The sequence below is a fragment of the Triturus cristatus genome, chromosome 1_1, assembly GCF_964204655.1.
Source record: "Triturus cristatus chromosome 1_1, aTriCri1.1, whole genome shotgun sequence".
Lineage (NCBI taxonomy): Eukaryota > Metazoa > Chordata > Amphibia > Caudata > Salamandridae > Triturus > Triturus cristatus.
This window is the reverse complement of record NC_140579.1, coordinates 1,282,257,706-1,282,834,421: the sequence shown is the minus strand read 5'-3', so window position 1 is coordinate 1,282,834,421 and position 576,716 is coordinate 1,282,257,706.

Here is a 576,716-nt window from a genome sequence, read left to right as displayed (position 1 = left end):
GACTCCTTGGTTAGTTGCAATAGCCCTCACCAGCTCCATCATTTGTATTGCAATTAAATGAAAAAAAAAAAAATTTTACCACCTGCTTCTGATTCTCCTTATTCTGCACTTGCTAAAAAGCGAATTCTGAAGAAATCGCTATTAGAGATTTTTGATGCATCCATTTGCGGGTTTATTCTGCGATTCCTTATTTGCTCCCGCTAATCTGGTTGGTGCTGATTCCGATTCGCTATCTCTGGGATCCCGGTATTTGCGAGTCGGTATTTTAGCGATTTTCGGATATTTGTTTGATGCATGGGGAATCGCTTGAATGCGCTCGCAATTAGCTAATCGCTAATTTTGCGAGCTGTTTTTGGCTTGATGCATGTGCCAGCAAGTGATTTGACCAGAATCACAGAATGTCGAGCTGAAGCAGAAACTCCAACCTGGTTCCCCAGTTGCAAAGTCTGCAGCTCTGGAAGTAACACCACATCCTCTCCCCTAGGTGCAACATTTAATCAAGTGGTCAACTGAATAAAAAAATAAAGATTACAAATAATTTAAAAGTTCTTTGTCGCTATTTGAAAACTCCAAAAATATGTCCTCATTTTAGTTTTTTAGACCACTAACCATAATTTTGATGCAAATAAGAACCTCTCATATATGTAATTTCTAAAGGAAATGCTCTAGGTATTACAGTTTTGATTACATCAAGATGACGTCTGGCATTCCACACTTTTGTAATAAATATAGAATGTTAGCAATCCAGTTGTTCATTGGGATACTGTTGAGAGGCAGAGGCCAGGGGCACGGACTCTGAAAATTGAAGGCAGGTAGGAGAGTGCAGAGGCAACAATTTGACCACACTGGGCAGGCAGGAAGGGCAGTGGCAGCACAACAGACTATGGAGGGCAGTGGAAAGAGGGGCAGGGGCAACAAACCAACAATACAGGCCTGGCAAGAGAGGCTGTGGCAATATAATAGACCATTGTGGACAGAAGGAAGAGGCAGTGGTAGTACAACCATACATGCCAACAGACCCCTTTCAGATAAGAAACGTCCAATGTTTTTAAGCACAAATGGGCTTTATTTGATCTGTCTCCTGTCTCCAATCTCCTCTTTTTCAATGTAACTCAAAGGGGAAAATCAATACCCCAGTTTTTTTTCAAAATCTCCCTCTTACCAAGTTCAAAATGTTCCCAAGTATGGTACATTGGATCATGGTAGGCAGGAGGAATTGGGGTAGAGACATGGACTCGGATAACAGAGGACAGGAGGGACATGGAGAGGTGCACCAAACTGACCCTACAGGGCAGGCATCAGGGTTTGCAGCAGCACAATACACCACACAGGGCATGCGGGACGGGAGTGCAGCACAACACTCCATAGAAAGCAATAGGGAGGGGACACGACCATGCACATGGACAACAGAGAACAGAGGGGAAAGAGGCAATGGTAGCTAGCTGACCATAATGGACAGACAGGAGAGAAAGCTGCAGCATAACAGACCATAAAGGGCAGGAGGGACGGATCAGGGGCATTACAATGGAACAGACAAGCCAGGAGGGAGGGAATAGGTGTCTGCACATGGAAACAGAGGGCTGGGGGCAAGGGGGCAGGGCAGGAGCAGCAAGATGACCATGGAGGTCAGGCAGGATGGGCACTAGAAACAAGGCACACCATGGAGAGCAACAGTGAGACTATGATGGCATACACACAGACCATGGAAGGAAGGTGGGATGGGGTCAGGGCAGCTAGCTGACCACACAGGGAAGGTGGGAGGGGCCATGGCAGCACAGAAGACCATGCATGGCAAGCGGGAGGGTTAGTGGCAGCACAATGGCTATGATGGGCAAGAAGGAGGGTGCAGGGGCATGCACAAAGGACCATGGAGGATAGAAGGGAGGGTCAGGACCTGGGCACAGACAAGAGAGTTCAGGGGAAGGGGCCTCACAATAGACCGAACAGGGCAGGCAGGAGGAGCAGTTGCAGCACAACAGACCAGGAAGGGCAGAAGGGTGTGGCAGTAAAATGGACCATGGAGGACAGGAGGAAAGGGATAGGGGCATGGCATGTGGACAGGCAGGGTGGAGGTGGCAGGGACAGGTTACAGTCATCTGACAATGCTAGGCAGGTGGGAGGGGAGTGGCAGCTCAACAGAACACTCAGAGTAGATAGGAGTGGCAGGTCCATGGAAAATGGTGGGCAAAAAGGATGGAGCAGGGGCATGCACAAAGACATCGGAGAGCAGGGGGAAGGAGAATAGGGGCAGCAAGCTAAGCACAGAGGCTGAGCAGGAGGTCAATGATGGGCCATAGAATTGGGCAATGGAGGGCAGGAGGAGTGGACTGGTACATCATGCTAAATGGAGGGCAGTGGCAGCACATCAGACCATGCATGGCAGGAGGGAGGAGGCTAGTCCATGGATTCAGACAACAGAGGATAGGAAGGAGTTGGATGGGGCAGCAAGCTAACTGTTCAGAGAAGGTGGGAAATAGGAACTTTATTGTATTTAAAATGTGTGTCTGTGCGAACTACTTAAAATATGAACAAGTATGCAGCATAATCTCACTTTTATTCAGGAAGAAGAGGACGTTTGTGACTGTGACTCCGGGCTCACTTTGCAGAATCATCCCCTGACCCGCCACCCCCATCGCAATATGTAATGCCCGTGAAAAGGGTAGGTGGACGCAGTGTTATATAGAACATTGTCCTGAGAGCATGATTGAAAATGAAAACTAGATATAGTATATGGTATAAACTATGCACCAAAAAGTGTGATATAAAATGAACCGGGCGTGAAATATAATATGCAATACATTGTGCGCAATGACAGATTCATTGGAGAGCGCGAGATAGCACAAGCACTAGAGCGTGCTATGCGATATGCGCCTTGGAGTGTAATATGCACAGGGTAGTGTTGCGTAACCTAACTAGTGTCTAAAGTTGTAATATAAAATATGTGCTGGGGAGTGTAACGTTGCATATGCACTGTGACAAAGATATGGATCCCAGATTGTAATATGTATGGCATAGCGCTGTGCGTTATAACATAGGCATCGAGGAAGGCATGTTAGATGGGCAATATAACCCGTGCGAAGGCAAGTGTGGCATGACACATTCACGGGGTGGTGTTACAGTGCACATGGGCTAGAGAGTGTCATAGCATATGCACTAGCTGGTGGAACACAACACAGAGGTGTGTGGCACAAGGCGGGCACTGGTGGGTGTAACACAGCATTGGGCTCAGCCAGGAGCACGCTGTGACTCTCAAGTGAGGTTCGTCTCCTTTCCAGAGAGTTAAATAAAAAGAATTACACATCCGGCGGTGGATGTGTGTTTTATTAACCGTGAGGGGGGTTTCTTGCATAGTTTGGTCGAATTTTTGTTGAATCCCCTCTGAATGGCTTGGTGTGCGTGTGTATGAAATGTGCCCGTCAATAGCTACCCATGTTTGTATAAATAGCAGAATTAGGCACGGTAGGGTGTCAGACACGTCAGAGCTTCACTAGCGGTGTAAATACATTCCACGTGGATTCATTGTATGCCTAGTCGCCTTTTAATGAATATCACGCAAATCGCCATGGTGATAGGTACATACGGTTTGTCCAGCATGTCCTAGGTGTTTCTATAAATATATATTTTTTTTTAAATAATAAAAAACATAGGCCGGCCCCGGGGGATGGGGTCCCTGGGGCCATAAGTGGCCTGAGGACGGGGGCAATGCAGCCCCCCTCCTAAAGAATTAAAAAGAAAAAGGCCATGACCCGGGGGTTGGGGTTCCCGGGGCCAATTAAGGCCTTGGGAGGGGGGCCACGCGGCCCCCTTCCAAATTAATTTTTTTCAACAAAAGAAATTAGGGTGCAGGTCCTGGGGGATGGGGTCCCCAGGGCCAATAAATTAGAAAAAGAAGGGGGGCCAAACAGCCCTCCTTCTTAAAAAAAATGAAATAAATAAAAGACCGGCATCGCGCCGGAGGCCACACACCCTCCTTGCAGCACTCTGCAAACTCGCCCCCCTGGCCAGTTGTAAGTTGGGGAATTAATTCCCCTTCAATACTGAGGGTCCCTGAGGGCCAACTAGCCCAACAGGTATCTCCAGTATGCGCCAGGGAACTGCGTTGCAGACAGGTGTTCTGAGGCCATACCCCTTTTTACACCTCTATGCAACGCAGCTCTGTGGCGCTTACTGGAGGTACCTAGTGGGCTAGTTTGACCCTAGGGACCCTTAGGATTCAAGGGGACTTAATCTCTCAACTTAGAACGGCCACAGGGCGCGTTTACACAGTGGTGAAGGGAGGGGACGGGGCCTGAGGTGACGTGTGCAAACACGCCCTGTGGCGCGTTTTAAGTTGGGGAAATAATTCCCTTTCAATCCTGAGGGACCCTGGGGGCCAACTAGCCCACCAGGTGCTTCCAGTAAGCGCCACTGCTCTGTGTTGCAGAGAGGTGGTGCAGGCCGTGCCCCTTTTTACACCTCTCTGAAATGGCGCTTACAGGACATACCTAGTGGGCTATTTTGCCCCTAGGGACCCTCAGGATTCAAGGGGACTTAATCTCCCAACTTAAAACGGCCACAGGGTGTGTTTACACAGTGGGGAAGGGAGGGGACGGGGCCTGAGGTGACGTGTGCAAACAAGCCCTATGGCGCGTTTTAAGTTGGGGAAATAATTCCCCTTCAATCCTGAGGGACCCTGGGGGCCAACTAGCCCACCAGGTGCTTCCAGTAAGCACCACTGAGCTGCATTGCAGAGAGGTGGTCCAGGCCGTGCCACTTTTTACACCTCTCTGAAACGCAGCTCTGTGGCGCTTACTGGAGGTACATAGTGGGCTAGTTGGACCCTAGGGACCCTCAGGATTCAAATGAACTTAATCTCATAACTAAAAACGGCCACAGGGCGTGTTTACACAGTGGTGAAGGGAGGGGACGGGGCCTGAGTTAACGTGTGCAAACACGCCCTGTGGCGCGTTTTAAGTTGGGGAAATAATTCCCCTTCAATCCTGAGGGACCCTGGGGGCCAACTAGCCCACCAGGTGCTTCCAGTAAGCGCCACTGCGCTGCGTTGCAGAGAGGTGGTCTAGGCCGTACCCCTTTTTACATCTCTCTGCAACGCAGCTCTGTGGCGCTTACTGGAGGTACCTAGTGGTCTAGTTGGACCCTAGGGACCCTCAGGATTCAAGGGGACTTAATCTCCCAATTTAAAACGGCCACAGGGCGTGTTTACACAGTGGGGAGGGGAGGGGACGGGGCCTGAGGTGACGTGTGCAAACACGCCCTGTGGCGCATTTTAAGAGGTAGTTTTAATCCCCTGCCCTATTATATACTAGGGGCTTACAGAGGAGGTCAGGCTAATCACAGGGGGACCCCAACGCATAGTGTTCCCTAGTGTATGTAGGTGTTTTCACTGTATTCTGAGTGTCTTTTAACATAGCACTGGCTCTAGGACTGGTTAGTCAGACTCAGTTACCACCAGTATCCGTCTGAAAAAGTTGAGGGTACAGGATGATTTTGCAACAAGGCTTCTTTCTGCTCTTCTTTCTGCACGTTATCCTTCTTCCTGCACTTTTCTTCGTCTTTGAGGACTTCTGTTGCTTCTTTCTGCATTTCTTTTTTTTCTTTTTGTGCGTTTTTTCTTCTTCACATGTCCTATCTCTGTAGGCATAGTTAGAAATTAGCATTTAAAAAAACCTTTGAAATTCAATGAAAAAAACATAGGTTTCAGGCACATTATAGTTAGGAATTAGCATTTAAAAAACCTTAAAAATTCACTGAAAAAACCATAGGTTTCTGTGGCACTATAGTTAGCTGGACTTTTCACTCGTACAAAACCATTGAAATTCCCCCGTTATAGTTAGTTCAGCTAACTATAATTCGCGCGCCTGCAATGCACTGCTGATGACGTCACATATTACATCACTCATGACATGGTCAGTGACATCACTCATGACATCACTGATAACATCTCAAATGACATCACAGAGATTTTGCTTATTGTGAGCATGGCGTGAGCTATGGCAGTTCTCATTAAACTAAAAAAGTTATGCCGCACCAAGATGGCCACCACAATTTTACCTATTACTTGATGAACGTACCTGACTCATTCCTTTAATAATGACCGTGGTTCCACGCTTTTGCGGATTTGCGGTAACTGTGTAGCAGTGACGTGCTGCGACATTTGTTTGAATGGCGATAGTAACAGACTTGTAGGCGATGGGGAGACGTGTGCAGGACTGATAATATTGCTGCTGTTTTGCCCTGCTGGTCTAGTGCTCACCGCCCAAGAGGCAGTCACTGCACGCATGTACTGGAGACTATGTGACCAGGAGCCATCTAAGGCGCCACATAAGCATAGTGATCCCACGACCGGACCCGACCCTACCGGCTCCAGTGGCTTAGACAGTGTGTGCAGGGCCCGTCTGAGCCAGAAACGAGAATCATTGCCACTGGAGAGTTGTTCACTCATAATTACTCTGAACTTAATGAAAATGTCACACATAGCAATCTGAAACCTTGGCAGCTATGTAGCTGCCACTCTCCGCTCCCTTCCATTCCGCCACGGTACAGAACCTGTGGCATCCTTTTACCTAAGCAGAGGTAACCAGGATACCATATCTCCCTTCTTTACATAACTAGCAAGACTTAAAATGTATACAATAAATAGACTCTAACTAACTTAGAACTAATAATTATTATTGTGGTGGAGAGTTATTGCATAACCGGGAAAAGAAAGGTGAAATACACAATATCAAATGTTATCTGAATTATGACCAAAAGAGTTGTTATGCAACATAAGAGTAGATGCAAACAATAATACTTGATAGGCTAAATCAGCATAAATGCTAGCATGCAATGTCAGAGGTCAACCCCCATACTCCCTTTTGAATGTACAATGACGTTAAAAAAACATCAAACTTCTCAGGTAGTACTACCGATCTACCTACACGTGTCGCCGTGGTACCATTGCTCTGGACTACTTCTGCCTCCTTCTCTCAGGTTGAAAGCTGTCACTTTCTTGTTTGCATTTGTTACTTCCGCATCCATTCCATTGAATGTGGCGAATGTCTACTTTTGGTAAATTGCCAATCAAGAATTTTATTGCACCTGGCCATCCTGCTAAAATGTCATACCTTTTTGTCACTTAACAGAGCTGATTTTGTGTAAACTTCCACAACTTGCAGTGGTTGTGAAAACTTGCCATTTCCTTTCCTAATTTTGTAGCCTACTTTAACTCTCACCCAATCACCAGGCGCTAAATACACGTCTTTTACACCATGCTTTTTATTGTAGTATGTTTTGTACAGTTTTTGCATTTTCATAAAATTGGATTTCACTACGGCAGGAGACCATTTGCTAAATATTTTCATATTTTTCTTAGGCCATATTGTCCTTTGTAAATGGTTCTCTTCCTGTCAGAATCCTAAACAGACTACAGTCTGTCCCTGTGGGTGTTACCCTGTATGCCCAAATTGTACTGTACAATTCCTTCACCCAGTCTTTAGCAGCATTAATGAATGCTTGTACACTACCCTATCCACCCTGTTGAAGAGTTCTACAATGTCATTCCCAGCTGGATGGAAGACTGGGGTCTTCTTCCCAAGGATACCATTCCTACTTAAGAAGTTCCCATACTTTTCAGAAATAAATTGTGGCCCCTTATCACTTAGGGGCCGATTCCGATGTCGGATGGACCCGAGTCCGTCCGACATCGGTTAGGAACTGTAACCGATGACATCCAGTCGTCGGTTACAGACCTGTAAGTAGGATGCGACCGAACCCTGTTCGGTCATATGCCTATACTTTTCAATGGGAGCATGCATTCCAAACGGAATGCATGCTCTCATTGAAGGAGCAGGAATGCAGGTCATCCCTCCACCCCGTGGCAGGCACCTCAAGGGATCAAAAGGGGGTGCAGAAACCATTCGGCAGCCTCAAATCCATGGGGGCCCTCCTGGGGGCCCCCAAAGCTGTTTCCCAATGCCTTTTTGTGCAGGAACGATTGGCACAAAAAGGCAGTGGGAAACTGCCATCATACTCCCTCGGCCAGAAAGAGCCGGCCGTGGGAGTACTGAAGGGTTTCCGGATGGCAGACGGGCTCTCCGAGCCCGACGGAAGCCATCCGGAAAACCAAGTCTGATTCCTTTCCGACCGAGCCCATCAGAATGGCTCGGTCGGAAAGGAATCCGAATGGGCACATCTGATGCCTCAATCGGAGCCATTCCTAACTGCAACGGAATCAGCCCCTTAGCATGGACTTCGGAACACCTTCCCTTAAAAACATCTTCTCCAGAATTGCAATAATGGTCTTGGTGTCAAAGCTTTAGAAACTTCAATTTCAGGCCATTTAGAATAATAATTGATAGCAACAATGACATGTTTAGACTAAACCCAATCATAAAGGATAGGACACAGAATGTCCATACTTAGGTCCTCCCAAAGATGTTCTGGGCACCTCCTGTCACCCATGGAAGGTCTAAACATGGACCGTGCTTTGTCTGAATTAGCACACAACTGGCACTTTTTTACAAAACTTTCCATGTCCACATCTATGCCTGGTCACTAATACATACATTTCACTCTTTTTTTAGTTTGACAATTCCCAGATGTCCCTCATTGTTTATATCCAACATTCTTGATCTCAACTCCTTTGGGGGTACTACTCTGTTCTGTTGAAATGAAAATGTTTTTATTCTCATTGCTTGCGCACTGTTCTATGTAAAGTTAGCATTCGCGGCACCATTTTATGTTTGGCCGCCATTTTGAGCTATGATCGAAACTAATCTGTGCCTTTTCGTGAAACTGTTTTCGGTATGCCTCACCTCCCCAAGGTTGGCCCTCGCTTGCTAATGAATACACTGTCTTGTTAGCGCATACCTTTCCCACTAGATAGGGGCCTTCTCCCACCTTCTAGCGGTGGGCAGGGCTAGAATAACCTTCAGATAGAGCTAGTGTGTGCCCATCCTCAGAATCGAAACTTATCCTTCTGTACTTCTTTGTTTTAGCTGCACCAACCTGGAAAATTCTGTTCTGGGCGGTGCCTTTATTGGTCCTGAAATGTTCTTAATGTGTCTCTATGCTTGCTGATGTCAGTCCCTCTGCAGCACTCCTAGGTGACTTGGCAGATCGGGCTCCACTCGAGTGTATCTGAATAAACATATACTTGGTTTGTACTCTCTACTGTCTGACTGACTCTTCATTTGTATGGAAGGCTGAGAGGTTTTTCTCACTCTGAAGCTACAGGCCCTGCCACGCGTGATGCACCTCTGAGAAGCATACACACTGAGTGCCAACACTGGGCCTAGCTTCAAAAACATAACAATAGAAATGTTTCTGACGCTAGGACCAGCTGGCGCACAGTGTGTATAATGCTCAGAGGTGCGTGGCACTGGCAGGGCCTAGCTTCAGAAACATTTCTATCTACATGTTGTTATATGACATCCCATTATTAATATAATAACTGCACTTTCACAATTGCTTTATTAACCTTCTTGCTTCTCAAATTTGCTAGAAAATGCACTATTTACCCACTCTTTATCAAAAATTTTCCCCTAAAGATGTTCGGGCTGCGCTCGCTCGCCATGGTAAACTCCGACAGAAAGTTTACGCCCACTACTTTCAAATGTCACCAGCCACCACTGCCAGTGATCCATTTTGTGTTATGCCTGACCCATTTCGTGTTACGCGTTATTCAGGTCTTTCCACCCACGTATATTTCTCCCTCTTATCGAAGTTGAAATGTTGGCATGTATGATATCACTATATTTGTAATGGTGTGTCCATTACCTTCTCGCCTGTACTTAGGTCAGACTGATACTCCTAGATAGAGTGAGGGACCGAATTACATTTTGTAGAAGGTTCTTAATGATTTGTTAGAAGAACTTTGCTATCACTATTGGTAAGCTCATGTTGTTGGATATCAAAGTGCCACAATTTTTCCGTTTACATTAGTTGTTTGTTGAAACTTCATCATTTCACCATATAGGTGTAGATGTATTTGTCCTAAGACATACGGAAGTTATGTTGAATATATATAAGAAAATCCCCCATAGGATTAATTTGTATTTTCTTGTAAAAGTTTCTCAGCAGGTTGTAAAGTGGGACATTGGGTAAAAAACAGAGATGATATGGATCTTATGTAAATATTTGTATGTATTGCACTTGGTGATGAACTGATAACATAGAGATAGTTTTTTCCTTAGATTTATGAATTAACTAGTTAAGGTAACTGTTTTAAATTGTAAATATTTATTGGCTTGTCATCATTTTAATGTATAGATTATGTATTTGCTTGTAGCCTTGAAGAAGACCCATTGGGGTCGAAACGCGTTGGATTCGGTCATTTTAAAGATGAAATTTTCACAATAAAGAAACAAAGAAAAAAGAACCTGCTGAGTTGATGTGTTTCTCTTCAGTCTGTCCGTATTAGTGGAAAATATTAATTCATATACTTATTGCTAAATCATTGTTTTTTCTGTAACTGTGTCTGAACTTTGTTCACTTTGTGAGTACTCATATTGGGTTGCGTTGCTGTATCTGAAAGAGACACGTTAGTGATAGATTCCTTACCTTAGAATATCCCCAGGCGTCAGACTGGATCCGGAAAGTTTTCGTCAGCAGTACCCCTGCGCATCGGTAGGCGTCGTCGTACGGCTCCGCATACGTCGCTGGCGTCGTAGCCGCTGAGATGATGTCGTCGGAGCTACTTGGAAGCGCCCACGCGCGCTGACGTCAGTTCTTTATTTTTCCGCGCAGCAGCGGAGATCCGAGAGAAAGCGGTACCCCTAGTTAAAAGTTTTAACTTGGTTTCTGACAACTTCTTTGTCGTGTACTTGACTCCTGGTGCAATAGAAATGCCCGGGTTTAAGTCCTGTAGGGCATGCCATCGAAACATGTCGGTATCGGACCCTCACAACATGTCTCTCTTCTGCTTGGGGCATGCCCATGACCCCGAGGCGTGCCCCGATTGCCGGGCCATGGCTCCGAAAGCTTTGTGGGAGCGTTCCAAAAAGTTGTTGGAAGTCCGGCAATCATTTCCGCGCCGATCAAGGTCCTGATCCCGTGGGAGTTCTCTCCACACCCTGGTACTCTGTCCCCTTCTTCCGTGGCCACGGAGGAGGATGGGACTTTTTCGGTGGTTTTGCTTCGGGCAGCTGAGGCTCTTAACCACGAGCTTCCTTCTGTACCTATCAGGACTAATCTCCTGACTGAGGTCCTGCAGCCGCAGTCGTCCTCTGTGGAGACGTTACTGCCCTTCAATGAAGCGCTTACTGATATCCTGTTGGGCACCTGAATTAAACCTAACACAGGAGCCCCTGTAGACAAGGGTGTGGCGCTCCGCCATCGCCTGGTGCCAGGCGATCCCAGCTTTCTCACACAATACCCAACGCCTGAGAGTCTGGTTGTCCAGGCGTTTGTGCCTCGCCTAGTGTGTTCCCTTCTGCTCCTTCGAACAAGGAATCTAGGAAACTGGAGCAGTTTGGGAAAAAGATTTTCACATCTGCCAGCTCTGGATTGCGGGCGGTGAATACTGCGTGCCTGCTAGGCCGCTATTCCCATTCTGTGTGGAACACTGTGGCACAGGTGCTGCCTCAGTGCCCTGTTGAAGCACGGGCGGTTCTCTCCCAAGCCATTACCAAAGGGAGAGATGCTGCAAAATTTACTATTCGTTGTGCGCTTGACATGGCCGATTCTCTCGGTAGGGCACTTTCCGCAACTGTAGCGCTCCGTCGTTATGCTTGACTCCAAACTACTGGCTTCTCTGGGGATGTCCAGAACACCCTGTTGGACATGCCTTTTGACGGTACACGCCTCTTTGGTGATAAGGCGGATACCCTGGAACGCTTTAAGGACTCTCGAGCTACGGCCCAGTCATTGGGTCACGCCACCACGCGTACTCCCTCGGGTCTGCTTTTCGGTCCTTTCGAGGTCAAGGTCAGGCGCCCAGGCGCGTTCTTTTCAGACCCGCAAGGCTGCTCAGCCACAGTCTCAGCGCAGCCGCGTACGTGGGACCCGCCGTGGTGGGTCCCGAGGACAACAGACGGGTCAGTCCGCCACCTCCCCTACCGCCTCTAAACCTTCCTAGTCCTGTGTTTCAGGCCCACCTGACGCCAGTGGGTGGCAGGATTCGCCATCACCTTCCCCACTGGCGCTCCATAACCTCGGACCGGTGGGTTCTGCAAATAGTCCACAGGGGCTATTCCCTCCCCTTCGAATCTACCACCTCCGTACCACCGCATGTCGGGGGAACACTTGGCCCTTCTCCAGCAGGAAGTTACGGCCCTCTTGGCCAAGGGGGCCATCAAGCATGTTCCGACGCCAGAAGTAGGTCGTGGTTGTTACTCTCACTACTTCTTGGTTCCAAGGACAAAGGTCTACACCCTATCTTAGACCTCCGGAACTTCAATCGTTTCCTCCGGAAGGAGAAGTTCAAGATGCTCACGCTAGCTCAGGTCTTGTCTGCTCTAGACCCGCAAGACTGGCTGGTAGCGTTGGACTTGCAGGATGCTTATTTTCATATTCCCATCCTGCCAGCCCACCGGCGTTACCTGCGGTTCACGGTGGGCCACGAGCACTTTCAGTTCACCGTGCTCCCTTTCTGCCTTACCAGCGCCCCTCAGGTGTTCACGAAAGTGATGGCGGTGGTTGCAGCTCATCTGCGCAGATCAGGGGTTTCAGTCTTCCCATATCTCGACGACTGGCTGTTGAAAGCGGGCTCACCCCAGGCCATCGTCTCCCACCTCCAGACTATGGTTGACCTCCTCCATTTGCTGGGGTTTTCCATCAACGTGCCGAAGTCGCACCTGATTCCCTCTCAGAAGCTCCTCTTCATCGGAGCAGTTCTGGATACGGCGCAGTTTCGGGTTTATCCCCCCGAACAGCGAGTTCTGGACATTCGGGCTATGATTCCGATCTTTCGGCCCTGGTCCTGGGTTTCGGTCAGGAGGACACTGAGGCTGCTGATCGATCATTCCAGATGGCATATGCGGGCTCTGCAGTGGGACCTGAAGTTCCAGTGGACACAGCATCGGGGGAACCTGTCCGACTACGTCCAGATCTCAGAGGGCACTGCACAGGACTTGCAGTGGTGGCTCACGAACCAGTGATGGGTCAGCGGCAGATCCCTCTCCCTTCCCCAACCGGAGCACACAGTAGTGACGGACGCGTCCCTCCTGGGATGTGGCGGCCGCATGGGAGAGGCAGAGATCAGAGGCCTCTGGTCTCCGGCGGAGCCCAAGCTCCATATCAACCTTTTGGAACTCAGGGCGATCCTACTTGCACTCAAATCATTCCTTCCCTCTGTCAAGGGGAGAGTAGTGCAGGTGTTCACAGACAACACCACTGCCATGTGGTACTGCAACAAACAGGGCGGGGTGGTTTGTGGACCCTATGTGAGGAGGCTCTACGTCTCTGGACGTGGCTGCAATGTCAAGGAATTTCCTTGGCGGTTCAACACCTGGCAGGTTCACTGAACGCCAGGGCGGACGAACTCAGCCAAAGGTGCATGTTGGATCACGAATGGCGTCTTCACCCGGAGGTGGTGCAAGGTCTCTTTCAGCAGTGGGGAGAACCTTGGTTAGATCTATTCGCCACCAAAGAGAACGCGCAATGTCGGCAGTTCTGCACGTTGGAGTTTCCAAGGAGGCACTCGCTAGGCGACGCTTTTCGTTGCGAGTGGAGTTGCGGTCTGTTGTACGCCTTTCCGCCTATACCACCTCTGCCCAGAGTGCTGAAGAAAATCAGACGCGACCGGGCCCAAGTCATCCTTGTGGCACCGGACTGGGCTCGAAGAGTTTGGTATCCCGAGCTACTCAGTATGAGCGTGGATCCCCCGATCCGACTGCCTCTTCGGGAGGATCTCCTGTCGCAACACAGGGAACGGTCCTCCACCCAAACCTGTCCAGAGTCCACCTCCTTGCGTGGAGATTGAGCGGCGACAGCTGATTCCATTTGACTTGCCTATCGAAGTCTGTAATGTGATTCTGGCAGCCAGGTGTCCCTCCACTAAAACGGTATACGCCTGTTGGTGGAAAAAAAATTTGTGGCATGGTACACAGCAAAATCTGTTGATCCTCTTGCTGCCCCTCTTTCTGAGGTCCTATTGTTCCTCCTTTCTTTGGCCCAGCAGGGCTCTGCTTTGGGCACTATCAAGGGCTACCTCTCTGCTCTTTCAGCCTTTCTTAGGTTGCCTGATCAGCCCTCTCTTTTCAAGTCCCCGGTTGTCAATAGATTTCTCAAAGGCATTACTCACCTTTTCCCTCCTATTCCTTTTGTGATGCCTCAATGAGACTTGAACCTGGTTCTCATATACTTTTTAATAATGTGTTTATTAAGTTTATGCACAACAAAAACAAGAGACATCGACATAATTCACATAGTGTTAACATCGTGTGACAATCAGAAGTATGCAGTGCAGCACCACGTTGTCAATAGAGGAATATCACATCAAGCATTTGAAAGTCCCAAGCCACTCAGTAACATATATCTTTACACTGTTGCAGTCGGTTTGTCTAAGTACTAAGCCGGACAATCTATGTAATTTGTATCATACAGGTGTAAGGCTACAGATGGGTCTAATGGTCAGGGGGCGCAGGGCGCTGTGGAGCGGTGCCAGCGTCCAAGTCCGTGTCAACCGAGTTTGTCACACCGGTCTTGTACAGAGCCCAAAAGTTCTTTGGTCTGTTGAGGGGCGGTAGCATTTCACTGTAGTTTTCATTCTGGGTGCAACTGCACTTCATATCTTTTGACCACTGAGCTATTGTAGGCGTAGGGCTGCGAAGACAACAAACCGTCACGCATCTCTTTGCTAAGAGTAGCCCCATGTCTACCAGTCGCCGTATTGCCTTAGGAAGAGGCTTGGCATACCCAAGCAGTGCTAGGAGCGGGTCCAGGACTAACGTCAGTTCTTTAATTCGGTTTAGTTCTGCAAATACCAGACTCCAAAAGTGAGAGATTCCCGGGCACGTCCATGCTAAATGGAAGAAATCAGCAAGTTGTTCGCCACTTCGTTCACAGTGAGACTCCTCACGCAGCCCATAACGATGTAGACGCTCCGGCGTGTAATAAACTCTATTCAGGAATTTTAAATGGACCAGTCTGTGCCGGCCATTTATCGAGACTCGCTTTGTGCTCGTGCAGCAATAGAACCATTTGTCATCAGTAAGTTTTGTCTGTAGATCACGCTGCCAGGCCAGCCGCGATTTAGTATATTTACTTCCCCTAGCAGTCATTGTGGAGTGGTAAATCTTAGATACCATCCTAGCAGGCGTTTGTGCTCTAATGACGGTTGTTAGGGCCAGCACCTCAGGACGTTCCGCCATATCGTCACCCAATAAGTCCTTGAGAGCATGTCGAATTCTATGAAATTGGAATTGGAATCCGCGAAGAGATCCCCCATGACATGGCATTGAGCGTCTGTAAAGCGGCTAAAACCCACTTATCTTTACATGGTGCAAGCCAGTGTCACCACTCAAGTCGGGCTGCTGGGAAATACAGTATGTTGCCCGCCAGAATATTCAATAAATAATGCCAGGCATGAGCAACCGTGTTCAGGGAATCCAATATACCCATACGCCTATCAGGGGGTGTGAACAGCAAGGCAGGAAGTGGTCTAGGGGCAGCGACTATCGACTCTATCCGTACTTGCGGAATGTCAAGTGGGCCATGTATCCAATGATATGCCTGAGAACTTTGAGCATCTCTCCTGTGGTGCACATGTCCTCAAACAGCGTGAGCAGGTGCGGCAGTAAAAGGTCAATGAACGCTTTGTAAAAGGCTACTGTGAGGCCATCCCCTCCCGGCGCGCTCCCCGCCCTCATATCAGAGAGAGCCAGGACTATTTCATCCCTTTCAATCTGCCGCATCAGAGCTTTATATGCGTTAGGTATTCTAATATTTGTTCATCGGGGCTGCAGCCCCTCGAGGCATATAAGTCCGAATAATATTGTAGGAATTGCTACGCCACTTGGGCATCTGTCAGCATAGAGTCCCCGGATTGCATTCTAATATCCGGGATCTCCGTGGTGTCTCTACGCTGCCTGTGGAGCTGCGCAAGGACCTCCCCCGGCCGTTCGCCTTCACCATAAGTACGAGCAGTGGCATACTTCCCGAGATGTTTTATTTCCGCATCAGCCTCTGCATGGTATTCCTGTAAAGTCTGTGTCATTTCTAGACTAAGCGCATCATTCGGGCCAGCGAGCAAGGAAGCTTCTAGCTCCTTTAGATTACACTCCAGATCCGCCATTCTCTTACGAATCGATTTACGGACCCCCGCATTTTTGGATATTGCCACCCCCCGAATATATACCTTAAAAGCCTCCCATATAGTTTGGAAGGAATCAACTGATCCCACATTGGTCTCAAAAAATGTCTCAATTGCAGTAGCCATATCATCCTTAAAAGCAGCACCCATTAGGGAATAGGGCGGAAAGCACCACGTGAAGGGGGGGATGCGCACCTTAGGAGAATCGAGAACCAAGAGAAGGGGTGAGTGATCAGAGTAGGTGTGTGGCAGGATCGAGCAAGACTGAATGTGCGGCAATAGGAGTCTGGTAGCGAACCAGTAGTCAATTCTAGTATGGACATTATAATACGCGGAGTAATGTGTGTACCCACCTTGGCCTGCATGCCTAGTGCGCCATACATAGCACATATCCAACCTGATCAATTATGTCTCCACGACATTAGCCGACGCAGACACACATCTGTCCGGGCCGTCCGACCTATCCAAAGCGGGGTTCCTAACAAAATTGAAGTCTCCTCCCCACAAGAGATGTGGTTCTCATATACTTGATGTGCGCTCCCTTTGAGCCTCTTCATAACTGTCCTTTGCGGTTATTGACTTTGAAAACTGTCTTCCTGTTGGCCATCACCTCCGCTCGGCGGGTGAGTGAGCTCCAGGCTCTTTCCTTCAAACCGCCTTTCCTGGTGATTCATCCGGACAAGGTTGTGCTTCGACCGTGTCCCTCCTTTCTACCAAAAGTAGTCTCTGCCTTTCATCTCGGGCAAACTGTAACTCTGCCCACTTTCTTTCCAGCTCCGCATCCTTCAAGAGAAGAGGCTCCATCGTCTGGACCCAAAACGTGCGCTCTCGTTCTATCTCAACCGCACACAACAGTTCCGGGTGGATGACCAGCTCTTTGTTGGCTATGTGGGCGTCAAGAAAGGCTGGGCTGTGCACAAGCAAATTATCTCCTGATGGGTTGTCTTGTGCATTAAAGCCTGTTACTCTCTGGCTAAAAAGGAACCTCCGGTTGGGCTGCACGCCCTGGTTAACAAGGAACCTCCGGTTGGGCTGTGCGCCCATTCTACTAGAGCGAAGCAGCTACCACAGCATTGGGACGTGGTGTCCCCCTGCAAGACATCTGTCAAGCGGCCACTTGGGCCTCATTGCATACTTTCACTAAGCACTATTGCCTTGACAGTCAGGTCCGGAGAGACGGCTTCTTTGGCCGCAGTTCTCCGTGACTTTCTAGTGTAATCTCACTTCGCAGACCCACCACCAGGGTTGGTATTGCTTGGGTATGTATTCTAAGGTAAGGAATCTATCACTAACGTGTCTCTTTCAGATGCACAAGTTACTTATTTGTGTAACGATATATCTGTAAGAGACATTAGTTAGTGATAGATTCCTCACCGCCCGCCCATCCTCCCCGTTCTGCGAACTGTTCTCTAGGGTTCAAGTCATTCCTTTGTAGGGCCCTAGTTCTATTGCACCAGTAGTCGGTCTCTGGCATTGCTCTGCGCTTCTGGCGTGGAAAAGTTGTGTACAGAACTGACGTCAGCGCGTGTGGGTGTGTCTAAGTAGCTCCGACTACGTCATCTCGGTGGCTACGGCGCCAGCGACGTACGCGGAGCCATACGACGACGCCTACCAACGCGCAGGGGTACTGCTGACGAAAACTTTCCGGATCCAGTCTGACGCCTGGGGATATTCTAAGGTAAGGAATTCTAAGGTAAGGAATCTATCACTAACTAATGTCTCTTACAGATATATCGTTACACAAGTAAGTAACTTGTGCTTTGTACCCTTTGCCTTCTTACTGTATCAAAACGTTTAGCGAACCTGTATATTTGATCATTCTCGTAATCCAATGGATTTTCTAGGAATTTGGTTGCTTTTCAATTTTTTATTCTTTTCTCATATTTTTCCAAACTTGTTTTGAGATCACTCTTAAATTTCTTTATTCTGTTCTGATCCATTTCCATATCGTAATCGTAATATTACTTTATTCGATAAAAATTTTCATCATAAAAGTATACAAACAGTAAATCATAACATATATAAATATCACAATACCATGAAATACAGTTAAAACTCATCAGGCTTATTATACATTAGACATCATAAAATACATACTATCCAATTTTATATATACCTGTAACAACTAACAAAACCCTAAGTACTTCCTTCCTGGGGTCCCTCTAGCCTATGAAGTAAGTAAGGGCTTAAATCTCCTCATACGTGTCTTCCAAACACTTCCAAGGAATTTGGCTACGCCACACACCATCGAGGGGGAAGACGTGTCGGTACAAAGGACCCGCAGGGCCATTACGTGGCATCTAAGGCCCAACCCCTTACATAGAGGTTTTAACCATATCCTCCTGGCCACCCTATAGCCTGGGCAGGCAAAGAAGAGGTGCGCCACGGTCTCTATAGGGGCTGCACAGCATGGACAAGACTTAGATAAGCCACTTTGGTTGTTCCACCCAGAAGTAAAATCGTTTACAGGGAGGATCCCAAACCTGACTTTTAAATACAGTGACCTATCCAGGGGTTTCTCAATATAATCAAAGAGCGGTTCGAGTAACCTGGACCATTTAAACTCCAAGAATCGCTCGGTAAGAGAACCCCCTGCACCTCTACAAAAGGACTCCTGCTGGACCCAGTCCCAATACAGCTTCTTAATAACTAATTTGGGAGGCGGGGATTGGCTCTTCCAGGAATCACTCAAGCCCAATTGCTCAACCAGCTGCCTCAAATTAGTCAGCCACTTAATCGTATTACCTCTGTCAAGCAAAATGAGTTCATCTAAAGCGGCTGCATAATTTTTGAGCTCCTCAGTCCTTCTCAGTCGAACCCACAAGAGTAGAGGGCGAAGACGCACTATTTCTTTGAGGGGGCGCCTGCCCATATCTAAACGTAATGGGATTAATGGAGTAGAAACTGGTAAGGCAACCAAATCTCTCAAGAACTTGTTTTCTGCAGTAATTAGCTTTGGTATGTTCTCGAACCCCCAAAGTTCGGAACCATATAGGGCAGTTGGTAATACTTGGCCCTCATAGATTGCGAGAGTTGGTGCCACAGGTTTATTCGTAGACTCCCGCTGCTCTCGCAAGACCACCCCGGCAACTCTTTTAAAATTTAATAGCATTTTGGCCAGATGGTCATTCCAGCTCATCCGGCTATTCACCCTAACACCCAGATAGTCAAAGGAGTCCACCATCTCCAAGGACTCACCATTGAGCATGAGGTTATTCTTAAATCTCTTGGAGGGTGAAAGGGCCATGAGCTTTGTTTTAGAGGTGTTGATTGTAAGTCCCCTGTCATTACAAAACTCGCTAAAGCGGTGCAAAAGCTTTTGGAGGCCTGCTGGGGATTTCGAGATCAGAATGGTATCGTCAGCGAAGAGTAGGGTTGGGGTTTTTTCCCTTGCCAGGGAAGGCGCGTCTGCCGGTTCCTCCCCCAGATGGTCCACCACACCATTCACAAATAGAGAGAACAGGGTCGGCGCCATAACACATCCCTGGCGAACTCCCCTCCTCACGGGCACCCTCTCCGTCAGTTGTCCCTGGGTACCCCATCTGATCCTCGCATAAGTCCCCTCGTGGAGCTTCACAATGAAGTCCAAGAGTGGACCCGGGAAGCCCAACTTCTCCAGGATGTCCCACAGCCTTGCCCGAGGGACCAGGTCGAACGCCATCCTGAGATCAATGAAAGCCAGGTAGAGGCTACCATGATTGATTGTCACCGACTTCCAATAGATCGCAAAAAAGCGGAAGACCTGGTCCATCGTGCCCACTTTTTTCCGAAATCCGGCCTGGAAATGAGAAAGAACCTGCTCTTCTTCCATCCATGCACCCACCCGCAAGATGATGACCCTGCCAACCACTTTCTGGATCACATCAATCAGACTGATCGGTCTGTAGTTGGCAGGGTCATCTCTAGCACCCTTTTTGTAAACAGTGATCACCTCGGCTCCCTTCCATGAGTCTGGGACGGGGTATCCCTTAGATATTAAATTCATTATTAGGGCGATGAGTGTAGCCCAGGCTGTGGGTTCTTCCAGGAGAAGATCCCCCGGGATTCCATCTTGGCCAGCAGCCTTCTTCGGAGTCAGATGTCTAATAGCCGATACTACTTCAGAAATCAAGAATGGCTCCTCAAGCGTCGATAGAAGAGGGGCCTGTCTGACTGGATCAGAAGACGAAGATTGAGTTGCGTCTAATCCGCCATATAAGATTGAAAAATGGGAATGCCATTGTTGACTAGTAATTTGGTTAGCTAATGGAGGCCTGTTGTGCTGTCTGGCCTTATTAATCAATTCCCAAAACAGCGAAGCGTTCTTCCTTTTGGAAGCACATTTAAGATCCTGCCAGTGTTGTTCCTCCCACTCTCTTTTGGCCCGCACCAGTTCTTTCGCGTACTCCTTCCTAGCTACTCTGACTAAGGATTGATTCTTTTTACGCAGGGCCACAGTTAAATCCTGCCTTTTAGCCCTGCACTTGGCAGAGTACCAGGGATTACTAGATTTAGGGGGTTTTGTTTTAGAACTCTGAATTAAAAAATGATTGCCAACTTCCTCGATGGCATTTTTATAAATCTGAGGAAAAAGCGACTCCTGGGCATCCCCCGTTTCCGGTGCTAGTTCCGCCAACTCTATAGTCAGCTCTTCTATATGCACCCTGATCTTTGCCAATTTATGTGGGTGGGAGATAACCTTGTCCCATTTCAACCTACGATTGCCATTGTAGGGGACCACCTCATTTGTTAACCTCAATGGGGCTAACTTCAGACCTCCTTTTAGGTTACTCCGCCTTAGCTTCATACATAGGGGGTTATGGTCGCTATCCTGCGAAGGTACCACCACCATATCAACTAGGTCAGGCCACAAAGTGACATCCAATAAGATATAGTCAATTCTGGACGGGCCACTAAGCCTATTGAACGTCATAGCTCCATCCCGATCAGAAAGTGATCTACCATTTAGTGCTCTTAAATTAAAATCCACAGCAAGGGCATTAATCTGTAATGCCTTTGCTGTCCATTTTTTGATCGGGGGTAATGACAAGGCAGGGATAGACCAGCTAGAATCCTCCTCCTCTGTACCCAGGGGATCGTCCCCACTTAGGGGTTCAAAAGTGCAATTGAAGTCTCCACCCACAAGAATTTTGGAAGTTGGGGGGCAATTAGCTAATGCCTGTTCTAAAAGCGTAAAAGTACTTGACATTTTGTCTCCCGGGGTCCCTCTAGCGTAGATGTTAAATAACTCAATCCTGCTATCCTTCTTATGGCCTGCAAATGAAAGGTGTTGAATGTCCCTACTTGCTGAATCATGGGTTGAAAAATTCCAGTTTAATTCTATTTTTACCCATACATGTAATCCACCAGCAGGTCTACCCTTTCCACAGCTATAAGCGGGTAACCAGAAGGTTGCATATTCAGATTTATGTACTGGGGACAGGCTCCATGTTTCTTGGAACATACATACATCAAACTTTTCAATGAAGTTGTTCCATTCTGGGAGAGCCAACTTTTTTTTCAAGCCGGCTACATTCCATGATACCAGATGAATAACCTCTTTGCCGCTAGAGGGCAGAGCAAAAATAACTCCCTTATTACCACCCAGTTCCCATGGGTTAGAGTCAATGGAAGATTGAAGCTGATCTGTAGGAGTTAAGGGATGACAGCCAACGCCTCTACCGCCCGAAGGCAGTGAGTGAATGGTGGCAAGGGGCCTACTAGCATCCAAACTATTAGGATCCGATAGAGCTGTGTCCCTGGTGGGAAGTTCGCTGACCTCACCGGGAACCTCTATTTCATTCCCCACTGGGCTGACAACACCTATGTTGCCCCGAGGACCCAACCTGGACTGTAAACTTCAATCACATTCATCCATACCAGCGAACACATCGAACCTATTCACTAACTCCAAGGGCGTAAAAGGTCTCGAATGCTCCATTCTCCAGTTGCTCTTCCTATTAGGTCTAGGAGGAATCATGTTCCAGCCTTGGGGATCAAGTAGCAAGTTCCTATTAAATGATACTATAGGAATAACTGGGTGAGCTATAGCCTTGCCTCTGGCATGAATTGGAAGGAACACCAGGGATCTGGGATAAAAATAAGTCAAGGCTCGAGGGCTAATACAGCTGTAACCATTACCTGAGGGCCAGTTCAGTATATAATCAACAGCACCTGGATCTCTAAAATTAATCACAACTATATCTCCCTCGACATCTTTACTTCTACCTCCAAGCCAAGGAAGACGCCTGACATGCAATATCTCACCGTTGATATTTTTATTGATTGGTCTATATATACTTAGCCAATGTATAATTTTATTTTTCAACTGAGAGAATCCTTCTCTCTTATTATCTGCCAGTGTGGGAACCCCCGTCAAGACCACCACCAAGGGCACAGCTTCAGGAGGTAATTCTACCTGTGGCCCATAATTCACTAGGCCCCCATTTTGACTAGAGCTTCCCCGCTCCTCTCGCGTAATCCCCAACGTTACTGTGGAGTTCCCTTCCAAAGGATCATTAACGGGTTTGCTAGTTGGTTGTTTTCCAGTCGTAGGGTGCCCTTGCCTATGATGATTAAGCACTTCCAGGTTAGGAGCCTGTGATGTAACTTCACTAGAATGTGGAATATCCTTGGAAACATTAATAGAGGGTAGCATGACATGGGGGGGTTGCTATGAGCGGTTGAATCTTATCCGAGTCGATCTTGCTGCTTAGTGCGGACTCAATGTCCGCCAGCCTCTGCTCTAACCTCCTCAGACTCTCATTGATAGGCAAGATGAGGGAACTAATCAGGTCTCCCAGTTTGGTTTGAAAAGCAATAAAGGGTGCGGCCAACTGCGGAAGTACATCAGAGACAAAAGGAGTCTCAGAAATATTCGCAGCTATTTCAGAGCTTACGGAGAGGGAGGGGAAACCCGGATTTAGCCTAATACCTGGCCCTGCCACCAACCCCAAAGCATTTCCATTTACAGCCTTAATGTGTTGGCCAAAGTCGGAGTGGTTAATCTTAGTTTTAGCCAGGCCCACCCCCTCCTTGCGTCTTATTTTCGTTGGGGGGGGGCGTGAATTTTTCCCTTATCCAATTTCTTAGGCTTTTTCCCTGTTAGTTTGCCACGGCTAGAGAACTGTGTTCTAGGAACCACAGGGCTATTAATACAATTGGGAGGAAGAGTGTCACTACTGTCATGAACAATGGGGGCACAATTTATAGAGGAACAATCACGTAATAGAAGTGGAACACTATCCTGAGAGAGAGGGACATCATTAACACTACAGCTACCACCATCACAAAAGGGAGCCTGAGAAATAAAATCATCAGGAGCCCTGCGTTTCAATTTCTCAATAGAGCGACGACGCTCTGTCCTGCGCTCAGCCATTGACATATCCCTCTCATCATCCGTTTGAACCCTCTTAAAATAAGTATCTAGAGGGCCATTTAACACACTCCCCATCTTTTCCCCAATCACTTTATCTAACATCAGAGTCATAGCTACGGTAATGTCCCAGGATACGGGTGCAGACAGGGCGAAAGGCAAATGTTAATAACCGAGCCCTGCCTGGCCTCGTTCGGCCTCGGAGGGCCTTAGAGGGCCAGCCCTTTGCCCGGGCTTAGCCCCGGTCTGAGCCCCGCTCGCGTCCCGCTACCGCGCAGGTTAGCTACCAAATATAGGAATCAGGGGGAGGGGTCGGGAAGAGGCACCAGCTGCGGACAATGATGAGGAAAACGCAAGTCCCGCTGGTCCTCGCAGTCCCGCAACAGATGAACAGGCAAAGTTAAAAGCACTCGCCCCTTTGGTTCCCCAGGTCACACTCCTCCAGGCAGTACACGATGAATCCGGCAGGTCAGCAAATGTCGAGCCTCCGAGCGGCACCCGTTTCCATATCTAAAATCTGTCAGTTCTTTCTATTTCCGCGTATTTTATTAGAATTTGGATCATATTCATTGAGCTCTCCGCACTGTTTTCTGCCCAATCTTTAAGGAGCCCTGGATTGGGGTGTAAATGTAGATATATCTCCTTCCTTCTCTTACAATTACCAGTATTGCTCCATGCTCTCCCTTTTGCATGGATTCTGGTTTCCCTTCTTTCTGTTTCTATGAAACAGTTTGTCTATGATAATGCTTTCCTATGGTGAGGAGCTAGGGCTCAATAGTATTGCCTTCTGTCTTTGATTCCCTTTCTCGCGGCCAACACTGTTTCAGGTTCTTTTGTGGCAGTGTACTTCTTTTTATGTTGCGGTGGAATGTTTTCAGACACATTTCTCTTTCTCTACAAGGAGTACAGCTCATGCTTTTTGTATCTTCTGCTTTGTTTACCTGTAGTTCCTACCACAGTTATGGGCTGCAGAGCAATTTCTTGCTAGCCTTTCTGCTTTAGAGCGGCCAGTCTCTTCTATCTTCTTATGCTCCAGCTAGACACTGGCTCGTTCTACTCGGGTGTTTTGATCTAATCAGTTTGCAGACCCTCCTCCAGAGATGATTTAGCTTTCCTATCTAATTCAAAGGTAAGGAGTCTCCAGCTAGATGTCTCTATCAGATGAGCAAATTACTTACTTTTGGAAAAGTCTTATCTGGTGCAGACAGGATCTAGCCACAGATTCCTTACCGACCCTCCACAATCTGTGAACTGATTTATTCCTATCTACAATATCCTGATTGATACTGGGATATTCCTCTGCTTGCTATTGGAATACTTCTCCTTGCATATACGTCTGTTATGACTCCCAGAGAGAGATATCTCTTTATTGGCACATTGTTTCCATGTCCAGTTTCTGTAAGTGACTGTGTTTTTGGCGCGGAATGTAGTCCCTGAAGAAACTGACGTCAGCGCGTTGGGAGGGGCTGTATATGGACTCTATCAACGTCGCATCCAATGGTCGACGTCACTATGGAGTCGCGCAACGCCCTCTACCGACATGCAGAGGTACTGCTGAAATGTTTTTCAGGATCCAGTCTGGCTCCTGGGGATAATTCAAAAGTAACAAATCTGCTACTAGATATTGTCTCTACTAGATAAGGCATTACCGAAGTTAACTTGTTCGACAGGATGCGCTCTATTTCCAGGCCAAGTACAACCTCCTTCGCTTGACATACCACCTCCGCCTGGGAAAACCCCTATGTTTCATTCCTTATTTGGTACAGATTTGGACTACGATTATGATGCGGGTGATGAGATGAGTTAACCATACACCAAAGAAAATTGGTATGATGACCTCCAAGAAGCCATTGACCTTGACCCTTCACCCAGGCCCTTCCACTGGGGAAAAGTGCATCTTTGGCAATGGTCATGCATGGGGCAGCCTGTGTTCTTGACCTTCAGTTTCCCACTTTAGAGGTGAAAATGTGTCTTGACTGAAGTGCTCCAGCCAGGGTAAACATCGACTGCGCCCTTACTCCCTTCAATTGTTGCAGGGATTCTGCCCAAAAACAGAACTATGCGCAGGATTATAGGACCTTGGTGTACAGGGACTGAGTCATCCTACCACCTTAGTACCCACGAGCCCAGGACCGACTAGCTATAGTGTCTCACTTGCTCTCCTACTCACTCACAGAGAAACACATGATAAGTCACGCCAGAACACAACACTCACAGATCTCACACTCTTGTACTTGTCCACAATAAGATCTGACAGAGACACAAAACAGTTTAAAATATTTATTTTAACTAACGTGCCCTTACTTGCAGTATACATGCCACAACAAGCAGGAAAATGCATAGTACAAATACAGTCAGCATAGCAGCTAGTCCATATATCATGAAAGGGGATGTCATACTGAAAAGACAGTGGAGCCTAACCCCCCTCCCCTTGCTAAGAAGCAGTATTATAATTTAGAAGATCTCTGGGCTTTGTCAGCAGACCCCATACCTTAGCTTATAGAGAGTAGATCTACATCATAGGTGCTGTTTTGCTCTTCTCCCTGGAAAAGTCCCTCTACAAGTCAATGCTGCCTATTTGTGTATTCTAATAAAAACCAAAGTCTGTTGACCAAACAACAGCTGCATCTGTATGTTTTGTCTAAGGCCTGGTCAGAACAAAATATCAAGGGGCATTGTTGTTCGACCTTGCTCACAATGTTCAGCCAAAGTCCCAGGAACCTGCAGAGAGTGAACACAGCGATGAGTTCTCATGTGAAAACAACCATAGAAATTATTGCAAAAATAAAGTTGTGTAGTAACGTGCGCAAAGTAGCTGCAGCATGCTAACTTGGAGAAAATGACAATGTCCCCATGGGCCATGTGACACAATGAGACACTCACAGGGATCTTAGGGTAGGTGCCTAGGCCATTCATTGCCCTGGCTCCCTAGTCAGTCGCCAGATTGCAATACGCCGCTGCCCTGTGTTACCTACACATTTTTGTCTTATTACCCCTTCCCTGAAAGCTTGTTGGTGCAGGCGTCTACCAGTTGGACAAACCCAAATGTTTTCTTGCAGTTTGGCCCTCAGGTCCGTTAATGGCAGTTGACTGCTGGGCCGCTGCTCCTACTCTTTTTGGGATACAATGGCTCAAGTCTTACCATGTGTCCCTGAATATCTTCAACCTGATCTTTCCCAAGCCATACAGGATGGTTGAAACTCAGCAAAGTTCACAGTAGAAGGGATTATCAGGCAATGTTCAGTTGTCCTTTTTGGGTGTGGACATACCCTGTGATGGGACTTGTGTCATTGGAAACAAGGTAGATTCTGACCTGGAGTGGTTTAAAGAGAGCAGGGCCACTCCACATCAGTGGGCTTATCTGTCCCACCTTGCCAGCGACAGCAGCCTAATCATTCCTTTCGCCGTTTTGGCAGAGGTACCCCATATGGCCAGACGCTTCAGCCTCATCACAGTGCCCAGCCATTTCGAGGCCATGGTGCTTACTGACTCTGTGGTCAAGGTGAACATGCCACTCAGCTCGCTGCCCCCCTCAGCCCCACTTGCGGATTCGCCCCATGCTTGAATTGCACTCTGAGTCTGTCACTGTGCCTCTGACGCCTAGGTCCACACTGGTTCCTGGAACTTCGATGCCAAATCCATTGATGTCAGACAAGGAGATAACAATACTGTCACATTCAGCTCAATGTCCTCTGACCCTCCATCCATCGTGATTTTAACACTGCTCTGATTTGCCACACCACCAGTTACTTTGCTGCTGGTACTTTGGTTGGGAGCATCACAGGAAGGGTTCTGTCGCTACTGATATCCTGTGCTATGGTTGTGTTTAGCGATGGTAAGTTAGGATGCACTGTTTCCTATTATGTCTCAGCCTGAGCACCGTCCATTGTGTGCTCCCCTTTGTAATAGACGTTGTGTCTATGGGACTTAGCCCCTAGCGATCACTGTTGTGTGCATACTTTGACTTGCTTGCCATTGGCTCAGTTGTGTTCGCTGAGTTTAGCTGAGCACTTGGCAGCCATACTGGGTGCTCCTTTTATTTAAACCATGCCCAAGCTCCAGTCCTTGCTTTGCTTCAAGACTGCTCACTGAAGAAGCATTCAACCGCAACTCTGCAGCAACTCATCATGCAAGATTTCAGATCCGCTCCTCACTCATAGCCTTGTAGTCTTCACCAACTTCAGACGCCTTGTTCTGCACACGACCTGTAAGACAGAAAAAGCAATCTTTGAAACTAAAGAAACATGCAAAATTTAACAAATACTTAAATCCTGCATTGCATATCTTGAAGTCCTAAAGGTCCGGTCAACTCCTACTAGAGATAACTCATTGACGAAAGAGAAATGTTTTTTTTTAAATCATTGTGTAAAATTCGTTGAACCAGGAAGAAGAAAAACAAACTTAACTTAAGCATGCTCCTTATCAGTGAATATTCTTTGAGTGTGAGGGAAAACCTTAGCAAACTGATAAAGAGACTAGATGATGGAGTTTTAACTCAGAGACATTTGTAAGTAACCTTGAATCCGAAAGTGACAATTAGTTATAGATTCTTTACCTTGTGAATTACCCCCAGGCATCAGACTGGATCCAGAGAATTTTTTCGTCAGCAGTATCCCTGCGCGTCGGAAGGTGGCGTTGGTCGGCTCCGCATTAATCATTGGTGTCATAGTCGCCAGGATGACGTCACGGCAGCTACTTAGATGCCGCCTCCACGTGCTGACGTCAGTTCTTTCTTTTTCTGCGCCAGCCAGCACAGATCCAGAGAGAGCGGTACCTCCAGTCACTTTTTGACTGACTTTTTGCTGACTTAAGTCGATGTCGTTTTTGAGTCTTCAACTCCTGTTGCATGTCAGGGATGCCTGGCTTTAAGGCTTGCAGTTCCTGCTGACGGTTGATGTCGGTGACGGATTCGCACGGCGTGTGCCTGTTCTGTCTAGAACCCGACCATGACTCTAAGTCGTGTTCCGACTGCCGGACCATGAACCCGAAGTCTTTGCGGGAGCAATCCCGAAAGCTTCTTGAGGCCCAGCACTCCGCTCCGCGCCGCTTGAGGTCCCGGTCACGTGGGAGGTCGAGGGACTGGTCGCGGAGCCACCACCACCAATCTTCTTCCAAGTCTTCGCACTCCTCCTGTAAGTCGAAGCACAAGAAGAAGTCAAAGAAGCATCGTCACTCTTCAACTTCTCCCCGTCCGCCGGGCGACATGACGAGGGATGCGGGTGGTGCCCCTCCCGCGGCTCCGCTTGCGGAGCCCGCAGGGTTAAATTTGAGTGTCCCTCCCTAACCGGGACCCGGTACGACCCCTGTCCAGCTTCGGAATTTTACAAAGCGATGCATACCTTGGCATGTTGTCTCCTACCGTGGCTACGGAGGAGGGAGTGTCTTACGTAGTGGTGTTGTGTAGGGCAGCCGATGCTCTCAACCTCGAGCTACCTATGGTGGCAGTCAGGACTAACCTCCTGACAGAGGTGCTTCAACCGGCAGTGAGCCCCTGCTGCCGTTCAATGGAGCTCTCAATGACATCCCACCCTTGAGCGCTTGGTGGTCCAGGCCTCCACGTCCAAAGGCGCATTCCCTAACGCACCACCTGATGGGGAATCCAAAAACCTGGACCACCTTGGGAAGATGTTTTCTTCCTCCAGCTTGGGACTGCAGTTGGTAAACACTGCATGGGCAGTTACACCCACTCCGTGTGGGATATGGTGGCGCAGGTGCTGCCCCAGTGCCCAGAGGAGGTCCGGCCGTACTCTCCTGTGCAGTTGCCAAGGGGAGAGACGCAGCCAAGTTTACCATTCGCTGTGGACTGGACACTGCCGACTCACTCGGAAGGACGATTTCCACACCAGTAACCCTTCAACGTTACGCCTGGCTGAGGTCGACGGGTTTTTTCGGGAGATGTCCAAGCTACCCTAATGGACATGCCTTTTGATGGCCGTCGCCTGTTTGCGACAAGGCAGACAACGAGCTAGAGCGCTTTAAGGACTCTCGGGCTACAGCCAAGTGCTTGGGCCTCTCCACCACCTGCCCTGCGCAGCCTGCTTTTCTCCCCTTTCGTGGCTACGGAAGGGGTGCCCTGCCACGCCGTGGGTCTGGGAGCCAGCATGCGGGCCAGTCCACCACAGCCCCCTCTGCAACAGCCTCCAAACCCTCCTAGTCTGACCTTTCAGGGCCACCGATCGCCAGTGGGCGGCAGGATTCGCCATCACCTCCCCCACTGGCGCACCATCACGTCGGACAGGTGGGTTTTGCAGATAGTCCGAAGGGGCTACTCCCTCCCCTTTGAGACTACCCACACCCCCCCCCCCGCCATGCTAGCTCAGGTCCTTTCTGCTCTCGACCCTGGAGACTGGATGGTAGCGTTGGATTCGCAGGACGCTTACTTTCACATCCCCGTCCTGCTGCCCCACCGACGCTACTTGCGGTTCACGGTAGGCCACTAGCACTTTCAGTTTACCGGGCTTCCCTTTGGCCTTACCAGCGCTCCTTGGGTGTTCACGAAAGTGATGGCTGTGGTCGCAGCTCATCTGCGCCAATCAGGGGTTCCAGTCTTCTCCTATCTCGACGACTAGCTGTTGAAGGCGGGCTCGCCCCAGGCTGTCTCCCACCTCCAGACTACGGCCGACCTCCTGCATTCTCAGGGGTTTTCTGTCCTTGTGCCGAAGTCACACCTGACTCCCTCTCAGAAGCTCCTTTTCATCGAACGGTTCTGGACACAATGCATTTTCGGGTCTGTCCTCCTGAGCAGCGAGTCTGGGATATTTGGGCTATGATTCCGATCATTCAGCCTCTGTCCCGGCTTTCGGTCAGAGTGACTCTGTGGCTGCTGGGTCTGATTGCTGGTGGACCATGCCAGATGGCATATGCGGGCTCTGCAGTGGGACCTGAAGTTCCAATGGGCACAGCATCAGAGAACCTGTCTGATTGCATCAAGATCTTCGAGGGCACTGCACGCCAATTGCAAGTGGTGGCTAACGAACCAGGATTGGGTCAACGGCAGATCCCTCTCCCTTCCCCAACCGGAGTTCACAGTGGTGACAGATGCATCACTTCTGGGGTGGGACAGCCAAATGGGAAAGGCGGAGATCAGAGGCCTCTGGTCTCCGGCGGAGTCTGGGCTCCACATCAACCGTCTGGAGCTTTGGGCGATCCATCTTGCACTAAGCTTGTTTCCCGTCCAGGGAAGGCATGGCTTGGCAGTTCAGGCTGGACTGTTCCCATGAGGCACAGGGTCAGACTGATTTGCATATGGCCATGTCTGAACTGGGGTGGCAGAGTGGGTTAAAGAACGGTGATGGATCAAACCCAGATCTGTTGACTGGGTGTGAGTGTTTGATTGGTTCTGATGCTCCGTCCATCACCACCCCCTTTTGTACCTCTCTGTTCGCCATAAGTTGGCAGGGTATGCTCAGACGTGAGTCCCTTGCTCACTTTGCCACTGGATTCAAGCAAGCCTGGCTGAAGACGGCTGAAATGCCAGAAACCGGTCCTAGGAAGCTTGTTTCCCGTCCAGGGAAGGCATGGCTTGGCAGTTCAGGCTGGACTGTTCCCATGAGGCACAGGGTCAGACTGATTTGCATATGGCCATGTCTGAACTGGGGTGGCAGAGTGGGTTAAAGAACGGTGATGGATCAAACCCAGATCTGTTGACTGGGTGTGAGTGTTTGATTGGTTCTGATGCTCCGTCCATCACCACCCCCTTTTGTACCTCTCTGTTCGCCATAAGTTGGCAGGGTATGCTCAGACGTGAGTCCCTTGCTCACTTTGCCACTGGATTCAAGCAAGCCTGGCTGAAGACGGCTGAAATGCCAGAAACCGGTCCTAGGAAGCTTGTTTCCCGTCCAGGGAAGGCATGGCTTGGCAGTTCAGGCTGGACTGTTCCCATGAGGCACAGGGTCAGACTGATTTGCATATGGCCATGTCTGAACTGGGGTGGCAGAGTGGGTTAAAGAACGGTGATGGATCAAACCCAGATCTGTTGACTGGGTGTGAGTGTTTGATTGGTTCTGATGCTCCGTCCATCACCACCCCCTTTTGTACCTCTCTGTTCGCCATAAGTTGGCAGGGTATGCTCAGACGTGAGTCCCTTGCTCACTTTGCCACTGGATTCAAGCAAGCCTGGCTGAAGACGGCTGAAATGCCAGAAACCGGTCCTAGGAAGCTTGTTTCCCGTCCAGGGAAGGCATGGCTTGGCAGTTCAGGCTGGACTGTTCCCATGAGGCACAGGGTCAGACTGATTTGCATATGGCCATGTCTGAACTGGGGTGGCAGAGTGGGTTAAAGAACGGTGATGGATCAAACCCAGATCTGTTGACTGGGTGTGAGTGTTTGATTGGTTCTGATGCTCCGTCCATCACCACCCCCTTTTGTACCTCTCTGTTCGCCATAAGTTGGCAGGGTATGCTCAGACGTGAGTCCCTTGCTCACTTTGCCACTGGATTCAAGCAAGCCTGGCTGAAGACGGCTGAAATGCCAGAAACCGGTCCTAGGAAGCTTGTTTCCCGTCCAGGGAAGGCATGGCTTGGCAGTTCAGGCTGGACTGTTCCCATGAGGCACAGGGTCAGACTGATTTGCATATGGCCATGTCTGAACTGGGGTGGCAGAGTGGGTTAAAGAACGGTGATGGATCAAACCCAGATCTGTTGACTGGGTGTGAGTGTTTGATTGGTTCTGATGCTCCGTCCATCACCACCCCCTTTTGAACCATCTTGCACTAAAAGCATTCCTTCCCTCTGTCTGGGGGAGAGTAGTGCAGTTGTTCACGGACAACACTACTGGCATGTGGTACAGCAACAAACAGGGCGGAGTGGGGTCGTGGACCCTATGTCAAGAGGCTCTCAGTCTCTGGACATGGCTGGAACATCAGGGCATATCCCTGGTGGTTCAACACCTGGCAGTTTCACTGAACGCTAGGGCGGACGAACTCAGCCACAGGTGCATGATGGATCACGAATGACGTCTTCACTCGGAGGTGGTACAAGGTCTCTTTCAGCAGTGATGAGAACCTTGGTTAGATCGAATTGCCACCGAAGAGAACGCGCAATGTTAGCAATTCTGCGCGTTGGAATTTCCAAGGCGGCACTCCCTAGGCGACGCTTTTCTTCGCCTATACCACTTCTGCCCAGAGTGCGGAAGATCATCAAGCGCGACTGGGCCCAAGTCCATCTGGTGGCTCCAGATTGGGCACGAAGAGTCTGGCATCCCAAGCTGCTACACAAGGCCATCGATCCTCCTATCAGACTGCCTCTCCGGGACGATCTTCTGTCGCAACAGCAGGGGACGGTCCTCCACCCGAACCTGTCCAGTCTCCACCTCATTGCATGGTTATTGAGCAGTGCCAGTTGACTGCTTTTGATCTGCCTCCCGAAGTCTGTGATGTTATCTTGGCAGCCAGGCGTCCCTCCACTAAGACGGTGTACGCCTGTAGAGGGAACAAATTTGTGGAATGGTGAGCTGCAAAGGCTGTGGATCCCCTTTCTGCCCCTCTTTCAGAGGTTCTCTTGTCCCTTCTTTCTTTGGCCCAGCAGGGCTCTGCTCTGGGCACTAGTAAGGGCTACCTCTCTGCCATTTTAGCCTTTCATAGGCATCCTGATCAGTCTTCTCTTTTCAAGTCCCCTGTTTTAAATTGCTTTCTTAAGGGCATTACTCACCTTTTTCAATTCATTCGTCTTTATTTCGATTAAAATTCATCATAAAAGACAATACAATAATATACAAGGATATAAAATCATTACAGTGATAAAACAAGATAAAATCAGATAAAAACACAACAAGGATTTACTTTTTAGATCCTAGTCCTAATAATCCAAACCCATCCGAGAAATTTGGCCACAGCAATTACAATGGGTTCGCTTGTGTCGTATCTCAATATTCTTTGTGCCACAAGCCCCACCCTGGTGCCCATGTTACGACAAATGGGTAAAAGCCATCTCGACCGGGGTACTGCATAGGCCGGACATTCAAAGAATATGTGACCAATCGATTCCCTACAGTCGGCACACCAACGACAGGAGTCGGTCATCTCCCCCTTCCATTTTTTGGTGAATGATCTAGTGGGAAGGGAGCCAACCCTAAGCTGATGGTAAAGTTTCCTGTCACTGGATCTACTAATGATGTCCCAGTTAGCTTCTAGTAATGGGTCAGTCTTGTACTCAAGAAACCTGCCAGTCAAAGACATAGCCAGGATTTGGTTGCACTGTCTCTGCGATAACTGGGACCAATATAAACTTTTAAACACTTTTTTTGGAGGGAAGGGGTTGCCTGCAGGGTCAGACCACAAATTACCCAGGCCCATAGATTCTAAAAGCAATCTGACTTGCTTAAACCATGCTATATTCCCAGAGCCCAGGATAGAACGAACATCTAAGAAAGCCTTGGCATAAGGGGCCAATTCCGGGGTAGTCCACAGTCTTCTCCACAAGGCCAATGGTTTGTACCGGGCAATGTCATCAATTGAATGACAACCAAGGTACAATAATAAGGGTTTGGTGGGGCTTGACCTGGGGAGGCCCGTAAGGTTCTTCAAAAATTTATTTTGCACTTTGACCAGAGAGGATAAGTCTGCAAAAAACCCCAGAGTTCAGCGCCATAAAGGATCGCTGAGGTAGTCCTGGAGTTATAGATCTTTATTGCTGGACCTATCCTTTTGGTCTGTGACAATCGCTGTTCTTTTACCAGGCACCCTGAAACAAGCAAGCTTAAGAGATAGAATATCAATTTGAGGCTTCCAACTCAGTTTACTTTCAAGGACAATCCCCAAGTAGGTCATAACGTTTGTAAGTTCTAATTTTTTCGTTGTTCATCGTAACATGACCAGCCACACGTCTGCCTTTATTAAAAACCATATACTTGGTTTTAGAGACATTTACTTGCGGGTCATGATCTTGACAGAAGGAGTCAAACTTGTTCAAAGCCGCCTGTAACCCCATCTGCGTCTGAGACAATAATAGGGTGTCGTCGGCGAACATAAGTAGCGGGAGCTTGTTACCACCCAGAGAAGGGGCGTCCGTAGAAATGGTAGAAAAATACTGCACAACCCTATTAATAAATAACAAAAAAAGAGTTGGCGCTAAGACGCACCCTTGTCTGACACCCCGTGATACTTTAAATCTGTCTGTGACCTGCCCTTGGTTCCCCATCTAACTTGTGCAAAATTATCTTCGTGCATCCTAATCACAATATTCAGAAGATCAGCAGGCATCCCTAACCCATCCAAAACTCCCCATAATTTAGTCCTAGGAACTAGATCGAAAGCTGATCTAAGGTCCACAAAGGCTGCATATAATGTACCACCTCCCAGGTAGACCGTTTTCCAAACAATCAATTGGAACCTAAGAACCTGATCAATAGTGCTGATACAAGATCTGAACCCAGCCTGTAGGGGCGATAAAATGTCCTCTTGCTCGATCCATGACTGAATTCTTGCCAGAATCATCCTGGCAATGACTTTTTGTATCGAGTCGATTAGACTGATCGGACGGTAGTTCCCTGGGCTCGAGCGATCACCCTTCTTAAAGATGGGCAATATCTCGGCACCTTTCCATGATTCGGGAATAGGCGCCCCCTTAACTATGGCGGTAGCCAAAAAGGCAATGTATGGTACCCAAATACTCTGATCAGACTTAAAAAGATCTGCAGGGATACAATCAATGCCCGGGGCTTTACCACTAGATATCCTACTTAAAGCCATCTCAACTTCACTGCAGTCAAACAAGAAATTTTTGATAGACGACGTGTTCCAAGAAATTGGAGGTATTGGCTCAGCCTTCAAATCAGTACCAGAGAACTGGGACTCATAATGTTCCACCCATAACTCAGGGAGAACATGGTTAGATGGAATCAGCGAATTTGGGGAATTCCCCCACTTCACAATGTGCCAGAACTTAGTCAAATTTTTATGCTTACTGGCTGCTAAAAGATCTAGCCAATAGTCATTATCCCATTCTTGTTTGGCCAACGTTTTGGCCTTACGGTAATTACACCGCGCTGTCCTTATGTTGGCAATGTTTTTAGATTTTATAGCAAATTTCAGTTTAACATGTGTGTCTCGGCAGAGTTTGTTATACCAGTGATTACGCTTAGATTGAAATTGTTTCCTGGGATGGCAAGATTTAGAAAAGAAGGTTTTTAAACCCTGAAATAAAGTCTCATGAATTTGAGTGGTCGCCCGGCTGGCGGCTTCTTGGAGAGAAAGGGAGTGCAATGCTTCCCACGCACCCTTTACTTGTGTACTGATTTCAGCTAGGTCCATTGCTACCCTATCCCAACGCACTCGCCGTAGGTTATTTGTAAGGAGGGCGTCTGCTGTAGCTATTGTGGTTGGTTCTTTACTATGATGGTCAGCACAGAACGAGAAACTTAAAACAAAGGGGTTGTGGTCGCTCTCAGTGCGAACTGGAATCACCATGTCTCTAAGGGAAGACCAGAACTCCACTTTGATGAGAGCATAATCAATTCTGCTGTGTCGAAGACCCTCAACAAAGGTGTCACTACCCATTTTATCAAATACAGTCCGTCCATTTGCTTCCCTGAAGCCACGCCCCATACACAAACTCATCCACTGGATGGCGGATTCGGTCCATTTCGTGATGGGTGGAAGATCAAGAAGAGGGATGTTCCAAAGGACATCCTCTTCCATCGTAAATGAGTCTCCAGGAATGTTAAAAGGCTTGAAACAGCAGTTCAAATCCCCCGCAATTATTATATTGATTCCAGGGTTAACAGTTTCCAAAAAAACATCTAGCTGTAAAAAGGTATTGGTACCGCGCCCTCCTGGTTGACCTCTATTGTAAATGTTGATAATCATAATGTCAGAACCATCGTGGAAGTGCAGCTGTACTATTAAAAGATCAGGGCTGTCTACATCCAATTCGGAAGCTCGACACTTAAGGGTTTGCTTAATCCAAATACTAAAACCACCTGAGGGTCTGCCCTTTGACCCTCTAGTTGCTGCTTTATAAAAATTAATAAAGCCAGGGAAGTGAACCGGGTCCACTGCCCACGTTTCCTGAAAAGCCAGGACATCATAATTGTCCACCCATATAGACCACTCATTTATTATAGTTTTACTCCTAAGGCCAGCTATATTCCAAGAGACCAAGGAGAAAAGATGATGGTCACTAACAACAGATATTAGGTCCAAAGGCGGAACCAGAGGGGCAGTATGATTTCCGGTCTTGCAGGGAACTAGGGTCTCTGGCCCCCCATAGCAACAACCCAAGCACATAAATTTAGCCTTATCCAGTCTAGCCTCACTAACATACGGAGCTACCACTGGATCAACGGGCAAAGGGGTAGGATAGGTACTACCATGTGTGCTCTCCAGAAGATCAAGATCTAGCGGAGGAGAATGTAAACCAATACAGGGCACAGGGGGTAAAGAAGTAACGATATTTAATCGAACACCACCCGTACCTAAGGAACCCCTTAATGAGCGACAACAAGGTACATTATCCGCCCTGGTAGTACTACCATACCCGTTTGTATTTATACAAACAGAGCCTATATTGTTGTTAGCCAGTCAATCCACCTCTTCAAGCCACTCAATGGACCAAAACGATTATAAAAAGGGAGATTAAAATCCAGTCTAGGTGGACCTTGTTGGCCTTTATAAACCCTTTCCCACCTGGGTGGCTGGGCAAGATGTGTGCCGCTAGGGGTAATAGAATAGAAATACCACAGCTCAAGAGCAAGTATTCTACTAGAACACTGGATATTAGGGTGGCAGCATATGTGCCTCACTACTCTGGGATCCCTAAAGTTAATGATGATACAGTCGCACTCCACATCCTTGGGTTTGGTGCCTAGCCAACTCACCCTTCGTACTAACAAGATTTCAGCACGCAGGTTCGGAGGCAGAGGTCTGTTTCCATTGAGCCAATGTATAACCTTATTCTTAAGCTCACTATGGGACTCTAACTTATCATGTGGGATCCCCGGGACGCCTGCCAGAATTACCATGTATGGTGATGACTCGGGAGGTAGATTAATACTAGGGAGTTGTGAAGACGAGCCACCACTCTTATGAACAGTGACCCCTTTAATATTGGGAACAGAATTAGAATCAAATGTTGCCAACTTATTACTAACAACTGCTGTTTGGTTGGGGACATCTTCCCCAACACGGTCTGGATCTGCCGTAATTACAGGCACTATAGATGGAGAAATTGTAGGACCATTAAGAGATTTACTAGACAGCGTGGAATTATTAGTACCAATCAGAACAGTCTTATCTTGCAAGATGTTAACGGAAGGTAGTGAAGTCCCAGTGCCAGAATAATGCTGTAGGGTTTTTTCCAAGATGGCAGTGTTGGCAAGCACAATGTTTTCCAAATTCCCTAAATTAGTACTAAGTTGCTTGACTCTCTCTAGAATAGGTAGTAAAAGAGATTTTAACAATAGTTCGAGAGTGTCCAAGAATCCATTAGGGAGTTGATTAACACAGGGCTGGCTGGGCAAAGTCTTGGTAGACAAGGGACTGGGTTTAGTTGGAGGTGTGTTGCAATGAACTAGAGGATGGGTTAGTTTAGAAGAAATACAGGGTTTAGGCACTTTAGCGCGTCTACCCTTGTTGGTCCCACCCACACGTTTCCTTTTTCCCACTTTGGATTGAGTCATACTCTCCTTATCCAGATTAACAACCAGAGGCATTTCCACAAGGGGCACAGGGGGAATAGTACAACCTTTCACGAGAGGAGGTCTATACTCAAGGATGGAAATACTATCAGGGGTAGAAAGCAAGGTGCTATGGATAGTAATATCAGAACCCACAGTCACGGTACTCAGTGGCAAGGCGGAATCAGGCCGAAATGACAAAGGCTCCGGAGAGGCAACCAACATAATTTTGCCCAAAGAGGATCTCTTTGCCGATAGGTCCAGAGACAATCGTTTTTCAGTAAGAATAATTTCGTGTTCGAGGACACGAACAGCTCTGGAAATAAATTGGTCTAGGGTCCCAGATACTGTACCCCCTGCGCTATCTTGTGCGATTTTCCTCCCAGACCTTAAAGAAGTTGCCATTGTTCAACGTAGTGAATGTATAATGTAAAATAGCAGCTACCACAAGAATAACAACAACAATAAGCAATAATCACCTAATATATGGCAAATGTTATCACATACACAATTGATGGATACAAAAGTGTAGCAAATCACCACGAACATAACAACAGTGTCATAGCACAATAATAGGGGAACTGGTAGTGTCTTACGTCCAAGGATTACAACCCAAAAAACCAAGACAAAGGGGTGGTGGCCCGGCCCGGCCTCCGCTGGCCACAGACGGCCCGCCCTTTGCCCGGGCTAATCCCGGCGCCGCCCGTGCGCGTCCCGCGACGCGGAGGGTGCTTGTCCGCTTTTAGCACCTCCGGGCGCGGAAGTCAGGTTAATTGTGGGCGGGCCCACAGCCAGGAATTCTGGGGGCTGTAGTCCACGAGCTCCGCTCTCCGCACGCTGCGATCAGGAATCACAGCAGTCGCGGCAGAAGAGAGCGTCAAGAGAGACCACAGGCGCCCAACAACTCTGCTCCTCTGCCCCAGGTCAACAGGTAAGGTGCACAATGGCTCAGGCAAAAATAGAGGGCTCCCGCTCCACCGAGGGAGCTTGTCCGCTTTTAGCGCCTCCGGGCGCGGAAGTCAGGTTAATTGTGGGCGGGTCCACAGCCAGGAATTCTGGGGGCTGTAGTCCACGAGCTCCGCTCCCCGCACGCTGCGATCAGGAATCACAGCAGCCGCGGCAGAAGCGAGCGTCAAGAGAGACCACAGGCGCCCAACAACCCTGCTCCTCTGCCCCAGGTCAACAGGTAAGGTGCACAATGGCTCAGGCAAAAATAGAGGGCTCCCACTCCACCGAGGGAGCTTGTCCGCTTTTAGCGCCTCCAGGCGCGGAAGTCAGGTTAATTGTGGGTGGGCCCACAGCCAGGAATTCTGGGGGCTGTAGTCCACGAGCTCCGCTCCCCGCACGCTGCGATCAGGTATCACAGCAGCCGCGGCAGAAGCGAGCGTCAAGATAGACCACAGGCGCCCAACAACCCTGCTCCTCTGCCCCAGGTCAACAGGTAAGGTGCACAATGGCTCAGGCAAAAATAGAGGGCTCCCGCTCCACCGAGGGAGCTTGTCCGCTTTTAGCGCCTCTGGGCGCGGAAGTCAGGTTAATTGTGGGCGGGCCCACAGCCAGGAATTCTGGGGGCTGTAGTCCACGAGCTCCGCTCCCCGCACGCTGCGATCAGGAATCACAGCAGCCGCGGCAGAAGCGAGCGTTAAGAGAGACCACAGGCGCCCAACAACCCTGCTCCTCTGCCCCAGGTCAACAGGTAAGGTGCACAATGGCTCAGGCAAAAGTAGAGGGCTCCCGCTCCACCGAGGGAGCTTGTCCGCTTTTAGCGCCTCCGGGCGCGGAAGTCAGGTTAATTGTGGGCGGGCCCACAGCCAGGAATTCTGGGGGCTGTAGTCCACGAGCTCCGCTCCCCGCACGCTGCGATCAGGAATCACAGCAGCCGCGGCAGAAGCGAGCGTCAAGAGAGACCACAGGCGCCCAACAACCCTGCTCCTCTGCCCCAGGTCAACAGGTAAGGTGCACAATGGCTCAGGCAAAAATAGAGGGCTCCCGCTCCACCGAGGGAGCTTGTCCGCTTTTAGCGCCTCTGGGCGCGGAAGTCAGGTTAATTGTGGGCGGGCCCACAGCCAGGAATTCTGGGGGCTGTAGTCCACGAGCTCCGCTCCCCGCACGCTGCGATCAGGAATCACAGCAGCCGCGGCAGAAGCGAGCGTTAAGAGAGACCACAGGCGCCCAACAACCCTGCTCCTCTGCCCCAGGTCAACAGGTAAGGTGCACAATGGCTCAGGCAAAAGTAGAGGGCTCCCGCTCCACCGAGGGAGCTTGTCCGCTTTTAGCGCCTCCGGGCGCGGAAGTCAGGTTAATTGTGGGCGGGCCCACAGCCAGGAATTCTGGGGGCTGTAGTCCACGAGCTCCGCTCCCCGCACGCTGCGATCAGGAATCACAGCAGCCGCGGCAGAAGCGAGCGTCAAGAGAGACCACAGGCGCCCAACAACCCTGCTCCTCTGCCCCAGGTCAACAGGTAAGGTGCACATTGGCTCAGGCAAAAATAGAGGGCTCCTTTTTCCTCCTGTTCCCTTCGTAATACCTCAGTGGGACTTGAACTTGGTTCTTACTTACCTTATGTGCGCTCCCTTTGAGCCGCTTCATAACTGTCCTCTCAGACTTCTTACTTTAAAGACTGCCTTTCTGGTTGCCATCACTTCTGCTCTCTGGGTGAGTGAGCTCCAAGCTCTTTCTTTTTTTTTTTGTAAATTCTTTTTATTCAACAACTTGCACATTATGACAATATCTTTACATTATTGCAATATACGAACTGCATGGGCACATTCTTAACAGTAGCATTCTCATGTTTCTAGGCTTTCACTCCTTTACCTGCTGTGTTCGTTAAATTTTTCAGTCTTTCCATTTCCATCCCTCTACTTCATGCCCCAACTACTCTGCTGCGTCACTATCCTCTGAGTCTATGGCAGTAGATTTTGGGGGTTCACATATGTTCCCTCGGTACTTATTCCATCCGCCCCAGATCTTTCCCCACTTTTTAGGGCATCTCCGATGAACGTACACTGACTTTTCCGCCACCATTGCCACATCCATGTCTTTACACCATTGAGTCAGTGTGGGGCAGATACTGGATCCCCACCGTTGGGCAATGTTACGCTTAGCAATTGTCATTCCCAGCTCCAAGCTCTTTCTTCAAAACCTTCTTTTCTGGCTGTTCATCCGGACACGGTTGTCCTTCAAACTCGTCCATCCTTTCTTTCCAAGGTGAATACTTCTTTCCACATTGGCCAAACCATCACTTTGCCCATCTTCTTTCCGCATCCTTCTAAGGAGGAAGAGAGACTCCACCATCTGGATCCAAAATGTGTGCTTTCATTTTACTGGGATCGCACAAATTGCGGGTGGATGACCAGATCTTTGTTGGCTACGTGGGCGCTAAGAAAGGTCAGTTCGTACACAGGCGGACCATCTCTAGATCGTTTTGTGTATCAAAGCTTGCTATTCCTTGGTAAAGAAGGAGCCTCCGATGGGGCTATGTGCCCATTCCACCAGGGCAACGGCAGCTACCACCGCTTTGGGACGGGGAGTTCCCCTTAATGACATCTGTCAGGCAGCGACGTGGGCATCTCTGCACACGTTCACAAAACACTACTGCCTGGACAGCTAAGTCTGGATAGACAGCTTCTTTGGCCGTTCTGTTCTCCAGGACTTTCTGGTGTGAACTTGGTTCGCAGACCCACCTCCGGGGTTGGTATTGCTGGGGTATCTATTCACAAGGTAAGGAATCTATAACTTTTTCATCTGAAAGAGACAATTAGTTACTTACCTTCAGTAACGATATATCTGTAAGAGACATAGATTAGTTATAGATTCCTTACCGTTCCACCCATCCTTCCCGTTCTGTGAACTGACTTCTAGGGTTAAGGATTTCCTTTCAGGGCCCTAGTTTTTGTGCACCAGTGGTCAGTGTCTTGCATGGCTCGGCGCTTCTGGCGAGGAAAGTCGTGTATAGAACTGACGTCAGCACGCGAGGGCGGCGTCTAAGTAGCTGCCGCGACGTCATCCCAGCGACCACGACGACCGCGGAGCCGACAGACGCCACCTTTCGACGCACAGGGCTACTGCTGATGGAAAAATTCTCCGGATTCAGTCTGATGCCTGGGGGTAATTCACAAAGTAAGGAATCTATAATTAATCTATGTCTCTTACAGATATATCATTACCAAAGGTAAGTAACTTGTTCATTAATCATGTCAAATTGGTTCTTTGTATATGAAAGCATGTGATAATCATTGCACATATTTTTATAGATAACTGAATCTCTGCTATGTGAGAATAAGCGTGACAAACTGACCTAGATAACTGCAACCAGAAGTGATCCCAGAAATCCATACCACAGTGCAGATTCCCCAAAGAATAGCAAGCTGAATTGCAGGTAGTTTTTGAAAACAAGTGGGTGGGCACTTAGTCAACTAGAAGAACTTAGAGTATAGGCAAATAATATGATTCTAGCAGGTTCTTCTTTCTCTCCAAAGTCCGGCAGCTAATTGAGGAACTTGCCTATTGCACCATGAAGCAAAACCCTCTTCCCTAGTCTTGATCAATATTCCTTGGTCTTCATATGTACATGAATAGGAGAGGTTATGCATAAGGAGTTGTCTTCTTATTAGCTCTGCAAAGTCACATTGCTGACTGATAAGTTAAGTGTCTGCACCGTCTGGCCTGACAATAGTTCTCTCAGTCTCCAAGTCACCACCAATATGACTTCTACTGACCACTGTTGAGTGCCACTTCACCACATGATTTGCCGCCTCCACAAGGGAAATTACAAACACTACAATCTCTTTTTGGCATGGACTGGGGCAGCGATTATGGCGTTGGAGATGAGTTCGCTCAGCACTACACTGAGTACAATTGGTATGATTTACAGGAGTCCATCGGTCTCGATACCTCCCCTGAATCAGGTCTTCTCTTACCCCCCGTCCCAGCCACAAAGGAATCAGCTTCCTTTGACATGATAGGGTGCTTGAAATTCTTGACCTGCAGTTCCCCACCTTCAAGGTCAAAACTAATGTGTTAACGGAAGTCCTCCATCTCAAGCAAACCTATTCGGAACTCCTTCTTTCATTTAATGAGGCATTGACTGCCCAACCTATGCCAATCCTTTCTTTGGCCCCCAAGTCAATATGTAAATACTGAGATTCCATCGTACTGCCCCGAACAACCCTACGTTCCGGTCTCAACACCCTTCCCCCGAAAGTTTGGTTGTGCAGGTATCCGCAAGCAGGTCTAATCCCAATAGTTTCTTGACTACTTCACCCAATAGGGAATCCAAGTGAGTAGAAACATTTGGGAAGCAAGTTTTGTTTTCCTACCACCAGCTTGTCTCTCCACTCAGTAATTGTCAGCTATCTCCTGGGATGCTATTCCCATGCCCTTTGGGACGCTGTGTCTCAAGTCCACCCTGGTGTCCCAGAAGACCCCCAACCTGTCCTTGCCCTGGCCATCCAGGATGATCGGTATGCTGCCAAGTTCACGATTTGTTGTGGCTTGGTCACTGCTGATTCCATTAGGCGTGCCTTTGACACTAGTGTGATCATTCACCACCGCACTTTTATTTTCAAGTACACACCAGCAGTATATGGAATACAGTGCTCATCATACCAACATATCCATAAACACAATAGTAGTCATCCAATGCATCTGTTATTTGGTCCACCCCACACAGCCTATATTCATATTCTCAGCACAGTAGACCTTTTTTTGTCATGTCACCAGTCATCTATCCATCTCCACCTGGGAGATCTGTTTTCACCGATTGATATGCATGAACAGGTATAGTTTTTCACTGTTTCTCCCGCCCATTCATCTTCAACATTGTCAATATCCTGATTTAACAGGTATGCTTGTGAGGGGTGTGTTGTAATCTTGTGCTCTAACACTTTTCATTACGGTAAGAAATGTGGTGATATCTTGGTCATTGTTCTGTTGTTTCTGTGGTTACTGGGAGAGCTGGACGTTCTATTCCTGGCAGTTGGCCTTGAGCTGGCGCGGAGAGAAGTCACGCTCGACCATGAACCTAAATAAAGCTTTTCTCTTATAAAGCTTATGAGCCTTAGTGCTTTATTTTACAACCTAATTTTGGTGATGACTAGCTGGCTCAAGTACCAGGTCGAAGCGTGAACTTCATGGTCCTGCAAAAGGAGTCAGGACAAAGAACCCAAGAAGGAAGGTGGAGAACAACGGTTGTCACCCACTTAAGAATTGAGAGAGACTGTCTGCAGCTATGTGGTCAAACCAAGCGTAGACTAGCAGTGAAATTGAGCGCTAAGTTAAGGAATATGAATGAGAAGCGTAACTGAAAGCCAAACGTGATATGCTTCATGCTGCATGATGAAAGTGAGAGCCTGTTGAAGTGAGGCAGCGTGTCAGTGGAAGCAGACGGAGGCGTGCATTTTTAAGCAGCAAAACGGCGCTGATGAGAAGGTGAAGTAGGGAGTGTGAGGAGAGGCGAGCATGTTGCACTTAGCACAGTGGGTGTTTTCTCAGAGTTTGTGAAGAAATAGCTTATGAGAGGTGTGATGCTCATATAAATTTATACATTCTGCCATTTGAAGACAGTTCCCTGATTTGGTGGGGAGGGGAGGATGGTTTGCGGGGGGGGGACTGTGGGAAGGTTGGCTAATACTCCCTCCACAGTGCTCGGATGCTTAGTACATGAAGATATTTAAAGGGGGAAGGTCCCTGATCCTCCGATTCTGTAGTGCATTCTAAGAACTAGTCCAAAGAGAAGAGCCCACCTAACGTGTTTATCCTGCTTGGTGGCCTCTTATCCCACATTTGTGTAGCCACTGAAGAAGAGTTTTCTTACAGGCGAGCGAACTTAGGGGAATTTGGTTTAAAGATTGTTTAAGCGATTAAAGTATTGGAGGTTTGTCTCCCCAGCAGATCTTTCCCCACACTGTTTGATTTCATGTCACTGTATATTGATCACCCCAAGAGTGCCTCCATCGTGGTGGGATATGCACTGTCATGTTCAATCACCAGGTGTGGTATGTATGGAGGGGGTCAATACCAAAAGTGTGCTTGAGAACAACAGTAGTAGAGTTTGAAATCTGAGGTGGTTTACCGCCCCTTTCATATGGTAATTTCAATCTTTCCATCGGACCCACGCTGTTACCCGCACAGGCTAGTGTGATAAGAATTGCTGGTTCAGTAGTATGGGAACGATATAGAAAATGTAGAGTAGCCTGTGCAGTATAACCATTTTTAACAGCACATTTCTACCCATCAATGACAGCGACAACAGTATCCAAAGATGGACTTGCTCTTCAATAAGATTGAAAGCAGTCCCTTAATTTTCCCTTATTACAGTATCTTTATCTTAGTTGATCCAGACCTCCAAATATTTGATGGAGGTTTATATCCAGGTCAGCAGAGACCAAGTTCCAGGGGCTGTGTAACCGGTGTGAGTAGGAGTATTGTAGACTGGTTCCAGTTAATAGCAACACCAGAAACTGCATGTGAGGAAATGGGGTGTATTCTATGGTGTGGTTATGTGATAATCTACCAACCAGTTTAGGGCCAGTCAGTTTTAGTATGGTAAATCCTGGGTAGCTGTGCCTTTGAGCAGTCCAGCTTACACAAAGGAACATTTAAAGCTCACCATTTGGTCAACACCTGAGTGGCTTCCTGCAATACATCTCTATACTGGGATGCTAGTGGGCCAAAGACTTATATTCTCCCCTCTCATGGACACATGTTGGGTTCTCTTGGAGGCAAATTTCAGGGCCAGTAACCTGAAGTCAAGTTAACAGTCATATATTTTACTGCCCCTAACCTTTCAATGATTGCATCATCTCCAGGTATGGGGTGTTCATCAGTCTGAGTGACCACATTTAGGCCTCTGTAGTCCACACAGAACCTCATCTAAGACTTCCCTCCTTTGGGGTAGGGATTGAGCTTGGGCACCATGGACTATGAAGAGAGCTCTATCTCCCCCTCCCAACTCCCAGCATCTTGGCTACCTCTACCTTAATACTGGCCTTAACCTGGTCAGACCATCTGTATATCTTTATTTCGATGGGTAAGCTGCCACCGGTGTCCACATCATAGGTACACCATGTTGTCAAACTTTGGGTCAGAGAAAACAATCCAGCCAACTGCTTCAACAACTGTTTGCAGTCCATTTGTCACTGGTCTGTCAGTGTGGAGGGGAGAACTACTCCTTCCACAGTACCATCTTGAGCTGTGTAGGATTAGATGTCTAGGAGAGGCTCACTCTCCTCTTCCTCTCCCCATCAGTCAGCATCAACAAGGTGATATCTTCCCTGTTATGGTGCAGCTTGAACCTATTAACATGGATGATCCTGTCAGGGTGCCTCAGGGTACAGAATTCTTCCAAGTAGGTGACTTCACCCTTCCTCTCCAAGATTGGAGCTCCGAAAGATCTTCAGATCGCTGCCACAGAACAGCAGACAAACTGTCCCGCCGGCACTCATCACTAGCAAACTCAACTATGGCAACACATACTATTTCAGAATCTCCAAGCAGCTCCCACATAGACTCCAGATCATCCAGAATGCTGCTGCAAGACTCCTCCTCAACCTCCCACACCTCATCCACATCTCACCTCAGAGAGCTCTACTGGATCCCCACCCAAAACTGCATCCAATTCAAACTCCTCACGCATAAAGCCTTGCAAAACACCAGACCTGAACAACTGAATACATATTCACCAGCTAACCAGACACCTTCGTTCAAACCTTGCTTTCACAAAAGCACAGCAGGAGGGGCTTGCGTTCTCCTACATCACACCCAAAACTTGGCACAAACTCCCCCTTCATATCAGAGCCTCATCCTCATTTTTCTTGTGTTCTGCAAGAAATCGAAGACCTGGCTATTTGAATAACCATGCCAGGACTTCTCGGTGCTGAAGTGTCTGAATACCCTCATGGTTGACTAGTGGTCTCTATAGGTCGACATAACATAGCATAACATGGAGTATGTCCTAATCCACTTGTCTTGTAGTGCTCTGGAGTCCACAGGCTCCAAGACCCACACCAACTGTCCTGACTGGTATTACACTATTGAGGAATTTTGGCCATACCAGTGCTTCACAAGTTCCTAGCTGACCGCCATATTCTTGTTCTCTTCTTTCATGTACTCAGCCGTCCTTGAGTGAAGGCCAAGCACATAGTCCACTATGGCCAGCTTTTGTTCCTTGAGGGGTCTCTCCCAACCCTCTCTCACCAAGCTCAGTGGACCCCTCAAAGGTTGTTAAGAGTAGCTTAAAAGAACGAAAGCCAACTCTTTTTTGGGGAACCTCGCTATTGGCGAACAGGCATGGGTGCAGAACACCCCAACTCCTGAGTTTTTGAGGCAAACCCAGAATCATGCCTTTAATGGTTTTGTTGAATCTTTCAACTAAACCATTTTCTTGGGGGGATGGTAGAGGGTGGTGAACTTTTAAGATACACAACACTCATTCCATATAGCCTTCAGAAAGGTAGACCTAAAAATGTGTCCCTGTTTTGATCTGGCATCCTTGGTGTGGTTTCCCCTGTCTTTTTGCCTCAAGCTCATGTATTTTTGACTGTGTGCTGGACTTCGTTTTTGATGGTTTATGTACTCTGGGCACTTTGCCACTGCTGATCAGTGCTAAAGTGCAAGTGCTCCCTGTGTAAACTGTAATTGTGAATGGTTATCCATGATTGGCATATTTGATTTACTGGTAATTCCCTAGTAAAGTGCACTATGTGCTCACATGGCCTATAATTCAAATGCTACTAGTGGGCCTGCAGTACTGATTGTGCCACCCACATGAGTAGCACTATAAACCTATCTCAGTCCTGCCACTGCAGTGTCTGCAAGTCCAGCTTCAAGCTGCCATGTCGACCTGCAAGTGTACCCAAATGCAAGGCCCTAACCTTCCCTTTTACTACATTTGAGGCAATGCTAAAGTAGGCGGAAGGTACCCCTATGGGCAGGGTGCAGTATATGTGAAAGGTAGGACATGTACTGGTGTGTTTTACATGTCCTGTAGTGAAATAATGCCAATTTAGTTTTTCACTTTTGTAAGGACTAGCTCTCCCATAGACTATCATTGGATCTGCCTTGTAAACTTTTGCAAGTGTAACTTTCAATTGAAAACAGCTAGAGATTTGGGCTTCCTCAGCTCCAGATTTTGAAATACATCTATTAGTAAAGGTGTTTTTTAAATTGTGTGTTTAAAAATGGCACTTTTAGAAAGTCTTATGAATGTAGGATGCACTCCATTTCTTCGACGTAATCCAGTTATCCAAAACTATTCCTTGAATGCGTGAACACCGGGATAGTGCCATTGCCCAAAAGACACCTGAGTAGACAATAATTAAGAGCGGGGCGACCTGTTGCCCCGAACCGGTTGCACTGCTAATTGCGCCGCATTGGCCATGTGTTAACTTCTAATTTTAATCCAGCTTCTCCAAATACTCAACAGTAATCATTGCTTTCTTTAGTTCAATCTCTTCTTTCATCCACACGCGGTTTTCTGTGCTATTTTCCAAATTTCTACTGTTCTATCTGTGCCCATCCGGACCTCTTGAAAGAACTTGATAAATGCAAAGTCCATTAAAAAAGGCAGCGTTTATTTTGTACACCCAATGCATTTCGGGCTGACATGCCCTTCGTCAGGGGTCACTGTAAGTAATAGTTAAACAAACACTAATCAATAATATGCATGATTTAACGTCATGTTACAATTATCATCAATGGTTCATTTGCTATATTCCAATAATGCCTTTTTACGTTGCGATTGGCTTGTCAGTAACTACTATAGGATTCTACATCAATGGTGTCATTTAATTTTACCCCTTGAGCTGAACGTTTCAATAACCCCATTCAATCTTAACCCCCGTTTATAACTGCGCACCTTTGGTGTATGTTACCGCTTCTGAAACACTCTCCATTTACCACCATACACCCCGTCCGTATCAGCCCCCACTGGTTGGTTCCCTTTCACAAGATTTCCTTATCTTTACCATGCTACACAATGCTTTTCAATACTAAACTTCCTTTAACTAACCTTTATTGACTTTCCCCATGTTAATGTCTGATCTTATTTCTCACATCCCGTTATGTAATCAACCACCCAGCGATCGGCCAAAAGACACCTGAGCAATGGCACTATCCCGGTGTGCACGCATTCAAGAAAAGCAAGATCGATGGCGTGCTAACAATCGCTTTGGATAGGAAAATGACGATATGATGGCCTTTGACGTTTATGGCAGAATCAATGTCTGGTTTACACTTATAGGGGCCTGTTTGTGCATTCTCTCTAGACAGTCTCACTAAAGGGAGCTGTGGTGTGCCTTGCATATCCTGAAGGCCCTTCACCAGGCTGATGGGTCTTCCTGAGCTAGAGTGGCGGAAGAAATTGTCACTGACACCTGAATAGGGCTGTGTCTGCCTTTCAATATGCTGTGTCAACCCCCTGTAGTGTGGCTGGACCAGGGAGGACAGAACGGGTTGTACTAAGCAAGAATGACTTTCTTTGAAGACTGCATACTTCAACGGCTAAACATAGTATATGTAGTGGGGCTCTGACCCCAGAACTTTAGAACACTTCTGGATTGAGGACTCTACCAAGAAGTCCTGTCAGGGGTAGTACTGCCCCATTGCTGTGTGTTGCTTTTCTGGGTTAGCCTACAGTTGCTGCTCTGTCTGTGGGCAGTGAAGGACATAGACTTTGCTGTTTTGATCCTGCTTGCCAAGTTTCTCCAAGGGCTTGTGTGTGATGGCCTCCTGTTGGAAGTCGCACAGCCATCAAAGACTTCACCTACAACACCTGAACTCAATTGCTGGGAGTCCTGAACCTGCCAAGTGGAGCCAATCTCAGTTCTGGGCCACTGGAGGTGTTTGCTGAGCTGTAACTGCAAAAAAAAGCATTACAGATGCTGCTGCCTGCGCCGTGATCCCCGCTCGCTGTGTGAGTGCAGCACGGACGTCGACGATACCGGTACCCTGGTCTCACCATCTATGTTGTATCTCGCTGAGCTCAATGCTGCTGCTTGTACCATGGCCACCGCCTCGTCACACCGACTTCAACAACACCGCAATGTTGGCCTCACCTAGGCACAGTCACCGACGTCCCTGACTGCACCGCAGCTGTGGTCACCTCCTCACCGCATCGCCCTCGACCACACCGCAGCCTCGGACTGCCGATGTCATCGTCTCCAACGCCAGTGCTCCGCACCGACGTCATGCTGCTGCCTGCACCAAAGCCAAGGACACCACATTGTGAAGTGCACAACGCTCCACCTGCGACGACAACGCAGGCCTGACACTGCTGACATCAGCACTCCTGACTTTGATCTCACGGATTTGATCTGCAATGCATGTGACATCGAGTACTCACCAAATTTTGCACTGACCTGCGGCACAGACGCCCGTGATGCTTCACCGCCGTACTTATCCGCAAAGTCCTCGAGGTGCTTCAGTTTCCCAGGTACTGTTTGCCGGTCTTGCCCGACGCCGTAGCCAGCACTCGACTCCATTGAGGTCTGACGGAACTGTGGGATTTGTTGGTCACGACGCTGTGATATCCCTGGTTGGCGCTATCGACTTCAAGGAACTATATTTTTGCTTTATTCTTAAGAAATTCATAACTTTGCTTGTGTATGTTGGATATTTGTCATTTTGGTCTTGTTTTGATTAGATAAATATTGCCTATTTGTCTAAAATGGTGTGGTGTCCATTTTGAAATGTATTCACTGTGTTACTGTGTATGTTATACAAATAATTTACACATTGCCTCTGAGATAAGCCTGACTGCTCATGCCAAGCTACCAAGTGGGTAAGCAGGGGTTATCTTAGGTGTTTAACTTACTTAACCTGACTAAAAGATAGGGTCCCAACCACTGCCAACTAGAGATCCTCATTTCTAACATTGGTGGTCAGTGGTGAGGATTTGGACTTGTGTTTGTCCTTGACATCCAGTGACAAGTGTAAAGTATTACAGAGTGCAGACCAATACGCAGCCACATACTGTTTTGGTTGTTTTTTCCCTTGGTCTTCTAACTTGTTGATTTTTCCACATCATCGTGCCTGGGTCTGAAGCATCTTCAGTTGCATCACTGGAGGTGGTTTTTGAGGGGGATAGGTTGAATACCTACAATGTGCAGCAATTGAAATCCATCTGCAAGAATTTTAAAATCTCAGTTCGAGGTCTCACCAGGAAAGAGGAGCTACACAAGGTGCTGAGGGCCTGGGTATTAGCAAAGAGTGCCAGTGGGTATTCAGAGGATCCTATGGTGGAAGCTTGGGAGCCAAATCTACAGGAGGATGAACAAATCAAAAACCAAAGTCATGATCTTTGGGAAATACAAAAAAAAGACAAATCTGTCTTGGCGAGCAGGCGGTCTACATATAGCAACCTGTACCAGTTACAACTACCTAGGAGTCTGGTTCAATGAAATGGCTAATCAAGTATCCCATCTTAAACATCTTCGGCCCAAGGGAGCAGGCGTTATATACAGTCTGAGGCGCTTGAATCGGCACTTGCACAGCCCTACAGCAGAGTCAATTTTAAGGGTTCTCTACGCTAAACTGCTTCCGGCAGTGTCCTATGGCCACCTGGCTTTCCCTGGCAAAATAGATCTATTTCTAGCAAAATATCAAATAAAGGCTTACAAGAAAATATTTTCGGTTCCCCAGCATGCTAGGAGGACGAGACTGAGACTCGAGCTGGGCCTGGAAAGCGCAGATCTTCACTGCCTGGGAGATTGAATTAAATTCTACATCCACACTCAACGTGCACCTGCTCAATCCATGAAAGAACAATTACAATCAGTATTCACGGACAAACTTTCTCCTTGATACAGACAGCTGCACGTGGCCATCTCCACATTAAAGATTGAAATCACCAACTTTACTAATCCAATCATTTCCCTGTCAGTGTGGAAAAAAACGATAAAAAACCAAGTCACTTTAGTGTCGTTTGAGAGAGATGTTGCTCGGCTTCCAAAACAATAGCTCCTTGCAGCTTTGAATGACTCGTATATCAAGGGGAAACCTCAACCATATGTTAGCTGCTCTCTTCAATCACTGACTCGTAATAAAATTATTTATATGAGGCTGCTAGCACTCCCAATTCATGACTTCAACCCGCTGTGGGCTCAGAAGAATGGCCAGCTAACATGTAGGCTCTGCAACTATCCACATGAGTCCTGGTTTCATCTGTTATGTTGTTGCCCTCACCTTACCAATGACCGCCGATGCCTACTGGTTCCAGTTTACCGGGAAAAGTTACTGAGACATTGCAGGGAAGCATCGGATTTATGCTTCAGTAATAACTCAGCCCAAGTCTTAGCAAGAGCTGGGAAGTTTGTTAATATTATCAAGTCAAGTCAAGTCAAGATAGTCTTTATTTCGAGTATTTCATCTTAAAAGACATATTAATATTTCATCGGTACAGTTTAAATTTGATGTCGAATTAATAACATTAAAATATAAAAGCCATTTAATAAATAACAAGTTAAAAAACAGTGGTAAAAAAGTATTAAACATTAGATTTGAGATCGACTTGAAATTTATACCTCAATAGTGAGGAAATACTACACTAAAAATATGTAACAGTGGTGAAGTTCAACCTTTCCGGAGAAGCCATGCCCAAGTAATGTATTTGGCTAGACCGATGACCACGACGGGGGATGTGTCAGTCTTTAAGATCCTTCTAGCGACCAGAGCTGATGTGACACCTAGTTCCCGACACACTGGGCGTAACCACACTCGTCTAGGTTATTATCCTAATTGCATTGCATAATGCTCAGCATTAAGAAACTGACAAACTCTATCCTTACTTGCACATATAAACGTCGATAAAAGTTAAACCCTTTATGATAAGCACTGTGACACTTATTTTTCAAACAGCTGATTTATAAATGTATATATAATTTTTCTTTTTCTTCTGCTTTTATTAACTCATTTTAATCCTTGAATTTTATTAATACGTCTGTATGTTATGGTTTTAATTAACTGTAATAATAATAAAGTAAAGTAAAGTACAGAAGGATGTGTTGTTGGCTACAGACTGGCCTGGTGGGGAGGTGACCCGCAGTGCAGGCAGTAGCGTCTCTTCAAGGGGTTTGTCTCCAGTTGAGCCAGAAGATCGACAAAGGGCCAGAGTACATGAGTTGGAAAAGCTCATATTGGAAAATGAAAGGCAAGACAAGGAAAGGGGACTAGCCATGGAGGAGAAAAAGATGCTTTTGGACATGAGCTGAGTCTGAAGAAACTGGTCATAAAAGCCAAGAGTGCAGAGTCCGGTTCAAATGGCGGCAGCGTGTCTACAGTGCACACAGAAGGGAAGGTATATACACCTAATGAGGTGGTGAAAGATTCCCTGGTGTGGGATGACATTGATCAGTGGTTTAGAGCTTATGAGGTAGCAATGAGGTCCCACTGGGTCTCTGAGAGAGAGGGGGGTGGTTGTGGAACCGCTTCTCAGCAGAGGGGTGGGACGCCTTGCCCCCAGAAGATCAGATTAAGTACCTGCCCATGACAGAGGTCCTGGTCATTAGGTATTGGTTAACCCCAGAGAGGTAAAGACGCAAGTTCACCGCCTTTAAGACGCTTGAGTCACGAACATGTGTTGAATATGTTGCTTCCTTCTGCAGAGCATTGGATGGTTGGGTGAAGGGCAGCCAGGTAACTGATTATCAAGGGCTTTATGATTTGATTGCACAGTAGCACTTGTCTAATAGTTTTCCAGAGCTGTACCAGCACTTGATTGACAGTAAGCGTACTGATCCCAGAAATCTTGCTCAGGAGGCAGACAGCTGGGTCAGCACCAGGGTCCACAAGATGTATGTGGGAGTCTCCACCAAGGTTGGGCAAGGTTTCCCGCCGAAGAGTAGGGGGGGCAAGGGTAAACCGAAGGAGTTCTCTAAAGGGACCTAATATAGTAACCAGGGTAAAGATTCCCATTTCCCAGGTGAGGAAAAATCCTTGGATATCTACAGCGAAGCCTGCATGCATGTGGTCATGAGGGTCGCATGAGAGGGGACCCTCAAGTGGTACAGTAAGCTTTATTCAATTTTTCAGGAAAATCATAAAAGCACACAATATAGCAGATAATAAAAACGCCTATCAGCAAAATAAAACAATTCAAATACTTCAAAACTGTCTAAAAACCACAAAATACATTAACAAACATTGGAAATCTGCATAAGAATAAATGACAAACTAATTATACACAACATAAAACACCAGGGGTACCAAAAATCATCTCCCCTGAATGACCCCAGATAAAAAAAACACTCAAATAAATACAAATGGTGGGGGGAATTAACAACTACAGGAAAAGAAAGGCAGGCCTCACTTGTGTAAAGTTCATAGGTAGAAGTAGTGGGAGAATAAATCTATGGGTAAGATGGCAAAACCATGATGATATGAAATGTGTCTGGAATGGAGATATCATCACAAATACAGGCGGGAGTTCTGACATTTTACACCAAGATCATTTGGACGACAGGAGCTGATGAAAAAAATTAAATCTCAAGTACATAATCTGTGATGAAAATTAGACATCTCCAAAGGCAGATAAGGTTCGACTCCAGGAACTGATTTTATCATTGCAAAGAAACTAACAGAACGCTTTAAGAGGGGCCTAACCTCTTGGTCTACAGCAACCATGTGATGAAAAGCCTGTTTAAGCCATGGTATGTCCCTCCTAGCTATAGCTTCCGGGTGTGTAAACAACTCAGGGCAACCCAATGACTTAAAGATAGGCAAACCAGGGATGCTCAACCTGCCATCCAGGGCCAAGCAGTCTTGTATAATGATCCTATTCAGAGATAGGTCCTCCTTGAACCAAATAGAAAGCCAAAGTAGAAATCGGCGAAGTCTAATAAAATCTGAGATATACCCTGTGCCCACTTACTCATGCAGAATCCCAGAAGCAGTGCTAGCTGGTACTTCGAGCAAGCTTCCCAAGAATTAATTTTCAACCACCTGAAACTGGGATGCAGGAACCTGGCCCCACATTTGGCAACCATAATATGCCAACAGCACACACTTGGCCCTAAAGATGTTAATCATAACCTTTACGTTAGTGTGGCCCAAACGTTTAGCCAAGCGTCCAACTCCACTGACTGCTGCTTTGAATCTGGAAGAAAATTTCTGTAGAAGGGGTTGCCAGGAATTTCGGGAATCATAAAGTATCCCCAGACAAGAAAAATGATCAACCCTGGTGATAAGATGGCCTTTCACTGTGAAATGTTTGGTTCTGGTGTTCCTAGGACCCACCACCATAACGTAACTTGGCATAGTTGGCCGTAAGATCAAGGCCATCCATGTACATAACAAAAAGATGTCGTAAACGCTGTTGGCTATTGGCTGTACGGGCCATAAGGACTGGGTCATCTGCATATTAAAGAACAGGCAGACGACGCCCACCCACAGATGGCTCGTCAGCCCCCGAATCCAGCAGGGCCAAATCCAAACCGATGATATACAAAGTACAGGGGAATGGTGCTAGGATGCATCCCTGACGCACCCCTCTCTTCTACTCCAGGGGCAGGATTCATTCCCCTTCTGACCCATATCTAACGGAGGCAGATAATCCCTCTTGGATAAATAGCAAGTAGGAAAGCAGAGGTGGATCAACCCCGATGGACCCAAGCATGGCCCAGAGCTTATATCTATTAACTCTGTCGAAGGCCGAGCTAAGGTCCATGAAGGCCAAATAGACTGCTCCATCTCTTGTCCTAGACATCAACAGATACAAATTCAGTGTCTGGTCCACTGTGCCTCTCCCTACCCTAAATTCATATTGGACTTCGGAGAGAATGTTCTGATTGGATGCCCAAGTGTACGAGCGGAACTATAACAGAATATTTCCAACAAGCAGGGATTTCCCCCCTTTAATAGCTGCATGAGGGTCACATGAGAGGGGATCCCAAGTGGACAACGGCACCCAATGGTGCATGATCACATGGGTTGGTCAGTGTAGCACTTGGGGAGAAGTTGGTTCCAGAAGGAGGGTGGGAGCCAGCTGAGATGACCCTTGTCTCACTAGGGGACAGTGAGATGGTCCAGAGGACCCTTGTGCCAGAAAACACTAAGAAGTACAGGCAGTGGGTGACCATCAATGGACAGTGGGTGGAGGCTCTGAGAGACACAGGGGCCAGTGTGATCACTGTCAGGTACTGCCTAGTGTCTGAAGAGCAGGTTGTTCCCCATGTGTTTCACTAATTAGTTGCAGTGAACAACTCGGAGTGCCAGTACAAGGTGGCAAAGGCTCCCTTTAAGTGTTGGTGGTGGGTGGGGGGGTCTCAGGTTCCTTGAGGGTAGCTGTGAGTCCACCCATGCCTGTTGATTGTCTTCTAGGAATGACCTGGAGGCTTCCCCTTGGGGTGAGATGGAACGCCGGTCAAACTTGGAGATGGTGGGTCTGCCTGTGTGGGCATGTGTGACCACTCTGTTGATGGCAGCCAGAAATGAAGATCAAGAGGAGCCTGAAAGAGTAGCCCAGGTGCCTGCCAGAAAGAGAAGGGGCAGGGGCACCGGAAGCCCACCCAGAAGTTCTGAGGAGGCTGACCTTGAGAGGGATGCCCCAGAACCTACATGGGAGCAAGTGGCAGAACTGGGGAACTTGCCTGAGCTGACCCATTGTCAGCAAGAAGGGGGTCCCACCAGGAAGGAGTTCTTCAAGGAGCAGCAGGAATGCCCTTTTCTTGTGGGTTTGCCGCAGCCGGCTGCAAACCAGGCAGCTGGTGCTCAATCTGGACCACATTGGATCTACTGGGAGAATGGTCTGTATAGTGAGCCTAAGGTTGCTGAGCCCGGGGCAGCCCAGGTGCTGGTGTTACCCCAATGCTTCAGAGCATTCCCACTGTGTCAGGCTCATGATGTGCATTTGGCAGGATATTTGGGGCTGGACAATACCTTTGAAAGGCTTGTCACCTGCTTCTGGTGGCCCGAAATGCGAACAAACTCTGATACTCATTGTAGGTCTTGCCAAACTTGCCAGGTAACTGGTAAGAGTGGTAGGAGATGTAAGGCTCCTCTTCAACCTTTCCCTGTTGTCAAAACACCTTTTGAGCGGGTAGGAATTGACGTTGTGGGGCCTCTGGACCCCAAGACAGCCATGGGCAAGAGGTTTATCCTGGTATTGTTGGACCACGCGCCCATACCTGGAGGCTAGACCTCTGAGAACAGTGACGACGCCTGTGGTAGGCCGGGCACTGATGGTGATCTTTTCCCGTTGAGGTGGTATCCAACTAGGGTACCAACTTCATATCCAAGTATATGAAGTCTCTATGGGATGAGTGTGGTGTAACCTTCAAGTTCACCACTCCTTACCAACCCCAAAGTAATGGTTTGGTTGAGAGGTTCATCCGAACCTTGAAGAGCATGATTGGGGGTCTGGCAGACGCCATGAGATGTTAGGGGAGAGGAGTTGGCCGAACGGCTAGGGCGGTCGACCTCAAATCTGGGAAACTGGGTTCGAATCTCGGCAATGACTCTGAACATCCTGTGATTCTGGGCAAATCACTTAATCTCCCCGTGCCTAACCAAAATGAATGTGTGTCCTCATGTAACGTAACTGTTGCTATGTAAAGCGATCTGATACCCGATTCGGGTCTAGTTCGCGCTATATAAAACTCTGCAAAAAAAAAGTGGTATGTTCGGTTGGTATTCCTTCTCTTTGCTTACAGGGAGGTACCGCAGAAATCACTGGGATTCAGCCTCTTTGAGCTGCTGTATGGGCACCCTGTGAGAGGACCTCTTAGTCTGGCGAAAGAAGGCTGTGAGAAAGCTCCCAGTAAGCCCCCCCCCCCCCAAAAGATGTATTTAGCTACATGCTGGCCTTCAGAATCCAGGCTGCATGCTCTTGGCGACAGATGATGGAATGGAGGAGGAGAGTGAGCCTTTTTCTGACCTCCTGTCTGCCAAGGAGCAGAATGGGGGGACTGTCGCAAGTTGCTGGAACAGTTTGCCTCTCTGTTTTCTTTGACCTCAGGAATCACCCACTGGAGTATCCACGATGTGGACACTGGGGATAGTCCATCTGTAAAACACAAAATGTACAGATTGACTGACCAGGTCAAAGCTTGTTGGGTTTGATGGATGTTAAGAAGTCAGCACAGTTCCTAATCCATTTGTTGAATTTGGCAATGCCCTTGTTGAGGGTATCTGTGGGGTTGAATTGTTCTGTGCTGAGGGCACTGAGCAAGTCTGTTCCTGTGACTTTTTCCCCCAGCTTTAGCTTGATAGGCTGGTACTGGAAGGTGTGTGACTATCAGTGTGTTCATTTGGAAGTTGATGTAGTCAGTCCTAGTGAGCGGGGAGGTGGCAATGTATTTGACACTGTCGCTGGTGGTGTAGATGGGGTCCGGTGTTTGTTGCTTCAGAGACCAGATGTTGCCCAGGCTTTCAAGGAGTGCTGTGGAGCAGGTGTTGGAAATGTCTTCCAGGTGGAAGTTGAGGTCACCGAGGCTCTGGAGTTGATGGTGAGTGGGGCGATGAAGTCCGTGATGAGGTTGGTGAAAGTGGCTCATAGTTTGGGTGGACTGGAGTGTCATGTGGTCACATTAGGCTCAGACAGGAACACCACCATTTTACATGCTCACGTTTAAAGTTGACATCTTTTCTTGAATGTTGACATTTGACACACATTTGTTTGCGTGCTTGTATGGATAATGTTCCATGAAAAAACGTTGCTTACATTTACACATCTTAATAGCCATATTATCAGAGCCTTGACCATTCTGGATGACAGTTAAAGTTCAGTGCGCAAAATGTTGTTGTATATTATTGTTATCTTGCCAACCACTTTGTCACGACATCCTGACTGGGACTTCAGCATGACAATATGGGTGAAGTTTATTATATAAGTGACATCCCTCCTTTGTTGAGTTAGAGAAGCATTTTGCAGACACTGTCATGGTCGCACAATGCTGGATTTCTAGTCCAGCTGAATCCTGTTTACCTCCTGAGAAGGATGGTGCCCAGCTCTACACCAAGACTGGCTCCCAGATGAAACATACACACGGGTAATTGGGGCATTAGATCACCCTACAGGGATTCGAGCAGCTTCGCCCATCGTAGGCACACTAGGATACGGAGCGCTAGGTAGGAACATAATATAGTTGTACTTATATGCAAGTATATATTCTATGTAGTAGCACGATGGTTGAATTGTTCATTTTCTTTACCATTCTGGTGATGAGGATTACTCTGTTTTGCTTCCTTCTATTGATTATTTCACTGCACTTATTTTAAACAAAAATCTTATTGCTTCAATAAATATTGAATTGCCAATTCAAGTATTTTTAGTGTATCTTTTTGGGCATGCATGTGTTATCAAAAGAAAGGGTTTTAGATCTGTTCCCACAATTTCCTTGGGGAATCAGATTTGTCATTTTCTGAGGTTGCACATACCACCTGTTATAATGCTAGGTTTGGGGTACAGCTGGTGTACTGTGAGCTAGCCAGGACTTAGGCCAACTCTTCCTGATGGTGTGCGTAGACTCAGTCTCGCACAGTTTCGACATTTAAATTGTACAAAAAATGCACAGTTGTACTGAGAACATATGAACCTTACGACAGTAGGTGAGGGTTTAGTTCAAGGTGAATATTTTGGAGATTTGCAGCTTGAAGTGCAGATGTTCCATGAATAAGATGGCATTCTCCGTGAATGTCGAGCATTCAGTGGATTCCTTGTAGATGATTGTGAGTCCTCCACCTGGCTTGAGTGCACAGTCCTGTTGTGAAATCTTTTAGCCTGCAGGGATTGCAATGCCGTTGTCAGGTGCCGATGTAGAGTTGAACCAGGTTTCAGTGAGGAAGAGTATGGCTGGTGTGTCACTACTTAGCAGGTCCCAGATTCAGTTGCATGTTTGCTGAGCGATTGTGTGTTGAGTAGCACGCTCTCGAGTGAGTGATGTTGTGCAAGTTTGCTGTGGTGTTGGGCATGATTGTTGATTGCATTGCTGATGCCTGTATATCTGAGTAGCTGCAGAAAACCGGCAGTGGGTCCAGGTGAAAGCTACTACCATGGCGCGTGGTGCAGCGCAGCAGCAGAGGCATCACAGGTCCAGTGATTTAAGGAACTCTGCAGAGTATCGCTGGTGGGTGACTTGACCAGTGTTCCTGGCACTTAGTGCAGTCCTGGCGCTGGGCGCAGTCCAGACGCGGATGGGAGCAGACGGGCTTGCCTTTGGCATACCTTTGACATGCCCGCACAGCAGCTGACATTAAGTAGGTCCTGAGAGGGGGGGAGGAGCGTAGGGGTGGTGGGCTCGGCTACCGTGATGCAGGAAGAAGAGGCTGGAAGGAGAGAATACAGCAAAAACACAGGTAAGGAGTGGGGAGGCGGGAAAAGCGCAGGAGGGTGTTTAGGTTCTGCGGGGAGTGCTAAAGGGAGGTGAAGGCCTGACACAGGTGAGAAGGCCCAAGTGAGTGAAAGGTGCAAAAGTAGAAAGGAGCAACAAAAGTACAAAGAGGGCACAAATGAACACAGAAGAGTGTAAAGAAGACACAAAACAGCAGAAAGTAGCACAAAGGAGTACAAAAGGAGCACAAACAGCACGCAAGGACACAAAACAGTACAGAGGAGCACAGAAAACACAAAAGAGCACAAGGGTTGAGAACAGAGATCAGAGGGGGAGCCTCAGGGCAAAATAGGCAGATCCAAAAGGCCCTAGACTGGTCATAGGACCAGTCCAAATAAGTGTGAAGCTGAGCCTAAGCACCTGCTCAAAGGGGTTGTGCAGTGGCCACCATTAAGTAGGTCGTGGGAGGGGACATTAGTGCAGGGACAGTGGACCAGAGAGAAGAGGTAGGGAGGAGAAGGTGACAGGAGCACAGGCAAGGAGCGGAGGCGGAGGTGGGGAAAAGTGCCAAAGGGGGGCTGAGGATTGGGGTGAATGCCACAGCAAGGCAGAGGACTGACTCTGGGTGAGAAGTTCCAAGTGCGTGAAAGGCAAAAGAGCAAACAAGAACACAGAAAGCGCAAAAAGACCACAAAGATAGCAAAGAAGAGTACAAAAAAGTAACAATTAAGCAGAAAATAGCACAGAGGAGCCCCAGAGAGCACAACATAGCACAAGGGAGAGTAGGAAAGTGGGAATCTGTTGCAGGAACCCCCCAACTTTATGCTAGATTTCTGATGCACTTTGACTTGATGTGCCCTGGGTCCCTGCCAATCAGGTTCCCAGGGCATGTGTTATTTCCCAAAACTGTACCTTGGTACCCCCAATTGGCACAACTCTGGCCACATGTAAGTCCCTTGTAAAAGGAACTATGGGTACCAAGGGCACTGTGATTAGGAAAGGCCACTAAGGGCTGCAGCACATATTGCGCACCCTTAGAAGTCCTTTAACACACACACACACACATACTGCCATTGCAGGCTTTGTGCTTTCGTGCAGAGAAAAGTGAAGAGTCAACATGGCACACATACCTGTGTGCCATACCTGCGACCCACTACCTGTTGTATAGGTAAGACACCCCTCTAGCTGGGTGCACTATACATAACTGTAGTGAGGGTACAGTTGCATAAGCACTGCACCCCTACAGTGTCTAAGTCCATTCATTGCCAGTACAGTAAAGCCATAAAAGTTATATGGTCTAGGAGTTTGTCATTACAAACTCAACAGCACCATAATGGATTTACTGAATTCTAGGAAGTTTGGTAGCAAACTTCTCAGCATAATAAAGCCACACTGATGCCAGTGAAGGATTTATTATACAATACATTCAGAGGGCATCTTGGAGATGCCACTGAAAAACGCCCTGGTGGGTTCCCTGGCTGGTAAACACCAGCCTGCTACCACAAGACATGTTTCTGGACTCCTGGGGTGGAAGCCTTCACTCCCTGGGCCCATAAACAATGCCTTTCCTGGCCGGAGGTGGTCACAACTACCCCAGGTCAGGAAGAGCCATCTGTGGCAGGGGAGCTTCAAAGGCCTTGCCACCTTTGTAACATGACCCCCTGCCTCTCCTGCTATCAGGAGCAGGCCCCCTTCCTGTCTCACCCCCTTTTCAGATGGAAGACAGGTGGGAAAAATTAGAACAGCCCAGAAGGACTGCCCACCTCTGCCAACCCCACCCTTCAGGTGGGGGAGGCGAGTTGAAGCCCACTCTTCATTGCCCGCCATCTTGCAGATGGCAGATACTCTCCAATCAGTGTTAGGGATTGTGCCCACTCCCCAACGTGGGGTGAGCTTACCAAGGGTGTAGTCACCCTAAGGTCAGTAGCCCATTGGCTACTCACCTCGAGACCCCTAAAATACTCCATAAATACAGTTTTTAGGGGCCAGCCCTAAACCCAGAAGGCAGATACCCGCAACCTACGAAGAAGGATGAAAGAAGGCGCACAGCAGAGGAGACTGCAGGAAAGAACTGACTTATCTCCAGAACTACCGGCCTGTCTGCAGATTCCAGTGATCCTGCACCAAAACTCACCTTATCCTGCAGCCAGCGACCTCCAGAACCCGTGGGAGGACTGACTGTCTTCAACAAAGATGGGATTTCCTGTAAACATCAGCTCTGTTCAAAACAGCCTCAAAAGAAAGACTACGAGCCTGCTGAAGACAGAGAAACCCGATGCCTTGAGCCACCACTGCACCCGCTGCCTACGGCCCGAGTCCGAGTGGCCCTCCCGTCCCAGTGAGGTCCCCCAGCACTCCGAAATCCGAGTCCTCCGTTGGTTGACCCCTCTAGGACTCCCCGACGTCACCTGCAGCCTCTGCATGAACACCCCCTCCCCCCCCCAACCGCGAGGGGCCCGGTAAGGTGAAATCCAGCCTCAAAAGGCACGCCTGCATCGAGCCACCCTGAGCCCTGGAGAAGAGAGCCTGAGGTGCACCTGCGTCCTGGAAATCTCCATCTTACCTGCCCAGCTTTTGGTTCCTCCCGGAAGACTTTCTGGATCGAGCCTGCAGCCAAAATCCAAAACCCACAGCTTCCATTGAAAGCAACAGGGGCCCGACGCCAAATCAGCACTATGCACCTGGCCGCTCCTGTGCCGCTGTGGGTGCACCTTGTGTGCTAACTCGGTCCCCCCCCCCTTTGCCCTGAGTTTAACCCTAGGAGCTTTGCTCCTTCAACCTTGTGGCTTGCCGGAGAGCAGCCACCAACAAACTGCCTCCTAGCCCCATACGCCAAGATTGGGCCTCAGCACTCTGCACCTGGCTGCCCTAGTGCCGCTGAGGGTGCATTTTGAGTGCATCCTTGACCCTCAGAAGCCCCAGAAGCTCAACCCTCCAGACCGTTTACTAACCTGCAATTGGATAACCTCCTTTTTCACCATAAGATTGCATTGAATGTTTTCCTCTTGATAACTTTTTAAGTGTTGAGGGTGTTTGTATGGAAACAGAAGAAACTGTGTTTTGATGAAAACTGTTTTACTTACCTTTTATCTAGGAAATGTCCCAGTGTAATATCTAGGCATATTACGCAAAGTAGAAAAAGTAATCCAAAAGGAATTTCAACTGTACTTAAATATTTTACAAACCTGTAAACAAAAGTCATTCTCCTCCAGCTTGCTTGTTGATCAATCTGTCTTGAAAGGAACAATTCTATTTACCTGTACTAAGTCCTGCTTGGTTCTATAAATAAAATACAACTAAAGAAATATTTTTGATACAAACAATTGGTCTGAGTCCAGTCAATGAGTGTGTGACGTCATTTCTTGTGTGTACACTAAATGCTTAACAATACTCTCTGATAAAGCCTTACTGCTTGCCCACACCCACACAAAGAGAGTAAGGTATGTACTTTTACCTCTGTAAGCCTTTGGGGATCCACTGGACTCTTTGCACACTAAACCTTACTTTTGTATAGTACAGAGCCAGCTTCCTACACAGAGCACAAGGTCTGAGAACAGAGAGCTGAAGCAGTGAGGCAGGAGCTTTGAGGCTAATTAGCTGGGTTTAAAAGGCCTATACTGGTCGGAGGACTGGTCCAGGAAAGTGTGGGACTGGGTCTAGTCAGATTTAAGTACGTGAGACGCTTCACTGATGGGGTTTAGACATTAGTATTGTCGCGTAATTTACATTAAGACTATATCTGTGAGATGGATTCATTGTTTATGCATCCATATTATTCACATGATACATTTTAGGGAAAAATAAAGCTAAATAACACACACCTTCCTAGTCAGCAGGCAATTGGAAAAATGCATGTTGCCCAAATATAACTTATACTTCAGGGATAGCTGGTTCTTCTCCAGTCAATATCTGGGACAGGCCCTCCAAGAACTTCAAATGTCTGTTCACAGCTGCTTATCTCCATGTGTCTAGTTCTGATGTGGTTTCTTCTCTTATAAAAGCATAGTTTCCCTTTTTGTCGTCTGTCTAATTTTAGTCTGGGATATACCATTTTCTTTCTGTACTCCTCTTCCCCTTCCTTCCACACATTTTTCAAAACAGCTCCCTGTTTTTTGCCTTATGAATCATGTGAGCTCTCCTTTCCTCTCAGGCTTGGATACATTTATTTTCTAGTGGTTTTATTGAGCATGTCAAGTTTCGTTCAAATACCTTAAAAATGTCAATCTTTGTAGGGGACCTAAAGAAAAAACAAGATTTCTCCATCTCTCCATCTCTGGACAAGGATTGTTAACGCTTCTCTATCACAAGGCACGATCCCAGACTGCCGAAAAGCAGCCCAGGTAACACCTATACTAAAAAAAAACTAACACTGACAAATCTGATCTCAATGACTTTCACCCAATTTCCAACATTCCCACCTTAGCGAAACTCCTAGAAAAATGTGTGCAATCCCAACTTTGTGCTCTCATTGAGAATTACCAACTCCTGGAGCAGCATCAATCCAGCTTTAGGAAGGGGCACAGCACCGAATCGGCTCTCACTCACTTTATGGATGACATTTTAAAAATGCTTGACCAAAATGAATCCTGCCTCCTGATCCTCCTTGACCTCTCCTCCGCATTCGACACAGTTAATCATGACAACCTCCTATTCATCCTGCATAACAGAATGGGTTTTTCTGATCAGGTGTTACAATGGTTCTCATCCTTCCTACATCACAGAACACAAAGAATCAAGGTAAATCACTCTTTCTCCCAGCCCTCTCCTGTTCTCATGGGGGTCCCCCAAGGTCTGCTCTATCTCCTATCCTCTTCAACCTTTTTCTGGAACCTCTTGCAAACTCTCTAAATTCCATGGACATACTCTTCCACATGTATGCGGACGACACGCAACTATACCTGAAAATCTTATCCCCGGAAAACCTCACCTTACTCAATACTACCCTAATGTTTACTCAAAACTGGTTAACGGAGAACCATCTCCTGCTCAACAATTCCAAAACGGAATTCCTGCTCATCTCCCCTCCGAACCACATTCCCAAGCTAGACCTCTGGCTGAGTCACCTCACTGCTTTCAACTGCACTCCTCATCGTAGACTCAGCCAAGTCTCTTGGAATCACCATGGACAAGCACCTGAACATGAAAAACCATATCAGCAATGTATACAAAGGAGCAAACCACCTGATTAGGTTACTCAGATATATCAAATCTTTCCTTCCTCTAAATGATTTCAAGCAGGTGGTCCAAGCGCTTGTCTTACCGAGGCTAGACTACAGCAGTGCTACCCTCTGTGGCCTTCCCAAATACGCCCTGGCTCCACTAAGAGCTTCACTGAACGCTGCGGCTAGACTGGTTACAGACACCAAACGAAAAGAACATATATCCCCATTCCTAAAATCCCTTAAATGGCTTCCCTACGAAGCAAGAATTCATTTAAAGATTGCTGTTCTTACGCACAAAACCCTTCACTTCAACACTCCTACGTACCTGGCGCAAAAACCTAAACTAGCCTGTGGTGATAGAGACTCAAGAAGCGCCTCTACCTTCCTCCTGAAACCACTTATCCTTAACAAAAATAGGAGTTGTCCCGAGCCTTCTCCGGCGCTGCCCCTAAGACATGGAACTCTCTTCCACCGGAAGTACGTAGAATCTCCTCATCCACAGCATTCAAAGCAGAAGCCAGAAGATTCCTAATGAACAAATTCTTACCCTAATAGGGATAGACTCACGTGCCCGTTGACATTGCTTCTACTACCATTGTGTACTCTCATCTGGTACAGCTCCTCCTTACTGCATATTGTGACTCCCCCTTGCTGCCCGCACACACTTGTTTACTGCATTACCCTCCTGGGTGCAACTGTACTGTATTATGCGACCATTCCTGTTTTTTTTCTTTTTCTCGTCTCCCTGCTACATGATATGGTTATTCTTTTTGTCCTTCCTCACATCATATTGTAAAGCGCTCTGATATCCCTCGAAATCTTGTTCGCGCTATATAAAACTTTATAAATAAATAAAAAAATAAAATAGGTGTGTACTTTACTCATCCCGACTAGAGTGAGGATTCCTGCTTGTACAGGGGGCAAATTGAGTGACAACTAGAAACCCCATTTCTAACAAGGACTTTTGAGGGTTGAAGAAAACCTGGAGTCCGGAATCCAATAGTAGAATTCTTAAGGAGCGAGGAGTCGGGATCAGCAAGTGAAGGGAGCAAGAAAACAAGTGAAAGAACACATCTTTGTTGCAACACACTTTCCTATCAGGTTGAAGCCTTTATATAGTAAAAGAACAAGAAAATGAATGAGATCAAACATCACATAAAAGGAAACACAAAGGATTGGGAAAACCAGAAAAGAATTAAGAAAGAAACGGGCATGATGGTAAAGGATAAGAGAATGAAAGCCTGAAGAGGACTAGCTACGGATCAGCTTTAAAAGGCAGCTGCAATCCCTCAGACAAGTACTTGTCATTTTGGAGCTGGAGGAGCAAGGAGAAGCAGCTAGGTGCTCATAAGTACAAGGGAAGGAAGCCCCACATGAAGCTGCTGTCTTCAGGTGGAGTTTTCTGTGCCCCAGGAACTGCAGGACCACACAAGCTACTGTGGTTCTCATATGTACGGGTGGCAGAGTCGCTGTGCCCTCAACTGTTTACTCCTCTCCCAAGGCCCCAGGCTTGTCAGGAAAGGGCAGAAAAAATTGACAGAGTAATTTGGGGGCATGGGCATGTAAGGCAGGATCCCAAGAATGCTCACTAGCCAGGATAGGCTTCTCAGTCAATGAAAACTGACCAACCCCGAAAAATACGGGAATCCCAGATCTCGCTAACTTTGTATTCCGGTTCCCCCTCTATCATAAAAGGACAATGAGATATCAGATGAAAAGGATCAGGTACAAAAGACTTCAACTGGGAGATAGCAAAGGTAGGGTGAATCTTTTAAAAGGTAAGAAGGGATAGTCTAAAAGCAATGAGATGGATTTGTTAGTTATTACGAATGAGACTAAAATATCGAGAACAAAATCGGACTGGCAATCTTCAAGTCGGCTAGAACCTGGAAGACAGCCAAACCTTCTTTCCTACCTTGAATTTTGGAACTGGTATTTTTAACATATTGGTTCTAGCTTTTATAGCAGTTATAAAATCTTGTAAATTCTGGTCAATTTAGTTTCAAGAGGAGTGGACAATGGAAAAGATGGAAAGGAATAAGGATGGAAACTCTGGACAGGATAGAATAGAGAAACCTTGGTACTAGAGTAAACATTGATAGACAAGAACTCTGCTAAGGGTACAAATGTTACCCAGTTGTTCTAAGTGGCATTGCAGAAACACCTCAGATAGTCTATAAGTCTCTGGTTGACCCTCTCAGTCTATCTATTATTTTGCAGAATAGTAATCTGAGGACAGAGCTTACCCAGGTTAGAGCCCTTTGAGCACCAGAACCTAGAAATGCACCGAGACCCCCTGTCTGAGATTATAGTGTTGGGTATCTCATGCAGGCTAAATCTATCAGGCAGACATTTCCTTGATGGAAGCCTATGGAATCAAGAAATGTGAGCCATTATAGAAAAGAGGTCTACTGTGACCACGATCACTTGGTTTCCTGCCAAGGGGGTAAGTCAGTGGAAATCATGTGTCATGGATGAGGGAGGGACAGGCAAAGGCTGAAGAAAAACAAAAGGATTATTGTGGAATGCCATGGATTGTGCACAAATAGGACAGGTTTTAACATAAAGCTCGACATCCTTGCAAACCACAGGCCACCAGAAGGAATGTAGGACTAGTCCTAAGGTTGACTTAATCCCACAATAACCAGCTATTGCAGTGTCATGACATTTTTCCATAACCTCGATAAAAAAGACCTTATTAGGGATAACAAGGTTCTCGAACTGTTGATCGACTCAATGTACATTTTCTAGCTCCTAATTTGGGCAACAAGCCCCACATGCTGACAAAAGGGCCGCACTCTTGGTACACCAAACATTGCAGGCGCAAGCGATTACTTTTAGCTCGAGCAGTTAAAGACAAGAATTGTCCCTTGATCAAAGCTGCCAGGAAGTGCTACAGAGCTGTTCCGAACCAGGCAAAGTTAGCATGGGACGAATCCTGCTGGCAGCAACTTACAAAAGCTAACTTAGCCAAGAATTTTAAGTCATTTTGGACCCTAGTTACCTGGGGTAGTAAGTCAGGGTCATGTCCGCCCCCTAACCGCATCACAGGTCAGGAGTGGTATAACCACTTTCGGAGGCTCTACTCCACATTCGAGCCCATGCTCCCTGTGGAGCTAGATGTCTCATATGGGCACCATAATGATGATGAGCTTTTTGACCTGGCCGAGGTAGAGGCCACAATAGGTAGGATTCTGCCCTCCAAAGCAGCTGGACCAGACGGTTTGCCAGTCGACCTATTCCTCGCTGACTGCTCGAATTGGGCACAATATATTCTTCTTTTGGTAAATGCGATATCCAGTGGGGCCCCAGTCCCTGGGTCTTGGAAGGGCGCAGAGGTGGTCCCAATTTTTAAAAAAGGACCCAGAGGTGATGCCTCAATATACAGGCTCATCAGCCTGATTGATGCCCTGCAGAAGGTCTTTGTCAGAGTTCTTCTGCAGAGGATACAGCTTTGGGCAGACAACGCTGCCATCCTCTCACAGCACCAGTCCGGCTTTAAGCCAAGGACAGGAACAATCGACCAGGTGTTTCGGCTGTTACTAATCTACTGGAAAGTAGTGGTGATCGGCAAGGGCTGCCTTTACCTTGCATTTATTGACCTAAAGACTGCCTTTGACCTGGTCCCTAGGAGCAAACTGTGAGCAACACTCAAAGATATCCTCAACCTGCTGGTGGGGGAGGGGGTGCAAGGACAACTGACAGAGAATATCCCTGTCAATAGGGGAGTCCAACAGGGTTGTATTTTGACTTTCACCCTATTCTCTCTCTATATGAATGGGGTGGTTAGCTTGCTGCAAGAAGATCCAGCAGATGCACCAACTCTGGGGGGTGATAAGGTACTGACCCCCCTGTTCGCTGACGATATCCTGCTGGTGCCTAAGACCCCAGCAGGTTTGCAGCGACTACTTAACAGGTTTCAACTTTTTTGTGATAACCGGGGATTAGTTATTAACACTCTAGAAACCAAATTTATGGCTTTCTATACCCATAAGTCCTACAAAAGTAAACCTTTGCAGGGTGGGACACCATTGCAAAGGGTCGGCACCTTTGACTATCTGGGTGTCCGACTCTCTGACAATATGTCATGTAAGCTCCATCTAGCAAAGATGCTGATGGGGCACAAACGAGTAGTCGGAGTACTTGGGAGGGAACATCGCTCCTCCCACAGCAGACCGGTAGCTCCAGCCCTCCAGGTTTATGATGCCAAAGCAGTTAGCACTGTGCTGTACAGAGAGGAGCTATGGGGATTCAACAACACTCACAAGCTTTGTAGATCTGAGTATAAGTTTCTTAGGGACTTGGTGATGTTGCCCCAAAATGTCCCCCTTACCCCTCTAATGCTTGACCTGGGCAGGTGATCAATTGGTGACATAGCAAGGTTGCTCCCGCTGCTCTTTTGGGCTTGCATCAGGCAGACCCTCGAGCTATGCATTCACTTTAGGTTCAGCACACTTTCTGTCCCCGAGACAACCGCGAAATGGCACCCACCCAACCAAATACCAAAGGGATTTCCATGTTGCAGGGCCCCGATAGAAAGTGTTGCCCACCTTACGTTTGCATGCACGGCATATAACATACCGAGGGCCATGTGATTAAAACAGAGTTGCCAGCAACTAGGTACTCGGGACTATCGGGCTTCTCTGAACATCCTTAGGTCCGATTCAAGACCTCTTTTTGCGTATTGTGTGGCAAAGTTCCTTAGTCTTGCATGGTTTATTAGGCGGAAGCCACCGATAGGAATGGTACAGCATTCTGCTGAATGAAGTCGACACGCAGCTGCTGTAGGGCTCTAAGTTTGCTCACTTAAGCTTTAGAACCACATTTTATGCACATGCACTTTCTGTTCTCAACCTTCCACGCTGGTATCCAAGGGAGGGTTGGAGCTTTTTAGATGGTCTGTTGTGGGTTGTAACCCGAGCCTATTACAAAGGACTTTATTACAAAGATCTGTCATGCGGTTCCTCATTGTTACTCTCAATGTATCAAGTGTATGTTTTTACTGACAAGATGTGTACTAATTTATTATTCACTTGATCCCGGTAACTGCATTTTACACCCAAGGCACAGCAGTGTACTTGGATGAATTGGTTGTATATATTATTTTTAGCTTGTTATTGTATGATTTGCTCATCTTGAACCTCTTTTTTAAAATGTCTTTTTATAGCTTTTATGACACTAGCTGTCAAAATAAAGCATAACTGAACTGAACGGATAACAAGGCCTGCTCGAAAAAATATAGATTCTGGCTGTAGGTCAAGGGTACTTTACTCTGCTGAGCATTAAGGTCTCCCGGAGAGATCTCAGTGTGAGCATCTCTCACATGGAGTGAAAAGTACTTTGCTGGACAGACTACTTTGTCAGGAACCAAAAGAAAAGGTGTCTTAGAATCCTCAATCAAAATGTACTGTCTAGATAAGACATTGGCAAGAATGTTTTGTGTGCCAGGAATATGCATAACATAGAAATCATACGGAGAAAATAAGTAGGCCCAGCGAGCTTGTCTGCTGTTTCTACATTGCATGCTCTGCAGAAACTGGAGCTTTCTATGGTCCATTGGAACCTCAAAAGATTTCACTGTGCCGGAAAAGCCTTTTGCATGGTAATAGATGTGTAACCCTGCCCTGAATGTCCCAGATGTAGTGATATCTGGATCCTTGGTAACAATGTTATGTCATCAGCGAACAAGGATCATGTGTTTGTGCTATGACCTCATGGACTGTGTTCAGCTTAGACGGGGAGAGGAGCCCAAAGGGCTACCCTTAAGTAGTGGAAAGCTACTGCCTTCACTGGGAGCTAAGTAGCAGGAGTATGATGGTGGTAGCATACTGTGTTTTTAGTGATCAATAGAGTGAACAGGCCCTTTTTTGCCTATACCACAGAAGTGGCGATATCTAGCCCACTCTGGTAAAGTTCCACTGCTGTGTGCCTCAACTCACCCTTGGTCTGCATTGGATTATGTACACCGCTGAGATACATGTGTGCCTGCAAGAAGGTGCAGTGAATCAAGAAATAGTGGGGCATATTCTCAAGGATCTATCGCCGAGTTAACGGCACGTTACTGCAGCCAAAGTCGCAATAAATGTATTGCCTCATTCACAACAGCCGATACCAACAGTTTACCTGCGATAGCATCTGCAAAAAACATCTCCACAGATGACCCCGGCAACTATCGCTAATGAGATGCAGAGTAGGCGTTTCCGAGCAAAAAGCCGCGACAACCCCACACCTCAACATTCTCAACGACCAGCCTGATCGGCGATAAGACCACAAAACAGGCGATAAGGCGCGTTAGCAGCAGGAAATTAACACCTGCTCTGACCTGGTGCAAAGTCGGATGACAACCTGCACCATCAAAGGGAGCCCAGCCCAGAGCCACACATGAAGAACAACAGATGCCGTGGAGACACCGATCATGCATCCCGGAGCCCCGAGAGGGCAACAACACCCACCACCCCCAGGACTGCCACCCCCCGACCCCCTCCGTCCCCTTCCCCCGGACCACCACAGAGGCAGCACAGACAAAGACAGCGGACGTTCTGGAAACGCACTAGCCTCACAGACCTAACACCAGACAATGTCAATGCCCACTACAGGCTCAAAAGGACAACCATCCTCCGCATCCTGACCATCATTGCCCACAGGCTGATGGTACCAACACAGCAGACAACCAACATCCCACCTCAGACAAAGCTGCTGGCTGTGCTGCACCTGTTGGCCTCTGGTACTTCCCAACCATCAACCGCCAGAGTCGGTGGAGTCTTACAGCCAGCCCCATCCAAGTTCCTCACACCTGTCCTGTATGCCATCATCAGCTAGGTACCCCAGTACCTATACTTCCCCCACAAGGCGCAGGAACAGCTGGAGACCAAGCAAGGACTATACGCCATAGCAGGATTCCCGCACGTGTTGGGGGCAATTGACTGCAAACATGTCCTACTTGTGCCCCCTGCCGACACTGCACACAATTACTGCAACAGAAAGCACACACATTTCATCAATGCGCAGGCAATAGTGGACCACCAATGTTGTCGCCAACTACCCAGGTAGTGTGCATGATTCCGTCAGCTTCCGACAGTCCATCATCAACCAGCGCTTCCGGAATGGCACCTATGGGAATGCACTGCTCGTTGGTAAGTACCAGATGAACACACCACACAATTCAACTCCACAATCATGCAACTCACAACTCTGGCAATGCACACGTCACAAAATCACATACAACATGCCAAACAACATGCCCACCCACCAGGCACGACAGCACAACGTACTGTGGCAACCTGGGCTAGCCATGTACATGAGCCAGCAATGGCATGGCACCTCAGACACACAATAGCGGAATGTGGGGAGAGGTGGGAACCAGGTATGTGCGAAGGAGGCAAGTGACCCATGAATCAGAATGTACACAATGCCACATGTGTCGGAGATGTGCTGGACAGACTGCAGTATGCAGACCAGAGACACATCCATGTCTACATGCACCGCTGGTGGTTGGAGTGTAGTGGACAGTGGACGCAACCATGTCACCTCAGCCAGTGGGGAAGATCGCGGAAATGTAGCTTGTGACGTCCCCCCCTGTAAGCGTGTGCAGAGAGGGCTGGCCCGGCGTTCGGCAGGAATGCGTAGGGGTGTGAATAAAAGCACGTAGCTCTGGGCGTGGTTTTCTTCCGGAGTGACCAAGGTGTCTGCCAGGGCGGCGTCTCCCACCCGCCACGAGATCTACTGACTTTTCAGAACGGCTTCTGTCAATGACGCAACTTGCAAACAACAGGGGCATATCATAGCCCGAGCTTCGCTGTTGAATACATCAATTTCTATTTAAAATAACTACTTGAAAATATGGGGAATTATTTTCCATGTGGAGATATTCATCTTCCTTGAAAGGACTATACACTTTTGCCAGAAGATCGAAATTGTTTAAAGAATACTTTAAGAGCTCTACTAGTACTTTGCTAAGCCTTGAAAAAGTTTCATAGAAACGAAACAATTGTCGGCTGCCAGTTCATCGCTGAAGTGGAAGGACTAATATATCAAGCTTCCCATCTATGAAATACAATATTGTCAGTTTTCAAATATATGATTTAAATGTATTTGATTGATGTGCCAAGTACATTGAACAGCAAATAATTTTTGGTACATATTTTTGTAATAAAAAACTCTTTTGTACGAATCAAAATTGAACTGATTAGAGTTCCGAGGTCCATCTTTAGTCTTTGACATTTCCACTTGGGTCTTGCGAACCATAGTGAACTACACCTTAGGTAGTGGGGTGTAAATTATTGACCTTGAGGGGCTGTATACCGATATTTAATGCACATATAGAATGATGTTCTACCAATTAGACCACTGCTACCATTTGTAAATATAGTAGACGCAACCATGTCACCTCAGCCAGTGGGGAAGATCGCGGAAATTTAGCTTGTGACGTCCCCCCCTGTAAGCGTGTGCAGAGAGGGCTGGCCCGGCGTTCGCCAGGAACGTGTAGGGGTGTGAATAAAAAGCACGTCGCTCTGGGCGTGGTTCTCTTCCAGAGTGCCCAACGTGTCTGCCAGGGCAGCGTCTCCCACCCCGCCACGAGGCCGTCGCCGTGAGCGGTAATGCCTGCGATCCTGTGCGCCTGCTACACCCCGGGCCGCTGCTCCCCGAATTCGTCATGCCCGCCCCTGCGCAGCAGTCCTCACTGCTCACCTGCCGACACCGGCATGAGTCAAAGAGGGCCCACCACGTGCCGGTGCAAGCTGCAAGCTCCAAGCCAGAGGCCCGCGACCTTGGCAGCCTCCTCAGACCATCACGGCATCCGCGACACAGGCCCGCTGTACTCCTTTCTCGTTGACGTACTCTACCGCTGCCTCCGGCCTATACTACCGTCAAGTAGGTCACACATTAGGAACTGAGTCTTGATTAAGCAATGGCAGAGTACACACTTTATGGCTGAGTTGATATCACTGTACTCCCTTCAATGTGGTGCCACCAACTCTGTGCATAGCATTCAAACGACACCTGTCTGTGGTCCCTTGCTGACTTCTGCCTTCGGCCTACACTGCAGTTGAGTAGGTCACACATTTGGAACTGAGTCTTGATTTCTGCATGGCGGAGTACATATCATTGTACGCAAGGAGACGAGTAAGATGAAGACGCGGTTCAGTCCGGAGGAAAAAAGGATCATCGTTACGGAGGTGATCGAACACTGCCAACAACTGCTCTGGTGTCGCTAACTCTGTGCATCGCGAGCCAAAGACACATGGCTGTGGGCCCCTGCTGACCGCTGCCTCGGGCCTACACTGCGGTTGAGTAGGTCACACATTGGGAACTCAGTCATGATTTATTTATGGCAGATTTTATCTCATTGTACTGGCCTCATCGCAGACTGCATCCCCTTTCAGCTCCGATGTCACTAAGTCTGTTCCCTGACATCCAAGGACACTTTCTGATTGAACTTTGGTGGCGACTGAGTCTATGGACTGGGGGTCGTCTTCATCATCATGTCGGTGATACTGACTTTGTGGCAAAAACGAGGCTGTAGCATTCCACTCCTCCATTTGCCGCTTCCGGCCGGCTTCTGCCCTCTGCATCATGCCCTGGAGGACACCTTCCACTGTCCCCCGCAAACCTCCACTACATTCACCTTCGACATCGACGAGGACCCGCTCAACTCACGTGGCCCGATCTCACTGCACCGCAAGTCATTTCCTGTTGCGGGGTGCCTGTGCCGGCCGCAGTGCATCCGGGGCCACTAACTCTGTGCAGCTAAAGTCATGGACCCTGTCTGATAGCATATTGGATGGCCTCTGGGTCGATGGCCTGGGGGTCATCAAGGCCATGTGTCTGGCCCTGCACTGTCCGCTGGCTCCGGCCTCAACTGCGTTCCACCTGGGCTCACACATCAAATCGAGTCCTGACCTGCCTGGACGTCGCATCACCGCAGGATGCACACGCCACCACCACCAGGACCAACTCCAGACAACAGGTGCCAGAGTCGGAAGTGTCTTACTGCCAGACTATCAGAGTTGCTCACACCTGTAGTGGGTGCCATCATCATCTTCATACCCTGCTCAGCTCTTCAGGTGCCACTAACTCAGTGCATCACAACTCATGGACCATTCTGGTTGCATATTGGGTGAACACTGTACTTTCTCCGGCTACCACCATGATGCTTCACAGTTGTTTCTGTTATGCTGGTGTTTTCTGTTTCCGCTTTTAATTGTGATCACTGTTCAAGTTGTTGCCAGCCCGAACGACTCCATGAGGGCTGGCTTACAGTCACCCCACACACATCCAGCACATCACTGTGCATGTGAGATAAACAAAAAATGGAAGGTGCACCAGTCAGGAGAAGTCCAAAACAAATCGGTATCTTTAGTTATCTCCTTTATTTTTCATACAGATACTCAGCCAACGCGTTTCGTTCCACACTGGAACTTCTTCAAGGCTGCAATTGATTAACATGACAACATAAAAAGAACATTTATAATCTATGGACAACAAACATATATAATTTAAGACAACACTGTCACATAATACAAACAATTTTACCAATGTTTTTTAAAAACTTTCACAGACACAGAGATCAAACAAAGACATGAAAACCAATCATAAGGAATCATAAACATGTATATATACAATTTGAGACAATGGACAAATGAAACATAAATGACAAAACAAAAATATTTGAATAGTGCATCCGAACAGATTTATAAGAAACAGTGTTACCATGTTTCTATGGATAAGATATGTCTATGGATTTCATTAATTTTCTAGTCCTAAATAATCTATTTCTCCAGCGCATTGAGAATATATGGACCTATGGCAAGAAAGGTCCATAATATCTTGTGGTGTTAATACAAGATACAAGTTAATAGCGACAACAAGGAAGATCAGGTAAGAGTACAGAATTAGACTCAAAAAGTGAAAAGAAAAAAGAAATCCAAAACTCACCAAACGTAAGTCTTTGGACCAAACGAATAAGGCAATGTAATGTGTCTTAATTCCACATTCATCAATAAAGTTCAAATCAAAGCAAGTGATCTGGTAAAAAGATAAATACAAATATAGAAATATATTTAATTTTTTTTTTTTTTTTTTTTTTTTTTTTTTAAAACAACTCTGAAAATTGCTATATACCATAACTCAAAAGAAAAAGAGCTCCGAACAGATATCTGACCACTATTCCTGAAATAGTAAATGGCCTATATAGATCCAATGTTAATAAACTCTCATGGTAAGTATGAAAATGTCGAAACGTTCAAACTAGTAACCCTCTAAATGTAATTGATGTACAGAGGCATGTTTTTCATGAGAATAATGGATGGTAATTGATGATAATACAACACATTACCCTCCACAGTAGGTGACGTATAACATATAGTAAGATGCTCTAAATGTAATAGATGTACAGAGGCATGTTCCTCATGAGAAAAATGGATGGTAATTAATGAAAAAACAACACTTACCCTCCAACATAGAGATGTATAACATATAGTAAGGTGCTCTTGGGTTGTCAGCGCTATAAGCATAAATTTGACTTGCGCTTCCACACAACGAACCAAAGTTAGATGGGTTCCAATGATCTGAGAAATATTAAATAAACATATAACCCACTAAGTATGGAAGTGACCTCCAGTGATACATAGCAACAAACATGGATAAAACAATTGTATGGGCGTATAGTATCGAAACGCAAAAAAGACATGGCTAAAACTCTAGTTTTATTGAACGCGTATCTTTAGAGAATCACGCCGATATACGTATGAGAAGTCGCCGTAGGAGAATACACGGCTATACATATGGCAATGTAACCACGAATGGGTACTGATTGTACCGCATCAATAATATGTTGGAATGAAAAAACACCCATTACAAATAAAACACTGCTTCCATTGTTGGAAACCGGCAGAATAGTTAAATGGTCCGAGGCGGACAAACAAACAATTTAAAACTGCTGTATGCAGCATCGCAATCTGATTTCAAGTCCAAACAATGTCAAGCACAGAAATTGCGCTGTTCGCTATAATTAACAATGATACTTTTCCATAGTGTAACTCCCATTGGTATGAGCGACCATAAGCATCTAATACACGGATATCAGCATATAGTCAATGAAAGAGTAGGTAAACAATAAGAGCACGAATACTGCGATCCATAAGTAAGGACTCGCTGTGGATAGTACAATATACGGTACTAATATATAAGGTGAATAACCACCAATGCACGAAGAATACATACCTAGGAAGTCCCATAATACGGAAGGCAAAAGTGTGCTGCCAATCGGTCCTAGGTGCAACCCAAACATTTTTAAAGATTTTCTGGAAATACGCGCGAATCGAAATCTCAGGTCACGTGATAACATGACACCGAGGCCACCAAACATAGGGGAAGAGAAAGAGGACAGCAACTATAGTCGCCATGATTGAAAGGTATAGACCACCAACCAGGTCTGTATTAGTCAAATCATGAGGGGCTTAGGGATATATCCAACGTCACTTTTTGTGCAAAAGAGGTGTGAGTGATAAAAATTATACGCATTGAATAGAAAAGAATACAAAAATACCGCGTAACCTGTAATCGGTATTTGCACAACGTACGAGTCACCCGAGTGGTTTGGCAATCCCACATCGCGAGTTTGAATATAAAAAGAACGCGTAGAGTGGGAACAGACATTTAATCGTCCAAGGACAAATATATATATGATGAAAAAAGATGTCAGAACACATAATCTATCAATTTTGTCATGGTAGCGAAGGTAAGTTAGACTAAGCGCAAGGCACACGAATTAGGAGGGCCCTACTTCATCATTTTATATAGATGAAGGAGAGCTATATCATTAAGCCCTTAGAATTGATAAAATCAAGGCTGTGACTCTAGGGGTGAAACACCTATCCACCACATGACATACACAACGTTTGTGACCAAAACGCAAAGCATAAATGTAGAAAGTATATATAACTACAATATAGGGTTTGATGGATATGCTGACTCCGCTATATATACACAATATATCAATGTAACACAGGAAAAGCAATCGGTATTAGTTACAGGTACATGTTATAACAGAGAAAGGTATGCAAATAGGCAAAATATGTATCACACTGTGCATGTGACCATGGCAATAAAGGTGTATCGAGCGCACGTGCCCGTAGCCAGTTCAACGAAATATCGGAGTGTGTCCGTGTGCTCATTATGTATGCATTAGTGCCCCGGGCCCTTCAACATTTCATTGTGCCGTGTACAACGGACGCAGCCATGTCACCGCAGGCAGCGGTTGAGATCTTGCACATGTAGCTTTGTTGTCCCCCATACAATACGTAAGAGGAGTGAACTGGGCCGGCGTATGCCAGTCCAGCGTGGGGGTGTGGATGATTATCCCGTGGCTCTGGGTGTGGTTCCGTACTGCAAATGTGCAAAGCCATGTGTCTCTGTCGCAGTGTAGGTCTCCGTTGGGGAGTGTAGGTGGTCCCTGATGGGACTTTGACACCCACGTATGTGATCTAGTTCGGTTTCCATGAGGTGGAACACAACTCGCACCTGTTCGGCCACCCCCTTCTGTCAGTCTGACACCTGGCCTTGGAATGCAATGTGTGCTTCGGTGGGCTGCTGGGAGCCAGCCGTGGTGGTGGGGGCATCCAGCTGTGTTGTCTGTGCAGGGAGTGGGGTATCCTCGACGCAGCTGGGCTGCCCTGCTCCTGGAGGTCGATTGCCTAAAATGTCCATGAATTGTTGTAGGGCGTCGGTGTCGGAAGTGTGGAGGTCCTCTTCAGCATCACTGTGGAGTTGTCTGGTCTGCTCTGCTGGAGGTGTTTTTTGTCCCTCTGCAATGTGAGGGGGAGATGCTTGTTGACATTGTGTTGCCATGTATGTTGACGCATTATTTAATTTTACATACAGACGGCATAACAATGTACATTGTGACTGTTTGGGAGGAGCGGACTATTTGATGCGGGACAGTGGACATTTTGACTACATGACATTGGTGAGGTTGTACATGTACATTTTCATCTCACAGTTTCCTGCTATGTCAGATGTGATTGGCCATTTTCTACGCACAAGCGGACCCAGTTGTGTTCTCTGTTCTGCAGTGTAAGTGTTGCACTGTGTACCACATAGTCATCCATGTGGATGTGTTGCCATTGCTATGTGTGTGTGCTGCACGGTGGGAGAGTCGCACCTGCAGCTGTGATTTTGATGCCACTTATCCCTTGGAGGCAGTGTGCCTTTGAATTTTGTACTTTTAAGGTGCTGTGATGGCGACTTGGGTCATTTGTGCTCTTAGACGGTTTTGGTACTCTTGAGCATTGTTTGTCTGCAGATGTATTGTTGACATCAGTGGTTGTTTGTGCACGTGGATGTGTCAAAGTGTGACCTGCTCCTTTCCGGATGTGGTCCATACTCAGCCAGCTCAGTCTCGTGGCGTGCACAATGTCATGGTGATTGTACTCCAGCCATGCTGCTCGTCATGTGATGTCACTTGCATTGCCAGTGTGGCTCACAAATGCGCATCTTTGCTGTGTTTCACACGGGTACATGTGTGTGTTGTGGAATTGGTGATGTGTGGGGTGGGATCCCTTTGGGCACATGGTGGACGGGGTCCTACTTGATGTTTGTATGTGTGCTGCAGTGTACCACGGGGATCAGGAACCTGACCCAGGGTCATTGAGGGTGTGCGGTGTGCTACACGTCGTTGTGCATGTGTGCCATTGTGCCCGTCACCCCAGTCCCTGTTCGTTACTCACCCTGTTGATGTTGTGTCAGGTCATGTTGAGCAGTGTCTGGACTCCCGACTCCTTGCACCGTCTCCACACTGATGACTGTGGCCACCATTTGCTCCAGCTCCTCCTGTGGCGCGGGACTCCCACCTCCATTCGCCGTTGCTGCCTTCCTGTTGGCAGCGGGTTTCTGCTTGGTGTGGCTGTTCACATCGTGCCAGCGCATCTTGGCCTCCTCGACACTTCGACTGCATTCTCGATGGAATGCCATTTTTCCGTCTGTGTTGCTAATGACACAGTGGAGGTGACGGATAGTTGTTGTTAGTGTTCTGTCACCTCCGTGATGACGATCCGGTTGTCATGCGGACTGTACCCCGTCTTCCTCTTCTCCTTGGCCTTCCCTGACCCCGAGGTTCCTTGCTGGTGGTCTGTGGGGCTTGTGGGGTTCGCGTTGACCTGGGGACTAGTTCCGGGTGCATCCATATTGCTACGCAGTTTATTTTGTTTTTGGTGGGTTTTTCTTGTTCTGCTTTTACAGTGCATTTTCCGGCATGACCCGAGGGAATTGCAGGCCTGTCACTGGTTATCGCTGATTTTTGTATCGCGGTTGGCCTCATTGCACTTTATTCGCGTTCGTGTTTCGCATTTTTGCGGCGTCGCGTTATTTTTAACGCGTTCATTTGACGTGTTATCGTGGGACTATCGCATGGTGCCACCAGGTTGGGAATACTATGTTAACACGGCGTTTTTTTCCCGCCATATACTGCGATATGCAAAGTTGCGTTAAGCTAAATTTGCGATGGTTATCACACGTTCTTGAGAATATGCCCCAGTGTATGTGATTGTTTGCACATGTTCGGATACATGTATGCCTCTGAGGAAATAGCAAGAATGGACTTACGTGTGGGCCTGTGAACTGGTACCACATGTAGTAGATAGTCTGTAGTGTTGTGTGAGCATGCTAGGATCTATGGATGGCCATGCATGGGTACAGTACCATGGAGACTGCGTGCCTGTGTATGTGTGTATGCTTGCAATGGACACAACACATGGAAGACAGTGGTTTCCATTTTCGGAGGCTTAGGGCATGCTGGAGGAGCTGGGAGAGGTCGAAGTTTCCCTCAGACAGATTTGTGGATTGCTACATTTCTGAGAGCTGGGTGGAACACACATGGAGAAAGGAAGAGCCAGGCACTTCAGTGCACATCAATAGGGGATCTTTAATCATGAAATGAGGTAAGTGGTCAAAGGGGCCTTGGCATATCTGTAGAAGGAGATGAGGCTAATAGAAGAATCATAAAGAGTTGGGCTGGGGCCACTTAGTAACCTTTTGATGACATATCACTGAGGCTAGCAACGATGTGTGGACCTCTAGTCACTCCTATGGCCTGTGTTTGGGGCTATCAAGATTGCAGACTGCCTGACCAAAGACAAGTGGGCCCTGTGAGGAGAAGATTGCTTGGCGGAATAAGGTTCAGTGGTGGTCCTACCACAAGGATCCCAGAAGCAGAGTGTGAGATTCTGGTTCATCGAGCACAGCATGCCAATCGGGTCATCTGCCTGTGTGTGCTCTGTGACCCCTATATGCCAGGAGGAGGGGTGCTGCTGAGAGTAAAGGTTGCCGCTTTGGTACCTTACTGCCACAATGGGAGGGCAGTTGCCCCTGGCAGTGCTGGGACCAGAAGAGGGCCATCGGCTTATTGATGCAGCAAAGTTATCCTCATATGTCTGGAAAGGATCGCAGAGAAGAGTAGGGGCTGCTGCCTTGTGTGCACTGTGAAAACCCTCTGCAAGATAGGAGGGGACTGGAATCCAGGAAGAGGGCTGTTGCCCTAGGACAGTGTGCACCCATAATCCCTAGTAAGTTGTGACCTACGGAGTTGGAAGCAAGGAACCAAGTTTCATCTACCTGAGTCTGGGAGCACCCAAGACCTGCCCCCGGACAAAGAATAAGACATACAACTGGATCGGAGGAGCGTCATGGACATCTGTCGCCACAGCTGCAGAGTCCATAGTCCTGCTGACCACCAAGTTGGGAACATGTGAGGACTGGACCACCACACCAATTAGGTAGCTAACCCATTAGTGTTGTGTGACTCCCTGATGCCAGGAGGTGTCTGCTGCTGAGATTAAGGGTCATTGTTTGGTTCTGTACTGCCACAGAGGGAGGGCCTATTCCCTTGGTAGTGGTGGGACCTGGGCTGTCACCTTATTGATGCTGCTAAGCGTTCCCTGTATGTCTGGAGAGGATCTCAGAGAAGACTTAGGGTAATCACCTTGTGTGCACTGTGAAGACCCTCTGCACGAACGGAGTGGGACATAGTCCAGAAAGCGGGCAATCGCCCTATGACAGTGTGCAGCCATAATCACCAGTCGGTTGTGACCCACAGTGTTGGAACCAGTTTTCACTTAAGCGCTGTGGATATCTGCCGCTGCAGCCGCAGATTCCAGAGTCCTTTGCACTGCCAGGCTGGGAATGTGCATCCTGGGACTCTAGACATTCACCCCAGCGAGAGCGGGTAAGACTTATATAGGGCCATCGATCCTTGGGAAAACTTGTTCTGACTGATGTACCTAGGCATTGAGACATGTGGACTTTTGCTAAAAGCCCTCGTAAAACTTCTAAGACTTGAACTCACAAGCGGGGCCTAGCTTGGATGTTGCCACACAAGAATGGGGAATAACCCTCATCCATGGAAAAGGCTGTTGGGATAGGAGCTGACCTTAGTAACGCTACTGAGCCTAACTTAAGAAGACTGTGTATATTATTTGCTACGTGTTGAATTGTACTTTGTGTTAGCAGATAAACACTCCTTTTTCAAAAAAGTAATTATTTGACTGGACAATCAATTATTGGGGTTGCTGGGCATATTTTGAGTTGCGAGTCTGTGCTGCTCTTGTTGCACATACCTCTTCCCTGAGAAGCCTTGGACTGCTCAACCCACCCTACCACTGAGTCAGGTGCTGAAGGGGTACTTGGCCCAGTTGTTTAGAGCGCACAGTAGGCAGAGCCCCATGATATAAAGAGTAAAAGGACTCAACCACCACGGTGGGGCCCATTAACTCCTGCTTTCCCTGAGACACTCCAAAAAGGAGTTCTCATAGACTGCTCCCATTAAAAGATGTTGCCACTCAATACAAGCTTGCTTAAGGGCCAAAAGTTTAATTTCTAGAACTGAATACCATTGCTCACATGAATTCAGGGTGTGGGAGAAATACAAAATAGGGTGCTCCAGGTTATCCTCCACCTGGAGCTGGAGTATCACTGCTCCAACAGCAAAGTTTGAAGCATTAGGAGTCCAAGAAAGGGTCCTTAGCTTTAGGAGTCTAAGAACATCTTTAGTTACTTTCTTCTTATTCAAAGTGGCACATCTATGGCTACTCATGTCTCCAAAGCTTTTTATGAACTATCTATAATGTTGTATGATGGAACCCCGCATGCCTTTACAATGCAGTCTCTACCCTGAATGCGACGTTACTAAATGTTCCTTTACCACGTTAAAATGACTTGCTTAATGGGGGGCTGATCTTTGGAATAGTATCATTTACAATTCCAACTACAGTCTACACAACAACAGAGAAGGGGATGGACTTAAAATCCAACACCAGTCCAACAACGCATCCCCTAAAGCAAGTCGTTGTAACAACTTGCAGGGTAAAGGGACACTAATGGTAATGTCACTGTCTGGCCAGTGACTGCGTTGTAAATGCAGATCGTTGAAGTGACTGTGTGGTAAAGGGATATTTCCCCAACATAAAATTAACCAGTCCTAAAAACCTCTGGGTCTCCTTGATTGACTTAGGTGTCAGCCAGTCCAAGATGGCAGTGATCTTCAGAGGGTCCATAGATAATCCATTCTCAGAGAAGTGATAGCCCAAATACTTCACTTCTGGTCTTTCAAACTCTTAATTCTCTGCCTTTCAGGTTATATGGTTTATCCTGAGATGTAGAAGGACAAAACAAACATGAGCTCAATGTTCATTAAGGGAAGCAAAGAAGATCAGGGTGTCGTCCAGGTACACTACAAGAAACTGGTTTAGGTTGCCAGAGAATATGCTAAGAATGAATCTCTGGAAAAGTGCTAGAGTATTGGCAAGGCCAAAGGGTATGACCTGATAGTCATAGTGCTCAAAGGAGGTCTAAAAGGTCATCCTCCATTCATCACCCTGTATCCAGAGCAGGTCGTAAGCTCCACAGAGATCTAACTTTGTGAGATATTTAGCACCCTGAATAGACTCAAGGATTTCCTTGATGAGTGTCAGAAGGTAACGGACCTTAATGGTGACATTATTCAATCTGAGATAATCAATGACAGATCTTACCTCTATGGACTTCTTTGGGACACAGAACAGGGAAGCTCTATCAGGGGATGTAGCTCAGACAATCAGCCTATTCCATTGATTTTCATGTCTATATTCCCTCGGAACCTGCATCTCGTGCTGGGAAAGAAAGTACATTCTGCCCCAGGGAAATTATGGGTCCAGGTACACTACAAGAAACTGGTTTAGGTTGTTAGAGAGTATGCTAAAAATGAATCTCTGGTAAACTGCTGGAGTACTGGTAAGGCCAAAGGGCTTGACCTGATATTCATGGTACCCAATGGATGTCTGAAAGGCTCTCTTCCATTCATGACCATTTTTTATCCAGAGCAGGTGGTAAGCTCCATAGAGGTCTAACTTTGTGAAATATTTAGCACCCTGAACAGACTCAAATATGTCCTTGATGAGTGGAAGAAGATAACAGTCCTTAATGGTGACCTTATTCAATTCACGACGATCAATGCAAGGTCTTACCTCTTGGGACTTTTTTGGGACAAAGAACAGAGGAGCTTCATCAGGGGATGTTGACCGGGCAATCAGCCCAAAGGTTTTCATGTCCATATTCCCTCAGAACCTGCATCTCATGCTGGGAAAGAGAGTATATTCTGCAATAAGGAATTATGGGTCCAGGAACTGAGAGGATGGCACAATCCAAATCCCTATGTGGAGGAAGCGACATGGAAGTAGGCTTCTGGAAGACATCAAGAAAATTGATGAGCCATAGAAATGGACATGGTCTGGTCTATAGTCAAGTGAGATTGGTCTTCAAAAAGTTCTTGTATCACTGGAGCCCACTAGCTTCCGTCTGATTAACAATTATCTCTACAAAATTGGAAGGAAATAGAGACAACGTAGTCTCCTAATTGACGTAGGGATTGTGTTGTTCCAACCAGGGTATTCCAAACACAATGGCATAGTTCAGAGACATGATTGTTCAGAGACATGATTAGATCAAAGGAAACAGTCTCTTTATGATTGCCCAAAGACACTAAGAGAGGAACCTTGATAGAGGTCCCAAGGCCCGAAGTCAATGGAGGTCTGTCAATAATTTGTACATGATATGGAGATGACTTCTTTCTGACCGGAATTTAGAGTCTTTAGGCATGCTCAAGTCTATATACATTCTAGAGGCACCACAATCCAACAAGGCTGGAACAGAGACAGATTTCCCAGGATGGACTTGAAGAAATAAATCCAATCCAAACAAACGTGAACTAGACTGTAGGAGCTGAAAACTTAAGGGGTAGTACAATTTTACACCCTGTCCTTCTTCAAAAAAGACGGAATCTGTTGTTTACCCTGTGGCATAGAAGGTCGAACAGTACTGTCTCGCAGTAAGTGAATTGGGCTTGCACGATAGAGACTCAAGCCTCCCTTACATCATCGATCCCTTTCGGCATTAGACAGAGAGCCTCTAGGAGACCCAAGCTGCACTGGTTTATCCAGCACATCAGGCGAAGGATTGATATGCTTAATAGTTGGCTCAGTCCTACTGAAATCTCGGGTAAGGGGAGTAGAAAGGAAAATTAGGATTTCTCAGTTTTTCTACTCTCCTTTCTTGAAGTCTGTGTTAAATCAAGAAAACTTGCTCCAGGTATTTAGTAAATGAGGAAGGTCTGAGAAATCTTGCCAACTCATCATTTAACTCCTCTTTTAATCCTCTTCTGAATCAATTCATTTGAATGTGTTCAACCCAGATGGTTTCAGCAGTAAGATCATAAAACTGTGCACAACAGGACAGTACATTTGAATTTCCCTGGGATGTCCCACACAAGGGATCCTCTCCAGAATCTTCAAGGTCGGGCCTCTAAAACATCTTAATAAAGATTGCAAAGAAGCTGGCATAATTTTCAAACAAGGTCTTTGGAAAGTTGTCCAAGCCATGAGCTGCACCAGTCACGAACCAATCAGATACCCCACTTTGGATATGGCAAAGAAAGTTTGCCCAGGTCAAAAGGCAAAAAAAACACCAGGCCCTCCAAAAACTCCTTTAATCTCTAAGGGCCATATGTAGGTAGCTAAATACCGGTCGGTAACGGCCGAAATTCGGTAAATATCCCGTTACCGACCGGTATTTAGTCAATTGAGATGTAGGAGGCCAAAAAGAAGTTTTCGGTAAATATGAATCGGTAAATACCGATTCATATTTACCGAATTCTAAATTACCGATTCATATTTACCGAATACATATTTTCCGATTCGGTAAATATGAAGTGGTAAAACGAGAAAAGAGATGTAGGTAAATTCGGTATTTAAGAAATCCATGAAATTCGGTATTTAAGAGTCGGTAATTAACACAGATTGAAAGCAGGTGGTAATCAGCAACAGTGCATATAAGCAATCCCAAAATGCAACAGCGTGGACACCATGGCTGCTCTGTATGTGATTGCAAGGCGGCTACGTCTACAGGCAGCAGGTCTGAGGATTTGGAGACGGGACGAACGCATTTACAGACAGCGCATCACACTCTTTCAACAGACTGAGGCTGAGATACATGAAAGGTACAGGCTACACCCACAAACCATCATGGACCTGATAAGGGACCTGCACCCATTCCTGGACCAGCCAACAACAAGGGTGCATGCCATACCACCACATGTGCAGGTTCTCTGTAGCTTACATCTACTTGCATCTGGCAGTTACTAGGGGGTGATAGCTGCGGTAGGCGGGGTATCCCAGAGTTGCCTGTCCCGTTTCTTCAGGAAGTTCCTGGATGCCATGATGCAGAGAATACAACACTACATCAGCTTCCCAAACACACAGGCTGAACTGCAGAAAACCAAGATAGACTTTTACCAGATGGCACAGTTCCCGCATGTCATAGGCTGTATTGATGGCACACACATTCCAATCTGCCCACCAGCAGCCACTGAGCACATCTACAGGAACAGAAAGTCCACCCACTCCATAAATGTGCAGGTAATCTGCGATGCAGGCAACATAATCACAGATATCGTGGCTAAGTTTCCTGGGAGCACCCACGACTCCTACATCTTCCAGAACAGTGGGATCTACACACGCCTGGTTGCCGGAGAATTTGGAGAAGGATACCTGCTAGGTAATACACTGTGACGCTCCCTAATACTGATTGCAAATGATTGTGTATTGAGGCATGTGACTAATGCTACTCTCTTACTCACCTAGGCGATAGTGCATATGCCATGCGGTCATTCATCCTCACTCCCTACCTACACCCATCAACCCTGAGTGAAAGACGATATAATGTGGCACACAAATCAACACGCAACGTTGTGGAGCGCACGTTTGGACTATTGAAAAGCAGGTTCCGCTGCCTCCACAAAAGCGGAGGCGCACGCCAGTACACACCCATCATCTGCTGCAAGATCATTGCCACTTGTGCAATGCTGCACAACCTTGCCACGAAGAGAGGTACAGAGGTGGAAATAACTGAATGTGAGGACAATGATGATGAGTCTGCACAGCCAGAGGCCAACGCAGCAGGAGTGGCAACAGCAACAGATGGGAGAGAGAGACGGGCAGAGATCACATGCAACTATTTCTGATTAAGTAAGGGGACACAGCCAGTAGTTGGATGCCATGACGTAGTTTAATCATGCGGCACTACGCCACAACACAAAGGAAAACCTGTCCCATCAATATTGTGCAATCGCTATTTGTGAGTCAAGGGTTACTTCACCCAATTGTCTCATGCTATTGTGTGCAGCATTAGTGTCTGCGCCCACGCACTCCAGTGCGGGATGCCATTGAGTGTGCGTCCTCACTGGCTGTGGGACCAGTGCCAGCCCCATGGCGCCTGCTGCTCCTCCGTGTGTCTGGGACAGGGGGGGTAATGCTGCTCCTGCTGGTGGTTTCTTCGCTGTCCCCAGCATCCACAGCGCCAGTTGTGGCAGACTGGCTGGTGAGCAGCACTTCTAGTGCACTGGTGACCCTCACCATCCCCCTTGACACGTCAGTGCTGCAGTGCGCAAGGCACGCCTGCATTGCCACCGAGCGCCTGCAGAGCAGCGAAGTGGCTGTTGCCAGCCGGTTCACTGCCCTTGTGTGATGGTCTCTCCTCTGACGTTCCCGGCGCCGTGCTGCCCTGTCCTCATCAAGCTTCGAGCACAGCAGCATGACGGACTGGGACATGTCCCGCATGCCCGCAGCCATCTCACCCATTCCCTCAGCCATAGCGCTGATGCCCCTGTCAATATTTACAAAAGTATCATTGAGGCCCCGCATTTGGTGCTGTACCGACATCATTGCCTTTGCTTGTAGGCGCTGTATTTTGACCATGGTGGCCTCAAGCCCTGAGAAGACTCCATGGCTCTCACCTTGTGGAGGTGGACTTTGCACCCGAGCCCTGCGGCGACGTCTGGCACCTGTGTGTGCTCCCTCAGATGCGGAGGGCACACTAGCATGGCTAACATCCAGGGACACAGTGGACGTTTCCGCCCCCCTCGAGTCTTCAGATGAGGACTCCGATACATTCAACCTGGCAGCAGCACGCCTCCTCGACCTGAGCAATGCAGGTGGTGATGATGGCGGTGACTCCAGCAGGAGTGGCGATGCTGGCTGGGGTGGCGATGCTGGCTGTGGTGGTGAGGCTGGCTGTGGTGGTGAGGCTGGCTGTGGTGGTGAGGCTGGCTGTGGTGCTGATCCCTGCCCAGAACTTGTGGTGGCCTTCTCAGAGCTGTCCTTCCGGTGTGCCCTCTCTCCCTTCTCATGTGCAGTTCTGCGCAAAGTATTGCCTGTGGACAGAAATGCAACATCAGCTAAGTGTACCTGAAGCACAGCATTGCTAGCATCACAATACATTTCTGAAACACTCTCTCTTCGTCCTCTGCCTGCTTCTCGCTAATGTGTGTAACATGCCTTATTGTTCTGTGCTATTCATCTCATGTTTGGGGTTTCAGGGACTACATCTCCCATAATGCATTGCTAGTATGTACTAACACCTGTACTGGAGTGGGATTCTCATTGCCCATTTGGGGAGTTGGGATAGGGGTAGGGAGGGCCACATTGCTGTGCATGCGTCTTACCTTGTTTGGTGGCGGCTCTGGCAGAGCTGTCTGCATCCCCAATGCCCACGACACTCTCGGGCTCAATTGTTGTCTCCACCAGCTCCTCAAGTTCTGTCAGGGCAGGTGCCCTGTTCCTTCCCCCTCCTGTCCGGCTGGCCTCTTTCTGCAGTTCCCCCATCTTCCTCTTTGTGACGATACGTAGGTCGTACCACCGCTTCTTCAGCACGTCTATGTCCCGGGGGGTCACTCCAATTGCATTGACCTGCACCTGGATTCCCAGCCAGATCTTCCTTTTCTCCGACTCAGGCACTTGCAGGGACTGCTTTCCAAACAGCTTCTGGTGCTGCTTGACCACCTCCTCCACTGGTACCTGCAGTTCCTTTGGGCTGAATTTTTGTTTTCTCCTCCTTTCCCCTCCATCTCTCTCTGTCTCCTGGCTGGACATTGTCAGTTTGAGGTTCACAATCAGGCACTGGCTCCCTTGCTCTGCTCTGCACTACCAGCCTCTCCAGAGTCTGTTGATTGTGTGCACCTGCCTGGGTGTGGCCACTTCCTGGTTGGGTGGGGTTGGCCTTGCACAGGATTGGCTGATTCATCAAGTGATGTATATTTGAATTACCTATTCGGTAAACTCCGATTCGGTATTTACCGATTCGGTAAATACCACCTCGGTATTTACCGATTCGGTAAATACCGATTCATGATTCCGGCCGGTATTGTGGATTCGGTATTCATTTACCGAATTTTACCGATTTGGTAAATTTTACCGAATGTTTACCTACATACTATTTACCGATTCATAATTACCGATTCGGTAAAATTCGGTATTTATGAATCGGTAAATAGTATGTTACCTACATATGGCCCAAAGTATCTCCAGAATATATAGAAGTTAAAAGACGGATTGCAGGAAGGTTGCAAAATCTGGGAAGGATTGCTTGGTGCTGATCACTATTCTCGGTCCTTAACTGGTCCAATTTTAGCCTTTGTTGGTGAAGGACAGCAGCTGTGTCTACACCAGGACCCATGTGGAAAAAAGTCAGAACTTATTTGGCATTGTACCTATTTGAGGTCTGAATGCTTACCCGTAATTCTGTCCAGGTCTTCCGCTGTCCAATGTACGTGTAACTGTTTTCGGAAGTCACAATGACAACACACACTACAATATGTGGTAGACAAGTGCTCTCAAGGGGATGATATCTACTGCGGAGGAAATAGCCAAAGGTGTAAAAATCCACATTGCTAGATGAAGACTTTTGAGGGTTGAAGAATACCAATAGTGGAGTTCTTTAGGAGCAAGGAGTCAAGTTTATAAAGTTAAGGTAGCGAGGAAACAGCCGAAGTAGCACAGCTTTGTTGCAACGCACCGTCCAACCAGACTGAAGACTTTATGTAGTAAGAAAACAGAAAATGACATCAAACTTCACATAACAGGATACATGAAGGATTGGGAAAACCAGAAAGGAATCTAGGAAGAAACAGCCATGATGGAAAAGGAAAGAGAACGAAAATCTGGAGTGGACTAGCATTGAAACAATTTTAAAAGGCAGCTGCAAAACCCACAGAAAGATGTTTGATATTTTGGAGTTCAATGAGCAACAGCTAGGTGTCCAGAGGCATGAGGGAAGGGAATCCTTGCTGAGTGAAGCTCATTGGCTGCTGGCTTCATGTGGTGTCTTCTGCACCCCGAGAATTGCAGGACTACGCAAACTACCATGGTTATCAGGTGGACCGCATCACAATTCCAAGATGGCAAAAATCTTCTGACACACTAAACTTGTGATCTGAGAGCTGGGGGGCGTAGGGAAGTGTACTGTGGAAATTACTCGTGTCCTTCCACATCTAAAACTAAAATGCATTTAGAAGCAGGCCCTGGACACACAAACAGAATGAAACAGAGGTCTGGCAAGAAAAAGAGTCCTTCAGTAACCACACAAGGGACACAAAAGAATTGTGATCTGGTTCAGTTTGATCCCTTTCAAAGATGGAGAAGTTTTACATGAGTCTCAGACAAGCGTTTCAGACTGGATTTGACACTAGTGTACCAACGGGGGCCAGCATTCTCAATCTCAAATGTCCAGCTGAGCTCGAAGGAGTCTTGCCTGCCCATTCATATCACCTTGTCAATCAAAGTGGTCTATCATGTAGCTCCTGGAAATAGAATTTGAGACCTCATTTAATAGCTACAGCCTGGGCAGCTGCTAGAGAGCTAAAGCAAATTAATGTCCAGGAGTATCAGGGAGGGTAAAGGTAACTTTCTAAAAGTTACTTTCCCTTAATACTTATTTAAAATCTGATTTTACCATTGAATTTGATTTTAAATAACAATTAAAAATAGTGGTTTAATTATTTTTCTTGCTGGTCCCAAACACAAGACAACAATATGAATATTTTAATCTGTACTCTGCTTTTCTGCATAGGACATCCAGGCCTGCCAAAGTGAAAATAGCTTATGGGGCCTTGGCACTGTAGGGACATGGTGACATTAATTTTCTACATACCCCATTTTTATATACCATGCACCCTATCTTTTGGGCTACAAGGCTTACACAAGGGTGACTTGTTAATGTTTGAAAGGGAGGTATTTGCCATCAAAATGGGTAATTTTGACAGGTCACCCTGCAGGTTTTCAACTGCAGCAGTCAGGCTACAATGGTAGACCTAAAGCCATGTTTTGAAAGCACACTATGGATAATGCACAAAAGGTACTGCAGTCCAAATTTGCCAATGAATTTTCAGGCCGTCGGTGCATTTTTTACACCATATACTAGGGCCTTATAGGCAAGTTAAATGTGTCAATTACAAATAAGCCACTTTAACCATGTTTAAAGTGGGAGCACAGACAGTTTACTCCTGGTTAACATGGGTAAAGTGCACATAGTTCTAAAGCCAGAAAAAATAGGGTTCTGAAAAAGGCAAAAAGCCCAGGGTGACCATCCAGAAATGGCGGATTTCCTAGAGGCCTGAACTGAAACTTGAAACTGACCTCCACTTACAGAACTCTCTCTCTCTCTCTGTGTCCTGGATAGAGAGTGCACAGTTACTCAAAATGAATGTCATGCCCCATTTACTATATCTTTTCCATTCCCTCCCAGTGCTGATTACCGAGGGAGAGCTTTGCTTATTATAGAAAGATGCAAATTTTGTGTGGTCGGACACAAGTGCAAGCATTACGGTAAGTTAATCAGATTCCCCCATTGCGGAGGTGGTCTGGCTTGCTCGGACATCTTAGCATATTACAAGACAACATATTTAAGTGTCATTGTGGAATGAACAGTATGAGAAATGAAGACAAAATGGTTGTTCATGCACAGAGAGGTAGGGGGTAGATCTCTCTGGTACCGCCCATGGTTGGCTAGCACACCAGGGCATGTACTGCCTATTTATCCACGCCAGTCAAAACGGTATTGGAGGATTGGAATAAAGTCTCTAAAGATGGGCAGATAACTTGTCTTTTCTTTAACACCCATATAAATGCAAACCCAGACATTTCCTGAGCCCCACAGTGAGCTAGATATAAGTGTTGGATGGAAGAGAATGCCGGGTTATCTCCAACATGTTTTTGCAGGAGGGAATACAATTGTTTGACCAATGTAGATGACAGTATAGCTCAAAGGGACAGATTGTAATACTTTCAATTACGTCATTGGGTTAAGCATCTTCGCTCCATAGATCCTGGGGCAACCCTCATAGGCAACTAGGTGACCAGTCCCGCCCAATAACCTATGAACGAGACAATCCTGTCAGTAAAATAGCAATCTAATGGAAAAAGTTATCTGTTATTTATGTGACACAGTGGTTTAGAAAACTTTGGCAGTTTCTAGCGTTCAAGAAGTTGACTCAGTCTCAACATCACTGAAAAGAAATTTACTAAAATGTAGTCACTTGTGCTGCACCATTTCCCAAAGAGTGGGTGCCTTCATTTCGAGCCTATCAGGGGCACTAGGGGACTGCAGTCTTCATACGAATGGTGAATGTATTGGAGAGTTATCGGTGTGATATAGGTGTGTGGAAATAACATTACTTATTGTGCTAGTGAGAAGGATTGACATAGCCTGGGGGGACATGGGAAAGGGTATAGTAGATTGCACTACATTTTCTATAATTTACATTGTTTATTGTATCTGAAATCTCAATAAAAAATATTTGAGGGGAAAAAGTTGCAAGAATCATCCTAAAAAAATCCCAGCCTGCAAAGTTTTTTTAATATATCTTTATTGGCATTTTTGAAAGATATACATATATTCTACATGTACAGGTAATCATATGGCATCCACAGTATATTTGTTTATACATATTCTACACCTGTTTAGGTCTCGCCTAGCGTTGCAGCGGACATGCGCTGCTTGCTCTGCGAGGGCTATTGTGATCGAGGAGATTTCAGAAGGGGACTTGAAGCCTCGCCCATCATTTTCATTGGGTCGCGTCAGCGTTTATGCTAAACGCTGGCTTCCCATTGAAAAGAATGCTTCTTGGTTACCGCCCTGTCTCCCTTTTGGATGGCCCATAAGGACTGGGTCGTTAGTTTCACGGCTGTTGTGAAGCTATTTCTTATCTTTAGGAGGCGTGTACTGAGTTTAATGAGTTTTTCACACTGCAGGATCATGTTTCTGAAGTCTTGTTTTATTACTTGTTTAACATTGCAGTAGACAGCTTGTTTATAATGCACTCTATGCCGATGGGAAACCTCAGGATCGGTTGCCAACACCCTTTTTAAAAAGTAACTTGTAAAATAACTTATAAAATGAAGAAGCGACCATCAACATGGCACCTAACAAATGGAAGAACGGCGTCTGGCTGAATCCGACCCAAGACCCGAGAGAGCGGAGGCAGTACGGAGGCAGGTTGGAAGGCGATGAATTCCTTCCTTGTAGGAGGGAGGGGCCGCGTCCAGCCTTCCCGGCTGCAAGTGTACGGCACTCTCCTGAGTCCGCCACACAAGATGTCTCGAAGACGGGCCGGGCTGCTAGCCACCCGGCCCCACAGCCTCGTCCACGGTCAGGATGGGCTGTGCAGGGGGTCACGACACTGAGAGGCCGCGCTGAGACATGAAAATACTAACAGGCAAAGAGAGCGCTGTATTTTGCGTATTCATTTTAACAGAACGATGTATCTATCATACTTGTTTTCATTTTTGCTGCAGTTTTCAATATTGGAAAATATATATAGTAATGTTTACTGTGTGTGAGTGAGCACGCACGTGTGTATGTGTTTGTCAATGTCGGCTGACTCTGCCTTCCATCCTTCCTATGTCGGTAAATTAAGTACCTGTCGTTTACAGTATGTAGAATCGTCAGACGGGCGGTATGAATCTCTATTTCAAACAAATTGGTTTGCTAGCGTTGAGATAGATACAGTGGAGAGTAGGGCGAAACTAATGACATTATTGTATAACCTCGTAGAAATCTAAAATAATGGCAATAACTCGGGTATACGTCATCGTCGTCAGTGTGCGTTCCAATACAGAAACACGGATTGATGAATGTGGAGTTTTATTACATGTTTACATATTGTTATAGAGGTTCCAGACTCCATATTTCATTGGTGCAATGTCTTATAGTAGAATCATTTAAATACATATATGTCCATGAATAGCAAGGAAGTATAGTAATTTGGTTCCTTCTCACACCTCCTTCTCATGGGTCAGTAATCTCGCAGCCTGACAATCTCTTAGAATAATCATATGCCCTTTGTTCAGAAAATCAATCAATCATGACATTTGTATAGCGCACTACTCACCCGGGGGGGGGTCTCAAGGCGCTGAGTCTAACCGGTCAATGGAAACAAGTCACAAACATTCTGCGCAATCAGCTGCCATTGTTAGGTGAGTTTGACAAGCGGAAGCTGCCAAAAGAGGGTCTGTGCAAAATTGTAATCCAGTGTGTAGGTTTGCAAAGGTGACAAAATTTGCACCTCCACAAACTTGCCAAGTTTACCAACTTTGCAAAAATTCGTCCAAGGTTAAAATTTGTCTGTCTTGGGCATTATAGGATACGGAGGGGCTGGAAGGGCCAGCGAGAAGGGGATCTCTTGTATGTGCAATACACCCCGTAGAAGGGTCGTGTGTGCACCTCCGCAGGCCACACATGGAGCACTATGTCAAGATAGGGAGCAAAGTACCAGTGCTAAAGTCAGAAAAACACATACTTGGTGAGCGCACAAACTGGAGACAGAGGCAGCGGTCGTAGTGCATAAAAAACAAGCATTTGCAATGCAATAGGTCTCGCATTTACGTAAGTTTAAGCTATTGGCATTGTAAATGACAATGCCTTTTATTTATGTTTTAAAAACTAAAACCTAAATAAAAGGGATTCTCATTTACAATGCCAATAGCTCAAACTTGCGTAAATTCGAGACCTATTGCATTGCAAATGCTTGTTTATACTATTGCAGGGAAGCTTTACTTCTGTGGACGTCCATTTATACAGGAAACAATGGATATTTCACTCCTAGTCTCTGTACTTTGACTTATGTGTACTTGGGGAGTTACTTGTGCCCATAGGTAAAGATACATTTTCATTTTCTCATGTACTATTAGTATATAACAAACTGTAATACACTTTTGGGGGTGTCTCTCATAGTGTATTCCCTGTTAGAGGGACCTTCTCCCATGTGATTCTCAGATGGGGTGGGGGTTGTCTGATTCAGGATACTGTGTCCGTTAGAAATCTCAATTGTGTGCAGAGAGGGGGGGTCTTGCGCCAGAAAAAGCATTGGGCATAGGCATATCTCTCTGCCCAGCCTGCACATTTGATTAGAAAGCTCTACTCATATGTTACAGATGTAAAAGAAATCTCTGCAGTCGTGGGTATTTGGGCTAACATGGGCTAAGCGGTATAGATGGCAGGCAGGCAGGCAGGCTTTCATAGTAAGTCTCGCACAGGACCAGAGACCCACTTTGTGTAATATGGATTACTAGAACAGCCTCCTCCCATAGAGTCTGAAGAACAGCGTCTGACTGATGTCATATGCAGATTGACTGGAGCTCAGCTCCCAAATCTTCACTGTGGACAGTCTGCTGGCTCCAAGGGATGCGGCATGGCTCTAATAATTGACAGCAGCAGGAATCAGAATGGAGGTGTTTGGATAGATATCTGTGACATCCTTGGCATGGGGCGTTTGAGGACTAAGAGAATTGTGTACGCAGTAGTGATCTACAGTATCAGTCTTGGAGAGATGAGTCCATCTCAGTGCAAACCTACCAAGAAGAGCGATGAGACCAATGAATGCCGTCTCAGGCTGCCAGGGAATGAAATATCAAGCAGCTAGGTGGATGTCAGCGCAAGAGGATCTGGCTGCCTGACCTGGTGTGCTGCTGCAAATGAAGCCATAGTTTACATGCGGTACTTGAGGTTAAGTCGCAGCGTGTGTGTATACCACCAGAGCTAACTGCACATATTGCTAAATTTGTACGGATTGGGACAAGTTAACACTCCTGATTCTCAACACAACAACTACCTTGGTAGCCCAAGGAAGCTCCCAGGACTCAACTTTAAGAGTTTCAGGATTGGTCCACCAGGCTAAGTGGTGTGGAATCGGCTCATCACCCAGATCCACTGACTGATTCAAATTCTGAAATAATCATCAGTCATGTGAACTATAATCTTATTTGCTTTACAAACTGTGGACCAGGCAGTGATACCTAAGGTAACTAAGAATGTTTTAATTTCACAGTCGATGTGTGACACTTGCTTGTCATACAGAGTGGGCCTGCTTGTGGCACATAACAAATGGAATTTCATATACTAAAAAGGCTGCATGTGCTATTGAGAAGAACCATTGTCATTACAAAGGGAGGCGTAGCAGAGGTAGGTGCTAAAATCACAGGATAATAATATGAATGGGAAACCACGTGGAGGTGCAGGAGAGTGAGGGGATAAAGAAGCTTCCTGGTAGCAAATTGCAGCTGCCTGGCACTCCGAAAATAGAAAAAAGTGCAGCATAGTGGAGTGTTAGCTGAAAAGCTGAAAACTACCAAAAAAAGGTGTGCAAGGTGTGGGACCGTGGTCAGGTACAAGTCATCCATTCAAAAGGATGGTAAAGAACCCATGCTCCAAGGGAGGCACAAATGGAAGAAAAGGAAGGGAAGCCCTTCGGTAAGATGGAAGCAAATGAGATTGATGAGAAAGCCAACCGTTGGTAAGCAATGGGCTGACTCAAAGTCTACTGTGAGTGTTCGTATTGTCCACACAAGGTCTTCAACAACACACAGTTAACCGCTCCCAGTAGGCAGGACTTAAAAACACACGAGACACAGTTCAGCTGAGAGAAAAAAATCTAAGGATGTGCTTTACTGCTGTGCGTGACTGCAGCTGATCTGATCTTCAATTCACAGGTGTATCACTGAATATCTGTAATGGGAGAGCAAATTCTTCCCACTTTATTGTTTGCTAAGGTAGGGGAAGGCATATCAAAAGATTTCACCCATTCTATGTCTATGGAATTTTTTTTAAATATATTAGGGCCTATTACTTTTATTCGGAGTCTATACAATGACGTGATCTAATATCTAAGTCTAAGCAATTTCTACATCTTAAACCACAAAACAATACACAAAAAACGAAACGAGTGTACATCAAACAAAAACCTAAATACATATTTTACTTAATGTACCAACAAAAAATATACAAGAATGAAAATCAGACTTTTAATGGGAAGGTTAAAGCTTTTCAAAATGTGGTTTTATTTCTAAAAGATAAAGTGATATGCTAGTCTAGAGCATTTTACTTTGTGTTTTTTTGCTCCTAATACATGCCCTGTTTTATCATTTACAGGCTACATCTATTGATAGTTTATGCTTTGCCTCTTGGAGACAAGACAGATCCCTGCTCGGCACTGTGTATCTATCACATTTGCTGGTTTACCGACCTCCAGAGGGCACTCTGCCTTTCTCATATTGTTCTGAACAAGCAAACCTTAGCTTTGAAACAACTATTTATTAGGAGCAACAAAGATCTCTTGTATCCATCACATTGTCTTCCATATGCAGACAGTGTGGCTGTGCAAAGGACTTCCAGGCACCTTGAGCACCCACAGCAGCATAGTCACTCAGCCTAAGGCCCTGATTCCAAATTGGTCAGAGTTTAAGACCCCATAGAATTCCAAAATGGGTGGCACTTACTACACCTTGTAATTAGCGGGTGGATTAAATACATCATCTTTAATAAAATGTTGGCAGGGAAAACCTGCCAGAATTTAACAGGGGAAAACAATACCGTATGTCATGTAACATGCACCATAGTGTAGTGAGCACCAAAACCTGCATATTATTCCTCAACCAACTCATAATTGGGGACTCTGGGCCCATCATGTGAGTGGTGCTGCAATTGTTGCTCATTCCTGCCCCCCTGGGCTTTTTCATGAAAGAGAACTCAACACAAGATTGTAAGTCCTGCTTGTCAAACGCAGAGGAAGCCCCCTTTGTTTACATCTTTCAAAAGACCATATACATTAACAGAAAATGCTGCAACTGAACACCCTAACAATAGGTTGGGTGGCTTGTTAGAATTCCTAGGCGGTAGGGTTGCACCATAAGCGATAGTCCACAGCCCAAGGCCCTCATCAGGAGCTGCATATTAATTGATACTTGTCTGGTACCTGCTGTAACTACACATATCGTAATTATGAGGATTGTGATCAACATTGACAGGTCAAATTTACCATATTGCTTGATGGGAAAAATGGCCGGTATTTATTAGAACATGTGGATTTAGGTCTAGTAAGCACCGATTCTTCAAGTGATGTCTGCAAACTCATAACTCGTTTATATTTATCGCACCAATAAAGTCTGATTCAATATCACACCAATTACTGGGCCACTCGGAATGAGGGCCCATAGGATTCTTAAGTCAGACTTTTATTCCTCAAGCTTCATATTTACAGGCATCATTTGATATAAAACATATTTCATTTACTAAAACTGAAATAGTTCCACCAATTCCATTTAATCAGACTTTGGATTGTCATAATATGAGTATGTTTATTTTCCATCACAGCACATACCCCCCATTAGTATTTAGCCTGAGCCACGTAACCTTTCCACCAAAGGATGGACCAGCTATGGTACCCTCAATATTCACATTAATCTTATTAAACGGAGCACCCCTCTATACTACTCGTGTGTAAACCGTCTGAGTCGAACAACATTTGTCACAGCAGGTGGCACCACAATGCTTCAATGTATTGCTATGCAGTGACATCCAAATAAGTAATCATACTTATTCTATAAGAGTGTTTAATGTCAGTCAAACCTGAAGCTGAAAATTACTTGATTATTATATATGCGTAGTTTCTTTCATTTCAAGCATTTTGGATCCATTATCTCCTTCCTATTTCACATACAGTCTGTGTTTGATAGTGTTCCCAAGTTCTTTTTTTTCAAATTTAACAATATACATCCTCACATCGCCCCACGGATCATTATCAAGAGAACATGGACTCTACATCATATCTCTGATTCACTGGTCGCAGTAATTACTCCTATATGCTATGTACCTTGACAGAGAGGGTTATCACGAAACACATGTTGGCTGGTTTTGGATAAAAGGCTGTTTGGATATTGTACTACATGAATATGATGGACTGGATTCATAAATAACTTGTGGCTTTGAAAGAAATACTGGAGTATGGCATTTTCATGATGCAAGGACTTGTTTTGGATTAATGAATGAGACCTCTTTTAGGGTATGACTGATATTAAATACACCATTTGGTTGATGTTAGGGACAGGGGCACCAGTCTCAGTTTCCTGAATCCCCATTTGAACATGCTTATTCTATAGGATATTCACATTGGGGGACACACCACATCCCCCTGTAATATCCATTGTGGCTTAGCCTGACCTAAGCAAAATTTCCACCTGAACATGGGCCGACTTTTCCACTCTCCAGCTGATGCCTCCCCACAGAGTTATGGATGAATAAGCAAACATCCCTTTCCTCATGAAAATCAACATGGTTCATATCTATATTGATCCTAATAACATCCCTCTATACTACCTCTATGTAAATTGTCTGAGTCGATCACATTTTGTCACAATAGGTGGTACCAAACAGGTTGCCCTCACCTCAATGCAGTCCTATGCAGTTTTGTCTGAAAAAAGTTATCATTATTGACGTACAAGAAACTCCCATGGACACAAATATTTATTTTATTTTTTAAAACACACCACATCACATCAACAAGCTCAATGTGGATTTAGCCTAATTCAAGCAATGTTTCAACCAAAACATGGGCCCACTGTACCATTCTCCCGCCAATGCATTGCTATGGAATTATAGACAAGTATGTAACCATCCTTTCTCTCATGAAGAAATGAAACTCACAATGCTGACAAATAGTTATATTGTTTTTAAAACACATCACATGCCACCACAAGCTCCATGAGGATTTAGCCTAAGTCAAGCAATGTTTCCACCAAAACATGAGCCCACTGTGCCACCCTACATCCAATGCATTCCTATGGAATTCTAGACAAATATATAAGCATCCTCTCTCTCGTGAACATGAACTTGCCTCACCAATATTCATATTGATCCTGATAAAGGGATCATCTCTTTATACTACTTATATGTAAATTGTTTGGGGCAAAAGCACAATTCGTCACAGCAGGTGGCATCAAACGGGTAGCCCTCACCTCAGTGCATGCCTATGCAGTTACATCTGAATAAGTAATCCTACTTGTTCTACAGGAAAATCACATTGTTGCATGAATATTTGTGTTATTTTACAAACACACCACATTCCCTTACAAGATCCATGAAGACTTACTCTAACCCATCCAACATTGCCAACAAAACAGGTCAACTGTGCCACCTTCCATCCAATGCATTCCTATGGAGATAAAGACAAATAAGTAAAGTGGGAGGCCCTGAAAGCGGTGGTGAGGACTTGTGGGGTCCGCAAACCGCTCCAGCGAGAATTGGAACTTGAGGAGCGAGGCTTGCTGGAAATACAGACACAGGACTGTTCGGATGGGACGGCTGGGACTAGGGAATGGGAAATTCGAACACGCCTTCAAGACATATGGGACAAACTAGATGAATATACTCTCACACAATATAGACAACGCTTACATAGAGGGGGACAAATCGGGTCGCTTATTAGCTTGGATTCTCCTTAGAGAACAAAACCCTGACCCAATATTGGCACTGCAAATGCCTTCTTGCAGCCTGGTCCATTCTGAGGTGGGGCTACTATGAGTCCTGAAGTCTTATATGCAGACGGTTTATACCGCAGACTCAGAAGTGAGAGAGAGGGGCGTGGCCAACTGCCGAGGGAGATGGTCGCGCGGTAGCCGAGCTCCGTCGCGCCACTCCCGGAATAGCCGCAAAAATATAGTGTGCCCCGGCCACCAACGCCTGAATTTGTACCTGGCAGCTCCTGTACCTCGGGTGCCACGTCTGGACCAAGGTTCATCGGCGTCGGAGGCTCCAGGGAGGAAATACATGTGATGCTTCACGGCGGAGGCTCCTGTTGCTGGGCGCGCGCCCTCCATCTGCCTGGTGTGGTAACGGAGCCACCCGGCCCGTTCCAGCACGCTGTTCACGCACCCACGCACCCGGAGGGCGGGCACGCCCGACGGTATAAATAAAGGGGCGCGAGACCGCTCGTGGTCTTCGGCCCACAACAGTAACCCCTGCTGTCGTGTCCTTGTTTGTCCCGCTGTGCCCCCATGCCCCTAGGCCTCCCATACACCCACGTGCCACCCTAGAACTCTACATTGGCGACGAGGGCGGAGCCTACCCGCGCCTCGCCTCTCCGGCGCTGAAAACTTGCCTGGGGGGGTGCCCGGCGCTCTCCGCGGAGGCGGAACGTGGAGGACCTCGCCGCGCGCGTCCTCGCGCTGGAGGTCTGGAAGGCAGCTGGCGCTCTGCAGGTGAGCTCGTAGCTGGCTCTGGCTCTGCCGGTGAAGGCCCCGACGGCAGTTTGCAGCAGAGGGCGTCCTCAGCGGTGCCTGAGGGGGAGAGTGGCCAATAAAGCACAACAAAGGAAAAAAAAAAAACCCGGTGCACGAGCAGGTCTCGCCTACGCGCAGCATCCAAAGCAGCACAGGTCTCGCCCACGCGCAGCACCAGCAGCAGCAGAGGTCTCGCCCGCACGCTGCGACAGACAGGTGGCCTGCAGCGGCCCGGTCAAGGGAAGAGTGCTTCGGTGGTCTCGCCTGGACACCTGCCAAGCAGCAACGGTCTGGGGGCGCGAGCAGTGAGAGGTGACGAACATGACGACCCCTGCCCCCAGCGGAAGTGGCACGGCGCAGCAGCCTCCGCCGGCAGCCGCCGCGCAGCCCGCGGCCGCCGCGCCTGGACACAGCGCGGTGGCCCCGCTGCCGCCATTCAGCGAATTGTCGGACCCCTCCACGGCGGCAGTGCGGTGGCGGTCATGGATCGGACGGCTGGAGCACTATTTTGTCGGAGTGCGGGAGACGGACAACACGGTCAAGAGATCTCTCCTCATGTGCTACGGTGGTGAAGAACTGTACGACCTCTTCGAAACTCTACCGGACCGGGGGAACGACGACGACTATGCGGGCGCCATAAGGGCCCTGAACCGCCATTTTGATCCCCAAACGAACCCCGATTTCGAGTGGTTTAAGCTTCGCCAGGCGCGACAGGAAGAAAACGAAAGCATTGACGTCTTCTATGCACGCCTGCGGAAACTCTCGCTGTCCTGTGAGCTGCCAGACCAGAGGGCAGAGATTCGGGCTCAACTCATACAAGGGTGCAGGTCGGTCCCGTTGCGGCGTCTCATCCTGCGGGAGCCAGGCATCTCCCTCGACAACATCCTGGTCCTAGGCCGGTCTCACGAGCTGTCCAATGCTCGGGCGGATGCGATGGAGGCGGCCCTCAATCGGCCGGCGACTGCCCCGAAACCGCCAGTGGTCAAGGAAGAGAGAGTGGACGCGCTGCAGAAGCGACCGAACCAACAGCGAGGAGCCGCGAGGGCTCCGCAGGGCAGCACGTGTGGCAACTGCGGCCTAGGTCACCCACCTGGCGGCCGGTGCGTCGCAATGGGGCAGACATGTCTGAAGTGCGGCCGAGCGAACCACTTTGCGAAGGTCTGCAGAGGTGGCCGAAGGGGGCGCGGAGGTGCGTCCGGCCCACGTGGGGCTGCGGCGCGCGTACACCAACTGACAGCGGAGGAATCCGCCGCCCTGCGCGAAAACTCCAAGCCAGAGTTCGATGAAGAGGGAGAAGAAGAGGAAGTATTCTTCGTGTCGTTCGTAGGCCGAGAAGGCACGAGGAGAAGACCGCCGCCCATGTGTGACATCATGGTGGCCGGGTCCCCGGTGAGTGCTCTCATTGACACGGGGGCGTCGGTGAACGTCATGGACAGCTGCCAGTATGAGAGGTTGTCGCCACGCCCACCCCTGAGACCCTCCAAAGCCCAAATCTTCACGTACGACAGTGACCGGCCACTGTCCCTGCGAGGGGTGATCGACGTTGAAGTCGTCAGCGAAGGCCGGAAGTTGGCCACGACATTCCATGTGGCGGAAGGCAAGAGGGGCACCCTGCTGAGCTGCCACACCGCCGAAGATCTGGCGCTGGTATTCTTCGCAAATCAGGTGCACGAGCTGCATGCAAGGGAGATACTGAAGGACTTTCCGATGCTGTTTCAAGGTCTAGGATGCCTGCGCGGGAAGCAGTTCAAACTACACGTGGACCCGACAGTCCGGCCCATGGCGCTGCGTCACCGGAGAATACCATTCCTCCTGCGACCACAGGTAGAAGAGGAGTTGCAAAAATTGGAAGACTTGGGGGTGATTGAGAAGGTATCGGGTCCGACCCCGTGGGTGTCCCCCCTGGTCGTGGCGCCCAAACCCAAGCAGCCCGGCGCCATCCGACTGTGTGTAGACATGCGCCTCCCAAACAAGGCAGTCAAGCGCGAAAGACACCTCACGCCCACCATGGACGATATTGTGGCCGACCTCAACGGCGCGCAGTGGTTCACGAAATTGGACCTCAACGCGGGGTACCACCAGCTTGAACTCCACCCCGACAGCCGCAACATAACCACCTTCTCCACCCACGTTGGCCTGCGGAGATATAAGCGGCTGAGCTTCGGAATCTCGTCAGCGGCCGAAGTTTTCCAAAACGCCATAAGGGAGACTCTCTCGGGTCTCCAGGGAGTCATCAACCTAAGTGACGACATTCTGGTGTTCTCACGAACTCTGGAAGAACACCATCGGCATCTGCGTGACACGCTGCAGCGGCTAGCGGATAGCGGCCTCACCCTGCATGAGGCCAAGTGCTCCTTCTACCAGGAGTCGGTCGAATTCTTCGGCTACATCTTCTCGAGGGAAGGCCTGAGAGTGGATCCGAAGAAAGCGGTAGCGATCCGCGCTGCCCCGAGGCCCACATCTGCCACCGAGGTCAGGAGCTTCCTGGGGATGGCAACCTACTGCGGGCGGTTCATTCCCAATCTGGCGTCCCTGTCGGAGCCGCTCCGGCTTCTCACGAAGAGTGGTCATCCTTGGACCTGGGCGGCTAAGGAAGATATGGCGTTCCAAGCGGTCAAGGACGCGCTGATCGATGACAAGGTGATGGCGTACTTCAGGCCCCACCGGCGGACAGAGGTGGTGGTGGACGCGAGCCCCGTGGGGCTGGGCGCGGTCCTGATGCAGGAGACGGAGGCGAAGGAATGGGTCCCGACCGCGTATGCCAGCAGGGCTCTGACGGCTACGGAGATGAGGTACGCGCAGATCGAGCGGGAGGCGCTGGCCATCAAGTGGGCCTGCCAACATTTCCATCTCTACCTGTATGGGCACGACTTCCGGGTGGTCACCGACCACAAGCCCCTGGTTCCGCTCTTTGCTGGCACGGCGAGGCTAGGGCCCCCGAGGATCGAGAGATGGGCGGTCCAGTTACAAGCGTACCGATTTGAGGTCGTGTTCCGACCCGGGGCCAGCAACCCAGCGGACTTCCTGTCCCGCCACCCGGAGCCGGTGCGCCCTGATCAGGCGGATGAGGCGGAGACGGAGGAGTTCGTCCGACTAGTGTCGCAAGCTGCATGCCCGGTGGCACTCACGTTGGAAGACATCGGCAAGGCCACGGAACTGGACGACTGCCTCGTGAAGGTGAAGCGCACGCTGGCGACCCACCACTGGCGGAACTTCCTGGATGGAGTGCAGGCCCTCACCGAAGAGGAGAAAGTGTATCGACAGCAGGTGTGGAACGCGCGGAGTGAACTCAGCGAGGGGCCGCACGGCGTGGTCCTGCGAGGAGCAACACTCGTCATTCCGATGAGTCTCCAAGGAGAGGTGGTCAGGTTGGCGCATCAAGGGCATCAAGGCATCTCCAAGACCAAGGCAAGGCTGAGGAGCAAGGTGTGGTTCCCGCGGATGGACGCGCTGGTTGAGGAAGCCATCCGCAGCTGTCACTCGTGCAACATCACGGGGGGGGAGCCGACGCCTCACCCAGTGATCACGGAGAAACCCTGTCTGGAACCCTGGTCCAAGCTGAGTATAGACTTTGGTTCGTTCCCGGATGGGCGACACATCTTAGTGGTGGTGGACTCGCACTCCAAGTTCCCGGTGGTGGAAGTAGTGTCATCGACGGCGTTCAGCCAGGTGCGAGCGGCGCTAGATCGCATATTTGCCATGATGGGCCTGCCTGAGGAAGTCCGATCAGACAACGGGCCCCCGTTCCAAGGGCGAGAGTTCCAGGAATACCTTGCGGCTCGAGGGGTCAGACACAGGAAGATTACCCCGCAGTGGCCCCAGGCGAATGGGGAGGTGGAGCGTTTCATGCGCACGATGAACCGGGCGCTGAGAATCGGAGTCGAGCAAGGAGAAGATGCGGATCAGTGCCTCTCGCAGTTCCTAAGTGCCTACCGGCGGACCCCCCACTGTACAACCAGGTGTGCGCCAGCGCACCTTCTGTTCAAGAAGGCCCCCAGGGACAATATCCCGGCGAGTCATGTGTGGCTGCCCACGCCGCTAGACCAAGAGGCGGCGCAAGGGAGAAGGCGGACCTCCAACGAGAAAGCCAGTCTGAAGAGGAGAGCCCGGGGGAGGAGTCTCCAGGTGGGAGACGGGGTCATCCTGAAGGACCGGTACCCGAATTGGAAGTATCGTACCCCGTTCGAACCGGAGGTGTGGGAAGTGACCGGAGTGCGGGGCACCATGGTGTCCGCCAGGAGAGGGACGCGGACGGTAACGCGAAATGCGTCTTGGTTCAAACGAATAACATCTGGCGTCCCCGAGACCGACCAGGAGGAGGAAGAGTTTGAGGCCCCGGAGGGGGGCGGCTCACCAGGATTGCCGGCAAGCCCATCACAGAACGCACCCCCACTGCCCGGGCGAACGAGAGAGAAGGGGGGGCCCCCGCCGAGGCCGAGGCGCCCAGTGGCCGAGGGGTAGGAGGAACAGGCCGAGGAGATGTTCCACGGAGTCGGCCGTATGGACTTCGGCCAAACCCGGCCCCAAGTAAGAGACTGAGAGACTTTGCGTGGTGTGCGCAAGAACTGAACTGTCCAGCGAGAAATGATCTCTGTATCTGAAAGATTGGAGGGATGTGGTAACGGAGCCACCCGGCCCGTTCCAGCACGCTGTTCACGCACCCACGCACCCGGAGGGCGGGCACGCCCGACGGTATAAATAAAGGGGCGCGAGACCGCTCGTGGTCTTCGGCCCACAACAGTAACCCCTGCTGTCGTGTCCTTGTTTGTCCCGCTGTGCCCCCATGCCCCTAGGCCTCCCATACACCCACGTGCCACCCTAGAACTCTACACCTGGGAGTGCGCATAACTCGACGCCAGGGTCGCGGCGTGGCGTGCAGGCAGTACATCGGAAATCTGCTGCTGGGCCCTGATCAGCCGCAGCTCTGCACTGGAGCTGTGTCCGCTCCTGTCGCCGCATTTTGAGGAAGCAGAGACCTGCACTTCAGGGCCGATATTACCTATGGGCCCATAATTGACCGCCGCGAGTACAGCGGTGTCCTGCGGCCTCCGCATCGGAGCACCAGATGCTTCCACATAGCGGTACCTTCAAAGGGAGCATACTCACTCCACGATCAGCGGTGAGTGTGCACTGGCTCCGCTTTACTTGGCCACAGGCAATTGATACCCGCGCTTTGACTTTCTGTAGGAATTGGGGGTAACATAAAAGCGCTGCTCCTTCGAACTTGAGCCTGTGGATCCTCTGACAATTGGAAGGGGGGCAGACTTCAGGTACAGTGGCGCCCTGTCTCCCCTGCAAGGGTCAGGGTGGCACATGCATAAACATTCCACTGCGGGTCGACCCGTTCCTCCATCTCTGAATCGATTGTCACACGTTGCCTTGGTGCTGCCTGATTCCGGATCCCTACAAGCATGGTGGGAGCACTCAACCGGTGGAAACCGACAGGGAGGTGGAACAAATACAGAGGCGACTTATGTGTATCCCCTACCATTGAGCTACAGCGAGATCGAAGCCTCCGGCTGGAGGTCTCCGGATTTGAAGACACACTCCCGCCCTGATGAGAGCGTCATTCCTGCTCCATAGAATGTCAACGAAAGGAATGGGACTCATATTGCGAATGATTATGTGCCCTGGTGCGGATTGCGGCCTAACAGATATGTTATTCACACTTGTGTGGGGTGGGGGGGGTGGTGGACTGTACTCAAGTCGTACTATATAAGTTCTATTTGCCATGTTTTCACAGTGGACCCATATACCGAAGTACCCAAGCAATGTACCATGTCTTTTTCCTTTTGCTTAATAAAAATTGTTTATTAAAAAAAAAGAAAAGTAGTGAGAGAGAGTGCCTACATCCCCTACTTACAAACTTTGACCCTGAAATCTATACCTGAGCAAGCCAGGAAAGACTTAGAGGCACCGTTAGGCCTTGATGAAATCCAATCCACGATGCAACAATTGCCAGGAGCTACATCTCCGGGGAGCGACGCGTACCCCCCAGAGTTATACCGGCCCTTTGCAGGCACACTGCCCCGACTCCTCCTGCAGGTGTACCTGTAGGCCTTTGAGCAGAGCACCCTCCCGCCCAGTATGAGGCAGGGTGAAATTTGAATGATACTGAAACCAGGAGGAGACCCATTCGAGCCTTCCTCATATTGTCCAATTACGATGATAAATACAGATGCCAACATTTTATGTAAACTGCTAGCATCCTTCTTAGGACCCTATACGCCACACCTGGAACACGAGGATTAATGTGGCTTTATACCTGGCCGCAATACATCCATGAATCTACAGCGACTTAACCACATCATGCACAAAGTACGAGAGCGGCCGGAGGAGATGGTGCTTGTCTCTATAGACCTAGCAAAGGCATTTGACACAGAGGATTGGGGATACCTCTCAGAGGTACTTAAGGCTGTGGAAATGGGCCCCAAATTCTGCTGTTGGGTCCAGATATTATACACTAACCCTTGTGCAAGAATCAAACTGGGGGTCGCACACGCTCCGAAGAATGGCAGCTGGGACGGGGCACCCGACAGGGATGTCCACTTTCGCCCTTACTGTTCAACTTAGCTACAGAGCCATTGGCTGTACAGGTGAGAGCAGATTTGAAGCAGTGGGAAATCAAGGTGGTAGACACAACTCACATCATCTCTCTCTAAGCAGATGATGTGCTTTTTTATCTGCCCTGTCCTTGAGTAGCGATGCCGGAACTGCTGCGCCAGTTGGATAGGTTTGGGGGGGGGGGGGGGGGGGGGTCTCAGGGTGGAGAATTAACCAAAATACGTTATTGATTTTCCCGTTGGCGGGATTAGCCGCAATACCCCTAGGGGATCTCCTGGACCTGGGCCTTCAATGGGAAAGGGTGGGCTTCCTGTACTTGGAGGTTCAGGTTACGTTGATAGATGCACAGACAGTGGCCATGAACGTGGATCGGACACTCACAGTCCTACGACGTTCAGTTTCATTCTGGAACACCCTTCCACTGTCCCTGATGGGCAGGCTAGCCATCTCAAAGATGGTAATGCTTCTGAGAACCCTGTATGTGCTCCAGAACTCATTTTCTCCGCTTCCGACACATATTTTTAAACAACTGAATGTGATCCTGACCTCACTGCTTTGAGCGGGAAAAAGGAGTAGAGTGGCCCTAAATACTTTGATACGCAGTTATGAGGAGGGAGGCTTGGAAGCTCCCTGCTTTGATCTATATTATTATGCAGCTCAGATCCAACACGCGGCGAGATGGATGGCAGTGGAGGATAACTGGGAAAAGTGTCTATTAGCAGGTAGAGCTGACCCGTTTACGCTTCAGACTGCACTGATGAAGGGTAAGGGAGCCCTAGGTAGTGCGACACACGGCAAACATCTGGCAAAGATATGTCGAGAAGATTTTAGGGAAAGCACCATTCCATAGAGAGTTATCGATATGGGTCCTAGCCCCCTTCCGAGAGATGGGTACACACATGTCGTTCCAGGCCTGGAGAGAGGGCGGCTTTGAGGTCCTCGCAGACCTGTTCCCAAATGAGACCTTTATCTCCTATGAACAGGCCAGTGAGGGTTTTAATCTAGGGCAGAGGCACTACTTGCACTATGGAGGTATTCAGGAGGTAGTTAAAGTCACCTGGCCACAATACCCAGATATCCCCCAACCAACACATACATTAGACATCCTACTTACATGTGGTGCTGGTAGCAGAATGGTCTCCCTCCTGTATAAAGCAATGAAGCAAGACTCTACACCTCAAATACCACGGTCAAGGAAAGCTTGGAAACAGGACCTCGCTATAATAATAATAATAGAGATAGAGGACAGAACTTGGGCATCCATAGGAGCTCTCACACACACTGTCTCCAGCAATGCTAGATTTAAACTATCACATTATAATTTCCTATACTGCACTGCTGGAGCAGGGTTTTCTATTTAAACTCAAACTTCAGATTATATTTTTGTATGTCATAATTAAAATTACTAATGATTAATTATTAAGTATTAAGTTTTGTCGAGTTTTTTATTAACCAACCTTACTAATGAAAGAACTATACGTGGGAATACTATTGCATGGCTAAATTAATAAGTGAACTAAGACGGTGAGCAAATTAATTAAATAAGTGTGACTTATGTAATATTTGTTATGTGATTGCGCTTTAAAATACTATGTCGCAAATGGCTAGATAAATGCATACACATAAGGGTATTAGTGGGAATTAACACTGTATAACCAATACAATGTAGTAACGTTGTTTTATGTTTCTTTTTAATTAAGTTGTCCATTGTGGCCTGTTAAGAAAATGGCCGACATCTACAGCCTGCATTTGAGTAGATGGAATATGAAGAGAGGCCTCGCTGAATGTGACCTCGGCCTCTGTCTGAACTAAAAGTTATAAAAAAGACGACAACTCTGGGATGGTCGCCAATTATCCTTGGTAGAGAACATTTGTCACAAATGAATATTTTTGATAAACTTGCGGTGGCTTCACTGCGAGTGATACAATTTTGGAGAAGAGCATCCATGGATGTTGCAAATTTAGTTTGGACTTCCTATTTCCGTGTTTTTATTTTTGAGATATCCGAGAGCGGAGATTTTTCTAATGTTGCAAGCTGACATCCTTTCCTGCTCAACGGACGTTTAAAGCTTTGTTTGTAACTTTTAGTATGTTAATTTTTAGTATAAATATTACTAGACTAGAGAGGGTCTGCGCGCCACTTCTTCTTGAACTTATGCTCAAGAGGATCGATGCTGACTGACGGCAACTCGAGAGACTTTAATTCTTTGCCGAGAGACCTGATCTGATTTAGGGAACAACATTTAGCCAGAATAGGTAAATATGAGAATAATGATTTTGCAATTGAATGGATTTCATATGAACTAATTTAGATAAATCATTCTTGTTTGAATTTCAGTGTCGGGTGGTTATTTTCTTTGTCATTTTATCGAGATCTCAAATGTGTTTAAACTGTTTAAATCATGACTCGAGACAATTCAATTTGGTTGCATTGACCTCAAATTAGGTGCAGATTGATTTAGGAGTTCTCTCTTATATTCAGTGTGGTTAGAGTAATAGAATGAATGTTGGTGTAATGGGCCCCACCAGCGTATGATGAGTGTATGTGCGTATGACTGTGGAATTACTCTGTCCGTGGAAGTAGGGAGAATTTATAAGCTCTGATCTGCAGCAGTTTCCTGGTAGCAGTATGATGGTTTTGATTATTGTCTTGATCTGATAAATTGCTTGTACATAGGCTTTTTGAATTTATTGATTGATGTTGATACATGTACTAACACTAAATGTTGAAGTCGTCGTATTGAGTTATATGTAGTGTGTACGGCTTCTGGGACGTAAGGAGTCGGTGACGGTTCCGTAGTAGGGCAGAGGGAAGTAAGTGCTGCTCTCGGGAAAGACGGGATTGTTGGCCCTGTACGAATGCAGGGAAAAGCGTGTGACAATTGAAGTTGCGCGTCGCATTGTCTGGGTTCGATTCAGTGACATCGTCGTGTGTTACTACTAGAGACATATTTTCGGTATAAGAGAAGTGTGTATGGTTGCGAAGGTTATCTGTGAAGTTCTGGTTTTAGGTATCAGGGATCCTTTTGGGATTGCCGTTAACACTTATCACTGGGAAGGTAATAGGTATTCTCTGAGCTTGTCTGAAGGATTAAGCAGAGGTAAGCGCTGCTTGGTTAACGTATGTTATAATTCTGTAGTAGGACAGATTGTTCGCTGTTCTCGGGAAAGACAGGATTCTGTGTGAATGTGCTACATTTTCTGGTGTGAAAGTGCGTGAATGTATGGGCATTTAGTTGATTGTGAAACTCTTAGGAGCATTCCGGGAGGAAACAGTTAATGGATGCATGTTAGAAGGGCAGAGTAGAGGGATGTGCTACTGTGTCAACGAAAGTAACAATTCCGTAGTAGAGCAGAGGTAAGCGCTGTTCTAGAGAGAAGCAGGATTCTCGTGGGAAAGGTCTTTACTATTCTGTGGTTAGCGGAGCAGACAATGGAGATGTTTATATGTTGTAACTAATAGATTTGTAGAATTTGAAACAGAGTCTACTAAGAAGATTTTGTAAAGGAGGGGTAGACGAGTGACAGGAGACAGGAGTAGAAGCGACTGCAGCGACTGCTGACGTCAGAAAAGACCGCGCTGTGATTGGACAGTGGGTTAGAACAGTGCTTTCACTGGGATTGGTGCGTTGGTGTGAGCCGCGCAGGGATTGGAAGAAATACAGGGTGACGTAGACGCTCCGGGATTGGTGCGTTAGTGTGAGTCGCGCTGTTATTGGACAAAAGATCGTACAGTTGTAGAGAGGACTAGAGGGTTGTGGTAAACGCAAAAATGTATTACCAAACAGAGGAAAAGAAAAAGAAATCCTTGTTCAGTAAAATTAAAAAATGGTTTGACAAGGATAAGGATATAATAACTAGAGAAGGTGAGTTACTACCTCCGACAAGAACCCCTGCATCCTTCACGGTTGCGAAATATGAATATCATACCTGTATTTGGTTAGACAATTGGACTAAGTATACTAGAGAAGATGGTGTTTTAGCATTCCCGGAACATGGTTCATTTAATCTGGCCGTGTTGAGAAATTTACGGGAGAGAATGATGAGTCTAGAGCCCAGACCAAGGCCGACACAGTTCGAGGCATTGGTAGAATGGGAAGATGAGGTGCATGAGCGAGAAAAGCAGAGGAGTGGAGGAAATTATAGGTACATTTTTGGAAGGAAATATGATTGTGAAACTCATCATGATCGAATGAGGAGATGGCGAGATGCTAGTATGTCAGAAGGACTATATCCTATGAGAACTGTTGAGGAAACAGAAGGGAGGAAAGGTGTGGAAAAGGTACATGATGCAGAATTGAGAAGGTATGGGGCTAATGAATATGACGATGAAGTCTTGGATGACATGATCTATAAGAGACCGCCTCCATATAGACAAGAACCAGAAGTGAGAACACCAGTTGCTACCCCAATGAGAGATACTTTGCAAATCATAAAAACAGAAGTTGCGACACCTGATCTGAAAGGAGGTAGCTCTTTCGCGGAAAGAGAGAGAGAGTGAGAGAGAGAAAGAGAGAATGGAATTGAGGATGAAAAAACAAGAGATTTAGCAAGAACCACATCTGAGTTGACAGAGAAAATCAGGGAATTAACCAAGAATCTAGAAGCTGTTACAGTGCCTGTAACAATAGGTCCGGTTATGCCTATTTTGATAAGCAAAGAATGGGTGAAAGTGGTTTAACAGTTCCATATGTAGGAAATGGACTAGTTAGTTCTCCAAAACAGTCAGGAATAAGGACGGGAGAGAATCAGTTGAGACATACCATATGTGGTGGAGAGTTAAATGTACAGCCTAATTCAGGATTGAATACTGGTTGTGTGGAAAGAAATGTTATGATGGGAGGATCAATTTTGGAACCACAGAGGATGGCAGAACAAGTGAGTACAGGGAAGAAATCTACAGAAATAACGGCTGAGGATTTGAATGATTGGTTGAAGGCTCTTCAAAGGAAGGACAAAGATTCTCAGGCAATTGATGTAGCCAGGTTGCGTATAGAACTGGAAGAGCTTATAGCGGGAACAATTCCTACAGAAATGTTAAAAGATCATCATGATGGAGAGTTGTTTTTCATGTGCAAGAGTATCACATGGAGGGCTAAGAATACACATGACAGGTTAAAAGGAATAGCGAGTGAAATGGGAGTTGACATGGATAAGGTGAAAGCTTTGCAAAAGCCTTACCGAGTGGATTTTTCGGATAAGGACATTGAGAATCTAAATGATGTTGGCAGAACAGGGCAGATTAAGGAAATGATTTCCTTATTGCGAAAATGGGGAGATGTGGAAAAGTGGAAGGATAGATGATATAAGAAAAGAGAAGATACAGTGGACAGGACTTACTCAGCATTCCCCATGAGAGAAAAGGAAAAAACAGTGGATGCTTATCCTATGAGAGAGATTCCTGGAGGAGGATATGTACATGTCCCATGGACTAGGCAGGATATTTTGTCATTTACAAATGATTTTCCTCGACTGAGAGAGAAGCCTGTCGAGTGGTATAGGCAGGTAGACAGATTTGTGAAATTGTCAAAAGTACTGTGGATTGACCTGAATAGTCTGTTTGATATAATTGTTCCAGCAGACTTGTGGGCAGAGTGTAAAATAGTCGTAGATTGGCCTGCTAAAGAATACCCGAGAGATCAAAGAACAGGAGCTCCAGACCCGGAGGTTATGAAAAAATATGAGCAGGTTATTGTGTTCCTGAAAAATAAGGTACCCCCTAAAGAGACAGATTGGGTTAAGATAGATCGAACACATCAGGAAGCAAAAGAATCAGTTCATGCTTTTTATGAAAGGTTAATACTGGCTTTTAAACAGTTCAGTGGAGATGAACATCTGGGTGATAAGGATTTGAGTCATTTTGTATACAGATTTGTATATGGCTTGAGACCCGAAATCAGTGAAATGATACGTGAGCACACAGTTGATTGGCAGAGTAAGAAAATTGATGAGATCTTGAGACATGCGAAGTACTTCAGTGATGAAATTGAGGCGAAACAAAGAAAGCTGAAGGAAAAAGCGATGTGGGCACAGGTGAAGGTTGCAGAAAGACAAGAAGCACAGCTGGTTGAACAAGCAAGTAATCCAGGAAATAGGCCTAGATATGGTACAGGAAAAGGAAATGGGAACATCGAAGAGGCGAAAAAGAAGTTTCCGTGCCACAACTGCGGAAAATTAGGGCACTGGAGATCCGAGTGTACGAATCCACCATTAGTGAATAATGAAAATCAATCCTTGAATCAACAGGTGCAGAACGAGGGGTGTAATCATCCGCAGCAACAGCAGAAGATTGTCAAGCAGCAGAATCAAGAGCCAAAACCGCCTTTGCCACAGAACAGAGGATCCCAGAAATACAATCAAGATTCGGGATTCTACAATGATGAACAGGTAAATAAACCGAGACGTACAAATCCGGTACAACAATACTGGCTAAAAAATGAGGAGAGTGAGTCTGAAGGGGACTACTGACGGTGCCGAAGAGAGGAGGAAGAGTGCATACTTGGAGCAACTCTAGAAATAGACCAGGCAGGACCATTTGTAGATGGGAAAATAAATGGGGAAAGTGTTACTTTTTTAGTAGACACAGGAGCGACGAGATCAACTGTCAGGTCAGCAGATATAAGAAATCTTCCTCTCTCGGACGAAGCAATCCAAGTGGTCGGTGTGTCTAATACACAGATTAGGACTCGTCTTACTGAACCAGTAAGGGTAAGGATAGGGAAATTTTCAGATATGCACAGGTTCGTAGTGTGTGACACTAGTCCAGTGAACTTGTTAGGTAGGGATGTGTTGTGTAAAATGAATTGCACAATTTTTTGTACTCCAGATGGAATAGCCTTTGAGACACCGAATGAGGATGTCTTATACAGAGTAACTCTAGATAATAGAGAAAATGAGATTGTTGGAACATATGCTGTATTTAATCCAGATGACTTGCCTCAAGAGTTGAGACACACAGTAAAAGCAGCAGTTTGGGATTTTACTGGAGAAGATGTGGGATTGATGAATAATGTAGATCCAGTAAAGATTACAGTAAAAGAGGGAATCTCTTATCCTAATATCCCACAATACAGATTGACACCAGAGATAATTGAAGGAATAACACCTATAATTGATAAAATGATTCCGCAGGGTGTTTTGAGAGAGTTACTGAGTAGCCCATGTAATTCACCTATAATGGGACTGAAGAAACCTAATGGGAAGTTCAGGATAGTGCAAGATTTGAGAAAGGTTAACAAAATTGTGGTATCATGCTGTCCCATTGTGCCAAATCCATCAGTGATTTTGTATCAGATTCCTCATGATGCTGAATGGTATACAGTAATTGATTTGTGCCATGCTTTCTTTTCAATTCCATTGCATCATGACAGCCAACCGATTTTTGCATTTCGGTTTGGACAGCGTATTTTGGCATGGTGCCGAATCCCACAGGGGTATACAGAGAGTCCTTCAATATTCAATCAGTTGCTGAAGAAATCTTTGGAAAGTCTGACTATGCCTGAAAGTTCAGTACTAGTGCAATATATCGATGATCTACTTGTGGCATCGAAGACACGTGAAGCTTGTGAAGTAGATACCATAGCTTTACTGAATCATCTGGCTGATGGAGGATTAAAGGTATCTCCTGCCAGATTGCAATTTAGCAAGAAAGAAGTACATTATCTTGGTCACAATGTTGAAAAGGGTCTAAGAAAAGTGACCATTGACAGGATCAAAATTATCAGAGGAATGAGAGCCCCAATGACCCAGAGAGAAGTGAGAATGTTTCTGGGAATGGTAGGTTATTGTCGTCAGTGGATAAGTAACTTTTCCCTGATAGCAAAGCCACTGATTAAATTGACCAAAAGTGAAATAAAAGACCCATTGGAATTGAATGCAGAACAAATGGCAGCATTTGAAGAATTAAAGAGCAGATTATGTGAAGCTCCTGCTCTAGGAATGTCAGACTATGAGAAGGAGTTTGAGCTGTACTGTAGTGAGAGGAATGGATGTGCACTTTCAGTGTTAATCCAGAAAAATGGACGTCTGAGGAGGCCAATTGCGTACTTCTCATCGACACTTGATCCAGTAGCTGTGGGTTTACCAGGTTGCCTGAAAGCAGTAGCTGCTATGTGCAGAAGCTTGGAACAGAGTGAGGGTATAATAATGGGATATACTGTACGGGTATTCGTACCTCATGATGTGGCAATTCTTTTGACAAGAAGCAGAACTCAATATATGTCACATAGTCGGCTGACTAAATATGAGAAAATCATTCTGGGAGCATCAAATGTGACTCTTGAAAGATGTGTGAATGTGAATCCAGCAACACTTTTGCCAGACGCTGAAAATGTGAGTGTGAGTTATGATGTTGATCATGATTGCTTGGATGTGCTTGATTACTGTACAAAACCAAGACCAGACATAAGAGATCTGCCACTGCCTGAGAGTGATCATGTGTTGTTTGTGGATGGATCATGTCTGAGAACAGAAGAAGGTGTGCTGAGTACTGCATATGTGGTGTGTAAAGTTTCAGAAGTTATGGAAGCTTCACCTTTAAAAGGAGTTAAATCTGCTCAAGTAGCGGAATTGGTGGCACTGACAAAAGCTTGCAAGATTGGAAGAAATGTGAGAGTGACTGTAATGACTGATAGTCAGTACGGATTTGGGGTTGTTCATGACTTTGGCCAGCTTTGGCTACAGAGAGGTTTCCTGACCTCAAGTGGAACTCCTATAAAGAATGCTGAAGTGATTGGGAAATTGCTTGAGGCGATACAGCTGCCTAAAGAGTTAGCAGTTGTAAAATGTGCTGCTCATGGACGGGGAAATGATTTTGTTACTCTCGGTAACCGGTTTGCAAATGACATAGCACAATATTGTGCAAAGAACAATCATTCCATTAACAGGGGAAAGGAGAAAGAAATGTCTTTTTGTTCTGTGATGTTTACTAATGTACTGGAAACATGGGATGAGGTGAGGCAGTTGCAGGATGAAACAGGAGATGAGGAAATGAAAGATTGGATCAAGGCAGGTTGTGCACCACGAGAAAAAGATCATGTTTGGATCTATAGGGATGGAAGACCAGTCATGCCAAATGCTATGTTGTCAACAATGGCAAGAATGTATCATGGCCAGGGACACCTGGGAAGGGATGCTATGATTAGATCCTTTAAACAGACCTGGTACAATGCAAAGTTCAGGTTGATTGCAGAGAGCATCTGTCAAAGATGTTTGATTTGTCAACAATTCAATACTGGAAAGAAAACAGTGGTGAGCCTAGGAACAATAGGCAGAAAAGGAGGTCCTTTTACCAGAATGCAAATTGATTTCATGGAAATGCCCCAAGTCAATAGATTGAGGTATGTTCTAGTGGTAGTCTGTTTGTTCTCAAGGTGGGTGGAAGCATATCCGACTAGGAGAAATGATGGAATAACAGTGGCCAAGTTGCTGTTAAGAGAGTTGATTCCTAGGTACGGGTTCCCAGTGACAATTGAGTCAGACAGAGGAGGACACTTCTACAATGAGCTCATGAGTTTAATTTGTGAAGCATTGAGTATACAGCAGAAGCTACATTGTGCATACAGACCAGAGGCTTCTGGCGTTGTTGAGCAGATGAACGGCACAATCAAAAACAGAATTGGCAAGATGTGCTTAGCCACTGGAATGAAATGGCCTGATGTCTTGCCTCTAGTGCTGATGACTATTAGATCTACTCCAGACAGAACTACGGGGTTGAGTCCACATGAAATATTAATGGGACGTGCAATGAGACATGCATTCGTGGCTGTCAACAAGCTGATGACTATAACTGATGACATGATTTTGGATTACTGTAAAGGCCTGGCTGACGCAGTTCATTCTGTGTTTCACCAGGTTGGAGAAGACGCCACCACACTTGAAAAGAAGGCAGCCCATGATCTGAGCCCAGGGGACTGGGTGAGAATAAAAGTGCACAGAAGAAGAAATTGCTTGGTTCCAAGGTGGGGAAGGCCAAGACAAGTCATTTTGACTATGACGACTGCTGTGAAGTGTGCTGGAGTGAAGAACTGGATTCATGCAAGTCATACTCTGAGAGTTCCAAATCCAAAGGATGGAACTGGGAGAGAGTACTTTGAAGAGTCAGATTCCAGTGATGATGCAGACACTGAAACAGTGAGAAGAAAAAAGAATCCTGAAAGGGGGGAAAGAGAGTCAGAAAGAGAGTCAGGTGATTCTTTTTTCTTACCAGAAGAAGTTTCAAGAGTTTCAAGAGGAACATTGCGAACCTCAGAAGAGAGTTCAGATTCTGGAAAAGTGCCTGAAGTTCTAACGAGCAGTGGAAAAAATAAAGAGAAAGAAAGAAAAGAAAAGAGCGATTCCACGGAGATTATACCTGAGTCAAATGAGGAAGTTGAGAGGAGTCCATCTGAGATAACTTCTGAAGAAGTAGGGTCAGAAGAAGATAGAGAGGGACAGATTGCGGAAGACCCCCGAGGATGTGTAGGGAACATTCTTGATAAGATAGGTGAAGGGACAAGTAGACAGCAAGATGATTGCGTGTCGGAGACCCGAGGAGGGACAGTAGTAGGGAAATCTCAATCGGTGGAGAAGAAGACTGTGGAAAAAGAGAGAATTGTTGATGAACAAGAGGCAAATGAGACAGAATCTGATGAAAGTGAGAATGAGATACCAGAGGGTCGAGTTCTGAGAAAGAGAACTTGGATCGGAGAAAGGAAAAATAAAGAGGTAAAACAGAAAAGAAGTGTAAAAGGAGATCTTTGGCCTAACAAGATAAAGAGGCTGAGATATCGACTGACACGAGTAAATTCATCGAAAGCTGAACAGGTGAACGAGGTGTCAAGCCAAAATCAAGCAAAAGAAGAAGAACCAAAAGAACCAAAGGAACCAGAGGCGATCAAAAGAATTAGAAAGCCTAACCAGAAGTATAGGTCACCAGAATGGACGTATATGTGGCACTGTCTGAAGAAGAAGAAGAGACAGAGAGTCAAGGAAATCCAGAGGGGACCTTACGGAGAGTGGTTGAGGAAGAGAAAACTGTTGGAATCCTGAAAGTTATCTAGTCTGACATTGGAGAAGAGACAGATGTTCAGGACCTGATACAATTTGATGTTGCTGAAGAAGAAGTGAAAAGTGATGAAAATCCAAATTGAGTGAACTGAAGGAGTCACTTGGAGAGGAGTGAAGAAGAGGAAATCTAAAAATTAACAGATTGTAATAATCTAGTGTTCTAGAGATTCGGTAGTGGAGTAGTAGAGGTTAAGTCAAAAGACACAGTCAAAGTAATAAGATGGCTAACACAGAAAATAATCAAAGTAGATGTACCTTCCTGAAAAGATGGTGCAAAATGTGCTGCTGCTGTACAGGACTATTAATGCTACTATGGAGTTTGCTTGTTTTATTAGTTACTTTTAGAGTTACAATAGACACTTTGGGAATACATACCGAGAATATGACTAACATAGAGAAAGGTTCACAGAAAGTAGTACCAACTAGAATTAGTAATATATACATACACAAGGATAGGTCAATTAATGATTTTTCTAGCAATGTTTTTTCAAAATTGTTGTATGAATACGTAAAGACAATGGAGGTAAGGGATTGCTACGTCTGTATGCAGTTACCTGCATCCGTTTCAGAGGGAGTTACTTATCATCATCTCCCAGCTACGTATGGGATTTCATGTAGTGTGTTGAGTAGTATTTTTTATTTGTTAGGGAAAATAGATTATGAGATGTCTAATAAGGATAACATTTTTGGGCAATTGCCTATGAATAAGAAACTGAATCCTGCTAAAGAAGCTAACATTTTAGGTGAGATTTTTATTGAAACAGAAGAATTAACATTAGATTACATTTTTAGAAACAATTTAACTTGTAGTTTGAAAGAAGAAGAAAAAGCTTTCCTAGACATGGTGGAGAAAAGGAGAATGAGCATGCATGAAAAGGCAGGAGGATATAAAATGAGTGAGACAGTGTGGGACATTGAGATGGGAAAGGAGTTGAAGAATGGGGCCAGTCCAACTTTGGCTTTAGATGCACCACAGAAGGGTAAACTATGCATTACTAGAAGGAGATCCCAGTATGATAATTATTTTGTTGGGACTAGTGAGTGCCATGATACATACTTTATTGCAACAGGATGGGGATTCAAGGGAGGAGAAGATCCAGTTTTCCCGGGAGTGTATTATATTTGTGGGAATAAGGCTTATTACAGGTTGCCTGACCATTGGTATGGCACATGTTATGTTGGCCTGGTCTTTCCAAAGATTTTCCATATGGATAGAATATAAGATGCAGAACAAATTAATTTACTAACACGCTTTAAAAGAGAAACTTGGACAGAAATTGTAGGAGATATTTTTGGAGCTTTGATACCAGCAGTGGGAATTTCACTAAATTCATATGGAATTCGGAAGCTGTCAACAGTGGTGGATCGCTTATCGACAAGCACCGCTGGAGGGTTTCTATTGGTAAATACAGAGATGGTTGCCTTACGTGCTATGTCTATGCAAAATCGACTTGCCCTTGATATTCTATTGGCAAAAGAGAGTGGAGTCTGTGGGATGCTGAAAGTTCAACATTGTTGCACTTACATTCCTGATGAAAGCAAAGATCTAAAGGTCTATATCAAAAATATTACTGATTTGCATGAAGAATTAGTACCACTGGAAGCTGAAAGTATCTGGACTAAAATGGCCAATAAGATGATTGCTGTTAAGAATTTTATTGCTAAGATAGGTAGTACCATTTTTTGTAAAATATTATTTCCATTGACATGTGTGATTGTTGCTTTATTGATTCTTAGATTAGGGTGTTTATGTTGTAGATACAGGAGGAGTAAAAAGAGAATAATAAAAGAAAATGTTGAAAAGAGACAAAAGAGGTCAAAAAGAGACCCACAAGAAATTGAATTAGAAGAATTTAGGGAGAGCATGTATTTAGAAACAAAAAGAGATGATGAAAGAGAAACTGGTGTTTAACAAATGAACAAAAAGACATTTGGATTTCCCTAAAAAGAGGAACTAAATTTTTGGGTTGGATTTTTGTGGTGATGATATATCACCAAAGGGGGGATTGCTGGAGCAGGGTTTTCTATTTAAACTCAAACTTCAGATTATATTTTTGTATGTCATAATTAAAATTACTAATGATTAATTATTAACTATTAAGTTTTGTCGAGTTTTTTATTAACCAACCTTACTAATGAAAGAACTATACGTGGGAATACTATTGTATGGCTAAATTAATAAGTGAACTAAGACGGTGAGCAAATTAATTAAATAAGTGTGACTTATGTAATATTTGTTATGTGATTGCACTTTAAAATAATATGCTTTATTGCTTTTCTATGTCGCAAATGTCTAGATAAATGCATACACATAAGGGTATTCATGGGAATTAACACTGTATAATCAATACAATGTAGTAACGTTGTTTTATGTTTCTTTTTAATTAAGTTGTCCATTGTGGCCTGTTAAGAAAATGGCCTACATCTACAGCCTGCATTTGAGTAGATGAAATATGAAGAGAGGCCTCGCTGAATGTGACCTCGGCCTCTGTCTGAACTAAAAGTTATGAAAAAGACGACAACTCTGGGATGGTCGCCAATTATCCTTGGGAGAGAACATTTGTCACAAATGAATATTTTTGATAAACCTGCGGTGGCTTAACTGCGAGTGATACCATTTTGGAGAAGAGCATCCATGGATGTTGCAAATTTAGTTTGGACTTCCTATTTCCGTGTTTTTATTTTTGAGATATCCGAGAGCGGAGATTTTTCTAATGTTGCAAGCTGACATCCTTTCCTGCTCAACGGACGTTTAAAGCTTTGTTTGTAACTTTTAGTATGTTAATTTTTTGTATAAATATTACTAGACTAGAGAGGGTCTGCGCGCCACTTCTTCCTGAACTTATGCTCAAGAGGATCGATGCCGACTGACGGCAAATCGAGAGACTTTAATTCTTTGCCGAGAGACCTGATCTGATTTAGGGAACAACATTTAGCCAGAATAGGTAAATATGAGAATAATGATTTTGCAATTGAATGGATTTCATATGAACTAATTTAGATAAATCATTCTTGTTTGAATTTCAGTGTCGGGTGGTTATTTTCTTTGTCATTTTATTGAGATCTCAAATGTGTTTAAACTGTTTAAATCATGACTCGAGACAATTCAATTTGGTTGCATTGACCTCAAATTAGGTGCAGATTGATTTAGGAGTTCTCTCTTATATTCAGTGTGGTTAGAGTAATAGAATGAATGTTGGTGTAATGGGCCCCACCAGCGTATGATGAGTGTATGTGCGTATGACTGTGGAATTACTCTGTCCGTGGAAGTAGGGAGAATTTATAAGCTCTGATCTGCAGCACACTTACCTGACACCTGTAAGGTTAAAGCACATTTCACACGATAAAGATGGGAAGTGCCCCAGGTGTGCCGCGGAGGACGCAGGCTTTCTTCATCTGGCATGGGGATGCTCGGTGGTGAGACAGCTCTGGACGGGGGTGATACATAAAGTACGAGAGGTCACGGGACTTCCGCTAAAGGAGGAACCACTGCAATGTTTACTAGCACACATACGGAAGCCCAAAAAACTGAAGTTACCTTATAAATTGTTGCAATTAATGTTCGTATTAGCCAGACGCTGGGTGGCCATAACATGGATAGGGAAAAGAGGCCCAGAGATGTCACTCTAAATCAGAGACATTAGAGAATGGGCGTTAGCTGAAGAGACGCATATGAAGCTCACAGGCAGGGACGAAAACTTACAATCAGATTTAATGGAATGGAGGGAATTGTGTATCACCGGGTTTTTAACGGCAGGAGGGGGGTCTGATCTAAGTGCCTAAGACAGCGAGGCAAGCGAGAATGACAAGGAAGAGCATCAAGAGAGGGGAATACAGGGAGAATGAATGTTATAAGTGTATGACCTATGCATGTGTGGCCTAATCTATGTTCCATTTAATATTGAGTCGTAGTTAAAATATGATTGTGGGAACCCTATTGTTCTGTACTCGCCTCAGCACTATTACTCCAGACCAAAACAAGGTGACAAATACGCTGTATGCTGTACTGGCGATGTTCTGTTTCATTGGAAAAAAAAACGGAAAATAAAGGTTTAAAAAACACAAAGACAAATAAGTAATCAACCTTTGTCACATGATGATCAACTTGGATTACCAATATTCATACTGATCCTAATAAATGGAGCACCTCTCTACTATCCCTATTTGTAAATTGTTTGAGCAAAGCAACTTTTGTCACAAAATGCGACACCAAACTGGTTTTGACGCACTACTATGCAGTTTGTCAGAATAAGGAAAATATCGTTTACTCACAAGTATTTGTTGTTTTTCCAAGCTCACAACATCCCCCTACCAGTTACATGGGAGTTTAGCATGAGCCAAGCAACGTTTCCACTAAAGTATGGGCCTACTGTGCACCCAATTAATTCATATGGAGATATAGACGAATAAGTATCCAAACTTTCCTTCATTAAGATCAACTTGGCTTACCAATTGTTATATTGATTTTAATAAATTTGAGCATTCCTTTAGCTGATTTGAATGTAAAATGCCTGACCCCGAAAAAATGAGGGGGCGCCAAACGGGTCATCTTCACCTCTATGCATTCCTTTGTAATAAAGTCTGAATAAGTAATATTTGTCCTCCAGGAAAATTACATTGCCTCCCAAATTTTTATGATGTTTTTCAAACACAAAATCCTTCTACAAGGCCATGAGATTTTTACCTGAGTCTAGTAACATTTCAACTACAGCATGTGCCAATGCTCAGTTACTGCAATCCTTTGGAGTAACATGAATAAGGAATCACTCTTTCTTTCATGAAGTTCGACATGATTCACAAATATTCACATTAATATTAATAAATTGAGCCACCCCTCTACTCTACCAAGGTGCAAATTACCTAGGCCAAGCATGTTTTGACGTAGCGGTTGGTGCACATTTCAAAGAAATTTTATTTGTAGAACCTATTTTTCCTACATGAAATTCACATTGGCAAAAAAATACTTATGTTTTTCTTGCACACCACATGTTTGACAACCTTCATGTGTTTGTTTGTGATAGTAGATGTGTTGGTATATGATGCGGTCTGTGAAGCTAAAATGTTTCTTGTGTTGACGTGATTTTTTGTGTATGATGCTGCTTGTGTGGCTGTATGAAGGTAAGATAGTGGGTGTGTCGGTATATGGCGGTGTGTAGTGGTGTTTGTTGTTAATGTAAATGTATTGTTTGGTGTGTTGTAGTCTGATTGTGGATATGTTGGCATACTATGCTGGGTGTTGACGTAGAATGGTGGATGTGATGGTAAGAAAACAGCATAAGGTGCACCACTTCACAAAGTACAGTTCAATTTAAATCAGTCCATATCCTTGATGTCTTTCCTTTTAAAAAAATTCTTCTTTATTTTTCATTTGTCATATAAACATTAAAAATATCCAAAGCAGCCAAAGCAGCCGACGCTTTTATCTGTCTTTAAGATGCCCGAAATCTGACAGCGGTGACGGTTGGGAACACGAAGGATGCGGAATCGGGCATCTTAAAGACAGATACGGCTGTCCGCACTCTCGGACGGAATCGAAATATAATTTACATTGGAAGGACGTGATCCATTTGACGCTACCCAGTAGATACTCTAATTTATTTAAAATCGAGGCACTTACCTCGTTAATTGACATTGACTTGTGTTCCCCGAAATATTACTATTGAAAAAACTTATATCGGTGTATCAGTTCCACGCCCTGAAGAAGTCCCAAGTTGGACGAAACGCGTCGGCTGCTTTGGCTGCTTTGGATGTTTTTAATGTTTATATGACAAATGAAAAATAAAGAAGAATTTTTTGAAAAGGAAAGACATCAAGGATATGGACTGATTTAAATTGAACTGTACTTTGTGAAGTGGTGCACCTTGTGCTGTTTTCTTACATATGCTCCAGAGGCTGGAACAGCACTGTGCTGGCGGGTGCTAATCGAGAGTGCACACTTGGGGTGAATTTAAAACATCACCAGCAAATATGATAGGGTAATGATGAATCCAGTGCTGTCCTAGAGGGATACCGCTAGCCTTGTTTCTTGGTGGATGTGATGGTGTATGATTTTGCTTGAGTGTACTTATGTTGTTGGGTGTATTGCAGTATGATCATGGGTGTGTTGACAAAAGATGGTGGCTATGTCCAAGTATAATAATGGTTATATGGCTGTATGATTGCAGATCTATTAGTGTTTTATAGTGAGTTTTTTGGCGTTTTATGTTCTCTTGCATGGATGGATGGTGAGTGTGTGTTGACGTATGGTGGTGATTCTGTGGAGGTATGGTGGGTATGTGGCCCTTTAAGGGTGCCTATATTGACATTTGATGTTGGATGTGTTGTGTAAGAGTTTTGTCATGTGGATGTACAATGGCGTGTTCTGGTGTATGACAGTATGTGTTTTGACACAATTGTGAATGTTTTTGGCATATTATGTTGGTCATGTGTATGCCTAACGTCTGTTTGCTGACAAGTGATGTGTGTTATGTGGATGTATGATGGTTTATTTAATTGACCTATGATGGTGAATGTGGATACAAGGGGTGGTTTAGTGAAAGTATGATGTTGGTTGTGTGGACGTATGATAATTGGTGTGGTGTTGTATGAAATTGGTTGTGTTGATGTTTGCTGTTTAGATGAATTATGGTATGAGTGCCCCATGCCACCCTACAGCCTTTCTGTAAGCCCTGCCCCTGCTGCCCAGCACCTCCTGCAGCACCTGTGTGATCCCTGGCTCTTCTACACTGATTGTGCCCCTGTCTTTCTGTGACCAACCACTCCTACAGATGCTCTCTATGTGCCCCCCACACTCTTGCAGCCCTTTTGTGTAACTCTTCATCAATGTATTCACTGTGTACCTCCCTACCCCGTGCTTAGTGACTATCTCTCTCTGTGCCCCACCCCCTTCGAGCATTTCCTTTGTGTCCCCTGCCTTCCCTGAATCATTTGTTGTGCCCCTAAAACTACTGCAACCCCTAAGTATACCATCTGTCTCTCCTGTAGCTTGTCACTGCCCCACCCCTGCCAGGCCCTTTGTGTGCCCCACTCTCCCTGCAGCCCTTCTATGAGTTCCTTGCCTCGTCAGCATGAAATCGTTTTAGCCAAACGGCTGTCCCTACAGTCCATATGTGTGTCCAGTACATCTTGTATTCCCCTGTGTCCTGCTGTGCTCCCACATGCTGGCGGCTTTCTCTGTGTACTCCATCCCTGCAGACCCTCACTCTGCCCTCTGCACTCTGCCAGGTCCTGTATATGATGCCATCTTGCCATCAACAGCCAGTCCATCTCCCCCCACAGCCCCTCACAGTGACCTCATCACCTCTAATGTTAGGGGATTCTATTAACCTCTCCTACTACTACACCTTTTTTTTAAAATAATCTTTCCTGATGTTTGCAGACATCTAGAGAAATATAAGGAAAGGTGAGCCTAGGGACCGTAGAGGTGTTATTCTAACACCCTCTAAACTCCCTAGGCGATTTTAGAGGACATCAGGAGAAATGAAAAAAATTAAACAGTACAGAGTATGATGACTTAATATAAACCCCTCCCTACCAGTGGAGCACTATAGGCATTTGCTGCCATCCCTGCCTTGCCCAAGAGTGTGGAGTTATTACTTAAATTCTACATTAGCCTTGCCCATAGATTCTGATATTTATCACACCCCAAGGTTTGACCAAGGACGAAATGGGTGGGTGGGGGTCAGAAAGTTGCTCTCCAACCTAACCTTCTTCAAGGGCATTGAGTGTTTAAAAATATAAGTGCAGGTGATATGCCACATTCCCTATGCCTTACTTTCAAATGAGGACTAGAGAACGTGGTGGATAACATGTCCCGCTTCTCTGTGGCTTGTCGCATTGCACAAGCCACAGAGGAGTAAGTAAGAGGCATGCTTCACACTCCCATGCACCTTCTTTTCCCAAATGTGAAAACAGCACAGGGACAGGGAACCTGCATTTTCTTCACCACAAAATGCAGCAGGTCACTGACTGGGTGCAATGACACCTGCTCCTTCGTCCTGTTTCAAATTGAGAATAGAGCACATGGGCGAAAGCAGGACTGGCCCTGTTCCTCCGCAGCCCGCAAAATGCAACAGGCCATGTAGGTTCAGGTTATTTGTCTACCAACCCTACGCTCTGTTCCTCAATTACTAACAGGCTGCAGGGCAGATGACAGGTGACCTTGAAATCTCCACATATTTTGAGAAATGGCAAACAGTGCCACCACCCACATGTGTTGCAAGCCTATTGCATGAAATAGGAATAAGCCAAAATGATCAATATGTGAAAACCACATTGACAGTAAACTGACTTCACACAGTGACAGGTTTAACCTGTTACTGTCCATTATGATAGGCCCACCCTCATAGGTGAGTAGTATTTTTATCAGTAGAAGGGTGAGAAGACTGGTTGGGACCTCTGCTGATCATCACAAATTCCAGAACTTTGTCACACCACCTGCTTCTTCCCTCTGCGCATGCTACATAAGATCTTAAAGTGGCTACACCTACACACAAGATGCACTGTGACACAAGGCCTCGTCACCAGCCGACTGGACTACGGCAATGCCTCCTACAAAGGAATCGCCTCACACCCTGTACAGAGATTTCAAACCATACAGAACACTGCAGCTAGACTCATAAATGTAAATGTAAATGTCAAGGTACTTATAGAGCGCACTGTCACCAGACGGCCACCTTGCAGTGTCGCCTTTGCGGTTTCCTGGCGCTGATACTCATACCGCTGTGGAACCCCTCCTGGCTTTCCCTGTGAAGTGTCCACTCCTGGGCACCCCCAGGGTGAAGCCAGGCATCCTTAGCGCTGTTGGGGCCGGTGTGGAGGCTAAGCAAGCTATTGCCCAGAGTTGCAGCGTGGGGCCCGTGATTAGAATAGGCACCGAGGCGAGAATAGACAGGTCCGAGGAAATTGAGCCCGAGCCCCGCCAAGGCGGGAATCGAACCCTGGTCCCTGGCCAGAACTCTGCTTCAGGGTCTGCCGCTCTAACCATTGAGCCACACTCCTCCACTCATCCTCAGCGTTCCCAGACAAAGCCAAATCACACCCCACCTCAGGAAACACCCCCTGGATCCCTGTACAGAAGAGATGCCAATTCAAGCTGCTGACCCACACACAAGGCTCTACACAACCAGGGACCCTCCTATATTAACCACCGTCTAAACTTCCACCAACTATCGAAAAGACTACGCTCTGCCTCCCTTTTAATTGCCCATACTCTCCACATCTACCGAAGCAGATTCGGAGGATGTTCTTCTTCCACATCGCAGCAAAGACTTGGAATAGCCTCCCCACACACCTCTGAACCATCACCTCACTTCCAGAATTCCGAATGGCCCTCAAGGCCTGGCTGATCAAATAAGCCTCTGCGGCCTGCAAGAGCCTGGATACCCTATCGGGTGATTAGCCACACTTTAGAAATCCTGATTGATTGAGAAATGAGAGGGAATTCTGGGTCAGATTTAAGGGTATGGCAATGGGTAATCCATCACAAATATCTTATACTCCTGGTCACAAGTACATCATCAGCTAATACACTTGTAATAAGGTGGACGGGACAGCCATCACATTTGTGATAGAGTCCCCGTCTGCCAACCACTAAATCAGTCCCTCTGTTTTAAAAAAAAAAAAGTTTACAGGGACATTTAGGTAATAGAAATCTGGCTGGCATTCACACAAGCCACACCACCTAGGACTCCCCCATGAGTGTAGTTTTCTGAAGCGTCTGGGGTTGGTAGTTCTATCTTTGTTCTCTTCGACCCAGGACTAGAACACTTGAGCTACCCACATATGAAAGAAATCAACCTGATTCCAAGCTTCTTTCTTGCACTTTCCATGGCTGCATTCTTGGGCTTTTCCTGCACTGGAGGATAGGTCAGACAAAGTTTGGATTTTTTCCTAAGCATAAAACATATCCTACAGCATCTGCCTATTTGCTGGGGACACATGGGTCATTCATTTCACAATGCTTCTTTTAGAAAGAGAAGCATTGCCTTATAAAGGAACTGGGTCAAACTGACTAGAAAAGAAGGCGATGGTGGCCACACTCCTGTAAATGTCCTATAGACTGGCAATCATCAGACACCCCAATCCCCAGAGGTGCCGAGGATATCACCTGACCCACCGGGACTCCCGAAAGTTATCACAGGGGACCTCTCCCTCATCTAGGAAAGAGCCAACCCAGCCGCTGCGTCCTGCCCACAGGCCATAACCTGGCCCATCCACATAATTACAGATGCCACATTGCAAGGGAAAGCGGCTCACTGGGGCTTGGAGGCAAATACTACTGCGAACGAGGGGACTGCTGGGCGTACATACAAGGGAAAAGCAGCGGCAGCTGCTGTGACACTCCTTCCACTGACCCAGTCGCCACATCCTGATCGTAGGCCACAATCGGGCCTCTACCCATACAGCCAAAGACATTGCATAACATACAACAGTAACGGGGGCCTCACAGTACCTGCTGCCCGCAAAAGCGACCACCGCGCCTGTCAGAGAACAGTGGACGCGGCCGCCATGGTGCAACACATCCGCATTACCGGGCCTCAGGGGCAATCTGGTAGTCCCTGCCTCTTAAGGCCTGCATAAGGTGAGGTAAGGGTAGACCGCGCTGCCATCACATCCCTCCCTGAGCCTGAGCACCCCCATCATATACAAAAATCCAGGTATCAGCTGGATAAGAGTCCTTAGGGGTCAGTAAGACAGTGACACAACGGATCCTCCCTCCCGCTAAAGGGAAACTCTTGACCCTGGAGGGGTTGTGTGGCAGATAATTGTTTCTGTTGGCTGGAACCACAACTATATATATATGGCTCCATGGCCACATAGACTGAGCTCCTCTCTCCTTGGACTCCCTCCCTCCTTCTCCAAGCAGAGGGGTGACCACTGACAACTGCCCCCTCAACAACACAGAGGCCTAGCCAAAATGGTTGAAGGCAAACATACAGACTTAGACCAGCAGGCTAACCTAGATAGCTTCACCATGCCCACTAATACAACAGGTGGGCCCCGAGAAGAGGAAGGGTTGACACCAGAATAGGTGTCCCCGGAAACGATCCTCCAGGTAATCCAAAAATCTTGGGTCACACTGGAAGATCTCATAGATGGTGTGGCAGTGGACATTTCCATACTGCAGCAGGACCTGCACAACCTCTCTGACTGCACTAAAGAGGTGAAAGACCACATATCCTTGGCGGAAGACTAGTTGCGCACTCTTGCTGCTGATTATACCAAGCTCAAGTAAACTGTAGCAAGACTGCAACTATGTGTGATGCTCAGGCTCAATCGTGCTGTAATAACATCTCATTGGTAGGACTGCCTGAGAGCAAAGAGGGCACGCAACTGGAGACATTCCTGACTGAGTGGTTCCAATCCCGGATACCCCTAGGCACCCTTTCCCCTGTTTTGTGCTGGAATATGCTCACCGTGCTTCGATCGATTGCCTGGAAGCCCCCCCATGATAATCTATCATCTGAACTATGGGGACAGAGATTTTATCCTGAGGGAGACCTGGGAGAAAAAGGAGGTCCTCTCCAATTCCACAAAAATCCTACTATTCCCAGATTACACAGCCAAGAAGCAGCAACAGCCCGGATCCTTTATGGTGGTAAAACAAAAAGTTGAGAGCTATGCAACTACAGTACTCACTCTTGTACCCAGCCAAACTAAAAGTCATATACCTGTGTAAAACACATTTCTTTGACTTACCTGAAAGAGCATGGGAATGGGTTGAGGAGAGGCACAACACCTGTGTACTACAGCAGAGAACCCTCGGCAGCTCCGGCACCCACTGGGTGACCACCGAGAAGCTCTGAGGCTGCCCCGCCCAAGGAGTAAGCAGTGGCAGCGACTTCAGTCACAATGACCTGAGGGGGCAGAGGCACAAACTCAGGTTCCCATGAATCCAGTGGTGGCAAAGAGACTACTAAAGGGAGGAAGGGTGTGGGTGGGATCCCGATAGTTGGAGTGAAGTGGACGATGGGGGAGCAGTGGGACACAGCAGACTAGATCTAAGGCACTGCCACAGGTAATAACAATTCAGCCAGACTGTATGACCACTGATCGACTTAAGTCGCCTAACTGGCCATGTTAAGGACTAGAGAGAAGCCTTTAAGTTGAGTTTAGGGGTGTTAGATGGTTCGAGTTAGGAAGTATGGGGTGAGGGACAGTTGGGGGGTCAAGGGAGTTTGTGTCTAACCCAATTATAAAAGTGAAACTGTGTGTTTGTTGAACATAAACATCAAAACTGCGCAAGACTGAGTCCATGCACACCATAAGGATATGTTGGCCTGAGTCCTGGCTAGCTCATAGTGCACCATCTGTACCCCTAACCTAGCAAGGTAATAGTTGATATGTGCAACTTCAGAACATGACACCTTGACACCTCAAGGAAATTGTAGAAACAGATCTAGAACGCTTTTGTATGGTAACTCATGAATGCCAAAAGGTAGACACAAGAAATACTCACATTGGCATTTCAATATTTTTTTAAGCAATAAGATTCTTGTGTTAAATACGTGTGCTGCAATAATCAATAGAAGGGAACATAACAGAGTAATCAGCATCACGAGAATGGTAAAGAAAAGAAAACAATTCAACCATTGTGCTGTTACATAGATTATATGCTTGCATATAAGTGCAATTATATTTGTGCTCCTACCTAGCGCTCCCTATCCTAGTGTGCCTATGGTACGTGAATCTGTCAGAATCCCTGTAGGGGGATGTAACTCCCCAGTTTACCTGTGGGTATGTTTCATCTGGGAGTCCGTCTTGGTGTAGAGCTGGGCACCATCCTTCTCAGGAGGTAGACAGGATTCAGAAGGCTGGGATTCCGGCATGGGGCAACCTCAACAGTGTCAGCAAAATCCTCCTCTAAAGGATTAATGTAATTTATATAATAAACTTTATCCATGTTGCTATGTTGGAGTTCCAGTCCGGCCATCATTATTGATTCCATCCTGACAAAGCTATTGCCGTGTGAACAATAACAAACATCAACATTTTGCGTTGTGAACTTTAGCTTCCGTATAGAATGTTAAAAACTATGATTTTTACTCGAGTGGGCATACCTTTTTGCGGTGCTCAAGAAACTAGGGTTTGGACCCAAGTTTCTGGGATGGGTGCGTCTATTGTACTCCGAACCACTTGCGACCGTTTCGGTAAACAACAAGACCTCTGAGGTCTTTCCGCTCAGCAGAGGCACGAGGCAGGGCTGCCCTTTGTCCCCGTTGCTATTCGCCCTATCGCTGGAGCCACTCGCGGCCTGGATACGTAAAACTGTGACCATCCGCGGCCTCAAGTGGGCTGAGGGGTGGGAAGACAGGATATCGTTATATGCAGACGATATACTGCTTTATCTGGCCTCACCTGCCCGTTCTCTCAGAGTGATTCTAGACATTTTCGCCAGTTTCGGAAGAAACTCAGGGTTCCGTATAAACTGGAGCAAATCAGTGATCTACATGCTCCAGGGAGCGGCCCCCTCCCTCCCGAGAGACTGCACAATTCAGATTGCGGAAGATGGTTTTCGCTACTTGGGGATATTCATAACCACTGACGTTAGGAAGCGATACGACCAAAACCTGATTCCCCCTTTGCAAAGGCTCAGGAGAGACGTGGAGGTCTGGAAGAAATTGCCCATATCCTTACTCGGGAGAGCGGCACTCTTCAAAATGATGGCTCTGCCTAGATTCTTGTATGCTCTTCAGAACTACCCAGATGCGGTGCCGCCAACGTTCTTTAGGGAGGTTGAGTCCTTACAGAGAGACTTGTTGTGGGACGGTAAACCCAGAATTGCGCTAGGCAAGCTCACACTCGGCTGGTACGACGGAGGTATAGCCCTCCCTGACATTAGGAAGTATTATTGGGCAGCACACCTGGCAGCAATAAATCAATGCCAGTATAGCAATGGAGACGACCCGGCATACGGAATGGATAGGTTGCTGCTTCCGGGGGGCGACTTCACGAGATCCTTGTATTCTAGACCAAACAAGTTCCCACTCACAGGGCCCACTAAACACGCGGTACAGGTCTGGCATGTGGCAACTAAAGCCCTGGGATGGGCCAATAAACTTACACCAGCAACCCCGCTGTGGGATACGGAGCGGCTAGGAACACTGGGACGTAAGAAAGGGTTTGCAAAATGGGACCTGATCGGCATCTCACACATTAGGGACCTGTGCGGGAGGGAGGGTGTGGTGCCATTTGCCACACTGCAACAGACGTATGAAATGGCGGCGTCAGAACGCTTTCGTTATATGCAAATCAGGCATGCCCTACAGACCTCCATATGCGCCGGTACGACGCTCCCTGAGGCATCCCCACTCGAAGATAGGTTGTTAGACGGGCACCTGCCCGAAAAATGTATATCTCTCACGTACAAAAAGATAATCCACCACACCCCGGATCCCCTCGCGGCACTCAGGGAGAAGTGGGTAAGAGACGGTTTGGAGGTGGATGACGAGGAATGGCAGGAGGCACTCGCTTCCCCCAGAGAGGTGGCTATTTCTGCAAAGTTGAAATTAATACAGCTGAAGATTTTGCACAGAGTCTACATATCAGGGACCCAACTGGTTCACATGGGGAGTAGCACAGAGGGGCTTTGCAGAAGGGGCTGTGGAATGCAGGGCGCATTCCTACATGTGCTCTGGGAGTGCCCAGTCATTCATAGTTTCTGGAAGGGTGTGTTGAAAGTAATGAGTGTGGTGTGGGGGGTGCCCTTGTTACCTGAAGCAAAGAGATGCCTTTTGAATGTGTGGGAGCCCACAGATTTGCCTATACATGGGAGGTTGTGGGTCGCACTGGGGCAGACAGTGGCCAAGCGCAACATAGCGCAGCTGTGGGGGGCCGCTACACCTCCCACCTTAAAGAAATGGAAAGATGATATGGACTGGTGCATGGTTCGGGAAAAAACTGTATATGTTGCACGGGGAAGCCCCAAAAAATGGTTATTGATTTGGACAAAGTGGAATGTTTACCGGGGGGGAATTTGCGAACGTCCAGTTGTTTCTTCCCCAGAAGACCACTGTTCACTGTGAACCAGATTGTATGTTAAGTAACATCGCCTGCTATTTTGAACATTATGTACCGACGTATGTTTACACTGATGCCAGTATACCTTGTGAGGTAACCAATTGGACCTGTATAACATGACCAGTTTCCTTTTATGTTGAATAAACAGATTGATAAAAAAAAAACTATGATTTTATGCCTATGAAAACATTTAAATGTAAGCGAAAGTCATTTAAGAGAGTTTTATTTATCAGGCATGTAAGCAGATGTGTGTCTAATGTCAACATTCAACGTCCCAACAGCTAGGAATAGGCAGAGCGGTAAGCCTCCAAAACATTTTCCCAGCACAGAGTGTATAAAAGATGCAATAACTCCAAAGACCGTCTGGAAGGAACTAACCAACCCAGAACCAATTGTTTTTTAAAAAAAAGAGCGCTATCTCCGCAGTATTGGAAATGTTAAAAATCTGGTGTTCTAGCTCTCCAAAATGGTGTGAGAGATTGGTGGGAAGTAGCGACTGTATCTCAGAGGAAGACCTTGTAACTTGAAGACCAAACATCTCCCTTGCAAATGTTAAGACCACATCCTTCTGAAACAATAAGGCTTTCAATCTGCTTAAAGCATCAAAGTTCACATTTGAAATTTTTGTCAAAGGCCAAATTGTCGCATCCCTAACTGTACAGGCAGGTGGAATTAGCACTTGTGTTTAACAGGCCACTACCCCAGAAACTGTCACCAAATATGGTATGCCCGGTTTCATTCCACAGCAACCTTGACTATTCAACATCGAATAACTCCCATTAGAGAGCAATCTGAACACCAAGCGAATCATAGCAGTCGGGGAACCTTTCAGATAACATGACAAATTCACCTTGGACGCATTACATGCGCCATGGAGTGTAACCTCCCTGGAATCTAGAGAATGGCCTAAAGTATTCTCGCAGTCCATACCACTTAGAAAAACCCCAGTTGCACCATTCCTACAACGATAAGTGAAATGTAGAATCTATGGCTCATGTACAAACCCTTCTCCTAGCTCTTCATACTGGCCTACTTGATGGTGCTGCAAGCAGTATTTGAAGTGAAATTAAGATATTGGCAGAGAAATAATCTATGTATTATCCTATCTGCTGATAGTGCCTCTGCAACAGTAAATGGTAATTTTTCAACATTTCTATGTGTGACATAGTGTACGTGGCATCTTTCTTAGCCATAGTGGTCTGTTCTTTTGTTAAGTTGTTTGGTCGAAATAAACTAGTGGCATTTACTTGTTTCCATGGAAAGCGACCAGTGTGTAGTTTCTGTAAAGTTCAATTTAGTAGCATAATAGACCTAAGCTGTGATTACCCATGTTGCAAAGAGGACATGTCACTCTGTATGATGCCAATAGCACACCACACAATGTTACCCAGAGAATATATCCTAGTGGATAATGTAATGCTAAAATTGTTAACTACCGCTAAAGCCTTTTATAAATTTGCTCTGTCAATTTCACGAAGTCTCTCAGCAGCTTCCTGCTGACAAACTTTCCACACTTTGTTTTATATTGCACTCAGAAAGCGTTTTTGACGTTTCTTTTGAGGACCTAACAAACCATGCCGGAAGAGCCATGTCATCAGAAAGAAGAGATAAGTGATGTTTCACCTGAGACAATGTTGAATGTTTTAGCCACTCTAGGCACAACTTTCCAAAGCTGTGTGAAGTGCCAACTATTGCGTGTTGTATCTAAGATGGGAATGGCCTATTTATCCTAAACCTGTTTGTTTTGTCGAGAAAAGGTACTTGACATCCCTTAGTATCTAACAGCCACACTAACCATCTCTCTGGATTGGAGCGTGAAGAATCATATGTTCCATTCCTAAGCATGTTGTCAAAAGTGTCCTCTGTGTAATTTGTGAATTGCTGCCAATTCGGAAAGCATGCAAAAGTGGGAATTTTTAGTATATTCGGATCCTTTATTTTAGCTAAGCCAAGACAGGAGATGCTGCACAATTTAATTCAGGAAAATCAATTGGTGTGGTACAGTGCATGCTCCAAACAAATCCTCGTTCCCCTGAATCTGACAATCTATAGTTCCCCATATAGATTTTAAATCGATATTGACGCTCCAAAAGGTATACCTTTGTGTCGATAACTGGGAAATTAAAGATGCAGAATAAATGAACTTTGTGTCAGTTAGCATATTCTTCTTTACCAGTAAAGGTGTAAGTTTGTAATAATAGGACTCTGGGTCTGCCGGATTGTGACCAGAAAAATATGCAAACTTCTGTGCAAATGCCTTGGGCTACCGTGTGGTAGTGTATGGCAGTGTTCCCAGTGGGTGTAATTAAATACTGCACGTGGAGTACATGCTTTATGTAAATAATGCTCACCATAATGATGAAAACAGAACATTTTATCATAATTCGATGTCACATCATCCATTTCTTCACTATTAAAAACTTTGTAAGGCTGAAAATCAGCAAGCATTTCATGCACTGTGTTAAGTCCCAGTCAGAGATAGTACCAGGAGTGATAACATCATTCAAGAATATATGAACTATGTATGGGACTGTAAAGTCTCTATTCGTACAACAATATCATATGGTACCTATCCCAAACAACTCTATCAGGAACTGGAACAGGCAAAATGTTCACCAGGGAAAGGTCTCTTCGCACTTAGTGTGATAAATGGGGTTTCAAAACCGTATTAGCCAGTGCAACAGAGGAGCTTTCTGCAATATAATGTCGTTTCAGAAGCAAGTAAAAGACAGTCACAAAAACAATCCAGATAAGGAGGAAAAGCAACAAAATTGTATTCCAAATGTATATCCACAGAGGGATAAGGTATGTCTTTTTTGGCCAAACAAAAAGTTCACATGGGCCTCTCCGGTGAGGTGGGTCTGACGAATCCGAAGAGAAGTCAACAAATTTGACAAAATAGCCGGAGGCTGTTTGTACAAACGTGGGAGGCTCATGAAGCTGTCTAGAACTGGTAGCTGACTCCAAGGGCGGTACATTATAGACAACATCATTGTCCGCTTGCAGAGTGGAAATCTGTGTAGTCATATTTGACGATGTAACGGGAAGTAGTGATACTTCAGTGTTAACTGTCCCCAGCCATGGAGAAGAAGCTTCATTGTTGGTCAACGCTTGTAACTGGACATTCTGTAAGATAGTGTGAGAAGGCAGGAAACCACCCAGGAGCCCTCAAGACCTACTATGTAGAGCCGGCCACATGATGTGGTTGATGTGATCCCTTGTGTTTGCTACCGGCAACAGGCGGTAAAAGAGTTCTGGTACCTTCAATAGCCAGAACAGGCTTAGGCGCTCCTTGTCGATTATTTTCTCCCGTACTCGATCCCCGATCTTTGGAATCAAGCCAGGAGTTGCTGGTACTTCCTTCACTTCACCAGCAGCGGAACGTTTCTGTAAGGCATTGCTCTGAGCATCTCTGAAGTCGTTCAGTTCCGGTAAAACATCCAAACGTTCACATATATCAAGAGGCATTTCTGTCGCCACTGAATTAGGACTCTCAAGGTCTGGAACCCACCTCTTAACCCCGAACAGGACTTCATAGAGAGTCCTACCACCCAAGGATCTTCTAGGCAGATAGTTTATTTCTCTTTGTACCCCATTCATGTGTTGAACCCAAGTGCGACCTGAACCTCAGACTCTAGCTGTTGAAGACTGCTTTAAGTCATGGTTTTTACTCTCCACTACCGCATTTGCCTCAGGATAATAGGCGGAGGAATACTGCACAGTCGCACCCAATTTTCCCATGATGTCTCTGTTCACCATGGAGGTAAACAATTGACCCTGATCCTATTGGAATGTGTCTACTGTATATGTGCCGATAAAGACTGGTAAATCCTTTATAACAGTTTGAGCCTCAGCTGATCGCTGTGGCCATACCCATAGGAATCGAGAGTAGGAATCCACTGCTAACATGATGTATTTGTAAAATTTACTTGAGTGTGAGGGTCCGCAATGGTCCAGATAAACACTAGCCAGAGGCTTGTCTGAGATCAAAAGAGGTGTCTGCGGTGGATGAGCTGTGGCGGATACTTTGATTTGCTGTAAAATGTCACATTTAAGGACAATGGGCCTGATTTAGATCTTGGCAGGGCTCCTGTTGTCCCTCCACTGTGGAGTTTACAAGTACTTCTTCAAGCTGATGGAATCCCGCTTGCTGTATTTACATGTGTGCTTGCTGAATCGTTGTCCATATCAACAGCATGTTTACTGTTGCGTAAACGGTTCACAGCTGTCGACATAGCGGACTTTATAAACAACATGTAGCCTGCCCCACAATATACCTAATCCTGAAATACCGACACTGAGAAGGTTTCCAATACTTTCCGATTCCCTAGAGTGTGTTCCCTATCACTACTCAAAAGGTCGTGGTGTATCAAATTAAAAGTGTCATAAAAACCATCATAACGCGATTTCTACCAGGAAATGGTTAGAAAAAGTGTGAGGAAAGAGAAAGAGCACCTCACGGTAGTAACACCAAGGACTTCCCTGCTGGCTAACATTATTCTGTCTATGTCAGGGTGGCAGGATTCCTCCGAGCCTATTTAGATTCCACAGTTGTGCTCGTGGTGTTTTAGCGGCGGATTGCTGATAGAGTGATTCTGGCGGTGGACGTGTTCAATATTGGACTATTCCTGTGGCTTTTGGATGGATGCTAGCATCACATACCTGATGTGTTTTGCCTGATTGTCTTCACCTGCATACCACTCTTTAAGACGCACTCCATTTCAGACCATGATCCTTTCCTATTCCATTGCACCACAACCTTTTCATGTTGAACTTTTGCCAGTTAAGTGATGTTTATTTTTCTGCTTTCTCTGTTGCTTGTTCCTTATTTCTTCTCTCATTTTATTTTCTTGTGGGTCATATTTAATTTTTGTTTTATTGATAATGGCAGGGAGGAGAAACCACTGTTTTACAGAGGGAGAATGGTCAGTCATGGTGGATACAAATAGAGGGACTAGAGAGGCCGTTGTCCACTCAGAGGTGAGTGGGAGGTCCAGTAGGAACAGGGGCCCCAGATACGGAAAAAACAACAAATGTTCCTATAGTTCCTCAAAAAGGAGAGAGAGGGGAAGGTGTCAACAAAGAGGCTGACATATGTTAGTAGCACCATGTGGACCCAATTGGGAAATCCATATGTCGGATTTGAATGCCCTCACACACCCTTGCAGGTGTCATGCTTCATCATTTGGGCTGCTCCTCGTCGGGCCGGCGGTGCAATGCCCGACGGGCTCCCTCGAAGGGGCACTTTAACGGAGATCTTTTATCCGACTGCCGTAAAGGTGAAGTGCGGGTATGGGGCCTGGTAGTTGTAGATATGAAGTGATGTGATTAAAAGGAGGTAAGGAGTGTCCGGATGAAAGCAAAGTTTTATTCTGGTGGCCTCCTACCTGAGATTAAAAACGTGTGTACATAGCACTCATACGGGTACAATGTCCCTGATTAAAGTGGCATGTAAGTATCAAGGTTCGGTCAACATGTTTCTCGCTGTGAGTATCTCTACTCGCGATTCTTCAGGACCTTTCTAAAACAAATATATATATCTACAATATGTGGACCTATTTAGGTTGTGGTTGTACAAGGGGTCTACATTTATAGACTCAATACCTGTCGATGTCAGGAACTACCTGAAAAGGAAAACAGGTATGGTAAAAAATACAAACAGGTGCTACTGGTATATGGTGGTACATGTGGAAACCTAGTTGTGACTAACACTCTCTTAAGTACCTGGTGGTGCAGGGTCGTAATAACCATCAAGCTTAATTAAAACAACAAGGTGGTGAATCCCTTGGTGAGCTAGAGTGATTACTCGCCAAAGTGAAGCGACTAATAAAAGCAGCAGACATCCATACATCAAAGACTCACCCTAGTCGGTTATTTCCCTGTCATCAACAGTACTCGGTGGACTGTCCCAGGGATCGTATTCCTCAATGTTCATGGACTGGATTAAAACAGAAACTGCATAAATAATATTGGAGCAGAAGGACTCAACATAAAAGGACATAACACGGGACAATCCAGTATCGTGGGAAAGAAGCAGCTGTCAGCAGTACTCTATGTTTGTGAGTGATGGTGTATAGAAGCAACCAGTCGTGTGTTGGAACAACTGGAATAAGATGGAATTATCCTAAGTGTTGGACGTATAACTTCCCACTCTTACTGCTGTTAATAGAGCTGTACTATGTAGAAAGTGGGTGTTAGGTAAATCCCGTAGAGAAGTTGGTGGACCGCTCACCCCACGAGGTAGGGCGGATGTGTAAAGCACAGAAATACAATGTACTGGTGATCGTGAACACAGTCATCGACATCCGTGAAAATGAACTATTGAACAAGTGGCTAGCTTTCAAACTTGTGGAGACTTAACACTACAAGGTGCTAGCGATCATTAAATAGCGGTGACTAATGAAAGAGGCTAACCAGCAGGAGTGTGGGTGCTCTAGCAGTGTGGAGTCCGGAGTACGGGAGCCCACTTAGGCAAAACAATTGAGGCGCACGTCTTAGCTAGTCCTGGTATCTAAAACTAAGGAGACGGGGGAAGAGGTTAAGGTGGGGGAGGTTAAGCAAAAGCTGAGCGAGGAACGGTGGATTCCGTATAGAAACGGAGAGATGTACTCACATAGCTTCTTCCCTCGACGAGCGCGTTTACCTGCCCTCTCCACCGAGTCCGGGAGGTAGAGTGGTGGAGAGGGAGGTAGGACTTATGCGCTGATCCAGGTCACCTGACCCGCCACTAGCACTGTAGTGTAGGGGATAAACATGGTCGCCATGTTGGGAAGGTGTTAGTTTAGTCAAATAAAAGTAATAACAATGCTTCGATAGAGGCGGAAATCTAGATTACATGCCTATAGAACTTAATGGCGTGTAATTAAATGTAAGGACCTTAGCTCATCCGGATGAGGAGTAAATCCTCGTGAAGGGTGGAGTGGCAACGTAGTTATGGTGTTGCCGATTTAGGGTGCCCCCAGTAAAATATGGTTAGTAATGAATTATAACGGTTGCAATAGGGATTATACCAATGCTACTAGTAAGTAGTGCGTGATATCCTTGTGTAGTGTGCCTAATAACGACGCGCAATTCAAAGAAATAGGGAGTCCCCACATGAGATAAAGAGGAATGTATCAAGTTCTTGTTAACAGGTACAGTGGTGCAGGTTGAATAAAGGATGGTATATGATGGGGGTCAGGGCTAAGGCAGAATTATGCATTAAGGACTTTCTGTAAGTTGATGAAACCTCGAATCGCCAAACGGCATGTCGTGTCCCACTGTTATGGGTGAAGGGGTAGAGGCATCCTGTAAGGAGAAATTCCCATCCACAAGAGAAATGTATAGGTTGCTCTGGTCGTGACAGAATAAAAAAAAAAAAATTATGGTGTCAGATATATCAGGAGTATACCAATCAGTGATTGAGTCATATCTTGATGGTTACCCAAGGAATGTCATCGTTGAGCCCATTGATGTGGGTGGATAAACGGTTTATCCACCGTTGTTCTTTAGTAAATAGGCTCTGTCTAGTGATAGCAGGGTTTGTTTCCAGGATCAGCCACCTCACTGAGTCTGGTGAGTGTTTGTGTTCGAGGAAGTGTACGCTGATCTTAGTGTTGTTCTTCAAGCAACGGAAATTACTCCGATGCTCAGTGATGCGTACCTTAACGGGCCGAGTTGTCATCCCTATATAAAATAGGTTGCAGGGGCACATTAGAAGGTAAATGCAATTAGTAGTGTTACAGTTAGTGTGTGCCCTCATTTCCCAAGTGAAGGTGTCGTTGAGGGTTATAGTCTTGTAGACTGCGGTGAAAGCACACACACTGCAGCCCCCACAGGGATAGTGTCCTTTAACCATTGGGAGGTGCCAATGGTAAAAAAGACACCATCGTACATCCAAGACACCACTGATGTACTCCGGCTCATAGACCAATTTCAACACACTGACGCCATCAATTTTCTCATCACTTTAGATGTTGTGGCTCTCTATACCAACATCCCACAGAGGGCCTCCCTAGAAGTGATTGAGGAAATACTGAATGCCTCCATTGAGGAGTCATCTACCCCTCCTTCTTTCATCATGGAATGTGCCTCGTTGGCGCTAACTGAGAATTTTTTCGAATTTTAAGGCCAACTCTATCACCAGACGCAGGGTACTTCCATGGGGAGTACCTTTGCTCCTAGTGTAGCCTGTCTGTACATGGCAGCCTTTGAGGCTAATCACATCCTCAATGAAACCAACCCATACCACAAACACATCCTTTTTTGGAAACGGTTCATTGATGATATCCTGGTTTTTTGGACAGGAGATCAAGACAGTTATGGGGATTTCTTTGTTTGGATCAATAATCTCAATCCATACCTCAAATTCACCATCACGGCATCCCCCTCACAGATAGCCTTCCTGGATTTGACAATCCTAATCACGCAGGGTAATCTCAGCACAACCATGTTCAGGAAACCTACTGATCGTAACAGTTTACTCCATTTCAACACCACCACCCCAAAGCGCTCAAGGAAAACTTGCCTTACGGACAGTTCCTAAGAATAAGGAGGAACTGTAGCACACTGGTTGAATACAAAAGTGAATCGACTCACTTAGAGCGCAATTTGACTGAAAGGGCTTACCCTCAGAAGCATATAATTCAGTCCAAAAAACGGGCACGCAATAATCATCGAGAGGCCCTACTGGAATCCAGAGTTAAGAACAAGTCAGAGAGCTTGACATGTATAACCACGTTCACACCAGTATCTAATCAAGTGACTAAGGTACTGAAGAAACATTGGGGCATACTCAATACTGGATCCATCAAGATCGATTTACCTCGATTTGCATATAGACGCTCAAATAACATCAGAGATATGCTCATTAGAACCAGACCTAAACCCAAAGCATTAAAAAATGCACAACAGACACTGTGGCACCTCCCAATGGTTAAAGGACACTATCCCTGTGGGGGCTGCAGTGTGTGTGCTTTCACCGCAGTCTACAAGACTATAACCCTCAACAACACCTTCACTTGGGAAATGAGGGCACACACTAACTGTAACACTACTAATTGCATTTACCTTCTAATGTGCCCCTGCAACCTATTTTATATAGGGATGACAACTCGGCCCGTTAAGGTACGCATCACTGAGCATCGGAGTAATTTCCGTTGCTTGAAGAACAACACTAAGATCAGCGTACACTTCCTCGAACACAAACACTCACCAGACTCAGTGAGGTGGCTGATCCTGGAAACAAACCCTGCTATCACTAGACAGAGCCTATTTACTAAAGAACAACGGTGGATACACCGTTTATCCACCCACATCAATGGGCTCAACGATGACATTCCTTGGGTAACCATCAAGATATGACTCAATCACTGATTGGTATACTCCTGATATGTCTGACACCATAACATTTTTTTTTTATTCTGTCACGACCAGAGCAACCTATACATTTCTCTTGTGGATGGGCATTTCTCCTTACAGGATGCCTCTACCCCTTCACCCATAACAGTGGGACACGACATGCCGTTTGGCGATTCGAGGTTTCATCAACTTACAGAATGTCCTTAATGCATAATTCTGCCTTAGCCCTGACCCCCATCATATACCATCCTTTATTCAACCTGCACCACTGTACCTGTTAACAAGAACTTGATGCATTCCTCTTTATCTCATGTGGGGACTCCCTATTTCTTTGAATTGCGCATCGTTATTAGGCACACTACACAAGGATATCACGCACTACTTACTAGTAGCATTGGTATAATCCCTATTGCAACCGTTATAATTCATTACCAACCATATTTTACTGGGGGCACCCTAAATCGGCAACACCATAACCACGTTGCCACTCCACCCTTCACAAGGATTTACTCCTCATCCGGATGAGCTAAGGTCCTTACATTTAATTACACGCCATTAAGTTCTATAGGCATATAATCTAGATTTCCGCCTCTATCGAAGCATTGTTATTACTTTTATTTGACTAAACTAACACCTTCCCAACATGGCGACCATGTTTATCCCCTACACTACACTGCTAGTGGCGGGTCAGGTGACCTGGATCAGCGCATAAGTCCTACCTCCCTCTCCACCACGCTACCTCCCGGACTCGGTGGAGAGGGTAGGTGAACGCGCTCGTCGAGGGAAGAAGCTATGTGAGTACATCTCTCCGTTTCTATACGGAATCCACCGTTCCTCGCTCAGCTTTTGCTTAACCTCCCCCACCTTAACCTCTTCCCCCGTCTCCTTAGTTTTAGATACTAGGACTAGTTAAGACGTGCGCCTCAATTGTTTTGCCTAAGTGGGCTCCCGTACTCCGGACGCCACACTGCTAGAGCACCCACACTCCTGCTGGTTAGCCTCTTTCATTAGTCACCGCTATTTAATGATCGCTAGCACCTTGTAGTGTTAAGTCTCCACAACTTTGAAAGCTAGCCACTTGTTCAATAGTTCATTTTCACGGATGTCGATGACTGTGTTCACGATCACCAGTACATTGTATTTCTGTGCTTTACACATCCGCCCTACCTCGTGGGGTGAGCGGTCCACCAACTTCTCTACGGGATTTACCTAACACCCACTTATCTACATAGTACAGCTCTATTAACAGCAGTAAGAGTGGGAAGTTATACGTCCAACACTTAGGATAATTCCATATTATTCCAGTTGTTCCAACACACGACTGGTTGCTTCTATACACCATCACTCACAAACATAGAGTACTGCTGACAGCTGCTTCTTTCCCACGATACTGGATTGTCCCGTGTTATGTCCTTTTATGTTGAGTCCTTCTGCTCCAATATTATTTATGCAGTTTCTGTTTTAATCCAGTCCATGAACATTGAGGAATACGATCCCTGGGACAGTCCACCGAGTACTGTTGATGACAGGGAAATAACCGACTAGGGTGAGTCTTTGATGTATGGATGTCTGCTGCTTTTATTAGACGCTTCACTTTGGCGAGTAATCACTCTAGCTCACCAAGGGATTCACCACCTTGTCGTTTTAATTAAGCTTGATGGTTATTACGACCCTGCACCACCAGGTACTTAAGAGAGTGTTAGTCACAACTAGGTTTCCACATGTACCACCATATACCAGTAGCACCTGTTTGTATTTTTTACCATACCTGTTTTCCTTTTCAGGTAGTTCCTGACATCGACAGGTATTGAGTCTATAAATGTAGACCCCTTGTACAACCACAACCTAAATAGGTCCACATATTGTAGATATATATATTTGTTTTAGAAAGGTCCTGAAGAATCGCGAGTAGAGATACTCACAGCGAGAAACATGTTGACCGAACCTTGATACTTACATGCCACTTTAATCAGGGAAATTGTACCCGTATGAGTGCTATGTACACACGTTTTTAATCTCAGGTAGGAGGCCACCAGAATAAAACTTTGCTTTCATCCGGACACTCCTTACCTCCTTTTAATCACATCACTTCATATCTACAACTACCAGGCCCCATACCCGCACTTCACCTTTACGGCAGTCGGATAAAAGATCTCCGTTAAAGTGCCCCTTCGAGGGAGCCCGTCGGGCATTGCACCGCCGGCCCGACGAGGAGCAGCCCAAATGATGAAGCATGACACCTGCAAGGGTGTGTGAGGGCATTCAAATCCGACATATGGATTTCCCAATTGGGTCCACATGGTATTACTAACATATGTCAGCCTCTTTGTTGACACCTTCCCCTCTCTCTCCTTTTTGAGGAACTATAGGAACATTTGTTGTTTTTTCCGTATCTGGGGCCCCTGTTCCTACTGGACCTCCCACTCACCTCTGAGTGGACAACGGCCTCTCTAGTCCCTCTATTTGTATTCAAGTTCTGGCACGGCGTCAAACCCGTGGGACTCTTTACTGGTGGGTGAGATTGGCTCTATCCCCCAAATTACCTTTGTTTTCTTTCTTTGTCTTAACATTGACTACTGTACTTTAGTAGTCACCTCTATTTGAGCACTGATTTTACCTCCACCTACTCGACCTCAACTGGTTTTACCCATGGAAGGCCAGGGTCTGAGCTATGGTGAGGACCATGCAGCTGAACTTCTACGGACCCCCTCTATTTTGGGTCTTGACTACGAAAGTGCGTCTGGTAGTCAAACAGGCGATTGGCAATCTTTATCTGACATGAGAAGAGAATGGGTAAGGATTACCCTACATGGTGCACTTATGACTGAATACTTTAGGGCAAATATTTCACCAAATGGCCTCATAGTAAAAAACTTCCCAAGGATATTCTGGGAAGATGGCCAATTTAAAATCGAATGGTCACAAATCTCCTGGAAGTGCACCAGAGACCTCCTTATTCTAATTGTAAACACGGCCAAACGGCTGGCTGACGAACTACTTGTACGCATACAAGCCGCCGAGAATGCTCTAAAAAACAATAACTCAGTCTCCACCTTTAAAACTAAACTGCTGGAGCTCAATAACGAGATTGCAGAGCATAAAGAGTATTTATTGAAACAAAAAGTGGCAAAACTCCAAAAGGACATCAAAAGATTCGACAAGGAAAAGGCTTATCCTTACCTCAAAGCTGACTACATTCCAGCCAACACTAACTATGCTTCCGATGCCAGTTCCAACTCCTCTAAGGGAAGTTCATCGAACAACAGTGATTCCAGCACTGAGGGTATGGGACCTAATCAATACAGAGGTAGGAGAGGGAGACAGAGTTATAACACCTACCCACCCCCACTCTACCAAGGTCCACACCATCCCCCTCCCTTCTGGCAATACCCGATGTTTCCTCCGGGTCCTCCACCGTTCGGCCCGCAATATCCCCCACAGTTTGTACCCCAAGGCCTACGCCAGCCTTTTTTAGGCAGAGGCTGGGGCAAAGGGCGAGGGCGCAGAAGAGGTACTCAACCAGAGAAGAGAGTACAATGGGAGGAACCCATCCAAACCGGAATGGAAACCAGAAGCCAGAGCAACAAAAAACCTCTCACCCAGACAACTAACAAAGACAGAGAATGATGTCCTACAAAAAGGGTTGGGTTTTGTACCTACGCCTCGAGTTGATCATTTCTTACAAACCTGTGAATTACACCAGTTCTTCCGGAAAATCCGCCTCAAATTCTTTTTTGAGGACAAGGAATATACTCCTGACGAGGACTCAGGTCTACACAATCCCTCCTCTTTCACTCCCCAGAGTGGAATGATAGCTAACGAGGTACTAACGTATGAACAAGCTGTTTTGAAAGATATCAAAACACTAACTCCTAACAGATGTTTCAACAACATCACCAGACAAGAGATACAGGCGATCGAAACACTTGCCAATGATGTTACTATTACCATCAAACAGGCCGACAAAGGCGGTGCCACAGTCATTATGGCAACCTCAGACTATGACATAGAATGTCTGAGACAACTGGGGGACAGAAATTACTACACACCCATTTCTCTAAATCCCACTGAACGCCTCAAGAAAACCATTGGTGGCCTGGTAGACACAGCAGAAAGCCAGGGCTGGATCAGCAAGAGGGAAGCCTGCTTTCTTATTAAGAAAGAACCCAGGACTCCCTACTTCTACATACTGCCCAAGATCCACAAGGGCACCACACCTGTACCAGGCAGACCAATAGTATCGGGGATCGACTCGGTTTTGGAACCCTTATCACAATTTTGTGATCACTTCCTCCAACCTTTAGTAAAAAAGACACCATCGTACATCCAAGACACCACTGATGTACTCCGGCTCATAGACCAATTTCAACACACTGACGCCATCAATTTTCTCATCACTTTAGATGTTGTGGCTCTCTATACCAACATCCCACAGAGGGCCTCCCTAGAAGTGATTGAGGAAATACTGAATGCCTCCATTGAGGAGTCATCTACCCCTCCTTCTTTCATCATGGAATGTGCCTCGTTGGCGCTAACTGAGAATTTTTTCGAATTTAAAGGCCAACTCTATCACCAGACGCAGGGTACTTCCATGGGGAGTACCTTTGCTCCTAGTGTAGCCTGTCTGTACATGGCAGCCTTTGAGGCTAATCACATCCTCAATGAAACCAACCCATACCACAAACACATCCTTTTTTGGAAACGATTTTGGAAATTGATGATATCCTGGTTTTTTGGACAGGAGATCAAGACAGTTATGGGGATTTCTTTGTTTGGATCAATAATCTCAATCCATACCTCAAATTCACCATCACGGCATCCCCCTTACAGATAGCCTTCCTGGATTTGACAATCCTAATCACGCAGGGTAATCTCAGCACAACCATGTTCAGGAAACCTACTGATCGTAACAGTTTACTCCATTTCAACAGCCACCATCCCAAAGCGCTCAAGGAAAACTTGCCTTACGGACAGTTCCTAAGAATAAGGAGGAACTGTAGCACACTGGTTGAATACAAAAGTGAATCGACTCACTTAGAGCGCAATTTGACTGAAAGGGCTTACCCTCAGAGGCATATAATTCAGTCCAAAAAACGGGCACGCAATAATCATCGAGAGGCCCTACTGGAACCCAGAGTTAAGAACAAGTCAGAGAGCTTGACATGTATAACCACGTTCACACCAGTATCTAATCAAGTGACTAAGGTACTGAAGAAACATTGGGGCATACTCAATACTGGATCCATCAAGATCGATTTACCTCGATTTGCATATAGACGCTCAAATAACATCAGAGATATGCTCATTAGAACCAGACCTAAACCCAAAGCATTAAAAAATGCACAACAGACACTGTGGCACCTCCCAATGGTTAAAGGACACTATCCCTGTGGGGGCTGCAGTGTGTGTGCTTTCACCGCAGTCTACAAGACTATAACCCTCAATGACACCTTCACTTGGGAAATGAGGGCACACACTAACTGTAACACTACTAATTGCATTTACCTTCTAATGTGCCCCTGCAACCTATTTTATATAGGGATGACAACTCGGCCCATTACGGTACGCATCACTGAGCATCGGAGTAATTTCCGTTGCTTGAAGAACAACACTAAGATCAGCATACACTTCCTCGAACACAAACACTCACCAGACTCAGTGAGGTGGCTGATCCTGGAAACAAACCCTGCTATCACTAGACAGAGCCTATTTACTAAATAACAACGGTGGATACACCATTTATCCACCCACATCAATGAGCTCAACGATGACATTCCTTGGGTAACCATCAAGATATGACTCAATCACTGATTGGTATACTCCTGATATGTCTGACACCATAAAAAATTTTTTTTATTCTGTCACGACCAGAGCAACCTATACATTTCTCTTGTGGATGGGCATTTCTCCTTACAGGATGCCTCTACCCCTTCACCCATAACAGTGGGACACGACATGCCGTTTGGCGATTCGAGGTTTCATCAACTTACAGAATGTCCTTAATGCATAATTCTGCCTTAGCCCTGACCCCCTCGCGAACCTCAAACCTCATCCACCCCCCCCCCTCAGTCAAATGCGCCCCCCATGCTCCCTCTCCCGCTTCCCTTAAGACACCTTCGCCCGCGCAAGCACCCCTGCCGCATCTCTGAAGCGGAATCCCGAGCTCTGGCACTCTCCTACAATTCCCCACCCACCTCCCCTACCCCAGCTGACCTCACTGAAGACGAAATCCTTGCTATCCTCCAAGATTACAATACTGCCCTTGCCAACCCCTGCCCCCCAGTCACAGGTCATGCACACCCCATCAGCACGGTCACCATCAACCCCAACAGGCCAACCACACGACGTAACAGAAATGTGGTTAAAAGCAATCTTGCGCCAATTCTTCCATCCTCCCAGACACCTGACACTTCCCCAGACCCCCCACTATCAGGTCTCCTAATCAACTGTCGTTCAGCAGTTAAACATGCAGCCGATATCGCTGACCTCATCCTGCACAAAAACCTGGACTTAGCTATTCTTACGGAAACCTGGCTAAATGAATACTCCTCCCCTTGTCTGGACTTATTAGTCCCTCCTAATTACAACATTGCTAGGCTAGACAGGCAGTCGAACAGAAAGGGCGGAGGCCTCGCCTGCATCTACAGATCCTCCCTCCTGGTCAAGGAACTCGGAACGCTCACTACCGACTCCTGCGAGTATCTCTCACTCTCCCTCACCAACAACGCCCTTCACCTTTGTAACTTGCACATTTTTTACCACCCCCCTGGCTCTAATGACTCTTTCACCGATCATCTACTGGAAGTCATCACCTCAAAAATTTCCTCTAATTCCAAAGAGATCTTCCTCGGTGATTTCAATCTCCACTGGAATGACCCCAATGACCCTCACGTCAATACCATCAAAGACCTCCTAAATGACCAAGCCCTGACTCAATCCTGCTCCCTACCAACTCACTCAAAAGGAGCCACCCTGGACTGGATCATATCCAAGGACTCCGTAGTCAAACTCATCTCTATCGACCCTTGTGACTGGTCCGACCACCACACCATCTCCTTCATCCTACCCGGATCAATCAAGACTAAGCCCCCACAACCGATGATTCCCAAACGCTGGATCAGGGACACCAAAAATCTGGACCTTACGAAGCTGGAGGCTCGCTGCAAACTTGAGCTCTACCCGACCTCGAACACTACCACAATCAATGTCCTCTATGACCATTATTCGGCGTCTATGTCGAACATTCTAGACGACCTTGCCCCCCTGAAACTAAAGAGAACACAAATCAAAGACAGAAACCCCTGGTTCTCCGCCTCCCTCAACTCAGAGAGAAGATCCCTACGTCAAGCCGAAAGAATATGGAGGCAGCACCCATCTACCGAGCACCTCAAACTTCTCCGGCAGGCAAGAAACTCCTACAACAGACACATCCTCAACTCAAAAAAAGATTATTTCAGATCCGAACTGGGGAATGCCACGAATAGGCCCCGCAAGCTCTTTGAACTGGTTAAACTTCAATCAAACAAGCTGGCCAAAACCCCTAAAGAATCACCGAAATCTCTTATATCGTCGGATGAATTCTCCTCCTTCTTCGCCGAAAAAACTGCCTCCCTAGGAATCGAACTTAGTACCGCCTCTTGCGCTCAACCCCCTCATGACCAACTGCCTCCCCATGCACCCTCATCCTCGACCTTACCCAAAAACGAAGCTTGCTGGACTGACTTCAAAATCTACGACGAAGACTCCATTGCTAAAATCCTCTCTACATTAAAACCAAACAACCACTTCAATGACCCGCTACCATCCAACTGCCTCGCTGCGGCCTCCCGTGCCATTGTTCCTTGCTGGACCGCGATGATCAACGCCTCCCTCCAGCAGGGATCGATTCCGGACCCCCTGAAAGCCGGCCAAGTCCTTCCTATTCTAAAAAAAACAACGCTTGACCCCGCCGCACCAGACAATTTCAGACCCATCTCTAATATACCCCTACTAGCCAAAGTGTTAGAGAAATGCGTACAATACCAGCTTAGTCAACACATCGACAACTTCCACCTGCTGGACGACTTCCAATCGGGATTCAGACCAGGGCACAGCACTGAAACAACCATGCTCCACATTGTGGACGACGCCCTCCAAGCCCTGGACCAAGGCAAAACATGCCTCCTAATCCTTTTAGATCTATCTTCCGCCTTCGACACGGTCAATCATGAAAAACTACTTGAACGCCTTAAACACAGGATGGGTCTGGATGGCGTTGTCCTTGAATGGTTCAGGTCCTTCCTCCATAACCGATCTCAAAGATTCCTCATTGACGGCAAACTATCCGCTCCCACCCCGGTCACGGTTGGAGTCCCTCAAGGCTCAACCCTGTCTCCTACCCTCTTTAATCTTTACTTGGAGCCTCTCACTGAAATTCTACGCTCCGCCAATATCTCCTACCACATGTACGCGGATGACACCCAAATTTACATCAATATCTCCTCACTCAAGGAGGTCCTCGCCCTGAACGAAACCCTGAAACTAACCGTTCAGTGGCTTGCTACTAACCAACTAAAACTCAACGCCAAGAAAACTGAATTTCACCTGATCTCCCCATCCAAAGCCAACCCGGAGCTACAGGTGTGGTTCAAGGCCATCACAGCCCTAAATTGTCCCCCGACCATCGTGGACTCCGCCAAATCACTGGGCATATTTCTTGACTGCAACCTGAACATGCGTGACCACATTAATTCAATGGCCAAGGCAGCCAGATTCCACCTGAGCTACCTCTGGAAATTAAAACCCTTCATCGATGCTCCAGATTTGAAAATGGCAGTCCAAGCTCTAGTCATATCCAGACTGGAATTTGGATGCTCCACCCTCACAGGCCTACCCAAGCGCTCCTTGGCACCGCTAAAAGCCTGTCTCAACGCGGCTGCCAGACTACTCACCGGCACCAGGAAATTCGACCACATCTCTCCACATCTGAAAGCCCTAAACTGGCTCCCTCTAGAGGCCAGAATACAGCTGAAACTGGCGTGCATTACACACAAGGCCTTATACGCAAACTCCCCTGCATACCTTTCACAGAAGCTGGTGCTATTGGGAGGAAACAGGAAATCTCGATCCACTAACAGTCTCCTGCTCCGACCCGCCCACTTTCGCAAAAAAAGAACCTACAATAGGGCATTCACCGGGGCAGCACCAAGAATTTGGAACTCCTTCCCGCCCGCTATCAGAAGAATCCCCACTCTTGCTCGCTTCAAGAAGGAAGCCAAAACCTTCCTCATGGGTAAATTCCTGTACTAAGTCCTCCTCTAAGCAGATATGACTTGCTGCCTGATACCATGACTATTGCGCCTTCCGCAACCCTATAACCGGACTCCATCGAGACCCAAGGGGGCCATGGTCTCTGCCAACCCTAGCTTGAATTTTAGTTCTCATGTGTGCTCCCTTTGCCCCCATGCTACCTCATCCCCCCCCTTTATGCTATATTTCTTTGCTTTTGATACTTTACTGTTTGCACTGTTTCTCTATGATGTTTTTTCTTTCCTGTTAACCATGTAAAGCGCTCTGATACCCTCATGGGTCATGTTCGCGCTCTATAAAACACTAAAATAAATAAATAAATAAATAAATCATATACCATCCTTTATTCAACCTGCACCACTGTACCTGTTAACAAGAACTTGATGCATTCCTCTTTATCTCATGTGGGGACTCCCTATTTCTTTGAATTGCGCGTCGTTATTAGGCACACTACACAAGGATATCACGCACTACTTACTAGTAGCATTGGTATAATCCCTATTGCAACCGTTATAATTCATTACCAACCATATTTTACTGGGGGCACCCTAAATCGGCAACACCATAACCACGTTGCCACTCCACCCTTCACGAGGATTTACTCCTCATCCGGATGAGCTAAGGTCCTTACATTTAATTACACGCCATTAAGTTCTATAGGCATGTAATCTAGATTTCCGCCTCTATCGAAGCATTGTTATTACTTTTATTTGACTAAACTAACACCTTCCCAACATGGCGACCATGTTTATCCCCTACACTACACTGCTAGTGGCGGGTCAGGTGACCTGGATCAGCGCATAAGTCCTACCTCCCTCTCCACCACGCTACCTCCCGGACTCGATGGAGAGGGTAGGTGAACGCGCTCGTCGAGGGAAGAAGCTATGTGAGTACATCTCTCCGTTTCTATACGGAATCCACCGTTCCTCGCTCAGCTTTTGCTTAACCTCCCCCACCTTAACCTCTTCCCCCGTCTCCTTAGTTTTAGATACCAGGACTAGTTAAGACGTGCGCCTCAATTGTTTTGCCTAAGTGGGCTCCCGTACTCCGGACGCCACACTGCTAGAGCACCCACACTCCTGCTGGTTAGCCTCTTTCATTAGTCACCGCTATTTAATGATCGCTAGCACCTTGTAGTGTTAAGTCTCCACAACTTTGAAAGCTAGCCACTTGTTCAATAGTTCATTTTCACGGATGTCGATGACTGTGTTCACGATCACCAGTACATTGTATTTCTGTGCTTTACACATCCGCCCTACCTTGTGGGGTGAGCGGTCCACCAACTTCTCTACGGGATTTACCTAACACCCACTTTTCTACATAGTACAGCTCTATTAACAGCAGTAAGAGTGGGAAGTTATACGTCCAACACTTAGGATAATTCCATCTTATTCCAGTTGTTCCAACACACGACTGGTTGCTTCTATACACCATCACTCACAAACATAGAGTACTGCTGACAGCTGCTTCTTTCCCACGATACTGGATTGTCCCGTGTTATGTCCTTTTATGTTGAGTCCTTCTGCTCCAATATTATTTATGCAGTTTCTGTTTTAATCCAGTCCATGAACTTTGAGGAATACGATTCCTGGGACAGTCCACCGAGTACTGTTGATGACAGGGAAATAACCGACTAGGGTGAGTCTTTGATGTATGGATGTCTGCTGCTTTTATTAGTCGCTTCACTTTGGCGAGTAATCACTCTAGCTCACCAAGGGATTCACCACCTTGTTGTTTTAATTAAGCTTGATGGTTATTACGACCCTGCACCACCAGGTACTTAAGAGAGTGTTAGTCACAACTAGGTTTCCACATGTACCACCATATACCAGTAGCACCTGTTTGTATTTTTTACCATACCTGTTTTCCTTTTCAGGTAGTTCCTGACATCGACAGGTATTGAGTCTATAAATGTAGACCCCTTGTACAACCACAACCTAAATAGGTCCACATATTGTAAATATATATATTTGTTTTAGAAAGGTCCTGAAGAATCGCGAGTAGAGATACTCACAGCGAGAAACATGTTGACCGAACCTTGATACTTACATGCCACTTTAATCAGGGACATTGTACCCGTATGAGTGCTATGTACACACGTTTTTAATCTCAGGTAGGAGGCCACCAGAATAAAACTTTGCTTTCATCCGGACACTCCTTACCTCCTTTTAATCACATCACTTCATATCTACAACTACCAGGCCCCATACCCGCACTTCACCTTTACGGCAGTCGGATAAAAGATCTCCGTTAAAGTGCCCCTTCGAGGGAGCCCGTCGGGCATTGCACCGCCGGCCCGACGAGGAGCAACCCAAATGATGAAGCATGACACCTGCAAGGGTGTGTGAGGGCATTCAAATCCGACATATGGATTTCCCAATTGGGTCCACATGGTGCTACTAACATATGTCAGCCCCTTTGTTGACACCTTCCCCTCTCTCTCCTTTTTGAGGAACTATAGGAACATTTGTTGTTTTTTCAGTCATGGTGGATGAAATTATTAGAGTAGAACTACACTTGTTTGGAGCCCTAGAAGAAAAGACAACCATATCTCAGAAAAGGCAAATGTGGGCCAAACTAGTTTACAGAGTGAATGCTGTAGCAAACAACCAACGGAAACAGGGGGACATTAGGAATAGGTGGAATGACTTGTGGGGGAGAGTGCATTTCCTGGCCTCAAGCATTACCTGAAGGCCAAGAGGACTGGTGTTACTCTCCCAGGCCCCCTTACAACTTGTGTCGAGATCGTGTAAATTTCTGCCATGCCCACTTGTGATTTCCACCTATCGGAGTGGAGCCAGTTCCATTCAAAAGAACAAACTTTACAGCACTTGTTGTAAGGGGCATCTGAAGAAAGCAGCAATGCTGAAACGCGTCATGTCGGTGCATAACAAAATTACAAGAAACACAACCCATGTGTGCTCTGACCTTTTTCCGTGGAGAGGAGGCTGGGTCCTGGTTTTTCATATATATAGTTTACAGCGATACAGTTTTATAACATAGGGAGAACTATATAATATTTAAGTAAAATAATAAAGATATGAATACATTTAGTCGCAAACCTGATGAAACACCACCAAAGTTATCAATAATCTGCTGCAATTCCCTCTCTTTAATTCATACACTGGTAGTGGAGGTTTTTACACTAATGTTGAACATTTATAGCTTCCCTTTTTTTAGGATGTCTTATGTTTTTAACATAGGGATATCTGTATGCACATTGTTTGCACATTCAAATTGCACTAAGCACTTTCTTGAAACAAGGTCTTACAAAAATGAGGAATGAATTTTAATGGCAAGTGAACCAATTTTGTGTATTATTGGCAAATGTACAAATATTGAGTACACATAGATGCTTAGCTTAAATTTAAACAATGATCAACTGGTATTTATACCGGGATGTTTTATAAAATTGCGATTTGCACTGAAATTATATTGCACTGATCAATAGGTTTTTTAACTCGTTTTCTAAATTTGACAGTTTATCTATTAATAAATTGAGGGCAAATTTCATCGAGTAAACTAACCTAAGAGCGTATCTATGGCAATGGCCATTACTACTATTGACCATATGAATGGAATGTTTTAAATCAAGATCTATGCTGTATTTATACCATTATTCTTTATCATATCATCAGCCAACAGTGATTTTGTATATCAAAGCTAGCGCCAACCACCTTTGACATTTTGGTACCTGTCATTCATTTCTATGCATAGACCTTGTACGTTTTTATGCACTGTCACTTTAAATATTTGAAAAAAATCTGGTAAAAAATGGTTTAAAATGTACCTCCCCAGTGATTTGCGCGTCATGTGATCAAGACACCAAGAGTGTCAAAATGCGTCATGGCTGCTGAGGTTGCTGCAAGAGCGAAATAAATATTGGAACTGCACTATCTGGGTCCGTGCTTCACTTTTTGGGCAAGTTGGAGAGTTCAAGGTGAAGTGAGACGCATATATATATATTTTTTTTTGTTTATATATATATTACCTACTGGCGGTCGCCAGTAGGTAGTTATAGTTAGGACCCACTTACCATAGGAAATCCGCAACATTCTATTTTGAATAACTTTGGCGCCGGTCGACGAATCCTCGCCAAATTTTCAAAATAGGTGGGGCGCTGCGCTCCGCTCCTACCCTGAAAGTCTCGGGGGGATTCGTCAAGCGGGGGCTGAGATAAAAGGGGGGTCCCAAAACGCGTTTTTCCCATGCATTTTTCCATAGGACCTTTAGACACAGCTACAGCCCGAACGGCTGAACAGAGTTCCTTGAAATTTGGCAGAGAGGTAGTCTACAGGTCAAGGAAGTGCCTTTTGTAGGTTTGGTGTAAATCTGTTCAGTAGATTCTGAGAAAATAGCCTTTAAATCAATATATATATCTGAGCCAGCTTACGGTGCGCTTACGGTGCGCTTACCGTACGCGTACGGTGACGTGCGCGAGCGCGATTCTGATTGGCTGTTAGATCTTAGTAAACATTCGAATCGGTCGAAACCAGGAAGCGGCGGCCGCCATTTTCTCTCTTGCACTCTGAGTGGGGATTAAAAAACAAAGGACAAAAACATGTAAGGGGCTGTTTAGACAGCTCCTAAGCACCTAGCCATGTTGGGGGAGTCCCCAAAGATCCCCCAAGGCCAAAAACGGAATTTTAATTTTTTCGATAATTTCGCCGATTACGCGTACGGTAAAAAGTTTTTTTTAAAAAAAATTATCCATACTCTCCCCACCCCATGTGCAAATTGTGCCCGAAGGGCACCATTTGTGCATGGCATATCACCGATGTGAAAAATTAAAATATTACCTTTCACAACGAAGCGCATCATATGTCCTCCATGTGCGCACGGTGCGCGAAGCGCATCGTGCGTACATGGCCCATCTAGCGTAACGTGGGCACGCGGTGCGCATAGCGCACCGCGTGCCCACCGTGCGTGCACGGCACTAACTGCGTAAAGTGGGCGCGCGGTGCGAACTGCGTTAAGTGGGCGCGCACGCCACGAATGGCGTAAAGTAACTTAGCATTTAAAAAACCGTACAAATTCACTGAAAAAACCATAGGTTTCACACACGTTATAGTTAGGAATTAGCATTTAAAAAACCTTGCAAATTCACTGAAAAAACCATAGGTTTCACACATGTTATAGTTAGCGGAAATTTTACTGATAAAAAACCAATGAAATTCCCCCGTTATAGTTAGTGCAGGCAACTATAACTCACGCGACCGCAATCTTCTGCTGATGACATATGTGTCTTTATGAAAAAAAAATATTTGTAATATATGTATAGCTAAAAATTTATGGAAGAAGACATGGGCAAATAAGTGTCTAAATACAGTATTAGCATCAGCAGAGGATTGCGGTCGCGTGAGTTATAGTTGCCTGCACTAACTATAACGGGGGAATTTCATTGGTTTTTTATCAGTAAAATTTCCGCTAACTATAACATGTGTGAAACCTATTGTTTTTTCAGTGAATATATATATATATTCACTGAAAAAACCATAGGTTTCAGGCACGTTATAGTTAGGAATTAGCATTTAAAAAACCTTAGAAATTCACTGAAAAAACCATAGGTTTCAGGGGCGATATAGTTAGCTGGACTTTTCACTCGTACAAAACCATTGAAATTCCCCCGTTATAGTTAGTTCAGCTAACTATAACTTGCGCGCCCACAATGCACTGCTGATGACGTCACATATTACATCACTCATCCAACTTGCCCAAAAAGTGAAGCACGGACCCAGATAGTGCAGTTCCAATTTCAAAGGTTTTTTAAATGCTAATTTCTAACTATGCCTACTGAGATAGGACATGTGAAGAAAGAAGAAAAAACGCACAGAAAGAAAAAAAAGAAATGCAGAAAGAAGCAACAGAAGTCCTCAAAGACGAAGAAAAGTGCAGGAAGAAGGATAACGTGCAGAAAGAACAAACAGAAGAGCAGAAAGAAGCCTTGTTGCAAAATCATCCTGTACCCTCAACTTTTTCAGATGGATACTGGTGGTAACTGAGTCTGACTAACCAGTCCTAGAGCCAGTGCTATGTTAAAAGACACTCAGAATACAGTAAAAATACAGTAAAAACACCTACATACACTAGGGAACACTATGCGTTGGGGTCCCCCTGTGATCAGCATGACCTCCTCTGTAAGCCCCTAGTATATAATAGGGCAGGGGATTAAAACTACCTCTTAAAACGTGCCACAGGGCATGTTTGCACACGTCACCTCAGGCCCCGTCCACTCACTTCCCCACTGTGTAAACACGCCCTGTGGCCGTTTTAAGTTGGGAGATTAAGTCCCCTTGAATCCTGAGGGTCCCTAGGGTCCAACTAGACCACTAGGTACCTCCAGTAAGCGCCACAGAGCTGCGTTGCATAGAAATGTAAAAAGGGGCACGGCCTAGACCACCTCTCTGCAACGCAGCGCAGTGGCGCTTACTGGAAGCACCTGGTGGGCTAGTTGGCCCCCAGGGTCCCTCAGGATTGAAGGGGAATTATTTCCCCAACTTAAAAAGCGCCACAGGGCTTGTTTGCACATGTTAACTCAGGCCCCGTCCCCTCCCTTCACCACTGTGTAAACACGCCCTGTGGGCGTTTTTAGTTGGGAGATTAAGTTCATTTGAATCCTGAGGGTCCATAGGGTCCAACTAGTCCACTAGGTACCTCCAATAAGCGCCACAGAGCTGCGTTGCAGAGAGGTGTAAAAAGTGGCACGGCCTGGACCACCTCTCTGCAACGCAGCTCAGTGGCACTTACTGGAAGCACCTGGGGGGCTAGTTATCCCCCAGGGGCCCTCAGGATTGAAGGGGAATTATTTCCCCAACTTAAAACGCTCCATAGGGCGTGTTTGCACACGTAACCTCAGGCCACGTCCCCTCCCTTCCCCACTGTGTAAACATGCCCTGTGGCCATTTTTTAAGTTGGGAGATTAAGTCCCCTTGAATCCTGATGATCCCTAGGGGCAAAATAACCCACTAGGTACGTCCAGTAAGCGCCATTGCAGAGAGGTGTAAAAAGGGGCACGGCCTGCACCACCTCTCTGCAACGCAGAGTAGTGGCGCTTACTGGAAGCACCTGGTGGGCTAGTTGGCCCCCAGGGTCCCTCAGGATTGAAAGGGAATTATTTCCCCAACTTAAAACGCGCCACAGGGCGTGTTTGCACACGTCACCTCAGGCCCCGTCCCCTCCCTTCACCATTGTGTAAACGCGCCCTGTGGCCGTTCTAAGTTGAGAGATTAAGTCCCCTTGAATCCTGAGGGTCCCTAGGGTCAAACTAGCCCACTAGATACCTTCAGTAAGCGCCACAGAGCTGCGTTGCATAGAGGTGTAAAAAGGGGTATGGCCTCAGAACACCTGTCTGCGACGCAGCTCCCTGGCGCATACTGGAGATACCTGTTGGGCTAGTTGGCCCTCAGGGACCCTCAGTATTGAAGGGGAATTCATTCCCAAACTTACAACTGGCCAGGGGGCGCGTTTGCAGAGTGCTGCAAGGAGGGGGCGTGGCCTCCGGCGCGATGCCGGTCTTTTATTTTTTTTATTTTTTTAAGAAGGAGGGCTGTGTGGCCCCCCTTCTTTTTCTAATTTACTGGCCCTGGGGACCCCATCCCCCAGGGCCTGCACCCTAATTTTTTTTGTTGAAAAAAATACATTTGGCCCTCCCAAGGCCTTAATCGGCCCCGGGGACCCCAACTCCCGGGTCATGGCCTTTTTTTTTTTATTCTTTAGGAGGGGGCTGCGTTGCCCCCCTCCTCAGGCCACTTATGGCCCCGGGGACCCCATCCGCCGGGGCCGGCCTTTGTTTTTTATTATTTTTAAAAAATATATATTTATAGAAAAACCTAGGACATGCTGGACAAACCGTATGTACCTATCACCATGACGAATTGCGTGATATTCATTAAAAGGCAACTATGCATAGAATGAATCCACATGGAATGTATTTACACCGCTAGTGAAGCTCTGACGTGTCTGACTCCCTACCGTGCCTTATCCCGGCGCCCCTGCTCCAGCGCGGAGTGTAAAATCCCTCCCTACCGTCACGGACCAAAGATCTCACATACACACACTAACCATACATTCGCTGGTGGGGCCCATAACACCAACATTCACTCACCATCAGTCCATGTGGGAGGCGAGTTTCCTTCTAAGCGCTGGAAATGAGAGGAAAATACCACTGCTACCCTAATGAGCGACAAATCTACACAACCTTCTGATACTCATTAGGCCCCGAACTTCACCTTTAGTATTCCTCTCTTAAATCGGGACAGATCAGTTAGTTGCTGGTTAAGTGAATTTCTAATTCCCTAATTAGCCTTTTTATTAACACATTTCAATGAATAAACAACCCAACTCATTTCTGAAGATAATCAATTGAACTTTTATATTAATATTGCAATTTAAATCATTCATTTGATCAAGTTGCCTTTCATATTTACCTATTCTGGTTAAATGTCGTCCTCTATGTCAAATCTGGCAGTCTCGCAAATCTATGCTCATCAATTTAGTAGGTTCAGTTCATCAAGAATTTGGGCATTAATTTGGTTCGTCAAAGATTCAGGCAATCAGCTGTCCTGCATTGTCACCGTCCTCTCCGTCAGCATAACGTCAGGAAATCGAGAAAGGCCAGAAACGAACCCGCACCCACCTCTCTATTCTACCATAATTTATAGTAAAAATCATTGACAATTTGTATCAAAAACGGGTCTTCAAATGTTCTGATTGGTCCATTGAAATCGTCTGACAGGATTCTCATCAAAATAAAGACTCTGATGTCATTGAACTTGAATTATCCGTTTTTTTGTTCATTCAGAAAAGCTGGCTTGCATCCCAGAGCAACCTTGAAGGGTACATGTTCATCTGGGGTCAGGATGAGGCCACTGTGTATCTGTTATCAGCGCAGGCGCACTTCACCCAGGCCTTGTTCAGCGTTGGCAGTCGGGTTAGGCACCAAAGGCAGCCATCTTTTGATAGGCCAAAATGGTCAACTTAAGCAAAGAAACACAAAATCGTAATTAATACATAAAAATGACTAATTAAATGTTATTCCCTCGCTAATACCCATATGTGTGTGTATTTATCTAGCAAAAGCAACACTCACTTATACTTACTAAATAAAGCACGAATCACAATTACATCACAAAAGCGACATATATCATGCAAAATTCTAATTGTCTATCATTAATATGCGTACAAAATGTAGTTTACGTTATTAATTAAGCCATGCAGATGCAAATCCCACGTGTAATTCATATATATTAGTAAGGTTGGTAAATATTTTCCACATCACTCCAAACCATTAGTTCGATTATAATTCATTAATTAATCCAATTAATAAAACAACATGCAAAATGGGGTGGGTATACAAAGTTTTGCATAACCCGCTCCAGCACCCACGCCGGTGGGTACTCTCCAAGTAGACACCCTTGTCGTTTATTTATACAAACATGGGTAGCTATTGACGGGCACATTTATTATACACACACACCAAGCCATTCAAAGGGGATTCAACAAAAATTCGACCAAACTATGCAAGAAACCTCCCTCACGGTTAATAAAACACACATCCACCGTCGGATGTGTAATACTTTTTATTTTACTCTCTGGAAAGGAGACGAACCTCACTTGAGAGTCACAGCGTGCTCCTGGCTGAGCCCAATGCTGTGTTACACCCACCAGTGCCCGCCAAGTGCCTCACACCTCTGTGTTGTATTCCACCAGCTAGTGCGTATGCTATGACACTCTCTAGCCCATGTGCACTGTAACACCACCCCGTAAATATGTCATGCCACACTTGCCTTCGCACGAGTTATATTGCCCCATCTAACGTGCCTTCCTCGATGCCTATGTTATAACGCACAGCGCTATGCCATACATATTACAATCTGGGATCCATATCTTTGTCACAGTGCATATGCAACGTTACACTCCCCAGCACATATTTTATATTACAACTTTAGAGACTAGTTAGGTTACACAACACTGCCCTATGCATATTACACTCCAAGGCGCATATCGCATAGCACATGCTAGTGCCTGTGCTATCTTGCGCTCTCCAATGAATCTGTCATTGCGCACAATGTATTGCATATTATATTTCACGCCCCGGTTCATCTTATGTCACACTTTTTGGTGCATAGTTTATACCATATACTATATCTAGTTTTCATTTTCAATCGTGCTCTCAGGACTATGTTCTATATAACACTGCGTCCACCTACCCTTTTCACGGGCATTACATTTTGCGATGGGGGGGTCAGGGGGTGTTTCTGCCAAGTGAGCCCGGAGTCACAGTCACAAACGTCCTCTTCTTCCTGAATAAAAGTGAGATTATGCTGCATACTTGTTCATATTTTAAGTAGTTCGCACAGACACACATTTTAAAAACAATAAAGTTCCTAATACCCACCTTCTCTGAACAGTTAGCCTGCTGCCCCATCCACCTCCTCCCTATCCTCTGTTGTCTGAATCCATGGACTAGCCTCCTCCCTCCTGCCATGCATGGTCTGATGTGCTGCCACTGCTCTCCATTTAGCATGATGTACCAGCCCACTCCTACTGCCCTCCATTGCCCAATTCTATGGCCCATCATTGACCTCCTGCTTAGCCTCTGTGCTTAGCTTGCTGCCCCTATTCTCCTTCCCCCTGCCCTCCGATGTCTTTGTGCATGCCCCTGCTCCATCCTTTTTGCCCACCATGTTCCATGGACCTGCCACTCCTATCTACTCTGAGTGTTCTGTTGAGCTGCCACTCCCCTCCCACCTGCCTAGCATTGTCAGATGACTGTAACCTGTCCCTGCCACCTCCACACTGCCTGTCCACATGCCATGCCCCTATCCCCTTCGTCCTGTCCTCCATGGTCCATTTTACTGCCACACCCTTCTGCCGTCCCTGGTCTGTTGTGCTGCAACTGCTCCTTCTGCCTGTCCCGCGCGGTCTGTTATGAGGCCCCTTCCCCTGAACTCTCTTGTCTGTGCCCAGGTCCTGACCCTCCCTTCTATCCTCCATGGTCCTTTGTGCATGCCCCTGCACCCTCCTTCTTGCCCATCATAGCCATTGTGTTGCCATTAACCCTCCCGCTTGCCATGCATGGTTTTCTGTGCTGCCATGGCCCCTCCCACCTTCCCTGTGTGGTCAGCTAGCTGCTCCTGACCCCCTCCCACCTTCCCTCCATGGTCTGTGTTTATGCCATCATAGTCTCATTGTTGCTCTCCATAGTGTGCCTTGTTTCTAGTGCCCATCCTGCCTGACCTCCATGGTCATCTTGCTGCTCCTGCCCTGCCCCCTTGCCCCCAGCCCTCTGTTGTCCATGTGCAGACCCCTATTCCCTCCCTCCTGGCTTGTCTGTTCCATTGTAATGCCCCTGATCCGTCCCTCCTGCCCTTTATGGTCTGTTATGCTGCAGCTTTCTCTCCTGTCTGTCCATTATGGTCAGCTACCTACCATTGCCTCTTTCCCCTCTGTTCTCTGTTGTCCATGTGCATGGTCCTGTCCTCTCCCTATTGCTTTCTATGGATTGTTGTGCTGCACTCCTGTCCCGCATGCCCTGTGTGGTGTATTGTGCTGCTGCAAACCCTGATGCCTGCCCTGTAGGGTCAGTTTGGTGCACCTCTCCATGTCCCTCCTGTCCTCTGTTATCCGAGTCCATGTCCCTACCCCAATTCCTCCTGCCTACCATGATCCAATGTACCATACTTGCGAATATTTTGAACTTGGTAAGAGGGAGAGTTTGATAAAAAACTGGGGTATTGATTTTCCCCTTTGAGTTACATTGAAAAAGAGGAGATTGTAGATAGGAGACAGATCAAATAAAGCCCATTTGAGCTTAAAAACATTGGACGTTTCCTGGCTGAAACTGGTCTGTTGGCATGTATGGTTGTACTACCACTGCCTCTTCCATCTGCCCACAATGGTCTGTTATATTGCCACAGCCTCTCTTGCCAGTCCTGTATTGTTGTTGTTGTTGGTTTGTTGCCCCTGCCCCCCTTTCCACTGCCCTCCATAGTCTGTTGTGCTGCCACTGCCCTTCCTGCCTGCCCAGTGTGGTCAAATTGTTGCATCTGCACTCTCCTACCTGCCTTCAATTTTCAGAGTCCGTGCCCCTGGCCTCTGCCTCTCAACAGTATCCCAATGAACAACTAGATTGCTAACATTCTATATTTATTACAAAAGTGTGGAACGCCTGACGTCATCTTGATGTAATCAAAACTGTAATACCTAGAGTATTTCCTTTAGAAATTACATATATGAGAGGGTCTTATTTGTATCAAAATTATGGTTAGTGCTCTAAAAAACTAAAATGATGACATATGTTCTGAGTTTTCAAATAGCGACAAAGAACTTTTAAATTATTTGTAATCTTTATGTTTTTTATCCAGTTGACCACTTGATTAAATGTTGCACCTAGGGGAGAGGATGTGGTGTTACTTCCAGAGCTGCAGACTTTGCAACTGGGGAACCAGGTTGGAGTTTCTGCTTCAGCTCAACATTCTGTGATTCTGGTCAAATCACTTAATCTCCCCATGTCTACAACCAAAATGAATTTGATCTTGTGTGATGTAACCAATGCTCATGTAAAGCACTCCAATACCTGAAAAGTCTGCACTATATAAAACTGCAAATACACAAAAAATAAGTGTTTTGCACACTTCTGTCATTGGGCTATACTTGGGCTACATCTGGGTGATATTTGGGCTACATTTGGGCTCTTTTGTCTCTGGTGGCCATCTTGGGAGATTTATTTGTTATGAAGTTTTCTAATTTCCTCATTTACTGCAATCTCCTCAGTGGGAATACTTTCAGTTTTTTATTTTGGTTCCATCAAGAAGGCATTAAGATTTGTCACACATTTGGCATAAATTCTGAATGTTAGCACTCTAGTTGCTCATTAGATCACTGTAGTAAAACTACTGCTCACCAGGGAAGTCTGCTGCTGGTATTCAAAGTGCATGTTTCAGTCTGCATGTCAGAATTTTTTTATGAAATAGAAGAGGATTTGAGAAGTCAAAATGTGCCCTAATTTTTCTTTCTGCAGAACTAATCATAATTTCTATGGCAAAATGAACCCCCTCATTGTGTTCCTTTGTAAATTAGATGTTTTAAGTGTTACCACTTTATTCCAATCAAGATGGCTTCAGGTGTGCCATACTTTTGTCATAAGTAAGACTGTTAGCGCTCTAATTGTTCGTTAGAACACTCTGGGGCATTCTGTCATTGGGCTATACTTGGGATACATCTGGGTGATATTTGGGCTACATTTGGGCTCTTTTGTCTCTGGTGGCCATCTTGGGAGATTTATTTGTTATGAAGTTTCCTAATTTCCTCATTTACTGCAGTCTCCTCAGTAGGAAATACTTTCAGTTTTTTACTTTGGTTCCATCAAGAAGGCATTCAGATGTGTCACACATTTGCCATAAATTCTGAATGTTAGCACTCTAGTTGCTCATTAGATCACTGTAGTAAAGCTACTGCTCACCAGGGAAGTCTGCTGCTGGTATTCAAAGTGCATGTTTCAATCTGCATGTCAGAATTTGTTTATGAAATAGAAGAGGATTTGAGAAGTCAAAATGTGACCTAATTTTTCTTTCTGCAGCACTAATCATAATTTCTATGGCAAAATGAACCCCCCCCCCCCCCATTTTGTTCCTTTGTAAATTAAATGTTTTAAGTGTTACCACTTTATTCCAATCAAGATGGCTTCAGGTGTGCCATACTTTTGTCATAAGTAAGACTGTTAGCGCTCTAGTCGTTCGTTAGAACACTCCGGGACATTCTGTCATTGGGCTACATCTGGGTGATATTTGGGCTACATTTGGGCTCTTTTGTCTCTGGTGGCCATTTTGGGAGACTTATTTGTTATGATGTTTCCTAATTTCCTCATTTACTACAGTCTCCTCAGTAGGAAATACTTTCAGTTTTTTACTTTGATTCCATCAAGAAGGCATTCAGATGTGTCACACATTTGCCATTATTTCGGAATGTTAGCACTCTAGTTGTTTATTAGATCACTGTAGTAAAGCTGCTGCTCACCAGGGAAGTCTGCTGCTGGTATTGAAAGTGCATGTTTCAGTCTGTATGTCAGAATTTTTTAATGAAATAGAAGAGGATTTGAGAAGTCACTCAAAATGTGCCCTAATTTTTCTTTCTGCAGCACTAATCATACTTTCTATGGCAAAATTAACCCCCTCATTTTGTTCCTTTTTAAATTAAATGTTTTAAGAGTTACCACTTTATTTCAACCAAGATGGCTTCAGATGTGCCATACGTTTGTCATAAGTAGGACTGTTAGCGCTCTAGTTGTTCTTTAGAACACTCTGGGAAGCTGCAGTAGAACACAAAGGAATCAACTGACAGTCTCTGCCCTTGTTGGATGTACATGTTTTACTGAGAATATCAGACTTCATTTTCACATGACTGAGAAAGATAATGTGAATTTACAGAAAATATGCTCTCAGTTTAGCTTATAGATCACCTTCCAAACCTCTGTGGGAAAAGCATGAGAAAATAGTTTTCTCTCAAACATGATTCATGATATCACAGCAGAAGGATTTTTCACACGGTAAAATCACCTTAGAACACACCACAATTCCTAAAATGGGTATGGTACCATCAACAAATGATTTATAATGTAACTAAAGTCTTAAAACCTTCTATTAACTGCAATGCTTTTTAATGAGGTGCTATCATGTATATTGGTCCCAAGATGGCTGCAAACACTACTTGGATGAAGTGCTGACAGCCAATCAGATCTCACGATGAGATGTGTGGTTAGGCTCCGCCCAGCTATATATGTGATTTTACTTTTGATTTTCTCAGGAACTACTGAACGGATTTACACCATTTAAGCAAAAGGCACGAGTCTGAACTGAGGACTACCTCTTTGCCAAATTTGGTGTACTTCCGTTCAGCACTTCGGGCTGTAGCTGCGTCAACAGGTCCTATGGGAAAATGCATGGGGAAAACGTGTTTTGGGACCCCCCTTTTTTCTCGGCCCCCGCTTGACGAATCACCGTGAAATTTTCAGGATAAGAGTGGACCGGAGCTGGCCAAAAGTTTGGAAAATTTTGCGAAGATTCATCAATCGACGCCAACGTTATTCCAAATAGAATGTTGCGGATTTCATATATATATATATATATATATATATATTGTTTTTCAATGGCCCGAAAGCTTAAAGATGCACTCCCAGCAGCTGTCACCAACAGGCTTTATTCACTTCAAAAACCGGCATTTTGCATTTCAGGTAACTTTTCATTTTCTTCTGCCAACACGTTTCGAGGACACAGCCTCTTCTTCCTGGGCTGCTCTGGTTAATCACACAGGTGCTGAATTCATTATATATATATATATAGGTATTTGTCTTGTTTGTTTATTTGAATGTATTTTGTTTGTATATTGGATTACATTTCACATTATGTAATGTTACTTGTAAGTTTTTTTTACATCAAATAACATATTGCATATATGTTTTTTTATTGTAAATGTCTGTTCTTTTTCTGGCACAATTTAACTAGGTATGCTTAACTTACACATTTTTTGCTAATGTTTAATTGCAATAAGTACTATCATGATTCATGGTTTTTGTTTTGTGAAAATAATATAGCAATGTTATCTTGCTCATTCTCTCTTTCCTATCACATTTTCACATATATCAGTGTTATGTATTTAAGAACCTCTATTTCATGCTATGTTTTGAAAAAAATGTTGTTTAATTTTGTATGTTGTCCTATCCCTGTTATTTGATTAAAGTGTTGTTATTTGTTTCACAAATAAACGTTTACTTAAAAGTGTTGAAGTATGTAATTTTTATGTGGTACATATAAGTGGTTATTTTTGTGAAAATGTACTCTGTAATGCTATATATACTTCTAAATAGTGTAAATGTCAGAATATTAGTCGCTAGGATTGGAATGGTTTAGTTCACATTTCGCCTCTCTACTGTGTTGTGTAAAATATTTGTCATATTTTATGTATACTTTCTAATCATCTTTTTGCATTTCAGGGCATTTCTTCACAAGTAGTTTTGTGCATCATTAAAACTGTTTGTGTAACCTATCATAATACCACTGAAAGGTGCAATCACTATAATAATTTTCTTTTACTTACTTCATATTTTAGCTTTAAAATAATTTGATGTATAATCCTGACTTTTAAAATTTGTATTTTTCATTAATTCATTCTAGGTCCAACAGCCAGAGTATGTGGACAACCATCTACCACTGAGGATACCTTCAGACCAGGATGAAGTCGGTGAGGACTACACTTCTACAAGTCCGGTCAACGAGGAGCAGCCTGGTCTGCCTGGGCAGACAGCTCCATTGAATCTCACTTGGCCCACACGTACACCTCCCACCCCAGCTCTTACCACACCTCAACTTATGGATACCTTCATTTCCTGTGTCCAAACCAACCTCACACCAATCTTGTGCCCCCAGTCCTGGCTGTTGTTGATACACCGCCACCACTAATGTCCCAGGACATGATGGGCCAGGTCGTGACAGAGTTCCAGGAGATGAAGCAGTTGCAGAGGGAGCACAAAGTACAGATGGAGAATCTGAACTCCAATCTCGGTTCCCTAACTGGGGTGCAGCATGATATTTTCACCCATATGTGCAGGGCTCTTCCAGCAACATCTTCCCCTTTCTGTGATGCAACTACATCTGGCCCAACTACATCTGCCTCAGTGAAAGAAAGAGAGGCCTTCCTACAAGAGGAAATAGCTGCACCCACCTCAGTCCATGCAACTGAGGATCCACCATCTCCCCTCAGGAGGGGATATTCAGGCGGACCAGCAGGAGAAGATGGCAATGCCTCTACCACCATCACCAAGAGACGCAAACTTGCGTTCCTCCAGTGTGTGACTACCATTCACTCTTTGGACTTTTTTCTTGGCACATTTACCTTTCTGATGCAAGTTGTATTTTGGACATTGGTCTTCAAAAATATTTGGCTATGCAACAATAGTTTCATTCACCATGATTGACTTTTAAAAATGTTGTTTGATTTGTTGATTTTATTCTGTGTTTTTTTTGGGTATGTTGAATAAAATCAAAACTATCCAAGTCTAGGACTGTTGTTTTATTTCATTTTTCAATTGTTTCATTGTTTTCTTTCCATCATACATTTTACAATGTAAACATTCAAATGATTGTGTTGTCTTAATTAATTTCCATGTAGGTAATGTGTCCCACATTTTTCAAAAATGAGCAAAAACAACAAAAACACAAATCTATAACTATTTGTTTATCAAATTAGAAGAAATAAATCTTTGTCATTTTTTCTAAAACATAACAACCCATGCATAACCCAAAATCGCCTTTTTCTCATTTACAGTTCCAGACCTTGCCACCTTGGAAGAATGGTATATAATTAAGTACATCAGATTAAATCAGCTAATTATTATTGTTTTGTGTCATCAGCTTTAGCCAGATCTCCTGGCCCGCAATAGCAATTCCACATCAATGACATTAGTAGTATGAGGGGCGTGGCTGAGCCAGCCAAGATGGCCGACGCGTTCGCTTAAGGTTCCACGACCCGGCCTAATCATCGCCTGTAATCCGTGCTGGTGAGAGCCCCAAAACAAGCCATAGGGGCATGCAACGCTAGCATTGCTGATACCAGGCCACCGCCATGCCTCGAGAGCCCTCGTCACGAGTAGCAAGTGGCTCTCCACATCATGGCAGCCTTCAGCAACGCAAGTAAGGCCTAGCATGCACCCGAGCAGGAGCGGCGGGGACAACTGCGGGAGCAGGGCTTCTTGCCATTGTGGTGCGACGCTGCCATGGTAAAGCGCCAGACACCAGGGGCCCCTCCACGTCACTGGAAGAAAAGGCAGAGCGGAAGCCACTGCTGTGGATCGAGAGGTGACAAGATCAACACTCCCTCGTTCAGATGGCCCTCGAGGTAAGGAGCGCTGCCTCAGGCAGCTGACGTACACGGAGGAGTACCAGACCCCGAGAGACCGATCTGGGGCGGACCCCGGTGGAAAGAGGTGGCCTCTCTAGACACCTGTAGGGTCGTCACCATAGCGCACCGATGCCCAGATTGACGGCGAACAGAGTAGAATCCATGGAGAACGGACAGACGAGAAAAAACACGATCTGATGATGCCCAGCATTCGCACAAATAGCAGGCAACAAAGCACAAACAGCTACAGAGACTAACCCACCCTGCTTCCATTATGCTGGGGCGAAAATCACAGCGGAGAAAATCGAAACCAGTTCGGAACATCGGCCGGCCTCAACGCCACTGGTGAGTGACGCCGAAAGCCGGGGAGGCCTCCTGAGCTGCAGAGCAGTAGGCCGAAACATAGCACGGCCGGGGTAGTGATCCCAGAATACACAGTACACCACAGCTAGGCGTGACAAGACAACAGGTCCGCCCTCCTAAAACAGACTAGTCCACATGGAGCAGGAGGGCATCCAGACCACAAGTTCTAACCAACTGGGGCAGCACGACCACCCGACTGGTCACCTGACGCCCAGACCGTCGCCACCTCAGTAAACCCATACCGTAGCCCGTAGCAATCGGTGGAGACATTCGGAAGGAAAGACAGGAGAGGAGCGGTAAGGGGGGACCTACCTAAGAATGGCAAATAGAACGTGCGCGGGAAGCACCGCTGCCTGGGACACAACTCTTCCTCTACTTGAAAATGGAACTGGCACCTGGATAGCCACCACCGCGAAGAAACCATACTATAACCCACAACAGACAGCGTGGAGGAGCGGAGGTGGAGACAGGTGAGAGGTGGTGGGGTGGGCACTTACCCCTGGAAGCACAACCAATACGCACATACCAAGCACCACTACCTGGGACCTGGGCCTTCCCCCTTCCTTTCTGCCTCCACCCGCCTCAACGTAAGCACCAAAACGCATGCAGAAGGCACGACAGAGCAAGCACACAGCTCCCCACCCTGACAACGGCATCCACCAAAACACCCGGCTGAGAGGGTGAACCAGAGACACTGAACCCAGAAGAGCATCCAGCCGATCCGCTGGCAATAATCCCTGGTCGTGAAGAACAGGCCACGACTGCTCATCAGAACCCAGCAACATATGCGGATAAATTCCACCTAAGCTCACAGCAGTGCACACCTGATACTACTCTTAACTCCTCCTGGGGGTGCACTCCAACCCACACACCTCACTTAAACGGAGCAGCACCAGTGATACAGCACGGCAAGACATGTTCATCCTAACAAAATCATGGGAAGATTACGCTCCAACATAGGACCACAGGGGTCCGCCCTGTCGCAGAATCACCCATCAGCAGCTAAATCCCAAGTAGAAGACTCGGGCCATCATCCACCATCTCCATGTCTGAAAAGCTGGGTAAAGTATTAGCAGCCATTGAACACTCCAGAATCACCATGGAAGACAGATTTGGAGCTCTAGCCACAGATCTCAATCTCTTGCGTGATGATCACCGCAAGTTAGCCGAAAAAGTCGTAGATGGGGAAAAGACACCCTCAACCCTGCAGCCCCTGGCAAAATCACAGCAGGAAACGATACGTGGACTACAGGAGCGGGTAAAGCCTCTGGAGGAACGGACGGACGACGTAGAGGTGTGCTCACAGAGAAGTAACATTCGCGTCCTAAGCCTGCCTGAAGGAATCGAAAGCACAGACCCTATCAGCTATGTGGAAACCTGGCTCCGTCCTTCATGCCCAGTTCGGAGCTTACCACCTACTTCTCGGTGGAGCATGCACACAGGGTTATGGTATAGTTAGAAAACATATGGGAAAAGCCCAGCATCATTTATGTACTCATCCTCACTACCAACACACCCACATCCTAACATGCAATCCTCCAGTGATCTCAATATCCTCACCCTAAATGTGCACGGTATGCCCACAGCACGTAAAAGACATGGAGTCTACTCATATAAAAAAAGGCAACAAGCACAGATAGCAGTGTTGCAAGAAACACACTTAATCACAGAGGAACTAGCTAATTTATGCAAACGCTGGCGCAGAACGTTCTGCGCAACTACATACTCAGCATGTGCGCGGGGAGCACTGATCTGGCTCCGACCAGGAGTACCCTTTCAGGAAACATGCAGAGTGACAGACCCAGAGGGGCGATATGCCCTATTAGAGGGGCTCTAGGATGATCAATTGCTCATAGGTAGTATATATGCCCCAAACTCTGAGCAAACTCCGGGCAAGGGAAATTTTGGGATGCCCTCTCAAACGTCCTTGCCCAATTTACCACAACACCATGGACAATCGGGGGGACTATAACTGTGTCATGGATCTCTCTTTAAACAGATTACACACCGCACACCCGAGCTCCCTAGCCGCAGGGCAAATAAAACGTTTTAACACTTGGACACACCATTGGTCCCTAGCGGATGCCTGGCGTAGCAGACATCCTACAGCAAATATGTACACCTTTCACTCCATCATCCATGACCTCCGGGTACGGTTAGACCGATTCCTATGTTCACCCTCCATTGTTCCCAAGATCCGGGGCACAGACTATCTAGGGTGGACACTCTCCGATCATGATACACACTTGATCATCCTTGCATGGCAACCCTCCCACCTCCAGTCCCCACTTGGCGACTGCCCCGCGAATGTTTAGAAGATCAGTTGTTCAGATATGAACAGGAAAAAACTATCAGAGACTACTTTGCGGAAAATACCAATACAGCCACTGCAAGAATGCTAAAATGGGATGCATTTAAAGTAGTTATTAGAGGGGCATGCATACGGCAAATATCCAGGGTGTGTGCAGTGTTGGACAAGCGAGTACTGGAGGAGGAGCTCAAGCTGGCGGCCCTGACCCAGGCAGCAGATGCGGGCAGACTGCCCTGACGCAGGTAACTGCTGCCAAAAAGGCATACGCAGCTGTACTAACTGTCCTAAGGCGCTATAACTTCAGGGCACATGGTGCCATGATGAATAGGGAGGGTTACAGAGGGGGTGCTACAGGCATCTCTCATACGACAAGACATTAACACAGGCCCTATAACCAAAATAAGTACACCAGTGGACAGTCCGCTCCCAAGCAGGCATCAGTCGAGTCGTCTTTTACAACTATAAGGAAGTATACAGAGTCCCTGAGCAAGCAGATCCTATGTTAGTACAGCAATTCCTTGATGCCGTCCAGCTGCCCCGCATTTCCCCACCCAACTGAACTACCCTCGACGCCGCTATCACGGCTACAGATGTGACACAGGCAATACGAACACTGGCAAGGAACAAAGCCTAAGGCCTAGATGGTCTGCCAGTGGAATATTGTCAAACCTTCTCCACACACCTGGCATCCCGACTGGTGGACATGTACGAGGCAGCACTGGAGGGAGGGGAGCTCTTGGAATCACTCCGCAAATCCCTAATAGTCTCCTTTCTAAAACCAGAGTGCAACCTACAGACCAATTGCACTACTATCGGCTGACTTTAACATTTTCAGTAAAATGTTGGCGGATCAATCTGGATGTGTCCCGGGTAGGTGCACATCTCAAAACTTTCTTCGGCTGTTCCATGTTCAGAACCAGGAGCAGGTCCGTTTTTGCCATGCCCCATGCCTGGTTCTGGACCTGGAGAAGGCCTTCGATACTGTGTCCTGGTCATACCTTTTCGCTGTGCTCCAGCGTATCGGTGTGGGCCCAACACAGCAAGCATATACAAAACTAATATATACAAATCCTACGTCCAGAGTTCGAATTGATCGCCACATCTCACCCTCCTTCAGAGAATCCAGGGGTACACAACAAGGCTGCCTGCTCTCTTCTATTTGCCCTAGCCATGGACCCCATGGTGATTCGCCTCAGAGAGGAGGGCAGGGACTGGGGCATCCCGCTGGCAGAGGGCACCCATTGCGTGTCCTTATATGCGGATGACCTATTACTTTACATATGGGATATCACGATGGACCTCACGCCCATTTTCACCACCCTAATGGACTTCGCTGCAGTAGGTGGCCTTAAAGTCAATTGGACAAAGTCCTCTGTATATCCACTTAGTGTCGACCTCCCCGACAAACAATACATATGGTAGGCACTAGTCTTGCCTGGAGTGCACACGCCTATCGCTATTTAGGTGTACAACTTTACCACATCCCGCAGGATATATACGAGGGCAAATATCGTAAAGCACTGGCAGGCATTTGCACCTCCTTCGGGTTTTTGAGTACTCTCCCTCTGTTCCTATGGGTAAAATTGTACTGGCCAAAATGGTCATGTCCCACACCTCCTATATCATTTTGCAAACCTCCCAGTCATCCTCCTGCTCGTTCTTCTAAAAACTAGACACTCATACCGGGGAATTAGACGCCGACGAGTTGCCTGGGCTAAAATGCAGCTACCAATAGATCAGGGTGGACTTGGAGCCCTGTCATTTGAAGCATATTTTCTGGCGGCCCAGCTCTAGTGGCTATCACGCTGGACAGTGGGACACACATTGGAAGAGACAACCACAGATTCAGGACCACTACCCATGTCAATGATTCGATGCATGCTCCTACCAGGTTCCACCCAAAAGCGAACCTCTCCCTACAAGTGAGAATGGCACGGTCCAGTATGTCCTGTGTAGATCAACTATCACGAATAACCCCACCATACACCCCTCTGCTGCCCCTCCTGGGCCTACCCAACGGTCGTAAACATTACACACACTTTTAGAACCTGGACTGACCACTCACTCCTAGAGGCAGGTTCCCTCTGCAAACTGACAACATGCTCCCTTCAATGATCTTGTAGAGGAGTGTGGACTTCCCCAAGGACAATTCCTTTTGCATAGGCAACTGGTCTCGAACTGTCGCCGCATCTGGCATATAACTGAAAGTGAACCAGTGACACACCCGGTCACCCATGCCATATTACAAATGGGTCCCGGGTGCCACATAATTACTTGGATATATAAAGCTATACATGAGCTCACACAGCTATATCATTAACCCCCCCTATGCCACCAGTGGGAAGAAGAGTTCCAAAGACCACTGCATGACAAGGAATGGGAACAAGCATTGGAGTTCCCAAAAAAGGTCTCTTCTAACGCCCACTTTAAAAATATACAATTTTACATATTACACCAAGCTTATTTAAAACCTGAACGCCTTCACCGCTACTACCCAAACACACAGTTCACATGCTCCCGATGACAAACACCCAACGCAACATTTCTACATAAGTTTAGGAGCTGCCCTATGCTTCAACCATATTGGAGCACAATACACAGCACAATAAGAGAAACAACAGGGCTCACCAACTTAACTACATGGGATGCTTGTGCCCTTGGTATAGTCTGGTGCAGTAAACGCCACAAAGTCCAGACAGGATTTGCATCCCTAGCCCTTCTCTTAGTAAAACGCGGGATCGCCATGCGCTGGCGCACACCAGCAGGACCCCCTTTGGCGGCTTGGATAGGGGCGGTCAGCAAATGGGGAGCATCTGTAGAAGACACACTCCGATACGAAAAGGCTCAGGGAACAGGCAAAGACACATCTTCATGCAATGGGCAGTACTCCACCAAGATTTAAAACGTATCACCACAAGCACCACACCCTCCACGCCATCACCACATGCATCTCAAATGCTAATTGACACCCTCCCATCTATGACTGCACATAGCACCCTCTCCCACCAGAACCCCCAGACAAGCTAGAGTAACACCCTACACAACCCCCAGCGAGGCCCATACATAAGATGTATGGGCTACACCTGTTTTCCCTAAGAACATAAATACACTGATGTCGTACCTACTCGCCCAGCTCCATCGTCTATACCATCCTAGCTTGTACCTCTCATCCAGCGTACCCACAGTTCATACTCGACTACCCATGTTCATTACGAGTTATTCCCCATATATCTTGCATTCATCATACAATTCCATGTGTAAGGTCAGTATGATAAGACAGACAGGGACTAACAATAGAGCACGGCCAACATAATTGCAGCATCCCCAGCACCACAAGGCTCATTAGTAGCATAATACCCCTCACACTGAAGATACCCAAATTAGAAAATCCATAACATGTATTTGCATATGAGATTTTTCTGTGTGATGATGCTGTATCACTTGTTTTATTAATCTGCTCCCTGAATGTAAGTAATGAAAATCAAATAAACAGTAAAAAAAAGAAAAAAACGCCAGTAGTATAAATCAGGACAATACTCAATTTAGTGGCCACTGGATCATTCCAATACAGGGTTGCAGTATCTGGAACAATGTCCCAAACAACTATACGTGTTGTGCTACAAGAAGTTCTTTCTGCAATGATCACACACATGAACTGCCTCATACACTTAACTCTAAATGATGACTTTGCAAATGTGGAGAGAGATTAGTATGCTTTGTGTCCACTACCACTTGCGGTTAGAGCAATTTAAGCAACACATATTGGCTTGGTGCAAACATTCAACAGAGCACAAGTCTATCACAATATTAAAAACTTCAATTCAATCCCTGTGCAAGTTGTCTTTGTACAAGATATGTACACCCTAAGTCTGTGTGTGTCTTTCACTGAATCAAACCATATTCTCTTTATACTTCGCAACAGTAGCATAGAACTGCAAATGTCACAACGTTGAAATGTCCAAACGAACATGACATGGTGAGGGAACCTAAAACAGAAAAAAAACAAAAGAAATTAGTTGATTATGTCACAAAGTTTTCACATAACAAAATAAATATTTCGAGGACACATTTCCTAAGAATAATCAAAGATAAACAATGCAAATGAACACAGTAGTCAATGTGTCAAAACTTTGAACAGCAAACATCTTTGTCCTGGATTTTCCTTAACTTGCCCTTTCTAAAAAAAATGTCCAGCGCAGGCTGTCATCCTCATTAGATTTAAAGTTGGTGTAAATTTTAAAGTATTAAGATGTGAACTAATACTTGCACTCTTGTGAAGAAGTTGTGAATAACATCATGACATAAGTCAGGTCCTTCTTCTTCACGACTGTCATCTTCATTTGGCATTTTAACATCCTCAATCAGTGGTTCTTCATGTTCTCCATCCTCTGCAATGTACAGGATGTTCCGTCTCAGGGCTATGTTGTGCAACATTCAGTTGGCCATGGTAATTTGGCACACCTTATCAGGTGAGTAGAGGAGGACTCCACCAGTCTAATGCAGAAATCGATATCTGCACTTTTGGAGCCTGTGTTCTTCCATGGGCCTCATTAGAGCAGACTTCCCCTGGTGTTGTTGATTCCTTAGAGGTGCTAACAACCATGGACGTTTAGGACAAGCTGAGTCTCCGATATGGAAAAAAAAAAAAAATCCCAAAATATATCACATAATTTTAGATAATTACAACTTTAAATTAACCAAACAATATAATGACAGATTGTACTTACCAACAAGCCAGGCTCTCTCTGGTCCAAGTTGTGATGTTTGCTGGGGTATGGTGCCATTCAATAGTACAAAGGAATCATGGGTTGATCCTGGAAATCGCATGCAGATGCTTGTGATGTACAAATCTGGCAAGCAGGCAACTTGCACATTGATTGAATTAAAGTTCTTTTAATTGTGGTAGACTTGTTCTCTGGCGTGTGGTGGCACTAAGGTAATATGTGTGCCATCTATTGCTTCAACCACTTAATAGGAGACCCAAAGCGTAAAAACCTCCCTTCACATTGGCAAAATCCTCATGCCGTGGAAACTGGATGAAACTGTTAATGTGTCTGATCATTGAAAAAAGAACGTCTCGTAGTACACCACTTAAAGTTGGTTGTGACATTTCACTAGATACTGCCATAGTGTATTGAATGATCATGTGGCCACAAAATAAAGTACTGACTTGATTTTCACTACTGATGTTATTGCTGTGCGATTCCAAATGTGAGGCAGAAGATCTGGCTGCAGCTGCTCACCTATATCAACAATTGTTTGCCTATTCAATCTAAACTTTTTGATAATATCCCATTCTTCCATGGTTGTAAGGTCTGTAAATTGTCAAAACACTTGAGGTTGTCGTCTCTTCACTCGCTCAGGGTTCATATGTCTGCATTCAAAAATTGAAAACATTTTATGACATTTTCAAACATTTACTTTAAGAAATATTACATAAATGTCATGTATTTGTAAAAAATATATGGTGTCTTAAAATAATTTTACACAACATTAATTATTGTCTTTTTTTATGTAAAAATTACATTTTTGACATGGCTAATATTTTGTCAAGAAATGTGTAAATAATACATTTTAAATGTATTATTTACACATCCATATTTTCCCATCAAAACATCTGTCAATGGAAGTATAAACAAAACCGAGCACCTATAGCATTTAACTACAGCAATGCACTACACAATAAGGTTTTGTTTTAAAAAATTAGTTACATTAACATTTTGTGTATTTAAACAAAGCAGCCACCATTTTGAGTGGTGTTGACACCCTGAACATTGGCAAACACACTATTTCACCATCTAAAATGGCGGCTGCCTAACCTTGCCATCAGGGCATTTTGAATTAGACGGCTGCGGCCAAAGTTGACCAGGTAATTGGTGTAAAACTACACGGCTGACACAGCCATAGGCTAATATTTGTGAAAGCAACATACGACAGCTAATGGATGTCTTGTCTCCATTGATGATCGGGTATGTTGTGTACAAGTATGCGGCGTTACAATAAACACTGCAGCCAATAACACCTTCTCGCCAAAGGCAGCTGGAGTTGCTGGCTACCGAGGTCTTGTCCCTGTACAGCCAGCTGTATGGCTCACCAGAGGAGTAGGTACATGATTAAAATGAATATGTAATTCTGAATATCGTTGCTTTTTTAAAGCATAGGCTAGAATGTCCCTTTTAGTTTCTGAGTGAAGTGTAGTGATTGAAGTGAAGTCTCAGTTTTCTTTTTTTTTACATAGAAGCATGATGGTGTGTAATTTTTTAAACACATTATAATCAGACAACACCACATGTGTGTTCCAATCGAAAAAGCACCCAACACTTGGAGACCCACACACGTTGTGTCAAATAATTTATTTTGCCAGGCAGCATCGCAGATCAATTCCGTAGGCAAAGCCAGTTATTTTCCATCAGTTTCCCCCACGCTTTTCGGGCGTCATCCCGCCCTTGTTCACAGGGATGGCTTATGAGGAGAGGCAGCGTAACAGGTGATTACTTGAACAATGTTTGTTAAGGTCTCGCCTCGTGGGCGTGTTCGCACATTGCACCCTGCTACAATTTTTTGGCCTTGATCACGTCCCAGAGAATATTAGAGGAGGTGACCGCCTTAAGAAATTACGGAGGTTAGAATCACGCTACATTATTGATTTGCAAACCAAGTTTCCCTTTGGCCTGAATAGTAAGGAAGAATTATCCGTTCATTTGGGAACTTAGGAAGTCAGTCTGGTAATGTAGGTAATGATGAATTCATGAATAAGATTGTGTATTAATGCAAAATGACTGTTATGTGAGCACTTTTCTTCTTTTTCCCCCTTTATATATGTGTAAACTGGACACGTTTTGGACTGCTAGCCGATACACGGCATGATTGATGGAGATAAATTGACTTGACGCCATGGGCATTATGAGTAATATATATTAGGGTACTTATGGCATCAACCTTGATGCAAACGGTGAACATTTTATTTAATGTGCTTACCGTCTTAATTTGTTTGAGTTTGTTCGGTTAATGAATCGATAACTTTAAACAATGTGTACCATACTACTCTGGCCTACAGATTCTCTGGTTAGTATTGTGTGTATATATATATATACGAAATTGTTACGTTACAAAATGGCGTCACTAAACTCTGTAACATTCACGCTGTCCTCTGCCGATGTCTATGTTTATGACACATAGTGATGTTTAAATAATGGCGTCTTACGGTGTGCCGATAACACCGAAGAAGGCAGTTCGCCGAAACGCGTCTGTTCTGGGAATAAAAGACCCGTGGATACGCCACCCGTGAGTGCTTTCATTTCTTTATTCAACAAAGAAATTCTGGAGCGCTAATAATTTGCGGCAGGCACCGCCGCATTTACAGCAGCCGACCGCGAGTGACTCGGACCTGGTGCAATGGGAGCAGTAATTTACAAAACCGAGAAGCACCGCCGCATGCTTGCAAAGTAAGGATATAAGGGACTGACTGGGCGGATCTAACTTCCTGACAAGTGGGGAAGAGTTGCGAGTTACGTTCAGCCCAGTCGGCCAAGCGACAAGAAATCACGGTTGCAGACATAGCAGTCAGCGACAGGTCGAGGGTTCCGTGACACGGGCGAATTTCCAGGATTACTCACTGAACTGAGCAGTAACATCATGTTCAGTGAATCGGCACGTCGTGAAGCGGCGAAAGATATGTTTAAAACGCAAAGGGGGACTGAAAGAGCCACTACAGTCGAATCATTGCAACCTACCAGCAGTCTTCACAACATTCTAATTAAATTAGAAAGACTGTATGAACGTGAGACAAGAAAGTGGTGGGAAGCCACTTCTCTGCAGAATTATGTGGATGCAAACAGAGTTCCCAGGGGCCTTAGAGTTTACACGGTCCCATTGTACGAAAACCCTGATCCCAATTTACTGTCAGAATGGGCAGACCACACTGCGAGGTACTGCCAGGGCACTCTAGACATTCTGGTCAAGTATGCTTGGAGTGACAGGGAGAAGGCACTAGTAGAGATCAAGGATCTGGAAGAATTATTAACCAAAGAGGAAGATAAGAACAAAGTTGATGAATTATTGGGACAGATGAAAGTACGACTGTTGAAATATGAAAACAAGATCAAGTTAAGAAAACAAGGGAAATTTGAGCGTGACGAGAACGACTATTTACAAGGCAGAGTACTTACATTTGCGCGTAAATTTGATGGCCCAAGGAAAGAACTAACGCAAAGAACAACACAAACAGAAAGTTTACGAGTGGAAACCTCTGAATCTGACCTAACGGAGAATGAATCAGGTGATGAACGTACTAGGCCAACATTGGAAGGGGTTAGTAGGTCGACTCCTTTTCACGACGAGTTCCAAATAATAAGGCAATCATGGCTGCGGGGTGGGAAAAACAAACCACCCGAACATCCATCCGGAGAACACGTCGATCAGGGTGGGGCCGGAAGAGGCAGAGGAAAAACACCCTCCTGGATGTCACGCAAGAAGAGGAATTACAAACGCCAATAAATGACACCAACCTAACAGTTGTCAATCTCACTCCTAAACGATTATCGGCCAATGAAATTAAAGTACTTACCTTGGGACTAACATTCTGCCCAACCAGTAAACTAGAGTTTACACAAACAAGGATCGATTTGTATAATTTTATACGCAAATTGAAGCTACACAAGTACTTTAAATTGAGACCTACATCAGAGAAAACTACAACGGTAGGAGAAAGAATGACCACAACGGATATACTCACCTGCAATGACCTGTCAGGAGTTGAACTCCTGCATAATTTACATACTGAAGCATCCACCCAACCGAATATCATGGAGGACATGGCTCAGAGGGCAATAGCTGTGGGCATCGAACAAGAATTGGAAGTAAGTCCTTTTAAATTAAAATCCACGTTTGTACCACAAATGCCCTTTGACACCATAGACGCATTCTCTGATGCGATGGTCAGTGATTTATTAAAATTCAGATTTAGTAATCAGAGGCGCAATACCCGTGACAATTTGACCAAAGAGGAGAAGCAAGCTCTTGATGGTTTACTACGAGATACATCGATCATAATTAAGCCTTCTGATAAAGGCGGAAACGTAGTGCTACAAACCAGGGAACAATACTGCGGAGAAGCTCTGAGACAGTTGTCGGACAGTAAATACTATGTAAAATCTACTCAGGAGATCTACCAAGCAAGTGTATGTAGTTACGAGACTCTGACTCGAAAATGGTATGACAGATTGATGTTGGGAACGGAAGAACATTTATTTTTAAGGAGTACTATTCCTGTGGTGGCAACATTTTATCATATTCCAAAAATTCATAAGGATAATGAGAGACCACCGAGTAGACCAATAGTATCCTCTCAGGGCAGCCTAACAGAACATATGTCTATGTTCATTGACTATTTTTTGTTCCCATTTGTGTTACAACTAAAATCATATGTGAAAGATACCAAAGATTTTCTGAGTAAGATCAGTAGTCTAATTTGGGAATCCAGATACAAACTGATGGTATTGGATATCACCAGTTTGTACACATGTATAAAGCATGAAGATGGTATGAAAGCTGTCCAATTTTACCTTAACAAAAGGCAATTACGATTTGCAGAACATAACTCTATGCTAATGGAATTCACAAGCTTTTGCCTTTCCAATAATATTTTTGTTTTTGAGGATCAGTACTTCAAACAGATCTCAGGGACGGCGATGGGCACCTGCTTCGCCCCCAGCTATGCCAACTTATTTGTAGGCTGGTGGGAGAGCAGGTGCCCAGAACCTATGAAAAGGACAACATCAAGGGTCAGGTGAAAGCATGGTATCGATACATCGATGACCTATTTATCGTTTGGGAGGGCACGACTGAGTCAGCTAGAGGCTATATAGAAAATCTCAATAATAACGATCTTAATCTGCACTTTTCGGGTACAGTAAGTCCAGTGGCAGTGGACTATCTGGACTTGAAAGTGTTTGTATCAGAAGGCAAGCTAGAAACTGCTCTTTACCGCAAAAGCACAGCGGGCAATTCTATTCTTTTTGCAACCAGTAATCATCCTCCCAAATTAATCCAAAGCATCCCATATGGAGAGCTCCTGAGATTGAAACGGAACAGTTCCAGAGTGTGTGACTTTGAAGCAGCGGCAAGAGATTGTATATCTAGAGTCCGCATAAGGGGTTATGGACAGGCCCAATTGGATAACACACTGGTAAAGGTCAGGGGGATCCCTAGACAGCACTTGCTAAAAGATAAGAAGAGAGAGAGACGAGAGTCTGACGACTCCCATGAAGGAAAATTCAGAATGATTACAACGTATTCTGCGGAAGCCAATTTTCTGAAAAGAATGCTTAAGAAAAATTGGCACATTTTAAAAACTGACAATATCATAGGAGAGGACATTCCAAACCATCCAATGGTAACCTTCAAGAAGGCCAGGTCACTGAAGGATAGGCTAGTCAGTAGCCATCTAGTAAAGGAACCTCCATTGCAGGGGACTTTGAAAAACATGCAGGGTTTTTTTCCGTGTGGGAAGTGCAAGGCTTGCTCCAATAGCAAGAGAGTTTTAACATACACAGTGCCTAATATAAACTTAAAAAGACCAATTAATAAGTTTTTAACTTGTAGCACTTCTTATGCAGTCTATTGCCTTATTTGTCCGTGCGGCCTATTTTATATTGGCAGCACCATTCACCCTTTAAAAATTTGAATACTTGAACACAGGAGGGCAATAGCAAAATGTGATGCATTATATCCTGTAGCAAGGCACTACGATGAAAAACATTCTAAGAGTAAAAACATTTTACAATTTTTTGGCCTTGATCACGTCCCAGAGAATATTAGAGGAGGTGACCGCCTTAAGAAATTACGGAGGTTAGAATCACGCTACATTATTGATTTGCAAACCAAGTTTCCCTTTGGCCTGAATAGTAAGGAAGAATTATCCGTTCATTTGGGAACTTAGGAAGTCAGTCTGGTAATGTAGGTAATGATGAATTCATGAATAAGATTGTGTATTAATGCAAAATGACTGTTATGTGAGCACTTTTCTTCTTTTTCCCCCTTTATATATGTGTAAACTGGACACGTTTTGGACTGCTAGCCGATACACGGCATGATTGATGGAGATAAATTGACTTGACGCCATGGGCATTATGAGTAATATATATTAGGGTACTTATGGCATCAACCTTGATGCAAACGGTGAACATTTTATTTAATGTGCTTACCGTCTTAATTTGTTTGAGTTTGTTCGGTTAATGAATCGATAACTTTAAACTATGTGTACCATAATACTCTGGCCTACAGATTCTCTGGTTAGTATTGTGTGTATATATATATATACGAAATTGTTACGTTACAAAATGGCGTCACTAAACTCTGTAACATTCACGCTGTCCTCTGTCGATGTCTATGTTTATGACACATAGTGATGTTTAAATAATGGCGTCTTACGGTGTGCCGATAACACCGAAGAAGGCAGTCTGTTCTGGGAATAAAAGACCCGTGGATACGCCACCCGTGAGTGCTTTCATTTCTTTATTCAACAAAGAAATTCTGGAGCGCTAATATATATATGTGTGTATATATGTGTCTATATGTGTTTGTATATTTATATGTGTGTATATATATATATAGATATATATATATATATTCACTGAAAAAACCATAGGTTTCAGGCATGTTATAGTTAGGAATTAACATTTAAAAAACCTTAGAAATTCACTGAAAAAAACATAGGTTTCAGGGGCGTTATAGTTAGCTGGACTTTTCATTCGTACAAAACCATTGAAATTCCCCCCGTTATAGTTAGTTCAGCTAACTATAACTCGCGCGCCCGCAATGCACTGCTGATGACGTCACATATTACATCACTCATGACATGATCAGTGACATCACTCATGACATCACTGATGACATCTCAAATGACATCACTGATGATATCACTGATGACATCATCCAGTGAATGTGTGTTTTTCTGAAAATTACATATGTTTTATATATGTACATCTCAAGGTCGATGGAAGAATAAATGGGTATATAAGTGTCTAAATGGATGATTTGTTTTTTAAAAATTGATTGTCTAACTGACTGATTAAGTGTATCTTAGTGAATACATGGCTTAGTGAGTAATGTTTAAATATGTAAATATCTGTATCAGTTTCTCACTTTGTGTATAAGTGGCTGCATGGGTTGGTGAGTAGCTACATGAGTGTCTATATAGGTTATTTGTTGTTTTTTTGAATATCAGTATGAGTGTCTGAGTGTCTGTATGGTTCGGTGGGGGGTATTACGTAGTGCATAGGTGCATGAATGAGTGACTCACTGTTTGTATGTGTTGAAGACAGCATGTGTGCAGGACTGTATGGGTGGATGAGTGTGTGCATGGGTGTGTTAGTGAGTGAATGACTGTCTCAATAGTGTCTTTATGAGTAACTACATATGTTTTAAACTAGTATATGTGACTATTGGTGTATATAAGTGAGTATATGTGAGAGTGAGAGATTGAAAGAGTTCCTGTATGAATAAGTATGTGTTTCTATAAGTGATTGTTTAAAAGACTAAGTATGTGTAAGTTTCTGTAGAAGTAAGTGTGGTGGTGTGTGTATAACTGTATATGCAAGTAAATGGATGTTTGATTCTTTATTAGCATGAGTGACTATGTGTGTGAGTAACTCTATGGATGAGTGGCGTTGTGTAACAGGATGTATAGGTGTATGAGTACATATGAGGAGTGAGTACATGTATGAGTGACTGTATAGGACTGTTGGTGAATGAGTGGATGTGTATGTGGATCTTAGAATTACTGAATAGGTTGTTGTAACTGATATTGGTATGTCCATTGTTTTGAACATTTTAGTTTCTATTTTTGAATGTGTGTATCAAAGGATTAGGGGGAGAGGAGGTCTGCCACTCTATCACAAGGATGATGTCATCAGTGATGTCATTTGAGATGTCATCAGTGATGTCATGAGTGATGTCACTGATCATGTCATGAGTGATGTAATATGTGACGTCATCAGCAGTGCATTGCGGGCGCGCGAGTTATAGTTAGCTGAACTAACTATAACGGGGGAATTTCAATGGTTTTGTACGAGTGAAAAGTCCAGCTAACTATAACGCCCCTGAAACCTATGGTTTTTTCAGTGAATTGCTAAGGTTTTTTAAATGCTAATTCCTAACTATAACATGCCTGAAACCTATGGTTTTTTCAGTGAATTTCAAAGGTTTTTTAAATGCTAATTTCTAACTATGCCTACAGAGATAGGACATGTGAAGAAAGAAGAAAAAACGCACAGAAAGAAAAAACAAGAAATGCAGAAAGAAGCAACAGAAGTCCTCAAAGACGAAGAAAAGTGCAGGAAGAAGGATAACGTGCAGAAAGAACAAACAGAAGAGCAGAAAGAAGCCTTGTTGCAAAATCATCCTGTACCCTCAACTTTTTCAGACGGATACTGGTGGTAACTGAGTCTGACTAACCAGTCCTAGAGCCAGTGCTATGTTAAAAGACACTCAGAATACAGTGAAAACACCTACATACACTAGGGAACACTATGCGTTGGGGTCCCCCTGTGATCAGCATGACCTCCTCTGTAAGCCCCTAGTATATAATAGGGCAGTGGATTAAAACTACCTCTTAAAACGCGCCACAGGGCGTGTTTGCACACGTCACCTCAGGCCCCGTCCCCTCACTTCCCCACTGTGTAAACACGCCCTGTGGCCGTTTTAAGTTGGGAGATTAAGTCCTCTTGAATCCTGAGGGTCCCTAGGGTCCAACTAGACCACTAGGTACCTCCAGTAAGCGCCACAGAGCTGCGTTGCAGAGAGATGTAAAAAGGGGCACGGCCTAGACCACCTCTCTGCAATGCAACGCAGCGCAGTGGAGGTTACTGGAAGCACCTGGTGGGCTAGTTGGCCCCCAGGGTCCCTCAGGATTGAAGGGGAATTATTTCCCCAACTTAAAACGCGCCACAGGGCTTGTTTGCACATGTTAACTCAGGCCCCATCCCCTCCCTTCACCACTGTGTAAACTCGCCATGTGGCCATTTTTAGTTGGGAGATTAAGTTAATTTGAATCCTGAGGGTCCCTAGGGTCCAACTAGCCCACTAGGTACCTCCAGTAAGCGCCACAGAGCTGTGTTGCAGAGAGGTGTAAAAAGTGGCACAGCCTGGAACACATCTCTGGAACGCAGCTCAGTGGCGCTTACTGGAAGCACCTGGTGCGCTAGTTAGCCCCAAGGGTCCCTCAGGATTGAAAGGGAATTATTTCCCCAACTTAAAACGTGCCACAGGGCGTGTTTGCACACGTCACCTCAGGCCCCATCCCCTCCCTTTACCACTGTGTAAATGTGCCCTGTAGCCGTTCTAAGTTGAGAGATTAAGTCCCCTTGAATCCTAAGGGTCCCTAGGGTCAAACTAGCCCACTAGGTACCTCCAGTAAGCGCCACAGAGCTGCGTTGCATAGAGGTGTAAAAAGGGGCGTGGCCTCAGAACACCTGTCTGCAATGCAGCTCCCTGGCGCATACTGGAGATACCTGTTGGGCTAGTTGGCCCTCAGGGACCCTCAGTATTGAAGGGGAATTAATTCCCCAACTTACAACTGGCCAGGGGGCGCGTTTGCAGAGTGCTGCAAGAAGGGGGCGTGGCCTCTGGCGCGATGCCGGTCTTTTATTTATTTTATTTTATTAAGAAGGAGGGCTGTGTGGCCCCCCTTCTTTTTCTAATTTACTGGCCCTGGGGACCCCATCCCCCAGGGCCTGCACCCTAATTTTTTTTGTTGAAAAAAATAAATTTGGCCCTCTCAAGGCCTTAATCGGCCCCGGGGACCCCAACCCCCGGGTCATGACCTTTTTTTAAAAAAATTCTTTAGGAGGGGGCTGCGTTGCCCCCCTCCTCAGGCCACTTGTGGCCCCGGGGACCCCATCCCCCGGGGCCGGCCTTTGTTTTTTATTATTTAAAAAATATATATATTTATAGAAACACCTAGGACATGCTGGACAAACCGTATGTACCTATCACCATGACGATTTGCGTGATATTCATTAAAAGGCGACTATGCATAGAATGAATCCACATGGAATGTATTTACACCGCTAGTGAAGCTCTGACGTGTCTGACGCCCTACCGTGCCTAATCGCGGCACCCCCGCCGGTGGGTACTCTCCAAGTAGACACCCTTGCCGTTTATTTATACAAACATGGGTAGCTATTGACAGGCACATTTAATATACACGCACACCAAGCCATTCAAAGGGGAATCGACAAAAATTCGACCAAACTATGCAAGAAATCCCCCTCACGGTTAATAAAACACACATCCACCGCCGGATGTGTAATACTTTTTATTTTACTCTCTGGAAAGGAGACGAACCTCACTTGAGAGTTACAGCGTGCTCCTGGCTGAGCCCAATGCTATGTTACACCCACCAGTGCCCGCCGAGTGCCTCACACCTCTGTGTTGTATTCCACCAGCTAGTGCGTATGTTATGACACTCTCTAGCCCATGTGCACTGTAACAACACCCCGTGAATATGTCATGCCACACTTGCCTTCGCACAGGTTATATTGCCCCATCTAACGTGCCTTCCTCGATGCCTATGTTATAACGCACAGCGCTATGCCATACATATTACAATCTGGGATCCATATCTTTGTCACAGTGCATATGCAACGTTACACTCCCCAGCACATATGTTATATTACAACTTTAGAGACTAGTTAGGTTACACAACACTGCCCTGTGCATATTACACTCCAAGGCGCATATCGCATAGCACGCGCTAGTGCCTGTGCTATCTCGCGCTCTCCAATGAATCTGTCATTGCGCACAATGTATTGCATATTATATTTCACGCCCCGGTTCATCTTATATCACACTTTTTGGTGAATAGTTTATACCATATACTATATCTAGTTTTCATTTTCTATCGTGCTCTCAGGACTATGTTCTATATAACACTGCGTCCACCTACCCTTTTCACGGGCATTACATTTTGCGATGGGGGTTGGAGGGTCAGGGGCTGTTTCTGCCAAGTGAGCCCGGAGTCACAGTCACAAACGTCCTCTTCTTCCTGAATAAAAGTGAGATTATGCTGCATACTTGTTCATATTTTAAGTAGTTTGCACAGACACACATTTTAAAAACAATAAAGTTCCTAATACCCACCTTCTCTGAACAGTTAGCTTGCTGCCCCATCCACCTTCTCCCTATCCTCTGTTGTCTGAATCCATGGACTAGCCTCCTCCCTCCTGCCATGCATGGTCTGATGTGCTGCTGCTGGAGCGGGTTATGCAAAATTTTTGTATACCCATCCCATTTTGCATGTCGTTTTATTAATTAGATTAATTAATTAATCATAATCGTACTAATGGTTTGGAGTGATGTGGAAATAACTAATCAACCTTATTAATGACCGAAATACACGTGGGATTTGCATCTGCATGGCCTAATTAATGACGTGAACTAAATTTCGTACGCATATTAATGATAGATAATTAGAACCTTGCATGATATATGTCGCTTTGGTGATGAAATTGTGATTCGTGCTTTATTTAGTAAGTATAAACCGCATTGAGTGTTGCTTTTGGCTAGATAAATAAACACACATATGGGTATTAGCGAGGGAATAACATTTAATTAGTCATTTCTATGTATTAATTACGTTTTTGTGTTTCTTTGCTTAAGTTGACTATTCTGGCCTATCAAATGATGGCTGCTTTTGGTGCCTAACCCAACTGCCGACGCTGAACCAGGCTTGGGTGAAGTGCGCCTGCGCTAAAAGATGAGCAACAATGGCCCTGTCTTGACCCCAGGCAAGCTGTACTTATCAAGACCACTGGGAAAGGTGCCAGCGCTACAGACAAAAGGCTTTATTAAAGAACCGGAACCAGCAAGTATGCTGACAACATGGACTAAACCTTATGGGAACGGAGAGGTTGACCCCTGATCAGCCAATCAGAAAAGTTTAAAACTCAATATTGTTACATTTTGCTATTGAAATTATTATAAAACCCATAGAATAGAGAGGTTGGAGGGTCGCTCCTTCGATTTCCTGATGATATGCTGACGAAGAAGACGGTGACACTGCAGGACAGCTGTTAGCCTGAATCTTTGACGGACTGAATTAATGCCCAAAATCCTGATGAACTTAACCTGCTAAATTGATGGGCATAGATTTGCGAGATTGCCAGATTTGACATAGAGGACGACTTTAGCCAGAATAGGTAAATATGAATGGCAACTTGATCAAATGAATGATTTAATCTGCAATATTAATATACATTTGGATTTGAACATCTACAGAAATGAGTTGGGTTGTTTATTCATTGAAATGTGTTAATGAAAAGGTTAATTAGAGTATTAGAAATTCACTTAAATCTACAACTAACAGATCCATCCCGGTCATGAGGGGAATACCAAATGTAGAATCTAGGGCCTAATGAGCATAAGAAGGGTTTGTAGGTTTGTTGCTCATTAGGGTAAAGTGGTATCTTCCTCCCTCATTATCCAGCACTTGGAAGGATAATCGCCTCTCGTACGGACTGATGGTGAGTGTGTGTTGGTGTTATGGGCCCCACCAGCGAATGTATCGATAGTGTGCGTGTGTGAGATCTTTTGGTCCGCAACGGTAGGGAGGGATTTTGCACTCCACGCTGGAGCACTGCCACTGCCCTCCATTTAGCATGATGTACCAGTCCACTCCTCCTGCCCTCCATTGCCCAATTCTATATCTCATCATTGACCTCCTGATTAGTCTCTGTGCTTAGCTTGCTGCCCCTATTCTCCTTCCCCCTGCCCTCCGATGTCTTTGTGCATGCTCCTGCTCCATCCTTTTTGCCCACCATGTTCCATGGACCTGCCACTCCTATCTACTCTGAGTGTTCTGTTGAGCTGCCACTCCCCTCCCACCTGCCTAGCATTGTCAGATGACTGTAACCTGTCCCTGACACCTCCACCCTGCCTGTCCACATGCCATGCCCCTATCCCCTTCCTCCTGTCCTCCATGGTCCATTTTACTGCCACACCCTTCTGCCCTCCCTGGTCTGTTGTGCTGCAACTGCTCCTCCTGCCTTCCCGCGCGGTCTGTTGTGAGGCCCCTTCCCCTGAACTCTCTTGTCTGTGCCCAGGTCCTGACCCTCCCTTCTATCCCCCATGGTCCTTTGTGCATGCCCCTGCACCCTCCTTCTTGCCCATCATAGCCATTGTGCTGCCACTAACCCTCCCGCTTGCCATGCATGGTCTTCTGTGCTACCATGGCCCCTCCCACCTTCCCTGTGTGGTCAGCTAGCTGCCCCTGACCCCCTCCCACCTTCCCTCCATGGTCTGTGTATATGCCATCATAGTCTCATTGTTGCTCTCCATGGTGTGTTTTGTTTCTAGTGCCCAACCTGCCTGACCTCTATGGTCATCTTGCTGCTCCTGCCTTGCCCCCTTGCCCCCAGCCCTCTGTTTCCATGTGCAGACCCCTATTCCCTCCCTCCTGGCTTGTCTGTTCCATTGTAATGCCCCTGATCCGTCCCTCCTGCCCTTTATGGTCTGTTATGCTGCAGCTTTCTCTCCTGTCTGCCCATTATGGCCAGCTAGCTACCATTGCCTCTTTCCCCTCTGTTCTCTGTTGTCCATGTGCATGGTCCTGTCCCCTCCCTATTGCTTTCTATGGAGTGTTGTGCTGCACTCCTGTCCCGCATGCGCTGTGTGGTGTATTGTGCTGCTGCAAACCCTGATGCCTGCAAGAAGGGTCAGTTTGGTGCACCTCTCCATGTCCCTCCTGTCCTCTGTTATCCGAGTCCATGTCCCTACCCCAATTCCTCCTGCCTACCATGATCCAATGTACCATACTTGCGAACATTTTGAACTTGGTAAGAGGGAGATTTTGAAAAAAAACTGGGGTATTGAATTTCCCCTTTGAGTTACATTGAAAAAGAGGAGATTGTAGACAGGAGAGAGATCAAATAAAGCCCATTTGAGCTTAAAAACATTGGACGTTTCCTGGCTGGAACGGGTCTGTTGGCATGTATGGTTGTACTACCACTGCCTCTTCCTTCTGCCCACAATGGTGTATTATATTGCCACAGCCTCTCTTGCCAGTCCTGTATTGTTGGTTTGTTGCCCCTGCCCCCCTTTCCACTGCCCTCCATAGTCTGTTGTGCTGCCACTGCCCTTCCTGCCTGCCCAGTGTGGTCAAATTGTTGCATCTGCACCCTCCTACCTGCCTTCAATTTTCAGAGTCTGTGTCCCTGGCCTCTGCCTCTCAACAGTATCCCAATGAACAACTAGATTGCTAACATTCTATATTTATTACAAAAGTGTGGAACGCCTGACGTCATCTTGATGTAATCAAAACTGCAATACCTAGAGTATTTCCTTTAGAAATTACATATATGAGAGGGTCTTATTTGCATCAAAATTATGGTTAGTGCTCTAAAAAACTAAAATGAGGACATATTTTCTGAGTTTTCAAATAGCGACAAAGAACTTTTACATTATTTGTATTCTTTATGTTTTTTTATCCAGTTGACCACTTGATTAAATGTTGCACCTAGGGGAGAGGATGTGGTGTTACTTTCAGAGCTGCAGACTTTGCAACTGGGGAACGAGGTTGGAGTTTCTGCTTCAGCTCAACATTCTGTGATTCTGGTCAAATCACTTAATCTCCCCATGTCTACAACCAAAATGAATTTGGTCTTGTGTGATGTAACCAATGCTCACGTAAAGCACTCCAATACCTGACAAGTCTGCACTATCAAAAAATAAGTGTTGTGCACACTTCTGTCATTGGGCTACATGTGGGCTACATCTGGGTGATATTTGTGCTGCATGTGGGCTCTTTTGTCTCTGGTGGCCATCTTGGGAGATTTATTTGTTATGAAGTTTCCTCATTTCCTCATTTACTGCAGTCTCCTCAGTAGGAAATGCTTTCAGTTTTTTACTTTGATCCCATCAAGAAGGTATTCAGATATGTCACACATTTGCCATAAATTCTGAATGTTAGCACTGTAGTTGCTCATTAGATCACTGTAGTAAAGCTACTGCTCACCACGGAAGTCTGCTGCTGGTATTAAAAGTGCATGTTTCAGTCTGCATATCAGAAGTTTTTAATGAAATAGAAGAGGATTTGAGAAGTCACTCAAAATGTGCCCTAATTTTTCTTTCTTCAGCACTAATCATAATTTCTATGGCAAAATGAACCCCCTCATTTTGTTCCTTTGTAAATTAAATGTTTTAAGTGTTACCACTTTATTCCAATCAAGATGGCTTCAGGTGTGCCATACTTTTGTCATAAGTACGACTGTTAGCGCTCTAGTTGTTCATTAGAACACTCTGGGACATTCTGTCATTGGGCTATACTTGGGCTACATCTGGGTGATATTTGGCCTACATTTGGGCTCTTTTGTCTCTGGTGGCCATCTTGGGAGATTTCTTTGTTATGAAGTTTCCTAATTTCCTGCAGTCTCCTCAGCAGGAAATACTTTCAGTTTTTTACTTTGGTTCCATCAAGAAGGCATTCAGATGTGTCACACATTTGCTAGAAATTCTGAATGTTAGCACTCTAGTTGCTCATTAGATCACTGTAGTAAAGCTACTGCTCACCAGGGAAGTCTGCTGCTGGTATTCAAAGTGCATGTTTCAGTCTGCATGTCAGAATTGTTTTATGAAATAGAAGAGGATTTGAGAAGTCAAAATGTGCCCTAATTGTTCTTTCTACAGCACTAATCATAATTTCTATGGCAAAATGAACCCCCTCATTTTGTTCCTTTGTAAATTAAATGTTTTAAGTGTTACCACTTTATTCCAATCAATATGGCTTCAGGTGTGCCATACTTTTGTCATAAGTAAGACTGTTAGCGCTCTAGTTGTTCGTTCGAACACTCTGGGGCATTCTGTCATTGGGCTATACTTGGGCTACATCTGGGTGATATTTGGGCTACATTTGGGCTCTTTTGTCTCTGGTGGCCATTTTGGGAGACTTATTTGTTATGATGTTTCCTAATTTCCTCATTTACTACAGTCTCCTCAGTAGGAAATACTTTCAGTTTTTTACTTTGATTCCATCAAGAAGGCATTCAGATGTGTCACACATTTGCCATAAATTCAGAATGTTAGCACTCTAGTTGCTTATTAGATCACTGTAGTAAAGCTACTGCTCACCAGGGAAGTCTGCTGCTGGTATTGAAAGTGCATGTTTCAGTCTGCATGTCAGAATATTTTAATGAAATAGAAGAGGATTTGAGAAGTCACTCAAAATGTGCCCTAATTTTTCTTTCTGCAGCACTAATCATACTTTCTATGGCAAAATGTTGTTCCTTTTTAAATTAAATGTTTTAAGAGTTACCACTTTATGCCAACCAAGAAGGCTTCAGGTGTGCTATACGTTTGTCATAAGTAGGACTGTTAGCGCTCTAGTTGTTCTTTAGAACACTCTGGGAAGCTGCAGTAGAACACAAAGGAATCAACTGACAGTCTCTGCCCTTGTTGGATGTACATGTTTTACTGAGAATGTCAGACTTCATTCTCACATGACTGAGAAAGATAATGTGAATTTACAGAAAATATGCTCTCAGTTTAGCTTATAGATCACCTTCCAAACCTCTGTGGGAAAAGCATGAGAAAATAGTTTTCTCTCAAACATGATTCATGATATCACAGCAGAAGGCTTTTTCACATGGTAAAATCACCTTAGAACACACCACAATTCCTAAAATGAGTATGGTACCATCAACAAATGATTTATAATGTAACTAAAGTCTTAAAACCTTCTATTAACTGCAATGCTTTTTAATGAGGTGCTATCATGTATATTGGTCCCAAGATGGCTGCCAACACTTCTTGGATGGAGTACTGACAGCCAATCAGATCTCACGATGAGATGTGTGGTTAGGCTCCGCCCAGATATATATGTGAATTTACTTTTGATTTTCTCAGGAACTACTGAACGGATTTACACCATATATGCAAAAGGCACATGCCTGACCTGAGGACTACCTCTTTGCCAAATTTCAAGTAATTCTGTTCAGCCGTTCGGGCTGTACCTTCGACAAAAGGTCCTATGGGAAAATGCATGGGGAAAACGCGTTTTGGGACCCTCCTTTTTTCTCGGCCCCCGCTTGACGAATCACCCCGAGACTTTCAGGTTAGCAGCTGAGCGGAGCGCCCCATTAGTTTTGAAAATTTGACGAAGATAAGTCAACCGGCGCCAAAGTTATTCAAAATAGAATTTTCAGATTTCCTATGGGAACTCGGTCCTAACTATAACCATCTACTGGCGACCGCCAGTAGATAATATATATATATATATATATTCACTGAAAAAACCATAGGTTTCACACATGTTATAGTTAGCTGGACATTTCACTCGTAAAAAACCATTGAAATTCCCCCGTTATAGGTAGTTCAGCTAACTATAACTCGCGCGACCACAATCCACTGCTGATGACGTCACATATTACATCACTGTATTCACTAAGATACTGTTAATAAGTCAGTTATACAATTAATTTTACCAAAAAAAACATCCATTTAGACACTTATTTACCCATTTATTCTTCCATTAACCTTTAGATATACATATATAAAAAATTGCGGTCGCTCGAGTTATAGTTAGCTGAACTAACTATAACGGGGGAATTTCAATGTTTTTTTACGAAATGTCCAGCTAACTATAACATGTGTGAAACCTATGGTTTTTTCAGTGAATTTGCAAGGTTTTTTAAATGCTAATTCCTAACTATAACGTGTGTGATACCTATGGTTTTTTAAATGAATTTGCAAGGTTTTTTAAATGCTAATTTCTAACTATAACGTGTGTGAAACCTATGTTTTTTTTTGTGAATTTGTAAGGTTTTTTAAATGCTAATTTATGTATGTATTATTATATTTTTTATATATTTATTTTACAATAAACTACCTATGTATATAGTTATAGATTGACTGTATCCTGTAACATGGAATGGCTCAGCTCTTTTTTTTTTGAATTTGGATAAAGTTAAACAGCATAGTTAATATCTTCTATAAACTTATAAACAGTTTAAAATGTTTATTTTTTTTTAAGGGTTTTTCACCGTGCGCGCACCGTGCGCGCACCCCGTGATTTTTTGAAAAAAAATAAAATGTTTTTTTCACCCTTCGGGTCCTTCAGGGACCCCCTGACAAAGGCTAGGGGGTCAGGAACTCTCTACCCTGCCCCCTTTTCACGTTCTCCACCTTTCGTTTTCACTGTCACACACAAAATGGCGTCCGACACTTCCTGATTTCGACCGATTCGAATGTTGACTGACATCTAACCACCAATCATAATTACGCTCGCGGACATTTGGTGCGTGCACGGTGCGCGCATATAGATATTTATGTACTTTTAACTGCAATTTTCTCAGGAACTACTGAACAGATTGACACCATATATGCAAAAGGCACATGCCTGACCTGAGGACTACCTCTTTGCCAAATTTCAAGTAATTCTGTTCAGCCGTTCGGGCTGTATCTTCGACTAAAGGTCCTATGGGAAAATGCATGGGGAAAACGCGTTTTGGGACCCCCCTTTTTTCTCAGCCCTCGCTTGACGAATCACCCCGAGACTTTCAGGGTAGGAGCTGAGCGGAGCGCCCCATTAGTTTTGAAAATTTCATGAAGGTTAGTCAACCGGCGCCAAAGTTATTCAAAATAGAATTTTCAGATTTCCTATAGGAACTCGGTCCTAATTATAACTATCTACTGGCAACCGCCAGTAGATAATATATATATATATATATGTATATATATATATATAAATATATATATATATATATTACCTACTGGCGGTCGCCAGTAGGTAGTTATAGTTAGGACCACGTTTCCATAGGAAAACCTCAACATTCTATTTTGAATAACTTTGGCGCCGGTCGACGAATCCTCGCGAATTTCTCAAAATAGGTGGGGCGCTACGCTCCGCTCCTACCCTGAAAGTCTCGGGGGGATTCGTCAAGCGGGGGCTGAGATAAAAGGGGGGTCCCAAAACGCGTTTTTCCCATGCATTTTTCCATAGGACCTTTAGACAGGGCTACAGCCCGAACGGCTGAACAGAATTACTAGAAATTTGGCAGAGAGGTAGTCCTCAGGTCAAGGAAGTGCCTTTTGTAGGTTTGGTGTAAATCTGTTCAGTAGATTCTGAGAAAATAGCCTTTAAATCAATATATATATCTGAGCCCGCTTACGGTACGCTTACCGTACGCTTACGGTAAGCGTACGGCGGCGTGCGCGAGCGCGATTCTGATTGGCTGTTAGATCTTAGTAAACATTCGAATCGGTCGAAACCAGGAAGCGGCGGCCGCCATTTTGTGTATTTCACTCTGAAAAAAAAGAGTGAAAACAAGGAAAGGGGGCAATGAGGAGAGTTACAGACCCCCTAACATTTGTAAGGGGGTCAAAGAAGGACAGAAAAGTACAAAAAAAACATTTATTGATTTAAAAAAAAATCACGGGGTACGCGTACGGTAAGCTTACGGTAAGCGTACGGTAAAAAAAAAAAAAAATAGATAAATGAAAAGCAGATTTAAGAGTTTATAAATTAGGGAGCTCTAAAAAGAGCTGTTGTGTTTATGAAGTCATTTTTTTAGTGGTACCTACAAGTAAGTACCGATGCAGAGTCTAAGGTTCAAGAGGAAGACTCTGTTCCCTTCATCATTGAAGTGCACACCATCTCCTCTATAAATGTCTTGCATGTCATAACGCAAGTTGTTGTGGTAAATGGCACCCATACCATAGTCACGGAGGAAAGCAGAAACAGATTTGTTGACGTGCTTTCTTGCTTTGTCAATCTGTGGACAGAAATGATTGGACCAGTTCCATTTTTGCCTTTGGCATATGTTGGAAAACACAAAGGCAGTTTTAGGGAAAAGTGTAAACAGTTGTGCAAAGGTGTCCTTCATAAGCATTTCCAGACCTACCCCAGTCAAAGTGCCTAGGTCATTGCCACCACAGTGCACTATTATGAGGTCAGGGTGTTGGATTTGAATGAAGGATTTCACCAATGGCATCAATTGGTGCCACTTTAACCCTCTCTGACCAATCCATTTAATGTCTACATTTGGCAAAGCAAGGTCTCTCACCATATCTGTTTTCTCTGCAAACTTTTCACTCCAGAAGACATAGCTGTGCCCTACAATCCACACTGTGAACATCTTCAAAGGAGAACTGGATGCACTCAGGAGGTGTCTTTCAGTAGAATGGCAATAAGAAAAGAAAGACAGTTTGGAAATGGAGGCATACATATTTTTTTAAAACAAAAAGAACTGATTGGCTGTTTCATACCATTCTAGAATAAAAACTAGGCTGTATGTGAAAATTAATAGAAGCATGTTTTGTATTGGTACAAAAAAATGTGTAACCAAAGAACAGTACTATGGATTTGCTGTAAGGTTTGAAAAGTCAAGCACTCTTGCTCTGTGGAATTGAAACATTGTGTGTCGAACTTCTGACCTAACTGCACACAGCAGTGTTCCATGAGCTGTTGCTATGGTAGCAGGCAGAAGTCAAGTTGGGGGAAGGGTACTAGGCAGAAGTCAAGTTGGGGGCAGGGTACTTTTGGAAAAGGGTTGGTTTTCAACCAATAGAAATGTGTGAATACATGTGAAAAAAAGGGGGAAGCACTGAGATTTGAAACTTACATGTATATGTGTGGAAAAATAGAGGGAAAGTTTGCCATTATCTGGTTCTGCTGAGAGGAGAGAGGTGAACAGAACAGAGATCCTGGCTCTGATAATCTGCTGTTTGAGTGTCACATTTCTTTCACAACTAACTAATTTTAAAGGTGAGTTTACAGTTTGAGAGGGGATGTATGTGGTAACTTAAGAAATGAATAATAGAAATGGGAATTGTTTTTGTTGTAGTTACACATGGTGGTTTCATAATGTGTCAGTGTGTAAAAGTGATTTACACTTGCCCCGAAAAAAAAAAAGAGCAGTAAGTGTGCTTTCAAATTGGCAAAGAAATTTCGTTTTGGCACTAATGTGAAAACATGACTCTGTGTGCATAGAAGAATTATAGGCAGAGATTTATTGCGTCTTGCTCTGGTGATTTCACAGTTGCATTAGATGGAAAGGGGGAGCGAATTTTTGGGGGAAGAAGCAGAGGCTTAGCACACACCCATGTCCTTGACGTGTATAGTCATGCACAGTATTTACAAGCGAGTGGGGTTTTCAGGTTTAAGTCTGTAATGCAAATACATTCAGCATCACTAAGGCTGGTTGCCCTTGGTGGAGTGTAGGCAGTCACAGAGAATGCACATGGTGGTGGTCTGAAAAAAAAACAGCTTGGACACGTGCAATTAAATAAATCAAAAATAGTGGTTTCATAATGTGTCAGTCTGTAAAAGTGATTTCAAATTGTAAAAAGAGATTTTCACTTGGCCCGAAAAAAAAAAGAGCAGTAAGTGTGCTTTCAAATTGGCAAAGAAATTTCGTTGTGGGACTAATGTGAAAACATGACTCTGTGTGCATAGAAGAATTATAGGCAGAGATTTATTGCGTCTTGCTCTGGTGATTTCACAGTTGCATTAGATGGAAAGGGGGAGCGAATTATTGGGGGAAGAAGCAGAGGCTTAGCACACACCCATGTCCTTGCCGTGTATAGTCATGCACAGTATTTACAAGCCAGTGGGGTTTTCAGGTTTAAGTCTGTAATGCAAATACATTCAGCATCACTAAGGCTGGTTGCCCTTGCTGGAGTGTAGGCAGTCACAGAGAATGCACATGGTGTTGGTCTGAAAAAAAAACAGCTTGGACACGTCCAATTAAATAAATCAAAAATAGTGGTTTCATAATGTGTCAGTCTGTAAAAGTGATTTCAAATTGTAAAAAGAGATTTTCACTTGGCCCGAAAAAAAAAGAGCAGTAAGTGTGCTTTCAAATTGGTAAAGAAATTTCGTTTTGGCACTAATGTGAAAACATGACTCTGTGTGCATAGAAGAATTATAGGCAGAGATTTATTGCGTCTTGCTCTGGTGATTTCACAGTTGCATTAGATGGAAAGGGGGAGCGAATTATTGGGGGAAGAAGCAGAGGCTTAGCACACACCCATGTCCTTGCCGTGTATAGTCATGCACAGTATTTACAAGCCAGTGGGGTTTTCAGGTTTAAGTCTGTAATGCAAATACATTCAGCATCACTAAGGCTGGTTGCCCTTGCTGGAGTGTAGGCAGTCACAGAGAATGCACATGGTGGTGGTCTGAAAAAAAAACAGCTTGGACACGTGCAATTAAATAAATCAAAAAAGTGGTTTCATAATGTGTCAGTCTGTAAAAGTGATTTTTATACTTCTGAAACAAACATATCAGACGGTATTTTAAAGAATGTTATGTTTATGCAAAAATAGAATGTGGGCTTTTTTAATACAATCTTTGTTATTTTTTTTGCCCGCTGTAAAATGATGAATGCAATTGCTTTCACAATTAATAGTGAAATGCAATTTATTCTGAAAACAGCAAAAATAAGGCAAAAATATTTTTTGGTAAAAAATGTAAATATGTGTACTGTATTATTAAATGGTTTAAAAATATTAATACTTTTTTCTTTATTCTCAGATCGATATAGAAAATTTTCGGAAACTACAACCATTTTAAAAACTATTTTTTAAAAAAACAAATGAATAAATATTTTTTTGAGTGAGTATGCTAAGTCAATAATAAAAATTGTAGTCTCTCAAGGACTTTATAATGTGATAAATGATTTTTAGTGTTTTTTTTTAAAAAATAAAAAAAAGGTACGCTTACCGTACGCGTACGGTAAAAAAAAAAAAAAAAAAGTTTTTAAAAACAAGTAAAAAAAAGATGGAAGATAAGGTTGGCTCTTAAAAGAACCGTTGTGTTCATGCAGGGACAGAGGAAAGGAAGCATGGGAAAATCATTCAAAGCTACAAATGTGCTGATCTATTTTGTTGTTCACTAGGGAAACACTGGTCTCCCTATGACAAATTAGACCTTTACAAAATGTGCAATGAATATCAACCTTCCGAAATCGAAGGTTCATTTCCAGAGGGCCAGCAAAAGGAGATTCTCCCCCCACAGATGAAGGGCTCACCTGACCTGCAGAAGAAGGAGTAAGCCCTGCAGGTGATGGTCCAGGCTGAGCTGCTGTGGATGTACTGGCTCGTCTTTCTGAAGAGTTACCTCCAAAAAGATGACCATGTGTCCTTCTGTGTACATCCTGGAGGTGTCTCTTCATGGTGTGATTCCCAAAGGAATACTTCCTGTTAGGATTACCTCTAGAAAGTACACGCTTACACAGCTTGCAAGTAACTAAGGGTGCATTCACCTTTTGCTGGCCTTCTGGAAAAGTAAAATAATCCCAAACATAAGAAGGCTTTACTTTCCTCGCTCTCTGCCTCAAGACAGTGCTGCTGGTGCTAGCCTCACTCTCAGAAGAGCTCTGCTGTTCTGCCATCGTATCCCAAAGACAAACCAGCTCCTTCTCCCAAGGGATCACAAGCAGAAATGAGGGGAATGGGTGTGGTGTAGGAGAGTTCTAGAACTGAAAGTACTTTCAACCAATCAAAAGCTGTGTTTCATGATCACATGACCTACCGTACGCTTACGGTACGCTTACGGTACGCTTACGGCAAAAAGTACGCGTGCGCGTAAAAAAGACACGCGCTTCCGCGCATGCGCATAACAGTCACTCCCCGGCACTTCCGCGTAACGTGCGCGTGTGGCGTAAGCGCGCACGCGTCCCACGCGCAGTACGCGCGGCTACGCAAATTGCGTAACTATACGCAAGCAGCGTAGATAGATTACGGACGTTGCGTAAACCGTACGCTTACCGTGAGCTTACGGTACGCGTACTAAAAAAAAAATAAAATAAAAAAAAAAAAATCTGGTAATAAATTTTACATGTTTATTTTAAAAAATATATTAAAAAAAAATATTTAAGGATTTTAAAAATTTAAGCATAGTCTTTATAAAATGAAAGAAAATTAAATTAAAAATATGTTTGAAAAAAATGAAGAATAAAAAAAAAAATTAGCATTTAAAAAACCTTGCAAATTCACTGAAAAAACCATGGGTTACACACACGTTATAGTAAGGAATTAGCATTTAAAAAACCTTGCAAATTCACTGAAAAAACCATGGGTTTCACACACGTTATAGTTAGGAATTAGCATTTAAAAAACCTTAGAAATTCACTGAAAAAACCATTGGAGATGTCATCAGTGATGTCATGAGTGATGACACTGACCATGTCATGAGTGATGTAATATGTGACGTCATCAGCAGTGCATTGCGGGCGCGCGAGTTATAGTTAGCTGAACTAACTATAACGGGGCAATTTCATTGGTTTTTTACGAGTAAAATGTCCAGCTAACTATAACATGTGTGAAACCTATGGTTTTTTCACTGAATTTCTAAGGTTTTTTAAATGCTAATTCCTAACTATAACGTGTGTGAAACCTATGGTTTTTTCAGTGAATATATATATATATATTACCTACTGGCGGTTGCCAGTAGGTAGTTATAGTTAGGACCACGTTTCAATAGGAAATCCGCAACATTCTATTTTGAATAACTTTGGCGCCGGTCAACGAATCCTCACGAATTTTTCAAAATAGGTGGGGCGCTACGCTCCGCTCCTACCCTGAAAGTCTCGGGGGGATTCGTCAAGCGGGGGCTGAGATAAAAGGGGGGTCCCAAAACGCGTTTTTCCCATGCATTTTTCCATAGGACCTTTAGACACAGCTACAGCCCGAACGGCTGAACAGAATTACTAGAAATTTGGCAGAGATGTAGTCCTCAGGTCAAGGAAGTGCCTTTTGTAGGTTTGGTGTAAATCTGTTCAGTAGATTCTGAGAAAATAGCATTTAAATCAATATATATATCTGTGACAGCTTACGGTGCGCTTACGGTGCGCTTACCGTACGCGTACGGTGGCGTGCGCGAGCGCGATTCTGATTGGCTGTTAGATCTTAGTAAACATTCGAATCGGTCGAAACCAGGAAGCGGCGGCCGCCATTTTGTGTGTTTAACACAGAAAAAAAAGGGTGATAATTTGAAAAGGGGGTAAGGAGGAGAGTTACAGACCCCCTAACATTTGAAAGGGGGTCAAAGAAGGACAGAAAAGTACAAAAAAAACATTTATTGATTTTAAAAAAAAATCACGGGGTACGCGTACGGTAAGCTTACGGTGAGCTTACCGTACGCGTACGGTAGAAAAAAAAAATAAAAAAAGAAATAAAATTCAGATTTAAGTGTTTAGATATTAGGGGGCTCTAAAAAGAGCCGTTGTGTTTATGAAGTGATTTTTACTGGTACCTACAAGTAAGTACCGATGCAGAGTCTAAGGTTCAAGAGGAAGACTCTGTTCCCTTCATCATTGAAGTGCACACCATCTCCTCTATAAATGTCTTGCATGTCGTAACGCAAGTTGTTGTGGTAAATGGATCCCATACCATAGTCTCGGAGGAAAGCAGAAACAGATTTGTTGACGTGTTTTCTTGCTTTGTCAATCTGTGGACAGAAATGATTGGACCAGTTCCATTTTTGCCTTTGGCATATGTTAGAAAACACAAAGGCAGTTTTACGGAAAAGTGAAAACAGTTGTGCAAAGGTCTCCTTCATAAGCATTTCCAGACCTACCCCAGTCAAAGTGCCTAGGTCATTGCCACCACAGTGCACTATTATGAGGTCAGGGTGTTGGTTTTGCATGAAGGATTTCACCAATGGCATCAATTGGTGCCACTTTAACCCTCTCTGACCAATCCATTTAATGTCTACATTTGGCAAAGCAAGGTCTCTCACCATATCTGTTTTCTCTGCATACTTTTCACTCCAGAAGACATAGCTGTGCCCTACAATCCACACTGTGAACATCTTCAAAGGAGAACTGGATGCACTCAGGAGGTGTAATTCAGTAGAATGGAAAAAAGAAATGAAAGACAGTTTGGAAATGGAGGCAAACATATATATTTTTTTTTTTAAACTGATTGGCTGTTTCATACCATTCTAGAATAAAAACTAGGCTGTATGTGTAAATTTATAGAAGCATGTTTTGTATTGGTACAGAAAAATGTGTTACCAAAGAACAGTACTATGGATTTGCTGTTCGGTTTGAAAAGTCAAGCACTCCTGCTCTTTGGAAATGAAACATTGTTTGGTGAACTTCTGACCTGACTCTACACAGCAGTGTTCCATGAGCTGTTGCTATGGTAGCAGGCAGAAGTCAAGTTGGGGGAAGGGTACTAGGCAGAAGTCAAGTTGGGGGAAGGGTACTTTTGGAAAAGGGTTGGTTTTTAACCAATAGAAATGTGTGATTACATTTGAAAAAAAGGGGGAAGCACTGAGATTTGAAACTTACATGTATATGTGTGGAAAAATAGAGGGAAACTTTGCCATTATCTGGTTCTACTGAGAGGAGAGAGGTGTAGAGAACAGAGATCCTGGCTCTGATAATCTGCTGTTTGAGTGCCACATTTCTTTCACAACTAACTAATTTTAAAGGTGAGTTTAGAGTTTGAGAGGGGATGTATATGGTAAATTAAGAAATGAATAATAGAATTGGAATTCCTTTTGTTGAAGTTGTGTTTATTATTTTCTGTTTTGGGAGAAATTTAAATGTGAGGAACATGTGAAATAATATGGACTATGTTTTCACGATAAATTAAGGTGTACTGGTAAAAATAAGGAATACTTTAAGGGTTTGAGGTTGCAGTCAGTAATGCAAATACATTCAGCATCAGTGAGGCTGGTTGCCCTTGCTGGAGTGTAGTGAGTCACCCAGGTTACACATGTTGCTGGTCTAAGAAAGCTGTTTGGTATTGCTCTGGTGATTTTACATTTGCATTAGATGTAAAGGGGGAGCCATTTTTTTGTATGCAGAAGCAGACTCTTAGCACACAGCCAGCTGGTTATCCTGTGGAATCATGCACAGTATTCACAACCGAGTGGGGTTTGAGGTTTCAGTCAGTAATGCAAATACATTCAGCATCACTAAGGCTGGTTGCCCTTGCTGGAGTGTAGTCAGTCACCCAGGTTACACATGGTGCTGGTCTGAAAAAGCAGTTTGGACATGTGCTTTTATCAGAATCTGAAAAGTGGATTCATAATGTGTCAGTCTGTAAAAGTGTTTATCACTTGCCAAAAAAAGAGTAGTAAGTGTGCTTTCAAATTGGCAAAGAAATTTCGTTTTGTGACTAATGTGGAAACATGACTCTGTGTGTAAATAGGAATTACAGGCAGAGATTTATTGCGTATTGCTCTGGTGATTTTACATTTGCATTAGATGGAAAGAGGGAGCCATTTTTTTGTATGCAGAAGCAGACTCTTAGCACACAGCCAGCTGGTTATCCTGTGGAATCATGTACAGTATTCACAACCGAGTGGGGTTTGAGGTTTCAGTCAGTAATGCAAATACATTCAGCATCAGTAAGGCTGGTTGCCCTTGCTGGAGTGTAGTCAGTCACCCAGGTTACACATGTTGCTGGTCTCAGAAAGGTGTTTGGTATTGCTCTGGTGATTTTACATTTGCAATAGATGGAAAGGGGGTGTTATTTTTTTATGCAGAAGCAGACTCTTAGCACACAACCAGCTGCTTATCCTGTGGAATCAAGCACAGTATTCACAACCGAGTGGGGTTTGAGGTTTCAGTCAGTAATGCAAATACATTCAGCATCACTAAGGCTGGTTGCCCTTGCTGGAGTGTAGTCAGTCACCCAGGTTACACATGTTGCTGGTCTGAAAAAGCTGTTTGGACATGTGCTGTTTTCATAATCTGAAAAGTGGATTCAAAATGTGTCAGACTGTAAAAGTACTTATCACTTGCCAAAAAAGTAGTAGAAAGTATGCTTTGCAATTGGCAAAGAAATTTCGTTTTCTGCCTAATTTCAAAGCATGACTCTGTGTGCACACAGGAATTGTTTTTAGATATTTAATTTGTGAAGGTGTTATTGTGATTTTCACTTGTAGGAAAGGGGTACATAGTATTTTAAGATTTGAAAAGATCATAAAAAATGTAGTAATATATTTAAATAAAATAAAGGAATTTTTTTTTATTTTTTTTCAGGTATTGCTGAAGAGCAGTGAACAAAATTTAAGATGCCTACAAAATCCAGACTAAAGAAAGACCACAAAAAAAAACTATATTTGAAGACAACTGGAGGACCTAAGTTAGTTGGAGATGCTCATGTTGGGAAAAAGAAAAAATCTTCTGGTAAGCAGACAAAAGATTTTTTAAAGAACATATTCAAAAAAAGGAAAAATGTACAAAATGTCTGTACTGGAAAGAATGTTTTCAATAGAAAAGGACAGGAAAAAATTGAGAATTTAGTTAATGCAAATATACCTTCTGCAACAACAAAGATTAACTTAAACAGAAAAACAGCGTTTAAAGAGATACGTAGAAAAATGTTTCAGAGAAGAGTTATGTCCAATTTGATAAAGGATGTGAAGAAATATAAGCAAAAGGCAAAATATTACAAGAGAAAAAAAGAAATTGAAGCCATTGCAGCAAAGGCATTAGAATTAAAAAGGAAACTATTCATTTTAATTTTGAATAGGATGCGTACATTAGATAAAATGGTTAATGTACTGAAATCACAAAGCAAAAGGAAAAGAGTAGTGAACAGAACAAACTTTTGTAAAGTGTTTTTAGGAAAGTGGATGCATAGTTCACGTAGTGAACCTTTTTTTAATGAAGAGAGTTATTTTCAAAGTAATAGTTTGCTGCATGTAGTTGACACCAGAGGTCGTGCTTATGAAGTGAAAAATGGTTGCATAATGGAGAAGGAGATAATGGTTCCAAGAGATGAGGTACAAGTGATGGCGGATGAGGCTATGGGGAGACGTCCTAAAGCCCCAGTGTACACTTGGAATTGTAGTAGTATTTGCACTGTGCGTCAGGAATCTATTGATAAATTTCGTGAGTTTCTAAGAGAATATAGTAAAAAAAGTGTAAAACAGACGATTAAGGTGCTTCAAAGTCTAGATCCATGCAGAGTGAGAGAGAATACTGGTTTGCAGGGTCATTCTCTGGCTTGTCTATCTAGAAAAGTGTGTAATAGTGTTTTCCATCATTTTAGGATGCTGGCTGTTCATCATACTGAAATGAGAAAGTTTGTGAGACGGTTGTATTTTGCTAAAAGTCCAGCAATAAAGTTAGATGAATTGAATAGGGCTCTGTTCCGTGGATCGGTATCAGATGTAGAGAAGGTTGTTGATGAAATTCAGTTTTGTTACTTTGGTCCTGAACAAAACAGTGCAGAAAAGGACACAGTAAATGAGGAAGAAGTGGAAGAGAATGTAGAACCCTCTGTAAGTAAGACATTTAATGATCACATAACAAAATTTGAAAAAATCTCTAATGAAAGACCAAATATTATTTGTATTTGTTGCCGCAGAACTCATTATAGAAAACAAACTAGGAATGTTGATCTCTACAGAAAGAGTGAAAATGAAGATAATTATAAGTGGAAAGATTTTGCCACATATATATTTCTAGAAAATTGTTTTGAATTGGGTGAAGATCAGCGTATTTGTAAATACTGTTACAACAAGTTAGAGGAAAATAGAATGCCGACCAGAGCTGTACATAATAATTTAGAATTGGATGCTATTCCTGCTGAACTTTCTGAATTAAATACATATGAGTCTATACTTATTCAATGTGTTCATCCGTTCCAGACCATAGTACGTATGGAGCCTAAAACTGGTAAATTACCTCCTTCAGATTTACTGAGAGGTTTAAAAGGTAGAGTGGTGTATTTGCCCTTGGATTTGAAAAAAAATATGGAAACTATTGATGCGGATACTTTGGAAACTGAACCATTAGTTATTCTGGTTAATGGTGTACCTACAAAGAATAAGAAGATTTGGCAGGAGCTGGTAGATGTACGGAAAGTACAAAGAGCAAATTTGTATTTGAAAAGGAATAACAAATGGTATGAATCAATTTATATAGAAGAAGAAGAAGAAGATTTACAAGAAGACACAGAAACACCAACTGGACAAATTGAAAAAGTGGACAAGTCAAAGGAAGAAGAAATTTATGAACATTTTAGCATACATCCTCTTCATTCAAAAGAAGTTATGGGAGACAATATTGATCTGTTTCAGATGAAGAAAGCAAAAGGAACTCCCGTGAGTGTATGGGAGGAGAGCTTGGAAGCTCGATGTTTTCCCCAGCTGTTTCCTACAGGAAAAGGAGGACGATACGATGAACGTCCAGAACAGATTCCAGCTTCTGAGTATCGGACTACAAGACTATATGCTGAAGATCCCAGATTTCGACAAAGTATTCCTTATTTGTTCCATCTTTTATTTGAAAGCGACTTGTCTGCACTGTCTTATGCAGTAAATCACATTTTAAAAAGTGGAGTACATTTACAAAATGTGTCTGCTAAGGATTTTATGGAGAAAGTGCAGCACCGAGATGATCATTTGGAAACACAACTGATCAATCTGATGGCTTGTCAGCGTGGGACAAATGAATATTGGTACCGACGCCATGGTGAATTAAAATGCATGTTACGGAATTTAGGAACACCAACATGGTTCGTTACCCTAAGCTGTGCTGAGTACGCTTGGGATGATTTACTGGATTTTCTACGAGAGGCAAATTCAAACATTAAAAACATCGAATACAAGACAGCAGGAGAACTGTGCTCATTGGATCCGGTTAATGTTTGCAGATATTTCAATCATAGATTTGAGGCTATGATGTCCTTCATCTGCAATAAAAAAAATCCACCTCTTGGAGAAGTAGTGGATTTCTTTTGGAGAAAAGAGTACCAGGCAAGAGGTGCTCCTCATATTCATATGCTGTTGTGGATCAAGGATGCCCCAAAGTTTGGAACAGATACTGATGAAGCAGTGTTATCTTACATTGAAGAATATGCAACATGTGCTATACCAAAAAGCACAGAAGAGAAAAAGTTAAAGGAGCAAGTTTTACGTTTCCAAAGTCATCGGTGTGGAAAATACTGTCGACGGAAATACAAGAGCAAAGAAAAATACTACACTAAATGTCGATTTGGATTTCCTAGACCTGTTCTTTCAAATGGAAGAGTAAACAGTTTTATGTCATCTGTGAGACATACTATCACAAGAAAATCACCTAAGAATACCTACAACCTAAAAAGAAAAGAAGAATCAAAAAATATAAATGACTACAACCCAGTCATTTTATCCATGTGGAATGCTAACATGGATATACAGTATGTAGCTGACAATTCCATTGCTGTTGCTCGATATGTAACGTCTTACATTACTAAATCTGAAAAAACTGAATTGAAAGAAATGTGGGAAGAGATTTCTCACGAGAAGACTGTCAGTAAGAAGCTGTACAGTTTCAGTTTAAAGATGTTATCGCATCAAGAAATTGGATCCTACGAATGTTCAGATAGGTTATCTTCTGCAAGTCTCTACTCGAAATCAAGAAGAATAATTTGGGCAAGTTTAGGCCTTGCAGCAATGAGAAATCGGGTACTGAAATCTGTTGGAGAAATTGAATATTTGGCCGAGAATGACCCAGAAAGTACAGATATTTTGAAATCAAACATGTTGGACACATATTATCCCAAGAGAAGTCAACATCTGGAGAACATGTGTCTCTATGAAGTGCTGCAGAACTACATTTATTCACGGAAAGCCGCAGAAGACATCAACAATGGAAAATATAAAGTCATTGGTGAGGAAGGATGTTTGGTGAAGGAAACAAAAGGAAGTTTGATAAATCACAGGAAGCTGAGTTGCGACACTACTGACAAAAAGGAATTTTACTACTTGGCTCTTTTACAGCTATTTAAACCCTGGCATACAGAGGATGAACTACTGGGAGAATTTCAAAGCTATGAAGATTCATTTAATGCTTGCAAAGACAGCATACAATGCAATACATTCACAACTTATCTGCAAATGTTAAATGAAGAAATTGAACAGGAAACTACAATTGCAGCAGAAGTAGCTAGAGACAGTTCTCAGGACAGCCAAAGTTCAGGAACACTCAGTCAAGATCCCCTAGGACAACCAATCGTTGAAAATGAAGCATCAATAGCCATGAATGAAGTGGAAACGGCTATGAATCAAGCTCAAGAAGAATTTATAGACTTACAAAATTTGGAAAGACAACTGAACGAAGAGCAGCAACAAATTTATGAAGAGATCAGAAACAAAATTGATCACGGATTTCTACATGAAAAAAATGAGTGTTCATGCACATCATTTCATCCAATCAGGATGTATGTAAGCGGACAAGCTGGAACTGGAAAAAGTTTCCTTATAAAAGTCATCAGAAGCTACCTACAGCAAAAAACGGATTCTACTTTGTCTTGTGTGGTTACTGCTCCAACTGGGTTAGCAGCATATAACATAAAAGGAATCACTTTACATCGTTTGCTAATGTTACCAGTGGAGCATGAGAACAAAATACAATACAACAAGCTAACTGGAGAAGCATGCTTGGAAGTTTCAAGAGTATTGAAGAAGATGCAAGTTCTCATTATTGATGAGGTGAGCATGGTATCAAACTTAATGCTTGCCTTTGTGCATTTAAGAATGCAGCAAATTCTAAGGACAGACTATGACGTGTTATTTGGTGGAAAACATGTCATAGTTTTTGGGGATCTTCTACAGCTTACTCCAGTTAAAGGACAACCAGTGTTTAATACTGTGACACATGAAGACACGAAGAAGTCATTGGGAAGCATCGGTAATGCAAATATTTGGTCCTTCTTTGAGTACAAGGAACTTACAACTAATATGAGGCAAGCAAACGATGAAGAATATGGAAGTATTCTGAAAGATATCAGGATTGGACTACTCACAGAAGTTGGCAAAAAAGCATTACAGAGTCGGCTGCTACATAATTTATTTCCAAAGGAAGAAATAGTTGCAGAGAAGATATACAAGAACATTGCAGAAAAGAAAAGTTTCATTTGCTTAATGCCAACTCTACGTGAATGCTCAATATTCAATGAGGAGCTTTTAAAATTGGAAAAGGAAGATATCAGGAAATTGGAAGCAGTGGACAACATTGAGGATGGAAGAATTACTATCACATTAACAGGCACACTGAAAAATAAATTGGATTCACTAGAGAAGAACATTTCCAAAACAGCTGGATTAGAAAAAAATCTGTATGTTTGCATGAACTGTAGAGTATTTTTAAGGAGAAATTTGGATGTTGAAAAAGGTTTAGTTAATGGAGCTATGGGAAGAGTTGTGGGTTTTATTAATTATCAGAAAAAAGATGGAATTGAATGTTTAAAAATAAAATTTGATCAGTTAGAAGAAGTTAAAGACATTTGTCGTTGTTCAGTTCGTTTCATGCTTGTGAAAGACTTATATGTACGTAGGAAGCAGTTTCCTTTTTCGCTAGCATATGCTGTAACTATTCACAAGTCTCAAGGATTGACTGTAGATTGTGCTTTTGTGAACATTGGTTCAACTGTGTTCAAAGAAGGTATGGCTTATGTAGCTTTGTCACGAGTGAAAACATTATCTGGTTCATTCATGATAGACTTTGATGACTCAAAAGTTAGTGCTGATACAAATTGTGTAAAGGAGTATAATAGATTAAGAAGAACCTATGCTCCTCATTTAGGTCAGTATCCTGTGTTGGAGAAACGTGTAGTTTCTCGTAAAAGGAGAAATGAGAATATCTGTAATGAAGATGTAGAGAGGAGGAAAAAAAAGAGGAGTGATGTAATTGCAAGCAAAAAGAAAAAGGAAAATGAAGAAGAGGTTGTAGGATGTCATTTTGAAAATAGCTCTGGTGTCAACTGCTACGCTAATGTAGTGCTGAATGTTGCATTTTATCTGGAAAGTGTGCAAGAGCAGATAATAGTAAATCAGAGAAAAAGATTCTGTTCTGAGTTGAGTCTCCTTTTTCAAAAGCTGAGTAATGATAAAACTCAAATAGAAAGTGCTACTGAAATTAGAAAACTTTTAGATGTATGTTCAGGACGAACACAGTTTTCTCAAAATGTACAGCAAGACGCACAGGAATTCTTGATGTTTTTTCTTCAGGTACTGGAAGAAGAAGGGGTTCCCATTGAAAATTTATTTGGTCTCTCTTATAAATGGGAACATAGTTGTGAAAACTGTTATAATACATGTGGCTCTTATGTTGATTCTGAAAGGTTTATTTATTTAACATTGCCAGAAAGTAAAACAGTCACTTTTGCTAAATTAGTTAAAGATGCTAATCATAACATGGAATGCAGTGAGTGTCAATCTGAAATGTTTTCAACGTTACTTTTAAAGGAATACGGACAATATGTAATTTTAATGATGCAACGATGTAAAGCTGATGGTTCAAAATTGGATACTTTAATAAAGAAGTTTACAGGACAGCAATTATCAATTTCAGGAAAAACTTTTGTAACTGTTGCAATAATTTTCCATGAAGGACCTACTGTTACTTCTGGACATTACACAGTTTATCTTAAATGTGAAAAAGGCTGGACACTGTGTAATGATTCCCAATTGATTTTCAAGCAACGTTTGCCTTTTGATTTAGCAAATTCCTATCTAATCTTCCTGAAACCTAAATTTTAGAGAGACTTGGCAAGATGTGTACAAAACAATTTTACCATTTTATTGGATTACCATTGGAATTTAAAAAAAAAAATGATTTTTCAAATTATCATTTGGCCTAATGGAAAGATAACCAATTGTAATGTGGACTTTTTAAATTTTTAATGAAACTTTGGAAAACCAAAAATTTAGACAAAATCGGTAACATCTGCACAATTTAAATTTTGGAATGTTATTGGATTGCCATTGGAAATTTATTCAAAAAAGATTTTTAAAATTACTATTTGGCCATGAGGAAAGGTAACCAATTGTATTGTGGACTTATTTAATTATTAATTAATCTTTCGGAACCAAAATGTTACAGAGAATCGGTGAGATCTGTACAATTTAAACTTTAGAATTTTATTGGATTACCATTGGAAATTTAATCAAAAAAGAATTTTAAAATTACTATTTGGCCTAAAGGAAATGGAACCAGATGTATTGTGGAGTTATTTGAGATATATTTTTGTGATTATACTTCTGAAACAAAAATGTCAGACGGTATTTTAAAGAAATAAGTTTTGATATTAGTTGATATTTTTTTTAGAATATTATGCATTTCTATAATGTTATGTTTAAGTTAAAAGAGATTCTGGGCTTTTTTTATACAATCTTTGAGATTGTTATTTTTTTTTTGCCCGCTGTTAAATGATGAATGCAATTGCTTTCACAATTTATAGTGAAATGCAATATATTCTGAAAACAGCAAAAAAAAGGCAAAAAATTTTTGGGGAAAAACATGTAAATACGTGTACTGTGTAATATATTGATTTATTAAATATTAATACTTTTTTCTTTTTTTTCAGATTGTGAAAGAAAATTTTCAAAAAAAACCAACCATTTTTTCAAGTAATTTCAATTACATTTTAATTAAAAATTAAATTGTTTGGTGGGTCAGGTAAGTGAGAAATTAGATGGTCCTTTTCTTCCTCTTTATCTCAAAAAGATTTTTAGTATTTAGTTATTAATTCCTCAAGGATCTTGAGATGTGGTAATTGATTTTTAGTGTTTTAAAAAAAAAAAATACGCTTACCGTACGCGTACGGTAAAAAAAAAAAAAAAAAGTTTTAAAGAAAAAATAAAAAAAGGTTGAGAGGTAAGGTTGGCTCTTAAAAGAGCCGTTGTGTTCATGCAGTGACAGAGGAAAGGAAGTATGGGAACATTAGCTGGTTGGACATTTGTGCTGATCTATTCTGTTGTTAATGAGGGAAACACTGGTCTCCCTATGAACAATTAGATCATGGCAAAATGAACACCGCATAGTAACCCTACCAAACCGAGGGTTAATTTCCAGAGGTTCAGAAAAAGGTGAATGTGCCCCCACAGATGAAGGGCTCTGCTGAGCTTCCGAAGAAGGACTCGGCTGAGCTGCTGTGGATGTGCTTGGTTGACTTACTGAAGGGTTGCCCCTAGTATGTCTAGCATGTGTCCTGGGATGTACATCCTCAAGGTGTCTCAACATAGTGTGATTCCCGAAGGAATACTTCTTGTTGGGATTACCTCGCGAAAGTACACCCTTGCACAGCTTGCAAGTCACCAAGGCAGCATTGACTTTTTTCTCACCCTCAGGAAAAGTAAAATACTCCCATATGAAAGAGCCCTTCTGTTTCCTCCTTCTCTGCCTGATGGTGGTGCTGCTAGCCTCACTCTCAGCAGAAGAGTGCTGTTCTGCCATCGTATCACAAAGACAAGTCAGCTCCTTCTCCTAAGGGATCACAAGCAGAAATGAGGGGAATGGGTGTGGTGTAGGAGAGTTCTAGAACTGAAAGTAGTTTCAACCAATCAAAAGTTGTGTTTCATGATCACATGACCCACCGTGCACGTACGTTACGCTTACGGTGCGCTTACGGTGCGCTTACGGTAAAAGTGCGCATGCGCGTAAAAAAGACACGCGCTCGCGCGCATGCGCAAAACAGTCACTCTACAACACTTCCGCGTAACGTGCGCGTGTAGCGTACACGCCTACGCACCCCACGCACAGTACGCGCGGCTACGCAAATTGCGTAACTATACGCAAACAGAGTAGATAAATTACAAACATTGCGTAAACCGTACGCTTACCGTACGCTTACCGTACGCGTAATAAAAAAAAAATATATATATATATATATATTTTCTATGTTATACTAATATATCTTACCTGTTTGGTAAAAAAAAAAGAGAAAACTTGATATATTGCATATTTTTTTTTAAAAAAACATAGTGTTTTAAGAGAATAAAAAGTTAAAAAAAACTTGTTTTTTTAAAAAAAAACACATTTAAGATAAGAATTTATAATAAAAAAATCATACAAAATCAATAAAAAAAAATATGGGAATCACATATGTTATAGGTAAGAATTAGCATTTAAAAAACTATACAAATTCACTGAAAAAACCATGGGAATCACATATGTTATAGTTAGAAATTAGCATTTAAAAAACCTTGCAAATTCACTGAAAAAACCATAGGTTTCACACATGTTATAGTTAGGGATTAGCATTAAAAAAACCTTGCAAATTCACTGAAAAAACCATAGGTTTCACACATGTTATAGTTAGGAATTAGCATTTAAAAAACCTTGCAAATTCAGTGAAAAAACCATAGGTTTCACACATGTTATAGTTAGCTGGACATTTCACTCGTAAAAAACCAATGAAATTTTCCCGTTATAGTTAGTTCAGCTAACTATAACTCGCGCGCCCGCAATGCACTGCTGATCACGTCACATATTACATCACTCATGACATGGTCAGTGACATCACTCATGACATCACTGATGACATCTCAAATGACATCACTGATGACATCACTGATGACATCATCCTTGTGATAGAGTGGCAGACCACCTCTCACCCTAATATAACCTTTGATACACACATTCAAAAATAGAGACTGAAATTTTCAAAAAAATGGACATACCAATACCAATTACAACATCCTCTTCAATGATTCTAAGAACCACATACACATCCACTCATTCACCAACAGTCCTGTACAGTCACTCATTCGTGTACTCACACATCATATGTACTCATACACCAATACATCCTGTTACACAATGCCACTCATCCACAGAGTTACTGACACACATAGTCACTCATGAAAAAAAGAAAGAAACATACATTTACTTGCATATACAGTTATACACACACCACCACACTTACTTCTACAGAAACTTACACATACTTAGTCTTTTAAACAAACACTTATAGAAACACATACTTATTCATACAGGAACTCTTTCAATCTCTCACTCTCACATATACTCACTTATATACACCAATAGTCACATATACTAGTTTAAAACATATGTAGTTACTCATAAAGACACTATTGAGACAGCCATTCACTCACTAACACACCCATACACACACTCTTCCACCCATACAGTCCTGCACATATACTGTCTTCAACACATACAAACAGTGAGTCACTCATTCATGCACCTATGCACTACGTAATACCCCCACCGAACCATATAGACACTGATACTCAAAAAACCAACTAATAACCTATATAGACACACATGTAGCTACTCATGAACCCATGCAGCCACTTATACACAAAGTGAGAGACTGATACAGATATTTACATATTTAAACATTACTCACTAAGCCATGTATTCACTAAGATACACTTAATCAGTCAGTTACACAATCAATTTTTCAAAAACAAATCATCCATTTAGACACTTATATACCCATTTATTCTTCCATCGACCTTGAGATATACATATATAAAACATATTTAATTTTCAGAAAAACACACATTCACTGGATGATGTCATCAGTGATGTCATCAGTGATGTAATTTGAGATGTCATCAGTGATGTCATGAGTGATGTCACTGACCATGTCATGAGTGATGTAATATGTGACGTGATCAGCAGTGCATTGCGGGCGCGCGAGTTATAGTTAGCTGAACTAACTATAACGGGAAAATTTCATTGGTTTTTTACGAGTGAAATGTCCCGCTAACTATAACATGTGTGAAACCTATGGTTTTTTCACTGAATTTGCAAGGTTTTTTAAATGCTAATTCCTAACTATAACATGTGTGAAACCTATGGTTTTTTCAGTGAATATATATATATATATATAAATATATATATCCAGAAAACTCCATTTGTTTGCCTTGTCTTCACGCAAAAACGGATACGGACCACAGAATTAGTGCAAAGTTATTTATTGTAGGTGCAAAATGTCGCCATGACGTGTTTCAGCCCCTCCACGGGCCTTGATCACATGACACAGTCAGGCATTTTCCATTGGTTTTTAAAGGGAAAAGTGCAAACGTAACGATTGGCCTATAGTACTTGAACATGATCAGCATTGAATAAAGACTATATAATGAATCACCACGAGTCTTTCTTATTTAACAATGACAATATTGATTGTAAAACCTTGAAACATTTAAAACCGATTTTAATGAAACATGTTGTCATAAAAATAAACTGGTTAAAAAAGGTCAAATTCATGTTATTATAGGTACAGTTAGGCTAAAAAGATTTTTGTGCAAATATTGTGTTTGTGTTCAGGGGCCGTCTGCCATCTCCTTCATGTCCTGGAATGTCAGAGGGCTTAATACCACCCGAAAAAGAAGACAGGTGATCCATTATCTTATTAGACACAAGGTCGATATAGCGTACTTGCAAGAGACCCACCTCCCCACCACAGACTCTGCCAGGTTTGGCGCCAGCTGGAGGGTGCACAGATTTTTTTCCAACTACAGCAACTATGCTAGGGGCACAGCCATTCTGGTTCACAAAAGAATCCCTTTTACACTCATAGACACGACCCGGGACCCTGAGGGCAGGTATGTCATAGTCACGGGGAATCTTTATGGGTGTAAAGTCACCTTAGTAAATGTCTACGCCCCCAATGTAGACGACCCGGAATTTTTCCACAACTTGAACGCACTAGTCATCACACATGACCCCTAGATCCTGCTTCTGGGAGGGGACCTCAGCTTGTTTATACACCCTGTTTTGGACAGCACTTCTAAAGCTCCGGACGCCAAGCTGCGCGCTCAGCACGCCTTGATGGACCTTTGTGAGCACCAATCATTAATTGACATTTAACGACGACACAACTCCACCCTCACCAAATATACCCATCTTTCTGGCCCACACGGAACTTGGTCCAGGATAGATTATTGGCTGATCTCTCCCATAGTCGCGGACTTGTTCCACTCCCACACCACACTCCCTTGCACATACTCCGACCACTCGCCAATAGTATTGCATTTATTCCTCCCACGTCCGGAAGGGTACGAAAGACATGGCGTTTTCCTGGTAGAGCCCTTCAAGACGAACTATTTAAGGCTGAAATTCGGGAGGCGATAGAAGATTATTTTGAACTCAACACTGGCTCAGTGGAAACAGCAGCAGTGCTGTGGGAGGGATTTAAGGCAGTTATAAGGGGAGTTTGCTTCTCCAAACAGGGGGGGATACTTAAAGATCTTAGACAAGCGATGAGCCGCATCGAGCGTGAAATAACTGTATTGGACTCCCAATTGACAAAATCGCCTGATGCGGCGACTCGGTCTGCGCGACTAGCATTACTGTCGGAATATAGGGACACAGCGGATCGGGAGATTCTGTACATGGGGAAGTACCACAAGGCTAGGAGATATGGGGAGGGTGAGCGGCCAGGCAGGGTACTGGCGCACATGCTCAGACCACCTTACAGCGCAAGTCACATTACCGAGCTACAATCGGCCGCCGGCTTCACTCTCACTTCCACTGCCGGCATTCGGTACGAATTCTTAGAGTATTACACTGCACTTTACACGTCCAGAGCAGACCCTGACGGCACAGCCCAGACCGCATACCTGGACGAGATCGCTTTGGTGTTTTTGGAAAAATACATGTTAGATTTTATGGCACAACCAATATCCGTAGATGACGTTATACTAGCTATCGACACCCTGCGGGGTACCACCGCCCCGGGATTAGATGGTTTTACTGGGGACTTTTATAAGGATTTCAAGGACATTTTGGCCCCCCAGTTAATTGAAGTATATGCGGAGGCACTTGAGAAGCAGAGCCTCCCTCCCACAATGCGGGAGGCTGTGATTATTCTGCTTCCAAAGCCGGGCAAGGACCCCAAACAATGTGGCTCTTATCGGCCACTGTCCTTATTGAATTTGGACTACAAGATCTTGGCTAAGGTGCTTGCTAACAAGCTATCACAACTGATGGAATATATCATTTCCCCAGTACAGTCTGGCTTTGTCCCCAAACGCTCAACATCCTTGAACCTCCAGACGCTGTTCACCGTCCTGCACAGAGTTCAACCTGAGGTGCCGGCCGCGGCGGTGCTCCTTGACGCTGAAAAAGCATTTGATTCCCTGGAGTGGCCATTTCTCGTGGAAGTGATGCAGCGAATGGGCCTGCCCTATAGCGTCAATACTATTGTCTCCTTACTATATAGTGGACCGTCGGCACGGCTTCGCTTGAATGGCACGTTGTCCGCGCCATTCCGTTTACATCGAGGGACCAGACAGGGATGCCCCCTGTCTCCCCTACTGTTCATCCTGGCAATGGATCCGCTAGTCAGACACTTCCAAGAGCGCCATCTGCATAGAGGCCTACAGTTTAACACGGGCCCATTACTGGTATCCCTGTATGCAGACGACACTATCCTGTATGTCCGGGAGCCACACTTGAACCTGACTCCCCTGATACGGGAGATTATCCGATTTGGCCGGTTTTCGGGGCTGGGCATCAACTGACACAAATCAATCATATTCCCGCTAACAGCGAGCACAGTCCCCTGGGATTGCGAATTCCCGCTAGAATGGTGAAATACCTAGGAGTCCATATTCATTTGGACACTGCTCAGATGATACGTTTGAACTATGGCCAGACCTTCCAAAAACTTGAGGCACAAGTGGACAGCTGGCTGAAATGACCATTATCACTGGCGGGCAGGGTGGATATCTTAAAAATGGTGGTTCTCCCCAAATTTTTATATCTTTTTAATAATATCCCTGTGCCCCTGCCGGACGCCTTTTTTCGCAATCTACGTTCACTCTTGATCCGGCTGATTTGAGGTGGAATGAGGCCCCGCGTCCGCTGGTCCATTCTGACCCTGCCATATGATAGAGGGGGCTTTAACGTTCCAGATTTACAATTGTACTATTTGGTTGCGCAGTACCATTATGCACACACTTGGTTCCACCCTGACGTTCGTATCCCATTTTTGAAACCGGAGGCTGACCTAGTTCTCCCTGATAAGCTGCGTGAGGTGCTGCCGGGTGGTTTTCCGCGGGACAGAAGTGACATTCAAACGGTTTCCACGACTACTTGGGCATGGGAAAAGTTGAGAAAGCGCACGGGGGCGCAATTCTGTACTCCTCGGCATTACCATTACCTAATTCTAGATGGTTTCCGATTACGAGAGAGGGCACAATACGGCATACGTTAGCTGCCTCGAGCATAGTCAAGGTGGGCGACCAGTTCCCTGAGGGTCATGTTCTCTCCCTGGACGAAGACGACAGATTCTCTGATTGCAATTTCCTGACCCGCTTCAACATGTCCAAAATTATATCCGCGTTGCGCGCAAAGTTTCCCACGTATCCGGTGGAACCTGATTCACTCCCCCCACTTACTTTGATCCTTGAAAACACAAGAGGCGCACGCCTAATTTCCAAATTGTACAGGACCTGTGCTCAGATGCTCCCTGTAGATGACTCCAAGCTTAGACTGGAATGGGAAACGGACACGGGAGGGCCAATCTCAGATAAACAATGGGCAAAGTGCTGTGAAGCTACCAGGGACGTCTCACTCAACAGTCGACATAACTTAATACATTTTAAATTCCTTCGTGCGCCTATTTTACACCTGCCATGGCCCATAAGATTGATGCTTCCAAGCCACACACTTGTTTATAATGTGCTTTCCCTCATGCTGACTTTCTGCATTTGGCCTGGTCTTGTCCTCGACTACACACCTACTGGGCAGCAGTGCATGAGTCCCTGGGGAAGATTATTGGTATCCCACTTGTCCCCCTCCCCGAAATTGCCCTCTTGGGGTATACATCCAGATTCCCAAGAAAGTTAGGAAGTTGGCCTCCCTTGGGCTGCTGTTGGCAAAGAGGGAGGTGACCATTCATTGGGGCAGAAAGACGTCCCCTAAACTGCAGGATTGGACGACTAGCCTGACTTGCTGCAACACCAATGCGGAGATATATGCCAGCCTCCTGCCAGCGACATCACACCCCAGAGACATCTGGGGTCCACTGAGGGCACATCTGGACGCAGCCAAGCAGAATTCAAACTCACAGGCAGGCAGTAGCATTGTTCCTGTGGGGGTGGGCTGAAGGAGAGGCCCGGAGACACACAGCTATACGATGTGACGTTGCGGGACAGAGGGGTGGGGTAGTGCTCAGTGCGATTGCAAGACATTGACAGCCTTAAATGCACTAACTCGGGAGGGGGTAGCAGGGGAGGTTGGGGGTTAGTGTCGGCTAATGTGTTACTATTTTACTGGTTAATATGATGTCCACTATTGCGCTACAACTGTCAGGAACGTTTATGGTTGTATGTGACGACTTTCTATGCAATCCAATGTGAATTGTTTACTTTATTTGAAAATAAGCTGTTAGAAAAAAAAATATTGTGTTTGTGCAAAATGTGCTAAAGTGCTGTGAGTAAAATAAAATAAACCACTGGACCAAAAATAGCCAGTAACATGTTAATTTGCCGAAATTCTTGTGTAAATACACACATAGATAATGCCACTGGTACATAGTGGCTATATATAAATAAGGTACTGGAGCCCCAGTTAACCCGTTCTGAGCAATGAGATAATGGTGGTCATCACTGTGTACCTGTTATATGTTAATAGTTGTAACAAAGTGGTTACTTGAACATTTCGGTTTAAATACCATGTTGCATCCTCTGTTGTTAAACATTGTGGATCAGTATAATATTTCTGGATATGATTAATATGTGAAAAATGGAGTTTCAACATTGGTCCTACCGACATTCTCTAGTCTACATATATATAAATAAATAAATCCATATGTAATAAATATCATATAAGCAAAGTAATGCAATCCAAAATAGATAAAATCTGCTTAAATATTCATATATGCAATGAATAAATATATATAAAAAAACACTAAAACGTCAATAAATAGCCAATAAATACACATGTAAAATCCACAATCATTATTACACCAATAAATATTTTCCATAGTTGTTTCTAAAAATCACAGTATAAATAAGTTGACATGGTTAAATATCTAAAGACATGTAAAAAGACCGCTCAGCCCTCCACAGGGCTTGGTCTCCCCACTCACTGCTGCCGCTTCTGCCTGCCTTGCCGCCTCCTGCCTGCAGATTCCATCGCTCGCTGCCCGCTGCTCCTGGGAATTTCCCGCTGCTTCTTGGAATTTCCCGCCGCTGCCTCCCTGCGGCCCCGCCCCCCTGTGATTCCATTTGCCGCCCCGCTCCCGCCACCCAGCTGCTCCTCCCTCCCGGCTCCTTACTTAAGGGGACCGTAGGGGACCACAGAGTGTGACCGCTCAGCCCTCCACAGGGCTTGGTCGCCCCACTCACTGCTGCCGCTCCTGCCTGCCTTGCCGCCTCCTGCCTGCAGATTCCTTCGCTCGCTGCCCGCTGCTCCTGGGAATTTCCCGCTGCTCCTGGGAATTTCCCGCTGCCCGCTGCTTCTTGGAATTTCCCGCCGCTGCCTCCCTGCGGCACCGCCCCCCTGTGATTCCATTCGCCGCCCCGCTCCCGCCACCCAGCTGCTCCTCCCTCCCGGCTCCTTACTTAAGGGGACCGTAGGGGACCACAGAGTGTGACCGCTCAGCCCTCCACAGGGCTTGGTCGCCCCACTCACTGCAGCCGCTCCTGCCTGCCTTGCCGCCTCCTGCCTGCAGATTCCTTCGCTCGCTGCCCGCTGCTCCTGGGAATTTCCCGCTGCCCGCTGCTTCTTGGAATTTCCCGCCGCTGCCTCCCTGCGGCCCCGCCCCCCTGTGATTCCATTCGCCACCCCGCTCCCGCCACCCAGCTGCTCCTCCCTCCCGGCTCCTTACTTATGACGCCCCCAGAGCGACCGCGCAGCGGACGCGCGCAGCGGACGCGTGCAGCGGGAGCACCGATTGAGCGCCAAAGGTGCGCCAAAGGTAAGCCCGTCTGCGCCCGTCCGCGCCTGGACCGCGCCCAGCACCAGACCCCCTGGTCCTCGCCCTCGCCAGCACACCCTGCACATCTATGACGCCAAAACCCTCCACGCACTCAACGCCGGCCGAAACACCGCCTGCTACCGAGCCACCCCGAGACGCACCCACGGACCCTTCACCTGCCTGACCTGCCGCTTCACCGGCCTCCGACCCAACACCGCACCCGCTAAACCGAGCCCCAGCAACAAACACCTGATGTGCATCCTGCTCAACACCCGCTCCGTTCACAGGCATGCCGTCGAACTCTGGAACCTCCTCGACTCGACAGCACCAGACATTGCCTTCCTGACGGAAACCTGGATGAACGCCTCCTCAGCGCCCGACGTGGCCATCGCCGTCCCAGAAGGCTACAAAATCACCAGGAAGGACCGCGTCAACCAGACAGGAGGAGGCATCGCCATCATCCACAAGAACACCATCCGCATCACGACCAACTCCGATGACACCTTCACCTCCGCCGAACACCTCCACTTCCAGATACACACCGACCCCAAGACCACGCTCAGAGGCACCCTCGTCTACAGACCACCGGGACCACGCACACAGTTCAGCGAAGACATCACAGACTTCGTCAGCCCGCACGCCATCAATTCCACCGACTACATCCTCCTGGGGGACCTCAACTTCCACCTGGAGGACAACAAGGACCGCAATACCACTGCTCTGCTGGACAACCTGGCCAACCTCGGACTCAAGCAACTGGTAACCACCCCCACCCACTACGCCGGCCACACGCTTGACCCAGTCTTCTCATCCAGCAAATACGTCACCTTCAGCCACTCCACCAATCTCCAGTGGACTGACCACACCTGCGTCCACTTCAGCTTCAGTAAAACGATGACCCACCACCACCCTCAACAAGCCCCCCGCAGGAGCTGGAACAAGATCACCGGCGACCAGCTCACCACCTTCCTCAGCCAGAACCCCCCCACCAGCTCAACGGACCCCAACGAAGCCGCCAACAACCTCACACAGTGGATCACCAACTGCGCAGACGCCCTCGCACCACTGAAGAAGAACCCCCCCAGCAGACGCGGCAGCAAGAAAGCCTCCTGGTTCACCGACGAGCTCATCACCTCCAAGAAGAACTGCCGCTCCCTGGAGAACACCTGGCGCACCAACCAGGCCACAGACAACATGACGGCCCTCAAACACGCCACCCGCAAACACCACCAACTGATCCGCGCCACAAAGAAGACAGCCTTCAAGGAACGACTGGACAACAACACCCACAACAGCAAGGAACTCTTCAGCATCGTCAAAGAGCTCTCCAACCCCGACGCCGGAAACAATGACATCACTCCCTCGCAAGACCTCTGCGACTCCCTCGCAGCCTTCTTCCACGACAAGATCGCCAACATTCACAACAGCTTCGGCCCACCAACCACGAACCCCACCACCGAACCGATGCCCCCCACCGCCACCCTCCGCACCTGGACCCCAGTCAGCACCGAAGACACAACACGCACAATGAACACCATCCACTCCGGATCCCCTACGGACCCCTGCCCACACCACATCTTCAACACAGCCGACCACATCATCGCACCCCACCTCCGCGACATCATCAACGCCTCCTTCAACACCGCCACCTTCCCGGAGTGCTGGAAACACGCCGAGATCAGTGCCCTGCTGAAGAAACCAACTGCAGACCCCTCCGACCTCAAGAACTACCGCCCCATCTCGCTCCTCCCGTTTCCTGCCAAAGTCATCGAGAAGACCGTCAACAGACAGCTAGCCACCTTCCTCGAGACCAACGGATCCCTCGACCACTCGCAATCCGGCTTCCGAGCCAACCACAGCACGGAGACCGCCCTCATCGCAGCCACAGACGACATCAGATCCCTAATGGACAACGGGGAAACTGCGGCCCTCATCCTCCTGGACCTCTCCGCAGCGTTCGACACTGTCTGCCACTGCACCCTGGTACAGCGCCTGAACAACACCGGCATCCAGGAGAAGGCCCTGGAGTGGATCACCTCATTCCTCGCCGGAAGAACCCAGAGAGTCCGCCTCCCCCTGTTCCGGTCAGCGGCCACCGAAGTCATCTGCGGCGTTCCACAAGGGTCATCGCTCAGCCCCACCCTCTTCAACGTCTACATGAGCCCCCTCGCAACCATCGCACGTCAACACAACCTCAAGATCATCACCTACACCGACGACACCCAGCTGATCCTCTCCCTCACCAGCGACCCGGACGCCGCCAGAGCCAGCCTACACGAAGGGATGAAAGACGTCGCCGAATGGATGAAGAACAGCCGCCTGAAACTGAACTCAGACAAGACGGAGGTCCTCATCCTGGGATCATCACCCTCCGCCTGGGACGACTCCTGGTGGCCCCCCGCCCTGGGAGCCACCCCCAAGCCAACGGACCATGCACGCAACCTAGGCTTCATCCTGGACTCCTCCCTCTCGATGACCAAACAAGTCAACGCCGTCTCGTCTTCATGCTTCAACACCCTGCGCATGCTTCGAAAGATCTTCTGGTGGATCCCCACCGAGACCAGGAAGACAGTCACCCAGGCCCTCGTCACCAGTCGGCTGGACTACGGGAACGCCCTCTACGCCGGCACCGCCGCCAAACTCCAGAAGAAACTCCAACGGATCCAGAACGCCTCAGCACGACTCATCCTGGACATCCCCCGACACAGCCACATCTCCGGACACCTGAGAGACCTGCACTGGCTCCCCGTCAACAAAAGAATCACGTTCCGACTCCTCACCCACGCACACAAGGCCCTCCACGACCTGGGCCCCAAGTTCCTCAACAGCCGCCTGACCTTCCACAAGCCCACCCGCCAGCTCCGCTCCGCCAGCCTCGCTCTCGCCACCGTCCCCCGCATCCGCAGAGCCACCGCCGGAGGAAGGTCCTTCTCCTACCTGGCAGCCAAGACATGGAACTCCCTCCCCATCCACCTCCGGACAACGCAAGACCATCTCGCCTTCAGGAAGCAACTCAAGACCTGGCTGTTCGAGCAGTAGCGTTCCCCCCCCCCTTCCCCCAGCGCCTTGAGACCCTCAGGGTGAGCAGTGCGCAATACAAATGCCTATGATTGATTGATTGGTTATATTTAAACCTGATGGATGTTTGTATTAAGTTCTAAAATGTATCTGGTCTCCAAATATTCTCTGTCGTCACCCCTCCTACTTGCTGAAACTGAATCTATAACAAAATACCTGAGGTCTTTGCTTTTGGACTCATGTTTGGTTTTAAAGTGGCAAGCCACCGGGTATGTATTATCCTGGTTGTTAATTGCCCTCAGGTGCTGTAATATCCTTTTATGAACTTGAAGCTTAGTGCTTCCTACATAAAGTAGGTTGCACGGGCATGATAAGACATATACTGCAAATTCTGTCTTGCATGTAAGTAGTTTTGTGATTTTATGTTTTCTCTCACTGAAGGGAGTAGTGTAAGTTGTTCTGTTTTCTCCCTGTTGGCATGCCTTACATGTTTTGCATTTGAAAAAAACAGTATGGGTTTGTAGCCAATTAGTTGTCTCAATGACTTCAGGACTAGTTTTGACTAAGTCATCCCTCATGGAACAACTTCTGCTGTAGGTTATGGACGGTCTTTTGGGTAGTTTTGGGCCAATCACTGGGTCATTGAGAACCATAGGCCAGTTGCGAGATATTATGGATTGGATCTTTTTAAATTGTTGACTGTATTGGATTATAATTCTAAAATCCATTTTGGTATCATCGATCTAAGTTGCTGCTATAACAGAGTTTGTATCAGTTTTAGATGTTTTTTCCAATAGCAGATCATATCTACTCCTGCGCATAGATTTATTGATGGCATTATCAATGACCTGTTCTGAGTATCCCCGTTCTCTAAGCCTCAGTTTACTCTCTACCTGGGCTTGTATTAGGTCTCTTTCTTTACTATGGATACGCCTCAACCGAAGCATTTCCCCGTAGGGGATACTGGTCACTAGATGTTTAACATGGGAGCTACTGGCGTGTAGTGTAGAGTCTCCAGCTGTTTTCTTACGAAATAATTTTGTTTCTATTCTGTTGTCTTCTATGTACACATCAGTGTCAAGGAAACTCACTGTGGACGTGCTAATGTCTGCAGTAAAATGTAGATTCAAATCATTTACATTGATTGCCTGTATAAACTCTTGAGCCTCATCAACATTACCATCCCATATGATGAACAGGTCATCGATGAAACGCAGCCATAACTTCACATTGGTTGTCATTGTCGCCTGGTGTTCAGTCATGAGGACCAGCTCCTCCCACCAGCCCATGTGTAAACACGCGTAGCTGGGAGAGAAGCTGGCCCCCATCGCCACACCCCTGGTTTGTCTGTAAAGTAGGTTATTAAACATGAATATATTGTTCGTAAGACAGAAATCAACCATTTCAATAAGCATTTTCTTATGATCTCCCATGCTGCCCACTGTTTTGTCCAAAGAAATGGTTTAGTGCTCGTAATCCATCAGTATGTTGAATGCTCATATAAAGCGAACTGACGTCAAGTGCGATGAATAAGTAACCTTGTTTCCATTCGAAGTCCTTGATTTTTCGTAGAAAATCACTAGTATCACTTACATAAGATTGTAGAGCCTTGACCAAATTTTGTAAAAAAAAGTCCACATATTGAGAGGTGTGCTCAAGACATCCATTCCTTGCAGATATTATAGGTCTGCCGGGCAGGTTTACAGAGTCTTTGTGAATCTTGGGCAAGAAATAGATCGTGGGTACTACTGGATGGTTGTCCTTTAAAAATTTTAATTGCTGTCCAGTGATGAGATTGTTAGATTTCCATGTCGACAGTTTTTTATAAAAGATTGCATACATTGCTTTCAGGTCAGATCCACTGCCTTTGGTGTAACAGGTTCTGTCGTTCAATTGTCTATAGCCTTCCTTGGAGTATATGTCTTTGGACATGAGCACTATGTTTCCACCTTTATCGGAGGCATGGATAACAATTTTGTTGTTTTCTTTCAGTTTCAAAATCAATACATTGTAATCATGTTTCTCTTTGTTGTATTTGAATTTTCCTCTGTATGTCTTGATGTTAAGATCCTTTAATTGCTCTGTTACCCGATCATGAAAAAAGTCAATTGAGTCCCGTATCATAACCGGATTAAAAGTTGATTTGGATTTGAAATGCGTTAAAGGACGTCGTCGCTGAGTGATGTCACTTTGTATAGATGAGCCATCTGATGTGATATGGGCAGAAACAGGCAATTCATTTTCATGGCTGTTTGTTTCTGGATCAAGATCCCATAATTCCTGCATTTCATTAACAAACGACATCTCTGATTGGGTAGATACTTGAAGATCTGATATACAAGTTCCCACTTCCCCTGTCAAGTCATGTTTTTTGTTTATCAAGTGATATTTCTTGAGCTTTAACTTTCGTGTACTTTTAAAAATGTCCAACCTAGTTCTTGCATAGTTAAAACTACTTGCAGGACAATACGTTAATCCCAAACTTAATATTCATTTGTCGTTGTCGCTTAATTCCGTATCAGATAGGTTTGCAATTGTTTTATTGATGGTTTTCATGTCATTTATTTGCCCCTCCTCCATCCGCCTTGTTTTTTTCGAATTATTCCTGATTCGGTTTGCCTTCCATCGTTGTTTTTCGCCCGTATATATATATATATATGTGTGTGTGTATATGTGTATATAAATATGTGTGTATATATTATCTACTGGCGGTCGCCAGTAGATAGTTATAGTTAGGACCGTGTTTCCATAGGAAATCCGCAACATTCTATTTGGAATAACTTTGGCGCCGGTCAACGAATCCTCGCGAAATTTTCAAAACTAATGGGGCGCTACGCTCCGCTCCTACCCTGAAAGTCTCGGGAGGATTCATCAAGCGGGGGCTGAGAAAAAAGGGGGGTCCCAAAACGCGTTTTCCCCATGCATTTTCCCATAGGACCTTTAGTCCGAGCTACAGCCCGAACGGCTGAACAGAATTACTTGAAATTTGGCAGAGAGGTAGTCCTCAGGTCAAGGATGTGCCTTTTGTAGGTCTGGTGTAAATCTGTTCAGTAGGTCGTGAGAAAATAGCATTTAAATCAATATATATATCTGTAAGCGCGCTCCGTGCGCTTACCGTAAGCTTACCGTACGCGTATGGTGCCGTGCGCGAGCTCAATTCTGATTGGTGGTTACATGACTGTAAACATTCGAATCGGTCGAAATCAGGAAGTGTCGGCCGCCATTTTCTGTCTCTCGCACTGAGAAACAAAGGTGGGGAACGTGAAAAGGGGGCAACGAAGAGAGTTGCAGACCCCCTAGTGTTTGTCAGGGGGTCCAAGAAGGACCCAAAAGTACAAAAAATACATTTAATAATTTTTAAAAAAAATCGCGGAGTGCGCGTACGGTAAGCTTACCGTACGCGCACGAAAAAAAAAAAAAAATAAATAAATAAAGAAGTAACAATCACATTTATTAAATAAATTAAAGGACCCACAAGGGAGAAAAAAACAAATGTTACTGTGTAAAAAAAGGCGAGGCGCGCACGGCATGGACTGCACAATGTGGGCGCTCGGTGCGAGAAGCGCACCGAGCGCCCACAGTGCGCGCACCGTGCGCGAAGCGCACGGTGCGCGCAGGGTGTGCGCACAGTGAAAAACCAGAAAAAAAAATAAAAAATAAATACATAACTTAGCATTTAAAAAACCGTACAAATTCACTGAAAAAACCATAGGTTTCACACACGTTATAGTTAGGAATGATCATTTACAAAACCTTGCAAATTCACTTAAAAAACCATAGGTTTCACACATGTTATAGTTAGCTGTACATTTCACTCGTAAAAAACCAATGAAATTCCACGTTATAGTTAGATCAGGTAACTATAACTTGCGCGACCGCAATCCACAATGTGTAATTTCAGATGTCATCATTGATGTCATGAGTGATGTCACTGACCATGTCATGAGTGATGTAATATGTGACGTCATCAGCAGTTTATTGTGGGCGCGCAAGTTATAGTTACCTGATCTAACTATAACGTGGAATTTCATTGGTTTTTTACGAGTGAAATGTACAGCTAACTATAACATGTGTGAAACCTATGGTTTTTTAAGTGAATTTGCAAGGTTTTGTAAATGATAATTCCTAACTATAACGTGTGTGAAACCTATGGTTTTTTCAGTGAATATATATATATATATCAGCTTCATTCCTCTATACCAAAGGATTGACGACGCCGTGTTTGTACAAATATAGGTTTTATTTGTCAGCTGATAAGATTGGACACTTTTCGCCTGTACCAACAGGCTTGTTCACCAATAAAGTTTTCGCCTAAATCAACCATTTTTAAATAATGTGCATGTGACATCCCACGTGATACACTGCAAACAAAAGTCATGGAAAACAGACTCGTAGTTTTGTAACTAAGTTTGTAAACTCATTCAAGCTATTGCATCTTTTGGTTACAAATAATTAAAATGTCATCATTCGTAACAATCAAAGAGTAATAAATATATATGGTCAAACAAAATGGACAAGTTTCATGACTTAAAGCAAACTTTTTTCGCTGTCATTGTGGGAAAACAAATTAGAAAGGAGAGAGAGCACAACTGCTGTGTAGGAAACCCCTCACCCACCTACCTAGTAGGTGGCATGCTTCATCATCGGGGCCCAACTGGATTGTCTAGCACAATCCAGTTGTGCTACAACGCCTGAGATACAGCGGAGCAGGGTTATGAGCAGTGAGTGAAGTGCTATGTGCAGTGATATAAGAGTTAAAAAAGTCTCAGGGAAATGCCCTTTTGAAAAAACTTTAATTTTAAGGGTCCCAGGACTAATGTAAAAAGAGAGAAGGGGATAGCATTAGGAATGTTATTTTCCTGGTATCCCTGGAAACTAAGGTCAACTAGTTTCAGCCTTCGTTATATTTCTAGAGGCTTTCGTCAGGACCAATTGAAATAGAAGAAAAATAAATTTAGGTGAATGGCCGTAAAAATTACATGTAGGCCAAGTGTAATTATCAGCACACACCCTAAAGTGTGCTGTGAGTGTAGTGATGATATACTCACAGTAACTTCGTTCGAGGTTACATGAGTAGAGAGGTTGTGAATCCTCTGGAGTTAGAACGCCGTGTGAATCTCCGCTTGCAGTGTGAAGGGAGAACAGGTCCGAAGTACCTAGGACGGCACCTGATTTCACCCTTCATAACCACGCCCATCGCGTGCATCGGCGCTGAACAAGCGGAACCGAGCGCCGTCCTAGGTACTTCGGACCTGTTCTCCCTTCACACTGCAAGCGGAGATTCACACGGCGTTCTAACTCCAGAGGATTCACAACCTCTCTACTCATGTAACCTCGAACGAAGTTACTGTGAGTATATCATCACTACACTCACAGCACACTTTAGGGTGTGTGCTGATAATTACACTTGGCCTACATGTAATTTTTACGGCCATTCACCTAAATTTATTTTTCTTCTATTTCAATTGGTCCTGACGAAAGCCTCTAGAAATATAACGAAGGCTGAAACTAGTTGACCTTAGTTTCCAGGGATACCAGGAAAATAACATTCCTAATGCTATCCCCTTCTCTCTTTTTACATTAGTCCTGGGACCCTTAAAATTAAAGTTTTTTCAAAAGGGCATTTCCCTGAGACTTTTTTAACTCTTATATCACTGCACATAGCACTTCACTCACTGCTCATAACCCTGCTCCGCTGTATCTCAGGCGTTGTAGCACAACTGGATTGTGCTAGACAATCCAGTTGGGCCCCGATGATGAAGCATGCCACCTACTAGGTAGGTGGGTGAGGGGTTTCCTACACAGCAGTTGTGCTCTCTCTCCTTTCTAATTTGTTTTCCCACAATGACAGCGAAAAAAGTTTGCTTTAAGTCATGAAACTTGTCCATTTTGTTTGACCATATTGCTCTGGGGAAGAGGACAAGTCTTGCTTTTCCTCGCTCTCTTGTTGTTCTTATTTATTTATTTAATAAATATATATATCATGCATTTGCTTAATTATATAAGTTTTCGTCAGTGAATATCCGAAAGTCATTCCTCATAGTGCATTACGTGCTATATGGTATAGCTCTAATTGCTATATTAGCCAAATATTGTCGGGTTTTTAATAACTAAATCAAGCACTTGTCTATAAAGACTTCAATTTATGCCACTCATAAAATTACTAAAGAAATTACCCGAAAATTCTGCCCTTGTGGGCTTAGACCTTAAGATATCACTTATAACAACTTTACCCAAGTGGGCTGACTTAATAGAATGTAAACCTGCAGTTTATATCTGTTCTGTCTGCATTGTGTAAACACAGTGTACAAAAATACCTAAACAGTGCAAATGTTAACGAAAACTTGAAATTATTTAAAATTGAAAAACGAGGGGGTGCTCATTAACTGTTATTCAATTATTTTATGAGCCACATTTTGAAAGGTTTACAGATGTGTGTAAAGGTCTTCTTCCATATTCAACCCTGTTGGAGCCCTTGTATTTAGCTCTACTATATAACAGGATTCCAACCTTCTTAATTTTTTCTCTCTATCCACTCCCCGAATCTGAGGAGGAATGGAGTCTATAACAAAGTATGTGAGACCCTGTTCATTCTTGTTGTATTGATCGAAGTGGCGGGCCACTGGATAAGACTTGTCACCATTCTTAATCGCTCTGAGGTGTTGCAGCACCCTCTTATGCACTGGCAGAAATGTGCTACCTACGTATTTTAGGTTGCAGGCACAACCCAACACGTAGACAGCAAAGTCAGTTTTGCAGTCGTACTGCCCCTTTATTTTTCTTTCTTTTGTGGATAGCCCTGGCAGATATGTAGATGTATTTTTGCCATGTTTGCAGGCTTTACACTTCATACATTTTAAAAAGCCTGCCTTACGCTGCAACCACGAAGTCTTTGCCTTGGAGGTTTCCGGTTTTGGCGCCATATTACTGACTAGCATCTGTTTAAAGGATTTCGCCCTGCGGAATGTTATCTGTGGTCTCTTTGAAACTAGCTTACCTAAGACAGGGTGGTTCCGAATTAAGTGCCAATGTTTGGACAATATATTTCTAACTTGTCCATGTCGTTTATTATAAGTTGTTATCATTCTGCACTCATTATTTGAGGTCAAACCATTATTTGTTTGCTCTGTATTGCCTTTTTTAAACAAAACTTCTTCTCTTGTCTTATTCTTGGTTTTAAGAATAGCTGTTTGTACACAACCTTCTCCATACCCTCTCGATTTGAAACGGGAATGTAGATTTTTCAATTCATTCTCTAATACTGCATTCTCACTGCAGTTACGCAATGTACACAAGCATTCACCGTAAGGTATGCTTCAAATCAAATTATTAGGGTGGAAGCTTGTTGCATGGAGCAACGTATTGCCCGCTGAAGGTTTGCGATAAAGCTTGGTATGTAATTTTGCTTCCTTTACATATACTGTTAAGTCAAGAAAATTGACTGAATTCTCACTGATTGTACTTGCGAATTTTAAATTAAGATTATTTACTTTTAGTTTGTTAATGAATTGTCTAGCTGAGTCTACTGAGCTTTTCCATATGACGAACAAATCGTCTATGTATCGACTTCAGTGCAAAATAATGTTTTGCCATTCCTCATGGTACTGCTTCCGGGCCACCTGCTCCTCCCACCAGCCCATATGCAAATTAGCATAGCTAGGGGTGAAGCAGGTGCCCATCGCAGTACCGCAGATTTGATGAAATTATTTTTAAGACAGGTTTCTACCATGGATATTAGCATTTGTGTGTGCGTCCACAGTGATAAAGGTCTGTTGCCTAAAAAGTGTCTTACTGTGTGCAGCCCATCGTTGTGTCTTATGCTCGTATAGAGCATTGTGACATCAATGGTTACTAGTAACATGTCTTGTTCCCAGGGAAGATCATAGATGCCTTTGAGGAAATCTCCTGTGTCTTGTGTATAAGAGGGTAGCAGTTTTACCAGGGGGCATAGAAAAGAATCAATACATTTTGAGGTATTTTCCAATGCACTTCACATGGCAGACATGATTGGGCGGCCTGGAGGGTTGTTGAGATCTTTATGAACCTTTGGGATTAGATAGAACACTGGTGTTATAGGGTTATTAATCTTAAGGAACATTAACTCTTCATGTGTAATTAAACATTCTTCATACCAGTGCTGCAGTTGTGTATTATAAAGCTGATGACTGTCTGTCTTAGTCTCCGCCTTCATTCTAACATAACTGCCCTTATTGTTCAGTTGTTTATATGCCTCATCTAAATATTTCTGCTTATCCCACAACACAACATTTCCACCCTTATCTGCATTACGCACTATGCAGTTGCTATTTGATGACAATTTTTCAATTAGGGCTTTACAGTCTTTCTGCTGTTTGGGCCACTCTTTAGACATCATACTGGTACATTTTTCAAGGTTTTTATATATATATGTGTATATCCAGCTCCAAAAGTTCTCTCTCCCAGTCGGGAAGAAAGACACAGCACTCGCAGGTTTTGTTCGATAACCAGTTTATTCCATAGCGCTTCACATACGCGTTTCAGGTTCTCCCTTTGTCAGTGTATTTGCAATTAGTGTAGCGCGGCATCGTTTTTTATATATTAAAAAACACAGCATTTCCGGGTTTCGAAATAGACGAAGGACAAATTTTCCCATACAAATTGGGCGCCATTTTGGAGTGTGCAAAAATCAACATTTTAGCTTAGAGTTCTACTGTACAATTATATATAAGCATATTGCTAAAACAATTCATACCACATTCTACATTATTGTTTATGTGTTATGTATCACCTCGTCAGTATGTTTCTGCACCTCCTTGTCATTAAAATCTTGCCGTGGATCGGCCATTAACGACTCAGTCATACTGAACCGCCTATTGTCCTCATCCATTTCTCTCATTCACGCCGTGTATCAGCCTTTTCCACCTATCTGTGTAACATTAGTTTAAAATGTTTCAGACTCTACAATGTCAGATGAGTTATTTTTATCCTAGGTCCCTAGGTGTACATTTAACTCTTCACCACTGTTCAAACCATTCGGAGTTTTTGTCTGCAACTCGATTATAAACCGAGATTCCAATCTTCTCAGTTTAAGTACTCTATCCCCACCTCTGATATGGAGTGGTATATGATCTAATCCAAAGTATTGAAGTAAATTTCTATCACTGTTGTGTTTCATGGCAAAGTGTCTTGCCACCGGATAATAATAATAATAATAAAAAACAAAGGCCGGCCCCGGGGGATGGGGTCCCCGGGGCCATAAGTGGCCTGAGGAGGGGGGCAACGCAGCCCCCCTCCTAAAGAATTTTTTTTTAAAAAGACCATGACCCGGGGGTTGGGGTCCCCGGGGCCGATTAAGGCCTTGGGAGGGGGGCCACGTGGCCCCCTTCCAAATTTATTTCAACAAAAAAAATTAGGGTGCAGGCCCTGGGGGATGGGGTCCCCAGGGCCAATAAATTAGAAAAAGAAGGGGGCCACACAGCCCTCATTCTTAAAAAAATAAAATAGATAAAAGACTGGCATCGCGCCGGAGGCCACGCCCCCTCTTTGCAGCACTCTGCAAACGCGCCCCCTGGCCAGTTGTAAGTTGGGGAATTAATTCCCCTTCAATACTGAGGGTCCCTGAGGGCCAACCAGCCCAACAGGTATCTCCAGTATGCGCCAGGGAGCTGCGTTGCAGACAGGTGTTCTGAGGCCAAGCCCCTTTTTACACCTCTATGCAACGCAGCTCTGTGGCACTTACTCGAGGTACCTAGTGGGCTAGTTTGACCCTAGGGACCCTTAGGATTCAAGGGGACTTAATCTCTCAACTTAGAGCGGCCACAGGGCGCGTTTACACAGTGGTGAAGGGAGGGGACGGGGCCTGAGGTGACCTGTGCAAACACGCCCTGTGGCGCGTTTTAAGTTGGGGAAATAATTCCCTTTCAATCCTGAGGGACCCTGGCGGCCAACTAGCCCACCAGGTGCTTCCAGTAAGCGCTACTGCTCTACGTTGCAGAGAGGTGGTGCAGGCCGTGCCCCTTTTTACACCTCTCTGCAATGGCGCTTACTGGACGTACCTAGTGGGCTAGTTGGACCCTTGGGACCCTCAGGATTCAAATGAGCTTAATCTCCCAACTAAAAACGGCCACAGGGCGTGTTTACACAGTAGTGAAGGGAGGGGACGGGGCCTGAGGTGACGTGTGCGAACACGTCATATGGCGTGTTTTAAGTTGGGGAAATAATTCCCCTTCAATCCTGAGGGACCCTGGGGGCCAATTAGCCCACCAGGTGCTTCCAGTAACCGCCACTGCGCTGCGTTGCAGAGAGGTGGTCTAAGCCGTGCCCCTTTTTACATCTCTCTGCAATGCAGCTCTGTGGTGCTTACTTGAGGTACCTAGTGGTCTAGTTGGACCCTAGGGACCCTCAGGATTCAAGGGGACTAAATCTCCCAACTTAAAACGGCCACAGGGCGTGTTTACACAGTGGGGAAGGGAAGGACGGGGCCTGAGATGACGTGTGCAAACACGCCCTTTGGCGCGTTTTAAGAGGTAGTTTTAATCCCCTGCCCTATTACATACTAGGGGCTTACAGAAGAGGTCATGCTAATCACAGGGGGACCCCAACGCATAGTGTTCCCTAGTCTATGTAGGTGTTTTCACTGTATTCTGAGTGTCTTTTAATATAGCACTGGCTCTAGGACTGGTTAGTCAGACTCAGTTACCACCAGTATCCGTCTGAAATAGTTGAGGGTACAGGATGATTTTGCAACAAGGCGTCTTTCTGCTCTTCTGTTTGTTCTTTCTGCACGTTATCCTTCTTCCTGCACTTTTCTTCGTCTTTGAGGACTTCTGTTGCTTCTTTCTGCATTTCTTTTTTTTCTTTCTGTGCGTTTTTTCTTCTTTCTTCACATGTCCCATCTCTGTAGGCATAGTTAGAAATTAGCATTTAAAAATCCTTTGAAATTCACTGAAAAAACCATAGGTTTCAGGGGAGTTAGAGTTAGCTGGACTTTTCACTCATACAAAACCATTGAAATTCCCCTGTTATAGTTAGTTCAGCTAACTATAACTCGCGCGCCCGCAATGCACTGCTGATGACGTCACATATTACATCACTCATGACATGGTCAGTGACATCACTCATGACATCACTGATGACATCTCAAATGAAATTCTCGACACATATTTATATATATATAAACACACATATATATATTCACAGAAAAAAACATAGGTTTCAGGCACGTTATAGTTAGGAATTAGCATTTAAAAAACCTCAGAAATTCACTGAAGAAACCATAGGTTTCAGGGGTGTTATAGTTAGCTGGACTTTTCACTTGTACAAAACCATTGAAATTCCCCCGTTATAGTTAGTTCAGATAACTATAACTCGCGCGCCCGCAATGCACTGCTGATGACGTCACATATTACATCACTCATGACATGGTCAGTGACATCACTCATGACATCACTGATGACATCTCAAATGACATCACTGATGACATCACTGATGACATCATCCAGTGAATGTGTGTTTTTCTGAAAATTAAATATGTTTTATATATGTATATCTCAAGGTCGATGGAAGAATAAATGGGTATATAAGTGTCTAAATGGATGATTTTTTTTTGAAAAATTGATTGAGTAACTGACTGAGTAAGTGTATCATAGTGAATACATGGCTTAGTGAGTAATGTTTAAATATGTAAATATCTGTATCAGTCTCTCACTTTGTGTATAAGTGGCTGAATGGGTTGGTGAGTAGCTACATGGGTGTCTATATAGGTTATTAGTTGGTTTTTTGAGTATCAGTCTGAGTGTCTGCATGGTTCGGTGGGGGGTATTACGTAGTGCATAGGTGCATGAATGAGTGACTCACTGTTTGTATGTGTTGAACACAGCATGTGTTCAGGACTGTATGGGTGGATGAGTGTGTGTATGGGTGTGTTAGTGAGTGAATGACTGTCTCAATAGTGTCTTTATGAGTAACTACATATGTTTTAAACTAGTATATGTGACTATTGGTGTATATATGTGAGTATATGTGAGAGCGAGAGATTGAAAGAGTTCCTGTATGAATAAGTATGTGTTTCTATAAGTGATTGATTAAAAGACTATGTAAGTTTCCATAGAAGTAAGTGTGGTGGTTTGTGTATAACTGTATATGCAAGTAAATGTATGTTTGATTCTTTATTAGCATGAGTGACTATGTGTGTGAGTAACTCTATGGATGAGTGGCATTGTGTAACAGGATGTATAGGTGTATGAGTACATATGATGAGTGAGTACATGTATGAGTGACTGTATAGGACTGTTGGTGAATGAGTGGATGTGTATGTGGATCTTAGAATTACTGAAGAGGTTGTTGTAACTGGTATTGGTATGTCCATTGTTTTGAAAATTTTAGTCTCTATTTTTGAATGTGTGTATCACAGGTTATATTAGGGTGAGAGGAGGTCTGCCACTCTATCACAAGGATGATGTCATCAGTGATGTCATCAGTGATGTCATTTGAGATGTCATCAGTGATGTCATGAGTGATGTCACTGACCATGTCATGAGTGATGTAATATGTGACGTCATCAGCAGTGCATTGCGGGCGCGCGAGTTATAGTTAGCTGAACTAACTATAACGGGGGAATTTCAATGGTTTTGTACAAGTGAAAAGTCCAGCTAACTATAACACCCCTGAAACCTATGGTTTCTTCAGTGAATTTCTGAGGTTTTTTTAAATGCTAATTCCTAACTATAACGTGCCTGAAACCTATGTTTTTTTCTGTGAATTTCAAAGGTTTTTTAAATGCTAATTTCTAACTATGCCTACAGAGATAGGACATGTGAAGAAAGAAGAAAAAATGCACAGAAAGAAACAAAAGAAGTGCAGAAAAAAGCAACAGAAGTCCTCAAATACAAAGATAAGTGCAGGAAGAAGGATAACGTGCAGAAAGAACAAAAAGAAGAGCAGAAAGAAGCCTTGTTGCAAAATCATCCTGTACCCTCAACTTTTTCAGACGGATACTGGTGGTAACTGAGTCTGACAAACCAGTCCTAGAGCCAGTGCTATGTTAAAAGACACTTAGAATACAGTGAAAACACCTACATACACTAGGGAACATTATGCGTTGGGGTCCCCCTGTGATTAGCATGACCTCCTCTGTAAGCCCCTAGTATATAATAGGGCATGGGGATTAAAACTACCTCTTAAAACAGGCCACAGGGCGTTTTTGCACACGTTAACTCAGGCCCCGTCCCCTCCCTTCACCACTGTGTAAACACGCCCTGTGTCCGTTTTTAGTTGGGAGATTAAGTTCATTTGAATCCTGAGGGTCCCTAGGGTCCAACTAGCCCACTAGGTACCTCCAGTAAGTGCCACAGAGCTGCGTTGCAGAGAGGTGTAAAAAGTGGCACGGCCTGGACCACCTCTCTGCAATGCAGCTCAGTGGCGCTTACTGGAAGCACTTGGTGGGCTAGTTAGCCCCCAGGGGCCCTCAGTATTGAAGGGAAATTATATCCCCAATTTCAAACGTGCCATAGTGCGTGTTTGCACACGTCACCTCAGGCCCCGTCCCCTCCCTTCACCACTGTGTAAACGCGCCCTGTGGCTGTTCTAAGTTGAGAGATTAAGTCCCCTTGAATCCTAAGGGTCCCTAGGGTCAAACTAGACCACTAGGTACCTCCAGTAAGCGCCACAGAGCTGCGTTGCAGAGAGGTGTAAAAAGGGGCTTGGCCTCAGAACACCTGTCTGCAGCGCAGCTCCCTGGCGCATACTGGAGATGCCTGTTGGGGGCGCGTTTGCAGAGTGCTGCACGGAGGGGGCATGGCCTCTGGCACGATGCCAGTCTTTTATTTATTTTAATTTTTTAAGAAGGGGGGCTGTGTGGTTCCCCTTCTTATTCTAATTTATTGGCCCTGATGACCACATCCCCCAGGGCCTGTCTCCTAATTATATTTTTTTGACCCCAATCCCCAGGGCCGGCCACTGTTTTTTATTATTTTTAAAAAATATATATTTATAGACACACCTAGGACATGCTGGACAAACCGTACGTACCTATCACCATGACGATTTGCGTGATATTCATTAAAAGGCGACTATGCATGCAATGAATCCACGTGGAATGTATTTACACCACTAGTGAAGCTCTGACATGTCTGATGCCCTACCGTGCCTAATCCCGGTAGACACCCTTGTCGTTTATTTATACAAACATGGGTAGCTATTGACGGGCACATTTAATACACATGCACATCAAACCATTCAAAGGGGATTCGACAAAAATTCGACCAAAACTATGCAAGAAACCCCCCTCACGGTTAATAAAACACACGCCCACTGCCGGATGTGTAATACTTTTTATTTTACTCTCTGGAAAGGGGACGAACATCACTTGAGAGTCACAGCGCGCTCCTGACAGAGCCCAATGCTGTGTTACACCCACCATTGCCTGCCGAGTGCCACACACCTCTGTGTTGTATTCCACTAGCTAGTGCATATACTATGACACTCTCTAGCCCATATGCACTGTAACACCACCCCGTGAATATGTCATGCCACACTTGTCTTCGCACGGGTTATATTGCCCCATCTAACGTGCCTTCCTCGATGCCTATGTTATAACGCACAGTGCTATGCCATACATATTACAATCTGGGATCCATATCTTTGTCACAGTGCATATGCAACGTTACACTCCCCAGCACATATTTTATATTACAACTTTAGAGACTAGTTAGGTTACACAACACTGCCCTGTGCATATTACACTCCAAGGCGCATATCGCATAGCACGCGCTAGTGCCTGTGCTATCTCGCGCTCTCCAATGAATCTGTCATTGCGCACAATGTATTGCATATTATATTTCACGCCCGGTTCATCTCATATCACACTTTTTGGTGCATAGTTTATACCATACACTATATCTAGTTTTAATTTTCAATCGTGCTCTCAGGACTATGTTCTATATAACACTGTGTTCACCTACCCTTTTCACGGGCATTACATTTTGCGATAGGGGGTGGAGGGTCAGGGGGTGTTTCTGCCAAGTGAGCCCGGAGTCACAGTCACAAACGTCCTCTTCTTCCTGAATAAAAGTGAGATTATGCGGCATACTTGTTCATATTTTAAGTAGTTCGCACAGACACAATGTTTTAAAAACAATAAAGTTCCTAATACCCGCCTTCTCTGAACAGTTAGCTTGCTGCCCCATCCCCCTCCTCCCTATCCTCTGTTGTGTGAATCCATGGACTAGCCTCCTCCCTCCTGCCATGCATGGTCTGATGTGCTGCCACTGCCCTCAATTTAGTATGATGTACCAGTCCACTCCTCCTGCCCTCCATTGCCCAATTCTATGCCCCATCATTGACCTACTGCTTAAACTCTGTGCTTAGCTTGCTGCCCCTATTCTCCTTCCCCCTGCCCTCCGATGTCTTTGTGCATGCCCCTGCTCCATCCTTTTTGCCCACCATGTCCCATGGACCTGCCATTCCTATCTACTGAGTGTTCTGTTGAGCTGCCACTCCCCTCCCACCTGCCTAGCATTGTCAGATGACTGTAACCTGTCCCTGCCACCTCCACCCTGCCTGTCCACATGCCATGCCCCTATCCTCTTCCTCCTGTCCTACATGGTCCATTGTACTGACACACCCTTCTGCCCTCCCTGGTCTGTTGTGCTGCAACTGCTCCTCCTGCCTGCCCCGTGCGGTCTGTTGTGAGGCCCCTTCCCCTGAACTTTCTTGTCTGTGCACGGGTCCTGACCCTCCCTTCTATCCTCCATCGTCCTTTGTGCATGCCCCTGCACCCTCCTTCTTGCCCATCATAGCCATTGTGCTGCCACTAACCCTCCCACTTGCCATGCATGGTCTTCTGTGCTGCCATGGCCCCTACCTCCTTCCCTGTGTGGTCAGTTAGCTGCCCCTGACCCCCTCCCACCTTCCCTCCATGGTCTGTGTGTATGCCATCACAGTCTCACTGTTGCTCTTCATGGTGTCTCTTGCTTCTAGTGCCCATCCTGCCTGACCTCCATGGCTATCTTGCTGCTCCTGCTGCAGATCAGAGCTTATAAATTCTCCCTACTTCCACGGACAAAGTAATTTCACAGTCATGCGCACATACACTCATCATACGCTGGTGGGGCCCATTACACCAACATTCATTCTATTACTCTATCCACACTGAATATAGGAAAGAACTCTTTAATCAATCTGCACCTAATTTGAGGTCAATGCAACCAAATTGAATTATCTTGAGTCTTGATAAAAACAATTTAAACACATTTGAGATCTCAATAACATGACAAAGCAATAACCACCCGACACTGTGATTCAAACAAGAATTATTTATCTAAATTAATTCATATGAAAGCCATTTAATTGCAACATCATTATTCTCATATTTACCTATTCTGGCTAAATGTCGTTCTCTAAGTCAAGACAGGTCTCTCAGCAAAGAATTAAAATCTCTCGAGCTGTAATGTAGAGTCACCGTCCTCTCAGTCAGCATCGGTCTTCTGAGCATAAGTTCAGGAAGAAGTAGCCACAGACCCTCTCTAGTCTAGTAATATTTATACTAAAATTTACATACTAAAAGTTACAAACAAACTCTAAAACGTCCGTTGAGCAGGAAAGGATGTTAGCTTGCAACATTGGAAAAATCTCCGCTCTCGGATATCTCGAAATTCAAAACAAGGAAATAGGAAGTCCAAAACTAATTTGTAACATCCATGGATGCTCTTCTCCGGAATTGTATCACTCGCAGTGAAGCCACCACAAGTTTATCAAAAATGTTCATTTGTGACAAATGTTCTCTACCAAGGATAACTGGCGGTCATCCCAGAGTTGTCATCTTTTTTCATAACTTTTAGTTCAGGCAGAGGCCGAGGTCACAATCAGCGAAGCCTCTCTTCATATTCCATCTACTCAAATGCAGGCTGTAGATGTCGCCCATTTTCTTAGTAGGCCATAATGGACAACTTAATTAAAAAGAAACATAAAACAACGTTACTACATTGTATTGATTAAACAGTGTTAATTCCCACTAATACCCTTAAGTGTATGTATTTATCTAGCCATTTGCGACATAAAGAAGCATTAAAGCATATTATTTTAAAGCGCAATCACATAACAAATATCACATAAGCCACACTTATTTAATTAATTTGCTCACCAACGTAGTTCACTTATTTAGCCATGCAATTGCATTCCCACGTATAGTTCTTTCATTAATAAGGTTGGTTAATAAAAAACTCGACAAAACTTAGTACTTAATAATTAATCATTAGTAATTTTAATTATGACATACAAAAATATAAACTGATGTTTGGGTTAAAGTAGAAAACCCTGCTCCAGCACTCCTACCCTGCCGCCTTGCCCCCAGCCCTCTGTTTACATGTGCAGACCCCTACTCCCTCCCTCCTGGCTTGTCTGTTCCATTGTAATGCCCCTGATCCGTCCCTCCTGTCCTTTATGGTCTGTTATGCTGCAGCTTTCTCTCCTGTCTGTCCATTATGGTCAGCTAGCTACCATTGCCTCTTGCTCCTCTGTTCTCTGTTGTCCATGTGCATGGTCCTGTCCCCTCCCTCTTGCTTTCTATGGATTGTTGTGCTGCACTCCCGTCCTGCATGCCCTGTGTGGTGTATTGTGCTGCTGCAAACCCTGATGCCTGCCCTGCAGGGTCAGTTTGGTGCACCTCTCCATGTCCCTCCTGTCCTCTGTTATCCAAGTCCATGTCCCTATCCCATTTCCTTCCATGATCCAATGTACCATACTTGCGAACATTTTGAACTTGGTAAGAGGGAGATTTTGAAAAAAAACTGGGGTATTGATTTTCCCCTTTGAGTTACATTGTAAAAGAGGAGATTGTAGACAGGAGACAGATCAAATAAAGCCCATTTGAGCTTAAAAACATTGGACGTTTCCTGGCTGAATCGGGTCTGTTGGCATGTATGGTTGTACTACCATTGCCTCTTCCTTCTGCCCACAATGGTCTATTACATTGCCACAGCCTCTCTTGCAAGTCCTGTATTGTTGGTTTGTTGCCCCTGCCCCCTTTCCACTGCCCTCCATAGTCTGTTGTGCTTCCACGGCCCTTCCTGCCTGCTCAGTGTGGTTAAATTGTTGCCTTTCCACCCTCCTACCTGCCTTCAATTTTCAGAGTCCGTGCCCCTGGCCTCTGCCTCTCAACAGTATCCTAATGAACAACTAGATTGCTAACATTCTATATTTATTACAAAAGTGTGGAACGCCTGACATCATCTTGATGTAATCAAAACTGTAATACCTAGAGCATTTCCTTTAGAAATTACATATATTTAAGCTTGCCTCATCTCTACAACAGCCCCCCACAGACGCTGGGGATGCCTGGTTTCACCTTGGAGATACCCAGAAAGGGACCATCTCACAGGGATAGCCAGGACGGGTTCCCCAGCGGTCTATAGCGCCGGGACACTTCCGAGTAGCTGTGCGCTGAATAAATTAAAATAACATAACATAACATATATGAGAGGGTCTTATTGGCATCAAAATTATGGTTAGTGCTCTAAAAGACTAAAATAAGGACATATTTTCGGAGTTTTCAAATAGCGACAAAGCACTTTTAAATTATTTGTTATCTTTATGTTTTTTTATCCAGTTGACTACTTGATTAAATGTTGCACTTAGGGGAGAGGATGTGGTGTTACTTCCAGAACTGCAGACTTTGCAACTGGGGAACCAGGTTGAAGTTTCTGCTTCAGCTCGACATTCTGTGATTCTGGTCAAATCACTTAGTCTCCCCATGTCTACAACCAAAATGAATTTGTTCTTGTGTGATGTAACCAATGCTCATGTAAAGCACTCCAATACCTGACAAGTCTGCACTATATAACACTGCAAAAACACAAAATAATAAGTGTTTTGCACACTTCTGTCATTGGGCTATATTTGGGCTACATCTGGGTGATTTTGGGCTACATTTTGTCTCCGGTGGCCATCTTGGGAGATTTATTTGTTATGAAGTTTCCTAATTTCCTCATGTACTGCAGTCTCCTCAGTAGGAAATGCTTTCAGTTTTTTACTTTGATTCCATCATGAAGGTATTCAGATATGTCACACATTTGCCATAAATTCTGAATGTTAGCACTCTAGTTGCTCATTAGATCACTGTAGTAAAACTACTGTTCGCCATGGAAGTCTGCTCCTGGTATTAAAAGTGCATGTTTCAGTATGCATGTCAGAATATTTTAATGAAATAGAAGAGGATTTGAGAAGTCACTCAAAATGTGCCCTCATTTTCTTTCTTCAGCATTAATCATAATTTCTATGGCAAAATGAACCCCCTAATTGTGTTCCTTTTTAAATTAAATGTTTTAAGTGTTACCAGTTTATTCCAATCAAGATGGCTTCAGCTGTGCCATACTTTTGTTATAATGAAGACAGTAAGCGCTCTAGTTGTTTTTAAGAACATTCTGGGACATTCTGTCATTGGGCTATACTTGGGCTACATCTGGGTGATATTTGGGCTACATTTGGGCTCTTTTGTCTCTGGTGGCCATCTTGGGAGACTTATTTGTTATGAAGTTTCCTAATTTCCTCATTTACTGCAGTCTCCTGAGTAGGAAATACTTTCAGTTTTTTACTTTGATTCCATCAAGAAGGCATTCAGATGTGTCACACATTTGCCATAAATTCAGAATGTTAGCACTCTTTTTGCTCATTAGATCACTGTAGTAAAGCTACTGCTCACCAGGGAAAACTGCTGCTGGTATTGAAAGTGCATGTTTCAGTCTGCATGTCAGAATGTTTTAATGAAATAGAAGAGGATTTGAGAAGTCACTCAAAATGTCCCCTAATTTTTCTTTCTGCAGCACTAATCATACTTTTTATGGAAAAATGAACCCCCTCATTTTGTTCCTTTTTAAATTAAATGTTTTAAGAGTTACCACTTTAATCCAAGTAAGATGGCTTCAGGTGTGCCATACGTTTATCATAAGTAGGACTGTTAGCGCTCTAGTAGTTCTTTGGAACACTCTGGGAAGCTGCAGTAGAACACAAAGGAATCAACTGACAGTCTCTGCCCTTGTTGGATGTACATGTTTTACTGAGAATGTCAGACTTCATTCTCACATGACTGAGAAAGATAATGTGAATTTACAGAAAATAAGCTCTCAGTTCAGCTTATAGATCACCTTCCAAACCTCTGTGGGAAAAGCATACGAAAATATTTTTCTCTCAATCATGATATCCCAGCAGAAGGCTTTTTCACATGGTGAAATCACCTTAGAACATACCACAATTCCTAAAATGAGTATGGTACCATCAACAAATGATTTATAATGTAACTAAAGTCTTAAAACCTTCTATTAACTGCAATGCTTTTTAATGAGGTGCTATCATGTATATTGGTCCCAAGATGGCTGCCAACACTTCTTGGATGAAGTGCTGACAGCCAATCAGATCTCAGGATGAGATGTGTGGTTAGGCTCCGCCCACATATATATATGCTTTTAAATGCTATTTTCTCAGGAAATACTGAACAGATTTACACCAGACCTGCAAAAGGCACTTCCTTGACCTTATGGCTACCTCTCTGCCAAATTTCAAGTAATTCTGTTCAGCCGTTCGGGCTGTAGCTGTGTCTAAAGGTCCTATGGAAAAATGCATGGGGAAAACGCGTTTTGGGACCCCCCTTTTTTCTCGGCCCCTGCTTGACGAATCACCCCGAGACTTTCAGGGTAGGAGCTGAACGGTGCGCCCCATTAGTTTTGAAAATTTCGCGAGGATTCGTCAACCGGCGCCAAAGTTATTCAAAATAGAATTTTGAGATTTCCTATGGAAACTAGGTTGTAACTATAACTATCTACTGGCGACCGCCAGTAGATAATACACATATATATATATACACATATATATGTATATATACATACATATATATATTATCTACTGGCGGTCGCAAGTAGATAGTTATAGTTAGGACCGTGTTTCCATAGGAAATCCGCAACATTCTATTTGGAATAACTATGGCGCCGGTTGACGAATCCTCGCGAAATTTTCAAAATAGGTGGGGCGCTCTGCTCCACTCCTACCCTGAAAGGCTCGGGGAGATTCGTCAAGCGGGGGCTGAGAAAAAAGGGGGGTCCCAAAACGCATTTTTCCCTTGCAATTTTCCATAGGGACCTTTAGTCCAAGGTACAGCCCGAACGGCTGAACAGAATTACTTGAAATTTGGCAGAGAGGTAGTCCTCAGCTCACGGATGTGCCTTTTGCATATATGGTGTCAATCTGTTCAGTAGTTCCTGAGAAAATCAAAAGTAAAATCACATATATATCTGGGTGGAGCCTAACGACACTTCTCAGCGTGAGATCTGATTGGCTGTCAGTACTTCATCCAAGAAGTATTGGCAGCCATCTTGGGACCAATATACATGATAGCACCTCATTAAAAAGCATTGCAGTTAATAGAACGTTTTAAGACTTTAGTTACATTATAAATCATTTGTTGATGGTACCATACTCATTTTAGGAATTGTGGTGTGTTCTAAGGTGATTTTACCATGTGAAAAAGCCTTCTGCTATGATATCATGAACCATGTTTGAGAGAAAACTATTTTCTCATGCTTTTCCCACAGAGGTTTGGAAGGTGATCTATAAGCTAAACTGAGAGCATATTTTCTGTAAATTCACATTATCTTTTTCAGTCATGTAAGAATGAAGTCTGACATTCTCAGTAAAACATGTACATCCAACAAGGGCAGAGACTGTCAGTTGATTCCTTTGTGTTCTACTGCAGCTTCCCAGAGTGCTCTAAAGAACAACTAGAGCGCTAACAGTCTTACTTATGACAAAAGTATGGCACACCTGAAGCCATCTTGATTGGAATAAAGTGGCAACACTTAAAACATTTAATTTACAAAGGAACAAAATGAGGGGGTTCATTTTGCCATATAAATTATGATTAGTGCTGCAGAAAGAAAAACTAGGGCACATTTTGACTTCTGAAATCCTCTTTTATTTCATAAAAAAATTCTGACATGCAGACTGAAACATGCACTTTGAATACCAGCAGCAGACTTGCCTGGTGAGCAGTAGCTTTACTACAGTGATCTAATGAGCAACTAGAGTGCTAACATTCAGAATTTATGGGAAATGTGTGACATATCTGAATACCTTCTTGATGGAATCAAAGTAAAAAACTGAAAGCATTTCCTACTGAGGAGACTGCAGTAAATGAGGAAATTAGGAAACTTCATAACAAATATATCTCCTAAAATGGCCACCAGAGACAAAAGAGCCCAAATGTAGCCCAAATGTAGCACAAATATCACCCAGATGTAGCCCAAATGTAGCCCAATGACAGAAGTGTGCAAAACACTTATTTTTTGTGTATTTGCATTTTTATATAGTGCAGACTTGTCAGGTATTGGAGTGCTTTACATGAGCATCGGTTACATCACACAAGATCAAATTCATTTTGGTTGTAGACATGGGGAGATTAAGTGATTTGACCAGAATCACAGAATGTTGAGCTGAAGCAGAAACTCCAACCTGGTTCCCCAGTTGCAAAGTCTGCAGCTCTGGAAGTAACACCACACCCTCTCCCCTTGGATGCAACATTTAATCAAGTGGTCAACTGGATAAAAAAACTAAGATTACAAATAATTTAAAAGTTCTTTGTTGCTATTTGAAAACTCAGAAAATATGTCCTCATTTTAGTTTTTTAGAGCACTAACCATAATTTTGATGCAAATAAGACCCTCTCATATATGTAATTTCTAAAAGAAATGCTCTAGGCATTACAGTTTTGATTACATCAAGATGACGTCAGGCGTTCAACACTTTTGTAATAAATATAGAATGTTAGCAATCTAGTTGTTCATTGGGATACTGTTGAGAGGCAGAGGCCAGGGGCACGGACTCTGAAAATTGAATGCAGGTAGGAGAGTGCAGAGGCAACAATTTGACCACACTAGGCAGGCAGGAAGGGCAGTGGCAGCACAACAGACTATGGAGGGCAGTGGAAAGGGGGCAGGGGCAACAAACCAACAATACAGGACTGGCAAGAGAGGCTGTGGCAATATAATAGACCATTGTGGGCAGAAGGAAGAGGCAGTGGTCATACAACCATACATGCCAACAGACCCGTTTCAGCCAGAAAACGTCCAATGTTTTTAAGCTCAAATGGGCTTTACTTGATCTGTTTCCTGTCTACAATCTTCTCTTTTTCAATGTAACTCAAAGGGGAAAATCAATACCCCAGTTTTATTTCAAAATCTCCCTCTTACCAAGTTCAAAATGTTCGCAAGTATGGTACATTGGATCATGGTAGGCAGGAGGAATTGGGATAGGGACATGGACTCGGATAACAGAGGACAGGAGGGACATTGAGAGGTGCACCAAACTGACCCTACAGGGCAGGCATCAGGGTTTGCAGCAGCACAATACACCACACAGGGCATGCGGGACGGGAGTGCAGCACAACAATCCATAGAAAGCAATAAGGAGGGGACAGGACCATGCACATGGACAACAGACAACATAGGGGAAAGAGGCAATGGTAGCTAGCTGACCATAATGGACAGACAGGAGAGAAAGCTGCAGCATAACAGACCATAAAGGGCAGGAGGGACGGATCAGGGGCATTACAATGGAACAGACAAGCCAGGAGGGAGGGAATAGGGGTCTGCACATGGAAACAGAGGGCTGGGGGCAAGGGGGCAAGGCAGGAGCAGCAAGATGACCATGGAGGTCAGGCAGGATGGGCACTAGAAACAAGACACACCATGGAGAGCAACAGTGAGACTATGATGGCATACACACAGACCATGGAGGGAAGGTGGGAGGGGGTCAGGAGCAGCTAGCTGACCACACAGGGAAGGTGGGAGGGGCCATGGCAGCACAGAAGACCATGCATGGCAAGCGGGAGGGTAAGTGGCAGCACAATGGCTATGATGGGCAAGAGGGATGGTGCAGGGGCATGCACAAAGGACCATGGAGGATAGAAAGGAGGGTCAGGACCTGGGCACAGACAAGAGAGTTCAGGGGAAGGGGCCTCACAACAGACCGCGTGGGGCAGGCAGGAGGAGCAGTTGCAGCACAACAGACCAGGGAGGGCAGAAGGGTGTGGCAATAAAATGGACAATGGAGGACAGGAGGAAGGGGATAGGTGCAAGGCATGTGGACAGGCAGGGTGGAGGTGGCAGGGACAGGTTACAGTCATCTGACAATGCTAGGCAGGTGGGAGGGGAGCTCAACAGAACACTCAGAGTAGATAGGAGTGGCAGGTCCATGGAACATGGTGGTCAAAAAGGATGGAGCAGGGGCATGCACAAAGACATCAGAGGGCAGGGGGAAGGAGAATAGGGGCAGCAAGCTAAGCACAGAGGCTAAGCAGGAGGTCAATGATGGGCCATAGAATTGGGCAATGGAGGGCAGGAGGAGTGGACTGGTACATCATGCTAAATGGAGGGCAGTGGCAGCACATCAGACCATGCATGGCAGGAGGGAGGAGGCTAGTCCATGGATTCAGACAACAGAGGATAGGGAGGAGGTGGATGGGGCAGCAAGCTAACTGTTCATAGAAGGTGGCTATTAGGAACTTTATTGTTTTTAAAATGTGTGACTGTGCGAACTACTTAAAATATGAACAAGTATGCAGCATAATCTCACTTTTATTCAGGAAGAAGAGGACGTTTGGGACTGTGACTCCGGGCTCACTTGGCAGAAACATCCCCTGACCTTCCACCCCCATCGCAAAATGTAATGCCCGTGAAAAGGGTAGGTGGACGCAGTGTTATATAGAACATAGTCCTGAGAGCACGATTGAAAATGAAAACTAGATATAGTATATGGTATAAACTATGCACCAAAAAGTGTGATATAAGATGAACCGGGCCTTGAAATATAATATGCAATACATTATGCGCAATGACAGATTCATTGGAGAGCGCGAGATAGCACAGGCACTAGCGCTTGCTATGTGATATGCGCCTTGGAGTGTAATATGCACAGGGCAGTGTTGTGTAACCTAAGTAGTCTCTAAAGTTGTAATATAAAATATGTGCTGGGTATTGTAACATTGCATATGCACTGTGACAAAGATATGGATCCCAGATTATAATATGTATGGCATAGCGCTGTGCTTTTACATAGGCATCGAGGAAGGCACGTTAGGGGCAATATAACCCGTGCGAAGGCAAGTGTGGCATGACATATTCACGGGGTGGTGTTACAGTGCACATGGGCTAGAGAGTGTCATAGCATACGCACTAGCTGGTGGAATACAACACAGAGGTGTGTGGCACACGGCGGGCACTGGTGAGTGTAACACAGCATTGGGCTCAGCCAGGAGCACGCTGTGACTCTCAAGTGAGGTTTGTCTCCTTTCCATAGAGTAAAATAAAAAGTATTACACATCCGGCGGTGGATGTGTGTTTTATTAACCGTGAGGGGGTTTCTTGCATAGTTTGGTTGAATTTTTGTTGAATCCCCTTTGAATGGCTTGGTGTGCATGTGTATTAAATGTGCCCGTCAATAGCTACCCATGTTTGTATAAATAAACGACAAGGGTGTCTACTTGGAGAGTACCCACCAGCGGGGGCGCCGCGATTAGGCACGGTAGGGTGTCAGACATGTCAGAGCTTCACTAGCGGTGTGAATACATTTTACGTGGATTCATTGTATGCATAGTCGCCTTTTAATGAATATCACGCAAATCGTCATGGTGATAGGTACATACGGTTTGTCCTGCATGTCCTAGGTGTTTCTATAAAGATATATATTTTTTAAATAATAAAAATCAAAGGCCGGCCCCGGGGGATGGGGTCCCCGGGGCCATAAGTGGCCTGAGGAGGGGGTCAACACAGCCCCCCTCCTAAAGAATAAAAAAAAAAAAATAGGCCATGACCCGGGGGTTGGGGTCCCCGGTGCCGATAAAGGCCTTGGGAGGGCCAAATTAATTTTTTTCAACAAAAAAAATTAGGGTGCAGGCCCTGGGGGATGGGGTCCCCAGGGCTATTAAATTAGGAAAAGAAAGGGGGCCACACAGCCCTCCTTCTAAAAAAAAAAAGACCGGCATCGCACCGGTGGCCACGCCCCCTCCTTGCAGCACTCTGCAAACGCGCCCCCTGGCCAGTTGTAAGTTGAGGAATTAATTCCCCTTCAATACTGAGGGTCCCTGAGGGCCAACAGGTATCTCCAGTATGCGCCAGGGAGCTGCGTTGCAGACAGGTGTTCTGAGGCCACACCCCCTTTTACACCTCCATGCAACGCAGCTCTGTGGCGCTTACTGGAGGTACCTAGTGGGCTAGTTTGACCCTAGGGACCCTTAGGATTCAAGGGGACTTAATCTCTCAACTCAGAACGGCCACAGGGCGCGTTTACACAGTGGTGAAGGGAGGGGACGGGGCCTGAGGTGACGTGTGCAAACACGCCCTGTGGCACGTTTTTAAGTTGGGGAAATAATTCCCTTTCAATCCTGAGGGACCCTGGGGTCCAACTAGCCCACCAGGTGCTTCCAGTAAGCACCACTGCTCTGAGTTGCAGAGAGGTGGTACAGGCCGTGCCACTTTTTACACCTCTCTACAACGCAGCTCTGTGGCGCTTACTGGAGGTACCTAGTGGTCTAGTTGGACCCTAGGGACCCTCAGGATTCATGGGGACTTAATCTCCCAACTTAAAACGGCTACAGGGCGTGTTTACACAGTGGGGAAGGGAGGGGACGGGGCATGAGGTGACGTGTTCAAACACGCCCTGTGGTGCGTTTTAAGAGGTAGTTTTAATCCCCTGCCCTATTATATACTAGGGGCTTACAGAGGAGGTCATGTTAATCACAGGGGGACCCCAACGCATAGTGTGCCCTAGTGTACGTAGGTGTTTTCACTGTATTCTGAGTGTCTTTTAACATAGCACTGGCTCTAAGACTGTTTAGTCAGACTCAGTTACCACCAGTATCCGTCTGAAAAAGTTGAGGGTACAGGATGATTTTGCAACAAGGCTTGTTTCTGCTCTTCTGTTTGTTCTTTCTGCATGTTATACTTCTTCCTGCACTTTTCTTCGTCTTTGAGGACTTCTGTTGCTTCTTTCTGCATTTCTTTTTTTTCTTTCTGTGCGTTTTTCCTTCTTTCTTCACATGTCCTATCTCTGTAGGCACAGCTAGAAATTAGCATTTAAAAAACCTTTGAAATTCACTGAAAAAACCATAGGTTTCAGGCACGTTATAGCTAGGAATTAGCATTTAAAAAAACCTTAGAAATTCACTGAAAAAACTATAGGTTTCAGGGGCGTTATAGTTAGCTGGACTTTTCACTCGTACAAAACCATAGAAATTCCCCCGTTATAGTTAGTTCAGCTAACTATAACTCGCGCGCCCGCAATGCGCTGCTGATGACGTCACATATTACATCACTCATGACATGGTCAGTGACATCACTCATGACATCACTGATGACATCACTGATGACACCATCCTTGTGATAGAGTGGCAGACCTCCTCTCCCCCTAATATAACCTTTGATACACACATTCAAAAATAGAAATTAAAATTTTCAAAACAATGGACATACCAATACCAGTTACAACAACCTACACAGTAATTGTAAGATCCACATCCACATCCACTCATTCACCAACAGTCCTATACAGTCACTCATACATGTACTCACTCATCATATGTACTCATACACCTATACATCCTGTTACACAACGCCACTTATCCATAAAGTTACTCACACACATAGTCACTCATGCTAATAAAGAATCAAACATCCGTTTACCTGCATATACAGTTATACACACACCACCACACTTACTTCTACAGAAACTTACACATACTTAGTCTTTTAAACAATCACTTATAGAAACACATACTTATTCATACAGGAACTCTTTCAATCTCTCACTCTCACATATACTCACTTATATACACCAATAGTCACATATACTAGTTTAAAACATATGTAGTTACTCATAGAGACACTATTGAGACAGTCATTCACTCACTAAGACACCCATGCACACACTCATCCACCCATACAGTCCTGCACACATGCTGTCTTCAACACATACAAACAGTGAGTCACTCATTCATGCACCTATGCACTATGTAATACCCCCCACCGAACCATACAGACACTCAGACACTCATACTGATACTCAAAAAACCAACTAATAACCTATATAGACACTCATGTAGCTACTCACCAACCCATGCCGCCACTTATACACAAAGTGAGAGACTGATACAGATATTTACATATTTAAACATTACTCACTAAGCCATGTATTCACTAAGATACACAATCAGTCAGTTATACAATCAATTTTTCAAAAACAAATCATCCATTTAGACACTTATATACCCATTTATTCTTCCATCGACCTTGAGATATACATATATAAAACATATGTAATTTTCAGAAAAACACACATTCACTGGATGATGACATCAGTGATGTCATCAGTGATGTCATTTGAGATGTCATCAGTGATGTCATGAGTGATGTCACTGACCATGTCATGAGTGATGTAATATGTGACGTCATCAGCAGTGCATTGCAGGCGCGCGAGTTATAGTTAGCTGAACTAACTATAACGGGGGAATTTCTATGGTTTTGTACGAGTGAAAAGTCCAGCTAACTATAACGCCCCTGAAACCTATGGTTTTTTCAGTGAATTTCTAAGGTTTTTTTAAATGCTAATTCCTAGCTATAACGTGCCTGAAACCTATGGTTTTTTCAGTGAATTTATATATATACACATATATCGCTCCACTGCACCTTTGCAACGGGTCACTCCATGACGGGTGCTTCTCACACGGTGGTGCCCCGTGTATTCTATCCAGCTCCAAAAGTTCTCTCTCCCAGTCGGGAAGAAAGACACAGCACTCGCGGGTTTTGTTCGATAACCAGTTTATTCCATAGCGCTTCACATATGCGTTTCGGGTTCTCCCTTCGTCAGTGTATTTGCAATTAGTGTAGCGCGGGATCGTTTTTTATATATTAAAAAACACAGCATTTCCGGGTTTCGAAATAGACGAAGGACAAATTTTCCCATACAAATTGGGTGCCATTTTGGAGTGTGCAAAAATCAACATTTTAGCTTAGAATTCTACTGTACAATTAAATATAAGCATATTGCTAAAACAATTCATACCACATTCTACATTATTGTTTATGTGTTATGTATCACCTCGTCAGTATAAAGGTTTCTGCACCTCCTTGTCATTAAAATCTTGCCGTGGATCGGCCATTAACGACTCAGTCATACTGAACCGCCTATTGTCCTCATCCATTTCTCTCATTCACGCCGTGTATCGGCCTTTTCCACCTATCTGTGTAACATTAGTTTAAAAAGTTTCAGACTTTACAATGTCAGATGAGTTATTTTTATCCTAGGTCCCTAGGTGTACATTTAACTCTTCACCACTGTTCAAACCATTCGGAGTTTTTGTCTGCAAGTCGATTATAAACCGAGATTCCAATCTTCTCAGTTTAAGTACTCTATCCCCACCTCTGATATGGAGTGGTATATGATCTAATCCAAAGTATTGAAGTAAATTTCTATCACTGTTGTGTTTCATGGCAAAGTGTCTTGCCACCGGATAATTTAAGTCCTTATTTGTGATTGCACGCATGTGTTCTAAAATTCTTATTTTCACACTGTGTATGGTGCTGCCGATGTATCTTAATTTGCAAGGGCAAATCAAGCAATACACCACATGCGTTGTCTGGCATGTCACAAACTTGCTTATGATCTTACGTTCCTTCATATCTTTGATTTCATAGCTTAAAACTCTCTTGCTAAATGCACAAGCTTTGCATCGCCCACAAGGGTAAAAGTCTTTCATATCACCCAGGGTGCCTCTCTTGTCTATTGGATTCTCTAAATGGCTATGGACCAATCTGTCCCTAAGTGACCTCGCTTTCCTAAAGGTTACTAATGGGACCGGTGAGATATCTGACCCAATTATGGGATCCGTTCTTAAAACCTGCCAGTTTTTTCGAAGAATGGTTTTTAAGGCATTGGCATCCTCAGAATACGTTGTGATTAAACGAAATCTGCCCTCCTCTTCCTTCTTATTTTGTTTCTTTATATTTTCTCCTAACAGGTTGCCTCTGGGTATCTTATTCACCTTACGCAAAGTTTTTTGCAATAACAGTGAATCATACCCCCTGGCTGCAAATCTCTCAATGCTATCTTTGGCTGCTCTTGCAAAGTCACCTTCCCTAGAGCAGTTACGTTTAAGACGCAAAAGCTCCCCATATGGAATGCTATTTTTCAATTTCATTGGGTGACTGCTAGTAGCATGCAATATGCTGTTCCCTGCAGTCGGTTTTCGATATAGGGCTGTGATTATTGTGTTGTCTTGTACTCTCACCTCAAGGTCGAGATAGTTCACTGCCACTGAACTTATCTCGCCTGTGAAGTATAAATTCACATTGTTGTTATTGAGATGTTCAATGAAATCTCTTGCTTCATCTATTGACCCCTTCCAAATGACAAAGAGATCATCAATATATCGGTGCCATATTGCTATCTTATCTGTCCATTCAGCATTGCAGGGGGACCATACCACCTGCTCCTCCCACCAGCCTACGAACAAGTTCGCATAGCTGGGGGCGAAGCAGGTGCCCATCGCGGTCCCCAAGACCTGCCTGTAGAGATCTCCATGAAAGAGGAATATATTATTTTGGAGACAAAATTCAATAAATTCAACCAACATATTATTGTGTGCTGTCAATTTCAATGCTCTTTTGTTCAAGAAGTACTCAACCGCTTTAAGTCCATGTCCATGGTCTATAGATGTATATAGACTCGTAATGTCCAATACAATTAAGACAAAAGATGGTTCCCATTGTATTTTTTCAATTCGGGCTATAAAATCCTTGGTATCTCTAATGTGTAATACATTTTATTTAGACAAACCTCACTTGAGAGTCACAGCGTGCTCCTGGCTGAGCCCAATGCTGTGTTACACCCACCAGTGCCCGCCGAGTGCCACACACCTCTGTGTTGTATTCCACCAGCTAGTGCGTATGCTCTCTAGCCCATGTGCACTGTAACACCACCCCGTGAATATGTCGTGCCACACTTGCCTTCGCAAGGGTTATATTGCCCCATCTAACGTGCCTTCCTCGATGCCTATGTTATAACGCACAGCGCTATGCCATACATATTACAATCTGGGATCCATATCTTTGTCACAGTGCATATGCAACATTACACTCCCCAGCACATATTTTATATTACAACTTTAGAGACTAGTTAGGTTACACAACACTGCCCTGTGCATATTACACTCCAAGGCGCATATTGCATAGCACGCGCTAGTGCCTGTGCTAACTCGCGCTCTCCAATGAATCTGTCATTGCGCACAATGTATTGCATGTTATATTTCACGCCCCGGTTCATCTTATATCACACTTTTTTTTGGTGCATAGTTTATACCCTATACTATATCTAGATTTCATTTTCAATCGTGCTCTCAGGACTATGTTCTATATAACACTGCGTCCACCTACCCTTTTCACTGGCATTACATTTTGTGATGGGGGGTGGAGGGTCAGGGGGTGTTTCTGCCAAGTGAGCCCAGAGTCACAGTCACAAACGTCTTCTTCTTCCTGAATAAAAGTGAGATTATGCTGCATACTTGTTCATATTTTAAGTAGTTCGCACAGACACACATTTTAAAAGCAATAAAGTTCCTAATACCCACCTTCTCTGAACAGTTAGCGTGCTGCCCCATACACCTCCTCCCTATCCTCTGTTGTCTGAATCCATGGACTAGCCTCCTCCCTCCTGCCATGCATGGTCTGATGTGCTGCCACTGCCCTCCATTTAGCATGATGTACCAGTCCACTCCGCCTGCCCTCCATTGCCCAATTCTCTGGCCCAACATTGACCTCCAGCTTAGCCTCTGCGCTTAGCTTGCTGCCCCTATTCTCCTTCCCCCTGCCCTCCGATGTCTTTGTGCATGCCCCTGCTCTATCCTTTTTGCTCACCATGTTCCATGGACCTGCCACTCCTATCTACTGTGTTCTGTTGAGCTGCCACTCCCCTTCCACCTACCTAGCATTGTCAGATGACTGTAACCTGTCCCTGCCACTTCCACCCTGCCTGTCCCATGCCATGCCCCTATCCCCTTCCTCCTGTCCTACATGGTCCATTTTACTGCTACACCCTTCTGCCCTCCCTGGTCTGTTGTGGTTCAACTGCTCCTCCTGCCTGCCCCGCGCGGTCTGTTGTGAGGCCCCTTCCCCTGAACTCCCTTGTCTGTGCCCAGGTCCTGACCCTCCCTTCTAACCTCCATGGTCCTTTGTGTATGCCCCTGCACCCTCCTTCTTGCCCATAATAGCCATTGTGCTGCCACTAACCCTCCCGCTTGCCATGCATGGTCTTCTGTGCTGCCATTGCCCCTCCCACCTTCCCTGTGTGGTCAGCTAGCTGCCCCTGACCCCCTCCCACCTTCCCTCCATGGTCTGTGTGTATGCCATCATAGTCTCACTGTTGCTCTCCATGGTGTGGCTTGTTTCTAGTGCCCATCCTCCTTGACCTCCATGGTCATCTTGCTGCTCCTGCCCTGCCCCCTTGCCCCCAGCCCTCTGTTTCCATGTGCAGACGCCTATTCCCTCGCTCCTGGCTTGTCTCTTTCATTGTAATGCCCCTGATCCGTCCCTCCTGCCCTTTATGGTCTGTTATGCTGCAGCTTTCTCTCCTGTCTGTCCATTATGGTCAGCTAGCTATCATTGCCTCTTTCCCCTCTGTTCTCTGTTGTCCATGTGCATGGTCCTGTCCCCTCCCTAATGCTTTCTATGGATTGTTGTGCTGCAATCCCGTCCCGCATGGCCTGTGTGGTGTATTGTGCTGCTGCAAACCCTAGCCTGACCTATAGGGTCAGTTTGGTGCACCTCTCCATGTCCCTCCTGTCCTCTGTTATTCGAGTCCATGTCCCTACCCCAATTCCTCCTGCCTACCATGATCCAATGTACCATACTTGCGAACATTTTGAACTTGGTAAGAGGGAGATTTTGAAAAAAACTGGGGTATTGATTTTCCCCTTTGAGTTACATCGAAAAAGAGTGGATTGTAGACAGGACACAGATCAAATAAAGCCCATTTGAGCTTAAAAACATTGGACGTTATATGTAAGTTGTATCTGTTTAAAATTCAATAAAAAGATTTCCAAAAAAAAAAACATTGGACGTTTCCTGGCTGAAACGGATCTGTTGGCATGTATGGTTGTACTACCACTGCCTCTTCCTTCTGCCCACAATGGTCTATTATATTGCCACAGCCTCTCTTGCCAGTCCTGTATTGTTGGTTTGTTGCCCCTGCCCCCCTTTCCACTGCCCTCCATTGTCTGTTGTGCTGCCACTGCCCTTCCTGCCTGCCCAGTGTGGTCAAATTGTTGCCTCTGCACTCTCCTACCTGCCTTCAATTTTCAGAGTCCGTGCCCCTGGCCTCTGCCTCTCAACAGTATCCCAATGAACAACTAGATTGCTAACATTCTATATTTATTACAAAAGTGTGGAACGCCTGACGTCATCTTGATGTAATCAAAACTGTAATACCTAGAGCATTTCCTTTAGAAATTACATATATGAGAGGGTCTGATTTGCATCAAAATTATGGTTAGTGCTCTAAAAAACTAAAATGAGGACATATTTTCTGAGTTTTCAAATAGCGACAAAGAACTTTTAAATTATTTGTAATCTTTATGTTTTTCAATCCAGTTGACCACTTGATTAAATGTTGCACATAGGGGAGAGGATGTGGGGTTACTTCCAGAGCTGCAGACTTTGCAACTGGGGAACCAGGTTGGGGTTTCTGCTTCAGCTCCACATTCTGTGATTCTGGTCAAATCACTTAATCTCCCCCTGTCTACAACCAAAATGAATTTGATCTTGTGTGATGTAACCAATGCTCATGTAAAGCACTCCAATACCTGACAAGTCTGCACTATATAAAACTGCAAAAACACAAAAAATAAGTGTTTTGCACACTTCTGTCATTGGGCTACATGTGGGCTACATCTCGGTGATATTTGGGCTCTTTTGTCTCTGGTGGCCATCTTGGGAGACTTATTTGTTATGAAGTTTCCTAATTTCCTCATTTACTGCAGTCTCCTCAGTAGGAAATACTTTCAGTTTTTTACTTTGGTTCCATCAAGAAGGCATTCAGATGTATCACACATTTGCCACAAATTCTGAATGTTAGCACTCTAGTTGCTCAATAGATCACTGTGGTAAAGCTACTGCTCACCACAGAAGTCTGCTGCTGGTATTAAAAGTGCATGTTTCAGTCTGCATATCAGAATTTTTTAATGAAATACAAGAGGATTTGAGAAGTCACTCAAAATGTGCCCTAATTTTTCTTTCTTCAGCACTAATCATAATTTCTATGGCAAAATGAACCCCCTCATTGTGTTCCTTTGTAAATTAAATGTTTTAAGTGTTACCAGTTTATTCCAATCAAGATGGCTTCAGGTGTGCCATTCTTTTGTAATAAGTAAGACTGTTAGCACTCTAGTTGTTCGTTAGAACACTCTGGGACATTCTGTCGTTTGGGCTATACTTGGGCTACATCTGGGTGATATTTGGGCTACATTTCGGCTCTTTTGTCTCTGGTGGCCATTTTGGGAAGTTTCCTATTTCCTCATTTACTACAGTCTCCTCAGTAGGAAATACTTTCAGTTTTTTACTTTGATTCCATCAAGAAGGCATTCAGATGTGTCACACATTTGCCATAAATTCAGAATGTTAGCACTCTAGTTGCTCATTAGGTCACTGTAGTAAAGCTACTGCTCACCAGGGAAGTCTGCTGCTGGTATTGAAAGTGCATGTTTCAGTCTGCATGTCAGAATATTTTAATGAAATAGAAGAGGATTTGAGAAGTCACTCAAAATGTGCCCTAATTTTTCTTTCTGCAGCACTAATCATACTTTCTATGGCAAAATGAACCCCCTCATTTTGTTCCTTTTTAAATTAAATGTTTTAAGAGTTACCACTTTATTCCAATCAAGATGGCTTCAGGTGTGCAATACGTTTGTCATAAGTAGGACTGTTAGTGCTCTAGTTGTTCTTTAGAACACTCTGGGAAGCTGCAGTAGAACACAAAGGAATCAACTGACAGTCTCTGCCCTTGTTGGATGTACATGTTTTACTGAGAATGTCAGACTTCATTCTCACATGACTGAGAAAGATAATGTGAATTTACATAAAATATGCTCTCAGTTTAGCTTATAGATCACCTTCCAAACCTCTGTGGGAAAAGCATGAGAAAATAGTTTTCTCTCAAACATGATTCATGATATCACAGCAGAAGGCTTTTTCACATGGTAAATCACCTTAGAACACACCACAATTCCTAAAATGAGTATGGTACCATCAACAAATAATTTATAATGTAACTAAAGTCTTGAAACCTTCTATTAACTGCAATACTTTTTAATGAGGTGCTATCATGTATATTGGTCCCAAGATGGTTGCCAACACTTCTTGGATGAAGTACTGACAGCCAATCAGATCTCACGATGAGATGTGTGGTTAGGCTCCGCCCGGATATATCTATCTTTTTAACTCTAATTTTCTCAGGAACTACTGAACGGATTTACACCATTTAAGCAAAAGGCACGAGTCTAAACTGAGGACTACCTCTTTGCCAAATTTGGTGTAATTCCGTTCAGCAGTTCAGGCTGTAGCTCCTTCAGCAGATCCTATGGGAAAATGCATGGGGAAAACGCGTTTTGGGACCCCCCTTTTTTCTCGGCCCCCGCTTGACGAATCACTGTGAAATATTCAGGATAGGAGCAGACCAGAGCTGACCAAAAGTTTGGAAAATTTCGCGAAGATTCGTCAATCGGCGCCAACGTTATTCCAAATAGAATGTTGCGGATTTCCTATGGAAAATAGGTCCTAACTATAACTACCTACTGGCGACTGCCAGTAGGTAATATATATATATATATATATATATATATATATATATATATATATATATATATATATATATATATATATATATATATATTCACTGAAAAAACCATAGGTTTCATGCATGTTATAGTTAGGAGTTGGCATTTAAAAAACCTTAGAAATTCACTGAAAAAAAAATAGGTTTCAGGGGTGTTATAGTTAGCTGGACATTTCCCTCGTACAAAACCCTAGAAATTCCCCTGTTATAGTTAGTTCAGCTAACTATAACTCGCGCCCCCGCAATGCACTGCTGATGACGTCACATATTACATCACTCATGACATGGTCAGTGACATCACTGATGACATATCTGATGACATCACTGATGACGTCATCCATGTGATAAATTACTGTATCTTCTCACACCCTAATTTAACCGTTGATACACCAACTCAAAATTTCAGATGTCCATTCCCAAAACCATAGATACTCCAATACCAATAACTACATACCCACTCATTAACTCTTAGGTCTACATACACCGCCACTCACTCACCTGTACAGTCACTCATACTTACAGTCACTCCGTACAAGACTATCATTTGCATTTATACACCTACATAGACACTCACATACCACCAATCATCCATAGAGGTACTCTCACACCTAGTCAGTCATGCAAATAATTAATCACACTCCCATTTACTCACCTATGCAGTTATACACACTCAAGTTCACTTACTCATAAAAATAGTACCACATTCTTACACTCTTATACAATCATTGATACAAGCACACACTCATCCATACAGCCACTCTCACAATCACACACTCTCACATATACCCACTTATATACTCTTACACGCATATATACTGCCTTTCACATATGTAGTTAGTCACACATGTACCACTGAGATATATATTCAATCCCTAACACACCCATACATACACTCACTCAACCATACAGTTCATCACAGATGCACTCTAAAAACCATGCACCCATAGAATCACCCACTCACACATCTATGCACAGAGTCACACACACCCTACCCACACAAACACTCAGGCACCCATACAGATAGTCAGACAACCAATCAATAACCCATATAGACACTCATATAGCTATTCACAAAACCATGCAGCCACTTATACACCAACACACAGACACATACAGACATTCACACAGTTTAGTCACTAGTCTACAGTAATATACATTTAATGACTCACTTATAGAGTCAGTTACGCACCTAGAGAATCATCCATTCACACACTTGTACACCCACTCATTCTTCAACAGACCTTTCAATATATATATTAAACATATTAAAACTTTACAGAAACACAGACTCACTGGATGACGTCATCAGTGATGTCATCAGTGATGTCATTTGAGATGTCATCAGTGATGTCACTGACCATGTCATGAGTGATGTAATATGTGACGTCATCAGCAGTGCATTGCGGGGGCGCGAGTTATAGTTAGCTGAACTAACTATAACAGGGGAATTTCTAGGGTTTTGTACGAGGGAAATGTCCAGCTAACTATAACACCCCTGAAACCTATGTTTTTTTCAGTGAATTTCTAAGGTTTTTTAAATGCCAATTCCTAACTATAACGCCCCTGAAACATTTGGTTTTTTCAGTGAATTTCAAAGGTTTTTTAAATGCCAATTCCTAACTATAACATGCATGAAACCTATGGTTTTTTCAGTGAATTTCAAAGGTTTTTTAAATGCTAATTCCTATCTTTAACTTATCTCTGATGATATCATGTTTAATGATTTTGATAGGATTTCTATATTTTTCAAATTCAGGGTTTCAATTTCATTAATTAAATGTTTTTTTAAATACTTTTTTATCACCATTTTTTAAACTTATTTTTTCAATTAATTCTTTTAATAGTTAAAAAATATTATTTGAACTTAATGGGTTTTTCAAACATATTTTGTTAACTATATGTTCAAAACTTTATTTTATATATTTTTTTCCCATGTTTTTGGATCCGCGCACCCTATGCGCACCGTTCTCGATCCCTACGCGTTAGCATCCGCGCATGGTAAGCATTGGGTACGTGTTTAGTGCGCGATCGCAATGCGACCGGTATGCGACTCCCAGCCCATACGCGACACGTTCAATGTACGTAACGCGACGTTTACGCGCTTCCGCGATACGTCATCTGCGTCTATGAGGCGGTAGGTGCGCGGATCCCGCGAAATATTTAACATTTAAAAAAATATATATATGTATTTCATGTGAATATTAATTGAAGACAAACTCTAAACTAGTCTTAAAACTAATATATTTTTACATGTAATCCTATAATTTTTTTTAATTCAATTTCGCTGATGCGTGCTGGGTGTGCGTGCTGCGTACACGCAGGGTGCGCGGATCCCATGTGACCTGCAAAAAAAGAGATTTGATTGGTTCATTACACTTCCTCTTCTAACTATTGAAAGACCCCACCCATTTCAATCATTCTTCTTTGACCTTCTTTGGAGGACCATCTCTTTGGAGAGAAGAAGATTTTTTAGACTAAGTTTACACTTAGCTCTAACTTTTTTCAACCAAAAATGGCTTCAGGGCAGCAGGCATCATCTGCATCTCCTCATATTTCTGAGGATGAATTTTTGGAGGAGGCACCACCCAAAGAACGTTTTTCTTCAGTAGTGTGGAAATTTTTTACTTTTCCGAGGGGCAGAATAAGACCAATGTCACCTTGGTCACATAAAAGATTTGCAAAAGAGTCCTGTCGCGAGGGGATCCTAACAAGAAATACTTGTGCGGCACGGCAAGTATGATGAAGCACATGAGGACCCTTCATCCAAACAATCTTGCACGAGAAGAGTGCCGACGGATGAGAAATACTCCTGCTCCTGCGCCTTCCACCTCATCGCAGCCGAGCACATCAAGAGTGCATCCATCAGCCCAAACCTTGGACATACATCCTCAATTTCAAAATTAAAAAATACTCTGCACTAAGTGCAATGCGACTTTGTGCTATGGTGAGCAGTCGATCAATCTGATCTCCCGCCGGCAAGAAAGTCACATTTGCTAGTTTTATTTTTTTTATTTTTTTTATTGTTCCCTAAAGTTCATTGTTTGGTTTCTCCTGTTTTGTTTTTTGTTTTTGAAGAAAAACCCCAAAAATTTAAAAATTGTTCAGGAAACTCAAAAAAAGTTATAAAAGAAGAAAGAAGAAAAAAAAAGGTTCTTGCAAGAACTAACTTTCCTGGTTTAAAAAAAGAGCTAAATTTCTTTGTTAGTGTGTGAAAGTTTAGATGAATGTATGTGTAGTACGTAATTGACTGAATGAATGCATTAGTAGCGTATGGTGAATGTATAAGTACAGAAGTATGAGGAAGTGCTGCAGCATCACACAGTAACCTCTTTAACTGCAGTGTGCTGTAGTACTTCCGAAGCACAGGGATGCAACATATGTACATAAATATGTTGCAAATCTATGCTTCTCTCTGCACAGCTGCTTAAATTGCAGCCATGTCGTGACACAGGCACCCTTGCACCATAGTACAAGGATATCTGTGTAATGTGCTGTTTGTTTTTGTGCAGGAAGACACACCTTCCTGCACAAAAACAATCAGAAAACGCATTTTCCTCCTTCAATGTATGCTGAACATTTTAGCATGCATTGAAGATATAAAAATGTGGAGAAATTAAAACAATTCTCTTTGTTGTGCTTTCCTACACCAATTTTAGAATGGTGCACCATTCACACACATATCGAGATTCATGATTTCTGATAAATCTAGACATGTGTCTTGTTCTATGAGTATTCAGTGCAATCATGCACAACAACACTTATAGAACACCCTTTCAACGCAAAGTGGTGTGTATGATGAGGTTATATTTACATGGAGTATAAAAAGTGCACAGAGTGCCTTTTCCTCTCTTTGTAAATATGAAAGAGTGTCTTGCGCAATAACTATGTTACAAAAAGTGACATATTTCCGGTTTCAAAATTCCTTGCGAATGATAGAAGGAAAGCACAGAGTTTTGTCTCCAAAGATGTTCAAAGAAGAATGATTGAAATGATTGTGGTCCTTCAATAGGTACAATGGGAAATATTATGAATCCCTCAAATCTCTTTTTTTGCAGGTCACATGATATCTGATTATGGTCAGATTTGAAAACTACATACGTATAAACAGAGTGTTTTTAGAAACATGTTTCAACTTTGTAGCTTCTTGCAGACCTCGTCATTCTGCATATTGAGACTTAGTTAAACTTACCTTCACAATAATAGGAATAAAAAATGGTATACATTTTTTTCATATATTCATTGCAATCTAAAGTCATATAAATTGCTTGTTTTCAAATTTGGATCTGTGAAAGAAAAGAAAAAAAAATTATAACATGTAATAATACATTTTTTATAACACAGCATAATTTCCACAAAGTAATTTGTTTGCCTTTTTCGCTGTTCTCAGAATATATTGAATTTCACTAGAAATAGTGATTTCAATCGTACTCATCACTTAACAGGGGGGAAAAAAAAAACAATCAGAAAGATTGTTAAAAAAACCCAACATACTATTCTCAGTAAAATACCAGAAAATACAAATCACACATATATGAAATGCTTACAGATTACAAAATGTTATAACTTTAACTTATAAAAACTGTAAATGTTGCCGCATTAAAATAATCACCGAATAAATGAGCACCAAAAAGTCCATAATTCAAAAATATACCTTTCCTTGAGGCCAAATGGTATTTTTGCACTTCTTCTTTATGTAAATTGTCCAATGGTAGTCCTATTAAATTATAATAATAAATTCCTCAGAAAGTGAATTATCTTCCTAAAACTTTGGCTTTAAAAATATTAGGTAGGAATTTGGTAATTCACTAGGCAAATGTTGTTTGAAAACCAACTGGGCATCATTACAAAGTGTCCAGCCTTTGTCACATTTTAGATAGGCAGTGTAATGTCCAGATGTGATGGAAGGACCATCATGGAAAATTATTGCAATTGCTACAAAAGTCCTTCCTGATATTGATAGTTGTGCTGCTACAAATTGTTTTATTAAAGTATCCAATTTTCTTCCGTCAGCTGTACAACGTTGCATCATTAAAATTATGTATTTTCCATATTTTGTTAAGAATAATGTGGATAACATTTCTGATTTACATTGGCTACACTCCATGTTTTGAATTGCACCTTTCACTAATTTATTGAAAGACACTGATTTACGGTCTGGTAATGTTAAATACAGAAATCTCTCAGTGTCTACATTGGTGCTACATGTATAAATGCAATTTTCACAATAATGTTCCCATTTGTAAGAAAGGCCAAAAATATTTTCTATTTCTACACCTTCATTTTGAAAAATGGTAAGCATATACATTAAAAATTCCTGAGCATCTTGTTGGATATTTTGTGTAAATTGTGTAGAACCAGAACACACATCCAAAAGACTACTAACATCTGAAACAGATTGTATTTTACTTCTATCTGTTGTCAATTTTTCATAAACAGAATGAAACAGAGAACAAAATCTTTTTTGCCGATTCTCCATAATTTGTTCTTGCAAACTCTCAAGATAAAAAACAACATTGACCACTACATTAGCATAGCAGTTGACACCAGAACTATTTTCAAACTGATAACCAACAATCTCTCCAACAGTGTCCAATTTCTTTTTACCTGCAATCACAACATTATCTTGTTCTTTTCTTTTCTTGACACCTTCAGAACAGATATTCTCTAACCTTCTTTTTCGACGAACCACACGCTTTTCAAATACAGGATATTGACCTAAATTTGGAGCATACACCCTTCTTAACCTATTATACTCTTTTACACAGTTTGCATCTGCAGTAACCTTTGTCTCATCAAAATCAATCAAAAACAAACCAGATAATGTTCTGACTCGCGACAAAGCAACATATGCCATACCCTCTTTAAATACGGTAGATTCAATGTTCACCAATGCACTGACTACACTTAATCCTTGAGATTTATGAATAGTCACTGCATATGCCAGAGAAAATGGAAATTGTTTCCTACGGACATATAAATCTTTAACAAGCAAAAAACGAACTGAACAATGACCAATTTCTTTAACTTCTTCAATCTGATCAAATTTAATTTTTAAAAATTCAATTCCTTCTTTTTTCTGATAATTCACAAAATCCACCACTTTGCCCATTGCACCATTAACTAAACCTTTCTCTACATCCAAATTACGCCTTAAAATTACCCAACAGTTTACACACGCATATAGTGTCTTTTCTAAACCAGCAGTTTTAGATATTTTTTTTTCTAAACAATCCAGTTTTGATCTCAACTTACCCGTCAAAATAATAGTGATTCCTTCATGCAGTATTTTATCAATGGCTTTCATTTTTACAATTTCTTCATTTTCCAGTTTTAATAATTCTTCGTTGAATATTGAACACTCATGCAGTGTCGGCATTAAGCAAATCACTGACTTATTTTTAGCAATTTCCACGTACACTTTTGCAGGAACTGCATTTTCATTTGGAAAGACATTGCAAAGTAATCGACTCTCCAAAGCTTCTTTCCCTTGTTTTGAAAGAATTCCAATTCTTATATCTTGAAGAATACTTCCATATTCAGCATAATTTGCCTGTCGCATATTTGTTGTCAGTTCTTTGTATTCAAAATTACTTCAAATGTTCACATTACCAACACTGCCAAGAGACTTTCTGGTATCTTCATGAGCAAGTGTTTTAAATACCGGTTGTCCTTTTACCGGAGTCAGTTGCAGTAGATCTCCAAAAACTATGACGTGTTTTCCTCCAAATAACATGTCATACTCTGTTTTAAGAATTTGCTGCATTCTTAAATGCACAAAGGCAAGCATCAAGTTTGAAACCATGCTCACCTCATCAATAATGAGAAGTTTCATTTTCTTCAGGACTCTTGAAACTTCACAACAAGCTTCTCCAGATAGCTTGTGGTATTCCAATTTGCTCTCATGCTCTACTGGTAGCATTAGTAAACGATGTAAAGTAATTCCTTTAATGTTATGTGCTGCCAACCCAGTTGGAGCAGTGACAACACAAGACAAATGCGACTCAGTTGTTTTTTGCAGATAACTTGTAATTACTTTAATTAAGAAACTTTTTCCTGTTCCAGCTTGACCACTCACATACATTCGGATAGGTTGAAATGATGTGCATGAGCACCCTCTCTTTTCATGAAGTAATCCATGGTCAATCTGCTCTTTCACTTGCTGATGTATTTGTTTCTGTTCAACATTTAGTTGCTCTTCCAAGTTTCCTAACTGTATTGCATCTTCTTGTGCTTGATACATTGCTGTTTCCACCTCATTCATTGCAAACGCTGCTTCATTTTCAACAATTGGTTGTCCTAGTGGATCTTGACTCAGTGCAGCAGAACTTTGACTGTCTTGAGAACTGTCTCTAGCAATCTCAGCTGCAATTATAGCTTCTTGATCAATTTCAAGATTCAACATTTTGACATCATTTGCGAAAGCACTACATTGTATGCTATCTTTACAAGCATTAAATGAATCTTCATAGCTGGGAAAATCTCCAAGTAATTCCAGTTCTGAACGCCATGGTTTGAACATTTGCAAAAGGGCTAAATAGTAAAATTCCCTTTTGTCAGCAGTGTCGCAACTCAGTTTTCTGTGATTAATTAAATTTCCTTTTTTGTTTCACCAGACATCCTTCGGAACCAATCACTGCATATTTTCCATCGTTGATGTTCTCTGTAGTATTCCGTTTAAAAGTGTAGTTTTGCAGCACTTCATAGAAACACATGTTCTCAAGATGATGACTTCTATTTGGATAGTATGTGTCCAACATTTTGGTTTTCAAAATATCTGTACTTTCGGGGTCATTTTCTGCTAAATATTCAATTTCTTGAACAGATCTCAGTACCCGATTTCGCATTCCTGCAAGACCTAGACTCACCCAAATGATTCTTCTACTTTTGGAATATAGACTTGCAGATGATAACCTATCTGAACATTCATATTCTCCAATTTCACGATGCGATAACATCTTCAAACTGAAACTGTATAATTTCTTACTTAGAGTCTTCTCGTGAGAAATCTCTTCCCACATTTCTTTCAATTCAGTCTTTTCTGATTTAGTAATGTAAGACGTTAGATATCGAGCAACAGCAATGGAATTGTCCGCAACATACTGAATATCCATGTTAGCGTTCCACATGGATAAAATAACTGGATTGTAGTCATTTATGTATTTTAATTTTCGCTTCTTCTTAAGTTGTAGGTGTTTTTCAGAGACTTTCTTGTGATGGTATGTCGTACAGCTGACATAAAACTGTTCACTCTTCCTTTGGATAATACAAGACGTGGAAATCCAAAACGACATTTGGTATAGAACTTATCCTTTGACTTGTACTTTCGTCAACAGTATTTTCCACACCTGTGGCTTTGAAATCATAAGACTTGTTGTTTTAAGTTTTTGTCTTCTCTGCTATTGGGAAGAGCACATGTAGCATAATCTTCAATGAAAGACAAAACAGTTTCATATGAATCTGTTCCAAATTTGGGGGCGTCCTTGACCCATAACAACATATGTATGTGAGGAGCACCTCTTGCTTGATACTCCTTTCTCGAAAAGAAATCCACAACTTCTCCAAGATGAGGATTCTTTTTATTGCAGATGAAAGACATCATAGCTTCAAATCTATGATTGAAATATCTGCATACATTGACAGGATCCAAAGAGCACAATTCTCCAGGAGTCTTGTATTCAATATTTTTTATATTGGAATTTGCCTCTCGAAGAAATTCAAGTAAATCATCCCAAGCATACTCAGCACAGCTTAGTGTAACAAACCATGTAGGAGTTCCCAAGTTCCGTAGCATACATTTCAGTTCTCCATGTCGACGGTACCAATATTCATTAGTCCCACGCTGACATGCCATCAGATTAATCAACTGAGATTCTAAATGATCATCTCTCTGATGCACTTTATCCATAAAATCCTTTGCAGTTACATTTTAAAGATGCATTCCAGTTTTTAAAATGTGATTTACTGCATATGAAAGTCCAGACAAGTCACTTTCAAACAGAAGATGAAACATATAAGGGATACATTGACGAAATCTTGGATCTTCTGCATATAATCTTGTTGTCCGATATTCAGATGCAGGAATCTGCACAGGACGTTCATCATATCGTCCACCTTTTCCTGTTGGAAACAACTGCGGGAAACAACGAGCTTCCAAGCTCTCTTCCCAAACACTCATGGGACTTCCTGTTGCTTTTTTAATTTGAAACAACTCAATCGTATTCCCCATCACCTCTTTGGAATGAAGTGGATGTACACTGTAATGTTCATAGATCTCTTCACATCTGGACATGTCCACTTTTTCAATTTGTCCACTTAATGTTTCAGTATCTTCTGCTAAATCTATTTCTTCTTCTCCAACAAACACATTTCTATAGTACTCATTATTTTTTAACAGATACAATGATGCCTTTTGCACTTTTCTAACATCCACTAACTCTTGCCAGATTTTCTTATTCTTAGTAGGAACACCATTAACTAGAATGACTAGTGGCTCATTTTCTGCATGATCTACACCAATAGTTTAAATATTTTTCCTTAAATCTAATGGTAAATACACAACTCTTCCTTTCAATCCTCTTTGCAACTCTGATGGAGGTAATTTACTTGTTTTGGGCTCCATACGAACAATAGCCTGAAACGGGTGAACACATTGTATGAGAATAGACTCATACGTATTTAAATCTATCAGCTCTGGAGGAATAGCAACCAACTCTAGATTATTGTGAACAGCTCTAGCAGGCATTTTATTCTCATCTAATTTGTTATAACAATATCTCCAAATAGGCTGCTCACATCCCAAATCAAAACAATCCTCTACCAACAAATAAGTTGCAAATTCCATCCACTTATCATTATCTTCTATTTCACTTTTAAAATACAGATTGACACCCCTAGTCTGATTTTTATAGTGACTTCGCCGACAACAAATACAAGAAACATTTGGTCTTTCACCTGAAATTACCTTAAACTTTGTGGTTTCATCCACAAATTTTTCTGTAATTACGGGTTCCACATTGTCTTCAACATTTTGTTCTACTAATGTGTCAGTTTCTGCACTCTCTTGCCGAGGCCCAAAGTAAAAAACTCAATATCCTCACAGACCAGCTTCACATCTGATACTGACCCACGCAAAAGAGCACTGTTGAACTCACTTAACTTTAGTGCTGGACTTTTTGCATAATACAACCTTCTCACTAACTTCCGCATTTGAGTATGATGTACTGCCAGCATTCTGAAATGGTGAAAAACACTTTGAAAACTTTCCTAGAAAGACAAGCCAGAGAATGACCTTGCAAACCAGTATGTTTTCTCACTCTGCAAGGGTCTAGTCATTGCAACAGCTTAATCTTTTGTTTTACACTTTTTTTAGTATAGGCTCGCAAAAAACTACATAATTTTTCGATAGATTCCTGTCATACACTGCAAACACTACTGCAATCCCAAGTGTACACAGGTTTTTTAGCACGTCTCCCTAAAACTTCATCAGCTATCACTTGTTCTGCATTTCTTTCAACCATTTTCTCTTTCTCCATTGGACAACCGTCACTAACCTCATAACCTCTACCACTGGTGTCAACTGCATACAATAATTTTTCGCTCAGTGAATAACTCTCTTCATTAAAAAAAGGCTCTGAACTAGAACTGTGTTTCCATTCTCCCTAAAAAACATCACAACATTTTTTTATTAATAACTCTTTTCCTCCTACTTTTGGCCTTCATTACATATATTGGTTTATCTAGTGATCGAATTCTGTTTAACACTAAAATAAACAGTTTCCTTTTTACTTCAAAAGCCTTTTCCACAATGCTTTCAATATACTTCTTCTTTTTATAAAATAAAGCTGTCTTTTTATATTTCTTCACATCTTTCAGCAAATTATGCACTACTCTCTTGTAAAATATTTTTTTGCGTAATTCCTTATACTGATTTTGCCTTCTTTTACCATACTTTATCTCCTTTGACTGACCATTTGCTTTTTTACTTTTCCTCTTATTTTGAATTTTTTTCTTACTTGAAGAATTCTCAGTAGTTCCAGCATTATCTTGTTGTTGTAGAACTTTATTCGATATATAAAAATATCATAAAAGTATAAAACATTATCAAACAATGGTGGCTAAAAAGAACCCACTACAACGACAGGTTCCCCAAATGTACACAACAAAAATCAACATGTTTAAAACAGCGCAATTCATTGTCCGCAAAACAGAATAAAGAAATGTTTTATGATAAAAATGCCATAAAGGAAGAAAAAATGGGACAATAGATGTATTTGCTTGAGGGCAGGGAGCTAGGGCAGAGGTATGAGGGATGGAGTTTTGCTCGATAATTGGTACTTCTCAAGAAGCCTCTGCCTAATCCTCCAAGCCCTGCCCAGGAACTTAGCAGTCCCACAGACGACACTGGGCACTGTCGTCTCATACGTTAGGATACGCAAGGCTGCCAAATGCGACTTACAACCCAGGTTGGCACATACAGGTTTCAGCCATCTAGACCTCGGATGTTTGTAGGCCCGACAGGCGAACAGAAAGTGGCCAATAGATTCTGTCTCTGTTCTTTTCTTTTTCTTTTTTTTCTGGCATGATTTCTCTATTTTAACGTTGAAAAACTGTATCTGTAAAAAAGAATCACAAATAAATGTATATTAATAACTTACAAATTTATACTATTCCATTACTGTACGAACACATTTTATATAAAAACTGACTAAGAAACTATAGCCCAGAACCACAAGTGTGACGATGGTTAAAACACTGCATGCATAGTGCATACTACTTTGAAGCAGTTCATGCCCTAAAGCCTACCTCACTAAAACACTACATGCTAACTGACTGAATGATTACAGTACTATAAGGAGACACATTGGGTGAGTGACAGGGTGTTTGCTAGAAGTGTATGAATACTGACTGGGGAATTGAAGGTGTGAAAGACAACTGTGTAGGTGGTTAGAGGCCTGCATGAATAGTGGATAGGGGTTTGAAGCAGTCCATGTGCTAAGGCCTAGCTCAGTGCATGAATACTTAGGCAGTGACTGAATAATTAGAGTACTGCAAATAGAGTGTCTTGGTGAATTTATAAGTGTTTGGGTTTTGGCACAGTGAATGGATTAGTACATGGTGCTGAATGGGTCACTAGAGGACTGCAAAGGGAGTGACAGGGTGTTTCCTGGAAGTGTATAGATACTGACTAGGGAATTGAAGGTGTGAAAAACAACTGTGTAGGTGGTTAGAGGACTACATGCATAGTGAATAGGCGTTTGAAGCAGTCTATGTGATAAGGCCTGGCTCACTGCATGAGTACTTGAGTACTGACTGAATGATTAGAGTACAGCAAAAAGACTGCCTGGATGAATTTATAAGTAGTAGGCTTTTGGCGCAGGGCATGGATTAGTACTTGGTACTGAATGGGTCACTAGAAGAGTGCAAAGGGAGTGACAGGATGTTTGCTGGACTGTATGGATACTGACTAGGGAATTGAAAGTGTGAAAGACAAGTGTCTAGGTGGTTAGAAGACTGCATGCATAGTGGATAGGGGTTTGAAGAAGTCCATGTGCTAAGGCCTGTCTCAGTGCATAAATACTTAGGCAGTGACTGAATCATTAGAGTACTGGAAAGAGAGGTTCTTGGTGAATTTATAAGTGTTTGGGTTTTGGCACAGTGAATGGATTAGTACATGGTGCTGAATGGGTCACTAGAGGACTGCAAAGGGAGTGACTGGGTGTTTCCTGGAAGTGTGTGGATACTGACTAGGGAATTGAAGATGTAAAAGACAAGTGTATAGTATGTTAGAACACTACATGCATGCTGCATAGACATTTGAAGCAGTCTATTTGGTAATGAATGGTTCACAACATAAGTACTTAGAAACTGACTAAATCATCAGACTACTTCTAGGACAGTGCCTGGGTAAAACTTTTAAATTTTCAGTTCTGCCTCAGTGAAGAGAATAGTACATGGTACTGCACCTTAGTGTCAAACCCTGACTCATTTTATCAATGCATAAGCAAAGACTAGCTTCTAATGCTACTAAAACTAGACAACAGGACCGATTTTAAAAGAGTTATGGCAGAAAATACACGATGTTACCCAATCCTTCTCTCACAGTGGTTCCCAAATGCACACAGACTCACTGTGTGATTCTAGACAACAACCACTATCCCTAGAACTTTACCAAAACTCATTTACTACTGTAGAAGTGGTAAGGGAACTGCACATAATCTACATATTTCAGGATTGCACTTTTGTGTCAAAGCCTGACTCATTTAATCAAAGCATAAGCAAAGACTGCCTTCTAATGCTACTAAAACTTGACAACATGACAGGTTTTAAAACAGTTATCTGCCACCAAATACACGATGTTACCAAATGCTTCTCTCACAGTGGTTCCCAAATGCACACAGACTCACAGTGTGATTCTAGACAAGCACCACTATCCCTAGGAGTTTACCAAAACTCATTCACTACAGTGGAAGTGGTAAGGGAACTGCACACAATCTACATATTTCACGACTACACTTTAGTGTCAATGCCTGACTCATTTAATCAAAGCATAAGCCATAACTGTCTTCTAATGCTACTAAAACTTGACAACATGACAGGTTTTAAAACAGTTATCTGTCAGCAAATACATGATGTTACCAAATGCTTCTCTCACAGTGGTTCACAAATGCACACAGACTCACAGTGTGATTCTAGACAAACAACACTATCCCTAGGAGTTTACCAAAACTCATTCACTACTATGGAAGTGGTAAGGGAACTGCACACAATGTACATATTTCAAGACTGCACTTTTGTGTCAAAGCCTGACTCATTTAATCAACGCATAAGCAAAGACTGGATTCTAATACTACTAAAACTTGACAACATGACACGTTTTAAAAGAGTTATCTGTCAGAAAATACACAATGTTACCAAATGCTTCTCTCACAGTGGTTTCAAAGTGCACACAGACTCACAGTGTGATTCTAGACAAGCACCACTACCACTAGGAGTTTACCAAAACTCATTCACTACAGTAGAAGTGGTAAGGGAACTGCACACAATCTACATATTTCAGGACTGCACTTTTGTGTCAAAGCCTCACTCATTTAATCAACGCATAAGTAAAGACTGGATTCTAATGCTACTAAAACTTCACAACATGACAGGTTTTAAAACAGTTATCTGTCACCAAATACACGATGTTACCAAATGCTTCTCTCACAGTGGTTCCCAAATGCACACAGACTCACTGTGTGATTCTAGACAAACAACACTATCCCTTGCACTATACCAAAACACATTTCTTCATCTACAAGGAGTACTACATTTTAGTGCAGAAACATAACTCATTTCACAAAGGCACCGCCGCATATTCAGCGGTTCCGCTGCGGTCCCTTGTGAGACAACGCCTGCGGATCTAAATTGGCGAGTGGCTGAATAGGGGGAAAGTGTCCTGACCTGCTTGAATATAATTTAAATGACATTGTGCAGCAAAGAGGCCAGCAGCCCACGGTGGTGTTATTTTTGGACTTCCAGCCCCAGAATGCTTTATGACAGTATTTACCTGATTGTTATCAGCCTATTAAAAGGGAGAACGCTGATTAGTCCTTTGTTGGGTTTCATTGCAGCAAGTAGTACACCTATGATTAAGGGGGGAAGCTCGAAACGCGTCAGGAAACTGCGGACGCAGGCAGTTGAGGAACTTTCCCTGACCCGACAACGCCGCATTGAGAGTGAGCCTTGCTTTGGGAGCTTTGTGGAACTTTATATATCCGGCCGTCCCGGCCGGGAGGCGCACCGCCGCATATTCAGCGGTTCCGCTGCGGTCCCTTGTGAGACAACGCCTGCGGATCTAAATTGGCGAGTGGCTGAATAGGGGGAAAGTGTCCTGACCTGCTTGAATATAATTTAAATGACATTGTGCAGCAAAGAGGCCAGCAGACCACGGTGGTGTTATTTTTGGACTTCCAGCCCCAGAATGCTTTATGACAGTATTTACCTGATTGTTATCAGCCTATTAAAAGGGAGAACGCTGATTAATCCTTTGTTGGTTTTCATTGCAGCAAGTAGTACACCTATGATTAAGGGCGGAAGCTCGAAACGCGTCAGGAAACTGCGGACGCAGGCAGTTGAGGAGCTTTCCCTGACCCGACAACGCCGCATTGAGAGTGAGCCTTGCTTTGGGAGCTTTGTGGAACTTTATATATCCGGCCGTCCCGGCCGGGAGGCGCACCACCGCATATTCAGCGGTTCCGCTGCGGTCCCTTGTGAGACAATGCCTGCGGATCTAAATTGGCGAGTGGCTGAATAGGGGGAAAGTGTCCTGACCTGCTTGAATATAATTTAAATGACATTGTGCAGCAAAGAGGCCAGCAGCCCACGGTGGTGTTATTTTTGGACTTCCAGCCCCAGAATGCTTTATGACAGTATTTACCTGATTGTTATCAGCCTATTAAAAGGGAGAACGCTGATTAGTCCTTTGTTGGTTTTCATTGCAGCAAGTAGTACACCTATGATTAAGGGCGGAAGCTCGAAACGCGTCAGGAAACTGCGGACGCAGGCAGTTGAGGAACTTTCCCTGACCCGACAACGCCGCATTGAGAGTGAGCCTTGCTTTGGGATCTTTGTGGAACTTTACAGGAAAAAAGAGAAAAAAGATTAATAAATTTATAACCTGCACCAGTGACTATACCATCTATGTCCTGGAATGCCCCTGCGGTTTGAATTATGTGGGCAGCACGAAATTACAGCTAAAGACCCGCATTTTACAACACATGCGAGCGGTGACCAACATTGATCTTAATTACCCCGTTGCGAGGCATTACCAAGAGAAACATCAGAGTAATGCCAAATTGGTAAAGTTCTATGGCATTGACAGAATCTTACCCCTCCAAAGAGGGGGAGATCGCGAAAAACTTCTGAGAATCACTGAGTCGAAGTACATCATTGAACTCAACACCAAGATTCCCAATGGGATGAATTATGGGGAAGAATTGGCCACTCATATTGGGATTTAGTTGTCTCCTTCCTTGAACGTGTCCCGTCATTCATATAACATTTTTACACCTTTCTTTTAATACCGGAGGAAGAGGCGAAGTACAAGAATGACCTAAGATTATATTAGGTTGAGATATCTCATTTATTTCTAGCTAGTTTTTGCTTCATGATAGGTTGTCCTAATCCTCTGGTGACATTTAGTTTTATCTCATTGATTTCTTTTTTCTATCTTCACTGGGTGTAGGTATTGAAATAGATTTTAATTTCTTAAAATCTTTAGTACGAACAGCTGATGGCCCTGCCCCGCGAACATCCCCTTTCCTTCCCCGTTTGCTACCTAGTAGTAGGAAAAGTTATGAATTCTTTCTCTTTTTTTCACTTCTGATGTTATTTGTATATATCCATTTAATTATGAGAGTTGACGATATACATTGAGGTTATAATGAACTGGATGTAAGTAATTCGTGTATAGAGGTGGGGTACATTACCCACTAGGCATAGGCACATCTGCCATTATAATGAAATTGTCTCAAATATTGTGGGGGTACATTACCCGTTAAGTATTCTAGCACTATAAACACCAGGTTGAGTTGGGACCCATGCCCACTTCAGTAAGTAGGAATTATCGATATTTTGACATATCCGAACTTATTCGATATGCATAGGATTCACGATGAATGTCTATATAATGTATTAGATATACGTCATGGGTATATATTGGGTTTCTTCTACCTAGGTGTATGCATGATATTGAGCCATTAGCGAGACATTGTATTATAGGGTTAATTGACAATACTATGATTTTTCACTGTCGGATAAATTTAAAATATAATTGAATGCCTAGCTTTATAATCAGCAATATGTTTTAGATATTATTGTGAATTTTGTAATCACACACAATTGTAACAGTGAAATTGTTGAGTTCGGAAGTATGTTTTCACTATCTACTATTTGGTACACTCGGGGTACATGAGGTCGAGTTCTGAGTGAGACATTATATGAAAATGTTAATTAATTTCCTTTAATTATTGGATTGGTGAATACGATCATGAATATTATAATGCGTTATTTTGATCAATATTACGAGAATGTACTAAATTTAAGTGTTGGATCGCGATAGTATTTTCACACTATCCATTAACCATGACCTGTATTTCTAAGGGAATTTGGGCAGGGGTCAACAACTTGACAAAGGCTTCGCCGAAACGCGTAGTTCTGTTCGCTTGAAACAATAATAAAACTTATTGTTTTGTCCTGGGTGTGCCGCTGGATTATTCATTGAGATGGCTTGGATTGATCCAAATTGAAATATATATATACATATACATATAAATATATATACATATACATATAAATATTCATATATATGTATGTGTGTATAAGTGTGTGTATATGTGTGTGTGTGTGTATGTTTACATGTGTTTGTCTATATTGTATGTGTGTATAAATATGTGTGTGTATATGTGCGTGTGTATGTATATATGTATGTGTGTGTATATGTGTGTATATATATGTAGATTTGATAATTTCATGTGAATTCTACAAAATTAACATTCTGTTAGTTTAGTAAACACATTATATCAATACAAATTAACAGGTATATATATATTGTTTTAAATATCAAATAAAAATGATATTTGCTATTTGTATTATCCCACAAATCACTCAACCTAGATCAGGTGTCTCCAACCAGTCGATTGCGAGCTACCAGTAGCTCCCAGACACCTTTTGAGAAGCTAACAGCCTTGTGTTCATTTTTAAATGAACACGAGGTCATAATTTCCTTTCAAGGAAAGGGAAGGCTGTGTTCATTTTACATTATTATCATCAGGCTGCAGAAAGCAGGGACTGATAATGAGCAGTGCTTAGTCATATTTATATCCCAGGCTGGGTCACAGAGGTGACAAACTGAAGCACTGAGGTATTTGACTCTTAAATAGAAGTCTCAATATTGAAGCTTTGAACAAAATGATGTTCCTGAATGCTTTCAAATGGAAGAATATTAAAATGGAAAGGTATCTTAATGATTAAGTTAACTCTTCATTTCAATGTTCCCCTATTTCAAAGTGTCACATTTACAAACAGCAGGCTTCTTACTCACTGTGATAAGTAGACACTGTGCCATAAGTATAACGGAAAAATACAGCCCATTTTTACATGAGAGAAATTTAACGTGCAGAAAAATGGTCCATTATATTAACTTTTTAGCATACATATTTCTGCACTGTTAATTTCTCCAATTAAAAATATTTTGTATGCTTGAGTAATTCATTTAACGGTGCCATATATGGAGAAAGGTATGTCCTCTGCTGCAACTTCATACAACACAGGCTCTCAGTCACTGGCACAAATATATCCCATTCATATGCACACATGTTCATACATCCCCCAAAGACTGCTCTTTCACTGACACACCTGGCAGCCCTTTCATAGTGCCCTTAGTCATATAGCTGTTTCAAACCATTGTATCTGGCTCTATGGACATAAGTCTTAAAGTCAATGAAAATGGGCCTGGGGGTGTCTGGTAACAATTCGCAAGTTGTTTAGCCTGGCCTAGATGATGTAACTGGCCTGGATCAGTAAAATTAAGACATACATGATAAGGGTACTTAACAGGTTGCTGTAATAGTTTTAATGTTTTATCTAAAACAAATATGGTGTTGTAACTTTTTAGAAATGTTTGTGATTGATTTCTCAAAATTGTGTTACATCAATACAGACAAAAGAAGTCTCAAAAAAATGTTTGTCCTTCATTTTTTGTATCCAAACAGGTCAATGGCAATCAAAAGAAAGCCATATGGAAGGTCATAGACAAAAAGGTGCAGACCCTAGGGTTATACAAGCAGCTCAGCATCCATTGCAGAAAGAGGTGGAAGGACCTACGATGCTGGGCCAAAAAGTCATCTGAATTCCAACTTGGCAAGTCCTCCCAACATGGGAAGTGCGTGCGCCTCACCCTGATCTCCTAATAGCCCGCATACTTGTGGAAGCCTATCCCCAGCTTAATGAGCAGTTGAGAACCCAACTGCTGCATCAAAGAGGTATGATCTTGTTTGAGTTTAACATGTTAAATAACTACTTTTTGTTACAGCAGAAAATGATGGCATCAACATTAAGGTCAATACACACAAAAAGAGTTGTTGAAGGTGTAAGTTTTGCACAAGGTGTATGATGTGTATATTAATTTGTGGAAGAAGATCTCACCAGATTTCTGATCACTACCACAGGACTGTTCTGAGCAGACACATGTATGCCTCAACAACAAATATAAGTGGGTTTCTATGATGTTATGTGGGACAGTTGTACCAAACAGCCCATGAGTTATAATTGTGTTTGGTGTAATGTATCTTCACTATTGTGAGTGATGTTACGTTAGACCTATTACAGGTCACCTAGCATAAAATGCACTTATTATACAGTGGATGTTCCAAACGTCACATTGTTGAGTTAGTTTTGTAAACAAACAATAGTGAGCCAAAATGACTATCAACATCAGATTAAATGGCTACATTTTTTATTATAAACATATCGTCATCAATAAATCTTTACTCAGCTTAAGTAGCCATAAAAGAGTGCAAAAAAGACATTCAGTGCATCAATAACAGCAATATCCATTTCCACCCTAGGACAGATGACCGTACAGTAATATATATACTTCAGTAAAATTCATTCACTTAATCAAACAAAATGGCAAAATGGCATCAAATGCCAGCATATAATCACTAAAGAACATCACAAAAGGAATCTATAAACCATATCAATTCCTAAATTAAGGTGCTTTTCTAGTGGCCTTAATATCCGCTGAGCAGACCTCCAGGGTTTCCAAGTTAATTAAAATATATAACCTTCAAAAGTGTGAATTATTGAAAAATAAATAAAAAATAAAAAGAACAACCTATTATCTATTCAAAACACCATTACAATATACAAAAAGATTATCACATCACATAAACAATTCTGAACATATCACAAATATGTTTTGAATCAAAAATGCTATTTAATTTATGTTGTTTTAGAAACAAATGTGCATGTAAGCCAGTCTGTTTTTTCATATTTCAAAGAGTTTTTTATTGAAATTTGGCAAAAAGCAAACAAATATAATCAAATGAAAGAATAAGGCAAAGGAAACATACTTGCATGGATGGTTTGTTAAGAATACCCAGGGAGAATGAAACCATACATAAAATAACATTGACAGCTGTATAATAGTAGGGTAGGATTGTAATAAAACGTATGCATTATGAAAGACTGTAATATGATCCGGATGGAAGAACAATGCGTCAGTTGTAAGGTATATAGATGCTACGTCTATCGATCTTCAAAAGGTATCATAGTTGTATAAGAAAGAAACGAAAGACATTATATACAAGCAATAGATAAAGACAGTATCTAAAGGCTCACTGTTCTTGAGGTATCGCAGGATCTTAGGAGCATGAGATACGCACACCCACTGTGTGTTGGGCACAACAAGGAGAGCCTAGTTGATAGGTGATAGGTGAAGGAGGAAATACGATTTACTTGGGGTTGGGTACTCATGGGGGTTTATCTTTAGCAAAGTAAGTGTCAAGCTTTCCCCATAAAGGTCTATGCTGCGATTTCCAGAGGGAGTGTTGTAAGTCAATGTTGTTGGTACCACTTATAGCTGTAATCCAGTTTAGCCAGGACTTGAAGGAGGTGGACGCAGTGTTTTTCCAATTGGTAAGGATGAATCTACAACCTGCTATTAATCGAGGGGCTTATTTATGAGCCCTTGCATCACTTTTGCGCCGCCGTTGCGTCACTTTTAGTGACGCACCAACAGGGTAAAAAATGCGCCATGTTGCGTCATATTTACAAAGTGGCGCATCTAGGTAGATGCATCACTTTGTAAACCCCTGTGCCACATTATACCTGCGCCAGGTATTCTGTATGCAGGGTGGACGTTCTGACACAAGTAAGCCTCATAGAAGTGACGCAGTGAAATCTATAAGATTTCACTGCGTCACTTCTAGGAAGCAAATGCTTCAATATCTTACGCCTGCCTCACAGCAGGCGTAAGACTGACGCAGGCACATTTAAAATGGGACTTGCCCATGTGAAATGACCCATTGATGGAGTTGCGTCACTTTCGTGACACACTCCAGCAATGCGTCATTTTTGCACTTACAGATACGTCAGAAATACTGACGTATCTGTAACTCCTTGTGACATGATGTGTCATACTGTAAATATGACGCATCCAGTATGTCGCAAGGAGGGCGCAATGAAAAGTGACGGATCGCTGTTTTCACACAGCGATGCGTCACTTTTCATAAATGAGGCCCTGAATGTCTAAAAGAAAGGCATCAGTGTGGGTAATTAGGTGGGGGTAAAAAAAACCATAATGAACTCACGGTTATTCTTGAAACCAAATAGTGATGAAAGAAAACCATAGACTCTGTCCCAAAATGATACGATAGCACTGCAAGAGAAGAGTAAATGTGGCAGATCACAATTTTCTTTATTACAATTTCAACAAGTTGGTTCATCTTTCAGGCCAACCTCATGGAGGCGAGAAGAAGTCCAAATAATTCTATGCAAGAGCCATAACTTGGTTTGAGAGAGTGCAGGTATAATTCCATGAGAAACAACGGATTTCGGAATCAATTTCCAGTGTTCTTGGGATATCAAGGCATTTAGGTCCCATTTTTCATGTATGCCTCGGATTAGACGAGTAAAGGTTGATGGAAGTAGTTTATAATATCATGAGACCTGGTCATCCTGTCTGTTGGCTGCAGCATTCAATTTAGGGAGGGAAGGGTCTTGGGAGAGAGGTTAGGCCTCAGATCTACAGGACTTACATTTAAGAAAATCATAGAAGTTCATGTTGTCAAGGTTAAATTGGATCTGTAATTCTCTGACAGAAAGTGGGTAGTTTTTCTGGTTTAACTGTGCAAAAAAGTGTATACCTTTAAAAAACAGGATTTCCCATAAAGCTGAGTGCCCTGAATCTTGAATAGTTTGTTGTTCCATAGGGAAACCAAGTTGGTATGCTTATTCAGAATTTCCAGGATTTTGTCTAGTTTTACAAGGCCTGTTTGGTGGTTTGGAAAATTTGAGTAGCAAGAAGGGGAGGGTTTAAGTTTTGTGGAAAGTGGTATAATGGGATGATAATATTCGAGAATTGCCCTTTTAACTAGAAACCAGGCTGCAAAATACTCCAGTGGGGGGTAAAACCACATAGAACCCTGTTTGGCCAGAAACGCTGTTTGGTAGGATCTGAAGTTTAGGAGGTTTACTCCACCAAGGATGGTACGGAGACTGAGTTTTTTTATCAAGATTCTTGGGTGTTTGTTTTGCCAGATAAAGGTGTTTAAGAGTCTGTCTAGTCAATGGTGGAAGTCATCAGAGAGGGAGACTGGGAGCATTGATATAAGGTAGTTTACTATCGGTGTGATCATAATTTTTATAGTTTCGATGCGTACCCACCATGGCATGAATTTACGGTTCTAGCCTTCGAGAAGATTTTGAACTTTCTGTAGGGTCGACTTCTCCTTGTGCTGCAGAGCATCTATTAGATCTGCTCCAAATTTTATACTCAAATATTTTGGGTAAACAATCTGCCATGCCAGACCAGATTCTCCTATAACTTCTTTAGAGCAGATGTTATTTAGACCTTTCACTTTGGATTTGTCTCTATTGAGACTATATCCTGCGGCCCGAGCATAATTCTCAATAGTATTAATAAGTGTTTCAATGGATGGGTACACATTAGGTCATAATCAAAATATCATCTGCGTATGCCACCACCTTCACCATTGTATCGGTTTAAGTGATGCCAGATATAGAGTTGTTATTCTGAATATTGTGAAGAAGCGGTTCTAAGGTAAGGATAAATAAAGAGGGGGAGACAGGGCATCCCTGTCTAGTGTCAATATCTAATTTGAAGGGTACGGAGACAAGGCCTCCTGATCTCACTCTAGCGCTGGGATTACTGTACAGGGCAATTACCATTTTGGTAAAGTTGTTTCCAAGGTTGAATTTTGATAAGGTTCCTTGTGAAAGACCCATGAAACTTTATTGAATGCCTTTTTGGCATCTAGTGTACTGGCCACAGTTTCAGAGGTCGATGTTTTGTCTCTTTCTAGTACATGGCAAAGTAATCGAGTATCATTAGGCATTCGACCTTTCATGAAGCCAACCTGCAACTCGCCAATCAATCTAGGTAGGAGTGGTTCTAGACGTTTAGACATGATTTTGGCATATATCATCGCATCTAAATTAACTAGGGAGATCTGTCTGTAGTTTTTTGCTAGATTGAGATTTTTGCCACCCTTGGGGATTACAAATATGGTAGCTTCACTCGCTGATCCCGAAGGGGCACCAGAGTCCGCAAAATGGGGAAAGAGGTCCACCAACATAGGGAGTAATGAGAAAGCAAACGTCTTATAAAAATTCGCTGTAAATCCAGGCCTGCGGCTTTGTTTTATTTAAGGGATTGTTTTTTTGATAATCAAATTTATTGGCATTTGAAGAAACAAAACATACAAAGACAGCATGGGAGTGCACAGTACATCGAAGTCCATCATCGGCAAACAACAGGAGACCTGGCCTAAATATAATGCCCCTGATCAAGCCACCTCATATGAAGAAACAGAGTAGTAATACAGGAGGAAAACAAGCATAGAACTCAAAACAGCAGATTTAGCCACTTGCCGCAAACCCTTTCAAAATTTTCAGGACATCCCCGGGCCTCGAAGAGGGGTGCCTCTTGGGCCGCGCACCAATCCATCCCTCGGCGCCACTTGCGTACGGTCGGGGGCTTGGCCTGTGACCAGGCTGCCTTGATATCTCGCTTGGCCACCACCACCGCAGGGCCCAGGAAGCGTTTGTTAGCTCTAGAGCCATCCAGGCCATCAAATACTCCCAGGAGAAGGCGTAGGGGATCATGAGGGACCTGCCACCCCAGAGTGTGTGTGAGCTCCGACTCCACACCCGCCCAGAATGAAGCGAGACCAGGGCACTGCCAGACCATGTGGTAAAAAATCGTCTGGGGCGTGGCCACATCGTGTACAGTCTGAGGATGGGCGTAGGCCCTCCCTGTGTAGTCACGCAGGGGTGAGGTACACCGTGTGAAGGTAGTAAAGTTGGATGAGGCATAATTTAGAGAAGGTTGTCATAGTTTTGGGAGCCATAAGGGTGTCTCGCCAGTCTGCTTCCTCCAGGGGACCCAACCATCCCTCCCAGTGGGTTCGCAGCGAGTCTAAGGTAGCAGCGCCATTGTTCACAAGGGAGCGGTATATTTTTTAAATTGAGTGGTGTGAAGGGAGTGGCGCTGCTGCAGGTCAGAGAAGACCCAAATGTGATCTCCCACCCAAATGTCCCCAAGGAGTGAAATCCCGATCCGATCCCACTGTCGAAACCCTCAGAGGGTCGATGCTTCACGTAGCCATGTGCCGTACCACAGAGGCGTATGTTGGGTAAGCCTATTGTCCCATTGCGTGTAGCACAGAGCAGAGCACCAGGCCGTTAGGACCGCTCTGGTGATAGGTGTAATAGTCTGCGGAATGGGGGCCCCATACAAGTAATGCTTGGATTCGTGGGAAATCCATAGTTCTGAGCTCGGTCCGGTAGGCCAGGTCAGAACAGCCTCCAGCGAACCAGTCGTGGATGACAATGAGTCTTGTGGCCAAGTAGTAAAGGTGAAGGTTGGTCACCCCCATGCCATCGTCAAAGGGAGGTGTCCGGCAGCGAACCTAGGCCATACGCGGTCTCCCGCTCCCCCACAAAAACCTGGTAATTACCCCGTCAAACTCACCGAACCAACTACCCGGGAGATGAAAGGTGATGTTTTGAAGAATGTATAAAAACGGGGGAGAATCGCCATTTTAAGGTTAAGAGCCCACTGCCAATCAAAGCAGGCTCTCGAGGGATGGATGGGGACCAAAGTGGACTTCACCGGGTTGAGCCGCAGGCCCGAGACACTCTCAAAGGCCTGGAGTACCTCCAGACAGCGTGGGCCGGAGCTCTCCGGATTGGCCAGAAAAAGCAGGACGTCATCCGCATATAGGGCACTTTTGTCGATCTGATGGGGGTCCAAGGACCACCCTCGAATGTGGGGATCGATGCATATGAGGCAGGCCAGTGGCTCCATTGCCAGTGTGAACAAAAGCGGTGAAAGAGGGCACCCCTGACGGGTGCCTCTTCTGATGGAAAACGCCTCCGAGAAGGCGCCCTTGGTCAGGACTCTTGCTTTGGGGCTGGAGTACAGGACTCGGATAAGACATCGAAAAGTGGGGGGCGAATCCCATCGTGGCAAGAAAGTCCTCCAAGTAGCACCAATCAACCACATCGAAGGCCTTCTCAAAATCGATGAGCAGCAGGGCCAAATACGGGGTGAGCAGATGGCAATGGGCCAGGGCAAGGTGGAGGCGCCGTATGCAGTGCCGGGTACTGTGGGCAGGCATGAAGCCACATTGATGCGGGTGGATCAATTCATGAAACAAGGGGCAAAGACGTTGAGCCAGGGCAGTAGCGAAGATTTTCATTTTGGTGTTGAGGAGAGAAATCGGGCGGTAGTCCGCACAGAACAGAGAAGGTGGCTGGGTCTTCGGAATGATCACGATGGTGGCCACGTCAGTCTCTAAGGGGAAGGAGTCCATCTCGAGCAACTGTTGGAAGTGATCGACCAAGTGTGGGACCAGTAAGTCTCGATATGTCGCGTAATATTCTTGCGGAAAGCTGTCAGGCCCTGGTGTCTTCCCGGAGTGCAGTAGGGAGATAGCTCCATGAATCTCCTCTGGAGTAAAGGGAAGGTCAAGGTCTATCGAATCGGCCTGAGCAAGACAAGGGAGTTGGACCTCCGCTCGTTCCAGTAGGTCAGCCAAAGAGGCCTCAGGGGGCTGAGCTGAGTAGAGCTGAGCATAGTAGCCCGCGAAAGCTTGGGCAATGGCTTGCGAAGTATAGTGGTGGGTGCCGGCAGCGTCACGGATTTCAGGGATAATTCTGTTGGCCTTAGGGTAGGAGACCAGATTATGAAGGAGCTTTCCATTTTTGTCGCCCCATCTGTAGACACGGGCCACAGAGGAGCCCTACAGCATCTAAGCCGAGTCTAGGGAGATCTGGCAGATCTCTTCCTGGAGCATCGCAAGTTGTCTAGCGGGATGAGCGTCATCTGCGTCACCAGAGGTCAACTCCTGCCGCGCGGCCTGTGCCTCAAGCTGAGTCAAGCGAGCAGTCTGTTCTGCCCATTTCGTGTGGACCAGACACCTGGCCACCCCACGTAAGGTAGCCTTACCGGCTTCCCAGAGTGTGCCGGAGGAGGGAACCGAGCCCTTGTTGGCAAGAAAATAGTGTTTCAATTCTACTGCGAGCGTATATCCTTGATCTCCGTGTCTTGTAAAAACCATGCGTTTAACTGCCAAACCGTATGCACCCCCCCGGTGGTATTTCCCAAGTGGAGGGAAATGGTGGAGTGGTCTGAGATTCCACGGGGGAGAATAGAAACACCAGAGACCAGTTGGCAGTCGGTGGCAGGGAGGAGGATCAGGTCAAAGCAGGAGTGGGTATGATGGGCTGCTGAAGTGTGAGTGTATTGTTTCCCACGGGGGTGCCAAATCCTCCAGGCATCACATAAACCAAGGGCAGATGACCAGTCTGATAGCCTTTTAGAACAGGTGAGGCGTGATGAGGAGGGATCCCTTGTTGTTTCAAGGGACGGCTGCATAACCGCGTTGAAGTTGCCCCCAATTATTGTCTGACCCTGGGGCAGGGGGGAGATTACATCCGTAAGGTGATGGAGAGTAGAGGAAAGCGTGGCTGGAGGGATGTACGTTGATAGGAGGTTGAGAACCTGTCCCTCAAGCGTACCGGACAGGGCCACATAGCGGCCTAGTGTGTCGGTTGTCACATGTACTGGGGTGAAGGGAAGACCTCTCTGAGTCAGTATGGCCACCCCCGGGAGCCTCGTGTGAAACCGGAGTGCCAGACCCTGTCGAACCCATAACGGGTGAGAAAGGAGCATTGGGTTCCCAGGAGGTGTGTCTCCTGAAAGAGGAGCACGTCAGGGGCTTGGTGTTGGGCGCTCTTGAGAACTGCTGCTCGTTTGATACGGTCTAGCAACCCATTTACGTTCCACAACAAGAAGTGGAGGGACGTACCGTGAGTGGGCATCTGAGGAGCAGCTGGCGTGGAAAGAAAAGGTCTGGGGGGGCCAGGAAAGGGAGATGTGGCTTGCGCATGGTGGTGTGCCCCCTGTCGGTGGAGATGGTGTGTGCATGTAGTGAGCTGTCATAAATAAAAAAAAACATTGGCTCAAACAAAGCTGCGAACACTGGCTCAAACGAAGCCAAAACAAAGAGAGTTCGGAGAGCGACAGCCACCCCTTCCCCAAATCCCACCCAACACCCCCAACCCCCCCACTCCCCAAACCCAAAGCATCTGTCACCCAAAAGCAATAACAAAGAGCTAAACTAAAATGGTTAGCAGGGCAGTTCCGGGCGATGGACCCCTCCATATAGACGGATAACACAGTGTCATCAGTTGATTACTAATGCAAAATGCCCCAAGAGTTCCGTTTTAGATCCACTTCCATGGGACCCCACAGTCAGAGTCCTGCATTATCACTGGACCCCCGGAGTGCGGGACTCTGAGATAGGTCCGAGTCCGAGAGGTCCGGGCGCAGTGTCGCAGATGGGTCATGACAATGGTTTAAGTCTATTAGTGAACTGGCTCGGCTGTGGTCGTCCGGAACCGGAGGGGCCCCAGAGGAGATCAGCAACTGGGACTCGGCACCCGGCGATCATGACTGTCCTCTCTGCCGCTTCCCTCTCCTATGGGACAGATTGTGCTTCTGCTGTGGCTTGGGGGGAGAGGGGTGTGTCCGAGGAGGGTCCGACAAGGTAAGAGGGGAAGCAGGCTGGGTCCGTAAAGGTGGCTCCTCCGTGAGCCAGGTCCACGCCGCCTGCGGGGTGTCGAAGAAAACCGCCTTGCCCTGGAAAATGACTCTGAGACAGGCAGGTAAGAGGAGCCCGTAATGCAATCCCAAATTGCGGAGTTTTTGTTTGACGTCTGTGTACGTACGACGTTGGGCCTGAACTTCTCTTGTGTAGTCCGGGGAAAGCATTATGGTATTGTTTTGGTATTTCAGGGGACCGTGGGCTCGGGCCTCCCTCAGGATAGCGTCTCTATCTCAGAAGTTGAGGATCCGAATGATGATGGGACGGGGAGGAGCCCCGGGGGGAGGCTTGGCTGTCAGAGAGCGGTGAGCGCGCTCGATTGCGAACCACGTTGAGAGAGCGTCTTTGGGTATCCATGATTTGACCTAAGTCTCCACAAAGGTGTCCTTGTGCCCCTGCTCAACACCCTCGGGAAAACCTATGAGGCGCAGGTTATTCCGCAGCAAGCGATTTTCGGCATCTTCGGCCTGGCGGTGCAGTTCTGAGGTTTGAGTCTGTAGACGGGCCACCTGAGTTTTCAACTGGGCCAGTTCGTCTTCAGCTGTAGAGAGGCGTGATTCTGCCTCCTACAATTGCGCCGTGGCGTTGCGGAGGTCCTGACGGATAAGGGCCATGTCGACCCGCATCTCGCCGATCTTGCCCTCCACGGAGGCCTCAGAGGTGCCGATCGCCTGCAGGATAGTCGAAAGGTCCCCCCCCCGGCAAGGGAGGGGCCACCAGACGCCCCCTCTGCTGGATTCCGGTCGGCAGTAGTGTAGTGGTCCATTTTAATTTGGGTCTGCGTTGCAGGTGTTTTCGGGACACGATCCCTTCCCATCCTGGCTACGAGCACAGGACCTGGACGTCCCACTGGATGTAGGAGGCAGGCTCACAGGCAAACAATCCCAACCACGGGGGGCTAGCGCCCAAGCCATCAATGTTCAGGCCCGGACGCCAAACCCACCCCGGCAGGAGCCTTCGGGTCCCAAAGGGCCCAGACAAACCAAGGTCGTGGACCTCGTCCCCAGACACCCGAGATGAAGGCCGAACCAGAGGGAGGACTTCCTCGATCTACTTGGGGTGGGCGCCTCTGGGCTGAGGGTATGCGGGGGTGAAAGGCGGAGGGCCTGGTCCACGGACCTCCCGCCACTCGATGAATGCAGTTGAATCCGCCTCGCCCCCGTGGGGTCGATGCAGGATAAAGACAGCCTTTGGGATGGCAATCCAGAAGCAAAAACAGAGGCTAGTTGGTCGAACAGCAGACCAGGACGTGCACTCCAGCCGGAGCGCTAGGCAGCAAGTTCATGGAGAGGACCAGTGACGGAAACCCCGTGCCACCCGATGCGTGCGGCCGACCCTGTATAGCGACTGTGAGCCCTCGAGGCAACCCACGCCGCCCGATGTGTGCGGCCGAGGTCAGGTGATGAGCGTCAGCCCCGGGTACTATCCCACAGGCCAGGTTCCACGCCACTCGATGCTTGTGGCCGATTCCACTGTTCAGGAGGTGACGTCTCACAAGGTCCCAGGCAGCAGAGTGTCTGGCGTCTCAACCAATGGTGCGGCGGGCAGTGCAGGTATACAGAAGCCAAGTGGAAATAGGAACTTGGTGCACCAGTGCACCAGGCCGGAGTGAGCAAGGACAGGCCAGGCCTTGACAGAAGGCCGGGGCATGACAAGGTGCAGCTATTCGGGTGCAGCTCAGGAGGGGGGCATCCGGGCCAGGAAACACCCACACCCCCGCCACAAATGTCGTGCACTCACTCACCGTCTCTCAGCAGGCAGCCACTGCTGGACCCGAAGCAGGAGATCAGCAGAAGATAGGGCAGGTTGTCTCCGCAGCCCCACCACTGGGCAAATAGTCCTAGGACTGCGATAGAGAAAGCAGGGGTCCAGAACACAGTACCGGCAGAACACAGCAGCTACCAGGAGGGCCCTCCACTCCTAGGCCTCAGGAGCGACAGGTGACAGCCCGGGCAGGGCCCACTCCTCAAGACCCGGGTGTGGGCGATCGCAGCTCCACCCACGGGGAATGCCGGGCCGCTCCTCCGCAGCAGGCAGGGGGCCAGACCAGAGTCAAATCCAGGCCCAAATGAAGCGGCAAGCGGTGGATCTTGGGGCCACCCGACTCAGCGGCCAATCCACCCACCGCAGGAAGCGGAGTCCACTGCAGCTTACACCACCCCACAGGCCGGGCCACGGAAGGTGGGATGTGGCCAGGCAGGGGGGGGAGAGAGAGGGCCCTCCCACAAACAATGCGGCAAATGCCTCAGTTGAGGGCACTGTCAAGGCAGGCACTGTACAATCCGGCGGCTTAGTGCACCAGTGGGCCGCCGACACCAGGGCAGAGAGGCCGATGTAGGAGACTGAGGCTAGGGCCGCCAGGCCTGGGAGCCGGGCGCCGCCATCTTAGGATTCCGGATCCCAAAGGCCGGAGACTCGGCGGATTCTCCACACAGCAAGCAGCTTCGCTGGAGATTCTGCACGTAGGGAACTCTCCCCCACAGTAGACACGGAAGGGAACCAGTGGAGGTCAAGGGGGCACTGATGGCAGTTGACGGAGGGGTCCGGAGCTCTCTTAAAGTACGACCGCCATCTTGACGCGTCGGCCATGCTCTCTTATTTAAGGGATTTAATTGCTAGATGAATCTCGTCTGCCCTCATCAGAGAGTTGAGTTTCTCTCAAGGGCCCGTTGAGGAAGATCTAGCTTATCTAGATGGGATCAGCAGGATTCGGGTAAGATCTGAAAGTCACCATAGTATAAAAATTCATAGAATTCTTTAAATATTCTTTAAATGACTCTAGAATCGTTTGGGGTTCTGTTTGTATAATATTCAATTTATCTTTGATAGAGATAATCTGTGTTTGGTTCTGTTTGTTTCAGATAGGATGCCAGCCTTTTCCCTGCTCTATTCGCATCACATAGTTTTAGGCCTTTGAATTTGTTAATCCAGATCCCTGCCTTTTCACTTAATAGGCCTATTTTATTAGTATGTTGCTTGAATGTCTATTAGTGTACCCCTTATGGTAGCTTTTTGTGCGTCCCAGAAAGTATATATCTCAATATCAGATGAGGAATTTTCTATCGTATAGTTAAGGATAGCCTTTTTGATGTGTGACTTGTGAGCATCATCTTTGATTGACTCATCATTAAAAGGCCAAATGTTATTTTTGGGTTTGAGGTTAGTTCCTGTGCGAGTTAGAGATATACAGAAATGGTCTAAGATTAGACGTGGTAGTATGTCAGACTGGGTGATGAGGTGAGTATGAGCGCTTGAAATGAGTATATAGTCAATTTTCGAATATGAGGAATGTGGGAAGGAGAAAAAAGGTGTAATCTTTGGTATCGGGGTGTTGTAGTCTCAAACAGTCCTTCATGTGAAATCTGGTGCCGTTAAGGGGGAGACTGAAATCGCCGCCCACTATTGTTAGTTCATCGCCATGGATATATTTTAGGGTGCCACTCAGAGTCCCATGAATCTGTAGTGTCAGAGTTCGGCCCATAAAGGTTGAGGAGGTGAATACATTTTTCGTTCCGTCTAAACTAGTCTACCTTCATCATCAGTTGGGTGAGACAGTAGAGTAAAGCTAGAGTTCTTTGAAACAATCGTTGTAACCCCATTTTTTTATTCATAGTTTAGAGGAAATATGACTACACTTGTCCATTTAGTGTTAAGCAAGGTAGCTTCTCTCAGACCAATTGTAGGGTCATATGTACGAACACATTTTCCCACTGACACAGAATGGGTACAACCCTTAGATACATCCGGCCCTTTTCGTTTCCTGCCATAGTATAAGATATGCCTTCAGTTTAAAGAGGTAGTTCTCATTTATTTTATTTTTTTACTGTTTTAAATTATTTTTATTTTCATTTTTGCATTGTATTACAACAACAAATATCAACACAGCAAGATCGCTGGTATACACCTCACGGACTATTACATGTAAATATTATAGCTTTTCAACCTTTTTGCTGCACCCGCCTTTTTAATTTAAACATGTAGTAATTAAGTCTGGCATCTGGCCACATGGCCGCCTAGCAGCACCCATACTCCACTTCACTTTTTCCATCTGTCCCCCGTTTACGTCATTCGAGTGCAAATAGGCCATCATCTGTCCCCAATAGTCTCTAGGCCTTGACGGTAGCGGAAGCTCCTCAGCATAAAGTTGAAGTTGAGTTTTACAGTGCGCAATGTCCTCCAACAACGCTTTTTAGGTGGGGCTGGTTTTGCTCCCCCAGTGGAGTGCGACCCTTCGCTTTGCCAGCAGAAGGCTCACCAATAATCGTTTCTTAGTTGTAGATTTAAACATACTTAATAGGCCCAGGAAGCAAATCAACGGTGAACACATCACCCTTGCTCCCACCACCGCAGTTAGCAAATCAGTAATTTGTACCCAGAAATGCCGCAGCCAGGGACAATTCCATGCCAGATGCATGAAATCTGCCTCATCTATCCCACACCGCATACATTTAGAATCATTTTCTAATCCGTATTCACACAATTGCATCAGCGTGTAGTACAACTGATGAAAATATTTGAACTGAATTATCCGCAAATCACAGTTAAAGGGCAGCATACTTAGTTGTGCACAACATATTCACCAATGTTTTATCCCTGTAGGCTGTTCTAACACCGCATTCCACTTTTCCATCGACTTACTAATATCCCGTGTGTCGTCTTTTTGTGCAGCTGTGTATAATTTTGGAATTAGGTGATGCTTTGAAACGATGGTCAACAGACACTGTAATGACCTCACAGTGGGAGGCTCCCGGGAAATGATGGATTGTGAGCCCTAACTGCCGCTCTCAGTCGATAATACACAAATGTGAGTTATGGGGAGTGGCTTTCCTCCTTCCTCAGATCAGCGAAGCTTAAAAAAGTGCCATTGTTATGCATAGCCCCCAAAGTATTCAGGCCCTCCTTCTGTAAAATCTGGTGTGACTTGTCCTCCTGGGTAACCGTTATGTCAGGATGGTGTAGTAGAGGCAACTCAGGGGTGTACAGTATCAACTTATTCACCCCTCTGGCCAAGGCTCTCCAAGCCATCAATGTAGTGCACAGTGGATTGATTTCGGATTTGGGTGCTGAGGTGCGAATATGTGAAACAAAGCAACAGTATCTCAACTGGTATCACTAGGAAGGACGGGTAGATATGTATGTACAATACATTACACGAAAAGAACACGGAAGACTCTGAGCAGATTTTTGAAATGTGCACATGGCATCATATAATTAAGATCAAAATTGAAAAGGTACACTTGTAACAGCACTGTAGGCAAAAAATTGCGTGAACAACCCGAATTGGACTTGGTGCTCAAATGTGTACATGACACAAAAAGTGGCGACGCAAGTGACAATGTGCAATCTGCGAAAATGGCACAAGGTGCGGATGTGAGCAAGTATATACAGTGAATATTGAGGTTCAAGACAATGATTTACAATGTTTTAGATGAAAAATGACAACAATTTCAGTTGAACCACAAAAGGAGGTGCGCCATCAGTTGCACTGAGGAGTCGATGACGTTTCAATCCTATTAATCAGGATCATCTTCAGGACTGGGTTGTGAGTTTTGGCGGTGCTGTTGATAGAGCGCCATGTTGTTCTTAAAATTGTAGGGGTGCACCATAATCACTGTTAGTCCGCACCCACATATTAAGGGATCCATATTAACTTGTGCTTTAGAAATGTATTACTAAATCTGCTTATAATAGTGTGAATAGAAATGTAACTATGCCACTTATGAAGAGCAATGTCCTAGTTAATTGCAAATGTATTTTAGTCAATGCATAATGATTGGGTTTCGCGTAAAGTGATGCATTAGATTTAAACGTGCACCATATTAAAACCTGCACGTGTAGTTTGCTTATTCATATATGAAGTGTAATGGCATTGATGCTTATAGTGTGATTTTAGAAGTGTGTGTTTAAATTGAGTAAAGGCCTGATCGCATATACGTTAAGAGAAAGGCCTGTTCGTTTCTTATGTTATCTAAATATTGTAGGCCGAAAATGATTTCCCTTGGTAAGGCTTTGGGTTTCAGGACATTAGAAAATCTCTGTTGCAGGTGCAAGGACACCTAGCTTGTTAGAGAAACTAACCCTTTGTTTTAGGAGTTAGGATGGCATGAGAAGCCAACACAGGACTATACTGGAATGTAGGGATGATACTTTCGGATGAGAAGGTGCCTGGGACCCAAGGACGAGTAAACCGTTGTTGGAAGGGAGACAAGTTTCGCTGGAAAATCACTGGGAGAAGACCTGGCTGAAGAGGTGTGCCGGAGGGCGTGTTCTACATTTATGGGATTTTGAATTAGGGACAGTGCCCCGTGGGTTGAGCAGTTGAGGTTTAGATGGGGAGCTAGAAGGAGCATCTTAGAACAAGCTCCGACTAAGTGAGTGTACTTCGAAAGAAGTCTTCACTTCTGACACCTTTTTATCCTCTTGCCTGGGAAAATGCTAAGTAGGGATGTCACTTTAGAGATAGGGTAGGGATAGACTAACTGATTTTCTTTTTTAGGTTAATGACTTCTAATGTAGAGATTGGAGTGGTTATCGCTTGGCTGATGCTCCTAGAGCTGACTATTCTTCTTATTCTGAGTCGATGAGACTCCTGCGTAGGATATTTTTTGTATTAGTGCCCATTTATTTTCTTAACCTCGTGCTGAGGTGCTTGTATGTGCAGTTGTTCTTGGCTTTGTAATAAATCCCTAAAATTTGAGATTCGGAGTTGGTGGTCCTTTAGAGTTCAAATTCTAATTTCTCTGATTATGTGTTAATATTGGATTTCCTCCCCTCTACACTATTTAGCAGATAATAAGATCCTGGCGACCTGAAAGAATTCTTGGTGATGGTAAGGTAGATAAGAATCCGACTTTCTCAGTTAGTAGCAGAGGATGGTTATCTCTGATAGTGAGGGGAGATCTAGATCAAGATAAGAGATTTTAGAGGCCCAAAGAATTCGAGTGATGGTGAGCCATTGGATGGTGAGCGGCAGACGATGGCAGCTGATGGAGACTGACAGAGAGTAGCGGTGAGGCGGAAAGCAGCAGTTCGTGATAGAGTGAGTATGAATAGAGTGATGTGTTTGTAGATTGCGGTGTCGATTTGATTGTGTGATATCTTGTTGGAATGAGAGTTGAGTGATTGTGAGATCAGGCTGTGAGCGCGCGCAGCCTGGGGATTCTTAGACTCGACGAGTAGTCTGAGAAGTTGTGGTGTAGAAGACACCCAAGGTAGATTTTGTTGACCATTGAAAGGGAATCGTGAGACGCCATCGATTACCCAGACCGAGATAAGGGGAGTAAATGTGTGAGTGCGTGAGTAATTGACGCTGGTCGTGGGTTGATGTATGTGGAACTTTGAGCGTTTGAAACCTATCAGTTGAGGCGATTGTCCAGTCATTTCGCGGACAGACAGTTGCCAGGTTGAGGTCAACAAATTTGAGAGACTGCCAGAGGCAGTCAGAGAAGTGATTGTCCGGTCGTTTCGTGGACAGATAATTACTTCAGAGTGTGAATGGGACGAATGCAAGAGTGAGAAGTGAATTGTGAAGGAGAGGAACTGCTGCGAGTGGAGGAAGCGTGATGTCAGAGGGTGTCGCGCTGCGATAGGTCGGTTGGTGCGAGTCGCGCTGCTATTGGTGGATTGACATCAGGAAGTGAACGAAAATATTGTGCGCGACCAAAATTTGTTCATCATGAAATGTTTTAAGGTTTTCCGAGTATTGTGTAAAGGTGACAGACATGTGGTTACTTGAGGGGGAGAAGAAGCCCCTCCCGAGGATACTCCAGCGCATTATATGGAAGAATGTGGGATGCATACTATAATCTGGCTTGAAAATTGGCATAAAATGACGCAGGGTGAGGGAGAACTGATGTTCCCACGATATGGTACTTTCAGGTTGGATGTGTTATATCAGTTGAAGTCTGTGATGTCTTCTTTGCAACCTTTGCCTAGACCAACCCAGTTTGAGGCATTACATGCATGGACCAGAGCAGCGTATGATAGGAAAAGAGACAGAATCAAGAAAGAGTGAAGAAGTCGATCAGGGCATTCCAAGATGTGAGGTGGGATGCAGTAGAGAAGAGGTGGAGAGTGGAAACAATTGAGGGGGACAGATTGTACCCACTACTAGAGAAAACAGACATTGCGAAGGCAAAGAGCATAGATGAGGATGATAGTGATATGGATGACAGCTTGGTAGAGAGGTTGTTGTCGGAAAGACCACCTCCGTTCAATCCAGATTCCTACGAAGGAAAGTCGACTCCAGCGGAAGGAACTAGTGGACTACAGACTCAGTCAGATGTGAGAGTAGTAGGGAAAATCTCGACAGGAATGGAGGACATGAGAATTCAGTCTGTAGCAAGTACCGAGGCTGCGAGAGGTGTGAGGTTACCGGATGCTTTAAAAGTACCGGTTACCATTGGACCCATAGTTTCGGTTTACAACTCAGACCAAGAGAGAGTTGGTAGTCTAGCACAGTCAGCTGCTGGATCAAGGAGAGTCGTTGAGGGAAACGGGACAGTGAGCGAGATGGAACAGGCTCCTAGACCTATAGAATGGAGTATGCTATTGCCAGTCACCGCAGACTCCTCTAGGGGACAGGTGGATGTGAGACCGATAAGACCAAGATCTTTGGCTGAGTCAAGATCAGATCTGAGAATGTGGGTACCGCCTGAGAGAAATCAGTGAGAGAACCGCAGGGAATGAGGAGCAAGATAATTCAGGAAACCGACCAGTCTCTAGGAACATGACAGAAGAGAGTAGATCTCGAGATCAGAGCTGCGAGTACGACAAACGGAATGGTGCAGCTTGTCGAGAAATATTGAAAGGCGTCATGAAAGCGAGTATGTTAGATGTAGTGAGATTGAAAGCAGAAGTAGCTGAAATAATAAATGGAAATTTGCCTCTTGAAAGGATAGACATTTATGAACAAGATGAGTTACTTTTTGTAGCGAAGGATATGACTCGCAAGGCAAGAACCGCACATGAGAAACTGACAGAGTTGGCCAAGAAGTATGAGGTGGATTTGTCCAAAACGAAGTAATTGCAGGGAAACCATAGGCTGCAGTATGGTGACCAAGAACTGGAAGAGAAAAAAGTCATAGGGCTGAGAACACACATCAGAGATTTGATTACAGCGATGCGTGCATGGATCATGCTTGATAAATGGGAGGAAAGATGGTCCAAGAAGAAGAGTTCTAAAAGGACAGTAGGAGAGATGCCGCCTCCAGGTGGAGGGACACTAGGCATAGGGAATTTCCCTTTACGAGAGGTACAAAATGGAGGGCACGTGCCTTGGAGTAGGGGTGATTTGGCTGCATTCACGAACGATTTCCCTCGGCTGAGGGAGAAGCCTGTAGAATAGTATAAGCAGGTTGATCGCTTTGTCAAGATCGCAAAAGTGTTGTGGATTGATTTGAACACGTTGTTTGACATTGTGGTTCCATTGGACTTATGGTCTGCATGTAAGATTGCTGTTGAATGGCCGACTTCAGAGCCAGAAAGAGATGCTGTCACGAATGGTCCGTGACCCATAGTTATGAAAAAGTTTGAGCAAATGATCACATGGTGAAAATCTCGCCTCAGGATATTGATTGGGTTAAGATAGATCGGACAGTCCAAGAATCAAAAGAGACTGTGCACGAGTATTATGAACGCCTTTTGCAGGCTTTCAAACAGTACAGTGGATTAGATGCCTTAGATTCGAAAGACTCGAGACAGTTTGTTTCGAAGTTTGTATTGGGTCTGAGGCCAGAGGTCAGTCTCATGATACAGCAACATTTGATCTGTTGGCAGAAAAAACCTGTGGATGAAATCTTGCAATATGCCAGATACTGCAGTGATGAGGTAGACTCAAAACACAGGAAGTTGAAAGACAAATTGATGCTTGTCCAGATGCAAACAGCCCAAGTTCAGCCTAGTGGAGGGACGTTAGGAAAAAGACAGGGAAATAACCAAGGAGGAAACCAGAATGTCCAAGGTCAGGGAAGAGCAAAGTCTGTTGATCCCAAGACAGGAGGGGATGTGGCGACATTGAAGAAGACCACTGCGTGTCATCTTTGTCACCAGATTGGACATTGGAAGCGCGAGTGTCCTTTGAACCTAATTAACCAAGTGCAGCAGGATGTAGAGATAGTTCAGGTACCTGTACCTGAAGCGGTCCCTACAGTGACTAGACCAAGGTCAATGAAAGGGGGGACGTTCAGTCCGCAGGTGCAAGTTCCCCAGCCACCTAGGGTTCAACAGGTTCAGCAGGTAACTCGGACTTACCAACAGATGCCTTTGTTCGATGGGTATGATGAGTTCAGACCCGTTGGCATGACGGTGCCTGAGAGGGGAGGAACACTGCACTCTTGGAGCAGTCTTGGAGGTAGACCAGAGGGGACCATTTGTGGAAGCAGATGTTGATGGTCACCCTACCACCTTTTTGGTTGACACCGGTGCTACCCGTTCTACTGTAAGATCCGCAGTAATCCCTAACCTACCCCTCTCGGGACAATCGATCCAACTTGTTGGAGTAGCGAATAAGAAAATGACCAGTCAGTTAACAGAGCCGATTCCTGTGAGAATAGGAACTTTCGAAGATCGACACCAGTTTGTGGTGTGTGACTCGAGTCCAGTTTGCCTGTTAGGTTGAGATCTGTTGTGCAAGTTAAATTGTACCATCTATTGCACACCTAAGGGAGTTGAAGTACAGACGAAAGATGACTATGCGACCTTTAAAGTTGCCAATCAGCACTTGTGCATAGAAATGTAACCAGCGCTGACAGTGGAGGAACTTCCGTTCGACTTGAGAGATCCTGTGTCACACGAGGTGTGGGACTTCACCGGAGAAGAGATTGGGTTGATCAAAGGTGTAGAACCAGTGAAGATTCAGGTCAAGCAGAACGTAGAATTTCCTAGGACGCCCCAGTACAATTTGTCACCCGAGACTATTGCAGGGATCAAACCTGTAATTGAGTCCATGATTAAGCAGGGAATCCTGAAGGAGATCATGGGTAGCCCATGCAATTCACCTATCATGGGACTACAGAAACCGAGCGGGAAATTTAGGATCGTGCAGGACCTGCGAAAGGTCAACATGATAGTTGTTCCATGCTGTCCAGTGGTACCAAATCCATCTGTGATTTTGTTTCAGATTCCATGTGAAGCTGAGTGGTTTACAGTGATTGATCTGTGTCAAGTATTCTTCTTGATTCCACTCCATGAGGAAAGCCAATTTCTTTTTGCTTTCCGGCTGGAAAATCGTGTGTTAACATGGTGTCGTATCCCTCAAGGGTACACAGAGAGTCCATCGATCTTTAATCAGATCTTGAAGAAGAATCTTGAGTCTTGTGTTGCCACAGAACTCTCTTCTGGTGTAATACATCGATGACTTGCTCATTGCCTCAGAAACGGAAGACGCTTGCAGGATTGATACCATTGCTTTACTGAACCATTTGGCAGAGAATGGACACAAGGTGTCCAAATTGCAATACTGTTTGAGTGAAGTGCAGTATTTGGGTCACAGAATTGAGAAGGGCAAGAGGAAGGTGTCACCAGATCGCATTGAGGCAATTATGAACATGTCTGTGCCTACCACACAGAGAGAGGTTAGAATGTTCTTGGGGATCGTTGGCTACTGTCGCTAATGGATTCCCAACTTCTCGTTTGAGGCGAAGCCTTTACAGCGGCTGACGCACAAGGATGTGAGTGATCCGGTACCATGGAACAACGACTGTTTAATGTCGTTTTTAAGGCTGAGAGAGGCCATGTGTCGCGCTCCAGCTTTGGGAAGGCCTGATTACAACAAGGCTTTCTCGTTGTTCTGTTGCGAGAGAGAAGGTTGCGCAATGTCAGTTTTCACTCAGAATCATGGAGGTGTCCGTAGACCAGTTGCCTACTTTTCAGCTACTTTAGATCCAGTAGCTTCTACATTGCCCGGATGGCTCAAATCCGTTGCTGCAATAGGTGTCAGTATTGAAAGGTGTGAGAGTATTGTCATGGGACATCCACTTGCAGTTTATGTGCCACACTCTGTTGAACTGTTGCTGACGAGGACCAAAACACAGCACCTCACAAATAACAGATTAACACGCTATGAGCAAGTTATACTTGCAGCAGAAAATGTGACTTTGAAGAGGTGTTCTGTTTTGAATCCTGCGACTTTGATGCCCATTCCAAATGCAGATGGTGAAGATTGTGAGGACCATGATTGTCTTGATGTGACTGAACTGTGCACCAAACTGAGACCAGACATTGTTGATGAACCACTCCCTGACCCTGATGAAATTTTCTTTGTGGATGGTTCATGCTTAAGGCACAATGTTGGTCGATTAAGAGCAGCGTTTGCTGTATGTACTATCACTGGTGTTGTTGAAGCTGCTTGTTTAGTGGGAGTACACTCCGCACAGGTAGCTGAAATCATTGCTTTGACCCGTTCCTGTTTGGCTGCTGATCAGATTCGGATAACAATCTACACTGACAGTCCGTACGGGTTTGGTGTGGTTCATGACTTCGGGCAGTTGTGGTCACAGAGAGGTTTCATGACATCTTCGGGTTCGCTCATCAGAAATGTGGAATATGTGAGACAGTTGTTAGAGGCATTACAGTGACCCAAGGAAATTGCAGTTGTTAAATGTTCTGCTCATGGGAAAGGGACTGATTTTGTTTCATTGGGCAGAACAAGGATGCATATTTACAGGAGGGTAGACTGGAGAAAGCCAAGAAAGAACCGAGCTCAGCATGATGTTAGCCATGGCAAACACTTGGGAGGAACTAAAACGATTGCACAATGAGGTTACCGACCAAGAACGAGATGGCTGGATAAGGTCGGGATGTGAGAAGGGAGATGTGGATGTGTGGGTCTCGAGTGATGGTCGAGCTGTGTTACCTGAAAGTTTGTTGAGCCCAGTGGCAAGGTTGATACATGGTGCAGTACATCTTGGCAGGGATGCAATGGTGCGAGTGTTTAGACAGATGTGGTACAATCCGAAGTTTTGTGCAGTTGCTGAAGCTGTATGCCAGAGGTGTGTTATGTGTCAACAGATAAATGCAGGAAAGAAAACTGCTGTAACTTTGAGTCACATTGGGAGGTCAGGAGGGCCTTCCAATAGAATGCAGTTGGATTTCATTGAGATGCCAAAGTGTAATGGGTTGAGGTACTTTTTAGTTGTGGTATGTGTTTTCTCAAGGTGTGTGGAGGCTTACCCAACACGTAGATGTGACACACTCACTGTAGCTAAGCTGTTGTTGAGGGAGCTTATCCCGAGGTTCGGTTTTCCGACCTCTTTGGAGTCGGACAGAGGAACACATTTCCACAGTGAGATCATGAAGTTGCTCTGTGCTGCATTGAATGTGGATCAGAGACTACATTGCAGTTACAGACCAGAGGCTTCTGGGATTGTGGAGCAAGTTAATGGAACTTTGAAAGCACGGATGGCAAAAGTGTGCACCTCGACATCTCTGAAATGGCCTGATGCATTGCCCCTGGTCCTTATGAATCTTCGCAGTGTTCCAGACAGGAGAACTGGGTTATCACCTCACGAGATCCTGATGGGGAGGGCAATGCGACTGCCAGCAATACCTGCTACTGCTCTAATTAGCATCACTGATGACTTAATTCTCGATTACTGCAAAGGACTAGCTGATGTGGTCCGTTCTGTGTCTCAGCAGGTGCAAGCAGCAACTGTTCCGGCCTCAAGTGACCTGCGCCATGACCTGTGTCTGGGAGATTGGGTGCTTGTTCATAAGCACGTGAGGAAGAGCTGCTTGGATGTTCGGTGGCGTGGCCCATACCAGGTAATACTGGTCACGAACATGGCGGTGAAGTGTGGAGGGTTGCCGAACTGGGTGCATGCCTCCCATACCCGCAGAGTCCCAGCACTCTTGGAAGAAACAACCCCTCTCGTGAATGAAAATCCAGCTGAGGTGGCAGGGCCATCTGAGAGGGCAAGTCAAGCTGTGAGGGTTGCTGACGCAGCTGATTGTGCACTGGATCGGGCTGAAAGGGGTTGTGTCAATCAGAGCCCCGACAGCATTGCTGTGGGTGGAGTAGAGTCAAATTCAGCCGAAGAAGGAAGTGGTGCACAGGGTACCCAGAGGGAGAGCAGAAGTGCCACGAGAGCAGAGGCGGCTGAACCTGAGGTTGGCACCTGAAAGAGATCTTGCCCCAGTTTCTGAAACGTCTGAATCTGGACAGAGTGATGAAGAACAAGCTCAAGGAGATCTGAGAAGATCCAGGAGAGCAAGAGTGCCGTGTCAGAGATACGCCACCCCAGAGTGGACGTATGTTGTGACTGATGCCAGGAATTCTGAGTTCGGGGAGGTTGAGGTTCGTGACTGTGGTCAGCAAGACACCGAATGTGAAAATAGACGTGGGATTGGTGGTGACAGGTCTCGAAATCGAAGGAGTGCTGACCCTGACTGTTCCGAATCCCCAACTTCTGAGTAAAGTCCGTGAACTGATACTGCCAAGATTGGTCTTTCCAAAGTTTGGATTTGAGGCACCGACCCATGAGGTGATCGTTCATCGTCTTGAACTTTTGCAGCATGTTTTAGAGATTTTGGGAGCTGATCTTATTTTGGACTGAAAGTGAACTTTATTGTAAATAAAAGTCTATAAAGAAGATAACCCAGGTCCGAGTGGAAGAAGAATAAACGTAGGGACTTTCCGCAGAGAAGGCAAAGGAGGGCTAGGGAAGTCTTTTTGTGGACTGTGTAAATAAGGAACTGAAATTGCAAGGGGATTTCCAGCTTCTCGAAGGATTGTTCAACTGGTTAGCAAGCAACTTTTGGAGGAGGAAAGAGACTTTTAATCATTGCTGCTGAAACCAAGAACTTTTGAGAACTTTGCGAGATCATGGTTGCAGGAAATACTCATAGTAGGTCCAAATTAGTAGTAGGTACACTTGTAGGTGGAGTGATAGTCTCTATAATAATTGTGGTTGTAGCGTCGTATATTGTTTCACATGAGCAGGAAGCGGAGGTACAGGGAACACCTACACCTACCACTTCTAGCCAAAAGGAGGTCACCATAGGAGCTGAAAGAGCTTTTCTAATCGAAGAGAATCGTAGATTTCACATAGATTTGTCTAAAGGTGATTTTAAGCTTAATACGTATGCAAGGCTGCTATACGAATATGTGGATGCGATAGATGCGAAAGACTGCTACGTGTGCATGCAGTTACCTGCCTCAGTGGACGAGGGTGTTAGATATCACCATCTTCCACTGACGTATGGAATTTCATGTAGTTTGTTGCTTAGTATCTTGTTTGAGAGAGGTCAGTTTGAGTATTTCTTTTCCAATTACGATGCAGTGCTTCTCGAAGTTCCCGCCTACAAGCATTTGAATAAGTACGACTATTATAAGTCAGAGGATAGACTTCGGAAGTATTTCATACCGTCTTTGGAACTGGATACGGCTTATGCTCATCGGCATAACTTGACCTGTTCATTGTCAGATGTAGAAAAGAAATGTGTAGATCAGTTAGAAGATAGATATAGAAAACTAACACAGACTCGAAATACAGGGGACAGTCCAGTAGATTGGACTGACGAGGAAAGATCTCACAGAGCTAGAGTAAGTTATGGTCCTATAGCATCGGACAAGGAGCAGAAAGGGAAGTTGTGTGTGAGACGTTATCAGACCTACTATGAAAAAGTTCCGGTGGGTCAGAGTGTGTGTGATCATATTTTCACCATGGAAGATTCTGCTAAGAACTTTCTGCAAGGCTCTGTGCAAGTGATTCCAACTGTTTATTATGTGTGTGGAAAGAATGCCTATGTCAGGTTGCCTGCGAATTGGTATGGTACGTGCTATTTGGGAATTATTTTTCCGAAGATTTACCATGCAGAGGATTTGGAACTTTTGGAGTATGGACAGCATTCGAGAGTGAAGAGAGCTGAGAGTGCAAGAGCAGTGATTGGGGATATTTTTGGAGCAATAATACAGAGTTTGGGTGTGGTTTTGAATGATGTGAAGATCAGACGATTGGCGACTGTGGTTGATGAGTTGTCAATGAATACAGCGAAGTCGTGGATGGAGAGATGTTATCGATAAGGACGATGGTTTTGCAGAACCGCCTTGCTTTAGATCTATTATTAGCAAAAGAGGGCGGAGTCTATAAATTATTGAAGGTTCAGGAATGTTGTACGTATATTCCAGACAACAGCAAGGATCTGGAGAGATATATAAGCAACATTACCACGATCCATCATGAGATAGAGGATTTGACTGAGTGTGGGAAAAGATTGGTAAAAAATTTGGTCGCGTGGGAAGTTGGATTGCCTGCCTAGGAAAAGGGTTCCTTGGCTTTGTGCTAAGGCCACTCATCATTGTTGTGGTTTGTGGGGTTTGCTTATGGGTATTCATCAGAGCTTATAAGTGGTATAAAGGAAACAGAGTTGAGAGAGCTCTCAGAGCGAGTGAAATGCAAATGGCCAGACTGCAGGACAGTCAATATCAGAACCTTAAGAATATGGAGAGACTCTGACGTGGGAGGATGGCAACAAGTACTGTTTAGGTCGGTTCTTTCCTCAAGGGAATTGTGAAATGGTGTGATGACACTAGTCATCAAAGGAGGGAACTGATAGAGCGCCATGTTTTTCTGAAAATTGTAGGGGTGCACCATAATCACTGTTTTCCGCACCCACATATTAAGGGATCCATATTAACGTGTACTTTAGAAATGTATTACCAAATCTGCTTATAATAGTGTGATTAGAAATGTAACTATGCCACTTATGAAGAGCAATGTCGTAGTTAATTGCAAATGTATTTTAGTCAATGCATAATGATTGGGTTTCGCGTAATGTGATGCATTAGATTTAAACGTGCACCATATTAAAGCCTGCACGTGTAGTTTGCTTATTCATATATGAAGTGTAATGGCATTGATGCTTGTAGTGTGATTTTAGAAGTGTGTGTTTAAATTGTGTAAAGGCCTGATCGCATGTACGTTAAGAGAAAGGCTTGTTTGTTTCTTATGTTAGCTAAGTATTGTAGGCCGAAAATGATTTCCCTTGGTTAGGCTTTGGATTTCAGGACGTTAGAAAATCTCAGAGAAGTAGAGAGTTTCTCGTTCCCATGTTTCTGTTGCAGGTGCAAGGACACCTAGCTCGTTAGAGAAACTAACCCTTTGTTTTAGTAGTTAGGATGGCATGAGAAGCCAACACAGGAGTATACTGGAATGTAGGGATGATACTTTCGGCGAAAAAGGTGCCTGGGACCCAAGGACGAGTAAACCGTCGTTGGAAGGGAGACAAATTTTGCTGGAAAATCACTGGGAGAAGACCTGGCTGAAGAGGTGTGCCGGAGGGCGTGTTCTACGTTTTTGGGATTTTGAATTAGGGACAGTGCCGTGTGGGTTGAGCAGTTGAGGTTTAGATTGGGAGCTAGAAGGAGCATCCTAGAACGAGCTCTGACTAAGTGAGTGTACTTCGAAGGAAGTCTTCACTTCTGACACCTTTTTATCCTCTGGCCTGGGAAAATGCTAAGTAGGGATGTCACTTTAGAGATAGAGTAGGGATAGACTAACTGATTTTCTTTTTAGGTTAATGACTTCTAATGTAGAGATTGGCGTGGTTATCACTTGCCTGATACTCCTAGAGCTGACTATTCTTCTTATTCTGAGTTGGATGAGACTCCTGCATAGGATATTTTTTGTATTAGTGCTCATTTATTTTCTTAACCTCGTGCTGAGGTGCTTGTATATGCAGTTGTTTTTGGCTTTGTAATAAATCCCTAAAATTTGAGATTCGGAGTTGGTGGTCCTTTAGAGTTCAAATTCTAATTTCTCTGATTATGTGTTAATATTGGATTTCCTCCCCTCTACACTATTTAGCAGATAAAAAGATCTTGGGGACCTGAAAGGATTCTTGGTGATGGTAAGGTAGATAAGAATCCGGCTTTATCACTGTACAAGGAGGGAATGGAGAAGGGTAAGGGATCGGCGGAGGAAGGGGTGGGAGCGCGTAGTTGTGAGGGCTAATTGAGAAGCATGCTATGTAAACCGCGTGGGTAGCGCGAAGGAGAAATTAGATAGACCAACCAACACTGCCCATCAGAGGTGGTGACATCAAAGCCCTCCTCAACAAGTGTGAATGTAAATGGATCAACATTTGTAACTCAGTCAATACAAGCTTGAACACAATTGACGAATGGAACAGTACCATTTTACTTTGACCCTCTGTCACCATGCTCCTCCCTACTATGAATACCTAACAACATCCTCACACCATACACACTGTACAGTGCCCTACTCTGCCCGGTACCTTTGTTGTTACATAGGACCAGAACACACTAGGTCTACACAACCCTGATACTTCCGGCTAGCAACGCAGCCCTCCTGTCTAATCCTTATTTGACTCTCGTTCGCACAAAAGTCACTAATTATTCATCAGGACTACATGAATGGTACTCCCTGACAATCCTTACAGTCCTGCTTTCAATATGTAATATTGTCTAAGTTTAATTGTTCTTTCAAAGTGTCTCAAATAACCTTTATTCCAGTCGTTTAGCTGCAATAGCCTACTAGTTTAATTGTTCTTGTTCCGAATGTAATTAATAACCTTCATACATTTCTTATTGTTTAGCTGCAATTGCTTTCCATTCGATAAATCACTTGTGAGCATTTGTATCTCTTTTTCTCCCGTCGCCCTGTTCCTCCTCCCGCCCCCTTGCGCGCCATGTCACTTCAGACACACCCCATGCTACTAACACATGACCATGTGACATAGCTGCACCCGGAAGTATCAACACTTCTTTAAATACAGTCACCACTTCTCAGTCCATGCACACCGCACACGAACATGGCGGTATCCCGTTGATTGCAATGCCGCCCCCCCTCGCCGGATTGATTCCGCTTCCTGAGGTAAGCCCCACCGATCTCACTACCGATACACCCAGCTCCACTTACACTGCCAGTTGACATTTCCCCCTACTCTTTCCATAGGTCTCCCCCATCAGTTCCCATACCGTGGGACACAGAGGAGCCTCCAATTACATGCCGCCTATGTGCACCAATGAGGGCGTCATTAACACATCCTTCTGATGTTTGATGCACCAAGGTAGTTCTTGCTCATCCCACGCTTCCTTCTCACCCCATGTGAGCCCCCATCCACTCGCTCACGTTCTCCTCTTTCACCCACAGGATCTCCCTAATCTGTTGGAGACCGTTCCCTTACACCTCCGGCTCTCCGCAACACACGTGGACATGGGACCGTGTCCTTTCAGGTAGCGCAGCTCTTCAAGCTTCACTGCCAGATATCACCGCCTCCACTTTAGTGTACATCGCCCTGTTCTATTTATAATTACCTCGCAGTGTGCTTAAGTCACTTTAACATGGGCACACGCATTTTAACATGCTGACTTTCACCCATCATTCACATACGGGTCTCACTTAGTTTCACGCTGAACTAGAGACTGCAACACTTGGATATCGGACACCACGCCGGCCTACTATTCTACTCTTGATCACATCGCTGTATCCTCAGCAGTGTGATTAGTCACTTCATCACTGTAACGCGCATAATTCAACGCTTCGACTTTTACCGCCCATTCACTTACGGTCTCTCTTCTCTTCACGCCATCCAAGAGACCGCTACACTTGGTAATCAGACACAACGCCACTGACCAGCGCTCACTCTCCTCCTCAATTTTCAGTAATTTCTCCTTCGCACTACCCACGCGGTTTACTTCGCATGCTTCTCAATTAGCCCTCACAGCTACGCGCTCCCACCCCTTCCTCCACCATCCCTTACCCTTCTCCATTCCCTCCTTGTACAGCACCGCCAAAACTCACAACCCGGTCCTGAAGATGATCCTGATTAACAGGATCGAAACGTCGTCGACTCCTCAGCGCAACTGATGGCACACCTCCTTTTGTGGTTCAACTGAAATTGTTGTCATTTTTCATCCAAAACATTGTAAATCATTGTCTTTAACCTCAATATTCACTGTGTATACTTGCTCGCATCCGTACTTTGCGCCGTTTTCGCTGATTGCACATTGTCACTTGCGTCGCCACTTTTTGTGTCACGTACACATTTGAGCACCAAGTCCAATTCTGGTTGTTCACGCAATTTTTTGCCTACAGTGCTGTTACTACTGTACCTTTTCAATTTTGATCTTAATTATATGATGCCATGTGCACATTTCAAAAATCTACTCAGAGTCTCCCGTGTTCTCTTCGCGTAATGTATTGTACATACATGTCTAACCGTCCTTCCTAGTGATACCAGTTGAGATACTGTTGCTTTGTTTCACGTACCTGCCCAAATCCAAACGTGGTTTATGGGTTATACTCCTGTTGTTAAATACAAAACGAGGTGCGAATATGCGGCAGTATAGTTTTAAGCTGTACCGAATAGGCATCAGCATGCTCGATGGCTACGTGTGGCATAAAATCATGAGGTGCATACCAGAGGTGCTCAAAGTGTGCCTGCGCGCAGAGATAATATAACTTAAAATCGGGGTCACCAAATCCTCCCTATGGATATGGTCTAGTTAACACCTCCCAGCCAATTCTTGGTTTCTTCCCAGACCAAGCAAGTGTAATCAATAGGGGCCTCAGCTGTTTAAAGAAGGACTCCGTTAACACAATCGGGATATTGAGGAACAGATACAATAATTGTGAAAGCAGTACCATTTTGATAATTGCCAATCTGTCAGCCTGAGAGAAGGGAAGTTTAATCCAATGTGCAACTCGATCCTCTAGCTTGGATGTCACATCCCCATCATTTTCCCGCAGCACTACATTAGGGTCCCTATGCACCCACACTTCCAAATATTTGACAGGACCTGACGCCCATTCCAGCAGAAATTCAGTGTTGTGTGGTTTTGTTTCCGATGTGAGTGGAAGGACTATTGATTTTGCCCAATTTATACTTAGGCAAGAGTAATGCTCGAATTTTATGTATTCTCTGAGTACTGTGCATAAGTTGGCGACTGGGTCTCTTATATAAAGTGTCATATCATCAGCATACAATGAGATGATTAGTGGCCGTAGGTAAAAACCAATCATGGCAGCCGCGTGTTTCAGCCAAATCATGCAGGCCAAAGGCTCCATAAGAATCGTGAATATCATGGGCGACAAAGGGCAACCTTGCCTTGTCCCTTTATAAGCCCGGAAGGCATCCGACGTAGCGTTATTGATACGCACCCGCGCCATTGGGGACTCATACAACAGTCTGACCCACCATATAAACACCTCCGGCATTCCCATGCGCGCCATAACAGTATGCATATATGTCCATGCTATAGAGTCAGAGGCCTTAGCCGCGTCCAGCAGTACCACAGCTGCTGGAAAATTAGGCTCTAGATAGTGCAATAATGTGAATATAGTACAGAGATTGTGTGTAGTGGACCGTGCAGGTATAACCCGACTGATCAGGTAGTACTAATTTAGCCATCAGTAGCTGTAGCCTTGTAGCAATAATTTTAGCCAGGATCTTCGCATCTACATTTATGAGAGATAAAGGTCTATCAGACTCGCACCTTTCTGGAGCTTTGTCTGGTTTCAGCAAAGTTATTATGAGTGCCTCTTTCAACAAGGGCGGTAGCACACCACTATCACATGATTCCTCATAAACGGCGTGTAAATGAGGGACTAGCAGGTCTGAGTATTCTTTATAAAATTCCCCAGTGAAGCCATCCAGCCCCGGAGCCTTCCCGTTCGGCAATGCATTAATCGCCTCCCTCACCTCATCGACTGTCACTGGCTGGGATAGGTATTCCCTCTGCCCCAGCGACAGCCATGCCAATTCCACGTCATCTAAATATCGATGGAGCTCGCCCGACGTTGCCGTGGTCCTAAAACCATAAAGATTTGCATAAAAGGTTTTAAATGCTTGGAGTATCGCTTCCTTTGAATAGCATGATGTACCATCCTCTTCTACTATATGCGTTATGGTCTCAGTTCCTGTATCTGATCTAGGCTTTTGTGCACGACTACGCCCGGGCCTTCTACCCTCACTATATACATGGGCCACATGTCTCTTTGACCTACAGCGTGCCTCTTGATCAGTCAGAGACTCATGCTCTGAGAGCTGTTCTCTAATAGACGCCAGAATAGTCTCCTTTGGGTATCATTCATAACCTCTTTCTAGCGTGTTTAATTTATCTTCCACCTTGCACAGTTGTGTTTTGATACTTCTCAGTACTACTGTTTGTGTGCTAATACATTTCCCACAGCTCTGACTAGACACCGAACAAGTGATTCAGGGAGAAGTCACAGGTGAAGGGACCTATTGAGAAGAGCATTTGCCGAGCCCACCTAAGTGACCACGATGGGGCAGGGTCCCCGAACTCCATTGGGATGCCTATCGAAAGAGGGGGTGGCTCTTGACTTGGGACGGCCTTCCTGGGCGCTTGTGTGGGAGGCTGTTCTGATGCAGAGACACTGGACTGCCTTACAGCTGAGAATGTACGTAAGTAGAGAAACGATAGCTAAATGGACACAAAATGCCAACTAGATATACAGGGGGTAAGGGGCTACTATCTGGTCAGATAACATGGTGCTAGCCAACCTCAATTATGGTAACGGTTATGACTGGGCGACAGGTGCTCTGCAAATTGGGGTTGTGTGTAGTTCTAAACCTACAGTGCAGGGTAGCACACCTGACCATAATGAATGTGACACTCAGGCACAGAGGGGTGAAGAGAGGAGGGGAGGGGAAGCGAGGGAGAGAGGCACACTCCTCACTTCAGCCAAGATATGGCGTCACAAACAGTGAAGGCCCTAAAGGTCCTTACATGGAACGTCAACGGCCTGGGTGACAAAATGAAGCACACCACAGTCCTACGATACCTGCGGAGACAATTCCTGGACATAGTCCTGCTGCAGGAGACCCAGCTGAGGGAAAAACACTATCTTGCATTGTATAGGTTTGGCTATACCCTCCTGGCCCACGCTGGGTTCACATCAGGCTCCAGAGGAGGGCCATCCAGATGAAGAACTCGGTCCCCTTCCTGCCAGGCCGCACATAGCAAGACCCTCTTGGTACATATGTGGCGCTTCCAGGGACATGGGAGGGCCGGGCCGGGAATCTTTGCTCCACATATGTACCACCAAGACTTCACGCCAACACTTTTCCAGAGCTCAGTAAATTACTGATTGATATGCCCCTGGGCGTTCTGATACTGGGAGGATAAATGAATCCTACAATGTCCCCAGACATAGATAGGGTGTTGACTTCCCCCCAGGGCCTTCATGGAGACAATGGGGCTTACAGACTTTGGTGCGCACACAATCCTACAGTCAGGCAGTAAACACACCAGTCGGCGGCACATGGTAGCGGGTCCCACCTAGATTACATTTTAACGCAATGCACAATTGCAGGGCAATTCCATGAGGCATGAGAGAGAGAACGGAGCATATCTGACCACTCCCTGGTTGAAGTGCTTTTCTGAGGACTGGCTGAAAACTATACTCTCCCTCCTCTCCTCGTATAGATCCTTGGCATCTTAAGGACCAAGGATTCAGGGAAAAGTTGAGGGACAGAACAGACCAATATTTTCTATAAAATACTGGGTCAGTGGACTCACCCAGCACTTTTTGGGAGGCTTACAAACCAGTGGTTAGAAGCTATGCCCAGGCATTGATAGGAGGGACAAGGAAGGAGCGACGCACCCAATGCGAGGCCCTGGAACGGGAAATCACGGCAGTGGAGTCTAAACTAAACTGGGGCTGGAAGGGGATCCTGGCCATTTACTAGGGCATAACCTGTGCCTCAAAGAGAGGGAGTTGAGAGATCTGGAAGAAAACTCGCCCCGAATGCATGACATGGCCTCACAGTGACGCCTATAAGACATGGGTGATAAAGCAAATACATTTATATCGTTGTGGTAAATATTTCGTTACCGGTACTATTTTTTATGCGGTAAAGTCTTAGTGAGAATAACTCAGTAAAAATAAGAGGCAGAATCCGTGGTATTAGAGGTTTTAAAAGGCTTTATTCCTATACAAAGGAATACAATTCGAATTGTAGGCATTCTATTCCATCACCACGAAAGTTCAGGAAGGAAGGGCATATATTATTGACAGATAAGCAGTTTTATAGAAAATGCATTACAGTGAAACAGATGCAAGAGGCGTAACAGCTGATAATACAGATAAACTGTGCATACGTAACTAATAGAGGCGTATACATGGGTGTAACTAAAATACGTCATTAACCATGATGTCACAAGTGGGTGGATCCATAAAAGAATCCTGCAATGTCAGCAGAAATATTTGGGCAGAGATGCGCGCGCAGCCGCATGACGTGTGATTGACGTGCAACTAGAGGGTGAAGGGGACTTGACATTTAGCTCTACATGTGGAGACAGAAGTCTGGGGGTCATGTCAACCTAATCCCAAATCATATCTAATATCCTATGTTTAAAGAACTGTGTTATCCAAAAGGAAAGGTCTCTAGGATAGAATCTATTCTATACTGACTGTTAGTGCGTGTACAAGCGTCTAAGTGTCTACACTAGATGCGAGGGGGTAGGAATATTCCATGGTAACGGAGCTATGAATTACTTGCATGAGGACAGCGAGGCCTGGCCCCTTTGCACGGTAGCTGGAGGAATGTTTACCTAAACTGCTAGACAGGAATGCATCGGATGAGGAACGGAGTAGATAATCTTGAAGGTGAAATACAGTTTTTGGCAGGCGATAGGCTGGATCAGGCACCGTTAGCCGCGCAGGGAGTAGGACAAAGTTCATGGATACAGATGCAGGCTCAGGCTGGAGCTTTCAGAGGCAGAAGGCAGGAAAAGGTTTGATGACAGAATTCAGGGCCTACTCGCCTGAATCTGTAAAATGTGGAAAGTGAACCACATAAAGTCGATGGCCTTTCATACTTAGGAATGGAATATCTGACCCATTCATGGCGGATCTGAAAGAGGACATGTTGACGGTGGACGCACATATATTTGCGTCTTCAAAACTGGAGCAGGAGGGAACATACATGTACTTATAGCATGTACATGGAGCCGTTGGGGTCTACGATAGGGGACATAACTGATCACAAAATTCATATTTCCTCATTCCCTCCTTGTCCCCTACGGACCCTCAGGAGATATCGATCTTCATCAATCCATCGATCTGTTCATATAGCATCATTTGTTCTTCTTTCTTCTTCCGGGATCTTGAACGAAAACTTGGATGTGGGATACACGATGTGGCACACAGACCACAAATCGCTGGCCCGCATTGTAGACATAAGCAGCAACTGAATAATATGAGAAAGTCAATACCTAGGAAGGATAGGATTCTCCATCCCCAGGCTGACAACACGCCCCAGAACCAACCGGACCAAGTCCAGGTGCCTGGACTCTGGTGTATCTGGCTTATAATCTTATGAAGGCGGGTTATGGCTTTATATACTGACGGCGAATTTTCTGGTATGAAAATGCAGCAACTTGATCCGATGACCCTACAAGCTCCGCCCCTATCGGCCAGGATGACGTCAAGGACAAGACGATTTTGAAGCACAACAATCCGCATAGCAGACTGCTCTTCTGTTAAATTGCCTAGGGCGGAAATAGTCTCATTCACTACTGCTTCAAGGGTTCTGGTTAATCTACGTATCAGCTTACTATTAGTGACTGTACCTATATAGGGGAAGAATCCTTTATTGAAATCTGTGTATTTTTCCCATGCTGTTTCAGTGTAATCGACAATTGGGAGATCTCTCTGTTGTCTATTGTGTACTAAATGGGTATTTCTATGATAATCAGGAGGAGCTAGGAAAACAGGTGGCAGAAGGAATGCTATGTAACAAGTACCATCCCAATCTAGAGGTAGACATATATATGCGGTCTGGCCACATATGAAGTAGGAATGATGGGAAGCTCTAAATGTAGACTTGCCTTGATCACTGAATTTTATTACAGTGGTGCATTTACTATGGCCCATGTGTATGGAACCATTCTTTCTTATACATAATTCCCCTTTTACTGGGAATACTGACATGGCGGACAAGATTGGTGTAGCTTCAGATTCAACGTTCAGGATCATGAGGTTAAGTGTAAAATTACCTAATCCACATACTTCATTTTCTAGATCAGTTCCTGTTCTTTTGGGGAGTCCCTCCTTGTTAGGGTAGCAGACTTTAAGTAAAACTAGGTTCAGGTTTCCCCAAACCCAGTTGTCTTGATAAACTGCGGAATTTGAATCTAGGGAATTAATCAAACTAAACCATGCTCCACAGGAGCCATTGTGTGTGAACGGATATGGAAAGAGGGGCAAAACTCCCTTATAGTTTTGATAGGGAGGGAGTCGGCCACATATCCAACAATTTGTGGCATTGCTGGTCTGATGGGAATGATGTAACATACTAATGAATGTGTTGTTGCGCAGCGCAAATCTATAGGACAACTCATGCGGAGGCAATTCGCTAAAAGAATGTTCTGCAGTTACATTGTAAGCACGCTTAAGAATAGGGTAATACATATGCAATAGTATGCTAAAAATAATGATCAGAAGACTTAGAAAAAACAAAATTAATAATGTTACTGTGCAGTGACTACAAAGTGATTTACAATACGCATGCTTTTTAAGCTGCATTCGCTGATTTCTTTCTCTATTCCGGTCTAGAGGATACATGTCAGAAACAAATTCAACCGATTCACCTTGGAGAGGACTTAAACAATCAAATTGTCTGACTTACTAGACCTCAATTTTAGTTTATAAAGTTCTGGTTTTGATTTCTCAACCAAGGGGAGCTTTGAGTCTGTCTGTGGGGGAATACAGGGTTGAGTAATCACACTGGATGGTAGTCCATAAAATTTCTTGATATGACTCGAGTGCAACCACCCTTTGCGACCCTCAATCTTCACGGCAGTCCTTGTAGTCAGTAGAACCAACTTAGGCGACTTCCACCTAGGATCCAGTTGGGTCTTCCGGTCGAAATTCCTGACCAAAACCAGGTCACCAGGAACCACGTCATGGGGCTTCACCTCAGTATTATCGGGAAAAGCTGCGGTTACCTGTGAACGACAAGATTGTAGTGCAGACATCAAGGAAGCCAGGTAATCTGTCAGCATATTACAGTCAACATCAGTGATTTTGCGAGGTATAGGCGTCCCCCACATATTTGGTGGTCTACCGAAGATCACCTCGTACGGGGATAGCCCAGTTCGAGAATGTGCTACCATTCTCATGTAAAAGAGCGCAACTGGTAAGGCTACTATCCAGTCGACACCTTTTTCCCTACATATTTTGGACAATCTAATTTTCAGAGTTTGATTATGGCGTTCCACGAGACCTGCGGCCTCGGGATGCCGGACACAGTGGAATTTCCATTGGTAGCCTAACAAAAGGGAAACGTGTTTCATTAGTTCGGATGAGAACGGCTGGCCGTTATCTGAGTAGACAACACGTGGTAAACCGTACCGTGGGAAGAATTCTCGAACTAACTGTTTGGCAGTAGTCGGAGCAGTGTAATCTGAAACCGGGTATGCTTCTGTCCAACGGGAAAGAGCACAGACAACTACGAGAACATATTTGAATCCTCGACATCGTTCCATCTGGATATAATCCATCTGGAGGACTTCAAAAGCATGATCGGGAGGTTGAAATCCACCCTGCTCTACGGGGATGCTTTTACCTGGATTAAACTGACAACATATCATACAGGTACGAACTTTTTGTTTAGCTGCTGCTCGCAAGTGCTTGTTGAACCAAATGTGTTGAATGCTGTCTAGCATAGCTTTTTCTCCTAGGTGCGCTGGACTATGTATTGTGTTAATGATGACTTGAACCATAGAGTCGGGAAGAAACCATATAGATTTTTCCTTCGTCATCCATCCTTGATCCGTTTGGATCCCTCCTAATTCAGTCCATTTCTTTATTTCTTCTGGTGTAGCATGTGTCTGTATGTCAATTACATCAAGGGCGAGATCCTTAACTGTCATGCAATGTGTTAGTGTCGGAACTATTGTCTTTGTCATGTCAGTTGTGAGAGTCTGATTCTGAGCAGTCTGTTTAGCTGTTCTGTCAGCTAGGTCATTACCCTGAGAAATGATATCGGTAACTTTTGTATGGGCTTTGCATTTCATAATCGATATTGCAGTAGGTAGATGAATCGCGTCTAATAGGGTTTGAATGAGGGGTCCGTGTTGGATGTGGGCACCGTGAGAAGTTAAATAACCTCTCTCTCGCCACAGTACGCCGAAGTCATGGACGACTCCGAATGCATAACGTGAATCTGTGTATATATTGACTTTCTTATTTGTGGCTTGAATACAGGCTTGTGTCAGAGCGATGAGCTCTGCTGCTTGAGCTGACAAAGTGTTAATACGATTTGTTTCAATGACTTCAGTGTCTGTTGTGACTGCGTAAGCAGCCACTAACTCTCCTGTACTTGTTCTCATACATGACCCATCTACATACAATGTCAAGTCTGGATCTGACAAAGGGATATCTGTCAAGTCTTGTCTGGGTTTCGTCGTAATAGTAATGACTTCGACACAATCATGTGCCAATGGATCTGTTCCGCCCACTGGTAACAGTGTGGCAGGGTTTAACGTATTACAACGTCTGATTTCTATGTGTGGCTGAAATAATGTCAGTTCGTAACCGGTGAGTCTCGCTATAGTCAAGTGTTGTGTTTGTGTGCGGTTCAAGAGAACCTCTACTGCATGTGGTACTTGTACTGTCAATTGGTGTCCTAACACTATGGCATCGCTTTGTCTGATAGCTAAAGCTGTTGCTGCCACCGATTTCAGGCACGCAGGAAGAGCCTGAGCTACTGGATCTAATGTACTAGAGAAATAAGCACATGGTTTGTGTGATCCTGCTTGTTCCTGAGTGAGTACTGACAAAGCAGTACCTTCGCGTTCTGTAACAAAGAGTGTAAACTGTTTGCTGTAACATGGTGTTGCTAAAACAGGTGCTTGGCATAAAGCTTTCTTTAAACTTTCAAAGGCGTGTGTATGTTCTTGAGTCCAAGGGAGGACAGTCAATGTGGCTGCCTCCTGTGTTGTCAACTGGATGAGTGGTTTTACTAGAAATGCATATTGAGGGATCCACTGCCTACAGTATGAAGTGAGGCCTATAAAAGCCCGCACCTCCTTTTGTGTCTTGGGTGGTGGCATGTTAGCGATTAACTGGATGCGGTCGGGTGTAAGCTGCCTTCCCTCCTTGGACAGCGAGTGCCCAAGGTAAACAACTCGCTGGACACAGAATTGCAGCTTAGAAGGGGACACCTTGTGTCCCTTGTTAGCCAAAAATTTTAAAACCGTCAGTGATGCTGTTTCACATTCATGTTCGCTTCGAGCGGTGATCAGCAGATCATCGACATATTGAAGCAAGGCAGTGTTAACTGGCATATGGATACTGTCAAGTTCTCGTTTCAGTGCTTGGCTATAGATGCTGGGGCTTTCTGTAAATCCTTGAGGTGCGCGTGTGAATTTAAAACTTCGTCCATTTAAACTGAATCCGAACAAATATTGACTTTCCGGATCGATTGGGACACTAAAGAAAGCATTCTTGAGATCAATTACAGTGAAGAACGTTGCTTCTGAGTCAATAGCTGTTAGTAATGAAGAGATATCTGGGACCACAGGGTATTGTGGTACAATACATTTATTTAATTCGCGCAGATCAATAACTAATCGATATACTGGTGGTGCTTTTGGATCCGTTCTTTTAAGGATCGGAATTATCGGAGAATTACATATATTGGAGTCCGTTTCGACAACCACTCCTTGTGCAATGAGCTCGTCAATGATTTGCAGCAAAGCCACAACAGCATCGGGTGGTAACTTGTATTGTCGTATTCGTGGTAGTATTACTCCTGTTTTTAGTGTGACACGATATGGTGTAATATTCATGCAACCAACATCAGTGGGGCCTTGTGCCCATAAATGTGTAGGTAAATTCTGCAGTCGGTGATCCATATCTCTGGACACATAGTGACCTTTGAAGTCACGTAGAAATAGTCGTACTCCTTCCGGAGAACAACATATTATAGCTCCTAGAGCTTTCAATGTTTTTATGCCTAACAAGTTTTCTGGACATGATTTAGTAAGCAATAAATCGGTAGTACATGTCAATGGACCGACCGTAAGTGGAAGAGGTTGTGTCACGTCATTTATTATAGGTTTTCCTGAGAATCCAAGGGAAATATTTTGTGAGCCTGAGAGGGGTGCCCCTGGAACTTCACTGCGTCGTATAGTCGTTCTGCTTGCCCCTGTATCAAGTAAAAACTTTCTGTCTTCCCCTAATAGTTCACTATGTACATAAGGTCCCTCTTGGTCTACCGGAACCTCAATAAGGGGTAAGCCAACTTCCCTCTCTAGGCTATCTCATGAGTATCGCTGATAATCGGGATAATCTGCTTGTGCATACTGATACATCTGTTGTGTTGTCGCTTGTGTTGCAGCAATAGGCTGCGCTTGTGGTGGTGCTACAATCTGTTGTGGAGCTGCCTGTTGCGGAGTTAGTTGTTGCGGAGCTAACCTAGGTTGTGCATGCTGAGGAATTTGTTGTTGATTCTGATTCTGTCTAGGTGGACGTGGTCTCTCCTGGGTTCTACCTGTAGCAATATTATGTTTCAGGACTGGACAATCGTGTATATAATGACCTTGTTGTTTACAATAGTTACATGTCCCTTTCGTAGGACCTGCGGAATTACCCTTATGATGACCATCGGCTGGAACTGACTGAGCAACAAGCATTTTCATTTTTGTATCTTTCATACGTCTTTGTTCGTGTTCTTGTTCTTCTCTAATTCTATTGTGATGATATTGTAACATCTGTAACATCTGTGATGGGGTATTACCTTGCCAGGTACTTTCGAATTTCAATACTCTATTCTTAACTTGTAGCAGAGAATTTTCAACTAATTTTGTCACGAACAGATGTGGATATGACTTCTTCGTTCTCTAATGCTGTCCAATCTATCTTTTGGTCTCCCACCTCCCATTCCTTTTCTTTGAGTTTCTCATAAACACCGGCGGGTAATAGGACTTTTAATATTTTCATAATATCGGGGTAGGTATACTCTCCCATGAGTAACATGTCTTTTATCTCGCGGTGGAAACCTGCTGGGTCCTTGTCATGGCTGGGTACTACTTTCTTCATTTCCAATAATTCTAGTTTAGTTATAGGCGTGTACACAAACACGCGTGTAAAGTTATTACCGTCACCTCTGATTGGGTGTACTTCGCGTAACGGGTTCTGTCTATCTATATGATACATTTTTCTTCCCATGATGGGAACTGGAACGTGTTCTGGGCATACGAAATTTAAATATTGGTTTCGGAATTCTAGAATTTCTTTAATCAAATCAGTACTTGACCCTCTCCATATATTCGTGAGCAGTTCTGTCAATATGTCAGGCAAGGGTCCTGGATCGGAGTGTTGGCTTTTATATAATATAAGGAGGTGTTGAATCATGTATATACTAGCTAAACGCTGTTCGTATGGGTCAAGATTCAGAAATGTGTGTGCAAGTACATCATCATTGTATTCGCTGGGACTGTCAGCCCATTGTACTGCTGACCTGACTAATTCTTGTTCGTCCATGGAATCGAGCATATGGTACCCCTTTCGATCTCGGAGTAATCTATCAACGGCTTGGAATAGGTGTTCGGGGGATTTTGTATTTAACATAGGGTTTGGAAAATGTCTATTATATTCTGGACGTATTGGACGTATCGGGTCGTTAAAATCTCTAGTATTATTATGGGGTCTTCCTTTACCTACATAAGCTATTGTTTCTATTTGTTCTGATTCTTGCTCCTCCTCCTCTTCTGATTCTACTCTGTCTGTTTCTCGTCTTTCTTTATGTATTCGTTCTACTTCCTTGCGGATCTTTCGACTCATGGCGATTATACACGCCTGTCTATCGTGTTTCTCTTCTGATATGTTCTGACCCCATTTGACAAGTCTTTGCATGGTATCGTGATCTGCCCCGGGCCTGTCTTGATTCCTAATTACACAATTTATAAAAAAACGTAGTAGTTGTCTTTGGACATCCACTTTCTGATATTCCATAGCTTCGTTAATACTTTCTGGACCTCGCCCTGTTTGGACAAAGCGATATATTTCGTCTAGGTGTTCACCCATTCCTGGTATCGTCATTAAATATAATGTAGCTCGTCTTATACGTAGTGATGATATGAGCAATTTATCCTGTCTACCTGGTACTGGGTCGTATCTACAATCCACAAGCTGTTCTTTAAACATGTCGGATGTCGCTAATTGGGGTGTACGTTGGAGTGCTAAATCTCTAAGGGTCTGTTTATTTCGCGGCGGGGTGGCAAACATGTCTGTCGTACCTCCGGTAGCACCGTCTGAGGTGCTGGGCACGAAAGGATTCGTTGGACGTAGGATAGAGATTGTAGATGCAGGAAAAACTGTAGAGACGGACGGACCGGTGGGAACTTGTGTAGGAGTTTGTAATTGCGGGGGTACAGACGGATGCTCTTGGTGTAGAACACCATCGGCAAGCGGTATGTGTGGTATGGCATTAGCATACTCGGGAGCTACGTCATCTAAATAGGAGGAAAGGAAAACGTCCTTTGCTGTTTTGGGATGTGTTTTGGGATGTGCTTTTATCGGGAGTAATGGAGGAGTTAAATCTTTTGGTATTTCCGGGGTAGCCTTAGGTAACCCTTCGGCCAGAAGAGGATACATACCATTCATAAGAGTGTTTCTTTGTCTATCTATTTGTTCTGAGTTTACTCGGGTACCTTCCTCAAGTAATAGATTTTCTCGAGTTTTATTTGAATTCTCTCTACCTTTCTCTTCCTGTCTGTGTGCTTTTTCTGTACGTCTGTATGATTCTTTACGCCATAATTCAATGGCATCTTTCTGTGACTGTCTGGCTTTCTTTTTCCATAATTCTTCTTCTACTCTCATGATGCAATCTGCATCCCAGGTCCCTGCTGCGGGCCATCTCTGACTCTCTGGTAATTCTTTGGTGTAGTCCACCCATAAATCAAGAAATAATACGGCATCTAGACCATGCTTATGATACATAAAGTATCCTGGAGTGTCCCTAGGTGGGATGGGAACAGCTTCTTCGAGTACACCTTTTCTGGTTTTGATCTGTCTTAGTTTCGAAAAGAGCGGCATTTTTAGATCTTGTTTCTAGAACACACTTTATACGATGAACACAATAATGAACAGTCATTCACACCACAATGTATAGAACGTATTAAAACATTTAACATTTAACAGTTTTAACGAACAATGATAACTAATAGAAAACTAGTTACTGACATAATACTGACACTAGATAATACTTATTTATATGCAAGACATACTATATATACTGCTAAACAGTACAGATACACTGCTAAAACAGTGCAGACCGGACTTGTGTACCCAAACCCGTCTTGACCGGCACAGACTATGTGCACGTTAAATGCCTCCCCGGTAATGGTACTCACCGGGTAGCTCGGAACGGAAGGCCTCGGAACGGAACTGCAACTGGACCGGACTGGACTCGACTCGACTGGACTCGGAACTTCGGAACCTGGTGGGCCTCTGTATACCTCGGATCTTGCTCTCTCAGCTAGGCTCTGGTCGGGATACTTCGCACTTCTCACCGCCTCGTCTGGGTGTTGATCGCAGCCTCAGTCGCTCCCGCTTGGCCGGAGGGAGATACAGGAAATCCTGCAGGTACGCGTTTTTTGTCCGTTCAGCTGTGGCAGGAGACCGGGCCTGCAACGCACCGCCGGCGCGTGAGATGAGAAAGTGTCCCTATTCGGGCGCCAATTTATGTGGTAAATATTTCGTTACCGGTACTATTTTTTATGCGGTAAAGTCTTAGTGAGAATAACTCAGTAAAAATAAGAGGCAGAATCCGTGGTATTAGAGGTTTTAAAAGGCTTTATTCCTATACAAAGGAATACAATTCGAATTGTAGGCATTCTATTCCATCACCACGAAAGTTCAGGAAGGAAGGGCATATATTATTGACAGATAAGCAGTTTTATAGAAAATGCATTACAGTGAAACAGATGCAAGAGGCGTAACAGCTGATAATACAGATAAACTGTGCATACGTAACTAATAGAGGCGTATACATGGGTGTAACTAAAATACGTCATTAACCATGATGTCACAAGTGGGTGGATCCATAAAAGAATCCTGCAATGTCAGCAGAAATATTTGGCAGAGATGCGCGCGCAGCCGCATGACGTGTGATTGACGTGCAACTAGAGGGTGAAGGGGACTTGACATTTAGCTCTACATGTGGAGACAGAAGTCTGGGGGTCATGTCAACCTAATCCCAAATCATATCTAATATCCTATGTTTAAAGAACTGTGTTATCCAAAAGGAAAGGTCTCTAGGATAGAATCTATTCTATACTGACTGTTAGTGCGTGTACAAGCGTCTAAGTGTCTACACTAGATGCGAGGGGGTAGGAATATTCCATGGTAACGGAGCTATGAATTACTTGCATGAGGACAGCGAGGCCTGGCCCCTTTGCACGGTAGCTGGAGGAATGTTTACCTAAACTGCTAGACAGGAATGCATCGGATGAGGAACGGAGTAGATAATCTTGAAGGTGAAATACAGTTTTTGGCAGGCGATAGGCTGGATCAGGCACCGTTAGCCGCGCAGGGAGTAGGACAAAGTTCATGGATACAGATGCAGGCTCAGGCTGGAGCTTTCAGAGGCAGAAGGCAGGAAAAGGTTTGATGACAGAATTCAGGGCCTACTCGCCTGAATCTGTAAAATGTGGCAAGTGAACCACATAAAGTCGATGGCCTTTCATACTTAGGAATGGAATATCTGACCCATTCATGGCGGATCTGAAAGAGGACATGCTGACGGTGGACGCACATATATTTGCGTCTTCAAAACTGGAGCAGGAGGGAACATACATGTACTTATAGCATGTACATGGAGCCGTTGGGGTCTACGATAGGGGACATAACTGATCACAAAATTCATATTTCCTCATCGTGGTTGGAAAGGAGAGAGAAAGGCAGGAATTGGGTCCTGGAACTGAGACTGTCAGGCAAACCCCAGTGTACCACCGGGAGGGACATAGCCAAGGCTTTTGTGGAATATTATGAGTAGGCTGTCCGGTTTTAGGTTTAAACCTATAATAACTGATAAAACCCCACCGAAAGGGAGATAGCCCTCACCAGTGTAAACATATAAACAGTGAAAAAACTCCTGCACAACCACAAACTAAATGCCATTTAAAGAAACGAAAAGGAGAGTGAAAGAGTCATTTTTTTTCTTCCTGAAGGGGCCAATACAATGTAACTTTGTTATATAAGGTAGCAGTAAGAAAGACTGGGCTAACATTATTCTTCTTGAGTTTTTTGTTGTCTAGGAATGTCACAAAAATATTGTTTCTTCTTCCTTTTTTCAGTTTTGTGGTTTTTGGTCTAAAGATACAGGGGTTAGAAGCATGTTTTAGGTGTTGTTTATTTTAGAAACTGTAGAGAATCAGGAAATATCAAAATCATATTTGATTTTTTGGCTACGTTTGAATCTTTCACTGATAGGAAAAATGAAGGTTTCATAAGAATCTTTCTCAATATGTACCATCAAATTTACCCACAGAGAATGGGTAAAAACCCTTGAACATCAGCCCCTTTTTCTAGTGAGTCAGTATTGATAGTAGGTGAATTGCCAAACACGTCGGACTTTAAACTTTCAAAGCAAGGTATAGTGACAGGTATATGTGAAAAGAGTGCAGTCACAAAGCATCTGGGATACTGGTGAAAACATGACACCAGACTTTTGGAAAACATGGAATGCAGTGTCAGAGTTAATGAAGAATGCTATTGACTTTATAGTCCATTCTGGTGCACTGTTTTGTTATGCGTGGAAACTAAAACGCAAATATTTCTCATTTTGTGCTTTGTTTGGCATCAAAGAAAGAGTCATCCCAACTGTGTCACTTAACTGGTGGTTCTCAGTCCGAGAGCCCACGAATGCTATATAATCCATGTGGCAACCGTTTATAGACGTTTTGCTGAGTGATGATGCCAAAGGCAAGAAATGTGAGGATCTTGGGTCACATATTGATAGTGATTAGAAAAAAAGTACACTCTACTGCATTCTTAGATTATTACAGGAAAGCATGACTGCTGTAATAGACATAATAAAAAAATGAAACTCTGAAAACACCCTTGTCTACCAAGTGTTCAGCATAATTGGTGTAGATGTGAAACATCCCCTTGAGAATAGGCTGGGCGACAATTTTAGCGACTTTGGCACTGCAATATGGAACATGTTTGAGTGCTTGCCACTTGGTAAGCTAAGAAATGTTCAGGAGAAATTCAGGAACTTTTATTTGACAATGTATGAGAAATAGCCTTTGACCAACCAGGTTAATGAAGCCTCACTGTGGTACTCAAGTTATAGATCCCTTCCATAAAGAGAAACTTTCTCCGGAGTTTCAAAAGTGCTGCCTCATTTTTGACCGCTTCAAAAACTCTGAGGGCATATGCGCCCAGTTCAACGCATATGGTGCTGAACCTGTTGCAGAGAATTAGAGTCTTCAGGTGACCAGTACTGGCATGTCTCAAGTGCCAATGTTGAGAGGGCCTTTTCACAGATAAAGTTTACATGGAAAGAGAAAGAGCGAAGGTGCATGACCAAAGACTGACTGAAGAAGTATTGTATGGTGTACTATGATAAGTTCGATTTGTAAACATGTATTTGGACCTCATATACACTGTCCGTACACTGTCTATATACCATGCACTTTCAGTGCAGAAAGCAAGCAATGATAAAATCAAAAAGTTCCATAAACATCGGAAAAACACTGTTTCTGTTGTTTTTATTTGCGCGAAAATGTGTAACCAATGATAACCACTGGTTTTTTAAGGTACTGAAATCACTTGAAAATACTGGAAAAACCCCACCAGAATTAACCAAAAATAGAAACTGAAAACAGGAAAGCCTAATTATGAGGCACTATACTAATCTGTCTCCAACAGATCGGGAGAAGCCCAGGGATATCTCTCCGTTAGAAGTATCAGTGGAAGACAGGGAGGAACTAGACAAGGACCGAACGGTAGAAGAGATAAAGAGGGCAATTCAAGACATTCAGCCCGGAAAGGCAATGGGCCTGAATGGTCTGCTCGTGGAACGGTATAACTGGATGGCAGATAAAGTGGCACAGGTGCTGCTCAACATATTTCAAACAGCAAGGGAAAGCGGGTGGCTGCCTGATGATCTTAGACTGGCCACTATAATAGTCATCCCAAAAAGATAAACCTCTGGAACAATGTGGCTCATATAGGCCCATCTACTTTTGAATTTTGAGGCCAAAGTCCTGGCCAAGGCACTGGCTAACAGATTACGCCCAATTATCTCGTTGGTAATTCACCCCGACTAGTTGGGTTTTATGCCGCAGAGAAGCACCCTGCTGAACCTTTGCCATCTCTACAGAGTCATTCAAATGACTGCGATCCACCTGACTGATGCAGCGGCACTGCTCTCATTAGATGCGCGTATGGCATTCAACAGCATCTAGCTTCCGTACTTGTTTGCCGTATTGTCTAGAATGAGCTTCAGAGGTAAATTTTGCGAATGGGTCAGACTGCTCTAATGGGACCCGATTGGAGGAGTTTGGGTCAATGGAACGGTGTCCAGGCCAATCATACTGCATAGGGGCACTCACCAGGGCTTCCCCCTGTCCCCCATGATATTCACTCTGGCACTCAAACCACTCGCGGCATGGGTACACCAAGATCAGCCCGTTCATGGTATCGCATGAAGGGGAGGTTGGGAGGAGTGTTTTTCTCTGTACCCTGATGTTCTATTATACTGCACAAGCCCCACTAGACGATCCACAGACTTCTGCATATCTTCCAACTGTTTGGTAGGTACTCGGGATATCCAATGAATGGGGCAATGATCTCATTTGAGGACCTAAAGACTGAGTATCAAATGTCTGACACCAAGCACTTCCGATACTTACAATGAAGGCATGCCTTACGAAGTCATTTGCCAGAAGGGGAAAAGATACTCAAGTACTCCCCCCTTGAGGACCGGTTTCTCCTCGACCTGATGGTGGAAAAGGCCATCTCCTGCACATACTGGAAGCTCATCAACAACTCGCCGGACCCCTTGGGCCCCCTGAGGGAGGTGTGGGAAACAGATGTGGAGCTCCTAGAATATGATGACTGGGAAGAGGCACTGCAATGCCCAAGAGAGATAGCCATACAGGTGTGTTTTTGACTGATCCAACTCTATCTTACAGAGGTCGTATGCCTCAAGAACACTCCAACATCGATGGTATCACTGAGACTCAGATCGGTGTGGCAGAGGGTGCGGGGATGAGGGTTCCTTTTTTCACATAGTGTGGGCCTGTCCAAACATTCAACGATATTGGGAGGGAGTGACCACGATTATGGCTGAGGTCACGGGTATCCAGGTCCCACTAGGAGTGAGATGACACATAATGGGGATCAGAGTATCTGGCTTATGCTACCCTCAGGCGTGGCAAAAAGAAACATAGCACAGACATGGGGAGTGGTGGTCCCCCCCAGAGTGAGGGACTGGAAACACGAAATGGACCGGTGCCAGTAGGCTGAGAAGGTTATCTACCAAAGCAGGGGGTGCCCCAAAAAATCTGAAAAGATTTGGACCCTTTGGGAGAAATATAGACACAGTTAGGTAATAACTAGAAATGGGCACAGGAAAAGGGAATAGGACTTGGATGGCGGGAGGGGGCATCACAAGAAGGTGGTGTTAAAGTTGGGTGGCCTTTTTCAGTATGTAAGCATCTTCTGAATTCACTGACTGTATTATACCTCTGCATATGCAACAAATTACAACTGTAATGGTGAGAAAGCGACTGTTCAATAAAAAGAATCTTTAGAAAAAGAACTAATGAATTCAGAGGAAATTGTAGAAATGCATCAAGGTTTAATCTGTTGCATATTGTGATTTGCTTTTTAATTTTTGATTTAAAAATGATATATGAATCTGTGTATGAAATATTTACTATGATGTAACAATTTGTGTCTAAAATGAAAGCATATTTTAAGTTTTTTTTCACAATGGTAAAACAAACTGGAAATAACTTAAGATATTTTGGAGTCAAATGTAAAATAATTTTTACTCTCTACTAAAGTGGATGAGTAATATATCAAGCCCTATGTATTTACTTATGCTGTAGAAGAAATTAGTAAATCCCCCAAAATTGTATCTTAATTTCTTCAACAGCATAAGTAAATACATAGGGCGTGATACATTAATAGGCAACTTCAATACTCAATCAATCAATCAATCATTTGTAAAGCGCACTACATACCCGCGAGGGTCTCAAGGCGCTGGGGGGGGCCGCTACTGATCGAACAGCCAGATCTTGAGTATCCTCCTGAAGGTCAGCAGGTCTTGTGTCTGTCGTAGGCTCAGTGGGAGGGTGTTCCATGACTTGGCAGCGAGGTGGGAGAAGGATCTCCTGCCGGTGGTTGTTCTTCGAATGCGCAGGACGGTGGCGAGTGAGAGGTCGGCGGAGCGTAGCTGGCGGTTGGGGATGTAGAAGGAGAGCCGTCTGTTGAGGTAGGCTGGGCCGGTCTTGTGGAGTGCTTTGTGTGCGTGGATGAGGAGCTTGAAGGATATCCTCTTGTTGACGGGGAGCCAGTGCAGGTTTTTCAAGTGGGGGGTGATGTGGCCGAGTCGTGGTACGTCGAGGATCAGTCGCGCCGAGGCGTTTTGGATGCATTGTAGTCGTTTGATGAGTTTGGTCAGGGCTCCCGCATAGAGGGCGTTTCCGTAGTCGAGTCTGCTGCTGACAAGGGCCTGGGTGACTGTCTTTCTTGTATCTGTCGGGATCCATCTGTAGATCTTGCGGAGCATGCGGATGGTGTTGAAGCAGGAGGAGGAGACGGCGTTGACTTGCTTGGTCATTGAGAGCGTTGAGTCGAGGATGATTCCCAGGTTGCGTGCGTGGTCGGTGGGTGTCGGGGCTGCCGCCAGTGCCTTCGGTCCACCATGAGTCATCCCAGGCTGAGGGGTTGGAGCCGAGGATGAGGACCTCCATCTTGTTCGAGTTCAGCTTCAGGTGGCTGATCTTCATCCAGTCGGCGACGGCCTTTATTCCTTCGTGGAGGTTAGCTTTGGCGGTGATGGGGTCCTTGGTGAGGGAGAGGATCAGTTGAGTGTCGTCTGCGTAGGAGATTATGTTGAGGTCGTGCTGTGGGGCGACGTGTGCGAGCGGGGCCATGTAAATGTTGAACAGTGTCGGGCTGAGGGAGGAACCCTGGGGTACGCCGCAGATGATCTCAGAGGCTTTGGAACGGAATGGGGGGAGGCGGACACTCTGGGTTCTGCCGGAGAGGAAGGAGGTGGTCCATTCCAGAGCCTTGTCTCGGATCCCTGCGGCGTGGAGGTGTGAGCGTACTGTGCGGTGGCAGACGGTGCCGAAGGCGGCGGAGAGGTCTAGGAGGATGAGTGCTGCAGTCTCACTGTTGTCCAGCAGGATCCTGATGTCGTCGGTGGCGGCGATGAAGGCAGTCTCGGTGCTGTGGTTGCTGCAGAACCCTGACTGGGAAGGGTCCAGAATTCTGTTTTCTTCAAGGTATCGGGTTAGCTGTCTGTTGACGATTTTCTCAATGACCTTGGCCGGGAAGGGGAGCAGAGAGATGGGCCGGAAGTTCTTGAGGTCTCTTGGGTCTGCCTTAGGTTTTTTGAGTAGGGCGTTTATATCGGCGTGTTTCCAGCTCTCTGAATCGGTATAATCGGTATAATATTTTTTACATTTTAAAATGTACTTAAGTTCCTTGAAGTAAGTGTTACCGTTGTAAAATGCCCAAAGGAAACCTCTGAAACAAAAGGGGCCACCCAGTAACCCAGGGACCTGGGCCGGATAATTTTAAATTAAAAAGGTGGTCCCTATGGGGGAAGTGTAGACCTTGACTTCCACGGCAAAGTGTCAAGAAGGGGATACAAACACCTCTAACACAAATAACTTAGCATTACATATTTATCTCTTCATTTTATTCTAGCAACTTTTTCTTTGATTGATTGTTGACTGTGAGAAGTAAAACTTATATTTGCTGTTTTGAACACAAGGTGCTCCAAAAAAAGAGGGGTGACGACACAGTGAAAGTGACTATAAGTTCATAAAGTGCATACGTGCTATGTACAGAAGTATATACAGGTGGCTGATAGGAATAATAGTGTGTTAGAGATCAACCCGCGCTAAGCGAGTGTTGATAGCCACCAACAGTTTCTTAAAAAGCAGTCCACATGTAATGTTTTTGTCGACGTTTCGACCCCTGAACTTAGATTATTTAAAACAGGGTCATCATCAGGACGCAGAAATATATAGGAGACACCTATAAGTAAGCAAACAATTTAAATTAGACACTCATTTTGGGTGAGCATTCATCATAAAATTGTATTGATTGAAAAAGTATGTGTCTGATACATACCAACTGTTTGGGGCAATTAGTCCACCAATCAAGAGAAACTTTAAACATCAGTCTTCAAACAGTTTTCAAAACAGGTATTTATACATGCTGCAATAAGATAGCATAGGTAACCATTAGGATGATGTGGTTAGCCTAACCAATAAAAACTCTGTTGAATAGAGTAGCATTTCTTATTAAACACTCAATACTAGTTTTCAAATTGCTTCCAAAACAAGTATTCATCTATGCTAATATAGCATAGGTAACATTGAGATAATATGGTCAGCCTAACATGCCTTGCTAATGAAAACTTCCATGAATAGAACAGCATTCTGTACTAAACACAGGTCTTCAAACTGTTTTCAAAGTAAGGCTTTTTCTATGTTGCACCTAACATGCCCTGTTGATGAAAAACAGCCACATGTGGAATAGCATTTATTGTATAAATCAAAGAGAGGGAGTAAGAAGGAGTTGCGACCCACTCAGCTTCTTATACCAATGCTTAAAAAATCAGGAGAGAGTGGATCACTGGTCCTGAAAGAACCAAAGTTAGCAACAGTAGTTCAGAGACTGTTAAGAAACCCTCAATCACGTTTATTGCAGGTGGTGTTCCAGCGGTATGTTCGATTATCCGCTTATGCTTGACAACGTGACAGCATCATCATTGGGTTACTGTGTGCTTCCTCCACCCGGAGGTTTTTGCCTCTGGTTTTTTCAGTAGTGATCGTAGTGGTGAAAAAATACCCGTGTGTGGTGAGGTGATCTACGTGAGTGTAAGATAAAAGACTCGTCAAACCAGTCAATAATTTTTAATAAAACTGGGTGCGAGTTTATTAAAAACGCTTTTCGTGCAGTAATAGACGCTTTAGGGTCTAGTGCACTATGTGAAAAAGTCCAAAAAAAGGGGAGGTCGACATGTTTCAGCCCTATGTCGTGCCCCTAAGGGTCAGGTGGGCTTTCATCAGGACCTAGTGTAAGTGTGGGGACCCTGATATCTAAGGGACTCCCAGGTAAGGGTGGATTGATTGGTCCAACCGATATTCAGAAGTTCAAATTGAACCTTGTTTACTCAATTTGAGGAAACCCATCAGGTACAGGAGGCTAAATCCTGCTCTTGTGCAGGGAGGTTTCGAGACTTGTTCTGCCGTTGCCTCTCTCTACCCGGAATGTTTTTAAGAATAGCATTTATTACCAGGCAAGTAAGATAAAATAGGAGGCAGATTAAAAGCTCACCTATTTTGGATAGAAGGTATATAGGCACTGTGAAATCGTGTACATCACTGGGTCAGTGTGAACTGGACCTCAGGGAGGTTGCTCAAGTCAACAAATTCCCTGCAGAAAAGTGCACTATTGCATTGTACTGTAAAAAGAAAAATTAACAAAGTGTTTTGAGAGGCAAAAGAATATCTTTTTGCCATCAGAATCAATTAAAACAAGCATTATGCAGTTATTATGTTTAGATAATTATGAGCAGGGCCTTTAAATTCAGTCTGTGACTGGTAAGAAATACAGCTGAAACTCACTGTGACCGGAGTTGCTGAAGTTTGTAAAGGAGACTTTTCATCATCAAAATGAAATCTGTTTTAAAGTACTCTTTTGTCTTGCACTGCAACTGAAACAAACATTATTTGTAGTTGCAGCTCCGAATGGCAAATGACAGATTAATGTCTTCTGGGGCTGTGTGACTTACTTTCTGACTTACTTTCTGTTTCCTAACTCTCCAAACTCAGGCATCTCTTCGGGGCCATCAGCTGGACTGCCGAGTGTCCTGCTTAACTTGTAACAGCAGAAAGGGCTGCGTCTGACCTCACACAAGGTGAATGACTCTTGAAAATAACAGAGTGAGCTGTGCAAATTTCACTCTGTAAATTAATTAGCGGGAGAGTAGTTGGCCTAACGGCTAGGGCGGGTGACTTGGGAACTGGGTTCGAATCTCGGCAATGACGCTGAACATCCTGTGATTCTGGGCAAATCACTTCATCTCCATGTGACTAGACAAAGTAAGATGGCTGATGAGTAAGGAGCTCCGGCAGGGAGCTCCCGGGCCAGAAATCGCCTTTTGGGTTATGACCTCCTTAAGAACCATCTCCCGCCCCGGTGACTGAGTGCCCCATTCGGTGATCCCTCCTGTTTGTTTCCAAGATGAAGGAGAGGAATGGGGATGGGGATGCCGGCAGGGTTGAGGAACGGGCGAATCTATTAGTCGGAACCCAAGATGGTGGCCTCTGAGGAAGCAGATCGGGAGCTGGTCTGCCTCTCTGCCTGCTGCTGAGAGGCCACTGACAAGCTACCTGGGACCGCTTCTTGTGCTAGCTCCTGTCGGCTGAGTCGAGATTTGACTTTAGTGTATTCTGTGACCGCAACGGGGGTGACTAAACTGCTGAGATTTGTTTGCCTGACGTGGTGTGGAACGGATCGGTCGGCGCTCCTGGGGCAAACGAGCTCTGCCGCTGACCGCGGCCCCCGCAGGGGGCCACTCGGCGCCTTAGTGGCCCCGGGGCCCTGGTCACCCCTCCCCACCCTCTCCCTAAGGGGGGGGGGGCGGGGACACAGACTGGAGCCCCCCTCCATTGGCAGGGCCGGAAGTGACGCGCAATGCGTGTCACTTCCTGGCCCAGGTGTGAGGGGGAGGCTATTTAGCCTTCCCCCACCCTTCCTGGCGACCTGTTTGTCGCCCACCTCGCCTTTACCTTACCTCGCAGCATCGGTCCGTCGTCCGCGCCTCCTCGTGCTCCGCCGGCCCCCACGGCTCTGTGATCGTCGTCGCCTCCACGCTTCTTGTCTGGTGAGTCTTGCAGCACCCACTCCGCCCCGGCCCTGTCCCTGGGCAGTACCAGGTCGACGGGGCCCTGTGGCGAGGATCGCCACGGGCGGAGGGGATGCAAGATTGGGGGCTGGGGAGGCGGGTTTGGGCTAAAGAGCGCGATGTTTGATTTCGCCCGGACCGTTGCGGGGTTTGGGGAGTGCGGGCCGCGCAGGGGGCAGTTCCGTGCCATTGAGTGGCGGGCTCGGCATCTGGTGTCGATTATTGAGCTCTACGGCCTGCCTACTCCTGGGCGTCGGGGCCCCTGGGGCGAGCTCCGGGTCGCATCCTTTCTGTACATCGGGGAAAAGGGGGCACTGGGCAGTCATGGCGTATAGACGGGCATCGCTGTGGCAGAGATCTCGAGAGCAGCAGTGCAGGTGCACCATTGCCGGTGCCTAGTAGGATCCTGGGGCATGCAATGTGTGGCGCTCTCTGAGTGTCGAGCATCGAACCGCGAGCTCACTTCCACATCCTGGGAGTCGGGGCAGACCACGTAATCTGCCGGTGTAGGTATGGTCGTGTAGATACGGCCCTGCTGCAATTCCTTCGGGTCGCGTGCCCGCTAGATAATGAACGGTGATAATGAATCAGATTGCAATCACTGAGGCGCAGGTCCTCAAACACCATCGGTCGGGTTTGTTGAGTCTCGGGGCCGCGTTGGCATTCTGGCTTTCGGGGTATTTCACTCAATCTCCCCCCTGTTTAAAGATGTAGCTTTGATACGTTAGGCTGCTACTGTGCTAAGGGCCGTGGCTCATGTTCTCAATCCGGGGGGCGGGGTCTTCGAATCTCGGGCCCGCGTCCGCATCGTGCCTTGTAGGAGAGCGATTGTGGTCGGATGGTTGGTTTTCGACTTTGGGCCGGGAAACCAGGGTTCGAGCCTAGAGGTCGACTCCACATCCTGGGTTTCTGGGTGAATCACTTAATCTCCCCGTGCGCGAATGCAACCGGTGCTCATTTAAAGCGCCGTCATTTCTGTCGCGCGGTTCAAACCTGCATTGGAGGCGTAAGGTAACCGATGCTCATGTAAAGCGCCGTCAAACCGTCGCGCAGTACATACCTGCATTACATAAATATTGTAACCCTTTTGCAGTTAAAGCGCTGTCATACCTTCGCGATATACAAACCTTCCGGTTGTGGCCGCGCTACTACTTCCTGTGATCCTGGGCAAATCATTTAACCCCCCCCCCCCTCCCCCCGTGCCTCGAGTGGGGTCCGGGTGATGACGCGGGGAATGTAGCGCGAATATCAGAGAATGGTGTCCATTAAAAGAAATGGGCATACATTTTAAATCACGTAATCTCCGTGATGAGGATGTGATTAAAACGAGTCTCCTTATAGTAAGCAATGCAACTATCAACCACTTAATGTAAATACGAGCCCAGCAGCTGGTAAATAACTTTTCTGAACTCATTGCTATCTGAGAGGTCAAGCAAAGAATCGACCATAATGAACACTGCTTTGTAGATCCTCTAAACCCTAAACTCTAAAACTGTGTCTTTTAACCAATATCGGCGAGAGAAAAGGAGGTTGTGGCGTAACGGCCAGAGCTGCCGACATTGGAAATAGGAAACCAGGTTCGAGCCTCGGCGTCGGCAAAACATCCCGTGATTCTGGGCAATTCACTTAATCTCCCCGTGCCCAACAAGAAACAAGCATTTACGCGAGTTTAAACTATTCACGGCCCCGATGTGTAAATTTAGACGGTGATTATGACATTCGAGCACCTGAGTGGCCCGGTGATCAAAAGCATATCATTTGGTTTGAATTACGCGCCTAGTGCCTGGTTGTGTAATGTAATTAGGGCACTCAGGTAAAGTGCTCAAATACCTTCGGGACGATGGCGCGCTGCATAAATAGGCAACAGGTTGCTCCTGACACTCGCTCACGCAAGATGGTACTTGGGAGCGAAGCACCCAGTGCCTAGATTTAGAAGTTTAAATACGGCACTCATGTGAAGCGCAGCACCACCTTCGGTCGAGCTCGCGCAATTATGTTGATCCATCGAGATTGGTGACGGGGCGGCCGGGGTCCAACAGAAATTGGGGGCTGCCTAGAGTGCATAATCACGGAGTATTGTATTTGTCATGTAAGCGCTCCAATACACTTTGTGCTATGCAACCGGCGCTCTTGCAAAGCGCTTCAATGCGTTCGTGTGGCGCTCGCGTGATCTGGGGCATTCAAGCATGTTAATATTGTACTGGAGCCCCCCGTGCCTGGATGCGTAATGCAAATATGGTGCTCTAGATCGGGGACATTCGAGCATGAGATATTGTACTAAGCCCCCGTGCCGGGAGGGGTGATTTAAATACGGTGCTCACGTAAAGCGCTCCAATACCTTCGGGTCGATTTCGCGCTATATAAATATGCAACATGTAGTGGCTGGCTGCCTAGAAAGCAGATGCTTGATGCAGGGATTGCATTGTTCACAAGAATTTTGCGCCAATACCTTCGGGTCGAGTTTGCGCTATATAAATATGCAAGCCGTAACTGCTGGCTGCCTATAAGGCAGATACATGTGCATGCATTGCGCCCATTACGAGATTACGGCCATTACTAAACGCCCCCCGCACCTCAATTGTTAATCTGGTGCGTAGTGGTGATCACGTTCGCCTATCACGTGAAAGGTCCCCGGTCGGAAACACTTTAATCCCTCCGTTGGGTCCAGGTGGGCCTTCGTGGATGAGGCCCGCCGACTGCGCTGCCGCCAATGGGCGAGAATGCGGGCGGCGAGCTGCAATGGATGCGCTGCCACCGAATGCGTGAATGTGTCATATAAACACGTGTCCAGCTGTGAGGAACTGTTGCTCATCTCAAAGGTAAATTAAGGCACTGGGGGGGATTTCTCGTTTAAATACGGGGCCCAGGGCCGGGGACATTTGAGCGGGTATACGGGATTGAGCACCAGTGCCCTGTGTGAAAGTGAATGCGAGACTTAAGTAAGGCGCCACAATACCTCGTGTCGATTTCGCGTTCGAACGCGATTGAGGTACTGAGTTACCAGTGCCCTGGGTAGGGTCAATACGATGCTCATACGCGTGCAAAGTAAATGAATGGGGGTTCGACGGCAAAGAAGCCGCACACCCTGCGCCGGGGGAGCCGTTAGGAGATTAGCGTCGGTTCACGGCCCTAATACACCAGCACTGCAAGGCTGGGAGCTGCCTGGGTCCCCGCTGATCGCGGGCGGTGCAACACCTGTGGCGCTCCCTGGTTAAGGTTATCGCCCCCCTCCCGCTGCAGTTGGGGGTGGGGGGGCATGCAGTGGGCTGCGGCAGACGCAATGGACCTGGCACGGGGACCGTTTAGTATGGTACGAATCTTGTAAGCTCCCCGTGCTTGAATGTGTAATGTAATAAGGTTCTCAGGTAAAGCGCTCCAACACCTTCAGGTCGCGTTCGCGCTATATAATTATGCAACATGTATTGCTGGCTTCCTATAAGGCAGATAAATGATACAAGTGCATGCATTGTTCACATACGCGATTACGGGCATTAATAAACCCCCCGCACGTCAATGGATAATCTGGTGCGGTACTCGCATGATCCGGTTCGGGGAGCTGGTAATATGGTATGAATGTCTTAAGCACCCCCTGCGTGAAGATGTAATGTGAATACGGGGCTCATGTACTGCACTCCAACACCTTCGGGCGGTTCACGCTGTGACTCTGGACAGATAATTTTTATCCACGTGCCTGATGATGTATGTATATCGGTGCTCATGAACGGCGCGCCATTACCTTCGGATCGAGTTCGCGCTGTGGGTGTGACTCCGGGCAAATCACTGATCACCCCATGCCCAGATATGCATGCGTGCTGCTGGGCCTGGTCCACCTGGACCCCCGAGGGTCGCGAATATGCACGCGTGCTGCTGGGCCTGGTCTACCTGGCCCCCCCGAGGGTCGCGACTCATGATCACACTTCCGTGCCCGAATATGTATGTAGATACGGGGCGCATGGACTGCGCTCCATATACCGTCGGGCGAGTCGCGCTGTGACTGCGGGCAGATCACTTAATCTCTCCGTGCCCGATTATGTATGTAAATACGGTGCTCATGAACTGCGCGCCTATACCGTCGGATCGAGTTCGCGCTGGGTTTGTGACGCTGGGTAAATCAATGAATATCGCCGTGCCCGAATATGTATGCGAGCTGCTGGACCTGGTATGCCCGGGTTCCCGAGGGTCGCGGACCTGGCGGCTCATGATCTCACTCCCGTGCCCGAATATGTGTGTAAATATGTTGCTCATGCACAGCGTTGCCATACCTTCGGGTCGAGTTCGCGCGACATAAAAGTGCTAATTACAGCAAGGGTCGCGCAGTCCGATCCTGACCACACGTGACCACGTGTCGCTCGTCTCCAACATTTTGCTGAAAGGGGGCTTGGGTCGTTTGTCGTTGTTGTTGTTGTCTCGACACCCACCCCCATTGCTTACGGCCTCGCCCTCCCAGGTGCATCAGTCCGTGGGCAGGGTGGACCAGTCTGGGGATAGTCCTAACGTAGAACGGTCATTGCCATGTTAGTAACAGTTAAACACGGGTCGCTGCCGACAGTCTAAAAGAGGTATGCTTAAGCCCGCAACTCGGCCCCGCCAACATGCTTATGTGGGCCGCCTTCAACGGTCACTGATATGGGGAACTCACACATATCTAACTGTAACCTAGACACCCGGGTGGGTGCCTAGTCGGGCAGGGCAACGCAACCGAGATAGAATGGTAGTTATTATCTAATGCTAAAGGAAGTCTGGATTGAGCCACTAGATGGGTTAGATATGGGTGCAGCTCAGTGCCCCAATCGCATTGAATACTGGGACGCACTGACATAGTGGCAAAAGAATAAGTGGTCACCACATAGCGCATCACTAGGGCCTAAATCACGGCACAAGGTTACCGGCGTGATTGTCCAAGTGGTTGCGGGTGCGCCGCTCGCGAGCGGATTGCAACCCGTGGTTTACCTCTGTCTCAAATCGACCGATAGTTCATGGTTAGGCCGATTAGCCTGCAGAACACTGAGCTGGGCACCATAACCAAGAGTTGGGCCTGCAGGAGGAGTAGCTGAAGGAACCATATAGGAATAGGTCCAGATGTCCTTTGGGGGGCATTCCCCTGCAACCAAAGACAGATTTCGGGTTGCTTCAATGAAGACCTTCCACCCGGCTTGTGGGTGGTATAGTTGTTATATAGCAAGTGTGCGGTCGTTCAAAGTTTGGTAAAGATCACGTAGAGCCCCAGGGCGTCAGGGCATTATTGACCATGCAGCATTCGCAACGTTCAGAATAGGGCCGGTATTTGCACCAAAGTTTCCGGTTGGTTCCCACAGACTTGTCTGCCCCCAAGGTTATCCTCTAGGGGTAGAACTTGAGACTAAGGGGGCATTGCCTGCTTCGGCGGCACAAATAAGCGATAGCTACGCCGGGATGGAGTTACCATGCAGGTCTTGCCACCACTGGGTTCCCCCCAGGCGATGGGATCAATTTAGGTGGGACCGCGAAGTCTACGGTTCCTGGGAAGCTTCCAGCGGTAGGGCATTTAGCAACAGATAAGGTACCAGCGTGTGGGTATCAGATATCTGCTTTCCAGCAGCACCGTGCCCTGGGAGCACGCGCGTTGCCCTAACTCTGAGGCCCACCCAGAAGGGGGCCGAGTAGCAAAACAAGTGAATAGGCTCCAGAGGCGGGCCTCTGGCCATCAGCTGGGTGAAATCACCATCATTTGGAGATAGGCCCAGGTAAAATAGTGCTTTTCGTAATGCCTAGAGGACCATTGCGTTTGGTGGCACTCTCCACCGGAATCACTGGTCGCGTACTGCAGCTGCAGGAGACTGGGATCCTGGTTTACGGACACTTTTACCGTTCTCAGGGGGCGCCGCCAGCCAGCATATGGGTGCTGCTGTCCCAATAACTGGGGTGTCAGCGGGGCAAACACAAGGGGACATTATGGCAATAGAACATTGGTCACGCCCAGGGTGCACTGAATCTCTACTTCAACGGAGCAGGAATTTGGCACCACTGGTGGTGCTCTGGGTTTGTGGGCCCCCCCCCTCCACCCTCCCACTGGGGAGCATGATGGGAGGGGCGAAGTAGGACTTAGTCAATCCTCAATGCTTGAACTTTACTGACAGCGCGCAATGCTTAAGCCAAACAGATTCCCGAAGCTGGTATGCCTAGGGGATTCATCACTGAGGTATCTGTAGGGGCATAATTCCTATAAGGTATAAGGGATGGTGGGCAGGGGCAAGAGTCGCCCCTTGCCCATGGTCACGTGCTGGCAGTTAGGTGCACTCCCGTGCCCCCGGTTAGCTATCAGAGGGGACTGTACAAATGTTAAGTAAAACCCTTCTCGTCATAATAGCCAAAGCGGGCAGGCCCACAATTGTGAATAGGTGTAACCTTCCCGCTGGGGGGCGACTAGTTATTGCACATCTTCACAGGCCCAACGGGTTCTTTATTTCAGCAGACCCTATCCGATTAGGATAGCGTCTAGGGCTTGGGGACATAGATGGGGCCATCTACAACTACAGGAGCTATAGCTCACTGGTAAGTCTTGGGCCTGTGGTTATAAGGGATCTCACAGGGTTTGAGTCCCGCTAGCACTGTCAAACTGTCATGAGGTGGCAGAATGTCAAACTCTTCTTTCTGCAGGGATGGTTCCCTTCCAGCTAGTTGCAGGAAGCCCTAGATAGGAGAGGTGCAGGTAAGACTATAGCGGGTTGGTGGGGGGCCCTGGCTGCGACAGTGAGCCGCCTCCAGGGCTGTGGTGGAGTTACAGGGTGATCTGGAAGCAGGCCGGTACAAAGGGTACCTCTGCGCGGCACCAGTGGGGGTGCCTGAGCCAAAACGAGGAGCCTCAAGGGAGGTCCCGGAAGCCATGTCGGCGCCCCGCTAGTCCTGCGGGCGGTTGTGGGCCTGAACAACCGGGGGCTTTCTATGCGACGCTCCGCCCCGAGAGGGGGGGCGTGAGTAGAATTACCAACGGCACGTGATCGTAGAAAGAATCACCTGGAGGGCAGCACCGGCGGGCATCGCTCCCGCGCTGCCCGGCTCATCAGGCGGGCAGGCGACCCAGTTGGTTGTCTGCCCTTGGATCGCCCGTAAGATAACCCACCCATTAGATATCTTGGAATTATGTAATAAACCTGCAGCAATTGTTACCCACCTACAACTGTTTCGTGTGTGTCATTGGGTAACCTAATTTGGGGGAGGGGGGACAGCGGGGTGCCCCTGGGGGTACTATGCCGCTGACCGCGGCCCCCGCAGGGGGCCACTCGGCGGTCGGCACCTTAGTGGCCCCGGTCACCCCTCCCCACCCCCTCCCTAAGGGGGGGGGGGGGCGGGGACACAGACTGGAGCCCCCCTCCGTTGGCAGGGCCGGAAGTGACGCGCAATGCGTGTCACTTCCTGGCCCAGGTGTGAGGGGGAGGCTATTTAGCCTTCCCCCACCCTTCCTGGCGACCTCTTTGTCACCCACCTCGCCTTTTCCCTCCCTACCGCTTACCCGGCGTAGGCGTTGGGTGGGGGGGTTTTTTGCTGAGCGTGGTAATGTTTTCCTTTTTCGTTGCAGGCGGAGTTACAGGGCGATCTGGAAGCAGGCCGGTACAAAGGGTACCTCTGCGCGGCACCAGAGGGGGTGCCTGAGCCAAAACGAGGAGCCTCAAGGGAGGTCCCGGAAGCCGTGTCGGCGCCCCGCTAGTCCTGCGGGCGGTTGTGGGCCTGAACAACCGGGGGCTTGCTATGCGACGCTCCGCCCGTTTCGTGTGTGTCATTGGGTAACCTAATTTGGGGGAGGGCGACAGCGGGGTGCCCCTGGGGGTACTATGCCTGACCCCTGCGACGACACGCCGCACTCATCCAGTCCATGCTCAGCGCACCGCAGCCGTTGTGATGCGGATGTCCTGCGATGCCGCGAATGCACGCCAACACCTTTGGTGAATTGTCTGGAGCTGTGGCTCGTTGTGAGGGCCGTGGATGTCCTGTGTGCGGTGCAGCTCGAGATCGTGGTTGGTGGTGAGATGATCGGGTCGTTGGGACTCCGGCCATTGGGCTGGATGCAGCCCCCATCTTGCGGAGCTGGAGCGGGACTTTCGGCTGATCCGACTGCTGCGCTGAATGCATCGCCGTGTGGCGAGCTGTGGCGGAGCTGCCTGTCGGTATGACATCGGCGCTGGAGTGAGGTGTGGGGGGGTGCAGCGAAGAGGGAAGGATCGTCACGCTCCTCCCGGCATCCTGGGGCTGGCGCGGACCTCCCTCTCTGGCGAGCCCCCTACAATGGCTGCGAGACAGGCAGCAGCTTTCCTATCGGCCCTGCCGTTGATCTGTATGCCTGCATAGGAGCGGGCCTCGTAGGGACCGCGCAGCCGCGCCCAAAGAAACACTACAGCTTTTGTGGGGTAGAGCTTGTACGCAACCCTAAGAGCCAGTATGGTCTTGAAGTCCAGCAAACATAGACACGGGGAAGACAAAATGGGGGGGGGGGGGACAGTGGGCGGACGTCAAGCTCATTTCAATCCCTTCCCTATGGCACCAAGCTGGGGTGCAATCTGCCAATTGGTGACCAGTTTATCTCGCAATGTATCTCACTAAGGATTCCTTTAAGATGGCCGACAGATGATGAGCTCCGACCAGGAGCCCTCCTGCCAGGGACTGACTTTTAGGCTTTATTCCCCCCCTGGAGCTGAGCTGAGACCTGAGCAACATGGCTGATACCCGGTGGAGCTGCTAGACAGATATTGAGGAGATTGGCCCTGGTTTCCCCATCGACCGTCAACTACCCAGCCGGACATTGGGCACAGTTCTTCCTCGTTTTCCTGCTATGTCTCTTTCCTCCCCTCCTTTCCTACGAATTCTCTCAACTTTGTTTTTGTTTATTGTACCTTACTACGCTATTGTAACTGATGTAACTTGTAACACAATGATCCTTTGGTAAAGCGTTCTGATACCTTCGGGTCTAGCCAGCGATATATAAAACTTTTTAGATGTACCTTGTAATGCAATGATCCTCTGGTAAAACACTCTGATACATCCGGGTCTAGCCAGCACTATATAAACTTCTCCAATCAACTCAAAACTGTTTTTTCTGAATAGTGAGACCTGAGCAACATGGCTGATGCCCGGTGGAGCTGCTAGACAGCTATTGAGGAGATTGGCCCTGGTTTCCCCCTCGACCGTCACCTATCCAGCCGGACATTGGGCACAGTTCTTCCTCATCTCCCTGTTATGACTCCTTCTTCCCCTCCCTCCTACGAATTCTCGCAACATTGTTTTTGTGTACTGTACCTTACTATGCTCTTGTAACTGATGTAACTTTTAACGCAACGATCCTAAATGTAAAGCGCTCTGATACCCTCTTGGGTCAAGTTTGCACTATATAAAGCTTTATAAATAAATAAAATTAAAAAATCTTTTAAATTAATGTGTCCTCATGTAACGCAACTGGTTCTATGTAAAACGCTCTGATACCCGATTCGGGTCAAGTTCGCGCTATATAAAACTCCGTGAAAAAACAATTAAAACAGTTGTATGGAAAAATGAGGTGATTCTGAAAATAGCATGTATTCATCTATATATGAATATTCACTGAAAAAACCATAGGTTTCACACATGTTATAGTTAGCGGAAATTTTACTGATAAAAAACCAATGAAATTGCCCCGTTATAGTTAGTGCTGGCAACTATAACTCACGCGACCGCAATCCTCTGCTGATGCTAATACTGTATTTAGACACTTATTTGCCCATGTCTTCTTCCATACATTTTTAGCTATACATATATTACAAATATTTTTTTTTATAAAGACACATATGTCATCAGCAGAAGATTGCGGTCGCGTGAGTTATAGTTGCCAGCACTAACTATAACGGGGCAATTTCATTGGTTTTTTATCAGTAAAATTTACGCTAACTATAACATGTGTGAAACCTATGGTTTTTTCAGTGAATTTGCAAGGTTTTTTAAATGCTAATTCCTAACTATAACGTGTGTGAAACCTATGGTTTTTTCAGTGAATTTGTACGGTTTTTTAAATGCTAAGTTACTTTACGCCATTCGAGGCGTGCGCGCCCACTTAACGCAGTGCGTTCCGTGCACGGTTTTTATCAACTTTAATAAGCCCTGTACATTTGGTGGCCTTCGGCCACCAAAAGCACAGGGGGTGGGGTCAATGTGGATAGTGTTTTTTTTATTTCGATTTTATAATTTCATGTTGCCAAAATATAGTTTTTTTACTGATGTTATAAGCCCTGTACATTTGGGGGCCTACGGCCACCAAAAGCACAGGGGGTGGGGTAAGTGTGGATAGTGTTTTTTTTATTTCTATTTTTTACCGTACGCTTACGGTAAGCGTACTCGGCGAAATTGCCGAAAAAAAAATAAAACCGTTTTTGCTCTTGGGGGATGTTTGGGGACTCCCTCAACATGACTATGTGGGAGGGAGTTGTCAAAACAGCCCCGTAACATGTTTTTGGGCATCATGTTTGATAAATAACACTCAGTGCGAGAGACAAAATGGCGGACGCCGCTTCCTGGTTTCGGCCGATTCGAATGTTTACTAAGATCTAAGAGCCAATCAGAATCGCGCTCGCGCACGCCACCGTACGCGTACGGTAAGCGTACGGTAAGCGTACCGTAAGCGGGCTCAGATATATATATTGATTTAAAGGCTATTTTCTCAGAATCTACTGAACAGATTTACACCAAACCTACAAAAGGCACTTCCTTGACATAAGGACTACCTCTCTGCCAAATTTCTAGTAATTCTGTTCAGCCGTTCGGGCTGTAGCTCTGTCTAAAGGTCCTATGGAAAAATGCATGGGAAAAACGCGTTTTGGGACCCCCCTTTTATCTCAGCCCCCGCTTGACGAATCCCCCCGAGACTTTCAGGGTAGGAGCGGAGCGTAGCGCCCCACCTATTTTGAGAAATTCGCGAGGATTCATCGACCGGCGCCAAAGTTATTCAAAAAAGAATGTTGCGGATTTCCTATGGAAAAGGGGTCCTAACTATAACTACCTACTGGCGACCGCCAGTAGGTAATATACATGGAAGCAAGACTGTGCTTGTGGCTAAGGCAGGCTTCAAACATGCTGTATTATGTTCTGAAAACAGCATGTTCCTTCCTTATCTCAAATCCCAGTTCCCATCCCCATTCCAAGCACACTCACTTCTTTGCAGGCACCCACTCCATCCCAAGCAGCACAATAAAACACACACACACACACATAAACAGACAAAGAAGCACAAACAAACACACAATCAACATATACACACTATAGACACTACACCCACGCCCACCGCCACACCCAAAACCACCACCACACCCACAACCATCACCACATCCACAGCCACCACCACACCTACAACCACCACAGCCACCAGCACACCCACAAGCACCACAGCCACCAGCATACCCACAAGCACCACAACCACCTCAACAGCACACTCATCCAAAACACCCTCACACAAAAGCACACCTTCATGCAAAACACCCCCAAACAGACACTCACCCAAACACCCGCAAAAAAAAAAAAACCCAAACCAACACAACATACACCACACCCACTTGCACCTACAAAACATACAGACACACAAATCACCCACTCCAGCTCCCTCTACCTCCCAACCCCAATCCTCTCCCACCTCTCCTACCCCTACTCTCCTCAGGAGGAATTAACCTCTACCTGTCCCTAACCCCTGTGAAACCCAAACCCACCCATCCAAAGAAAGATCCTTGAGGTGCCTACTCTTTGTCGTGGAGCTGGAAAGCCCTACACAGGAACTGCATGTCAGGGTACCACTTGTTGTTAAAGAAGACTGCCCCAGATACGCTAAGGGCCATCCTCAGTCCACAAATGTATGAAGAAGCGGACGTGTTTGTGCACTGAGTTGGGGGTTTTGTTCCCTCCTATAATCTCTTCTCTGGGAAGACTCGGGCCAAATAATATCCTTCCCTATGGTGCTATTTCTATGCATCCTGTTCAGCTTGGTTTGGATATCATTAGGTTCAGTGAAGAGGTATAACAGCATTGGGTTGGGTTCATATCTGGTTAAATTTGCTACTAGCCTGTGTGGTTCTACCTTGTTGGGTTGGATTTTGCCCCTAATACTGCAAAGCTATAGGTGAAGAAGGATTTTGCTTTCTCGGGGGCTACCTCTTGGGATAAGTGAAGTCTGTCTGCACCTACTGCATGCGGTTTCAGCAAACAGAAGTAACATGAACTTGCTGATGCTTGGGAGCGAACTGCAGTCATGTGCTGGTACCATGTGTTCTGCAAAAGAGCTCTGTGTAGTGCATGTGGGATGCTGGTGTTTGGCTTAGTGTAATTGTATGGGAGAGATCCCTACACAAGTGCTGTAGTGACTCTTGGATAGACTCTTTTTTTACTCTGCAGTTCCTCCGTAGTGAATATGTGTGGTATGACCCATAGTGAACAGAGGGTACATAACAATGCAATCATACATAACTTTTTATTTGACATTGTAGATCTTGGTATGGGTTCCCAAGGAAGAATCTGTGCTCCTCCGGTGCCTGTGGTTTCCCTTGTCAGTTCAAACAATAAAGTTTGCTGTGTTAGTTCAACAGCCTCAACTGTACACTCTTGTCCATGCGGGGGTGTTTGATATGGCAGCTGGGTGGTAGTGCACTTGAAGGTTCTGTGGTTGAGCTCGATCATTTGTTAACTCAGAAGCATTGCATGTGTGCCTTATTCACTGGTTTTCGGAGTACCTGTATTTTCCCCTAGGTGTGTGTCCTCCACACACCACTAGTCGTGATTTAAGTGAGCCACCAGAGGTGGCCCCTGCAGGGCATCTTTTGAGTTTTGGAGAAATAAGGGTTATGTTATGGTATCCAGACAAATTAATCTCTTCTATGAGCCTTGGAGCCGCCCCTGTATTCCTCGCTGGGTGCTTTGATTAGTGCAAAAAATATATGTGGATGGGTCTCATGAGCATAGGGATGATAAGCGTTATGTTTTAGCAAGGGGCTCCATGTGCACCTCTAGCTTTCCAAGAGCTTGTCTTGCCTGGTGTGAGCATGGAGGCAGCGGTGTGAGTTGCGTCTTTCTGCCTACATGTGGGCGGATATATGTGATGAAGTGACATGTTGCTCTTGAGGATTGGTGGCAGTTGTAACATGCCCCGAGATCACGTGTATATGGCTCTCCCCATTCCTGGCATGTGGCATGCCTTGTGAACCTCCCTTGTGGCACTAGGTATGTTGATCCAGCGTTTTCTCTGGAAACTTCTATTTGGGATAACTTTGGGCTGTGTTTCCCTAAGTCTCACATAATCTACTGCCTCATTTGTCATGCGGGGGAGGGGGTGGAGACTACTCTGTGGCACCCTTTTACCCCACCTATGCTGTCCTGTGGTGTCCAAGGTCGGGCCGACTGCTTTCCCTAGATGGGCATGCAAGGTTTGGAGCGTTTGTTAGTCGCTATGCTTGATACAGGGTTGAGCACTTGTTGTCCTACCTTCATCTGGAGCAGCAATGGACATTGGGAAACCCCCTTCCCAGGCACCCCGCCCCTCCCTCCGACCACACCCTGCTTCCTTTCAGCACACTCTGGCCTGCTGTCCCTCGCTTGTGGCTAGGATCTCCTAATCAACTGGTATGCTTTTTGTCACTATTTTGGAAGAGTATGGCACGGTTGCCATAACTCGAAAATCATAAAATCGGGAAAACAGGTTTGGGAATACAAAAAAATTGAAAAACCCAGGGCTTTGACCACAAACCTTTGCCAAAGTCTGCTGGGTGAGGATGAAGAACCAGGACTGCCTCAGCAATTACAGGACACCTGGTCATCCTGGTGAATACCAACTGGATGCTTGGATCCGACATCATGCTGATGTTTCGCAGCTTATTGACTCTTCTTGTGTGCACTGTGGAATCTTTTGAGTTTTTACCATTCCAGACGCACAAAAATCCTGGCTCCCACCACTGATGGCAACTTTGTTTTAGAACTGAAAAGGGGGGCCTATGTTGGGCAGAATTCCCTTTGTTGTCTCATTTGTCCTTCTTTGGTTTGGTACAGTTTTGGGGGAAGAGGGTGGGTGGGTGCTAGTTTTTCTTACTTATGCTGGGGGTTTATCTTACTGTGCATTTTGGCTCTGTGATTGCATGAAGGCGCTACCTCCCCAGACAGTTACTCCTCCATGCTGGGGTTGTGGCCCCAGTCCCTGTTGGGCTGGGTTTCTTGTCTACGGCTACTGACGCCATGTTTTTGTCAAACTATCGATCCTTGCTGTGCTGGTGCAGCGGATGGTGGACCTTGCTGTGGCTAAGGGTAGGGTGCATCCTGATTCCCCTGGGCTTGGTTTTGTGGATGGACATTTGTGGGGTTTTGTGGTGGCTGGCCCGTGATCATCGATCTCTGATCATGGTATGCCTTTAACCGGGATCTGTCTGCAAGGTGGCCCACCCTGTGGCTATAGTAGCACACTTGCGGCTGGCTGTTGCCAACCTCCTTGGCCTCTACCTCCATAGCTAGGTTGGAACCCTTCATGTGGAGCTCCCGTTGAAACTGGTGCCATTTGCACGGTCGCTGCTAATGTGGTCCCCTCAAGGGTGGTCTTTTTCAATTTGTGTCGGACCAATTTAGCAGTGTCTCTCTGGGCTTGCTCCTTCTCAGGTATCGTCCCCGTGGGTCGCTGTGTGGGGAGTACATGTGTCCACCCAACCGTTCCACAAGCAGCCTTCTTACCCATACTTTTGGTGGGGACAAATCCTTGTGAAAGATTTTTAACCCCAGTACACGTGGCACACTTTACTTCCATTAAGCATTTAGGAAACGTAATTAGCAGCTCAAAGAGGTCTTTAGGCATGGTGGGTGTACTGCATGGCTTTGGGTAGGCTTGTCTTTGCCACCTTCTGAGGCTCAGCTTTGAGTAGTCTCATTTTTGCCACCTTCTGAGGCTTGGAGGCACTGTGGGGGTGTAGTAGGCTGAGTTTCATTAACTTGTGATCTGCAGTTTCCAAAGGCATGTGGGTTACAACTGTGACTGCCACTACCTAGTGTGTCTTGCCTCTGTTTCCTGATTTATCACCTGGGACCAATTAGGTGCATGTGTAGTGCAGTCCCTACTCTCTTCCTACTCCAGTACTTCATTGGCTTTAAAGGCTTTTGCCCATTTAATAGCCTCAAGTAAGGGATGATGTGCGTGACAAACCCACTCCCCAGTGAATTCGCAAAGATCCAAGAGTTTTTGCATGCTTCTTAACACTGCCTTAGTGAAGGCAGTTTGGTCGGTAGGTGTGGTCCTCAATGGTCTACTTGACTGTGAGGGTGTTTTAATGACATGGGTCTCAGGGAAGGAACCCCAGAGGAAGAGCAGGCCATACTCCCGTTGTCCGAGAACTGGTTAGTCATAATTACCTTGGTTTTCAAATCTCATCCCAATAGATTAGTTGTAGACAAGGGAAAATATAGTAGTTGTCCTCTTATGCGACTACCTCCTATGTCCAGTTCTAAGTGCTTCGTGAAGGGGATCCATGAAGGGGATCCATGTCACCGTGCCTGAAATCCCTTGCATAACCAAAATGTCTTTTGATAAAGGGACTGACCCCTCTCTTAGGCATAACCTAGTTGCCCCCATGTCCATTAGGAAATTATATGTTGTATCGTTTACAAGCACAGTGACTTAGGGTTCCTTTTCTAGTCAGTGCGTTGTTGACAGTATGAGACGTGTGCGATTGTGTGCTCTTTCTTTCATCTCCTGCTTTTCCCCTTGGCTAACAGGGCAACCTCTGTAGCCCCACCCTTGTCATCAGTTCCTGGGGGAGTGGAATTTCCTTATTGACCCCCACTTGCTGAATCGCTATCTAGAACGGCCACAAACCTCCCTATCATTTGTGTATGTCCGCCTGAACCAGTGGGAGTGTGTGTTCAGTTTGCGGTTGAGGTCCTATGTGTTGGGCATGGTAGCCAGGGGGGTCGAGCTTTTTGGGACCTTTCCAAGGGACTTTGGCTGCGCTGGAAGTGCCTGGGATGGCTAGCTTTTTGGTTCCTTGTCCTTGGGCCTAACTGTCCCTCTTTAGGTGGGGGGCCTGTTGCCTCCTACTATTGGCAAATTGCACTATCCTAATGCAGGGGGAGATGGCGTGAGCACCTCCATTCTTTTTCTTTTTCTTTTTTATAAATCTTATTAAACATTCTCGACATATTGGTACAAAATTCACAGCATTCATTTAGGGTTACAGTGAAAACAAGTACATAATTACAGCAATTCAGTTACTTTGGAAGTCACAGGGAAGGGGAATCATCATCATCAGTTACACGGGGAGGGGTACATATCTCGCCCCAGTATGCATTCCAGGGGGACCAAGTCTTGGACCAATTGCCGGGGCAACCCCTGGCCACGTATACTGTTTTCTCTCTTAGCATGCACCAGTCTAAGTCTTTCTTCCAAGCTTGAACCGTGGGCGGATGCGGGGCGCCCCAAAGCTGAGCGAAATTTCTCTTGGCAATCATGCATCCGAGCGTGACCCAGTTCATAGTATAGGCAGTGAGGCCGGTGGACCCCCAAATGTTTAAGAGGCACTTGGGCGCCTCCGGCCCGACCGCCTCTCCCAGTACATCACTCATGACCTTATGGATGTTACCCCAGTATTCTTGTATTTTCTCACAGTGCCACAGTATATGCATGAATGTGCCTATTTGTGTGCATCCCCTCCTACAATTGTGATCCGTTAGCCCACCCATCCGAACCAGCTGGGGCCCCGTTACGTAGATTCTATGGAGGATCTTCAACTGCACCAATCTGAGTCGTGCTGAGATAGCTACCGTTTTAGGAGAGGAAACCGCTTCCTGACAGGTTTCGTCATCTAACTCTATCCCATCCTCCGTCCATTTGTCACGCAATGTCAATAGGGGGTCATCGATATTATTGATAAGTTTACGGTATGTTAGGGAGATGGCTCTGTCGGGCAAGTGGCCATCGAGTATTCTGTCCTCTAATGGAGAGGTGTCTGGTGGAGTCTAATCATCTGGGATTGATGCAAGCAATGAGTGTCTGATTTGAAGGTATCGAAAGTGTTCTGAGTCTGCCAGGGCATATTGCGTTCGTAAAGTTTCAAAGGATTTCACACCCCCATTGCACCAAAGGTCTCTGACATGAGAAATGCCTATTAAGTCCCATTTATCAAAACCCTTTGAGTATCCCATATAGCCTATTTTTTGCGAATCCCACAGAGGTGTGGCGAGGGTCAACCTGTTTTGACAGCCTAGTGATTTAGTAGCAGAGTGCCAAACTTTAACTGCGTGGTCAGTTGGGCCGGTAAGTGGGTATTTAAAAAGGTCCCGGTGGGCAAAAGCCAGCGATCCATTAGGAACCCTGGGTTGTCAAGGCGACCATACGTGCAGTGATTGATAGCCGTGATAGCCCAGTAGTATTTTTGAATGTCTGGCAAGCCGATTCCCCCATCGTACCAGCTAAGTGTCAGTTTTTTTATAGCGATACGCGGTCTCCCTCCCCATAAGAGATCCCTCAGGAGCCCTTCGACATTTTTAAAATAGGAGTTAGGGACCAGGTCAGCCGAGTTCTGTAACGCATATAAAAACCGGGGCAATGACATCATTTTTTGTCAGTCAGTCAGAAAAACTTTATTTCGGCTGTCAGCCATAAAAGTTCATAAACACACAAAAAACATAAAACTTATACAATAAATACAAAGGAACTAGTACATAATTGAAAATGTATGTATAAAAACATACAAACATGGTCTAAAAAGGCACTAAGTTTAGGATGGATGGTATCACATGGTTTACCTTAATGTAATAGTAAACGTCTCCTGGTTAACCACATTGAAAATAGGAATTTAGCAATCACCGTGACAAATAGGGGAGAAGAGTCATACTTCAGCAGCCTGAACAAATCTCTATAGTTCCTAACCCCCATGTTTTTTGCCAACTGGATAATCCATTTTCGACGGGGGATTTTGTAGGCTGCACAGAAGAATATAACATGAACCTCTGATTCTTCTTGATCACCACACCCAAGGCAGGTTTGGCTACTAGAACCAACCCACTTATTCGTTCTTGCAAATAGCGGGAGGGAGCCATGCCTGAATTGTATATATAATTTCTTGGCAATGACCGGGTGGATCAGATCTAATGCAGGCTCGAAGCTATAGCCATTTTTAACCTCGAGGAATACCGAGGTCAAGTTGGGACTATGCACTGATCTGAAAATCTGAATCCGATTATGATCCTCCAAGGTTTTTGCCAGAGATTTTTTGGAGGATAAGGGGCATGACTCCTCGGGTGTGAGCCAAAGGTCTTCTCTCCCTATTGCCCTCAGAGATTCAAATGCTAACCAGGGAATGGCACCTGATTTTGGAGTAGTCAAGATAGATCTCAGTTCCGAAATACAGCAAGTTCGGGAGTGCTCCATAGTCGGCGCCAATACATAACTGGTCTTGAAGCGGCCATATCAGCAATGGATTGTATACCCAAGTCCATCCTAAGCGGCTGCATAGGAGTGCTCATAGGGAGTGCAAGTAATTGTCTAAAAAAAAGGTTTTCAGACTTGGTTAAAATGTCAACTTTATTGTGGCCCCATAGTTCCGCACCATAGGCCACCATCCCCCTTGCTTGGGCTTTGTATACCTCTACCAGGGGGCTAATCAACTTTAATGGGCTATTTTTGTACATCTTTATAATTCCTCCAGTTATCTGTGCAAATTTAAGGTTTACCTTTGAAATCTGGGGGCCCCAGTTCATTTTATTATTAAGAGTCAAGCCCAAATAGTCAAAGATGTCCACCCGTTCTAAATGCAGGCCGGCTAGTTTTGGTGTAGGGCGGTTTGTGATGTCTGCATGGAGGACCATATATTTGGTCTTACTAACATTTATGACTAAATTCCTTTTCCTGCAGAATGAAGCAAATCCGTCCAGGACTCTTTCCATCCCCATGGGCGTCCTGGACAGGAGCAGGGTGTCATCTGCAAACATTAGTGCAGGTATTTTCCTGCCCGCCAACCTAGGTGCATCTATATCTTTTATGGTCAGTATATCCTCAACCAGCCCATTTAAAAAGAGAGAAAAGAGGATGGGGGCTAGTACACAGCCCTGCCTCACTCCCTTCTCTACTCCAAATGGGTGCGTAAGTTCACCATTTAGTCCGAACCTTACTCTAGCAAAAGTATCTTTGTGTAATCGCCCCAGTAGGTCGCAAAGATAAAGGGGGACTCCCATCCCCTTTAGCAGCTCCCACAGCTGGCGACGATCCACCATGTCAAAGGCAGACTTTAGATCCACAAACGTGAGATAAAGGCTGCCCCCTTCTAAGATAATAGATTTCCAGTGGATCATCTGTAGCCTAAAGAGTTGGTCCACAGTTGACATTTTGGCTCTAAAGCCGACCTGGAAAGGGGTTAAGATGTTGGAATCGTCCATCCATGTTTGCAATCTTGCTAGGAGGACACGCGCAAAGATCTTTTGGGCGACATCAATTAAGCTAATCGGCCTATAATTTGCCGGATCAAGGGGGGAACCCTTTTTACGAATTGGTATGATCTCGGCACCAGCCCAGGTAGAAGGTAACGGCATTCCAGCTAAAATTGCGTTAAAAAGGCCGTATAGATAAGGAACCCAGATGTCTGGCTCACTCTTATAAAGGTCACCAGGGATCCTATCTAGGCCTGGGGCTTTGTTTGGAAGGACTTTGCTAAGAGCCACTTTGACTTTGTTGAGAGTGCACTTTTGAAGCATTCCCTGGGTATGAGATATAAAAACATTGGGGAGAGGGGGAGTATGGTTTGCTATAAGTGGCTTGAAGGCGTATAGGTCTTCAAAATAGCCACGCCAGATTTGTTCCCCAATGTTGGGTTGGAGTGCTTGTTGGGAGCATGACGATCCGGTCTTGACCAGATTCCAAAACGACCTTGAATCCCTATTCCTCAGTGCAATGGAGATCTCACACCATCTATTTGTTTCCCAGTCTTTTTTCGCTTCTTTGGTGATTTCCCTGTAATGAGCCCTCGCTTCCTTAATTAGTGTGTTGTTGGCATTCTTAAGATTTGTCAATAACAGAGACTTGGCTTCCCTACAGGATTTGTTATACCAGGTGTTGTTCCCCCTCGCGGGAGCCTTGCTTCTCCTATTTTTCCGACAGAAGTGGGACTCTAGAATACGACAGAGTTCTGTGTGGGTTGCTCCTATCATATCCAGATCTGAGTGACCCTCTATCAAGTTGGGTTCACTCAAAGTCTTCTCAAGGAGGGGATAGATCTCAGTATACATAGCACTACGGTCCCTTTGAGATTGAGCGATCTTCTCCCATCTGACTCTACGAGCACCACTGGCTTTAACCAGGGAGGCTAAGGTGGAGAGATCATTAACAGGATGGGGGCAAATAGTAAAACCTTCCAAAATTGCTACAGTAGGATTGTGGTCGCTTTCACATCGTTTCTTAACTTGGAAGTCCAGAATCCTGGGCCACAGTCCCATACTGAGCATTATATAGTCAATGATAGAAGATTGGCCATTTCTTTCAAAGGTAGGGTTGCCTGGGTTATCTGCGGGAAACCTACCATTGCATGCCCTTAGCGAGAAAGTCAATGTTATTGAAGTAAGTTGAAGGACCAAGGGTGTCCAGGCCTTCGTGGGGTAGGTATTGGACAGGGGGATGTCCCACACTTGGTCTTCTTCCTGGGAAACTGGGCAGATTAACCCATTCAGGGGTTCATAATGACAGATAAAATCACCGCCAATTATAATATGATTGGTGTTGGTGAATGAAGTCAAAAGTGTCTCAAGGTTAGTGAGTGTACAAGACACTTGGCCATAATTCACTGGGCGGGAGTAGATGTTAATCAGGCTTAGATCCTGATTACCCCGGAAAGACATGGCTAGACACATAATATCGGGTGAATCAGTGATGACTTTCCTGATTGCACATCCCAAATGTGTTCGCACCCAGATAGTCAACCCACCCGATGGCCTCCCCCTTTTGGACCTCACTGCAGCTTCCCAGTAAGTGGCATACCCTATACGATGGTGGGGCTTCAATGCCCAGGTTTCCTGGAAAAGGCAAAGATCGTGTTTATCAATAAATTCCCCCCAATCAGGGGAATCTAGCAAGCGTGATAATCCCGCCACATTCTATGATGGAATTTTTAGCCCCTCAACCTGGTTAATAGGGTGGTTAACGAGGTCAGTCCGGTGGGGAATAGAAATGTTCTCCAAGGGGATACCTGGGTTAGCCCTAGTATGATCAGAAAGCCCTAGTTCATTGGGAAGCCCTATGGAAGTCAAGTTGGTGTGAGTGATAGCAGGGTGGAGCACACTTGGCTTTGGAAGAGATGGCTCCACTATATTCAGCTTTATTTGGTGATTTGTCCCTTTTGTACAGCTTTCGCCCGGGTTAGTGATCGGGGTCAATACAAGACAGCTTCCATAACCCCCCTCAATGCTCAAGGCAGTCTCGACTTCCCGGGCTTTTTGACATTCATGTTCGAGGGAAGCATGAGAATGAGAAAGAGCGACCCCGTTCACCCTAGTGTTCATCAACATTTGCATTGGGGCAATGGGCCCGGAATCTGAGTCGGGGATGAGTCAATCGACTGAGTCCAACAGGCTAAACCTTTTGTGGCAAGGTATGTTAAAGTATGAGGCATGTTGATCTGCCTCTGGAATTCCACTATAGCCATAGCCCAACCCCACTCTTTCCCCATGTAAATTTGCTGTGACCCTCCTATGATTGAGTACTCCCAGTGGATAAAAATGTGATAAAAAAGAAGTTTGAATACCATCAACCAATTTGGGCCAACCCCCCTCCCCCACGTATTTTACCACCCTTTTGTCTCTAAAGTTTACTAGAATACAGTCTCCCCTTCTAGATTTCTCTTCCCGGCCTACCCAAGAAATTCTACGTACCATCATAATTTCCCCATTTAAATTAGGTGGCAGAGGTCTATGTTCATTCAGCCAATGGATTACCTTGTGCTTCAAGGACAGGTATGGTTCGGGTTTGTGTGGAGGGAGTTCAGGAACACCTGTGAGAACCACAACGTATGGACTGCAATCTGGGGGGAGGTCTATTCTTTGTGAATTCCCAGTGTTAAGAGAGGTATTTGGGGCAGGATTTACAGGGGGAGAGAGTATAGGCTGGTGAGTGGGGCAGGCCAAACGGCCGATGTCACTTGTGGCTTCAACCTGTTGTGGGGGAAGGGGAAGAACAGACCTACCATCGTTGATAGGGGGTATATCCCTTTCAGTTGGGGGTGGGTTGCGATTAAGAGAAGAATTAACACCCTGCTCACTTGATCTAGTGTTAAGTGAGGTGGGTGGTTGATGATAAGGTGCCTTTTTAACTGAATCAGCAATCGCCTCCAGGTTGGGCTGGATAGTATCAGTTATCAATGCAATTTTGCCTTCTAGGATGGTTAAACGCTTGGTTAGTGGGGACAGGCTCCTATCAATTAAAGATGCCATTTTAAGCCAAAAAGCATCCTGGGTCAAGCCCCACAAGTCTTCCTTGCCGGTGGTTATAGTAATAGGGGTTGCTACTGGGTCCCGGGTAGGAGTTCTGGATGGATCGATTTCCTTCAAAGAAAGGTTAAGATCTAAATTGGGTTCTACCATGCTTTTTAGTTTTTTCCTGTTAGGGCATCTTATAGAGACCCCTTCGCGTTTCTTCCCTTTCGTAGCAGGTGGCTTTACCCCTAAACATTGACTTCTCACACTCCGGTCCGACATGGACCTTGTTGTGGCACAATTAAAGATAGAACCAGAGGGAGGAGGTTCGGTCGATAGTAAGTTAACCTCTGCAGATCTTATAGCGGAACCACTGGGTATATTACAGCCAACAGAGGGGGCTGACTCTAATAATGATGCCTCGTCTGGTGAAGCATCAAGATGCACGGGCACTGATTTATCAGGGGAGGGGGCGGACATTATGCCCCCCAGTGAGGAACGTTTCCCTAAAAGGGGGTCCAGGGATAACCTGCGTTCAGTAGCAGCGATTTCATAGGCCAGGACCTTACTTGCACGGGTAATAAAATTGTCCAGGGTCCCTGCCACAGTACATCCCTTGGGAGCCAGCCTCAATAGTCCAGTAGCCATGATGTTTTTATCTCGGTAAATACTGACCAGGGGACGTGCCCAACACAACCTCGTACAGTCTCGAACGGCCTCAAACGGCCCGCTCTTTGCCCGGTCTTCGCCCGAGCTTCGTCCCGCACGCGTCCCGCTCACGCGAGAACAGGTGTCGGTTAAATAGGCAGGGGGAGGAGCCGGGAAGAGGAGCCAGGTGCGGGAGATGAGTGGACAACAAAGCACCCTGGTCCTCGCAGTCCCGTGCGCGAGGAAATGCACAACAAAATCCCCGTGTCCTTAAAAATGAAGTTCGTCCCCAGGCGGCGGTCACATCTGCAATAAAAGCACAGCCGGTGAGTACAGCAAAGTCCAAAGCCTACTAGCGGCACCCGCGAAGCGGGGGCCGTGAGGCGTAAAGTACTTGGCGGGGGAGGAGCCGGGAAGAGGAGCCAGGTGCGGGAGATGAGTGGACAACAAAGCACCCTGGTCCTCGCAGTCCCGTGCGCGAGGAAATGCACAACAAAATCCCCGTGTCCTTAAAAATGAAGTTCGTCCCCAGGCGGCGGTCACATCTGCAATAAAAACACAGCCGGTGAGTACAGCAAAGTCCAAAGCCTACGAGCGGCACCCGCGAAGCGGGGGCCGTGAGGCGTAAAGTACTTGGCGGGGGAGGAGCCGGGAAGAGGAGCCAGGTGCGGGAGATGAGTGGACAACAAAGCACCCTGGTCCTCGCAGTCCCGTGCGCGAGGAAATGCACAACAAAATCCCCGTGTCCTTAAAAATGAAGTTCGTCCCCAGGCGGCGGTCACATCTGCAATAAAAGCACAGCCGGTGAGTACAGCAAAGTCCAAAGCCTACGAGCGGCACCCGCGAAGCGGGGGCTGTGAGGCGTAAAGTACTTGGCGGGGGAGGAGCCGGGAAGAGATGCCAGGTGCGGGAGATGAGTGGACAACAAAGCACCCTGGTCCTCGCAGTCCCGTGCGCGAGGAAATGCACAACAAAATCCCCGTGTCCTTAAAAATGAAGTTCGTCCCCAGGCGGCGGTCACATCTGCAATAAAAGCACAGCCGGTGAGTACAGCAAAGTCCAAAGCCTACGAGCGGCTCCCGCGAAGCGGGGGCCGCGAGGCGTAAAGTACTTGGCGGGGGAGGAGCCGGGAAGAGGAGCCAGGTGCGGGAGATGAGTGGACAACAAAGCACCCTGGTCCTCGCAGTCCCGTGCGCGAGGAAATGCACAACAAAATCCCCGTGTCCTTGAAAATGAAGTTCGTCCCCAGGCGGCGGTCACATCTGCAATAAAAGCACAGCCGGTGAGTACAGCAAAGTCCAAAGCCTACGAGCGGCTCCCGCGAAGTGGGGGCCGCGAGGCGTAAAGTACTTGGCGGGGGAGGAGCCGGGAAGAGGAGCCAGGTGCGGGAGATGAGTGGACAACAAAGCACCCTGGTCCTCGCAGTCCCGTGCGCGAGGAAATGCACAACAAAATCCCCGTGTCCTTGAAAATGAAGTTCGTCCCCAGGCGCCGGTCACATCTGCAATAAAAGCACAGTCGGTGAGTACAGCAAAGTCCAAAGCCTACGAGCGGCTCCCGCGAAGTGGGGGCCGCGAGGCGTAAAGTACTTGGCGGGGGAGGAGCCGGGAAGAGGAGCCAGGTGCGGGAGATGAGTGGACAACAAAGCACCCTGGTCCTCGCAGTCCCGTGCGCGAGGAAATGCACAACAAAATCCCCATGTCCTTAAAAATGAAGTTCGTCCCCAGGCGGCGGTCACATCTGCAATAAAAGCACAGCCGGTGAGTACAGCAAAGTCCAAAGCCTACGAGCGGCACCCATTTTAAATAATGCCGCTTTGTCCAAAAGTGAGAGCGGGATTGACTTCCAGTGAGTTATGTCGCTCCTGAGTCGCTGCAGTGGGGGGGAGCAGATTTCGGGAGTACCGGACTAAGGGATCGAGCGAAATAAATATGCCTAAGTATTTGAAGCCTTCTGAAACTATGGGAATCGGGCAATTCCTGGGCAGAGGGGGAGCAGTCCCCCATAGGATATATAAGAGTGATTTTTGCCAGTTAATGCGAAACCCGGAATACCTGCCAAATACATCCAATATATCAAAGGCTGCTATTAAGGATCTTATCGGGGAAGTGAGATAGAGTAGAATATCGTCCGCATAGAGGGATATTCGGTCCTCCCAGTCTGCCGACCAACGCATGCCACGAATCATAGCATCCTTACGGATCCACGCCGCAAGTGGTTCAAGGGCCAGGGCGAACAGTAGGGGAGAAATGGGGCATCCCTGACGGGTCCCGCGGCTGAGTGTAAACGGCTCTGACTTCCTGTTGTTCACAACTACCTGAGCCATTGGCGGGCTATATAACAGTCGCACCCAGCAGCAAAAATTTGGCCCAAATCCAACGTTGGCAAGTACCGCAAAGAGATAAGGCCACTCCAGTATATCAAAAGCCATAGTGGCATCTAGGGAAACTATAATGGCGTCCTCATGAATCGTCGGTGCCCAAGACTCCGTGCAGTCTTCGCAGGTTGAGGGCAGTGTTTCTTTTGGGCATGAATCTCGATTGATCTGGGTGTACTAGATCACTTATTACCTTGATCAGTCTAGTGGCTAATACTTTAGCCAGAATCTTGGGTTCCGCATTCAGTAGCGAGATAGGTCGATAGGAGGTGCAATCTCTCTCGGGTTTTCCTGCCTTGTGGATTGTGACTATAGTGGCAATTCTCTGGTCATTTGACAATGTGCTCTGGTCATTTGGCAATGTGCCCTGCTCAAGGCTGTCCTCGAACATAGATTTGAGATATGGGGCCAGTTTATCTGGTCGAAGTGTACAGAGCTCAATTGGAATGCCGTTAGGGCCCAGGGCATTCCCTGAGCGGAACACCCGTATGGCTGTAGCTATTTCATCAGCAGTAAGTGCGCTGTCCAGGAATGCATGATCAGAGTCTGAGAGTTTCGGGAGAGAGATGTCTTTTATGAGGTCAGTAAATTCTGCTTCAGGATATGGTGCTAGTGACCTGTATACTAGTTGGAAGTGTGCCGCAAAGTGGTTGGCTATCTCTTGTGGCTCTGTCACTGGGGATCCATCTGGTCCTTTAAGTTCCGGTACAGGTCTACTGGCTTGTTCCCTTTTGTCTAACCAGGCTAGCAATTTGCCAGCCTTATGTCCCCAATCACATATCCGCTCCAGCCATCCTGTCCCATCAGTTTAGCCCGGTCGGTAACCAAAGCTCGGTATTCATCCTGGCATAGGGAGGGAGTGTAGAGCTTCAGGAGTAGGGCCTGAGGTAGCTTCTTGTTCTAGTCGATAAAGCTCCTGTTCTATGTCAGAGATTTCTTTCATCCTATCCTTTTTAGAACCAGCCACCAAGGAAAGGGCCTGCCCTCGGATCAACGTCTTAAAGGCTTCCCACAATATTTGGGGGGGCTCAACTGTGTGCTCATTCTCTATAAAGTACTCGTCAATGACTTTGATTAGGTTCTTCCGTATTTTGGGGTTTTTGAAATACCAGGGGTTTAACGGGGCAATCCGTCCCACCTGAGTCTGGTCCAAAACTACATGAGCTCATAGAGGGGAGTGGTCAGAGATACCTCTGGCCAGGTGTCGGATTTCAGAAAGATCAGCGATTTGTGCCGCCGGGACAAATATGTAATCAAGACAGGAGAGGCTGTTATGCGCCCCTGAATGAAAGGTGTGCTGTATCTTTTCTGGGTTATATGTCCTCCAACCATCCATCAGACCCATTGCTTCCAAAAAGCTGGGGAATGTGTTAGCGGCTTGGGGAGTTGTGCGAGGGGGATGTCTATCTAGAGTGTCTGACACTATTGAATTAAAGTCCCCTTCAAGCACTAGATGCCCGTCCGGGAGCTTTAGGAGTTCAGCACTTAAGTCAGTGAATGTCACATTCTGCATCCCCAGCGGGGCATATATTGAAATAAAGGTAATTAGCCTTCCCTCCCAAGAGCCCGTGACTCCAACATATCTGCCTCGGTCGTCTGTAAGAGAAGAGTTGTGTGAGAAGCGAAACAATTTTTTTTGCATGATACCTACTCCTCTGGAGCTAGACGTGAAGCCCCCGTGGGCCACCATCATGTATCCCCACCTGTGCAGTGCTTTGCATGTGTTGCCGATAAGGTGTGTTTCTTGGAGCAACACGAAGTCTGGTGATAATCTCCTAATATACTGCAATACAACACTTCTCTTGATCTTGTCCCCCAATCCATTAACATTCCAAGTTAAGATTTTAACTTCCTTTTTACGCTGCACTCCCATTGATAGTTAAACAAGCCCCCACTAGTGGGACGAAGTATATATGTCGTACCTTCGAGATAAAACAAAGAAACATCAAACAAAATATCAAACAACCCTTCCCAACGCCCCCCCCACCCTACTCCCCTGCACTCTGGGCTCGGAACTGCCCATGTTACTCAAATGCAGAGTGCCTGTCGCCCAACTATTCTAATGAAAGAAAGAACACACCGGGGGAGGCCACAGGGACCTGTTGACCCCCCCGCCTACCCTTACACTCTTTGCTGCGGATAATGCCAGATATTCAGGTCTTGAGGTATGAGAGTTCCCAGGGCTTCGGCACAGAGATCAGCACCCTGATGGTCCGAGCGCCGACAACCTGTGGTGCAAAAGTGGCAAAAGTAACGTGACCAAAGTCATCTAAGGTCCATCCAAGTGAGTTCAACACGCAAATCAGTGATCTGTGGAGTTCTTATCCAGCGAGGTTCCAAGGCCATCTAGCCAATCAGATGCCATCTCCGGCAGGTCCAAAAATTGAGTTTTTCCATCAAGTTCCACTCGCAGGCGTGCAGGGAAGAGCATTGCGTACTTGAGACCCTTGTCCCTCAGTCTGCGATTAACATCAAGGAAGGATCGCCTCCGCATCTGCACTGCTCGGGTGAAGTCGGGGAAGAATGTGATTTCCAAATTGTCGAGTCGGATCAGAGGCGCAACCCTCGCCGCCTGAAGGATCGTGTCCCTGTCGCGGTAGTTGAGTAGACGAGCCAGTATTGGGCGAGGGGTGGCCCCCGGTTTTGGGCAGCCCCCCAGCACTCTATGGGCTCTCTCAATGACAAACAATGGCTCTTTGGTTGCAGCTTCGTCGTGATCAGCTCCTCAATGAACAGGTCTACAGAGGGGCCCTCCAATTTCTCTGGTACGCCAAGAATGCGGAGGTTGTTGCGTCTCAGGTGCCCTTCATAGTCGTCCAGTTTGTCCTCCGCATACTGGCGGAATGACTGAAATTCTACAATTCTCGCTTGAAGTTTTGAGGTGTCCTCCACAAGGCCGGTGGTAGTAAGCTCTAGCTGTTTGACCTTCTCTCTATGTTTCGTAAGATCTGCTCTGATCAATGTCACCTCTGAGGAGAAAGAGTCGATAGATGTGCGGAGCCCATAATGGCTGCCATTAAATCCTTCAAAGTAGGTTCAGTCGGGTCCTGTTCAGTTCCACTCTGAAGTTTGTCACTATTCCCCTGCCGCTCAGCCAGGTCCGCCTTCAGGCAGGTAAATCGGTCCAGCTTGGCCTGCTGGGACACTCGGGAGCTCTTGGCGGCGGCCATGTCAAGTCGTTCTACTGATTATTTGGATGAGACCTCCAATTGGTCAAAAGATGGGGTTATTACAAGTCCGGTTTTCCTGAGGTCTTCTTCCAAAGTGTTCGGCCCACCGCGTAGACACGTAGTCAGGCCACCCCGCTGCGCCCCGACAGCCGCCGGGGACCGCGGACCAGACCTCAGCGCGGGGGGAGGAAGCCGCCCAGAGCCTCACCGTCTGTGGAGGTGTTGTCTTTGTGGTGATATCTGCGGGCCGCCAGAACCGTGGGGTTGGTCACACAGTTAGACTGTCGAGTTGGGCCCAGTAGCTCCCCCAGCACAAGAGAGCCAACAGTCCCAATCCACAGACTGCAAGCAAGGAGGAGCGGTCGCATCGGCCCAACCCCTCGGGCCGAGGAAGCGTCAGAGGAGGGAGGGGAAGCAGAGCAGGCTATCCAGAACGGCTACTTGCATCCTCCTCGTTGTTTTATTTGTGGAAGGTGCCCGCTTCGCACTCACCCTGCCAGGCCCTCCCGGCAACACTCAGCTGAAGTCCCCAAAGGCAACTCGGGGGTTGTTTCAATTGTTATGCCTTAATCCTGGGGGTCTAGAGCCTCATCCGCCCCCCCCCATCCAACACCCCTCGAGTCACTGGTGAGCCGGATAAGTCCTCTGGAGTCTTCGCTGTTGTGTGTGCGGTCGCAGCCGATCACTGCGTACCGCACCCAGTAGTTTCGGCCTGCTGCTGGCCCAGCCCTCAAACGAGACACTTCAAAGCTGTGGCGGCACTCCCCTCCAAGCACCGCTCCGCATATCACAATGCCCATGGGGGAGGAAGACAGGAAGGGGGCCGCAGACCCCTCAAGGCACCGTATCAGTCACCCACTAGTTCACACCACAAGGGCAGCAGGGGTCACCTCCTCCCTCCTCCGGCCCGGTGCACGATCCGGCTCCCTCTCGTCGGCAGCGCCGTGTGCTTTCACTGTTCACGTGCCCACAGCCTCCTGCTCAATGTGGCAGGCCACAGCGTCCGTCGCTGGGGGGGGCCCAAGGCCGCCCCTCGAGTCCCTCGTCGATCCTCCCTGATCCTCCGAGGTTGGGGAAGGGGGCCACGCCGCCGTCCACAAGCCCTGCAATGGCAGACTTTCACACTCGACACCCTGGTCTCACCGGGCGAAGGCCCCGATCCGCCGATGCAGATAACTCCAGACTACAATCCGCGATTTCGCCCGGGGGAACCTCGTCGGGCACCGCTCATGTTCCGGTTGTCAATTCAGCCTTTAACAGCTGGATATGTGTGTCGGATCTGTGTGGTAGGACGGGAGGGTCTCGCAGCCGCTCTAACTAGCGGCCATGTTGTTACGCCACAAGACCACGCCCCGAGCACCTCCATTCTTACATATGGTGGGGGAGGCTTGGATGCCTTGCTTGCTATTGGCATTGTAGGGCTATCGCTCTGGGCCTCTTCAAAGATGGCCCATAGTTTTAGTAATGCCTTTCTCTTGACCTGTATATTTAGTTCTGTGTGTGTTTTAGTGTGTTCTATTACATTTGTGTCAAATGGTCCTGCCTTAGGGCAGGGAAATGTGTGTGCCTTCATGTGTGCGTGCCATTTTTTACAAAACTTGTTAAGTTTCTTTACTTGTGTGGGGAACTAGGTTTTATGGACAAAATACGACAAATCTTTTGGGAGCTTTCGTTTGCTCTAATTGTGGGGATAAATGTCCTTGGTGCACTCTTATAATTTTACATATTATGAGCGCAGTGCTATTCACATATGCATCAAACACTTCAACTTGAACAATTCAATAACCACAGATAATATTGAATATGAAGGTTTGCAACATAGGTGAAAAATACAATATTAAAACAATATGTGCACAATATCAACTTTTCCGCAAAATACAGTTTGCAATAAATGTCAGCTCTTGCATAAAATACAGTTTGCAATAAATGTAAACTTTTGCACAATATAAAGTTTGCAATAAATATCAACTCTTGCACAAAATATAGTTTGCAATAAATAACAGCACCATAACATCACATTTACACTACACCAACTCAGCAAAGGTTGAAAGAAATAAAGTCATTGCTTTGTCAAAAATGTCTTAGCCCGCTCCTAGTGCATGCTATCCTGTAAACTGAGGAAGCTATGCACAGTACACTATACTAAGTGAGCCTGATTGTCGAACCATCCTAGATATTGCAGCATGAATTAGCAAATTTAGCTGCGCAAGTATGGAAATTTAGGGTTACAAAAATGGGAATTTTGAAGCATTTTATTTTGTAATAACATAACACATGTATTTGTAAAGCGCACGTTCACCACTACGGGTATCTTGGCGCTGAATAACAGATGTTTATTGTTACCCAACGGTACTCATTTTATCGACCTCAGATGGATGAAAGGCTGAGTGGACCCGCTGGGATTTGAACCTGTGACCATGAGATCAAACACAGGCCCCTGCAGCAGACGCATTGGTCCACTGAGCCACCAGACCCGGCAATAATCAAAGCTTAAAGGCTACATATATGACATAAACCTGTTAATGAATAATGCCCACGGAACCTGTATGCTTGTCTCTTTAGGTTTTAATCTTGGCCATGTATGGGCAATTCTTGTGAGCGGTCAAAATCTGGCCCAATATGTGCTGCTGATTATAATGCAAAAACAATAATGCCCGGATGGATGGTTCTGAGTGGGACCGTCGTCTGGCTGACACAATCATTTTGTAAATGCTGTTGCTCCTTTCAGCATCTGCAGGACTGGTCACACAGTCCTTGTACACAGCTGCAAGCTGTTAAAAGACTGGAATGCAGTCAGCCCTCCCATGCCAAAAGAGGTCCATGCCGATCACCCTTGAAACTGATGCCTCTTCTGCTTCGTGGCCTACATGTTCAAAGTAGAGGCAAAGCTACTGATCAGGAACTTCGCTCAAACCAGGGATGGCTGAATATGCACTCTTGTCCTTAGGCAGGATGCAGTCGTGCAGGATTGAAAGGCGCATTTGTTTCAAGAATCTAATGCCTGGTTGTGCCTCCCCCATGTACTTGCCCACCTTTTCAAAAGAATTTTCAAATGCTTCATTAAACTGGGCTGTTATCTTTTTTTCTGTGCCAAAGTTAATATAGCCCTTCCAGTGGTCTCCAGAAATGGTCGCAGTGACTCCAGAGTGAGGACTGAATTGTTTGGTTACTGTTGATGTCCTCTAGATAATCATACACCTTCATTGTCACTGCTGTCTGACTCTGCAATAAGTCTATCAGATTTAAAATGTTTTGGCATTTTTCTGCCACAATGTCCAATTGAACTTTAATACAGTTTTTTGGGTCACTGTTCAAAATCCTTTGCAGATTTTCAAAGGAATCTGGGGGAGAACTGCTGAGTTGCATCTCATACTCAACAAACCCAGCATAGGCATCAAAGTGTTTGCAGGGGTACTGGACAGCAGCAAACCAAGAATTCCAGCGGGTACTGCAAGGGTAAGGTGTCATCCAAGGTTTCATCCCATGGTTCTCAGCAAGGTGGTTCAGGTACCTTCGCTTTCTGCTACCCGCCATGTAAAAGATTTGCAAGAAGTACAGAAGGTTAGCTCCACAAAAAGCCTTCTTAACTACACTCCAACAAGGTTCATGATGTGTGCCAAGCAGGTAATATGTATGAAGTTTGTATAAAGATTTCTCAACACAGTGTTGTATGCCTTGAGTATGTAAGCCGCATTGTCTGTGTTAAAAAAAATAATGTTGTTTGTGAGCACCCTCACAACTGCTTCCCAACAGTCCCATGGTTGCACTGTGAGAGGAACATTGTGTCCCCTAGGTGGGTGTGGATTTGACGGCCTCCTTGTGCAGAGACCACTGCAAATAACACATTCAACACACACCTCCCTTCGACATCAGGTGTCTCATCAAATATAACACAGATCTTCTAATCTTGCAATTGTTCTTTCAGCTCGTTCTTAGCTCCTATATATCTCTTTGGGAGATAACGTTCTTGAAGCTGATGACTACCAGGTATCGCTCCACCCTTCCGTACTCGCTCGTGGAGAAACTTGCGCAACACAGTGTGGTCGGTTTTTCTCAGCAGAATGTTCAGCGCTGTGCAGACATTGACCCACTCACTTATTATTTCCTGGTTTGAGGCACTGGCGGATGTACTCTTTATGAAAAGTAAGTTCACGGGCATCTGACAGGCACGTTTCGGTGAGAGTGAGGGTCTGGAATGCAGGTAACTCTGAAGCACTTGTAAATGGCAAAAAAATTTAAAACTTGTTGAAAAAACCACAATGGAAACTGGCACTCCCCAAATGAAGCTGAGCAAACAGTGTTAAAACAGCATGGTCAGTTGCAAAGTAAGGGAACGTGAAACCTTTTGAAGTGAAGTTGCATACATGGAGCTTTAATACATACAAGAAGGCAGAAGTCATTTGTAATGAAATGGCACACTTGTTGGTTCCTTTAGGCAAGTCTGAGTCGTGTTTATGAGGGTGTGGTGCAGTCACTGGACTAAAAATGTTTGGGTGTTATTCAATGCGTTCCAAAAGAGAAAAATTGCAATTGTTACACAGAAAGTTTAGAAATTTTAGGGAAACAGTGATTAAGAAATGCACTAGCACTAAACTCTGAAGCACGTACAAATCAAGTGGAAAAAAGAAAAACTTGTTGAAACACAAACACAATGGAAAATGGCAGTCCTCAAATGGAGTTGAGCTCACACATGTCAGCATGGGCATTTGCCAAGAAAGGAGAACATGAAACCTTTTGGAGCGATATTGCATACATTTGCAGTGCAATGGCACACTCGTGGGGTCCCTCTAGGCAAGTTTGAGTCATCTGCGGAGGGCAGTGGGGGAGAGAGGTGGGTTGGGCCAACATAAAAAACATAAAGCAAAAGTTATTTTTAAAAACACAACCGACCCTGCTCCCAAGTGCCTGCAAATAAAAAATAACATGACAAAGGCAACGGAACTATAGTGAAAAAACTGTCCATTTTAGCAAATGAGATTGCATGGGTGGCACAAAAAGGACAAAAAAGAGCAGGATGAACCACCTGCAAAGACAGGGAAACCTAAAACCATCTAGAACAAATTTGTACAAGTGTACTTTGAATATGAGAGCACATAAGCCAGGCTTTTGCACTCAGGGGGTAAAAAGAATAAGAGCAGGCAACTGTGCTTAAAGGGTGTGTACGGAAAATCCAAAAGTTGCTCCAAACCACCCCAAAAATAAACAATGAAACACAGGCACAACGCAACGACAGAGGCTCCAAAGAATAAAAAACATGAAAGCAAAAGGAAAAATAGGTGCTGTTAAAACGGTAATGCAGCGGTTGCATCCCAACTAAAGAAGCAGAAAAGATGGAATATGAATGCATGGGCTCCAAATAACAACCAAAACAAAGCAAATACAAAACTAATTGCATACGGGATGCCTTTTGGCCAAAGGCTATAAATTATGTGGACCCAAAACCCCCCAAAGACTATTAATTTGTAATGTATAAATAAATACATAAATACACATTTTTTTTTTAAAAAACACAAGATTACACAGAATTCCAGCACAAAACCATGAGTTGACGTTGGGCTACTCCAGTGAAAAGACATGATGCAAATTGTGTGGTGCCACCCACAGCCCTCCTACCCATTGCAAGTAGGACTTCACAGGTTATGTGCTTTAGCATATGGATTATTCATCTCCCCAGAAGTGTACAGAACCAAAAACTTACCTGCGCTGTGTAGCAGCATACATACATTTTAGTTGCCACCGCCCAATGGCTCTTAAACCAGCAGATTCTTGCCTCTGCGACTCTACAAAAGAACAAAAAAGAGTTAGAGTAGACTAGGCTAGCCTTTTTCCATGTCACCTACCCCATAACACTGCCACTTACCCCACTACACCACCCTAAAAACCACAGCCCTCCACATGCTCCCCTGAGCCCGCTGCGTGCCCCATGTGCGGCGGGCCCAAAACATTAAAAAAATTATGTCACCCAGGGCCTGCCGCCGTATGCCCTGTTTTTGATGGGCCCAAATACAAAAAAATAATGCCCCTGGGCCTGCCGCACACTGGGCATGCGGCGAACACAAAACGTTAACAAAATAATGGCACCGAGACAGGGACGTCCTTAGGATTTTAGGGGCCCTGGGCCAAATGTATTTCGGCGGCCCCTATTCGAAACAACTCAATTTATGATTCAAATTCAGCTCTTTAATGCCCTTTTTGGCCAGGTCACTGACAGTGTACAGAAGCTCTAGTTCAAATGCTAAATGAATTTACATCTAATATCATACTTGCCAACATTTGGAAAAACATTCTTGGGACACTTTGCCGCACAGGGCTGCTGCAGATAGAAAGTTTTTGTTTGCATACCCGTGTGTAACAAAGAGAGCAGTTTATGCAGCAATATTACTAGGAAGAGTGTCCAACTTGCTGGGATTGTCCATGAAGAAAACAGGACAGTTGGCAACTATATGTAATATTCAGGGATTGTGATGTGTTTTCAATAATGTAACACAGCAGCAGGTCACTTATTACTGCAAATAATCTCTGTGACACCCTCCCATTTCTCATATGTGCGGTCCTATTTTCATCTAAAAGAAACTTTTTTTAATAGATGTTGCATGAAACACAAACACATTCTCCTGAAAAATGTCTATAAATAGACTGTCACACATCACCCACATTAAAATACATAAAATGAAATGCCCCAGGGGCCGCCACACCCTGGACAGGCGGTGGGCTCAAACATTAATGTAAAAAAAAAATTAATATGGGATCCAGGACCCGTTACGTGCACTGTGTGCGGGGGGTCCACATTCACAGAAAACAATGCCCCTGGGCCCACTGCACGCTGGGCATGTGATGGGCCCAAAACATTAAAAGAAAAAATAACACCCAGGGCGCGAGCCACTTGTCCAATAGATGGAAGGGTTCGCATTCCTTGAATTTCAGAGGTACTTTTGTAAAAAGAACAGTCTTTTTGCAAAAGTGCCAATTTCACGGTTTTATTTCAAACCGCAAAATCATGGAGGGTCTGGATAGTCTTCCAATATTGGCTCCGGGACACAGGTGATAGTAATTGATGGGACAAATGAATAACTCAAGAACCACTGGCCCCTCTTGGCCACACACAAGTTGGACCTATTTTCCCAGGTTCAAATCTGTTTTCCTAAAGTCTGAATCACACCCAGGGGCCAACCGTACCTTCTATGTCATGGCCAGCAGAAAAAGCGTACTATCTGTGTTACGCCCAGATGTCCAAGCAACCATCCTGGAGGTATTAAGGGCTATAAAATAAATATTCAACTTTATTTGTGTACTGACTATCGAAAAAAATAAACTTCCGCGGGATCGCCTCCGAGGCTGCCTCACGTCTACTCAGCTAAGACATATAAAATAGGTAATATGCCAGTCCTGTCAGTGGAATGGTGCTCAGGCTATCTTTTTACGCTTCTCCCTAGTTTACCATACACAAAATCCAAATACTTTAAATTAGGTTCTGATGTAGTCTCTGTGACAGCTGCTTCAGGATGGACCTCCACCCAGCGGATTCAGCAGAGCTTCTATTCAATTGCGGTGCCTGCTCACCTTCCTTGATGCGCAAATGTGGATCCCTCCGGGCAGGGTCTCCTTCCTTTGGCTGCAGTCAGGTTTGAGGTACCAATCAGCTCCGATGCTGGCTCACCAAAAGTTACTTAAACATTGTTAGAATCGGGGGTCTCTGGTTGGCACAGGTAATTACTTGTGACTAGCAGGGACCTTCTACTCCAGTCAGGGCAAGGGACTTACTCCTTAAAATAACCCCTGCTCACCCTCTTGGTTGCGAGGCGCGAGCAGACAAGACTAATCTCAGAGCGTTATGGTTTAAGCATTTGTAAATACACACAGCAACTCAGCGACAACATCACACATGGACACCACACCAGGGTTGTATAAAAATAAGTATTCTTTATATTAAAAGGCTTAGTACCAGAACCAAATAACGTTTCTTAACAGGAGGCCACAATACTATCTTAGGAAGGAGCGTTTTTGGTTAATGATATGCGCATCTTTGTGTATCGTGCGCTTCTCGCTGACTGTGCGGTTCGTTTCGGGGAAGATCGTATCCCAAAAAGAGTTAGTTAACGTTGCGGACACGCGGGTCCGATGCGCACAGAGTCAAGGCGACTCTTACAGTTCGTAGGGGTCGACGTGGATGATGCTGCAGGTGAAGGGCTCCAGGAGCGTGCGTTGGCTCTCCTCCGGTGCGGCCTGGCTTGGTTAGATACCCAGGTTCAGGGCGTCTGGGCGGGGCTGCAGGGCGGAGCGGACGGTCCGGGTTGTAGCGGCTTCACGGTGCGGCGCGGGATGCGCGTCTTGCCTTGGAGCGGGGATGCCAATTCAAACCCAGTGGCGCAGTACCAGGCAGTCGGTACGCTTCGACGTACAGGGCAGACTCTCCCGGCGGGGCGCTCCGGTCCTTAGCTGCCAGCAGCAGGGGCGGCGAGGCAAGCAGTGCGTCTCATGGGAGGAGGGTGCAGTGGGGTGAGGGCGGCCCGGCAGTGGACAGTGCGGGTACGGCTCGTGCAGAGCGGAGCCACACGGTGCGGGGCGGCCACGGACACGGCTGCAGAACGAACAGGGTTTCGGGTCGCACTTCAATCGCGGCTCCAGCGGCGGGACAAGTTTCAAGGCAATGTCCAGCGGCTCTTGAGGTAGGAGGAGTCCAATATTCCTGGGACTCCGTTCAGGGGGCAAGCTCACCCACAAGCCCTTGGAGATTTAGGTTGAAGCACAAGTTCTACAAAGTCTCTTTCAGTCTTTTCCTCTCCTTTCTCAGCAAGGCACCCACTGCAGGCCAATCCCCCAGGTCAGGGACAGTACACCTCTTTCAGCTTTCCCAGGTCCTTCTAGTCGGGCAGAGGTTCTTCGTGGTTCAAGCAGGATCTGATTTCTTAGGAGCAGGGCTCCTATATTTATACTACATTTCTTTTGTTCTTTGCGGCCATGGGGCCTTTGCCTAGTTCAGTCCGGTTTCTGAGCACTTTGTTGTGGTTACTCTAGGTTGTCTTTTCAGTGTGCAGGGCAGAGACATCAGACGCTCCACAGGAGGGGGAGCCAGCATTGTGGTGGCAGAGCACAGCCCTATTCAGAGTCCAGGTGTACTCCTCCCACCCATCCTGGTGTAATCTTTCTATTCACCACCTGGCTGTCCAGACTGTCTCCTGGAATCCCCCAGCCCTGTCACTCACACAAACCAGACAGCAGATACACATCAGAGCAGAGGCGGGCTGAAATGGTTAAGCAAGCAAATACCAACTTTCTAAAAGTGGTATTTGCAAACACAGAACATTAAAATAAACTTTGCTACAAGATGTATTTTATTATTCTGAGTTCAGGCATATCAAACTCGAGTTTCTACCATGTTCCCTGAGTCTGCTAGGATTATAGAGTGTAATAATTCCAGAAGCCCATTCTGGCCTTTGAGAACAGGTAGCCTTACAATAGTGAAAACGAAAATGGCTGTAATTCACTATTAGGACATGCCACACACACCAGGGCTTGCCCTACCTTACACTTACAATGCACACTGCCCTTGGGCCTACCATAGGGGTGACTAAAATGAAGTGAAGGGAAGGTTTAGGGACTGGCAAGGGGGTGCCCTTGCCCAGTCAGCATGACAGTACCAGACTGCACGCAGGTTCTGCAATGGCATTTTACAAGGCTGCGTCTGTGGGTGGCACAACCGGTGCTGCAGGCCCACTAGCAGTATTTGGATTTACAAGCCCTGGGCACTCCTGGTGCACTTTACTGAGACCTGACAGTAAACCAAATGAGCCAATCATGGAATTCAATCAATGGATACATCTTATCAAGGGAGCACTTGCACTGTGGCACTGATTGGCAGTGGCACAGTGCCCTGAGCGGCTAACACCAGCAAAACACATGAGGCAACAGCAACAAAAAGTGGAAGGGAGACCCACGCCAAGGTGCCAGGTCTAACAAACATGAAATACCTTGAACAAAACAAGGGGCGTTTGGCAAAACAGGAACCTGGCTCAAAGACCATTGGACACCCATCATCGATCTTTTGACCTCCCCCCCGGCTACTCTATCATCAGAAGAGACAGACCTGAAAATATAGGGGGTGGCCTAGCAATCATTTTTAAAGAAGAACTACAACTCTCCCCTATTAATAACACTAACTACACAACCTTCGAATACTTAGGCGCTGAACTCAAAATGAAATGCTCCCCCCCCCATACGACTGCATAACATCTATCATCCCCCTGGTGAACCCCTTCCCTTTGCAGAAGAATTCTCCGACCTCCTAACTAAATCGTTACTTTCCAGCTCCAAAAGCCTCTTCCTAGGAGATCTTAACCTCCACTGGAACAAACCTGATGACCCGGCAATCAACCTCTTTAATAATCTCCTTGAGATTAGCGACCTCAAGCAACTTTGCCTCTCCCCTACCCACGCCAAAGGAGCTATCCTAGACGCAATCATCTCCAACCCAGATCTTACATCCCTTTCCAACATCATCCCCATCGACTGGTCTGACCACCATCTCATTCTGTTCACAATATCTCCCCCATCCCCTCCTGCCCCCATAAAAATCAATAAAGCTACAATTGTAACCAGAAATTTTAAACAAATCCCACCTGGCACACTGGAACATAACCTCCAATCCCAACTTAGTCTCACCCCCTCTTTTTCAAATGCAAATGAACTCACGAAGCATTTCAACAAAACTGTATCGGAGGTGTTAGACCAACTTGCCCCTCTGAAAACTAAAACATTAAAAAAAGCCCCCTCTAAATCATGGTTCACCCTAGACCTTAATAAAGAAAGACGCTCGCTGAGACTGGCGGAAAGAACATGGAGACAACACCCCTCCCCATCCCATCTTGCCCTCCTTAGAACTGCGAGATCCTCCTACAAAAAACACATCTTTTCCGAGAAAGCGTCATTCTTTCGTCTACAACTCTCTCGCGCCAAAAACAGACCTAGAGAACTGTTCAACATTATTAGAAATCAAACTGCCCCTGCACCCCTTAACCCGGTGGCCTCCATTAACAAATGCCAAGAAATTGACAACTTTTTCTGTGAAAAGAATCGCAAAAATAGACCGCACTTTCCTCGATACTCTACCCTCGCTCACCCCTCAACCTCCCCTGATTACCACACCTCTTCCACCACTCCCCTTGAACATATCCCTGACTCCCTCACGCCCCCTCTCTTCTCTTACCCCTCCGGAACCCATTTCCCTTCCGCTTAAAAATAACGCCTCATGGCATAATTTCCACCCTGTCTCTGAACAGGATGTCTTCAACATTTTAGCCAAAATCAAACCTTCCTCCCACACCAAAGATACCCTCCCTTCCGCACTCATCCAAGATCTCAAAAATGTCATTGTCCCCTACTGGACCAACATCATCAACGCCTCCCTCTCAACAGGGAGTGTGCCCATCTCCCTTCAACTCGGGCAAATCATTCCCATCCCCAAAAATCCCAAAGCTGACCCCAACGACCCTAATAATCTCCGCCCCATCTCAAAACTACCCCTCCTCTCCAAAGCCCTGGAAAAATGCACCCTTCTCCAACTGGACAAACACATTGACACGTTCAACCTGATCGACCCCCTTCAATCTGGCTTCCGCAAAGATTGCAGCACGGAAACTGCGCTTCTCAACATAGTCGATGATATTCACCTAGCCCTGGACAAGGGCGAGACCTACCTACTCATCCTTCTTGACCTTCCCACGACATTTGACACAGTTTACCACCCAACCCTACTCAACACACTCAAAAATCACTTCGGCCTCAGCGGCACTGTACTTAACTGGTTCACCTCCTACTTCCAACATAGAACCCAACAAATTAAAATTCAAAACTGCCTCTCTAGCCCAACCTCTGTCTCCCTTGGTGTCCCTCAAGGATCCATCCTCTCTCCCGCTCTTTTTAACCTATTTATGGAACCCCTTACCCGGATACTCAAACAAGATAAAATCAACTACCACCTATACGCTGACGACAACCAATTGTACTATAAAATAAAATCCCATGCTGATATCTTGCACCTAAACACAGCCTTAACCAAGATCCAAACCTGGTTCCACAACAATCATCTGAAACTCAACCCTAACAAAACTGAGATCATTCTCTTCTCTCCTAAAAACAACCCTCTCCCCATGCAATCATGGATCGCCGACCTTAACGTGCTAAACTGCTCTCTCTCCCTCGCTGATTCGGTTAAATCATTTGGCATCACCTTCAACAATAAACTCCCACTAAATTCCCATGTTAAGAACTCAGCAAAAAGTGCACTCTTCACTCTCTGGCATCTCAATAAAATCAAACCTTTTATCGCAGCTGAAGACTTCAAATTAATTATCCAGTCTCTTGTTCTATCTAAAATCGACTATGGTAATGCCCTTCTCTCTGACACCCCCAATATCCACCTGGCCCCCATCAAATATGTTCTCAACCTCGCCGCCAGACTAACAACAAACTGTAAATGTTTTGACCACATCTCCCCTGCCCTCAAGTCCCTCAAGTGGCTCCCCATCGAAGGCAGATCCTCCTATAAAATTGCCTGTATTACTCACATAGCCCTTTACCAGAAGACCCCATCCTACCTCACAACTAAACTTAAAAAAGCTGACTGTGCCCGAACACTGAGAAGCACCAACACTCTTCTTCTCATACCCCCCCTGCTCAAAAAAACTGCCTTGAAGTCCCGCTCCTTCGCTGGCAAGACCCCAACCATTTGGAATACCCTCCCCAAAGACCTTCGATGCAACCCCTCCTATTCCAGATTCAAAAAAGACCTTAAAATTAATTTTCTCACTAAATTTTGGGGAAACTAAATCCCTGATCTCCTTTCTGACTACCTCTCCTCCTCCCTCCTCAGATGACTCCCTCTTCCCCAATCACTCACCCACCCCCCTTTCACTTGTCGCCTCCCTCTCCCCCTCACTTTACCACCCGCTTCCTATTATGTTTTATGAGTCCTTCTTGGCATACTGTTAAACTTACTATTTTATTATAACATTCTGGTCCCTGCAACTTGCTTCTCTATCTCATCCTATATGTACTTCTACTCACTATGTTTCCTAAATTTCTCCATGTATTTTTATTTCTGTTTGACCGCCTGTATAACCCGATTCGTTCAACTGCCATGATTGGTTTTTTTTTATAATGTACTTCCATTGCTGATGTAAAGCGCTCTGATACCCTCGGGTGGAGCTTGCGCTATATAAAACCTTCTAAATAAAAAAAAAAATAAGTTTGTTTAATTAAACAAAGCAGCCAGAGAACAGTTACAGGCACACAGTCTGAGGACTGTCTCAATTTACAATCGGTCTCGGCCTCCTTTTCTATAGTTCATTGTAGGTAATAAAGGTTGCTGGTGATCCATGTATGGTTGACGAATGTAAATTGCTGGCTTTGAAATCCTAAATTAATTTTCTAATGGAAAATACAGGTGGGCTACAACCTTACGTGGACACAATGTGGCCAGTGTGTAACGTGTCTATATGTCCAGCATGGGGAGCCTGTGATCATTGCGTGTGCTGTGTCATTACAGGGCCATGGGGAGATCTCTGAAGTAGTGGAGACCCTCATCTATGACTGAAAAGTTAATGATAGTAACTTTACACTTGTAAATTTCGTCTTAGATGCCCTTATTCTCTGTTGTCAGGGGTTGGGGACATGTAAGTCCACTCTTGGGTGTACATTTATAGTTTGAGAAGATGAATAGCAAAAAAGTGTAGATTTACACTTAAGTGCAAAAGTAAGTTTCCAACTTGAGTAAATCTACACATGTAAATTTACCTTTGTGAATAGGGCTACTATATTTGAGCACACAACCCCTCAGGGAAGCAGTCTTATATCTTAATTGCCCTTTCTGTAAAGAGGTATTTCTTGAGGCACTTCAAGGCTTCTAATATGTTTCATGAGTTTGAATTTCTGAAAGGGCCAACTCAGACATATAACCTTCACAGTTCGATAAACTGACTAGGATCAAATTGGGTAAAAGTAATACATTTTATTTACAGCCACTTGTAAGTGCGAAGTGTGGAAGTAGCAGCTATATAAAAGCATGTTATTTTAACACGTTAGTCCATAACATTTACAGATGGAATCACCCTCCTGGCCAAGTGATTAAACAGTTTTTAAAAACTGGAGGGCTTGATGGTCTAGTAATTCGGTACCTTGGTGTGACCACTAATAGAACAAGTATTTAACCATCTAGTTATAGGTTCAAATCGTGATAGTGTACACTCCGTTTGTTGATAAAAGGCGCACCACTGATATAGGTAAGTGTACACATCTGCCATCTGTCACCACTTTGGCAGTGATCAAGCACTTTACAAAATAGACATTTTGTTATTCTGTTAAAAAGTTTCATCTGCTCTAACATTGTTTACCTGACTGCCTTATTAAGGTATCAGAGCCTCTGCCTATAGCACAGTGGCTAGCCATTCGTTTGAGCTCTTCCTGCATTCTTGCAATCATTTCAAAAGTGTGAACTTGTGCTAAACTGCTTCTGCAGTGAAGAGTCTGCACCTTCAAAGTGACAAAGGGATATCTGACTATAGAGCCGGCATGAAAATGACAATAAATAAATAAATATATTTAGACAATTGAATTCACTAAAGTGCCAGGTGCGGGTTAAAAGTACATTGGAAGAAGATCAGCCGCATGATACACAAATTTAGCTGTGTTTATAAAAGTCCAATAAAGCGCCAGGTGCAGGTTAAGAGAACATTAGAAAAAGATCAGCAGCATAATGCACAAATTTAGCCGTGTTAATCAAATAAAATAAAAACATATTGTTTAAAAAATAAATCTTTAAAGAATTTGCACTTTAAAAATAAGTCATCATCACCGTGGGAGTGAGAATATTAATAACGTGCCATAATGGTCAATGCAGATACGTGATGAAGCGGTATGCGTCATGTAGTCCAAATTTCCACTGTCCCAACTCAAATTGCCAGCGCCGCCCAAACAGTAACAATGTACATTGTCACACAGTCTACATGTCCAAAAGAACAATGCGCCAACATAGATGTCAACACAATGTCAACATGCATCTCCCCTTCACATTGCAGAGGGACAAACAACACCTCCAGCAGGTCACACCAGACAACCCATCAGTGATGCCGGAGACGACCACCACAACTTCGACACCGACGCCCTTCAACAGCCCATGGACATCCCACACAACCCACCACCAGCACCAGGGCAGACAACCCACTTAGAGGAGAACCCAGCCCCTGCAACAGACCACACAGCATAAAGCACCCGCAAGCACGGCTGGCACACAACACTTCACCGACCCACACATGGCACACCAATGCCAGGTGTCAGAACGCCAAAAGGAGGAGGCCCAACAGCAGGTGCGGGTGTGGTCCGAACCCATGGAAGGCGTAACAGAACACATACGTGGGTGTCCAATACCCTTCAGAGACCACCTACACCCCACAAAGGAGACCCACACTGCCATAGAGACACATGCAGATGCACATTCCCAGTACAGAACCACGCCCAGGGGCACGCACATATCAGTCACACACCCACGTTGGCTCTGTGTATGACGGCACAGTCCACTTCCCTTACGAATTGAGTGGGTGACGACAAAGCTACATGTCCAAGCTCTAACCCGCTGCCTGCGGTGACATGTCTGTGTCCGCTGTACACAGCACAATGTAATGTCGTAGGGCCCAGGGCACTCATGCATACAACAAGACCACAGGGACACACGCAGATATTATGTCGAACTGGCTACGGGCACGTGCGCCCGGCTCCTTTATTGGCAGGGCCACATGTACAGTGACGCCTGTTCTGGATATGTGTGGGGTGGGTGCAAGCCAGCCCTCCGGGAACAAATGCAACAAATACAACAGTTAACACAATGAAAACGTAAACAGACAACACCAGCAATACAGGGACAACTGCGGAGCATCATGGAGGTAGCCTGAGCAAGTCCAGAGGGCACACAATGAGCAAACAGAAGTGAGTTGCAGTGCGCTGAGTCTGGGGCACCAGAGCTGAGCGCACTCATGTGAAGAGAATGTCTAGGATTCTGTCCCTTCGGGACCTACATGATGCAGCTGCAGTGGGGGGATGTCGCATCTGCATCATCTTCCTCATCGTCGTCCCAGGTCTCCCAGACCGCCTGAGGGGACATTGTTGCGTGAACCCACCACAGTACATAACCAAGACAGTAATGGACGATTATTCGTGGTGCACTGAGTCAGTGGCACCTGGAATGCTGAGCAGGGAATCAGGCAGAAGATGGCATCCACGGCATGTGGTGGCAACTCCGTCAGTATGCCAGTACGACCATTTCGACACAGGCATTTTGCGGTTGGAGTCGGTCCTGGCGGTTGTGGCTTGTGCCTCCTGCGGTGATGTGATGTCCAGGCCGGTCAGGACTCGATTTGATGTGTGAGCCCTGGTGGGCCGCAGTTGATGCCGGAGGCAGCGGACAGCGCAGGGCCACAGACACATGGCATTGATGACCCCAAGGCCATCGCTTCAGAGGCCATCCAATATCTCAGAAGAAGGGGTCCCGGACATGACCAGCACAGAGTTAGTGGCCCCGGATGCACTGCGGCCGACACAGGCACCCAGCCACGGGACGGTGACTTGCGGTGCAGTCAGATGGGCCATGCGACCTGAGCAGGTCCTCATCAATGTCCGAGGTGTATGTTGCGGAGGGTTGCGGGGGACAGTGGAAGGTGTCCTCCAGGGCATGATGCACAGGGTGGAAGCTGTCCGGAAGCAGCAAATCGAGGGGTGGAATGCCACAGCCTCGTTTTTGCCACAAAGTTAGTATCACTGCCATGATGGCGACGACAACCCCAAGTCCATGGACTCAGTCGCCACCAAAGTCCAACCAGAAACTGTCCATGGGTCTCGGGGAATAGAGGTAGTGGCACCGGGGCAGAAAGGGGATGCAGTCTGCATTGAGGCCTGTACAATGACATCTAGTCAGCCATAAATTAACCAAGGCTGAATTCAAAATTGTGTGTGACCTATTCGACCGCAGTGTAGGCCGGGGGCAGCGGTCAGCAAGGGCCCACCGCCACGTGTCGTTGGGATGCTATGCACATGGTTGCTGCCGCCTGACCGAAGGGAGTACAGTGAAGTAGAATCTTCCTTATTGTGCATACACGGACAATGTATGATCAAGACTCAGTTCCAAATGTGTGACCTACTTGACCGTGGTGTAGGCCGGAGGTGGCAGTAGATTACGTCAACGAGGAAGTACTAAAGCTGGCCTGTGTCGTGGAGGCTGTGATGGTCTGAGGAGGCTGCCAAGGTCGCGGGCCTTGGGCTTGGAGCTTGCGCAGGCACGTGGTGGGCCCTCCTTGACACACGCCGGTGTCGGAAGGTGATCAGTGTGGCCTGGCTGCGCAGGGGCGGGCCTGACGGGTTCGGGGTCCAGAGTGCCAGGGTACGGCAGGCGCACAGGATCTCAGGCAACTCCACTCACAAGGATGGCGTCGGCCTTGTGGCGTGGTGAGAGGCGCCGCCCTGGCAGAGACGTTGGGCTTTCCAGAAGAGGACCACGCCCAGGGCTACGTGTTTTTACGGGGGGGTCGTAACAGGCAACATTTCCGCGAACTCCCCCACTGGCTGGGGTGACATGGCTGCGTCCACTGTCCACTACACTCCATACACCAGAGGTGTATGTCGCCATGGATATGGGTGTGTTCTGCATACTGTGGTCTGTCCAGCACATCTTCGCCACTCCTGGCATTGTGTACTTTCCCAATCATGGTTCTCCTGCATCCTTCACACATGCCTGGTTGCCACCTCTCCCCACATTCGGCTAGTGTGTGGCTGAGATGCTATGCCATTGATGGCTCATGTTCACAGCTTGCCCAGGTTACCATTATGAGTTGTTCTGTCGTGTCTGGTGGGTGGGCATGTTGTTTTGCATGTTGGTTGTGATTTTGTGACGTGTGCATTGCCAGAGTTGTGAGTTGCATGGTTGTGGAGTTGAGATGAGTGGGGTGTTCATTTGGAACTTGCCAAGGGGCTGTGCATTTCCCTTGGTGCCATCCTGGGAACGCTGGTTGCTGATGGACTGTTGGAGGATGAAGGAATCATGCACACTGGCTGGGTATTTGGAGGCGACATTGGTGGAGGTTCCACGGTGTTCGGATGTTACCTGCACATTGATGTGAGACGTGTGCTTTCTGTTGCGTGATTCTGTACTGTGTCACCAGGGGGCACAGGTAGGACATGTGTGCTGTGGATTGCCCCAAACACGTGCATGCATCCAGCTATGGCGTATGGTCCTTGGTTGGTCTCCAGTGGATCCTGCGCATTGTGTTGGACGTGTAGAGACTGGGGTACCTGGCTGATGGTGATGTCCAGGACAGGTGTGAGGGACTTGGATGTGGCTGGCTGTGAAACTCCTCCGACTCTGGCGGGTGTTGTTTGGGGGGTACCAGGGGCCAACAGGTGCAGCACAGCCAGCAGCTTTGTGTGGGGTGGGATGTTGGTTGTCCGCTGTGTTAGTGCCGTCGGCCTGTTGGGCGATGATGGTCAGGATGCGTACGATGGTTGTCCTTTTGAGCCTGTAGTGGGCAATGACATTGTCAGGTGTTGGGTCTGTGAGGCTGGTGCGTTTCCTGGGGTTCCGCTGTCTTTGTCTGCCCTGCCTCTGTGGTGGTCCAGGGGGGGTGGTTCCGGATGGGGGTTGGGGTCCTGGGGTGGTGGCGGTGGGTGTTGTGGCCCTCTTGGGTGTCTGGGCCGTATGACCAGTGGCTCCATGGCATCTGTTGCCCTTCCGATGTGGCTCTGGGCTGGGCTTCCTTTTGTGGTGCAGGCTGTCGTCCGATTTTGCACCAGGTCTGAGCAGGTGTTAGTTTTCGGGTGCTAACGTGCCTTATCGCCTGTTTTGTGTTCTTATCGCTGATCTGGCTGGTCGTTGAGAATGTTGAGGTGTGGCGTTGTCATGGCTTTTCGCACGGAAACGCCTACTCTGCATCTCATTAGCGATAGTTGCGGGGGTCATCTGTGGCGATATTTTTAGCGGCTGTTATTGCGGGTATACTGGTGCTGTGGGCTGTTAACACCAGCTTGTGATTAGGGCGATAAGTTTTTTCGCAACTTTGGCTGTGATAAAGTGCCATTAACTCGGCGATAGATCCCTGTGAATATGCCCTTAAGTTTTTCTCATGTCTTCTGCCGTTATGTGTTGCTAACGGACAGTAGACCACCTCAGAGCTGCTTAAGTCTTAACTTCATCATTGAGGCTGGCCATGCTGAACTGGAGACTTTAGACCCATGGTTTTGCTCCTCAGTTGCTTGTATACTCTATCCACAAATGTTATAAGTCTGGAGATCGCTTGGGGCTGAGGGTTGTTCAAGAGTGAGTGACAGTTTCTGGAATAGTTCATATCCCTTCTTTAATCAGCAGAAGCCTCAGGAATCTTCTGCGTTCCTCAGAGAGGGCAGGACACATGCAGAGCAGATGGGCTACCGATTCCTGGGGCAGGCCACATAAACGGCACAGATTAGCGGGTGGCTGACATACCCATGGGGGTAGCAGATCTAGAAGTTGGTAAAATGTGGTTTTAAGGTGGGATGAAAATGATTCCCTAATGTATTTTTGGAGACCTCTACTGAGAACTTGTCTTTTTCTAAAGGCCCAAAAGTCTGATGCAAAAAATTCAATTTTGACGTTTTTGTTCAAGGCTGCTTTGAACGGAGGGTGTGGCAGACTTGTATACCATAGGTCAGCGGCACCCCTCAGTCCGAGCGCATCCAAAAGGACACTGGACCAGGGGTTTGATGGGTGCAAACTATTTGTGTTTGTGGATTCAGGCCAGATGAGGTTTTTTAAGATCCTTGTTTTGCTACGCATGCTGAATGCATATAGCTTAAGAGGCAGGCTCTTTGTGTAAGAAGTTGGTCACTCAATGAGAATTCCACCCTAATTTGTGCTGGGAAGGTGTTATGCGGGAGTTTGAACAATGATCTAATTACTTTGCTCTCTGCAATGTTTAAAAAAGCACCCAGTTTCCCTGGGAAATCCTCTGTCCCATATGCCAAGGTTTAGTTGAGTTTAGCCGCGACTATTTTAAGTAGTGGCTCAAATGTATAATGTTTTGTGCTTTTGAAGCTTGTTCGGAAGGCAGATTGTAGTGAAGCCAATTTCGGTTTTAAGAAATCTAAATGTAGTAAGTGGCCTCCCTTGTCGTCCAGCTAACACCCCAGATATTTGTATTTATTTGAAATGATCAGGACAATGGTTATTAAGATGCCAGTAGCCTCGTTTAATCCGTTTCCTGCCAAAGATCACAATGTTTGTTTTTTCAATAGTTAATTGCCAAGCCATTTGAGTTACAGTGATTATTTAGAGTGCTTAACAGTCTTCGAAGCCCAATCGGGGATTGGCTTATAAGAACAGCATCATCCGCATAAAGAAGCGAGGTGATATGCTAGGTCTCCAATTTTGTCTGTTGTTAATTACTGAATTTAATGCTGGTACTAGGTCGCACATGAATAGATTGAATAAAGTTGGAGCTAATACACACCCCTGCTTGATGGCTTGTTCAATGTTTATTTTGTCTGATACTGCAGTGTTATTGCCCAGTTTAACCCTGACCCAGGTATCAGAGTAGAGCAGCAATATGCCTCAAAGACGAGGGTCTGAAATTCTCCAGGCTTTTAGCTATGACCATAAAAGTTGGTGATTGATTTAGTCGAATGTCTTGCTGTAATCGATGAAATAGCAATAAAGATTCATTATTGGTTTTACTGCGACATCCTTCAAGCTATGAGGTTGTCGGCGGTGTCAGAGAGGGGTGTAAAGCCAGATTGATTAAATGGCGACATGTTATTTGTAACAGCCCATGCTTCAAGATCCTCCAGTAAAAGTGATGCAAAATATTTTGCCTCATTGTCAAGCAGTGCGATATATCGGTTGCTATCGGGGAACGACACTGAGCTCTTTTTATAAATAAGGTGTAAGATCAAGGCTTGCCAAGATGATGGTGTTGTTTTGTCAATAATGCAGTGCTTAAACAGATTTTTCATCGCACCAGACCAGTAATCAATGGGGCATATTCTCAAGGATCTATCGCCGAGTTAACGGCACTTTATCGCAGTCAAAGTCACGATAAATTTATCACCCCATTCACAAGCTGGTGCTAACAGCTGATACCACCAGTTTACCTGAGATAGCATCCGCAAAAAACATCGCCACAGATAACCCTGGCAACTATCGCTAATGAGATACAGAGTAGGCGTTCCCGAGCAAAAAGCCGCGACAACCCCACACCTCAACATTCTCAACGACCAGCCAGATCGGCGATAAGACCACAAATCAGGCAATAAGGCGCATTAGCAGCAGGAAATGAACACCTGCTCTGACCTGGTGTGAAGTCGGACGACAACCTGCACCATCAAAGGGAGCCCAGCCCAGAGCCACACATGAAGAACAACAGATGCCATGGAGCCACCGACCATGCATCCTGGAGCACCGAGAGGGCAACAACACCCACCGTGACCACCCCCGGGACCGCCCCCCCCCGGAAGCCCTCTGCCCCCACCCCCGGACCACCACAGAGGCAGCGCAGACAAAGACAGCGGACCTTCAGGAAACGCACCAGCCTCACAGACCTAACACCAGACAGTGTCAATGCCCACTACAGGCTCAAAAGGACAACCATCCTCCTCATCCTGACCATCATTGCCCACAGGCTGGCGGTACCAACACAGTGGACAACCAACATCCCACCTCAGACAAAGCTGCAGGCTGTGCTGCACCTGTTGGCCTCTGCTGATACCTCCCAACCAACAACCGCCAGAGTCGGAGGAGTCTCACAGCCAGCCCCATCGAAGTTCCTCACACCTGTCGTGGGTGCCATCATCATCTTGATACCCTGATCAGCTCTTCAGGTGCCACTAACTCAGTGCACCACAACTTATAGACCATTCTGGTTGCATATTGGGTGAACACTGTACTTTCTTCCACCATGATGCTTCACAGTTGTTTCTGTTATACTGGTGTTTTCTGTTTCCGCTTTAATTGTGATCACTGTTCAAGTTGTTGCCAGCACCAATGACTTCATGAGGGCTGGCTTACACTCACCCCACACACATCCAGCACATGCCTCACTCTACATGAGACCCTGGCAATAAAGGTGTCGAGCGCATGTGCCCATAGCCAGTTCAACGAAATATCTGAGTCTGTCCGTGTGCTCATTATGTATGCATTAGGGCCCTACAACATTACATTGTGCCGTGTACAGCGGATGCAGCCATGTCACCACAGGCAGTGGGTGAGATCCTGCACATGTAGCTTTGTCGTCCCCCACTCAATACATAAGAGGAGTGAACTGGGCCGGCGTACGCCAGTCCAGTGTGGGGGTGTGGATGATTATCACGTGGCTCTGGGTGTGGTTCAGTACTGGAAATGTGCAAAGGCATGTGTCTCTGTTGCAGTGTGGGTCTCCGTTGAGGAGTGTAGGTGGTCCCTGATAGGACTTAGACCCCCACGTATGTGATCTAGTTCAGCTTCCATGAGGTAGAACACCACCTGCACCTGTTCGGACACCCCCTTCTGTCAGTCTGACACCTGGCCTTGGAATGCGATGTGTGCTTCGGTGGGTTGCTGGGAGCCAGCTGAGGTGGTGGGTGCTTCCAGCTGTGTTGTCTGTGCAGGAGGTGGGGTATCCTCGATGCAGCTGGGCTGCCCTGCTCCTGGAGGTCGATTGCCTAAGATGTCCATGAACTGTTGTAGGGCGTCGGTGTCGGAAGTGTGGAGGTCCTCTTCAGCATCACTGTGGAGTTGTCTGGTCTGCTCTGCTGGAGGTGTTCTTTGTCCCTCTGCAATGTGAAGGGGAGATGCTTTTTAACATTGTGTTGGCATGTATGTTGACGCATTGTTTAATTTTACATACAGGCGGCATGACAATGTACATTGTGACTGGGAGGAGCGGACTATTTGATGCGGGCAGTGGACATTTGGACTACATGATGTAGGTGAGGTTGTACACGTACATTTTCATCTCAGTTTCCTGCTATGTCAGATGTGATTGCCCATTTTCTATGCACAAGCGGACCCAGTTGTGTTCTCTGTTCTGCAGTGTAAGTGTTGCACTGTGTACCACATCGTCGTCCATGTCGATGTGCTGTCATTGCTATGTGTGTGTGCTGCATTGTGGGAGAGTCGCACCTGCAGCTGTGATTTTGCTGCCCCTTATCCCTTGAAGGCGGTGTGCCTTTGACTTTTGTGCTTTTAAGGAGCTGTGATGTTGGCGACTTGGGTCATTTGTGCTCTTGGACGCTTTTTGTACTCTTGTGCATTTTTTGTCTGCAGATGTATTGTTGACGTCAGTGGTTGTTTGTGCACGTGGATGTGTCAGAGTGTGACCTGCTCCTTTCCGGATGTGGTCCACACTCAGCCAGCTCAGTCTTGTGGCGTGCACAATGTCATGGTGATTGTACTCCAGCCATGCTGCTCGTCATGTGGTGTCACTTGCATTGTCAGTGTGGCTCACAAATACGCATCTTTGCTGTGTTTCGCACGGGTGCATGTGTGTGTTGTGGAATTGGTGATGTGTGGCGTGGGACCCCTTTGGGCACATGGTGGATGGGGGCCTACTTGATGTTTGTATGTGTGCCGCAGTGTGCCACGGGGATCAGGGACATGACCCAGGGTCATTGTGGGTGTGCGGTGTGCTACACGTCGTTGTGCATGTGTGCCATTGTGCTCGTCACCCCCCATCCCCCCAGTCCCTGTTCGTTACTCACCCTGTTGATGTTGTGTCAGGTCATGTCGAGCAGTGTCCGAACTCCCGACTCCTTGCACCGTCTCTACACTGATGACTGTGGCCACCATTTGCTAAAGCGCCCCCTGTGGCGCAGGACTCCCACCTCCATTCACCGTTGCTACCTTCCTATTGGTAGCGGGTTTCTATTTGGTTGGGCATTTCTCATCGTGCCAGTGCATCTTGGTCTCCTCGACACTCTGACTGCATTCACAACCGAATGCCATTTTTCTGTCTGTGTTGCCAATAACACGGTGGAGGTGACGGACAGTTGTTGTTAATGTTCTGTCACCTCAGTGACAACGATCCAGTTGTCATGCGGACTGTACCCCGTCTTCCTCTTCCTCTTCTCCTTGGCCTTCCCCAACCCCGGGGTTCCTTGCTGGTGGTCTGTGGGTGTTGTGGGGTTCGCGTTGACCTAGGCGCTCGTTCCGGGCGCATCCATGTTGCTACGCAGTTTATTTTGTTTTTTGTGTGTTTTTTTTGTACTGCTTTTATAGTGCATTTTCCCGCATGACGTGTGGGAATTGCAGGCCTGTCGCTGGTTATTGCAGATTTTTGTATCGCGGTTGGCCTCATTGCAACTTTATTCGCGTTCGTGTTTCGCATTTTTGCGGCATCGCGTTAATTTTAACGCGGTCTTTTGACGCATTATCGTGGGACTATCACATGGTGCCGCCAGGTTGAGAATACTACTTTAACACAGCGTTGTTTTCCCACGATAGACTGCGATATACAAAGTTGCGTTAAGCTAAATGTGCAATGGTTATCACACGTTCTTGAGAATATGCCCCAATATCTTGTTTGTAAACAGCTGCAGGAATACCGTTGAGGCGGGGGGTACTGTTGGCTCTACTTTTCTGGATCAGATCTGCTATTCTCCTTGCATTGAAGGTGGTCACATATTGGTAAGGTTGCGCTTCTGTTGCTGCTTGATTCTGCTGCTCATTTATTTGCTTTCCTGAAGATGATTGTTGACGACCGAGCATGCACAGTTTTTGATTAGACTTGAACGCTTCTGGTATGTGTGTGCAGACAAGGACATATGTCTGTGCTTGCATACATGAAGTAGATCATGTGATGTGTCCACTCCTCCTTGGCCTGTTGATGCCTACTCCTGGTATAATGTTGACCATAATGATGGTAATTCTTGTCATATTGTGGGCATTCATGACATAATGGTACCTTTCCATTTTAAATTGGTGGTCCTGGTGTGCTGGCAATAATTCTTGCTATACTAGGGGTACACCGGCCTGTCAATCTCTCTATTAGGTGTAATGCTGGCCATGCTACATTATGGGCATCCATTGCATTACAAAATGATAAATGAGCATGCAATGTAGAACATAGAGGTGTGTCCTAGTAGTACATGTGTGCACTTGATGAAACTCGCAGTGCACTTGATGAAACTTGCACACTTCTGTTTGGGCACCAAATATATTTACCAAAAAAAACTGGTATTGAAAGAAGTAAATTCATTTTTTCATGTACTGATACATATTTGTTTTGTTAAATTGACTTTCTTCTTCAAAAATGAAAAGCTTACATCTGAGTGCAAAAAGTGTTCATTTTTGTACATCATGCAATGAAAAGTTGACGTTTCGGGGCAAAATGATTGCATTTTCAATTATATATACACATCAACTGGAATAAGGACACAGATTGCTTATTCTCATGAATGCCAGCATCTTTCTTTTTGAGAAGTGTGTGTGGTTAGTGTTTAGTTTAATTTGCCATTAATGAGAACTGGTTTGTATGAGGATAGTCCTGACTCATGAGAGGTGATGCCTGGAGTGGGTCATGATTCTCCTCCCTTCCTTCAACAATGGTGATAAATAGCAAATCATTATCTTCATATACCGGTCTGCAATACACTGATAAGTGACATCTTTCATCAGAATATTAACTGTGGTTTCTGATTGACATTGCACTTGATAAGTGGGGACTGGGAGTGATTGGTCAGTGTGGATTTTTCACCAAACCGATTTATGGATGCAGCTTCCATTTGTGCAGCAGGCCCAGTGAACAGGGCCCCAGATGCGTGGGGAGCCCACTGAACTCTAATTATTGCTGTATTTATTAATTGAAACAGCAGCCAGGGGGCCCATTTCCTACCTTGCACTAGGGCCCATAAAAACTGGCTACCTGCTGAACCTATTGGTGGTCACTGATTAGGTCCTAGCACATACACTGGGGCCCACAGCAGTGAGCTGGTACTAATGTCTATCTGTTCCAAACATTTTCTCTATCAAGTTCGTGCCCTCACAGAACCAATATTAAACCATACCCAGTGTGCACTGAGACTTTTGGCCAAAGTTGTTTTAATAAACACCATATGGCATATATTTTACTCTTGCATTCCTTGATGTCCTAACTCTTATTCTGACCTATAAAGTTATCTTTGAATGTATCCAGTTTTCAGCAATGTTACTGAACCACTGTATTTTGAAATGTGAGGTTGGCAACAGTCTTTTCAAACAATCTTTAGGGGAAGAATATACAAATCCTCTGTAAAGTATTATTTAAATTGTATCCCATTTTAATTAATTTATTTGAGAGCTCCAGTGCGCTTTGTGATGTTCCGCATGGTCCCACAAAAAAGATCGAAACACCCTGGAAATCTATCTTCATCTTAGCGAGTTTTGATCAAGTTTACTGACCCAACGTAGTATATGGGCAAACTTGAGGGAACCTCATAATCCTCTTGGAAACATGTATTTAAGTTCAGATTTGACTTACATGCTGTGACACACAATTGTCATCCACTTTCATATCTCTGAAGAACAGCATAAAAAAAAATATTTTTTAAATTGCTTTAAAATATTAAAGTCTCTACAGCACTCTCTCAAATCACAACCAATCTGCGCCTCCTCCCCCGAACACTTACTTGGCGTTAGCGGGGGCCATGCCCCCTAAAATATAAACTGCTGGCTACGGCCCTGTATGTCCTGATTGGCTGTATGTTCCTAACTCATGTGGCATAAGACTTTATGGTGTTTTAGGATTGTCCAGACCCCCTTCTGCCATGTGTGCTTTATTGGGGCTAATTTGCCATGACCATTGTAGTGTTGCTGCACCTATCTGTGGAATTGATCTAAGGTTTCCTGTTTGTGTGTTTGTCAGCCGGCTACGTGCCATTCCACCTGTGACTTATCAATCCCTCACCTAGGTCTCAGTTGTAGGAGAGTAGGATCTGCACTTATGTTGCCCCCACTTTTTTTCTGATGTATACACTGGTTTCTGGCTGGGTCCCTGCTAATCAGGGCCCCAGTCTCACTGATCTCTCTAAACAACTTGGTGTGCATATTAGATGCACTAGTGATTGGATACTGTGGCACCTTATGAGCCCCTACTATATGGTACCTTAGGTACCTAGGGCATTGGTACTTCACAGGCCTACCAGGGGCTGCAGCATGTATTATGCCACCCCTGGGAATCATTCACAATCTGACACCACAGGCCTGCTACTGCAGCCTGTGTGAGGTAGTGTTAGCACTCCTCACTGAGGTATAGGTTCCTATATCTCACCATACACACACATATAAACCTATCAGTCACCCCTCTTGCAGGCCCTAACAATCCTGAGGGCAGGGTGCTTGGTTTACTATGTGAGGGGGTGCTTCTGCATGAGCAGGACCCCTCTGCAGCTGGCAGAGTCTATTCTCTGCTGCTGTTTGTGGATGCGGTTAAACCATATACTCTTAAGTGCATTATAACCTCGCGGTAAATGCAAACTTTGGAATGACTGCATCAAAACATGTCGTGTTTGGAGTCAAACAACTTGGAATCATACCCCCACACCAGTAACTGGTGTGGGAGTATGATCCCACCCTTCTAGAGGGGACGACATGTACCCACTGTACTAAACGGTAAAAATCTTCTAGAGCCCTGGCATCACAAAATGGATGCCACCAGCACAGACACTGGGCTGCCCTCCTGCTGCTGACCGAAACTCGCAGTGGAGGAAGCCCAACAAAGGGTATCCTGTCACAGGGAGGTGTCACCACCTCCCAGACAGGATTTAGTGTATTGGAGCTGGGTGGGTGCACTCTTAGAGTGCTTTGAAGTCCTGCACTGGGGGGGGCAGTAGGCTCCTCTGTGCATATGCCAGCTCAAACCGGTTCAGGGGCTACCTGCCCCTGCTCTGGCGCGAAACTGGACAAAGGGAAGTGGGTGTAACCACCCACTACCCTGACCCTCCTAGAGGAGTGGTCATAGAGCTAGTCCCTCCCCTATCTTCACTATAAGATACCAAGCATTGCCAATGCAATTCAGATTAACCCTGGACGACGCTCTACAAAGAAGAATCCTGGCCCTTTGATGTTCCACTATCTCTGGAAGACTGAAGAATCTCCCTTGGAGTCAAGGAGTGACTCCCCTGCTTGGCAGGCACCAGTAACTTTGATCAACGGTTGCAAACTTCACCGCTTCCGCCGGAGTCCGAAGTCCCTACGTCCCCTGAAGCGGATTTCCTGACCTCTCGACGGCCATTTTGAGTCCCCAGCGAAGCTGTGGTGTCTGGACCCCACGAGTGACGAGGAACAGCAATACCAGGGAACCGTGCACTGATTTCGAGTGCAAACCCTAAACAACGGTCTACGAATTTGACCTTTGGACCATCGGTAGTCCAAGTCCCTAGCAGGTCTGGTACCGAAAATCAGCGGCCTACCCCATCCCGAGTGACCGTGGGCTCCTGTGGAACTTTTCCTGCAAAGACATCTTCGTGGTTGCTTGCCCGTTGGCTAGTGACTCACCCGAAGACTTTCTCATCAACTTCAAGGGCTCTCCTGGTTGCTCCAGGCCTGCCCTCACTTAACCTCGCTGGGTAAGTCCATCAGACCTTTCTGGTTTGCATCATCATCAATCTTCACTCCACACGAGACTTGCAGTTGCCAAGGTTTGTTGGCTCTAATCCGGTTGCCAACACCGTCATCAGCTGCAGACGTTGTGGGACCCTCCGAATCCAGCTGCTGGTCATCATCGATCTCTCCTGGACCTCGTGAGCGAAGAGACAAATCACCATCGACGACCTGAAGTGACGCGACATCAGTGGTCATCCATCCTGCTGGCCACCGGTCACTGGCAAGTGACTTTGAACTCTGTCCCCTCAATTTTCAGGTCCTCTTCAACTTCGATCCATCTTCGGATTCCAGCGGACACCTCTCCAGTCGTCACAAGCAGCAAGTCTTCAGTGATCTCCATTGAAAACAACATCGCGACCCGACACCATAAGACACCTATGCACCCGGCTTCCCTGGGTGAGGTAACTCGTGCACTCCGGTGCCCAAGTGTGTGTTGGCCCTCACAAATACTTACCCTGTAAGTGGCTTGCTTGTTGACTTCTCCGAAGTGCCCTAAAACTTTCAATTACAAACCGCGACTTGTGCCATTGAAACCAATAGGAAACCCGCGGCTGTGTATAAACACTGCACGCGTCTCCCGTGGGCTGATTACTTACCTGCTAACACTGCAGAAGTAAAGCCCCAGCGATTCCCAAGGCCCTAGGCATTTTCATTTTGCAAGTCGAGTTTGTTAACCCATTTTGTTAGTATATGGTCTGGTACGCCCCTAGGGCTACTGTAGGAGAGTAGGATCTGCACTTGTGTTGCCCCCCCTTTTTTTCTGATGTATACACTAGTTTCTGGCTATAGTCTGGCTGGGTCCCTGCTAATCAGGGCCCCAGTCTAACTGATCTCTCTAAACAACTTGGTGTGCATATTAGATGCACTAGTGATTGGATACTGTGGTACCTTATGAGCCCCTAGTATATGGTACCTTAGGTACCTAGGGCATTGGTACTTCACAGGCCTACCAGGGGCTGCAGCATGTATTATGCCATCCCTGGGAAGCACTCACAATCTGACACCACAGGCCTGCTACTGCAGCCTGTGTGAGGTAGTGTTAGCACTCCTCACTGAGGTATAGGTTCCTATATCTCACCATACACACACATATAAACCTATCAGTCACCCCTATGGTAGGCCCTATCAATCCCAAGGGCAGGGTGCATGGTTTACTATGTGAGGGGGTGCTTCTGCCTGAGCAGGACCCCTCTGCAGCTGGCAGAGTCTATTCTCTGCTGCTGTTTGTGGATGCGGTTAAACCATATACTCTTAAGTGCATTATAACCTCACGGTAAATGCTAACTTTGGAATGACTGCATCAAAACATGTCGTGTTTGGTGTCAAACAACTTGGAATCCTACCCCCACACCAGTAACTGGTGTGGGAGTAGGATCCCACCCTTCTAGAGGGGACGGCATGTACCCACTGTACTACACGGTAGAAATCTTTCAGAGCCCTAGCATCACAAAATGGATAACACCAGCACATACACCGGGCTGCCCTCCTGCTGCTGACTGAAACTCGCAGTGGAGGGAGCCCAACAAAGGGTTTCCTGTCACAGGGAGGTGTCACCACCTCCCATACAGGATTTAGTGTATTGGAGCTGGGTGGGTGCACTCTTAGAGTGCTTTGAAGTCCTGCACTGGGGGAGCAGTAGGCTCCTCTGTGCATATGCCAGTTCAAACCGGTTCAGGGGCTACCTGCCCCTGCTCTGGAGCGAAACTGGACAAATGGAAGGGGGTGTAACCACCCACTACCCTGACCCTCCTAGAGGAGTGGTCATAGAGCTAGTCCCTCCCATCTTTTCAATATAAGATACCACACATTGCCAATGCAACTTAGATTACACCTGGACGACGCTCAACTAAGAAGAATCCTGGCCCTTCGACGTTCCACTATCTCTGGAAGACTGAAGAATCTCCCTTGGAGTCAAGGAGTGACTCCCCTGCTTGGCAGGCACCAAAACTCTCTACAACGGTTGCAAACTTTACCGCTCCCGCCGGAGCCCAAAGTCCCTGCGTCCCCTGAAGTGGATTTCCTGACCTCTCGACGGCCATTTTGAGTCCCCAGCAAAGCTGTGGCATCTGGACCCCACGAGTGATGAGGAACAGCAATACCAGGGAACCGTGCACTGATTTCAAGTGCAAGCCCTAAACAACGTCCAACAAAGTTGTGCTTTGGACTACTTGTTGTCCAAGTCCCTAGCAGGTCTAGTACCGAATTTCAGCGGCCTACCCCATCCCGAGTGACAGTGGGCCGTTGTTAAACTTTTCCTGCAAAGGCATCTTCGCGGTTGCTTGCCCGTTGGCTAGTAACTCACCTGAAGACTTCCACATCGATTCCAAGGGCTCGCCTGGTTGCTCTGGGCCTGCCCTCACTTACCCTTGCTGGGTAAGTCCATCAGACCTTGCTGGTCTGCACCATTGCCAATCTTCACTCCACACAAGACTTGCGGCTGCCAAGGCTTGTTGGCTCCAATCCGGGTGCCGATACCGTCGACAGCTGCAGACGTTGTGGGACCTTCTGAATCCAGCTGCTGGTCATCATTGAGCCTTCCTCGACCTCGCGAGCGAAGAGACAAAACACCATCACCGACCTGAAGAGACGTGACAGCTGTGGTCATCCATCTTGCTGGCCACCGGTCACTGGCAAGTGACTCTGAACTCTGTCCCCTCAATTTCTAGGTCTTCTGCAACTCCAATCCATCGTCGGATTCGAACGGACACCTCTCCAGTCGTCACAAGCAGCAAGTATCCAGTGATCTCCATTGGAAACAGCATCGCGACCCGACACCAAAGGACATCTATGCACCCGGCTTCCCTGGGTGAGGTAACTCGTGCACTCCGGTGCCTAAGTGTGTGTTGGCTCTCGAAATACTTACCCTGTAAGTTGCTTGCCTGTTGACTTTTGCGAAATGCCCTAGAACTGTAAAATACAAACCGCGACATTTGCCATTGAAACGCATTGAAAACCCGCTTGTGTGTTTAGACACTGCACGCGTCTCCTGTGGGCTGATTACTTACCTGCTAACACTGCAGAAGTGAAGCCCCAGCGATTCCCAAGGCCCTAGGCCTCTCCATTTTGCAAGTCGAGTTTGTTAACCCATTATTTTAGTATATGGTCTGGTACGTCCCTAGGGCTACAGCCATATTTGTGCTTAATTTATTGAGAACTGTTGATCTTTTGAATGTTTACCTGGCTCTAATCTCATAAAGAGATTAGTAGAGTATATTTAGAAATAAATACATATATATTTGATATATATACCTGTGTGGTGTCTTTTCATTTGGTAATTCAAGAGATTATAAGGTAAAACAAGCTGCTTTACATTCCTCAGAGACTTAGCCTGAAGGCTGCTCTCCACAGCTACCACTAGGATAGCTTTCTTTAAAAGGCTGTCTTTAAACCTATCTACCAAGAGTCGAATTGGACTGGTGCAAGGTGGCCACTATAACTAGTGACCAGCATATGCCAGGCCAACTTCTCACAGCTACAGCCATATTTGTGCTTAATTTATTGAGAAGTGTTGACATTTGAATGTGTATCTGGGTTCTAATCTCATAAAGAGATTAGTAGAGTGTATCTAAGAATAAATACATATATATTTGATATATATACCTGTGTGGTGTCCTTTTCATTTGGTAATTCAAGAGATTATAACTTCTCACATCAGTGCTTACCTGACTACGTATTTGCAAGTCGGGTTGATGTGGCGATCACAACGGGCAAATTCGTCAACTTTTTCTACATTAACAGGAAAACAAATGTTTTGCCTTGTCTAGTGCAATTTCTACATTATATTAAATGTAATTTATTTAGAATAATGTGTAATGCATATGTTAATAATTTGATAGCTCCCGAAAATTATGTAAACCCACCTGTATGAAAACTCCTTTTTTTTTTATTGATGTCAATTTTATGTATGTATCCATTATCATGAAGCCAGCTTACATGAAATAAAAACAAATAATGCTATTATACAGGTGTGTCTCATGAAATTTCTTAAACTACCACATTACACACATATGCATTACACATTTGTATAATATTGCTTGTAACAGTGATTTGAAAAATGCACAAGTCCAGAGCTAACAGTGACAGATAATTCAAAAGGTAACTAGTAAAAAAGAAGCCTACCTTCGATTTCGGCGATGAAGGGGTTGATCTGCTGCGTGATCAAGTAGAAGCAGCAACAGCAGGACTTGTTGATCGGGTTCATGATGGAAAAGGAAGTGTGAAACAGGAAGAAGGCAAGTGTCTGCCTTATATCCCTTACAATCCACCAACTCAGGTGTGGCGATTTTCATGCCACAGTTGCATCAGCGGCAAGGCACATCGTGATTGGCCCAGTGGACAAACTGGCTGTACTCCCTTCGACAGCCGCTTTTGCCTATGGCGCCGTCGGTAGAAAAATCTGACAGAATCGGCAGCACTCCAACACTCTTATTTCGCCCATCGACCGCCAGCATCTAAATAGAGCAGGCGGACAGAGAATCCGATGGAAAAACGGCAGTGGGACCAAATCCCCCAAGATCTAAATCAGGCTCATAGTCTTTAGTCTGTTTGTAAAGACCTAGCCACCAATAGCGTTGCTGCAATAGTGAAATTGTAGCTGTCATCCCTGCGTGAGCAGATGCTTGACCCTCATTGTGCTGCTAGGATCAGTCCTAACCTGCGATCTACTACTCTATCCCCCACTCTGGGAATATGAGCAAATGGAATATTTTGTGCACTAACTTGTAGGAGTATTATGTGGGAAACAGTGGGAAACCATTTGGTAGATGAGTGCCATTGCGCTCAGCATTGACAGCCTCACATTGTCTATATTTATTCTCAGACTGGAACAAGTTATTGCAGCAACTGCAGCAGTTTGCACTGTTGCATTAGCGGCTTCATCAGCCATTGAATTTCCTGCTACCTTTATTCTTACACATTGGTGGCTCAGCATTGGTATAACATGCGCCTGTGGTAAGTTAGCTTTAAGCTTAGCACTTGTCCCCAAAACATTTTATGCTTGTGTACCCTTAGGAATCTCTGAATCCATTCTGGCTCCAGTAGTGTAAATACTCATTGTAAGACTGGACACAATAATACAAATCACACTCTATAAGTGCGGGGAACTCACAATCAGTATTTTCAAGTGCCAGTATTAGAGCTTTCAGTTCAGCCAGCTGTGCAGTGCAATCACCAAGAGACTGCATGCATGTTCTTTGAGGCTGGAATCCTCCACTCTTCATTTTACCCTTTTCCTCTGCGCAAGCAGAAAGTATTGATATTTTGTTCCTACTGCAGGCTGGCAGAACAATCAGTATAGATTATAAAATCATACTGATCTAGAGGCATAATTTAATTAGGCAGAGGATATTCGTGTTCATATTGAAGGTATATACTTGTTTTGTAGTGTAGAGTCAAATATGTAATCCTAGTCTGTTGTTGTGAGTGAGTCTGCCTTGTATCTTGGATGTAAAGCTTTCGAGTTTAGAATGATGGCCTTTGTAACAGCCTATAAGACTGAAATCGGAGTTACAACAATTATTTGTTTCCCCTAAGCCAATGATATTTCCTTCACTCCACCTGTCTGTATCGCCATCAGGATTTTTTCTGTCAGTGCAAAACGTATTTCTGCATTGGTGTATAAATGTGATTTATATGCAATTGGTACAGTGTCTCCTTCATTGAATGTGAAGAGTATCCTGATGTACCCGCAATTATACGGATCACAAAGTTTGTGGTGTTGACATGTGGGTGCAAGTGTTTTGGAGCTAACATTTCTGCTTGTACTGAATGTAAAAACTGTGTGTGTTCAGATGTCCAATGGGGGCTTGGAAAGTCTAGACAAATCAAGTTGTAAAACGGTTTTACCCATTGAGCAAAAGCTGGTATGTACGTTCTGCCAAAGTTTAGAGAACCCAATATTGATTGGAGTTTTTTCAACGTGTTTGGAGGGTGTAGAAGCACACACTTTTCTAAGAAATGTGTTGCCAGGCTTTTGAATTCACTTTTGTTACACGGGCTGAAAACTGCCAGGGGCTATTCTTATACCTTGGGGCAATCGACAGAACTGTCTTTAAGAACCTAAAGTGCTAAATGATTTCAAATGCCTGCTTTCAGGCACTATGTTAAGGCAGAAAACCCCATTTGAAATGTCTAATGTGGTTTTATACTTTTAGCGCACTATATTGTTCATTAGTGCCGTGTTATGTGCGTTTTGTACAGCAAATGTATGTTACGTATAGCAGTGTTCAAGTGTCTGTAATCTAACACTAAACGATATGAATGGCCTCGTTTTATTACTGGAAACAAGAGATTATTCATTGGTGAGGTGATATTTTCTGTTACACCTTGATATTCAAATTGTGTGAGGATCTCTCTAGCTTGTGTTTTGCCTCATGTTTAATGGGGTATGGTCTTTGTGGTTGTGGGCTGGACCATAAGATATCAGGTGGTACGGGGATTCTTCATCCCAACTCACATGGTTGCGGTATTACTCAGGAGCTTGTTCTATTTGTGTTTAACAGATTCTGAAACAAGGTCGGAAAAGGCTGGTCAAATTAATGTTTCTCCTTGTGGGCAGTCCCTTACAAACTCAGGTGGCCAATCTTTTTCAGCCAAGAGAATGTGGTAGCCAAATTACAAGTTCTCCCAAAAGAGAACATTGGTAGTCTATATATCCCCTTCCATCTGGAGTTGCAGTTCATATAAGTGACTAGGAACACTCAGCCTCTGGTCCGGTGTTTCCACCTGGACGTAGTCACTCGTTGCTACTGCCGCTATACACTCCATAAGATTCTGGCAAAATATTATGACTTCTGCCGCACTGTCCATCATGGTCAGAGCCCACTCCCCGTTTAAAAGCTGATTCCTAAATATCTGTGGCATGTTTGGCTTTACACCCAGCCACCTTCTTCTTTTTAAATTTAGGCTTAGGCTATGGAGGATTGTCTTCCTTTTTAATTATGTAGTCGGCAGAGCATTGAGTCCTTCTTCTGTTTCACATACTCATCTGAATGCACTCTGATCATCCTCCCCTCTCCTAGCGTTTTTCGGATGACTCATGAAAGGAACAAGAAGGACATGTATTAGTATCCTAATACCTATTAAACTGTTTAATTGAATCACGGTTCCGCAAATTGTAGTGCGTTTCAGTGGACTCTTGTTGAGGAGATCCACCCTGTTCCTTGGTCTTTTCTTTATTTTTCTTATTATCCCACTTCATTTTTGAAGACTCTGGTGCCTGCTTTCAGAATTACCCTTAATTTGTAGTTTATTAGATCTGGCTCCAAAATTATATCTACCACTAAGTGTATAGGTTTCCTCAATAATTTTAGGTAATTCACGCTCCTGATCTGCATAAGGAACCTGCGTGAGTCGCTGGTGTATAGCCAACGCTGCTACTTCCCCTTTAATATTACTTAATATAATTGAGGAGACCACGGCAAAATTGGCCATTAGTATAATACCAAGTCCAGGAGAGAGGCTGCCCTGTACTCATTTTGAATCTGTTTAAGCATCTCTGGCAAAACAGGTAATGATGGTGTACGATGTGTTCTGGTATAGACTGCAGCAAAGACTGTGCCCCAAGCGGCGCAGTCCCCCAATGGGGGAACCATCCCCAAGGCAGGCATAATGTGAGAATTTTATGTTTTTCATGCTGTCCCGTTTGGGGAAACACTGCTTCAAGCTGACTAGTTTTTTTGTGCAATCCAGAACGGAATCTCATCCTGTCTGATGGGATCCATACCCATTATTCCATGGATGGTTACTGGACTAATTCCAGGCATAGGTGCTTGTGGATATGCAGCTTGAGCAGAGCTTTGTGGGATAGCTGTTATGGTTCTCATAACAAATTGTACCAGACATCTATAGAGTGTATCTAATTCTCTGTATAGCTCTCCTAGCTCTCCGTCTGTAATGTTTGCTATACCTGGATATGGTGTGTAACCGGCTAAGACTGGGCATGTTCCACCCTCATTGCTGAGGGGACCTGGTTTGACATTTTTAAATGTATGTGGTATGGCGCCTAGAAACCAATCATGTGTTCCTGATAAGTAAGCGGGATTTCTAACTCCGCATATGCTCTGTATTGATTTGGTACTGCTACTTCAGTGTATATGTGAAAATTCCTTGAGTTGGCATTTACTGCCAGGAATGTGATCCATTAATAGAATACTTCTGTTTTGTATGCTTCGTGGGCCACTACCACAAAGGTAACATCCACTCCCATTCGCGGAAGCCCATGCTGTAATAACCTTTGTGTTAATGCATGTCTGCAATTAGTTGGTAGAACCACCTGTCCTGGATTAGCCATTGTAGTATTTGTAATATGTGGAATTCAGAGAGGGTATCTCTGTGGGGTGATCCTTTTAAAGGTTCAAGTTTGAACACCCTACATCTACAAAATAGAGGTTCTCTTATTAGCTGGATTTTTTCCTAACACCACAGACATCTCAGGTTAGTAGGTGAGTAGGGTGTTTTGGCACACAAAAGAACAACTACTCAGGAGACCAATTAAATAAGTAACCAAGCTAGAATGTTGGTGGTGCCATGTCGTACGGTTCATACTGTCTCAGTAAAACTGTGCATTTGTTGGAAAACAAAAACATCAAAATTGTGCAAGACTGAGTCCACACACACCATAAGGATATGTTGGCCTGAGCCCTCGCTAGCTCACAGTGCACCAACGCAATTAGGTAACAGGAGGTATGTGCAACCTCAGAACATGACTACCCTAACTCCCTAAGACAATTGTGGAAACAGATCTAGAACGCTTTCGTTTGATAACTCATGCATGCCCAAAGGTAGACACAAGTGTTGAATTAGCATTTCAATATTTATTGAAGCAATAAGATTCTTGTGTAAAATAAGTACGCTGCAATAATCAATAGAACAAAACAAAACAGAGTAATCAGCATCACAAGAATGGTAAAGAAAATAAACAATTCAACCATTGTGCTCTTCCATAGATTATATGCTTGCATATAAGTACAATTATATTTGTGCTCCTACCTAGCACTCCCTATCCCAGTGTGCCTAGGGTGGGTGAATCTGCCAAAATCCCTGTAGGGTGGGCATGTTTCATCTGGGAGCCCGTCTTGGTATAGAGGTGGCCACCATCCTTCTCAGGAGGTAAACAGGATTCAACTCGGCTGGAAATTCTGGATTGGACGACCTCAACCGTGTCAGGGAAATGCTCCTCTAACTAAACAAAGTAGTGATGTTGTTTATATATTAAACTTCACTCATGTTGCCATGTTGAAGATCCAGTCAGGCACTCATTGGTTCTAGCCTAACAAAGCTGTTGCTGAGTGAACAATAACAAACATCAACATTTTGCAAAATGAACTTTAGCTTCCGTACAGAATGTTTAAGGTTCTGAATATATGCCTATGAAGAAATGTAAATATAAGCAAAAGTAATTTCAGAGAATATTATCTATACAGGCAAGCAAGCAGATGTGTGTCAAACATCATCGTTCAAAAAAGATAACAACTTTAAAATGTGAACATGTAAAATGGTGGTGTATTCACTCGGACCTAATGTGACCACACAACATCCACTCCTTGGACGTAAAGTGACTGAAAAGCTTCCTAAAACTTATGCTAAAAATCTAGAATTAATATGAAACCTAAAATCATAAATGCATTGTGCTTCTTTTATAATAAAATCATATAGAAAGCCAAATTGTATTTAAAAACGCAACAGAAAACTGGTATGTAAAAAGACTTCATTCTAAAAGCAATTTAGTGAATAGAAACGCAGAGCAACGGAAAGACTCTGGCAGAACAATCTGTCCCCAATCCTCCTGGACCAACTCAAAGCAACACGCAAGAAGTACAAAAACCACATCAAGCGCGAAAAAACTTCCTTCTTTTGCAATGCCCTTGAAAATGCTAAAAACAGACCAAATGAGCTCTTCACCCTTATTAGGCAACAAACTTCCAAGCCCCCCGTATCCACAACACAGACTTCCAAGGCCCTGTGTGAGAACTTTGCCAACTTCTTCAACGACAAAATCTCCAAGATTGAGCTCTCCCTGGACATCAACGGTAACCTCGTCCATAGGAGCCCGGCCCCAGGAGCAGATGGTGACACACCCAATCACCCTCCTAACCAATGGAAATCATTCAACCCCATCTCGGAATTAGAGATAGTCAAACTGATCTCCACCTCTAAACCCTACTCACACGCCTTGGACCCTATTCCTGCCCAACTGGCCAAAATGCTAAAACTCTCCCTAGCACCTCTCTGGACCAGGATAATAAACAGCTCCCTGAGCTATGGAGTCATTCCGGACTGCCTCAAAGTTGGTCAAGTCACGCCACTACTGAAAAAAACAGGCTTTGACACCAATGATTTGAACAACTACAGACCCGTTTCCAATCTTCCTCTGCTGGCCAAAACTCTGGAAAAGTGCATTCTCCTCAAAACTGACACAACACATGGACAGCATCAACCTCCTGGACCCCCACCAATCGGGCTTCAGAATAGGGTGCAGCACAGAGACAGCGATCCTTAATATCATGGATGATCTATACAAGTCCCTCGATTCAGACCAATGCTCCCTACTCATCCTCCTGGACCTATCGGCAGCCTTCGATACGGTTGACCACCAACTACTCATTAAGGTACTCCAAGAAAGGTTAGGGGCTAAAGAGGTAGTCTTACACTGGTTCGGCTCCTTTCTCCAAAATCGCTTTCAAAGAGTCAAAATCAACAACTTCACGTTGGACCTTCACTCTGTCAGCAGAGGCATCCCACAAGGATCAGTCCTCTGCCCGCAACTATTCAACATATACATGGAACCCCTCACCACCATTCTCAAAAGATCCAACATTCCCTTCCACCTCTATGCGGACGACACCCAAATTTATCTCAAAACCTCCTCCTTTGAAGACATCCAGAGACTCAACAACACTCTCAGAGAAGTCCAACACTGGCTCTCATCAAACCATTTGAAATTGAATCAAGACAAAACGGAAATCCTCCTCATATCCAACAAAATGGAAAACCCCCAAGCCACAGAATGGCTAAAAGCAATTGATGTTCTCAATGACAATCTCTCCCTGGCCGACTCCGCCAAATCGCTGGGAATCACCTTTGACCCCAAACTAAGCGTGGTCAAACACATCAAGAACACAACAAAGAGTGCCTACCTCAACCTGAAACTACTAAGCAAGATAAAACCCTCCATCCCGACCAATTACCTCAAACAAGTGACACAATTCTTGATACTTTCCAGATTGGATTACGGAAATGCTCCTTTCCAAAGTTCAAAAGGCAGCTCAAAGACCTCTTCCTCAAGAGCACTCTCCCAAATGGATAGAGTGCCACTAAAACTCACGAGCGTGCACACTCTGGCACAACTGACACTTTAAAACTAAGACCTCTACCTCACGCCTAGCCCGACTCCTTCTCACTATCCCCCCGTTCGGAAGAATGCGCGGCTCGAAATAATGTGCTCACTATTACGAGACTATACAACTTCCTGGCCTCTAGCATCATACAACGTGCAAAGTCTCCTTCTGCACTTTGAGGCTTTATGTTTCACTACTGCTATAATGCCTGTCTGTTTAACACTGCTATAATATGTGTTCTCCTCTACTAAGTGTTGTAAAGCGCTCCGATACCTTCGGGTCTGGCTAGCGCTATATAAAACTCAGAAAAAAGAAACATAGCTGAATTAAAAAATCTCAACTGCTTAATACTGCCAGATTTTTTAAATGCTCATAATATGCATTTTGAAGCAACGGCAATTACCCAGTGCACTGCAGAATTGAGTCTTTGGGGGCCCACCAGCAGTGTAATGACCGGTTGCATTCCCACACATATATCCAGGGCACACTCGAAAATTCAAAGCTGACAGCGGAATACGGGCTGCACGCAGTCAGGCCGAAAGGATATGAACCAGTTGTCATTTAGTTCTTGAATCCAGGGTGTGCCAATGGACTGAATCATTCTCTCCCAACACAGTAGCACATATGGTACTGCCCTCCCTATTTGGCCATGTGGTATAACATCTATTGCAGAACAAATAGGATAAAATCAGTGACCCAACTTCTACGAATAAGACAAGCGGTAAGCCTCTAAAAATGCTTCCCACTATGAAGTGTATAAAAGATGGATGAAGAGTGGCAGTGGAGGTATCCCTGCTGCAATAGGATCTGTGTAACCTCTCTGACTGCCCCAAAAAGGAAGAAGACTACATATCCTCGGCGGAAGACCAATGGCACACTCTTGCTGTTGAGTATACCAAGCTCAAGCAAAGTGTAACAAGAATGGAACTACATGCAATGTGGATGCCCGACCGTGCTGTAATAACTTCCGATTGGTGGGACTGCCGGAGGGCAAGGAGGACGCGCAAGTGGAGACATTCCTGATGGAGTGGTTCTGATCCTGGATACCCCCAGCGGCTCTTTACCCTGTTTTGTGCTGGAACGTGCTCAATGTGCTTTGGCACCCAGACCTTTGCCTGGCACCGCTCCTTGCCCTATGATAATCTACCTTCTGAACTATGCGGACAGATATTCTATCCTGAGGGAGATCCAGAAGAGAAACGAGGTTCTCTGCAATGCCACAAAAATCCTACTATTCCAAGATTACACCGACAAGACGCAGCAACAGTGACGGTCCTTTATGACGGTAAAACAAAAGTTTAGAGCTATGCAACTACAGTACTCGCTCTAGTACCTGGCCTAACTTAAAGTCCTATTGCAGTGAAAAACACATTTCTCTGACTTACCTGAAAAAGGGAGGAAATGGGTACAGGAGAGGCACCAGCACCTGGTAACTACAGCGGAGAACCCCTGGCAACTCAGGAACCCACAAGACGACCATTGAACAACCTCCAGGCTGCCCCCACCCAAGGAGTATGCGGTGGGGGAGACTTTAGTCACAATGACCTGTGGGGGCAGGAGGCACAGACTAAGGTTCCCATAAATCCAATGGTGACAAGGGGACTACTAAAGGGAGGCGGGGTGCGGGTGGGCAACCCGAGAGTCGGAGTTGAGGGGAGGATTTGGAGAGCAGTGGGACACAGCAGACTTGACCTTAGAAATTGTCACAGGCAATAACAAGTTTGCCAGACTGTATGACTATTGATCCACTTATATGGCCTAACTGGCCACATACAACAAGAGAGAAGCCTCTTAGTTGGGTTTAGGGGTGACAGTTAGGAAGTATGGGGTGGAGGCAGCTGGGGGGACGAGAGAGGGAGTTTGTGTCTAACAAAATTCAAGAGGTACGATGTGTTGAGTGGATTGCCCCACTATGAATCACAACCTTGCCCATACTCTGCCTCTGTTGGCTGACTTCAAAATAATTTCCTGGAACATCAACAGGCTGTATAATAAGATTAAAAGAGATGTGTTGCTGCAATAACTCAAAAAACTTAGTCCCCATCTGATGCTGCTCCAGGAAACTCACTTGTTGGGTACTTGGTGTGGTTCTTGGGCCAAGACTGCTTTTCCCAGTTATCCCACGCAGATTTACCTCAGGCTTTAGAAGGGTGGCGGTCCTAATGCACCTTTCATTTCCCTTCACAGTCACTGCAACATACACTAATGCCTTAGGCCGCTATATAGGGGTGTCAGGACAATTAGAGGGCACCTCCGGTCCTTTGTATGCACTTACATACCCCAGGCACTAACAGACCCCACATTGAATACATTCTCCAAACTGATCCTTGAGCATCCCACAGGTACACTGGTAATAGGAGGAGACTTTAAGGCAATAATGAACCCAACTCAAGATGTTCAAACACTGGGCAACTGTGCCCGCACCACCCTCTTTACTGAACTGAGCCTCCTCCATGGGACTTTCAGATGTGTGAGGATACAGTACTCGGATGCACAGGCATACACATACTACTCCGGCGCACACGGCTCACACTCCTGGCTAGATCACTTCTTTCTTTTAGCGGCTGATGGTACAGTCCTCTAACATTCTCCTCAGGTGTCTCTCTGACCACTGGCTGACACTGAGGGGACTCTCCATTTGGTGACTGCCATTGGTGGCTGAACACTTATAGACTGGCTAACGGCCGCTTCACAGACACATTTGAGAAGGCATTGAGGATTATTTGGCCCTGAATGCCACCTATGCCCAGTCAGCAACAACGCTGTAGAGGTGCTGAAGGCACCAATACGGAGGCAAGATTTCTCAATTGCAAGGTTACAGCCAGATTAAAGAGATGCCCTAGACCTACCCATATCTGCCACAGAAATATATGCAGCGATCAATGCAATGCAATCAGAGAAACCCCCCGGTAAGAATAGCTACCTGCCCCGAATTTTATACGCGCCTTGCCAGCTAACTATTTAACCCACTATCAGCACTCTACAATGGATCACTTCAAACAGAAAACTGGCCTAGGGGCCTGGGGGAGGTGACAGTGGTGGTTATCCCAAAACCGGGAAAGCACTCCATCCTATTGCTCTTTTCAATACAGAGGTGAAAATACTGGCTAAAGTCCTGGTTTCTAGGCTGGCTGGGGTCATCCGTACTCAGGTCTACCCAGAATAGAATGTTTTTTTGCCAGCAGGTGGAGCCTGACAATGCATCAGAAGACTATATATGGCTTTGACTTCCTCTGCTGATCTCCTAGACCGGCAGTGTTATTGGCCTTGAACTTCAAAAAAGGCATTCAACTCGGTGTCTTGGCCTTTCCTATTTCAGGTGCTACATAAATTGAATCTTCGCCTACACTTCCTAACATATATACCGTTCCTTTACAGATCCCCCTGGGCCCGACTCCATATCAACGGCCTTCTCTCCCACTCCTTGCCAATTGAACACGGAATGAGACCGGGTTGCCCACTACCCCCATTCCTATTCGCCCTAACGACTGAACAGCTTGCAGCTTGGATCCAAATAGATGCCCAGGTGTATGGCACAGACTGGGGTGGAGCCGAAGAGGATTGGATCTCCCTCTATGTGGACAACTACTTCCCTATCTGGAACGTTCGCAGTTATCAGTCACCCTCATCTTTTGATGATTGATAATTGAATTGTATTTATATGTAATACTGTGTTTTAAACTTAGAATTTTGCAGTCAGCACACTTGGTACTTACCCACATTTTCTCCAGCACACACGCGCTCGATACCTGCCGAATCAGGGCAAGGCACCGAGCACCAGGGATTTAGTGGCGGCCATCTTAGGGCGGGACAGAGCGGTGAGAGCGCTCTAGGCTCAGGGATAAAAAGAAACAGTCTTTCTCCGCGATAGCGGACGCGTTTTAGCGGACGCGCCTCGTCTTCGCCGGAGTCCAGCCAGAGTCAGCCCGTCTGTGCCCGTCCGGGCCAGGCCGGGACATAGGGCAAAATACTCTGCCCCTTCACTATACGGTATGTTAACAGGTGCCACACTTAGGGCGTTACGCCCCATTAACCATGATAACTGTATAACCCTGAATCCGTTATTAGCTGGCTTACAAACATGCTCTGAATGTACCCTTTCTCTGACTAGCTATCAGCCCTATTCTGAAACCCCTCAGGGTACGGTTATTAAACCTTACCAGCAGGGAGAGAGTCCTAACAATTTCATATTCTACTTGGTTAACTGTCGTTCACTACCACAACACAAATTAGACATTTTTCATCTTTTAATGGAAAAAAAGCCTATCGCCATATTCTTAACCGAGACTTGGCTTCATGACGGATCAGGTCCAGACGTTGCTACTGCCCTCCCCCCGAGCTATGCTATTGTAAGGAGGGACCGGGTAGGCCAAACAGGAGGGGGTATCGCCATTATTTACAGTAGAGATTTTGTGTGCAACTTTGAACCTGCAGACATTCCTAACTGCGAAGCGGCATCATTTAAAATTACCCTCAGTCCCAATTTTACCTTCTCTGGCGTATTGATCTATCGACCGCCAGTAAATAATCCCTCTTGGTCAGATAATTTGGTAAACTTTATCCTACCCCAACATCTAAATGCTCAAAACTGTACTGTACTTGGAGATCTAAATCTTCATTTAGAAGATGATAACAACATGACCTGCAAAAACATTATAGACGACTTTATGGTTTTAGATATGACTTTACGTAACAGGGGTCCAACTCATAAAGCTGGACACTTGTTAGACCCTATCATATCAAACATGAAAGAACTCTCATGGCTTAACACTACTCCTGTTCTCTGGTCAGATCATTTCCTATTACGCTTCGCTATCTCACTTAAACCAACTAAATGCCCTGTTACGACTCCTTCAGAATCTTTTAGGAGAAATTGGAAATCTCTAAATTTGGAGGATCTCAATAATGCTTTGAGGAAAGATCACCCATGTTTAGATGGAGATATGGAAAGCATAGCTGAAGCTACACAAAGATGGTTAAATGGTGCAGCGGACTCCTGCCTGCCCCTATCCCGTTGCAAAGGAAAAACACATGGCCCTCCCGCCCCCTGGTACACAGAAGCTCTTAGGAAAGAAAAATCCACATGTAAGACCCTGGAGAGGCAGTGGCGCAAAAACTATGAACTCCATCAAAAAGAAGTCTACCGAAAGGCCAGAAATAGCTATCATTCAGCATGCATGAAAGCTAAAGCATCCTATGTTACTACCAGCATTAACATGGCCGTAAATAAATCCCAGACTCTTTTCAATACTGTAAAAGAACTGGCTGGTGAGAATTCAAGAGCGGAACCTACCCCTCTTAATACCCAGCAGTGTCAGGACTTGGCTTCGTTTTTTACCGATAAGATTGAGAACATTGTCTCTAATATCAAAAGGGACAGCACGACCACGCATAAACAATAAAACATCCCCCAAGTCCTCAGAGGAAATTGTCATCTTGATGCCTGGCCTCCCATTATTCTGGATACACTGAAGGAATTATTAAAATCGATCAAATCGGGTTCCCCACGTGACACTATTCCTATCAGTATCTTAAGTAAATTAGAGGACTCTGCTATGATCTCCATAGCTGAGATATTGAATGCCTCTATTGAGCAGGCCACAGTTCCTGCTCTATGGAAACATGCTATGGTCAGTCCTCTACTCAAAAAGCCGGCCGCAGACCCTATGATATTGGCCAATTACCGTCCAATTTCATTACTGCCTGCCTTCTCAAAAATTCTGGAGAGGCACATCCACAAGGCACTCTCAATCTATGTGGAAAATAACGAGCTTCTTCATTCGTCCCAATCTGGGTTTAGGAGTGGTTATTCCACCGAGACGGCCCGACTCGGGGTCACAGAAAAGATCAGGGAGCTCATGGATGACGGCCAAACGGTAGCATTGGTCTTGTTGGACTTAAGTGCGGCCTTCGACACCATTTCTCACTCCATACTGCTTGACAGGTTGGGGGAGAATGGTGTCGAAGGCAAAGCACTGGAGTGGATTAGATCATACTTATCCCTCCGCACTTTCCAGATCTCCTCCTCGGAGGCATGCTCTGAGATATTCCACTCTCCTCATGGTGTGCCACAGGGATCGATCTTGAGCCCTTTGTTTTTTAATTTGTACCTACGACCATTAGCCAATCTTGCAGAAAATTTTGGTCTTATTTTAATGACTTATGCAGATGATTCTCAAATCCTGTTTTCACTTTCCAAATCTGACTCATCTGCTCCTTCTGCATTGAAAATAGGCCTTCAGGAAATATTTAATTGGATGTCAGCTAATCAACTTAAATTAAATGGGGAGAAAACAGAGGTCCTCCTCTTAGGGAATAGTAAAGATCTCTGGAGTGATCCCCATTGGCCATCATCATTTGGTAAATTTCCACCTCCAGCTTCTCAGGTCAGAAACCTTGGGGTCATCATAGATGACAGTCTATCTATGACTCAGCAAGCCAACAAAGTGGCAGGCATATGTTTTGCCATCCTTAAATGGCTTCGCAAAATTGTCTGGATGTTACCACCTACTACCCAGAAGACCGTAGTCAATGCCTTAGTGACATCTCGGCTTGATTACGGCAACATCTTGTACCTGGGCTCAAACAAAGCAGTAATAAGACGTCTGCAATTGGTGCAAAACGCTGCTGCCAGACTGCTTTGCAGAATCCCTAGATCCGCTAGGATCACCAAACATCTTAGGGACCTGCATTGGCTCAGGGTTGAAAACCGGATCCGTTTCAAAACCCTGACCTACCTATTTAAAATCAAAACTGGTACTGCCCCCAAATACCTACAGGACCTTGCTAAGCCCTACCTCCCCAATCGCAGTCTTCGTTCTTGCACTGCTGCGAACTTTGTGGTACCAAGGTTCAAACGGGCTAGAATAGGCGGGAGATCATTTTCCTATTTGGGCCCTACTCTGTGGAACACTTTACCCATTCATATACGCAAGGAGGAAAACTACATGATTTTTAGAAAAAGTGTAAAAACCTGGTTGTTCGATAAATAATTGCCTTAATTGCTCTCTATCCAGTTGTGTTTTGTGATTCGCTGGTCCGGCGCCGGGAAACCCTTTGTGGGTAGCTGTGCGCCTTACAAGTGTTATAAAATAAATCTTCCAGATGTCGAGCGTCTCCCAAGCGGCATCAGAACTCGCAGTCATTTGGCATAATTCTGTCCTTATACCGGTGAAAGCGACCAACAAGGTGGTCCTACCAAGGACCCCTAACCTCAGACTAATCCCTATAAATACTTGGGCCTACATGTCTCGCAAAGGCCAGAGGATTATTGGGAGATACATGTAGAACTGCTGGTTCGCCATGGGATGGGAGATGGGAATGCCAGGCATACAACTCTACTACTGGGAGGCCCACATGCTCTCTATCAATGACTGACTTCTCATGGACCTAGACAACCCCACCATCTGACTAGAGCTCAGAGAAGTAAAAAAAATATGAGTTGCTGGCACTCCTATACGGAGCCAAAGCGCCGGCGGATCTTTACCCCGCCATGAGATTGACGACTGATTGCTAGCTTAAGGCCCTGAAACATATTAAGTAGAAAAGGTGGCACATGCGACCGAACCCCTTATTAGTGGGTGACTGGCTACACTCAATTGCGCGCAAGGTTCAGGTCTTGTGCCAAAATAGACATAAATATATTGGGGGACATCTGGGCCGCATCACATATGAAATAGTATGCTGACCTTGGAGCTGACTTTGACCTCCACAGATAGTAATTTTTAAGGTTCCTCCAATTAACATATGGCCTGGAGAAACATAAGAAGGCCCTCAACCCAATTAAGGCCCACGTGACACTCAAAATCATCAAGAGCAAAGGGATCTGCAGGCTATATAAAACACTGGTGATAAACTCCCAGTACCCTTTTATAACATTGAGGAAACAATGTGTGGCTGATGTGGGGGACTTAGACGACGATGACTGGTGAGATGCCAAAATGGCAGCCAGGACACAGGCCATCTCTTCTAGGCTATACCTGGTATACTTCAAATACTTCCACCGCATACACTATACACCAGAGGAATTACATAAAATGAATAGATCCCTGACCGCCCAGTGTACTTGCTGCCGCATGACAATAGGAACCTTGCTACGTATGACTTGGGACTGCCCAATGATTTACAAATACTGGACTAGAATCCCTTCCCACAGTATTCTAAGCTAACATGAACTTTGCTGGGCGATACACACTGGCAGAATGGCTATGCAGTATGGATCACTGTGCAGTAGCAGAAGACACGGTCTATAAAAGCTGTGGTTGTCCCGGGAAACACAGAAAGATATGAAGCAAAGGGATGGAACACTTTCAAGATGTACCACCATGATCTAAACGTTGATGTGATTTAGAAAACCGTGGTGTGGCCTAGTCGAGCACCCCGATTTTTATCCATACGGCTTGGTTGTAACACTGTATTACAAAGCGGCAATCCCCGTTGTCCTGGTGCCTGTGTTTGTTGTTGTATCTTAATTCAGGAAAGTGCCCCTTTTGACATGGTCTCCCCCCACCATATCCTCCTATAACAAATCTTGGAAAAAACTGTCAGCAAGTCCCTGTCGTGTTACCTTGAGGAAAACAACCTACTGGACTTGGATCAGTTTGGATTCCGGCCAGGCCATGGAACGGAAACTGCCTTGGCAACCGTGTTGGACAAGCTACGAATGCGAGCCGACACCGGTGACTCCTCGGTGTTGGTGTTACTGGATATGTCGGCCGCATTCGACACGGTTAGCCATGCAGTGTTGATAGGAAGAGACTGGGGGTGAAAGGCTGTGCCTTGAAATGGATGCAATCATACCTGTCAAATAGACAACAGGTTGTAACCATGGCGCCATTTCCCTCCCCTAAGTATCTGGTCCGCCATGGAGTGCCTCAAGGCTCGGCAATAAGCCCTATCCTTTTTAACGTTTATCCACGCCCTCTGATTCCCATTATAAAATCATATGGGATTGATTTGGTTAATTATGCCAACGACACCCAATTGGTGTTTTCCTTGGAAGGGAAGCACGCGGTGACAATGGATACCTTTCAGGAGTGTATGCGCCGGGTCTCAGGTTGGCTGAAAGTAAACTCCTTGCAGTTCAATGGGGGGAAGACAGAGCTGCTATACTGTTCCGCAGCAAGACTGTCAAAACCCCTACCGTGTGAGTTTAGACTCACGCCAGAGGACGACCCCCTGATGCCAACAAAAACGGTTCCGAGTGCGGATATACAGATTTCCGTTCTGGGACAGGTGAGCGCGTTAGTGGGTAGAGATAGTTGACATACCGGATCTACCTTAATATATACTTATGGGGGTCCTTTTCTCGTTTCTCTCCCTTTTTGTTTCGTTGACATACAGGCAGTGCGTACACTCATATCAAGGAGTTGCACGCTACATCGATAGAGCAGGACTGAAGCTCATCTCTTTGTTACACCTTACTTGACACTACGCTTTTACTTTAAGGTATGTCTGTTATTGAAATGGGGGTACGAGACATTGCATTTCTGATACCCCTGAGATTCTCCTTAATTGCATTCAGATTAAGTGGGGTCTGTGCAAAACGGAGTCGCATTGTTTATTGATGAAAGACTGCTGGGGTCCTTTTGGGTCATTCATTACAGAGGAAACTAGGTTTATTATCCATTAGGATTAGAACATGGTCTATTGACCCTTTGTGGCCACTTTCACATGTGTGGCATGACAATATGATAGGGTCAAGCTACACCAAACTGAGAGGGCCTTTTTGAATATATATTGATTGGGGCTACATGTCATTAGACGTTCCCTTAGGGAGATTTCCAATCAGGGAGTATTTGCTAATTCCTCACCACTTATTTTATTATTGAATATCAAAATCTCTATAATTTCATTTCAATTCTATGTGACACATTGTGCGGGTAGTACAATTTCGTTTTACACCAGAATTTGATCTGCCCCACTATTAGAGTGATGATCGTTCTCGATTGAGAGAGACTTTGGACTTACTGGATGTCGTGCTTATGACTTTCCACTTACTCCAATGGAGATGACCAATATGCAGCAATCGGTGGGTCTCTAATTATCTGTACCTCTGGTTGGTCCTGCCTTACAGACCTGTAGCTTAGAGCTGTGCATCAAGCTTTCTCTCTTTGGTCTTGTTATTCGTATTCCAACTATTGGACACAGAATAGTACGGTTTGTCACAGTGGTGGACTTATTTGATCTATCAATAGATTTCATCCTCTTCCTTAATTGGTCATAGGAAAATTCAAAATGGATTTTAATGTCAACTGTGAACACTGGTGATTTGGTCTCTATCGGCACATTGTTCTTTCATTACCACCTATGTGGGTGTGCACTCAGTTTTTATAATTAAAATATATATATTGTGGTTTATTTGTGTGTTTTAAGTAAGATTTAGTGGATACATTTATTCTTCCAGCCTTGAAAAAGTCTTTGTAAGACGAAACACGTGTCGGCTGGTTCGTGTGCTGGAATTTCTATTTTAAAATAATAAAGATGACAACCAACTGAAATTGAAGGGGTTTGGATTCGTTGACAATGAAGATCGTTGATTGATGGAACTGATTTTTTTCCACTCTCCTTTGACAAGCATATGTGACTTGGACACAGTGATCAATCTATACTAATGTGGAACTGAAAATTTACTATCTTAGGGTGTGCTTTACAGGCTTTTTTTTGAGTGTCAATTTATGCATGTCTTATGCATGCTGGCGATGTCTTCAGGTAGTAGACGTCATTATTTGCCTTGAGCACCCCAAATCAATTTTGTACTGTTGATAATATACCCCTTGACCGAATGTGTTCTATTTAACGATTGTGCATTATACTTTGGTGTGCCGTTTTTCCTTTGAAAGGAACACTACTACCTAAATTCCCTTGTTTTGCTACTCTGTGCCCATTTTCCCTGCCCTTTTTCCCGCTGCTGCTGCCCCCGCGGCCCCTCCCCCTGCCGTTCCTGCTCCCGTCTCCCAGCTCCACTTCCCTCCCCCTTCCCTATTTAATGACGGCCGCTGTGAGGGTGTCTAAGGAGGACCTCTGACCTCCTGGCCAGAGTCCCTGCTCTCTGCCCCTGCGTCTCCACTGTTGCGCCATTGCTGCCCACAGCTCTCCTAGTAGGTGTTCAAGCCCCGCTGTTGTCTGTCTGCGCGTTGTGCCCTTTACCTTCCTTTTTGTTATTTTGTTATTGTTGTGCCTGGTGTTGTCCTTTTGCTATGATTCTGGATCTGTTATTTTTTATTCTGCCCATTGATCGTGGTTGTGCCTGTGCCCTTGTTATGCTCCTCCGTGCCTGTTTTTGCACCCCTTTTTCCCTGCCGCTGCTGCCTCCCCGCCCCTTCCCCCCTGCCGTTCCCGCCTCCCAATTCTACGTCCCTCCCCCATCCCTGTTTATTGGCGGCCACTGTGCGGCCGCGCCGCTAGTGCACCAAAGCCAAGCCCGTCTGCTTCCTTCCGCGACCCGACCACAACCAGCGCCAGATACCCTGGATCTCCAACCACTTCGACTCAGCTGCCCTCCTCGCACTCAACCCCTGAAGGAACAACTACCAGCTGTCCACGCCGAACACCACCCACGGCCAGTTATCCTGCCACCACTGTCGCCAAATCTTCACCATCCTCCGCACCACCACGGCCCCCACGCCTGAGACCAACACTACCGAAGCCCTGAAGTGCATCCTCCTCAACGTGCGCTTCCTGCACAAACACGTCATAGAGATCTGGGACCTCCTCGACACCCTTTCGCAAGACGTCACCTTCATCACAGAAACTTGGACCAACTCCACCTTTCCCCCGACATTGCCCCTGCCATCCCCGATGGGTACAGGGTCCAGAGGAAGGACCGCTCCAACCACCCAGGAGGAAGACTTGTCATCGCGCACAAGAGCTCCCTCCGAATCACGACCTCCAGCTCAAGCGACAGCCCGCCCACCACCGAACACCTCCATTACCAGATCCAGTCCAGCCCCAGAACGACTCGAAGTGGCACCCTTGCCTATAGACCTCCTGGAACTCGAACTGCATTCACCACCACCATCGCCAACCTCATCGCACCACATGCCGTCGCCTCCATGGACTACATGCTCATCAGAGACCTCAACATCCACCTCAACAACCTCAGCGACCCCAACTCTCCCACCCTCCTGGACAATCTTGCCAACCTCGGACTGAAACAACTCATCACCACCCACAAGGCAGGACACACCCTTGACTCCATCTTCGCAGGAAGTAACAACATCCACTTCAGCAACACCACGCAACCCCCATGGACGGACCACCACTGCATACACTTCCCCATCAACAAACCCATGCAGCCCAAACCTGTACCCCCCCTCCACTAAGAAACTGGAGCAAGGTCATCGAGGAGCAGCTCAAATCCACCCTCAACCGTGATGCCCCACCTCTGCAACCGACGCCAACCTCGTGGCCAAAGAACTCCACAGATAGATCCCTACGTAACCCCGACAGACAGCGCCCCAGAAAGGCCACCTGGTTCACCGCCGACCTCCAAGAATCCAGATGCACCTGCAGACATCTAAAGAAGAACTGGAGAAACAGCAAATCTTTGGAAGACCACACCACCTAAAAGAATGCCATGACCTGCAACGCATCACATTACCCAAAAGGACCTTCATCCATAACAAAATCCTTGCCAACTCCAGCAACTCCAAGGAACTCTTCAATGTCATCCAGGAATTCACTAAACCCCCCCCCAGCGAAACCACAGACATCACCCCCTCCCAGGACCTCTGCAACAAGCTCGGCTCCTACTTCCATCTGAAAATCAAGGGCCTCTAGGACAACTTCAATGACCAGACACCAAAAATCACTCCCTCCTCCAGCAGCGCCAGCCAGCCCACCATCTCCTCCTGGACCCCAGTCACCTCCGAGGACACCTCATCGACCATGAAAGGCATCCACTCAGGAGCCCCCACGGATCCCTGCCCCCGCACATTATCCACAGAGCCGCAGGCGCCATCGCTCCAGAACTATGATCATCAATGCCACCTTCGAAACCGGCATCTTTCTCGACGACTGGAAAAGCACAGAAGTCAGACCCCTTCTCAAGAAGCCTTCAACAGATCCCACGGACCTCAAGAATGACCGGCCCGTCTCAATGCTCCCCTTCACAGCCAAAGTCACTGAGAAGACCGTCAACGTCCAACTAACTAAATTCATCGAAGAAAACGCCATCCTCGACCCCTGCCAATCCGGATTCCGCAGCAACCACAGTACCGAGACCACCCTACTCACCAGCATAGACAACATTCCCACCCTCCCCGACCAAGGACACACCGCAGCCCTGATCCTACTTGACCTGTGGGCAGCCTTCGACACCGTCTCCCACCACACACTCACCGCCAGACTCCACGATGCCGGCATACAGGGAATCGCCCTCAACTGGCTCCGCTCCTTCCTCACCGGCAGAACCCAAAGAATCAGACTGCCACCCTTCCTCTCCTAACCCACAGAAATCAACTGCAGAGTACCCCAAGGATCATCACCCAGTCCCACGCTCTTCAACATCTACATGGCCCCCCTCACAGCCATCGTCAGGCAGCACAGACTCAGCAAAGTATCCTACACCGACGACACTTAGCTCATCCTCTCCCTCACCAAGGACCCCATCACCACCAGATTCAACTTCCAGGAAGGAATGAAGGACGTTGCATCCTGGATGAGCAGCAGCTGCCTGAAGTGCAACTCAGAGAAGACAGAGGTCCTCGTCCTCGGACCCTCCCGCTCTGCATGGGACAACACCTGGTGGCCCTTCGGCAGCACCCCATCCCCACGGACCACACCCGAAACCTCGGCATCGTACTCGACTCCTCCCTCTCCATGACCCGACAGGTCAACACCATCGCCTCCACCTGCTTCAACACCCTCTGCATCTTCCGAAAGACCTTCAAATGGATTCCCCCCCACCGAATCAAGGAAGACCGTCACCCACACACTCATAACCAGCAGACTGGACTACGGAAACGCCCTCTCTGCTGGGATCAATAAGTCTCTGCTCCGCAAACTCTATACCATACAGAACACCGCAGCCAGACTAGTCCTTGATATCCCTTGACCCGAACACATCACCCAACACCTGCGTAACCTCCATTGGCTCCCCGTTGAAAAGAGAGTAACCATCAAGATACTCACCGATGCCTACAAATGCCTCCACAACACTAGACTCTAATATCTCAACAATAGAATTGCCTTCCACGTACCCAAGAGGAACCTCCGATCCACCGACCTCGCCCTCGCCGAACCCCCGAGCATGCGCAGAGCAAGAAGAGGAAGCACCTTCTCCTACATCGCGGCCAAGACCTTGAACGAGCTCCTGATCGACATCAGACATGCCCCCACCCTGCCCATCTTCAGGAGGACCCTCAAGACCTGGCTCTTCGACTGACCGGAGCTGCTCCCCCACCTCCCACCAGCGCCTTGAGACCTTCATGGGTGAGTAGCGTGCTTAAAACTCCCTGATTGATGTCTTGATGTCTTGGTGCAGAGAAAAGTGAAGAGTTAACATGGCCTCCCTCCCCGTTTGCCATGCCAACACAGCACTGCATGTGGTATACGTAAGTCACCCATACAGCAGGCCTTACAGCCCTAAGGCAGGGTGCACTATACCCACATGTGGGCTTATCTCCTTAAGTGGAAGTGTCCATGCGATATCTAAAGTCACCCCTTAGATACCACAAGTGCAGAGGGAAGCCATACTGAGTACATGAGCTGGACACTCGCAATTACGAGTTTCCCAGCTACATGATGGCTTCACTGTACACCACATGTTTGGTACCAAACATCTCGTCTTAATAAACCCACACTGATGCCAGCGTTGGAGTTATTAAGAAATGTAACCAGGAGTGTGTTCACTGACTGGTCTCGACCAACCATCCACCCTAGATACGTTTCTGACCTCCTAAGGGGAGAGCCGTCCTTCCCAGAGGTTGGTAACAAAGCCTGCTCTGAGTGCAGGTGTTTACACCTCCTCCACGCAGGAACTGCATTCAAGGACGTGATGCTTCAAAGGCCCTGCGACCTTTGTTATGCAACCCAGGCTTCACCGAATAGCGGAGATGCCAACCCCCTGTCCTGACCTCACATTTTGACTGCATGGTAGGTGGGATGATTAAGAGGTGTACCCACATCAAGCCAGCACCACTCCTAAAATGGATTAGCTGATGTAGACACTACCTTTTAAAATTCCTCTATCTTGTTTGGGACGGAATTAGCCTTCCAGGGTCAGGGTTATGCCCACTTCCCACAGGAAGTGGTCATATAGAGGGTATACTTTAATGACCCTAAATTTCGTATTAAGGTGGCACTGCTGAACCCAAGAACTCAGATTCAACGGATCAAGAGAAGAAGGGCAAAGAAGAGTCACTGGCTGGTGAGAACTGAAGAAGATCTTAGAACTTTGGGCACTAAACCCTGTCTGCTCTCAGCTCTCTTGACAGTCGCAATAGAGTGACTTGTCTTGCAAGATGGAGAACTACCAAAGCCTTGGGTAGCCTGCCAACACTTCAAAAATCGCCTACAGTCTCCCTTGAAGTAGAGGAGCCACTCCCCTGCAGCCCACAGGCACCAACAGGCAGAGTCCAGTCCATGGCCTCGCAGCTCCCCGGCCCGACTGACACTGCAGATGACCAGGAGAAGGTACTCGTGTTGTGAAGACACCAGACCCAACCGGAGCCGTGCAGCACCAATCACCGGGGTAACAGATGCCATGTACCAAACACCCACAGTGAGAGTCCAGTCCAAATTCTCACTGCACCACAACTAAGCAGCCTTCAAAGGACATCAGCACCTCTGAGACCCACGTTGTGAGTGGCCCAGCTGTACTGATTTTACCCTGCCAGCTGTTTGACCCTAACCACAAGGAGCATCATTGCGCATCAGCCCAACTACCCTAACCACTCTACACCCGAGCCGCCTCGCCCTTGTATCAAAGAACTGGCTGTGCACCCTTGCTCCAAGGCCCCTTGACTCCCAAATCTCCATTTGGGAGCTCTTGCACTTGTCCCCAAGTCCTCCTATGCAGACTGTTTTCAGGTGGTCCTCCTTTACCATAGAGCCCCCAGCTACAACCGGACCAGCAACCTGCTCCCTGCTCCCTTTGAAACCCAGGCAATTCCAGAAGAACTGCTGGTAGCACTTTGGACCTTGGCCCACTACAACTCTAAACCCAGAAGGTGAACCCCTGAAACCAACTGTACTTCAGTCTGTGCATTTTTGACTTTTCATCCCATAGGATTGCATTGTGCGTAAAGGCGCATAGGTTTGAAAGATTTTCTTTCCTGAAAAAATTGCTAACGAAAACAGTACTTTCTTTTGAACAAAGATCTTGGTTTTACAAAATATACGAAAAAAGTGTTCTTTTTCTAATTTGGTCTCAAATGTATTCTTTGAGTGTGTGTCTCGTTTATTGCCTCTGTGAGTACAACAAATGCTTATCACTACCCTCGGATAAACCTAACTGCTCGCCCACACTACCACAAAAGAGAGCATTAGTATTATTTACTTTAGTCTCTGTAAGCCAATTGGGGACCCACTGGACTCTTTACACCGTGTACTTCTTTTTAGTGCACTAAACAGAGAGACACTTAACCATGAAAACTGCAATAAAAAGAGTTTTTTTTAAAAAAAGAAATAAGGGACTGAAAGAGGGGAATTAGGAACAATACTAACCAATCTCACTCTAATCCCCACTTCCAGGTTGAAGTCTTCTGTTGGTGGAGTGGGAGGGGTAGTGAGAGGGAGAGGGGGGTTGGAGTTTGGTTATTTCCTCCTGCCTTCTCTCTTACCTCTCCATAACCGACAGAAAAAAGAGGATCAAGCTAGTGGGCATGGTGAGAGAAGAGCTGGGGCAGTAAAAGCTGTGCTTTGCCCCTCATGGAGCCCCACCCACCAGTTCGATGCTTGGTAGGATATAGTCGTGTGTCTCCCAGGTCCTTCAGATATGTGTGTGGCGTCATTCATGACAACACCAGCATATCAATGAGGTGCTGTAGATGTTAGCACTTGGCTGCCTCATTCAGGAGTGCGTCAGTGCCTAGTAGGTATTGGGCACTGGCAAACTCCTTTCAGGCACTTAAGTTACCAGGAGAAGTTTTTCACCAATCAGGAGTGGTTGGGATGGGAACAAAGCAAATCTAAAAGAAAACAGTTGCCAGCCCGGCACCTAATAAGGGTGCCCTGACAATGCCCCTTAATGACATATATTTGCCATTAGGGGAGCCAAGAAGCTAAATCGCTGCCCTTTGTGGAGACCTCCCATCAGTACCTGAGATTGGATGGTTCAGTGATGTTCATGGCTCAGCCTCACTGGGGTCAGGAATGGCCAAGGCCCAGTACTGCTAAGACATTCAAATTTTACAAGAGCTAGTAAAAGTCCTAAAGGTGTTTCCTTAGCTGAATCGAAGAAGAATTGTTAATGTGGGAGATGCCAAAACAACAGCACACTGCTGTCCTTTACTGTCTCCCAGCAGCAACTATAAACAGGACCTGGCCGCCTCTTGCATGTGGGACACCTAGCAGGGCCGTGGTCATGACTAGGAGGCTCTTGGCAAGCTTCTTCCCAGAAAACACCTCTCAACCAGCACTGAGCCCAAGGCATATACCTGGCCTGGGGCTTGTCACCTGGTGCAACAGGGAAGCTTGGGAAAGCAGTCCACCTGCAGAGGTCCCGGGACTCCAGATGAGGAGTCTGCTGTAGGCACAGAAGCGTGCTAGTTCCCCATGGGAGACTAAATACCTTGTGAATTGCAGTGCATTCATGAATGAAGCCCGAGAGGCCGTCACTTGAAACCTCTTCGCTCTATCCTGGCTCCCTTCCAGGCAGTGTTCTACCATTTAAGAGCAAACACGGTTGGCAAGGCTTCGTGGATGGAAGGTTGCTGGGACAACAAGGGAAGATTGATAAACTGTGTGGCTCGAAACTTCCAGGCAAGAAACCCAGCAGTGGCTTTGGGGGTTTGCTCTCACTGCTTGTGGTTCTATAACCATCACATGAGTTAATTCAGTGGCTTGGCACCTCTCCATTGGCACCTTTTCAGAGCTGCGGACCAGCCTTATGGCACAGTTTGTGCCTGCTGCCCAGGCAGGTGAGTCTCGATGCACAGGGGTCAAGTCCAAGATCCTGCCAACCATTGGTAGTTGGAGGACACGCCAAAGTATGCCTGGGGAAAGCTGCACCAGGCCCAGGTTCCCAGGCATACTTCTTGGAATGTCATGTGACTTTTCCCATTGAAGTATAATACAAAATGATGAGTAGACTATTGAATTAATCTGAGCCACTGGCAATTACTCGGGCCACATTCCAGTCCATTGTTATTCTGCACACCATGCCACCTCAATTTGGACCCCGCCATGGGCAAATCAATCTTGACCCTTCTCCAATAGGAGAACTCCACCACCTGTACCAGACCAGGTTCTCCCTAAACCATACCACAAGCGATCCAAGAACAGTTTCACCCTATTTGGGAATCATCAGTCAGGTGTAGCTTGGTTTCAGTGGCATGGTGAGTACAAAACCCACATCTGGGCATTCCTGCCGCACTCAGGATGTTGCACGAAAGTATACAAAAAAGTGATGGGTGGAATGCTCGTATTAATCTTAGCCACTGGTAATTACTTTGGACGCATCCCAGTCCATTGTTATTTCGAACAGGTTGCCACCTCAGTTTGGACCCAGACAAGACAAATCAGTCTTGACCCTGCTCCAATAGGAAAGTTCAGCCTGAACTGCCAGGTCAGGCTCTCCCTGAACCATTCACATGCAACCCAAGATCAGTTTCACCCTGACAGGGGCTCTTAAGTCAGTGTGCAAAATAATGATGGAGTGGGATGCGGACCTGAGTAATTACCAGTGCCTGAGATTAATTCCAGCATTCCACCCATAACTTTTGTGTATAGTTCATGTGACTTTTCTCAGAAGCTCCTCCTCCCCCGATTCAGTCTTCTCCATAGCAGATAACTCTGCACAGGAGGAATAGAAACTTCCTGTGCATATGCACTTTTATTTCCTCCACAGGGAAAACATCTTTCCCGGTGGAGAAAGCCCTTTCTCTAAATCATGAGCCTATAGGGTTCCAAGGGCTTTAGGCACCCCCCCCCCCCCATCGTAGCGTGTGTCAGTCCAGGCTGAGACACCTTCCTGGACACACACACAGACAGTTTTTGAGCTGCTGTAGGCTGGCTGGTCTGGCGTCCGTCTTATTGCAGCCACCGGAGTACTTTGCAGGTCTTTAAAAGACCATTTACTTGCTAACGAGGCTTTGTTGTGTTTTTTACTCCTTCTTAGAGCCCCTGCATCTCCATTCTGCCTATTACTGGGAAAATTAGCCCCCCACACCCCAAAATCTTTAGTAGCGCCCCCCTAAATTTGGCTCTAGTTGCGCCTCTGCTCTAAATACTAATAAAGTTTGGGAGTGATCCGTTCCCCTTTCCATCCTGGAGGGAGAGTTACTGCAGCCTTTAGCTGGAAAGGGGTCAGATCCGAGTTTAGGAATGCCCACAATATAACTTTTGTGGCTGTGCCGAAACTTCCAAGGCAGACAACAGAGTGCTCAATTCCCACACCTCGAAAGGGATTTACTATTGCGGATTTCAAGGGAAGAAATCTGCTCTAGTGAATGGATCTATGCTTGCTTGGAATCTATTTGTAAATTCCTGGCAAGCGTAAAAAAAGTAAATGTACTTTTGTGAATAGGGCCATGAATGTCTGGTTTTCCCCAGTACAACAAGATACATAGATTCTTTTATAATGACAATCCGCATGGTTCTAACCAATGGTCTTGTTATGTGTTAAACTTTTTTTTTTTTTTTTTTTTTTAAATTGACTTTATTTCGGATATATTGCAATCCATAAAAGTACACAACATTAAACAATTCATATGTTAAACTCATTAATAGATGCAACCATTTCTGTGTTTTGGTTTGCAGGTCTAAAATACTTATGGCCTTAACTAGGGTTTGAAGGAGCAGGATGCATGTCATAAACTGGTGGTCCTCCTACCCCGCCAAACTTGCAGTTCCCCTGCTCTATTTACAGTCAAAGTATCAGCTGGGTTAGTATCGGTAGAACCATCCATGACTTTACTGGCAGTAACCCCTTTCCCATCAGCCAAACTGCCATAGAATTATACAGTCAAAGTAATCGTCAACCTGCCCTGTTGGGGTTAGAGCGACTGTGGCATGGTGAGATGTGGGAGTTATGGGCAGGCAGGTTAAATAGCCCCGGTAAGAAGGGTAAGGTCCTGCGCATTGGGGTCATTAGATTTTACATCTGAGAAAAAAACTTCACTTTGGCAGTTTGTTTTATTTAGTCAAAAACGTTTGCAGAACGGTTACATTAAACATGGCCCCACCTCTGCAAGCTTTACTATTGTGAAAGAAGCTGGCGGTGGAGGTCTCCAATTACAGTGGATGGTCCACCTCCAGGGTCATAACCTCCACCCCCTGGTGGGACAGAGGGATGCCCAAGGGCTAAAATTGCCCTTACAATTTAAAAAATATCTAAAGGAGAATGTTAACTAAGCCTCCATTAAAGGGGACTTGATGGACATTGGGACAAATATATGGGCACATTTATATTAAGTACTTGCATACCTACAACAACACAGCTTTATTTGAGAAATCGGTTATCCAGCTACTCTAGGTTAAAATACCCACACTTCAGGCTCCTTATGGCACCAAAAATGAATTTCCAAATTATGCACTAGAATTTATATTTCACATGTTACTGTTGTACACTATATGGCTAGAAGATAGAGGACACAGATAATCTAAATTACTGTTGTCCTGTTGTCCTGTATACTTAGTTCATATTGTGAACATCTCTGCTGCCCATTCCTTATAATCACAGCATGTATTAAGATTTTGCTTGTTAAAACACCAGATTTTGAGACATTTTTATACAACGATAAACCCGCAATGTTGTTGTTTTCGATCTGTACTCGGAGTTGCCTTTGTGTCTTCAGATGTGGTGTTGGGGTTATTTGATTTTCTTCAACTCTACTATAAGTCTGGACCCTACAGTGAGGTGTTCAATTTTACTGTTTTTTAACTGGTGTATACAGTCAATATTTTCCTGGTACTGTTTGGTGTCTAATTCTCCTTTATTACTTTTTCTATCTTTGTAAATGTTTTTAATAACTGAACAATAAACTTAATTGAGTTATGGTCGTGTGGACCACCACTCTTGGGTAACATGAAAGGATACACACCAGCCTCATGCCTAACAGGGTTCTCGCTGATGAGAGTACCACACTTCAGGTTCATGGGCTCACGGAGTGAAGCGCCACATTGACATTAGTGTTGCACCGTTGTCACAGATGCATGCCTACAAAATGTGTTGGTATGTGGTGAATCAGCTTGTTGTAGAAGCTTTGGTCTCAGTTTGGTGAGGCAGCACCAAGTATCTCACAACAAACAGTAAAGGCTTATTTGGATCCCAACCTCTGGCATAGCAAGGCAGGTTTTCAGTTCTCAAGGCAGTCTAGCCCTTTCCAGCAGGGCTCAGTAGCAACAATCTTCTTCCTCTGTGCTTTGGGTATAGCCTTTACCCCTTATGGGAGACAACAACTATTCTGGCTCTGGTCCTTGCCATTGTAAATAAGCACCGGTAAGCAGAACTTCTGTAAGTGAAATGTGAACACGGAGTATGCTGCAGTTGCAGATTAAATCCTGGTCTTGGGCAGTTGATCCAAATCCAGCTGTTCAGTCAAGTTTGATATTATCACAAAAAACATTTGAGGGGAACCAATGGGTACTTTTTCTCTCAATGTGCCACATCTCCATTACATCCAGTTTCAAGTGATGTTGTCATCCACATGCTGTATTGTGCTTGTAGTGCTAGAGGCACTCTTATGGTTTGACACCACGTGATGATGTTTGACTACCATCATTTTAATTGACTTTCTGTGTTTTACTTTACCCTATCCTGAATGTACGACATCCTGCATATGCCTTTTTCCCTTGAAGGTTTAATCTTGCATTCCTACAGTGGGAGCTGTCACAGAGTAGAACAGCTTGCCAAGAACAGAACGTGTGGGATGTGCATTTGAAAGCATGAGAGAGAAAGAGGTGTGGAATCTTCTTTTTGGTCTCGAAGTGCAGTGTTATGGGCTGTGGTGCACAAATGTGCATTGTGTTGTACATTGGGAAGTATTATGAAGTTCTTACTATTGGCTTTGACATGGCCTCATATCATCCTGAATCCTGACTATGTCTTGCTCTGTGCGCAGAGCAAGGTCCCCAGATTGCTCAAATTGTTTCTCCACGTCCAAGGTTGTTTGGTTTTCTGCTGGATGGAGGCTTTCGTAAGCTTCGCTGGGATAATGTGTGGGAAGTGTGCTTGGTGCCTTTCAGAGAAGAGATTGTTGTTGCCAGAGAAATGTGTGGAATGTATAGCTCTGTCTGGGAGTCAAAATACAGGGGCCTGGCCAGCTTCTGACTTGACCTTGACACAGACCAGTACGGTCAGGTCAGTTTTTCGTAACAGAAGAATGGGGGGCGAGGTTTCTAGAACCTTCGCCTTACGTTGAGTAAAAGGTATTACAGGTGGAGAATCTTGGCAGGCAGTTTGGGAGCTCATTTGTGGGGCAGACATGTCATTACAAAAGAACGTAACTTGAGTCTCGGTCGCAAGTCCATGCTTGGCTGTCAATGGGCTCCTCCATGAGGGTGAAGCAAGACAGCGCTTCTAGCAAAAGACACACATGATGGACGGAATGCACAGCAAATAAAACATTCCCCCCAGTCAAGAGATCTGGGTTAAATCCATTGTTCTTTTGCTCACCATGCCACCCCAGTTTAGACCCAGCCATACGCAAATCAGTCTTGACACTGTACCTCATGGGAGCAGTCCAGCCCAAACTGCCAGGCCAGGTCCTCCCTGGACTGGAAACAAGCATCCTACGACCAGTTTCGGGTTTCACCCCTCATCAGCCAGGCTTGCTTGACCCCCAGTGGCACGGAAGGTAGGGTAGAAGGGAGCATGGTTTAAGAATAACATTATACATACTTGTCAACCAAGTTGATCTTCATAAAGGAAAGGATATTCGTACATAAAGGCTTAGGAATGCAGGGGTTAGATGGTCTCAGGCAAACTGCACATCAGAAGTTTAGAACTTTGCCCCTTTTATAAATCACAATGTGCACTTTAATGAACCAAGACAATGTTCAGAAAGGAAGGAGAATGTTATTTATTTGTATAGAGGTGCATAAAATTGAGTGACCTGAGGGTGGCACTCTTCCAAAAAAAGTCTTGCTTGGATCAGGCAAATTACACAAATGAATTGTAGAGGGTAGAAGGGCACACCAATTTCTTTTTTTTTTTTTAAAGTGAGCCAAGTTGATCATTATAAAGGAAAGATAGGTTAATTATTCACACATATGTCCAAAAGGATGCATATGGAGAGTGGCACATTGGGCCCATGTTTTGGCGGAAACATTGCTTGGCTCAGGCTATAACCTCATGAATATTGTACGGAAATGTGATTTGCTTGAAAAACAACATAAATATTTGAGAACCAATGTGATTTTCCTATGATTACTTATTCAGATGTAACTGTATGGGAAAGCATTAAGGTGGGGGTGACCCCTTTCAGTGACACTGTTATGACAAATTTTGCTTGATTCAGACACTTTCCATAATGGTTCTATAGAAGGACATCCTTTTATTGGGATCAATATGAATACTGGTGAGCCAAGTTGATCTTCATGAGCGAAATGATGGTTACTTATTCATCTATAACTCTCTGGGAATGCATTGTCTGGAGTGTAGCACAGCTGACCTGTGTTTTGGTGGAAATGTTGCTTGGTTCAGGCTAAATTCCCATTGACCTTGACGGGGATTTGGGTCTTTTAAAAATAAAATAAATGTTTGGGAGCTAATGTGTTTTTCATATACGGCAAGTTTGATTATTTATTCATTAACTAAAATGGAATGCACTGCAGTGAGGAAGACCCGTTAGGTACCACCTCTTGTGACAGATTTTGCTCGCCTCATTCATTTTATACACAGGTCGAGTAGAGGGATGTTCCATTTAATAATATCAATATGAATATTTGTGAGCCAAGTTGATATTCATGTGAGGAAAGATAGTTATTCGTCTATAACTCCATATGAGTTTGCACAGTGGGCCTGTGTTTTAGTAAAGCTTGCTTGGCTCAGGCTATATCCTATGGCCCTTGTAGGGGGATGTGCTGTGTTTCACAAACAACACAAATGTCCTGCAGGACAATCGCATTGGCTCACCAACAAGTATGATTACTTATTCAGACACAACTGCATTGAGGGCGACCCGTTTGATGCTAAGTGATGTGACAAATTTTGCTCGGCTCAGACAATTTACATACAAGTTGTGTAGAGACTGGCCTTCATGAGAGAAGGATAGTTACTTATTTGACTAGAAATCTATATGAATGCATTAGTTGAAGGGTATGGAGCAGCGTAATTTTGGCTCCACCCTTACACGTCATAAAAATGCAAATTAAAAGTGCATGTAGCACGTTTTCTGTGTGACCTGTCAATATTAATGTAAATTGTTGCCCTTGACATAACTATTGAAGTGAATTCACTGTAGGATTAGCGATTCATACCTACACTATATGCCTTAGCCGTATTAAATTGTATATATTTTACAGAAATCTGATTAATATAATCCTCACACTATTAAAATGTATTTACCTTAGAAACTAGAAGATTGATGCAATGTGTGCACTAATGTGTCACCTTTGCATTTATGTTTTTCTTAGTCACACATACATACATACATCTACTCAATGTTATTTTACCTTTACGAACCTTAACATGAATCTAGAATACTGACAGTTTTATTCATTTGTGTTTGAATGTGCACACATATATTAAATGTGCCCCATTGATTTAATACACTAAGTTATCCTAACTAGGCCTGTTTTTCGTTCTGCATAAATGCTGTTTTCCTTTTCTGCTTGCGTGTCTTTTCCTTGTAGGTTCAATTCACATGGTTTGTTAGTTTGAGAATAGATACAACATTGTACCAGTGATGGAGAGAGAGAGACTAAGAAGAAGACCTTGACTAGTAACATAGAGGGCTAAAACGTTAACTGAAAGTGCCCATTCAGCACTTTTGTCAATAAACGCAGGTAACCGAAAACAGTACTATTCCTATGTTCGGGCTGGGATATTTGATGAATGTTGCAGCTTACAACGTGAGAATGCAAAGGGCAATAGAGCCCCTGCCGATGTGAACAGAGGGGTGTTACTGGGAGATTCTGGTGCAAACAATTGGAGTTCACATTGTTTGAAGACTCAGACACTTTTACTTGGACTTTGAGAGGTTTAGACCTCCATGCTTCCCAATTTACACTTGCAGAGTGTTGCTTAATCTACCACTTATTTCCCTGCCCGAAAAGACTCTTGACCGAGCTTCGAAATGCTGACATCTTCCTATACTTTCCCGCATTTTTTAGATTTTTTTTAGATCCTTTAGCTTTCAAAACAATCCTTCTTAGTTTGGACTTTAACTTAGATGATCTTAGACTTCACTCATGTACAGAATAGAGACTCAAAAACTTTTCTCTGAGCGCCAAATTCTGTTATTGATCTTTTGTATTGCTATGACTGAACTTCTTGTCTGCCTCATATTGGTACTCCTAAACATCTTCAGGAGGTTGGGTTTTCCAATTGGTATTCTGTATCTTTACAGTTTGGTACTAAGATTTATTTACCTTAACCTGATTGCTAACTTGCAATAAACCTTCTTAACTTAAGTCACTAATTCCTGGTCCTTATTGAGTAGTTAAATGAGTTACACTGTTAATTGAAAATTGATTGATTGAATGCTAACTCCCTTTACCTCTCAGTCGGCAAAGAAAACGTCCAACGGATAACCAATGGTAAGAAGGATTGACCCAGAGCACTGCACCAGGTGGGCCCACATTTTGGTGGGAACATTGTTAGAGAAGGCAAAATCCACATGGACCATGTAGGTCAATGTGCAGTGTTTGAATAACATCAGAAGTAAGTGTGAGTCAGTGGGATTTTCCAATTGAATAAGTGTTACTTATTTGGACATAACTGCATAGTAATGCATTGAATCAAATTTTTGGTGCCATCTGTGACAAATGTTGCTCGGCTTAGGTATGTTTCCTGTTGATGTAATGGGGTTGTGGAGGTGAGGTCATTGAGTTGGGCGGCATTTGGAATGTTCATTGTGAGAAGCGCCTGGCTTGACAGGCACAGGCTGTTGATCTGTCATTAAACTTATGAAGAAGATCAGACAGTGTTGTGTGGTAATAACAATACTTTTTCTGGTGACAAGGATGGGATGCCGTCAGGGACTTGCGTAAATTCCATTTCTCTCCATTAGCTAATACAACATACAAAGGATGCACCTCCTGAACTTTAAAAGGACCACGAAATTTGCATAGGCCAAAGACCCAACGAACAGATCTGACTTTGACCCAGTCTCCAACAAGTAGGTTGGAGAATGTACAAGAGTGGGTGCATACATAGAGTTACCCTTATCACTGCCACTCACATTCTTCCCTTCCAACAACTCTCTGACCCATGAAGGTACTAGCTTGGAAGAAGGTTTTCTACCTCGCATGGTAATGAAGGGAACCACACCAGTGGTGGAATTTTCAGTGGTACGGTAAGCCCACACTAATTCATTTAAGGTCTTGTCAATGTCAAGATTATTGGTGAGAGCAAGACCAATAGCTCCTTTAATCATACAGTTAGCTCTTTCTACAATACCGTTGGATTGAGGATTGTATAATGTGGTGACGGAATGTTTAATACCACACTCACGTAGAAACTCACACATTTGCATGGAAGTTAATTGTGTGCCATTGTCTGTAATAAGGACAGTGGGAAAACCTTCCTCTTTTAAAATGGTGCGTAACACTATAATGGTGACTCTAGTGGTAATCTCAAGGAGCAGATACACAATAAGCTATCTAGAGTGAACATCCATTACAACTATACCAAATCTCTTGCTGGGGTGAAATCCTGGCATAGGTCCAATGAAGTCAAGGCAAATGCTATGCCAAACCACACCGGGATCTTGGATGGAACTCGGGACAGACTGTGGCCCGGCCTTAAGTCTCTTCTCACAGTCTCTGCATTCACTGCATCTTTCAATCCAATCCATCACCTCACTATCCATGCCCGGCCACCAGAATTCACTCCGCAAACATTTTTTTGTAATGGTCTGCCCTGAGTGTTCTTCATGGGCTAAGTTGAATAATCTTTTGTGAATGCCAAACAGGGGAACTATCTTATCACCACGCATGATAATCCGATCAGCGACAGTGGTAATGTACTTTCCCTATGCCTACCTTTGAGAATGAGGTTGAGGACTCCCTTTAGAACCTCATCTTGTAACATGGCGTCCGCCCATTCTTCTTTACTGACTACACCACAACTCCACTGGACAACATCATCCACACTGGAGATAGCTTGTTTCCTTTCACTCTTTGACATGCCACTTTTGTCTACTTCTTCCCAGTCTAAGGGCAGACACGACAAACAGTCAGCTTGAACATTGTGCCAACCAGAAATAAACTCTATATTAAAATTGTATTCTTGCAACCTGGAGGCTAGGCGAGCTAGTCTAGCTGACCCTTTTCCTGTTTCACCTGGTGACAGAATTTTTAGTAGGGGTTTATGGTCGGTGCGAAGGAGAAACCTGCGCCCCCAAACTTACGTTCTAAAATATTCGACACCCCATGTTGCCGCTAGGGTTTCTTTCTCTATTACAGAGTAATGACGTTCAATGGTAGTCAAGGTCCGGGAAGTGAACGCTACAGTCTGAGATAATACGGCACCAATACCAGTGTCACTGGCATCAACAGAGACAATGGTTTTTGCGTTAACATCGAAAGGAACCAGAATACCTGAATTACAGATTTCAAGCTTGAATGTATCAAAACAATTTTGTTGATCAGTTCCCCAAATGAAATTGACACCCTTCCTCATCTCATAAATACCTTTAAAGGTTCAGTTTTGCTTGCAAAGTTCTTCACAAACTTGGAGTAGTACTCAATTAATCCAAGGAAGGAATGCAGCTGGTCTCTGTTACTGGGAATGGGAGCCAATTTTATGGAAGCAAGCAAATCTCTCTTGGGTTTGACACCCTCAGAAGAGATGACGTGTCCTAAGTACTCCACCTCTGTGGCAAGGAAGGAACATTTTTCTCTACGTAGCATTAAACCAGATTCCAAAAGTCTGGCAAGGGCATCTCTTAACGCTAAGTTGTGGCTGCTCACGCTATCACCAAAGACCAAGATATCATCTTGGAAGTAGATGATATTTTTTAGACCTTTAAACACTTCTGAGACCATCCTCTGAAAAACACTCGCAGCCGAGAACAAACCAAAAGGCATCCTAGTAAATTGAAAGATACCTTCTGTGGTGATGAAGGCTGTCAAATGTTTAGAGGAGTCATGTAAACGTATTTGGTGATAAACGTGACGAAGGTCTAGCTTGGAGAAAAATGTTGCTCCTTGTAACAATACCATTAACTCGTTGATATTGGGTAGGGGAAAGGTGTCAGGGATAATATTCTGGTTTAAACTCCTCAAATCAACACAAAAACGCAAATTTCCATCTGCCTTCTCTGTAATAACGACAGGAGAAACCCAAGCAGAGCACTCAACGGGCTCAATGACACCACTGGATAACATTTCATCCAACATCTTCTTGACCTCCCCTCTCACAATGATGGGAACCTTCCTAAGCTTATGTTGAACAGGGTTGGCACCATGTTTAAGTTTTATTTTGTGAACGTAACCTTCTAAATTACCAAGTTGGTCTCTGAAAACTCCTTTACCTCCCTCCAAGATATCTTCAACTGAGAGGTCATCCACCACCATTACTTGTTCAACAGCGTGAGGGTCAATCCTAATATGGAGGTCGTACTGGTGATACCAACCCAATATGGGGGGCCCAGATTCAGCCACATAAACTCTTCCTTTGACAGACCTGTTTTTGAAAAGGATGTCTGTCAAAATGTAATCCAATATGTCTATCTGCTCACCTTGATACCCACCAGGATTTATATCTTTGGGCAATGAGTTCATGTGGGGCCATTCCTGTTGATATATTCTCTTTGGTATGATGGTATATAAGGACCCCGAATCAACCATTAGATCAATTTTCCTGTCAGCAATGACAAACTCTGCTTTGGGTCTACTTCTCCTCTTATCATCTAAGCAAGAAGAATTGATGAGAAGAACATCTTCATTATTTACATCATCTAGGGAAGGTTCAACACAAAGAATTCTGTCTGGTCTGAATGAACATTCACTAACATGTGTCTCCTCAGACAACATTGCTACCTTTCCCTTGTTGGCATCTCTACACATTCTGGAGAAATGACCTTTACGGTCACACTTTCTACATTCTTTACCAATGGCCCCGCAATTTTTAGAGTCCGACGTGTGATAAGTGCTCCCGCACTTGCCACAAGTCTTATTACCAAACTTACTGGGATACAACCTGCTGCCAGAAATACTCCTCCCACCTTTAAATCTGGTAGAGGCAGCCACATCTCCTTCACCACCCTCTATTACGGATGCTTTACTTTCATTAGTAATGTTCAGTTTGGAATCTCTGCGATCTTTACACAGAATTCTGATTCTTCAACTATTTTTGCTATGTCAATAGCATCTTTAAGAGAGGGGTCTTTAGCAGCCCATAAGCGTTTCTGTGTCTTTCTGCTTCTACAGTGCACAATGACTTGATCCCATATCATTTCCTCAGCCATGGGACAAAATGTACATTTAATTGAAAGTTCACGGAGTCTCGTAACGAAGTCATCAATGGATTCTCCAACTCTCTGAGGCCGAGTATAAAATTTGTATCTCCTCATGACAACATTAGTCTCCTTAGCAAACCTAACCTCCAATCTTTTTTACGTGCTTCTAGATAGACATCTTCAATGGGTTGGCCACGTTCATTGGTGACAATAGGCAGGTACTTGAAAATATGTTGACTTTCTTTACCCAAATTGGTGAGTAAAATCGCTTTTTTCTTATTTGAGCTGAAATCTTGGGCATCCAATGCCTCTAAGTAATTATAAAACATTTCAATCCACTCATTCCATTCGATGCTGGGACTACCTGGTTGATTGAGAAAATGTGGAGGAGAAGAAACTGCTGAAACATCTAATGCTGTGACATCCATGTTGAAAGAGCAGAAAGTCAATGAATTAAAATATGAGTGACTTTAAAAATCGGCTTACCATGTGATGACGAAGTTAGAAGGAAAGCTGATCAATAAGAAGAGGGAAACAAAGAAAGCTTGTCTCTTTAAGGTATCAAACTCCTCCTCCGTGGCTGTGTGTCAGCAAGCTTCACTGCAAGAACCCACGCATTTCTCTCAACTCCGTCAGCGAGATCAGCCAACAGTCCAGGACTTCAACTCAAGGCTTACAAGGTACACTAGACAGTAGCGTGAGGTGAATGCTAATCTTTTGCAAGTATGTTTAATTAAACCCTCAAAATTCGATGTGCTGCTGTTAGACGTGCGGCACTCTTCACACTCAAAGCGCGGCTGGGAAATTGAGATAGATTAGTGCGTTGGGGTCAGTTAATGCTCTTTCACACCCCTAAGCGCTAAGGTTACACACGGTCCTGGTGCGCCGTCACTTCAAAGAAAATATTCTCTCCAGGCAGACAAACACGAGAGCAAAGTGTTGGGGGTTCACATCAGGCGTCTCCTCACCCCGCACCACCTAACGTTCTTTCACACCTCTCAGCTCATCGATTACTCACGGTCCCAGTACGGCGTTACATCAAAGAAGGTGTTCTCTCCAGGCAGACAAACCCGAGAGCTACGCGTTGTGGGTTAACTTTAGGCGTCTTCTCTAAGCTTGGGCAAAGCACTACGCTACGCTCGCGTAGTTTGCGAAGTTCGCGCTACTTCGCACTACGCGAACTGCACGTAGCACAGTGCGAACACGCGTAGCATAGTGTTGCGTAGTGCTGCGGTCATTTTTTGCTTGCTCGCGGTCCTCAACGTCAAGTTGGCGACCGCGAGCAAGCAAAATGACATCCCGGCGAGACTTTTTCCTTGTTCGCGATCAGCAACTTCAAGTTGGCGATCGCGAGCATGGAAAATAAACCTCCCGGCGAGATTCCCAACGCGAGGAGGTCAGGTTTCTCATTGCGAGTGGTCGCGTATGCTCGCGACCGCTCGCGATGAGAAACTACCAGTTCGCGTTGAGAAAGCTGAAGCTCGAGTAAAAATCTACTCGAGCAGCAGAAAACTACAGCTCGCACTGTGCAAGATGCCATTTTCAATGAATGCTCAGTGCCGGTTGCTTGTCCGCACTGTGCAATCATTGAAAATGACATCTGGCACAGTGCGAACAAGGTACTACGCAGTTCGCGAAGTGCTACGCGTAGCTCGCGTAGTGCGAACATCACTTTGCGTAGCTTCGCGAAGTGCTACTTTGCGAACTACGCCCAGCCCTAGTCTTCTCACCCTGCAGTGTAGTCATCTCACACAGAGTGCCTCACACCTTTTCTTAAATTACATCTAATCAGCGCACAGCACGCGTAGATTCACCGCTGTACACTATGTGCTCCGCTGACTGAAGCTCGTCACCAAAAACATGTTGTAATCACAACATGACACGAAACCAGGCTGTTGAGTTGACAGGTTTATTTCTCTCAGCACATAGCATCAGCGCGCCTCATCCTTCAGCCGCTTAACTGACAGGATGGGAGCGCACGGTCAACTGCATTAGAACTTAGGAACAATGGACATTCCACAGAGGCGCGCGATGCGGGGCCTCAATGACAGTAAGATCACAACAAAGTGAAAATGAAGTTGGCAGAGAATAGCCTGTGTCACCCTGGTGAAGATTAAGCAAGAGATATGTATTTGTACATCTTGCTATGATAAGTGATGCTGCGTGGTAGAGATGATTCAACGTAAATGGTGGAGTGAACTGCTTCACTTTAAATTCCTGCTTGTAAAGAGATATTGAGCATGATTGCCTCAGCGCTACTGATCCAGGGCAAAACCAGGGGGGCGAAATTTACAAAGCCTCCCTGCGTCACAGACACGTCGTCACACTAACTCATTCACACACACATTCATTGGTGGGGCCCATAACACCAACACTCATACGTCTCTCTCACAGGACTGCACACAGGAGGAAAGATGCGCTGGACATGTGGGGGGGTACCTTATTACCTATAGGGAGGAAAAGTTATTTTACAGAATATACATTTGCATCACCACCTATAGGATCTTAACCTTAAACATCAAGGCACTCCACCACATGGTCGACGGACCAATTAGTTGGACTGGTTGATGGTGATCTAGAACCAGCTAAAACACATTTAAGCTTCAGAATCCTCAATTGTCCTTATGGAAAAACCACAAACTCATAATATCTTGTTAATCAAATTGTTTTTATCTAAATCTTATTTGCAATTAGCATTTTAGTCAATAAAAGGTGAAATTTAGTCAATAACACAAATCGCATGACATTTTATATTTACCTATTCTTTCTAATGGGGTATTTTCTAATTCAATTGGCTCTTCATAAACCGAATCCTCTGCTCAATTTGTTCCAATAAAGCAGGCCAAACTCAAAGTTCGGAAAAGTTCTTTGCTCAGCACGTTACAGTCCCAAAGATTTCCAAAGGACCATAAAACGTGCAAGCATCTGTCATCGCCTGTGGGGTCGGTAGGGGTGTGCGATCATTGATCGATCTCCATTCTCTCTCTCTCCTTCTCTCTAAACTCCTCCCTATTCTACTGCCCTTTTTATAATAATTTTTGGGTAACATGAAACATTCTTTTACCAATACTTCAATCTGATTGGTCAATTTGAAGGATATTTTAACATTGTTGAATTTTCACATACATTTGGCTCCCAAGGAATATGTTAAGTCACTTCCTCGGTCCTGGACGTGTCCATGATACAATGTATTCCCTACTGGTTGTGGATGATCATTGTTCTTGAATTTGGTTTTTACTAACTGAAGTTTGGCAGTCCTCCATGTTCCTATCCTTGACCAGGAACACTGTGCTCCAACTTGAGGTTGCCTGGAGGTCTACGGAGCCATCCGAGTCTGCGCAGTAGACATTGCGCTGATGAGACGGTGGCCACTTCCAAACTCCATTTTGGATGTCATGGTTTGGTAGGCCCAAATGCCAACTTAAGCAAAACAAACACAAAAGAGAAATTAATACACAGAAATGAAAATTCTAATGTTAAACCCTCACTAATCCCTTTATGTATTAGTAATTTCCTAGCCTTTTAGCGACATTTAAAGCAATAAAACTCACCATTCGGTCCAAACGGGAACGCAAACGTCACAAAAGCAACATATATCATGCAATATTCTATCACCACATGAACTATTGTTAATAGGCGTACTACAGTTAGTTATTAGGGTTATTCTGCCATGCAAATAGCAATGAATCCCACGTGTAATTGGTGTTTACTAAAGGTGCAAATAGTTGATTAATATAACACTGCAAACAGTTAATTCAAATTATAATATAAGTAGGTTATGTAATTAGTATTTTCAAGCTAAATAGAGGAGGTATACAACATTTTGCTTTACCTGCTCTATCACTATCATTACAGTTTGGCAGTTTGGGGCCTTCTTCATTGCTGAGGTCCAGTTGCGCAGCTTGAAGATACGTCATGCCATTGTTTGAGCTATGCGAGGGTACTCTGCATTCTCAGCTGCCACTGGCAGTCCAGTGAAAACAGCTAAGTGGGCATGCTGTAAACTCCTGCTTGTGCGTGTCGATTTACCACGGCTGAGTGGATTGAAGTGGTGGCATAGTGAAGGCCGGCATTAGTTCACCTACCTGATGAGTGCGTGCTGAATGTGTACTGAAGCGAGCGCCGAGGCACAATCAATGTAATAAAATGTGCGCTTAACAGATCGTTGGGGGAAACAAGGATTCAGAGCAATGCTGGCTAGACTCCCAACAGGGAATAGAGTGTCATAAGCACTGGATCAGCGTATCTCCCTACTTTTAGTATTTTGTTTTTTACATTTTATTGGGGTTTTGATGCGAAATTACCATTGCATAGATGACCACATACAGAGAAAGATGAAAAAGACACATTTACCATACATTACTTCAAAGGTCCATTGTTTCATTTGAATCAAAGCTTTTCGCATTATAGTTACTGCTCAAACTTCGAGGGGTATTCACTGGGGTCCCTAGTATCTGAGAGTTACCACTGTGAGAGGCTTTGCCTCCTAGCATTATACTCAAGAAGTAAACCTTAACTGTCAACTTGGGACACAGATACGGGAGTGTGCGGTGGGGGGCGAGTAGAAGGGCAAGTGTTGTGACAGCAATGGAGATGTCTAGGGGCTGAGGCTCTAGCGCAGGGAAGCACACCATGAGACCTTGATGACTTGGCCTACAGCAGAGGCACTGACTGGATGCGACTGAGGGGGCCTAGTGGAGAAAGCAGGTCTCAACACCTGGGAGCACTTATTTGGGCAAGCCTTGTGGGTTGTGTGACTGCAGGGGTGTAGTGTCCTTGGTAGCTGTTTTACGGAAGCTTATGAGCAATATTGCCCACTCGGGGGAGATGAGGCGCCGGCTCACCCGTCGTACCTCCTCACTTCAAAGCGCGTCTTCCTCCGCAGCACCCCACTTAAGCACAGCTCCTACCCAGGCCCCTAGAGGGGGGGGGAGGGCGATGGCGCGTACCAGAGCATAATAATGGCTTGCTTGGCTAACAAAAGGGCCAGGGTCGAGAAGCATGTTTGTACTTTGAGCTGCTTCCTGCGCCTAAATATGCCTACTGAACAGGCTTCCCAGGAATCGATGTCTAGGAGTTCCTTAACCTCTCGCATTGTAGCATGTATGGTGTGCCAAAATTGCTGCAGAGTTGGACACTCCCAGAACATCTGCAATAGCTCGCGCTAGAAACGTGACAGCGAGGGCAAGCAAATTGTGACTCTGGAAAGTGTTGATGAAGCTGCACCGGTGTCAGATAGGCCTGGTGCAGTATATAGTACTGTACGTTCTTGAAGAGGAAGTACCGGGAAACATTCTTTGGAGACCCGCTCCCACTCTTTGTTATGGAGCACCCTCCCGAATTCTGCCTCCCATTTGCGGTGCAGCGGGTCAAGAGAGACTTACATCAATTCTCGTATGGCCTTGTACAACCAGGTAATGAGATGGCACCCGGGACCCATAGTGAACACTGTGTGGAGCACTGGATGAGTGGTGAGCTCACCTCCAGACAAGTCCCAGAGATAACGGCAGGCATGTATGAGCTGCCCATGGAGGAGGAATTGTCCCAGGGGAAGCCCGCTCTCCTCAGTCAGCTGGGCAAAGGGGAAAAACTGGCCCTCCGAAAAAGACCCTCCACTTCAAGAAGCGAGTGGTCGGTCCAGATTCACAATTCCCAGGATGTGTAATAGCCCCAGACTTGGAGCAGGCCAGCCAGCGTCAGCAATGCGGTGTACAATGGGGTCCCTCAAGATACACGGTGGATCCAGAGCATGCATGCCTGTGCTATAGACACCTGTATAGGATAGGTCAGGCGGGGTGACCTCCTGGTAGAAGTAAGCGCCAAATCACCGGCATCGGAAAAGGTGCCAATTCTGAGCAGGTCTCTCTAAGGTAGTGCACTGCTGTCCAACAAGAGAGCCATTGGAGCGGCGTTGCCAGAAAGTATGCTTCGAATTATAGGGCCCCAAAGCCTCCTCAATCTACCGGCAGTTGCAGTTTTACCAGGGTGACGCGCCGGCACCCATTTCCTCTTATAAGGGAGAAGAGCAGGGTGTCTAGTTCCTTAAAGAAGGAGTGGGAAGGGATTATGGGGAGATTCGGAAAATAATATAGAAGATGAGGGACCATCTTCACCAAGGCAATCCTCTCGATGGGTGCAAGGGGACGTGCCTTCCAAAAGCCAACTTGGGACCGTATTCTGGCAAGACCCCAGCGATGGTTGCCCTCGTAGAGATTTCAGGGTGCATGATACAGTCAGACGCCCAGATAACGAGGTGCCTGTGCATGCCAGGTGAGTTGAGAGTCCCCAATAAGCATTTCTTGTGGGGGTAAGTCTGGACTGAGGGGGTAGACAGCGGATTTTGCCTAGTAGACCCGCAGCCCAGCAGCAGCAGCAAAATGTGACAGCGTATCTCGGAGGGGGTCCAGGTTGGCTGAAACATCTTGCATGAAGAGAAGCAAGTCGCCTGCGTAGAGGGACACACTGTCAGTCTCCTCCACTAAAGGGATATCCCAGTCACTCCTCTCGTAGGTGTGTAGCTAGGGGCTCCGTAGCCAGGGCAAAGAGTAGTGGGGAGAGAGGGCATCCCTGGCATGTTCCTCTGCCCACCGGAAATGGAGCTGAGACGTAGCAGCCCAAACGTATCTGGGAGGAGAGATTCGAGTATAGTAGCTTCATGTACGCTAAGAGTTTAGGTCCCACTTCCACTCGGTGCAGCACAGTGAAGAGGTATGCCCTAGACAATGTTTCGAATGCCTTCTCCAAGTTGAGGATGAGACAGGCGGCTCGAGGAAAGTGGCCCCTTGCCCAGCCCTGGTTGTGGAAAAGGTGGAGGATGTTTTGAGAGGTACTTCTGCCAGGGACAAAGCCGCTCTGGTCTAAATGCACGAGCCCCGGAAGAACTCGGGCATAATGATCAGGTAGTATTTTGCTCAGGATTTTGCAATCTGCCCGCAGGATGGCAATCGGCCTATAGGATGTTGCAAGGGTAGGGTCTCTGTCTGGTTTTGGACTCGAAACCAAGAGAGACTCGAGAAGCGAGTGGGGAAGTTCTCCTTCCTCCAGGGCTGCCTCATACACTGCCGCCAATCTAGGTGCCAAAAGAGTTGAAAAAGCGCTGTAGTATTCTAGGGGCAAGTCATCGAGGCCCCGGGTTTTATTTCGGGCTAGATCAAGGATCACCTGCTTCACATCAGCCGGTGGAATCTATGCATCCAGGAAAGCCTTCTCAAGTGGGGGAATCTGATGCAAGATGAGACAGTCTAGGAACTGATCAGTTTGTTCTGCCTGGTCAGCCAACGGCGCTCGGTATAACAGCATAATAGTCGGAGAAGACTTGCAATCTGCCAGACTAGGTGCGGATCCTGTGACCCGATGGTGTCCTCAAGCACAGAAGCGCTCCATCTGTGCGTCGGGCAGAGAATGGAGGGGGCAAGAGTGGGATCTATCTAAAGAAAGGTTTAGTACACAATTATAGTCTCCCCCTAGTATCTACGGAGTCTCTGTGTAGTGGGCCAGCGTGTGGGATAGGGATTCCCAGAACTTCCCCTGGTCTGTGTTGGGCGCATATATAATATCTAGGAGTACAGGTTTTTGACTATCTGAGTATCCCTCAAGGAGTGAGTATCGACCCTCCATATCGATTACCCTATGTGTTTACGGGAAAGAACCCACGGAACGGATCCAGACCATAGCCCCTTGCGCGAACGCTGAGTAGGTGGTGGCACAAAATAGTCCCCTCCGTCGCCTGCGCAATCAGTCCAGTTCCCCAGTAATGAGGTGTGTCTCCTGCAAAAACGCTATCTGTGCCTGTTGGTGTTTGATGTAGGAGGATACTGAGTAATGCTTGCAAGCAGTGTGTATGTAGCATGTGTTGAGGGTGAGAAGGTGGATGTCAGCCGAAGGAGTCATGTCAAGGTGCTATGGATACATGGAGAGCCCACCAGTAGGCTTTGTCTCCTTGAAGTCACGCCCGACCCCATGACCCGGCTCTACCAGTCCACTGGGTTGGTTTGGATGGAACGGGGCAGGGGCCAGTGAGGTAGGGTAACAACTGGGGAGGGGAAAATTCCCAATACCAAGGACCTACGGCAACTGTTGGCACGTCTAAACGAAACATGGTACTTCTACTCTAGGATATCTGGGGAACCGAAAACATTGTTTTTCTTTTTTTTAAATATTTTTATTGGCATTTTTGTTTTTTTCCTTATCACAAAATAAGAACAACCAAACAAACAGGTCAGCACTGGTCAACACACCCACTTTGCTTATCGGCCACCCCCCCCCCTCCCCCACCATACAAGGAGCCCGTTCAATAATTGCTCTGCTGATTGTACCATTGTCCCCCGTATTCACCTCCGCCTATGCTCCCGGGCTGCTCATACCTTCCGTGAACCGTGCAGGACCCCCCTCTCAGCCACCCTTCTAGAGACCCCCCTCCAGGCCATGATATTTCCTCCATCGGGACCATACCCTGCGAAATTTTTGGGGACATCCCCGCGCCTTGTATGTAACCCTTTCTGCCGCCATGTATAGGTCGAGACCCCTCCTCCATTCCTCCAGTCTGGTGGCGTGGGCGCTCCCCAGGATTTCGCCACATCCCTCTTTGCCACCACAAGGGCCAGAACCAAGAAGGTCAGCAGCGGGCGAGTGAGGTCTACATCGTTCGTCATGCCCAGTAACACCAATTTGGGATCCTCCTGCAGTGGGACCTCTAGCACTTTACCTAATTTCCCCAGGATCCCTTGCCAATACTTCTGAATCTGTGGGCACATCCAGAGTATGTGATAGAAGTCCCCTCCTTCCCTTCCGCATCTCAGACAAGACGTATCCCCTATCCTTCCCATTTTGTACAATCTTAGTCTGTCAAAATAGGTCCTATGCAGGATATTAAATTGTATCAGCCGCAGCCGGGACTTGATCGCCACTTCTCGTGGATGCATGAGAACTGTATCCCAATCCACAACGTCCATCTCACCCACTTCTGTCTCCCAGGCTGCTCTAAGCGCCCCCAGAGTGTCGGGCATGTTGTTCATGAGGGTCCGATATGTGAAGGACACCGCCCTCTCCATCACGTGTTCCTGCAGCAGGCGCCCCTCCAGTGGTGTGTATTCCGGGAGTGAGGCCGTCTGCAGCCCTCCCGCCTACCAGGCATGCTTCAGCTGCGCATATTTGTAATACTGCGTGGGGAGTAGGCCAAATTCCGTCCTAAGTGCCGAGAAGGACTTCAGTTCCCCCCTCACTAGCACGTCCCCCAACGTCGACACCCCAATGGTATCCCAGTGTTTGAACCCTCTCAACTTATTCAGTTCCGGTAGCCACGCGCAGTGCCATAGGGGCGTTTGTCTAGTCAGTTTCCGATCCCACCCAATCTCCCGATTCGCCCTTTTCCATATCACCAAGGTGAGTCTAGTTGCCGTCAGTAACCGTCCCGTACCTTTACCACCATAGAGATAGTGATTATATGGGTGGGCGCTCATGACGAACCGCTCTAGAGCATACGTTGGGTGCATGGCTGGGGCATGGAACCAGTCGTTAATGGACACTAGGTGTTCCGCCCAATAGTAGGCCTCAACGTTGGGAAGCGAGATCCCCCCGCTATATTGGTGCCGCTGCAGGGTCTTTAGCGCCACCCTGGGTTGCTTGCCTAGCCAGAGGAAGCTACGAACCTCCGAGTCGATCTCCCGGAAGACCCTTCTGGGAACAGGATAGTATTCATTTTGGAACGCGTACAGGAACCTGGGTAGCGTCATCATCTTAAACATGGCTGCGCGCCCCAGTATCGTAAGCGGCAGCCGTCGCCATCTGTGTGCGTCCTCTACAAAGTTGTTCAGAACCCTTCCGACATTCTTACTATAAGAGACACTCTGGTCAAGTGTTAGGAACACTCCAAGATATTGAAACCCTTCCTTCGTTGTCTGGAGCCTGTCCGGGAGACACGGCCAGTGCTCCCGCCCCCCTGGATCGTACAATACCGACTTATGCCAGTTAACCCTATATCCCGAGTGGGCACCGTACCGTTCCAGCTCAGAAAAGATTATCGGGATCGTCGTGGCGGGGTGGGTAACATAGAGAAGGACATCATCCGCGTAAAGGGATATTTTTTCCTCCACCTCGTCTTGTGGTCCCTTTCGAAAGCCCCTAATCCCTGGCTGTTGCCTGACTAGCGCCACCAGTACCTCTATTGTCAGTGTGAAAAGCAGGGGGGACAATGGGCACCCCTGCCATGTACCCCTACAGACAGGGAAATCCCCTGAAGTGACCCCATTTACTCTCACTCGCGCCCTTGGGTCCGTATAGAGCAGTCGCACCCACTGGCGGAAGACAGGTCCGAAGCCCATGCGCCCCAGGACCCCCTCCATGAAGGGCCAATGTACCGCATCGAATGCCTTCTCTGCATCTAGGGAGAGAAACCAGTGGGGATCCTGCCTGCTGCTCACCGCCTGTAGCCAGTTATGCGATCTCCGTAAATTCAGTCTCGTTGCTCTGCTTGGGAGAAAGCCTGTCTGGTCCAGGTGAACCAAACCCGGGAGCACCTTCCGCAGCCTGAGGGCCAGCACCGTCGCCAGTAATTTCACTTCAGTGTTAAGTAGGGATATCGGGCGATATGAGGTACACTCCTCCGGCGGCCGCCCCTCTTTGAAGAGCGGAACGATCGTGGCCAGTCGCAGATCTGGGGGGAGGCTCCCCGCTTTTCGCGCCCCCTCAAATAAAGCCAACAAATAGCGAGCCAAAAGATCCGCCGTTTTTTAAAAGAATTCCGCTGGGAACCCGTTCAGGCCCGGCGCTTTCCCCACCCGCAGCTTGGCCAGCGCCTTTTTTACCTCATCCAACGTGAGGGGAGTCTCCAGCTCTTTGAGGTCCCCGTCCGCGAGCACTGGTAGGTCCAGGTCCGCCATGTACTGCAGTGCGTCCTCTTGCGTGCCTAGGTCCCGTGCTGCATAGAATGCCCGAAAGTGCACCGCGAATGCTTCTGAAATCTGAGCATCGGAACGCACCAGATTCCCCTGCGCATCTCTCACCTGCTCTATCCACCTCGCGTCCCTCTCCTTTCTACTTAACCACGCCAGCAGCTTGCCTGACTTATCTCCGACGTCATATAGACGATGGAGCGTTGCCATCGCCTGTTTTCTGGCTTCTCCCGTGGCAAGATCTCTATACTGCCGTTGAACATCTAGCAACCGGCGTAGTGTCTCCTGTGCCTTACCAACGAGATATTCCCTCTTCAACTGAAGTATGTGATGTTCCCTCTGCTTTTCCCTATTCTCCTCTGCGATCCTATCCTGGACCCTACCCCTCATGACCGCCTTCATGGATTCTCATAAGGTCACCGGCGACGGCCCCGAGCCCTCATTTTCGGCTAGGAAGACTTTAACATCCGCTCGTATGCCCTTCAGTACCTTCGAGTTCTGCAGGTCCCATGCTGATACTCGCCAATGCCCCTGCCCCGGTATCCGGTGTCCCATTGTCACCATAAGGGGAGAGTGATCTGACAAACCCCTCGCTTTATACTCGGCTAGAACCCCCCTAGTCAGCATGTGTCGAGCCATGAAGATATAATCCAGTCTGGAATACACCTTGTGGGCACCAGAGAAAAATGAGTAATCTCGCCGTTCCGGGTGTAACCATCTCCATAAATCTGTCAGACCTATAGCCTCAATCATGGCGGCAAGGGCAGTCGGAGGCAGGTCTCTCCCCCTGTCTCCCGTCCTATCTAGCGTCTGGCCCATCACGTCATTAAAGTCGCCCCCAAGCACCTGCAAAGTATCCGAGGTATCGAGCATAATTTCCACCACTCCTTTCAACGTGGCTGCCTGGAGTTTAGGTGGGGCATAGGCAGACACTATTGTGTATTCTTTCCGTCTCCACAATCCCCGGACCCCCACGTAGGTCCCCAGTGAGTCCGTCCACGTCTGTGTCACCCTAAACGGATGTGTTTTCCATATCAGTATTGCCACTCCTTTCGAACCTTGGGTAAATCCCGCATGTGCTAGGACCTTGTAGTGCCCTCGGGCTAGGAATCCACATTTACTCCCCATAAGGTGTGTTTCTTGCAATCACGCAAAGTCTGGGCCTAACTTCTTAATGTATGCATTTACCAGGCCTCGTTTGATTTTACTACCTAGCCCATTTACATTCCACGTTAGGATCGAGAACCCTTCCCTGTCCACTCCCTGCGTTACCTGTGCGTCATGCATTGCGTCTCCATCTATGGTGAATGGTGTGGTGGCTCCCCGGTGGCGGCCAAGCCCCATGTCGTGTCGTGTGTGCCTTCATTGACCTGTCTCCGCCCCCTTCCCACCCAACCGTCCCCAACTGTCCCATCCCCTCCCCCCCATCCCCCAACACCCCAAAACTGTGAACCCCCAACACTCCCCTGATCCCCCCCCTCCCCACCTTCCCCCCCCCCGTCAGTCCCAATCTCCACGGAAACAGGACTGCTGGCGGAGTAGGCCTGTCGCCCTCCCTTGCAATCCCTTCCGTCGTCAACCTATCGCGTGCCCCTCTATGTGGTCAGCACTAAAACATTCCCAGTCCACCTGTCCCGAGAACACAAATACATTGACGACAAAATGAGAAACAAACAATGAATAAAAGGGGGTGTAGCAACTTGCGTGCTCCATCGGGAGTAAGCTGCAATCTTTACTGTTCAGTCCATCCACACTCAGGAATGAGAGTCTTGGGTATCTGGTCTCAGTTCTTCCATGGGATCTGGTGCGTCCCGCTCTAGGTCACGGATCGCTGCTTCTAGCGGGTGCATGGAACTCTGCGCCGTCTCTCCCCCCCCCCAGATGCGTGTCCATCCCCCTCATCGTCCTCTTCAGAACTGCCTTTGCCCGCCAGACAGCTAAATCAAGATCCCGGCACCCCAGTCCCTCCAGGTGACTGGGGTTTAGCCTGACCCCAAGTCAGACTTCCTGGTGCACCCATGAGGTGGACACTGGAGATAGTCTGCCTGTCAAGAGTAAAATATACAGGCAACCTGACCATGTCAGGGACTGTATCAGGACTGAAGTCCAGAAAATTTTGGAATTAGGAGTGATTGAGCCTTCAGATAGCCCTTGGGCTAGTCCAGTAGTCCTAGTGCCAAAACCTCACACCCAGGGTGGTAAGAAAGAGATGAGGTTTTGTGTAGACTAAAGAGGCCTCAATGCAGTCAACAGGACTGACGCCTACCCAATTCCAAGGGCAGATGAGCTCATTGATACTTTGGCCTCAGCCAAATATCCGAGCACATTTGACCTAACAGCTGGCTACTGGCAAATCAAGTTAGCTGATGATGCCAAGGCCAAAACAACATTTTCAACCCCTGGTGGGCACTATCACTTTGTGTTAATGCCCTTTGGTTTGAAAAATGCTGTCTTTAGTTCCACCTGGCAGGATCACCTGGTCCACCTCAAAAATGTTTTGGTGGCCCTGCAAAAAGCAGGCCTCACTATCAAGGCCACCAAGTGCCAGATAGGGCAGAGTCAGGTTGTGTACCTGGGCCACCTTGTAGGTGGAGGCCAGGTTCAACCATTGCAGAGCAAAATCCAGACCATAATGGAATGGGTAGCTCCAACCACCCAGACACAGGTTAGAGCCTTTTTAGGCCTGACTGGGTACTATAGGAGGTTTGTTAAGGATATGGATCTATAGTGACCCCCTTAAATGATCTTACCTCTAAGAAAATGCCAAAAAAGGGTCAGTGGAAAGCTAGCTGTCAAAAGGCATTTGAAACAGGCAATGTGCACTGCCCCCATCTTGCAGAGTCCAGACTACCAAAAGAAGTTCATTGTTCAAACAGATGCTTCAGAGCTGGGTGTGGGAGCTGTACTGTCTCAACTTAATGATGAAGGTCAAGACCAGCCAGTAGCTTTCATAAGCAGAAGGCTGACCCCCTAGAGAGAAACGTTGGTCAGCTATAGAGAGGGAGGCCTTTGCTGTGGTGTGGGCCCTGAAGAAGCTGAGGCCATACTTGTTTGGCACTCATTTCATAAGTCCGACTGACCACAAGCCCCTCCTATGGCTCAAACAGATGAAAGGTGAAAATCCTAAACTGCTCAGGTGGTCCATTTCCCTACAGGGGATGGACTATACAGTGGAACATAGACCTGGGATCCAACATGCCAATGCAGATGGACTCTCACGGTATTTCCACTTAGAACATGAAGACTCAACTGGTCAAGGTTAGTTTAATGTTCCTGCGTTTGGGGGGGTTGTGTAGGAGAGTAGGATCTGCACTTCTGTTGCCCCCACTTTTTTCTGATGTATACACTGGTTTCTGGCTATAGTCAGGCTGGGTACCTGCTAATCAGGGCCCCAGTCTCTCTGTTCTCTCTAAACGACTTGGAGTGCATATTAGATGCACTAGTGATTGGTTACTGTGGTGCCTTATGAGCCCCTAGTATATGGTACCTTAGGTACCAAGGGCATAGGTAATTTACAGGCCTACCAGGGGCTGAAGCATGTATTATGCCACCCCTGGGAAGCAGACTAAATCTGACACCTCAGACTTGCTACTGCAGCCTGGGTGAGGTAGTGTTAGCACTCCTCACAGAGGTATAGGTTCCTATATCCCACCATACACACACATATAAACCTATCAGCCACCCCTATGGCAGGCCCTATCAATCCTGAGGGCAGGGTGCTTGGTTTACAATGTGAGGGGGTGCCTCTGCCTGAGCAGGGCCCCTCTGCAGCTGGCAGGGTCTATTCCCTGTGGCTGTTTGTGGATGCGGTTAAACCATATACTCTTAAGTGCATTAGAACCTCCCGGCTAATGCTAACTTTGGAATGACTGCATCAAAACATGTTGTGTTTGGTGTCAAACATCTTGGAATCATACCCCCACACAAGTAACTGGTGTGGGAGTATGATCCCACCCTTCTAGAGGGGATGACATATACCCACTGTGGAAACACGGTAGAAATCTGAAAGAGCCCTGGCATCACAAAATGGATGCCACAAGCACAGACACTGGGCTGCCCTCCTGCTGCTGACTGAAACTCGCAGTGGAGGAGGCCCAACAATAGGCATCCTGTCACAGGGAGGTGTCACCACCTTCCAGACAGGATTTAGTGTATTGGTGCTGGGTGGGTGCTCTCTTAGAGTGCTTTGAAGTCCTGCACTGGGGGAGCAGTAGGCTCCTCTGTGCATATGCCAGCTCAACCCGGTTCAGGGGCTACCAGCCCCTGCTCTGCCGCGAAACTGGACAAAGGAAAGTGGGTGTAACCACCCAGCCCCCTGACCCTCTTAGAGGAGTGGTCATAGAGCTAGTCCCTCCCTTTCTTTTACTATAAGATAGGAACACCTTGCCATTGCAAGTTAGATAACCCTGGATGATGCTTACAAGAAGAATCCTGGCCCTTCGACGTTCCACTACCTTTGGAAGACGGAAGAATCTCCCTTGGAGTCAAGGAGTGACTCCCCTGCTTGGCAGGCACCTGAAACTCTAATCAACAGTCGCAAATTTTCCAAAGTCCCTGCAGCCCTGGAAGTGGATTTCCTGACTTCTCGATGGCCATTGTGAGTCCCCAGCAGAGCTGAGGGGAGTGGACCCCACGAGTACCGAGGAACCGCAATACCTGGGAACCGTGCGCTATTGTCGAGTGCAACCCCTTCACGACGTTCTACGAACTTGTGCTTTGGACCATTTGTGGCCCAAGCCTCCAGCAGGTTTTGCAGCAAAAATCAGCAGTCTAACCTGTCCCGAGTGACCGTGGGCTCCTGTGAAGCATTTCCTCAAGAGGCGTCTTCGCGATCCTTTGCCCGTTGGCTTGTGGGTCCCCCGAAGACTTTCTTATCAAATCAAAGGGCACCCCTGGTTGCTCCAGGCCTGCCCTCACTCACCCTCGCTGGGTGAGTCCCTCAGATCTTGCTGGTCTGCACCATCGACTTTCTTCACTCCACACAAGACTTGCTGTTGCCAAGGCTTGTTGGTGCCAATCCGGTTGCCGACACCGCAGTCAGCTGCAGACGTCGTGGGACACTCCGAATCCAGCTGCTGGTCATTGTCGATCCCTCCTGGACCTCATGAGCGAAGAGTCAAAACACCCTTGATCACCTGAAATCATCCGACAACCGTGGGCATCCATCTTCCTGGCCCCGGGTCACTGGCAAGTGACTGTGAACCCTGTCCCAGGTCTTCTACAGCTTGAATCCAGCCTTGGATGCCACCGGACACTTCTTCAGTCGCCGCAAGCAGCAAGTCTTCTTTGGTCTCCATAGAAAACAGCGACGCAACACCAAAAGACACCTATGCACCCGGCTTCCCTGGGTGAGGTAACTCGTGCACTTCGGTGCCCTTGTGTGTGTTGGCCCTCGAATTACCTTGTAAGTGGCTTGCTTGTAGACTTCCTCGAAGTACCCTAAAACTTTAAAAATCAAACCGCATCTTGCTCCATTGTAATCAATAGGGAACCCGCGGCTGTGTTGTCACACTGCATACGTCTCCCGTGGGTCTGTTACTTACCTGCAATCACTGCAGTCGTGAAGCTCCAGCGATTCTACAGGCCCTAGGCCTTGGCATTCTGCAAGTCGACTTTCCTAAACCTTTTTTAGTATATGGTCTGGTACGCCCCTAGGGCCCCAGCCATATTTGTGCTTAACTTATTGAGAAACGTTGATATTTGAATGTGTTCCTGGCTTCTAATCTCATGAAGAGATTAGTAGAGTGTGTCTAGAAATAAATACATATATATTTGATATATATACCTGTGTGGTGTCCTTTCATTTGGTAATTCAAGAGATTATAAGGTAAAACAAGCTGCTTTACATTCCTCTGAGACTTAGCCTGAAGGCTGCTCTCCACAGCTATCACTAGGATAGCTTTCTTTAAAAGGTTGTCTTAAACCTATCTACCATAAGAGTCGAACTGGACAGGTGCAAGGTGGCTACTATAACTAGTGACCAGCATATGCCAGGCCAACTTCTCACACTGGGTGACCGTCCTTCTGGTTCCGGTGGAGATCCATCTGTAGATCTTGCGGAGCATGCCGAGGGTGTTGAAGCAGGAGGAGGAGACTGCGTTTACTTGCTGGGTCATTGACAACGTGGAGTCCAGGATGACTCCCAGGTTACGTGCGCGGTCAGTAGGCATCAGTGCAGCTCCTAGTGTGGCCGGCCACCATGAGTCGTTTCAGGTGGAGGGGGTGGATCCGATGATGAGGACCTCCATCTTGTCCGAGTTCAGTTTCAGGCGGCTGTTCATCATCCATTCGGCGATGGCCTTCATTCCTTCGTGGAGGTTGGATTTGGCGGTGGTGGGGGCCTTGGTGAGGGAGAGAATCAGCTGGGTGTCGTCGGTGTATGAGATGATGTTGAGGTCGTGTGATCGAACGATGTTGGCAAGCGGTGCCATGTAGATGTTGAAGAGTGTCGGGCTGAGGGGCGATCCTTGGGGTACACCGGAGATGATCTTGGTGTCCTTAGAGTGGAATGGGGGGAGGCGGACACTCTGGGTTCTGCTGGTGAGGAAGGAGATGGTTCAGTCCAGTGCTTTGTTGCGGATCCCTACATTGTGGAGGCCTGTGCGGAGGTTGTGGTGGCAGACGGTGTCGAAGGCGGCCGAAAGGTCCAGGAGGATGAGGGCTGTGGTTTCTCAGTTGCCCATCATGGCCCTGATGTCGTCGGTGGCAGCGATGAGGGCTGTTTCGGTGCTGTGGTTGCTGCGGAATCCAGATTGGGACTGGTCTAGAATGTTGTTCTTTTCGAGGAAGGAGGTCAGTTGCTTGTTGACAATCTTCTCGATGGGACGGGAGGAGAGAGATAGGCCGGAAGTTCTTGAGGTCCTTGGGGTCTGCCTTGGGTTTCTTGAGTAAGGCGTTGATCTCGGCATGCTTCCAGCTCTCCGGGAAGGTGGAGGTCTCGAAGGAGCTGTTGATGATCTTGCGGAGATGGAGTGCGATGGTGGAGCTTGCATTGTTGAAGATGTGGTGCGGGCAGGGGTCAGATGGTGAGCCGGAGTGGCCAACAGACCGAGGAGGACGCCCACCCCTAACCATTTAGAAGACCACATATGCCCAATCTGTCCAACAGGCAGGCAGGGACCATAGTAAAGCAACAACATGCATAGACACCGCAGATACTTATAATCGGACCCGGCAGTCAACTGCTCATCCCAAAGAAGAACTGTCAAGTCAACATAGGCAGGGTGGCCCCCAACCAGGCAGAAGACCGCAAGCCGAAGACCCAGAAGTTACACCAATCAATCTGCTTGCATCATCACATGAGAGGCAGGCGTGTAATATACATCTAATTAAGCCCAGCCCAAGTAGGGAAACACAACATAGAGCAAGCACAAGTGTGTCCAATAATGCAGAAAATAACTGGAGTAGCTCAGTAGTGACATGTAGGAAGACCAACGCTGAAGGACTAATGGAGTCCCCCAAATGGGACACACCCGAGAGGCTTGATGAGCATAGGCTTGCACCAATCCCACGGGGAGTAAAACGAGCCATCATGGAGATCATTTCACTCCCCACAAAAATTAGGGCAATGTAAGGGCACACATTCGACACAGCCATAAGGTAGGCTCTCCAACTGCCACCACCAGCGGACTGCCCCCAGTCACACGAAAAGGCAGCCTCTGTGCAGATGACAGGGCTAGACTACAACAAATATATATTTACTCCACAGTAAGCATCCAGGGGCCTTTCAAATGTCCTTAAACAATGTAATATACTCAAACTTCTGCAGCACACTTCTTACTATCCTTCATCAACAGCGTAGACATAATAAGTGTACAATTGGACTTCACAGACCCGGATAAATTAAAATAATCAACAATCCTAACATGGCGAGACGCAAGCCTGTCAAAAAAGGTGATATAAGAAAAAGAGCAGTTTACAAACTCGGGAATAAGTCTAAATCATGGAAAAGGAAAAATACCCCTATGTCTTAAAACATCAGCCAGATGACCATCGATAAAACAGCTTGAAGAAAGGGATTATAATGGGAGCCAAGCTAAGTTATATGAATTTTAATAAGCACCAGCTGGAGATCTAAGGTCCATCATGCCATAGGGTATAGCTCCCGATCCTTCAAATGACTGTAGCTGGATCGCCACCAACCTAGCCTGTGAGAGATCGAAACATCCCTAGAATGGACCGTACAGTGGTGGGGAGTATGAACTGCCAGACAGAAACCATGAAAATAGTAACTAGGAATGTTGCTGGAATCACTAAGATCTTACAGAGTAAGGCCGCACTCTTGTTCTTGAAAGAAGCAGATGCCGTCTGCCTCCAAGAGACATGGGTGCCGATTACGATCCGGTAAAAAAAAATCCCGTACGACTCGTATCCGGTCTTTTTACCGTACGAATCGTACAAGTGCCTTACGAACTGGCAATCACGATTCGCATGGTAAAAAGTCCATACGAACCGCATCGGGAATGATTTCCCACACGTCCTCGGGTCGGAAAATGTGTCCGACACGTCCTCGGACGATTTACCGTACAAATGTGAAAGGTGAAGTCCGACCGAGGAATCACGATCCATCCCGTGCGTCCGATGTGACAACCGTATGGAAAAAACACCGTCCGCACCGAACTCCCATAACAACCATGGAGACATGTGCCCGCATATGCGCCCAACACTCCCCCCCGCCCCCGTACGTCCGAGACGTACCCCCCGTGTATGTACACCCCCACCCGTGTATGTACACCCCTGTACGTTCGAGTCGAACCCCCACCCCTGTACGTGTCGTACCACCGTCTATGTACACCCCAGTACGCTCGAGTCGAACCCCCACCCCAGTACGTGTCCGACCCCCATGTATGTACACCCCTGTACGTTCGAGTCGAACCCCCACCCCTGTACGTGTCATACCACCGTCTATGTACACCCCAGTACGTTCGAGTCGAACCCCCACCCCAGTACGTGTCCGACCCCCATGTATGTACACCCCAGTACGTTCGAGTCGAACCCCCACCCCTGTACGTGTCCGACCCCCATGTATGTACACCCCAGTACGTTCGAGTCGAACCCCCACCCCTGTACGTGTCGTACCACCGTCTATGTACACCCCAGTACGTTCCAGTCGAACCCCCACCCCAGTACGACCCCCATGTATGTACACCCCAGTACGTTCGAGTCGAACCCCCACCCCTGTACGTGTCCGACCCCCATGTATGTACACCCCAGTACGTTCGAGTCGAACCCCCACCCCTGTACGTGTCGTACCACCGTCTATGTACACCCCAGTACGTTCCAGTCGAACCCCCACCCCTGTACGTGTCGTACCACCGTCTATGTACACCCCAGTACGTTCGAGTCGAACCCCCACCCCTGTACGTGTCGTACCAACGTCCATGTACACCCCAGTACGTTCGAGTCGAACCCCCACCCCTGTACGTGTCGTACCACCGTCTATGTACACCCCAGTACGTTCGAGTCGAACCCCCACCCCTGTACGTGTCGTACCAACGTCCATGTACACCCCAGTACGTTCGAGTCGAACCCCCACCCCTGTACGTGTCGTACCACCGTCTATGTACACCCCAGTACGTTCGAGTCGAACCCCCACCCCTGTACGTGTCCGACCCCCATGTATGTACACCCCAGTACGTTCGAGTCGAACCCCCACCCCTGTACGTGTCGTACCACCGTCTATGTACACCCCAGTACGTTCGAGTCGAACCCCCACCCCTGTACGTGTCGTACCAACGTCCATGTACACCCCAGTACGTTCGAGTCGAACCCCCACCCCTGTACGTGTCGTACCACCGTCTATGTACACCCCAGTACGTTCGAGTCGAACCCCCACCCCTGTACGTGTCCGACCCCCATGTATGTACACCCCAGTACGTTCGAGTCGAACCCCCACCCCTGTACGTGTCGTACCACTGTCTATGTACACCCCAGTACGTTCGAGTCGAACCCCCACCCCTGTACGTGTCGTACCAACGTCCATGTACACCCCAGTACGTTCGAGTCGAACCCCCACCCCTGTACGTGTCGTACCACCGTCTATGTACACCCCAGTACGTTTGAGTCGAACCCCCACCCCTGTACGTGTCCGACCCCTATGTATGTACACCCCAGTACGTTCGAGTCGAACCCCCACCCCTGTACGTGTCGTACCACCGTCTATGTACACCCCAGTACGTTCGAGTCGAACCCCCACCCCTGTACGTGTCGTACCACCGTCAATGTACACCCCAGTATGTTCGAGTCGAACCCCCACCCCTGTACGTGTCGTACCACCGTCAATGTACACCCCAGTACGTTCCCGTCGCACCCCCAACACAACCTCCTAAGTACGGAGCGCACCCCAGGCCCCAACATCACAACCGCATGTACGAGTCGTACCAAGCCACACACAAGGACAGCACCGTACAACCAAATGGGCCATGTACACACCGTACACATGCTAAAAACGCACGTACACAACCAGGACAAAACCAAACAACACAAGAATACACTATTCGAATGGCACAAAGCCACTAAACATGGCCCACAAACACAAAAAAAACACGTCCACTGACCTGCAACTGCCAAAAACAAACAGAGGCCCAAAACACCACCACTCCTTATAACACACCCACCCAAACTTCAAACACAGCCACACCCACCCATGGACCAATAAAAAGGGCCCACATACACAAACCATGAGCCTTTGCAACAGACTCACTGCTGCCAGACACCACAGAACCATACTACAAGCCTCACCACACCTTACACTTGCAAACCTCCACACAACCACCTCCACAAACACCCCCTCATCACATTCACACACACACACCTGCACAACCACACCCACACACCCACAACCATCCACACACACCCCCCACCATCCACACCCACACCCCTCACCATGCCCACCAACAAGAATCCAAAGTTCAGTAACCGAGAGTTGGAGGTCCTTGTTGATGAAATCCTCAGAGTCGAGCCACAGCTCTTTGGAACATTGGTCAGACAGACCAGCATTGCAGCAAAAACAGCCATGTGGCAGACCATCGTCGATGCTGTGAATGCTGTTGCGGACACCAGAAGGACCAGGCAGGAATGCCAAGCCAGGTGGTACGATCTGCGGAGGAGGGTCCGAGCCAAGATGCTGGAGGAACACAACCAGGCCAACGCCACCGGAGGGGGGCCCTCCCGCAGACCCGTACACTACCAGCCCTGGGAGGAGAGGGTGATGGCCATACAGCCGGTGGAGGCAGTCGAAGGATTAGGAGGACTCCGAGACCCGGGTGAGTACACGAACAACGCACCTCACATGGGGGGGGACCTCATCCACAACCAAAATCACTAACAGGCACGCAACCACCCCAACCTATCGCATGACTCAACCACACTCCATGAACACGCACATGCCACTGGCGCCACCATGCCCCATGCACCCAGCTGGACAATGTCAAGTCACAGGCCACAGAAGACACCAACACATGACACGGTAACCCGGATGGCGGGAGGGTGGGCCCCAAAAATCACATAGTGCAACTCAGAAGCAGACAACAATGCCCTCTGCCCATATGGCCCAGGTCACAGCCAGACAAACAGTGTGTCCCCACACAGGAAAGACTCGCCAGCAAATGGCGGACGCCTTGCATCAACACATGGGGGTGAAGGCACTGTTTTGCACATGACAGCAGCTAATGAACAGCCAACACTGTGAAAGAGTGGCAGCACACACAACCACAGCAGCAGCGCACACACAGACACTACACCCAATGGGTGCCTGGAGATCACAAACAAACTCACAGCAACAAGCCAAGGGCCATTCAAAGGACTGGAAAAAGTGTGTGTCTAGGAAGCTGGGCTGAGGTGACAGAGGGTGACACACAGAGGGAGGGAGAGGGGGACAGAGAGGGAGGGAGAGGGGGACAGAGAGGGAGGGAGAGGGGGACAGAGAGGGAGGGAGAGGGGGACAGAGAGGGAGGGAGACACAGGGACACGGACAGAGGGAGGAGGCAGACACACGGAGGGAGGGAGAGGGGGACAGAGAGGGAGGGAGAGGGGGACAGAGAGGGAGGGAGAGGGGGACAGAGAGGGAGGGAGACACAGGAACACGGAGAGAGGGAGGAGGCTGACACACAGAGGGAGGGAGAGGGGGACAGAGAGGGAGGGAGACACGGACACGGACAGAGGGAGGAGGCAGACACACGGAGGGAGGGAGAGGGGGACAGAGAGGGAGGGAGAGGGGGACAGAGAGGGAGGGAGAGGGGGACAGAGAGGGAGGGAGACACAGGAACACGGAGAGAGGGAGGAGGCTGACACACAGAGGGAGGGAGAGGGGGACAGAGAGGGAGGGAGACACAGGGACACGGACAGAGGGAGGAGGCTGACACACGGAGGGAGGGAGAGGGGGACAGAGAGGGAGGGAGACACAGGGACACGGACAGAGGGAGGAGGCTGACACACGGAGGGAGGGAGAGGGGGACAGAGAGGGAGGGAGACACAGGGACACGGACAGAGGGAGGAGGCTGACACACGGAGGGAGGGAGAGGGTGACAGAGAGGGAGGGAGACACAGGGACACGGACAGAGGGAGGAGGCTGACACACGGAGGGAGGGAGAGGGGGACAGAGAGGGAGGGAGACACAGGGACACGGACAGAGGGAGGAGGCTGACATACAGAGGGAGGGAGATGGGGACAGAGAGGGAGGGAGACACAGGGAGAGCAAATCAGCCGTGTGGTGTGTGGGAATGTCTGCTCGTCAGCAGGTAGACTGCGTGCATGTAGCCAAGGGTGGCCAGTGCCAGAACGCCCCCTCTTCACCATGGCAAAACACAGGCCCATGTCACAACCTGTTCACGAGCACAACGACAGCTACCTGCATTATATAAGTGTGTGGATCCACTCCATGTGCACATGTACAGTGCTACACGGAAGGCGCCAATGCATGGCTCGCCACACCTGCCCACTCCACTGCTGACTGCAGTCACACTTGACGCAGCAAGTAAGACTGTGCCACACATATTTAAAGGGGCCAAAGTGGTGTCCAAGGGACACACCCATGCACAAGTGCACTGTGAGTGGAATGCAAGACAGATCCTAATTCCAAGAGGAAAAGTGCCAACTTTGAAACTGATGAAACATGGATGTTGCATGGACCAAAATTAACATTGTCTCTCTCACACACAGGTCAACGTCGTGGTTCACCCCCCAACACTGGGGGGGAAGACTCACAGGACCCGGATCTGCGGGAGCCCGATCCCACCGGCAGCGACGACTCTCACCACTCTGTGGACGACCCCGACCGACCTGGCCCCTCTGGTGTCCAACCACCTGCAGCACCTGCGTCAGGTACAACTGGGCCAACCGCCACCCCCACTCCTGCCACATCCCAGGAGACACCCCGGATCCCTGCCCCACCACCACAATGCAGCCAGGCTGGCCAGGAGGGACACGGTGTCCCGGGCACCCAGGAGGAGGCAGGCGACAACGCCAATGCCACCCCTCAGGGGTCCCGGAGACCCGATGTACCCACAAGGGCAGGCCAGGTGCAAGTGGGCAGGGGTGGTGGGAGTGGAGGACGGCGGAGGCGCGAGCCTGACCAGTTGGCTGGGGAACCGGTATTTTCCCATGTCCGTAACATCATGGACAAATACCGGCAGGACACCACGGCATGGCCCAGGTTGGGTCCACCCTCAATGAGATCAAGGGGACCCTCGATGAGATGAAGACCCAGCAGGCCCAGCAACATGCCTGTCTACTGCAACACCAACGGAGGATGGAGGACAGACAGGCTGAGCAAGTGACGGTGTTCCAGGGGATTCACGATACACTCCGTCGGATGGCCGACAACATGGCCGACCCTCCCTGTGCCAGAAGGCGGAGAACATCGCCACCCACAGGGAGGGATCAGGAGGAGGAGGAGGAAACATCCGATGGAGCATCCCAGACGTCGTCACGGCCTGCTTCTGAGGGTCCCCGCAGGAGGGCGGGTCATCCACGGAAAAGACCGTGAGGGTCGGCGCAACATCACCATCTCCCAGGACACCTGGCCTGGCACCTGGCCCACTGGAGCAACAGCATCACAGCATCAAGAGACATTCTCTGCCACATGGCCCTGCTGGACACTGTCTGACCAATGTTAACAAAGACTGTGGCATGGACTCTGAGGATTTCAAATGGCAAGGACACCAACTCCCCTACTGAACTTTGGATTCCAAACTCCCGGAAAGCCCCTCACTTTATTCCCCCCCCCCCCCAAAATAAAAATTCACACCATGAAGAGAAGATGCCTGCTGGTTGCATTATTACCTTACATGTGTGTTGTAAAGTCGAAACATGCCTGAGCTCCCTTTTGACTCCAACCATCCACACCCTGGGGCCTGAGTCTGGCACAGGACACACGGGTCACAGTGTATTAGGCAAGACAGACATGGAGCACCATACACACCCGTGATGGGCCCAACCAGCTGAGGGGGTGGCCGCACAACCGTGCTGACAGACACATTGAGTACAGCAACAGTCATGCGCAGAGGTCAGGGATCATGTCCAGGGTCCTGGGGGGCACCCAGGTATGTGTAGACAGGTGGCAGAACCATGTCCTGCAAGCTTGAGTCCGGTGGATGCAGAGAATGGGGGCCTGGCCAACGTTGGATGCATGGGGATGGCACATGTCACAATACCCACACAGTCATGGACATCATGCCCAATACACAGTCTCAGCCCACACACACAGCTTGCATCTTGCTACTCGACACATCGACACATAGCCACCATCAGGGAGAACCATGCCAGACATGCTGGATGCACCGTGGCAACACACCAGCATTGACAGAGAAGAGGCACCTTGGAGGCATAGGGACACCTTTATTAGTCATGTATTCGGGATTGCAGAGGCAACTTGAAGTACACATGAACACATCTTGTGGAGTAACATGTGGGTCCAACACTGGCACCCCCCTTCTGCAGCACAAATGCGTGTTAGCCATGGAACTGGCACACAATTGTCGGCTAACAGCTAAACACCCACAGCTGCTCACGGAGAGCCTGCCATACACCATTGATCAGCTGATGTGGAAGTCCCACAGCATGTCAACCCAATGCTAACCGCATGTGTCCGAGGGCAGTGTTACACACATTGATGCCATCATCACAATCCACTATCCCATTACAGATGACTGTCAACAAGTCTGACCATCTATTCAGGTGTACCCAGCTGCATGTCATGTGCACCATAGTGATGCGACATGTCTGCAGAGGAACCAAACATCTACAGGGGCAGTGTGCATACATCGTGAACAACAGCCACACCCAATACACCCCTGATGCATCCCTTACCCTATGGAGACTTCCAAACGTGTCCGTGCCTGTAACGCTGAGTCAGCCCACGATGACGTGTCCATGAGGAATAGCAGTGCCACAACAATGCAAGCAGCAGACGGCATGCGCAAGTACCTGGGGTAGAGAGACACACAAGAAGTCAGCCACAAAAAGCACAGCCACTTGCATGTGCATTTACTCGACACATGTATGGATGACAACATGCTAGGTCACAATTATGACTGGGGAAATACAACCATCACTGCCACCATCACTCCAGTGACACACCCACACACACCTCAGACTCACGTGCCATACATGCAGGTGGAGACACACATCACAACACATGCCACACGGGGACCAATGCGTGCACACTCAGACACTGGTACTCACCACTAAGCAAAGAAGTCGCGTATGAGCCGAGTCCGGATGTCCTCTTGCGGCTCCACATCCTCCACATCACTAGCCCCATTGCCAAGCCCTTTCGTCCTCCACGGGTGGATGGTCCTCGTCATGTTGATCCAGGATGAGTGGCACAGCTCTCTCAACTGCCATGTTGTGCAGCATGCAGCAGACCATGAAGATTTTGCAGACCTTCGCAGGGGCATATGGGAGCGCGCCGCCGGTCTTGTGGAGGCACCGAAATCGGCTCTTCAGCAGGCCAAACGTCCTCTCTATCACTCGCCTTGTCCGGCCATGGGCGGTGTTGTAGCGGAGCTGGGCCGGCGTGATGGGGTTGCGGAGAGGTGTACGCATACGCGAGAACACCCATAGTGATAGGGAGCGTACAGGCGTGTGTACGGCCCGTACCACTACGAGTACGCATACGCAAGGCCACCCATAGTGATAGGGAGCGTACAGGCGTGTGTACGGCCCGTACCACTACGAGTACGCATACGCGAGGCCACCCATAGTGATAGGGAGCATACAGGCGTGTGTACGGCCCGTACCACTACGAGTACGCATACGCGAGGCCACCCATAGTGATAGTGAACGTAGGCACGCGTGTACGGGCCGTTGCAATGCATTTAGGGTGCCCTAGGGCCCCGGAACGCACCGTACCTGTGTGTGAAGCTCCAAATTACATAGGGGACACATGAGGGACAAGTATTAAGGCCTACATGCATGCTGGTTGTCATGGAGACCAAGTTCAAAATTTGAATTTGTTCTGGAAGGTGCACAGCAGAAGTCAGTTGGAATTAATCTACTTTGTTGCAATGTGTTTGTGGGGCTGACATCATGCAGGAGAATGAAACCGATAGAGAACACACAGACTGCTAGGTTTGAAGGGATTGGAGGAAACATAGGATGCAAATGTGAGTGACCAATCACTCTGTACTCCTGTGCATGAGATGGGCCAGCAAGGCAGATATAAGGCAGCCAGGTCCCATGAGGGAGCACTTGCCTGCACATCTTTGTATTCCACGACCCAGCTGCTGCTACTGATTCCCTGGAACCATGTCAAGGGCTGTGGAGAGGTCACAGCCATTCACCCTGGAGGAGAACATGGCTTTGGTGGATGTGATCCTCCCACGGTACCCCATGCTGTATGGGCGACCAGGTTATCAGGTGAGTTCAGTGTCCACTGGCACAGACTGTGTCCCTTTTTTGTGACTGTGACTTCTGCCATTGTGTCCAGGTGTGACACACATGCTATGTACTGTAGGGGGGACCCAGGGGGGGGAATGCCTGATGTCTCCCAGCAGTGCCCTGAGACAGGAGGGGTGGGGGCCTATCACTCCCAGCAGTGCCCTGAGACAGGAGGGGTGGCTGCAGAGTCCTCCCAGCAGTGCCCTGAGACAGGAGGGGTGGGGGCCTATCACTCCCAGCAGTGCCCTGAGACAGGAGGGGTGGGTGCAGAGTCCTCCCAGCAGTGCCCTGAGACAGGAGGGGTGGGGGCCTATCACTCCCAGCAGTGCCCTGAGACAGGAGGGGTGGGTGCAGAGTCCTCCCAGCAGTGCCCTGAGACAGGAGGGGTGGGGGCCTATCACTCCCAGCAGTGCCCTGAGACAGGAGGGGTGGGTGCAGAGTCCTCCTAGCAGTGCCCTGAGACAGGAGGGGTGGGTGCAGAGTCCTCCCAGCAGTGCCCTGAGACAAGAGGGGTGGGGGCCTATCACTCCCAGCAGTGCCCTGAGACAGGAGGGGTGGGTGCAGAGTCCTCCCAGCAGTGCCCTGAGACAGGAGGGGTGGGGGCCTATCACTCCCAGCAGTGCCCTGAGACAGGAGGGGTGGGGGCCTATCACTCCCAGCAGTGCCCTGAGACAGGAGGGGTGGGTGCAGAGTCCTCCCAGCAGTGCCCTGAGACAGGAGGGGTGGGGGCCTATCACTCCCAGCAGTGCCCTGAGACAGGAGGGGTGGGGGCCTATCACTCCCAGCAGTGCCCTGAGACAGGAGGGGTGGGTGCAGAGTCCTCCCAGCAGTGCCCTGAGACAGGAGGGGTGGGTGCAGAGTCCTCCCAGCAGTGCCCTGAGACAGGAGGGGTGGGGGCCTATCACTCCCAGCAGTGCCCTGAGACAGGAGGGGTGGGTGTGATGCACAGTGTGAGCCTGGATCATTGATTGTGTAGTTGCCCTCATTCCACCTGTGTCCTTTCAATGGCACGTACTGTTTTTGGCCTTCCCCCACAGGATCATGTCCCTATGACAAAGGTGCAATGCGTTGGATGCATACTATGCCTTGTTGTAAACAGCAAATGTGTTCTAATCTGTGTCCCCGTGACATGTGCAAGTTGTATTGATGTAGTGTCACTTGTTCATCCTCACAGGTAGACGCCTCTGCCAAGGAGCAGATATGGCTGGACGCCGTCAGCGCCGTGAGGAGTGCGGATGGTCGGAGGCGGCACCTGTCCCAGGTGAGGAAACGCTGGCAGGATATCCGGTGCTGGACGCGGAGGATCGCACGGCTCCTGCTGGGGGACTCACCTGAGAGCCACAAGAACCGCGGGCGCCGCCGTCTCTCCCACATCCAGAAACGTGTGCTGGCGGTGGTCTTTCCTGACTTGGACAGGCGTCTACAGGCCATGCAGCAGCCGGAAGGGGGTAGGTACATGTGTGTGTTTGTTTGTTTCACCAGCATTTGTAAGTGCACTGTTCCATGGATACACTTCCAGGGTTTATGGTGCTGTGCAGATCCTGTTACCCACAATGTTGCAGGCCTCTCCTGCCTCCCTTCCCCACCTTGCAATGTGTTCCCTGGTCTCTGTGTAGTCACTCCATCACAAAGTTATGTAGCCTGACACCTTCTCCAAGTGTACAATGCCTGCAGCATCATGTGTGGGGGTGGTGTGTAACAGGTTTAGTGACCTTGCCTGTGCCCTGTCCAGTTCTGGACTTGTGGGTTCCATGTCAGTTGGCACTAATGCTGATTTCAGACATGGGAGTTAATCTCTTGAGTGCGAGGCCTTCCAGCAGGCATGTCCCATGTGGTGGCCTGTGACATGATGTGCATGAGTGTGCGTTACGCATAGTGCAGGGATGTTAGCGTGTGTTGCAGTCATTCCCATTCAGGAGCATGGAGTTGTGTGGCCACTACTGTCCCCAGGGGCATCTTTTCCTAGGTATCATGTGTGTAATCCGAGAATGTCGACAATCTCTGTGTCTACAGCATAGGTTGTGCTCTGTGCCATTGTCCCCTGGCACCATGTTTCTTGACGTGAGATGTATTACAAGTGTCCACTGTCCAGCCTGACCTGATTTTCCAAGTACATACTCACGGTGGCCATTGCCTGTGTGTCTTGTAGCAATCATCTGATGATGCCCATTTGTACATGATTCTTTGGACAGGCGCACCTTGGGTATTTGGTGTGCAATCTTGAATTATTGCATCCCATGTGTATTTCACCCAGACTAAGAGAAGTAAGTGCTTCCTGTGTCTCCACAGATTTGTCTCATGTAGGGGGTGGGTGGGGCGGCCATGGCCTACATGTCAAGACCTGTCATCTCCTTGCTCAGACTGGCCAGTGTGTAATGTTTGTCTGGACATACACTCAAGGTGCAGTGTGCCAGTCAGAGTGGGCATGTTCTCAGTATTACCTATGCTGCATGTGCCTCTAGTTCCTGGATTTGGTCCCTGCTCATCCCAATTTCCTGCCACGCTGTGTGGTGCAGATGCAGTGCTGTATTGTCCCCAGGGCCTTGCTCCTCAGTCAGAATAGCATGTCATCTCATTTGCTATTGTGTCATGCTCTCCATAGTTTTTCCATGGCATGGTGGGTCACACAACTGTGTCTTGCAGGGCCTACGTATGTACCTTGTTTTGTAGTTGTAACTCATCCTTTGTTTCAGGCTATGCACTGTAACCTACGTAGATTGTACTCATGTGACATATGTATACAGGTGTATGATTACTTTCTGTCTCTTCACCCTGCCCACAGCATCGTCGGGGGACACGGAGGGAGACATGGACACAGACGGCGCGGAGGGACCGAGCACCAGTGCCAGCGGTGACATCGGGGCTGGCACTTCGAGTGGGACAGATGCGGAGGAGAGTGAACCCGGGGACCTGTCGACTGGCACAACAGAGTATGAAGCTGACGGGTCCGAAGATGATCTCTCCAAGTGGGCGGTGGCTGCACCACCATCTGACAGCAGCCCTACATCTGGCACCGCCCCCTCCATTGGCATCAGCCGCCTCCCACGTGCTTGTGTCCCTTCCCAACGTGCCCGGTCACCACCTGTCTCCTTCCTGCCAGGCACCGCACCCCCTGCCCCTGTCTCCACTGCTGCCGCCAATGCTGAGTCTGTGGACATCCAGCGGCAGTTGCAGATTGGTCAGACTGCGATCCTTAATGTCCTCCATGGCCACAGCCAGGTCCTCAACAACATGGAGGCATACTTGGAGGGCATTCATTCATCGCAGGCTGACCAACGCTGAGGTCCATAGACTCCACACTGACTGCAGCAGTGGGTCTCCTGCAGCGCTACGTCCCACCCTCCTTCCACAATTCCCACTCCCATGCCTGTCCCACATACACCCAGATGTAAGCATGCACCCACCACAACAGACACAGGCACCACACCAGCAGGGAAGGTCCGCCGCACATCTCCTGACACGCACACACAGGGTGCAGTAGGCACACCCACTGGGTCGGGGGGCAAACGTGTGACACGCAGCCAGAGTGGGAGTCCGCATTCCACACAATCCACTCCCTCCAAATCCCCTCCCCTCAGCTCTCCTGGCCACATCTCCCCCAAAGACTCCTTCATGGCCGCTCTGTCCCTGAGCCCCACAGTGACACCACCCCGCAAGCGGTCAAGGAGGTCCCCGGTCAGGGTGGTTGAGTCCCCCCCCCTGTCCACACCCTCCCCCAGTGGCAGTGCGACCCATCCCTCTGACCCCCCCCCCCCTCCTTGGGGCCTGTGGTTCCTTCGGGTGCAGGGGAGTCCCTGGAGGACCTTGCCGAGGTGTGCAGCGCGCTCCTAGAATCCACCTTTGGCCCTGCCCCACCCCCTGTGGTGGAGTCCTCCATCCCTGCACCCACGACGCCTACCCTTCACCCTCCTGTCCCTGCAGTGCCTGTTTCTTCCCCCCCACATGATGCCCTGACCCCTGTGGAAGACAACGGATTGTAACTGTGCAGGCAAGCTAGGGGACACGCATCCCACTGTGTCCCCCATCCAGCTGGGACTCCTGGACTGCCCTGTGGCCTTTGTTAATCTTGGACTTATGTCATACTAGTTTTTTGCTCATGCTGAATAAAGCTATTTATTTTTTGGCCTTGGAACACTCCTGCATTGCTGGCATTGCTGTTGGTGGGGCTGCTACATGGTTGTGGGTGTTGGTCATGTGTTGGGTGTGTGGGTAATGTAGTGGTGTGCTGCTCATAGGGGGGACCCTGGGATCTGTGTGCCATCACACGGTGTTAGCTACCTTTCTCCATTCATGTAAGCAGTTGCTGCATGTTGCAATTGTCCCAAGGTGTATTCCTTCCTCTGTGTACCCTGACTTCTTCCCTGCAGGGTGTCCCCTGACTTTAGCACAGAGCTGTGTGTCCATTAGCTGGGTGTGTGACGTAGTCCTTCACCTTTGCACATGCATGCTGAGAGATGTCTCCACCTGCATCATTCGTGGCATCCTTGGTAGTCATTGTACTTGTGTATGTGGCCTATTGACATGACTTCATGTGTACATGTTTTCTTTTCTGCGCTATGCATGCGTATACTCCCAGCCTCGCACACATGTGATACATGTACTGCAGGGTCTTTGTGCACCTGACTGACATTTGTGGGCATGGTATCTGTGACTACTCCACCCTTTGCGTTCCATGGGCACTGCTGGGAGTGATAGGCCCCCACCCCTCCTGTCTCAGGGCACTGCTGGAGGACTCTGCACCCACCCCTCCTGTCTCAGGGCACTGCTGGGAGGACTCTGCACCCACCCCTCCTGTCTCAGGGCACTGCTGGGAGGACTCTGCACACTCCCCTCCTGTCTGTGGGCACTGCTGGGAGTGATAGGCACCCACCCCTCCTGTCTCAGGGCACTGCTGGGAGGACTCTGCACACACCCCTCCTGCGTCTGGGCACTGCTGGGAGGACTCTGCACCCACCCCTCCTGTCTCAGGGCACTGCTGGGAGTGATAGGCCCCCACCCCTCCTGTCTCAGGGCACTGCTGGGAGGACTCTGCACCCACCCCTCCTGTCTCAGGGCACTGCTGGGAGTGATAGGCCCCCACCCCTCCTGTCTCAGGGCACTGCTGGGAGGACTCTGCACCCACCCCTCCTGTCTCAGGGCACTGCTGGGAGGACTCTGCACACACCCCTCCTGCGTCTGGGCACTGCTGGGAGTGATAGGCACCCACCCCTCCTGTCTCAGGGCACTGCTGGGAGGACTCTGCACCCACCCCTCCTGTCTCAGGGCACTGCTGGGAGTGATAGGCCCCACCCCTCCTGTCTCAGGGCACTGCTGGGAGGACTCTGCACACACCCCTCCTGTCTCAGGGCACTGCTGGGAGGACTCTGCACACTCCCCTCCTGTCTCAGGGCACTGCTGGGAGTGATAGGCCCCCACCCCTCCTGTCTCAGGGCACTGCTGGGAGGACTCTGCACCCACCCCTCCTGTCTCAGGGCACTGCTGGGAGGACTCTGCACCCACCCCTCCTGTCTCAGGGCACTGCTGGGAGGACTCTGCACACTCCCCTCCTGTCTGTGGGCACTGCTGGGAGTGATAGGCACCCACCCCTCCTGTCTCAGGGCACTGCTGGGAGGACTCTGCACACACCCCTCCTGCGTCTGGGCACTGCTGGGAGGACTCTGCACCCACCCCTCCTGTCTCAGGGCACTGCTGGGAGGACTCTGCACACACCCCTCCTGTCTCAGGGCACTGCTGGGAGGACTCTGCACACTCCCCTCCTGTCTCAGGGCACTGCTGGGAGTGATAGGCCCCCACCCCTCCTGTCTCAGGGCACTGCTGGGAGTGATAGGCCCCCACCCCTCCTGTCTCAGGGCACTGCTGGGAGGACTCTGCACCCACCCCTCCTGTCTCAGGGCACTGCTGGGAGTGATAGGCCCCCACCCCTCCTGTCTCAGGGCACTGCTGGGAGGACTCTGCACCCACCCCTCCTGTCTCAGGGCACTGCTGGGAGGACTCTGCACCCACCCCTCCTGTCTCAGGGCACTGCTGGGAGGACTCTGCACACACCCCTCCTGTCTCAGGGCACTGCTGGGAGGACTCTGCACACTCCCCTCCTGTCTCAGGGCACTGCTGGGAGGACTCTGCACACACCCCTCCTGTCTCAGGGCACTGCTGGGAGGACTCTGCACACTCCCCTCCTGTCTCAGGGCACTGCTGGGAGTGATAGGCCCCCACCTCTCCTGTCTCAGGGCACTGCTGGGAGGACTCTGCACCCACCCCTCCTGTCTCAGGGCACTGCTGGGAGGACTCTGCACACTCCCCTCCTGTCTCAGGGCACTGCTTGGAGGACTCTGCCCACTCCCCTCCTGTCTCAGGGCACTGCTGGGAGTGATAGGCCCCCACCCCTCCTGTCTCAGGGCACTGCTGGGAGTGATAGGCCCCCACCCCTCCTGTCTCAGGGCACTGCTGGGAGGACTCTGCACCCACCCCTCCTGTCTCAGGGCACTGCTGGGAGTGATAGGCCCCCACCCCTCCTGTCTCAGGGCACTGCTGGGAGGACTCTGCACCCACCCCTCCTGTCTCAGGGCACTGCTGGGAGGACTCTGCACACACCCCTCCTGCGTCTGGGCACTGCTGGGAGTGATAGGCACCCACCCCTCCTGTCTCAGGGCACTGCTGGGAGGACTCTGCACCCACCCCTCCTGTCTCAGGGCACTGCTGGGAGTGATAGGCCCCCACCCCTCCTGTCTCAGGGCACTGCTGGGAGTGATAGGCCCCCACCCCTCCTGTCTCAGGGCACTGCTGGGAGGATTCTGCACACTCCCCTCCTGTCTCTGGGCACTGCTGGGAGTGATAGGCACCCACCCCTCCTGTCTCAGGGCACTGCTGGGAGGACTCTGCACACACCCCTCCTGCGTCTGGGCACTGCTGGGAGGACTCTGCACCCACCCCTCCTGTCTCAGGGCACTGCTGGGAGGCCTCTGCACACACCCCTCCTGTGTCTGGGCACTGCTGGGAGTGATAGGCACCCACCCCTCCTGTCTCAGGGCACTGCTGGGAGTGATAGGCCCCCACCCCTCCTGTCTCAGGGCATTGCTGGGAGGACTCTGCACACTCCCCTCCTGTCTCAGGGCACTGCTGGGAGTGATAGGCCCCCACCCCTCCTGTCTCAGGGCACTGCTGGGAGTGATAGGCCCCCACCTCTCCTGTCTCAGGGCACTGCTGGGAGGACTCTGCACCCACCCCTCCTGTCTCAGGGCACTGCTGGGAGGCCTCTGCACACACCCCTCCTGTGTCTGGGCACTGCTGGGAGTGATAGGCACCCACCCCTCCTGTCTCAGGGCACTGCTGGGAGGCCTCTGCACACACCCCTCCTGTGTCTGGGCACTGCTGGGAGTGATAGGCACCCACACCTCCTGTCTCAGGGCACTGCTGGGAGGACTCTGCACACTCCCCTCCTGTCTCAGGGCACTGCTGGGAGGACTCTGCACACACCCCTCCTGCGTGTGGGCACTGCTGGGAGGACTCTGCACACACCCCTCCTGCGTCTGGGCACTGCTGGGAGGACTCTGCACCCACCTCTCCAATTTCACAATATGTACGCTCATGACATACACGGATGTGGGTACGCTCCATGCATTCGAGGTGGGGGTACGTGTCGTACTTACACTGTTGGGGTAGGGGTACGCACCATACGTACGCGGGTGTGGGTACGGGTCGTACTTACACTGTTGGGGTGGGGGTACGCTGCATACGTACGCGGGTGGGGGTACGGGTCGTACTTACACTGTTGGGGTGGGGGTACGCTCCATACGTACGCGGGTGTGGGTACAGGTCGTACTTACACTGTTGGGGTGGGGGTACGCTCCATACGTACGCGGGTGTGGGTACGGGTCGTACTTACACTGTTGGGGTGGGGGTACGCTCCATACGTACGCGGGTGTGGGTACGGGTCGTACTTACACTGTTGGGGTGGGGGTACGCTCCATACGTACGCGGGTGTGGGTACGGGTCGTACTTACACTGTTGGGGTGGGGGTACGCTCCATACGTACGCGGGTGTGGGTACGGGTCGTACTTACACTGTTGGGGTGGGGGTACGCTGCATACGTACGCGGGTGGGGGTACGGGTCGTACTTACACTGTTGGGGTGGGGGTACGCTCCATACGTACGCGGGTGTGGGTACGGGTCGTACTTACTCTGTTGGGGTGGGGGTACGCTCCATACGTACGCGGGTGTGGGTACGGGTCGTACTTACACTGTTGGGGTGGGGGTACGCTCCATACGTACGCGGGTGTGGGTACGGGTCGTACTTACACTGTTGGGGTGGGGGTACGCTGCATACGTACGCGGGTGGGGGTACGGGTCGTACTTACACTGTTGGGGTGGGGGTACGCTCCATGCATACGGGGTGGGGGTAGGGTCCGTACATATCCGTCCCCACGCTATGTGATGCTTGTGCGGGCCGTACCCAGGCCTTTGCCACGTGGGTACGATCCGTCCCGTCATTGTTGGGGTGACGTGGGTGTGGGCGTGGTACGACTCGTACCCACGCTCTTCAGGCGTGGGTATGGGACGTACCTGTCTGGTTGTGTTGCCGGTTGGCATCGTGACGGACTTCCGTTGTGGCGGTCGCTGGCTTGGCTGGACACGCCCCCACCCCCTCGTAGTGACCAGGGCATGGGAGTCAGGTATGTCCTGGGCATGTGTGCTGTGTGACTTTGGTGGGGGGTTTGTGGCCTGCCCTGGTCCTGCCACCCCCACCCCACCCCACTTTCCCCCCTCCCTTAGTTGTTCTGACCTTCTGCGGCGTCTGCGTCGGAACCTGTAGAGGAGGTCGACTGCTATGAGGGCCGGGATGACACGTAGGTTCGGGTCCATGTCTGTCCGTCGCGTACGGGTCCTCCTTGTTCGCGTCGTCCTGTCTGTCCGTCGCGTACTGGTCCTCCTTGATCGCGTCGTCCTGTCTGTCCGTCGCGTACTGGTACTCCTTGTTCGCGTCGTCCTGTCGCGTACTGGTCCTCCTTGTTCGCGTCGTCCTGTCTGTCCGTCGCGTACTGGTGGTCCTTGTTCGCATCGTCCTGATTTCCCGGCAGTTTTTGGCAGCCGGAAAATATTCACCGTGCGGGATGACGTCGGTGCGAATCGTAATTCCTGGTTCGTGAATGGCAGGCTGCGAGCGTCCCGACGTCAGGTCGGCGCTTTCCCGGATCGCATTTGTAGGTTTATTTTGTTCGGTCGGGCTTTTTTACGATTCGTACGGAAATGGTGTTCCCGTGCGAATCGTAATTCCATGTTTGTAAATTTTGACGACCGGGTACGCGTCGGACGGAGAATATGCTCCGTCCGACGGTTCGTACCCGGTTTTTGCCGGATCGTAATCGGCACCATGGTCTCTAGCACCTACTCCCCTGCCTGGCTACGTTGAATATCATAAACCCCCAAAAAGATCCATCTATTCTGAAGGCCATCGGTTGGAGTATCGATATTGATCAAGCACTCAGTAAAACTCTCCATTACAGACATAAAAAACAACTCGGGAATGCTACAAGCAGGATTAATAAAGGGCTACAGAGTCAAGAGGTTTTCAGTCAATGCTAATAATTCCTGCTTTAACGCCTGTGGCAGAAGCACTCTGGGAAAAGCTGATTGCCCATCTGGAAAAACTAATCAGCAAACACAGTGCTGCTGAAAAAATTATACTGGGAGACTTTAATATGCACAACTTGGGAGAGGACGTCACAAACACTAGGAGCCCAAGCAAAATGACCCAGAGATTAACACCTCTCTGAAATCCTACAAGTTGAAGTCTGTACAAACGAAAGAACAAAATACCAAACCATTGAATAGCTACCCTCATTCCTTTAATAAGCAAACCACAATTGATTATATATTTTTGAGCCAGGGTCTAGAAGGATGGAAAAGCCAATGGTAGGGTTGGTCAACCACGTCACAAAATTTGGATGTCATCAAAGGCTGGTTCCCACTGGTCTACGAACTACGCTTTCTATTACTAGGGAACAGCCAACGTAACATCACAAATACAACAAACCACACCTTGGGACTAGTGCAGGAGATCAAAAGAAGCACACAGAAACTAAGGGCAGCGTTAAGGGCAAACAGATTAGGAACCACTACCTCGAGACCGGAGCTAGCAAGGGCCTCAACAAACATAAGTTAGTGGGGGAGACGTCCATTACAATGCAGGCATTACATCGTATTGCCTTTACAACACAACTTTTACAACGCAGGTGACATTATAACGCATGCCATTACAACGCATTATAAGGTAAGTTGTTTTTTAAATTATTTTTAATAGTATGAGTAATAGTAATACTATTACTTTCAATTTTTTTTTTTATACCTTGGATGGGATGTAAGGGAAATAGTTTTGGGTGGGGGAGTGTATTAATACCCAGGTATTAATTTTAATACTGGAGTATTGAATGATAATTAGTTTTACCTATATTTTTTTAAAATATATGAACATTTTATTACAAACATTTAGATTTTATTTTTAATGTAGTCTTAATGTGAGATAACATTATTTTAACTTAAGAGTTAATTAAAGAAAACGTCTTTTTAATGCAAAAACGTTTTGCATGAATAGTCAGGGAAATTGGCGTTATGGGAGGGGAGAGTAATAATCATGTTTATTTATAAAATAAAGAGTATTATTTAATATTTAAATTTCATGATATTAAAATATAAAAAAAATAAAGATTATTTTTTTTAAAGTCGGGGCGTATTTTAATACTCTGGAATTAACGTATTAATACTGAGGTATTTTTAAAAATGGGTTTTAAAAATATTATTTACTTTTTATACAAGGGGACAGGGGTTGGGGGGAGTATATTAATACTCAGGTATTAAATAATTGAGTATTATTTATTATTACATTTATAAGTTTATAAATTTGTTAAATTTATAAATTGCAATTGAAAAAATAAATTGTGCAGATAAAATAATGGTGAATTTGTGGAGGGGGAGAGTTGATGTGAAGTAAATACTTTAATATATATTTAAAAACTATTTAAATATGTTAATGCTAAATATTTTAAGTTAAAATATAAAGAAAAGATATTTATTAGAATTCTAACATTTTTTCCAGCATAATTGTACAACATAGATATGTATGAATACACATATAAAAGCTGTAAAAGACCATTTTGAATTAAGAAAATATTAAATATAAAAAACAATCAATACGGATTAAAGGTATTGTAAATATTTGTATGGTATTAATAAAAAATATTAAACAGAATAAATAAATGTGCAATAAATGTTGGAAAAATATTTTATTAACTATAATTTTATAAAAATAGTAATAGATTTTACAATGTATTATAACGATGGATTTTTGGGAGGCGATTTTTCTCCAAAACTTTACTACTTTTTAACGTTTTTTTATAAGTTGAATTCAAACGAGATTGGATTGCATCGATGGAATTTTGTTGTGTTTTTTGCCAAACAAGATAAATTTTTGTTTTGGGTGCGGTTTTTGTAGGTGTGCACAGTATATTTAACAGTTTGGTTTTTTTACTGTAAAATTATGGCTCTGTCGAACTGTGCCACTTTTTGTTAGTTTAACTCGGGAGATGGATTAAAGCACGGATTATGAACTATTTGCAATGGTTTTAATGGTTGCTCAAGGCTCTTGGTGAAAAGCTGGATTGTACGTAAGTCCAAGAGTTGAAAAAAGAAGACAACTGAAGGTAAGAAACCCGACTTTATTTTATAATTTAAAAAGTTTTAGAAAAAAGCCAATTGAATTAGGGGGGATTTTTGTCAAAACAGGCAAGTAAGGAGTTATAGGAGATAGGGTAGATTAGAAATGGAGGATGTGTGCAATTTTATCTAGGTAGTCTGAAGCCACCATCAATGAAAATTGTTGAATTGCACCCAATAGTCTTTTAGAAATTCATGGGTTCAGACTACCAGTTAATAATTGCGAAATTCTAATTTCTTAGAAACTTTGCTCCTTCCTCAAAATTTCCAAAAAATGATAGAAGTTACCAATAGATTTGTTGAAGGAGTTGTACCATCCCTTAATGGCATTATTTGTTTTTGCTCCTCCCTCTAACCAGGTCTTGTAGCAGTTCCACCACTTCACATGGAAACGTGGCTTCCTTCTGCGACCTGACCTGCTTAGATGGCCAATCCATTTGTCTTCAAAGTAATTTAGAAGGGGTGACAATTTGTCTTTGTTTGCAGTAAAGTATTCCGATTTAATAATAGATGTGTAGTATTCATCTATACTGTCGGGAGGAACAAAACAAAGTGCAGTTATTTTTTTTAATTCAGATTGTAGTTTGCTGTCTGATATATCCTCAACTAAAGATGTTTTTTTAATTTTTCGCCAATATGCCTGTGAAAAGTGAAAAAAACATCCTTGAATTTGGGTATCCGTGTACATTTTGGAAATTGTGTTAATCATAAGTAATTCAAAGTCAATAAACACTTTTCTAGGACTTTTGTTCATGATATTAGCTTTTATCACTGACAAAAATTCAGTATATGTTAAGGATTGTTTATCACGGAGTAAACTGTACACCAAGGGCACTACTGTTTGATTAATGTAGGCATGAATAGTGTATATTTGGGTGAATGGATGGAGTGTGGATTTAAACGTCCCATCCATCATCCAAATATCTCTACTCTTCCACTTAAGAAGATTATGGGGTGTGCTAAAGATTACTATTCTTTTGCGAGGGCTTTTGTTGTCATGTAAAAGAAAGGGTTCATTAGTAACGGTTACAGAAAGTTCAGGTGGAATATTGTCAGAAAACGTTTGGGTGTTACTCATTGGGGGTTACTTGCCTGTTTTTTTACGCTGAATAATTCTGCATAGTTTGGGGATTGTGGGCATACAACTTGCTACATGTTATGAAATGTGTTGTGAAACCTCCCTCAAACTGAGCCACATGGTTCATTGGAGGTGGATGCTAGTGCTTTAATTTCAGTGATATTTTCACAAACCTCTATCACCGAGGCAGAGTTATGCTCTGTAGTTTTTTCAACAGAGTAACCAGGAGTAACCGCTCTCCCTGTGCAATGGGATGAGTAATATTGCACACACCTTCAATGACACCTGTGCTCAGTTAATCTCTCCTTACAATAAACGTACCCACTGTAATTTAATAGTCTGTGTCCTTTGCTGGACTTGATGTAATTGGCTTGTTTACTGGATGCCATTATCTGGAAAAAAATTGAAAAAGAGGAAAATATGGTTTCATTTATTTGAAGTGTGTTTTCCTAAAAAAATAAAACAACATGTTAGTGAAAAGTTAATGCACAATATTGCTAAAAAATTTGGCAGTAAGAACCTTGTTTTTATTGTTTTTGCTTGTTGAAGTTGGTTTTGAATAGTTTTTTTTTACCTACAAATGAATGAAGGTTAAGTTAGAATCTACAAAAGTTATTTGCAAAGTTTACCTTTTTGAGGGTTTTCTTTTGTAAATTCAGAAAGTTCTGTAGTCCTTGGTGTTTGGATTTTAGTTCCGAGGCGGTTGTTTAATTTGGGCCTTTTCCTTGTTCTATTGGTTCTGAAAAAAGTGATTAATAATTAAGAATTATTTAATGTATTTTATAAGATTTACTATTACCCTGCAATTTAAAAGATTAGTGGGTTTCAATTCTTGTGCACTTTAAGTTTGGCTTGCTTTTTTTCCGGACATTTTGCTTTGATTTGTGAGATTTACTTTTTTGGAGCACTTCAAACTTTATTTAAAAAGTGGCTAAAACTTTACCTTGTAACGATGGTTTCCTTCTGAGGGGCTGTCCTTCATTTAATTTGTGGCTTTAAGGTGTTTCCTGTATTCTTTATGGAATATTCGGGATTCCAAATAGCCTGCAAAAAATATAGTTTGCTTTTTAAATATGATTAAAAGACATTTTTGTGTTGTGTTTTTTATAGTTGTCATGCAAAGTTACATATACACCACATAAAAATGCTTGTGTACTTCTAACCTGCAAATTATTATTTTTTTAAAAGGAGAATATGTGTACCTTGCTCTATTGTTTGTTTTCTTTGAACATTGTGATGTGTTGTTATTTTGGGCTGGAGGCTGTGTCCTACTCTGTTGGTGTTGTTTATCCTTTATTACACCATCCAGTTTTTACCTGAGGTAAACACCATTCGTGGTTGGAATAGGCAAAGTTGCACCCACCACCATGCAAGACATTCTCTGAGAGCAGCACAGGTCGGAGTCTGAATAGTAAATTTTCCCCCACCACCATCCAACACTTTCCCTGAGGCAAACTCAGTTCGGAGTAGGAATAGTAATTGTGCACCCCTCCACCGTCCAGCTCTTTCCCTGAGCCAAACACCTGTCTGAGTAGAGATAGTAAGTTTGCCCCCACAACTATCCAACATTTTCCCTGAGGCCAGTACAGGTCGGAGTTATAATAGTAAATTTGCCCTCCACCACCATCCAGCTCTTTCCCTGAGGCAAACACCTGTCTGAGTTGGAATAGTAAATTTGCCCTCACCACCATCCAAGACATTCCCTGAGGCCAGCACAGGTCGGAGTAGGAATAGTAGATTTGCCCCCACCAATATCCAGCTATTTCTCTGATGCAAGCACATAGGTTATGTCAAAATATTTTTTATTTCGTTTGTATATATATATATATATTATTTTTAAAAAAGAGTACATTAATTTATTTGTCATAAAATGTAAAAACAAATTGTTACTTACTGTGTAAGGGTTTTATTTGCTGGGTAGTATTTCTTTTTAATATCTTGCTGGTTTTGAAATTCAGCAAATGCTGTAAACCATTTTTAATAAATACTTGTTAGTATTTCTGAATTATGTGTTAATATTGTGTTCCTTAAAGACTTCAATTGTACACTTACTTCTGTCTGTAAATGGCACTGTTTGGCTTATCAAATGCTCTATTCTTTCCTGGCTCGAAAAATGTGTGTGGTCACCGTGGAAGTCAGTTTACCACTGTGCTCAAAATGGTGGACGGCTGCTTTTGTATGTTATTTTGATGGTAAACGATAATTGAAAAGAAAACATGTTTTGAAAACAGTTTTTCAGCGCGATTCAGAAGCTGACAAAAAGTATAATTAATTTGTTATATTTAAAAATGTTCATTAAAACATTTATTATTTAAATGTCAGCCATTTTGGCAAGTTGCGGGTTAAGGGTCATTCATAGAAATAATTGATGGAGTTTCGTTTTAACGTTGTTCAAAACGGTGGCTTTAAAATCTCGCTTTCTCTCTCTTGGTACTCTAAAAATGTATTTTTTTTTTTTAATTGTTTACATGTTGATATTAATTAACGGGTATTAAATAGGATCGGGACATTCTAAAGTACACAAGTATTCATTTTAATACCACAGTATTCTTTTTATTACCCGAGTATTAATACACTCCCCCACCCAAAACCCCTATTTCCCTTGCATCCCGTTCCAGGGATTAGTTATACTTAAAAAAACAAAAACAATGAGTAGTAATAGTATGCATTGTAATGGATTGCGTTGTCATGGTAGTTTTAGTGTATTCTTATGAACATGCGATGTAATGGTATGCGTTGTAAAATCATGCAAATTAATGGTAGTTGTGATGTAAAAACCGCGTTGTAAAAGCATGTGTTGTAATGGTTTGCGTTGTATAATCATATATTCGTTACTGGTATGGGGACATAAAAGAAAAAACTGCAAGGCAGAATGGATTAAAATATTTGATCTAATTGCAGGCAATATATGCCAACACTTTTGGCACTATGTTAACATCTTATGCCATAAGAAGAGCAAAAAGGGTGACTCGGTATCAGCAGAAAAATGGGTAGCCGCCTTTATGACCCTATACACCAAGAGCCCCAACAACATGCCACAGCAAAAATCAACTTCACCCTCCTCACAAAAGGCGATTGATGCAGATGAAGCCGCACCATCCACGAATCTGGAACATTTAGCACCGGATGATCAGGTAGTAATTAAGGTCCTGGAGAACGTTCGAAAGAACCATGCCCCAATGGCCTGCCTGGATCCTTATTCAGAGAAGACCCCAGTTTTGGGTGTCGGTCCTCGCTACCTTGTATGCAGAGTGCAAATTACATGAAGTCGTCCCAGACTTCTGGAGGGGCTCCCTACTCCAGCCAATCTTCAAGAAGGGCATAACACAGACCCAAAAATTGCAGTCTAACTGCACTGTTAGATATTGAGGGGAAAGCATATCCCAGTACTATACTACAAGATCTAGCCAAATCGGTATCAGATGAGGGCTTGCTGCCATTTTACCAAACGGGATTCCGAGAGGGAGGATCAACAGTTCACAACATCGTGGCTGTGGTATCTTGGAAATGTGTTTATATAAAATGTGGAATGTAGAATTTAAGAGCATTCCAGCTAAGTGATGACATGTTGGGTAGTTCTATGTGACAGTTGTATCTGACCTGGTGGTTGGCTGGCCTACGAAGGGGATGCTCTTCAATGAAGAACCTACTTCCACCTCAAATAGATTTTAGTCATTTTGTTACACCGGCAACGAGCTGACAAGAGCATCTCAACATTGATTCCTGTTTGTTTACTATTTTGCTCATTTTCTGAGGCCACTTCAGTCATCTGGAAGACATCAAACCTTCAAGTAATATGAACTTTTGCGGTTTTAAGTATCCTACTATTTCATAAACGTGCGGAATTAGATTCAATATTTTTTTCTGCTCGGTGAATGTTTTTACTTGGATTGACAGTGCGCAATGTTACAACGGTAGCAGTGCGCGTGGACTTGCAGCGTGTTTCCAGTTGCAGCAGCGCACTTTCTAATGGAGCAGCAGCAGTGCGTGTGCACCAGCACATAAACCATACCTGTACTCCCTTGAGGTTAATGCCATTCTAGTGTCTGTTCCTCTCACGCCTCTCCTCGCGTGGCAGAATCCGGAGGAATTCCACAAGGCCAATTTCCTCTTGAAATTGACGTATGTGTTGGCATCAGTTTCGGAACTACAAATCTAACTTCCTTTCAATACAACGTAAGTGTAAAGACGAGGCGTCAGGAGGTTAAGCTTAAGCAAGTTTATTACTCACGGAACGACACACTCAACCGGAGGCTAAGTGCAACCTGTACAATCTGACGTTACATACCAACTGTCACAACTGTCACTTCGAATGTCCAGCTGTCAACATTCCAGCCGGAGGGTGCCGCACGCAGGAGGGAGGGGCGCGCGGAGGAAAGAGGCAAGTAACATGCAATAAACTAAGTAACAACATAACACATCTCCTCCTCTAGGAAGGGGAATATAAGTGATAAGGAAAAACATGAATAATAGTGTGTAACAAGTAAGACTTATTCACAAACAAAATCTTTGTATTTACTGGGTTTAACCACAATGCGCCCACATCTACTTGTGGTGGCATCTTCTTCCAAATTGTCCATCTCCCACCCCGGTTCACGATTAGGGTCTTGCATATCGCAAGGATCCATGAAATCTCCAGGTGTACTGGCAATTGGAACACATCTGTCTCCACTTAGCTCCACAGCTTCCTGTTCACCCTCCAACTCGTTATCACTACCATGACCCACAGAAGACCCAGATTCACTTGTGGTCACTTCTCTGTTAACGCCTATGGTCTCAATAACTTCACTTCTCTGTCCGTCTGTACTGTTTTGTCCCTCGTGTTGTTGTAGCATGTGATCTCCATCTACCACTGAATCTGTAGAATCTAGTTCTATTCGACCCAGCTTGTCTAACTCTTTTCTGTTCTCTTCCTTTCTCATGTGTATATGACTAGTTGTGTCACTAGGTCCCTTATCCTTCCTTTTACAAACAGACAATGCGGAGGCATGCCATACTTTCCCATCGCTGAGGCGTGCAGAATTGCAAAATACTTTTTCCACTATTAACGGGTTCGAGAACCTGTTTTGTCCTTTACCAACGTTACCACTTCTCCTTACTCTCACCACGTCCCCTTCTTCCAGGTTGATCTCCTTGCAGTTATGTTTGCTGTCAAATCTTCCTTTACTCTGGTCTTTTGCCTCTTGTATCCTCTTTCTCACATTTTCTACAGACCATTCTGATTTCCTTGCGCTTTTTAGCCAACCAATATTGTCCTTAGATATGGGAGTTCTCCCTCTCAGAATCTCAAACGGGCTTACCATGGTTTTTTCTCCCGGTGTTATCCTGTAACTCCATACCATTTTTCCCAATTCCTTTCTCCAGCATTTTTTGTTATTGTTAGCCAACTGGATGATGCCTTTTATCACTCTATTAAATCTCTCAACGGTCCCGTTGCCAGCTGGATGGTAGATGCTTGTAGTTTTATGTTTAATTCCTTTTCCATTTACAAACTTTTTGAAAATGTCAGATGTGAACTGACTACCGTTATCGCTGACAATAATTTTCGGTATGCCTTCCCTATTAAATATTTTGTCCAAAAATCTGACAATATCGGTTGCATCCACCTTCCTGCAAACCTTAATTTCCGGCCATTTGGAGAAGTGATCAATTAAGACCATTACATACATCTGTTCCTCCTGCCATCTTACTGGACCCATTATATCCACTCCAACTCTTTCCCACGCCATGTTGGGGCACTCTAGCGGTTGAAGTGGAGGTCTTAGGACAGTTTGGGTTTTATCTGAATTCTCACAAGGTATACAATTCCTCACAGCTCTCTCAATCTGAATGTCGCACCCAGGCCACCAATACCAGCTCTTTATTCTTTGTTTTGTTTTATTTATGCCGAGATGGCCCTCATGGCATATGTCAATAAGTCTCTCTCTTAAAGTTGTAGGAGGTATCACCTTTCCCTGTCTTAATATCATTTCATTTTCCATTGATAGCTCATTCCTTAACTCCCAGTAGGCTCGCAATTCTTTCGTCATGATACCCTTCTTGGGCCATCCCACAACAATGTGTCTTCTTACCTCATCTAAGGTTCTATCTTTTCCGTATTCTTCTTTCCATGCTTCTTTAGTTATACTTGGGAATTCTTCATTCACATTAGCAACACATAGTTCTTCCTCCTTCTCTGTTCTTTCTACATTGTGCAAGGGTAACCTACTAAGAAAATCAGCAACGACGTTCTTAGATCCTGGCAAGTACTGCACTTCGTAATTGTAATCCAACAATTTGATTGATAATCTTGCCAATCTTGGTGACGCATTGAATAACCCCTTTACAGTGAGCACTTTTGTCAAAGGTTTGTGGTCACTTCTTAAAATTATTCTTTTTCCCCATATGTACTGTCTGTAATGTTCAAGTCCCCACGCACATGCCAGCGCTTCGCGCTCTATTACGGAATACTTCTCTTCCGTTGGTGTCAAGGATCGGGAGGCAAAAGCGATAGTGACTTGTTTTCCATCACATTCCACTTGGGTTAGTACCGCCCCAATGCCCTTTCCGCTTGCATCTGTGGTGACTACACATGTTAAATCGTTGTCGAAACCCTTAAGGGGTGGTGCGTCACAGATCTCTTTTTTTAGGTTTTCGAAACTGTTTTCACAGTCTTGTGACCACTCGAATTTGATTTTGTTCTTTAGAAGGGTTCTGATACAGTAAGTTTTCATAGAATTTTTTTTTACAAACTTTGAATAGTATTCCACCAGACCTAGGAACGCTCTGAGTTCCTCCTTATTCTGTGGCACTGGGGCATCTTTGATGGCTTTAATCAACTCTTTCTTGGGTTTTACTCCATCCTTAGTGATTTCGTGTCCTAGGTAAGTGACGGAATCATTGCTGAATTTACACTTTTTATATTCCGCCGTCAACCCACCTTTCTCCAAGGTTTTCAGTACCTGTTCTAACCGTTTGTCGTGCTCCGTTTTGTCTTTTCCCATTATGAGAATATCGTCTTGGAAAATGAGTATGTTCTTTATTCCTTTGAATATCTCATGCATCAGTCTTTGAAACAGTGCTGCTGCAGATGCTAGGCCAAAAGGTACTCTTTTAAATCTGAAGCACCCAAAAGGCGTTACAAATGTGGTAAGGTGTCTGCTCTCGGGATGTAGAGACACCTGGTGGTATGCGGCAGCTAAGTCAATGGTTGAAAATACAGTCATGCCCTTGGTAAGGGACAACATCTCGTTTATTTTCGGTAAAGGGTATTGATCGATTAGAATGTTTTTGTTAAGGTCGCGCAAATCAATGCATAATCTCAACTTCCCGTTGGCCCTCCTTGCGACCACCAGAGGTGCGACCCACTCCGACGATTCAGTTGTTTCGATTATTTCTGCATCTAGTAGCTTACTTATTTCTGTTTTCACTTCTTCTCTTAGAGACAACGGTATTTGTCTCACCTTATGTAAACATGGTACTGCACCCTCCTTGAGCTTTATTACATGTTGGAACCCTTTTAGTTTTCCAATTTTTCCGTTGAATACTTTTGGAAACTTGTTGACCAATTCACAGTTCTCCTGTTGTGTCACCAGGACAGGTTCAGCACTGTTAGGATTGAGAGTTATTCCGAGTTTGCCTTGGTCCCTCCAACCAAGTACTGAAGGGCCAGTGACCGCTACATATAATTTGCTGCTAGTTTCCCTTTCTTTGAATGTAAATTTTAGTTCCTTAAACCCCATAAGTTCAATAGGTTCACCAGTGAATGTCTTGAGAGTGATATCTGGTTCCTCTAAATGTCTTCCAACCTTGCTTCTAAATTTCTCTTTCCATACTTCACGGTTAACAATTGTACACGGTGAACCGGAGTCAGCTACAATATTAATACTCACGCCTCCTATTTCCACCAAGCAGGTTGTTTTTTTTTTCTTGTTCTTCTCCTCATCCTCCTTAGCCGTCTCCTCATTTATCTCTAGCATACATAAGTTGTACACAGACTCGTCAGAGGATTCTTGCTCGGACTCTCCCTCTTCTTCGTCCTCTACGAATTTCACTTTCTCTTTATTTTTTCTTTTGCACGATCTCTGGAAATGGCCTATGATTCCACACTGGGTACATTTATTGTTTCCTGCTGGACATTTCCAATCATTGGCCAAATGTTTTCCGCTACCACAACGGTAACACCTTAACTGTTCAAACTGACCAGCATTACCTTTGTATTTGGGTGTATCCTTCATCTTGTTTTTCGAATATGTTTTGCTACTACTTATCTTTGCCACTACACTAGTTTCTTCCGATTTATTTTTCCCTTCGTTAATCACTTCCTTTGCACATCTACCAGTTAACTCCGCTTTCTTTACAATTTCTATTACTTGGAGAAGTGTTTTTTCTCCTTTAGCCCATAGTGCATCCTGTATATTCGAATTCGCAGCACACATCACAATCTGGTCTCTTATCAAATCGTCATGCATATTTTCAAACTTGCATGAAAGTGCCAAGTTCTTAAGCGCCGACACATAGTCATCAATGCTTTCATCTTTCCCTTGTTTCCTTCTGTAGAACTTATATCTGTGTACTGCAACACAAACTGTAGGCTTATAGTATCCATCTAAATCCTCCATTGCCTCATCGTACACTTTTCTATCACCTCCTGTTCTTACTTTTATAGTAATATTGTTATACACCGTCAAACCTCCTGCACCCAAACAATGTAACAAATTTTTTTTCTTTTCTTCCTGTTTAAGTGGTTCATCCTCCTTGTCAAATGTGGAAATATAGTTGCAAAAATACTCTTTCCAATTTTCCCATTTCACACTTGGTACACCTGTACCTTTTAAAAATGCTTCTGGTGGCTGTAGATTATACACGTTGCCTGATGCCATACTTAAACTCTTTTGTTTTCCTTATTTGGCTCTATATTTCTATTTATTTTATATTTTGAAATTCAAATTCCGCCAAAAATGTTTATTTCCCCAGCAATAATGCAAATATTATGTGAGATATACTTTTTTTCCTCAATGTTACTCTCACCTGTATGTGTAATACACTTCCGTTGGATTTCCGTATAAATAGGAGTGATTTTTTTCCTTTCGTTCGTGCTGGTCGAATTCCTGTATTTTATCCGCACCTCCGTAATTATGTGAGTTGCGCTTTACTTCCTGGTTAAAATGGCGGCACGCAGGCTTCCTGTGCGTGAATATGCGTAGAAACTAGACCGCAGACTGCATACTCACTTCCGGATGCTTGTTGCTGCTACGTCACGACGTTCTATCTTGAACGCCCCAGTTCTGTGGTAAATTCCACAAACCGTTTTTTTCCGACTTCGGGTACCTTCAGAATCTTCAATCAGCAACGCTTTGGGTGAGTATTCCGCAATTATTACTTCCCACGTCACTACTCACACGATCTTCTCTCTCTTATTCTTGGCCAACTGTTTCGTTGTCCGCCGCATGTGAATCTGTTTCCTTCAGCCAAATCAACTTCGTTGTGCATAAAGACAGATTATTCATAGAGTTCCTTACTTCCGATACTGGCGTAATAAATATTCACTGTACAGCTTCTTCAGGTAAACTGTTTTTCCATTTCAGTTGTCAAAACTTAATAGTAGTCTTTTTCTTTTCCGCAAAGGTTGCAACTCAAAGGTAGTCCTCCTTCAATTTCATAAAACTGTGGGTGCTGCTAATTTTCCATAATTATCCACCACACCACTTCAGTAGCATACCCTTCTGGTAACTTCTTCAAAATCTTCATTTACAAGTTTCCTTACTCGTGGGTTCATCCGTGTGTCGTCCACCATCACTCGTCGCCAAATTGTAAAGACGAGGCGTCAGGAGGTTAAGCTTAAGCAAGTTTATTACTCACGGAACGACACACTCAACCGGAGGCTAAGTGCAACCTGTACAATCTGACGTTACATACCAACTGTCACAACTGTCACTTCGAATGTCCAGCTGTCAACATTCCAGCCGGAGGGTGCCGCGCGCAGGAGGGAGGGGCGCGCGGAGGAAAGAGGCAAGTAACATGCAATAAACTAAGTAACAACATAACAGTAAGCCACGTTTTCGTAACCATCTTAGATATGGGAGTCTACATTTTGGCATACTGTGTTCTACGAGGAACTCTTCTTAGCGTGCCTATGCATCACAATGGCGATAGGCATGCCTATTGTTATCTGTGTTGACATTACTTGACAATGTAAGGCACGTTAGTGTGGGTATCTGCGCACCTCTACGCAGTGGCGTAACGAAACTTGAGGGGCCCCCCCTGCAGGGTACGTGGAGGGGCCCCCTCCGGACTCAATCTGGAGCTCTCCAGCCGAAGTGCAGTGCTGAGGGCGCCCCCCGCACTGCGGTGGCCTGTGTTACGCCCCTGATTGGTAGCATCCTCAATCAAAGGAGATGGTGTATGCTTGAGCCAGGGCACTATGTAACACAGTTCTAGTTACGATACTGTTCAGCCCCCTTCCTGTCTCACCAGAATGGAAGGTGGCTGATTGAAGGAAGTGGTTCTTAAAAGAGCAAGTGAGTGGAGCTGTTATTTTACTAGCAGAGCACACTCCCTATCTGCAATGAATTTTATTGTTTTGTTCTTCATCTACCCTGCCCTTTGTGTTGCAGTCAAGCATGTAACTGACTACCCGAAACATAATACACAATGTAACTGTATTTCAGGGCTACACTGTGCTAAAACCACACTCCTGCAAATGGGCACTGTATGCAGTTTGTGATCATATATAACCTGGAAAACTGAAGCACTTCTGAACATGAGAAAGAGTGTATAGTTCGTAATGGCAGATGCCCTGGGTTTATCACCGTGTTAATGTTGCACTGCTGTTGTATTGCTCTTTACAAATTGAACCCCATGCCTACTTGAGATGTACACTTGTATAAATATATTTATTAGGTACTATCAGACCATTATCAATTAAAATAACTCTGGACTCATGTCCTGATATTAATCAACATTACAGAAGCACTTGTACACAAACATTCAAACAAAAGTAAACATGAAGGGACCATCAGCTGCTTCAAGTTACTGGACTTAATTTACAAAGGAAAACTAACAGGTTACACCCCATGGAAAAGCTACTACTTTCCAAAACTAATACAGATCACTGCCAGCAACAGGCCCTGTGCAGAGGAGTAAGACTGGGCTTCCACAACTATAGGATGGGGAGAAACATGAACGGTTTGTTTATCATAAACCACACTAAAGAGTATACCGGAGAAGCATCATAGTTGGAGTTTGAAAGGTCCCCTTGGATCAGAGCCCCACAAACTCTTCTCAAAAGCCAAAAGACGGGTACTGCAGGGGCAAATGATGAAATGCAGCAATAATAAAGCTGCATCAGTGGTCGGACACTTTTGTCCTTATATACTGCCCTTCTTGGGTTAGAATGCACCGGGAAACTACTTGCCACCAGGAGAGGCTTGTTTATCTAATCAGCGGAACTTCCCCGAGTCCATCCACATTCCCACGGGATGTTCAGCATGCCACCTCAATTGATGCCTAGATGAGAAACTCCGGGTAGGAAATGGCACTATGTGTTTTCGACTCCTCCCTTGGAGTTGGGAAAAAACCCAATAAAAGCAAAGATCAAAGGAGTCAGCTTGGGCAATCAAAGGATGCCAGAAGTCCGGTGCCTCACACAAAGCTTTTCAGGTGACCAAAAGCTCCTCCCGGGATGTCAGAGCTACAAGCAGAGAAACAATAGAACCATAGTTCTCCATGAAGTACTGGCATTACCTACTGAAATCCCAGAATGAGGAAACATGTCTGGGTGGTTGGGCTCTCCCAATTTAAATTGGTCCGAATCTTGGATTTAAGAGTCTCCATCCTTCCACCACCCACATGGGGACCAATGTTGCACAATATGGGCAAAGCTTACGTCAGACACTTGGTGGTTTTCATTGTGAGGTTAACTCACTTCAGCACCCCCAACATCAGCTTGAGCTGAAGCTGATAATTGACCCAGTGGTCATTCAGCAAATATGTTCTAGATAGGCAACACACATTTTATCCAGGTCATTCAAGACATGATTTGCCAACCACTGGAAAAAATACAATTTTTAATCCACAAGGCAAGGGCCTTACATAGCCCAGGTTCTCTGAAGTGGGGGTTAAAGTCGTCTCCTTGGAACCAGAGTTCCAGGCAATCTGGCAAAAGCCACTAATCAATGTAAAGGAAGTCAAAAAATGAGCAGCCCCCAACTTACTGATGAGCTTAACACGTAAAGGAAGAAGGTTATATGGCAACATTTAGCGCTCTCCAGTTCATTCAAAAGTGGAGGTGTGTTGAGCCCTACTCAGCACTAGTACAACATAGTTTATCAACTAGTTTGAAGAGAGCTCAATGACTCCCAAGTTCAACATTTTAGAGACTTCCACTTCGATGCAATCTGAAAAAGCTTGGCCCAGGGTCTCATTTTTCTTCTTTAACCTCTCCATATGGTGTCACATTACTACCTGTACAGTAGGTCCCATCTATCCACCCAGCTCTTATGGTGGCAGGTCCCTTTTTTCTCCAAGGGCATCAAGAAAGAGGGGCATCAGGGTTGAAGGATGGTGGCAGGTCGTTTCTCAATTCTTTCTCTTCTACACATACAATTATTTCCATTGACAACTGCAATGGCTATTAATGGCCAAAGACCTGCTGCATATTCACCCTGAGATTTTGGCCACCTACTGTGTAGCTGCCCACCTACCAGCACCATGCAAGCATATTTCAAAGTGGTGTACTTTGCTAAGACAAAGTTTTAAGTGCTTCTTTCGTGTTTAGGTGAATGCCACATATTGTGGAGTTCTTACTGTGGCAATCTGTTCTTGGCACAAATGGAACTCTACCCAAACACAGTTCAAAGCATCAAATAGGGAATTACTTACACTGGCTATTTCTACTAGGCCTGGAAATAATATCAATCATGCTGGAGTAATCAGATTCATTTTGTTTAATTCCGCAACACTTTTTAAGGAGAAATTACCAATAATAATACGCCACTTGCGTGATTAAGAGTAATTTAGGGGGGGAATCCTATGGTGACAGCACATTGAGAGACTGTGAGCAGCTGCTTGCACTGCAGTTTATGTTCTGTTGCATTTATCGCTATTTTCTTTGCGCAAAATACCCCCTCGCATCCATTTTGAAAGCGATGGTGCATTTTGTGCTAAGAAACTAGCGCTAAATGCCTAGAGTCCGTTGGGGGGAAATCTTTCTCCACTTTCACATTTACAATGGTAGCTAGCATTATTATTCATGTTCTTTTGCAGTTAGTGCTATTTCTTAGAGAAAAATGCATCCTCGCGTGCATTTTGAAGGCGAGTGGGTATTTGTGCCCAAAGAAAATGGTGCTAAATGCTAAATTACACTTACGTGATTCTGCGTAATCTCACTGAATTTTTAGGTAATTCAGCAAGATTACGCTACACAGAATTATGTGAGTTACGCACACCCCTAATTTCTACATGCTTTATCATAGTTATTGAATTCCTTGACAATTGTCCGTCTACAAGGGCCTTGTAATTTTGTGTCTGTGCTAGTATTTTTGAAAGTGTGCTCTTCCTTGAACTCTGACACTGCTGGGTGACGACTGGTGGGTTAGGCAATCAGTGGATAGATGGTAGAGAGTATTATGCAATTTCTCTCTGACAGCTGTAGTAATGCGCAAATGTGGGGCAATAATAAGTTCTGGACTGCGGGCTAGCCAACTTTCTCCCATGTATATTACCTTCATAGTGGGCACGACTGCTGTGGACCATCAACAACACCTGGCTGGATCAATCAGGGGTGATTTTACAATGAGCATTTGGCTCTCTTGTTTCTAGGATTACCGTTGGGCATTCCTTTATACTTGTCACATTTAAGATCCTGGATGACACTGGCCATGGGTAACAAAGTGTGACCTACATTCTGATGGAAACCCACTGGCTCCACTTATAGGTCAGCACTATCTTCAAAACCAGCTGCATCATAACCAGCACCCATGCATATCTGGATAACAAGCGCTCCGTCTCTGGTAACTCTCGGCACATCCACAGCTAGGGCACCATCATACTGAAAGTAAAGAAGTGGAGGGGACAAAAACAGCCCGTGTTGATCGCTCCATGCACCTCGGATATGGAAATACATTCCATATCATCAGGATCGCCTCCGCACTGCTTTCATTTAGTAAGCTCTGTCTCCCCAACATACACGTTTGTCAGGGTCGTTGTAAAGATTCCATCTTTTCGTGATTCTACCACACACAAATAAACAACATTACATTAAAATCCCTGCACCTTCAAAGTTATAATGTATGAAAAGTAGGCATCTGAAAAGCACACAACGCTGCATTTACATCCGAGGTAGTAATACAATCTGGAGAGGAAGGCCTGGCCATGGTTATTGACATAAAGTGAATGTTTCTATTGAAATTACCAAAGTGTAGACACTTTTCCTATCGTCATAACTGGAATTACATTTTCGCGGCACATAACTGGCGCTAAACACCACTACATAATAACCCGCCTGCCCGGGCAGACTCCTGCACAAAAACGCAGAGGCCTGGCTTCCATTCACAAGCATGGGCGTTTTAGGAACAGTAGTCGTATAGAATGTGGACTGTACAAGTGATGTACGGAATCCACCTGAACCGTCTGTTTGATTAAACAATATTCTACAAAATAAATATGTCGCCTTTGAATTGTCTTTACATAAATGTAACTCTTAATTTTCATTAAGGGGTCTTGCCTTTAATTTCGTGGGGGGCGACTCCCTGGCAAAGGAAAGTTTAAAACATGAGGCTTTTCAGTTACTTTCTTTTTCTTTATGCCCATGAAGAATTAAAATTGGACAGAAGTACATCCGCATACAGAAGGTGCAGCTAGACCAGACACGTAGCGGTAATGCTGGTGGAGAAGGGAGTGCACACAGAGAGCCACAGAATCCTAAACCCAGGTCTGGGGATTGGACAGATTTTACTTGTGTGTGGCAATCAACGCGTCGGACATCGCCCACTCTAAATATAGCATCTGCAAATACATCGGAGAACTTCTTAACTTCCCAAAAGAAAAGGTCAATGGGTGGACGTGTAAAGTTGGTAAATGAGCACTCGGAACAAGTGTTATCTTTCCGCTATGTTTATTGGCACAACAGTTGAGCAGTTACACCCAGGAGCGCCGGCCACCTCTATCGCGCTCGCTGCCGCGCACACCTCTTCCCATCTGCTCCCGCTTACTCCTTCGCGCGCCTCCTGGCGTCAACCTGCGTACCCGCGTCACGTGACGTGACGCGCTAACAACTAGACCGCTACATATCTCCCCCTTTTACCAACCCAACAATAAGTCACTTACAGTTCGCAGTCTAGTTCAAAGTCTTGGAACCTGGAAGGCCTTACTACTTGTCTTCCGCTCCTGGTCACCTTACCGCTTGACCCTCGAGCCCCTTGGCTCTGTGTTTCCTCACGTTCTGTCCCTTCGGCCATCGCTCCCCCCCTGTTCCGATTACCTCCCGGCCTGTCCATCTCTGCCATTGGGGTCTCGCCCCCTTGCTCTCCTCCTTGCTCCTCTCCTGCACCTGCTTCTTCCCTTTCGTCACTTCCACTCGCCTTATTCTCTTCATCCACATCTCCCGTGCTTTCGCCTTCCGTCTCCCAATGTTCCCATCTCAATATCTTGTTGCACCGGGCCATGCGGTCCTGCGACCACACGTTCCCGTCACTGAGCAGAGCCGCTCTGTCATACACTTCCTTGACCTGCATGGGCTTGCTGTACTTGCTGTCTCCTTTCCTTTGTAGGGTAGCCAACTTTACTCTCACCCATTCTCCTCTCACTAACCGAGTGTCCTTCACACTCCTCCTCTTGTTGTAGTTCTTGGTGTAGATGGCTTGGGCCCTCTCCATGTTTGCTCTCACGACTGCCGGAGACCATTCACTGGTCACTACCTTCTCCTTCCAGATTCTGTTGTCGTGCGTGAAAGGTTCACGTCCTCTCAATATTTGGAACGGGCTGTACCCTGTGCTTGTGGGCGTTATCCTGTAGGCCCATACCATATTCTCCACCGCCTTCTTCCAGTCTTTGTTGCAGGTGATGGCTGCTTGAATGGCCCCCATCACCACCCTGTTAAATCGTTCCACCAGACCGTTACCTGCCGGATGGTATATGGCCGTGTGCTTTGCCTCGATGCCGTTCCTCCCCATGAAGTGTTTCCATTTTTCTGATGTGAACTGTGGCCCGTTGTCGCTTAAGATGGACTTGGGGATTCCCTCTCGGGTGAATGTTTCCGATAGGAACTCCAGGATGTTCTCCGTGTCCATCGTCTCGCTCACCTTTATCTCTGGCCACTTGGAATACCGGTCGATGAGGACACACACGTACTTTTGTACGCTCTGGTCATCCAGCACCGGCCCTAAAATGTCTATGGACAACTCTTCCCATGGGTTTGCGGGCGTGTCGAATTTCCCCAGAGCCGGGCGTAATGGCCTCAACGTTTTGTCAGCCCCTTGGCATTGGGGGCACTCCCTGACATGTCTCTCTGCTCTCATGTCCATGCCTGGCCACCAGTAATTCTGTTTTGATCTAGCTTTGAGTTTCCCAATACCCAGGTGGCCTTCATGCAAGAGGTCCAGTAGTTTGTTGATGAGATTCGTGGGGGGGATTACTCTGTCTCCCCGATATATGAATATGCCCTCATCTCCCACGGTCAGTTCTTCTCTCACTTCATAAAAAGGTTTGAGGTTGGGTTTCACCTTTTTCTTGTCCGGCCACCCTTGGGTGATGTGGGCTTTTGCCTCCATCAGGTCCACATCTTCGTCATACGCAGCTGTCCACTCCTGTCTGCTGATGATCTTCTCTTGATCCTCAATGAGAGCCACCATCTCTCCTCTGTCCGCCGGGTCTTCTTCTCCCGGCTCCATGGCCGCCGCTCGGCTCAGGTAGTCTGCCACTCGGTTCTTGTTTCCCGGGATGTACTCTACATCATATCTGTAGTCCAACAATTTTAGGGACCTTTTCGATATCCTGGGTGTGGCGCTGGCGTGTCCACACGATGTCAGAACCTTCACTAACGGCTTGTGGTCCGTTTTGAGCAGGAATCGGGTACCCCATAGGAATTGCCGGAATCTCGTCATGGCCCACACTACCGCTAACATCTCCTTCTCAATGACGCTGTACTTGCCTTCTGTCTCCGTCAGTGCTCTGGAGGCGAAGCTTATTGTCTCCACTTCTCCACTTCCTCGGTCTTGCATGAGTACAGCGCCCAACCCCTTGTCGCTGGCGTCCGTGATGAGTATGGTGGCGCCTTGCGGGTCGTAACCCTTGAGAGGCATTGCTTCTAGGATCCCTTTTTTTATGACTTCAAATTCCGCTTGGGCCTCCGGTGTCCATTGGAACACCGTGCTTTCTCTGGTCAGCCTCCTCAAGTTATAGGTCTTGGATGCGAATTGTACCACGAATTTACTGTAGTACTCCGCCATCCCCAGGAAGGACCTGACCTCCTCCTTGCTCTTGGGGGCTGGAGCTTCCACAATGGCCTTCACGTTTTCCTTCTTGGGGGTGACCCCTTGCTGCCCTATTTCGTGGCCTAAATAGGTCACCGATTGCATTCCTAACCGGCATTTCGACCATTCCGCCGTGAGACCTTTAGCTTCCAGCGTCCGTAACACCTTTTCCAGTGTCCGGTCATGGTCCCTCCTATCTCTGCCCATCACCAGTATATCGTCCTGGAAGTACTGCACGTCCTTGCAGTCTCTGAACAGCTGGTGCATCATCTTCTGGAAAACGGCCGCCGCCGAGGCCAGCCCGAACGGCATGCGACAGACTCTGTAGCACCCAAACGGGGTAATGAACGACGTGAGACTTTTGCTGTCCGGGTGTAGGGCTACCTGGTGGTAAGCTGATGTAAGGTCGATGGTGGAGTACCACTGGACTCCTCTGGTTCGTGCCAGCATCTCCTCTATCTTGGGAAGGGGAAATTTCTCCACCACTATGTTCTTATTGAGTTCTCTCAAGTCTACGCAGAGCCTGACCTTCCCGTTGGGTTTCATCACGACCACCAAAGGCGCCAACCATTCGGCACAGGTTATGGGTTCTATGATGCCCTTCTTCTCCAGGTCTTGGAGTTCCGTCTGGACAGCTTCCCTTACTGCAATGGGCACATTCCTTACTTTGTGTGCTACTGGTGTGGCTCCTTCCTTCAGTACTATTTTGTGTTGAAATTTCTCCATTTTTCCTACTGCGCCCCCAAACACTCTCGGGTAATTTTCTTTCCATCTGTCTGTATCTAGCCATTCCACCTGGTCTGTGAGCAGGATCTGTTCCTTCCCTCCTGGGTCGAGTTTTATGCCCAGGTCGCCCTGGTCCAACCATCCCAGGACGGAGGGTCCTTTCTCGGCCACGTACAGCTTGCACCACGCCGCACGGCCTCTGAATTCGAACAACAGACGTCGGAACCCTAGCATGGGGATGCGATCACCATTGTATGTTACCGGTCGTATGTCTAGTTTCTCCAGCCCAGGGCCCAACCTGGGTTGGAATTGTTCCACCCACACTGCACGCTGTACGATGGTGAATGGGGATCCGGTGTCTGCCACAACCGCGATGGTTATGCCGCCCATGGACATCTCCAGGACCGGTTTGGTTGATCTCTTGGCATCCACGCTCAGTACCTGATCATATATGCACAGTACGGTGACCACCTCCTCCTCCGTGGCGTCTTCCGGGTCTTCCGCGCTTTGGTCCATGTATTTCACCACTCCTTTCTGTTGTTTCTTCCGACATACCTTCTCGTAGTGGCCCATGATACCGCAGTGCATGCATTTGGCTCTGAAGGCCGGGCAACGTCTGTCGTGGGCTTCGTGGGACCAACTTCCGCACCTGTAGCACGTTTTCTTGCTCTCACCGTCCGCTTGTTTCCCTTGCCATCTGCTGGTCCCTTTGGTTGTGGGAGGCTTGAGTTTCTGGTCCCTGCGGTGATCTCCCTCCTGTATCCTGTTCACCATGGTTGGGGTGCCTGTGTCTTTTCTGGTAGCATCGGCGCACCTCTTTGAAAGTTCCGCCCTCTTCACTATGACCATTACTTCCTTGAGTGTGGTGTCCCCACTCGCCCACAGCTTGTCTTGCACGTTTGTACTGGTGGTGTGCATGATCACCTGATCTTTTATAAATTCGTCTTCCCACAGTGCGTACCTGCACGGGGCTGCTAGCTTCCTCAGTGCTGCTACATACTCTTCGATGGATTCTCCCACCTTTTGTTTCCGTTGCTGGAAATTGTATCTGTCTACCGAGACACAGACGGTGGGGCGGTACCGCTCATCCAGGTCCTCCACCGCGTGCGCATACACATCATCGTCTGTGTCTTCCCTCTTCGTGGGCACTAGGCTCTTGTATATTCTCAGACCTTCAGGCCCTAGATTTAGTAGCAGGATGCGTTTTTTCCTCTGGGGCGTGAATTTCTCTTCGTTCTCGTCCTCCAAAACCCCTATGAAATTGTCTATGTATTCCTTCCAGTCCTCCCATTTCATCATTGGTTCACCTGGTTTCGTTAGGAATTGCACCGGTGCAATCGCATACCCTGCCGGGGTACTCATCTTTGCTTCCTTGGCGCTCGTTTCGTCGGTGGCTTTACTCGGGGGGCTGCCTGGGGTGTTGTCGTTGTTTCTTGTGTGCTTGATCCTCTGGGGGCTCTTGTCACTGGACCCCACTTCCTCCTCTTTGGTAGCCAGTGCAGCGTTTACTGTGCTTGATTACGTGCGAGGGCCGCTCGTGTGCTTTTGTTGGTTGTGGACGGCGTCGTCTCTGTGGCCTGTTTGTGATTTGGTTATCGTACCGTGGCACTGCCACGCTCCTCGGGTGCTCTGTGCCTGGGGTCGATCTCTGCAGTCGGCCGGGGCGTGTCCCGTGGCTTCCCCCTTCCAGGCGGCCTGTGCGGTGTTTTGTTCGGGCTTGATGGCCTGGTAGCGTGTCTTCCTTCGACTCGTGGGGCCACGTGGAGTGGTGCCCTCTACTGCGCTTCCCCGTCGGTCCGGTTTCCGTCCCGACCTCGTCGCCACTGTAAAGTTGGTAAATGAGCACTCGGAACAAGTGTTATCTTTCCGCTATGTTTATTGGCACAACAGTTGAGCAGTTACACCCAGGAGCGCCGGCCACCTCTATCGCGCTCGCTGCCGCGCACACCTCTTCCCATCTGCTCCCGCTTACTCCTTCGCGCGCCTCCTGGCGTCAACCTGCGTACCCGCGTCACGTGACGTGACGCGCTAACAACTAGACCGCTACAGGACGGTCTGAGATTTACTCCAGTAAAACAATCATGCCCTCCCACCGACCACTTGCAGCACCTTCCGCCGGAGCCCTGACATCCAGCACACAATGCCGAGGCCCTGTTGAAATAACCCCCAACCACCCTATTTTCCCCATTCTAAAGAGCAGCCAGGGGCATGCCGCACAATTCCAGCCTGTGACCCCCGCCTGTCCACCGACGCTCTCAGTCAAGACAGGCGCACAGACAGACTGCCCCAAAGAAGTGGAGCTCTCCGAGAAGCCCTTAACAAGCCCGGAACGTTGGCGGACCCCTGTCCTGAGCCCTATGCCACAGCTGTAAGACAATCTGTCACAATAAAAACACTCGTATCCCTGCCAGATACTGCAATTGATCCGCCTTCGTCCCCGCGCAGGACTTTTGCTCTCCCCGCCCGGTACTTTGACCTCAATTAAGTTATGAATTTCAATCCGATAGACTGCCCCCACATACCCTGCTGCTCTCCCTGGCTGGATTAATTAGCGTTGGCCAGAGCTCCACCAGTACCACGGCGCGATGCGCATGGCACCAGCCCCACCTTAAGGATGAAGAGTTGGCACAGACGTGGAGCAAACTGCGTGCCGCGCACCATTTAATTCAATTTAAAAAGAGACCGCGGTGAGGTGAAACGACGGCGAGCGTAACGACGTAAGTTACGTAACCTGTCACATCCAAGCAAGACTGATGTTTTGTGCTTTCTGGCTGCGGAGGGGGCCCTTGGAGCGCGGGGCCTCCCCGCAATGCGGGAGCTGCGGGGGCCTGTGTTATGCCCCTGCCTCTACGGTGGTAGGCACGCCTTCAACTACAACATATTAATTCATCTATATGTGCCTGTGCATCACTACGGTGATAGGCACACCTTTTGATATCTGATTTGGGATTTTTATACAGCAGTCACAGTTACGTTTGCAACAGCTGGAAATGTTGGTACTCGCGCATTTCTTCAGCGATAGGCATGCTTGCTGCTATCTGAAAAAGTTTCAATCCTATTCTCAGTTTTCAGTGATCGGCACACCTTTGAGGAAGGAAATGGCTTACTACAAGTAACATCTTTGTTTTATGCTAAAACAAGGTTGTGTCTTTGTTGTGACTGTATTGTTTTTTTTATTTTACATTTTTTTTTCTTGTTTGGTTTTTGGTATGATCTTTTAATTCACCATGCAGAATGTAGTCCCATCACCTTTTTGTAGGTCTCGCCTAGCAGCTCGCATGTGTTGCATAGGAAACAACCTTTAGTAATGACTTCAGCTTTTCAGGCAAAAACGTGCACGCGTTGCATTGCCTTGAATGGCAACGCGTGCACGAGTGGCGATTCTCTTGCGGGAGCCAGCTCAGACACCATATGTTTGTAATTAACTTGCAAACATATGGTGCCCCTGCTCGTTCCTGCAAGGGAAACGCAAGGGAAACAGGCGCCTCTAATGCCACGCTTGTTTAAATCACCGTGAAAGCTCTGAATGTCTGAACTGAGCGACACCGTGACCGCGACTCATTCTCTTCGGGCATTGTAGATTTTCTACGTTTTGTCTGTCTGTAAACTCTTTGTTTCTGCGACTTTTGCTCTATTGAAGTTGGGCGAATTGTGTTTTTTTGAGCAGCCCACAATTCTGCAAGAACGCAGTCGCAATACGGAATGGATGTCTTCACGGCCATTAAACACTTTACGGAAATCAGGAAATAGACCACTTAGCCAGAATTAATTAAATCCCTGCTAACGTGGTGCATTGAAATGTTTCTCTGCGGTAGTGGTAATTATAAATGCTTTGAGACGACTTTACATGATCCGCATCTTCTCGTCCACTATTTGATATAAGAGCTTTAATGTAACATCGTTTGTAAGTCATCTTCGATAGTATCAGATTTTTATATTACAATTACATTTTTTGATTTTCACTGCAGTGCTGTGCACTTTGTCATCCATATACTTACTGTGAAATACCCAGTTCTCTGGAAAAAACTTCAATCATCATAAATTATAAATATCCGTGACTGGACATCTGTATGTGACCTGCAGGTGGCGCTGTTGTAGTAGAAATGAGCGAAACAATGGCCCGAGTGCAAGAAATCCCCCCTCAAAAGTACTTTCAAAGAGGCTATCAATTCTATGTCGAAATAAAGCAAATTGTAAAGATTGTTGCACAAACCTAAATGGAGGCAAGTAGGAGTGATGTGGCAATGCCAGATTGGAAAATCTCAGCGGACAGGAGCCCTTCTCATTTTCATTGAACAAAAGAAATTAATTTATAATAGAGCTAGTATTAGCACATGCAAATAAATTTGAAGTTAAAGAAAGACATTCCCTAAGCTTAGATTTCCTTTCATCACTTAGCTGGCTGGAGGATGTACATGGAAATGATTATTCAACATAGACATCGGCCGCAAATAGTTACATACGGTTGAGCATCCAAAGGTGATAGTGCCGTTATTTACGTCAAATGGCACATTTTAAATACAAATAAAAAAACTACTAACGTTTTTATTGATTCTGGTTAGTAGTTTGCATTCAGCGCGTTCTTCACTACCAATTTGTTTCAATCTTTGTGACCCAAGTGTTTCTTACGTGATTGATTGTCATTTGACCAACCGGATGCGATGGCCACGCTCTGGTTTGCATTCAGTTACATAAGTCAGCCATCACTTGTTCGTGTGTATTTACATGCCACTTATAATCTATCAATCTATCGTCTGCGAGTTTACAGCTAGCAGTCCTTCAGTAGTTGGCGATCATACTGGTCTCTTTTACCCATATAAAATATGTAGAATAGCATTAGCAGATAACCAGTTTCTTAATTTCATTATTGTTCTGTTCATTTTTGTGTATTCTCCAGTTGTACCTATACATCACACAGAGGCGTTATAATTGCGAACATCGGCAACTTTTACAAGGTTCAAACATAGAATTTTGGTAGCAGGTTTCAACGCCATGTTCATCAACAAGGTCAGTCTCCCTTTCTTTCCTAGTGGGAAGTGAAATTATTGGAGATAGCTAGTTATCTGATTTAAGATCCTTTACTGGGATTACGTTTCTCTTTTTTATATATTCTATTAGGTTACAGATTGCTGATGATTATCGATTATGTGGCTCCCTGCTGACTAGCACCTACTTGTTTCATGCATACATATAGGAATCCAAGGTAATATTCCATTCACTTTCCTTGGATTTCCTTTTATTCAGTTTAACACAGTGAATTTTTTGTCAACTCATCTATTTTGATAGGTACAGGACCCATTGGCACATCACTGAAGCTTGACATTTTCATTATGGGTTTTTTCTCATTGCTATTTTAGGTACCTGCTCAGTGTATATCTCAACCACATCAGATTTAGCTTTGGAATAAAGATAGATTTCCGTCTGTTCTAAGGTACATATAGTTTCTCGGATTAAGACTATGTTAATACTAGCCATCATCATTTCTATTTTTTTCAATTTTTTTTTTTTTTCACTTTTATTATTTCTTCCTTTTACATTTTCAGTTTCCATCGAGCAGACTGTACCTCTTTTCGGTGACTATCTACTGTCCAGTATCTTTTACATTGATTCCTCTTTATGTCGAGTTACATTCCAGGTATATTTATCTTATTTTGCGTTATACTCTATTGGTATTCGGTTTATATTTTTTTCTTCACTATCACTTGAATTAAGTACATTGTGCACATCTATTATATTTTTTCATCACCGGTGCGAGGTCTTGTCCTCTCTTCTCCTGTCCAGAATGTGCACTTGCTTAATAATTGTCTTGCAAGTGAAATTTCTCTGTTGTTTAGTTGTGTAGGAACCTCAAATAATTTTTAATTATTATAAACGTGTATATGTGTGCCATAAACTTATTACATGAGTTTTAATTCTGATTAACTCTAGATAATGAAAAATTGTTTATAAATAAGCTGAAAAATTCTTTTTTCATTTAGTTCAATCACATAAGAACGGACACCTGATGAAGGCTTAGCCGAAACACGTTGTGCGAAGAAAAGTTATCATCAATAGGGTGTTGTTTAGTTCCATGCATAAACAGGCACGGGGTTGTTTTACATGTCAGTATATGTACATAATTTCGTGTAATCTTCAGTCAATTTCATTGCCTTTGTAATCTTTATTGTTCTTGCATATATTTTTGTATTAACAAAGAGACAATTTAATTGCTTTTGTATTCTTCATTGTTCTTGTATATATTTTTGTATCAACAAAGAATGAGATAATAAGAATATGAACATACTATAAATAAAATGAAAAAAAACATTTTGTTAACCAAATTGGTAGCTTCTTCCATGTTTTCTTATGTATTCTGAAACACAATATATATCACTAGCACATTATCTAGAGTTCACACATTTCTGCACACTTGGTTCTAATTATCCTTCACCTACTTTGTTTTTTTTATTTTCCATTTTTTTTTCTTGTTTGGTTTTTGGTATGATCTTTTAAGTCACCATGCAGAATGTAGTCCCACCACCTTTTTGTAGGTCTCGCCTAGCAGCTCACATGCGTTGCATAGGAAACGACCTTTAGTAATGACTTCAGCTTTTCAAGCAAAAACGCGCACGTGTTGCATTGCCTTGAATGGCAACGCGTGCACGAGTGGCGATTCTCTTGCGGGAGCGAGCTCAGACACCATATGTTTGTAATTAACTTGCAAAAAAATGGTGCCCCTGCTCGTTCCCGCAAGGGAAACGCAAGGGAAACAGGCGCGTCTAATGCCACGCTTGTTTAAATCACCGTGAAAGCTCTGAATGTCTGAACTGAGGGGCACCGTGACCGCGACTCATTCTCTTCGGGCATTGTAGATTTTCTACGTTTTGTCTGTCTGTAAACTCTTTGTTTCTGCGACTTTTGCTCTATTGAAGTTGGGCGAATTGTGTTTTTTTGAGCAGCCCACAATTCTGAAAGAACGCAGTCGCAATACGGAATAGATGTCTTCACGGCCATTAAACACTTTACGGAAATCAGGAAATAGACCACTTAGCCAGAATTAATTAAATCCCTGCTAACGTGGTGCATTGAAATGTTTCTCTGCGGGACTGGAAATTATAAATGCGTTGAGACGACTTTACATGATCCGCATCTTCTCGTCCACTATTTGATATAGGGGCTTTAATGTAACAGCGTTTGTAAGTCATCTTCGATAGTATCAGATTTTTATATTACATTTTTTGATTTTCACTGCAGTGCCGTGCACTTTGTCATCCATATACTTACTGTGAAATACCCAGTTCTCTGAAAAAAACTTCAATCATCATAAATTATAGATATCCGTGACTGCACATCTGTATGTGACCTGCAGGTGGCGCTGTTGTAGTAGAAATGAGCGAAACAATGGCCCGAGTGCAAGAAATCCCCCCTCAAAATTACTTGCAAAGAGGCTATCAATTCTATGTCGAAATAAAGCAAATTGTAAAGATTGTTGCACAAACCTAAATGGAGGCAAGTAGGAGTGATGTGGCAATGCCAGATTGGAAAATCTCAGCGGACAGGAGCCCTTCTCATTTTACTTGAACAAAAGAAATTAATTTATAATAGAGCTAGTATTAGCACATGCAAATAAATTTGAAGTTAAAGAAAGACATTCCCTAAGCTTAGATTTCCTTTCATCACTTAGCTGGCTGGAGGATGTACATGGAAATGATTATTCAACATAGACATCGGCCGCAAATAGTTACATACGGTTGAGCATCCAAAGGTGATAGTGCCGTTATTTACGTCAAATGGCACATTTTAAATACGAATAAAAAAAACTACTAACGTCATGAAAAGGGTTCTGTCTTTTAAATGTGTTTAATAAAAAATTAAATGCATTTGGAAATGCTTCAGCATGATGGCTGAAGCGCGAGTGTTCACTCTGTGAGCACACACACAGAGACGTTTTAATGCATGGGCAAAGTGGGCTCTGGCCCAGGGCCCCAGCCTTTCAGGGGGCCCCCTGACAGTCAGCTCCATTCTCCAGAGTTTTGCCCTAATGACCTTGAATATTTCCTAAACAGTTTGTTTTAAATTCTGTTTTCCTTTCATTTATTTCTTATGTACCTGACGTGTGAGAGTCTAGTACAGCCATTTTGCAGAGAAATTTTGTGTTTATTTTTCATGCAATATACATAAAAAACGTTTATTTTAGATCAAAACAAGACCTAACATATAAGAAATGGGAGGGCGTCACAGAGATTATTTGCAGTAATATTGGTGAGCTGCTGCTGTGTTACAATATTGAAAACACACAACTATCCCTGAATATTAGATGTAAACACATTCAGGGCCTTATTTATGAGAAGTGATGCATCGCTGTGTGAAAACAGGGATGCGTCACTTCCTAGTGCGCCCTCGTTGCGACATGATGGATGTGTCATATTTACTGTATGACGCATCATGTCGCAAGGAGTTACAGATATGTCAGTATTTCTGACGAATCTGTATGCGCAAAAGTGATGCATTGCTGGGGTGTGTCTGAAAATAGACACAACTCCAGCAATGTGTCCTTTCACATGGGGCAAGCCCCATGTGAAAGGGCCTGCATCAGTCTTATGCCTGCTGTGTGGCAGGTGTAAGATATTGATGCAATGGCGTCCTTGAAGTGGCGCACTGAGTTCTCATAGATTTCAATGCACCACTTCTACAAAGCATTTTGCGGGGCAACACCCACCCTGCATACTTTATGCCAGGCGCAGGTATAATGCGGTGCAGGGGTTTACAAAGTGAAGCATCTGCCTGATGCGTCACTTTGTAAATAGGGCGTAACATTGCACATATTTTATGCTGCCGGTACGTCACAAAAAGTGACGCACCAGCGGCATAAAAGTGAAGAAAAGCCTCATAAATATGGAGTTTAGAATTTGGACGAGTGTCCCTTTGCACTGTCAGGGACCTAATGAAATGAAATTGTGTATTTAATAAAGCGCGCAGCTACTCAGACTAGAGTGACCTGGCGCATGACAGTGGGAGGAAAACATGCGTAAAAGACCCATCAGTTATCAAAAAGCCAGGTTTTTAAGTTCTTTCATGAAAGAGAGTAGGTCTGTGGTCAGTCTCAGAGACTCAGGGAGGCTATTCCACAATTTTGGGCCTAGAAAGCCGTGGGATCTGCCTCCAATGCGGGCACTGCATATTTTAGGCATGATGGCCAGGTTGGCATTGGAAGAATTTAGGGGTCTAGCTGTTGTGTAGCGAATAACGCGCTTATTTATGTAGCCGGCTCCTAAGCCATGGAAAGCTTTAAAGAAGATGGTCATCGTTTTGAAGCCGATCCGTTCTTTTATGCGGAGAGACTTAAGAATAGGGGTCAAACTAGATCTGGGTTTAGGTCTCAGGATGGCTCTGGCCGCGGCGTATTGTACCACTTGTAGGCGCTGGATAAGGGATTTGGGAAGACAGAGGTACAAGCTGTTGACATAGTCAAGCTTTGATGTCACCAGAGTCTGCACCACAATCTTTCTGCTCTCAAGCGGTAACAGTGGCAGGAGTTTTTTTTAGCATCCAGAGTATGCCAAAGCAAGTGCCATTTAGATTTTGAATTTGAAAGCACATGGAGAGTGTCTTGTCTAAGACAATTCCTACGTTTTTGACTTTCTCCTTTTCAGCGGGCGGGGGCGGCAGATCTTTTGGCCACCAAGCGCTCCAGTCAGGCGCTTATGGATTACCAAAGAAAACAACTTCAGTTTTGTTAGGATTGCACTCCAGCTGATTGATCTTAAGCCAGTTAAAAAACTTTGTGAGGCAAGACCTAATCATTGCCCCGTCAAAGTCGGTTCCTTTTTCACACGTAAAAATCAGCTGAGTGTCATCAGCACAGGAAACAATTTTGGCGCCCTCTTCCTCTACCAGAAATGCAAGGGGGATAGATATGTATTAAAAAGGGTAAGACTGGAGGAGCCTAGCGCGCATCCAAGATGGTCGCGTGAGCACAGGGCTCCCCGGACCCTTGCTGCTCCTCGGAATTTATCCTGAGAATATCCTGATGTGGTTTATGGAATCTGGCAGATGAAGACCGGCTGAGCACATATCTCTTTTCAGAACTCGAATCGGACCTGGGAATCCTGAGTTGTCGTTGTTCGAACTTTTGGGACCCACCTGACGGAGGTGCCCGGGGCGAAGGTGATCCGTGGAGCCGTGTCGTAATTGAACAACAGCGGCTGCAGTGCGGTGCCAGTGGCCGCTCTACCACTTTCGGTTTCACTTTCGGACTTCAGGGGGCTGGCCGGCGAACGCACTTGATGTGGCGGGGTGTTTCCTTGGCCTCTGCGCGAGGCTTTGTCTCCACCTGCCACTAGTGTGCCCATCGCCTTGGGTCCCCCCGCACCGCTATATTGTGGTCTCTGGTGCGGCGCTGGTTTGCGGTGCCGTTGCCCCTACGACTCTTGGTCGGCGGTCTTCTTCGGTGTCCGTGACCACATGGGGGGCAAAGGGGGCCCCGAGGGGCGTAAGACTAAGGCCTCCCTCCGCGGGGGACCGGTCCAGGCCAACAACATGGACCGCTACACTCAGGGCAGAGGGTCCCCTGGAGCGACCGTACCCCCCCGGACGCCGCCGGTGGTGGCACGACCGTCTCTCCGGAGCTTTCCCTGCAGGACATCATGGGCGCCATTGACGGCATCAGGGAAACCATCGCCACGCAATACGAGGCCCTGGCCCGTAAAATCGACACGGTGGCAATCGATGTCACATTAATCCGGGCAGATCTCTCCAAAACTAACGAGAGGGTTCAGGCTCTTGATGCGCGGACCTCCACCCTTGGTGCGGATGTGTCGGACCTGCAGGCCGCGCTGGGTGACATCAAGGCGGTCAACGATCAGATGGCCCGGCGGCTGGAGGACTTCGAGGGACGGGCCCGACGCAACAACATCCGTGTCATAGGCGTACCGGAGTCCTCCGACAACCGCCCGGTTGACCTCCTGGTCGAGGAACTCATCCTCCAACAGTTGACCCCTGCAGGCCTAAGTAAGTTCTTTGCCGTGGAGCGGGCCCATCGAGTTCCGGGCGGTCGGCCACGGCCGGGGGCCCCCCCGAGGCCTATTGTGGCCAAACTGTTCCACTATAGAGACCGAGATGCGATTCTGCAGGCCTCACGGGTCCACGGCCCGGTTCGTCATGAGAACTCATCCATTAACTTTTATCCGGACTTTACCCAACTTGTCCAGAAACAGCGGATGGGATTCCAGGGGGTGAAGCGTCGTCTCCGTGAATTGGGCCTCAAGTACTCTATGCTCTACCCTGCAAAACTCCGAGTGGAACATGAGGATCGGACTGCCTTTTTTGACTCTCCTGTGGCCGTGAGTGACTGGCTGGACTAGCTGCCGGACAGAGGTGGCCGTCCCGGGACCTCTGCAGGCGCCGAAGGTGACGGGTCCCCTTTGGAGTGACTTTTGGTCCTTGGTTTTGCCATTTTGCACTGTTCAGCTGGGTTTTACTTCTTTTGTTTATTTTGTCTCACTAGGACCTGTGTGGGGGGCGGGCGGGGACGGGTCCCTTTCCTCCTCCGGGGTCTTTTCGTAGAATGGGGTTAGTAGGGCGACAGGCACACTGCAAGTTGGGGGGGTTTTTTGGCCCGCAGGGGTGCAGGGTGGGGGGAGTTGGATTTGGGGGGGGGGTTGGGGGGAAGGAGGGGTTGTTTTGCTGTGTGTTTTTTGTTTGCAGGGCGAGGTATTGATTTTTGTCCAGATTCGGGAACTGTGCTACTGACTGGGGGGCCTTTGATCTATTGGAGGGGATGGGGGGGGACGGGTTGAGACTGATGTCATGGAACGTCAATGGGTTGGGGGACCGTATCAAACGGGGTGTAGTACTGCAGTATTTGCGTCGTCTGACTCCTGATGTGGTGTTTATCCAGGAGACGCATCTGGTGGGTCATGTTTGTCATGCAATGAACAGGGGGGGATACCGCCTCGTGGCCCATTCTGGTTACACAACTGGTTCCAGGGGGGTGGGCATTCTCCTGCGATCCTCACTTCCGTTGGATATCACTAGGGTAGTCTCGGATGACAGAGGGCGCTATGTGTGTCTGACTGGGAGGTGGGAGGGGCAGCCCCTTTCCCTGGTCTCAGTTTACGTCCCCCCGGGCCTCCAGAACTCCACCTTCGCGGACCTGGGTCGAATGCTGCTTGAACTTCCGGAGAGTCTTTTGCTTATGGGCGGGGACTTTAATTCGGTGGTTTCGGGTGACCTGGATCGTCACCCACCCAGGGCCCTCCCCGCTGCCCAGGCATGGCTTGGTGGACTGTTGGAGACCTTCGGCCTGGTAGATAGTTGGAGATTAATGCATCCGACCCAATGTCAGTACACCTTTCACTCTGGGGCGCATGGGAGTCTTTCTAGGTTAGACTATTTCCTTATGCCCGCGGCGCAGACTGGTCGGATTCGAGAGGTTAGGCACCTGGCGCGGGGTATCTCCGACCATTCCCCGTTGTGGCTGCTCTTTGACACCGAGTCGCGGTCTGCAGGGCGGATCGCTCCCATTAACCCGTGGTACCTGCGAGACCCTACGACTCGCGACAGCCTGGTTAAGGCTATGGACCAATACTTCCTCGAAAACGAGGGGTCGGTGTCGTCCGCAATGTCCCTGTGGGAAGCCTTTAAAACCGTAATCCGCGGACACGCCCTCTCCCAGATAGTGGTGGCTAAGAAGCTCAAGAGTGAGGCAGTGGTGAAGCTGGAGACTGACATCTCGGGGCTGGAGTCGGCCTTGGAGACTGGTGTCACTCCGGACGGGCTACATGCCCTCAGCCTGAAACAGTTTGAATACAGGTCTCTTGTCACTGACGCTGCCAAAACGATGTATAGGGAGCAGCAGGGTCGATTGTATGATGCCGGAGACAAGGCGGGAAAGTTGATTGCGTGGCTGGATAAAAAGGAGAGAGTTAATCGTGTGGTCCCGGAGCTGCGTGTCTCGGATGGAGTGTGTGTGACTGAGCCTAGTGAGATTGTGGAATGTTTCGCTGACCACCTCCGGGCCGTGTACTCCCCGGTGACTGATAGGGATGAAGAAGACTCTCGCCTTCTGCTGAGGGATATTGCTTTGCCTTGCCTGTCCGTCGACGACCGTGAGCAGCTGGACGCCCCCTTGTCTGTAGAGGAAATAGCAACTGCGATTCGGTCCCTTCGTTCGGGCAAGGCGATGGGTCCCAACGGTCTGCCTATAGAATTATATAAGTTGCGCCCGGATAAACTCGCGCCCTTCCTCCGTCGTATGTTTCAAGAGTCCCTTGAGGCAGGTTCCCTTCCTGACGACCAGCGTCTGGCTACGATAGTCGTGATCCCCAAGGACGGTAAGCCACGAGACCGCTGTGCCTCCTACAGGCCTATTTCACTGCTAAACGCAGAGCCTAAAATCCTGGCTAAAGTCCTTGCCAATCGTTTGTTGAGCGTCATCTGCGATCTGATTCATCCTGATCAATGCGGCTTCATCCCTCATCGTAACACCGCCCTTAACTTGCGGCGTCTTCACGGCGCCCTCGCCAGGGCGGAGTACCTCTCCGAACCAGCCGTGCTGGTTTCTTTAGACGCCACGATGGCCTTTGACACCATCGAGTGGCCATTCCTCTGGGCTGTCTTGACCAAATTCGGCTTTGGGGAAGGATTTCTTGGCTGGGTGAAGCTTCTTTACACGGGACCCATGGCTCAGGTGGTGGTTAATGGGCGGGTCTCTCGGCCCTTCGCTCTCGGTAGGGGTACGAGGCAGGGGTGCCCGTTGTCCCCTCTGCTCTTTGCTCTTGCCCTGGAGCCGCTCGCTGCTTGGCTCCGCTGGGAGCCCTCGATCAGAGGGATCCGGTGGGCCCCGGGCTTCGAGGATCGGGTCTCGTTGTATGCGGACGATATTCTCCTGTATCTCACCTCGCCGCGGCGGTCGCTTAATGTTCTCTTTGATGTTCTGACTTCCTTTGGGAGAAATTCGGGTCTAACGATCAACTGGTCTAAATCCTGTGTCTATCCTATCTCCGGTGACCCTCCTCTCTTGCCGCCTCGGCTTCCGATCCAATTATCTCTGTCCGGCTTCAAATACCTGGGGATATACGTCTCGTTGAACCCGGTGGCTCGCTATGAGCAGAATCTCCTGCTTCCACTTCGGCGTTTGAGGGAGGACACGGCTCGGTGGTGTAAGCTGCCCTTGTCCCCGCTGGGTCGGGCAGCACTGTTTAAAATGCTGTCCCTTCCCAGATTCCTCTATGCACTTCAGAACTCCTTCGATGTCATTCCTGTGTCCTACTTTCGGGAGGTGGAGAGCCTGCAAAGGAGACTGGTGTGGGACGGACGGGCGCGTATCGCTCTGGCAAAGCTTACTCTCCCCTGGTACGACGGGGGCATCGCGCTTCCCGACATTCGCAGGTATTATTGGGCCTCACAGCTATCGGCCATTAACCATGCCACGTATGCGCCCGGCTTGAATCCGGCGTATGGGATGGATAAATTCCTGCTTCCCGGCGGAAACTATAACAGGGCACTTTACTCCAGATCGGCTGGACGGACCCTTACGGGCCCTACTAAGATTGCGGTACGGATCTGGAAGGCGGCCAATGTAGCCATGGGCTGGAGTGAGCGATTAACGTGTGCTACTCCTCTGTTTGCCTCCGATCGACTGGGAAGCCTCTGGACAACGAAGGGGTTTGACCGTTGGGACACGATTGGTATTAGTAGAGTGGGAGACCTATGGATTAAGGGTGCGGTTAAAACATTCGCGGCGCTCCAGAGCGAATACGAACTTACGGGAAGGGAGTTCTTTCGCTACGCCCAGGTTCGGCATGCCCTGCTCTCGGTTTTTGGAGAGGGGACCAAGATCCCGGATTCTTCGCCTCTCGAGGACCGCATACTCGATGGTCATGTCCCCGACAGTACTATCTCTTTAATTTATAAAAAACTTATCAATAATCGGGCTGACCTCTTGGTGCGCCTTCGGGAGGCGTGGACAGGGGATGGGGTGGAACTGGACGACGAGGACTGGCAGTCCGCACTGTCGTCCCCCAAGGAGGTGGCCATTCCAGCCCGTCTCCGCCTGGTCCAGCTAAAGATTCTCCACCGGGTGTATGTGACGGGTCCCCGTTTGGTCTCGATGGGATTTTCTGAAGACGGGCTCTGTAAGCGGGGATGTGGGCTCAGTGCCACCTTTCTCCATATCCTCTGGGAGTGCCGCGAGGTGGCGGAATACTGGCGCCGGGTTCATGTGGTCATGGGCCGGGTCACCGGGGTGGCGCTTCTGCCGGAGGTGCGTCGCTGTGTCCTGAATGTGTGGGAGCCCAATGATTATAACGCGGCTCAGACTCGGTGGGCGGCCCTGGGGAACATGATTGCCAAGAAAGATATAGCGCAGCTTTGGGGTTCCCAGCGGCCTCCCACCGTGTCCGTATGGAAGGAGAACATGGACTGGTGCATGTTCAGGGAGAAGACTGTGTATGTGGCTCGTGGTAAACCGGGGGCATGGGGTAGAATCTGGGGGCAATGGAACGCGTATCGTGGGGGTATCTGTACTCCCCCCCTAGTGGACACCGATATTGCTTTGTCCCCCTGACCCTTGATGGTTCCTTGCGACTTTTGGAACAACCGAATATAGACGTTCCTCTCCCGTGACCCCCCCCCCCGACCTATCAGTACTCCTCCCTCTTGATAGCTATTTGAAGGTCTGAAGTAGAGTCCCCCGGATGTAGCCTTACCCACACTTTTTGCCCTTATGCCTCGCCTTTTGTTTTTATTTGTTATTTATGTTAATCCTATGTATCCTGCTTCCCTAGGACTATCCGGAGCCATGTACGGGGCTGGGCCCCGGGAGCCGACTATTGCCTTAACAACTGTATGATCCTTTCTGAATCTAGCGGCCGGCCCTGGTGGTTGTAGGCCCATGCTTGTAATTGATTTATTGTTCAATAAAATTAAAAAAAAAAAAAAAGGGTAAGACTGAGAATGGAGCCCTGAGGGACACCTACATTCATGGCCGGAACTGGGCAGAGCGGACTCCATACTGTAGTTAGCCCTAAAACCGGATTGGGACTCATGAAGAAGCTTCCCATCTTCAATGTGTTTTTGGAGGGCCTTCTTTACATGCTTCTCTAGTACTCTGGAGAGGGTCGGAAAAAGGGAGATTGGCCTGTAGTTGGCAGGGTCCGTCGGTTTGGCGTTAGCATTTTTTATCAGTTGAAGAATCTTAGCATTCTTCCATAATTTCTGCATGTTGCCTGAGGAGAGAGAAGCATTAAAGAGCTGGTTTACTGTGTGGTTATGGTGGGAGCTAATAGGTTCAAGATATTCCCTGGACATGGGTCAGTAGGAGAGCCAGACTTAATGCTTTGGAGAGGGGTCAGTGACTCTTCAAGCTGACACTCAGGGAAAGCTAGTAAAGATGGGGGATCCAAGAGGTGAAATTTGCTATTAGAACTAAGGTAGAAGGTCAGTTCTTCCTCTGAGATGTTAGTGAAGGCTTGTTGGATCATGGAGATCTTTTTGTGGAAGAATTCAACTATTTACTTAGACCATTCTTCAGTTCATGGCCCTTCCTTTGTGCTGGCTCTCAGGGCAGTAAAGGATTTAACTATGCTAAAGATTTCCTTGCTCTTATTTTGGGCATTTTCTATCTTGGTTTGAAAGAGGTTTTTCTTGGATGCCTTCACGAGAATGTAATGAGCTTTTAAGGTGTCTTTATACACCTTCCTGTCCTCAGGTAGATAGGATTAACGCCATTTCCGTTCAATTGCTCCACAATTTCTGTTGCAAGATCTAAGGGAATCGTTAAACCATGGAGCTGGTGGGGATAACCTCTTTGAGGAGCAGCAAACAACCAGTACCACTGCATCAATGTTGGTTCGGAGCCATGAATCTATTGAGAGGGCGTCCGAGTCGGGGCAGCCAGACAGCTCTGGTGAGGAATGACCGAGGGCGTCTGCTAACATCGGGATGGATATTTTATGGAACGTCCTGTAATTAGAGACCCTCTGCCCTGTGTTAGCTCAAGGGGCTGTGGCAGAGTTGGGAATGACGAATTTTAAAAGGAGGTGGTCAGACCAGGTAATGGGAAGAGGTAGGTTTACTGATATGTCAAAGTTGTGAACGATTTGGTCTAGGGTATGGCCCTTCTCATGGGTGGCCAAAGAAACAGATGGAAACATGTTGCAGCCCTGCAGCGCCTCCAACAAGGAAATTGTTTGAGGGTCTTTTCCATTGTCCATATGTATATTGAAATATCCCAGAATGAGGCAGTTGTTGTATTTTAAGGCCATGTAGGTGGTGGCTGTATTAAGCGTAGTAATAACATTTCCAATAGCACTGGGAGGTCTGTAAATCAGAAATCCAGCTATGCTATGATGGGGGGATAAGGTACAGCAGAAGCCTAAGCAGTCTAGTTTTTTATTGTAAATTATGGCAACACCTCCCTCCTTCCCATTCGATCGGTCCCTCCTAAGAATGTTATAACCCGTAGGGATGGCCGAGGTGATAGTAGGATTGGAGGCTTCAGACAGCCAGGTCTCAGTGAGAAATAAAAGATCAGACTGTTAGTCTAAAAGTAGGCCATAAATGTATGGTTCATGCTTTTGTATAGAGCGACAATTTAAAAGGGTGGCCTTTAAGTCCTCTGTTTTCTTATTGTTTTTACACTTATTGTTGCTTGGGAGGATATTGGGTGAGAGTTTCCTGGGTTGGAGGAGAGTCCAGTTGCACTTATTGCATCGAAAGTCTACCTCCAACCTCGGATCAGCGGCTGTACAGTGACATAATGGTAGCCGCCTAAGGCTAAGCAGTTTTTCCCTATTGCAATATAGTGGAAGAAACTCACCGGAGGGGAACTGGGCAGCTTGGCCGGCGACGAACGCCTCCGGGAATATATAGGCTAATGCCTATGATGCAAACTGGATCACCAACGCAGCTGAGGAAGCGGAAACTGCATAGGCATAAGTGAGGAGCCCGATAGTAGCCCCAGCCCTCCGCACAATCGGCGTATCAGCCGCGGCGGACCAGGACTGGAGGAAAAGCGAGATGCGAATCGAAGCAGCTAAGGAGGTGTAGGCAAGCAGAATCAAGTAAAGTGCAAGTGCGCATAGGGAGGAGGAATTGTTAAAAAGCACAGAGTAATTCAGCCAGACATATACAATTTAAAAAGTATTAAAAACGTAGTAGCAGGGCAGGAAACACTAAATCCTACAGCTATCAGCTTCGCACATCCGTTTGCATCGGGAATAAATAGGCCGATGCCTATGATACAAACTGGATCGCTAGCACTGCTGAGGAAGTGGAAACTGCGTGGGCAGAAGTGAGTAGCCCGATAGTAGCCCCAGCTCTCCACACAATCGGCATATCAGCAGCAGCGGACCAGGACTGGAGGAAAACCGAAATGCAAATCGGAGCAGCTAAGGAGGTGTTGGCAAGCAGAATCAAGTAAAGTGCAAGGGCGCATAGGTAGGAGAAATTGTTAAAAAGCACAGAGTAATTCAGCCACACATATACAATTTAAAAAGTATTAAAAACGTAGTAGCAGGGCAGGAAACCCTGAATCCTACACCTGTAAGCTGCACATGTCCATTTACATCGGGAATATATAGGCTAATGCCTATGATGCAAACTGGATCGCTAGCGCAGCTGAGGAAGCGGAAACTGCGTGGGAAACAGGGGCTCAAATTAGATCATAAATTCAAAGGTGTCCTGAACAGGGGCCCCCAAAATATGTTTGGCCCAGGGCCCCCCATATCCTTAAGATGTCCCTGCACACACAAGCATGCTGGGTTTAGAGATCTATTTATATGTATTTTATTGGCAGTATTTTGAAATAGTGCATACAGGGCCAAATGGCAGATGGGCCGTTGATCAACATTTACCAAAATCGTTTAAAGTTAAAATGTGGTAATAGCCGATTTAAAAAAAGGGTGGATAAAATGTATTCCTTTCACTTTAAAATACATTCCAGAATAAGATTCAGTAGGCCCGAAATGTAAAATCATCGCCGAACACGACAATCGTACTATTATTGGAACCTGTAAAACAATCCATGACCAAGTCAATAGGCCGGACCGTGGGAAACTGGACAAATCCTTAATTTCTTTATTTTTTCATTTTAAGACTGTGCCACAAAAAGGAAAACCTGCTTTTCCAAGGGTGATGGCCAATTAAATACAATAAATATTGCATATAATGTAAATAGAACAGTATAGGCGCTTCTTGTCTTGCAGGTGTACTTACTACAGGTGTAGAATGTAAACCATTGACAGTCTTAATTGACCACACGGGAAAATATGATTTTATTGGTGCAGTGAAAAGTTAATATTGGCTTTGAATTATAGTTACCTGAGGACCCAATTTAAACACAACAAGAGATACTTAAAAAAAAAAAAGCCCATAAGGACTAGAAAAGAAAGCATTTAGAAAATGAAAGTATTGTCCCACCAAAAGTATACTTTTATGTGGATATGATCGATCTACAATGCCGTCACTCACGCTGCAAGACAGCAGATGGATAAAGTGGGCTGACCCACTGCACAGGCTGTATGCTGAGAAGACCAGCAGTAAAACAGGAATGACCGCTGAACAGAAGAATGAGTAAGAAGGGTGGGCATGTATTTCTGTATTTTTTTCATGGGTTTCTTATTTTGTTACGCAAGGCAGGCAAAATAACTAAACTAGCTTTAGGCCAGACCTAAAAACCTTCACTTCATGCCTCAAGATTTAAGAAATAACCACAGGGAACTAACCCAAAATTACAAAAAAAAAATTCACTCGGAAAAAGGATTATTTTCAGTTTCATGTCTTTGCCAAAAGTTCCAGGACCTGGGAGTGACCATTAAAAACGCCTCACAAAGTCTGCTTTTATTCACATTTTTTGATTCTATGAATGGCCAACCACAAGGAGCTACTATTCTGAGTCTCGATAGGCCAACAAGCATTGGTAGGAAGATAATCTATCTGCTTCATTATAAACCCTAAACCTTATTTCCTCAAAGGAAGCCAATGAAAGGTACTTAAAGTGGGAGAAGCAGAGTTTAACTTCTTGGCTTCCCTTCCAAACATGCAGGTGAATGAAAGACTGGCTTTAGAGGCCTTAAAGCACATCTTGCTTCTACTAACGCTACCTCAGTTTGAGACGGTACCAGCTACTGAACCATAGATATACAAGAGTGGGCAGGTAAGACCAATTTATTGTGTCTTATTATTAAGCGCTGATATAGCGCTGCCTAGCCTTCATTCCTTTGTGGTCCCAAATTCAAAGATTGGAACCCAAAATGAATCCCACTGATTGAGCGGATGACAATTCTCCCATGTTATGAGTGATCCATCAACTGATACAACCAACATCAGGACTTCCTGGTGAATTTGTTCTCCAAAATATGCAGATTTTATCACTAAGCTTGGGTGGCTCCTCTGTTTGCTGTATCATTCAGTCTGAGACTTCAGTAGTTTTAGTCAGCACTTGCTTTCTTTCCTCAAGATCAAGATCTCATTGAAGCCCACTGCCTTCACAAAAACGTACTACGTTAGTTTTCATTCACTAATTTAAATAAAGAATCAATATGTTTAGTGGTCGTTCCAAATATTCAACAAATAACTCACTCACTCACATGCTTGCATGTAGTAATTTAAGACTTGCAGAAGTAAAGGTTTCCTGAAATAAGAAATTGAAATTGAAGTGAATTTCCTAGTTTAAACCTCATTAAGGTTGAGCTGGCATGCCCAGTAGATTAGTAGTGGGTTGGGATTACAGATGTTTCTAGGAAAGGAACAGGGGGTTTGCCACTTGAAAAGGTTGAGTAAACCCATAATGGCGGACCTTCCGGAGTATTGACATTATTTTAGCGTTTTTCTCCTCTCTTGCCCCCAGACTTTACATCCAAAAACTTTGGAGTAAGTGTGCTTATGATATTGCTTGTGGATGTATTGGAAGATATTTCTTCACCAGGAATATTTTCCTACTTGAGGAAAACACACATTCCTGCAGATGGCCTACCCAACCCATGGGAAATTTCAGTGGGGGGACGAGTTCTCGAGGTAGTCTACACCTTGTATAAATTCTCCCTGTGATAGTTGTGAATCCCTCAAAAAAACGAAATATACCAAAATCCTGTGAATTAATCTGTGATGATTACTACTTTCTCCTCAGGTTTTGGGTATTTTATAGATGGCAGATTCCACCAGAAGATAGCAGACATCCACCACAGCTTCAACATCCCGATCAACCCGACCGCGCCAGACTCCTCCCCCGCGAACACCACCTGGACCAACCACCTGACCTCCTCGACCAACGTCAACGACTAAGAAACACGCAAGGTCATGAACTCCATCCACTCTGGATCACCGTCAGAACCTTGCCCTCACCACGTGTTCAACAAAGCCGACGCAACCATCGCACCCCAACTACGGAAGGTCATCAACGCCTCCTTCGAGACAACCACATTACCAGACAGCTGGAAGCACGCCGAAATCAACGCCCTCCTCAAGAAGCCCAAGGCGGACCCCAAGGACCTCAAGAACTTCTGACCCATCTCCCTCCTCCTGTTCCTGACGAAGGTCATCGAGAAAATCATCAACGCGCAACTAACCCGCCACCTCGAAGACAACAACATCCTGGACCCGTCCCAGTCCGGGTTCAGACGAAACCACAGCACGGAAACAGCCCTCATCGCCGCCACAGATGACATCAGGCGACAACTCGACAATGGCGAACTTCAGCCCTCATCCTCCTGGACCTTTCTTTCGGCCGCCTTCGACACGGTCTGCCATCGCACCCTAAAAACACGCCTTCAAGAAGCCGGGATCCATGAGAAAGCCCTCAGCTGGACCACATCCTTCCTCTCCGACAGAACCCAGAGAGTCCGACTCCCACCCTTCCTATCCGAAGCCACCAACATCATCTGCGGCGTACCCCAGGGATCATCACTCAGCCCGACGCTGTTCAACATCTACATGGCCCCCCTCGCACAAGTAACCCGCCAGCACAACCTCAACATCATCTCCTACGCCGACGACACCCAGCTCATCCTCTCCCTCACCAAGGACCCGCACACCGCCAAAACGAACCTCCACTAGGGCATGAAGGCCGTCGCCAAATGGATGCAGAGCAGCCGTCTGAAACTGAACTCGGACAAGACGAAGGTCCTCATCCTCGGTTCCACCCCCTCGGCCTGGGACGACTCGTGGTGGCCTACAACGCTGGGAACGGCACCCACACTTACCGACCACGCACGCAACCTCGGATTCGTCCTCGACTCCTCCCTCTCCATGTCGAAGCAGATCAACGCTGTCTCCTCCTCCTGCTACAACACCCTCCGCATGCTCCGCAGGATCTACAAGTGGATCCCGTCCGAAACAAGGAGAACTGTTACACAGGCCCTCGTCAGCAGCAGGCTGGACTACGGCAATGCACTCTACGCAGGAATCCCAGCCAAACACCTGCATCGACTACAACGCATCCAAAACGCCTCTGCATGTCTGATCCTCGACGTACCCCCCACCTGAAAGACCTGCACTGGCTCCCCGTCGACAAGAGGATCACCTTCAAACTCCTCACCCACGCACACAAAGCACTCCACAACACCGGACCAGCCTACCTGAACGACAGACTCAACTTCTACACCCCCACCCGCCAGCTCCGCTCAGCAAACCTCGCCCTCGCTGCTGTCCCCCGCATCCAACGAAAGACCACCGGTGGCAGATCATTCTCCTACCTCGCCGCCAAGACATGGAACACCCTCCCCACCCACCTACGGCAGACCCAGGACCTGCTCACCTTCAGAAGACATCTCAAGACCTGTCTCTTCGAGCAGTAGCGGTTCCCCCCTCCCTTCAGCGCCTTGAGACCCTCACGGGTAAGTAGTGCGCTATACAAATTCCCCGATTGATTGATTTGATTGATTGATTGATAGAACAAACAAGCCCTTATCTTTGAAAAACTTGGGCAACTGTTAGAGATAAAACCCAAACCAGACAAGGGCCAAAGCACGTCCCTGTTGTAGGGCATTCTCTTTTTCGAAATATGCTTCCATGCGCAGATTCAACCAAAAATATCAAGTCTCTTGAACACATTTATGGGTACGTATTGCATGAATTACGGTCAGCAGGCCTATCACAATACAGGTTCCATATACTGACCAGAGCACTTCCCTGTCAACCATATGAAAAGCTGCCTGAAGATCGATGAAGCCGCTAAATAACCTCCTTACTAGCATGCTTCACCGACTTTCACCCATATTGTCCTTAGGGAAAGCCATGGTTGACCGTACTGCATACCTGCAAAAATGCCTCTGTTCATATGGTTTGTTTGTTGTGTATATAGCCATACCTAGCCAGGATTATTTTTAGCTACAACATGCCTAAGTCATTTAAAATACAAATGAAATTATATTTTGCAGAATTGTAGTTTGCTCGTTATATATATATATTGAAATAAATCCATTTCATCTCACCTAATGTGTGCGGCTCACTCCTTTGTGCGAGAGGTCTTATGTTTTTACGGCGTGGTCCTGCAGCGAGCGACTCAATACCAGGAAAAAGAGCACCACCAACTGCCCGAATTCAGACCCTGTATGTGAGTTTTGCGGAAGCAATAAGGGCAGTGGCAGCCACTAAGGACTGGACCTTAGTTTTGGACCCCAGCAACTTTAAAGTTAGTATGCACGGGGATTAGGTGTTGCACCAACAAGCATGAATTTTGAAGCATCGCCCACCAAAGGGAAATAATTGCGGACTGAAGGTAAACCACAAAAACCAGCATGCTTTACCCATTTAGCCTGGGCAAACATTTGACCAGCATTGGCATAGCCAATAGGTCTCGCCTTTGGGACCTCATAAGTGTTTAGCCATGCAACAGTTGATGTTGCACCAAGGATATTGTGCTGCATAATTAAATACTTATAAGGTCCCAAAGGCGAGACCTATTGGCTATGCCAATGCTTGTTTTTCTTACTTCACCGGGTGAGCCTCCAATTCAGTGGTCTAAGTGAAAGAAGACATTATTTGTGCACTATGTTAGGATTTGTGGTTCAAATCTGAATAATAATTTATTGGTGTATGTTTTTGATGTGCAAATTTGGGGCATTTTACCTAAAAATGCCCTACCTGGAACGCTATATGTAAAACATGTCATAAGAAAGGACAGTTTGTATCCCAAAGTTCATGTTGCAATTGGGGGTGTGGATGTGGAAACCTTATTTGATTCTGGGACATGGCTTATTCTAATATCAGATTAGGTATTTGATAAGGAGCTTAGCCATAACATCAAACCGATGGATCCGGAATTCATTCCTGGAGCATACGGGAGTCACATAATTGATCTCAGGGGATATTTTGAAACTGACATTAAGTTCAAGACCAACATGATCTATGGAAAGGTGCATGTTCCGGTGAAAGGGGATAGTGTTTTGAGCTGGCCACATCAGAGGGATCTAGGTTTATACTGGATCCCAACTCACCATCTCCTGTCATGATTAGAGAAAATTACATAAAGCAGTTACAGTTGTGTGGTGTGCAGGAGCTCAATGTTCAAGCTGGTGAGAATGCAGTCAGGTTCATTGATGAGTTTCCAGAGGTGTTTAGTTGGGACGTTTTTAGGGTTATATACACACATTAAGCTAAAGCATGGGACAACTCCTATGGCATCAAGAGTGTGTTCCATCCCTTTCTCTATTAGAGAGTCAGTTAAAAAAGAGATCAAGAGGTTGTGTGAAGAGGGCATATTTCAGTCTGTTGAAAGTTCTGAGTGGGTTGCTCCCATTGTAGTGGCTCGCAAGCATTCAGGTGATATCAGGCTATATGTGGACCTTTGGCCCTTAAGTGTGTGATAAGTGATAATTTTCCTCTTCCCAACATCACAAAGATGGTTTCTTTGTTGCACTGGTAAAGTACTTCATCACCTTAGATCCGACTGCTTCATTTCACAAGATAAGGTTGCACCTGGACTCCAAAAGATTTCACTACTTTTATAACTCCTTTTGGAACCTACCGGTATGTGCATATACCATTCAATTTGATATCTTCAGCTGCTGTTTTTCAGCCTGTGATGAGTTTGGGGGTGTTCAGGGTGTCAAATGCTTCCAGGATGATATTTTGATTCATGGTGAGTCTGCGCAAGTTCATGATGAAAGAGTGAGACAGGTGCCGGCCATACTATGGGAGAATGGTTTAACACTTAAGTTGATTAAATGTGCATTTGACAGGTCTGAAATAAGAGTATTTGGGTCATGAAGTCACTGCTGACGGAGTCTACTCGAAGAAGGATCTGGTTGCCAATGTGTTGACTGGATAAAAAGGATGCCCTGTTATCGTTTTTAGGCATTTTAGCTGGCAAAACATTGAAAATGAGGAAGCTGCGTAAGAAAGTAGTCAAATTTACCTGGAGTGAGGAAAGAGTTTGTGGGCATTAAGAAGGAGCTTGGGGGAGCTGATGTGAGCTGTTTTGAACCTTCCAGAGAATGTTTTATCATGACAGATGCGAGCACAAAGGTTCTTGGTGCCGTTCTGATGTAGAGAGAGTTCAGTGGTAATGAGTTGAAGCCAACTGCATACATTTCCTGGTTCTTACGGGAGGCAGAGATGAAGTATTCAATCATTAAGATGGAGGCTTTAGGAGTCTAATGGTCGCTCAGGGAATTCAAATGTTTTATGTGGGGCAAACAGTTTACGGTCTTCACTGACTACAAACATTTGGTGGAAGTTCTGACCAAGAAGGGAATTGAAATGATATCAATGCGTATTTGCAAATGGATTGTGTATCTGCAAGAATTCTTTTTTGATGTGTTATGTTCCGGGGTCACGAAATAGAGTTGCAGATTGTCTCTCGAGACTGAATTCTGTAATTGAAGAAGGAAATAAAGATGTTGAATATCAAGTGAGAGTCTGCAGAATTACAGATAGCAGTGTATCTCAAGAGGAGTGGATGTTCGCTGTTTCTAGTGATTCTGTTTTGAAACAAGTTTTGGATGCCGTGTGCAATGGTTGGAGGTCAAAGATGAAGAAGAATCTTATTTTGGAGGGCTATAGGAAAGTGAAAGATGAACTATCTTGTGAGGCTGGTGTTATCTTGAGGGGTTTGAGGCTTGTGGTACCTACTGCACTAAGAGAAAAAAACATGAGTTTATGACATGAAGGTTAGCAGGTAATGAGTAAGACCAAAACCTGGGTGTGTCTGAATTACTAGTGGCCGGGTATGGACTTGATGATGGAGAGGATAGTTAGGGAATTTCCAGATTGTATGCTAAGTGGCAAAGTATTTAAAGTCAGGAACCCTCCAATGAGTTGTAGGGATCTTCGTCCAGACGGCTAGCTGTTGATATTGTTGGGCTGTTGCTCTCCAAGAGAGCGTCCAACTGTCTACTTGTGTTTGTTGGCTAATTCTTTTGTGGGCCTGAAATTGGTGTTGTCGAGACCAAGAGGGTCACAGATTGTTTTAAGTGAAATTTTGAATCATGAAAGTTTTTCCAACATGATCTTGCCTGACAATAATCCCCAGTTTGTTTCAGCTGATATGGAGGAGCTTTTGCCGCTGAGAGGTATTAAACCCAAGTAGTGTTTGCTGTATCATTCTGAAAGGAATGGTACCATATATCAGTTCAACAGAGCAATAAAGTAATATATTCAGTTGAAATTGAGTGCTGGGAGGAATTGGAAGGAAGGGCTGATGAAGTCTTTGTATGTTTAAAGAAGGTTTTTTCCACACACAACTATGGGAAAAGTCCCATTTGAACTATTCAGGAGAAGGTAGGCAAATACAGAGTTATATCCTGGTTGGTTACATTGGGGAAAGAGTGGAAGTGGTGTGCCATTGGAATCATTGAGAGATGGTGGTGAGAAAGAAAAGAGATGCGTGGAAAAGTGGAAGCTGAACTATGATGCCAATAAGGGTGTAAAAGAATTTGTCAGTTGGTGATCTGATAATGATGGAGACCAATGTTGTCAAAAAGTGGATCCAAGTTTATGGGTCCTTGAAGAATCATCCGAATTTTCTGAAATGTCGTCAAGGTGGAGGCTGGAGGAATTTGGAACCTTAGCAGAGTAGTGGTGTACAAAGGGAGCCATCCGATGTGAGTATGATTTGTGTATTGTTGTGTGTGTGTATATATAGTTACCAGAGCAAACTCTTTTATTGTTAATCTAGTTTTCGTAAGCTTCCTTTGTCTTTGCTGTTTCTAGAATTTTGCTTATTCTGTTCTTTATTTGTTTTGTATTTGTAAAGGAGGAGGGTCTGTGTTATCTTGGAAATGTATTTATATAAAAAGTGGAATATAGAATGTAAGAGGAATACAGCTCAGTAATGACATGTTGGGTGGTTCTATGTGACAGTTGCAGCTGGGCTCTGCATCATTCGATACAAACTAGCCACTCCAAGGATTGGAGAAAAAATCTTCCTTATTCAATATGAGGATGACCTCTTCCTTTTAGATCACACAAAAGTGAAGGCACTTAACGCATTGAACATACACAATGTAAAGTACGAGATCCTCGCGGGTAAAAAAAAAAAGGCTAAGAAATGGTGGCTGAGGTCACAAAGGCTAGAGTGTGTGTGGAACTAGAATTATCTTGGAGCATGGCTCTGCAGAACGCGAAAATGAACCTTACATCTGCAAAAGATTAAGAACAAGGGAAAGATGATCATTCACACTCTCTGCAAATTATATAACATTCCTGGCCATCTGGCAACCAAGGCATTAGAATGGTGATCATGGCAAAACTCATGCCTTCCATCAACTATGCGCAACAAGTGTATTCTGATATGCTGGCTGCCGAATTAGATAAGCTACAATGTATGGGTTTGAAGTGTGTTTTCCAATTGCTCTCCCATACTCTGAACTCTTTGATCAGACTCAAATTCAGTGTCACCGCTCAAAAACTAGAGTGCATGGCAGCCTTGGCGAAATAACTCTACAAGACAACTGTTGTGCTGAAAACACAGTGAATAAAGCAAACACAAGGAGATGCTGGACGGAGCGTTGAAACTTTTCACACGCTCACCCCCAGTCACAGAACTGGGTTGAATCCATCATTATTCTTTAGCTCACTTCGCCACCCCAGTTCAGACCCAGCTATATGCAAATCAGTCTTGACCCTGTGCCTCATGGGAACAGTCCAGCCCGAACTGCCCCACCCACTAGCAGTAAGTAGCCCAGTGCCCAGCATGTCCCGTACATAGAATATAGAAGTCTTTTTATTATTTTGTTTTTAGCTAGTCAAATGAATTGAAACAGAATTGGGTACAAACCAACTTTTTATGCTCCTTACCTCCTGGTCATTGCATGTCTCAGCTGGAGCGTTTAAGCCACTATATCTTATTTAATTATTTTTTTAAAGAACTTTACACTTGGCTGGTGCCAAGTCCCTCAGTGGTAACAAACGTGTAGTAAACAAAGTGTATTTAAACATAAATCACCGCATACAATTGATGGGCATTAAGTCAACTGTGCTACATAATTAGTGAACACAAGCAGTTTTATTGCTGGGGCCACATTTTCTCTTTTACTTTGAGATGCAAATACCAAAGTGTGAATACATCTTCAGAATGAGATCCTTAATCTTACATCTGAAAATTTTAACATTTCACTGCAGTAGCCTGCCAGGCATTACACATCATTAAATACTATTTTCACTGCATTAGCTAACACAATGCATTACAAGCATTTCCGGGAGTAAAAATTGTCCATCTTGAAAACATAAACAGCATCTGTAAACAAGCATAACCAAAGCCAATAAGTTTTGCCGTGGCAAGCATGCCAGTTTTTATGTTTGGCCTAACACATCCCATGTTGTTAGCTTACAGTGGGATGAGAGCCCCCATTGCTTACAATTACTTGGCTTAATTGTCCCTCTCATTTGCTTGCTTCTAATTAGTCAGCTTCCGTAGGCTTTCTTTCCTCTTCTTTTGTTTGTCCCTTCGTTGGAGCATGGATGCTTTAATTGTGTCTTTTCTCGGCTCATTTTTCAGGCGATCCTTTTCTTTTTTGTTTAAGCACTCATCAAAAGCGTGCTGTTTCCAGGTTCCTCCCTTGTGTACTCCTCACCCCCACCACGTTCCTCTTTCTTTCCCTTCCTCAGCTGGTGTTCTTGACTCTTCCAGCCAACCTTCCCTTGCTGTTCTTGCTTCCCCACCACATCCTTGTCCATTTGCTCCCCATTCCTGCCCATCCACCTTTCATTGCATGTGTTTCCCCATCCCTTCCTGTCTGCTGTCCGTTGTCCATGCACTTCTCAATTCTTTCCTGCCTGCCCTTCGTTGTCTGATTGCTGCCCCTTTCCTGCCCGCCTGCCATGAGTCACCAGCTTGCTTTCCCTTTTGCTCCTGCCCGGACCCCATTGTAAGCTTACATCTCCATCGCCTCTCGCACCCTTTGGTTGTCATCCTGCTGCCCCAGCCTCTCCTGCCTGCCCTCCGTTGTCAACTTGCTGACTTGGACCATCCCACCTGCCCTCCATTGTCAGCTTGCTGCCCTATCCCCTCCCTCACATACTCCATTGTCAGCTGATGGCCCCATTCCTTCTGGCCTCCCCTCTGTTGTAAGCGTGCGCCCACAGCCCCTCCAACGGGACCTTCATTGCCAACTTGCTACTCCAGCCCCTCCCACCCACCCTCCATTGTCAGTTTGCTAACCCAGCCCCTCCCAACCGCCCTCCATTGCCTGCTTGCTAACCCAGCCCTTCCCACCTGCCCTCCATTGCCTGCTTGCTAACCCAGCCCCTCCCACCCGCCCTCCATTGCCTGCTTGCTAACCCAGACCTTCCCACCCGCCCTCCATTTCCTGCTTGCTAACCCAGCCCCTCCCACCCGCCCTCCATTGCCTGCTTGCTAACCCAGCCCTTCCCACCCGCCCTCCATTGCCTGCTTGCTAACCCAGCCCTTCCCACCCGCCCTCCATTGCCTGCTTGCTAACCCAGACCCTTCCACCTGCCCTCCATTGCCTGCTTGCTAACCCAGCGCCTCCCACCCACCCTCAATTCTCTGCTTGCTAACCCAGCACCTCCCACCCACCCTCAATTCTCTGCTTGCTAACTCAACACCTCCCACATGCCCTCAATTGTCTGCTTACAAATCCAGCACCTTCCGGCCACCATTTTCAGCGTGCTCACTCGCCGTTATCACTTGCTTCCCAATCCCTCGATCCTGCACCCCATTATCACTTGCTCTCCCATTCCCTACCACCTGCTTTCCATTGTCAGCTTCATCTCTCATCTTTTTCCACCATTCCCCCATTGTCAGCTTGCTCCCCTGTCCCTCCCACCTGCCCACAATTGTCCGCTTGCTCCCCCATCCCCTTCCACTGGTACTCTGTTGTCAGCTTGCTTTTCCAGCCCCTCCTGCCCACCCTCCGTGTTCTGGTTGCACCCCCATAATCTATTGTCCATTTGCATCCTCATGATGTGTAGCATAGCTAAAATCATTATGCGAGCGAATAGCTGTCATAGGAAGAAGGATTGCCTATACGTGTGATCACTGACAATGGTGTACAATTTTTATCCAATAAGGTGAAGGAATACTTCAAAAAGACTGGTGTTATTCATTGCACCACTTCACTTTATAATCCTAGTGGCAATGGTATAATTGAAAGGTTCAACAGAGTACTTAAAGCGGCTATTCAAATGGTTGGTGTTAGTGACAGTAAGTGGGAGTATCAAGTAATGAAGACTATGTGGAAGTACAGGGTTACTCCCAATGACATGACTCAGTGTACTCCGTTTGCGATCATGAAAGGTAGATTACCAAGGACTAAGGTCAATCCTTCTTGGCTTAATTCATCCACTAAATGCCGCATTGATCTTGACAAAGTGACAAAGAGATTAGAAAAATCCCACCTTGTGAATAAGCACAGTTTTAACTTTAAAAGAAGAATCAATCCAGACTCTAACGTAAAAGTAGGAACGTTAGTGAAAATTAAGAAACCATGGAAAGCTTTGAAAGATGAAAGTCAATTTATGGGTCCCATTGAAGTTAGTGAAGTTTGGAAGAATGCTGTTAGACTTTCTAATGGTAAGGTATAGAATTTGAACAAAATCGCTGTGCTTAAAGGCGACAGGAAATTATATAAGGAGGTTCATTCTTCTCCTACGAGGAGTCAAGTTTGTGAAGATATCTCTGAAGAGATATCTGGGGTAGATAATTGCAATAATGGTAACATTGATAGCAGCCATGATTTATGTCAAAATAATGGTGATGAAGTTGTGTTACCCTCTAACCCTTCTAGTTCTGATGTCTGTCAAAAGGACACAAATTGTCAGGAGACCAAACGCTTGCGTAAAAAGCCTGTATGGTTGTCAGATTTTGTAACTCTTATCCAAAAGAAGTTGCACCCATAATTTTTTTGTTTTTTTTTGTTTTGTTTTATTGTTTAAGGGAGGAAGATGTGTTGTGTCTATTGTAGCGCGCAGCGCAAGGGCAGAGAGATTCGGATGTAAACATGTATTGGCACGGACCCCGGTTAGACTCTATAGATGTTCTAGAGTCTGGGTCCGTGCTGGGGGAGTTCTCGGAAGGCAGTTACGAACCTGCCTTAGCTGTTTGTGGATGTATTTTGTGTGGTGCTGCTTTCTACAATAAATCTTCGTGTTCACACATATTACAGATCCTGGATTCATTCACAACAAAAAGCCTTTTGTTTGTGGCAGTTGACACTTGAAGCCCGCGTTTTGTCTAACAAATAAGCATTCAGGTCAGATACTTCGATTTCAGTGGAACCCTACCTATAAAATCACCCACAGATGATACTCTCATGACCTACAAAAAGCCTTTGCCATCGGAATGGATGTTAAGTGTCCAGATGTTGAGGACTTCTGTGATGTTCAACATATTTGAACCCGAAAGAGTTGGTTTGAGGAGCAGTTCCACCCCTTTCCTCTGCCCCTCAAGAAATAATGTGAGGTGGAGGGTAACATTTCCCAAACGGAAACCCAATCCAGGTCAAAGGGAAGGTAAAGGAACTACAATTTGATTGCCAGCTGACAAAGAAAATAAATAAACTACTTCTCGATCTTAGACTGTAATGACAAAGTTCCACTTCAAGCTAAATTGTAGGATTTGTGTTTCTTGGAAACATTGTAGGTTTAATGCACATATTTCAGGGATGTATTGCACATTGTAAATATTGATACCTTCATTACTATTCTTTCTATTATCCCCCTGTTGCTTCCTTTTTCATTCTGCTGCTTCCTTTTCCATTCTACTGTTTGCTGTCTTCTCCATTACTTTCTTGTTGCCTTCTAATCCTTCTCTCCTTGCATACATTTCATCCTTCTATTTCTTCCTCCTCTTGCTGTTCATTTTGACCCAGATAGGTCTGTGTGGTCACCTTCTCCTCTACAATAAGCTCCTCTTACAGTACATAAATGAAATGCTTGCTAACACAAAAAGCGCCTTCTGTAACCCCTTAATACAATGTAAAAGCCTCCCTGGTATTGGTGCTTACTCCATCGCATAACCTCGTCCTGTCCTCCGTCCCATTACAAGAATAGGAGCTTAAAATGGAAAGAGAGAAGTACAGACACTCATTTTCCATGAAAACATACTAACTGAAAAGAATGATAATTACTCACTGCCGATTTTATTCCCACGCTGAATAATACCTGTGCATTGAAATTGAAGATGTGCAGATTCTCACAACTGACTTTCCTGTGCTGAACCCACCACAAGATGTCTCTTGAACCCCTTCTCCCCTCAGGATGGGGGGCTCTACTACAACCGCCTACTAGATGATGCGTAGCCTATGGGGGAGGACTGGTAGTAGTCAACTTGACGGTTGTCGCTACACACCGCAGTGTTTGTAGACATTTTCTGGATTCTATCACTGTTCTGAATACTTAGATGCACTTCTTCTGTGGTTTATTCTGATCACTTGGATACAATGAGGGCCACATGTTTCCTCAGTTGTAACTGACAGTTTGGAAGTCCTCCAGTGAGGTTCGTTCTCTCTATTCCCTTAACTCACTTGATGTGTTGCTGCATTCACCTTTTATAGTAGGCTACCAGATGAGATGTCTCCAAACCTACTGGCTTTCAGTTCGTGGTTTTCATTTAACCTGAAGCATTCTCGTAGTAGTAGTTCTGCTCACTTCAGTGGATGCTATTGAATTAACACACCTGTACACTAGTATTTGTTAACAAAAAGTCCTAGGACTGGAAAGTTGAGTCCCGTGGCTGTATAGTGTCATTTTGTGAACATATGTATACTGAATACTCGACTTGGTGAGGCTGCTGCATGTCCTATCCTGCTTCCCTGTTACTGTCACTCCTTCCTGTCACAAATGCTGCTAATGCTATATCTCAATGTCCTTTCTGTCTCCCTCACTTTCCCCTCTGTAAGTCTTTTATTTTTTAAATCTGTTTATTGTTTTTGTATGATTACTTCACCCATGCAGGGTTACAATTACAAGTAAAGAAGGATGACAAGAGCACAGTGTACATTCATTTCTTCAATGCAGGTATGCGTATCAGCAACCTGCAATAACCGCAACAGTTTGATCAATTGCAGAAACAATGACACTGACCAGAGACAACAAGTTCATTGCCGGTAGAAGTTACATATGCGAACCAGAAAAAACTTTTTTGTAGCTGATTGCTCCCAACAGTAGTTGGGCTCTTCCCTCGTCCAATGAGCAATAGGGAACAGTAACAGAAATAGGCAGCCAAGAACCACTGCTGGTCAATAGCGGGAGTGCAAATGAAAGAAAAGTAAACTTGCGGACCATAGTCATGCCAGCTCCAAACCCCCCACTACCCCAAGCACCCATCCACTGGTTGAATACATTATCCATGCTCCCCTTCAGAGGTTTCAGTGTCGGGCCCCCATCCGACACGCCGTGCATCCATTCGGGGGCGTGGAGGTGCTCTTCCAGGCAAACACCCATATATATGGGGCGTTACCGCATGTGCTATCACCTGTTGACCCACCCCAGGGCTACTGGGTCTCTTGTGATGGGGGAGTAACATCTATGTCCGGATGCAGGACAGCCATGATCCCATCCCAGCTGTCAGCTAACAGGTATTTACGGAGTCCTGTGGCGTCTTCCCTGTGTAAGGCAGTGCTCTCTGCCTGGGCCCAGTTTGTGAGTGAGCGCATCCAGGCCTCAAGACGCAGAGGATCAGGTGACTTCCACCTGTGCATGATCAGCCGTTTAACCACTATTAGACCCAGATCTATGAAGCAAGACGTGGCTTTATGCTTTTTACCTCTCTTAAATAGTCCAATACACACACCTCCTACTATAGAGGAGTACATGTTTAGTACAATGCACCAGACGGGCATGAACTCTACTCCAAAAGCTCTGCAAATGCTTGCAGGCCCAGAGCATGTGTATTATGTATAGGTAGCTCTTGGGTCATATCCGCCCACTTTTCTCTCAATGCCCCGACCAGTAAAGTGTGGAGAAAAAACTGACCTGGAGGAGACGCCATCCTCCTCCTCCAATTGCTCATAAGGCAGTAAATCGCTGTCTCTGGACAGATCTCCCAATGTCTGTATCACCGCCGTAGTCCATTCCGGCAGTTCTAGTGTAGGAAGGTGTCTCTGTCCAACCGGCGTGCCCAAGAGCGCCAATGCTGGCACGTTGGTCTCAGTCTACCGCGTAAGGTCGAGACCGAGTCAAAAACAGCAATGCACTACCAAAAGAAGTGTCGTCTTGGGCAGCAGTGGTCGGATGCAAGGGTGAAATGGGTAGGATACGTTGGTCACTGTCCAGGCTGGTTGCAGCCTGGCAGTGTCTGCTAAACCTATACTGGCAATCCATCGCGACACCCATTGGAGTTGGGATGCCAAGTAGTACTGCTTAAAATTAGGGACTGCTCATACCCCTGAAGTTGTGGGCTGATAAAGTTTATAGAGTGCCACACAGCTCTGATCTCCTTCTCAAAGCAGTGGAAAAAGGAAGTGCGCAAGTATAGCGGCAAGTTGACAAAGTAGTACAGGAGATGGGGGACTTCAACCATCTTGAGCAGGGCAACTCTGCCCACGACAGAGAAGGGAAGAACCCTCCAGAATTTTAGTTGGGCGCGCAGCGAGGCAACAGCATGTATTAAGTTCCCCTCGAGAAGATCATCAGAGTAGTGGTAGACCTGGACGCCCAGGTATCAAACTGTGTTAGGCTGCCAGACAAGGCGAGTGGGGAATAGGTCAGTGGCTGGCTCAAGGGCAGACAGAGCAAGTGGGAAAAGACAGGACGTAGCCCAGTTGACCTTGAGGCCAGAAAACTCATTGAATAGTCGGAGTGTCAGTGATTTTACCAGGGATGGAAGAGATGTCCCTCACATAAATGGAGGAGGTAATCCGTGTAAAGTGAGACCGAATACACGCCATCTCCAAGTGGGATACCCCAGTTCGTACCCTGGGCGGACAAGCAGGCCGCCAATGGTTCTACTGCAAAGAAAAAAGCAGCGGGGAAAGCTGTCATCCCTGGCATGTGCCTCTACCTATGAGAATGGGGTCAGAAACAAGGGAGCCATTCTTAACTCGAGTTAACAGATGTGTATTCAGCAACCGAACCAGGCGCAATAACCTGTCCCAAAGCCATATAAAGGCAGCAATGTGAAAGGAAAGGACCATTCTAGAGAATCGAAGGCCCTCTCCAAATCACGCACCAAGCATCTGATCTGGGGCCAGGCAATGGGAGCATGCTCCATGACACGGAATACCCGTCGAATGTTAAGTGAGGTTGAACATGCAGGCAGAAATCCATTTTGGTCTCGGTGCACCAACTGCAGAACCAGCGGGCCACCAGTATTTTCGCCAGAATCTTGTAGTCTGTGTTTAGTAGTGCTAGTGAATGATATGACCCCAAGCCTCCGGGTCTTTGCCCGGTTTAAGTACCAAGATAAAAAGCACCTCAAAGAGAGGGGGCAGAAGGCCTCCAGCACTTCCTCGTTTATCTTTTGTAGCTAGGGGGTCAGCTGCGAGGCGTAGGTCTTACAGAATTCCACTGCTAGACTGTCGGGCCTGAGGTCCTGCCAGTTGCCAGCGCTTTTATCGTTTCCCTGATCTCAAACAGCATAATAGGCTCCTCAAAGTCCACCCACTGTTCATGTGAAATGCAGGCCAGAGGCGTAGCAGTCAGAAATGAGGTAGTACCGTCCGGGGAGGCCTCAATCACCGAACGGTAGAGGGAGTTGTTGTGCTGCACCAGTTTCTCATTTCTCGTGTTGAGTGTATAGAATTGGGCCAGCAACGGAGGGAAGTGCCACAATTGGGCTGTCGGGTTCATCCCGATGGATCAGCCTCTCAAGGAGAGATGCAGCTCTGTTAGAGGCTGCATTTGTCTTGGCCGAGTGCGCAGCGCAGTTGTGGTACCTCAGGCACTCCAACAGGGCCGCATGCTTACACCGCACATCCTCCAGCCAAGAACTAGAGGTAGGATCTAGCACCAAAGCGAAGGAGCTTCCGCTCTATGCCAACAAGCTCAGCAAGCTCTGTGTCTAGGTACTGGAGAATGTTCCACTGGAAGCCCATGCAGTGTCCCCTCAGAGTCGCTTTAAAGTCCTGCCATTCTGTGGATCTTGTGGGAATGGATTTTGCGTTTAAGTCAAAGTAATCTTCAATGGCTGCGGCAACCGAGGATTGGAAGGGGGGGTCGTCTAGGGCTGCTGGCTACAGCCTCAACATGGGAACAGGAGGGGTACCAGCGTCCCATTCAATCTGCAGGTACTGAGGATTGTGACCGGAGTGAGTACGGCCCAGATAATCAATGCACGTAACATAAAGAGCAAGACCCAGTGTACTTACCAGCCTGTCAATCCGCACATGCAGCGAGGGGGGCGCAGAATAAAAGGAATACCCTTGTAGTCTCATTGCGATGCCGCCACAAGTCCGCTAATACCCAATCCCTCAACCAGCCATTTAGCACCTGGGCTTTTGAGGAGGTAGCGAAGGGAACGAGCGGTCCATTTCAATATCCTACACACTATTAAAGTCCTCACCCAATAGCCATGGCATCCCACTCCACCGCGACAGAACACCAGAAAGCGCAGACAGGAACTGCGTTTGGCCTACATTGGGCATATAAATACTGGCCAACTGGATATGGCGACCATCTAATATGCCTTTCACAAATACATGTCGCCTTCCTGGTTTATGACTGTGTCATCTGGCTTAAATGAAGTACCTGGGCGCACCCAAATCAACACCCCTCTGGCATGGGAGGATAAATCAGTAGCAAACATTTGATCGTGCCAGCGGCGCAGCATCTTGACTACTTCAGGGAGCTTCAAATGGAACTCCTGCAGCAGGGCGACTTGGACTGAGTGATGTTTAAGGTATGAATGAATGGCATATCTACGCACAGGGGTGTGTATCCCACAGACATTCCAATTGAGTACTTTAATGGGCATCATGTGTTTTGTGTGTGAGGAAGGGGGAACCCACCAAAGAGGGCATTGATCATCAAGAGCAAGTGGCAGCAAGGGTCCCCCAGCAGGGACGGCATGAGTAGGAGGGCCAGACAGCATGCATGAAACTGTAAAAAAGTGAAAAAGACAAGAATAGAACAATCCATACCAGAGATGCAGTGCAGCAACTGGGCACCTTCCAAACCTATCTATGATGAACATCAAAATGCTATTAAAAAAAAAAAAACTTTACAATGGGGGCTAGCTCAGAAGCCAGGGGCAGCTGCTTCCCCTAGAGTATTTATCATTGCATACCAATATAAAGCAATAGGTTAACTGGTAAGACATCCACTGCATCAACGGCACCTGTGAATGCAGAATAAGAGGTCAACTCAAAGCATGCAAGGCGAAGCAGCGTTAACACAGATCTGTTTGTGCCCATGAGATATAAAGGACCAAAGTAAGCTTGGATAACCTCACTCCTTGCCAAGCATGACATAGGGACGTTTGGCGAGGCAAGGTACAGCTCAGATAATGTCTCCTTTAGTGCCCTGCACCGCTCCGCAGTTATCTGCTCCAAATCAGGTATTCAGTTAGAGGCCAATGACCTGCGTGACCCAGTGCGATGGCCCCAAAGTGTTCTTCATTCGCCACATTGTCTGATTTCAGCGTGCCAGTTGCATGAGTTTCAAGACAACTCCAAACTTCACCAGTTGACGAAGTCTGATTCACTGCCAAAAAGGTGCTGTGTTGGCGCTGAACAGCAATGGGATAGTCTAGAAAGATCATTACTTTCGCATTGGCCACTTTAATCCCTGGATTTTTCTGGATTCGTGCAGGATGGACTTGCGATTGCGGAAGTGCAGCAGTCAAAGCATCACCAGGTGGGTACCAGACCGCTGCTGTGGCCTATGTACAGGGACCAGATGTCCCGCTCAGTAGTAGAATACTGCAAAAAAGAATGTGAGGGAAACTGACCCTTCAAAAACCGCTCCATTATACAGGATTGCATCTCTGCCCTCTGTCCCCTCGGGGAGGCCCACCACTTGAATATTGTTTTTCCTTGACCTTCCCTCTGCATCCTCTTCCTTTCACTCCAAAGTATCAATGTGCTCTAGCTTGATTGCACAGAGGAATATGTGTGCGGTGCCTGTGGCTTCAAGGATGCAAGGTCAACTTCACCACGTCCAGTCTGTCCACCAGCTTGCGGTGGTTGGCATGCTGCAATGTAAGGTTGGTGGCCACCGTGGCTATCTTATCTTCCAACGATGTATGAGAGCGCTCTATAGCCGCCTCAGTCGCCACCTGGATAGAGTCCAGTTTACTTTCCAATGATGCAGCATGGTCCGAGATTCCGGTCCCAGAACGTCTCTAGGCGGCTTGGAGGGGGCCGCAGGCAATCGCGGCAGAGCATCTTGAGCTGTTGACTTATCACTAATGAGCAAGGCCCCCCACTACGATTCTGCACTCATTCAAGACTGGCTCAAACAACTTACAGCTCTCAACTGCGCCCCTCATGTTGACTCCAAGAGATCTTTAGGCATAACTCTGGACCAATTCCTGAATATTCAAGGCCACAGTGCAACAAGAAGGAGGGCCAACCACCATCTCAAAATAAATCAAGCGTTCCTGCCTACTGAGGACTTTCAGCTAGCAGTCCAATCCCACGTTATCTCATGCTCAGAATTTGGAATTGTGACCCTTGTAGAGTTACCCAGAGCTAAATTGGCCCTTTTAAGGGCCACTCTGAACTCTGCTGCTAGACTCATTATGGAATCAAGAATACATGATCACATCACACCATACCGAATTCAGCTCAATTGACTATCGCACAAAGTTAGGATTCTTTTCAAGATAACCTGCTTGACGCACAAATCTCTTTAATGACACCCCTGTTTACCTGGCAAAAAACCTTTAACTTTCTGGTTTGAATCAGGTGTTAAGAAGCTCTAACACTGTCCTGCTGAAAGCGTACAAATTAAAAAAGAAAATAATTTATAACTGCTCCTTCTCTAGTCTTGCCCCGAGAATGTGGAACTCTTTTCCTCCCTAAATCGGATCTAACCCTTTGACTTCCTCATTAAAAAAACAAGTCAGATTCTTACTCCTGAATAACCATTTTCAGTCATTGACCTTAAGCCGACAACATGGGTCTCTCTTTCAACAATGCAATTTGTTTTACTTACACGTACCACATTGTTTGTTTACTCTTTTTGAACTTGTGCTTGTTAACCTATTGAATGGTTAGTATTTTCGCCTTTACCTTCCAATCGTCCTCTCTGTACAGTGCTCTAATACCCTTAAGGGTCATGTTTGCGCTATATAAACTTTTCAAATAAGTAAACCAACAGCTTGACAGGGCTCACCAAGTCGGGAGAGTACCCCTAGTCATCAGGAGTGGGGGTACAGCATGGCAATCCAGACGTAGTGTGCCAGCTCCCACAGTATAGTTACACACCAGCTAGGTCTCAGCACTAATGTGCTAGGTCCCGTAGACATGGAGGGCCGAGCGGTCCTCCGGGTTCAAGAAAGTGCAAGAGGCTACTCCGAGGGGCCCAGGCGCCGCCGCAGTGCTCAGGCTCCAACCATCCACTCTAACAGTAGCAGCCACAGTTGGGGAGGAGGCAAACAGAAATTTGCAGGCTGGTAGGGGTGGAGGCCCAAGCCAGCCTCACACAGCAACTAATAATGCTTGTTATTAGGGCCCCAGCACTGCAGCAGTAATTAGCCCAGGACAGCTGCCAGTATCCTCAGGGGGCAACAGTATGGCACAGCGGAGGGATACGCAACTCCTGCTGCACTACCAGGCCTGGGCCTGATCCGACCCCGCGCCTCAACATACCACTACAGCCAACAGGGTGGGAGCAAAGGACGGGAGCAGGCAGCAGATCCGTTAAGGCCTCCGTAGTGCAGGCAGGGATACTAGGCAGGGATACCTACCCTGCCTAGCCTCACATCGCCAAGTTCGGCCCCCTCCTCAGGTCAGGTATGGCCTCTGTAGCAGCACCAGTTACCGCAATCCGTAGAGAGGCAGTCACCAGCGTCCTTGGAGGTCTGGGTCCGACCCGATCTGACCATGTGTTTCTGCGAACTTGCTCAGCAGGCAGAGAGAAGGCAGCAGGTGCAGGAAATGGGGCTGGGGCAGCACCAGTCACTGCAATCCCTGGAGAGACAGGCACTGACACCTGCAGATGTTTGGGTCCGTTCTGACCCCGTGTCCCTGCGGACTTGCTCAGCAGGCAGAAGGAAGCAGCAGGTTCAGGAAACTGGTCCAGAGCCGCAGTTCGTCAGGTAGCCAAGCCCTCCACAGTCAGAGGCCAAGCCTGGGTCTGATCCGACTTCCGGGCCTCCCACAGCCGTGCCAGCCAAGTGGGGACGGGGGGCTCGCTCACCTCCGCAGACGTCACAGCCCCCTTCAGGTAGAGGCTCGGCTCACTACCACCCACCCCGGCATCATCGACGCAGCAGGCACGCCACTACCTCGCCAGGCAGCAGGCACGTCACTACCTCACCAAGCAGCAGGTGGAGGAGAGCCTAGACGAGGAGAGCAGGCAGGGACCACACAAGGCCACAAATGCTTACCAGGCCCCAGTCGCCGTACCCTGAATGGCTGCCACACATGTCGCCTCTCCGGGCCCAGGCTCACCTCGCCCTGTCGTCACACAGGGAGTCCCCGCACCAGGGGCGTAGCTCCTCCATCACCAATACAGGACCGCAGAACCACTGCCAGGCTGCTGCTGGGAGTAGTCTCAGGAGTGTCGGACACAGGAGGCACACCAGTCAGCTGCCACATGTGGGACTCCAGCCTTAGCTGATTTCCACAGTCAGGGAGCTATCCAGAAGCTCAAGGTCACTTAGCAACGGACCAGGGCGGTAAGGAGACACATAGGGGGCAGGACCTCGGATTGCAACCGCAGAGTAGGGAAACAGACAGAGAATGGGGAAGAGGCCCAGAGCCTACTTAAAACACGTTTGCCGTCTTGGCTCTGGTAGCCACGCCCCTTCCCATATGTGAGTCTTGACAATTGAGGGAATTGCATTGCATTGTAATTAGGACTACACTGCCCTACTGAGGAGTCTCCTTGCACAAGTTGAGGGCTCAATTCACAATCTTACTACAGAATGAGTATCAATAAAACCATTTACTCTGTGCTTTCACTACTCGGAGGGAGGAGATGTGGTGGCGGGTCACAAGGGATTGTAGGAAACTAGTTTTGTAGGAGCCACATATTCCTCTCCCTCAGTATCCTGTGTTATATTTATAGTTACAACTGAGAGTTATCATGTGAAAATTCTCATCAGTGCAGCATTCTGTTTTTTGCTGATCACGTTCAGCATCAGCAACGCCAGTAGTGCAGCTATTGCTTTTGAAAGCCGCTTCTGATTGGCTTTACCAATGCTTGTAATTTTTATGACCTAAAGCCATACCTAATGAAATAGTAGGATAGTGGTTGTGTGTGTGTATACTTTTGATAACTAGGCGTATTATTTAAACATGAGTCACTACCTTTGCCAAAAAGTGTGCAGTTCGTAAGTGTATCCAAGTAGTAGAACAGCAGTAGATCTATATGTACACAGAGGTAGTACTCCCGCTGTCGCACCTTTTCTATCAGATCACAAAAACTATAACTAGTGCTGCTTGAACTAGGCTTCAATATGGTGACAGTAGCAGTGATAAATAACCTTGTGTTACAACGATCTTACATGGGGCTATTTTAACAGAATATTTAAGAGGGAATGCGGCACCTAGAGGACTTCTGGTAACTAATGAACCTCTGATATTCCTTGAAGACCCTGTATTTCGGAAAGAATGGTCCTTGATTACTGGAAATGTACGAGGGATTGGCTGATTCTCATTATTAATACAGCGAAGAGAACAGCCGATGCCCTCTACATTAAAATCCAGGAAAATGAACAAGGAATAAAAACTACAATTCTATTGGGATCCTTCAAAAAGAAATTGGAGGAAATAAACAATGACATAGCAGAGCACAAGGATTATCTACTTAGATCAAAAGTGAACAAACTCCAGAAGGACCTGAAAAGGTTCTCAATGGAGAAAGTCTATCCTTATATCACCGATGAATACGCTCAGAAAAAAATGGATGATATGAAAAATGGTAACAATAGGGAGAGTAGAACCCCGGATAGAACAAATTCCAGTAGTGAGGACAGTGACTATGAGAGCAGACCCCGGAGAAGAAGGGGGAGAGGGAGAGTAGCCTTTCGAGGGCCCCACCCTCAGGTTACACCATACCCTCATTATCCCAACAATAACTATGGTTGGCCCCCACTATATCCACCACAATTCCCAGGCATGCAGGGAGGACCCATGACACAATTTCCCCAAATGCCGAACCCTCCTTTTTTAGGGAGGGGCCGAGGGAGAGGCAGGGGCAAGCAGAAGGGTACCCCAGGAGTGCAATGGGAAGACCTGGAACAGAGGGTAACCAGGAGTATGGTGAAGGAACCAACCCCAGGGACGAGCCGGGAAGGATATCCTTAGTGATTAATCTGTCAGAAACAGAATTGTCAGATACCCAAATTGCAGTATTGGAGAAGGGATTGGGATATGTACCTACTAATACACTAGACATTTTTAAGATCAGACAAGAACTAGCCGGTTTCTTTAGGAATATCCGACTTAGGGTATTCTTTGGTGACCAAAATGTAGAGGAACCTGAGAGGGGTGATACCAACTTTTGCCCAAAACCTAAATTCACACCAACATTAGGACAACTCCCTATCGAGGTAGAGGCTTTTGAACAAGCTATTATTCATGAAGTAGAATTGTTATCGAGACAGAAATCCGCTACTTTTATGAATCTATCAATTAAAGAAAGAAGGGCCCTTGATGAGTTGAAGAACAACAATGAGATTGTAATAAAGCAGGCAGACAAGGGTGGAGCCACTGTAGTATTGAGCAGAACTGCCTATGAAAGAGAATGTCTGAGACTGCTTACCGATAGAAGGAACTACAGGGTATTAGAACAGGATCCTACTGAGGATATTAAGAAGGAAATCACATCAATGGTTGAAGAAGCTATTCAAAATGATTGGATCACAGGGAGATTCCTCTGCCAATCGGAACTAGTGACCCCATATTTTGACATCCTCCCGAAAGTACATAAACCTACGAGACCCCCTCCAGGGAGGCCTATTGTGTCGGGTATGGGGTCACTCTTGGAGCCATTGTCACAATTTTGTGACTTTTTCTTAAAGCCCATTGTACAGTCCAGACCAGCATATCTGAAAGACACGACGGAAGTTCTAAAACTACTAAATACCTTGGAATATGACCCCACAGAGGATTTCTTGGTAGGCCTGGACGTGGAGTCCTTATATACCAACATACCTCAGATGGAGACATTAAGGGTGGTCGAAGACATCCTATACACTTTGGATTGGGAGTACAGTACCCCTAGACCTTTTATCTTACACCTGGCAGAGGTAGCCCTGATAAAAAAACTTCTTTGAATTTCAAGGTACCTACTACCTCCAGACCCACGGGACCTCCATGGGTAGTGTTTTTTCTCCCAGCTTAGCTGGGTTGTACATGTCGGCCTTTGAGGACCAGTACATCTACTCCCATGATGGCCCCTGGTTTGATCACATCAAGGTCTGGAGGCGATTTATTGATGATGTACTCCTTATGTGGAAGGGTAATAGGGAGTCTCTTGATGACTTTCTCGTGTGGCTGAACAGTAGGAATCCCCTACTTCTCTTCACATCTTCTATATCAAAGGAGAGTTTGCCTTTTTTGGATTTGCCCATCTTCTGTGAAGGCGGCTGCCTCCAGACAAGAATGTTTCACAAGCCTACAGATAGGAACAGTCTGTTATCATTCAAGAGCTTCCATCCAAGATCCCTTAGGGAAAATCTCCCTGTAGGCCACTTTTTGCGACTTCGGCGCAATTGTTCAAACCGTGCAGACTTTAAGTCGGAAGCAGAGACCTTAGAAAAGAAGCTTTTACAAAGAAACTACCCTGCGAGAGTAGTGCGTAGGGCTGAGAAAAGAGCATCTAATTGCCATCGTGAGGTACTCCTGGAGTCCAAAGTAAAAACACCTACTGAAAGAACAGTGTGTGTGTATTAGCGCATACATTTTTGTACATAGATTGTGTGTGACTACTTTTAATACATCCTCCAATGACATTCAGAAAATCATCTTACGGAATTGGAGAATTTTAAATTCTAAGGGACTTGATTTTGAGAAGCCACTGTTCTCATTCAAGAGGAGCCAACATATCAAAGATATCCTGGTCCACACAAGAACGAGATTCACTAGAAAAAGGCTAGTGGAAGGAATTGGAGGGAACCGGATAGGTTTTCTTCCACCAGTTTCAGGGCATACCAGATGTGGGATGTGTGATGTCTGTCATCTCACTGCTAACACTAAAAGTATAGAACTGGGCCTACCTTATCCTTGGGAACAACGCAGTCATACGAATTGTAACTCTGCCTATGTAATCTATCTACTGAAGTGTCCTTGTGATCTAATATACCTTGGTATGACGACCAGGCGAATTAAGATAAGGATCATGGAGCATAGGTCAACCTTCAGATGTCAACGGACAACAAGCCGTCTGACTAACCATTTCAAAGACAAGAAGCACTTGGTGGAGGACTTCTTCTGGACTGTATTAGACAAACCTAACATCAACTTAAGTAGTGGCGATCCAGAAAGAGCCCTTTTCCTACGGGAACAGAAATGGATCTATAGAGTCGGGAGTTCCATAAGGGGACTAAATGATGATATTCCCTGGAATAGCCTCCTGAATCCCTAGTTGAAACTGGAAAATGTCCCTGTATGATCTACATACTGATTATTGGGCTCCTAAGGGATCTTTTGAGATATGTTATCATTAGATATGAATTGCCAGGGTCTGTTCCTATTTTGGTCTTCTCTATCACCTATTTTTGGATTAACAAATAATAGACCTTGAATACTCTCTGTCTAATTAATGGGAACTTGATTTTTATTTGGGTCATATTGAGGGCCGTGTTATATCGATCTCTACCGGACCCTCCTTTGCCCAATATATCTACTCCAGTTTTATGAGTCCTTTCGATATATATCTCACATTACGTGTAACATATGCCTAATTACTCAACTATTGCGCAGAGTCTTCATTGTTAAGATCTGATTGGATGAGAGGTGTGAGGGGCAATTGACAATATGGATTCCTGCACGACTTTGCAGATACCCGACATTACCGCTGCACCACTTCATTATGAGTGGCCATGCTACTACACACCTTTAAGTATGTGATTCCTCTCAACAATTTAAATATTCATACATTTTTAAATATAAAATTTTCCCTACGTAAATGTCTATTTAACAACCCTTTTTTTTATTAGGAGGGGCTGCCCTGGGGTCTTGAACCTGGATCCCCGGTGCTTGAATGCGAGGGAAGGAACTCTCTACTTTGCCGTACGCAGTCTTGTGTTCCAGCGTGATACCGCTACACGTGACGGATCACGTGGGACGACGCATGCTGAGAGACGTGACTGGTACGTCCTCAAAGCATGGAGGATACGCCGCTGTAGAACCCTGCACAGCGGTGAAGGAGGCACGAAATACGGTGGCGGACAGCAGCCCTAGAAAGCAGTAAGGGAGTTCCCAGGGGGGGTAGCCTTGGAGTAGAATGCGTTAGGCGGTTAATATACATTTAAGAACGCATTATGCCAGAGGGAATAAGCAACTGAGGCATTGTAATTCTAAATACAAGGGGTCTGCCATTCTCCATCGATCTAGGTAGCCTCTGAACATAATATCGGAGGAACCATTACGTAGATCTTTGTAAAAATTATGGCGCTGTTTATCAACAATGCAGCGTTCCTAAATTAAAATCTATGTTTATATATAATATTAATTTGGGTAATGAAATCACCTCCTAGATGAAGAGAAAACTTGTTTTCATGAGATGATCTATGTACAATAATGTATGCGCTAATACACGATCTAGCGCTTGACAGTTGAAGTCTCTGTTTGTAGAACATACCTCCTTTTATAACCTAAAATCTAAATCTCTGTATTGGCTTTTTCTTGTTCCCAGAGAGTGCGTGTGGGCGGATGTCCTCACTCCCCCGCCATTTCGAGTTTATAAACTTAATAAACTCGGTGAGTTGTGTATTACGAATGGCAAGGTGTCGTGGTGTCTTTCGAGCAATTGTTTTTAATGGTTCTTTACTGGGTATAACTACACCTCCTGATAAGCACATTTACTGGAGGGAGTACATAGCCAAGAACTTTATTGGTATTTTGTTTATAAGCAACCACCTATATCCCTATTGGGGGAGGTTTGAGTATGCTTCTGTGGAGACTTTTAAATGTGAGGTTGTGGAGTATTTACCATTTTTATGATATTCTTTAGTATATATAGCGGTGGCGAGTTTATTTTTCCTTCACTTATATTTTGTTTTATAACTACTACAGGTTCCTCTTGAAAGGTGAGAGACCTCACTTGAGGTATTTCTTCCTTGTACTTCCCAAATTGGGAGTAGGAACGTTTCACAACTGGGAACAACAGTGGTGAGAAGTCCTGAGGAAAGCCAGGTTATATTTTTTAGTGCTGGCTGAAACATGTCGACATCTATGCAGAGTGGGGGGGTTGGAACCTCATTATAAGCTCTCCAGACCCATCACCCACGGTTTTTGATTTTTCTAACTCCAAACTTGGCACCTAATATTAAAATTGGATCAAGGTTTTCCCAGTATTGGTTTTTAATCACTGTCTATCACTGGTTCTGCACTTTCTACTCACCGTTGGTTCCACATCATTTTGTATGTTGTATGTGTCTTTTTCCCCTCCCCTATTGCTCCACCTCCATGCGCTTGGCTGGCGCGGAGGTGTAGAAGCAGCCCTATGATGAAGCATGACACAGCTTGCTGTGTGTGAGGGCAGTTTTACAAATTTGGCGTATCTCCCACTCACTTATTGGTCTCTATGAAACTTGTTTTTATCCCTCTTCTTTGTGTGATATTCATTACAACCATCTCCCCCAGGTATAAGAACACAGTATGACCGCAGCAGTACAGCCTTCATGCAGTGTCCAGAAACAGTGTGAACAGGGTAGTAATACCTCCACTCTACCGACCATGTCACCTGAGCAGTGCTTTCAACTTTAGTGAAACTAATGGGTAATCCCTTTTTTATTATGCAGAAGGGGTTATCCTACACTCCCGAGTGATCATAGTCCACTAATTTCTCAAATCATTAATCTAAGTATGTGTGCTGCCTCGTGACGGAGCCAGCTCGTCGCTATTACTGTCTGCCTGTCATCTAGTTCACCCAAAGGTGTTTAGAAAAGAAGCGCAGACCAAGAGGAGCTTGTGGGCTGCAAAATATTTAAGAATTCAAACCAATTCAATCAGTAGTATACATTTAATTTTGATTAATTTGAAAAATGTATATAATTTTTTTTCCTTTAACACATATACAATTGTTTCATACATTTGTCATTGCATCCCCTTCCAACAATGTTACACCATATTATTACATTCTCAGCTGCACCTGAAGAAGGGTGGAATCACCTGAAAAGCATTGGGAATTGTTCACAAGTCGTGATTTGTTATTGTTCTAACAATTTTGGGAATGTTGTTGCCCACTGGCTCCTCTCGTGCGTTTCGTTTCTAGAACACCTTCGGGCGAACTAGGTGGCAGACACAATCCCTTATTTAACCACACCCAACTCCTGGTGACAAGTCTGTGTCTAAAGCCTACAGGAAAGGACATGTCTGTGTAAAATAGTAGATTTACATGTGGTCCCCACCAAGGCATGCTGTCTTCAAGCCCACTTGACTGAGGACCCCAGTTGTTTTTGTTTTGACAGATGATGTGAAGACTGAGGCCAAAACTGACCACTCAACCACTATGATATATATTTTGTATATGTTTGTATGTGTGTGTATATATTTGTACATAAATTGTCGGAATATTGATATGCTACTTCAAGTGTAGATTAACTGGGTTTCTTTTAACCTGATTAGATGGCTTAATGTCCTAAATGGATATTTGGATATACTGATTGTTACAGATTACATACATACAAATTGTTCCAATTTACTCTGTTATCTATGTTTACTACCTTACCCGTGAGCAAGATGAAAGCCAAAATACTTTAATGGTTCTTTGTCATATATTGCACATCTGAAAGAGACAATTAGTTATAGATTCCTTACTTTGTGAATTACCCCCAGGCGTCCAGAAGGACCCGGAGAAATTTTTCATCAGCAGTACCCCTGCACGTCGAAAGGTGGCGTCGGTTGGCTCCCCATTCGTCTTTGTGGTTACCGGGATGATGTTGCAGCAGCTACTTTGACGCCGCCCTTACGCGCTGACGTCAGGTCTTTCTTTTTCCGTACCAGCCAGCGCAGGTCCGGAGAGAGCGGTACCTCCAGTCACTTTTTGACTGACTTTTTTTATCGACTTTTGTCGACCCCGTTTTGAGTCCTTGCCCGGTTTCAAGGCATGCGGCTCCTGCCGATGGTTGATGTCGGTGACTGATCCGCACCGTTTGTGCCTGTTTTGCCTGTAACACGACCACAACTCCAAGTTGTGTTCCGACTGCCCGACCATGAATACAAAGTCTTTGCAGGAGGGGTCCCAAAAGCTTCTCGAGGTCGGCAGTCGGGTCCGCGCCGTTCAAGCTCCTGGTCGCACAGGAGGGCGAGGGACCGGTTGTGAAGCCACCACCACCAGTCCTCTTCAAAGTCTTCGCACTCCTCAGGTAAGACGAAGCACAAGAAGAATTTGAAGAAGCATCGTCGCTCTTTGACTTTTCCCCATCCATCGACCGAAGCGATGAGGGATGTGGGTGGTGCCCCTCCCACGGCTCCGCGTGCGGAGCCTGAAGGGTCGACTCAGAGTTTCCCTCCCTTTCCGGGACCCGGAGCGACCCCAGCTCAGCTTCGGAGTTTCTACCAATCGATGCATGCCATCTTTGGGCAGCCCAACTCCGCCGGTGCGCCATCGGGACCCGCGGTCACGGCTGGGGGCCATGGGCCTTCGATGCCAGCGGCTTCGGCCCCGGTGCCGCAGGGGACCCTTGGATCCAGGCCTGGATCCGGCTCGGCGCCGGCCGATCTCCTAACACTTCCACCGGCACCGATTCCACCAGCACCACGTCTGCAGCAGACGCCAGTTGTGCTCCTAGCCGGCGTTGACCCCGCCCCCCGCCCGATGTAGACATGGAGCCAGACCGATGTTGACAGACGCCGGATCTGGTGCCGACGGGTACTTTTGTGCCCCTGTTCCACCCTGGTTCTTTCAGATCAGATTGGCAACCAGAACCAGAGGAGGGTGAGGAGGACTGGGGGGGGGGGTCTGGAGACCCTTTGACTGACCAGTTGGATTACGACCCGGACTGGAGAGAGGATCTGGGGGAAGCCAGTGATCTGGATACCTCTCCAGACCTAGGCATGTTGTCTCCTTCTACCGTGGCTACGGAGGAGGGAGCGTCTTACTCAGTGGTGTTGCTTAGGGCGGCCGAGGCTCTCAACCTCGAGCTACCTACGGTGGCAGTCAGGACTAACCTCCTGACAGAGGTGCTTCAATCGGCAGAGAGCTCTTCGGACCCCCTGCTGCCATTTAACGGACATCCTTTTGGGCACCTGGTCCAGGCCCAACACGGGGGCTCCTGTGGATAGGATGACTGCCCGATGCCACCGCCCGACCCCAAAATCCAACCCCTGAGAGCTTGGTGGTCCAAGCCTCAATGACCCAAAACACATTCCCTAGTGCGCCACCTGATAGGGAATCCAAAAAGCTGGACCACCTTGGGAAGATGATGTTTTCTTCCTCCAGCTTAGGACTGCGGTCGGTAAACACCGCATATCTGTTGGGCCGTTACACCCACTCTGTGTGGGATACGGTAGTGCAGGTGCTGCCCCAGTGCCCGGAGGATGACCAGGCCGTGCTCTCTCGTGCAGTCACTTAGGGGACAGGCGCAGCCAAGTTTACCATCCGATAGGCAGGACGATTTCAACGTCGGTAGCCCTTCGATGCTATGCCTGGCTGAGGTCGACTGGCTTTTCCGGGGATGTCCAAGCTACCCTTATGGACATGCCCTTTGATGGCCGTCCCCTGTTCTGCGAAAAAGCAGACAACGTGCTAGAGAAGTTCAAGGACATTCAGGCATGGCCAAGTCCCTGGGCTTCTCCACCCACCCTGCCCTGTCTGCTTTTCGCTCCTTTCGTAGCTACGGAAGGGGTGCCATGCCACGTACTGCCATGATTATCAAAAAAGGAGGGGTTTGGCCCAAAGGATTAGAGGGTAGGTAGGGCCAGTTATACTACATAAGAAAAAAAAAAAAAAAAAAAAAATTAAAATTAAAAAAATTAATTAAAAAAAAACGTACTGCCATGAGCCACAGGCCAGCGCATGCTGTTCAGCCCCTGCGATCCCGGTACGCGGGACCCACCGTCATGGGTATGGGGGCCAGTGAGCAGGCCAGTCCACCACCGTCCCTTCTGCAGCAGCCTCCAAATCCTCCTAGTCCGACCGTTCAGGGTTACCAACTGCCAGTGGGCGGCAGGATTCACCATCACCTCCCCCACTGGCGCACCATCACGTCGGACAGGTGGGTTTTGCAAATTGTTCGAAGGGGCTACTCCCTCCCCTTCGAGACTACCCCCCCAGCCATGCCACCTCAGTACCATTGCATGTCGGAGGATCACCTTGCCCTTCTACAACAGGAAGTTACAGCTGTCTTGGCCAAGGGAGCCATCGGGGAGTTCCTGCCCCAGAAGTAGGTTATGGTTGCTATAATGGAATTATGTTGTATGTTGTGCAGTGAAAATATGTGGATAGAAAGTATGTGATATTTAGGGTATAGGAATTATGTAGAGTGTGTTATGGAGAGTAATTATGTGGTATGGTAGTCTGTGTTGTGGAGTGGTAACCTCAGTTTTAGTCTTCTTCATTTCCATAGAAGCTAAACTGTAACCTCAATGAGACACAAAAAAGAAGGAACCACTGAGGAGCACTTCTGGACCTAGTCAGAGGTATGAGCAGGGCCACTGGAATTTTGTACTGTTTGGCTGCAGCGATTTTAGCACTTACCGCATTTACCACAGAATCCATCATCTGCCGCATAATCTGCAGATTTGAACAAAAAAAACCTTGTTTCCAGATCAAACGGCTCAAACATTACCAAAAATGCAGCGACAAGTGTTATAGCGTGGTCGAAGGCCCTTTGCAAAGCTGGAATGGTCACCTGTTACTTATTGATAAATGTGGGTGTTAAATTGGTACTAATGGTGCGCAAACCTCTCTTGCTTCTTTCTGCGCCTCTCTTGCCTCTTTCTACATTTCTCTTGCTTCTTTCTGCACCTTTTTACTCTTTCTGCTCTTCTCTTGCCTCGTCTGCTATCTGCACCTCCCTTCTTTCTGCACCTCTTGCTTCTTTCTGTACCTCTCTTGCCTCTTTCTGCACCTCTTGCTTCTTTCTGCACCTCTCTTACCTCTTTCTGCACCTCTCTTGCCTCTTTCTGCACCACTCTTGCCTCTTTCTGCACCTCTTTTTCCTCTTTCTGCAATTCTCTTTCCTCTTTCTGCACTACGCTTGCTTCTTACTGCACTTCCCTTGCTTCTTTCTGCACCTCTCTTGCTTCTTTCTGTACCCCTTTTGCCTCTTTCTGTACCTCTATGGTTTCCTTGTGTACTTCTCTTGCTTCTTTCTGCACCTCTCTTGCTTCTTTCCGCATCTCACTTCCCTCTTTCTACACTCCTCTTTCTGCACCTCTGTTGCCTCTTTCTGCACCTCTGTTGCCTCTTTCTGTCCCCCTGTTGCCTCTTTCTGCCCCCCCTGTTGCCTCTTTCTGCCCCACTCTTGCATCTTTCTGCACTTCTCTTGCCTCTTTCTGCACCCCTCTTGCCTCTTTCTGCACCTCTGTTGCATCTTTCTGCACTTCCCTTGCCTCTTTCTGCACCCCTCTTGCCTCTTTCTGCACATGTGTTACTCTTTCTGCACATCTCGTATTTTCTGCACTTCTCTTGCTTCTTTCTGCACTTCTCTTGCTTCTTTCTGCACTTCTCTCGCCTCTTTCTGTACTCAAATGGGAAGTGCAAGCTGTCAAGTTAAAGGTTTGCGGGCTCTCATGACTGAGGTATATGTCTACTTGTATATGTATTCTCATATGTGTTATGCAGCTTAAGATGGTAGCTTAAAAAGCGGGTAGCTTCTCCTGTAGGTAGTAAAATGTTCTCAGTTCTGCTCTGTCATTCGGTTGCATAGGCAGACATGCCTTATGTATATAGATGTTATAGAGCCCCTCAAATATACTATTGAATACCCATGTGCCCTGTATTATGAGCAGAAAGAAATACATACACCTTTTTGCACACTAATTTATAGAGTATAGTGTTTAAAACGCAGGTATTCAAGTATTTGTTTGTTTATTTTTATGTAACATGTCACTAGGTAAACGCAGAGACACACTTGTGCATACTTTCCCAAACTTGGTCAGACTTAAAACGGTGATATGGTTAGGACTGCTGTTTTACGTTTGGTGGGCCTAACATTCTGAGCAGTCGTTGAATAGTGAACCTTCGAGAGAAAAGTGAGGTTTAATACATCTTGGGAGATGGATTAGTGATTATGCTACTTAGTATGAGTCCGTGGTAAGGTACAGTCGAAGTAGGCCTCTTTCTGCACCTCTGTTGCTTGTTTCTGCACTTCTCTTGCTTTTTTTGTACCTTTCTTCCTCTTTCTGGACTTCTTTAGCCTCTTTTCTGCATTTTCTTGCTTCTTTCTGTACCTCTCTTCCTCTTTCTGTACATGTCCTACCTCTGTAGCATTTAAAAAGCCTTAGAAATTCACTGAAAAAAACACAGGTTTCAGGGACGTTATAGTTAGGCTGACATTTCACTCATACAAAACCAGAGAAATTCAGCCGTTATAGTTAGCTGAGCTAACTATAACTCGCGCCCCTGCAATGCACTGCTGATGACATCACATATTACATCACTCATGACATGGTCAGTGACATCATTGATGACATCACTGATGACATCATCCAAATAATCTCTGATGCACCTACTCACACCCCTATATAACCTATCATACACCCACTCCAAATTCCAGACTACCATTCTTGAAACCACCGACACACCAATATCAGGATCTACACACCCACTCACTGATTCATAGGTCTACATACACATACACTCATTCACCCATACAGGCACTCATATAGCCAGTCACTCACAAATACAGCCCCTGAGATATCAACTCATACACCCATACAGCCACTCATATACCGTCAGTCACCCGTAGAGCTACTCATACACCTACTCACTCACCCAAACACTCAATCATACAGCCACTTACTCCTAGAGAAACACACACACTCACTACTCATACAGATACTAGCAAATACTTACTCTCCATGCAGTCACTGACACAAGCATGCACTCACCCATATAGCCACTCTCACAGTCACCCACTCACAAACAGTCACTTATATACTCCAACACTCACATATACTGCCTTTCACATATGCAGTTACTCACTCATATACCACTGAGACATCCATTCTCTCACCGTCACAGCCATATGCACACTCACTTGCCCATACAGTCCCTCACAGATGCACTCATGACACCCTTGCACCCAGGGATTCACCCACTCATACATCCATGCAGAGAGTCACATACCCCCTCACCCACCCACACAGACACTCAAGCACCCATACAGGTACTCAGATAACTAATCAATAACCCATATAGTCACTTATATATCTACTCATCAACCCATGCAGCCACTTACACACCAACTGATACAGATATTTACACAGATTAGTCACTCACCCATACATTCACTAAGACACATTTAATCACTCACGTATACAGTCTGTCACGCACCCACTAAATCATCCATACAGACACTCATACACCCACTCATTCTTCAATACACCCTGGCGTATATATATATAACATTCTTAAACTTTTTAGAAACAGTCACTGGATGATGTCATCAGTGAGGTCCTTTGAGATGTCATGAGGGATGTCACTGACCATGTCATGAGTGATGTAATATGTGATGTCATCAGCAGTGTATTGCGGGGCGCGAGTTACAGTTAGCTCAGGGTGTTTCGAATTTAGTGGTGCCATGTCAGTTATGCAAGGACTTGACAGTCCCCGCGTCTCCCACCTCTACTCGGATTACTCGGATTATAGTACCTGGGGGGTCTGGCACCGACGACGGTTCATTTTGAAAATCATGCAGTAAAGTATCCCAGTTAGCAGTTATAGGGATTTTGCAGACACCCACTGTGTCTTCTTTGTGTAGTGCAGCACTTTCAGCTTTGGACCACACCAGCAGTGAGTACCTACAGGATATCTGAATAGGAGGCTCAGGTGACCTCTGTCGTCTTGTGCTCAAACACTTGGCCCCCCGCAGACCCAGATCGAGAATGCTGGAGGTAACTGTTTGGTGGGGGATATGATTTTGACTCTCTAATATTGCGGCCCATTCTTTGTCAGTTTAGGGGTGTTGCAGGTCTGCCTCCTATGGCTGCCTCAGGGGTAATAGCTATACTGTTGTGTGGTGTCGCTATGAGGCAGCGAACCACTTAGTAAGATGCCTCCCCTGTCCCATGATATGCAGATATTGCATAGTTGGAGATGTCCGGAGTTCTCCTGTCATGTCCCCCCCACTTGCCCCCAAAAGCGAGTGGCGAGGTGTATAGCAAGAATTGGCCTTAATGCAGGCCATCTTCCATTAGTGTGTCGTAGTGTAGCAAAGTACCATCTAGGTAAAAGTCGCCCAAGGTGTGGATTCTAGCTTCTAGCAAAGCAGATAGTGCTGTTGACGTGGTCTTGAGGTGTGCCCTGCATAGGCAGTTCTGGCGCGTATGGTGTCGTTGATCGCATTATGTGCATGATTCTACGATTGCACCGGTATGGACACCGAGTAGTAGGGGTTCTGGTGGCCTTCCCTCAGTGCTGGGGTGAAACAGCTGAAGTAGTGCTGAAAGCATCCAGGTCGGTGAGAGCATGGCCGTGTCCGATAATTGGAGTCCCACAATCCACCTGGCCACACATTGAAGTTGGGAGGCGAGATAGTATTGCTGCATTTTTGGAATTGGTAATCCACTGTGATCGGAAGGCAATTAGAGCTTGGATAGTGCCACATGAGACCTACAGTTGCTCCAAATGAATTCACACATTACACCTTCAAGCGTGCAGAAGAAGGGGGCACAACGTAGAGAGACAGATTGGTGAAGTAGTATAGCAGCCTCATCAAGGCCTCCATTTTGAGTAGGACCACCCGACCCATGATGGAAAGGGGAAACGTGTGCCAGAAGGACATCTGGGATCAATGAGATGTTATCTTTCTCTCAAGGTTACCATTCAACTCTAATCCCTAAGTATCAGAATGTATCGGATTGGTCGGTTATGGGGACACCATTAAGTACGGGAACAGGACACGTGGATCAAATGGGAATAGGCATGACTTAGCCCAGTTAACCCAAAGACCAGAGAGGGCAGTAAAATCATTGAGCATTCTAGCTAGTAGAGAGGGAACTGACCTCACATCATGGATATATAGAAGTATGCCGTTGGAAGCCATATCCTTGACATATAAGACACAAATCAACAATGTACCCGACAACCTTGGTCTGCTCCGAGCCAAATGGGAACTCACCACCGGCCCACTAGAAGATATTGATTGGGAAGCTGTCCTCATGCACCCGTGTGAAGTAGCGATTAGATTGAGATTGCGCCTCATACAATTTAAGATCCTACATAGAACCTATTTTGACAGGGAACGCTTACACACTATGGGGAGGGCTGAGAACCCAGATTACCTTAGATGCCATACGGAGCATGGTACATATATACACACCCTCTGGGAGTGCAGACACATTCAAACCTACTGGCACAGGATAGTGAAAGAATTGAATTATATCCTTGGAGCTCCGCTTGGACTAGATGCAAAGTTTCTCTTATTGGGTATCCCCACAGATATTGACCTGCCGTGACATAAGCTCCTGTTGGCTAACTTAGGGCTAGTAGTAGCCAAGAGAGATATAGCTAAGTGTTGGGGGGCTCAACGACTTCCTACGCTCACAGAGTGGAGGTCCAGTATGGATCTCTATATGGTTGCAGAGAAAGTGATCTACAAGGCGAGGGATGCCCTCGTAAATTCTGGAAAATTTGGACGTCATGGGTAGAGTACTATGGCTTAGATCTGGATGCGGAAGGGGGGGGAATTGGGCCTCTCGCAGGGCAGGACAGAGACCGGACATTAATAAATGTGATAATTAGCCCACTCTTGACAACTGTGATTGTATTGGAAATGACCCATGTATTTGTATATATGTGATATTGATTTAACCATGTGTTCCTCATTGGAAAATTTGCTGCAACAACTTCTGCCCACCATTGCATCTTGCTGCCCACTATTGAGCACATACCGTGCATTAATGATTCCTTTTCTCAATTGTATGTTTCATTTCTCAAAAAACAATAAAATAAATGTAAAAAAATGTAAAAAGAAGTAGGCCGTCAGTATATAGAAAAATTGTGTGTGCCATCTCCAAGGAGGATGCCCCAGTCTCTGTTAATCCCTTCATATCTTGCATAATGGGCTATAATACAGCGTAACTCATAGTTTATAAGCGTACAGGCATAGTGTATTAGTCAATGTAAAGGGTCCACGAAGGTTTAGAATATTGTATTCTTTCTGTGATCTGTGTATTGCTGTTTATTAATCCTGTAGTAATTAGTTGAAAACATCTAAGTATAACCGGGGCTACTGGAAATAGTTGACAATAAAGGGCAAAATTTAATCAGCTGGAATTATTGTTTTGTTTTTTTGCAAGAAAAGGCGAATCATGTGGCCTGTTGTGTGGGTCAAGATAATTTATGTCCTGTTCTCTAGCTTTATTATCCAGCCATTATGACATTTTAAGACCCTAGGGGGTCTATTACGATGTCTGTCGGAGTTTCCTCTGACCGACACCGTGGCGGAAATGGATCTGACTGACGAACGGTCGGCGGTTCCGACCGCCTATTTATGATGCGACCGCACATGGTGCAGTCGCATTTTCCCATTTCTCTATGGTAACTTGTGTTACTTTCGGAAACCGGCTGTAACACAAGCTCACATAGAGAAATGGGAGATTGTGTTAATTCCTGCACCCGGTGGCAGGCACCTCAAGGTGCCTGCCACAAGATACAGTGATTAACAGGGGGGCACCACAGGTGCCCTCTCGGCCCCCAACCGGAGGCCTCCAGGGAAATGGGCTCTGCTAGGGGCACTCAAACACGTTTTCCTACAAGGTTTCAATGTCGGAAAGGCCGGCATGGAAACCCTGCTAGAAACTGTGCATCGTAATTCAGGCAGCGTAAACTGCTGTCCATATGGATTACGGGCCGGTTCTGACTGGCCGACAGGCTCCTTGAACCCGTCGGAAGCCAGCCGGAATGACCGGCCGGTTTCAGTTCCAACTGGCTGTAATCAGCTGGTCAGAATTGAAACCAACGAAGTCGGTCATAAAGCCTCCGACCTAAGTTTGGAGGCTTTACGACCGACATCGTAATCGGCCCCATAGATATTGATACACAATGGATTTAAATGCTTTAGAAAATACAATGATTCTTTAGAAAGACAACTATACACATTCAGTAGATGTTATTTGTGTTTTGTAGAGCTCTCATATGCTAGGAAGATCTCTTGTTTCTAGCACATACTATTAACAAGCATTTGCAATGCAATAGGTCTCGCAGTTGTTAGAGTTTGAGCTATTGGCATTGTAAGGACGACGGAGTGGCCCTAAGGATGGTGGAGTGGCCCTAAGGATAGTGGAGTGGCCCTAAGGATAGTGGAGTGGCATGCCCTGGATCTGCCTCCTAGTCCCTTTTGTAGTGTGCAGCTGTAGCTAGTGCCACTGTCCTGACCTGAAATCAAGGACAGGAGGTGCCACCAGAACAGTAGCCCCAGAAGACGACTGGCAGCTGTGCAGTTGCTTACCCCAAAGCGGGTCCAAATGAGCATGAGGACGCCGCCCAGAAGTGCAGCATAAGGACTATGACACGCGGAGGTTGAGGACACATTTCCTTTGAGACATTCTAGTCGCCTGTCCCCTTTTACTCGCCTGAAGCAAGCCACCTCTGTCCCAGCACATACATGTTAAACGAGGAGCAGAACTGGCGACTATACAATAGTGTATATTTCCACATGCTAAATGAGGACATATTTTATTGCAGCGTTGCTAACACTGGCAATATGTGCATAATAAATACTTAAAAACTGCAAATAGAATATGTGTATACAAGAAATGTTCAATATTGAGTGCATTTGTACACATACCTTTCTTTGGTGAGATGACCGGCGGGCGGTTCTGTGACTGTGTTGCTCTCTCTCCCCGCTCCGTCATCCAAGCTTTTTTTTTTTCTGATTTATATAGCGCGAACTCGACCCGAAGGTGTTGAAGCGCTTTACATGTGCACCGGGTACGTTACAAAAGGACACGTACATTTTTTTTCATCTTTGGTAGGCACGGGGAGAATAAGTGATTTCACCGTTCAAACTCTGAGTGAAAATAACCAATAACAAACGCATAGGCGGCAAGCAAAACAGACGCCCGCGAGACTCGGGATGAGAGAATACCACACAAAACTAGTGGTGCATGCACACCACAGAGGAGCGGGGGTTAGGGAGCGTGGCAGCGAGGCAAACGCGCGCTGCTGCACGTAATAGACATGGATGGGAATCGGCAGAGCAAAGGCGGGACATGCGTCCACTGATGGATTTTGTGGATGAGGCTGCCCTACTACACGATACCCATGGATTCCGTCCCCGCCACTCTACGGAATCAGCGCTTCTGATGGCTGTGGAGACCTTACGCCAGGGGGTGGATAAGGGTCATACTATGGCCCTCATCCTATTGGACCTAAGTGCAGCATTCGACACCGTAGCTCATACCACCCTGCTACGGTGTCTGAATAGTGGCGGAATATCTGGAGCTGCCCTCGCATGGATCCAGTCCTTCCTGACGGGGAGAAGCTTTCAGGTCCGCGAGGGCGATTGTTATTCCAGGGATATTGGATTGGACCAGGGCGTACCCCAGGGATTGTCCCTGAGCCCCACCCTTTTTAATCTTTATGTTTCCCCAGTGGCCCCTATTGCTGTAGGCCATGGTCTGCACATCGTGTCCTACGCCGACGACACGCAGCTGGTTATCTCCCTCTCGCGAGCACCCGGTCTTGCGGCGGACAGTTTCAGAGTCTGCATGCAAGACCTTGCAGCCTGGATGTCCGCCAACTGCCTTAAATTAAATGGCAGCAAGACTGAGGTGCTCGTAGTGGCGGGGAACCCATCTGTTTGGTCGTCGGCGTGGTGGCCTCCATGCTTGGGTGAGGCTCCAACACCCTGCCAAGAAGTTCGGAACCTTGGAGTCTGGCTAGATGCCGACCTGTCTTTCGGACCGCAGATAGGACGCGTGGCGGGCGTCTGCTTCGGCGTCCTGAAAAGCATACGGAAGGTCTTAGATCACCTTCCCACGTCAGCTCGCAGAACGTTGGTGCACGCCCTCGTCACTTCACGCCTGGATTATGGCAATTTGCTGTACCTGGGAGCAACTAACAAGGCCATAAATCGCCTTCAGGTATTGCAGAACGCGGCAGCCCGCCTCATTTTAAAATTGCCCAAAAGAGTGGCCTCCAATACTGCCCTTCGGACTCTTCACTGGTTGCCAGTGAGGAGCAGGGTTGAGTTTAAGGCCCTCTGTACCTGCCATCGCATTCTCACTGGGAAGGCGCCAACACCGCTCCAGAACCTGATCACCAGGTACGCACCCACACGCTCCCTTCGCTCCTCCTACGGAGGCCTTTTAAAGGTCCCGAGGATAAGACGGGCTCGCATGGGAGGTAGATCTTTCCGTTACCTGGTGGCTAAGAGCTGGAATGCCCTACCTTTGGACCTCCGTCTTGAGTCATCGGAACCTGGTTTCAGGAGGAAGTTAAAAACACATTTATATACACGCTAGCTTGCACAGTCCCATTGGCTGAGTCTGTGGGAGTTTTCTGTTCTAGCGCGGGGACACGCTTTGAGCGTAACCAAGCGCTCTATAAAATTCCCTTATTATTATTATTATTATTTGCCCAATTGCGTGCCTTTTTAAAAATAAAAAAAAACGCGAAACCCAATGGCTGTCCGCAAAAGAGAAACCACACGCACGAGCGTGTGGTCAGCTTCCAGAACCCCCTTACAATACGTCTCGCGCTGCACGAGCAGGTCTGCCCACTGCAACGCTAGGCGCGAGACCTAAAAATAGTGTTAGCCATCAATTATTGATTGTAGTTTTTTACATGGAAGTGCTGTTTTATTAATAGTGTTACCTCTACCTCTCGAGAAAAATACTTTGTGCCATAATGTACAATAACAAAACAATATTTCATAGTTTTGTGCAGTACAAGTGAAATTGTTCATAGGTCAGGGTTAAAATAAGTTTATTTAGCATTACCTACCACTCAACATATCACAGGACACAGCTCATCAGAAGTACTGTGTGCAGTTGAACCTATACCTTCACATATAAAGAAATTACAGAAATGGTCTATAAACATTAGTGCCATCAAATATATTAGAATGTAGCCATAGATCATAGATGGGGTAATATGATAAACAACCAAAATCCTAAAGGCAACAGTTAATTGTAGTTTAAGAGATATAGGGTGAACGTGAAACTAGAGGTCACAATGTGAGAATGGACAGAAGGAGTGGGAACAACTCATTTGGTCTAATTTGTATTCTTCTGTACCATAACGTATTAGAACACTGGAATGTTGAAAGCTCCACTGAAGACAACGGAGTAGTTCCAGGCTTATAATGGCTGGTATAAGACTGGAGCTTCACCATTCCAATGTTTGTCTTAATGTTTCTTGCTTTTTAGTTTAAATAATTCTAGCCTTATTGGTTGGACTGTTCTAATAGCCTTATAAACATTATGCCTCAGACCATACCTGTTGTTAAAGGCCCTCACCCTCTTTATAGGCCCTCGCCTGCACCTCTGGCCTATAATTTGAGTTCAGGTCCTTTAACAACTGATATATATATCCCTCAGAAGCTATAGAGCCTGAGCTCATGTATGGGCTCTGATCGGCCAGTTTTTTTGATCGCCATTGGACTCCAATGCTAGAATTTTTGTATGCAAGGCTGATTAAAGCAAAGTTATTGGTATGTCTGCGTTCTAATTATTCAGTAGCTCTTTTTTTTATGTTAGTGCCTTGCAAATTGCTTTGGTATTGGGAACATGTTTGCTGTTAGTTAATTGATTTTACAAGGTGTTACTCTAAATAAACCCAGTGTATACTTAGGATAAGGTATTTTTCTGTTTCTGGTGCTAATCGAATCTGCCAGAGTGAATAATGTGCTATAAATAATAAACTAATATTGATAGTAAGTACACCGCACAGTCTGAAATTTTTCATTTTCCCATTTGACATTGGGTCATTTTTGACAAGCCCCTTCATCTCACTGTTCCATGTGTCCTTGGTTTGTCAAAACTGTTAGCATTTAACAAGTACTGATTTGATTTGATTTTTGGAGTTGTATAGTGCTCGAATGCCTGGAGGCGTCTTAGCGCTGGTGGAGACTGGTGTGGCGTTCCATGGAAGATAGTTGATACTAATTATCGGGGTGTGAACAGCCAAGTTTTGACTTGCTTCCGTAAGTCGGGGGAGGGGGGTACTGTATTAATAACTGAAAATGTACTGCTTGCAAATATATATACTCTCCAAGACTTTTGAAAGTCAAAGTGTTATGATCTATATTGAATCTTTCAAATATTAGCATGGACCCAAACACATTTTATAATTGTATAATGTAATGTAATTTAGAGTTGTTGTTTAAAAAATGCACTATGGGGTATCCAAACTGGCTACAACATGTTTTGTTTTCCTTCAAGTTGCAAATATATTTTGGATACATTTTATTTCAAAAGCAAGCAGTCATTCATTTTCTAATTATTGCATTTCGAGATGTTCCTTACAGGCAAGTTATGCAATTTTCAAAGCCATACTTGATGTTTTTACAGAAAGGGGCGGAATGCTGTGAATTCCATCTAATGCATAATAATGAAGGGGTATGCTTGCCATTGGTAACTGTAGTTTTTAGGAGAAACCTATTTATTGCTTTGAAGAGGTCACTTTTAGAACAGTTTTTGTGCGGATGACATGATGGCAGGCATGTTCTTCAACTACAGGGTAAGAGATTTTAGGACCTGAATTGTGAGGTAGGATATTACTCCCGTTTATCTCCAGAAACACTTGATGTGTGGTGCCATATGATTTCCATAGCATTGGGACATGTTTTAGGTGTGGCTGGACAGCACAGCTGTCACTAAATTTATGTGAGCTTTAAGAATCAGTTGTGACATAGGGTTTAGGCTCCTCCACATGTTGCTCTTCTCTATAATCTTTTGACTTTGTAGAGAGTGTGTGCTTTCTATGAAAAAGAGTACTTGTCTTGCACTTTTGCCTTGTAGGAAGTATTCAATACAGTAGATCAACGTTGGTTATTGTGACAAGTCAATGAATAAGGCCATATGCTAGATTGTTTCACTGTAAAACCTTATATCCAACTTGATAGATCTCTTCAGTTTGAAATATTATGACTAAGGCAGTAGATCTGACTTACTTATTGTAAAAAGCACATGTTAAAGCCAATATGCCTTTTTGGTTGGATTGCTATCATACTGTAAGCCAGTAGATGGCAATTTTGTTACATGGACACCTTTGTCATGTGTTTCCTGCATGGCCCATTGTAGTTTTCCCTATGTTAGCCTAACTGTACACGCTGTAGTCCTCATTTTCCTCTGCACACGTTACTATATAAACCCGCTTGCCTTTGTGCCTTATTGTACTTTCACGCAGAACTTGCATATGTTTTTGCGTTCAGTTCTTTAACTGGGATTTTGTTTGTACACCATCGACAAGGTCAAATAACAATGTCCCTTGTTATTCTTTCTGGCTAGGCACTAGCACCTAGACATAACACAAGAATGCAGCTGTTGTTTATGCGCACACATGTCCTATCATATAGATGAGTACATGAGCCACAGACAGACACATGGAATGAGCGTACTGAGACAAGAGCAATGCGTCTGCTGAGCTGTAGAGCATCCATCTGTGTATGCTAAGTTATGGGATCTTCTGGTAATTCCAGAGAGCTTTCATATCATTTAGCTTTAGTAGCAGGTCAGTCTGTCCTATAAAATAACAGCGCTTTTCATGGCATATGGATTATTATAACCATGCTAACAGTATTTTTATTATGCATTTGTTTTCCAATTGTGGCAAGTATACTGCATTTCAAAGCACAATAGTTTGAATAAATATTCTAAACTTTCTTCATGTCTCCTGGTTATCTCATTGTGGACAAGTATGAGAGAGATCGAAAGAATGTGTCCTGTTACCGCGATCCCTAAGAGGCTTGAGAGTATTTTGGTTTGGCGGTACCAATTCATTTGTTTCTCTGGTATAGTTAGAAGGGCAAGTGAGGCACTCTAGCTAGTCTGACCCGGACTCCTGGACACTAAGGTGGTATGGTGACTCAGTACCTACATATTGATGTTCTATGGTTCCAAATATCCAAACATAGTTCTGTTCCAAAGCAGAGACCTTGCAACATGGCGCCGCCAATGTTTTGTCTGGTACTTACTTGTGGGAACCCAGAGTAGTGCTTGTGCTTGTCCACAATACCCTAACACCCTTTTCCCGGAGATGTACGCAGTGTTAGGGGTTTCTCCTCCACAGTTATTAGGTAGCACCTATTTCTGTTGGTTTTTCAATCTTGAATATTAAAAGGTTTATGCCCTGTTCGTGCTTCACTTTGAATCGTTTTTAGGTCGAGCCTAGAGCAGCGCATGCGTGTGTGTGTGCTATGGATCCGGTGATAGATGATTCTGAAAGCATACAGGAGGCTCTCCCCTCTTTCACGAGGCGCGCGCTGCAGGAAGACTAACGAGCCTGGAACGGCGCTGAAGCGCACAAGCCTCAAACTTCGATCCGCTTCATCATCCCTGCTGACACACCGCTTACACATATAGAATAATCGCACACCAGTTGGTGGCGGGAGGCTTCAAGCTCACAGGCACGCCCGGATTCCCGAAGCGCGTCACAAGGCTGTGTCTGCCACCCGAGTACCTGTGTGTCAAGAATGTGTGTCAGGGATGCTCTGTGGCAGTGTAATTCAGACGTGTGTGAAACGAAAGGGACAGGTAAAAGTTCAGCGCACAGAGCTGTACAGGAAGAATAGGGAATCACCTTGCGCTGTTCGGCACCAGAGAAATAGCCTCACTTGTTGAATCTGCACCCAACTACCCATCTTCAGGAGGCTCGTGGATTGCAGACAAGAAGGCAGACAGAAAGGTGCTTCAGGCAAACTACAGCAAACATGGCACAATTTGAAAATCATCACACCATCAGAGCACGGAGCCAGATGCATTGGTCTGATACCCAGTAACACCCAGTAACGTAAACACCAACGGGGTAATGGAAGCTCTTCACAAACTCCCTCACTGCGGCACACTCCCACTAAAGTACTCACTACAGCCCTCACTGCAACGCCCTCCCACTCCAGCATTCACTAAAACCCTCACTGAAACACACTCCTGCACCAGAACTTACTACAACCCTCACTGTAACGCACTCACCCACCAGCACTCACTAAAACCCTCACCGCAACACCCTGCCACTCCAGCACTCACTAAACCCTCGCTACAACACACTCACCTTCACACACTCACCTTCCCGCACTCACTAAACCACTCACTGCAACTCACTTCCACTCTACCACTCACTAAAACCCTCACTGCGACACCTACCACTCTAGCATACAATACAGCACTCACTGCAACACACCCACTCTCCAGCACTCACTAAACCTCTCACTGCAACACTCATCTCCAAACCTCACTGAAACCTTCACTGCAACCTCTAGACAAATCTCTGCACTGGCTCACCTCTGCTCTAACCGCACCTACTATAGTCCTCTCAGTCCTGTCTGACCCTCATTGCACCCTCACAGCCCTCACTGTGCCTGGTTTGAACCTCATAATCAAGTTCACTGCACACTACTTCCTTGATCCTAAATCTTCACCCCACATTGCCAGTGTCCGACCCTATCTTTACCCCACTCCCCAGGCCACCATGTTCCCTCTCCGACCCTCGGTGCATCAATCCAACACTCAGTGAATTCTCCCTCGCCCTCATCGCACCTCCCTTCCCCTCTTATGCACCCCACTCCCCCTGGTAACTCTGTTTCTCACACATGGCCATTTGTTGGGGAAGAACTCGTTCACGGGTAGCAAGTGGGGGCTGCCAACTGCATCTTACCCAGTATGTCCACCACCGCCCCTTTACCTGGTGAAACCAGTGCTCTGCGTACAGCTGCCTGTGGCTGGTGTACGTGTTTTACAATGTAATTGGGGTGCACCTTCCAACGACGCATACCGGTTCAGCCGGAGGGTCCAGTAGGACTGGGGGTGGTACGTCATTTCTCTGCTGCACATCATGCTCCCCTCACACTATATCCATTTACTTGCGGAGCACAGTGGGATTATGACGCGCCAATAGGTAGGTTGTGTTGCGTCTAAAGGGCCATGAAGCTTTCAGCCGAATTATGGGCGCTAGTTTTCATGTATTTTCTACTCATTTTCCCTTTCCTATATATTCATTTCTCTCCCTTTCGCACTTCCTCTGTCACCCTTTCTCTTCTTATTTCTCTGCTCCTCTGTTTCTCTTTCCACTCTTCCTCTCATTATTTCCCCTTGTCTCTTTGCTGCTCTTTTTTGTTTTTATCTATGTATCTAGTCTTCTGCCATCTTTCTCTCTCTGTCTAGCCATCACCCAGGCACTCATCCTCTATTTCTTTCCATCCCTTCCGTGGTCACTCTCTTCGTAACACGTACTATCTGTTCCCCTCTCTCAGTTTCACTCCTTCTCTCTCTCGCTTCCTCTATCTCTCGCTCAAGCACACACACGCACAATTTCTTTCCAAATATCTCTGGCTAAACACTTATAAGGTCCCAAAGGCGAGACCTATTGGCTATGCCAATGCTTGTCTGGCTAGTTATGGCTCAACCTGTAAATATAAATGTTAATTGCCGTCCATCAGTCACTCAAGATTTGCTTCAACATGGAGTCTCTAAAGCGGGAGCTCCTTTAATTTTTGTAGTTTAGGCGGACGCCGCGTTCCGCTTTGAGGTTTTTTATTCCTGTGTTACCTTTCTGGTTGTGGATACTAATGACAATACTTTTCATGACTATACAGTGCCTCAGACACCTGCTACAGTTCGTCCATATGCACTTCTCGAAATTCCACTTACGGTTTAGGAACACCAAACTTGGCTTAATGGCACCTTTCCCCTTGTCCTTGGCACTGTTCGAATGGACCCCTTAAGTAATGATGGAGCCACATGGACGACGTTAGCGGGCTATATATACCCTGTATCCGGATTTTAATGCCCTCAGTTTAGTTAAAATACGTGCTTTATATAATATTCTAGTCGACCTATATAGACGTCTTACACAATTCATTTCTCTACTTTGTTAGCTGTTCCAGCCAGGATTTGCCCGTAGGCAGAGCAGTCTGCTGGACCCGTAATCAGTGCTGTTGTTGTTAATTCAGTTATGGGTAAACGCCCTACAAATCGTGAAGAAATCCCCTTTTGGATTGCCCAGAAAATAGAACAACTCTAAGCTGTGTTTCCTCTTACGGGACAACAAGACTCGCACAGGATTCTAACTATGTGCTTACCCAATGTCTGGTTCCTACTATGGCTGACTGCAACACCTGGGGGACCATTTTGCCAGAGTTTACACTTTGTCATGGCAATCCCTTGATGGCCGTTCTACCAAACGTCCTCAAACAGATACAAAATGAGCATGGGGCATGTCCTGCCTTCGATTTTGGGCTGAAACTTGTAGGAGGTTTTCCTGTCATCTCCGAATTTCTTTTCTTCTAATCTTAAGGGTGAAGCAGCATCTTTCACCATAGGCCAATGACCTGCCATGGTGGCTGTTGCGACTTTGAACTCAAGTTACCTCTTATTATTGTTAATGTGTATACGTCTTTAGTACTCAATAGTTTTGGGACCAGGCCTGCAGTTCCACCTCTTGGCAAGCCTGGTTCCGATAAGAATACCAGACCTACCCATGAGTTCACTAAGAAACTATGGGACAAATCTAAACCACAACAACAAAAAGCTAGACAACTCTGGGGTTCTCTGCTCACTGACTCTTCTGAAAGACGATACAATTTTCGTGATCGCACAAAAATGAAAACTCCTGATAGATATCAGACTCCTGATGCCCGTTCCCCTCGTTCTCTCAGGAATCGTCTGACCATCGTACTGATGATCGAAGACAAGGAGAGTACGTGCAACCGAAAAGGGAGACACAACGCTTGTCTGACATGAAGATAAAGAAACAAGATAGATCTCCTCATAAAGCCTCTTTTAATGAAAAGATGGTTGTAGCATTAACAGCTCAATATGCCACAGACGGTGAGAACCCTACTCCTGAACAGGAGTTGGGAGGTGACTCTCCTCGACATCGTGGCAGAGGTCACCATAGTACGCCGGAGTCTCCACCAATTTCTGGTGGCAAAAGCAACTGGTACATTTATTACAGTTGAAATCGCAGGCAGACTATATCACTTGGATATTCAGTTTGAAGGTGACGTTAAATGCACCATTAAAGCAATCTTCTGGGACAATTTAACTACATCTTATGACATTCTCTTGGCGGAGTTTCACTGGCCTCCACCTTTTGTGTCTTGCACACCATGTCCCTCTCGAAGTCAAACCGTATTAATACTTATGAATGTTTATGTTTATGTTCATATGTTTCTAAAGCACTCGAATGCCGAGGCGGCTTGGCGCTGAGGTGTAGTAACGGGGGACATAAGGAAAGATCACTCATATGGTTTCAAAGAGTCGAGTTTTTAATCCTTTCCTAAATACCTGAAGGTCGGATTGCAATCTCATAGCCTGAGGCAAGTTGTTCCACAGCCTGGCTGCACAGTATGTGATCGTCCGACCGCCCCAGCATACTCTTCTTATTTTTGGGACTCTAACGAGGCCATGAGTAGCTGATCTAAGGGGGCATTCAGGAACATAGGGTACAAAGAAATTCTCTAGGTCTTCTGTAGCACCGCCATTAATTGCCTTATGCACATATGTAAGCGCCTTGAATTCTATACGTTGTTTTATAGGTAGCCAATGAAGAGATCGTATCCCTGCTGAAGTTGGCTGTCCTCTACTTAAACTCAGCAGAAGCCTAGCTGCTGCGTTCTGTAATGACTGCAGTTTCAACAGTTGACATTTATCGATCCCCAGAAATAAGGCATTGGAGTAGGGCAATTTAGATAGAAAAAGAGCCACCATCACTGTTTTTTGTAATTCTAATGGAATGAAAGGAAAAAATGTTCTCAGTGTCATCAGGAGGAAAAAGCAAGAGGACACAAGACTATTAACTTGGGCCCCCAAGTTGAGTTTATTATCAAAGAGGACGCCCAAATTTCTAATCTTCTCTACTGGGGACGGACATTCTCCGGCCTCTGATGGCCACCATGATTTATTCCACAGGGGCAGACCTGGCCCAAACTCCATCACTTCTGTTTTATCTGTATTTATCTTTAAATATTTCTGACCCATCCAGGACATGATCTCTGTAAGGCAGGAATGGAATCTGCCTGCTATGGTTCCGAGCTGATTGTTGGTAGATAGGACAAGTTGGGAGTCATCAGCATACGAGACCAAAACAAAGCCATGTTTCCTGACGAGGTCAGCTAAAAGTGTCACGTACAGGTTGAACAGCGTAGGAGATAGGGCTGACCCCTGCGGAACTCCGCAAGGAAGGAGAAATCCATCCGATGTCATACCGTACCAGAACAGCTTCTGCTTCCTGTTTCCAAGAAAGGATACCAGAAGAGACAAGGCTGCTCCTCCTATCCCAATCTCCCTCAGCCGCTGCACTAGAGCCATGTGGTTGACGGTATCAAAGGCGGCTGACAGGTCAAGGAGTACTAAGATCGCCTTTCCACCACTATCCACAGCTCTGCGGATCTCTTCGGCTGCCTTAACCAGAGCTGATTCCGTCGAGTGTCGTGGCCGGAAACCATGTTGGGAAGGGTCTATCAAGCTATTAGTGTCTAAATAGGCTGTGAGCATTTTATTCAGGTATTTCTCCAGAACCTTGGCTGCAAAAGGAAGGCCGGCAATAGGGCGATAGTTGTTAACATTGCCCGGATCCAAGCTTGTGTTTTTTTAAAAGGGGGGTGATAGCAGCCCGTTTCCAGATAGCAGGGTACTGTCCAGATTTTATAATTTGATTCAAAATAGGTGTAAGATATTCACAGATCGGATCGGCTGCTCGATGTATAAAAGAAGGTGGACAGGGGTCGGTCGGAGCTCCAGATTTCAGAGAAAACAAAATGTTATTAACCTCCTCTTTGCTCATCGGCTGAAAGCTGGTCAGCCTATTCGAAAGCTGTGTGGAGGGCACCGGCGAATCCCGAGGTTGTATAGTATTTGAAAATGTATCATAAATTCCTTTAATCTTCTCTTGGAAATGTTCCGCAAGGGCATTGCAAAAATTTTGGTCTGGCTTAAAAAAGCTGACTTGTTGGGGTTTAATCAACGAGCTCACTGTTTTAAACAGTTCTCTGGAGGAGTTACCCACATCCTTAATTTTGGTTGTGAAAAAATGTTTTTTGGCAGCCACTATTGCCTCCTTATATTCTTGAATGGAGAGATTGTATAACATTTTCTTTAAGTTGTCATAATCTGTCCTCCAGAGGCGCTCCGCCTTTCTGCAGGTAATCTTTAAACTTTTAAGTTCGGGGGTATACCAGGGGGATGATGTCTTCCCTTTCTGTACTTTTGCTAACTTTACTGGTGCAGTCTTATCAGCTGCTCCCAGAAGCCAGTCATTAAAGTGCTGTATTACAGTGTTATTGTCGCAGTCTAACCCAGTGGGGCCTAAGTCCAAGGCTGACTCAAAAACTCCCTCCTTTACTTTGTCCCAGCGTCTAATAGGGACTTTGATAGGTCTTGCTTGTGCCATGGACTGCCTTTTAGAAATTTTAAGTTTAAAATAGATAGCCTTATGGTCGGTCCATGGCAGATCCAGTAGATTGGCGAGAGAAATGTCTGAATCATTAGTGAAAATCCCGTCCAGCGTATGGCCCGCCATGTGGGTAGGACCAGTTATTATCTGCCCGAGATTGAAAGCCGCCATGTTATCTAAAAGTCTAGTGGTCTCTGAATTATTATTAAATTCCAGGTGATAATTAAAATCTCCCAGGACCGTAAGAGAATAGGGATCAGTATATGATTCCAGGAGAGTCATTAACATTTGCGCGAAAGTTCCTCTGGGGCCGGTATATTAGGATACCCTGGAAGATCTGCATATTTTTAAATTTTATTCGAAATTGCAGTGCCTCTGCTGGAAGAGTAGAGATAGATTCTGTGTGAAGTTTGAGTTTGGCCCGATAAATGATAGCTATCCCTCCACCTTTCCCTATTTCTCTATTTTGTGAGAAATACGCATATCCATCCGGGACTGCAATATTCCAGTCAGGGGCGGAGGAGTTGTCCGTCCAAGTTTCAGTTAGAAAGACGATATCTGGTGTGGAGGAACGTATAAAATCTTCAAGTTCATACCCATGAATGGGCCCTTGCATTGATCGCTGCACTTCATTGTAACCATTCAGTTTGGGATAGGGATTCTCCTTGCTACGTTATTCCTATACGGTCCATCCCTCACGTGCAACCGCATTATCCTATTAAACTGGATGCTAAAGCACCCGTTAAGGTGTCGACGGTGTGTTGGCCCCCCATTATTCATTGCATAAAATGAAGAGAGATTTGTCCCTCATTAACATTTCAGCCGTTCCAGTGACTGATGGAATTGTTTGGGATAAAGGGCCAGATGTATCAAGGTAAATTGCGTTCGCAAACGCTGAAATTTGCAGAATTTCAGCGTTTGCGATCACAATTCAGCTGTGTGCACTGCAGGTAAGTAGAAACCCACTCGCAGAATAAGGAATTGCAAAATTTGCGATTTCCTATTTAGCGCAAGCATTTAGGGAATCGCAATTTGCAATTCCCCAAATGCTATTCTGGGATACATCGCAAATTGCGATTTTGCTGTAAGGAATCTCAAATTACCACCAACTTCAGGTTGATGGTAAATTGCGATTTCCTTTGAAAATGCTATTTTATGCATTTTCCAGAGTGCCATGTGGCACACATACATGCCCTTTGGGCATGTATGTGCGCCACATGTGCACACCTGCACATTTCAGGGGTGCTACAGGGTGTCCTTTAGAATTTGGGTACTCGCAAAATGCGCACGTTATTCCCATTCATTCCTATGGGCCTCTTGGCCCATAGGAATGAATGGGAAGCCATTCCTTATTTGCGACTCGCTGTTTGCGAGTCGCAAATAAGGAATGCTTAGGAATCGCTAAATATTAGCAGATTCCTACCTACATAGCAGTGTGCAAGTCCTTAATGGCGATTCGCAAAAAATCGCTATTAAGGACTCGCAAACTTGTACTTTGATACATGTGCCCCAAAGTTCCTTTTGACATTCGGTCCAACAGAGATCCTGCAGATACCATCTTTGTTCAAAATTTCTATGGGTGATGTAATAGTACCTGGGTTACATTCAGATGATTGGGACGTTGACACTGTAAATTCTGTGCTTTCTGAATTGGAATAATATACTGTTTTTGAATTGGAAGATCTGTACCTTAATTCCGCTAACTAGGCTGATATGTTCTGCTATCATCATAATGGACACAATTTCCTACATAGAACTGGTAGACAGCGTCCCCGTTTTAATTATCCACAGTGGGAACATTGCCCAAACCCAACACCAAAAAGTTCCAAAAAGCTAAGTGTACTTACTTCACGGGGCTCCAAACACCACATCATATTATTTTAAATTAACACCAACACCACCAAAGAAATATATGCTTACTCAAACTAAGCTTATATATATTACAATGTTCGTCAATCAGTTGGCCCTAAAAGATTAGGATTACTGGAAGGACATTGATTTGGGGTGCGAAGTCCTGGCGGGTTGGTTCAAGGCACAGAAACTTTATTTCAAGTCTGTTTAATTCCCATACAAATGATTTTCTTAAGTGAAACAATCCAGCAGACTACTTGTTTATGATGGGCTAAAATTAAAGAAATGAATGCCCCGATCATTCCTTCTGTTACCCATTTTGATTATTGGCAGAACTTTTCAAAGTACTCAGAAGAACAATTAAATAGCATGGTGCAGAACAATACATTTAGGTGCCGATTCCGATCCGTTAAAACCCGGGTACGAACCGCCGGACGGAGCGTTTTCTCCGTCCGACTCGTACCCGGGAAAAATACCTTACAAACATGCAAGTACGATTCGTACGCAAACACCATTTGCGTACGAATCGTAAAAACCACCGACCGACCTAAAAATACCCACAATTCTGATCTGGGACACTGCGGACGTGACGTCCGGACGGAGTCAGGCAGCGTTTCACGAACCAGCAAGTACGATTCGTGCCGACGTCATTCCGCACGGACAATATTTTACGGCCCGTACCCACGTCCCAAAGGCATGGGTACGGGCCGTACCGCCATTGTTGGGGTGACGTAGGGGTGGGCGTGGTACGACCAGTACCCACGCTCCTAAGGCGTGGGTACGGGCCGTACCCCTACGGCACCCCAACAATGGCGGTACGGCCCGTACCCACGTCCCAAAGGCATGGGTACGGGCTGTACCGCCATTGTTGGGGTGACGTAGGGGAGGGCGTGGTTCGACCCGTACCCACGCTCCTAAGGCGTGGGTACGGGCCGTACCCCTACGGCACCCCAACAATGGCAGTACGGCCCGTAACCACGTCCCAAAGGCATGGGTACGGGCTGTACCGCCATTGTTGGGGTGACGTAAGGGTACGAACCGTACCCACGCCTGAAGAGCGTGGGTACGGCCCGTACCACGCGTACCCCTATGTCACCGCCACAATGGTGGCACGGACCATACCCAGGCCCCCCGAGCGTGGGTACGGCCCGTACCACCATTGCAGTGGTGATGTAGGGGTACGCGTGGTACGGGCCGTACCCACGTCCTAAAGGCATGGGTACGGTACGTACCCCTACGGCACCAAAACAATGGTGGTACGACTCGTACCCACGTCCTAAAGGCCTGGGTATGGGCCGTACCTCTACGTCACCGCCACAATGGTGGTACGGCCCGTACCCACGTCCCACAGGCATGGGTACGGCCCGTACCACCATTGCAGTGGTGATGTAGGGGTATGCTTGGTACGAGCCGTACCCACGTCCTAAAGGCATGGGTACGGTACGTACCCCTACGGCACCCCAACAATGGGGGTACGACCCGTACCCACGTCCAAAAGGCATGGGTACGGGCCGTCCCGCCATTGTTGTGGTGCCGTAGGGGTAGGGCCCATACCCAGGCCGTAGGACGGCTCGTACCACACCAGTGGACAGACACATAGGGGTGTGTGGCCATCAGCCCCAGCAGTGCCCAGACATAGCAGGGGTGGGTGCAGAGTCCTCCCAGCAGTGCCCAGACATAGGAGGGGTGGGTGCAGAGTCCCCCCAGCAGTGCCCAGGCATAGGAGGGGTGGGTGCCTATCACTCCCAGCAGTGCCCAGACATAGGAGGGGTGGGTGCAGAGTCCCCCCAGCAGTGCCCAGACATAGGAGGGGTGGGTGCAGAGTCCTCCCAGCAGTGCCCAGACATAGGAGGGGTGGGTGCCTATCACTCCCAGCAGTGCCCAGACATAGGAGGGGTGAGTGCCTATCACTCCCAGCAGTGCCCAGACATAGGAGGGGTGTGTGCAGAGTCCCCCCAGCAGTGCCCAGACATAGGAGGGGTGGGTGCCTATCACTCCCAGCAGTGCCCAGACATAGGAGGGGTGGGTGCAGAGTCCCCCCAGCAGTGCCCAGACATAGGAGGGGTGGGTGCCTATCACTCCCAGCAGTGCCCAGACATAGGAGGGGTGGGTGCAGAGTCCCCCCAGCAGTGGACAGAGACATGGTGGTGTGTACACCATCCTACAATTAGCAAAACACCATGGGTGCATGAAGGCATCCACAAACTGCGACAATGTTGAGAGTGGCATGCCAACACATCACTGACAGCAGTGTCCCACTCCCATGAGGGTGGATGTCCATCCCCCACTGCATGACACATCACATGTGGGTGTGATGACAAATGACACATGCATACCCAACCCTGGTGCTGGCAGCACAATACACACAATGAGAGCATGCAACAAGACTGTATACTCATGTGCCACCCTACTAAACTAAGAGACCCAAAGGGAACACACACTGTCACGCACATTCCAGGACTGATAGGAATGTACAGGTGCTGGGGCAGCCAACAAGGTGTTGCCTTCCATGGAAGGAAAAGGGTGGAGTACCCACAGAGACAATGCCCACAATTGTCAGTCAGGTGACCAAAGACCCTGCAGAACACGTAACACATGTGTGCGAGGATGGGAGTACACAGATGCATAGGGTGTAAAAGGGAACATGTCCACATGAAGTCATGTCAATATACTCCATACACTAGTACAGTGACCACCAAGGATGCCACAAATGATGCAGGTGGAGACATTGCTGAGCATGCATGGCCAAAGTTGAAGGGATCCGTCACACACCCAGGATATGTAGACACAGCTCAACACAACAATTGGGAAACAGCCTGCAGGGAAGATGTCAGGGTCCACAGAGGAAGGAACACACCTTGGGACAAAATCACCATACAGTAAGAGCACACATGACCAATGATTATTTGCAGAGCCCTTGTGATGGCACACAGATACCAGGGTCCACCCCATGAGCAGCACACTACAACATTTCCCAGACACCTAACACATTATCACCACCCCAAATCATGGAGCAGCACCACCAACAGCAAGTCCAGGAAAGCATTAGTGTGCAAAAGAAAAACAAAATGCTTTATTCAGCAGAAAATAATATTTGCTAAATGAATGTCCAGAATATAGAGGGCCCATAGGCCAGGCCATGAGAAAAGTCCTGGTGGGGGACACTTAGGGACGTGTCTCCCCTGGCTTGCCTGCACAGTTCACTGTTCCATTTCATCCACAGAAGGGGGGGCATCATGGGGGGGGGAGGACCAGGCACCGCAGGGACAGGAGGGGCAAGGGTAGGTGTTGTGGGTGCAGGGACGGACGACTCCACCACAGGGGGTGGGGCAGCGCCAAAGGTGGTGGTGAGGATGGCGCTGCATACGGTGGCAAGGTCTCCCAGCGTCTCCCCTGCACCCGAATGAACCACAGGCCCCAAGCGGGGGGGTGGGGGGTCGGAGGGATGGGTTGCAGCGCTACTGGGGGAGGGTTTGAACAGGGTGGGACTCAACTCCCCGGCCCGGGGATTCTCTCGACCGCTTGCGGGGTGGTGTCACACTGGGGCTGAGGGACAGACTGGCCATGAAGGACTCCTTGTCCGACTGTTGGGCAGGGGAGCGAAGGGGAGTGGTTTTGGAGGAAGTGGGTCTTGAGGACTGCGGACTCCCACTGTGGCTGCGTGCCTGCCGTTTGCCCCCAGACCCAGTGGGTGTGCCTACTTCTCCCTGTGTGTGCATGACTGGAGGAGTGCGCTTGGCCTTCCCTGGTGGTGTGCTGCCTGTGTCTGGTGGGGTGCGTGCATGGGGACATCTGGGTGTGCGTGGGACAGGCATGGGAGTGGGAAGTGTGGATGGTGCAGGGGTAGGGGGGACAGAGCGCTGCTGGAGATCCACTGATGCAGTCAGTGACGAGTCTATGGACCTCAGCAACATCCGTTCATCAGACATCGCTGCTGACATGCCCTCCAAGTACGACACCATCTGTGTCAGCAGTGTGGTGTGGCCATGGAGGACAGTAAGCATCGATGTCTGACCAACCTGTAACTGCCGCAGAATGTCCACAGACTCGGCATTGATGGCAGCAGGGGAGACAGGGGCAGAGGGTGCGGTGCCTGGCCCGAAGGAGACCTGTTGGCACCTAGCACGGAGGGAAGGGACCAGAGCAACTGGGAGGCGGGTGATGGGACTGGAGGGGGGGCGACAGATGGAGTGCTGCTTTCAGGGAGCAGCGTCCGCCCCCTCTGGGAGCTCAGCCTCGGACCCGTCAGCATCATAGTCGGTGGTGGGACTGGACAGGTCCTCCGCCGCACTCCCCTCCGCCTCCGTGCCACTCGCTGAGCCAGACTCGCCAGCACTGGTGGCACCGCTGCTGGATCCCTCCTCAAGGTCCGTGCCAGTGTCTCCCTCGGTTTCCCCCGACGATGCTGTGGGAAAGGTGAAGAGACAGGAAATAATCAGACACCTGTATACATATGACACATGATTCAAAACTACATAGGTCACAGTGCGTAGCATGAAAAGCAACATGAGTAACATCTACAATACTACGCACATATGTAGGCCCTGCACCACACAGTTGGTTGACCCACCATGCCACTGAAAAACAATGGAGAGCATGACACAACAGCAAAGAACTTGATATCAAATTAGACAGAGGAGCTAGCCTCTGGGGACAGTCGAGTACTGCATCTGGACCACACACCGTAGCCAAAAAAGGGGTGAGCAGGAACCATGTCTTTTAACTTTTGGCACATGCTGCTTAGCAAACACATTAAACCCTGCCCAACATGACTGGGTCACTGCATGTTGAGTGTATGTTCAGACAATCATCACACACAGGCCAGACCTGGCAAGGACACATACGGTTTGGACATATAGGCTTTGCCCGCACAAACCCCCCCCTACCTGAGACAATGTGAGTGACACAGAGGAAGTACTTACACCTCTTATTCGGGGATTACTAAAATGCCCTTCAATGAATCCTGAATGTACACGAACTAACCCTCGCGTGCCTGTCCACACATATAATTGACAAACAACCATCATCAGATAGTTGTACCAAAACACACAGGCACCGGCCACTGTGAGTATGCACAAGCCAAATTGGGTCACCCTGTACAGTGGACACATGTAGCACACTTAACGTAAATACAAATGAGGCCAGGGTACAATGCCACAGAGCCCAACCTATGCTGAAGACACAGAGAATGTCCACATTGTTGGATGACACACATGATACCTAGGAAAAGGTGCCCCAGGGGACTGTAGTGGCCACACTCCTCCATGGTCCTGGATGGATATGACTGCAACAGAAGCAAACGTCCCTGCACTATGCATATCTCCCACTCATGCACATCATGTCTGAGGGCACAAAATTGGTCATGCATGCTGTAAGGCAGTACACTTTTCAGACACACTCCTATGTCGGAACTCAGCATCAGTGCCAAGTAACATGGACCCCACATTGACTGAACTGGCCAGGGCACAGGCAAGGACCCAGCACATGTTACACACCACCCCCACACATGATGCTGCAAGCATTGGGCACTTGGATTAACTGGCAGCCTAGATAACCTTGTGCAAGAGTGACTACACACAGACCAGGGAACACATGTCAAGGAGGGGAAGGGAGGAAGAACAGCACCGGTTAACTGGGGGGAACAGGATATGTACTGCACATATGAACCCTGGCAGTGTATCCATGCAACTGCGCACTTCCAAAAGCTGGTGACACACAACAAACACACATGTACCTACCCCCTTCCTGCTGCTGCTTCTCTGCTAAGCGCCTATCCAAGTCAGGGAAGACCACCGCCAGGACACGCTTCATCTGGTGGGTCAGACGCCGGCGCCCACGGTTCTTATGGCTCTCTGGTGAGTCCCCCAGCAGGACCCGGGCGATCCTCCTGGTCCAGCACCGGATATCCTGCCAGCGTTTCCTCACCTGGGCCAGGCGACACCTCCGACCCTCCACCGACCTCACGGCACTGACGGCTTGCTTCCAGATCTCCCCCTTGGCATAGACGCCTACCTGTGAGGATGACAAAGTGAGACAACATCGATACACCTGCTCCATGTCACAGAGACACACATTTGAACAATTTGGCTGGTTTGAACAGGGCATAGTATGCAGCAAACTCATTGCACCTTTGTCATAGGGACATCATCCTCTGGGGACGGCCAAATGCACTACGTGGCATTGAAAGTACACAGGTGGAATGAGGGGTGCAACACAATCACTGATCCCGGCTCACACTGTGCATCACAAGCTACACCACGATTATGTACAGCACCTCAAAGCAGTCACATGCCCCAGGCCACTGACGCAACCTCAGCAGGGTACACAGACACACACAGGCACAGGACAATCACCTGCCATTGGCAACTGCGGGTACAAACATCACTCTGCACATGTGCCACTAGACTGGGGTGTGTCACAGGTGTGGGGCAGGCTCAGCACGTCAGACATACAGCACTGCTCACTGCACACATCAGATGGGTAGGGTATATGCATCCCTCATGCAGCTGGGTTGCAACACTCCACATAGACACTCACCCACATGACAGGGGATTTACACACACACCAATGTCCAGGGGACGAACACATCATTTGGACACTCTCACCACAGGTACACTCAACTCACACACATCTGTGGGTACAGTCACCTGTCACACTGGGGGAACCACAGAATCACATCAGGACTGTAGAAACAACATTCCCAAGAGGATTAGCCAGGCTGAATGTGGCATGCACCATGCAGTGATTGTCACAGTAAGCACTATGCATGCTCTGCATGGGAGACACGAGGCATTCCCCCCCCTGGGACCCACTCCAAAGAACATTGCATGTCTGTCACACCTGGACACAATGCCAGAAGTGACAGTCACAAAAAAGGGGCACAGTCTAAGCTAATGGAGTCAGCACTCACCTGGTCCCCTGGTCTCCCATACAGGCAAGGGTACTGTGGGAGGATCACAATCAGCAGGACCTGGTTCTCCTCCTGGGTGAATGGCTGTGCCCTCTCCACAGACCTGGACATGGTGCCAGAGGAATCACGAGCAGCAGCAGTGGTGTGGAATGAAAGGTTGTGCAGGCAAGTGCTCTCTCATGGGGCCTGGCTGCCTTATATTTGCCTTGCTGGCCAGTTTCATTTACAGGAGTACAGAGTGATTGGTCAATCTCATTTGCATCCTACGTTTCCTCGAATCCCTTTAAACCTACCCCAGTGGGTGCCATTGCATGTTTTAAAAAATGAGCATGATGTCAAGTCAACAACCACTTTGCAACTTTGTATATTGTCTCACACCGACTTCTGCTGGCCACCTGATGAAAAAGTTTGAACTTTAAACTGGGTCTCCATGACAACCAGCATGCATTTAGGCCCTTATAATTGTCCCTCATGTGTCCCCTATGTAATTTCACTATACACACACAGGTACGGAGCGTTCCACGCCCCTAGGGCACCACTACTCCAGTGATACTGTCCGCACAGGCGTCTGTAGGGTCCGTATCACCATGGTTGTGACGCCGTACGCGTACGCCATAGGGATACGGTCCGTACACGCGTGTGTAGGGGCCGTATCACTATGGTTGTGTCGCCGTACGCGTACGCCATAGTGATACGGCCCCTACACATGCGTCTACGGACCGTATCCCTATGGTGTACCCCTACGGCGACACAACCATAGTGGTACGGACCCTACAGACGCCTGTACGGACCGTATCCCTATGGCGTACGCCTACAGCGACACAACCATAGTAGTACGGACCCTACAGACGCCTGTATGGACCGTATCCCTAGGGCGTACGCCTACGGCTGCACTACCATAGGGATACAAACCCTACACACGTGTGTACGGACTGTATCCCTAGGGCGTACGCCTACGGCGACTCAACCATAGTGGTACAGACCCTACAGATGCCTGTACGGACCGTATCCCTAGGGCGTACGCCTACGGCGACACAACCATAGTGGTACGGACCCTACAGACGCCTGTACGGACCATATCCCTAGGGCGTACGCCTACGGCTGCACTACCATAGGGATACGGACCCTACACACGCGTGTACGGACCGTATCCCTATGGCGTACGCCTACGGCGACACAACCATAGTGATAAGGACCCTACACACGCCCTCAGAGCGTGTGTATGGTGCGTTTCACACCTTACACTGGTGACAGGCGGCACACAGAAAGGAATTGAGCTGTCATACTTGGCCGAGGCTGGACATCAAGTCATTGTCAGTGCAGTCCTACATGTCTCGGGCCTAGGTGTGTCAGGCTGTGATGTGGCACAAATCTCCTCATGTTTGAACCCAATAGATGTGTGATGAGCTGTGTACACATGTCATGTGTCAAGGTGCACTATGTGCCACACATCCCCTTCACACCTTTGACATGTGTGCATGTAGTACAGACTTGTTGAGCACTGCGTCACTGGCATGGCACAGTCGCCAACACCCGCAACTGTCCCCTGATGCCAGGTACACGGATAATGACACCTGAAATGTGACTACCGGCGTTGCACGATGTGAGTATGTCATGTGTGTGTCATGTGTTCCCATAAGCTTGCTGTTGGTGTTCCGTCAAATGCATCTGCAGTTGCTGCATCCAACATGTGCATGTGTGTGGATGGGCATGGCACACTATTATGCACACCAGGACACATGTGGAATCAGACGTAACGTGTGTATGTATGCATCGAACATGGACTTGCGAGACAAGGACATATCTGCATAGTATCAATGTATGTGTGATCAGTTTTGACATGTACCCCTTCATGGCAAGGTGTGTGGTCTGTCCTTTTTTCAGGGACATGTGACCTGTGCCTCTAGTGTTCCGCAACCTGTCTGTATGATAAACATCCTTATTCTGCACACATGTGGATGTCTGTCACTCCTGTAATGCGTCTGCCTGTTCACTTACACTGGCCCACAGCTAGTTTCATGCCATGTCATGTTGAGCTTGTGAATCCACGTTTGTAGCTGGCTCTTGGTAGGAGTGTCACCTGCCTGGCATACATGTCCAGGATATATTGCACAGACCTGACTCTGCATGTAGCATATGTGTATTGGCTGTTCAACATGTGCTCAGTACATTGACAGTGTTGTTGTACTGTACTCACTCTTCGTTGTCCCTTCCAAATTACTGCAGGGCTCCGCCTCTCCCCCGACCAATCCCAGACTTGGCTGCCCTGAGGGAGCGTGACTGTATACGCCGCTACCGCTTTACCCAACGGTTGATTCTGAACTTGACAGCAAGGCTGGCACCACACCTCCAACCGCTACACAGGTATCCTACTGCACTGACACCCAAGATGAAGGTGATGGCAGCCCTACATTTCTTTGCCACGGGTACGTTTCAAGAGACCATAGCTCATGTTGGTGGCATGTCCCAGACCATGTTCAGCCGTGTCCTGCATGATTTTTTAGAGGCCATGTTGCTTCACCTGGATGAGTTCATTCATTTCCCAACTCCTGAGCAGTTGACAGGTGTCAAGGGTATCTTCTATGCCCTGGGAGGGATGCCCCATGTCATTGGTTCTATTGATGGGACACATGTGGCTTTGGTACCACCACAGGCACAGGAGGTAGCCTATAGAAACAGGAAACATTACCAGTCCATTAATGCCCTTGTGGTGTGTCTTGCTAACATGGTGATTTCCCATGTCTGTGCTCGTTTTCCAGGATCAGCACACGATGCCTACATCATGAGGCGTAGCAGGGTGCCTGAAATGATGCTGCAGCTGCGCAACGAACGAGCATGTCTTGTTGGTGGGTATACTCTGTTACTCCTGTATTTAGCATCATCTTTCTGTCTTACTGCTTCTCCTGACCCACTTCTGTCCATGATGTTTCCATGTAGGGGACTCTGGCTATCCCAACATGCCATGGCTGATCACGCCTCTCCACAACCCCAGAACGGCTGCCGATCACCGGTACAACAACTCCCATGGGCAGACCAGGCGAGTGATAGAGAGGACCTTTGGCCTCCTGAAGAGCCGATTCCGGTGCCTCCACAAGACCGGCGGCGCACTCCCATATGCACCGGTGAAGGTCTGCAAAATCTTCCTTGTGTGCTGCATGCTGCACAACATGGCAGTGGAGAAAGCTGTGCCACTCATCCTGGATCCGGATGAGCAGGAACATCCACCCGTGGAGGACGAGGTGCTTGGTGACGAGGCAAGTGATGTTGAGGAGGAGGAGGAAGAGGACATCCGGAGTCGGCTCATACGCAACTTCTTTGCTTAGTGGTGAGTTGCAGTGTCTGAGTGTGCACGCATTGAGCCTTGTGTGGCACGTGTTGCAATGTGTGGGTCCATCTGCATGTATGGCAAGTGAGTCAGAGGTGTGTTTGGATGTGTCACTCGAGTGATGGTGTAATAACAGTATGTCTTACCTGAGACACTATTTTCACCTAGCATGTTGACAACCTTATACGTGTCGAGTACATGCCCATGCATGCGGATGTGCTTCTTTTGGCTCACTTCTCGTGTGTCTCTCATCCCCAGGTATTTGCCCATGCTGTCTGCTGGTGGCATTGTTGTGCTCCTGCTATTCCTCATGAATACAGCAACGTGTGCTGAATCAGCGTAACATGCACGGACATGTCAAAAAATCACCTTAGGGTAAGGGATGCACCACAGCTTTTTGGGTGTGCTATTTGTTTGGAATGTGTGTGCACTGCTCCTGTTCATGCTTGGTTACTTATATATTATTATTCTAATTCACAAGAGCAACCCTTATGTCCCTGTGAACCGGGTAAGTACGAAGTACAGAAAACAATATTCACAAGGAACTCATTTATACATATTCATCTGTTATATGCAACATCAATGGTTGCTTTTGAAACAATCACTTACATGGATATCAAGAAAATAATGACCTAATAAAAATACAATAAAGCTAAATTAATGATGATCACATTAAACCCACACAAGAACTATTTCCTTTTGAAATATACCAAACCTCAGCCGAGGTTAGTTTATTTAGTATACAATGTTTAAATCACAAGTATAACATCTTATATATAAAAAACATTTATTTCATACGTTTGCAGTGCAAAGTGAACCCCAGTGAATGAACCATAACCTCTTATGACGTGACAAGGTGAAAAAAAGACTTTATAAGGTTATTGGAAAATTTTGTAAGGACAGATTATATACAATGTACAATAGTTCAGTCAAAGCTGTCTCTTATTCTATTGTCGACGGCGTTTCTATGCGGCGCTGACCCATTCGTAACCAGTCGCCTAGTCCACAAATGAACTGTCTGTATTCCGTTTGCAGCTGACTCAATTTCGCTCCAGCGAGATTGAGTCAGCTGCAAACGGAATACAGACAGTTCATTTGTGGACTAGGCGACTGGTTACGAATGGGTCAGCGCCGCATAGAAGGTATCCAACGGTGCTATAATTGAAGTAGGAAGACTTGTTCCTCTCTCATGAACTCTAGACACAATTTCAAAATAGGAGTGAAGTAAACTATAGGGAATCTGAATCCTATAAGATTCCATCTAAACATTTGATTACCATCTTGAATCTATAACTTGGAGGAAGATAAGTCCAAGTCTGGATATATTCTTTATCCAGCGTATCATTTTACATACTGGATCCTATATGGACGAATGTATGGGTTACACTGTCCCCAGAAATACAGTCCTGATGAGACCCAGTATCTAAAGCGGGAGACAGCTTTGACTGAACTATTGTACATTGTATATAATCTGTCCTTACAAAATTTTCCAATAACCTTATAAAGTCTTTTTTTCACCTTGTCACGTCATAAGAGGTTATGGTTCATTCACTGGGGTTCACTTTGCACTGCGAACTTATGAAATAAATGTTTTTTATATATAAGATTTTATATTTGTGATTTAAACATTGTATACTAAATAAACTAACCTCGGCTGAGGTTTGGTATATTTCAAAAGGAAATAGTTCTTGTGTGGGTGTTAGACCTGTCAGCCCTTTGGCAGTTCCCTCCTCATTTTATTATTTTTGTTCCTTTCCCCCTTCTCAATTTTTTTCTGTCTACCAAACTTTTTGGGTGCTGGTGTAGAGGTTCTGGGCGCCTCATCCTCACCACCTGAGGGAGAGGCGCAAGGTGTGCCACTGAGGAAGGTAGATGGGGGAGGTGAGATTCACAAAATGGTGGCTCCAACTGTCACCTCAGCACCTGGACCATGACTGCTATGGGAGGTTCCAGAACCTTCTGGATCTCTCTGGCAAGTCAGGTCCAAGGTGATAAATAGAGGTGACAGGAGGGCGGCCATTTTAGGTGAGAGGAGGCTGCAGGCTAGTCAGGAGTAAGGCACGTGAGTGGGGAGGTGGCTGTGCTGGACAAGGAGTGGACAGATCTCAGGATTTGCCAGGGTATCTTCGTCAGTGACACCACCCTCAACCACCTGACCGGTCCCTGAACGCAGCCGTGACTTTGGAGATCCCCGTACCAGAGAAGGTCTCAAGGTAGTTGAACCCCTGATTCACTGGACCTGGGAGTGAGTCAATGCCTGGGGCCGCCTACTCCCCGAGTCCATTGTTACCTGGGATTGCAGGACTGGCCGGGTGTTGCCACCCCCCTTTGACAGATAGAAGAGGTGAT